This window comes from Uloborus diversus, chromosome 10, assembly GCF_026930045.1.
Source record: "Uloborus diversus isolate 005 chromosome 10, Udiv.v.3.1, whole genome shotgun sequence".
NCBI lineage: Eukaryota > Metazoa > Arthropoda > Arachnida > Araneae > Uloboridae > Uloborus > Uloborus diversus.
Window position 1 is genome coordinate 84958752 of NC_072740.1, and position 473118 is coordinate 85431869.

Consider the following 473118-nt stretch of genomic DNA (forward strand, 5'->3'; position numbering starts at 1 on the left):
GTCTTTTCAATATTTTTCACTTTTATTATTATTATATATATATAGTGGACTGTACTCACTAATGCTTCTATCCTCGTAATATTGCACATACGCTCTCACTCTAGCATTGGCAACAGCAGCGCTACTCTTTATAATTGGCCTCATGCCTAGGCATTTTACTCAACATAGAGAAGCACAATTAGGCCCCACCCCCTCTATGAAAAGAATTGAACTTTGAAAACATGCATATTTAATGCATAACAAACTTCCCAATAATTACAGTGCAACAATTAAAACTACATAATGACATATCAAATTAAAGAAAATTGCAAACACTTATATCTGCAGAAAATAACGATAAATTTTTCAGACATGAAAATTTTAATACAAACAGAACTATATCTCATGTATAACTGATTCTCAAAAATGTTGAGTTAAGGTATAAAAACAGCGCAGCTATAAGTTCATTGTAACAAATTTTGCATGTGAGAGAAAACTACATGCAAAAGTCAAACTTTGGTTTGGAAAACAAAAAATTAAATATACTAATATTAGGTTATTAGCAATAAATTATAGAAAAACCTCAGAACACATTTTTGCATTTTATATGCTTAATACACATTTTTCTTGTTAAATTAATTGCACAAAAAATATGAAATCACAGTGTTAATGGTTTATATGTAATGATTTTAGTAATGATGTTTTTAAAATCTTTCACAAAGTCTGAAAATGAAATAAAAATGAATAATTACTGAAGTTTGAAGTTTTCATAAGATTTCTCTCCACTTAAAATTAATACAGACTGAAACAAAATAACTTATGTAAGTCTCTCAAAATAAAATGATTAACATTTTTTCTCCATACTATTGACATTTTAAAGAAACATGAGTAGCATGACTACACAAATGTTTTTTCGTAAATAATACATTTGATCATAATTTTTTGATACGTGTGTAACTATAATGCAAACGCTGCAATTCTATTCATAGCGGCAAGTTTAATTAGTAATTACTTCTCAAAAGATAAAAACAGAAAAAGTCAAAGATGAAATTGACTACTATTTCAAACTATTCCAACATTTTCTTTATCGTAAACATGTAATTCTAAATAAAGTTGGTCATAAAATGAAATTCCTGAGAAAGAAGAGCTTGAGCAAGACTGACATAAATGTCTTACATATAAGGAACAAAAATCATACAGGACAAACATCTGAATAATGACTTCATATACATAAATACATATGATCCAAATAGTATTTATTTAAAACTATACAAGATGTTCATAATTATAATGCAACTAACTCCTTTCTTAACAAACACTTATGATCTAGAAAAATTTACTGAATATTTAATTTTCCACTTATTATTCTATAGGATATTTCAAGGAGCAATCAAAGTCTATTTCCTTAATATTAGACACACACACATACATATGCATATGTTTTACTGTGAATTGTCTTGTTATGTGTGTGTGTGTGTTTCAAAAAGAAAAGAAAATAAATTGAGAAACATCTGGCGATGAAGATGAAACATATTACTGAGACAAATTGGGATTTTTACAACAGATTCAAACTCAATATGTATTTTTCTTAAGATGCTTTCAAATTGACTTCCCTTCATGTGACTGAAAATGTATGTTAAATAGCAATTTAAACTATGAAACAATTTATGAGTACTGGATATCTAAATCTAATAAATATTTAATGACTAAATTAGGTGTTCATTAAAAGATCATTAGGCATTGATTCAACGAGATTATCATTTTTCCCCTACCTGTATTATGACCTTGACTATAAACTCTGACCTGAATGCTTTTGTCAAACAGTTTTGTATGTTACAAGTAGGTTCACAAATTGTAATGAATTAAGAATGAATTCCACGGAAAGAAGTACAAGTCTGTTTTTTACGAGTGGAAAAATCATTTATAGTACGTTGCATAAATAGCTGTAACTTTTTAGAGTAAAAATGCATTTGTGTTCTTAATGAAACATCCCAATTCTACATTACTTTCCACAAAAAAGTTCATTACAGTTCTTCATTTATAATGAAGTAGAAATTATTTTTAGATAAAATTACATGTTCAAGGAAAAGAAAAAAAACTTAGAAGACAGAATAAAAGGTAAGCAACACATATTATTAGTGCTTATTTCCTTTTTCTAACACAGAAAAAATGATGTTAATAGCTCAAGCATGCAGGAAAAAATTGTGAGAAATAAACTAAGCAGGGGAGAATAGGAATTCACACTGGATTCTTCCACTTATGACAATGATATAGTTGTAAGTCCATCTGTAGAAGATTGCAAGATAGCAAGTAAAATCAGTCAGAGGACTTTTGAAAATTCAGAAACTGCCATTGATGAAGAAAGGTCATCTGCTGAAATTTGTATGTGATGCATCTAAGTTATCTTCTACAGAGACAACTTTTTTTTAAAAAAAGTCTTAACATCATACAATGCATGTACTGCTAAAACTGCAAAGATTAGTCAATTGAAAAATCTGAAGACCATATAGCACATATTTAGCTTCTTTGGTAATGGAAAAACCTTAATGATTACATCTAAGGTGAAATATTCACCAGATCCCCTCATCTTCATTTTGATGAGCTTAACTACATTTGTAGTTTTAAGAAATTCATAGATGTAAAATTCTTATGTGTGTATTAAAAAGAACATTATTTAAATAATTGCTAAAACTTTATAATACACATTATTTTGAAATGTGTTAAATACTTGCGTTTTATACATTACAAATACTTATATTTTGTTTTACAATTATTTTATGATTTATGGACGCAGAGTACTGTGAAAAATGATTTTTCCCCCTCTTTTTTCAAAACGTATCATTTATGCCATATTTACTCCTCCTAAAGAAAGAAATGTTGTATTGTGCGACTATCGTGTTCTGAAAAATAATTTTCTAAACCAACATTAGGATTCAAGCAAGGATCCAGTTTTTGATTTCAGAGGGGGCAGTGGGTCATAAGTGTAAGATCTGGACATAAATAAGGGGGCTGAGCCTCTCCTGAAGTAATTTTAAAAATTGAAACTTTAAAAATAAACTATTAAAACTACTTTTTAGAAAATTTCAGATTAAACTGAAAATATTTTAAAGGAATTATTTTGAGACAACTTTTATAAGTAATATAAATTCAGATTTTAGGATGTTAATGTTTTCAAATGCATATGCATTGACAAACGAAAATGTTAAACCAAAGACTCATAAGCTTATACTGAATATATAAAGCATTGAGTTTTTAGATCACAATTAAAGATGAACTTTCAAGCAAGCATAAAAATGTCAAATAAGATTTTAAACAATTACTAAGAAGTAAAAATGTTGACTAGGACTTACATATCATTTTTAACTCAATATTATATCCACGAAACAGATGGGACATCACATAACAATGCCACTAAGCATAGAATTTTATGACAAAAATTGAAATTTTTGAAATGAGAAATTTAGAAATGATTGCAAAAAAATGATTTTGCTTCTAAATCCTAACTTATGATAAAAAGCTTTAAATGTTCTTTGTATTTTCATCATTAATTATTCAACAAGAATTTTCAAACAATTTTCAATGGTATCTTTATGCAAACCTCATCTAGCCAAAATACATTCAAAATGATAAATCTTTAAATTGTTATATAAAGCATGTCATTTTATAACTACAGTACCAAAGGAGTCAAAACACTAATTTTGAACATCACATACATACTATATATAATAACTTAAATAATGATGAAAACATAAAATCAAAGACTCATAAGCTTATACTGAATATATAAAGTATTTTGAGTTTTTAAATCACCACTTTCATAGCTCTATATCGGATGGACTTCATCTTTTACCTTTATATCATCTGAAAATATGTGCAAATACTATACATAGCACTTTTATGACAAGATATCACATTTAAACTTAGAATGGTCTCCATTGTGATAATAAAATATATGCATAATTAAAAAGAGTATAAACATTCTTTACAATAGTATTTCTTAAGCTCTGCATGCAACTAAATGCTCCATTGCTATTTTTTTTCATATAAAAATATTTTTAAAATGGATAAAGTTGCAATACGGAAAATTATATCACCATAACTAGCTTTAAACTAGATTTATATCTCTAAAATGTTAATTCAACAACTAAATTGCTACAAAAGAAAACTTTTTTTCTTTTGAGCCACTTTACGGAATCTGAAAACAACTGATTCCAGCTACTTTTAATATCTGGCATATTGAAACTGCATCCATTCTAAACATAATAGTCCACAATAATATTTTTAATATCTATTACAATATCAACATTTTCATAGAGCAATAATTTTATCAAGGCTATTGAACATTACTTCTTCTATACTTATACTCACAAAAATGAAATGTATAAATCAAATAAAATTAGTATTAGAAAACAATGTATGTACTAATACTACACAATTATGCCTTTAAAATGTTTGAGTGCAAAGCTTTTAGAGATTCATTTGGCACAATGAGTGCCAATTAAGTACTTAATATATCCCAAACATTTTTTTAAAGAAGCATTTGCTATATGCAAGAGTAAAAATACACTAACTCTTTCTGCTAGTTAAATCTTCATCTAAATTCAATAATGATAGAATGCATTAAAACTTTATCACATTCTGTCTTGCTTATGAAAACTTAGCAAAAACAGGTTTATCTAACTGCACAACAAGTTCAAAAAATATAGTAGTGTTGATTTATTAAAAGCTTTGTACATACATTATTTAAATGCATAAATATCTTTTCAACTATATTTAATGCAAACATATTATATTATTAAACTTATAAGTAAAAAGAAAACATTAAAATAAAATATGCTTTCTTTTAATCATATACATGAGTTAAATTCAAAAATATTTGGAAAAAGGGAGAAAAAACTCCATACCCTAGTTGCTTTAGATGATCCAGAATTTAACTGAAACAAATCTCTTCATATACTAGGGTACTAAATGCAATATAACTCAACAAAACATTGTAAGTAATAAGTGAAAACTCAGTAATTTATTTTTATGAATTAAAAGTTTTCTTCTAATCCAGACATTTCTAATGAGCAACATTCCTCATATAAAAATACTTTTGATACACAGTTTCCCATTTTTAGTGAGAATATTCCTTTGTAAAGATGACAGGAGATAACAACAAATTTTCTTCAACATTCACTTCCACACTTTAGGATTCATTATATTACACAAAACAATGAAACTATTTCACTGGAAAAACTTCTTTTCTTACACAAGCATCTTATTTTTTTTCCTCTAAAGAAATATTTTCAGCTTTTGTGCTTTATAACAAATGACAAGATGATTTACTCAATAGTAATTCAAAACTGTCAATTAAACTCTCAGAAGATACAGCAAAAAATATTAAACTGTAAGCTTAAAACATTGAAGAAAAATAGCATCAGAAGATATTATAAAAGAAAAACAACCAGAATAGAAATTTAAGAAAAACAAATACATTAAAATAAGGGTCAAAATCACAGAATAACTTCATTTTACTTCACATACAGTGAGTAAAACTGATTTAATACAGCTTAAATATGCTTTAAAAAAGAAAGAAATCCAGTTAGTCCATATATTATATGAACCAATCAAGCTAAAAAGAGCATATAGTAAAATATGTTGCATGATTAAAAGAGGTAGCAATTCCACAAATATTAGAACTTCAAAATACACAATTTAAAAAATGACAATTTCAAATGTCTTTACTTTCCTAATTGTTAAGCAATAAAACAAATACTAGTCCAGAAACAAAGTTATTTTAAAAATTCTAAAACGCAATTGTAATTTTTAAAAGAAGTCATAATACTGCAGTACTTCTGATTTACATGACTGAAGAACAGTACAAGTTGGATTATATAACACTAACATTTCCATGATATATGCTGGATTTACATTCATACATTTGAAAAACATCATCAAAATAGTTTTCTAACAGTTGCAAAGAGAAACACAACCATGTAACCAATGCTTGGCAGTCTAGCACCTTATCTATCCTTGTGCATATTTTTCTTAGATTTATTCTTAAGAATTTATTTTAATGATTACAAATCTAACTGCAAATTCTGGATAGGACTGAAGATAAATAAAATTAAATATTAAAGTATGAAACACATAATTTATTTATACAGTAAAGCACCATCTTTTTAGTTTGAGGACAGTTTGTTGAACAGTCCTTCACGTAAGATTGGTCTCTATATTTATCTATAGCAGACTGCAAGTTTCTTTTTCAGCCTTTAAACTCTCTTTTCAATTCAAAATTACAATAAGCACCACTTTACTATCACAATACGAAAAATTGCACATTTCTTAGCAAAAAAAAGTATTGACTGAAAATTTCTTTTCACCATACTTTACACCAACTTATACATTGCAAAATTTGGTGCTCATGTATTTTTAAATACCAAAGAACTGTCCTAAACAATGAATAAAATATATAGCATATTTACAACACTATTTTTCTCTCTATGAGGAAAAAGTAGCAATTTCAAATCATTTTGAATGTTCACTGAATTACACTGTTTATTCAAAAACTTCAGTGAAATGCAATTAAATGATAAATGATGACTTAACTGTTGATGAACTAAATATTATAGTGAAAATCTATCACCAAACTAATTCGCTTTTGAAAGCAAAAAATGAAATAAGATGAATACAAAATTTATCAAGTAATATGTAAAATGGTATTTACAATATGAGCTAAACATTATTTACAAAATAATTAAAAATAAGAAACTTGAACATTTCAGTCAAATAAATGGATTTTAATACAAGTGTAAGAGATTTCTATCATGCAACAAACAGCTAATATAACAAAAACAACATGCTGCAAAACCACTATATACAAATGAAAATATTTAACAAATATTTAAAACTCCCTTAGTGCACTAAGGGAGTACCTAACAAATCATAAACCTCAAATGAAACAACTTAATGTAATTTCTTAAAAATCAACAGTCTAAAAATGCTAACTTTAAACATGTTTTAAGAAGACACAGTCTGAAAAATGAAAAATAAAAACAAAGTCTTTATGAAATATTTACATTTAAACTAGATAATGCGAAACAAACTACTTTTTCAGAAAGTTTCAAGACTGATATTCTTTCAACTGATTCTTCAGCATATCATTTTCAGCTTTTAAACGCATTACATCTTCCTTTAAAGAGGTGTTTTCTTTCTCTAAATATGATGCTCTAAGCACAATTTGATTTTCCTTCAACCGCCGAGCTTCGCGAGACCTTCTGGCTGCCATATTATTTTTGTGACGTCGAGCCCAATATCTATCATCTTTCATGTTATCAGGGACAAAGTTCTTGCGAGATTTTTTAATTATAGGTTGAGGCTTCAACTGTTCATCAGGAAGAACAGAACATGCAGGATCGTAATGTTCTTCTCCTGGTGGTGTAGCCAGAGCTAAATCTGTAGGTGAAAATTTGTACTCAACTGAATATCGCCTTTTATTTCTAAGGGTCATTTCACTTCGATGCTCTGATACTTCAGATGACTCAGGAGAAGATGGCTCCGAAATTTGTCCAGATAAAATTGCTAAAAAGGGAAATTAAATGAGTGAAGCAGCTTCACATAATGGAAATCTTATCAATTATAATACCAATGAGCCTTTTAAAAAAAGTCAAGAAATGACCGGGGAAGATAACTTAGGAATATTGAATGATAATGTGAAAAAATGCATTTTTTTGCCTATGTACAAACTAAATAATTAAGGACAATGTCGAATTTTCAGGTTTGTTAACATTGTTCAGGGTGTTTCCAACCAGAAAAATCTTGACTGGGTCATAGAAAATTAATCAGAAAATCCCATCCCCTCGTTTTTTGCATTCATTGTTCCTGTATGACGCAAAGCTAGGTGAATTTCAACTAAAGTTACTTAACTTTTGCATGGTTATACCTATGAATAACACATTTTATACCATATACAGGGTGTATCAGTACAGCGTTTACAGACTTTCAGGGCAGATAGAGAACACCTAGACAATGGGAAATCACATAGCAATGCATGGTCGGAAACGCTTTCCTGGTGTGGTAGTGACGACACAAATCACCAAAAAGACAAGACATGAATAAGAGAAGAAAACATGTTTATTATCCTTAGTACAGCAAAAAACTAAGAAAAAAAAAACATGAAGCACCCAATGATTGTCATCAAAGTAGGTATTCAAAGTTACAACCACGGGCCATGATGCATGCCACACATCTCTGGCGGTTTGAAGATCGAACGTCAAAGCGAACGCGACAACGAAAACCCATGTGTCGAAATTGGAAAAAACCCAAAACGAAAACACCCTCATCTGATGTTTCAGTTTATGTAATGACATCTATTATGTACACCAGACGAAAACTTTCCAGCATTTTTGCTGTAGTTAAATAATAAACATGTTTTCTCCTCTTATTCGTGTCCTGTCTTTCTTGTGCTTTGTGTCGTCACTATCACGTCAGGAATGCGTTTTTCCGACCATGCATTGCTACGTGATTTCCCATCGTCTGGTATACTCTATCTGCCCTGAAAGTCTGTAAACGCTGTACGGATACACCCTGTATATACATTCCCTGATATTTAGTTAAATTTCTAGTCTATAACAATGAATTTAGAAAATAATCACTTTTTGTCATATCTTTAGGGATGACAACAAAGAGCACAATATGTGTCAATAAAATTGTTAGGGGGGGGGGGTTTCAAGGAGTCTTTTTTTTTTCTTTTTTTTTTTGAGGGTATCAAAAAATAAATAAATAATAACCATCCATCAAATAATTTTTCTACTCTTGCTCTTTCGGGATGAACACTCCTGACCTCTTCATGCCGACAGGAGAGAAGAACAAATGAGGTACCAGCATAATATTTTGCTGGTCGCATTGATCACCTAGAGTTTTACATTTATTGTAAAATATAATTCAATGACAAGAGTGATCAGTCTAAATAGCTTCAGTTACTTTTATTTTACAAGTACAGGTTAGTCTAATAAAAAATAAAATTACCTGATAAGCAAAGGTTTTTTCCATCCTGTTCCGGCCCAGTTAACTCCTGAATATGGAGAACTTTTTCTTCTGTGTTTCCATCAACACATTCCTCTGCCTTCGGTTGGTCTGGGCTGCTATTTAATATAGCATCTAAGTCCAGATAGTCCATTTTAAAATCTGACATCTTATCCCAGATATTTGGCCCCAAAAATGCTGCTGTAGCATCAGCATATATATCTGCTTCAGACTCTTTATCATCTTTTCCAACGGGTGCAGCTGTAATAAAGTCATTATGCAGCATAAATAAAACTTAGTAGTGGATACAATTTTTTACTTCACTATTTATACAACACAAGATTCATTCTATCTCAATAGTAGTGGAGATTTGTTTAGGTCACTTTTTAAGGCTTCAAAATTGATATCACACAAAATTCACTACTGCAAAAAGGGACCCTTTACAAAATGTACAATGGCAAAAATGAACATTTTACAAAATTGGTAACTGATCAAAATTAACAGCATTTATGTACATGAAAACAATTCTGTTGAATGCCTAAGAACCTCAATATTACATCATTTTTATAATATTTTCATACAAATTCATCACATATATCAATTCTCAAAGGCGTTTCTTGAGAGAATGATATAACTTTCCTAATAAGTCAATGAAGCTCATAAGTAAGGTGTTATTTTAAAGACTTTTTCCTCAACTTTTGGTCAAAAATAAACAATGAGTTCATGTTTTGCACATAGTGATGTGGATCGGGTAAATACCCAGCGGGTAGGTAGATATTTTTAGGGTAATTACTCGGGTATTTACCCAAGGCCTGGGTAATTACCCAAAAACTGGGTATTTTACAAAAAAAAAAAAAAAAAAAAAATGCAAAAAATGAATGGGATTTTTTTTTTTAAATCTAAATATGAAATAACTGGCAAAACTGATACATGTGTTACACAGTTTATAATACTTTTTATTCAAAGACTTGATGAAATTATGAAAGAAACATATCGTGAAACAAAGAATCTTTCTTTTCAATGTCATAATAAGAGAAGTATAAGCAATTCAATGATTAACTTCAGGATTTCAAAATCATAATCTAGGTTAGTCATATCCAAAATGAAAAAAAAAGGAAGCATGAGGGATATTTGGAAGAATAAACTAAGAAGCTATTAAGACTATGATGTTATTTATAGTGATAACATGGCAAATATAGAAACAGTTTTCACATTAAAAAGCAAAAAAAAAAATCAAAATATTGTTTTCTGTTGCCTTGATCATTTGCTTTTGCTCCCCGGTACTTAAGGATGAAAATTTATTCAAACTATTTTTAATACACGCAATTAGTGATGTAGGGTGGGAAGGTAAATATTTTTTGGGTATTCATCCGAAGGCAGGGTAAATACCCTAGTAATTGCGCACTTTGCAAAAAAATTTTAGGTGGTATCATAAGGTGTTTTTTTTTTTAATATAAACCGTAAAATGAAAGATTAAAAATATAAATTTACATATTATATTTTTTTTAATTAAAGGCTTAACTAAATCTTATCAAAAAAACTGTCAGAATTTAGAATGAACTATTCTAAAACTTAAATAGAATCTTTGCTTTTTTTTTTTTTTTTTGTAACCCGTTAAGCTTTTTAATTTTCGTAGAGAGGCTTTTTATATCTGAAATTTGGTTATCAACATTGATTAGACATATCCAACACATTTAATGTGAATATCATATTAGATTGCTATGTTGTTTCACACAATAATTCTTTAAATATGTGATCAAAATACAATTTTTTGGCAAAAATTTATTGTTTTGTATATGGTTGGTTATATATACATAGTGGGGAATACATACAGAAAAGTATTTTAGTTGAATATAAATTTTTGAACTAAATACCTGGGTAAATAATCATTTTGGGTATTTACCCGGGTATATACCCTGAGTATTTACCCCTAAAAATACAGTGCTCAACATTGAAAATGCAACACCAAGAAGGAGTGTTCAGAATTTATGCAAATTTTAACTAAGTTATGTAAATGATGTGAAATGCGCAGCTCTCCGACACACAAGAAGTAAGATATAAGGGAAGGAACTTGCAGAATGGGCAATATTCGTGTCGTTATTTCTGACTGAAAAATTATCGAGGAAATTTCGTTTTTGTCTTGGAGGATACGTGTAACATGAGAGAATGCCCAGGCTGCCATCAACCAAGGCACTTCCAGCAGATCAACGATTTTATGAGGGGTATGGTGATCACTCTGAGAAGGGGAGATTCTTCTGTACGTCAAATCGCAGCTGATACCCAGACGGATGAGAGCACGGGGCATCGGCTGTGCCAAAGATGGTTGGAACAACGAAATGTGGCAAGATTGAGGGGTGCAGGGGCAGCCAGAGTGACATCAGAACATGTGGATCGACACATTCACTGACAAGCTGTAGCAGCCCACAAGTCACTTGTTCCTCGATTCTGCAGCAGGTGCAAGATCCCCTGAATGTTCCCATGTCAACCAGAACCATTTCCCGTCGTTTGGTCGTGCATGGTCTGCAATCACGGCGTACACTAAGAAGACTGCCATTGACCCCACAACATAGACAGCAACGTTTAGTATGGTGCCGGACTAGAGCAACGTGGATGACAGAATGGCCAAATGTCGTGTTCTCAGATAAATCCTGCTTCTGTTTATCCAGTGATAGTCGCCGCATACGCTTGTGGTGTCGACGTGGAAATAGATCCAATCTGGCAGTAACTGTGGAACATCCCACTGCACGACAACGTGGCATAATGGTTTGGGGCGCAATTGCAAACAATTCCATATCACCTCTAGTTCGTATTCAGGGCACTATGATGGCCCAACGATACTTGGATGATGTGTTGCAGCCAGTGGCAATCTCTTACCCTTAAGGGCTACCTAATGCAATTTTTAAGCAGGATAACACCCGACCACACAGTGCTTGCATCTGCCAACATGCTCTCCAAGGCACACAGATGTTTCCCTGGCCACCATACTCTCCTGACCTGTCATCACGTGTGGGATGTGATTGGATGCCGTTTGCAGACTCTGTCCCTGCCTGAAGACAAACTGTGGCAAATGGTTGAAAGGGAATGGAGAGTCATCCCTTTGGACACCATCCGCACCCTTATCGACTCTATGCCTAGACGTATTTCTTTGTGTATTGCTGTCCGCGGTGGTCCTACATCCTACTCAGCCGATGCCGTTCTCGCTCAGTTTCTGCCTATCATTTTGAAATTAAGATCATTTATTATTCCTTGCTGTCGCTGTCTTTTTTTCAAATTTCATCACTATCTGACCCCTCCTTCTTGGTGTTGAATTTTCAATGTCAAGCAGTGTAAATACCCGGGAATTTTACATCACTATTTGCATATTAAAAAAAACACATACACACACATATAGAAAAATCCAGATGGATCAGTTCGGTTGAATTGAAAACTTCCACTAAAACTGAGAGCCAGATAGATCAGTCAGCGGATTTTTCGGCTTTCAACCGAACAGTCTATGGATGGAGTCCCTTGTTTGGCGGTCTGCATGTATAGCACTTTTAAGGTAAGTATTTTGCGTACAACAGCTAAGGTGCTAAAATTACTCTGCAATGGCAAATTATCTTCACTTTTTAAAATAAAGCCCTTAGTGCATAAAAACTGAGGTGTAAACATTATACATCAGTAGTGCTTTGCTCTCAGTGGGAAAAAGTATTATGTTAGAATAAAAAGACTAAACTAGTAATATTTGAATATTATCACATCTCACAATCTGGTGTTTATGATCACTTTTTCCAGAAAATTATCAATATGAATACCCAACCAATTTCTATTTTGACATTTTGCTGTAGCTCACAATTCATATTCAGTTGATTCACTAATAATTGAACTTTTTTTTTTTTAAGCTTTGTCTGAGACCCTCTGTAGGCCGGACAACTAGGTTGGTAGAGTGTTAGGCCTTTAAACCTATGGCCAGGGCTTGAATCCTTTTTGCATGGTTTAAGTCTACCTTTAAAGTGTTTTTAAAGCAAGTAATTTGCATACAACCCAATTATGGACACTAGTATTTTTCCATGCTAATGACATAATTTGATTTCGGTTATAAACAGTAATTGCAACACAATATTCCTTTTCACGGCAATGAATTGTATCCTTTTTCATGCTAATTATATGCAAATTTTGCTAATTATATTCAAATTAGCAAAATAAAAAAAAATTCAAATTTTTTTTTAAAAACTGCTTATTGGTTTTGAATGAACTATGTTTAATTCTATGTCTAAGCATTATGGTTTTGTGGGTAAAAAAATAATTTATTGAATAAACAATGTCTTTAAATTCATATAAATAAAAAATTATATTTTTTTGGTTTTAAAAATTACTCTAATGCTCTGCAAATGTAGACATCATGCAGGACGTATCCAATGTTATAAAATAATTCAGAAAGCCGGCCGAAGTATTTTGAATGTTAATTAGGATACAAATTCTCCCCCATTTTGAGAATCATCCATATTTATGTTTCAGGTAATTTTCTGTTTTTTGTTTTAAAATCTTTTCTGAGGGAGTCGGGAAAATAGAGAGGATTGACAAAAAATTCGATTAAACTTCAACGCCTAATAGATGAGCTTTTAGAGTAAGAGTGTATTGAGACAAAGATAGTGAGAAAGTGACTTGTTATGCATGTATAAACATTTGGAAGCTGGTCAATTCAGCAACCTAAATTGCAAAATATGAGGGTTTTTTTTCCCCAAGATCCGATTGATCGTGAAACAAAGACCACAAAGACAATGGAAACTCTTTTGTTTGGAATATGTACATACACCTTCCAGCTACTTCTGGACGTAAATGCCGCTCCGATTAATATATTTCTCGCAGCATGGTACCAGTTTTTCGATACCTTCGTTATAGAAGGCAGCCGCTTTAAGCTTACAGTCAATTCTGAACGCTGATCTGCAGCTTGGCATCAGAGCCAAACATCTGTCCTCCTGGCCAGCGTTTCATGAGACCAAAGCGATGGTAATCGGAAGACGCGCCAAGTCAGGGCTGTATGGAGGATGGGCAAGCACTGTCCAGCGAAACTGCTGCAGGAGATTTTTGTTTAAAGCAGCAGTGTGTGGGCATGCATTATCGTGCAGAAGGACTATGCCTGATGACAATATTCCTCTACGTTTGTTCTGAGTCGCCCTTTATTACAGCATTCAGAAATCGAATTACAGCAAGCACTTCACACTTGGCGGGAGATGCAATTGTTCGAGGCATGTTTCGTTCACTGCATGCTCCGAAATAACCAAAGCGACCTGATGCACTGCACAATCTTACTTGAGAAACTGCGCAACAATACTACTCACACCATTATCGGGTTGACTTTCTAGTTTTCATTCTGCGATCGATCGGACCTTGAAAACAAAATAACCCTTGTATATTGGGTAGAATTTATCAAAATGTATCTATTCATATTTATTCAATAAAATTTAAGAGGAAAAATGACACTTGCATTTAAAATAGTTTTCATTCATTATCCATGACATAAATAAAATAAAGGACAAAGGATAAAATTTTTAAATACATCACAGCACAAAATTGAAATTGTATACTGAGATAAAACACTAAATCAGGGAGAAACAAAATTTTCAATTTCAGAAAGAATAATAACAGAAATATGCACGAAACTACATTAAGCAACTGGAAAACTTACTGTTTTTAAAATTTAATGTTTTACGAACATTAATAGTAACAAGAAAACATATATTTCTCCTTTTTTTTAATGAATACAATTTTTACATACAACAGAAGCTTTGATTTGAGAAAACGAAAAGCTAGGAAATATATTCTTAAGCTAAGTTTTTTAACCTGATGCCTAAGTTCTAGCTTGTGAAGAAGAAAAAATGATGATACTTTCATCAGAAAGACCAACCCTTTTTTTCAACTATCTTAACTTCTTAATTTACATTAGGATGACTAGTAGATCATTTATATCTATTTGCTAATATCTTGCTGCTAAGTGCCCTAATTTATAAGGCAACACTGAGACAACCAATTTTTCTAGCAAAACTTTCAATTATTCCTAAATTCCTATAAACATATATGTCATATTGGCAGATTATAAATAAGAATTTAAATATAGGCCCCCAATGATGTTTGGAACAAGTCTACACATAAGTTATCTTATTATCAGTTTTACACATAAATAAACATAACAGAATTTAAAACTTATAATACTAATAGTAAAACTGGATCTACCATTGTAATATTTCTAATGTAAATGCTCTTTTTGATTTGTTAGAATGTTTTCATTTAGTTGAATTTGATAAATTTGTTATGGGTATGATGTAAACTGAATAGTCTGGGCATTTTGTGGTTAAGGTTCATGTAGAACAGGAAGTCGCCATATTGGTAAGTATGATCAGGCTCGGACTGGGAATAAAATTTGGCTCTGGCATCCTGGGAAAAACTAGAGCCTTTCCAATTATTTTTTTAAAAAATCACATTTATTATTAAATATTTAATTAATATTGATAAACATAATTAATTAAAAATAAAAATAATTCAGCATTCATTTTAAATTGAATTGTTAATTTTATTGATTGATCAATTATTTATTCAAAATAAATAGTCAAATACTAACTTAAATAATAAGCTAATGTTTATTTAAATGAATAAATTACAATTTATTAAAAAATAACAAATATTTACTTCTAAAAAATTACTAATTTACGCTTTCATTGAATAATCAGATTGATCAGGGATTTCGAAGGTACAAGCAGTATGATCTTAATCGTAAGTATATAATATTTGTTCAGAAATAGAGTTTGGGGTTTTTTCCCCGAAAATATTTTGATTTTGTAGCTTTAAAAATGCATTTTAGACGAATTTGTGTTAGAGGCAGAGGAGATTCAGGAGCACTCCACATTCTTAGGAAATCTTTAGTATTATTAGGGGAGGTTAGGTTTAATTGTAGCCGCCCGGCTGTTCCTTAAAATTGAAATTTTAACTGCAATTGCTATCTCTAATTATGTTGGAAAGAGGATCTGTCTCTTGGAAATTTTTCAAAATTGTTATTCTAAAAACTAAATTTTAGACAATTTTGCTTATGTTACGGGGAGAAGGGAGGAGGGGGATTCAGGGCCCTTTACAGATTATCCTTTTCGATGGTATTATCAAGTGGTTCAGGGCAAGGACTGATACAAGGAAGGGGGGTGAATGCCTCTCCCTTGAGGAACACAGAATTGAAGTTTCAAAAAGGCAATTTCAGACAATATTTGGAGATGTTAAGAGGAGGAGCTTGGAGAGATTCCCCAGTCTTAAATACGTGATTGTAGGTACCTCAAGTAGTGTTATTAGGGGAAGGAATATGGGGTTTAGTGACTTTTCTCCGGTAATTGTTTCAAACTGAAGTTCCAAAAAAGCACAATTTTATATGATCTTGGATCATGTTAGGGGTCGGGGATTTTGAAATATTCTACGGAATTATGACGAAATTAAAGTTCAAAAATGCAATTGTAGAACACCCCTTCCAACAGAAAAGAAAAGGAATAGGTTTGAGGACTTGCTTCGATAAATTTTTATATTTTAGTTGTGCTTGCTAAAAGTGATGTGGCAGATTCCCACCCCTCTCAACTTATGTAAGTCAGATACGTAGTAAGAGGTTAGTTAAAAAATTATACGCCCTCTCCTTGAACAATTTCTGTATCCGTCATTGGTTCAGGGGTTTTTTCCCGGAATTTTCTTTGAAATTAAAGACCCAAAACAGAAATGTTAGATTATCTTTGGTAAATTCGGGAAGAAGGGGGGACTTCTGGAAATTTTCCGAATTGAAGCGCTAACTGAAGTGGAAAACTTCTTCATTTTTCAACTAAGAAAACTTACTGGGCAATTCCATAAGGTAAACCAGATAATCAAATTTTCAAAATTAAAATTTCTAAGCAAATAAGGTATCATTTTAAAGGTAAAGAGTTGTATATTTTGAAATACCTGTCTAAAAGTTGATGACTTCAGTTATAAATAAGTTACAGGAGGTTAAACTAATATCAACAACTTGAATATTTTCAAACCATGTTTGGCGACTATCAAAAAAATTCTGCTTTTTCCAAAAAATACATACTAATATTATAAATTAAGATGTGTAACCCTTTAAATATACAATGTATAGCTGGTGATGTTGCAAAAATGTGTAAAAATAGAATTCATTTTGATTTGTAAAAGAATTCTTTGGGGTACATTAAGTGTTTTACGTCCGACACCAAAATGTGCAATTATGCTGAGTCAATAACTTTAAAGCTACATGCATGCATTTTTGTGTACAAAGCCAGATTTTCAATCTCATTGATGTAACCTATTTTCATTTTGCAACAAGTAAATATTTTTAATTAAAATCTAGGTGCCGGACGTAAAAAAAAAATTTCGTCCGACAGCATTTACGTCCGACACTGTTACATTCATTAAACAGTATATATCTTCAAATGTGTTTCTCCTCTTTTTTGCCTTTAATTTCAAAGTTAAAGTAAAACATGCATAAAAAACAACTTAGTGAATTTACTATATAGACATATAGGGTTGATTGGGGTAAGTGAACCCTTTTGAGAACAATTCGTTTTTGAAACCTTATACAAAAGTTTTGAAACAAAAAATTTTTTAACTTATTGTCTTATTTTGTCTCGGACATCATTAATAAATAAAAGTTCATCATTAATTTCTAAAATAATGCTTTAAATATTCTTAAGGATTATATTCTTAAAAAAAAAATTGAATGGGTGCCCCACTTACCCATAGTAAGGGATAAGTGGGCCACCGCCCTTTTATTTAAATTTAATTGAAGCATAACTAAAAAAGGGATAAGTGAGTTCGTACATAAGGATAAAGTATAAATTTTTTGTGTGAATTACTTTTTTTGCAAATGCATAAATTTATGAGATATTAACCGTCTTTTAAATATGTATCACGGAAAATTAAAAAATAGAAGAAAAAAAAACTATTTTATTTGTTAAATTTATTGAAAGCCTGTAGGTATATATTTTGCTTTTACATATAAAGGTGTGTTGAATGAACGTAATACAGTTGATTAAGATCAATTTGGGCAAGTTAGCCAAAATTATAAGCTGAAAGAGAAATTGGAAACACTAAATGACCGCGTCTATGTAAAGTTGGCCAAGGAAGAACCATTATCACTTCACCATCAGTAATTATTCCAACACCATCTGCACCAAGCCAATAAAAAAATCACTATTTCTATTTGTACTTGCAAATTCAACAGTGTGTTTTAATTAGTATCATCAACTTTTAACATTTGACCTACATAAATCTTAATGATTTTCCTTCATGTAAGTTTCACAAATAACTAATCAAAAGCTTTAGCAGTTTTCGAAGCTGAACTATCAATTCCTACTAAGTCATCATAGTTATCTTGTATTTTTTACTAATACAAATATTTCAGTAGAGTTGCTTTTGATTTTCAAATCCTCACTATTATGAGTAGGGGTGGGAGGACTCACTTATTCCATAGTGAGGGGGTTACCCCTTATAGGGAAAATTTACGGGGCAAGTGGGACCCCTCCTCTCAAACAGGTTTTAATATTTTATTCAATGACATGATCTATATATATATATATATATATATATATATATATATATATATATATATATATATATATATATATATATATATATAAACCATTCACATATTTCAGATTTAGCGGGGGGGGGGGGGGACCACTTACCCCAACCAACCCTACTTCTGAATATACTCGGTAAATTTTGTCTCAGTATATGTAACCCATAATTCACATCTTTATAACTGAAATCATTGTTATGTATTTACATTTAAGAGCAATAGTTTACGTCCAATATGAACAATTTACGTCCGACACCAAGATAAAAATATTTTTTAAATAATTTTATTCTTTGTAATATCATTTGAAAATTGTGAAATATGTTTCAGTTATAAGTATACTTAAGAATTAAGTTGTTTTTAAAATTAAAATGTAAGCTAATCCACAGACATTTAATAATTTTTAAGTGAACCATCAATTTTCCATTCATTTGTGTGTTTACGTCCAACACCAACTTTTTAAAAAATTTTAATTTATACTTTAGGGTTTTTTTTTTTTGGAAAACAAACATGATTTTTTATTCTGAGGGATGTAGTAAATATCTTGTAAATAAATTTAATCATTTTGGATCAGTTTATGTTTGATAAATGGAATTAAAACTGAGAAATTTTTCTTCATTTTTTACGTCTGACACCATGGAATTGCCCTACTGCAAAAGAAAAAAAAAGAAAGAAGTCAACGGTCAACCTGCCCCTTTTAGAGCAGCGCAATGGGCATTTGCACTAAATGCCCACATGGCCAGTCTAACCCAGAGTATGATGTTTCTATTTTCTTTCCCTACCAAGATTGTGGCAAAAGCTGTTGATACACAGTACTATCTCTTGTGCCAGAAATGTTTTTATGAAGACAAACATGGAGAAATATAGTTATGTTGTTCTCAATGTGCCTCACTGCAAACACAAAATGTGCTGAGGGGCAAAGAACAAAAAAAAAAAAAACTCTATGTGATTCTTCTACACAGGCTTGAAAAATCAATCTTACCTTTGTTAACTAAAAATTTCAATAAGAAATTGCAATTTGTAATGGTTTTTTTTTCTTAATATTGGGTTTCGCCCCTTGCTCACTGACACTCACCAACCCCCCTGAAGATTGCTTCGCATTCTTATTTAATTCATAAAGATTTAAATTATCTTTTTAAAAGAATCAGATTAAAAACGCGTTATGAGTTCCGTTTTGAATAAAATGAAAATACCCCCCCTCACCCTCCATAAAAATGGAATTTAAGTAAAAAGAGCTCATAATTAGAACACAACCCCCCTCCCACTCAAAGACAAAAAGAACTTGATCAAAATATGCATAACTGAGACATTAAAAAAAAAAAGTTTGAAGAGCACCCCTTTCCCAGGCTAACTTATACATTAGCCAAACTGATTTGTACCAATTTACATAGCTTTAGGTTCTCAGGTGGCCCTGAGCATTGCAAAATGACAGTTTTGTCTGTTTGAAAAGCTGCTTTCAAATTTGTGGTCTCTAGTAAATTACCTTTTTTTAACTTAAAACTGTCTGTAAACTCAAATGAGTGCTTAAAAATTTTCTGCAAAAAAAACGCAATACTGCTCTCGAATCTTATATCATGGCCAACAGCAAAAATGTAAAGTTGTAAGCAAGTAGAGTATTACTACTAGGCAACCAGAATAATTTTTCACTGATTTTATTAACATTATTAACTGGGGTTACCTCAAAATTCGAGATCAACAATTGGGGCTCATCAAAAAAAAAAAATAATAATAATAATAATAACAATAATACAGAAATTAGTTTTAACAAAAATATCAAAATGTTCTGCAAATTTTGAAATTTTCTGTGAATGGCATTTGCTTGTTCATCTATATTATCTTGGTTTGCTAGTAATATATTTTGCTCCTTAGCACCAAGCTTGAATTGAGTTGAGCCTAGGACTTTTCACTAAAATAGATACCCTTATCTCTGCTGTTCCAATTAATTGAGAAAATTAGAACAAGCTTTATTGGATGCAGGAAAAAAATTTCTATCAAACAACATTGAATGTTAAGGTATGTGGAAAATCTTTCATCCCTTTTATAGGCTTATGAAATTTTAGTATAAAAAATTAATTACAAAAAACTAATTTGAAATTTAAAATAAAAAACCCCCGGGCTCGAAGTAATTTTGTGCCAAATTTCACGGCTGTAGGTGCTTTGGTGTCTACTGGACGCTGGCCCGACACAGACATCCTATCACAATTGCTTTGACATTACTTTTTACTTCCTTTTACAAAAAAGGAAGTATTGTATTCGTGAAAAAAAATTCACCCAAAAATCGACCTTAATTTCCATTTTACTCACCCCCAAATGAATATTGAGTTTTTTTTTCCAATCGACCTCACGTGGATAAGTGTTACTGTAATTTAAAGAACGTATAGACACGCCAAATATCCATAATGACGATTCCCAAGTTAATTACAATGAATTTTCTCGTGACATCTGTATGTACATATGTATGTCGCATAACTCAAGAACGAAATGTCCTAGAAAGTTGAAATTTGGTACGTAGACTCCTAGTGGGATCTAGTTGTGCACCTCCTCTTTTGGTTGCATTCGGGTGTTTCTAAAGGGGACTTTTGCCCTTTTTGGGGGGAAATCACCCCCCCAAGTCTTTCGGTCACCAAGTTTTGTCGCCAACCTGGCGACAAATTTCGTGATTTTTTTTCCTTAATCTGTTTTAATTTGGACATTGTTGGTGATATTTAGAGAGCAGACTATTGAATCATACTAAAATTGCCACTAATGGGGAAATGACATTAAATTGGAGTAAAATGAAGTCATGTGATCAGCTCGTTTTTATTATATGGAGAAACAATTCTAAGTCCATACTTATTATTATTACCTGGTTTTTTAGCCCATTGTTCCCTTTTTTAGAATGTGTATTGGAGTGAGGACGAAAATTGGATAATGATTTTGAACCGCAAAGCAGAATACTACTAAATTTGTGATGTACGTCACAGAGCAGATGCCTGAGCAGCAGAACAATTAAGTTCAAATGTGAGAAAAATACCCCAACAAATTTCTGCAGATTTTCCACAAGTATCTTTCAACTTAAGTTAGAATTTTTTAGAAATTCTGCATAATATCTGCAAATTTCTTTAAATTACAGTGGTGGACACTCCTCAAATTATCTTATTTTCAAGTTTAGGCTCCCTTTTTGAAGAAATAAAACATGAACAACGAACCAATTTTTTTTTTATATTCTGAATTGCTGCTGGTATCATTATTCTTGTTGTTTAGAAGCAGGGTTGTAAGAGTTTTTCCCAGTGGTGGTTTTAACCATGGATGAAACTGGTTAAAACCGTCTTGGATAAAGTCAGTTTTGTCCAGTTTTGGCCATTGGATGTGGGTATAAGAATTAATAAAAACATACGAAACATCAATCCTATGATCAATCACTATTCATTATTTAAGTCAACAGATAATTTTACACCCAAGGCAAGTAATAAATGCCAGCATATTTAAGATTAGTCACATTATAGGAGAAATATGTCATAATTCTTTAAAAATATGTTTTCAACGGTGTAAATAGCACATATATACTTGTTTTATAGTTAGATACGCACAAAATGAATTTCAAATTAAATCAAAGTATCTTATTCATTTTTTAATTCATGGAATGCATGTTGCAAGTTTTGATAAGAATAGCTATTAGTTTATATTGCGGGTTGTTTCGTATTCTTAATAATAAGTGTTCTTTGTATTTGTTGTGAACAACTTTTAATGTTAATAATAAAAATTGCACTTAAATCAATAAACCAATTTCAAAAATTATTTCAATTATGATAAATAGACATCCTATTTATGATAATTATAAATTAAAATGTGCAGCATTATGCATACAAACTGTAAAACGTATTTGTGTATATACAGATTAGTGTGCTTTTATACAATACAATTTTGGCCAGTTCTATGGTGGTTAAATCCAGTTCTGGCCGGTTTTAACCGGTTTTGCCAGTGGGAGGACCAAAATAGGTTTTGTCCGGCTAAAACTACAGCCCTGTTTAGAAGTGACAACACTACTAGTCTGAATCATTTCACAAATATTTGAGGTTATTCCAGTTTCAGTCTCAAATGAGAAAAAACAGCTGTGTTGTGTGTGTTAGCGTGAGGTTATATTAAGAACTAGCCGCCTGTGGCGACCAGCTGGCTCCCCTTTTTTATGCAAGCAGCTACTCACAGCGGCTGTTTGGCTAACTTCTCATTCACCTTTTTACATCAAGTTTGCCGCTTTCGGCAGCTGTATTGACTAAATATGGCAACAGTATTAATCAATCTCTGTCTTTTTCAATATTAATTTGAATAAAATATTTTCTATATCTATTTCCAGTTACATCTACATTTTGTGCCAGTCACCTTTTTGCACCAAGACTGTCGCCTTTGGCGGCTATCTACCTATGTGATCTCTCTCTAAATTTTCTTATCCATCTCTATTTATTTGAACCTCCCCGCCCATTCCCTAATAAAAACAAAGATCACTCATAAAAACGCTTTTTTTTAATTTAAGTAGGACAAAAAAAAGTTATCTCCTATATTCCCCATAGTGTGCAAAAAGTAGCGTTTGCAAAAGAAAAAAAAAAGTTATTTTATTGAATTAAATGCGCATAACTATGTAACATAACATAGTTTTAATACACCAAAGCCTCCAGCCAGGAGGGAGGAGGGAAGAGGAAAAGAAATAAAGAGGGGCAATCCCTAAATAAAATTTAAAAAGGCAAGAAAAAAAGCAAGTGCTGCTGGAAGATTTAAAAAATAAATAAATAAAATAAACATTGTAGTGATTCCATGCCACAATATTGAATCAAAATCCAGGGTGTGACGTCTCACATAAGAGAAGAATGTTTTTTTCAACCAATTCGACTGACTTGTGAATATTTGATGATGTTATTCTGCATTAAAAAAATTGCAGAAAAAAAAAACTATCGAGTATTTTTGAAAAAAAAAAAAACTTCTGAAAAGGGACAAATGTTTTGATTATTACATAGTTAAAATTTATAAAAGAGGCTTTTGATACTTTTTGGGGGATGGGTTAAGCAAAAAATGAAGTCTAGAAAAAAGTGCAAACTAAAGGTTTTTTCAAAAATTCATTAAAAATACCAAAATTGGTTGATCTGCTTTAATGTTTTACTTATCATGTTAGGAATTAAATTTGCTACATTTTAGAACAAAAAATATTTTTCTGGCACCATTGGTTTGGGTTCTGTGGGGTATAAAAGGTAAAATCTGCTAAAACTCACATAAAACATTAAATAACTTTTTTTTCTAATTAAAATAAAATTGAAGCCTGAGGTGCACACTGTCGGCAAAAGTTGCACCTGTATACCAAATTTTATCTTTCTAGACCTTACCGTTTTCCCTGGATGTTCGCCACAAACACACACAAACATCTTATTTTTTTATATGTAGAGAAGATTCTAGAAATATTTCTTCAAAAGTTTTGGTGTCTGCTGTAGTCAATGCGTAATTAACACTTTTTAATAAAGCAATGTTACTACTTTTCAATTAGCACTGAAAACAGGACAAGGGGTTATTGTTTTAAGCTATTTAAATCTCAGGCTAACATGGATGATAGGAAAAATTATTATTTTTGCAGGGTAGTGGAACCTTGGAACAGTTTACCAGAAGAGGTGGTAATGAGCAAGGGAGTAGATAGTTTTAAGAGGGCCATTGATCTTCACTGGGGATTGTAAATTGACTAGGACCAGTCTAGCTGGGCCCAGAGCCTGTTTCAGGTCGTCACTTTTGTATTTGTATTTGTAAATTTCAATCCTTGACTTATATTGTGGCTTGTAACTGTCAAAATTGTTTTTTTAAGAATGGGCAAGGCTTCAAACGTGTCTCCTAGAAAGTGTAGGGCAATACAAGCATTGCTACCTCCCTCCACACATACCCAGAGAGTTATTGCAAGTATAACAGGTGCTTTTAGGTAATAGTTGGATACATCAAAATTAAAATTGCCAAAAACAAGCCACTGAAGGTGGATCACTTAGGAAAATGTGGCAGAAAACACATTATCAATGCTCGTACCAACCACAGATAGTAATATTTCCTTCAAAAATCACAAAAGTAGTGAGGTCCGTCTTACTTGTGAATGAACAGGGCATTGAAGTTTCCATCAGGATTGTCTGGAAGCGGTTGGTGGAAGAATAAACAAAAAACCATGACGCCCCGAGGCTGAGAAAAAGCGTATACAGTGGGAAAAACAACCAAAAAAATGACAGTTGAGGACTGGAATCATAAGTGCTATTTGTAAGTAATGCTATTAACAAATAATGTTATTATTTTGATTAGCTTAATGTTTTATAGGCATGCTTCTCCAACGATTCCACTTTTAGCATTTTGGTCGAAAAAGTTTCTCTTACCAGGGTGCTTCCCAGGCGGTGTGCGATGCCACCAGGGGAGCTTTTCCATCAAGAATGCTATTTAGAGAGTTAAATATCCGAAAAAGCACATATTTCTGATTCTATGACTAGAACAAGGAGCAGTGATGTGTTTTCTGTCACATTTGTCTATGCGATCTGTGACTTGTTTAGTGACTCGTTTTAGTTATTTTTAAGCTTTTGATGTTTGCAACTACTGGCTTAGTTACACCCTGTTAGATTTGCAAGATTTCTAGAAATGTAAGGAGGAAAGTAGTAATGCTTTAATTTCCCTACTTTTTTCGGGAATCTGTCTGAAGCTATGCCGATTCTTAGAAAAACTGTATTGATAATATCAAGCAATAATATAAATCAAATATTGAAATTTATTTGCAAAATGTAGCTACATTGCTTTATTAATAAGTGTTACTTACGTATTAACTATAGCAGACACCAAAACTTTCAAAGAAATATTTCTAGAATACTTAATATAACCTCATCACACCAGCTGTTTTTCTCACTAGAGACTAAAACTAACAACCACAAATATTTTTGAAATGACGCAGTCTGGTATTGTTGCCACTTTTAAAAAACAATAATAATGATACCAGCTGCTATGTAGAATGAAAAATATATATATGGTTCAAGGTTTATTTCTTAAAAAAAATGAGTAAACTTCAGTAGGGTCCCTAATAATTTGGCCAGTCACTGTAGAAGAAAATCTAAATTTCTTGCAAACTATGCTAATTTGACAGATAGCTTGAACAAAGTGTTGAAGTTGATATGTCACCTGTAGGAACTTTATATTTACTTAGAACTTTAAAAGAATCTGCAGTTTGGTGCAAAATTAAGATAGTAGCAGAAATTCTACCGATTTCTGCAGAAAATCATCTGTGACTGCCTGTACCTGTTTCATGCCCTTAAGCACCCTACAGGGATGATATTTTTTCCGGCTCTCGCTGGAATTCTAGCTTTTTTTTTTTTTTTTTTTTTTAACTTTTCCTTCTAGTTTTAGTACTTTTTCAGGCCTCATAGTGATCCTATATGTCTAATAAATCTGAAAAGATTCTGATTTTTCTAACATTTTTGGTACCCATTTTCCCCCAAAGCAAAATACTACTAAATTTGCAACGTACGTCACAGAGCAGATGCCTGAGCTCCAGAACAATTCTGTTCAAATGTGAGAAGAAAACTCAGACAAATTTTCTCCAGAAACTGCAGATATTCTAAAAATATCATCGACCTCAAGACAGAATTTTGCACAAATTCTACAGATTTCTTTAAATTAGAAGAAAAACTAAAATTTTCAGGAATTTCGATAATTTGGCGAAAATGTTGAATTTGATAAATTATCTGCAGGAACTTTAGATTTACTATGAAGTTAAAGAATTCTTGAGTTGGAAGATATTTGTTGAAAATCGGCAGTTTCTGCAGAAATTTAATATTCTTAATCTGAAAAGATTCGGATTTTTCTAGCGTTTTTGGTTCCCCTTTTCCTTATCTTTAACAATCCATCTTCACACTACATTTCCTCCATAAACGTATGTTTAGGAAACATGCCAATATTGAAACATGTCCATCACCGAAAATTGGGTGGCTTGTTTGAGATTTCAATCCTTTCGCATCCTGAAAACATTTCAATTATTTAGACAGTTTTGAAGTGTTTTATTATGTGGTACCCTAATTTGACTCATTTTATTTATTATTTTAATAATTTATTTATTTATAAACATTATTTTTAATTACTCCATCATGCCATGTAAAATTAACCAAAGAGAATGTGGCTTGACACCTAGGTTCGAATTTTTATGAAATTTTGTATCTTTACTTTTTCCATGCATTTAGAAAGCATGTAAAATATTTTGGGGAATCTTAATCGGTTTAGGTTCCACAGAAATGCATAGCAACAGTGAAGTTTTAAAACAGAAAAAAAAACAACCTCCTGTATGAAACGATTTTGATTTAGGGCTCCCGATTTGTGGAGAAGGTCAAGTTGGTGAGTACACTGCTTGAAGTACTTGCAGAACAGTTTTGGTCAAATGATTTTACGTAGCAGAACATCGTCAAGTATTCTCAAGGGTCTGGCCAGAGGAAATGCAGGTCCTTTTAAGGACCCTTCACAATTTTCTAATTAGTTAAAAAGGACCCTTCACAAAAATCTAATTAGTTAAATAGGACCCCTCACAAAATTCTGAATAGCCAAAAGACCCTTCACAAAATTTTGATTGACCAAATTGGACCTTTCATGAACTAATTTGTTAATAAATGAGTATGCAAACCAGAAATATAATTTATATTGATGGATAAGTTTTGGTTAAAAATTTTGAAATGTTTGACACAAAAAAATTTGATTTTTCACAATTTTTTTTTTTTTAAATTCACAAAAATAGGACCCTGTAAAAAATTCTAGACAGACCCATGATTCTGTTTCGGGACCCTTTTCTTTATTTTCCCCAATCGATCTTCATCTACTACAATTTCTGCCACAAACATAAGTTTTGGTAACATGCCAACATGGAAACACATCTGTTGCCGTAAATTGTGTGTCTTGTTTGAGCTTTCCAATCCCATTGCATCCTGAAAACATTTCAATTATTTAGAAAGTTTTGAGGTGCTTTATTTTGTGCTCCCGTAAGTTGATTCATTTTAAACATTATTTTAGTAACTTATTTACTTATTAACATTATTTTAGTTGCTTGTTCATGCCATGTAAAAATAACCAAAAACCCGTGGTTTGACACTCATTTTCAGATTTTTATAAAATTTTGTATCTTTACTCTTTTTATGCATTTAGAAAGCAAGTAAAATATTTTTGGAGAATCTTAATCGGTTTAGGTTTTACAACTTGAAGTTTTTGAGATTTTGTAGTTTTCATGATCAACTAATTTTGTAACTTCAGGGATTTTTAATTCATCCTTTGGTTGAAAGCTGAGGTGTTTCCAGAAATATCTAATTTCAGAAATGGATAACAACGGTCAAGTTTTAAAAACTTAAAAAAAAAAAAAACATTTTTTAAATATTTTCAAAGTGATATGTTTTGTTTTGAATTGAATGTGAATTCTTTTCTAAAACATAAGCTAAATTACTTGGTTAATGGACCTGTTAAATTAGTCAATTTGTTTTTCTTGTGCAAGACTTTAATGCCGGATATTTTTATAACTGAAATTTGAAAAAGGCTACTATACTTTGAGAACAAACACTATTTGTAATCTTAGTTGCTCCAATATTGAAAGCGAATTAGCACACACATGGGAGCGTTTTATTATATCTTTAAAATGCATTTTTAGATAACTTCCTTTCTGCATGATTTTTTTCCATGAATTTTTAGATTTCCTTCTTTTTGCTCTCTTTGCTCATCCCTGCCTGTAAGCAAAACCTGTAAATCATGTTCACTGTCTAATAAGGCAAAAATTTTCCATTTAACATTTTTTTGTAGGCATCTCTGGGTCATACTATTTGTCACATGCTATTATTTTGATGGAAAATACAACTTCTAATGGATGAGATATCTGTAACTGGTGTCAAAGCACTTAAAACTCTTTGATGCTTGTAGGAATAGAGGCAGCACTTAAACGTGCAGAGAATGGAGACATAGTGCAGGGTTTTACATTTTCTATCAAGAATATATGCTTGAAATTTCAATTTCATGCTCTTTCCTGCAGTAAGACTCAGTACTGAACAAATAAATAAAATCGTCACCTCAAAGCAACAGTAAGATTCCTATCTCATCCCAGAAATAACACTTAGATATATCTTACTGTTGTTCTGAGGCGACGAAATGTTCCTTTCATACTGCAGTATGAAAAGGCTTTGATTTTGGCTGCCGATTTGTTAAAAAGGTCCCATTTCTACTTGTACAATGCTTGAAGTACAGTCGAACTCGCTTATAACGAGCACTTGTAAAAAAACAGGTTTGAAAAAAGTCATTACAATTTATACATGCATGCTTTGTTATCTTTATATTTTTGTACAGTTCCAAAGAAGCTGGTTACTTGATTTGAATTATCTTATCGTCTGTTTCTTGTTATTGTTTACGAGGACCATGGGGTTCAAAAAATATGCTCATTTGTATCTCTGACTTCAAAATAGTTTGAAGTTTTTCTGCACTTCGGAACCCAAGTACAGTGGCTCCCAAAAGTGTTTATACACCTACGACTTTCAATGAAATAGGACCCTATCCATTAGTTGGAATTATTATTTCGGGATAGGTATTTGATTATAAGATCTATGATCAATTTTCAACAAAACTACATGAAATTTTTTAAAAACTATTTAAACTTAATTTTTTAAAAATCAAAAACCAAAAGTGCCGGAAATTTTATCTCACAAAAGTATTCGTACACTTTAAAAAATGTCTATATATTATTGAATAATCTAACTTTTTATTAAGTAATTATTTAGTACAATATCATGCAGTATCAACAACACCTTTTAAACGTCTGGGAATAGATTTCATTCTTTTTTCTTCCTTTTTTTTTTTTTTGGCGCAATTTCTGAGTAAGTGTTCAACCACACTTCGAGAGTGTTACTGTTTCTAGCTCTATTTTCGTTTCAAGGCCGTATTTTCATAATCTCGCCTCCAGATATCTCTAAATACATTACATTAAGTTCAAATCTGGAGATTGAAGGAGTATTTTCTAAACTTTAGAACAATTTTTGAGGCACTAGACGCAAACGTTGAAAGCCGTGTGCTAATTATCGTTATCTTGATAAAAAAAACAAAGTTGTTTCCGATAACCAAATTTTTGGCTAAGAATTTAAAATTAGTTTTTTAAAATATTTAAATGAACAGCATGATTTATTATTTCATCAAAAAATTCCAAACTACCAAGTCCTGATATGCACCCTCGCACAAAAAACCCCTTAGCGTCCTGATTAACTGATCCAACTAAGTTCTTAAGATCAAGTTCCTCATTTTTTCTTCTATTGACAATCATACAACAATTTAACCAAAAATGTTGAATTCAATTTTATCTGTAAGTAAGACGTTATTCCAAAACACTTTGGAGCTTATTTATCATTTTTTTGCGACAAAAAGCACAAGCTTTCCGTTTTTCGCACAAACAAGAAATTTCTGCGGGAAAAGTTCCCATTTAATCCAGTTAATCAGAGAACTTGGAGAACAATTTTTGTGTGAAAATTAAATGTAAGTTTTTTCATTAAATTCTGCAGAAACTGTTACAGCACTCAAATGTGTATTTTTCATAAATTTTTTAACTGTAAATCTCCGATCATGCTTTGTCAACTTTGCTGGTTGACCTTTTCTTGCCTTGATTTCAGTCCAATTCTTTTCTTTAAAGCATTTTACTATAGAATGTAATAAATTAACTAATTTAGAGACATTTGAAACCAATTTACCACCACTGTGAGGAAAAAATTCAAATTTCGAATGGTGTTTGTGGTTTTTTACAAACACCAGCCATTTTAAAGTAATAAGCACATTAAGGAATAAATGAACAAAAAATTAAAGCAAATGACTTTTAAGGGTCAACACAATGCAAAAACAATTAAAAAAAACGACACATGATAATTTTAATCATGAATTGATCCGAAAAAATTTGAGTGTACGATGATTTTTGTGGCGTATTATTTCTCTGTCTCTTCGTTTCTTGACACATTTCAAAAAGAATATCCGTCAGTATTTTGAAAAAACTACAGGGTTTTATTAAGAATGACATAGGAATGATGTGAAAAAAAATATTGGACTTCATATTCAAATTCAGTTTTGCGTTATTTTGGTTTTACTAAAAAATTTTAAAGTGTACGAACACTTTTGAGAGCCACTGTATGTCAAGGACTGTTTAACTTTGAATTCTTCACATTTGTAGTTATAGTGGTCGCTTTCATTATTTTTTTTTTCTTTTCTCTCTCTTGATTTTCAGCTACTATATCCTTGTAAGTATATCTCGTAAATGATAACTCTTCAACAAATATATAATGTTTAAATGCTCTTCCCCCAAAGCAGAATACTTGACGATGTGCTGCAACGTAAAATCTTTTGACCAAAATTGTTCTGCAAGTACTTCAAGCATTGCATACACATTACACAAGCCACCAACGTTATTTTTTCCAAAAATCTTGAACCCTAAATCAAAATTGCTTCATACACAAGGTTTTTTTTTCTTTTAACTTCACTGTTGCTATGCATTTCTGTGGACTCTAGCCTAAACCGATTGAGTTTCTATAAATATATTTTATATGCTTTCGAAAATGCATGGATAGAGCAATGATAATTGCTTTTTATAAAAATCCGAACCTATTTGTAGGTGTCAAACCAGTGTTTTTTTTTTCGGTAAATTTTACGCAGCATGAAGGAGCAATTAAAATAATGATAATAAATCAAAAATGAGTCGTGTATTAGGGTAGCATATAATAAAACAGTCAAAACTTTCTAAACAATTGAAATATTTTCAGAATGCAAAAAAGGATTGAAATCTCACACAAGACATGCAATTTTCGCCGAACGACCTGTTTCAATGTTGGCATGTTTCTAAAACATATGTGTATGGAAGAAATTACAGTGGAAGGAGATCAATTGGGAAAAACGAGGAAAAGGGGAACCAAAAATGTTAGAAAAATCAGAATCTTTTCAGATTTATAGTGTGAAATTTCTGCATAAAATCTGCAGATTTTCTGCAAATATCTTCCAATTCAAGATAGAATTTTGCAAATTCTGCAGATTTCTTTAAGTTCAAAGTAAATCTAAAGTTCCTGCAGATGGTTTATCGAGTTCAACATTTTTTGCAAGCTTTCCGCCAAATTATCGTAAATTCCGATAATTTTAAATTATCTTTTAATTTATAGAAATCTGTAAAATTTGTGCAAAGTTCTATCTTGATTTGAAAGATATTTGCAGAAAATCTAAAGTTTCTGAAGAAATTTCACAGAAATCTGTAGAATTTCTGCTGAAAATTTGTCTGAGTTTTCTTCTCACATGAACATAATTGTTCTGCAGCTCAGACATCTATTCTGCGATCAAATTTAGTAGTGTTCTGCTTTGGGGTGCTACTCTACTCCACAAATTTCAAAAAAAGGGCCATGTCATCACTTGTTCACATGATTTTCGTTTTATCTGTAACTTTCGGTTGAATTCAAACTGTTAAAGGAATTTTTCTAAAAATAGAATAATCTTCTCTGGGGAAGAAATCAACAGACATTTTATAAATTAAAAAAATATTGCTCGCTTTAAGCGGAGTCGCTCATAAAAAGCGAGTTTTGTTCCCATACACTTAACATTGTACCCAGGGCCGCGCCAAGCCTGATCGGCGCCGTCGTTCAAATGTCTTTTGAGCGCCTTTATGCTCTGGCGTTCGAGAAAAATATAGTTAACAACTGGAAGGAGGTTTTGTAGACAAATATAAAATAGAAAAAAAAAATACGTTTGGCATTTAATTTAAACAAAAAAAAGTGTTAATATTTAATTTCGCAACATGGTGTACGTTTTTACTTCATTTCTCGAAACTATTCCAAGTACAGCAGCTCCTCTGATACTCTAATAATGTGTTTTGGAAGAATAAAATGTTTTGATGTCTACATTAAAGCCACTTTGAATATCTATCTAATCCGTAAGTGATGAACAATTAATAAAACTTTTATGCCTGACGAAAAACATGACAACAGGAGCAGTGGCACAACTAGAAAATAGGTTTAAGGGGGCAGAAATTGAAAAAATATCTCTTTTAATAAGAGGGGTCCGGGGGTTCTCCCCGGAAAAAACTTGAAACTTGTAGTTTGAAAAACGCAATTTTAGACGGTCTCTCTTGGTGTTATGGGGGAAAAGGTACAAGGGGCTCCGCAGAAATTTATAGAAGTTGAAACTCTGGGATTATACTCGATCTTTTTTTTTTTTTTGTTTTTTGTTTTTTGAGAAATAGATAGAAATCAATTCCTTTTCTCCCCTCCAATTTTTCGAATTTGAACTTCCAAAAACGCAATTGTAGACAACTTTGAAGATTTTTGCAAGGAAATTTTGGAGCTCTCTCCGGGTAAATGTTTCAAACTTCTACATCTAATGTTCTAATCTAAATGTTACAAGTCCAACTTCTACTAGATGTCAAACTTCTACATCTAATGTTCTAATCTAAATGTTACAAGTCCTAAAAACCTAAGCAGTATACTATGATATTAGAGGAAGTATTTCAGAGGCTATTCAAACTTAAATTTTTTGTAAATCATGTTTGAAAAACCTAGCTTTTGATGATATTTAAGGAAGGAGGTTCGGACCGGAGGCCCTCGCCCGAATATTTTCTGAAATTTAAGTCTTAAAAGTGTGATTGTAAGATCAAATTCGGTAACATTACAGCCGGCAATCTTTCGAAATTGAAGCTCTAAAAACGCGATTTTAAGTGATTTTCGAATCGAACGGAGTTTCATGTGATGTTTCGTATTCGAGGGCTTTCGCGAAATTTCGCGAAATTGAAAATCTGGAAACGAAACTTTATATGCTTCGTAATTTTTTTTTCTTTTTTTGGCCTTGGCGGGGGAGTAGCATTTTGAAACTTTATTTTCAGGCGAACTAGAAAAAAGAAAAATAATAAGGAAAAAATAAAAGAAATAGGACGGAGGGGGAGTAGTTGACCAACTAGCTGAAACTATGGACAATTTTTGATTCAAAGATTTCTTTTTTAAGGAAATTAAAGTTTTACCCGAACATTATTATTTTTTCCTTAATAAAACCACTTTGTTTTCCAAACAAGCGTTTTTTTGTCCTTCAATAGTAAATATTTTTGAAAAACATTCTACTAAGGATTCTGAAGGAGAGGGGGCACGGGGTGGTGCAATCAGGGACCTCTACCCCCTTCTAGTTTCGCCACGGAACAGGAGGATACTGATTATGTTTCTAAATTGAAGGATAATATTGTAGAGGATATTCCACTTTAAAATATGATACTGAAACTTGCCGGTAAAACGAATAATTCTAAAGTATGAATCGTTAAAAAGGCATTGAATTTAATATCTAAAACAAACACATTGTCCAATGCTCTTTCTTTAATTCAATACACAAATAGTTGAAGAAAAAAGGGATAGAGGAATTGAGTAATTATGGTGAAGTAGTTAATTTTCGGAACTAAAAAGTTAATCTAAATTATTGTCTAAAATATATGCATACCACGCACAAGTAAATAATATGCAAATGTGCTTACCGTATTTTTTAATGTATGGTAACATGATGCAGTGAAATTACCACGAACAATAGTTAAAAATCACAAAAAGACATATTGCACGAATTATAATATAAAATATTCACCGCAAGAACCAAAATAGGGAATAGCAAATTTGTTGCGCTGCTTCGTATGCTCAGCCTTGTGAAATTATAGGCATACCGAGCATGGCTCCATATATGAAGAAAAATGCTAATTAACTAGCATCATGTGTTTTCAGTGTAAAAGAGAGCGTTTTTGAATAGCATATTCAAACACAACAAGGCAATAATTTTTCCTTATAGATAGGCAGCAAGGAGGATTGCTTGTTTCAATGAGAAGTATAACATCACCGCTACTTTTATAGGTATAATGAAAAGTTCGATTTTACTTTTTTGGTTGTAGATTTTTCCCCTCATTTGGAGCATTTTTGATTGGTACAGCCCGGCAGCTTTTTGACTCTAGCGCCGTCGTGCGTCGCACGACCTTGCACATAGGGACGGCGCGGCCCTGATTGTACCAACCAAAACTCTTTGATCTCCTCACTAAATCTGAGTTCTCGTTAAAGCAAAGCTCGTTATAAACAAGTTTGACTGTACCTGCAGAACAATTTGTGCCAATTATTTTACATTGCAGAACATTCTACTTTGGGAGGGTTGACTACTCTGCAGGTGCGCCGACTAGCAAAAATTTTTGGGGAACCAGATGTCATCAAGATTTTGGGCACTGAAAATTGTTAAGTAAAATCATTGTTCACGGGAAAATTTAAGAACAAGATAAATAAAGTTTAGTTCATGCAAAAAGGGGAAGTGAATGTAGAGAGAAACATAATGGCATCTGGCAAAATATTCGGCTGAAGTTCTGGTCGAACGATCGCCAACAGGCCGAATTGGTAATGTTGCATTACTAGTTAGTAAAATATTTTCTGTATTTGAAAGTAGATAAATTAATTAAAAGGATTTTATGAATGAACCATAAAATAAACTTAATAAGAACTTTAATGGGAAAGTTTGTAAGTTGAGTAACAACTTGGTGTCCTCTTTAGAAAATATTTCTCAATCTGCTTCAACTGAATTTTTTGCCTTAAAAAACTTTGCTAATTCATATTTCAATTTACAAATTAACATTGAAAACAACAACAATGTACATAGTTAATTAGAAGAATAATTAATAGTAAAAATTACATACAACATACAAAATTAAACACGAGACAAGAAAAAGAACATAAAATGATCAAATTATAGAGGACATTTGGATGCTTTAAACATCTCCAGGCATACATACATACACGAATGCAAAAACACGTAACATACTCAACACCTTACATTTTAAATATACTTACTGGGGTATAGATAAAACCCTTGATGCATAGAGAAAATATAAAGTTTATAATTTTATTATTCATGATTGCAAAATGCAGCATTTTTTTTAAACACAAGTACAAAATTAAATTCAATTTCCTTGTGATAATATAATTCAAGTTCATTAAATTAAGACACACACACAATTACTCATTTATTGAGACTATTTTAATACAATTCTGGTTGATGTTTTGTTTAAAATTAATAAAATGGTGAAATGCAAATACTGTAAATCGTAAAAAATGTGCATCATACTACTTTATACTATTACTGTAAACTAAAATTTAAATTTAGTTTGGTTTTTTTAAATTAATATTTTTTAAAAAATATTTTAGTAAAATGCATTTTAGTAACTCAACACCTCAAAATGATCCATTTGAGTTTACTTCGCCACAAGTCATTAAAAAAAAACACTAGGAAGTTTGAAATGAGTTTGGGAACAAATTTATTATTTTCAGAGCAGAAAAAAAAAATGGATTAGACACTTTTAACTTGAAAACAACTTTTGCCCCGAAATACCACCTTTTTTTTGTTGAAGAAAAATGCGAATGATTTAAAAAGTATAACGCTACTGTTTCAAAATGAATCGAATCTAATAAGTCAATAAATTTCTAGGATACAATATTAATTAGTTTCAGATTCATGTTTCATTATGTAGAAATGTATCAAACGGTAGTTCAAACATAATTTTTTATAAATACGAATTAAGATCTCCACGATGCATGAATCGCTAATGTGTTTTTCGTCACTAGATCAATCTACTTAATATTTGAAGGTGCCTTTTTAAGAGCAATTAACTACATCAATTAAAATACGATCATACCTTTCTTAAGCATATACTTTGGTAAGTTTTGAGCATTAAGTAATTATCCAAAGAAGATTTGTTAAGTTTTGAAAATCTAGTGAAATTAAAATGCGAAATGAAAAAAATGACGCAAACAATTCCTTACCTCTAATTGGATTCGCAAGATCTTTATTTGCTAAAATAGATCGAATTGTCACGCTGCCCAAAAAGTCGGAATCCATTTTAAAATCATCCATGAAATTGAAAAAACTAGTTTAAAAACTTTTTTACTACACAACACAAGCTTAGGCTTCTGATGAGTTTGCAATCTCACTTGCTCGCTGTTTTGGTTATTAGCGACTTTCTCTTCATCAACATCACAACATCAACTGGTCACATGTCACGTACTGATTTCTTCAGTTCTTGTCGAATAGCTAAATAGTAAAATTTATTTCTGCACATACATATGAAAAATATATAAAAATTTAATAACTTTCATTTGAGGGAAAGCATTAATTTAGTACTAAAGAAAATGAATTCGTTTCCAACTAACAACTATGAAATCAAAAAAATTATAAATAAATAACGTTTTGTAAGTTCGTCTCAAAAGAAGAAGAAAAGTTTGACCCCCATCAAATATGACTCTTTTAAATTTCAGGAGATAATTTTCATCATCTTACTTTAGTACTTTAAATTGATGTTTTTAACTCTGACACGGAGCCCTATCTTAAAAATAAACCTAAATTTATGCGTCTTGACCTCCCCAACCAACCAACCTTTGGATTTGCCCTCCTCCATACAGGGCTGCCCACCAAGAAGAGACCATGGCTCAGACTACGTCATTGAAATTTTTAAGGAGGGGGGGGATCAGGGATATTTTTTACTTTTTAGGTCGGTTCTCTGGTTTTGGGGTTCTCGTGATATTCGGAGAGAGGGGGGGAGGGTACGTTATTGCTCTTGGAAAGAACGGACCAGTGGCGGATCCACAGGGATACGGTTGCCCCCCCCCCCCAAAAAAAGGCTTGTAAATTCCGGGAAACGATCACCAAACTCTCTCCTCCCTCCCCTCCCAATACATCTCAAAAAATCGCCTACAACCGTATTTTTACGACTTCAATTCCAGAAATTTTCCAGGGGAGGGTCCCTCAATCCTCTCCAATGTCATCGAAGATCGTCAAACATTTTGAAATTTTGCAGCTTCAATTTGGAAAAAATTGCCGGAATCGAAAACTTTTTCGAAAATGTCGTTAATGCGAAAATCAGTTACATTTTTAGATCTTCAATTCCGAATGAATTCCGGGGGAGAGTCCCCGATCTCTAGTGCTTCTCCTAATATCAATAAAGACCCACGATATGTTTTTGAAGCTTCAATAATGAATAGTTGAAGGGATAGTTCCTGAACTCATCCCCTCCCTTAACGCTACCAAAGATGACCAACCATCGTATTTCAAGGCTCCAAATTCGAACAATATCCGATGGAAAGTTTCAAATCCCTATATCCCCCTACGTCATAAAAAATGACTTACAACTGCGTTTTCAGGGAGCCTCCATGTCCTCCTTTTCTCATATTTCAACATCATCAAAGACATGGGCGTCGCGGCCGGGGGGGTCCAAGGGGTCCGGACCCCCCCAATATTTGAGGACTGGACCCCCTCAATATTTGAAAATTGGACTCCCTCGATAATTGTCAAGATGAAATTCATTATTTTGGGGAAATTATTTTTGCTTTGAAGACTTTAAACAGTTGCATAATACATAATTTACCATGTTTAATTCATATCAAATAAAACAAAATGAACATCGAAAAAAATGAACTAAAAAACAAAACAAAATAGGTGATGTGTATAGTGAACGGAAAGTCGGAAAGTGAGCTCCATTGACAAACCATTGCTCTGCTCTCTGCGCACACTAGCTTCAGTGGAATTATGCTAGAAAGAGGACACTTTCTCCCGAGTGCAACGTCAACCATCCATAGTCGAGTCTCCAGTGTATATGGACTCCCCCCCCCCCCTTTTTACGACTCTCGTGCTAAGAAGTCAGACAGGGATCTGAGTTTCTGTCCCTTTCTTTCTTATCTCGTTTCTCGGCGCTTCCAGGTTTCTGTTTCGAGTTTTGCAGTGTTTGTTTCGCCGATTCGATTCAATTTATAGCGACCCCAATGTTACCCAAACACCAGACCTCTTTGGGATTTTTTTTTGCAGCTGGCAACAACACCCTGGCCAAAGGATGCACGATGCACAAAAATTTAGAAGACCACTTAGCTGGTCAAAGGTTAAGTTTGGGGTAGAAAAGGAAAGGAGGTGTCATGTGTTTGACATTATTCAACACGTGACTTCAAAGTACCTTACCGAAGCGCGGTTTCTCAAATGTGTTTGCGGCATCTCAAATTTGACCAAAAATGCGTTACGTTACAGAAAAAAAAAAGAGGAGGAGTCTAAAAATTAACGTGCAATTTGAAAAGCAAATCGTAAGCCAGCATAACGATGGATACTGTGATGTCACTTCCGATAGACCAACGAGAAAAGAAGCGCAAGATGACCAGAAAAAAAAAAAGACAAATAAAAGGACGTTCTGACAAAAATAAAGATAATTTCATGTGGTCTTTTGGTCTCCTTAAGAGTAGATGACCTGAAGAGAGCTCCTATTTTGGTAAAAATACTTTTTTTTACATATTCGATTACGGCTATGGAGAGGTGGCTTGAAACGGGAAAATGTAGCAAACCTTCTACATCAAATGAACCTGAGCAATTTTTAACTACTGAATCATCATCAACATCCACGGAACCGTCTTCAAAATGTCAAAAGACCGTAATAGGTATGTATCATTCTGTTTAGTGTAATACATGCAGAGGCTCCCCGATGTTATACTATTCAGATGGGGTTACTTCTCGATTTTCCGAATGAAATTCCTAATTACCCACATCATTACATCTAATGAGAATATCTTTTTAATGCAATATTTCGCAAAAAACTACTCGAAATTTGAAGACTCGTCAGACAAAATTTTCTGGGAAAGGAAAGTTTATGAAAGTTCACAGTGACGAAGCCCCTGAATGTCGAGTAGCCCCTGAATGCCTGCTAATCAGGTATGCTTTACAGTCAGTATTTTGACATTATGAGTCCTATCGAAGCTAATGCGTTCAACTTTCTCTCTTTTTTTTTTTTTTTTTTGAAATGTTTCAACTTTTATAAATTTTAATGGAATAAATAATACTTCTTTTAGTTATTAAAGCTTAACAGAAAATTATCCATTAATAATCCTGCTTTACTGAACAAATTTTATTGAAATAACCATTTTAAAACTTATTGTCACTTGTCAGAAATAAAACAGTTCATTTCTCTATCTCTTTCCCATCGTCCGCCGATCAGAATTCAATTATACACCAAATGCTGTTTGTTCTCTGTGTAGGCCAGTACTTTTCAATCTGTGAGGTGTGCCTCTCAAGGCAGGCCTGTCACTTAAAGAGGATTAGGATGGGCACTTTAACTACTGACTTTGAGAAATCAGAAATTAATGTATTTACATGGGCATGGCTTTGCTGTTTTTTTGGTTTCATATGCATTGGGTGTATGGAGGATTCAACAAAAAACAAAATTTTGGGGCATTTGTTACTAAAAACCTAAAAAAATTAAGAAAATACTTTAAAAGGTAGCATTATTAAAATATGATATTATGAGAGCTTAATAATTTTTTTTTTATTTTATTTTTGTAGTTGTGTTTTTCGTAGGTTTGTGAATGGCATAACGGTGAATTATATACTTTTATTTTTTAATTAAAAAACATCAAATTAAACTCCTTCGAATCCAACTTGTGCCAAGAACTTAGAGCTGCAGGGTTTATCACTATGTGATATAAAAATTTAATTATACAGTTGTCGCGGCTTATATATATGAGTCACATTTTGTTCTAAACAGCTTTGATTCCATAAAGCGGCTGATTCAATAAAGCTAGATTTCGTTTTTGATGATCTCATTCATTAAGAACGGTTAATTCAATTGTCCACTGTTTCAAAATGTCGAAAATGTGGTGCGGCTACTCTTGGTGTGCCGCCCTTCGTCGTGTAAAGTTGAAAGAAGCTTCAGTGCGCTGAGAAAGCTGAAATTGTGTCTAAGGTCGACTATGACACAAAAGCGGTTGAATCATGTTGCTTTATGCCACGTTCACAAAAACATCTTGGACGAAATTGATCACAAAAATAGCACGGATATTCGTATCCAATGTGCAGTCTAGAAAAAATGTATTTGTTGGTATTTAATTATTTTTCTTATTGTGTAATTATGTAAATCAAGATGTACCAGTTTAAAAGTATTGTATTAAATGTAAACCCATTATATATATATATATATATATATATATATATATATATACAGTGGCGTAGCTACAGTGTTTGCCGCCCTTTCGTTGTGAAATAGCTAATACACAAAACTGACAAACGTGTTTAAATTTAAACTAGAAATTTAATTGAAGAAAAAATAAGACCTTATTATTCTCTTAAAGGGCCCATGGAGAAAATTGCTAAATTTAAGTCAAAAACCGAAACTTTAGTAAAGTTATTAGAAAGAGCGCATTGAGTTTACTCCCGATTTTTTTCAAAATTAGTCTCTTTTAGTGTTTCTTTGTTGACGTTAGGGGATCGGTGGGCAACGAAAGAAAATTTTACGGCATTTTAAAATGCAGTTTAGGCTACGTAGAAGAAGTCAAGGAAATCGGGAATGGTCGGATACTCAATGCGAAAATTTTATGCTCTGAAATATGCAATTTTAGGCTACTCTTCGACAACGCAATTGCATGCGTATACTCAGGGACGTAACTAGGTCATTTTCGGGCAGGGGCAAAACCTCGTTTCGGCGCCCCCTCCCCCCCACACAAAAAATAAATATTTAAAAATCATTATTTTAAAAATATAATTTTGAGTTAGGCAGTGATAAAGGAGGCTGCATATGTTGATAAGCCTATAAATGCAACTTTTACGTAATTACAAGTTTTTATACAATTTTATCACTGTATTTCATTTTTCAAAATTTCGATAGTCGATAAAATCATTAAATATTTTGTTTATTATTTTATATACGAAGTTTTTCAAGGAAAAATATTTTGTATTTCCACAAGAGAGTGATTAAGAACTTGTTGCATTATTATAATTTTTTTTTTTACCATGTGACCTGCCTCCTGCTCGCTGACGCAAACCAACCCCCGAAGATAGTTTCGCAACCTTATTTGATTCGCGAAGATTTAAATCGTCTGTCAGAAAGAATCAGATTGAAAAACACGTTACAAGTTCCGCTTCGAACAAAGTGAAAATTCTCCTCTACCTCCTATAGAAAATAGAATTTATGTGGAGAGCTCATTTTTAGAACAGAAGCCCACTCCTACCCGAAAATATAGAAATAATTTGATAGAAATATGCATAACCGAAATATTTTGAGGGAAAAAAATCGCTTTGAAAAGCATTTTCCCGCGTTCCAAGCGAACCTGTACCAACTTGCACAGCTATAGGTGCTGAAGACGCTCCCGAGCATTGCAAAACGGCAGTTTTGTACGTTTGTGAAAAACTGCTTTTAAGTTCGTGGTCTCTAGTAATATATTTTGCTCTTTAGCTCCGGACTGAGCCTAGGACTTTTCGCTAAAATAGAAACCCTTATACCTGCTGTTCTAATTTATTGATAAAACTGTTACAAGCTTTATTTGATGCAGAAAAAATCGTATTGGAACAACAGGAAGTATTACGGGATGTGATAAATCTTTCATCTCTTTAATAGGCAATTATGTGAAATTTTAGCTTAAAAAATTAATTAAAAAACTAATTTTAAATTTAAAATAAACAACCCCAGGTGCATATACTCGGGGCTCGAAGTCGTTTTGTACAAAATTTCAAGACTGTAGGTGCTCTGAGGTCTCCTGGACGCAGGCTCGCCTCAGGCATCCTTTCACAATTTCTTTGACCTTACTCTTTTTTTAATATATCGTGATACGAATTTAAAATTACTACTTAAAATGAAAACAATAAAACAGAAAAGTTCTCAATTATTTATTTGTAAGTATTTTTATTATACTACTATGAAGAAATTCGTTAGAAAAATAACAGTATTCAACAACGTGTCGCAATAATGTGTGAAATAATTTTAACTCCGATGAAACATTTAGTGGGCTATTCGTTTTTGTTTCTCACTTGAAATTAATTGAATATTACTACTACTTAATATATTGACTTTAAGCCAACAACTTACAATTGCTCGAAACGGACATATAATCTTAAACATTACCTTAATTTTATATGCAACACATTTTGAACTATCGCAATCTGTATAGTTAAACATTAATTATTACAAGAGCTATTTTTTTAAATGACACGCGTTCCTCACCTCTGGTGTACGTATACATCTGAAAAATATTTAATAGAAAAACCGATACCCGATGTACTTGATATCAAAACTCTTTCGACTAATATATATCTTTTTTTAAAAAAAACACAAATCTTAAACATATTAACATTACATGTTTTCAGTGAGCTTCTTTCCAGTTTATTTCCATTTACAGTGCAATCTCATTTATCTGGACTGATTTGGACCAAAGGCAATTCGAATAAACGAAAATCCGGATAATACGGACAATAAGCAGTAATTAATTCACAAATAAGAAGAGATATCTTTATTAGCAGCGAAAAACGATGTTTTGCAACAAAATTACATAGAATTGTTACTCGCAAATACTTGATCATTTATAGTTCAGCTGCAGTGGTGTTAAACTGACACTCCAAATATGTCTCGTTTATTAGATGACTATAACTTATTGTACGATCTATATATAGCAGTTGTGTATTTAATCAAAATAAGCGAATATTTGACACATTTACAGTTTTGTTCTTACTATCATTAGTTTAGACTTTATCATTTTAGTGAATACATTTTTAACTCTACAAATTTGATCCGGACAAGCCGGAGATCTGGATACACGGGAGTCAGATAAACGAGGTTCTACTATAAATATAATGATGCCTCAAAAGTACGAAAGCAAAATTGAAGTTTGAGAGCTGTAAAAAATAGTTGATTTCTAACACATCAATTGAAGTAGATGATTTAAGCATATTTAAAATATTGTGTATGTGGCAAAAATATAACCAAACTAAGTCTAAAATTTCTCATTTTAGCTCAATTTATCTCTAAAAAACCTTAGTACTTTCTGAAGAAAAATGGGCATCCTCTCGCACTTTATACTGAATCTCCATTATTACAGTGAGAGATTTTTCTTAAATAATGACAAAATTGTAAACTAAACTAGGTCAAGGGAACAGTATAACGATTTTCTCTTAGAGGCGTAAATGAGAGGAAGACTGTTGGAAGCTTTATGACGTTTAATCAGAGGCAGAGATTGGAACTTAAAGTGGGGAAGGGGGGGGGGGAAGCGACAGCTGAAAGCCATTAGAATTTTTAACGGCAGCAAAAGGATGAAAAAAAGTAAATAAATAAATAAGGGGAAAAAATTAAGAAATTTTGCTGGAGCTGGTTTTGAGAGCAGATGAGTGGTAATTGATGTAAATCTGGCAACTTAACTAACGCTTTTACGTATTAAGATTTTGATGAATTTTGTACACAATAACTTTCCCCAAAGAAACACTTAGACATGAGTTATATTATTTACCTCAAAGTAATTTGAGATGTCACAAACACTTGCCAATAGTTTCATTGAACAAGTAAGGTTTGTGTAAGTAAAACAATTGATTTACTAAAATCTAAACAATGAATACATAAACTAAAAGTGACTGCTTGTGCTACACAATGTTTCATAAACAGAAATACAAAGTAAAACAAATAATTATGTTCTGAAAATTTTGACATTTCTGCTTTTTTTATAAATTTTAGTTTTGGCTCTTTCATTCAAAAAAATAAAAAAATAAATAAATAAATAAACCATACAAGTGTGGGGGGACCGCCCCCCCCCCCGTTGTTCACCCGAATCGCCGCCATTGTGTTTAATTGTAGAAAAATGACATTTGAGCATTTCCGCTGTTTCGTACTGGTGTGTACTTCTCATAGCTTTGCCCCTATATTCGTCTTCCGACAGGAAGGTTCTTTAAATAAGATGTAACAAGTACTAGTCACTCTAAGAAAATACTTTCATGCTATTTGCTGCGCTTACTGCTGTATTACCTCACTCTCTTCCGTGTATCTTTACCACTATTTGTCCACATTAAACCATGCAAACTTTCTGCCTACGCCCGCACTGAGAGTTTTTTTTTTTTTTTTTTGGACTTTTAATAATTTGTTTTTTTTTTTTTTTTTGTTTTTTTTTTACAAAAATTAATTCGAACATTTACTTAGTTTAGCGCCCCCAAAATCTGGCACCCGGGGCACGAGCCCCGTCTGCCCCCCTCTAGTTACGTCCCTGCGTATACTTACGCAGTTGTAGGCGTTAGGGGAGAAAGAAGCGCTGAGGTTTCTTACTGAAATGTTTTTTAAATTGAAATCAATTTTAAGGGTATCTTTGGTGGTTTGGTTGAAAGGGGAAGGTTCGGATTCTTTCTTTGGAAATTTTTCGGCACCGAAGTCTCAAAAACAGAATTCTAGGCTGTCTTTGGTGACGTTGAAAAGTTCCCTAATGGCTTAAAAAATGTTGCGAAGCCAAGCAGTTCTCTCCTGAAAAATGTCCGTAATTGACGTCCGACTTTGGGCTTTGTTTTATAATGTTAGGAGGAAGAGGGGACAGAGAGAGGTTTCCCTCTAAAAATCATTCTTAAAGCTGAATACTATTTTACACTATCAGTCAGAAGGCAGGGTTAGCGAGCTCTCCTACTCACGCTAATTTCTAAGAAAATTTTTTTGGGCTATCTTTGGGACGTAAGGAAAAGGGGTGAAGTGTTCTTTCCTCGGAAATTTTTCAAAATTGAAGTTTTAAAAACGCAGTTTTAATTTTTGGATACGTTAGGTGAGAGGGGAGGACGACTAAGATATCTGTCTTGGAAAAATTCCAAAATTGAAGTCCTAAAAACGTATTATAGGCTATATTTGATCACTTTAGGAGATCAAGGACGGTCAGGGTTCAAATCCTGTTTTCACAAATTGATATTGAAGTATCCAAGCTTTAAAAACGTAATTTTAAGCTAGATGTTGAGACTTTAGACGAGAAGGTGGGAGTTTTCTCCTGGAAAGTTTTCAGAATTGAATGCCTAAATATGTACCTTTTGGTTGTGTTTGCTACGTTAGAGAAAACGGTAGGGTTAGGCACTCTGCCTAGAAATTTTTGAACACTGAAGTCTAAAAACGTATTTCTAAACTACCTTTGGTGATACTATCAAGAAAAGGGATAAGATATTAAAGCGCTCCCCTACCTAAAAACATTTTCGCACTGTTCGACTACAGATTGGGGGTAGGAGATGTTCCCAACCGGAATTATTTGAAACTGAATACTTTAAAACGCATTTTAGACTATGTTTGGATAAGTTGAGGGTCCAACCCAAATGTTGAAAAATGAAATTCGCTTACCTTCCATAAGGAACAGATTAACATGTGATCCAAAATTGTCAGATAGATTATCTACTCTAAAAAGCGAGGAAACGGAAATCCCTTAAACTTCGTTTAAAGAAGAGAACTCTTGTAAAGAGTGGGAAATCAAAGCAAACTCAAACATATGAAGTGTGATGAGCAATAAATTGTTTCGTGTAATATTTTACACCTCCCCCTTTTTTTCTTACTCTTGTCACTAGTTTCCTGAAGTAAAAAAAAAGGAAATTTTTGTTTCACGAGCAGGCTTTCGAGAAACTCTGAACTAAAATTTTGAATTAGCTTTTTCATTAAAAAAAATTGGAAAAGTTCATTGTTTTCGTCTTTCGAAAGTTAACCTCTACAGTCTAAATAGCAGATTTAAAAAAAAAAACTTTTCATAATGCACTAAAAAAGAGAAAATAACTTTTCTGGATCAGAATGGAATGTTTAAGTATTACTTTAGTTTTCAATTATTCCAATAAAATGACACCGCAAACGAAGAAAAGAGCGGCTCAAGTTAGGTATAGAATTTCTTATTATTATCGAGCTTCTCCTATCATAAATTTGAGTGTTGAAACACGCTAATTTTCTGGGAAAGTTTGGTTTGAAATGACTTGAGCCGCTCTTTTCATCGTTTGTGGTGTCACTTTCTTGGAATAATTGAAAACTACAGAAATACTTAAACTGTCCATTATGCCTCAGAAAAGTTATTTTGTCCTTTTGAGTGCTTTAAGAAGAGATTTTCTTGCCTGCAGTAATAGATTAAAACCATAATTTCCTTATTTGGAAAATACATTTAATTTCTCCACATCAAAAGGGTCAATTTGCCGCCCCAAGAAAAGTGCCGCCCGGGGCGGACCGCCCCCTCCGCCCCCCTTAGCTACGCCACAGTATATTATATATACACGAATTTTTCTTAATGCGACATGAAAATGACAAAGTCAGAATGGTCCCCCCCAATAAATTTCAGCTGACGACGCCAATGATCAAAGATCGTCTAAAACAACGTTTCTGGAACTTCTTATCGGAAAGTCTCTGGGGAAAAGTTCTGAATCCCTCATGTCTTTTGCTACGTCACAAAGATGACCTACAGTTGTGTTTTTAGGACTTCAATTCTGAATTTTTTTCTGGGGGGAAACTCCCGGATCCCTTGGTTTTTAGCATCACTAAAGACCTAAAATTGCATTTTTGAGGCTCTAATATCAAAAAACGATTTGGGAGAATTCCTAAATCTCATCCTTTCAAGAAAAAAAAAAAAGATAGCAAACAATTGTGTTTTCTCAAATATACCATTAAATTTCCAAAAAATCCCGGAGAGGGACCTCCAAATTTCCCTTCCTCTTATTAACCACCAAATAGTATAAAAATGCGTTAATGACAAAAATTTTCGGGGGAGAGCCTGCAAACACTCCTACTTATATGCGTGAATATTAAACAACTCAATCAACCAATAAATCCATAGCTATCTTCAAATTTTATTTAAAATGCAATTTTAGTATTTCATTATAGTCGGTATCTTTCTCTTTATTATGTTGTTCGGTACACCTTTCTTTTATAAGGAAAGAAGTTCAATTGAGGACCTGAATGGCTACTGAAAATACTTGACAAATCCTCAAACGAATCAAAAGTTGAGGAGTTTAATTTAGATAATGCATCCAGAATATTAGTGGATTTTTTTTAAATCAATTTTTTATTCCTTGCACTCGAAACTTATAACTTTCATTTAAACTCTTTGAACAATACACATTATTCAAAAAAAAAAAAAAAACATGCTTCAATTCTTACTTTTTTTTAAAATTTTCTTTTCATCAGTCACCCCCCCCCCCCCCATGATTTTTCACTCAATTGCCCCTCCCAACAAGATGCTCTGGATCTGCCACTGGAACGGGCACTCTTTCGTAAGTTGTTCTCCAGATTTTTGGAGTTGAGTAACCGAAATATTTATTTATTTGAACATTGCAGTATAAAAACAGGGAAATGCCCTTCAATGCATAAAAGGGCAAATGTAACTTCTATTGCTAACTGCAGCTGGCCAATGTCGTTTAAAATGGGATCCGTTGACACATAAAATTGCTAGCTCATTTGCAATATTCGCTTCCGGAAATGGCCAATGTTGCTGTTAAGTATTGGCTATTAGCAAATAATACGTGTGGTTCTTAATATCTTTCCCAAAAAAATCAACATTTTGGTTTCATTAAAATTAGGTTTAATTATTGAGCCGAAGAGAACTGGTGCAAGGAGAGCATTGTGGCAGTCGGCCCGACACCAGCAGGGGAATATCCAGGGATGAGAGAGGATTTGGAAATATATCTCTATCCGAAGCTCAGAAAAGTTCCTTTTATAACCATAGAAAAAGATTAAAACTACCCATATAGCCCCCTCCGAAAGTAAACCATTGAAAAGTAACCAACTGCGGAAGTGCAGTAGAAAACACGCCTCCTGGAGAGAACTTAAATAGGATATGGGATTGCACGTTGTTCAGTGTTTTATGCTTCAAAGCAAAGGAAGAAAATGTAATTCCTGTTTCTAAACTTATTGAACGAAGAGGAAAATAAACTATCGTTCATCTGATAATCTTCCTGATAAATCTGAAAAAGGCATCATAATAAAACTTGTCTTGATACTCACCCTGGAATCTTTCTCATTTAACGGTCTAGGAAGATTGGGCGCCGCAGATTGAGCGCCGTCGATTGGGCGCCGTCAATTGGGCGCCATTGAACACCGAGCATTTTGAGTGCCGGGAACATTGGGCGCCGAGCATATTGGGCGCCGGGAACTTTGGACGTCGAGCACTTTGGGCGCAGGGAACATTGGGCGCCATGCATTTTTGGCGCTTGGAATATTAAAATAATTGCACCCCTGGAATAATTTTGCCCCCCTTTAAGAAGGGGTCTAAAGGTAATGCTGGGAATTATAGACCTGTAAGTCTGACTTCAGTGATTTGTAAGATTTTTGAAGCTTTGATCAAAATTTCAGGGATCAGTTTTAGGGCCTCTTTTGTTTATTATCTATATGAATGACATCAATGATAATATTTCTGGAAGTATGAATTGTTTTGCTGATGATGTAAAAGTGAGGCGGATTGTCGAAAAAGAACAAGTAAAACAGCTTTAAGAGGGTTTAGATCGTATTATTAACTGGGCGGATAATGGGGTATGGCAGTTAATGTAGGGAAATGTCAAGTGCTACACTTAGGTCATGGAAATAAGCGTGCGAGTTATCGTTTACAGGGTTCAGCCATTAGTCAGTCAGAAAATGTTATGGATATGGGTATCTTAATAAATCAGGACTTCAAGTTTAGTGAACAGTGAGTATTGCCAGTGACGAAGTCAACAAAATGCTTGAGTTTATCAATAGATCTATTTCAAACAAATCTAAGAAGGTTCTTCTGCCTTTATATAGGAGTTTAGTAAGACCTCATTTGGAGTATGCTGTTCAGTTTTGGTTACCTTATCTGAAAAAAGATATTTCTTTATTGGAAAGGGTTCAAAGAAAGGTAACTAAACTAGTAACTGGACTTTCAGATTTAGATTATGATATCAGACTTAATTGGCTTAATATGTATATCCTGGAGCAAAGAAGAGTCAGATGGGACATGATTCAGTTATTTAAATTTATCAAAATGAAAGATGTTAGTGGATTAAATTTTTGCACGGAAAGCAGGACGATGGCTCATTGTTTTAAGCTATTTAAATCTTAGGCTAACTTGGAAATTAGGAAAAACTACTACTTCAGTAGGGTAGTGAGCACTTGGAACAGCTTTTACCGGAAGAGGGCGGTAATGAGCAAGGGGGTGGACATCTTTAAGAGGGCCATTAATCTTCATTGAGGACTAATTAACTGACTAGGATCAGCCTAGCTGGGCCAAGAGCCTGTTGCTGGTCATCACATTTGTATTTGAATTTGTATTTGTATTAGGCGCTCTTTTATTACTAGAGTGAGAACTGACATGAGATGAATTGTTTAATCACATTTCTCAATGTTAAATTTAATTTTACTGATTAATTTACTGAGATATGCTTATCATCCATTTGTGTTGTGAGTAAAGTAAATGCATTTAAAAACTTATGCTGGAATTTAGGAGTGGTCACTTATTACTTGTTGTCTAAAATGCTATGAATGCCAGTGATTGAAGGAAGGGTGAATAGAGTATGTTTCTATAGTGTTTTTCTCAAAACCAAAGGGATTATAAATATTCTTGTGCTTGATATAAAATGAAATAAAACTTTTATCCAGAAAAAAAGTACCATACTTCAGTCTCCAGGGGCTACTTGAGCCAATGAGAAAAAAGTGTTTAAAATCCGTCCTGGTCCTATATAACTCAATGTATAGACTTAAAATACTTTCTCCATGACAGGTAGCAGTACTATAGGTAGAGGCTGAAGCATGAAACAATGCAGTGACGGATCCAGCCAGGGGGTGCGGGGGGAACGCGCCCCTTCCGTGGGCTCAGAGACTGGTTAAATCAGTCCCATCCTACTCCTGAACGCGTCTGAAATTTCGAAAGAAAATATGAATGTCTGGCAAAAGTGGGATGAGACCAACTTTACGATCACGTGATTCACGTGCAATGACATGGTCAAGGTTTAGTATAAATTAATTTTGAATTTATAGATAGTTCAAAGTTGTGCAAAAAATACGAAATTTTTTTTTTGTATAACTTTAAATGTTTTGAATTGAATCATGCTGTAAAATTTGACAGAGTAAACTCGAATTAGCATATTCAGTAAATTACCGCCAATTAGCCAGGGCTCAGTGGTTGGAAAAACTACATTTTTTTTGTAGCGAATTACAACTACAACTACTTTCTTACAAATGTAGTTAACTACAGCTACAACTACTTTTTTCAAAATGTAGTAACTACAAACTACTTTTGAAATGTAGTCGCTACTTCGCTACTTTCCAAAAAATAAGCAAATAAAAAGCATACACAATAGGTTGTCCCTCAAAAAATGAAAGTCAATTTTTCAAGTCGCATACACTCTTGTATTTTTCCTCTTGTGTCAAAACAATCGTGAAAAAAAGTTTCATATAATTTGCACAAGGGCAACCCGTGCCAACTTGAACCTGTAAGTGTAAAACAGTACTTGTATGCTAGACCAAATGGCAAAAAAAAAAAAAAATTTTGAATTTTGTCATCTTGAATTCAAATTATATTTTTCGTAATCACGAGTGTGTGTTTGTATGTGTGGGGGGGGAGTACGTGTATGTGTGTAGGCATGTGTGTTTGTGTCTGTGTGCAGTCATGAGTGTGTGGGTAGTTGTGTGTATGAGTGTTTGTGTGCGTGGGGGCGGGGTATGTGTATGTGTGTGTAAGCATATGTGTTTATGTCTGTGTGCAGGCATGAATGTGTGGGCAGTTGTGTGTATTTGTGTGTATGTGTAGGTATCTGTATGCATGCGTGTGTGTATGTGTTTGTGTGTGTGTGTTTGAGTATGTGTTTGTATATGTGTGTGTATGGTGGTGTTTGTGTATGTGTGTGTATGTGTTTGTGTGTGTTGGTGCGTGTATGTATGCGTGTGTGTGTGTAGGGTATGGACGCAACCTGGAGACGGTTTTCGCAGGAGGAGCAGCATCGTGAGGCCGGCCGCCGCGACGGGTGGTGCTGGCAGAGGGTGGCGCCGCGCCGGTGGGAAAAATGATAGCACGCCAAAAACAGTCAAATGAAAGCAATAAGCAATCGTGATTGCTCAAAAAAAAAAGTTTTTTAGAAACTCGAAATTTTTGTTGGGAAACGTTGCCCCTGTACCCAACACCCCACATGTACCACAAGAACATTTATTCAAATTTAAAAACATTTACATATGCCACACTTGACCTAAAATTTATAATTTTATTTTAAAAATTGATTTTTTTTTCAGTTATCTTTTAAAAAATTACATATAAATTTAAATAGAATATCAAGTTCAAAAATTAATAACGAACACATTTAAAGATCAACAATTACAAACGAATAATAAAAAAATAATACATTTTAAATGAAAAATTTAACTCAACCTGGAAAAAAAAGATCTTTGAGTACTATGTGGGAGACTTAAAAATTGCAGGAAAACAAACATTTCTATTTAACGCTAATTACCTACTTTTCTACTTTACTGTTTATATTTTTCAGCTTGATAATTTCGTAAAATCTTACATTTCTGAAAATATGTATCACAAACTTAATTTTTTGAAGAAAATTATAAATGTTAGGCACGTGTTGGATATCTAAATGGTTTTCAATTTGAATAAATGTTTTTGTGGTGCATATGTGGGTAAAGGGGCAACGTTTTATCAACAGAAATTTTGAGTTTCTAAAAAAACATTTTATTTCAATTTGGCCTAGCATTACACAAGTGCTGATTCACACTTTCAGACATAATTGGCACTTGCTGCCGTTGTTCAAATTATATGATTATTTTTGGATGTAAAAGAATAAAATATAAGAGAGTGTGCGACTTGAAAAATCAATTTTCGATTTTTTTGGGGGGGGGGGGATCCTGATACACACACACACCGTAAGAGAATTGAACAAAAATATTGATAAATTAGCTCATCAGTAGACATTAAGAAAAATGTCCGTTATCATACTCTCACACACTGTAATGCTCGTACTTATTGTAAGTCCTCCAGAACAGTTCAATTTCATCCTTTTCTATAACATCTTAAGTAGCTTCTTTTTATTTGGTGAATACTGTCAAAAATTTACGACTCGATAAAATATTTTTGTTTTTTAATCTTCGGTCAGTTCATATAAAATTCACCAAATTTTCAACTCGCGAAATCACCGATATCTTTATTTTCGCAAAAATAAGTATACTTTTTGCAATATGAATATTGGTGAAATATCAAAATTACAACGGTAAAAAAACTAATGGCGTCAAACAGATAGAATGTATGGCGTCAAAATGAAATGCCTGAGGTCAGCTCGTATTTTTATGAGTCTTATTTCTCATTGCATCCGCTGATGTACTTGTGTAAAATTTGAGCCAATCAAATTCGTTTGAACCTCTGTTTTTGTTTTCAGTTTATTTAAAAGTAGTTTCCAGAAATCGCTACAAACTACTATTTTTTTGTAGTTAACTACTCACTACACTACTTTTTTAAAAAAGTAGTGCGCTACACTACAAACTAATAAAAAATGTAGTTACTACAGTAGCGTTGCTACTTGTAGCGCGCTACTTCCAACCACTGCCAGGGCTAATGCAGAAATACGTGAAAATAAGCACGAAACTGCAGTTCTCGGCTGGAAATGACTGAGCTGGCGGTGTATTTCTCGAATTAGCATGTTTAATTTTACGCCAGTACGCGCGATAAGCAGCCAAACCTTACCCAGTTTACATTCTCCTTTTGTGAGAACAATCACGTGGTACAGACTCCGTAGAAAGGCAACTCCACTCTTCTCAATGTCTCGTTGAATTTACAAAACGAATGTTGTCCGACAGTGTTTAACGTTTATCATTCATTTCATCGTTAATTACCGTACAAGAAGGTAAGTAATATTAAGTTAAGTACTCATATTTGCAGTGTAATAACTAATATCGGAATAATCAAGTTAGTTTACAATAAGCAAAACAAATGTTCATATCGAATAAATGTATACTGCATGCAACCGCAATATTAGTAACTGATAGAATATAGAAACATTCTGAAAAATTTTAACTATTGATATGTTATGGAAATAGGGTTTTTTTTTCTTCATTTAGTATATTATAAAATATGTCGTAATTTCCATCTGTGTTCAGCCTCTCGGAGCTTATATTCTTAAACGTAAATTTTTTAGGTGGTTATAAGCTGTTGTTCACTTTTCTTATTAGTTTACACTTTACAATTAGCTACTGTTTCTTATGATAATTTTTAACTTCTTAAGCTAGTTGTACTTGTACACACCCCGATAGTATTATTCCGAAAATATGGTGACCTTCTGCTTATGTGCTGCTGCCAGCAGACGAGTAGACTAAAGTAGAGACCACGAAAGAATGTGTTTTAAGGGAGGAGATTATTTTTTGTGTTAACAGTGCCGACCAACGAAAGTTCTACGGATAGGTTTAAAAAAGTAGATATAAACGTAATCACGTGACAAGAACAGCGTGTTATGCGTAGCTACTTATTCTGTATATTCGAGTTTGATCATTTGGCGAAACGTCGTTTTTTCATTACGATTTTAAATTTTGTTTTCCTTTAGTTTTCTTTGTTATCCATTTATTTCATATAAATATATATTTCACTTTTCTTTCCACCTAGAAATTTTATTGAAACTGTTATTAAACAGTTTTAATGATGCAAAATTAAAATGAACATGGGCTCTACATTTTAGGTATTATCCTAGAGTGAAGGCTTTCACGGCCGGTGTCTATATTATGAAAGGATCTTTCCGGGCTGTTGTGCCGTGGTCTGAGTGTATATTCTCCAAACGTTTCGGCTGCATCTGCGGCAGCCATCCTCAGTGGTTCCGAGTTCGTAACTTCCAGGGAAGAGACTTCTTGGCAACTGATGCAAGTGTCGAAGTGCTGTCAACATTTATAGGGCATGGGTCCTCTTGGTTCTGGACTGGGATTGGCTGGTGAACGTCTGTCTTCATCGCTTCCTGATTGGAGCTTAGGCTCTCCTTTTCCTGCTCGGGGATTGGCTGCTGGGGATTCAGCTGAAGGTCCGTCCTTGTTTCTGATTGGCTGGAGGTTCTTGTTGTTTTGATCCTTTTCAGTATGGGATGCCAGAGCTTGTTTATCTTTATTCCTTCTTCTTTTTTGTTGAAATTATTTGGATGTTTGAATATCTCGATGGCTTCTCTGTTCAATCTCGCATAATAATGGCAAGTCCTTACGTCGACGACACTTTCGTGATATGGAGCCATGGAAAAGACGAACTTCACCGATTTTTGACTCACATAAACAGCCAACATGAGAATATCCAATTTACGATGGAAACCGAAAACGACGGGAAGTTGCCTTTCCTGGATGTCTTGGTCAGTCGCAGAGATGACGGATCCCTAGGCCATCGTGTTTATCGCAAACCTACACATACTGATCGCTATCTACACAAGGACTCTAATCACCATCCTCGACAGAAGAGAGGTGTAATGAAAACTTTATTCGTGAGAGCACACAGAATCTGCGAACCGACTGCTATCGAGCATGAAATTTCCCACCTCACAAATGTTTTCCAAGCCAACGGTTTTTCAAAGCAGGAGATCAAAAGAGCCTTCCACCCCAAAATAAAAAAACAGCCACTTAAAGAAGATCCGATCAAGTCCACAGCCTACCTCCCCTACGTTGAGGACGTCACTGATAGAATCGAAAGACTTCTGCAACGCCACAATATCAAGACTGTTTTCAAACCCACCCACCGAACCAGCGACTTATTACGATCTGTGAAAGATGCAAGAGATCCCTTGTCCGCCGCAGGTGTTTACAAGATTCCCTGTTCCTGCGGATCTACCTATATTGGAACTACTAAGAGAAGCGTCAACACTAGAATCAAAGAACATCAAAGAAATTGCCGACTAGGCCACACTCAGAAGTCAGCAGTCGCAGAACACACTTTTAGTGAGGGGAACCATGACATCAAATTCAAAGAGACAAAAATGCTTTCAAGGACTTGCCATTATAATGCGAGATTGAACAGAGAAGTCATCGAGATATTCAAACATCCAAATAATTTCAACAAAAAAGAAGAAGAAATAAAGATAAACAAGCTCTGGCATCCCATACTGAAAAGGATCAAAACAACAAAGGATCAACCTCCAGCCAATCAGAAACAAGGACGGACCTTCAGCTGAATCCCCAGCAGCCAATCCCCGAGCAGGAAAAGGAGAGCCTAAGCTCCAATCAGGAAGCGATGAAGACAGACGTTCACCAGCCAATCCCAGTCCAGAACCAAGAAGACCCATGCCCTATAAATGTTGACAGCACTTCGACACTTGCATCAGTTGCCAAGAAGTCTCTTCCCTGGAAGTTACGAACTCGGAACCACTGAGGATGGCTGCCGCAGATGCAGCCGAAACGTTTGGAGAATATACACTCAGACCACGGCACAACAGCCCGGAAAAATCCTTTCATAATATTATCCTAGAGTTTGGCATTTTTTTAAATCAAGTGATGCTGTTGTTGTCGTAGTTATTTTTACGTGCCCCGGACGAATGCTTTTTTTTTTTTTTTAATTTGTCTATTTAGGAATCGATTTTGAAGGACTTTACCAAAGGTAATAATTTTATAACTTTTGTGACGAAAAAATAAAATACTTAAAAAAGTTGTTAATGTTTTTAATTACCTTTTCACGTGCTTATTTAAATAATACTTTTTATTGAAAGTTTTGGTTTTGCATAAAATTATCTTATTATTGTTATTCAGTTTTGGTTCATAATCTCATATCCTTTCCTAGATGCCTAGTGACTATTATAAAAACCTGCCGTCTTTTTCTTTGTTTTTTTTTTAAATAAGAAAATATCGAATAAATAGAGCAATAATAGAATAAATGGAGCAATAATAAAAAAAAAAAATAGAGTTGAATAAACTGGTCATACAGTACTGGTATTACTGATCAATGGTTTTAAATTTACTTTTCATTTAGATATTTGTATCTATCAAACATTAACTAAATTTCATGAATTTCAGAGTTACTATGGACATAAGAAATTTTTTTAAGCACGATGAAATTCCCACGAAAAAGGTTCGTCTAGATACTACTCACTCTCCCAACCTACTTTAAAAAGTGGCAACTATACCAAGTGGATCGCCACTTGCCTCGACGTCTTCGACGCAAATTACTCCTGATAACAGTAGCACTATCCGTATATCGTGTAATGTAGGAGTGTATTTGGGAAAAATGTCAATGTTAGACGACCTAACTAAATTCAGACTTTTGACAGAACCATGGATTTCAGAAAAGGACTATAATTTCCCTTCATCAATTCATATAAAAACAGGTCGGGAAGAAAAGCGACGAGTAAATTTAGGCCATTTAGATAAATACCATTGGCTAGTATTTTCTCACGAAAAAAAAAAAGGACTATTTTGCAAATACTGCAGTATTTTTGGGCGTGGAAGATTGGAGGTAAAAAAAACTGTTCCCTTACAAGAGTTAGTTACAGAGCCGTCGCAAAAATTTGCTAAATTAACGGGAAAGGATATGGCGATTTAGAGAATCATGCTGCTCAAGCCTATCACAAAGAGGCTGTAATAGATGGAAATTCTTTTATTGATATTTTCAAAAACTCAAATAAAGATGTAAAAAACATGTTGGATGAAAAAAGAAGACTCCAGGTAGAGGAAAATTGAGCACGTCTGGTACGAATTATCAAAACAGTGTTACTGCATGGCCGTCAGAACATTCCGTTGAGAGGCCACAGAGATGATGGAAATATGGGTAACCTTAGTGAAGATCCTGTACAAAATGATGGCAACTTTAGGTCATTACTTAGATTCCGAGTGGAAAGTGGTGATATTTAGCTTAAAGATCATCTCAATCCTGCTAAAGCTAACGCTACATATATTAGCAAAACACTACAGATGATATTATTAAATGTTCTCAACAAGGCATTATGATCTGGGGTGCCATTTCCTTTGATAACTGGACTCAACAAAGGTGGTCAACTTTACAGGTTTTACTGTATATCCATAATTTTTTTAAATATTTTTTTCATTCTTCGTCATTTTCTCTTTTTCATTCCTTCTCATTTCATTAATACTTTTATTTTCTTCCTTCTAGAAATTTTGTTTTTCTAACGCTGCTTTGCTTCTCCTCCTTTTCATTCTCTGTGCATTAATAGTTTTAAATCCTTCCATATCTGCCAGAAAAGTACAAACTTTGTAAATACTTAAATATTTGGTTCTAATTTCATAAAGTTAATAATAAAGGAATATTCTATCGGGATAATGAAAACAATTCCTCGAAATCCCCGCACAGCGTTATGTCTGCTATGTGTTGGAGGTTTTTCCTGTAACCGAGGGATTTAAACCTTTTCCTTTTTGGTTATTTTTCCGCTATCTGTCGGGGAAATTTTGCAGATTTTTTTTTCTTTTTTTTTTGTTCAAGTCTGATTGTTGAACACGCGCCACATAACTTTTATTTCTGAGGTAGACCGTGCAAATCCCGGCTACCCAGCTTGTAAATGATAAAATTATTGTGTGCCTCTTACAGATACAAGCATTAAGTAGTGAAAAAAAGAAAGAAGAATGAAAAGGGAAAACTTAATATTTAAAACACAAAATATATTTGTTTCGCAAGAAGTTCTTACATAGAAAATATAAAAATAGTATTTTGTTACTGTTATATTCATACGGCATTATATGGATGTGTGTTTTAAATAATCTATTCTCAAAGCAAAAATAATTATTGAAATACTTCGAGTAATCCGTAATGAAGTTAAACACTTTGAAGATTAAAAATATGTTCCTCATGAACGATTAGTGCATAAAAATAAGCGCAGATATATAAAATAAAAATTAGTTCTAACCCCAGAATAATATATTTTGGAATCTTTAACTATGTGGGAAATGTTTCATTCAATATTTTCAAGTTGTAACTGTTTATCTTACGCCTGCTTGTATAACGCGTCACGTGCGGGACAGTTTTGTTTCCAGAATTTTCTCCAATCAAAGTTTATTCAAAGTTCTAAAACTGCCATAGCGTAAGAGAACTGCAATAATTAGCTTTAGAAATAACAAATAGACAAAAGAAAAGGCCTTCCCTTTTTATTTTAACTACAAGAATTCATCTTTTGCGTCACGTGCGGGACACAAAAATTAAGGTTTTTGTATGTGCTAGCATAGTTATTAATACGAATTTTGGATCTTAGTATTTAATAATACGAAAACGATAAAGTTTAGACTTACCTATAAACTTAAATTTAAAAATTTTAATTAATTTTTAAAAATTGAATCAGAGCTTCAAGTTTGACTTTGAAATGCAGCACGCTTGCTGGCAACTAGACTCTTATCTTTAGAATACTGTGTTGCCAATCCAGAAAAAAGAAACTTTGATATCTTACTCAAAACATTAAATTTAACATTTTAACTTTTCATAAACACCAAAATTTTTCATGAATAAAACGTTTAAAAATTTACTATCGAGTTACCTGTTTTCGTGGAATGGCCCTGCATGCACTTTATATATAAATATACAGTGGCTCCCAAAAGTGTTCGTACACCTACAACTTTTACTGAAATAGGACTCTATCCATTGGTTAGAATTAATATTTCAGAATAGGTATTTAATTATAAGATCTATGATCAATTTTCAATAAAACTACATGAAATGTTTTTGAAAAATATTAAAACTTTATTTTTTAAAAATCAAAAACCAAAAATTGCCGGAAATTTTATCTCACAAAAGACTTGTACACTTTAAAAAATGTCTATATATTATTGAATAATCTAACTTTTTATTAAGTTATTATTTAGTAGAATATCATCCAGTATCAACAACGGCTTTTAAACGTCTGGCAATAGATTTCATTCTTCTTTCTTTTTTTCTTCTTCTTTTTTTTTTTTTTTTTTTTTTTGCGAAATTTCTGAATAAGTGTTCAACCACACTTCGAGAGTGTTACTGTTTCTAGCTCCATTTTCGTTTCAAAGCCATACTTTCGTAATCTAGCCTCCAGATACATCTAAATATGTTACATGAAGTTAAAATCTGTAGATTGAGGGGGTATTTTCTAAACTTTAGGACAATTTTCAAGGCACTAGACGCAAACGTTGAAAACCATGTGCTTCTTATCGTTATCTTGATAAAAAACAAAATTGTTTCCAATAACCAAATTTCTGGCTAAGAGTTTAAAATTGGTTTTTAAAATATTTAAATGAACAGCATGATTCATTATTTCATAAAAAAAATTGCAAACTACCAAGTCCTGATACTGCACCCTCGCACTAGAACACCTTCACCGTCCTTATTAACTGATCCAACTAAGTTCTTAAGATTAAGTTCTTAATTTTTTTTCTACTTACAATTATACAATTTAACCAAAAATATTGAATTCATTTTTATCTGTAAGTAAGACAATTCCAAAACGTTTTGAACTTATTTATCTTTGATTTTGCGACAAAAAGTGTAAGCCTTCTGTTTTTCGCACGACCAAGAAAATTTCTACGGGAAGAGGTCCCATTTAATCCAGCTAATCAGAGAACTTGGCGAACAACTTTAGGTAAAAATTATATGTAAAATTTTTCATTTAACTCTGTAGAAATTTTTACAGCACTCATATGTGTATTTTTCATAATTTTTTTAACTTTAAATCTCCGATCACGCTTTGTGAACTTTACCCGTTAACATTTTCTTACCTTGTTTTCGATCCGATTCTTTTCTTTAAAGCATTCTATCAAGCACTTTACTATAGAATGGAATAAATTAACTAGTTTAGAGACATTTCAAACTAGTTTACCGATACTGTGAGAAAAAATTCAAATTTCGAATGATGTTTGTGGTTTTTTACGAATACCAGCCATTTTCAAGTAATAAGCACAATATTAAAGAATAAATAAACATAAAATTATAGCCAAATGACTTTTAAGGGTCAACACAAAGCAAAAAAGAAAAGAAAAAAAGAAAAGAAAAAAGAAAAAAAAAAACGACATATGATAAATTTTAATCATGAATTTATTCGAAAATATTTGAGTGTACGAATACTTTTGTGGCGTATTATTTCTCTGTCTCTTCGTTTTTTGACTCATTTCAAAAAGAAGATCCGTCAATATCTTGAAAAAACTACAGGATTTTATTTTGAATGACATAGCGATGATGTGAAAAAATATTGGACTTCATATTCGAATTAAGTTTTGCGTCATTTCGATTTTACTAAAAAATTTCAAAGTGTACGAACACTTTTGGGAGCCACTGTATATTCATAATGGATCAGGATATTTCCTTTGCTAGTATTTTCAACACATCTGATGTGGTGCGCAGATTTTTAACCCGTCTTTCTTAGCCTGAAATCACTTCGCAGGGTTAGCTGACCCGCGCAAAACATTTGAGCTCGGTTGCGGTAATTTTAAAATCTGATCTTTTTTGAGAAGGTAATAGTAATTTTTCTAATAAGAGCAAAAATAAGAATTGGTTATTAATTTATTTGACGATTAAGGTTGAAAAACCATTTTGAAATGATGCCTCACTTTTGTAGTTTTAGGAAGCATTAATGAAGCACTCAAAAAAAAAAAAAGTTTTTCGCAATCATGAATTGCGATAGGACCCTACTCGTTGGGTTGTGTTTCGACTAATGAATTTTATCGCAACCATAATTTGAATTCAAGACATCTAAATTCAAATGAATGACAGGGACTGGATGCTGGATGTTGTTTGCTGAATACTGTTTTCGCGTAAATTGGAAAAGGATTGTGTAAAGTCGCGAAGATCGTTTATAAATAATTCTATTCCGAAGCACGTAGACGCCTACATTATAAGCATAAAAAATAAAATCAAAGGACAGATGTCATTCAATTGTCAAGGGAAAACAATAGTAATTCGTGATTGTTTAAATAAAATACTTAAGAAATATTATTTATGATACTGTAACTTATCATGTTAAAATAAAAGTTTTATTTTCTACTTTTAATGCAACAACACAAATGTGGTTCAGAATGCTGCAAATTAGTTTAGACCATGGATTCCATTCTTTCTTACTCAAGGGCCAATTTTTAAAGGGGAGACGGGCCAACAATACAACAATTTTTCAGTTTATGAGGCTTAACTAGCGCTTGCTCCTCCACTATACCCCATTTTTTACTAAGGGTAAGTGGAGGTTTTGAGATTAACTGGTCTTAGTTTCCTAAGTTTTTTTTCTTATGTACCCTCCCCCATTGCAGTTACCTAACTTAAACTCTTATCTTTTTAAATTTATTATACGTAAAGTGAACAACACAACCCTGTAAATAAGAAAACGTTTACTTACTTTTATCTATTTTCTTATAAAATTTCAATACATTTTTTAAGTGTCCATAAATATACATTTATGTCATAAACTTTTAATATAACATTAGGTAAGTTTGTGAAAATGAGAACTGTTCAGAAAAGTGAAATAAAATAAATTATGCTACGCTACTAAATGAATTGTTTTCCGTAAAAGGAGATTACAAGTAAGCCCAATGAAAATGCATGATGATACAAGATCAAGTTATTACAATGTACAAGAAATTTATTTTATTGATTTTTAAGTTTGAATGATGATAAGTAAAACGCGTGAAAGCTTTAAGAAAACAATTACTTTTAGTGAGAAGATTTCGTTTGTTTGCTACTTAATTAAAATTACTATCTTCTAATGCTACTAACTTAATGTATTGTCTAAGTGTTGTTCAATGTAAACATAAAATAACTTTTTGAAAATTTGTAATAAATTGATCTGCTTTGCGTAAGTAATGAGCAATTTGGATCATTTTTTGCCTAACCTAAAATTTATTATACTTAACTTAAAATTTATTATAACTTTAAATTTATGTATGTGATCCATCTTATCACATATTTTAGGCATAATTAAAACTATACCTAAAATATGTGATAAGATGGATCACATATTTAGGATATGTGGTTGATATCTGTTAGGTATCGACATCTGTTTGGCATCGGTTAGATACTAACTGTTAGATATCTGATAGACATCTATGAGTTCTAACTTCTATTTTCTATCTAAGAAACTATCCAATTTCACAATAAATTCTGAAAGAAAGAGCTCCATGCCTTACTTCCACTGAAATTGGCATCGGGGTGTGTCTACTGTAACAAACATACGTTAATGAACAGGAAAGAGAAATTCGAGTCCTCAAAACAGAGGAAAAGAAAAAAAAAACCTAGAAGAAAGCATGCAAAAACCTTTAGCAGAGCTTTAATTAAAAAATACCTACACAGAAAGGCAAAAGTCAGGCGCATTGAGCAAAGGGACCTAAGGATCTTCTTACGCAAGCAAAAAACTCATCAGCTTACATAAGTAGGTCCTTAGGGATTTTGCATCGGAGATGGCTTTTTGCATCATTATGGTCCTGGAAAATATGCAGTCGGTGATAAGTAGTATCAGGTTCCATAAAGAGATGCATTTTTAGCTTGACAAGTTTGTTTTTAGTTAAACAGAAATTAGTTGTTAATCTACATAAGATGATTTCTTGGTGTGCTCTTTTAATACTAATGTTTCAAAAGCTATTTAAATTCAGTCAAAATTTTCAGCATTTGAACTTTATAAAATGTTTGCTTTTCTTTCAATGCTTTTCTCTTTTCAAGTTAATGCTAATTTTTAAAGTTATTTTACGTTGAATAGAAGTTACTTGGGATAGTTACCAAATTAGTCGCTTATTAAGCCAGTCTGTTCGTATATTCGCTAAGCTCAACTCTCCCCCCCCCCCCGAATGAATGGGATTAATTTTCCAACAGAGTTTGTTTTCACGTATACAAGAACAAAACAGTACTAACGCACTGGTAGCGAAGATAACTTATTAGTTTTTAAAATTCGTATAAAGACATGCAGTCGGACCCCCATATATCGAACTCCCACGTATCGAAATTTTCAAAATATCGAAATCTCAGCACATTTCCATGTTTGTTACATGGAAAATTTGTTTCTATATATCGAAAAAATCTCTATATATCGAAATTTGTCTCGAGACATGCGTAATTTTTTTTTCCATTTTAGGCTGTTTGTCTCATGAAAAATGAAGGTTAGGGGAGAAAATTATGTTCTCCAAAGGTTGCTATGAAACTCTCAAGGAATCTGGGGTTGAGGGGTGTGAAGATAGGTCGTTGTTCCGTTCTGGAGTTCTTAAATTCCGTCAAGTTCATTTCAAATCTTAGTTGTAACCCGTAACACTGTAAAATCAGTTTCAAGTTATCCCTTTTGTTTGTCGATTATCATTTTTAGTCTTTTTAGCTTCAGTAAAAGTCATTCAGGTTAAGTAGATTGGATTTTTAATTTTCTCTCGATTACATTGTCAAAACGAAAATAAATGTTGCGGATCAAGTTGAATTGCCAAAGAATGAAGATGTATTAAGGCGCAAAAGTGTAATTTCTGTTAATTTTTTAATTCTTAACTTTCGTTTAATCCGATGCTCGTATAAATTAAAAATTGGGTTTCATATAAGAAAATTAGCTTTAATTTTGATGTTTTAGGAGATTTTTGTGATAAAAACAGATTGTTTCTATATATCGAAATTTCTATATATCGAAACTTCTATATATCGAATTTTTTTCCGGCAATTTGCTACTTCGATATATGGAGGTCCGACTGTATATGCATAATTTATAGCCTTTGTCACTCAGTAAAAATGTACCTTCCACGTAGTGAAGGAATTTTTCTAACAGGTTCAGTGGTTTGGGAGATTACCCGGAACATTTAAACATACAAAATCCGCTCTCTCTCTCTCTTTGTAATATTAGTATAGATGTCACTCTACAAGAATGTGTCTTTCATACAAAGAAGGAATTTTTTTAATAGGTGCAGTGATTGCAGAGATTTCCCGGAACATTTACACAACAATAATAATATATAGTACAGATTTAAAAAAAAAAAAAAAAAAAAGACACTCAAAGTATAGCCCGAAGGCATGCAAAATTACAACTTTTAGAAACATGGATTAATATCGTCTATCTGCACTACTTGAATTCAAATACTAATTTACGTGAAGCGAACCTCAGTTATAATTCGTTTAAATTAATTTTCATGCATAAACATTCTGTGACTCTCAATGGTTCGCAATTTTCAAAACTAATAGAATGCTATATACCTTATCCTCAGTAGCCTCAAATGCATGTGAAAGTTTTGGCGGTTCTTATGCCGATATCGTAATTTTATTTTCCTCAACTTGTTTCCATCCCTCAGCATTTAGTTCAGAGAGAACCTTTGACTCTTCTGTCATTGCAGATGCGGGACAATCGCTGTTGGTTTTTATGTTTATAACACTAAAACGGTACGAAACATGAACTATTGATTTAAAAAATTAGTATAAGGACATATATGCATAATTTATAGCCTATGTCACTCAGTAAGAATGCACCTTTCATATAGTGAAAGAATTTTCCAAATAGTTGCAATGGTTCCGGAGATTACCTCGAACATATAAACATAAAAAAACTCGCCCTCTCTCTTTATAATATTGGTAAAGATAATTCAGAGTTAGCGTTGTATTTTTTAAAATTGTTTTTTGTGTGCTTAAAATGATGCATTCTAATGTATCATTAGTTTTTTTATTTATTGGAGTTATTGAGATATAAATGATTAAAGGGAATTGTGTGTGATAAATACATTTCATAACGCTGGCATAAGATTTGTTAAATTCTTAGATTTTACACACGATAGTCAGAACTCATAAGTCCATACTACAGAGAAAAATCAACATATTTTGAAATTATATTTCTCTGCTTTTAAAGTATTGAAATATTTGATATTATCAGTCACTGGCGCAGCAAGAAATTCCTTCTGAGGGTTTTCTTTTATTTGATGATAAATATCTTCTGGAGGCGTTTTTATTTTATTTTTTTTACTTTTTTTTTTTAAATCAAAACTACTTTCTGGAGGGGGTTTTTGGTGAAAAATACCTTCTGAAGGGAGTTTTTTGATCAAAAATAGCTTCTGAAGTGTTTTTTTTTTAAATAAAAACATCCATTTCATGTGCTTAAAATATTGTATTCGAATTTGCTTTTATGTTAAAACTAATAACTCTAGGGTTTTTTTTCACCCCCCTCCCTTCGCTGTTCCACTGTATCAGGCTGTATACAAAGGACACAGCTACTGATTTTGAAGGGGTTATTATCAGGAAAGAGGGTTGTAAGTGCAACATTTGGGTACAAATAATTTAATCAGGACAATTTTTTTAAAAAAAAGTCATCATAACGCAACTTTAAGCTAAATTTGGTAGCTTAAATTGGAGTCATGACCCCCATGACACCCGCTCTGGATCCACGTTTGTTGTTTATTCCAGTGTAAGGGAACCCTTTAAAGCGTTATATTTTTCCTGATTTAGACTCTATCCCGCATCTTGGCTTTAGGACTTACTTTTCTGTTACAGAGATACAGATAGGTTTTTTTTTCTAGGAGTGAAAATACTCCTTGACAGTTTTTATAGGAGCGATTTTTTTTTTTTTTTGTGAGAGTTAAATTCACGAAAACAGTGAAAACTCTAGAATTTCTCAAAAAAAAAAAAAAATGCTTGGAGCGCTTGACTTAATCCTTTAACATGCTAATACAGTCGGACCCCGGTTTAACGAATTCATTGGGACCGACACTTTTATACGTTAAATCGGGGTTATTCGTAATATCGGGGGTGCGAAAAAAATTTAAAAAACTGCACTTACCTTATCTAAAACCATAGTAAGCTACTGCGCAAAAATATCCATGATTAAAAAGTGAAACTAGATTATAAACTTTTTATTCAGCATTTCGCAACTTGTGACACACTAATTGATCTGAAATTTGAAACTACTGAGTAATAGATGCTTGAAAATTCTCTCGATACTTTTCTTGAAATAGTTTTCCTTCGACTTTATAAAGAGAAGAAAATACTGTATCATTTGCAGCCTGCTGCATGAGATATGTTTTTACAGTTTCCAAGTCATGAAAAACATATGAAAAAGTAAGTTTTAATGGGAGTTTCATTATCGCTTTCTGCATCAAAATCAGTATTCACTGGTTGCCCCCTCGCCCGTCAAAAATTGTTGATTGATTCCAAGAAAAGTCTTTTTCTATTTCGGACAATATAGATATAACATTTGCTAAACAATCCAATATTTCCAAACTCAAATGAACAAAAAAAAAAAAAAAAAAAAAAAAAAAAAAAAAAAAATCCAGCTGTTAAAATAATTTGTTTATTCGGGGTTTATTATTCGGTAAATAGGGGTTTTTGCCTTCATTTTAGTCGGGGAAAAAGAAGAATTCGTTAAATCGCGAAATTCGTTAAATAGAGGTTCGTTAAATCGGGGTTCGATTGTACAATCACTTCTAAGTTACGTTTACTTTACAAAAACTTTCACTCTGCTATTGAATTTAAGCGTAGTATCGAGATTTGTAATTGTTGTGTTTGCCTACAATGATGAAACTGGCAAAGAGAGACTAAAGAATGTTGGTACATATAAAAACCTGTAACGGAAATTCACAAAAGTTTACTTTAAATCCATATTGTTGATAAATCTGTGAACTGTGATTTCATCCGAAAATTTTTCGAATCACATGAATGATTTGCTACGTTATAGGTTCCGTCTTTACATGGTAGTTTCTTATGTATCTCAAGTTTGATGATCGGAAAACTATTCGATACTCTTCATTGATTGCTGTATATTATACAGAGTTTAATTTACCTTTTATTTATCTATTGTCGTGTACATGCTTGATTGGTCAAGGGTACTCTAAAGTGGTCATTTTCATGTTGACCTCATATCAGTCTAAAACCAAAATCAATTGGTTTTTAAAGCATTTCAAAATCTTAGGGAAGGAATGTACACAAATATACGGTTGTGTTAAATAGAAAGGTAAAACAGGAAATTTTAGGATGTTTATAAAGTGATGCATTTGCAAAGAAAATTCATTAAAAAGAATTATTTCAGATTCACGCCTATTTTGTTTTTTATTTTGATTCTTACCTCATAAAGATTTTTCCTCCTAGGTACAGTATTAGCTAAAGTGATTTAGATGGCGTTGACATTGGAATTTGAAAATCGAAAATGGCCCATATAAAAGAAACACTGTAAAACGCTTAAAGTTACACGAAACCTGGACTGTGTAGCACCATAGTTTTAAAAACTCAAAATATTTTATTAACCTTGCACTGTGGTTTGTGAAGTTCTATCTGCAGTCAGTAGAGTTCAAAGCGCATGAAAGTAGTAGTAGAATTCAAAGTGCGTTTTTTGGAGTGGTAAAGATCAGCATCGGCAAAGAGCTGGCAAACTCTTTTTAGTGAAAGGAAAACCGGCTTTTGTGGCCGAACGGTAAAAACTTTTGATTTGTGACCTGTCTGTGAGACTCACGTTGTGGGTTCGGACACCACTGAGGTGTCCCTGGTGTTATTTCCACTTTTAGTGTCTTGTTTGTATATTAAAATAAATTGGTGCATATTGGTTGTGAAAAAACACGAACTTGATAAATTTTGAATTAACGAATAATTAAAAGCAAGAGCTGTAAAGAAGGAGTTTCTAGGATGATTTTTTTTACACTGTAATTAAAAAATTTCAAGTATTGTAACCTACTAATTTATTTTTGTACTTCTATTAAAAACGTGTAGAAAGAAATTATTAATAGTTCATTTAATGTATCTGGATAATTTAACCCATTGAATAGTTAACTTAAAGTACAAGTCTACTTACAATTAAAAATGAATACCCGTTCAAGAAAGTCAGATGGAAGCTTAATTTTTGCTAATGTGTAATCTTTAAAGCCATTTCTCTGTAAGCATACAGAAAACTCTGGTGTAACCTCAAGCATAAATTAGTGAGACGTTACGCTATATTTGCATTACCATGGAGTAGGCGAGGGTTGGCCACAATGATATGTGAGGTACAGTGAGACAAAGCTATTTTTTGGAGCTTTAAATTATGATAGGGAAAGGATGCTAGGTACCCATGAATATACGGCAATTGACCTGGTGGATTCTGGGATATGAAGTTGTTGCTTGTTTTAGCAGTCAAACGATTGTTATTTTTCTGATTTCAGGCAAACAATGTTTTTTTTTTTTTTTTGACTTTTGCATGCTTCGATTTATAACATTTTCTTTTATGAATTAAAATTAGCCATTTGATTACTTCCATTGTTCTACCTATGTAGCTAATTATCAGTAGCTAGTTATTAAAGCCCATTTAGCATAGGCTTTAAACGAACTCCTTAAAATATTGAATTAGAAGAAAAAGAAGGAGGGGGGTACAATGAGACAGTCCTAGTTGAGGCAGAATGAGACAGTCTCACTGTGTTCCATCCTGAATTCTGATTCGAAAGGGACTTTTTTAAAATTTATTTTATGATCTAAGAGTTTTCAACTTGCTGTTTATTTACTTTACAGGTATTTTTACCTCATTAAAAGTGCGAATTAAACCTCGTAAGGCGAAAATAGAGACATTTTCTCACAATTCCATGAGAAATTCATTTGTAACTTACCTTCTGACTCCTAGTGACATTTTAGACAAAGTAGATCATAATAACCTGTAAATTATAGATTAAATTGATACAAAAGAGCTCTCTTGCTCCAGTGTAGCAGTGAGTGTTTTCTTAGGTTCTTAGAGTTTCAGAGGATGTCCAAAAACCGTAGAGAGAAAAAGGTGAGTAACAAAGAAAGAGCATAAAAAGGGTAAAAGTATCATTGCAAGTGACACTCCTGGAAAACAAATTTAGGAAGAAGAAAACACAAACACTAGAGCACTGTAAAAAAATTCCGACACGTTACTGGTTATTTCCGTGGAGCGTTTCAGGATTTCAAAGGTTTTCACCTATTTCCCTGTAAAATCAAGTATCTTTGCAAAAAAGTTTCCTGAATTGCTAAAAGATGCATGAATGTAGACGATTCACTAGTGTGAAAAACATTTTTTGCTACCAGTTTAAAAATTGACTGAGCGTGTTTATTAAGTGTGTCAGTTCTAGCTCAGTTGCGGCCCTTCCGGATTGATTAAGCTCCCAATGGGAGCAAATAAATCACTGGACAATTGCAGGCAAGGAGCATGCTCGCGCAGCTGTGGCCAAGGGTGCGCTGATGTTTCGGGAACCCTCTTGGTACATCAGGAAGGGATAAATCAATCATGTTAAAGCTACGTAATTGTTCAGAAAGATTCCCGAGACACCACTGGCTTTAACAAAGGAGATTTCTAAATATTTCAGAAAGGTTACTGACTTTTAGCGGAAAACGTTCCTGGATTTTGCAAGTTATGTTACTGGCTGAAATTAGGTACATCAGCTGCCTATTATCTTCCAGGAACGTTTCTGAATCGTTTTTACAGTGAGAAATGAAAAATAAATGCCAAAAATATGGAAAAAATATTGGCTTATTTGACACAACTGATGAGGTAGAAAACATTAAATGTGGGATCTGATACTTTATCAGACCATATTGACATGTGCAAAAATCTATACCTTCTGGGTTTGAAGAGCTAGATGTTCTGATAGAATTTGGCATCAAACAGATTTTTTTTTTTAATATTGGAAATGCTCTAATGGTGGCTGATAACGATGGCAGCCTGTACATTACTTTTTTTTCCTCAAAAGTAAAACCATTTTCACTTTTTATTTAAACATCTGTACCAGATGTTGCATTCCTTCCGAATAAAACTATTTAAGTGTTGATAACAACTCCTACGAAAAGAAATGTTACAAAGCGAAATCAATCTTTTTTTTTTTTGGTCTGAAAATTAAATTTTTATTGTATACAATGAAACTTGAATCTTGTTTACATTATGATTTAATTTTGATTTTAAACGTTGAACATATGTGTCACTCAATTTTATATGCTGGCTCTGCGTGCTTTGCATGCTGTCTCACTGTCTCTCTACAGTGAGACAAAACTTTACATTTCTTATTTTTATATTATCTCAAAAACATTGAATAGTAATGAAACTTTTTGCGTCCAAAATGTTTGTATACTTAAGCTGCATTATAAACCCACCTTCAAAAATTTTTTATAGCATCAAAGTTTCCACATTTCTTGAATTTTAAAATTTTTGACTCACTGTGTCCCACCCTCCCCTAGATAAAAAAAAAAAAGTGAGACGAATTTTTTTTCCGTGGCTTCCATGGAGAGAAAATTCTTGTTCAATTGAACCAAAATTTCTCCAGCTTTTGCAGAGTATTCTGTTTATAAACGACTCATGTGTGAATCCAATTTATAAACTCTATGTCCAGATTAGTGTTGTGAAGCGTGATAACTAATGTGTCAATTTGAATAGTTCTACGCCTTTTTCATGTTTGAGGAAGTGAGGAAAATCGTATTTTTGTTTAATGCAATTTTGATTTATGAAGCCTATTAATAATAAAGACTTCGAGGATTATTATTTCCTTGTTTTTTGAATTCATAAGTAAAATTTGGTAAATAATTGTATTTTTCTTTCCACCAGATAAGTCTGGTAGGGTTTTTTCAGCATTTGGCATGAGTTTGAGTTAATGCTATTGAAAAAAAAAATCTGTTTACTTTATAATATTTATTGGGTTTTTGATAGGTATAATAACAATGTTTTAACCACTGGAAATAATATCTATCTGTACATACAGTGGCTCCCAAAAATGTTCGTACACTTTGAAATTTTGTAGTAAAAAAAAATAACGCAAAACTGAATTTGAATATAAAGTCTAATTTTTTTTCACATCATTCCTGTGACATTCTAAATAAAATCCAGTAGCTTTTTCAAAATAATGAATGAGTTTATTTTTGAAATTTGTCTAAAAACGAAGAGGCAGAGAAATGATACGCATGTCGTTTTTTTATTATTTTTGCATTGTGTTGACACTGTAAAGTCATTTCGATTTAATTTTTTGTTTATTTATTACCTAATATTCTGCTTATTATTTTTAAATGGCTGGTATTCGTAAAAAACAACAAACACCATTCGAAATTTGAATTTTTTCCTCGCAGTAACGGTAAATTGGTTTGAAATGTCTCTAAATTAGTTAATTTATATCATTCTATAGTAAAGTGCTTGATAAAAGGCTTTAAAGAAAGAAATCGGGTCGAAAACAAGGTAAGAAAAGGTCAACTGGCAAAGTTAACAAAGCGTGATCGGAGATTTACAGTTAAAAATATTATGAAAAATACACATTTGAATGCTGTAAAAGTTTTTGTAGAATTTAATGAAAAATTTTATGTTAAATTTTCACCTAAAATTGTTCGCAAAGTTCTCTGATTAGCTGGATTAGATGGGACCTCTTCCCGCAGAAATTTTCTTGTTCTGGCGAAAAACAGAAAACTTACGCTTTCCGTCGCAAAATCAATGATAGATAAGCTCAAAACGTTTTGGAATAATGTCTTACTTAGAGACGAAAATAAATTCACATTTTTGGTTAAATTGTTGTATAAGTGTAAATAAAAGAAAAAATGAGGAATATAGTCTTAAGAACTTAGTTGGATCAGTTAATCAAGACGGAAAAGGTGTTCTTGTGTGAGGGTGCATATCAACATTAGTACTTGATAGTTTGGAATTTTTGGTTGACATAATGAATCATGCTGTTTATTTAAATATTTTTAAAATAAAATTTAAACTATTAGCATAAAATTTGTTTTTTTTTTTTTTTTTTTTTTTTTTTTGTGACAACTTTGTTTTTTTTTTTTTCCACCAAGATAACGATAACAATCACAAATTATTCAACGTTTGTTTCTGGTGCCCCCAAAAATTGTCCATAAACTTAGAAATATCTCCTCTATCGCCAGATTTAAACTTAATGTAACACACTTAAAGAAATCTGGAGGCTAGATTACCAAAATACAGCATTGGAATGAAAAGCGAACAAGAAACAGGAAAACTCGAAGTGCGTTCGTACACTTACTCAGAAATTGCACAAAAAAAGAAAGAAAAAGCAATGAAATCTATTCCCAGATGTTTAAAAGTTGCTGTTGATACTGCATGATACTCTAATAAATAATAACTTAATAAAAGGTTAGATTATTTACTAATGTTTTGATATTTTTTCAAAGTGTACGAAGACTTTTGTCGATAAAGTTTCTGGCACTTTTTAATTATTTATTTCTTAAAAATCAAGTTTTATTATGTTATTAACAATTTTCATGTAGTTTTGTAGAAAATAGTTCATAGATCTTATAATTAAATACCCATTCCAAAATATTAATTTTAACCAATGAATTGGGGCATATTTCATTGAAAATCGCAAGTGTACGAACACTTTTGGGAGCAACTGTATATATAAAAAAATGTTTGCATGTGTGTCTGGTGTTTTTCCTGGGAAAACGGTAAGGCTATACCAAATCATGAAATTTGGTATACAAGTGTATTTTTTGCCAATAATGTACACCTCGTAGCTAGAATTTGATAAATTGATTACAAAAAAATATTTATTATTTATTTGATTTTTGGATCTCTTTATTCAATAGCGTAACTAATTGTTGTGCTAATTTATTTTTATTAATAACGAAACTAATTTAACTTTTTTACAATTGCTAGCCCTAAATTACTGGCATTAGGTCATATTGTCCAGATTGTAATTGTTTATTCGGGTAATTAGGGATCCAACGCAGTTAGTTATGAAAAAAAAAAAGCACGCCAGTAACTAAGGTTTAATGGTTCTCTATAAAATTGAAAACATAAAAATACTTTTTGGAAAGTCAGTTATGGAAGAAAACGCACTCCAGTAACTAACGGCTAAAAGTCAGTAACAATGAAATTTTCTTCAGGAATTCAGTTCAGGTTTAGAAATAAATATACATGGTTTTGAATTACGATAATACAGTTGCTACTTATTGAGCAAGTTCAAATTAATTCTTATAGCAAGTATACTTTAAAAACGGGATTAAAAAAAATTCCTAAAAAGAGAGCGGATCTAGCTGCAATGATCCTCTTACAGATGATCGCAGATAGGATTTAGGACCTACTCGTACTTTTTAATAGGTGCAATGAGGGATAGAAACATAGAAGCGTTCGTTTGAAATTCCCTGTATAATAAGTCGTGTCATTCGCTAAAAAAAATATGTAAGGTTATCAGTATTAATGGGTGTAACGTTAAAAAATTCTGAAGCGTGTAGATTGTTTTAAAAACTCAAATTGCTGGAGGAACCTTGCACTATGGTTTGGGTAGAATTCAAAGCACATGCGCAAAGACCATCAACGGTGCAGAGCTGGTAACCTCTAAAGCGAAACGAAATGTCTTGATTGTATTTTAAAATAAATAAATAACTGTTATGTTTTGATTGTGAAAACGCATGAAATTGATAAATATTGAATAAACAAAGGGTTAAAAGCAAAAACTGTAAAGAAAAAAACAAAAAAAAAAAACAAACAAAGGGTTTCTAGCATGATTTTTTAAATATATATACTGGTGTAAGGAAATTTCAAGTATTGTAACCTACTAATTTATTTTTATATTTTGAATTTAAAACGCATAGAAAGAAGTTATTACTTGATCCATTAATACATCAGGATAATTTAAACCATTGAATAGTTAATTTGAAGTATAAGTCAACTAGCAATTTACCGTTCAAGAAAGTCTGATGAAAACTTAATTTTTGCCAATGTGTAAATCTTCAAGCAATTTCTCGGTAAGCATACAGAAAATTCTAATGTAACTTTACGCAGAAAGTAGTGAGACGTTACGCTATAGTTACATTACCATGGTGCAACCTTTCACAAGCAATGTGTAACTTTACACCAGTTATATCAGTTAAGTTAAACCAGAGCAGTAGAAGCAGCTAAGCTGCCACCGATTTTGTGGAGCATGGTCAGGGCCACGCCGTCCGTATGTGCAAGGTCGTGCGGCGCACGACGGCGCCAGAGTCAAAAGGGCGTCGAACTCTACTAACCAAAAATGCTCCAAATGATTGGAAAAAATCTCCAACCAAAAAAAAAAATTGAACTTTTCACTACATCCAATAGTGATGGTGAAATTATGCTGCTCATTAAAACAAGCAATCCTCTCGCTGCCTTTCTAAAAGGTAAAATATTGCCTTGTTGTGTCCAAACATGCTATTCAAAGGCGCAATCTTTTGCCCTGAAAACACATTACGCTAATTTATACGTACCTGAGCATTTTTCTTCATTTGTGGAGCCGTAAATGCTATTTTGGTATATCTATAATTTCACAAGGTTGAGCATGCGAAGCGCAAGAAATTTGCTATTCCCCATTTTGATTCTTGAAGTGAATATGTTGTATTGTAATTGATGCACCTCCAGAATGCTGAGTTGAATGTTTTTCAAAAATATTCTTTATTATTGAAGAGAAAGAAAACGCGTCTTAGGAAAACAAAGTGATTTTAATAAGAAAAAAATAAAAATGTTGGGGAAAAATTTGAGTTTCTTTCAAAAAGAAATCTTTGAATTAAAAATTTTCAGTAGTTATAGCTAATTGTTCAGCTACTCCGACCATCGTCTTGTTTCTTTTCGTTTTTCTTTATTATTCTTCTTTTCTCCAGTTCGTATGAAAATAAGATTGTCTTTAAAATGCTACTCCTCCAATTCTCTCTCTCTCCCGCCGCCAAAAGCATTACGGAGCATCTCAAACTTCGTTTCCAGATCTGCAATTTCGCAAAAATTCCAGGGAAAGTCCTTCGAATACCAAACAACATCCTTTGAAACTGCGTTCGAAAATCGCCTAAAATTGCGTTTTTGGAGCTTCAATTTCGAAAGATTACCGGCCCTATTGTTACCGAATATGGTCTTACAATCGCGTTTTTAAAACTTATCAATTTCAGAAAATATTCGGACAAGGGCCTCCGAACCGCCTTCCTTTAAAATATCATTAAAGTTAAGATTTTTAAAACATGACTTACGTTAAATTTAAGTGAAATAGCCTTGGAACTTTTCCTGATGTCATAGAATATTGCTTGAGTTTTTTTGGGCTTTAATTTGGAAATATTTTCCAGGGCGGAACTCTAAAATCTCCTTCCCGTAAAAATCTTCAAAGTTGCCTACAATTGCGTTTTTGGAAGTTCAATTCTAAAAAAATTGGTGGGGAGAGAAGGAATTGATTTCTGTCTCTTTTACAAAAAAAAAAAAAAAAAAAAAACGGGTAGAATCCCAGAGTTCCATCTCTTATTCTAACGTCAATAAATATGGCGTATAACCGCGTTTTAAGGCTTCAACTTCTACATATTTCCGCGGAGCCCCTTGTACCGTTTTTTCCCCACAATACCACCAAAGACCGTCTGAACTTGCGTTTTTAATGCTACAAATTAAAAAAATTTTAAGGGACTTTTTTTTTTAACTTGCCCCTCTAAAACTATTTTGTTGTTGCGCCACTGCTCCTGTTGTCATGTTTTGACAGGCATAACTGTTTTATTGATTATTTATCACTTAAAGATTAGATAAATACTCACAGTGGCGTGAACTTTGATATTTCAAACATTTTCTTTTTTCCAAAATGCGTTATTAGCATATCAGAGGAGCTGCTGAACTCTAAATAATTTCGAGACATGAAGTAAAAACGTACACCATATTTCAAAATTAAATATTCACACATCATTTTTTAATAAATTAAATGCCAAACGTAGTTTTTTCCATCATTTATTTGTTTACAAAACCTCTTTCCAGGTGTTAACTATATTTTCCCCGAATGCCAGGGAATAAAGGCGCTCAAAAGACTTTTGCACGACGGCGCCGATCAGGCTTGGCGCAGCCCTGAGCATGGATACACAAAATATTTTACAGTGTTGTATTTCTTTTGTTAACGTGTCCATTCAACATTTCAATTCTAGTTCTAAAGAGCCACTGCGTTTGATCGTCGGAAATAAATTAGCGTAGACCGGGGCACGTTTACGAGGATTTTTTTCAATGAATTTTTTAATTTTTATGTTTGAGCCTAGGAAATTTTAGGCATTGTGGTTTTATAAAGCAGTTAATGATGTCAAAATTTGTTTGTTCAGTTGTTGATCAGCTTGTGTTTTTAACCGTTAAAAAAAAATTTTTTTTTTGAGTCCAAGTCGGTTGCGTAAACTTGTCCCGAGCACGGAGCAAGTTTACGCATCGAGTGAGGCAAGTTTATGCATTATAAAAATGATACCAAGGAGTAAGTGATATTGATATTTAACCAAATTTAAATGTTTTATTTCTCTTAAAACATTTTGAAAATAAGAAAATTTCAAACAATTAATTAGAGAGCATTTTATAGGCTAAACTAAAATCACAGGACTTATTGCTAATTAAAAGCAGAAATTATTTAGTCATCTTCTTCATCGCTGTTAGATTTTACTAACGAAAATTAAGTATTAATTTTCGCATGCTTGTCATGGGACTGCGTTTTGACATCCAAGACGTTGAACCCTGTCTTGTCCTTTTTTTGATTGGTTGTGTGCTTTCAAACAATGGATGCAAGCACAATTTTCTACGTTGTAAACAAAATCGTTTATTAATTTCCTTTTTACAGAGTGTACTAACTTTTTCCCTGTCGCAGGATTTGGTTTCATACTTTTTTCTTTGATGTGTTCTATTTCTGCTTCGATAGCAACTTATAAATTTTAAAGTAATGTCTCCTTTTTTTGTGTGTTGTTCATTTTGTTTTTTTTTCCTTTGTAGCTTCTAACTGCTTTTTTCTGAGGGCTTCTTTAATCGGAGTATCAGTTGGGGAAAAAAAGAGGATGCTCACAATCCTAGTTCCTAAGCTTTTTAGTCCTACTTTTCCAAATGGTCTCAGTTGGGGTAGTCCATATGTGACGATGTGGAAGGCCTAGTGGGAGAAATACTTGGATTATCGATAAACCTTTTCATTATTTTGAAATATAACGTGGTTCTGTGAGTGTTTTGAACGTAATGTCTTACCATCTTTAAAATAAAGAAAATGTATTACAGGCTGAATAGTGTATAAAGTTAAAGCTGAACAGGCATGAAGACAACACTATCTGATTGTAAGCTATAAGATACGAATCTGTTACTTAATTAAAAATGAATGGTGATTTTCAAAACTAAATAACCTGAAAATGCTGAAGGTTTGAGATAGTACACAGCGAAAAAAGCGACCGGGGCACGTTTAGACGTAGGACATAGTAGTGGGACACAGTAAGAACTTGCGTATAAATGTGCCCTGATGAAAATGCGTAAACTTTCCCCGTTGTTACTTTGATAGCCTTACAATTTGATTTTTTTTAAAATGATTATACATTTGTTTAAAAAAGAAAACATAATTTTTTATTTAATAAGTATTGTACACGTTGTATTCTATGGATAATTAAAATATTTTTATGCACATCAATGGCATATGGATATTTGTATAACACATGATTTCCTCTTCTTATAAAGAAGGTGAGGGCAAGACTTTTTTTTGCTCAAAACGTTCATCTGAAACATCATTTTAGTTTGTTTGCATCTCATTCTCAGTATTAGCAGAAACCGAGTCGCAATGCAATGTAACAAGCATTCACAGATATGAGAATGTCTCTATTTCTTAGGGTGCAGCGACTTGTCCTTTTGAAGAGCCATGTTGCGATGCACTTTGCAGAATTTTTTAAACTGCCGTTTAAAGTACAATGTATGCAATAATGAGTTTTGTAAAAGGTCCTGCTTCTCTGGGACATAACCAAGACACTTTTGGGCAATTTGAATGTGCTTTAAGAGTTTATTATTCTTTTTCTCTTTCCTCACATTTCATAATCGAAATACAATGTTACTAATAAAATGAACTATACCTTATAGATTTGATATGTTCCTATTTAATCTATTTGTGATAGGGCTGGCTGACTCCTTTTGAGAATAATTCGTTTTTGAAACCTTATACAAAAGTTTTGAAACAAACAAAAAAAAAAAAAAAAAGAAATTTGCTGTCCTATTTTTTTTTCTTAGACATCATTAATAAACAAAAGCTCATTATTATTTTCTAAAATAATGCTTTAGCTATTCCTAACGATTATATTTTGATAAAATTGGATTAGTGTCCTACTTACCCCACAGTGAGGGGAAAAGTGGGACGCCCCCCTTTTCTTTAAATTTAAAAGAAACATATCTAAGAAAGGGGTTAGGGGTATTTTATGATAAAATATGTAAATTTTTAGTGTGAATTATTTTTTTGTAAATGTGTCCATTAATGAGATATTTACTGTCTTTTAAATCTGTATCACGGAAAATTTTAAAACAAAAAACAAAACAATTTCATTTGTGAAATTCAATAATAACCTGTAGGTATATATTTTGCTTTTACATATAAAGGTGTGTTTAATGAACGTAATACAGTTGATGAAGATCAATTTTTGTGAATCAGTCAAAACTATAAGTTGAAGAAGAAATCGGAAACACTAAAGGACTGCGTCCATGTGCAGTTGGCTAAGGAAGAACCATTATTACTTCATCCTCAGTAATTATTCCAACATCATCTGCACCATGCCAATAAAAAGTGTCACTATTTCTATTCGTTCTTGAAAATTCAAAGTGTATTTTTTAATTTGTATCATCAACTTCCAACACTAGACCTACTTTATGGTTTACTTTGATGTAAGTTTAACAAATGCATAATCACCAGCTTTAGCAGTTTTTGTAGTTCAACTATCAATTCCTACACTCTTAATTCAAAAGAACGAAAAAATAACTCTTAAAAAGAGTGAAATCTATTGCGGGTGCATTCATTCTTTCTGAGTGCTAGCTTTATCGAAAAAAGACGCTTTACGAAAAAAACCAAGACTAAAACTTTTCCTTATTGGCGTGAAATTCGGAAACACTCCTTTGAAGAGCGAAAAATAAAAACATTCTTTAAAAGAAGGACTCAAAAACATTTTCATTGGTTCGATTCTGTCACGTGATTTTGTTTAGGGAGAATCTTCTATACCTCCACGTTCGGCTTAACTAACGTTGGTCGCGAATACCAAGTGGATGTCGCTATCTAAATGTCTTCATTTAATGAATTAAAACACTATTTGTTGCCGAATGAGGTTTCTGAAGGAAATGCACAAAAACTGAATGGTAAGTGCGAAGAATTTTCTTTTTTATTAAAACTTGTAACTGTTAATATTTCTTGAACTGCTATATCGTTACAAATCACCCACGTGCAATGTTACGGCGAACTTTTTGTAACTTTTTCTTCCAAATTAATGAAACTTTCATCAACAATTTTATTTCGGTCATCGAATCAAAAATATGACATTTGAAACAGTCGTTACCATCTTTGGTGTGTGTGTACTGTATATATATTTTAGGCAGGCGTTACAGAACCGACCATGCGCAAATCTATAGGTCGGATATCGAATCCGCTCCCGATGGTCGGAGCTCCAACCACTGCGTATATTTTAAATTAAACATTGTTTTTGTGTATAATAAACTTTAAAGAGTATCATAAACTTTGTATAATACACTCATTCATATGTGTAACGGGCCATTCATTAATTCAGGGTCCTGAGGGGGAGGGGGTGGAAAATTCTCTACATACCCTTGCTTGGAGAGGGGGGGGGTAGATCCATTCTTACGTAATATTTTCCAAGCCGATATTTCATATTAGAAATCCGCGGTCAAGTGGTTTGGCAAATATTATATTTCATTTGCTTCAGGAAGGTAAAAGTATGTATTATAGGATGAGCTGTTTTTTACTTGTGTTTCAAAGAAAGAAACGTGTAAAATATAATAAAAGAATCGCACTGTGTTTTGCATGTCTTATTTTTAATTATTATCGCATCATATACAAAAATAATTTGTCGAAAAACATTCGGTCTAGATTCCTTACAGTAAACATTTCTTTACTCAAAAATGTTTAAAAAAAAAAAAAAAAAATGATAGTTAATTTAAGAACAATCCCAGTGATGTAATATTTGTTATTTTATTATTGTGAAGAAAAAAAAGAATCTAACGTAAGATGGGGGGGGGGGGAGTCATACATCCTTACATAGGGGGAAGGTCAAAAATTGCCAAAATTGTCCTTACGTAATTAATGAATGGCCTCGAAGAAACAAAATTGAATTCAAACGTATCTTGTCACAATTTATGAGTGACTTTTTAAATTAATTTGAACTGATGAAACTTTTAAAACATTATTAATGTTAAAAGGCATACCGAGAATATCAATATAGAGTTTCAAAATTTTAAATATATTTATTTGGAACTGTGTGGGTTTTTTAATTTCATTTCAATCTTTAGATCCGGAAATGTACGTAATATTGCACGTGGGTGATTTGTAACGATATACGAGTAGTTCAAGAAATATTACCAGTTAAAGTTTTAATAAAAAAGAAAATTCTTCGTACTTACCATACAGTTCTTGAGCATCCTCTTCGGAAACACTAAAAACATTTTTTTTTCATTTTTTAACTTAAAAAACAAATTTTTTCTTCAAATGAAATAACAGTTTTAAAAACAGTTTTAAATTCAAATACACAGCATAAGCACATGAAAACACGTTTAAAAAACAATTTCACCAAATGAGAGTGAAATGATTTTACCTATTTTATTTTAAAAAAGAGTGAAATAGCGGCTTTCCAAAACGGAAAGCAACCACTCATTTCGGATATTAATTTAGTCTTAAAAAGAGTGAAAAACACTTATCAAAAGGGAGTGAAATTAGCTTATCCAAAAGGAGTGAAAATAACCGCTCCGCAAAAGGAATGAAATTCACTCCTATAAGGAAAGTGCGTTTTCGACACTGGAAAGGAGTGAAAATTTACTCAGTCTGAGTTAAAATCGCTGGAATTTTTTAAGAGAGTACTTATTCATCATAGTTGTCTTGTATTTCACTAATACAAATATTTAATCAGAGTCGCTTTTGATTTTGAAATCCCCATTATTATAAGAGGGACGGGGTAAGAACCACTTACCCCGTAGTGAATGGACCCACTTACCCCTTATAGCAAAAAATTATGGGGTAAGTGGGACCCCTCCTCTTAAACAAATATTAATAATATTTTATAAAAAAAATTCTTGTTGCTTTATGAACTTTAATTTAAGCTATACGTAAAAAAATAACTATCATAAAAAAATAAAATCTAACCTAGAAACACTTCTTTGAAAAATGATGCTTAAACACGCAAAAAAAAAAAAAAAAAAAAAAATCATATTTTTTTTTTGACTAAGTGCTATGACCTAGAAAAAAATTCCACGAAGCCCAAATATGCAAAACCAATCACTGTGATGAAATTTAACATGATCAGTGTAAAAAAGTTTGAAAACTTTATCCATATTTCAGTTTTTTTTTGGGGGGGGGGGGTGACCCTCATACCCCAGTGACCCGCTTATCCGCACCAACCCTATTGTAACGTGTGACTTTTATGTTTAAAGTTCATTCCATGTCAAATCAACCAAAAAAAAGAAAGAAAAACTCAACCTGACCAGATTTTCATGACACTTTCTGAAATCTTACATTGTGACATCTTGAACTCAAAAGTAGTGTAAAATGGGGCAAAGTCAAATGGTGAAATATTTTCTGCTTTTAGCTCCACCTATCTGGTATTATTTTAACCATGTAATACCATATGTAGTCCATTCCAGTCAGCAAAAAAATACCGCTGAAGATTAAAGCATTTGGTAATACAGGAAATTTTTAAAAATTGATACTCATACTGTAATATGTTTTTGTAAGTCAAAAATTATTTCTGTTACTACAAAATAATAAAGTTCTTGTTATTATCATTTTAAATATAATTTTAGATTTCCTAATATTCAATGCAGCAAAAATTTACTTAATATTGAGCTTATTTTTGCTTTAAATGAATTGTGCAATTAATCAAGTACATAGAGGCAAAGTGAAATAGTTTGTTTCATTTACTCACTCAATCATTTAATCTAAATCTCTTACGCTTTCATTCCTTCATTTAGTAATTCACTTTTTTATTCATTCATTCACTTATTTTATTATTCATCCATTCTTTTATTAGTATTAGTTTGTTTCATTTACTCACTCCATCATTTAATCTAAATCACTTACGTTTACATTCCTTCATTAAGTAATTCACTTATTTCTTCATTCATTCACTTATTTTATTATTCACCAATTCTTTTACTCTCTCATTTATTTTTCTTCATATATCAATTGATTTATTCATTTAATTATTTGTTTTTTGTTTCATTATCTTTTTATTTAGTTATTCAACCTTTTATTTACTGATTCTTTTGATCAAAAATATGTTTCATATCGAACAGAAAATATTTTAGAAAAATATTTTATTTTTCACTTTGCCCCACGGAAAAAAAAGTGAAAATTTTCCACTTTTTTTCAAGACTTAAATTTACTGCCAAAAATAAAAAATTCTTTTTCAACTTAAGTATTATAATAAAATATGTTCTTTCTTTATGTACTGAAATTTTCAAAACAAATTTCCGATTTGTTCATTTTGAAAAAACTCTATCCTCTTAACTATTTCACCTTGCCCCACACTCCCCTAATATTTAAAAAATCTACTATGCATAATTGATGAGTAATTAATTTTTTAATTCGTGAAAAAGAACATTTTTTATTTGTTTTAATTTTATTTGCTTACTTGTTTTTTTTTTTTTTTTTTCAAATTTTTTTTTACTTGCTTACTTTATTTTATAACCAAAGTTCTGTAGGTACAACAGAGTTATAGATAGCTTGTTTTAAAGACCCATATATATATATATGCATATACTTCAATTTGCTATATAACTTCAATAGTTGTTGAAAAAAAAACCACGAAATTTAAAAGAAAGTTTCTTTTAAAAACTTAAAAAAAATAGATTATTTTTATGTATTTTAATAAATACATCTAGTAGTTTTCAGAGTGGGATCATAAATGAATCCGCAATTGCAACAATTAATAAAGGAAAATTTTTGCAGAAAAAAAAATGCTCTAAAATATTATGAATCAAGTTTTATGCAAGCTACAGAGTTGTACAATAGCTCATTTTGAAGAAATTTGAATGCACTTTATTTTTATTCGTAACTTAAATAATTAAAGAAAGAAATTGTTTGTTTTACAACATTATAAAAATTTCAAAATAAAAAAATTTCGAGATAGTGTCCTCCGAAAATTTTGAAAAATTATATATTTTTTAATGTATTGTAATGAATATATCTAAAATTTTTCAGAATTAGACCATGAAGGGATTAAAATTAACAGCAGTTACCAAAAAGTTTAGCTAAAATAAAACATTTCCCCACATTATTTATTGTAACTGCTGATCCATTCACAATTCCACTCTAAAACGGTTTGAATATATTTACTAAACTGCGCAAAACATTATAAATGTTTTACAAACTTTTCAACTTTTAAAACTTTTTAGCTTTAAAATTTTAAAAATTTGAGATTTTTTTCTAGAAAAATATGTAAACTGTATATCAAATCAAAGGTAAAAACATTACCTTCAAAGTGAGCTATTATAAAAATTACTAGCTCCCATGAGTTTGAGTAATAACATTTTAAAGAAATGCCGGTAAGTTAAAAAAAAAGTGCATTTGACGAATTTCCAAAAAAATTAATCATGAACTATGAATGATAAATTTAAAAAAAAATGTATTTGAATTTAAGATGTTAAGATTTATGAAAATTCCATAAAAATCTAAGAATGTCAATTATGACACTACGCACCGTTACTCATTACTCAAAATTTTTAGTATGGTATTGAGTGAAAATTGATATTAAACAAATATTTACGTATTAAAAACATTACTCCCTTTCATGTGTGAATATTCAAAAATCTTGGGTAAAAAATTTGCCACAATTAAGTAACAGAGATTACGGAGTGGTAAAAAAAAAGCAACAGAACATGTACCTCCAGAAAAATGCAAATTCGTCTCTTGTGATACTTATTAAACAAATATGATTAATAGATTTGAATGATGAATTCACCTTGAGTATATATGGAAAAATATACTCGAATGATAGATTATATATTATAACAATCAACAACTGGCGGACCGCGATTGAGTTCTGGAGTCCAGACATCGGAAGATCAAAAATTGAACAGAAAAAAAAATGTTTTGAAAAATAAATAACACGAATCTTATTTTTTCACTATTTTTTCTGCAGAGAAGAGAGCAATAATTTTTTGCATGACCTTTATCTTTTTTTTTCGTGAGAAATTATGTAACTAATTAAAGTTCAAAATGGTTAGTTACACATAAATGAACTGCATAGTTGTTGCGTTGGGCAGTGCAGGAGAGTGCGGTGATTACGTGATCGAGGCTCGTGTCAAGGGCGAACAATGAAAGCTCGAACTTCTACTCAAGGTACCTTGCAGCACTTAATGAATCATGCAAAATTGCCAATGAATAACAATTACCTAACTAGGAACAGCTTTTCATTATTGTAAAAAAATGCAATTAATGAAAAATTGCTGGAAACATGACCGTTAGGAAAGATATAAGCAGAAATATTTATTCAAGACTTTTGATGACTTCTTGATAACACTAAACATCAGCTATGATAAAATAGTATCTCTTTCAACAAATGGGGTTCGAGTGGTGAACCTAAAAAAAAATAAGAAAGTATACTGTAAAGTATCAAAGATAACAATAATGAGTTACTATCTCATCAACGTATGATTCATTAAGCAGTCTTTGGGAGAAAACTTGGTGTCGTTCTGAAAGAAATAATAGACAGCCTGATAAAGTTGACTTTATGAGTACTCGTTCTGTGCGTCTGTCTGAGTGTAAATACGCACGTTCTGACTTATTGAAGCACGAAAATGTTCGTTGGTAAGTAAAGATCAGGTTATTGAGCGTTTTTGGCAAATTAAAGTAGCACCTCCCTTTTTGAGAAAGTGGATGTAATGTTCTTGAAAGACATTCTGAAACATTTAAGTTAGCTAAATAACGAGGTGGAGGAAAATAGGATATTAATATCTGTTATAAAGCGTCGTTTTCAAATTGCAAAAGCTGGATTTTTGTGTAAAAGACATTGCAAGTCAAAAATTTAATCACTTTCCAACAGTTTTTGAACACAAACCAGTTCTGAAATAGACTTTGCACTATTTAAAAGCTTTATTTTAATTCTGAGGAAGGAATTTGCAGCAAGATTCCAAGACTAAGCAGAGAAAAAGAAGACGCTTCTATTCTTAAAACGAAAACCTTTCGACATTGCAGTCAAAAATTTATTCACTGTCCAAAAGTTATTGAACATAAACCAATTCCGAAATAGACACTGCAGTATTTTAAAGTTTTATTTAACTTCTGAAGAAGGAATTTGCAGCAAGATTCCAAGATTTTGCAGAAAAAAAGAAGCTGCTGCCATTCTTAAAATTGCTTTTGAAGTTAGGTCAGCTACTGAATGAACATATGTGGATCGAGGTTGTCCCGCTGTTCAAAGCTCTTACTCCAAATGGTGATGATCACTTGCCAGGAAAGCCTTTTATATAAAATGTTATAAACTGTCTATATTTTCCAGCAAACGTATCTGGGAAAAGTATGGGAATGGCGAAAAAAATCGCCATTTACCTTCTTACTATACTTCGTTTAATAGCGCAGCGAGAATTTACCTTGTGGGGAGGAGGGTGGTGTTCATAACAGTCCTCACCTTTACATAATCTATGGGATTATAAATACAAATTGTTAAAATAAAATCTTTTAGGGAGAAGATGCCCAGGACCATGCCTGGGCTCACAAAAATTTGAGAAAATGTTTCAAAACGAAATTTTTTGAAGAACAAAAATCGACCCCATGATTATTTCGAGAATTAATAAGCTTCTGTTTTCTCTTATGTCGTCCTGTTTTGACAAGAATGGACAACTTTTATATCTAGTAATAGAGGTTGCATAAGAGCAGTTACACAAACACGGACACTCAATTTTTAGGGAGAAAAGAAATAGTATGGAATTGAAGATTTATTTTCTGTATTCATGTATTCGCAATAGCATGTGTTATTACAATACAGTGCGTTTCCACACGAGGAAGAGAATAAGAACGCTGTTTTTCTTAATAATGTATCCCAGCAATATTTCAAATCGAACTGCCAAAAAGGCCAGTGGTCAATTTCTTGATTGATTTTCACATTTCAACGACAAATAATCTGCATCAAAAGTTGTAGCGCAAGGAATGTATGCACCAAATGCTTCAAGTTCTTTAAATAAAATCTACAGGCTAATTTAGAATGACCTATCCATGTAATTTGGAAAGATCAATGTTGTTATTGTTAAAGCTAATGAAACTCGCGTACTAAGTGAAAAAAATAATTTAATTTTCCACGTCTTTAAAATCTGATTTGACATTATAAAAGCATTAAAAAAAGTTTATCAGGTCCTTAGATCTATTCTAGAATTTATCGTTGCTATTTTATTCCTTTCAAAAAAAATTCTACAACGATTACTGATGTCGCAGATTCAAACATCACCATCCCTCTTAAACGCAAAAGATTCTTCTTTATAAATACCATCACGTTGATTGTAGTGGATGCGTGTGCCTAGAAACATGATGTCCTTGGCTACAATCCCGAAAGGTGATAATTTTTCATCGACTCTGAAAAAAAGCGACAGCGTCTTCCTTATTTAAGTCCTGTTTAGTGAGAAATTTCTTCACCGATTTGATATTCGGAAGAATCTTAGGTTTATTTTTTGTTTCGTTTTCTGATTTATTAGCTTTCTTACTTGTTTGGTATTTGTGTAACGTACGGATTCTGATTGATTTAATTTATACTATATGAACTGTTTATTGCATAGTTGCGTGAAGGAAATATAAACAACATAATTGCAGTGATACTCGATTAACCGAAACTATTTAAACCGGGACGTTATTTATCCGACAACGGTTTTCCTGAATTATATATTTTTTGGCAAACAAACAATGACACTTTAAGGTCACCGGAAGTACCCTTCCTACTGCAGACTCTTAACTAGACGTACATTTATGGGGTTTCCGCCCCCCCCCCTCTAACTCACCAGCAAACATTCCAGAACAAACATTCTAGAGAAATAACAAATTAGATTGGAAATAAGTGTTTTTATGTTTGAAAATTGATACAATTTCCCATATCAGGCTGCTTCAATCGTTCTGCTTGAACTCCTGCACATATTTTTTCTTTTAATCGATCTCTTAAAATTCAGAACCAAAACCAGTTGGACTGAGTCCGTTTTTTACGTGTAATTTTTCGAACGTAGACAATTTTTTTTTTTTCACTGAAAGCGGAAGAGTAGAAAATAAAAATCTTACTTGTGAAGTTGATAATAATTTTAATATTTTACATCGTATTCGAAAAAATAGTAAAGGTTTACTGGGTTTATACTCAATTATCTGAACGGAGCTTAAAAAAAAGAAAGAACAACCTTTGATTAATAGTCAGCTTATATGCATAATAACTGTAGCCTGCATTAAGGAGTTGAAACGCCAAGGAGCATTCCCGTCGCATTTATTTTATTGCGCTATGTGTGTTATCTGATGTATGTATTAATACTAATCTAAATTAGCTTTAAAGTGGACAGCCCGGGCGGGTCCGAAGTTTAGCTAGCTTATAGCCGAACGCTCTATCGAAAAAAAAAAACTTATCAACTTAACCGAACGACTAAGTCCAGTGCTTTTTAACTTTATGGAAAAAAAACGGTTAATTGTGATTTTTTTCCCGCCGAAAGTGGAGCAAAAAAAATGGAAAATTGTATTAGAATTTTACTTAAAAAAAACAAACAAAACCTACATAAGAACTACAAGCTGCATCAAGGTTTTGTAACATCAAGGGGTGTTTCCGAAAAATTGATTTTCAGACAGTAGGTCTATTTTTCGTCATTAACTGTCCTGATAAGCTTTAAAATTAAGACGGAATTTCTTCCAGAAATAAGAAATATCTCGCATACCGACAGAAAAATAATCCACATAAATAATATATAAGATAAGATAATGAAGAGATGTGTTTTATTTTTGAAAAATTGTACAATTTGTTACCGCAGGCTGCTTGAACCGTTATGGCTTCGATGGCAGCACGTGCTCATCATTTAAGCGAACGTATAAAATACAAAATTAGTTTACTCAGTTTTTTTTTTTTTTTTTTAGCGTAGCTTTTCGAATGTAGTAAAAATGTGACTGGCTATTTGTTTTTTGCCGAAAGAAGAAAAAAAACGATATTTTACCCATCAAGTTGTTAGTAAGTTTAATGTTTTACTTCGTATTCTAATAAATATTCATAGGTTAACTAAATGAAAAACGTAATTTCAATTTGGGGTAGTAATTTTTTATTTGTACAAAGGTCAAAAACTGTCATTAGAAGAATCTACAATTCAGTATATGATTTCTTTTTTTCTGAACAAAAAGTTATTTCATTTTAGTCTGAAATCTTAAACCTGATACTTATATTTTCGCTTACATTATGCTTTAGTTTTCTGACCGAGGCCAAAGCTTTTAAAAAAAGTAAATAAATAAAAAATCAATTTAGCCACAGGTTGCATCAAGTTTTGTTCCAGCAAGGAGCGTTTCCAACACATTAACTTTATCACCTCACTTGCGTTATTTATGCTTCGTAAGCGCTGATGTAATGCGCGATATTTGTCTACTTTTGTGATGCAGATCGTCTGGGCCGGGCCCGAACACTCGTTCTTCTGGTTACATTTCAAACGCTCTGCCGATCGAGCTATTCAGCTCTGTCAGACAAAGTGCAAGTTAAACTTATAAGTTTAACCGAAAACTTCAGTCCGGTGTTTAAAAAAAAAAAAAAAGGTTTTATTTTTGACAGAAAAAAAAACTTTTAGATCGTGGGTCTATTTTTCGTCATTAGTCTGCGCGACAAGCTGTAAAATAAGATGTGAACCATAGAAATCGATCAAGAATTGAGGAAGATCTCGCGTAGGAACAAAAAAACAGGCTACAAAAAAGGATTCGTCTGGATGAGTTAAAAAAAAATAATAATAAATTTAATTACTCGTGTCCTACTCCTTTTAGATCCAACCCTGAATACTCCCCAGCTTACGTTAGCATGAGTGAAATTACCATTCATCGGGATGTTGCACTTGAAAGCATTTTAATTGGTGTAACAAAGCACTACAAAAATAAAAAGCATGAACGTACTACTAAACGTATAATATTAAATGGCACTAAGGGATAAATTACTGAAATAAAGTATATACATTTATCTGCAAGTTAGAGGTTGTAGAATTTTATAACTAAACAAATGAAGTTAGCTGTCTGACGGTACCAATCGCAAGATTTTTATTATATTCTATTTAGATATATTTGATTGCTATTTGATTTTTCCTCTGAGCGTCATTATATATATATATATATATATATATATATATATATATATATATATATATATATATATATATATATATATATATATATATATCCCATTTATGTTTATTAATAAATTAATACACTTCTGGACAAAATATAAGACTATATTCTTTTGTTTTATTTCGCTTTAATCACAACTTAACTCCATTATATTTTATTTTTTAAACTGAAGATGAAAAAGTGGAAAATTAGTACTTAAGTCAGTATAGCTTATAAATTAATTAAGAAATTAATGTTATTTCAAATAATGACAATTTTTATTTTTTTTATGATTACGTAAAACCTGACAAAAGCATTATCTCAAAGGTAAAAAATCCTTGATTAAATTAAATTTGGCTCGAATAAGTCATTTAAAGCCATAATGTGAAACAATTTTGCCATTAGTGGCTGCTAATTGCTTTATTTTTCAAAATTAATGACAAGCAGTACAAATTAAAATTAAACACAAAATCCTTACTTATGAAATTGTGAAATTTCTGGTTGTTTCCTCGGATATGCGTTTTATGTTTGGAAAAAAAAATGTCAAAAGTGCATTTATGGGGAGAAAAATACAAGTGTACAATTTTATTCATAGGAGTTTTCTTTTTAAATCATACTATTAGTGTTTGCCATTAATTTTGAAAAGTGAAGCAACTAACGATTCCTAATGGCCACATTGATTTATGTTATCTCTTTAAATGAATTTAATCGCTCAAAATTTTCTGCAATGCAGTGTTGTCACCTTTGAGTCTATACTTTTGTTAAGTTTCACGCCATAGTAAATTTTTTAACACTTTCAAAATTACATTAGCTGCTTGTGATTTACTAGCGTACTGAATTTTAGGATTTTTTTTTTTGGGGGGGGGCAATTATTCATCTTTATTTGAACGAAGTAAAGCTACATTAAGTTTACTTAAAATTTAAAGAAAATTGAAAAAAAAAATGAGTCTACATTTTTTCCTGGAGTGTAAGTACAAATCGAGATGCCAAAGTTCTGAAAATTCCTGTTTTCCCCTTCGAATTTAAATTGAAATCGACAATTTGCGAAACTTCTTATCCTCATATGTTTTTTTTTCTTTTCGGTTTCTTTTTTTTTTTTTTTTTTTTGTATGTCTTACGCATTCATCGAATTCCGTGTAACTCGTGTATTGGTATGAAGATATTTTCACTATTACAAAACTTTTTAATATTCTTTTAAATTCAATTTTTATAAGTATTCGGACTCATAGTGCTTTAGTAGTAAAGAATAACGGAAATATCTTTATAATATTATTGGGATCGAATTACTTGGAATTGGACGTTTTTCTTTCGAGCTTTTTCTTCAGCGAAAACCAAATAAGGAAGCTCGTACAGTAAAGCTAAAGTACAATAGATGACAAAAATGCAAAAAAAAAAAAAAAAAAAGACCAATTTGCAGTTACTGCCCTTTACCTGCCCACGGCAGAACAGCAGTAGGTAGGGGGAACCCGGAGTGAAAAGTGAAAGTAAACTTCATTACACATCCCTGAGTCTCAAACAGCGTTTAGACTGATATTGATATCAATGAATGAGTTATAAAAATGCTAAATTCGTCATCTTACTTCCCTTTCCCTATTCTTTTCTAAGAGTCTTGTACCCTCATAAGAGACAAAATTGGCACATAAAAAACAGTACAGGAGAAATCTAATTAAATAGGTTTTTAATTACACAAATGCTCTTGGATTACTGTTCAAATATTACAATCTCCACATGATATAATTACTGGTTTGATTTTGTAATCTGAATTAATTGATCAGTTTGCAAATTTTGTCATCAGTCAGTTGGCAAATTTTTCGTCTCAGTTGGGACATTTGAAACATGTATCAGTATTGATGCGTAAACTTCAACATGAACCAGTTGAATGCAGTCACTTTGTTATAATATTGTGATGGTAAAAAACTACCATAATACTAACAGCATTCAGTCCATATATGAAATCACTATTAATTTTTAAATATTGTTGATATTTGCCACGTTGTCATCGGTAAACGATATCACTGTTAAACAAACGTTGACTTTTCATTTTTATCAGTAATGTAAAGCTAATATTTTGGTTAGATAAACTCATGGGTGTATAAAAATAATGGTAGAAACGTTTACGTGGTTCTTATTTTTTTCAAAAGCGAATATGTATTTATGAATTCTTACAATATAAGTTCTAGAGATTACACACTAAAATATTTTATTTACCCGTAGTGTATTTTCATAAATTTTGCACAGTCGAAAAATTTTTGAGTGTATTAAATCGAGTACATTAGTATCAGTTTTTATTCATGTTTTCGTTCAGGAAGTTCTCTCTTAATGAACCAGTAGTAATAGTCAATCATTGCTTCCCAGAAGAACTGAAATTACTTTTCGTTTCCTATTTCTCTCTCTCTCTCAAATCAACACACTTCAAGACACTCAACTCTTTTTCCACGGTATCATAAGTTTATTTTCACAAAGCGCGGATCCAGAGAGGGGGGAGGGAGGCATGGGGTTCATAATCCCCCCCCCAATCGGCCAAATATAGCCAGAAACTGCATTTCGGGAACTTTTGTTCACCAATTTGATATCTATGCTTAAACTTATATAGTCAATTTTAATTAACGACTTCACGTTTCTGCTGAACGTACTCACGAATTCGCCTGAACTACACATTTTAAAAAGTTTTTTTTTTCAACAAATGAAATGCTATGCAAATCAATTTTTACGTTAGGTCCACGAAAAAACTCTAATTGGGACCACAGTGTCAGACGAAACCCATCATAAAGGCACCTACCACTTACAAGATTATTGATCTGCGAAAGTGAAGCACTTTAAAAGCCAAAAAATAACTTTTTTGATATATTTCGCAAGGATAGAACCAATTTCACTTTTTTATCAAAATTTTCTTATTTCCCACACGTAGGGTTCTTTAAATATGTTATAAATTCCCAGGAAAATTTTTCTTCTTTATTTAATGTGTATTTTAACCGTGTTTAGAGAATTTTAACTGCTCTTTTTTTCTTTCTTTTTTAAAATTTTTGATCTAGTCTTTTTTTTTTGTGACGATGCTAACGTAGTTTTTTGGTGCTTTACGAATTTAGGAATATAAAACCAAATAAATGCTTGGACTTGAATTTAAATTTGGATTACCTTTGTAGAAAATCATGAAAATTTAGATTTCGAGGTTTTTAGAAGATTCTATCATTTTTATTTAAAACAAAAAGGAGGTAAAACGAGTTTACAGCAGATCATAATTATCTTTAAAAGTTTATTATTGGAAATAATACTCATGTTCAAAAGTTTAATAAATACGATTTTTCTACACATCAAACGTCTCAGCTTCTCCAATGTAAGCTTGCTGACTTCACAAAGAATCACGCATTTAAAAGAAATTGCAATGTATGAACGATAAACCAAACGATGCACAAATAAAAAATGTAATACTTTATTTTCTACTAGTAGTTCCACTTTGCTTGAGGCGACAAGTTGGCTCATTATATATTAAACCGTGTAATTTTCTTATGCAGCCGGTGATCAGTTAGTTCACCACAATTTTATATAAAACGCTTGTTTCTGTAAGAGGTGTACAAAATAAAGCTAGTTTTGAAGTCGTCTCAAGTAGGGTAACGGCGCCAATAGCAGACAAGGGTCCAGTAACATAAAGTCATAAGTTTGGATTTAAATAATAAGAATTTTAGGCGGGTAAAACTGATGCTGATGTGGCCCATGAATACGATGCAACCATCTAGTGTTACCAGAGTGAGTTTTATGAGTTAGTCGGTATTTACATCAAGACAGTGGTGGAAGGTTATGAAGCTGGTGTTTCATGTACATTTGAATTTAAGAAGGCATTAATTCTAAAAATATAGAACTTTTGCACATTTTGAAGAGAAAAAGGGAATTTTTTCTATTACTCATCCTTTCCTCATGCTGCCTGTTGCTGGATATCATTAGATTTTTCGGTGTCTCTTACTGGGGGTCGGACTTTTTTTCGAACTTGAGCAAATAAAAAGAGAATCAACTAATTCAGAGGATCCAGAAGTAGCGGAACGTTAGATGAGATGTAGTTGCACGAGAGAAAAATAATTTAAAAAGTCTAAATATACATTAAAAGGCTCAGAAGATTGAGTTAACATGAGAGCTATGTCTTAAGCATGTCTGTGACTGATGCCGTTATCCTAAACGCTTTCTTTAAAAAATAAATAAATAAAGAAAGAAAGAAAGAAAAGGAGAAAAAAACAATTGCGAAATATTCAAACACGAGCAAGAACATACAGCAATGATGCATTAGAACAGGTGCTCGAAAATAGTCAAACATTGAGACTTACTTTCTTGAAACCCTATCTTAAGCTACCCATTTCAAACCCACTCGCACTAATAATTTAGAAATACTTTATTAGTTAAAAATGACTTAAAAATAATTTTATTTAAATAATTCAATTTAATGCCAAATACTAAACACTATTTCAGTTGATATAATCTGTTTTGACAGTATCCAAAAAAAAGTATACGTACCATGATAGTATTTAAAAAAATTCACTACTAGTGGTACCCGAACGGCTTTGCCCGTAGTTGAAAAATTAAAGGGTCATTTGGTTCGCCTGTATATTTACGAATAATGTATGGTGAACTTCTAGCCAATTGGTTTGCCCATGCTACGGTTCCACGTTATGATAACTTGGTAATTTACTCGTCCATCTTATGATAATTTTGTTCGGGAAAATGTTCTTAAAATTGGAATAGAAAAAGAACAAAATCGAATTTTCGAAAGATCGCTTCGAGGTACACGCCCCCATGCTACAAACTAACTTTGTGCCAAATTTCATGAAAATTGGCTGAACGGTCTAGGCGCTGTGCGCGTCACAGAGATCCAGATATCCAGACAGACAGAGAGACTTTCAGCTTTATTATTAGTAAAGATGACATGTTTACTTTTAAAATTCAAAACCCTCTAGATTTAAAAGAACTGTCTTTATTTTACGCAAAACTAAATTTTTCTGCAGTAGAAAATATATCTTAGATCTTCACTTTGTTTCTTTTTGTGTTTCTTTAAAAAATAATTTTAGAAAATGATGTCAGTAGCAAAATAATCCCTTAATGGTAGAATTAAATAGATTGTTATTAGAGCGTTGCGGTTCACCTAAGTCAAGTCGTGACCCTGAGTTTGGGAAACGCTGCATTAGAACATTTGAAATTGAATTTAAAATATTCACTCGGTAATAAACCAAAACCCAGGGTAGAAACAGAATCAAGTATTTTAGACTGAAATCCAAGGGAAATTCTGAAAAGATAACGAAACCATTCCTTTCCATATTTCAGCAGGTAATGAAAATCGTGATTCGAAAGTAAGGACTTTAATTCTGGTTTTTGAAAGTCTTGCAGCATAATAATGAATTTGACTTTAAACCCCTGTTACGGAAATTTCTAGTAATGACTTGCACTGACAGCGGAAATTCACTTTAAAAATATATTTAATCATAATCGTTTTTTTACTTTGATTCTTATCTCAAAAAGTTTTTCCTCAACCTTAACACACTTCTACTTGTTCATTTTCGCAGTTCTGCGAAGATTTCATGATTTTCAACTTCATATCAGGCACTAGCGCCGCCAGAATTTTCCTTCTGTGAGGTACTGGTTTGGTCCTAAGAGGCTTTACGCGACAAAAATTATCATATTAGAATAGGCAAGATGTGTTAAAACCAAGGGCTCTGGGGGGGGGGGGTTAACTTCAAAATCCCCTCGTCATTCTTTTGACGTCAGGTATTAGCTAGCATATCAGCTGTAACATATAACATCTGATCCCCATTACTATCGATATTTCCTTTAATTTGTCAATATTCAAGACCCGTGTACACTTTTTCCTTGACGAAACCAATTGGTAAAAAAAAATAAGAAAAAAAAGTTTTTTTTTTTGTCATATATGTTATTTTCAGTTTTCAATGTTAGCGCCACCTACACGCATTTATCTATTTCTGCACCAATGGGGAAATTTACTTGATGAGGTAAAGATTTTGAAAAACAAGTTGTGCATGAATCTTAATTTTTTTTTTAAATAACTTTTCCTTTTCAGTGCAAGACTTTACAAACACCCTGTACACTTTCTAGTCACCTAGTACGTTTTAGCCGAAGGTTTCGTATAAATCACGCAGCATGTAAACTACTTCCTAAGGGTTGGAAAAGATATTCGGGCATTGAAACTTATGCAGTGTGTCTTGGTTATGGTGACCATTTATTTTGTTTTTCTTAAAACGGGACTGCTCTTTACCAATTTCAAGCAACTACATGTGCATTAAAAAAGTCTTATATTTTTTGTAGCTTGTGCTTATTACAGAATACAAGAGAAGTGAACACGTGAAAAAAAAAAAGACACATAGCATTATAATTTGTTTAAGCAATTTTTGATGCAAAAGAATTTATGTTTAAAAGATTGTGCAAATATTTCATGCACAAAATGACTAGAATACATTTAGCACTGGTTTTAAATAAGAATGAAATTCTCGGCAAGATTTCATACAACTTGCTTTCACAATCTACATTGCTTTAAGAACACTGATTTGCAACAGTGCCTTTCCGCGATCCCACGAATTATTCATAAGTGAAAAGGCACTTTCTACCGACTCATTAGTACCGAGCAAACGCATGTGTTTAAGTTCGAATGATTTAAATAATTAGTTTGAAAATACTTAAACGATTCTATCCAATAACTTTATGTTGAAACATTTCCAGTATTCCTTTCTGTCACTTCAGAAAACAAAACATTTCAGTGTTCCGCAGCTATGTGCAGAGAAAAAGAGGCAGGCTACTTGAAAACGGGACTGTTCCATTCAAAACGGGGCTGCTCCATTTAAGACGGGACTGTTCCGTTCAAAACGGGATGATGTATGGTCACCTTAGTCTTGGCTCATCGTAGTGGATAGTAAATTTTTTGGTCTAAGTCAACGAAAGAAAAAATTAAGGAAAAGGTTTTTATCCGTTCTAGAATAATGATAAGAGAGGCTCATGTTGCAATGAAAGACAAGCTGATTGCAAATGACGGTCTTGATGCTAGTGTCTTTTAATTACATCGCAGAAGAGAGGCCTAGATTTCTCTATGCAATATCTGCTGTCAAGTTACAGCTTAGGCTGTGGATTGGATGCTTATCAAAATACTGCCCAGAATGTTTCAACGGCATCAAATTACTTGGGGAGGGGGGGGGGGCGTAATTTCATGTGTGGTAGAACACAGCTGAATTTTCTTCTATAATAACCGACTCCACCTATCAAAATGAAATAGAGAAGGAGAAGATGTAGGAACTAGAAGCTTCAATAAAACAGAAGAAACAGAACATTCGATGTTTTTCTAGTAGTTTAAACCACCTATTCCACATTGCCAACGTTTTCATATTAACGTCCATTTGTAATTTTTTTAAATTTTTTTTATGACAACAAAATAATTAGCATTTTTCAAGTGACTGTTCGTCACAATTAGCTTGTACTCATGATGATTTGGAGATTTTTATTCGAAAACCACCAGTTACGTTATTTTCAGAAATGTAAACGGTTTTCCATAATACTCTTCTCTTATCTAACTTACATACCAAATTCCAATGTCATAAATTTCAAGGACATAACTTCAAGTAACCCACTTGAATATGAAAAAATGAATTAAAAAATATAAATGTAAAACTCACGCTTGAAGTATACATACGAGTAAAAAAGAACTAAAAATAAATATTAACTTATAGCGTTTACAAATAGGTAGTTTCTTTTATATAACAGAAACTGAAACTCAATTTCAAACAGAAACTGATAAGTTTGGACAAATAAAATTAATTTAATGTGAAAATACCACCAATACGAAACGTTTTCTGAAGACTGGAATTTTGGTTGGTGAGAGAAAGATTTCCGAAGAGTGGTCTAGCACATGAGTGTAACATTTTTTGGTTTATAACCGCTTCACAACAAATGATTTTGAATCACAATTAATTCTTCTATTCATCTTCTTGTTTATTTTGTTAAACCAAATTATGAAGGAACATACCATACATAGGTGTTATCAAAGATTTTTTTCGTTTGTTTCCTTGAATCACTAAAAAAATAATAGGTGCTAAGAAAAATATATATCTTCATCAAACCAAACACTTCATCACTCCAAACGTAGTACGTGGGAAACAGTTCAAGGTATTGCCAATCGGTTAGCACGTAGCTTCCATCAATTACTTTTTTTTTTCGTTAAGTATTCCACTCACAGCTAGTTATCAATCAAGGAGGCGTCTTATTGAGTATATACAGGGCCGGCGCTGGTAGTTCTGACGCTCTAGAAAGTGTTTACGAGCACCGCCTTTCCTTTCTTCTAAAAAAAAGTAATCATAAAAAAATATTAAAAAAATATAAATAAAAAAAAAAACATCAAACACATTATCCAATAGTACTGTAGATAGAGTAAAAATTTTTTTAAATTGCATATGTGAAGAAGAAATTCACGAAATATAACGAAAAAGACTTAGAAACTATTTTATTGGTTCAAGTATGATTCCTGCATTTATTACAGAAAAAAATATAAAAGTGTCTAGAATAAATATCTGATACAATGTTTCACCTGTTGTGCATCGACGCTTAATTTGTAGTGCAATAAATAGTGAAAAGGTCAATGAAAACCTCACTTCTCTCTTCATAATGCTTTTTATACAGAGTGAATAGTTACAATCATGTTTCCGAACCTGCTCTTCTGCGTTGAGGTTATAAACTGGAATAATTAACATCATCGTAGTTGATTTGATCTACAGTAAATTGTTACAGTACCTAATAATACTTCCGAGCCTGTGTTTTCACTTAAAATTAGAATCTGAACTATTCATTTATGTTTCTTAGCTTGTGGGGTTCGACCCCCCTCCCTTAGAAGGGCGTGAAAGCTTTAGGAGGCAGCACGAGATTAACGAAAAACATAATTTCGAAAACTAAACATTTTACTGAAAGAAAAGCAAAACAAAATATGGAATAACATTTAAAACGTATAATAATATGCAGAGACACATATGCACTGATACATGACACATTTATTGAAAAAGGGGGTTATATCAGTACTTCACAATGTATTTGATAATTATCTTATCAATACTAAATTAAAAACAAGTTACATGAGATTTACAGTTCCCTTTTTCTGCAAAATGTCTACTTCATTATTCAAATCGTTTAAAAAACACATTATCTTTATCGTTTGTGCCCAAAAAATGTGTAATTGTTCCTTCAAGTTAAAGATGATAAAAATTGATAGTCATATTGCAATACTTTGGTGCAAGTTTAAAATTATTTCTCTTATTAAAATGATAAAAGTTTTTCTTATTAACATTTTAAATCTTAGTTGAGACTTATTAATATACGGAACATTATTTATTTATTTAATATCAAGCTTTTTTTATTTTAAATGTTTTGATTGACTACGTCAAGTGCATGCGGGGCAAAGTGAAAAAGTTAATTTCGTTCATTCATTCAATCATTTATTAAATCAATTACACATTCATTTATTCATTGATTTACTTACATTCTTTCATTTAGTAACTTACTTCTTTATTTATTTTTTCACTAATTTTCTTATTCATTCGCTATTTTATTCACTCATTTATTTTTTCTCATGTATTAAATTATTACATAAGTTATTTGTTAATTCGTTTATTGTTTCATTAGTCTTTCATTTCTTTATTCATACTTTTGTTAACTCATTCATTTGATCAAAAATATTTTCAATAATCAGATAGAAAATATTGCTTTAGAAAAATATTTTATTTTCTAATTTTGTTCCATGGGAAAAAAAGAGAGAAAATTTTAAACTGTTTTTTTTTTTTTTTTGAAGGTTCAAACTTACTGCTAAAAATTAAAAATAATGTTTCAATGCAAGTTTTATTATAAAATACATTGTTCATTCTTTATGTACTGTGATTTTCAAAATAAATTTCCAATTTGTTCATTTGGGAAAAAGTCAGTTCTCTTAACTATTTCACTTTTCCCTACATTCCCCCACTATGATGAGCCGATAAACAATTCATTGCACTGAGTGGTAGTGATTTTCTGTCGCAAAAACACCAAGCATTGAGATTAATAAATTATTTTTTCATGAAGTACACTATGGTTCAAAACAAATACCACCTGCCCTGCGTTTGAGGTCCTAGCGGATAATAAAATCCGAAATTTCCCACATGGTCGTTTGAAGGAATGTGTTGGAGATTCAGCTTATATTAAACAACGCAGTGCTAATAATAACGTTACAGCGAGACCTTGCGTAAATTGATCAGCGTATTAACAAACCACAAATGGTGTTGTGACGTTTGGCATGTGACGAAAATTACCGGTGAGTAGGTAATAGTATTAAAAAGGACTAATGACAACCAGAGAGGGTAGACATTTTGACGAACTTCGCATAATTCGCAGGGTTAGACGGTAGTAAAAGCACATAACACCACTTGCTAAGCATTAATTTTAGGAAAATAAGCAGTGGGAAAAGTCTTTAGATCAGTTTTCGAGTGTGCCTACGAGCAAATTTTGTCGCCGTGCAATCGTTCCAACGCCGCAGTGTTTCGCTTAGTACAAGCTAGGTGGACAAAAGTCATGTTCAATATTGTAAACTTTGGTATTGGGATAATGCAAACAATAAACAAAAACATGAAACTTAGTTATTTGTTTATGTCTAACTTCCTTCGGTCACGTGAGTAATAAGGTTCAAAGGTACGTATCCGTTTGTAGTTTAATAAATCAGTTGAGTTCCAGACATCACTTCATCGCACAAAATTAAAGTGTTCCTAATTTCATATGAGTTTATTGTTCAAGATGGATATTATTTATACTAGTAAGTGCTTTTTCCCCTAATTTATGTAATTAATCAATCTGATAGTTAAACAATGTAAAAAAATTTAAAAGATGAACGAAGAATTTTTTGCCTGTTTCATAACTTTCAAGTGACGGTAATGACTTGTACCCATTTGTACCCGGGCTAAATTTTCTGTATATAGTAGCTACAGCTTTCCTATTAATAATAAGACGTATTATAGTCAGCACACTCGAGTACAACATATTTTTTACCCAAAGCTTTGGATGCTTCAATAATTCTTCAAAGAAATCCCTACTCGAAAGATAATACTCTAAAGAAAAAAAAATGCTGTACTAGAGTGTGCTGACTATAATACTCCTTATTAATAATGAGAAATGTGCAGCTATTATATACAGAAAATTTGACCCGGGTACAAACGGGTAAAATCATTACCATCACATGAAAGGTTTTAAACGAGTAATAACTCCTTCGTTTATCTTAATTTTTTTTATATTTTTTAATTATCAGATAGAGTAATTAAATTATTGGAAAAAGCACTTACCAATATAAATAATATCCATCTTGAATAATTAAATCATGTGAATTTAGGAGCACTTTAATTTTGTGTGATGAAATGAAGAATTCTGTACTTGACTTTTGTCCAGCTAGCTTGTATTAATCGAAACACTATGCACCCGTTGGTGGTTTTCAATACACTGATCAATTTACACAAGCTAAAAGTTTGTGTTGTTACTTGAAAATTTGGAAATTTTTTTCAATGTATCCTTGAGCTCGACGTTGTTTAAAATCATCCTAATATTGAGTGCATACCTAAAAACAACCATGTCTGAAATTTTTGTTCCAATCGTACAGCGGATATGCAGTTACAATTTCATACATATAAAAGAAGTTTCTTTTGGATCATCCTGTATTTTTGACCATGCAGGCTTCGAAAAAGACGGTGTTTGTCGTATTTTGCAACTAAAAACTTCAGCTTGACGACCACAATTCACCATTCAATAGTCCTTTCTGACCCCAAACGCCCAAACGTTTTATAAAAAACTAATTTGACGATAGTAATCTTACGCTCAGTCGTCCTTTTTCGGTAGTTTTAAATATTATGCAGACAACTTTGCTTAATCTACTTGAATTATTTTAAAATTACTCCAAAGCAGAATATCTTGGCAACTAAAACAAAAAAGCTAGATGCCAATGACACCTAACTTTTACATCCTAGTTTTGAACTTGATCTTGATTGAGCTTAAAGAATTTTAGTGTTAAAATTATAACATAAAATTTAATATGGAAATTTTTTATTTCAATAAATGGAATCCAATACCGGGTCAAAAACTAACCCCCCTCCCCTCAGAATATATGGGTGATTTTCTCAATACATTAACTTTTTCCAGTAACAAGAAGGAAAACTTCATCTCGAAACTAATTGATAGTTTTTAATTTTTATCTAAAGACAAAGCATTAAGGAACACAAACCAATGATCAGCAAGAAAAAAAATAAAAATCTAATGACAGTTTAAAATTTAAATTGCAAGGGAAAATGCAATTACCGTTCCCTTATTTTAATACTACACAAACCCCGAAAGATGCTTCTAACCTTTTATTTAATTAAATATAATAATGAAAAGAAAAGCAAAATACAATATTTAAAATAATATTTCATAAAAAAAATTTAAAAATTCTTAAAAGAAAAGATTATCTGTAGAATTTTGAAAGATTATTTCTATTTTCGCAAGATTATTTACGTTTTTACATTACAAACATTATTGTATCATTAAAAATACACACGTAATAATTTTTAGTGAAAATTACATTTGTTAATTTAATGTCAATTTTTGGATAAGGCGACAGAAAGCACATTTTTTTAAAAATAAAGGTCAAAGAAAATCGAAATATGAAATTAAAAACTTATATTATGCATCTGTTTTAAGTCATAACTTAGTTAAAACATTTATGCAAAGGTTTGAAATTATTTTAAGAATAAAAGAGGAAAACCATGTTGTTAAACTTACAATGAAAGAATTTCACAGCACTACAAATGCAGTTAACTTTTGAAAAAAAAAATTTTACTGTTTTATTTCACTCTATTCTGTAAATGAAAAATATTTTCAAACAATAAATATTTTAAATAATTTAAAAAATATTGATTATAAAATTTCAATTTCATGTTAAGAATAGTAATTAACTGCCTAAAGTTTATTCTTATAAGTTTAAAAAAATGTATCATATATAGCTAATAAAACAATTAATAACTTTAGATGTAACTAAATATCCAACTAGGGCTACCTATAGAACTTTATTACCATTTTTTCTACTTGGAGTAGTATTACACAAAACCTGTTGACACATACAAATTAATGTGCTTTTCGAAATGAATAAACAAATTGAAGAATATTGCTATGGCACTTTCAAGTTATATCATAATGCATATGTACTTATTTTTTTTACCCTTTCATAACACAATAAATGTTTTCAAAAGTTGGAAAATGTGTGTTGAGGACAGGTGTCAGAAATGACATTTCGGATACATTTCATTTTTGAAAAATAAAATTTAAATGGAAAAGGTAGGTGATCCACATTGTTAATACTCTTTGTGAGCAATGTAAGTGAAATATGTCATTAAATATTGAAAATAAATATTTAGTTGAAAAATATAGCATTAGGACACAAAAGTTAACGAATTGTGGAAAATCACCCATATATATTTATCATGTTCTATAATATTTTAAATTTTACATAATTAAGAAAAAATTCCAGGAAGTCATCAGAATCCATACTATTTAAATCTATTCGCGTCCGTCTGTCTGTAAATCTGAAGATTGAATTTCTCGAGAATCACTGCGAGTCGAGAGTGAAACCAGGTACCAATCGATTCGAAATTTTCCAAAGAAAACAATAAAACCAATCTCGTAATTGTACGACTTTAATTAGTGGAGACATTATATAAAAAGTTAATTAACATTACGTTATTCAGGAATTTTTATTTCTTTCCTGTTGCCATTTTGCATGTGAGCAAATAAAATTCTAATAATTGTTTGGAAAGAGAATTTTTTGATAATTAGTTTAATTTCTCTTTTATTCTTATATATAAATCCTAAAACTACTCTTTAAAGCAATTTTTTGTTTAGAAATTTATTGTAAAAAAATTAGCTTCGTTTCTCTTTTACTCTAAGCAATGATTTCTATTTCTTTCTGTTGCCATTTTACATTTGTGTTAATAAATAACATTTTAACAATTGTTTCAGTGGGACTGACGTAATCAAAACACCCAACCGTGTAATTGGCTGCTCTATTCGGACGTAACCTTATTTATTTTCTGCCCTTTTTTATTTTCTACAGCCTACGATTTTAACTCTTTTCAGTATATGAAAGTTATTTCTTCAGTTATGTTTATTTATTGTAGTGTAAGTTTATTATTACCAGTCTCATATTTTAGTAAATTTAGTATGTGCGACTAATTACGTTTATTTTCTTGGGCTTTTTCCCTTCACATGGGTGAGTTTTCGAATTATAATAACTTTCTTTTTCCTTTCTGTTTTTACTTTTGAAATACATTTTGTACAGTGAAAAGAATACGTGAACTTAAGATTGTTTGGATTTCTATAAATGAAACAGAGTTGAACAAAAAGAAGTTTCCTTTTAATGATTTTAACTAAAGCTTAGTTGGAATCTGATAACCTGGTATTAAATTAATCCATATTGGTATTTTTTAAGTCTTGATGCATTAGTTTCACGTAATCAACCAAGCAATATGTGTCATTTTATGTAAAAATCTGTGATTGTGATTGCACATTAATATTTCAGATATAGTCTATCAGATGTAATTCAGTTTAACGTGATCACAGATATTGTTGATAATATATTTTCATCTTTTGTGCTAATAGAAAATACTCATAACTTGTACATTTCATAACTATTATTAGCGTTGATGAGAGTTTTGCCAAAAATATGTTTTGCCGGTGTTTTGCAACCCCGGCATTTATTTATTAATTAATGCATTAGAAACTGATGTCAGAGTGCTAAAAAACATCAACTGAACAACGCTTTCATTTTTTGGGGAGCCCATGCAACGCCGGGCACGCAGCTAGTTTCGTATTAAATATGGACATTTTTTAAATCTTTTGTGAATGAGAAAAAATAGTGTAGAATCGGAACAATCTTAAAATCTTTTATCGTTTGTGAATGAGAATAGGAAAAACTGTTTAAATGGGAGAGAGCAGAGAAAGTGATTTTTTTATCAGGACATTTTTTGATATTTTGCTGATTCACTGACAGTTAAAGATAAACATTTACTTGTTTCTGAGTGTCGATTTTCTTATCTCTGGTTTATCTCAAGTATTTCTATTTCGCCTTGAAATACTGTGTGAGGTTTTAAAGGGTAGAAAGTTTTGTTGCAAGAATGAACCTCTTTTTCCACTAAAATATTGAAAATCATAGAAAATTGAGAATTTTAGTCATTGCATCATTATTGAATCCTTGATATTTAAAGATTGCATACAAAACATTTGTTACACATTTGTTTAGTCAATTAGCTTTTCATTGAAGAGTTCAAAATCTTTATAAATCAAATTATTAATGATTATACTGTAGACCCTCATTTTACGTAGGGGTTACGTTCCACGGAAGTACCACGTAAATCAAGACTTAATAGTATGTTAGAATAGTAAGATAAGGGTAGGCATATGAAAAAAAAAACCTTCATTCCAGTGAAAGATAAATAAATATAGCAAGTTTAATGTGTACTCATTCCGATACGTATCGTCGCCTCAGGGCAACAGTAAGATATCTAATCCCAGATATAACACTTAATAATAAATAACAATAAGATATCTTATTGTTGCTCTGAGGCGACGATATGCACAACGTGCAAAAAAAAAAAAAAAAAAAAAAAAAAAAAAAAAAAACGTGATTTAACTTAGTGTTTTTAAAAAAGAGCAGGTTATATTTTTTTTGGCAAATGTTAATTATTTTTCTTCGTAGTTCTGTGTGGGGTATCAACGCATCCATGATCACTCGCGTCACTTCCATGACGGTATCTTCCTTTGCTAACAAATCAGAAAGATCCTTTGCCATTGTCAAGGAATGGCTCAAAATTTTCAGTGTTTTGGTTGAACGTCATCGATGTAGACAGCCTCGTTGGTTTTATTCTCCTTCGTCACCTCTGAAAACTCTTCTGAATTGCGTGAGTTAAATAACTTTGCTTCTGGAAATAGCGCTGGTACCAATTGAAAAAACAAATGTCTCCAGTATCCCAATTTCGCTTATTAGCACGCTAAAATGCAGTCTATTACGTGTTACCTGACATCTCAGGAGTTTCAATTTTGAAAGATGTGAAAATGTCATTTGTTTGCATTGCTGTATCCACGTAAAATCAAACCTCATTTGCGTAAAATAAAATAAAGGTGTCAAAGCTTAAACTGCGTATAAGCAAATCTGCGCAAAATAAACACTCGTAAAAGGAGGGTCTAGTATTATTTCTTTACACAATTGTTTCAAAACTCGTTGAAAAAAAAACTTTTTTCCCCCTTTGCATCTTGCAATGGTTTGGCGCAAGTATTTAAGTCAATTTTATTCCAGTGAACATAATAATTGAACCAAACAATCTTTCAACAACGCTCGATGAGCAATTTTTATACAGACACAAGTATCTGAAAATTTGAAATTAGGATATTTTCACATTTTTCTCTCCTATCCGCTTACTTTAGCGTAAAAGTATAAAACTTTTTTTTTCCGAGCGGTCACTGAAAAAACCCATAAATAACTGAAATAATTCATTAAATATTGATAAATGACGACAATTTTTCATCACCCGGAGGAAATGTGGGTCAATCTGTCTCAAATAACTTGAGAGCAGGTCGTCTGAGAAAAACTTTTGTCAAAAAAAAAAAAAAGTTCACCAGAGGACCTCATTCTCATGTTTTATTTTTTGATTGAAACTTTGCTTTCAACTATGAAGGTTAAAAAACTTAACTAAGTGCTCTTCGGGAATGTTTCATTCCTACATACATCCTGAACTTACAATAAGATTTCATTATTATTATTATTATTATTATTATTATTATTATTATTATTATTATTATTATTATTATTATTATTACTATTACTATTATTATTATTATTATTATTATTATTATTATTATTATTATTATTATCTCTATAAAATTATTGTTATCATTAGTAGTAATAGTATCTCTATAAAAATTATTATTATTATTATTATTTTATTATTATTTTTTTTTACCAATTTAATTATTCATTTGTTCTTGTTGTTTTTTGTGTTTCTTCCTCTTTTTTTTGAACGAAACTTAACTATCGGAAAGAGATTTTGTGGCTTAGAACATGTACCACAACAAAGGAGTTTTAATTTTATCGCTTTAAAGCTGTAATGTTGAGCTGTGAAAAACATTTTAAGTAACTATAAGGAAAATTCCAACCTTGTATAACTATATTTTTCCTCTTGTTCTAAGAAAGAAAAAATAAACATCGCTACCTGCGCAACATTGACGAATGTAGTTGATTAAACCATTATACGGTTCAATCAAATGTACTGATTCTGAAAATCAGAGGGATATCCCCCCCCCCCCACTCCCCTCCCCAACAAAATATTTCTTGGCGTAAACAAAAGGCCACCTGCTTGAACCGAAAAAAAAAGAGATAAATCTTTGTTTTTGGCTGTCAGCCAGCATTTTTTTAAATCTTCATTTACGTTTCATTTTGCGAGCAAACTTTTTTTCTGCGAGCATAAAAATACAATTAAGATGAACGAAAAGCTTTCCATACAAAAACAGTATCAAGCTTACGCGCCGCTTAAGTTATAACCTTGAAACGAATATTACAGGGTAATAAATATCCTTAATGAAGTATTTCTAAGCGCTGTGTCATGTATTCAACTGCTTGTGCAACCGTATGCCATCATTTCGTCATAATGATTTTCAATAAATAAAATCAAATTATTGAGACTAGTTATGGTAAATGCATCATTGAGACCAATTACGACTAAGACAACTTTGAAAGCAAGAGCGCAGGAGGTGTGACGTCTACGTGTAAATCACTAAAACAATTCTCTCTGCTACTTTCTTTTAGAAACTATTTTTATTTTTTATAACAATATTTTTTTTTATTTTGTATTTTTTATTATTTTTTTTAATTTTTAATTTTTGAGCAAGTGCTGAGTTGTAGCGAGATCAGAAAGCAAGCTTCTTGATTGCTCAGAAAAATAAAAGAAAGACAAACTACAAAATATTTGTAATAGTTTTACTGTTGAAAGTCAGAAAAAAATAGTTTAAAAAACTAAAAAAACACGCTTTAGTAGCAAAATGAACTAAAAAGTTAAAAATAATCTTTGGATGACAATTATATAAAGTAATTGAACAAACACTTACTTTCACTGCAATAGAAAAAAAAGCGTTGGATGTTGTCTATTTACATTTTTGCATGGATAACAAGTGGAAGAAATTTAAGACAACTGATAAGAAGCCCCCACGCTTTTTTTCTATTACAGTAAAATTAAGTGTTTGGTCAATTACTTATATACTTGTCATCCAAAGATTATTTTTAACTTTTTAGTTCATTTTGCTACTAAAGCGTGTTTTTTTTTAGTTTTTTAAACTAATATTTTATTTTTAACTTTTTAGTTCATTTTGCTACAAAAGCGTGTTTTTTTTAGTTTTTTAAACTATTTTTTTATTTGCAAATAAGATTTAGATATTAAATATTGCTAACATTTGTAACTCTTAAATTAAATCATTGTGCGTGTGTTCGATTTTTATAATGAAATGTATCTTAGTATTCTATGGTATTATTTGCATCAGACATTTTGAATGCGTTCTGGTAAATTAATGTGCAAGCATTGTTACACTCCGTAGTTCTGATTTGCACGTTGTAAGTAATTCTAATAAGCCACTGGCTATTTGTCCAAAGGAAAGTTGGGCCCACAAACATACAAGTTAAGCTAATATAAGCGTGTTAATTAGAATTAACTAATAACTTATCGTTAATAAATTAATTTGATTATAGAATATTGCATTGTCATCGGGTCTGAGGTTGCATTTCAAATTTTAAAAGAATCCGATCACAAAAAGTGGGCGAAAATTGATTTGCAAGATTATAAATTTTTTCGGTGTAGACGGAATTAGAACGTACGCCCAATGATTCCCGGAGGTGGACGTCAGCGAAGACCCGCGCCTAGACCGCTCGGCTACGAACGTTCACAAAGTGGCGGAATAATGTACTAACAGTAATAAGCCACTAGCTCTCAGTCCAAAGGAGAGTTACTCACATACAAGTGAAGCTAATAAAAGCGTGTTAAAAAGATCATTCTCTTACCTGCCTATGCCGGCACTCATGGATAAATATTTTTCTTGGTGTATTTTTTATTCTTTAAAAAGCATTTATGTCCTTTTTCAAAAAAAGTTCAATTTTAAAAGCCAGAGTGTTAATAGTTGCAACCTCCTGCCGGCCCTCGTCGGCACCATGCTAAACTAACGAATGTAAAAAATCGTGTTTTTTCAATTTGATGTTGGCTGTTGTACTCAAAACGGGCTACTGGTTATAAATACTTCAGGCGATAGTTCTTTTACTCTTAAAGTTTTCTATAAAAATATAACTTAAAGCATCAGGTGAAATTTTTTTTTTTTAGTGTTTTGGCTCCCTTGAAAAGTGCCAATTTTCATTCTTTAGTTTAGCATGGTGCCGACAATGTAAACCCGACATTAATATTTTCCATGGTGTCCTTTGCGGGTTTTAAATATTTTATATTTCGACCTTTTTTAATTAATTCAATTTTATTTTCAAATACCAAATGGTATAAGTCTATCCTCTTATTGACACTCGCAGACGTAAACAAGAGATTAATATTTTTGTGATGTATTACGCAGTTCTTTAAGTGTTTTGCATTTTGTGCTTGCCTAAAAATGAATTTAATTTATTTATAATATCTGCATTTATTAAAGATATATTAAAAAGTTTTTTAATTTAAAAGATAATTAATTTTACATTATTTTTCATTTTTAAACTTTGTTATAAATAGTACTTTTAACAGTACCGTCAAACTTGCTTATAACGAGCCCTGATTTAACGAGAACCCGGATTTAGTGAGAATTTTAGAAAGTTACCTTGCTAAGAATATGGGAGTTTAACTAGCGTTAAACAGAGCAAAATTTTTGTAATTCATAAAATTTCGATTGATTTGACTTTCAGCTCAGCTTATCCTTTCTAGGAAAATTTCTTTGACAAATTGAAGTCAACCGAAACTTAGTGATCAGTCATAAGTTCTGAAAAAAATAATGGCGGTCCTTTTTATTTCCTTTTACAAAAAAGGAAGTAATGTATTCGCAAAAAAAATTTCACTCAAAATTCGGCCTTAATTTCTATTTTGCTCACCCCCAAATGAATGTTGAGTTTTTTTTTTTCGACCCTACCACACGTACATATGTACCTAAGAACTTATAAACGCATGAAATATCCATTTTGACGTTTCCCGAGTTAATTACAACGAGTTTTCTCGTGACGTCTGTATGTACGTATGTATGTGCGTATTTGCGTATGTGTGTATAAGTGTACGTGTGTATTTATGTCGCATAACTCAAGAACGGTATGTCCTAGAAAGTTGAAATTTGGTACGTAGACTCCTAGTGGGGTTTTTGTGTCTGTGTGCAGTCATGAATGTGTGGGTAGTTGTGTGTATGTGTGTGTATGTGTAGGTGTCTGTATGTATGCGTGTGTTTGTGTGTGTATGTGTTTGTGTGTGTGTATGTGTTTGTGTGTGTGTATGTGTCTGTGTGTGTATGTGTTTGTGTGTGTGCATGTGTTTGTGTGTGTGTAGTTGTGTATGTATGCGCGCGTGCGTAGGACATGGATGCAACCTGGAGATGGCTTTCGCTATAGGAGCAGCATCGTGAGGAGCCGGTCGACGGTGATGGTGCGGTGGGTGGCGGTGGGAAAATAAAATGATAGGACGCCAAAAACAGTTAAATGAAAGCAATAAGCAATCATGATTGCTCAATAACAATAAGCAAGTATGTATGATTTTTTGTGAGTTTTCAAACTTGTTTTTTACGAGCACTCAGTTATAATGAGCAAATATTTTGGTATCGATTCGAGAATTTAAACTTAACATTTTAACCTTTCATTGCAGAAAAATATATAGTATCGCGCAGTCACCTATTGTTTTTTAATAGAAGATGTCAGTTTTTTCTTCACAAAATCATTTTTTTAAGGAAAACTTCCTATCCTCTAATCTGATTTTCTAACGAATTAAGTCAATAACAACCAATCCCTAGTCCATACTTTTATTTGAATGCAGTCATTCTTTCTCTCAAAGAGGTTCTTTTTTTTGCGGGGGGGGGGGGAGAGAGAAGGGGAACGCCAAAATACAATTAAAAAAAAAAACTGGTATGTTGTGGCCATCACGAAACTTTCTCCTATTTCTATCTGATGAACTCAAACTTATGCTATTCGCAAAATCAGAAAGATTTTGATAATTGGGAAATTATCGTTCTTAATTCATTGCCGTTAAATTTTTGGCACAAATGCTTGATTGCGGAATGTTTTTTCTTTGCATGCGTAAACAAAGAGTAGGGAAATATTTTTTTTTGCATTGGGTAATCATAAAATAAAAGGGCTACCAAAATACAATTCCTCACGCAGAAATTTGACGACCGAGACAATTTCAGAATTATCGCAATATTCTATTAAAATCAGAAAAAATAGCGAAAATTGGAAATTATTACAAAAGCCCGGCTTAGATCAATCACAAACATTTTATTTGTTAGCAAGTGAAGATGGCAACAGATAAAAATTTTAAATCATTGAGAATTTTCCTGAATTTTGACAAGAATGAAATCGCGTGAAAGGCGAAATAATATCATTTATATTTCTTATTGTTGCATTAAATAAGTTATTCTTATACGAACAAAAAATGACAAAAATCAGCCTTCCCCCCTCCCCTCATTGGAGTGATTGAGGATAAAATTGAATCAGCGCCTGTTTCCGTGTTGGTTCGCATTTATTCGGAATTCCATCTAAAATGCTGCATTGCTTCTTGAGATATGCACTTGCAATGAACAAGAAAGAACGTAAGATTGCACCAGCCCTTTTAAACTATTGATACCAAAATAGAATGAGCTCTTAAGGTGTACTTGTCGATCAATTTTCGTTTGATTCCTTTCATTACCTCTCAAAATACAGCAGTCACAATAATCAAGAAAAAACGTTCAACTGCTCAACCCTCTTTTGACACCGAAGTTGAATCAGCACATGTACCCTTTAGGGTCAACATATAGAAAAAATTTCGTTTGGTTCCGTCCGTTACTTCCTGATATATAGCTGGCACATATAACGGAGAAAATGTTCGATTGCTCAACCCATCTCGGAGGACTTGGCGCCAAAAACTGATGTGCCCCAATTCACATAGGTGCACATATGTGTATTAAATTTCGTTTGCTTTAATACAGTAGGTTTTGCATCTAGAGAGGCCACAAAAAAAAAAAAAAAAAAACCGCTTACACACATACACACATATTCCAAAAATGGTAAAGATGGACCTCAAAACTTTCAAATCCATACACACTATATACACACTATATGTGGCGGAAATGCAATACGTACAATAGTGCTCTCCTTTCAAAAAAAAAAAAAAAAAAAAAAAAAGTATGACGTTAGTGTAAAAAGATGCTTTAAATTAATTCTTCTTTTAAAATCAGAGTTAAAAGAGAAACTTCTCTGTATAGGACGTTCTTCAAATATTTTCCCTCAACATTTAGCTTAAATAAAAGTTTAAAACTAAAAAAATAAATTATGCTTACACCCAATAAACGTGTAAGTATTTACTAAAACTAAAGATGGCGATCAGATTTTGCCCACATCCGGCAATTTTGAATTTTAGCGCAATATTAAATTTTAGTACAAAGTCTCGCCAATCGTTGTCGATAATGTTTTTAAATCTAATAGCCCTGGTACAATGGTGACGTGATATTATAGAGGTGACCCTATAGGGATTTTGGAATTTTAGCTGCAGATTCTAAGTGTGCATTGAAGTGACGATTGTAAAAGTGTTTACAATTTTTTGGAAATTTTAGGGAAAAATAGATGAAACATGGGAAAAATAAAATATTGTTGTTGAACATTTTTGCTTTTCTTATTAAGTGTCAGTCGTGTTCAGTGTCGTTGCGTTTAGCATAACGCACCAATTTTGGTATCAAAATGTTGTGTGAGTGAAAGTTCGCATTAGCGAGATTTATTATACGTTCAATATAACATAACCATTTTGGATTTATGTAGTGTTGTATGTAACGGCTTGGATTTTGCTATTTATTTGAGAAGTTTGCCGATTTTATTGATTATACAGAATACAAAGGTAAGTTCATATTTTTTTTCAATTGTACATTTTATACCAAGTTGAAAGCTAAATGTTTCGTCTAGTGCAATCAGGGGCGGATACAGAAATATTTTTGGAGGGGGTCCGGAAATTGTGAAAAGCGCACCCCCATCCCGATACAATTTTTCAGAGCAAGGTTTTCAAGAGTTTATTTTTAAGTATCTTAGGATCCCTTAAGGATAATTAGTCTACTTTTAAGTACGTAAATATAATGTGCTAATATACTTTGCTAGTACGTATGTGCTAGTACGTAAAATATCTTTGATATTTCAGACCTTTTAAGTGCGAAACCCTTTACAATTTAAAGCAGTTATGCTTTGTTCTTGAAGCCATGATGAAATTGAGATAACATTTTGATACTACATGCCATTTTCTTTAATGTTATGGTCTGGACAAGAAACCACCATATGATTTCTTTCATTTTGCCTTTCTTATAAGTTGAAAAAGAAATCCATTACTTCACAGTTAGCTTCCTGGATTGAGATGACTCTTGTAGGTACGTCTAGTGTTTTACAATTTTTTTTTAAAAATGTTGATTATTGATTCTATCAAAGAAGAATTAATAGACAAATCGCGATATTATATTCCCTTGAATTCGTAACAGTGAGTTAAGTGAGTTAAATGTTTTCAGATACTCCAGTCTTTTACTAATGTATTACTTCTTTAGCAAACAAAAACGCTTTCATTCAAGTATGCTTTATGTTTGTGCGTGTTTTTTTTTCTTTCACATTATTGTAAAAAAATATGTTGTTATGAAGTCAGTTAAAAATAATAAATGAAATAGTTAAAGGGTATCTTTCTGGGAGGGGCCTCGCCCCTTTGCCCCCACCCCCTGAAATCCGCTGCTGAGTGCAATTGAACCTTGCTAATTTTATGAAATACTGATTTTTTATGGTAGAACTGTTTGTTATTTGCATTTCCTTTACTGTATGTTACTTTACGAATTGAATTACAACAAAAATAACTTTGAATAAGTGTAACCGCATGGTGTTTTCTCTTTCTGTTTGCGAAGTTCATGAACTACTGTAAAAGCATGTATTTTCGCGTAAATGAAGTGATTTTTAAAATGATTTTGAGAGCTGAAAATTTTGCGAATTTTATATGAACAGAACCGAACGATGATTATGTGAGTTGAAATATTTTGAGAGGCTCAAATTTTCACAATGCCGACGGGTTCGCGAAAATCGCAAAAGTTAAAGCCTCGCAAATATAAGCGCTTTTACAGTATTCAGTTTCTCGTAAAATATCGCAAATTAAACCAAATTTTGGGGATTCATACTTAAAATGTGATAGAAACTTTTTGTGAAGATAAATGCATGTTTTTCGATACATAAGCGTCATATATTTATGAATTGAACTACTACAGAAATTGGCAATTTTTGGTGCTTTTAAAATCATGCTTAAGGTGTTATTTTATCTAAAACAGCAGAAGCTCAGTTTTTGATAATTAAGTATCATTTCTGTTCACAATTTTCTTTATGATATTGTTATATGTGTTACGTTTCTAGTTTGTTTTAGATATTTTTTTCTATCTAGAGTACGAGAAAAACTTTTGTGTAGAAAAGTGCATGTTTTTAAACAGTTTTTATTTCTATTGGTCTTCTTTTGTGTACTTAGCTGCCACAGAAATAAGTTATCTTTAGTATTTTAAATAATATACAATGTTGTTTCTTTGTGTAAAATTTTCATGCTTTTTTTTTTTTTATTATTTTTGACAGCGTACGTTCGCTATGTTTCTTGCTCAGATTGTATGTTGTTTAAATGCGAAGTATATATTTTATGTTAAATAAGGCTCATATTTTTGGTACAGTCCTAACTTTGGACATTTTGCCGAATTAAGTTATGAGGGCTGGTACACCTCTCGGTAATTCACCAGTAAGAAATAAAATGGTCTTACAGAATAAATGAATAGTTATCTTTTGCGGCAATCTGAGTTAAGCTTTGATGTTTTATGGATTAGTTTAATGATTTTTAAAAATATCAAAAAAAATGTGCGTTTTCTAAGTATGACACTCATTATGGTTAGGTAGTTAGCTAAGAAGCTTTAGTTTCATTTTTGCACATTTTATCTCGGCTATGTACTTGTGTATTATTTGGGCAAATTCATTTCCACTTAACCAATTCAGTTTAATTTATTCATAACTTTGAGACATTGCAAATACGCTCCAAATTTGGGACACTGTTTCAAGTTAGAGAATAAGACATAAAAAGTGTCTATCTATACATATAATAAAATAAGATGTTTGTGTGTGTGTGTGGCGCGCATCCCGGGAAAACGGTAAGGCCTAGAAAGATGAAATTTGGTATACAGGTGTAGTTTTTGCTGAAGTTGTGCACCTCGGGCTTCGATTTTTGATATTTTAATTAGAAAAAAAGTTATTTAATGTTTTATGCGTTTTTTTTTTTTGCACTTTTTAGTACTTTTTACCCCACAGACCCCGAACCAATCGCACCACACAAATATTTTTTGTACTATAGTGTAGGAAATTTAATTTTAAATAGGATGAATGAAAAAATTTTGAAGATAGAGCAATTTGTGTATTTTTTATAAATTTTTGAAAAAACCTTTATTTCGCATTTTTTTCTGGGTTTAGTTTTTTTCGAAACCCATCCTGCAAAAAGTATTGAGTCCTCAATTCCAAAATTTTAGTTGGTAATAGTAAAAACATTCTGTCCCCTTCAGAAGAAAAAAGTTTTTAAAAATACGCAAAAGTTTTTTTATTATATTTTTTTAAATGCAGAACACGGCGCGACCTGTAAGCATTGCCGGCTGAGTTCCGCACTTCCTAATCACGTGACCTAACTGAAATCGGTTGCTTTCTCTTCACTTTTTTTTCCAGCGTTCAAAGATTTCATATCTTTATTTTCCCAACTTTTTTTTTCTGGACGTTTTGCTATATTTATGGGTACTTAGAGCCTTTTTTTTGCGTGCAATTTTAAGTAAATAAATAAAGCCCGCGGTATTTTGCATGATTTTTGTAGGGATTGGTGGTTAGGTTTGGTAGATAGAGATATTAAGTGAGCAAAAAAAATTTTTTTTTTTTTACACAGAAAAGGATTGTTAATTACTATCAGAGGTAGATATGCATGGATCGTATAGATAGATAGATAGAGAGAAAGAGGGACTATATATGGACAAATATAGAGGTGGATACAGTAGATGGACAGTAAGAAATAGAGGAATTTCAACGGGGGATCAATGACCCCCCCCCCCACACACACAAACACACACCACTTTGAAAAAAACAATGCTTTCACACAAAAGTGGAAGTGCTTTTTGTTATTTTCCGACAAAATTTGCATGAAGAGTCCCTTTGTGCCTCCCCCCCCCCCTTTAAAAATATTACAAAGGACATAACGGGAGATAGATCTAGAAAATACTTTATTCAACACAAAATTTAGTTAAGCAGCCGCCGAAGAAGCCAACGTTGGCGTAAAAAGGCGAATGATAATATTGATATATTGAGAAAAACATTGATTAATACCGTCGCTAAATTGTCTAATCAGCCGCCGAAAGCGGCAACGCTGGCGCAAAAAGGCGAATTTTGTAAAAAGGCGGACCAGCTGGTCGCCGCAGGCGGCTAGTAAGGAATATTGAGAAAATAAAGTGTATAATTGTATTAAGGAAGAATTATAAATACAATTGTTTTTAAATGATGACTATTCTGATGACAATAAATGTGTCAGGACAAAAAAGTTGTCATTGTTAAAAAAAAAAGGGGGGGGGATATATTAATGACCAAAAGACGTTTTGCCAAAATATTACGTATGAGACAGTGAGAAGCAAAGGATGCAAGTGGACTATTTTAAGTTTCTACTAAAACACGTTTAAAGATCAGATCCTAGGTAGGCTTTCATTGAAATTTTTTTCTATATCATGCTGTATAGCAGCACCTACCAGGGCTACTAGTACCATCTTTTGCCCCAAGACAAAGGAGAGGTTCACCTACCATTTGTAATTGTTACCTCCAAATTTTTAATTTTGCCACTTGCATCCCTTTGCTTCTCACTACCTCATATGTTAGTTCTATTAATGAAATTGAGTCTCAAAGTATAGATAAGACTAATTTTTTTGCTCTGAATTTCACTAATTATGAAAAAAATGAATATGAGAAGATGTGAAATGAAAGCACGGAGAGCTAAAATTCAACTGCATTAATTATTTGGGTTCACAAATTGCTTTTATACCTCCAAATATTGAGGGAAACGATGAAATATTATATTCAAATGAATTAATCAGGCTGGGGAGACATATACTTTCAGGCGCAAAAATACATTCTGAAGTCTTCCAACTTTTAAAAAATTATATTTTTTCTACAGAATGTTATTTTTTCTTTGAGTAGTAAAATAAACTTTTTTAATATGATTGTTAGTTCCCCTAACTATAATCTATTGTTGCATAAATAAAAGAAAGATGAAAATATGAAGTGTCTCATGTTAGGGAGGGGGTCCCGAACTTGAGACAATGAACATTTTCTTGTTTTATTTTTTAAGGGATATACCTACGCATCAATTTCTTGTCCTGAGGTGAAGTACTAGGGCTAATCCTAAAAATAGTAAATTCGAATGGAAAATATATGATTAATATTTTGCTGTAAATTACCGCGCCCTAAGCCAGGGCTAAAGCAGAAATACATGGTTGAGTTGAATCGCACCCTTGCTGCGGTCAATTAGCTGGTGTGCTGATTCTACATTAGCTACCAGTTTGTTTGGCTGTCTTGGCTCCTTTAAGAGTTTTACCGTTTCCAGCTCAGTTACTTCCTATTCGGGGCTGATGTGTGCTCAAAAGCACGACGGTCAATTGCAGTCCTCGGATGGAATCGACCGAGCTGGCGGTGTATTTTATGTATATGATTCATATGGCTACTGAAGGTATAAGTTCAAAACTGTCCCAAGTATGGGCATTTTACTGTACTTGTATGAGACATCTCAGTAGTTCCAAAAAAAAAAAAAACACAGCATCACCGAGAAGGATATAAGGTATGTGTGTGCAATTATCTAAATGCATATCCCATTCTTGGTGACGATATTTTGAAGCTAACACCAAAATCCTAGATTTTATTGTGTCGTACCGATAATTAAGGTGCAATTGGTATATTTTACTATGAAAACTGTTGTTTATGTTTCGGATCTTAATTGAGGGATCCCGGTCTGTAGAGCGTTATGCTTTCAACATTACGGTCCAAGATGCGAGTCCTTGTTCGGGTGGTGTAGATTTGAGAAATTTTTCAATGTGCTTGGTTTATGATTAATACTTTAAAAGTTCTGCTTACAAGGGAACAGTACGAACTTGTTTTTCCAGAAAAAAGGTGAAACATGGTTCTTATATACAGGGTGTATCTGAAATGTTTCAACCAGCTTATAAGGATGATAGTGGGTCATTTTTCAAAAAGTGTAACTTTTCTGTCACACGCCTTTTACAGTAAAAACTTTAAGGAACAATTCATTTAACAATGATTTTCAATTTCATCAAAACTATATCTATTTAAACCTGCCAACAATTTTTTTCATAATAATTTTTATTTTAGTATATTTTTGGTCCACAACATGTGAATTCTCACCTCGTGGCATGTCACACACCTTGGGTTTATGTTGCTTAATAACTTGTTTAATTAAAAGTTTATACTTATTTATACATTATTCCTTCACAAGTGTCTCATATACTAATTGTTTAAGTACATTTAATTTTTGAATATTGTGTTTTAGTTCGTTTTAGAAGGACAAAGAGTCACGTCACACAATAAATTCTCACTTCCGTTACCTAAACACAAAGTGCCATTCCTCATTAACATGTGGCAGTTATGACATAAACTTTTATTTTCCATAATACAAGGTAGCCCCTTGTTTATTTTCAGTCATAGTTGAAGTTGTGAGATTTTTGTCGAAAAACAAGAAGAAACTTCAAAAAAATTATTGTGGTTATTCTGACTTCTCACCTTCGTGAACTTGAATTTCAGGGATGTAAATTAATGTAAAAAAACAAGTGAACATGTTTTCATATACCTAACATGTGCAGATTGTAGCAACGGAAAAAATATTCCATGAAAAATGTATCTATTAGGCCTATATTAAGGGAAAGATCCTCAACTCCGTGACAGACCTTATCAATGTCATTATTTCTGAGGTGAAAATAACTGATGGAGGGGAAATACATCAATAATAGGCATTCTACCAAAATTATAAATTGCCAGTATATCCTCAAATTTACTAAATACTATTTTTTAACAAATTTGAAACTACTAATTACTCCGTACTTTAATTAAGAGAGCTTAATATTATATTCCCACTAATCATTAAAGTAGCTGATCGTTTGCACAATTAACGAAATTACTACTTTGGTATTAAATTGGCTTCGATTTTTAAATATTAAAAGTTTTTTCTTTTTTTTTTTAATTTCCGTGAACAAAGCATATTTTTTTTTATTTATGAGTAAAATAATTGGAACTTAGCTGGGCCATTGTTTATGGCTACTTCTAGTAGATAACACTTTCATTTAAGAATGAAAAAAAAGAAAACAAAAGATTTCGAAATTGAAAAATATTTGCGTTCAAAAGTTATGTTTTCGGGAGAATGACCCTAGTATTCATCAGGACAAACAAAAAATGCAAAGGAACATGGGGTCGAAAATAATGTTTAATGGGTTAAAGTCGCAAAAGTTAAAAAAAAAAAAAAATAATAATACAAAAATTTTTAAAAAAACATAGAAATCTTACATGCTGCTTTTCTGCAGAACTGGCTAGTAGCGCAAAGCTGGTTTTTCTTTCATTTTGTGTATAGCCCGTGAGAAAGAGATGACAAAACGAATCTGTGAGCAGAAATCCATGTATGCAAACTTTCGATCTTAGAAATAGACCAAATATGTCTACTAGTCATTCCTCCGTCGATGTAAAAATGTCCTCGCACATTTTGAACAATTGTTGCAAAATGTTTGTTTTCTCCTGACATCACGAGCTGTGCTTTACAAGTCTTCCATTTTTGAGATGTAATCAATTTGACTGTAGCATATAATAATATATTTGGATATCGTAAATCTCGGGCGACAGCGAATAAACGAAACGCGGTTCCACAGAAACGAAGCGATGTGTTACGCGGTGGTTAGTTAGTGATGCTGCGCTTAAGAGACTTTACGGTAGTCATTGGTCATTCTCTTAAACTAGAAAATCGTCCGTCAAGGTATGACGGATGAAAACTGCTTTTACATTTGAACAAAGCAATTGCCTGTTTGGTAATATTTTGATTGTTGAAAATTTTACCCTAACTTCAGTGGGTTAATCCTAAACTTCAGTAGATAACATTCATTGTTGACCACTCTTTCGTTTCTTCATTCTCCTAAAATGAGTCTTAGCAGAAAAACAGTTACGTTACCGGATCCAGTTCAGCCTTGTCAAAATAAAGCCCAATGTGTCAAATATTGCCAAAAATATTATCAAATTATCATGTGACGCGAGTTTCATTGTTGGTAACGTCAGGAGCGTTACTCGATCAGTGAATTCGTTATCATATCTATGAGGATAACAAGGAGGATTCAATTCCTATATTAAATTCGATGAAAATGAATGAAGTAGTTTCAATTTAGCTCTGATATTTAAAAGGTGCATGAACATTTTTTGCATGAGGGGGGGGGGGGGCTCCAGCCAGGGAAGTATCTTTCGTCAGAAGAAACTGAAAGTTTCTGAAAGACGTAGTTTCAGAAAGGATTTTAGAATCTATACAGTCTGCTTTTCGTCCTACGCCAGCTGTGAATAGAATGATAAACGGAAGCTGCAAGTGGCCGTGAAGTAAGACATATTTTCATTAAGCGAAGCTGCAACCGAAATAAAACTGCTAACTGCCTATAAAAATAAAATAAATAAAATAAAATAAAAATAAATTAAATCTGTTAGGAGAGAGGGCGGATCTTTTTTTTACAGCCACCTATTTTTTGGTGAGTTCTAGGCTGTTTTACGTTGGTTTTCAACTGAAAGAGAAACAGAGCTTCACAAAGTTTCTTAATTGCCCACTTGCAAATTTTTCAATTTAATTGCAACATAAAAGCTAATTTAGTACGCTCCAAGCATCTAAAAAATTTATATTTGACAAGCTTTGCGATTATTTTATATAAATTTGTATAAAAATACTTGATTATTTTGACAAAATTGTTAAAAATATTTTTAAAAAAACAGAAAAATTCGCACATTACTATACATTTGCCGCAAATTTAAACATTTAGACACACATCCCAAATTTTGTATGTGTTTTTTGTGTGGAGTTGGTATGTGGAGTTGTGTGGAGTTACCAATGGCACCTTTTCCGTACTAACCATTATCAGAAACATTTTTAATAATCATTGATTTTGCTATAAACAATAGCATTTGGTCGAAATTTCAACGCAATTGCGGCAGATCAAGATATTGGAAAATAATAATAATAATAATAACAATTTCATTAGCACTTAGTTCTACCAATGGCACTTTTTCGCACTACCCATCATCAAAATTGAAAAAAAGTTATTTTCTGTATTATTCTCAGTAATACATGTATGCGAACGCGCACGTATGTATGCGTGTATATTTTAGATATGAATAATTTTAGTTGGTGTGTTTTACTAGCTGTAACGTTTTAAGCAGAAAGACCTGTGAACTAAATCCTAGTCATTAAAGTTTTCAAAGAAAACCGCAATAAAAACGTAGAAAATGTAAATGATCCTTTCTCCTCAGGAGGATATAATACCATCATTTTTGTGCTACTGGTATACAGGTTTGCGTTTTATTCCAGCTCGGGCGATTCCTTTTTTTTTTTTTTTTTTTTTTTGAGCAATCACGATTGCTTATTGCTTTTATTTCACCGTCCTTGGCGTTGTGGTTCCTTTTTCAGCTTGGACCAGGGACACCAGCATCACCGCTCATCGGCCTCTGCAGGCGCGGCTCCGAGCATTGCCTCCTGGAATCCGTTTCTCCTGGTCGATGACGTCCATGTCCTACACACACGCACGCTCATACACACAAGCATTTACACACATACACACACGCCTACGTGCATACACACACGCCTACGTGCATACACACACGCCTACGTGTATACACACACACCTACGTGCATACACACACGCCTACGTGCATATACACATGCCTACGTGCATACACACATGCCTACGTGCATACACACATGCCTACGTGCATACACACACACCTACGTGCACACACACACACACACACACCTACTTGCATATACACACTCCTACATGCATACACACATGCCTACACACAACTATATACACGTAACCGCCAAGGAAGAGGAGCAGGCTTTGGGGACAGGAGTCGTTTCTAGAAACAATAGCCCCCCAATAGAGCAGGCTCCTGTCGCAACTCGTGATTGCGAAAAACATAACTTGAATTCAAAATTTAAGATTTCAAGTTAATTTTTAGTTTTATTTATTTATTTATTTATTTATTTTGAAATCATTTTTTTCCTCTTCGAAAATAGTGCTGCTCGACGCGAACCACTAAAAAAAACGATTTCTCTCAGAATATTTATACATATTTCTTGTTTAAAATGCTTTGCATTTCGATGTAATGAGCTTAATCAGACAGTTTTGTTCGGTAATTCTCAACCACGGTGTGAACCACCGGTCAATTTGATGCACCAGTGTCGGTCCGTTGGACCGACACCGGCTCATCAAAAAGATTTCACCGGTCCTTTGTGATTTTTATGTCTAAGCTTCAATATTATCCCGGTTCAGAATTTTTTTTAATTAAATGTTTTATTGGGTGTATTTTTAGTTAATTTTGAGATTACTTTTCATAATGTTCTGTGATTTTCTGAATGTTTTTTTTCTTTACTGTATATAAAATCTAAAAATGAGGTGAATCTGAACACTTTTCAACTTTGAACATATAAAAATGTAATTAAAGTTTCTTTTTAAGTTGACTTTTTGACTAGACTCTTAGAAAACATTTTGTATTGATTTGTATAATCTTTGTTTTTAGGAAAGTGAATGTACGATTCGTCAAAATTTCGAATAAACATAAAACTCAAAAATAAATAAATAAATAAATAAATAAAAATAATAATAATAATAATAATTTATTGTTACAAAAATGTGTTTGAATTAGGATATTTAAATTCAATTCTTCATGTAATTGATAAAAGTTATCAACTCCCGAAACGAGCGAATATTTGACTGTTTTCATTCGGCTCAAGTTTTTTTTTTAAATAACATCTCCTAGAATGAACGATGCCTGCTCTTTCGTTCCATGATATATAAAGGCATTCTGCCCTGGGAAATGTAAAGCTCAGTATCTGCGAATTTTTCATTTTTTCCCCCTTTTCACATGTTTTTCATCTACTGTATACTTCAGCTTTATTGTACAATCTTGCTTATTTGGTTTCCGCTAAAAATAAACCACGGAAAAAAATTCAAACTTCAGCAATTCCCTATCATTAGTATAGAATTCATAACGCGTTTCTTCAAATATCGTAGAAATCTCATTTCTGCAAATACTGCTCTTAAGCTACACATGGCTGTACTGGACACCCTTTTGTAAGTTTTTCCACACATTCGTCGTTCTTTGGGTACAAGACTTTGGACACATCGGCATGAGCTTTTTTTTCTTTTTCTCCAAAGAACTTGAACAAGGAAGTCTTTTTTTTCAGCAAAGGTGATTGGTTGTTTCAGTAGTCGTAAACAGTATGAACTCATTTTCATTCTCTTGAATAGAATAACTGAGGTTAAAATCTTCAGACTGTTTTTATGAATAGTTCTATGAATGTTTCTTTTTTTTTTACCTTTTAAAAATTTTGACCTAGACTTTGGTTTGTCATTCACGAATACACAAGAGTAGCTAGCATGTCTTCTAAAGGGAGGGAAATGTAACAGACTCATACATGCACATAAGGTCACCAGGAGTGCCCACCCCCTAAGAGCAAGGATGCACCCCCCCCCCCCCCAGAAATAGCAATCTTCCCCCCAAAAAGCAGTAGAAGGACCCTCAAAAGCCCCTCCTTAAAGAGGGAAAAATACCCCTCAAAACACCACCACCCTAAAAATTTTAACGGCGCAGACTGCGCCTCTAGATAGGCACCCCTCAGATTACAAACTAGTATTCTCAATATGTTTTTCAAACCAAACCTTCTGTGGGGTTTACCTCCAACGCTCCCCTCCCCCCTTGTTGCGTGTCTACATACATATATTTTCGATATAACGTGGAAACATTGCTATGTGGTGAAATAAATCAATAATCTGCAGAATGAGTCGGAACAACAAAATTATGTGTTCCGATACAACCCGTGAGTTCTAAACCCACAGCGTCGCGAGAAATTCTTCACTTTTTATTGACGCAGAATGCCTAAATTCTTAGAGTGTTGTACAGGCCTCATAAAAAAAAACTTTCTTTAGGTTTAGAATACGAAAAGGTGTGTATTTACATACATTTTACAGATTGATGAAAACGTGAGGTTATTTGGTTTTTCACGTGCAATCTTGGTAATTAGCGAATTGTGTTTCTGGAATGACAAAACTTAATTGCTTAACTCTTCACGGTATTTACCTTCCTAAAAAAAATGGGCAACGAAAAATATCGAAAAATATAGTGAGGCTCTGAGAAGTTGAGCTCCGACTCTTACAATGTTTACCTCTGTTTCGGTAAATAGGGATGGGTAATTGGCGCTGAGTTGAGAAACTTTCTTAGTAGTTTTAAAAAAAATATTCCAATTAAAATCCGAGCCAATAATACGTCTATTTTTCACTAAACTCCCCTAAAACAGGTAAACATAGTCAAGGTCACAGCTCAATTAACCAGAGCTGCACTATACATTTATGAAGAATTTCTTTGTATAATTGGGAAGTTTCGTTCCGTTTTACCCCATTGTTCCGATACATCCCATTTTATAGTACATCGAATGATTAATTTTTTAAATACAATAGTCCTGAGAGCTCAGCACTCGATAACCCGGTTGAATCCAGAAAAATCTGAGACTTTCTGGAAGGACGAAAAAACATCACGCGAATAAATTGTTGTTCAAGCATTCCCGTTAACCCTGCATTTTCAAAAACTGAGTCACTTTTCGTTTCACATTATTACCGAGTTTTCAGTATCGTACTGTATAAATTATTGTAAGCAAATCCAAAAATATGTTCCAATTAACGTCAGGCACGGATGCCCCCCCCCCCCTCTCCCGCACTGCGGGGTCTGCGTGTACGCAGTTCCGGGCCTAATAAACGCACGAACTATTTCTTCAATACATAAAAAACTTTATTCTTCGTTGAAAAAAGAAAAAAACATCTATACCATCCAACCCCAGGCATTAGTTTGAGTTTTGACGTCTTAAATTCAAATTATGTTTTTAACAATCACGGATTACGATTGGACTCTACACGTCGGGTTTCTAGTTTGTACAAGTGGAACTAATCGTAATCATAATCGCGAAAAGCCTAGTTTGAATTCACGCCGTCATAATTAAACTTAATGGCCGGAACTGGATGTTGTATGTTGTGTGCTGGATGCTATATTTGTCTTGAAAGGATTTTGCAAAGTCGAGAGGGTCGGGTATAAATCAGGTCGATTCCGGGGAAGATGGACGAGGAACTGGAGTCCGCGTCCGTCACCGTCCAGGAGGAATATCCGCTCGCGGTGGCTGGTGGACCCCAAAAAGCATAGGATGCCATTCAACAGTCAAGTGAAAACAATAAGCAATCATGATTTCTCAAGGGAAAAAAAAAACTCTTACCCTTGAGCGAATTTTATTACATTTTCTACCGGTCAGTGGATTAAGAGGTTGAAAAACGCAGATTTAGAAGGTTCCATACTATTTTATAACTTAATTAGTTTAAGATCTTCAGACATTTGAATTTTTGTTATTAAAAGAAAGTCTCAATATTCACGTGTGAAATGATATGAGTAGATATGTGTCAAATTAGTAATCTTTGAATAATTAATATTTGATTAATAGATTTCAAGAATAATTTTGCAAATATATTTTATACAATTTGATATCATTCAGAATTGATTTTTTAATAAATGAAGATGGACAGCAATTGCTTGAACATTTGCAATTTTAGTATCCGAAACTTTAATGAAAACCTCTATAAACGTGGTGAATTTTTAAAAATGGAGGTGTGATGTTACGATTTTTATGTGTATGGCAATAAAAACAAGACCAAAAAAACAGAATCACATTTAATGCATTAGTTAGTACAATTACACAGTCACATACCTTGTAAGGTCATTACATAAAGTCATCACCATGATGTAAATATCATTTCTTTCTCAAAATTTTGATTTTTACTCAAAAATATAAATGTCACAAGAATGCGCAGTTAATTCTTATACAAAGGTATATCGATCAACATTCTCTTCAGTATACGAATCCAATAACAAATCACCAAAAAATGATACACAAACAATGTTCCCTCATTAAAAAATATACTTAAAATTATGGCAGCCATCGTGATTCAGATAAAAAGGAACAAAAAATATGCAAATGCATGGACGTGAGATACATGTAAATAGACATTCAACGAGTCAAAGTCTCAAAAAGCAGTTAACTGGGATATACAATTCTCAAAGTAACCAACAAACACTAACAAACATCTTTTGATGAAATGCTCTCATTGCGTCATACTTAAACCCAGCTTTCTGGAAGGAGTTCAGTGACACTTAAATGCACACAAATGTCTGAAGATGTTTAAGATTGATGTATATGAATTGTTGATGGCGGCATCACACTGCTGATTCTGAGTTGGGTGGCAACTCATTTGGCTTAGGTTCTGCGTCAGGCACTTCATCATCGTTGAAACGAACGTTTGAAGCTTTGTAGCAGACAAGAGCGTCTACGACGAAGGCTCCAAGCATGATGATGGCTGTTAAGCCATGGAACATCATTCGAAATTTGACTGGATCGTATAAACGACAAGCTCCTGGTTCTCCGCAGTTGTCTTCCCAAAACAAGCATGCAGAGTCGACCACTGCTCCGTAAATTACCGGGCATGGAACATTACCTGCAATAAAAAAAGTATTACTGATCTGTTTTTGAAAAAAAAAAAATGCTGCTATTTACTGATCAGCCAATATAAGACCTCAACAACGTCGGCCTATAACCTTCGTAGCATATTTTGTGAAACGCGAGGAGTTCTAGTTTTTTTTTTTTAATTTAAAAAAATATACGTTAAGAAGATCAAAATAATAATAGTACTTAATGGATGTCAGACTCTTAACTTCTTAAAAAAAAAAGATCGGGAGGACACATTAGCATAACAGAGAGGAAATTGCTTCTTTATTGAAAGTGGCAAAGAGTAAAATTTGCAAATAATCGAACTGATACATTTCAAGCATACAATTACTACGAGCCGAGCCAAAAAATAAATCCATAAAGAGTATCAGAAATTCGAGGGCAAAAACTGAAGTTATATAGGTCATTTAGAGGGTTTCTTGGGTATGGTGATGCCGTCAGTTCGTAAAAAATCTCTACTTGTAAAAAAAAAAAAAAAATGCGCAGAGCTGGCAAAACATATTATAGATCACGTAAGGATGTGTCGTTCATGAATGAACGAGTCTAAAAGACAGACTCTTAAAAATGAACAGTGCAATCTCCTACAAAATAACGGTCATTCTTTTAAACCGTTTTATTTATTTTATATATCTCTCTGTCTCATTTAATTTCTTAATCAATTTCTTGATATTATTTTCATTTTGCACATTCAAAATCAGTTTTGCTTTCTTTTCCCCTTCAAAATACTTGGTATAAGGGTATTTTGAAGGCGATTTCTGTCGGCGATTATTTATTTATTTAGTTTCTTTGATTAATTTTGCAATTTTTTTCCGTCATTACTTTCTATTTTTTTATGAAATAAAATTAGCATGTCTTACCACTCCGTTTCCGAGAAATAACTTACAAAATGAGCTCTAATTGTTTTACAATCTATATTTAAATAAAATGTTTCTTGATTAAATTTCTATTCGTGTATTTTCTAAGTATTATGTAGTTTCAGTCGCTTTTCCCTTAAAAAATATAACGAAACCGATGAAACATTTTCAGTGAACATGAGCAAGTCTTGCAGAGATATTCGTTGCATTTTTTTGAATGAGCGAAGTTGTTCAAATGAACGAGTTCAGCGCACGGTTAAAAACATGAACGGATCATTAGAAAGAACAACATTGCCCATCTTTAACATCAGGCAACATGAAGAGGTATTTCGCGTACTGTGCGGAAACCAAAGCATCATAAACGTTCTAGAAAAGAAAATCCCAGATAAAGTAAATTTTTCCGAAAAAAAAAAAAAACTCCGGCAGCACTTCATTTGCTAAATACTTGATTTTATTGCGACAACGTGGAAACGAAATTAGAGTAGTCAAAGTTATGAAAAACATTGCTATTCTCTTTGGTATATGTACTGGGGTCACTGCGTCGACCAGATTTTATGATCGAAGTAACGCATTCTATAATTTTCAAAATCAGAATTTGTGTTGGAATTGAGCTGCGTTTTAGTTAATTTGAAGGTACGTTGACCTGAAATATTTTGTAACATGTTTCAGCAAAAAATTTTTAGCGTTCCAAATGGCCCCGGTTTTTTTAATACATACCAAATAGTCCAATAGCAAAGGATATTAATCCTAGAGCCATGGCTTTATCTTCAGGCTCCACGCATCTGAAGAAAGAGAAAAAAAGAAGAATTAAGAAAACGTGTATTGAACTGATAATAATTAGAAAGCTTATTCAAACAAATGGTAGTATATTCTTGTTCAGGTACCCGTTTAAATTAGGATAATTAATATCAAATTAAATGAAACTAACTGGAGTCAGTGTACGTTATTTAATGAAGTTCATGTCGGTGCTCAAAAACATGAATGACTAAAACATGTTTTAAATGTAATAAAATATTTTTTTTTAGTTTTGAAAATAATGGCATTATTCTTACATTTAACTTTATTATTTTAAAATAATTTTAAGCGTTTGAAATTTTGTTTTATTTTCGGATATTTTTAGTTATATATTCTATTTAATTTAGTTTTGACTTGATCAATTGCTGCTTCAGATATGCTGAGTTTATCCAAAAGAACCTTAAAATCAATTTGTAGACTTTTTGAAGTTAACTGACTAAAGTTTTGTGTTATTTAAAAAGCGTAACATGCCAAAAAGTTGTTTTGAAAAGAACAACAAGTATAAAAAATATCAAATAATTTTTAAATAAATACTCACCTTAGAGTTAATAGCATGGACCCGACCTCAGATGTTGAGTGAATGAGAACAAAAAATGAGAATATTACAATATACCAAGTAAGGTTGTTGCATTGTAATTCACAGAATCCATTTTTGGCTGTTACTCCTTCTCCCAAGCACTGGCAATCCATGTAAGTGTACTGAAACATTAACTCAAGATAAGTTAATCTTCATCATACATTCATAAATTAACACTATATACTCTTTATTTCATTAGAAAACTTTAGATTAAAATAGATCAGTCTAAATTTCCCCCGAGATTCCTTAGTTCTATGGTTTCATTGATAACGTTGTTTTTGTTGGGTAAGCGGACTCGTACGTAGGATTTTGTTGCAATTATTAACACTTTAAAGAAGGAAAAATTCCTGGTGGGTTCAACGAAAAATCTATCAATAGGGTGAAGATAATCTTGAAACTTACATCATCACCATCTGCTACAACTTTGGTGCAACCAGCGACACAGGGAGAGAGATATGTTTTACCATCGGAAGCACAAATAGGAGCAAATTCTCCAAGGCGGCATTCACAAGTTGTATTGCAAGCTTGAACAGCGGGTCCAGGTTTACTGAAAGAGAGATAGATAAATTGATGAGATACCATGAAGAAATAAATAAGCTCACTCTAGAAAGTTGTTGAGAAAATCCAAAAGCTGTTAGGACGTTAATATTTTTCTTGTATTAATACTGTTCTTGCTTCAATCAAGATGCTACAGAAGATATTTAAGGTAAACACACTAGTAGTGACCACTTGCTTAGTAGGGCTTCAGTAGTAATCACTTCAATGTTTATATTTGAAAAAATAAGATTCCAGGTTTCCCAATGGATTCAAACATGCAGGAGGTTAATACCTCCTGCACGTTTGATGCACTTTTAAATCCATTGGGAGACCTGGAACTCATTTTTTTTCCAAATATAAACCTTGAAATAGCCACTACTGAAGCACTGGTCAGTACTGGTATGTTTACCTTATTTAAAATAATTTTCCGAACTCCTGATGGATTAAAAATCAAGTTTTTTTTTCTTTTTTTCTTTTTTTTTTTTTTTTTTGTTAGAACCCATTCAAAACTTTTTCCCTTCATTAAAAGCTCTAATTGAGGAAGAAGTCATCCAACGCCTTACATAGATTATAAAGAATTATGATAGATTAATGTATTTTTGAGTAATCATTGTTTGAACAATGATATGGCTAAAACTTATTATTATTATTATTATTTTTTAAATAACTTTAAAGTTTTTGGGAGTGAAAAATAGTTCTAATTAAAGAAGTAGTACTTCGAACGTATTGATAACGTTTTAGAATCGTATGAGATCTGAAACATGGGAAAACATTCTGAAGCAATAAAGAAAATAATTGATATTTTGGTCGGATTTTGTGATTTTAATGTGAGAACATAAGGGTTAGGCAAATACTAATTCATATGTACGTCGAATAGGGTAATATCACATAATAAACTATAGAACAGATTGAGTTTTAGTACTTGTCCTAAAAAGTACGTCAATGCTTTTCAGCTATTTTAAAACTGAAATAACTAAGTGCTCAAGATCTGAATTCAAATCTAGTGTCAAACATTTACTAAAGGTTGCTTTATTAAATGATTGTGTCGAGTAGGCTAAATGTAATAATGTGGGTAGGGCTACATTTATAACCATAATAACCTAAAATGGCGGCATTGGAAAATCCCCCTTTTTTATGTATTATGAACATTGTTCATTACTGCTTGAAAGTGAAGTTGCTACATTTTATTTTCAAGAACTAAAAGTAGCTTTTCACGCACAATAGCTTTTCTACATGTTAGAATTGATAATTAAAAAAATATTGTTAATTTTCAGAAACATTTAATATGGATTCCAAATTTTATACAAAATGACTTACCTGTCATAGTGCAGTGCCATCAGTAAAGTTGGTTTTGGAATTTATAGTAAACTTTTTGAGGGAAGTTTAATGACTTAGATTTTATACTATAAAATGAAATTAAAGATAAATGAACAAACATACCCATTGAGAGATAAATTGACCCCAACAAAATCATTGAGAGGACATCCGAGCCACATAAGAATGAACATGCCGATTGAATAAGCAAGGGCGGAAGCAGCAATCCATTTGGCGACAAATCGAGCAGTTGGCTTGAAAGTACGCATGAAGGAACCGCTTGCGAAAATGCCAACACCCATAACCAAAATACCAGCCATGCCTATGAGAAAAAAAAATATTTTAACATATTTTTAAAAATACATAGAGTTTGAAAATTAATCTAAATTATAACTACTGTGTCAAAAATATGTTCGCGATGATTTTTATGTTCTGAATATTTTTTTCTTTATAAAAGAAAACGGAAACTGGAATAAGAATCGTCATTAAAACAAGGTGACGTCTTTAGAAGTTAAAGTAGGGGAATGGGAGGCAAAGTAAAATAGTTAAGATGACTGAGCTTTTTAAAAATGAACAAAGTGGAATTTTGTTTTGAAAATAATGGTACATAAAGAAAGTACATTGTGTTTTATAATGAAACGTGCATTGAAACAGTATTTTAAATTTTTGGCAGTAAATTGGAGCTTTCAGAAAAAAGTGGAAAATTTTAACTTTTTTTCATAGAACAACGAGAAAAATATATTTTTCTAATGAATTATTATACCATTATACAAAATATTTTTGATCAAATGAATCAGTAAATAAAAGGTTGAATGAATTATTAAATGAATAAGTTAATTAATGTATGAAGAAAAATTAATTAGCTGGTAAAAGAGTGAATGAATAAAAAAAATAAGTGAATGAATGAATAAATAAATGAACTACTAAATGAAGGAATATAAATGCATTAATTAATAAATTAATGCGTAAGTGGTTCAGTAAATGAATAAGTGATTTAAAAAAAAGCTACTATTTAACTTTGCCTCACATGTACTCGGCTACTTGTACAAAATATTTAAAATACAAATAAACTTAATATCAACTAAATAAATATTGCACTAAATATTGAAGGTCTCAATTAATATTTAAAATGTTTGTAACGAGAATCTTATTCTTTTATAATAGTAAAATTAATTTTTGGCTTACAATAAAATATTATGGAGTGTGTATAAATTTTTGAAAATTGCATCTATTATCATATGCTCTAATCTTCAGTGGTATTTTTTCCTGACTGGAACAGACTATATGCATCACTACATAGTTAAAAAATAGGTGGCGTTAAAAGCAGAACATATATCTCACCATTTTACTTAGCCACACATTCCCCTACTTTCATTTTAGAGCTACTGGTTTGGTTTCGTGGAATGAGACAAGAACGAATGGTAATGCTACGTATTTGCTTTTGTTATTCTGAAGAAAAAAGAAAGGTTCTACTTTTGATTCACTTTCATTTTTTGATCGTCAATAATATTTTGGAGTTTATTATTTTTCCTTTTCAGATAATATTTTTGTAATTCTTTTAATTTTCATGAATCTTACGATCGATATTTTAAAACAATGTGGTAAAACTTTTTCGTTTCGGGATGGTTAGTATGGAAACTGTCCAAACTCAGGCAGTAACGTAATTACTCGGATAAACTGTTGAAACGATGTGAAAATCGTAATAAAATGGCATTATACCAAAAACCGCACAAAAATGATAAAAACACAATACAAAATGTAAGTTATTGTCGAAAACAACAATGCGTACGGAAGAATAAGTCTTTATACATACTAAAAACGCTCCGGAACTATACTTAAAATTTGCAATCAGCCTTTAATAAGGTCTGCTTCATCTTAGTTTCGATTTGAAGAAAAATTACAACAGATTCAAAACGATTTAATAGCAATAAATATGATTACACCATGAGTTTAAAATATGATGCTTTAAAAGGATACGTTGTAATTAGGGATTGCAATACCTGTATTTGGAATTTTTTAAACATGATACTGGAATACCGGTATTAATACCGGTATTGGAAATTTCCTAAACAATATTTAGAAACAATGTTTCATTTCCGTATTTTACTATTTTGTGCAAAAAGTGAATTTGCTTATTGCGAACAAATATAAAATGAAAGAACAAATATCATAATAAAATATCAATAATACAAGAAACATAATGCATCTATTTGTCACTAAGCCTGAAACCAATTTTAGTCAAAAAAATTCCTGAAGTTGAAAATATTCTTTCTGAATTCACGCAGGCCGATGGTACTGTTAAAAATGAGCGATGTACCTCCCTCCTGTAGTTGGCTGGAAGTATTTCATCATCAAATAATTCGATCTTTAACTTGTTGGTTTTGAAAAAATAACTTTTGTGAGTGTGGTGGTAGTGTGTGCTACCTTTTGTGTTGTGTGGTAGTTTTTTTTTTAATATTATTTATAGCTGAACATTTACTATTACACATATAGTAACTGTTCTTAGAGCGGCAATTCTTTCCCAGTATTAACATCATCTTCAACGATTTCCTCTTGGTCAGAATATGCGTGTTTGCTTTTTATTAACATTTTCGATTGAAATTCACAATGAATTTGATCTTGTTACATTCTTTTTCCTTTTTCGTTTTCTTTTCAATTTTTTTTTACAATTATGTAAATTTTTAAAAATATGTTCCAACTGATTATGCCTTACATCTTTCTAAATGTTCAAGGTTTTATACATGTTATCTTGTGTGATATAAGGCTGAATAGCGAGACAGAACAGCACGCTAATACCGGTGACAACAAATTACTGCTTGCTATACTAACAAGAAAAAGTTTTTCTCAAAATTCAGTACAGTTGAGACAAATATTTTAAAAAATAATATCAAAGAATTGCTGCAATTGATGGTTGGAAAAAGTTGTTCCTAGCACAAACACATTCGTTATTACGCTTAAAATTAGTTTTCACAAGAGGGCAAGTCAAGGAAATGGAGAAAATAAAATGTGGTTCATATAAATTTACGAAAGCGCGATTCATCACACCATCCAGTGATAAAAATATCATTATGTAATCATTCTGCTACTTTTCTTCATTGATATTCTATATATTCATGCTTTTGAAGCCAAATTTGTACTTCAATGGATAGATTTTGGAACTGCCTCATCTGAAAAGAATTTATTTAAAACCAGTATATATATATATATATATATATATATATATATATATGTTAGTTAAATTGAAAACTCTTTAATTAAAATCGATTTACTATTTTTAGCAAATACCGAAAATACCGGTATTCTACCCCATCAAATACCGGTATTACGAAATTGCAAAATAGCTCCAAATACCGATACTCGGTATACCGGTATTGCAATCACTAGTTGTAATCAGAATAACAGTGAAAATGTAGTTGAAGTTAGTTAAACAAAAGTTAATGAAGTTGGACGGTTATTTTTAATAGGACAGAATTAAAGAGTTAATATCTATTACCTTTCAAAACCTTTTTATTGTTACAAATTTTAAAAACCCGAAAAAGGTAATTGACTATGTTTTTGTAAATGATTTTCGAAACATTTAAATTCCTGAGTGCAAGTGTTTTTCACTTGAAAGTTGAAGTTTTGCCTTTCGTCAAAAATATTAATGAAATTGAATGATCCTAATTTCAAAATTTTAAGAAATCCAACGAATTCATCAGTATGAGGTGGGAATGAGCTTAACTTTATTTGGATGTCAACTGAATGATTCTAAGTTGTTAAATGATTGGTGATGAGATCAACATACTAGAAAATTTTGGAAATATATTCAGTATGCTTTTTTTTTGACTGCACCTTGCAGTTTTTAATGTTATTCTTCTGCTTTTCCTATTTTTTAGTTATGTCTTTTCCTTTTTTACGCTATTTCGAATTCACATTATCCAAATATGCTGCTAAATTAGGACGCAGTTTCAAGCCCAGATTAAGTAGTATGGTCGTTAGACTATATATCTAGTCACGAAAAACTGTTTTTGTAACTCCTCAAACTTCCATCTATTGATATATTTAGGTAGTGCAGGCAGTGGCGGATCCAGAAGACCCTCTTGGGAGGGGCGAATGTGACTAATGAATTATGCGGGGGAGGGGGGATAAAACATTTTTTAAAAATTAAAAACTGGATGTCTTTTTTTCAATGCTTTATTTTCAACAATATGTGTGATTAAAAGAATTTAACTGAATATTACGAGTGCTTTGAGAAGAAAAAATAAAAAGGTAAAGCATCAAAAAAAAAAAAAAAATGGAGGGGATAAGGGAGTCAGTAGCAAGTTTTTGCCCCGTCTTAGAAAAATCGAAGATCCCCTGAAAATGTATTCCTAAAAACGCAGTTTTCGACGATCTTTTATGGTATAAGGAGAAAGCAGATTTTGAGACTCTTCTTCTTAAATTTTTCGAAATTGAAGCTTTAACAATGTGATTTGTTGGTCATCTTTTTTTTTTTTGGTGATGTGAATGAAAGAGATGGGCTTGAAAATGATAACCAAATATCACTCTCTAACTTCCCCCTCCCCCCTCCATCAGTTACGGGGAAGTTATGTGACGTATATTAAGAGAGCACTTACTCTAACTTTTCCCCCGAGCCTTTTGAGGTCCTTTTGGCTATGCAGTAAAGTACTGGGTTACTTCACAAAAACAAGTGGCTCAAACCCCACCACGGACACATCGCTCACTCTTTCGTTCACATGCCCCGTACACCACTAACACAATTGAAGGCTATCGTTTATTACTTTAGGAGAAGAGACAGGGTTCGGAATTCTGATCCACAAAATTTTCAAAATTGAAGTTCAAAAACGTAATTTCAGACGATCTTCGGTAATCGGAGGTTTGGGGACCTTCCCCCGTGCAATTGTTTAAAAATGAAGTCCTTAAAAAGCTATTGTTGGCCATCGCTGGCAGCGTTAAGAGAAGCGATGCAGTTAATTAACATTCCCTCAAGTTTTCAATATTGAAGTTTTCAAAGAAAACAATTCCAGACGATCCTTTATGATGGTATGGATGGGGGCTCTCCAACAGACTTAAAAACGCGATTGAATTATTTAATTTAATTTATAATCTGACTTTGCTATAATGATAGGGGAAGGAATGGGTTCAAGGAATCTTCCCATGCAATATTTTGATATTGAAGCTGTAAGAGCGGAAAATTTTCGATGAGCTAACGATGACAAGAGGGAGAGGGGACTCTTCGAAAATTTTTGGAATTCAAGTCCTAAAAACTAAACAGTAGGTGATATTAGAAAAGGGGGAGGAGGGGGGGGGCTCTTTTGGAAATTTTTGGAATTTTCAAGCCTTTTGGGGGAGGGGCGCTCGACCCAATAGCCTCCCCCCCTGTGGATCCGCCACTGAGTGCAGGAGGTCAGTACTCTGTGTACATCCAATGTAAAATTGCTAAACTTTTTGTTCTACTTTCTCAAAAGGTTTTCATGATATTAAATTTTAACTCATATCAACATTTTGTTAAAAAAAAAACTGTTCTGACTATAAAAACACCTGTTTAAGAAAAAGTGTGAGCACTAAAGCAAATATTTTACTTTCGTATTATTATGAACAGATAAAAAAAAATGGTGGAAGTTTTTCAAAGTAATATGCAAAGTAGTTTTTTGGAAGAAGGAACAGGATTTTTTACAATTGACATTTTGGGAAAATTTAGTTTGAAAGTAAAATTGTAAGTGCATTTTAATACATTCTTGCACCGTTAATAATTAAATTGAGTTTCCTTCAATCGACATAGATGGGCATTCCACGGAAAACGAACAATTTGTCCCGCACGTGACACCTCATATATTTTATTTAAAAAAAATACTTTAAAACATAAAGGAACACGTTTTTTCTGCTTAACAAGTAACAATTTCATTGTGTGATATTTTAAGCAAAACATTTCGTCATTTCTCTTTAAAATTATTGCTTTTTATTGAAATATATGAACCGTCACGTGTGGGATAAAGGGTTGACTTTTTCGTGGAATGGCTAAGAAACATGAATTCGGTATCGCTTGAAAGCTCTTGATTTGAACATTTTGGATACATAAAACTGATTTTAAAAAAAATACTTTTTAAGGTTTTAGAATACTAACCCCCCTCCCGCCCGCATATTAAAATAATATTTAAACGTAATAGTTGCTAAGCTTTCGGTTTCAATGAATTTGTAGCGCAAATGTCTTTTATTGCGTGTGTGTGTGTGCTCTAGCCGAATTAAAGTCGCAGTGAGTTTGCTAAGCGTACGTATAAGGACTAATCTAAACCTTTCCTATGAAGTCTTTGACTAAAAATAACATCAGCGTCACTTGAAACTTTGTAATGAACAGGCACTTCGTCGCATTTTTTTCCTGTCCCTAATGAAGAAAAGTATATTAATGACAGAGATATCTTTGTTACTAGATTCTGGCGCCTATGTTTAGTTCCTGTTGCTCCCGAAACAAAATTCATGCTTGGGATAAGCTACGGTGTCATTAAGGTAGCTTGCAGTTTACGTTGAAGAAGCTACGGTAACGAAAAATCTTATTAATGGCCTTCACATCTCAAAGAAAACGTGCCAAAGGGCAAATTTGACTGATGGTTCTAAGACTTGTTTAATGTTACATCAGTTTGACAAGAAAGGCGTGTTTCATGGTTCGTTTAATAGATTTTTCCATCGTTTCTGCGCAAAAAATGAACATAATTAGTCATAAATATTTAATGTGATGGCAGAGATTAATAATTATAGGTGTTACCCATTTTAATAAATAAAAATTAGCATTTAAGTTTAGCTCCTGCTTAATTTGGAAGGTGTATGTTTATGTCTTTAAAATGTCAATTGCAAAAATTAATGGTAGTAAAATGCAAAAATCTTCATTGTGTCGCCGAGGTTACGAATTTTTCGCTTTATCGGACTTGCAAAAGGAAACGTCAGATTCTTATTAGCAATGTAGTACAGCATCATGTTAAATCTTCGCATTTGCTTATCTACAATTTGTTTCTGCTTTTGAAGTGCTAAACTAAATGCCAAAACTAGTAACTGTATCTAAGATGATATGTTTACAGAGATTTTAACGCCGTACATGTCAACAATTATCAATGTTATGTTTAAATGAATTGAAGAAAGCAATCATTTCGGAAGATTTATTAGTCTTATTTAACAAAATCAAGTTTCAATTGAGCTTCATCTGGAATGTATTTGGCTTGTCGTCATGATCGTGCCTAGACTGATATCTAATTTGCCTAATTGTTTAGAAATCGGTACGATGCGGATAAAAATAGATTGTAGCTGTTAGAATCAAAAAATTATATGCCCAAGAGAGTTTGGTTGCTTCCAAAATATTGATCAAATATTTAGCTGAATACTCTCTCCATCATAAACATCATCCAACATCTGTAGTAAGTCTGTAAAAAGTGTATGGTCACTAATTGTCAATAGTATGAAGAGTTCGAGTTGTGTCTTATTTATAAATGTTAAAAAATATTTTCTTTTGCATTTTAGTGCTGATTTCAAAATGACCCTTAATTTTTCCAACCACGTAGGGATTTTTTTCCTGAAATCTTAAATTTCAGATATTTCTCAAAACAAAAGAGTGAAATGAGTAGCATTTTTTTAATGCAAATTCAAAACAGCTTTCGCTTGTAACTAATTTTTTTTTTTTTTTTGGAATACACTATGCATCATTGTACCTTAACACATCAGGGGTTCGAAGAAGAGGTCATGGCCTCACATAATTTTTAACTGAGTCCATGTTACTATGTACCATGTCCATGTTACTGAGCTTCACAAAGCAAGCCTTTTTTTTTATTCTTAATTTTTTTTCTTAATTTAATTTTCATGAGGTATGTGTGTGTTGTGTGTCACACTTTCTTCAGTCCCCTGATACTCGGGCAAATTGATGTACGTCTCTTTCTTCTAATGATAATTTTTATCTGGGTGGCAGGGAGATAATTTAGAGGACTTTGTTATTCGGACACTAAAGATGTTCTATTCCGTTCAACCCCCTTCGCCTTATTCATAGCTTTAACCTCATAGTAGTCAAATCATCATTAAATAATAATATTAATCTCAAACATACCGAAAACTTTATAATGAGACATAAAAGAAGAATCGCTCGCTATTTACCATGATTGGTCATAATTTTGTTCTCTGGTGTGAGTTTAGAAAATATTGAGCATGTGTTACATCCAAAAATTTAAAGAATTTGTTTGTGAAAAAGAAATAAATGTTACCTTCAGGTAAACCAAACTATATTTTTAGTCAAAACTCTCGCAAATGTATTACAAATTTAAAGGTGAAACATTCAGCAGATATTTAAAAAGGGGGGGGGGGGAGGGAAACGCGCTACCAAAAGTTTGTGTAGTCAAATGAATCACATCGCATTTATGGCATTCGTCGCAAGCACACTTTTTCTGCATTCAAAAAGAGGTTCCTTAAAACCTCAAAATACGTGTCTGCAGTTCTCTTCAAATTTGTGCGATTCAACGTTTTTATATAACGTTGTCTCATTTACAAGAATTAGTGTTAATTTATTAATTTTCAGTTTAAGATATCATGATTCCAGCACTATTAGAATGAACAAATAATTTATGTGTTTTTATGAATGAAAAAACTCGCCCACTTTGACAGCATAGAAAAAAAAATCATAAATCTATCCTCAATACAAATTATCTATTAAATGGAAACTAAGTAATTAATATCACTTTGATTATCTGCGCCGTAAAATGAACCGCAAATATCAGACCTTATGAACTGCTATTAACATTTTTGATGATAAATTGGCCACAGCTGAATTTAGAGCTCGAAAATAGGGAAGCCTATCTCTTCATCACCCTTTCAGAATGTTTATCAAGCTACGTGATTAAGAAGAAACAATGCGAGAGGTAGGTTTGGGCAAAGGTCGGGAAGTTACTACAGCGATCAAGGTTACAATTTTGATGAAGAGCCAATTTTTCCTCTTGTCGGCTGCTTTGAGCAAAGTGTGTTTGTAAATATTTTTCTTTATCTACTTTGTTGTGTTATGTGAAGTTAAGTTAAAGAATTATGTCTAATCTACTGTGTTTTTTACTTTCATTGCGTGTTTTAATCAAAAAGTCGTTTTGTTTCGAAAACAGAATTGGTAGTTTGAAAACAATTTAACACATCTTTTTCTAAGAAGCCTACTGCCCTTTTTTGAATCAAAACATTGAAAAAAAGACAAGTCAAACATATTTATTTATTTATGTGTTTATCTAAATAAATTGCACGATCTACTTGATTTCCTGACTTAAATTTGACATTTGTTTTGCACTCTGCATTACCGAAATTTACTTGTTTTTCACTTTGAAACTTTTTGATTGCAGAGGTTTTCTACGGGAGTTCTTAAAATTAAACATTTTTAAGAACTCCTGTAGAAAAATGCAGTGAAGTAAAGCTTTAGAGGTGCATATCGGGTGTATGAAAAAATATTATTTAGTAATACATAGGAGCAAAAGATTCTACCAATTGAACTAGTAGTTTTGTCTTTTTATTAAAGAATGCAGTAAAACCTGGGCTTAATTTCTAAGGGAGCTCACGGAAGTTGATAGCAGGGGAACAAAACTCAAAATTTTAAGAACTCCTATAGAAATATGCAGCAAGTTAAAGCTTTAGAGTTGCACATCGGGTGTCGGAAAAAATATTATTTAGCAATACAGAAGAACAAAATCCTAATAATTGAACTGGTATTTTTATCTTGGTATTAAAGAATACTGTGATATCTGGACTTAATTTCTGTGGGAATTTATGGGAGTTGACAGCAGGGGATCAAAATTCAAAATTTTGAGAACTTCTCTAGAAAAATACTAGTTGGAAAATTATATTTTAGTAATACAGAAGAACAAAACATTACTAATCGAACTAGTAATTTTATCTTGGTGTTAAAGTGCACTCTGAAACCGGGGCATAATTTCTATGGTAGGTTACGGGAATTGATTGCAGGAGAGCAAAAAAAAAAAAAAAAAATCAGAACTCCTGTAGAAAAATGCAGCAAAGTAAAACTTTAGAGTTGCACATCGGGTGTCGGAAGAAATATTATTTAGTAATACAGAAAAACAAAACCCTACTAATTGAACTAGTATGCAGTTTTACCTTGGTATCAAAAAATATAGTGGAACCTGAGCTTAATTTCTAGAAAAACTCACGCAAACGCAGCTCTTGCACTTTTTCGCAACACATTTTTAAAAATTAGGCAGAAAATAGAGGAACTCATCGATATGCGCACCAGAGTTCATCCAATTAGTATTTCAGTTCCAAAACTTGACTCCGTTAGTCCTTTTCTTTCTGAAGAGTATTGTTTACATCTGTGATGCAAAATAACTTGCAACGCTACTGAGATTTTATACTCTTCTGTGTCAGTCAGTGAGGACACAGCTATGAGGGGATGTAGGGGAGAGTGTTGTACCTTGGGAAGCTGCTAATTTCTAAGAATCTATTTTTAGCAGTCATGTTTTTGTAATTTCTAATAGAAACCTTCACCTTTAAATGGTGCCATAGTAAAAATCAGCATCAAATAAGTAAAATTGACGATTTTATGAGAGAAAGAAAATTTTGACTCCAAACTAAATATTTTCCTTATTTTTATTTCATTTTCTGTCTTTGTATTTGTAAAACTAATCAACTGAATTTTATTTTATTTTTTATAAAAGATAAGTATTTTAAATATTTTGGTTATGAGAAAATAATGATAGTGCATGTAGATTTGACCAACATTTTAGTTTTTCGTAAACCACGTAGTGATTGTACCTTGGGATAGCCTAACATATTGTACCTTAGGACATGTTCCAATGAACAACATATGCATGGTTCTTAATAACTAAGATATGTTTAGGAACGTGGAAAAATGTTCTCATCTTATATAGTCTTTTAAGCACATTTGAGGCAGTGAGAAGCGAAGGGATATAAGTGGCAATATTACAAATTAAGAAATGCCCAGTACACATGGTAGGTAAACCTCTCCTCTGGTCTTGGGGCAAGAGATGGTACTAGTAACCCTGGTTACTGCTATACAGCATGATTTAGAAAAAAAAATTCAATGAAAACCTACCTAGGAAGTTATCTTTAAACGCATTTTACTCAAAACTTGAAAATGTCCACTTACATCCCTTTGCTTCTCACTGCCTCATTTAATGTTAGATAATAATTCATAATTTATTATTCATAATTCATTATTCATAATTTAATTCATTACTATGATTTTTTTTGATGCAAAATTGATTCAAGTATGTGGCTGTTTCCTGAATCATGAAGACTTTCCCATAGTGCAACAGGATGTATCCCAAGGTACAAAAGAATGTTGTACCTTGGGACAGCTTAAAACTCTTACTTCATCTAGCTGACAATATATTATTTTCAAACTGTCTGAATTTTAGAAAATATATTGGATAGAAATATATGGGGGTATTTTAATGTGACTTTTAGATTTTAAATTTGATTCAAATAACACTAGTCAACAAAAAAGAACTTTTGTCTGCATCCTGGTTTTGAATAGTCAATTCCTACTAATTTTGGGTCGAGAAAAACGAATACGGTAGTGGATTTGTTTTATTAGCTCCTGTTTTCAAGATACATAAAAGCCCACTGGAGAAAGATGCACAGCCACCACATGTTAAAATTAAACGTAATGTCGAAAAGAAAAAAAAAATCCTGTGCAATAAATGTTATTAAATAGGTCCTGTTTTATTAAACAATGCTTATTTTTTGGAAATTAGTCGTTGATTTTGGCTTATTGCTGTAAACGCTTCATTTTCGATAGCTTTTTGTACGTCAAAGAAGGACTATTTCTTGTAATAGTTCAGCAGCATTTGGTGATCATTTACTCAGCCCAATGACCCTAGTACCTGCGTTACGGTGTAAAGATATCTTGGTGAAACCTTTTCTCATGCGCATTGCTCATAGCTTTAGTTTTTAAACAAAATATCCTGGAAGAAGTGAACGAAATAGTTTCAGAGAGACATTATTCATCAATGGTCACAGAACTTCCGCAGGAATTGTTTGGCTAACTGTTTTTGGTTCTCGTCTTCTTTCAGCTGGTTAGAAATACTTGTAATATACCCTAAAGGCTTCCCGGATGTTTTTTCTCCCCTCGCATTTTTCAAAAACACTTGATTTTCGTAATTGCGCGTACTTAAAGGGCCATTAAAAATTCTCTCCTTAACCTTAGCTTCAATATATCTCGGGAATTTCCATCTAAGGTATTGGAAAATAATCTCTGTTCACAGCTTTCATGAAGTTCTTCATTATTCCCAGTAGAATAAGCATGGGTGGAAGCGGAAATGGGGGGGGGGAATCTACTAAGAACTCCAAATTTTGGCTGATTTTGGGCATTTCTCTTCCCAGAATTTAAATTTCTTGTCGTCCATTTCAGTTTTCATGTAGTGAGATTTTCTCTCCCAACCTAGGGTCGAAGTTTAGAGAACAGTCAGTCCCATGGAGGGCGTTTCTATATGATAGGAAAAAAGAGCATTAGTGACAATTTCACTATCCTAGTTGGCCCTGTATCTTGAAAACTAGAGCTAATCTCAACTTTTCATGGTGATTTTCGTGTTTAGTGAGGCAAAATACTTCCGAAATAGCTGTTTTTGAGCCGGATGCATTTTTGGGTGTTAACTAGTATAATTGACGTTAAAAATTAAAATATAAAAAGTGTTTCAAAAGGTACAACACTCTCCCTTACTATTTAAAATGACCATAACTGCCGCTATTTTTTGAACGTTCGCTTCTTGCATTTCAGCGCATCAGAAATGTCTTGTATCCATTAGCCATATTTTTACTGTCAGTGTTATTTTTTAAATTGAGACTGAAATAGAAATTTTGAGTGGCTAAGTCGAGCCATTACCTTGACAATGTTTACCTCTTTTGGGGTTATAAGGAAGAAGGGAAGGGTAACAGGTACTGAGTTGATTTGGGTTACTGTCACAGTAGTTTTGCAAAAGTATCTCAACTCTAATCTGAGTCGAATAACACATCTCGTTTCCTTTCAAACTACTCTAAAAGAGGTAAACACTGTCAAGGTCAGAGTTCCAACTCTTCAGAGCCACACTATAAGCGAAGAACAGATGCTTTGATTATTTATCTCTTGCTGCTGCCAAATTGAAAACGAAACGAACTTATTAAAGTAATGTGCATTTACCGTACTACAGCCTGCTTGAAAAATGGAACTATAATCTTGCAGTCTGATAAATTTAAAACCAAGCATTCCGGTACTGAACAATTTAAATGCTCTTCTGAATCTCTTTTTTTTTTTTGCCAGAACTCTGAGTAGTTTCATAGCAATAACGCATGAATATATGTTCTTAACAATATAGGGTTACTGCATTTTTTACGGAAGAAAAGTAAGCCCCAAATAAAAGCCGGCCGCTTCAATAAACGAACACTAATTTCACTTAATTCATTAAATTTTCTATTGCTAGTGTTACAAATAAACCCTTTTTTATCAGTCAAAAGATAGCGCTTAGTTGTTTAGAAACATACCAGAACCTCTTTTAGACAGATTTCAGTTCGCGAATGCTAGCTGTTACTTCCACTACTTAGAGCTTTCCACAGTCTAGTCGAAAGTATCGTAAATAATTTATTTTTCCTTGGGTTTATCGTGCTTTATGCGTTCTTTGTTTTAGCACTCCATATTAGCTAAAGATTCCATTAAGACAGAATGCCAGCATGAAAAGCGAACAAAATAGATTTTTATTTTATTGGTGCTTTGTAACTTCTGCTTAATTTTCAATAGTTATTTTTTAAAAATTCCTATATACGGTGTTCTCGCTCGCAATAAAATTGCTTACATTTGACAGTCACGGGCGCCCATAGTTGCACCATCAAAATTTTTGAGGGAGATTTTGAATTTTTTTAAATTTTATTTATTTAAATTTAGTTATTGATTAATTTTGGATTTAAATTAATATTATTTAATTTATTTTATTCTGTTTATTTTTTATTTCATTTATTTAGTACTTAGTTTGTGTGTGTGTTGTGTGTGTATGTCATTCAAAGTCGTAACTTTTCTTATAAAAAAGAAATAATAATAATAATTAAAAGTAAATAAATAAATAAATAAAAAATATTTTTAAAAAAATAAATAAAATAAAGAAAGGGAAATAAAAATAAAAGAGGGAAAGAGGGTTGAGAAAATAGGGGGGAGGGATTTGCGCCATTGATCTTGGGGGGGTGGGCACCCCTGTTTGACAGTGCTCTAATTATTAAACTGGAAAATAATTCCCAGAAGTCGATACCAGTGTTCTCTCCTAAAAAATGTTACATTAATATGTACTCGAAGGAATAAAAAAAGCTTCTGCAAACGATAAATAATACATTATTTTAAATGAAAAAGCAACGTAAGAGTGAAGCGAACTCAAGAATATGCGGCAAATAGCTATTTCCAGCAGCAAAAGAAAATAAAATAGCCATTTTCAGCACAATGCAATTATTAAGTTGTTATTTCAGTTTACTCAAATTACACAAAGGATCTTTGAACATATTTTATTAAGATAAATAATATTACCGCAAAAAAACTGAAATTTGAAAACAGCAATTATCTTTTTTAAAGAAGTATTTATATTTGACATAAAATTATTTCAGTTTTCAGTGAGTGGGAAATTGCATTTTGAGATTTTGTTTCAGTTTTGTTACCGCATGTTTTAGCGTTTTGGTGTTTAAATGATGATACGTTTTATCATTATTGTTTTTTCATTACTACATACTACATAACTTTCACTACTACATACTAAAACTTTCCTTACTACATACAAATTCAAATCATCAACAACATTTTGATGTCTGTTTCGGTATTAAATCTTATTTAGTTCAAATTTTGCGGTAATGTTTTTTAAAAATCCTTTTCAAAATAAGCGATTAAATGCTTGTTAAAAGTTAATTTTTTGGTTAATATACAGTAAAAAATAAGTAAGGCACATAATGATTTTTTAAAGTTTAAAAAATATTATTGAATTAAAAAAAAAAAAAAATCACGCATCTTTTTTTTCTTTATTGCAAATAGAATAAGGTCGGGACTTTCTGCAATTAAGACATGGCTATTCAGTTGAAGAAAGTGGTCAATGCGTGTAAAAAGCCAATTTCTCGTGCAATATTTTGAAATTCTAACATCTCTTTTAACTTATCTCTGATAATTTGTATCATAAAATTTCCATCAGATTCACTATACTGAAAGCTTTAGAAACATCCCCCAAACACTTCCTCATTAAGAAGTCGAAATTTATCGCTTATATTATTTTATAGTAATTTATGTAACATGGGGTAATGTGGTTTGTGGTAATAGGGATAGGATAAAAATGCATCACTTTTCTATCAAAACTGAAGGGAACTTAGAACCTCTCAAATGGCAAAAATCAATGAAAAGATCAATGAAATTTCAATTTTTGCTAATCATGTAGTTTGACACTCTTAAAAAGTTTTAAAAAACCTGATCGAAAATAATGTCGTAATAAGGTTGCTTTTAAAAAATTCTACTGCACTATTTTTCTAATAGTATTCTTTAAACGGTGCTTTACCAATTTGAATAATTCAATTCCTTAAATTTCAGACGTATTTATCAAATAATTGATTTTTTTTTTTTTTTTTTGAATTCAATACAGCTTACTCAACAAAATTTTTGCTATTTCTTGAAGACCAAAATTTTAAATGAAGCAGATATTTCTGTCTTTCACACGGATATAATATTATTATTTTTTACAAAAACTAACTCATTGAGCCAAAATCCATCCTAAAGTTGTGAAGCATACTATTAGCATATATTATTAGCAGGAAATTAATAAATGAAAAAGGAAAAAAGAAATTAAAATTCTTAATTTCAAAAAAAAAAAAAAAAATCGTATTAATTTTCTATAAAATTAAACTAGAGTTTTTCATGCAAAAATTATTTAAAAGCTATTTTTTAGTAAAATTTCTTTAAATTTTGATAATACAGTGGTTCAGAGTAACTTTGCGTCACATTTTCTCTACTTTTGAACTACGCCACGCCTATTTTAATTGGGTAGTTTCAGTTGCATCTATTGGTATTGGTATAAAACGAAAGAATCGTATATATTGTAGATGCGAAATTTGAAATTTGTGATTCATAAACATTTAAAAACTATCAGTCGTTGTTCTCTATCATCGCAAAGTTTTACATGAATTATTATAATACATAAAATACTACATGCACTGTAAGAAAAAAAAAAACGAAACATCACTGATTACATCTGGATAACATTCCGGGATTTCAGTAACATACACCAGTTTCCTGTAAAAAACAAGGTTTCTTTTCGAAAAAGTTTCCCGAATCGCAAATGAAACTGCGAAATCATTTATAAATATTTAAAACAATAATACTAGTTTTAGCTTTGTTTTCTACCGAATAGATGGCAGCACAGGCTAACTTTTTGGAAGAAATTGTTTTTCGTAAGAAAATTAAAAAAAGTTTTTTTTGGCGGCTTTAAGGTGCAATTACCTTAAAAAAAATAATTAAATTAAAAAATCTCTGGTAAAATCATTCAAAATCGGTGATGGTTTAATAGTAATGAATTTTGCGATGTCTGTTATAATATTTCGAAATATATTAAATGTTTTGGATTCATTTCCTTCTGATAGATGGCAGCACGAAACATACTGTATTAAATTTATTTCTTACATGTGTCAATACCTTTTTTAAGCGGGACAAAAGTAATGTAATTAGGAGGATTTCTAAAACTCAAGAATTGAATTCATTTTTCAGTAAATAATTACATAAAGGACAGTGAGATATGATTTTCAGATGAAATAGGAGAATATATCCCCCCCCCCAAAAAAAGTATTCTTTGAGCCTGTGCTGCCATCTGCTGCAACAGATTTGCATCAACAAATAACTTATCAAATTATTTTTAAAGAAATGATGTGGAATTTCGGGGTTGATTTAATTAAGAGTTAAAGGTTGGGGACAGAGGATAATAATGTTTTCAGAATATTATGATGCACACTTGGCAATCTGCTATTATAATCTTTAATCACCGAAGACTCAAGTAAATTTAGACGAGTAATAATTAGTTGTTTCAATTAACGGATGTTAGATAGCATTCTTAGTGCCAGTGGATTTGTATGGACTTCATGTAAAGGGGGGGGGGATATCACGTGAGTTTGAAAAAAAATTAAAACGAAAATGTTCCCGACCATAACTGCATTGAAGGAATCAAGTTATATCTTTAAAAAAAAAGGTGCTTTTTTTCTAAAAAGTAGTCTTTCGCAATCAATTAAATCAACCAAAATTTGAAACATTGTTTCTGATTTTTTTCGAACATACTTCTGACCTTATTTTCGAATTTCTCTGCTATATAGATGATTGCTCCGTGTTTCTAAAAGCAATAATTTCGTATAAAATTCAGTCCATGTTTTCTTAGTCGCAATATTTTAAAAGCCAAACCATACTGAAACAGTTACAAAAAGTTAAATAAGTCCCAATAAGTGGACACAATTGTAATGTAAAATAAAATACAGTGTGACAAATTTATATTACAAAATACTATTTATATTTTAGCAAATTAAAATGAAAATAAAATGATTTTCCAAATGAACTCATTTGAACATATTTGGCATAAGAAAAAAAAAAGAGAGAGAGAAAGAAAAATAAACACTGTTTTTACAACCGAAAAAAGGCCAAAATATTTACTACAACATTCTCGGTTTCTGAAAAATATGTTTCAGGAAATCGCAGTACATAGTCTGACTCGCTGTCTACTAATCACGCAGTGGATAAAAAGCCATAGGGAAAAAAAAGCAATAAGCAATTCTTATTGCACAAATTTTCTAGCTTTCTTGAAAAAATTTAACTTTAAATAAATTTCTTAATATTGCAGAGCTATAAGGAAGTCCCCGATTTTCTAGATTATCCAAATATGACTTAACTTAAAAAACACTGAATATGGCACCAGCAATACTGTCAGTATCAAAAAGCTTTGTTGTAAAGTGCATGCACTTTCTCAAACATGATTGCATGAAAAATTAACACTTATTGCAGAGTCACTCTTTAAATGTATGTAACTGAATTATTATGTGTGTTGTGTTGTATGCACTTAATATTTAATGGATTACGTTTCAGGCGCGGAATCTATCAGATGATATTTGCGTTACAACACGAAGAGTCGAAAATAAATTCTTTAATATGCTTCAGTCTCAAAATTTAAAAGCAGTTTTTTTTAAATCAAAAGCAGGCTCCGGCCAGACTGTGCAAAAATATGCGTGTAGTGAAACGAGCATCGTTAGAATGCAATATTTTTTTTCTTTCGGGTGCAATTTCTGTTTACGCTTATAAACACTCCCTAGTATACCTCTAAAATTATCATCGCTGTTCTAGTATATTGTGCGATTTGCTGTGTGTGGAATCTAAACTATATGCTAATCTTCTTCGAAAATTTTGAGCTTATTTATATTGACAATTTAAAACGTAACTGCAGATAGCAAACTGGTGTTATCTTCGAGAAAACAAATAATTTATAAAACATGAAATTGAACTGTCAAACTTCTATTTCTTATTTAATTCCATTGTGAGCCTCCACCCTCCCGTCTCTTCAAGATAATAGATTTGAAATTTATCTCAAACTATTTTCAATTAATATCGCTTCTTCTATTTAAGAGGGGAAAAAGGCGATCAAAAGTTTAATACTTTAGTGCTTTTACTTTCTGAAATTGATTTGACACTTTTGTAAATCACTTTATGGAGTTGTCTTCTCAATACTGATGGAGTAGGAGAGTTTAGCATTTTACATAATGTTTTCATTTTTTAGACTTATTTTACCTCTTGTAAACGTGCCCTTTAATTATACCTTTGTTGAAAAATATCTACGACCATTTGAAAGTTATTTTTCAAGTCTAATTAGCTTCAAACAAATTTTCGCTACGTCAAATCGCATGAGTTTGCCTGAAAATTAATGTTCATCAAGTACACTCTAAAACTTGCATAATAACAAAATCAATTAACGCATCATACATAAGTTACTGATCATTCTAGAAAATATAGAGTTCCTGTAAAAAATGTCAGAAAAGAATTACTTGAAGAACATACTCTGTTGCATTGCAAATAAATATATTCTCATAGAAAAATTAAGCTGTGTCGAAAATAAGGGCATAGAAGTATTAGACCAAATTTTTATAATGATTAACACATTCTTGACTTTGAGAAGAGTATGGAGCAAGAACTTCTGAAAAGGATACGCAAATAAAAATTGCACTATGACTTTCCAAAAGGGCACACTTCTATGAAAAGATAATGCAACAGTTGTGAGGGTTTACGGGGACGATAAATTGGTATTCTTATTATCGCATTGGTGAATATAAAAGCAGAAACTGCAACACAAGCTCAATAGAGACTGATCCTCCAGATCTAGTATCCCTAAGAGCATTTTCACCAACCTCAGCTTTGGAAAGATTTATTAAAAATATTAAATAAAAGTTTTTGAACTAAACTTTCATACCACGTATCACATTTACGAAAACGGATTATTAAGCGTTTAGCGATGGTATCATGGCTTAAAGTAATCAATTTTGTGTATTACTTCTTGTCCATTTGATTTGTTCTCCACCTGCTCTTTTGCTACGCTTTCATAGCTTGAACATAGAAATGTTCAAAAGAAAACTCAGTTGTTCACTGCAGAACCAATGTATGTAGAGATAATATTTTCTGCTTCCTGAACAATGCTTAGTGCGATATCAAAGTTGATGACTATTTCCTACAAAATTTAAGTGATAACTTTCAAAGCCTTGTTCTGATTCATCGTCTAATCACAAAGAAAAAACCTTTGTTTACAAAATACAGTCAACACACGCTTATTTAACGAGATCCCGGATTTAGTGAGGAAATCAGAGACACTAGCTTTTGGTACAATGTTAAATCTATGGGAGCATAACTCGCTTTTAACGAGCAAACCCTGCTTAAAGCGAGCAATATTTCTGTGATTCATAAAATTTCTGTCGATCTACAGCTAAATTTATCCTTTTTTTGGAGGGGGGGGGGTTTCTTTAACCTTTCGAAGTCAACCAAAAGTTAGTGATAAATCATAAATACGGAGAGCAAGCGATGACATCCTTTTTTTTTAAATTTGTGGTGTATAGAAGCATTCTAAAATTATAAACGTGCGTGCATGTGTATTCTTGACAAAGCACTCCTTTTTACAATGACAAAAGAAACAGATAATCAGATAGTTCAAAGCAAATTATCCAACTCTTAGGTTCAGCAGAAATTAGAAATAAGAAAAACAGCGACTATGATGAACTTTTATGACTTTTTCACGAACTCGCTTTTTACGAGCACTCGGTTACAACGAGCAAATATCGTGTTCCTTTTGCGCTCATTATAAACGAGTTGATATCTGCTTGCATATCCTCCTACATGAGGATACAGTTAAATCGTCACTGCACTCCCCTTACACAGAAGGATGGGAAGTACTGAAGAGTGGCAATAAAATACCATAAGTGAAGACGACAGTATACAAGTAGCTGCAATTGACTGCCTGAAACATTTACATTTTATCACAGTTAATCAGATTTCGAAGACACTTCGTCTTCTACGAAGGCCATTGCTGAGCCTGATGTGGTAGCTCTATAACCTCTGTGCCCTGTGAACCCACTGCTAAAGTCATTGATCCGTTAACCACAATCACTGATCCTACTCCCATAATTAGTGAGCCCTCTCCTGCTCCCGACTCCAGTAAATACCAGACTTGCATCGGAAGGCATCCCCAGAAGAACTTGAAGCATTTTGTAGTCAGTATTTAACTCATTTTCTGAACTTAAGCGTTTTCAGATTTCTTTCCGAGAAAGGATGTGGAGAAGAAATGATGTTGTATCAGAGAGAAAGAGTTGATCTCTACCACTCCATAAGTTGAATCTCTATGTAGCACAAGCGCGTTGCCTACTTGAATCGTTCTTTGCTTACTCATGATTGTAAACAGGTTGTTTTTTTTTGGGGGGGGGGGATTCTTCGTTGGTTCATAATCAAACATTTTGTTCTTTGTAAGTATCAATAGTTTGATTTTATAAACTTTATTTAATGTTAATTATTTAACGTGTATAATGTAATAATATTAATTGAGACTACAAGTCGCTCTCTTCATTTATTTATTGTATTTTTGAACTTTGATCCTTAGTCAGAATTATCAGAAGCGAAAGCAAGGTTTAATTACACGTTAAAAAATACTCACCACTTTTCATTTATTTCTATTTAGCTTTCTTAAAATATTTCAGTCTTAATAAAATACAGATGTAAAATACCGCAGATGTTTAATTTTTGAGTAATAACATAACTTGAGGTTAGGAAAAATGAGACATTAATTATGATTTACAGTTACATTTTATAATTTTGTTTCACAATGAACAAGTAATAAGGATATTAAAATTAACTCTTCATAAAACAAAATTTTATCAAAGTTAAGCTCACGCACTAGTTTAATAATATTTCTCTTATAATAGTGACTTTTTATTCGTTTTTTTTCCCTTGAAGTCTTTTTTCTTACAAAAATAGGAAAATATTAATACTTGAAAGACTAAAAAATACAATTTAGAAAAAACATTCAAAATAATTTTTTACCGAGTTTTCGGAGTCTACGAAAGTGCGCGATAGTATGATAGTCAAAATTAATATAAATAATAATTAAAGAAAGTAAAAAAAATCACCTGTACTATCCACTTATGAATTACCTATACAAAAATTACATTTAGAGAAGCGTCCATAAAAATAGTCTATTTCTTCTGCAAATGAATCTGAGAAAAGGTGAAATAAATAAAAACTCATATAAACAATATTTTTTCAAAAATAGAAAAACAAAAGCTTTTTGCTTTGTAGTACAGTTTTAAATGAAGTATATAAAACTGTATAATTTTGAAAAGAGTCCATAAAAAGTAAAAAATAAATGAAATGTTTTTGCAGCTGACACTCGGTCGGCATTTCGCCACCACAGTTTGTCTTTGAAAGTAAGACACATCGATTAGGTGTTGAAAACAGTATGGCAAAAATGTTTTAACATGTAGAGTAAACTCTCGATTATCCGCAGAATTGCGTGGCACAAGTGCTGCGGATTAATCGCAAAAAGGCTAAAATGAGGGACTAAATATGGAAAAAATTGATGTTCCTTAAAAACTTGGCTGTACTGATGCATAATACTTTCTACAAGTAGCGAAAATATATACAGAACAGTAAAAATGCTTTGTATTTTCACCCAACAGAACTTAACATCAATAAAGAACAAGTGAATGTACGATGAAGAAAGCGCATTAAATAAATAAGCAAATAAATAAATAAAACAAAAGCAACTGAGTTTAAATTTACAATTTTTCGACCAAAAAAAAAAAAAGAAAAGCCATTGGTTTGTCTTTTTTGCTAAGAAAATACATGTTCCTGATGGTTAAATTACTCGCGCATAATCCACTAACGGATAATGGGGAGTTTACTGTAAGCATAAAAACTTATCAACAAATATTTCCATCCTCACCCACACATTCTTCACCCGAAAATTTTGAAAAAAAAGTCCAATCTCATGAAAATAATCCCCCGTCCCCCTTCAGAAAAAATCTGATTGCAAAATTTTCGCCATATCCCTTGTAGAAATCCTTGCATGCAACTGTAATTTATTGTTGAAAGGTCCTTAGTTGCTTAAAGAATGTACAGCAGTGCTCAAAGAAAAGCATTTTTTCCCACTGAGTTAACTATTAACTATTTGTCAGCGAAGAAATTATGTTTATTATAACACAAAATTATATTTCTCAGATCTTAGAAGGGAAACGGATTTCATAAAATCCCCTGACTCTGTCATTGCAAACGAATACAGTAAAACCTGTGAAGTTGACCACCCTTGTAAGTTGACTACCTGTCTAAGTTGACCCCTTTTTTCAGGCACGGAATTAGCCCTTATCATATAAATCAACCTCTGTAAGTTGACCACCTGTTTAAGTTGATCACTAAAGTATTGCACCTCAAGTGGTCAACTTACACAGGTTTCACTGTACTATGAATATTGTGAAGTTTTGTAACTTTTATTTTGTTAGCAGTTCCAAAGCTATAACTATTTCCCAATGCAACCCTTTCTGAAACTTATTATTTTTACTTAGTTAGAATTCAGTGTTAAATTTGAAAATGATATTTGTATTAATATTGACAATATTTGATGTGTATGTATTATATGTATCTAAAAAAACTTAATGTTTCATTACGTTGATGTTTCATAACATCAGTGTTTTGTTTTTATTCTCTATGTCGTATGTATATACGCCTCCAATTCCATTATTAACCCTTTCAAGGGCAGCGTCCCCGCCTTGAGAACGCATATTTGACAATTTTTTTCCAAATATATATAGCTCTCTGCAAAAAAACTATCGATTTGTTAAAGAACCCTTATAGTTGCTTTTTCACTCAATAGATGTCAGCACCATTGACGTCTTTTTTCCTTCTCTGAGAGAGGTTTGAAATGTGCGGATTTTTAGGGTCAGAGGATTTTTTTTTTTTTTTTCAGTAGTAAGACCCAGAGTTAAAAAATATTAGTCACAAATTTTATTTTTATAGGCTCCTAAGACTTCATAAATGTCTTTACCAAATTTTAATAGTGCAAAAACATTGAGAAATATACATTTATTTTATACGTCCTCACTGTGAAGACTTTGCCCCGGTTCAGTATGTCATTTCTCATCAGTCAATAGATGGCAGCACTAGTTCCCTTAGATTTCTCTTTAGCTTCATAATTATAAATATTGCATATAGATACATGCATATTATTCTGCTTTTAACTTTATCTTCACTGATTGCGTGCAATTTTATTTATATATGCGATCTATTACAACCGTATTATATTCAAGTATCTGTTTATAATATTATATATATATATATATATATATATATATATATATATATATATATATATATATGTATATGTATATATATATATATATATATATATGTATATGTATATGTATATATATATATATATATATATATATATATATATATATATATATATATATATATATATATATATATATATATATATATATATATATATATATATATAGTACATTTATATTTATATATAAATATATTTATATGTATATATTTATTTATACATTTATACTACTTAAAATGGAACCAAATTATAAGAATACAATTGTTTTCGAAAATGCTAAATTATTTTTGCGTTTGTATTTATGTATATATCAATTATTTCCATCGTATTGCATTAGAATATGTGTTTATCATAAGATTAAAAGTCAATAAATCAGTAAAAATGTAAATATCATAGTTGAATTAGTGCCTGTAAGAGCGCTTTTCCTATGCACAGCGTTTTGTGCTTTCTCTGTTCCAGACGGGCAGCGTCCTCGTCTTGAGAACGTATGGTTCCAATATTAAAAAAAAATTCTAATTTTTTTTTCCAATGAAAATCAGTTCAATGATGCTAAAACATTATGAAAAGTGAGTTTTTTTGTAGATTTTAATTTTTTTTCAAGTACTGCCCCTCAAAGGGTTAAGAAAGTAACAAAAGTTCTTAATGCGATTGAGTAGAGTGGTACTGATTTAAAGATACATTATAAAACAGTTTCTTACAGTGCATAATTAAAAAGAATATCTTAAAAAATGCTTGAAACTCACCTGATATCATGTTAGCTTTAGTAGCACTTAGTTGAAATTGGCTCTCTAAATATTTGGGTAGGAAAGTATAGAGGCCTGCTATTGGAAGAATATGGAGAACACTGCTAGCAGTACGATACAGAAGGATGTCGTTCTTAAGTAATCTTTTCATTGCAGCAGGGAAATCTAAAAAGAAATCAAATAAAACAGTTGAATATTTGTATTTCTGCTATATAATAATATAAATGACGCAAAAAAAGGTAGATGAATGTGGGGCAATGTGAAATAGCGGAGTGAAGTGAAATGGTGAAATATTTACTATGTTTTGAGCACCACCAGCTGGGAATATTTTACGTAGTATCACATGGGTCGTCTGTTCCAGTCAGAAACAAGATATCTCGGATGATCAAAGTATATGATAATACAAGTAATTTTAAAAATTAGAATTATGGTTTAAATCAGAAACTATTTTTTATAATAAAATGTTCAAGTTATTGTTTATATTAATTGAGAAATACGAAAACTCGGTGCAGTATTGATTTATTTAATATTAAGCTTATTTTTATTTTAAATCTTTTGTACAATAGTCAAGTGAGTGTTGGCAAAGTGGAAGGGGCAAAGCGAAATAGTTGATTTTGTTTACTTATTCAAACTTTATAAAATCACTTTAGTATTCATTTATTAATAAATATAATTTTCGTTCCTTCACTTGATAATTCACTTTTTTTTCATTTCCTATTTTATTCACTCATTTATTATTTCTGATACATTAATCAATTAATTTTTTATTCGTTTATTATTTCATTTTCCATAAATTATTCGTTCAGGGCACAAAGAAATAGTTCATTTCGTTTAATTATTCTATCATTTATTAAACTACTTACGTATTCATTTATTAATGAATTCAATTTACATTGCTGCTTTTGATATTTCACTTATTTATCATTCATTCACTATTTTATTCACTCATTTATTAGTTATGATAGATTTATTAACTAATTAATCTATTTATTCGTTTATTGTTTCATTAGCCATTCATTTTTTCTTTTATTTACTGTTTCATTTGATCAAAAATATTTTTAATTATTCAAATAGAAAAAAATTCACCAGAAAAATACTTTATTTTTCACTTTGCTCCATAGAAGAAAAGGAAAAAAGAAACAAAAATTTCTATTCCTTTTGAAGGAATAAATTTATTGCCAAAAATAAAAAATAATGTTTCAATACAAGTTTTATTTTCAAATGCACATTGTTCTTTCTTTATGTACAATAATCTTCAAAACACATTCCCAATTTGTTCATCTTGTAAAAGGTAAGTTATGGCAGTTGATTCACTTTGGCCCACATTTCCCTACTATATGTACAGTATTTGAAATTACTAACCCATACGGTGTTCGAATGAGAATTAAAATAGGCCTCAATATTTTCAATTAAAGCAGAACGTAATTAAGTTACAATTGCTATTCTTAACATAGTTCTTCTTATATGTGTGACTTATGCGTTTCAAATCGCTCGAGAGGTTGATATGAAGGTACTACACATAGGTTGAGTTCTCATGCTGAACGTGCTTTTGTAAGCCTGGACGTGGTTTTACGTCAATTCATTTGTATCAAAAAATTACGTTTAAGCGTAGCGATGATGCAATTACTTGGACGTAAAATTTAACTAAATGTAAAGACATTTTTAGCCGAGTTATAGCCAATTTTCAATAAAAGTACATTTAACAACGCAACTCTTAACAGTAATATTTTGATACAAATCAGTTGACGTAAAAACACGTTCATCATGAGAGCTCAACCTATATGTAGTACCTTCAACACATGCAGGACTTAGGATTAGAAAATATAAATTTTGAAAATACTTTTAACATAACTGTTACACACTAACTTAGTCTTCTTTTATATTATTCTTTAATAATTTTCATTCAATGGTTTACTCTTTCAAATTCTTTTAAAACTGTATTGTGACGTTCGGCATTTTTAGATAACTATATATGAACGAAATAAATAAGCAGCAAACATTCAATTTACTGCATCAGTGGAAAAATAAATAAATAAATGTAGGAATAGTTACTTCATAAACAACATCAAAATGCTCCCTCGGTGCTTCATGAAAGGAACGCAGGAAAAGAATTTCAAATAACTATTCTCAAAATTCAATTGAAAAGTGTATTTTAAAATGACGAAAGAATGACTACGCATCTTTTTGTATTATACTTATTTTTTATTGTTCTTATAGGGCTTCTAAAAATCAATCGAATAAAGAGGAATTTAAAATACCTGTCCTATAAGTTCGGTTTAGAAATATGCTATAGAAGGGAAGACGAAAGTATTTTTAACAAATCTAGAATAAGTTATTATTTTGTTACATTAGTTACAAACAATACAATAAGTTTTTTTTTTATAGTTTATAATGTTTATTTTGGTGTTATATTACTTTAAGTCATACATAACAGAATATAAAGTAACAAATCTGCATATTAACCACCTTAAATGCAAATTAAATACAAAACACCTATTCATGTTACCATTTTTCATTTATGTTATTAAATGGAACCTATGATTTTTATATTTGGAGGGTACAGGGGAACAAAACCCGTCAGTCAACTTTTACAAGGAAGGGAAATGATGATGCAATCTAGTGGTTGCTGAAGTATTCTTTTTTGAGTAGTCTATCATCTTTTGACAAAACTCCGTAAGTCAGCTGAAATATTTGTTCCAAAATAGGTGGTACTGGGGAAAAAAGCCCTTCAGTCAAACATTTAAATGCGTTTTTCTCAAAATTTGCATTTTTTGACAAACGGGTTTTTCCCCTCTACCCGTCATTCAAATTAAGTACTTTAAATACCTATATATTTTCTCCGTTTCTTAAGTGGACTTGATACGGAATGATGTTTTGTCATATGAAGGGGGGGGGGGAGATTGAGCTTCCTTGAAATTGCTGAAGAGATATAGGGGAGTATGGGACAAATTGAAATAATTAAAATATAAATTGCAAGATTGTTTTTGAAAATTACAGTATAATAAGGGAGGAATAATGTATTTCTTAATAAAACTTGTATTAAGACATTATCTTTATTTTTGGCAGTAAATTTGCACCTTCAAAAAACAATTCAAAAGTTTCACTTTTATTTTGCATGGGACAAAGTGAAAAATAAAATAATTTTCTAATAAAATATATTCTATTTGGTTATTAAATTTTTTTTTTTGACCAAATGAATGAGTAAATAGACGAATGAATGAATAAATGATTATATAATGAAACAATAAACGAAAAAGTAAGTAAAAAAATTAATTAATGTATGAGAAAATTAATGAGGGAAGAAAGTAGTAAAAAAATAAGAAAATAAATGAATAAATAGCGAGTTATTAATAACTTTAATTTAAAAGAATTAACAATTTAATAAGTGCTTAAGTGATTGATTAAGTGATTGAATAAGTGAACCAAATTAGACTTTTTCACTTTGCTTCATCTACTTTGCCTTCGCATGCACTTGAATAATTGTGAAAAGCATTTAAAATAAAAATAGGCCTAATATTAAATAAATAAATTCTGCAGCGAATATTAGTAGTTCTCAATTCATATTTAAAATGTGCATAACAAGAAATTTATCATTTTATAAAAAGAATATTTTTTGACTTAAAACAAAATATTTCAATTATAAAAATCAATTTTTGAAAAATGCTTGTCTTATCATATGTTTTTATTTTCAGGGAACTTTTTCCGAACTGGAATTGTACTACATGTGTTACTTTATCGTTAAATATTACCAGATAGATGGTGCTAAAATCAGAGTAAATATTTCATCATTTCACTTTGCCCCACATCCCCCTACTATTCATATTTTTCGGCAATACAGTTTATAGAAGTACTGTTTTAATTTTTGGGATTTAATGACACATATGCTTGTAACATTTTAAAATTAAGTTCCTGTTAATTTGAATGACTGCATATACTTTTACCGGATTGAGAATATTGGGGGGAATAGAGAAATATTAAAAATAAAAAAATAAATAAATAAAATCGTACGTAATGACGAGGATTTATTAGTTTTGCCAAGGGCACAGGAGGAGTACCTTCGTGCGTCCTTGAACACAGCAACCGAAAGATATTACATAGAAGAAAGATGAAATGTGTATTACAGTAATACATATATGAAATATGAGGGGAAAAAAAGATCCGAATAAAATGATTTTTCTAGAAGGTAATGTAAGTGTGATGAAATCACGTCTGCGAGAAAAATGTAAGGGGAAATGAGCTAAAGAAGCCATTCTGGGACATTTGAATAAAAAATAAGAGAATTTTCAGGTTTCTTATTATGCAGAACTTATGGAGTAAAAACCAGGAGTGCGGAAATGGAAGTGAGAGATGAAAGAAGTATCCGAGAAATATTGCGTTGAGATTGCGCTTACTATTGATTCATTGTAAATAGAGTAGTGTTGCATATCATGAATATTTGTGTAATATTTTATAACTAAACTGCAAGTACGGTGCACTAAAATCAAGGTGTCTACGTTTTATTTTTGTTACTCTATTTTATGTATTTCGCATAAAGAAGATTACCGAAGAAGATATTGAAGGATGTATCATCACAGGGGTCGATTTTATAGGTAGATGTTTCATAATGATGTATACGAGTGCTGATACAAACTATTATTTTAGGGGGAAATGCCGAAAAATGACCTTCCCCATCCCTCTATGAATGAATCTACGGTTTTGGATACGAAAAATTTCTATAACTGCTAGGTTGACAATAAAAAAGCCCCAACTCGATCAGAAATAAGGCACCTAATAGCCAATAAATTTCGTAAGCAATTAAAAATTTACTTTCTTTAAAAATAATTTATGCATTGAAAAGACTACTAAAATCGTTTACAATTAATACATAAAGTGGTTGAACATAGTGTGGACGGATATTATTGACGGCAATTTAGGGGGGGGGGTCATGACCCCACTGACCCTTCCTTTGTATCCGCGCCTGGATGTATAGAAGTTGATGTTTTCTTGTTTTGGAAAGTAGCTAATTATTTTCTCTCTGCGTTGGGTAATAATGAATTCCAGACGCACAAAAAAGCAACGGAAAGCAAATGCACGGAAGGAATGCGACTCCGACTCCTAGATTTTAAAACGTCCGACTCCTGCTTTTTTATTTTTTTTCAATTACCCCCCCCCCCCCGCATCGGAAAGGGGGGAAAACCTCTAAACAGAAATTGAAATAAATTCCTTTTCATGAAGTTTTCGCGTTGTATTTTATTGTTAACCTAAGATGCATACAATGTAAGAAATTAAATTTAAAAATCAAATTTTACAACACTTACTATTTTAAAACTGAGATTACTTAAAAATCCTATTTAAAAAAATAAAAAGGATTAATTAGATCTTTATTTATGATTAATGAACAGATGTTGATCAAATCGTGTGCTTTCAATCTTCGAAAGCTGTAACTTGCGAAAAAATAAACTTTTTTTACCAAGTCAAAAAACCTTTCTTGAGAGGGAAAGGTCAACCGCGGGTGAAACCCATCTGGAGGATGACCCTCCAAGTTAATTTTAGGGTTTATAAAAAATATAAATGCAGAAAAATTTCCCCATTAAATCTTAAATTATATTTCATCTATAAAATTTAAGCGTAAATAGGGCTCTATATCACGAAGAGAGGCCGGGTACATGTACGTCTTGAGCAAATGTTACATAAAATGCGGCGTATACAGCTTTGTACGAATAGCTTTTACTATACCTACATTTTTAGTTTAGTTTTAATTTTAATTTTATAAGCTGCTTTAGAATTAACCTTAACATGAAGATTTTAAGAGTAACTAAAGTTATTGAGTGTTGTAACCAAAAAATCATATACTTTTTATTTTTTAAATTTCATACACTTTAGTGAGAATCAAGCTAAAAGACATAGTGTTTAGATTTAAAAAAAGAAAAAAAAAACAGATATATTCAATTGGATCTTTTGGATTTGTGCTTTCGCGCCAACACTTATTTGAATTTACCGAACACCTTCAGAAGTTTCTTCCCGAGCTACGCATCCCGACTTGCTTTACTACTTTCTGAGGTCGAAGTAAAAAATATATTAACATTTTTATTAGAAAGTAATCACTGTAAATGTTAGGCGACAAAACCGTTTGCTGACAGTTGCTATTAGTTAAAGAAAATTAAAAAAAAAAAAGCAAACTACTGGGTTGGTGGAAGGAGCTATTACAGAAGGTGAAAGTTCGATAAATAAAGAAGCCAGCTGGTTGCCAATGGGAGTCATTTTCTTATTAGTAAGTCTTTATACATAAATCGAAGCAATATGTAATCGGTTCTTTAAAAAATATAAGGAAAGTAAGTGAAAATTAGGAGGAAAAAAAAGCCCGGAGTCGGAAAGTTGGTATGCTTTCCAACAACTCCGACTTAGACTCCTTTACCCCAAAATCGGTCCTACTCCGACTCTTCAACTCCGACTCCACAGCCCTGGTCAAGAGTAGTACGCAAACACTGAACCAGGGACACAAAACTTTCGTTGCTTTCAGTGGGACACCAGCAGGTCAAAACATTACATGAAACACTTCGTTGCGTCTTTAACTTTTTTGATGTTTTATATAGATTCTTCTTTATACATTGGAAAAGAATAAAAATAAATCTCTAAATATTGCTTTTTATGAGTTAGTTTGCATTGTTTTTCGGTAAATTTACCAGATTCCATAATTAAAAAAAGAAATCCAATGATGAAAAAAATATTTATTAGCAGAAAAGCTGGAGGCTCATTGGGGCGCGCTGCTTTACTTTTTCAACTCCACCGCAATTTGGTGTAAAATCCGACTTCCACAGTACACGCATGGCATAAGGACCTGTTAATAGGGTAGGTAACCATTCACAGCACAACAACACAAAGAAATGAAATGGACAGGTGAGAGAAATTACATTCATGTCCTAGCATGAATGTAATGTCTATGAATGTAACTACATTCGAGCCCAGAACCTCCCCATCCGTTGTCAGACTTCTCTGACCACTAGACAAGGGGGTCGACGAGAAAAAGAGTTTTCAAGTTTAATGTACTTACAGAACTATAATAGAAACAAGCTTAATATTGAGCGTGATTTACTGCTGTATTTGACCAAGCTAGAACCAAACATTGACCACCTTTACCGGTAAAAACAATTCCAGCGTTCCCACCGAGAAATTTTACGAAATTCTATATCTGCTTCATACACACTAACAGATAAAATGTTCATTATTATAGAAGTTCTTGTTTTTAATTTATCAATTTACTTATTCTTAATTAACAGTGAAACTGTTACAAATATAACGCATTTTAGTTTAGAAAAAAAGGTTTTGGGAATGTGTATAGTTAATGACTCACAAAAAAGGGTACATATGGATTGAGAAATATCCTGTGGTGTCGAATTGAAAATGACCAACTCCGACAACCATGGACAGGGCCACCGAGAACCAAGGCGGGCCTCTTGTCAGTTTGGTCATCGGGCTCCCCTCCACCCCTAAAACTTGCCAAATTTATGCAACTCTGATTCCGAACCGGGTCCCTAGTTTCTGACTAGGCTGACATAGCCTCTCGTCGGTCCTGATCAGGAAATAAATTGACTCCGACTTCATAGCCCTGGCAGACTTGTGGACACGGAGGGAAATGACTCCGCCTCCTACTCTTGAAAATTTTAACCCTCCGACTCTTTTAACCACTAATCAGTCTAATCAGACTCCACGTCTTTGACTCCGATAAGCAGTTCTAGTTATGGTTGATAAAATATGTGTGTTTGCGGCATTTTTTCCCTTTTGCTTACCAAGAAAAAAATCGCATTTTGCTAGTCAATGTTTCTATGAAATGTCTAAGTTGCAAATTAAACAAACATACAACAAAATACTAATACAGTATTCCATTCGTCTACTCTTACCTTTTCGTAATTACATTACGTACATACGTCTATGTTGCTCAAATTTCTTAAAGGAAGGAAAGCTGTTTGCTCTTTGATTTAAAATTCCGCTGTTGAATTTCTAATCAAAGGAATCGAAGTTGTACACGCTCTTTAATTATCGAGACTCAGTAAAAGATTCGCGCATCTGTTTCAAAGCTGCCAAAACTTATTGGTTTCTGTGCAAATATTTGAGTTGCTGAATTACTAATGAGCTGAATTGATCAAGTTTCTGAATTCATACAGTAATGTTTGTGGAAAATTGCGTTTGAAGTAGTATCAATATTTTCTTTTCACCTAAGGAATCCAGAGACGATCAACATAGTTATTTAAAAAAGTTTTTTTTATTTTATTTTTTTAAGTAAGTGTGAGTAGCAAACGAGAGAAATAACCAACAAATCTAATTTTCATGCATTTAAAAGTATTCAAAATGTAAATCTTTAACCCTTTAAACACCATAGCCCAGAGGGTAGAATAAGGATTTTTGCAGTGTTTCAAAAAGAAAAAGAAAAGAGTATAGTTTTTGAACAATTTTTTTTTCTTTGCTAACTTTAAGATCCTTATGTCTGTATACACTCTACAACAAAAAAATCGACGCACCAAGAAGGAGTGGTCCGATTGAGACGAAAATTGGTGGATAGAAAAACAATGCACAAAATAGTAAATGATTAAATTCTCAGAACAATAGAGTAATTTATGTCAGAGCTGCAGTAACAAGTTCAATAAGGTATTGACCCACCTCTAGCCTGGATACAAGCTTAAGCACAGCGTGGCAAAGACCGACAAAGCTCCCGGATGGTGTCCTACGGTATTTTCTGCCAAATTCGCTTCAATTATCGAACGAGGTTATCAACATTCCTTGCCAGATGCAATCCCTATCCCATCATATCCCAGACATGCTCGATGGGAGAGAGATCTGGCTATCTAGCAGGTCACGGAAGAGTTTGACAAGCTCGCAAACAGTTCATAGCAACACGTGCTATTGCAGTTTAAAGCAGATACTTTATTTTCCCCGTCTCTATGTCTTAACTTTTACTCTTGAACCGATTATAAAAGTGAGAATGGACGCAAGTGTCTAATAAACTTATAAGACTAAGATATGGTAATTAAGAAATTGGAAAAGTAAAATAATTTCCTAAAACTTTACATTCAAACCGTGTCAATGGTAGGGTATCCTAATCTATAAATGAACACGTACGCACATGTATTTTTAGAAACTCGTAATATCGTTATAAACTCGAGTATTTGATACAAGGGATAAAAAACTTCTTTTTTCGATGTGCTTGATTATTTAAAAATAAAACAAAAACAGAGTTTTGTAGTTTTGATTTGGGTTTTCTTGGTAGGGGGGAGGGGCTGGAGGATTAAATAAAAGATGTGTATAGTGTGACTCTGATAAGTTGCTGCGATGTGACCTTGACAATGTGTACCACTTTTCGGCGCTATAGGAATGCTGTAAACAAAATCCAAAACGATACTGAGTATTTCTGTGTAACTTTTCGGGATTTGAATGGTTTTTATCCACTTCCTGGAAAAAACAAGTATAATTGTCAAAAAGTTTCCTCAGTGGTTTCAAGTTGCTCGAATGCAGACTTCTCACTGCTGTGAAAAATATTTTTAGCTCCAGTTTAAATACGCAGAACGTATATTCGGATCATAGCATTTTGTTGTGAAAGCAGCAGTTTTTAAAATGTAAGAATAACTAAAATGACAACAGACAAGTGAAGCAAGTGATTTAAAGGACACAAAGACATTTTTTCACATTAAAATGCATGCCCAAGTTAAGGCTGTCTGGTTGTCTCCTTTAGATGCGCGTGGATTGCTTACTAATCACCCCCGCGTAAAATGGAACTCGACGTTCGAGGAGGCGTGGCGAAGTGCCTTCTCGCGAAAGTCGGACAATACTTTTGTAGTAGCTTTGCAACAGAACTCCAAACTCCATTAAGCGCCAATTGCACGTCCATGTTTTCGCTTAAAGGCCTATAAAAAAGATAAATTTGACAAGGTCATAGCTTAACTTATCAGAGCCACAGTCAGTCCAGTGAATGAACACATCTAACGAGAGGTCAAATACAACAGTTTCTAGTTCATTCCTTTAATAACAAAGGAATGAACTAGAAAGACATTACAGTTGCTAATGCATTTATGAACAACTCTTACAACTCGATCTATAAAAACAAATTTTGAACTGTTCATCCACTGGAGTTTGTTAATTGTTATTCGTTCCTTGAAAAACGCATGCATTTTTTCTTTTGTGTGTGTGTGTGTGTATGGAAACCCCTTGAACTTTTTTTGGTAAAGGGACTGTTTAAAATATCTTCAATGCCAAAGGGTAGAATTTATCTTAAATAAATAATTTTTCCAAATTTTTTATTTCAAAAAACTAGAAGAGGAAAGTATTTATTCATTGCATTCGATGTATCCTTGATATGAAATATGAACCTTTTAATTTCGATCAACAAGCAGAGCCCTGAGTTTATTCATGAAAGAAAGTACACAAGCTCAACAAAAAATAATTTTATTCAGCATCAAAATTCATGACTTACATTTCAGCATGAATCTATTAACTAGAAGTTCATATCAAAGTGACACGCGAAATCCTTAAAATAAACATTTTTCCGGCAACACAGATTTCAACGCTCTTCAAATAATGCAAGTTTATTATCATTCTTTGCCGGCTTTTGGAACGAAAATGGGCATCAAGGGGAGTCCCGGTTATTTCTCTGAAGCCAAGAAACAAAGGATTCTTTTGTCCTTGACGTACCCTTACATGTCTACAGCCAGTAGACTGAATGCAGCTGTCACACTTCAACAGCATGTTATCTCATTTCATATTCCGTCATAAATTCATGGCGGACATCATTTTTTCATTCACAGTCGGTGTTTCAGCGAACAATCACAGATGGTTCATCTATGAAAGAAAACTAAATAAAACTCTAGTTTACATTGCATCTAGTTATAACAAGGTCAGATGAAAATATTTGACTACGTTAAAATTTAATGTTGATCCAATTTTTAAAAAACAAAATTAGTTATGGTGAAATTTTAAAACTTAGTACTAGAGAAAACTATATGTATAATTATACATACACTATACACGCAACATGAAGATATAACTAAAAAAATGAAAGATGGAAACAAGAAAAAGATTAAAAAATTACAAACGGGTCATTCCCTAGTGACTAACGTAGCATTCGCAGCTGATTTTCTTACTCTTTTTACTTACACCGGGAATAAAAATAAATGTTTTTTGATTTAATTTGCAGATTTAAAATGTACAAAGTGACTATTTTTCATTTCTACCAAGAATTTGAAGCAAAATAAGCACTGGCACGTATTTTTTTGCCAAAAAAGGCATCGTGACTAACGTAACATTTTTGCAACCCTGAGAAACAATGCTTATGTTACGAGGCAAATTTTTCTGAAAGTTACGCAGGCATTTAAAATTGGTCGATATATTTGTAAGAGGTAAACAGTCTATTTTTAAAAATATACTACAGATTTATTACACATAAATCTTTTTTGGCCCTTAATGGTGCGTTTACGAAAAACTGTGTGTGACTAACGTAACGTGACTAACGTAACCATCGGATAACAAGCAATGAATGCATATAAAAAACTTTTTGTAATTAATCTTTTGCTCTTATATTACTTTTACACTTTTTAGGAACCTCCTTTGTGCTGCATTATGGTTCTTTCTTTACTTTTTTTCTACATTAGTGTAAGTAATTAAATGGAAGGATTCAGTTCAATTAACTCAATCTGAATGTGCGAAAAAAAAATAAATAAATAAACAAATAAAAAAACTGCTTTTACTAACTGAATAACATCTTTTTTGGGCTAATTAAATCTTAAATATCTCTCTTTTAAAAAGTTACATTTATACAAGTTGATACTTTCACCAAATTCTAGTATTCTGCGATATACTAGTTATTGTCATAAGAAACTCCGTAGTACTTTTCAACGGCATATTATTTTTTAAGGTATCCTGATTCATCGAACGAATAGTGTTGTGCATCCTGAATCAAAATGTAACATTGAAAAAAAATATTCAAACATTTTTGCAGAATGAATTTTAATTCCGGATATCACCGCAAATGTTTGAATTTCTAAATGATCATTCTTGCATTTTCTGAAATATATGGCAGCAGTGCTTAGTCTCACTGTATCATGTAACATCTTCAAATGTTTTCCAACGAGCTGCCATTACTTCATTTTAATAATAGGTGGAGATGTATTTTCTTAAAAATAGACGAACTTCTTTGTTAAAACTGTCTTTCTATTTTCTTAATTATTTAGCTTGGATTCTTGTGTTGAATGCACGCACATTCAGCAGAGTACTCATTTTGCTTTACTCACCCTTTTTTTTAACAATAATTCTTTAAATTGAAAGTATATTTTTAAAGACCTTTAAAAAAGTATTTTTCTAAATGGACAGAAGGTCTACAATGTAATTTTACTGGTATTTTTCACCCTTTATATTTTTTTATCAATATAGAATGCCTACTTATTCAAAATTGTTCATGAAAATGTACATTAAATTAAATAAGTTTTAAATATTATCAGTCATTTTTAAAATGTTACGTTAGTCACATCTCAAATGTTACGTTAGTCACACTAATTATTTTATATCTACTGATACAAAAATAAATATTTTGCACTTTTTAAGTAGATATGACACAGATGTAAGAAAATAAAAAGTGATGTTTGGTTCAATCATCTGGTTTAGTTTTTATGCAGAAAATAGTTCATTTTCGTGACTAACGTAACGTAAATATTTTCAGTGAAATAACCAAACTAATTAAAATACTTATCTTATAATGTATGCAAAAAGAACAGTCAATTTTATTGGGCCAACATCTAATCTTTTAGAATAAAAATAGTTCTTTTAAAAATTTGAAAAAAAAATTTACGTTACACAAGAAAACTTAGACGCATGTTTTTAGCGTATTTTAAGCCTTTTCCACAACCTCGCACGTTTAGAGCTAGAAGAAAAATACCGAATGAAATTTTTGCAAACTGTTACTGGATTAATGTACTAGAAAGTATGCTGAATGAAATGATAAGTCACAATTAGGGCTTTGTTGAAAAAAAATTTCTGAGGTTGAGGTTGACATTTCTATGGAATGACCCTCTAGTTAGTCACAAACTGTGAACCCCCCTAACTCCCCTGGAAACGTGACTTCGTTCATAGACAACCACCGACATTTAATAATTTAAAATATTGCTTTTGTTGGGTGCCACCAAAAGCTTGCACTTTTTTGCACTGAAAAAGGGATTCCCGGAAACTCTGAAACAAGCGTCTGCAGTTCACTGCAAATTTGTGTATTTATGACGTTGTTTTCCCATTGTTGCATCAAAAGACTGTATCAGGATGAAGAGTTGATCAATATAAATTTCTATTTTTCAAGGGCAAACAGTTTTCATTCACCCTCTCTAGCTTATTCGTGCTTTTGTGTTTTTCAAGTTAGATATTTTCGTGTAGGCTTGGTTTTCGTTTGTCATCATAGCGCTAGAAAAATTTAAATTCTGAAAATTTGTAACTCCTTGCTTTATTTTATCTTTTTATTTATAGCAGAAATAATGGCTCCTAAAATCGTGGGAATAAGATTTCACTACTATGTTATGTTTTTCAATTTGAACGCAAATTCAATAAATGTTGACGCGTATAGAAATGTCAAAAAAAAAAAAAAAAAAAGAGAAGCAACTTTTTGAATGTTAATAGTATTTTTTTTTTTCAACAAATGCTTGTACATGTTTATCAGTTTCATAAGAAATGTCTATATAATTAATTTTATTTATTTTATCATTATCTAAATTAATGTTAATCTAAGATTGCGCTGTAATGATTGAAAACTAACTAATAACACAAAATGCCAAGAAACAATAAATATCCATATTACCTACTCATAATTTATATATATATATATATATATATATATATATATATATATATATATATATATATATATATATATATATATATATATATATATATATATATATATATATAATATCTATTCGAGAAAAGCAGTTCAGTTCCATTTCGTAGCTGTTTTTTCTGAAAAAATGAATTCCTTTTTCACATAAAATTATCCACAACCCAGTATTCCATTATTTCTCATAGACGTTTCAAACTCAAAAATTTGCGAATTCACACCTGATATGTATATTATTTTAATGTAGAATAATAAATTACCCGTTTACTTCTCATGTTACAGTCTCCTTTACAGGAGGAATAACCTTTCCAAGAAGTCATATTCTCTTCTTTTCCATTTTAATAGTAGAACCTTCTTTTCATCAACTAAAAGCCATTCTTGATTTTCGAGACGGGGTATATGGATCTGAAAAGAAAAGAAGTAGTTATGTTTTCGTCTTATATATATTTTCTTATTTGCTTAGTATTATGATTATTAGTTACGGAAAAAGTGAATAAACAAAAACAAAACTTACTGTTTTTAAGGCTTCATCCACATCTTCATTCCTTGGTTTATGGCCATCTATGTTACTGAATGAATTGGAATTATTTTCATAGTAGAAATATGCCTTACTGTATTATCTCCAGAATATTTTCCAGCTTTTGAACTAAGTAACCATTGGTGATATGATCTTTGAGAAAAACACGTTTAATTCTTCAACAAAAATTTTGTCAGAGATGGTTTAGTGTTTATTTTAATATAAGTACACAAATAAAATACACTTAATGCATTATTGAACTAATAGTTGGCGGTACTTTTACTCTATATAATTACTCGACGAAAGTTGCGAGATGTTACAGTAAGATGTTAATTATGCGCAACAAACTTTATTACAATAAACAACTCTTGTTGTTTATTGTAAAACGTTTTTATTTTTCTTTGAAAAATTTTATAATAATTTCTAAAACAGAAGTTTCCATTTGTGCATTCTGCAGTTTTCGAAGGACTTTTATTTATTTCCAATAGTATAAAAGAATTAAGTGTAGATATTTTGTTAGGTGCCCGTCGATTTACGAATTCTCTTTATGTATGAAGCCTAGTTCAAAACTAAGCACTCCTTTGAAAAAAGTATTTTACTAAAGTTTCCTGGAATATTAGAAGATAGAACAAAATATAGGGCTAAGCAAAATAAAAAAGCAGCTGAACTGTTTTATGTTAACAATAAAATAGTTGCGTGAAATAATGAAGAAATAAAATAAAAATCTGTAGGAAATTACTTTTGCAGCAGAAACGACATAAAATAATTTATTCGGTCTCTAAATCATCATCTAAGTCTTTAGACTGTATTAACGATACTATTTTGTAAGTAAATTTTTGTATTTTGTTATGTAGAATACAGAAATCAATTCAATCCCTAAATTATTTCTTATCTTATGAAGATGATGTTGATTGAAAAAAACGTCATTATTCAAAAGATATATGCTGACCTATCAGAGTATGAAAGCAAAGTTTGTGAATAATTCCAACATTTTTTTTTTCTCGCCATCTAATTTTTGCAGTAAAAATACTATTTTGAACAATTAAAAATAATTTCCTTTATTGTAAGACAGCTTTAACATAAAAATAGTTTAATGCCGCATTTTTTATGAAGAAGTTATATGCTATAGAAAGACGTGAAAATCAATATTTCTCATTAGCTATTAGTTTCAAAATTACAGAAATATTTAAACATTATAAAATTTCATGCAAATGTTGCAGCTTTTCGGAAAACTAGCAGATTATGACTGTTGACATTCTTATTTAATTATAGACATTATTATAATAATGGAAAAATATCTACGTATTTAAATCCTACTATTGCTTCGAATGGCAAACCCTACATGCAATATTATATATCAAACTTATAGCTCTTTTGAAACAAAATTGACATGTATGTATATTAATCGAAGAAATTAAAAATATATGAAGGGAAATGTTAATTTAATATTATCAATTGAACATAGAGAAGTTCTGGCATCTTCCCTTTTAATCCGTCACTGCTCAACTGTCATTAAAAATATTTTTCTTCTGTAGAAACTAAATATTTAGATAAATTATTAGTTAAACTATCTTACATACCTTGAAGCTCCTCATAAATTGGTTAGAACACTGTCCGCTAATTTCTTACCTGAAGTAAAAGGGAATCTTCGGCCAAAACGAGAATATTATGTTTTTATTATTTTTTTAAACTTTCAGCTTTAAGTATTTAAAAGTGTCAGTGCTGGAAGTATCTTATAAAGAAGTTTGATACTAAACTAAAGACATTTATTATCTAAGTAGTCAACAGCGTATGTTAAGTTTTAGAAAAAAAATAATGGAAATCATGCTAAGGAATAAAAATGTAAAATATAGGAACATACTGATTCTAATTGAGTTTTATACCTGATTAGTTCCCTCAATTTGAAAATATTAGGTAAGCAGATATACATACACGCATGTACAAAAACCGATTTTTGTGTGGAGTTAAATGATATAGCTGTACGTTTCTGTAATTTATTATTTACATATTTTCCCCCATCAATTTTAAGGTTTTAACTGTTTGTGACGCAACAAAAATATAAAATCTAGATCTCTTAGAATTTTACTTTGGACACACGTAACTTCAATATTGGATGAACAAAACCTGTAATTAAATACAACCTAATATGCAATACAAGTTAGAAAATGCATTCAATCTCACACTGTTGATTTCAAAAATCAAACAATATTATTAAAGATTAAAAAGAAATGAACATTGAAATCTCTTACTAAAATCAATTGTCATATGAAGATTAACTGCAGCAAGTTTTAAAATGAGAGAACTAATAAAAAGGAGTTTATTGTAGTAACTAAGGTAATTCATAAAATACATCGCCAGCTCAGACATTCCAGCCGAAGGCTGCAATTTCGTGCTTATTAGCACTCACCAGCCCGGCATAGGAAGTGACTGAGCTAGAGGTGGAAAACCTCTTAAGGAAGCCAAGAGTGCCAAACAAACTGGTAGCTAATATAAAATTAGCACTGATCAAACGAGTGACCGAAGCAATGGTTCGGTTCAACTCGAAAATTGAATACAAGTTTTAGTAAGTTACCGCCCACCGTGCTAATATTATATTAGCTACGGTGCCGTACCGTAAATTTTATATTAGCTTCTATATTAGCTCACCGTGCTAATTTTATATTAGCTACCAGTTTGTTTGCACTCTTGATTTCAGTAAGAGGTTTTCCACCTCCAGCTCAGTCACTTCCTGTGCCAGGCTGATGAGTGCTAATAAGCACGAAATTGCAGTCTTCGGCTGAAATGTCTGAGCTGGCGGTGTATTTTATGTATTTCTGCCATAAGGGCCCTGGATACAGGGCGGTAGCTTACTGGAAAAAAATAAGGTAATCGAAATAACCGTGATAAATTTTCTACAATAATGAAGTTAGAAATATGTTTATCAAGAAATGTATTTTAGAATTATATTTTGATGCATTAATTTGATACTTTTTACATGTGCAAAATTTAAATATCTGAGAAGCGGGTTAAATCTATTTGGTTTGTAAATAGCTCACATAGTACTTTTAAACCCATTCGACAGCAAGAATGTGTTTTTTGCGGTTTCATTCTGTGATATTGTTTTTTACATTAATATTGATATTCTTTGCTAATTTAGAGATAAGTTTACATGTGTAAAGTAGAAAGTATTATGTAAAAGTATCAGATTTCGGATCCTTTCAGTTAAAATTTTGAAATAACTTTTGCTTTGTAATAGCGAATAAAATGTGTATTATGGTGAGCATCATGTTATTTATTCTTGCTTGAAATTCCCTTAAATACCGGAACTGAAAGAATAGAAAATTGTACAAAGTCAATTTTCACCTGTATTATTTGTCAGCTCTATCTGTGTAAGGTATCGGTTGCAAGCTTCTCCGACTAATCGTTGGATGAAATAATCGAAAATAGTTAAGCTAGTTTTTGAACATGAATTTGTAAATCTCTGGTTTGAACAAAAAGCCGGATCACTTCTTTGGCCTGATCCTTGAGGAGAAAGAAGTTATTCCCCAATTACGGTAACTTGGTTATGGACAAAATATCACATTCTTCAAGAACCTGATTTGAGGGGTTCTAAATGTGCTGCATGCCCAGCATCACATTCATAATATTTCAATAAAATATTTAACAATAGGAAACAGCGGGGAAAATCGCTCAAGGCTGTTGAAAGTCATTTTTTGTCTGCTTTCCCATAAGAGAAAAATGTAAAATACGAATTGTCAGACTATTTATCATGGCTTGAATGAGAGTGGTAAAAGGCATTCTAACATAGTTTTGTGTAAATGAAGGTTTTGTAAAAATATTTGCAATAAATCAAGATTGAATGATTTTTAACTTCATATTCCAGGAACAAGATTTGTTTTTAAAGATAAGTACTTTTTTTATAATTTTTTTTTAATCAAAAGTTATTTCTAACTTGTTTTAAAGTCGCTTTAAATGACTTATACCACTGTCATTCTGCATTTACGATAGGTTTACTAAAGAAAGTCAAATACATGCAAGGATTGTTATAATTCAAAAGATAGCAGAAAATTCTCATTACTGGTTCGATTCTCGGAATGAAAATTGCCTTACACCGCCGTCATTCTGCATTTATAATAGGTTTATTGAAAGAAAACCAAACACATGTAAAGACTGCTATAAATCAAAATATTGCTGACAAAATTCTGGTTACTGGTTCAAACATCAGCATGAAAACTGGCTTACACCACAGTCATTCTGCATGAACGATATGTTGAAAGTCAAATGCATGCAAGGACTGTTATAAATCAAAACATAGCAGAAAGTTATGACAACTTGTTCAAACAGCGGCATGAAAACTGGCCTACGCCACTATTGTTCTACCTTGAACATCAGTTCAGGTTACTGGACAATTTTTGCGTGTTTCTAATGGCCAATATATTTTATTTATTTTATTTGAGCAGTTGGTACACTTAATAGAATAACTACAGAAGAACACTGCCGTAGGCAGGTAATTATCAGTGCCTGCAAAAATGAGTTTTCGAGATATTTGAAAAAACTCGTTTCGGACTCAAAATGACTATAAACGTAACTAAATATTAGAATTCGACTTTTTTTTCCAGTCGAAACCAAATAAACAAATTTTTAAAATAAAGCTAACGTACAATAGATGACAATAATGTAAAAAAGAAAATAAAAAAAATGAAATATTAGCTGTTACTGCCATTACGGCAGAACACAAATCCACTCTTACCTCAAACTGTAAAATTTTTGACTTACACTACTATCATTCTGATCCGTCCATTTATCTAAGATTTTCTCATCTTTATTTTAAAACTAAGTATGTCAGTGGTTTTTCTTTCATATTTCAAGTGTATCCTAACTATCTCATTAATCACAGATCTACCACTCGAATGTTTGATCAGTAAGTATTATTATAGTATTAGAGAACTTTTCGACTAGTTATGATCAATGACTCTCATTATCCTATTATGAGTCTTTTCAAGCAGAATCATCGGCTGATAAACATTGCAACAAAAAAGATGTATGCGAAACAGTCTGCTGGTTATGATAGATTGCTTTTATCTCTGATTTATTTCTTAAAGCTGAAACTAACATTTGTTGGAGAGAGATTAACTGCACAGTCTGTTTCCAGCTTATAACTATGTTTCACAACCATGCTGATTTTATAGAGCTAATAGACAGAAAAATAAAGTTGTTGCGTCTGGCTTCAAATAAAGGAAGTTAATCTTTATTTCTTTTCCAGCCAGAAACCTTAATTTATTTATATTTCCTGTTGAGATGGCATGTGTTCTAATCTACTTTAAGCTATCAAAAATGTATTTAGAATGCAATAAAGTATTTTTCTCATGTCTAGGTAAAAATCACGTAAAGCGAAGAATAAAAGATGAAAATCAATGGCTGGTTCTTCAAACATTTAAACTTTACTAATTTTAACATTACATTTATCTATGCATTGAAGACAAACGTAATGAATGCATCCAATTACAACTCATACATCTGTCTCAAGATATGTTAAACGAAGAATAAACTAAATTTTGTGCATGATTTTCAGAAATAATTATATAGTTCCCTTACACTTTAGAAATTACCCCCTTTTACACCTTAGAAATTTTATTGCCCCTGAAACATTAAATTACAATCTAATTCATCAAATTATATGTTCAATTTTATAAACCTTTCAAACATCAAATTACATCTCAGCAAAAAATAAACATAAACTAAAAATTATTCAAAATGAAGAATTAGTAATGAAGATTTGTAAAGTATTCACGTTTCCGTTTTAGTAATCAATGACATTTTAATCAGTAAGGAACTGCACACAATACAAGAATGTACTGTTCACACAGCACTCAAAAAGCCATTAAAAAGTCAAAAGAAAATCATGCAAATTTATGCAGAGTATCTTCAAAGTAATTAAACATTTTTTTTTTTCAAAGTAATTAAACATTTTTTTTCAGACCTACCAATAAATTTCGATTGATAAAGCACGGAATAAAAAACATTAAATTCTTAATTATGTTTGTCTAAAGCACAGAAAATAAAGAACACATTTTGGAAATTTATGCATGAGTCTTGAAGGGTAAGATGTCAGATGGGTAAAAAAGAGTTATGGTTTTATGATTCACTGTAAATTATGATCAATAAAGGCACTACAGAGAGGTGAACGAATTTACTACTCATATGCTCATATCAGCATAGCTTATATGTAATCCTCATCAAACGAAAAAAAAAAGATTCATAGATGAATCTTTAAATTAATTAAATAGCCGTAATTTTAAAGTGCTGACAAAATTTCTGTGAATAAAGCTTTGCACCTCTGCACTGAATGTATCAAAATATCATCATGTATACCGAAAATTCAATAAAATTGAAAAGAAAATCTGAAGATATCTGTATTATTCTTTAAAATTAATCAAGTAAGAAAATTTTGGTCAAATGAGCCGCGGTAATTTTCGACCACTAAATCACAATGCTCAATGCATCAAATAACAACGAATATGATTTTAAAATCTTAAAAATCAGATAAAACAAAGATTTAAATTATGAAGATTTGTAAATGCGCCTTTGAAATAATTATGACTTTATAAACTCCAATATATTTCAAACGTTTGAGCATTCATTGTACTGAATCTTTCAAACTGCTACTAATATATTTGATTTCAGAACTTCAATACTGGAACAGAAATTCTAAAGATTACTTAGGTGCTTTTCAAAAATGCTATTCTTAGCTCATTAGTTATCGGAAAGTATGCTAATGTACACTGCAATACACTGAATATAGCATTATTGAATATATAACATTATTTTCAAGTAAAAATTTATCAAAAAATAATGATTAATGGGATATGATACTCCCAGAATTTTAAAATATTTCTTACATAAAGGATCGATTTTTAAGCTAAAAATAGTACACAGTTGCCACTGATAGTTTGCATCGAAACAAATAAGTATAAAAATACGTTATGACGACAATTTTTAAAAATATTACTTTGCAAGCAGAAAACATAATGAATAGAACTTGAACAACATTTTATTGTGTTAGTTAAAACATGAATACAAGCTAAAGATAATCGTCAGACCGCACCCTAAAACGGTTAAACGTATTACAAAAAAAAAAAAAACATTATTGAATATATAACACTATTTTCATGTAAAAATTTACCACAATAGTAACCATAAACAAAAAGAAACTAAGTCAAAAATCAGCATATTGGAACATAAGCTAATTTTCGTGATTTTTTTTTTTTTTTAATACATAATAGGAAGAAACAGTTTTATGAAAAATATTTGAAAATAAGAAAATGAAGGAAAAAAGAAAACAAATCTCTTAGAATAAAATGTAAAAATCAAAACAGCCAAAACTAAGGTTAAGAAGTGCCAAAAAAAAAAAAAACTCTAGAACCAAAAAACGCTTTTTTAAAGTAAAATTATTTCACTGAAGCATTCCGTTTTAACTGAAATCTTAATGCACTGCACGACAAACGATTCATGCATAATCATTGAATATTTTCTGGAATAAAACGTTTATTCTACGTACTTCTCTTAATTTATGTCATTAAAACCATAGCACATATCCATTTGCTCAGTTTTTATTCAGAGTTAATAAAAAATGTGTTATGAACTTAAACTAAATTTAAACACATCTAAAATGATAGTTGAAATAAGAAATTAGTACCTCCAAACTACATTATTAAATAACAAAAATTAATGATAAATTCATACATTTAAGGGACTGAAAATGTAATACCACTGAAAATTTATGCAACAAGAATTAGAGATTATAAATAAATAGCAGGGTAAAAATCGGTTTTTAGAAAAATAGATGGCAAACTTGTATTTTTCTTTTACTGTACTAGTTTTGAAATAGAGCGTTAATTATAGTTCATGCTTCAGGCTAAAGAAGCTATTATATGGTATTTTGGGGTATAAGAGGCTTCAGAAAGTCCCTCTTAACATAATTACTTTTAACACTAATAGTTAAATAAATCCCTTTAAAACTTTGCTAATGATAAAGCTGAAAGTCTGGATGTCTGTGACTCGCATAGCGCCTAGATTGTTCGGCCAATTTTCATGAAATTTGGCACAAAATGAGTTTGTAGCGTTGGGGTGTGCACCTCGAAGTGGTTTTTCAAAAATTCGGTTTTTGTTCTTTTTCTATTCCAATTTTAAGAACATTTTACCGAGCAAATTACCATAACTTGGACGAGCAAATAAACACAGCAAATTGGCGAGAAATTCATTATCCATTACAGTAAAACCTGTGAAGTTGACCACTTTTTTCAGGCACGCAATTAGCCCTTATGATATAAATCAACCTCTGTAAGTTGACCACCTGTTTAAGTGGACCGCTAAAGTAGTGCACCGCAAGTGGTCAACTTACAAAGGTTTCACTGTATTTGTAAATAAACAGGCGAACCAAAGGAACTTTTATACGGGCAAAGCCGTGAATAATATCTTTCATTTGCGATGATAGAATAATATTCTCTTATAATAAGGAGTGTTTAGTTATTTTAGAACGCATTAAATTAACTTGGTAAAATATAAATTTAAATTTTAAACAGAAAAAAAAGGTTTATACAGCTTACGATTTCAAGGAATCATTAAAAAGGAAGAAACAAATACAAGTACTATAAAGTAACCAATTATAACGGAATAAAAGGATTAGCGTTCCTTTGTCATCTCCAAGGTCGCATAAAATGTTGGCTTTCTTTTCTGCGAATTCACTTTACTCGCGGTTGAATTATTATATTTCTTAAATTTAATAACTATTTGCGGTAATGCCGCTTGTCAGAGACATGATTTCTTAAAACTATTGAACTTCTTTGCTGTAACTAAATATGCAGGGTATTAATAAGTCTTGCACTGATAAAGAGATCATGTGTTTAAATAAATATTTAAAATTTATGCAAACGAGACAGTGAGAAGTAAAGGGATGTAAGTGGTAAAATCAAAAAATTGGAGATAACCAGTACACATGGTAGGTGAACCTCTCCCCTGTCTTGGGGTAAGAAATGATACTAGTAGCCCTGGTAGTTGCTACTATACAGCATGATTTAGGGGGGAAAAATCAATGAAAGTCTACCTAGGATGTTATCTTTAAACGTGTTTTACACAAAACTTGAAAATGTTCACTTACATTCCTTTGCTTCCCACTGCCTCAAATAATTCTTTTTTTTTTAATGTCTATCCTTATGTCATCAAATTGTTTTCCCCATTATGACAATAGTGAAATCCCGTTACAAGGATTTCCAATATAACGAAATAGCCATTTCAACGAAATAAACGTTCAGTCCTAATTTGTCATTACATTGCTTGAATTCAATTACAACGAAATTCCCGTCGCAGCGAAAGAAATTTGCATCCCTTGAATTTCGCTGTGTTTGGATTTCATTGTATTAGCTAAAGACATGAAGGTCAACAAACGTCGAAAACTGAAAGTCGCGTCTGTGAAAGAAGAAACACACATGGACGTCAGGAGATGGATTTTGAGGGTCAACCCCCAAGAAAATTGGTTTTAACACATATCGCAAATTCTAATATAACTTTTCTATCCACACAAGGACTGTTATGACTAATCCCTTAACACCGGAAGGAAACCTTTGTTTACGCTACAGCCTGGAGCGAAAATGAAAATCATCTAAATCTTCTTATATCTGCAAAAAGTGTGCACTTAGAGTTGTAATAAAGTTGTGATAAAAGCGCGTTTTTGGAAATAAGGAGAAAAATAAAAATAAACTTCGATTAAAACTTTTTTTTAAATGAATTTCCTTTATAACACCCTGGTGACTTCAAGACACCCTGTACTGTATTGCTACATCTATACATGTTAGTCAACAAAAAATGATTAAAACAATAAATATGGGAAACCTGGGTAACTTGATGATAAATATATTACAGGCGCAAAAATTGTGTCGAAGAAATAAACATACACAAAGCAAAATCGTACTGTTTCATCCTTTTTCCTCAAGCTTTTTAGCACGAAGGGTAATAAAAAACTAAGTTCATGAATTTACAAAAACGCCAGAAATCCGGGAAACAGTGTCTGGTCAGCTGGTTTTATTTGATGTTGTGTTTTTATTGCTTAAACCCAAATAACAAAGATTGCGTTTTTACCATTTTTCGTGTGCTCCTGTACGTTACAACATTTTTCAGGAACATGTCCATAGTTTTCATATTTCCGTAAAAGCCCCATTCGAGTCATTTCTTTCACATTTAATATTTTTGGTTTTTGCTTGTAGTTACAACAATAGATTCCGTTAACGGCAGGGTTTTCTACATGAGAAATAAGTTTTCTGAAAAATATCCTCCGGTCTGAAAGAAAGTGCATAGAGGTTGCAGTTATATCACAAAACTCCACGAAAGAAGATAGACTTGAAAAAACAAGACTACGATTCAATGTTTTTTCAAGATCAAAACAATTACTAGGTACGAAGTATGCATTTTACAACACGCATTCTGGTTTAGTAGAAACGTTCTTACCTTTCAAGCTGGGCTTCTTATTTTTCCGAACAGGAGCAGCAGGCGCTATATGGCGAGTGTGCCTGTTGGCTGTGGTACCATTTCTGGTGGGCTTTACGGATCCTTGTCCAGGAAGTTTTTTTGGGAAACACATCATTGGTATAGATGTAAAAATCAGAGCTGCTCCTACTATGAAAACCCCCAACCACCAAGCTCCAATCCATTGGGGATCGTCAGAAGTAATTCCTGGGTTAGCTGAAAAATAATACGTATATGTATATTTTATATTGATAAATACATACAGCCGTGCATCGCGTCGGCTTGTACCGAGCAACTATTAAGAATAAATAAGAAAATATATAATAAATAAAGGATAAAGGGAAACGAGTATAGCACTTGGTTTTATTCAAACACAGCATAGATTTGGATGCAATAAATATAAATTGATTTTGTCTTGCTATCCATAACAACTCAGTTTCACAAGGGCAAATAACTCACACAGACAACATGAACGAAAAATATGTAAAACATATTGTTAGACATTTGCTTTATGTTATGAATAAACCAGAAAACCTATTTTTACCATAATACACGAGCATTAGCAGGCCTCATTACCTATATGATTTCTGTGCTATATAGAGGGGGAGGGGGAATTGCTCAAACATTATTTGCAACTACTTAATTACCTTTTTTAAGGTAATATTGACCGCTAGAATTAAATGAGTCATCGAGTTTGTATCCCCATTTCTTCAATACTACATTATTTTATTGGTATAAAAGATACAAGGAAAAAAAACTTTTTTCAAAACATACCTTCCAATTACAAGCAATCATTGACTTTATAAAATTCTTGGGATTGGATACTTTGTGGATATTTTGTTGATATTTTGTAATGTATTAGAAAGCTAGAGGTATTATGACTTTTGAAAATTGGCGATTGCATCATTTTGTTTTTGTAAGGAGATCGACTTGCTCATTAAAAAAAAATCTCTTAAGAGCATTTGCCTCCGTATGCCACAAATGAAGTACAGCCCACCAGTTTAGAATTTAATGCTATTGTTTTTTATTTGTGTAATTTGGTTTCTCAGATTAACCTACTTTTGCACGTTTCAACTTTAGCACATAGTTCAGGAGTCAATCGGGAACAAAAGTGTAGGGGCCTGTTAGTAGTTCCTTTGGCCATCTATTGTAACTGGCACTGACGTCATGCTCTTATATTTGGAAAACAACGGGTGCTTAGAATGACAATATGTGTATCTCTTGATTTCTTTAGTTCGTAAAATATTAAAGATTTTTTTTTGAGAACGTGGCAGAGTAACGACAACGACGTTGAAAACGATTCCCACTGGCATCGATAGCTTCTCGAAGAAGCCATCGATGAAGAACCAGAAACAAGGCAATATTAAGAGTTCAGATGGTTAAATACAAAAAAAAAATCGTTTTAATTTGCTAAAATGGTCTGCAAATTTAAATCATTAACAAAAGTTATGCTTAAAAAAATATTTATTTTAACAGCTACAAAGCTGAAATGTAACCTAAGACTTTCATATTAAAAATATTAATTTTTTGTGGGGTAAATTTTGAATGTACGCATGAAATGAAAAACATTGTTACTGTTTAAAATAAAAACTATCGTTTTTCTAATTAAACACTAGCTCCAGAAATCAAAAATAATTATCTACCCTGTTAAGGATGCTGAATAATTAAGATTAAGATGTTGCTATAGCAACCGCACTAATTGCCGGATGGATCGAATGGCAGATAAAAAAAAGTATAGTTAAAATAGAGAGAGTTTTGCGTTAACTATTCTGTTGTTGGTATTTTAGTTTAACATTACGTGTGACTTGAGCAAAGCTTAGAAAATTGCATACAAATGAAAGGGAATAATGAAGTTATAGAAAAAATTATAAGCTTTAAGAGGATGACAAGTATATTATTATCATTTAACTATTTTAAATATGATAGTTTTTATTTAGAGACATTTTGACCAAAAAATGATTTTGGGAAAGCTTCAATCGGTGTATATTTTAATCTTGAAACAAAATTTAAAAAAATGATGGTATATAGAAATATTTTTGCCTTTAAAAAAATGATGTAAGACATTGATCTAGAAACTATCAATAAAGAAAACAACGTAATAAATGTACATATTTGCAACAAAATATAATTACCTGTATCGGGGGTTCAATGAACCATATATTCAAAACAAAAAATGGTGGGGTTTCTGATATTTATTCGTACACTGTAAAAACTATTCAAAAACGTTCCTGGAAAAAAATGGGCAGCTACTGTGCCCACTTTCTGCCAGTAACATATCTTGCAAAAAAAAGGAACGTTTTCCGCTAAAATTCAGTAACCTTACTGAAATAATCCTGGGAGCCTCATCAAGAATTCAGAAGTCTTCTCGTTTAAAGCCAGTCGTGTCTCTGGAATCTTCAGAGTAACCTTAGGTAGGTATAATATAATAGCTTGGCACTTCCCTGATTTATCAAGAAGGTTCCAAAAGCAACAATGCAAACATAGCCCAAACATAAAACAGAATAGCAAGTAAGATCAACTCGCCTGCAATTCTTGCCAAGCTACAAAATCCAAAGACTTATTCGTTTACTTTGGGAGCTTAATCAGTCTGGAAGCGCCGAAATCAAACTGAAGCCGATGCTCTTAATAAATACGCTCAGTTCATCTTTAAACTGGGAGCTAAAAATTGTTTTTACAATGGCGAGAGTCTGCATTCGGGCAACTTGTAGCAATTCAGGAAATTTTTTGGCAAAAATACTTGATTTCTCAGGAAGTGGAAACAAGCCTGCGAAATCACGAAACGTTACACGGAAATAATCAGTAAAGTTTCGGAATTTTCTTACAGTGCATATCTTGATAGTTAAGATAAGGAGAAAAAGACGGTCATTGTGGACTTTTGGATAACTGTCCAACAAGTCTTAATTTACTCCCTTAAAAAAAGGCATTGGGTAAAATCACCCAATATGACAGTGCTACCTAATATGGGGTACTGAGTTTTCTCATTTATTATTACTTTTTTAATTCATGCATCCGAAATCTTCAGAGAATGTTGGAACTAGTTGTCTAACAGTTGCCTCTTTGTGCTGTGACCTGCAATTTAGTCTGAGCGGCAGGTGTGGAGGGTATAGGTGTTTGCTAGTTTTACAGTTCAATTTTTTTTTTTAAATAATGATACAGTAATAAGGTTCTACCGTTTTTGCGTTGAAATATGGAATTTTAAAAGTTATTCTATCTTCTGTAGGAAGGCTAAGTACGTATATGTTGTCAGTATTCATTCGATTTCAAGCATAGTTAATGCATGTAATTAAGAATGAAACTCAGGTTGGAGAAGCATGCATTATAGGGCAGGGGGTAATATCCAGAAAAATGAGAAAGAAGAGGCAAAACAAATTTCCTTTTCGTTAGAAAGGAACAATAGTGAAGATGAAAATGGTGCTGTGTGGGTTCAAGGCACAAGGTAATCTTCAAATGATCGTAAGCAAACCGTGAACTAGGTATCAAAAGGGTCTCAAACCGACTCATTTAGACTGCGCTGGTAATCAAAAAAGGTTGTATATTTGAGGTGAAAATAACTGAAAAACAAAATGCAAACAATTTCTTTCAAGTGCTATTTTTGTGGTACTTCACAATAGGAGTAATCCAATGCAAACAAACCTTTCAACGAGTTTTTAAAAATTAAAATTCATAATTAAAATTTGCTGGTTTAAGCTTTTGAAATAAAAGGATCTTATTACAGAATACTGAATTTCATTTTACGCTTAATTATACAGGGTGTTCTTTTTTAACTTGCAAGACCTTTATTTTCGCAATCGTTAGTCTTAGATGTATACTTCCAATTGCAAAAATGTTCAAAAGCAGATGCAGAGTTAAGATATTGAAAGTTTGAAGCTAAAATAAAAATGAATAAAAAAATACACAATTTTAACTTTTTATACGGGCCCTAGGTCCCCTAACTAATGTTTAGAGAAATAATCTCCATTGAAAACTATTACTGACACAAAAAACTTGACATTTTTGCGACCAAAACTCAAGGAGATATTTCAGTTCAAAGTATTAAGGGACCATACAGAAGATGAGATTGGAACTTATCGCCCTTTCCGAAGAATGACAGGTCGTGAAAGTAAGAAAAATAAGATATTTATACTTTTCATTGCTATTCAAAAAATAAATGCAAATTCCGTGATACGCAAAAACACACTAGAAAACCTCGAACAATTTGAAATACCACACTCTATACACACATATCATTTTAAACACTTGTTAACCGTTATATTTTCCCCCAAAAGATGTTATTGACAGCAAGTGAAAACTGGTCTAAGTCACAAAACGCTGCGTTTCATATCTCGGTGAGTAATGGATGTACTAATTACAAACTTTTTCTGCTGGAATTATATTTCAATAGAGATTATTTCCCTAAATGTAAGTTAGGGGACTTGGAACCCGTATAAAAAGTTAAATTTTGTACTTTTTGACTAATTTTTATTTTAGCTTCAAACTTTCAATATCTTAACTCTGCATCTGATTTTGAACATTTTTGCAACTGGAAGTACACATCTAGGACTAACGGTTGCGAAATTAAAGGTCTTGAAGGTTAAAACGGAACACCCTGTATATTTTTTTCTTAATCATATTAGTCGCAAGTGACAAAAGAAATAAGGTATCCCGTATTCTGTGCTTTTATTGTATCCCCTAACTACAGGTTAAGTACATCTAAATTAGATTTAGGTTAAATCTAAAGTATTCAATAAAAATAGTTAAAACTCATTTTGCTAACAGCTTTTTTTTTCTTTCACAAACAACGGAAATTAAATTTCTGAAGTAGTGATCTCTTTCCCAACCTACACTGTTTATTTTGAAAACTATCTCAATTTTGTATGACAGTCCATTCTCATCTTCGTGCTGCTACGCTTATTATCTGTTAAACATCCAACCGTGACAGCATGCTTGTTGACTTTATGACAAACAATTCAAGAAGTCAAATAGCAATGTGAATATCAGACAAGGCATCAGAGCAAACTCGGAGCTTTCTAGCTAAAGAGAGGGATGAAACTACAAATGAATGAAACCCGAATGCAGAAGTAGAAAATGAAGGAGAAAAAAAAGGGAAATGTTTTCTTTGCGTCGTGATAGTTGTCTTTACTGAAAGCAAGAGTTCAATTTCGATAAAATATATGGATAATGTTTTTTTTTTATGTTTTTATTTCTGCTTAAAACGATGCAGCTCGTTACTTAAGAGTTTGAAAGATGGCTTTACTCTATTTTAAATTAATGAAACCTAAATTATTTTCTAAGCTAACATACAAATATTAGATTAAAAAAAGAATAATGATAAATTTACGAATACTTGCTATATTATCCGCAAAAGACGTTTCTTCTTACATCTTAAAATTAATGCAGCTCAAAGTGCAGCAAAATATTATCTTTTTTTCATGCGTAAGAAATTATAAATAACATTTATTAAAGGAGGGGGCATTAACTACAATATTAATTATAATCATAAATACGTATATATATTTTTATAAATAAAACACAAACTCCAAATGTTCGAGGGAAACTCAAAAATTACCTTACCGATTTTGTTGAAAATTTCAGATTTTGATGGTTAGTGCTGGGAAGGTTTAAAAAAATTAAATGAATTGTTCTTTTCTGAACGCGTAATGTAATTTAAGACTTAAAATTGGATCTTTTAACTCGAAATAGCTATCGTATCGTCTCGATTTTAGTTTCATTGGAAATTATAATTTAGACAAATGTTTCTTCAACTTCAAGTTATACATAAAATGTAATCATTGAGTTTTCTTTCAAATATATCTCTACATAACCAATTTTTATTTAAAATTTTTTATTTAAAACTGCAGTTAGTCTTAAAACGTCTGTAGCCTAATTCACTTTTAAAAACAAAGTTTTGAAATTTCAAGTACCAAGCGGCTAGACTTTCATTCTAACCTGTCAACGGCACGAAACAACTTTTACAGAACACATATTTCTTCAGCACAGTTTTCTATATGAATTTATGACTAGTCTTGAATAATCCTTAACTAAAAACATGTTTCAGTGCTTTGCTTTCAGATTTACATCATTTAAAATGCAATGTTTATTTTCTGGTACGTTATTACTAAGTAAATATTTACTAAGTCAAGGATACAGCTAGGGTATTTTCAAAGACGTGAAAGTACTTTTTGAACCTTTTAACAAGAAGAAAAATTTATTTTAGAGAGGGTAAAATATGCAAAATTAGAAAAGGGGACGACAATAGTGATCAATTCCATAATAAACTATGTCTCTAACGTATAATAGACTATGGCAATAAAAAGGAGTTGTGTACTGTTTTGATGTTGATGAAAACAGTATTTCTGATTTTCGACGATTTGTATTAAGAAAAGAAATTGAAATACAATATTTAAAAATTTTAATTGCTATTTGCCCCTCTTTTACTTGATGCTAAATTTTTACTTAATATACCATTAATGAAATTGCGCTTGACTAAATTTTGATTCGTATTTCCGATCTTCAATGTGTGTAATAAGCTTGTTAGGGGCTGTCCATTAATCATGTTTTTTGGCATTTTTAACCCCCCTTCTCCTTAGTGATACATGGTGAGGTTGAAAACTACCCCCCGCCCCTACTACATCTCGTGTATTTTTAGTACCTACGAAAATTATTATTATTTTTTTTTTAAATATTTATAAAATACAAGTATAAGTATCATCTCATAATGAAAGACTACAGTGATAACAACAGATACTATAATAATGAAAGTTATGCGAAAAAACTATTAAAGTAGAGTGTCCTCGGACCACAGAGTACCAAGACTTTCTTCCATGCCAACAACTGGATGAGCATCTTCAGTTGTAGTTGTAGGCACAGTACTTAATTCTTTGAGATCCACATCGGTTTCATTGAACCATTCGGCGTTGTCAATTTCGCGCACTACGCACAGAATCTTTCACGATCGTTCCGTGAGGATGCGGGAATAACGAATATTGTGTATCCGTAGACTGTTATAGCTAGGATTCATTTGCTTGTGACAAGCATTCACATGTTCCTTTGCTTTTTTCTTTGTACAAAAGTACAATGCACACCGAAAAAATGTCGAAAAAAAATAAATACACGTGATATATTACTACAACCCCTATTTGATATTTCGTGATTTTTTTCTGGACCAATCCCCCCCCCCTTTTCGAGCCAGCCTTACGTGATTAATGGACGGCCCCTTAGAGATATTTAAAATATCTATGACTGAAGTGTAGACATAATATATTTCTTCAACTTTTATAACATATACAAATATAAAACACGAAAACTTAAAAACAGTAGCAATTACTGGAATCATTTTGTTTTAATTTTAAAGTATCATATTCAAATTTCAGATACGTTTTCTATTTATGGTTGAATAATTTCAATCTGAACTGAAATGAGTCTTGAAATAGAGTTTCGACGTCGATAGCCGAAAGGGAGCACTGAAGGAACAAAAAAGACATATTTTTAGAAAACAGTTGAAAGGTGAAGTAAAAAATCTGGAGCACACACCAAAGTCTGAAAAAAGCAATGACGTAGTGAAGTAATAAAAACAAATTTTAAACTTATATTTTGGGGAAATCAACGCCTACCAGATGGTGAAAGGTGTCAGACGTGACTGATGTTTATTTTTCTTCAAAGCATAAAAATTGCCATTTGCATAAAATGTTTCGGGAAGTTTATCATTAGATAAATATTGAAGCATTAAAAATATAATTATCAAAAACCTTGGATATTAAAATATTACAGAAATAAAAAAATACGCTTTTGAAAAAATTTGATTGAGTCAAAATATTTTAATGCACAAACACAAAAAAAAAAAAGAAAAAAAGAAAAAAAAAAAAAACACAATATTCGATACGAATATATTACTTTCGAAAACTATCCCGTTGCATTTTGAATCAACCAATTTATTAAAAATATTGAAACAAGGTGTGGCAAAAGATTTAAGAATACGAGAATATTTGAGAACATTAAAAAAAATATATAAAAAAACCGCCGACGATGTTTTGAAACGAAAAAGTAATCATTTGTGCTCTAAACTTAACAAGGTACCGAAAAACCAAGGATTTATCAAACGAAACGATTTGAAGTTTTTCAAAATCTCATTATATTAGCATGGTAAGGAAATGTGCAGAAAAATAGCATTAATTAAATTTTCGCGAGACTAAAAAAAAAAGACATACATTTTAAATTTTAAACCAATTATTTGGATTACATTTCTCTAATAATCAGCACTTGTGGAGTAAAAATAAAAATTGTAGTTTTTATGTAACACAGAGGTCAATCATTTTTCATCCAAAAGTTATAATTTTTTGTATTGAAAAGTGGTTTCGTTTTAACTCCGAAAAACAAGTACATTTTTAAGCTTCTGACATGGATTTTTTCTTTTAAAAGCTTTACTTGATTTGCAGCAGAGAGATAGTTTAACGGTTTTTAAAATAATTCAGAAACTTTAACACAAAAAAATTAACGAAATTAACAAACGCGTTGCCAAATGTTCACTTCATTAGTTTTTGAAAAATTGCTGCAATATGAAATTAGAAAAATTTCCGCTGCGTTTTAAATTAAAAATAAAAAACATAATTAAAAATGACTTCTTGAATTTATGTTATGCTTTTTGCAATCACGAGTGTTTGTGTGTGTGTGTGTGTAGTGGTGGTGTGTGCGTACGCGTGCGAGCGTGTGTAGGCGTTTATGTGTATGTTTGTAGGCGTTTATGTATGTAGGCGTGTGTGTGTGTTTATAGGATATGGCATCTGTGTTTATAGGATATGGCGTGTGTGTTTATAGGATATGGCGTGTGTGTTTATAGGATATGCGTGTGTGTGTATGGTATGGATGCCACAGCCCAGCAGCTCGCTGGAGGAGCAGCATCGAGGAGCCGGTCGATGGTGGTGATACAAAGGAAAGCGAACGCAAAAATAAAACCAAAGAACGGACGGACGCTTAAAACGATCAAGTGAGAGCATTAATCAATTCGTGAGTGCTCAACAAAAAAAAAAGTGAAGTTCAACAAAAAGCTTAATATATACTAAGAAGTGAAGGGATATGCTACAAAGAATGTCACGATATGAGATTTTCGCTAAATTGCGGAAAGTGTGGAGAAATGAAAAGCGTGTGTGGGATTGTAGAAAAATGAGTTGCGCAGTTTGGATTAATTAGGGGAAAATTAATTACATCTGTTTGCTCTAGTAATCATCATACTTCATTTCCCGTTCTGACACTTAATTAAAAATTGAAATACTTTTGATCGCTTCATTCATTTGAAGCACAGGACGCAATATGAGAATAAGACAACAATAAGATTTTTTGTGAGTCTTCAATGCGAAGGCAAAAAACCATTCGTTAAAATTTGGACTAATCTGAAAAACCCGATGACTTGAATTCGGTTTTAGTACTAATCATTGCATTTCGCTTAGAACAAACAAATTTAGGATTTGCCCACCACGAAATTTTATAGTGTTTAAATATATATGTTTGTATGCTCAAAACATTAAAAAAATTTTAAATCAGCTAAACAATACGTTATAGAAAAATATGGGGAAGTTTTTAGACATATCGCAACGAAAAAGAATGAAGCCATAGAGAATATTGCTCGAGTAAAAAAAAAGAACCTTCTGCTAACAATAACTCATGTAAATATTGACATGAGAAATAAAGATGAGAAAATAATAGAATTTAAAAAATAATATTAAAAACAACTATAGAGAAAAGACTCAGAAGCGAATTAGTGACAATTTTAGAAAATAATAAAATATTTTTGCTCTACTCATCCGTAGATAAGAGGAAAAATACAGAACTACAAAATTAAAACTTTTGGCATTGAGATAATATATGAACTACTTGAAACATATTAGGAAATTGTACCCAATATTTGCTGTTTACATTATAATTAAATTACAATCGAAAAAAAACAGAGGTCAGAGTTCGACATAAATTAGTTGTAATTTAAAAACATGCGTATATTAAATGTATTTTGCTCTAACTATCTCGAAAAAAAAAGGAAGAATGCAGAATTAATAAATCACAGCTATATGCGGAGGGGTTAGACACTAATTAAATATACTTAAAAGAATATTGATCATCTTTTATTTTAGGTATCAAGAAGTACCAGAATTATTACTGTTTAAGCACCTGTGGCACTTCTTTGTAAAAAATAAAAGATAGTTCATTGAGGAAAATAATGTTTTACACCTTAATACACACATTTTTTGCGATCAATATAATTTGCTTCTCAAAAGTTAATGATATTGCCCAAATCCTGTAAACCCCCCCCCCCCTTTTTTTTTTTATAAAACTTCCTTTTCCCTAAAACGGTTATAAATGTTTTCTTTAAATGTTTGCATGTACATTTAAAATATTTTTTCTTAAATGTGAATAATCACATCTTCAAATCTGAGCACTCATTTTCCTTTATATTTGATTGAAAATATTCTACGGTCATCATTGTTAAAATTAAAAATTATCTTTTATGTATACCGTCCTTTGAAAAGAATAGTGACACAACTCAAAAAATACCAAAAATGAGATTTTTAAATAAAAATAATTTTAAAACATTGATCTTTTATATGGATCGAAGACACAACTCGTAGATTGCAAAGTTTCCGGTATATGGTGACTTGGATTAAAACCTAATTAAACCAAAATTTGATTAAAATTTCTAGCAAGCCTCAAAGACTAGCACAAAAACTGCATGAAATAAACAAAAGGAATAGTGTTAACCATTTTTAATGGGCATTACAATAATTAGGATTTGTTAAGAATGAAACAACAATAAATTACTAATCGCAGTGATTTGAAAAAAAAAAATCTCCTGAAAAAACTGCTTTTTTGAGTTGCGTCACTATTCTTTTCAAGCTGAGATATGCTGTCTAATATGCTCCAGAATGGTATTTAATAGAAAAAAAAACAATTAGAATGCAAAAATCATTCAAATACAAAAAAGTGATTGTTAAAGAAGAGCACTTTAAAGTTTTTCTTTGCTTTTTCCAGTTTTGTTATACGTCGCTTAGCAGTCGTAAAATTAAGCCACTCATTACTTTTAAATAATAGAGTTAGGTCTATGAAACTTTTACCCGTATGTATGAAAAGTTTGAAAGTTAAAAATAAGCAATAAAAAACGCTACAAGTTGGTCATTTTTAGGCATGTGACGCCCTTAAAACGTACGGAAGTTGGGATAAAAACAAACTCACTTTACAAATCTGTCATCTAAAGTAAGTTTTATAAATGACGGTACAGCAAATCTTGATAAAGATTGTATTTGAAGTAAATAACAACGGGAAGGAACAGGTTTAAAACAATTGGAGCAAGAGATGGATTTTTCATTAAAGTTAATAAAAACATTCAAAGCAAAATGTACTCAAGTTATTGCTCTAGCTTTTGCGTAAACAACGACAAAGAGTCAAATTATTAAAAAGAAATTAAAAAACAAAAAAGAAGAGAAAAAAGGAACCACACAAAACATTAAAACATTTAATGCAAATAGCGTTTTCTCTTTTATTTAAGAGAAATTATTTTCTCATCCTTTTCAGAACCAACTATGCGTGAAATTCGAGTCAGGGTTTATTACTGAACTTCAATAAAATAGCAGCAAAAAGCGAAAGAGAAAACTGCATCAAAATAGGCGAAACAATCTAAGGAAATAAAACTGATGGACCAGCTAAAAGTGTAGAAAAAAGAAAGCGATCGTTCGGAAAAGCTCATCTTTTTGTTACTTGCAAAGAAATTGACATGCTTTAAAACCCCTTTCAAAATATTATCCAGACTGTAGGTCATATAATGACCTACTATCTCACATTGTTTGAATTTAACCCTCTTCAAAAGAAAAACAAATATCGTCCTCAATTAAAAATCTTTTATTTTCTTATCATCAAAAGTTTACTTAAGTATGTATTTAGCTTCATCCAATGCCAATGTCTGTCGTTTTATAATTATGCATTTTTAACATCTCTTATGGATTTAGTAACTTATTGATGAAGAAATTGGTATTCTTTGCATTATAGTTGTCAAATGTTCTTTCGCCGAGCAAATAGTTAATTTTGAAACGTATGTTTCAAACTATTGCTTAACCTGTAGGTCAGCTAATGACCTGTTGGACTGTTTGAATGAACTCTTCTTCAAAAAAAAAAAAAAGAAAGAAAACGTTCTTGAATATTTTAAAGCATTCTTTTTTTACGTCTTTGCTTCATCCAATGTCAATGCCTGTCGCTTCATAACTATGCATTTTTAACATCACTTATGGATTTAGTAATTTATTAATGAAAAATAGTGGTATTATTTGCATCATAGTTGTCCAATGTTCTTTTGCCGAGCAAATGGTTAACTATAACTATTGCACAAAAGGTAGTTCAAATAATGACCTGTTTGAATTTATTCCTCTTCAAAAAAAGTCCTTGAATAAATTAAAGCATTTATTTCCTTTCGTTTAAAGTTTACTAAATTATTTATTTCGTTTCATCCTATACCAGTGTCTGCCGCTTTATATTTATGCTCTTATAGATGTATTAATATATTAATGAAGAAATTGGTATTTTCTTTGCATCATAGTTGTGAAATGTTCTTTTGCCGAGCTAATAGTTGATTTTGAAGCGTATGTTTCAAATTATTGCTAAACCTTTAGGTGGGTAATGAGCAGTTTGACTGTTTGAATGCACTCCTTAAAAAATGGAAGAAAACGTCCTTGAATATTTTGAAACATTTTTTCGTCCTATAAGTTTACTAAAGGGTTTATTTCACTTCATCCTATGCCAATGTCTGTCGTTTTAAAATTTACTTACGGTTTTAGTAATTCATTGCTGGTGAAATTAATATTTTTTTTACCATAGTCGTCAAATGTTCCTTTGCTGAGCAAATAATTAATACCTTCTGGGAACGCGCCAAAAGGCAATTGCAAACACCGCTGTGCAGAACACTATTCAATTCATTTTTCTCAATTGGACCGTAACAGACATAGAGCTCGAGGTGGTAAATAAAAAGTTGTGTAGTAGATGTCTTTCTCTTGGGAAAAGAACATTTCAGGATTACATATGTGATTTATTGCGGAAAACCATCGAGCGTTGATCTCTGATTTTTTTTATTAGTATATTTTATAAGGCGTAAGGAATTGGAAACTATGCTGCCAGCTAAAAGGAAATTTGATGATTAGGGTTATCGCATAGTATAAAAATGGAGGATATGTATTGGATTATCAGACAGAAGTTTAAGTTCTCCTTTAAACAGAAAATGTTCTTTAATTAGATAAAAGCACTTTGCACGAATATTTTCTCCTGATAGTTTATTGCAGGAATCAACTTTGTCACTTTGTTGATTCTCGTACAATTTCTAAAAATTGTATTCAAAGTTATTCATTCAGTAAAATCTGTAAGTTGATCACGTGCCATGCACTAATTCACTGTAAAGAAATTCCGAAACGTTACTGATTATTGCGGTGGAACATTAGGGGATTTCGCAGGTTTTCATCTATTTCTCCATAAAATCAAGTTTGCAAAAAAGATTCCTGTATTGCTACGAGTAGCACAAAGGCAGACATTTCACTACTGTAAAAAAATACTTTTAGCTTAAGATTGACTGAGCGAGTTTAATAAGTATGTCGGCTTCAGTTCGATTAGGCCCGTCCAGAATGACTGAGCTCTCAATGAGAGCGAATTAGTCACTGGATAGCTGCAGCTTTACAAAGCAAGAACTGCAGGCGAGGGAGATGCTTGGTTCTTACTTGCAATTCTGTCGTAGCTGTGGCCATGGCATTATTGCTTCTAGTGCTTTCTTGGTATATCAGGAAGGTTCTTCTCTAATCAATTAAATAAAACTTACCTAATAATTCCTAAAGGTTCCCGAGACATGTCTGGTTGTGACCGGAGATATTTCCAAATTCTTCAGAAAGTTTCAAGGATAGTTTCAGGACGGTTACTGACACTTAGCGGAAAACGTTCCCGGTTTTTGAAAGATCTGTTACTGGCAGAAAATGGGCTCATCAGCTGCCCATTATTTCCCAGGAACATTTCTGAATTGTTTTTACAGTGAAAGCTTAATTGGTGGTGAGTTGAGTTTAGCTACTTTCGTACTGGCTTTGCAAAACAACTCCAAACTTAACTACATGTTTTAGTTGACCATTAAGCACAATTAACTTATATAGGTTTATTTATATGATATAGGACAATCCATAAACACCAAAAAATCCTCAACATTTCTATTTGTTTTATTAAAATGCGTTCACTGTCAATAAACGCATTCAAAAATAGTTAAATATGCACACCATTTGTATTAAATGCGCGTAGCCACTTCCATAAAAAAATCGTAATTTTATTATGAAATTTAATTCAGAAACATTTTCAGTGAAGATGAGAATAATTCGACCGCACAAAATTAGCTGAGCTCACAATGCACGGCACCATGAAGTTCGTCTAATACCCTAGTTTTGAAGTAACGGTTAATAAATATTAAAACTTATTTTTTTACTCTCCCATTTCATCTTAATTGTAAAAATACATGAAGTTTATATTTAGAGGAATATAAAACATATTCATTTCTTTAGATAATTTTTCGTGGCATTGCAGTAAGCTATACCGCAATGCACCAAGCTAACCAAGGTTCAATACCCGATGGCAAATGTCTGGGCTCAGTTGTCAATCGCATTTCTTTTAATCTACCATGCTTCACCAACCGACACATCTGCTGCATAATCCTCGTTGCAAGTTGAACTTACACTCAATAGCACCAAAAGAAGAATAATATCAAAGTTTGATAATGGGGAACGATTTATTAATTTGTATTGCTATTGATAGCTAGAAATTGCATTTCGTATGAAATTAAATTATTTTCATGAAAATATTTAATGGTGAGAAGTGACTTGCATAAATAAGAAACCGAAATTAACTAAACTATCTTCATGCTTAAGTTATTCGCAATGTTACTGCTTTATTTGAATGAGAATTATCGCATCGAAAATGTGCTGTTATATAGATACATTATGAAAACAGCAATAGAGTTTTTTTACAGATACAGTAAGATAAAATATTATAATCGTATAATTCAACTGTCTCTTATAGATTGGATGCATGCAGGAAAACCATTCTAGTTAAGTGAAACTAGGTGTCGGGGAATAATTTACTGTGGCTAAACTTTGTGTTAAGGTTAAATGTTTCCTTTTTTTAAAGTGAAATATAAACCTCAATTTAAGGCAGAGGTAACTGCGTTGATTCGAACATGTGTATTGTGTAGTTTTATATCACAAAACGGAAATACGATGCATCGAAATTGACTAAATACTCAGAAAAAAATTATTTAGTATTTTGTGGATTGTAGTTATTTTCAATTAAAATGAGTACGTTTGGCAACTTTTATGGATTAATGTTTAGCAAATTATTACTATTACCCTTTTTATGATCAAGTGATAGAAATTTACTTACCAAATGGAAAGTTCAAATAAATGCTAGTGCAGAATGATCCAAGAAGAAATCCGAAAACGGGACCAAAAATACGGACTCCAATAGTAATTCCTGTGAAAAGAGATAATATATATTTGAGACTTGTATTATAAACCCGTTCAGCTTTTTACACAAGCTTATCTTCACAAATCTGCACTTCTAAATACAGTCAACTCCCGATTACCGGCGGTCAGATTATACGCGGGTCTTTTCACAATTTATTTATTTATATTTTTAACGGTCATTAAATATTTTTGTAACTCATAATTGGGTTATTGTTCGTTTTTAGCCTTTACATATGTATTACATTGCATTATACTTTTACACTCAATGTTGGTAGATGCAATGTAGCAATGTTTTTAGCTATAATTTAAAGGTATGTGTGAGTGTATTTCATAGTTTTGAGCTATTGCATACAGTAGTATCTTTTTAATCTATTGTTCGGATTATCTGCGGTTTTCGCTGATCAGCGGATAGTCGGGAGTTCACTGCACACCAAAATTACATATTACAACATATTAGGAAAGCTAACACCTTAGGAAAAATAAAACGCATAAAAATTGTTTGACAAGTTCCTGACTTATTACATTTTAATCACAGATATAACCACATAAAAATAAAGAAACTTTCAGCCAAATTTCCTGCAATAAATTTAAACAAACACTGAAGTATTATCAAATACGAAATTAAATCCATACTTTAGGAGGATCTCCGTCTGCAACCAAAAGTGATAATGGTTTATTTAAACTAAAAGTGATAGCATTTTATTTAAACTCAAATGTAATGAAGTGTTTCTTTTAAGTAAATGCATTTTGTTCAATTAATATATTTCAATATATGTAATTGAAAGTGAAAAATGAGACAGAGAGATAAGTCGAATTCAATTTGTAAAACTGAATTTTTTTTTAACTATGAATTTAATCATTAATGATTTAAAGAAATAGTACTATTTTATTTCTAACATTTTTCATTTGATTTAAATGTTTCAGCAATATCATTTATGCAATTCATCATTTATTAAATTGTTTTGTTAAACCACAGAAATACATTAACTCCAAACTTTGGATTTCTTGAAAGCTATGATAAAATTTCGTCAAGATTAATGAAAATATTTTCTAACATAGACGTTAAAGCAAATAGAAAGCTTTTAAACTTTCGTGTTGTGGTGGATTATTTTTTAATAAACGTGGTTACGATTCTTTTACGAATTATAATAATGTAGACTGCCACCAGACGGTACATTATTATTAATGAGTGTTTTCAGACTGTTTAAAAATTATACAAAATGTAACATTTAATCCCTCTTGAAAGACGTAGAAAACATTTTTTGTCGACTGTTGCCAGTTTAACAATTATTTTTTTTTCTTTTACAGTTTCGCAATTTAAAAGAAGTATTTTTCTTCGGCAAACAACAAGCAAGCATTTGTATATTATTATTATTTTTAAAGTCATCTTGCTTAATTATCCGTTACAAATGCGATGAAGTTAAAGCTACAAACTATAAGCTTTATAGTTAACATAATAAAGCTTATGATTTTTTAAAGCATAAAATAGAATAAAACGTTGAGAAAAATATGAGCTTAAATTTGTAACAAAATAATTTAACATTCAAGCCCAGATAAAGTATTTTGACATTAAAGTATCAGCACGTAGTTGAAAGTGCCTGCATATGGTAGACAGATGAAGACATGTTAATTACGTAAGATTTTGCTTGTTCTATTTTTATAAAACTTAACCTTCAAAAAAATTACGGCAATAATAATAAATTTATTTTTTAACGTTCTAACATTACCACTCAAAAAATGATAAATTTATTTTTTTTTTCAAAGGCTTTAACATCCCTGTGAATATGCAACTTGATTGCAAAAGAAAACATTATAAGATTATACATTAAAGTTAACTAAATTATTTAAGGGTACACTATGCAGATGCAGTTTAATCCTATTATAGGGGCAATGCAAACATATAAATCAGTGCAAAAACTTTTAAGGTTGGTAACCAAGAAATCTATGGTTTGTTAAAACCTTTCTATGACTTAAGGAAGCACTACACATCAATAAGTTACCGCAGTCAAATATTATCTTCTGGGGGTGAGTCATAACAGTACCTGTATACAAATAAACTAACGAAATAGTATTGACAATAGTGTCAAAACCAAGGGCTCTAAGTGAGTTTGGCCCCAACTTCTATCTTCTCATCAAAAGCATAAGGCTAAGAGTTTAATTGTATTTCCAATAGTCCCCTGCAGATTCAAGTTTTAAAACCTCTGCACTAACCAAAACTGCTGTCCAGGTGTCAGTAGTGAAAGTCGTTTCCACGCTGCCGATTTGACCAGGGCCACAGAGCCATGGTTGGCCCCTTCCACCCCCCCCCCCCCCAAAAAAAGAAGAAAAGAAAAGGAGGAAAGTAGAAAAAGGGGGGGGGGGGAGAAAAGGGAAAAAAACAAGAAAAAAAAAGAGAAAAAAATCACCTACTGCTTACTAGAAAACAATAACATCTATTTTAAGTGCCACAATAGTAAACACCAAAAGAGTAAATTTTACTTTTCCTTTACGTTTTCATTTATTCGGACTTCCCCCCCCCCTTTTTCTTTCTTCCTTTCTTTTCTTATTTCCTTCGTTTCTTTCTTTTTTTTTTGTGTCAGTGTCGCCGGGCGTTCCAAGGTCCGGGCCCCTAGTTTCTGACTAGGCTGAAATGGCCTCTCGTCAGGCCTGGATTAGGCCAGCAGCCAGAACTTTTTGTTTGGAGCACCACCACTCATTCATAATAGTTTTTGCATATATTTGACGTTCTATAACCCCTTCATAAAAGCAGAGAAACATGATTGTATGTCATTTAATTTGACTTTGAAACAAGTTTCACAAAGTTTTTATTAAATTTGGTGCTTGATAAACCTACGTTTAAATAGAAATTGCATTCTCGAAATTGGAATTGACGCATTCCTGTTTCTTTTTTTCTCCTGCAGGTATTTTGACAAAACTTTCAATTACTTGAAAGTGTTAAGTGAACTTACGCTACACTCAATACTTATCGCGACATAATTGCGGCTCCACTCCACAGGTATTTTATCTATGATTACACAACACTCTTTTTATAAAGAGCAGTTGCTACAAAAATCAAAACTTAATTTTCATGTTTCGCACCAATCCAGAAAAAATTCTCAAGATTCAGTTAATGTTTTGATAAAGTTAAACTCGAAGAAATGATCTAAGGATCAATCATCTTTACGATATTTCGAAAACAAATACACATCACGCTCTGTAATATCAGGATTTAAGGAAATATTAAATACGGTGCCAATGGATTGATATATTAAATCTTTAAGGTCATCTTCAGTAATCTTGATACGGATTACGCTAAATTTTCCGTCAAAGGTTTATCAGCCATAATGGCGCCTTTTATGCAACTGTTGAAAAAACTTGAGATAATTTTCTAAGGGTAATTGCTCTCAAACTGACGTCACCTTGAACACTTTGATAATTCCCTTAGTTGACCTTGACGTCTAATTATTTGTCTTACATTCGGTATTTCGGATATCCGTACTGTAAATAGAGTTTTTTGAGAAGTTATGTAATGCAAGGGCAATCGGAAATGAAGTTCATGATTTGGTCAAGGTAATACAGCTCTTCTACAATTCTGGAACTTAAAATTTTTAAACAGAACTAGGGTTTTTTTTAATAAAATTACTGCTATGTTTACTCATAGAGTTGCGACAAAAAATGATAATTATCAATTTTGTAACTGTAGAGTTAACCGAGATCACATTGAAACGCATCGTCATATATGAACCAATAAAAGTTGTCCTATACTTCCAGTTTATTTCTCTAGATCAAAACGAAGAATTTTCCACTTGCAAAAACGCATAATTATAAATTTGGGTTCCTTCTTGGAGTGCTCGTGGAAAAATTAAAAACTGCAAGTGCAGTTTCGCATGGAATAGAGTTCAGGTGCCTCTATCTGGTGGGGATACTGGGTCTCAAATATTCTCGTCGTAAAAGCATCCACCGATAGCGGTGCCACGTGAAAAAATGAATGCTATATCGGGGAATCGCACTAGGTTTGCAAAAGGCTATTAGAAAGAAAGAGTTCCTCAAACTACAGGATGGACATAAGGAAGTGTAAAGGTGTTTAAAACTACGTACTGCGTACCAGTATTGGGTGTAATTTCAACAAATTTGGTTTACTTGAATAACAGCAATGTATGCGTTAGGGGGGGGGGGGGGATGCGAAAATGTCGCCGCAAGTGGAAAATTTAGATCTGCAATCAAGAGAAAGCAAGAAATTCGATTCATTACTATGTATGGAGAGAGATTGTGGAGATAAAAGAGAAATGTTAGGAGAAATATTAGATGAATTGGTTTTTAATGGCAATGGCATTACGTGACCGCGCATTATTAACGGAGTGAAAATGCCAATGCTGCCCTCTTTGCATTGAGACGATTGAAAACCATATAAACATGACCAATCAGCATAATTAACTAACGGAAAATGACGAAACGATTAGAATCAACAGTATTTCTAACTGTGCAATCGGAGCGGGGAAGGAAAAATTTAATTAGCAAGAAGTTGAAGATGTTTCAACTACATTTATGGTTCTGGAGATGACTAATGTGGAAGTTCTCAACAGTGTCCGAGCAATGTAACGTAAAAAAAAACATAGTCAACGGAGAGAAAAATGCTTCTTAGCGATTTGCAAAATTTTTCGTGTGAAATATCCGACAAAAATTTCAGCAAATATTTTTAATTACATCAATTGCTCCATACGAAGGAGCATACAAGAATTGATTTTTCTTTGACATTTGAACCCCATTTGGAAGCTTATGATATATGCCGAAGACGTATTTTTGAAGTGATGAAGCACTCCTTTATTTGCATGTTGACATCAGCGTTTGAACTAAAACAAGTTCACATCTATGTTACGATTAAAAATTCAAAAAAAGTTTATAGTGATAATATATACTAAATGTACCATGAATTACTTGGTTCAATAAGGATCTGATTATATTGTTACAAATTCTGTAATTATTAGTTATTTTTGTGATTAATTTGTCATAATCTAGCTAAATTTGGCGTTAATTAAATTATCTGTCTTCTAAAATTATTGTAGTAACGTAACCTGTAAATAGTTTCCTCTAATGAATATGCAGCCCCTATACATTCGATTGAAGTATACGGTCCCCCTACTTCTCATTGATAAGATTCGTGAATGAATAAAAAGAAGATATACAAATGCGTAGAACTTAGTAGGATTTTCTAGAGATTTCTTCGCTTGGTATAAAGCGCCGGGCGTCTTGTGAATGAGTCAGTTTCGAGTTAGTTTTTGCTCGTGAATCGTTGCAGCGGAACGATGGAGAGTATTTATTGCTCTGTTTTGTGAAGCCTTTTGAGCTGTATTTTTGCGTATTTGGAAGTAAATACGTATGTAACCGTTGAGTTTACGGTGTTGAGTGATTTTTGCTTAATTGCTGATGATTAATTTAGCAGTTGTTGACAATCTTTCCTGCACATAGTGTAAATAAATTTACCTATACTTTTCTCACGAACTGTGTCGTCCTTTCAAGAAAGTGGAAGTCGCACCGGATCCGTTACAATATTTATTTATATTTATTCAATAAAATAAAGTTTAAAATGCGAAGAAAATAAACTTCATTTGTTTATAGTTTTGTTTTCAAAGAACATTATTTCACGTTATTCTAGGCTGTAATACTTGTTAAGGTTACGGCCCTACCCTACATCCGCCCATGTTTAAAATTTATCTTTATATAAAGCAATGAGAAGCAAAGAGATGCAAGTATCAAAATTTAAAATTTGGAGGTAACCAATACAAATGGCAGGTGAACCTCTCCCTTGTCTTGAGGCAAGAGATAGTACTGGAAGCCCTGATAGGTGCTGCTATACAGCATGATCTAGAAAAACCTTTTAATGGAAGTCTACCAAGGACCGCAACGTTAAACGCGTTTTACTGAAAACTTGAAAATGTCCACTTACATCCCTTTGCTTCTCACTGCCTCATATGACTTTTTATTAATTAAGCTTCATTCAGAGGTTGGACTAAAATTTATGACATTAACTGCATAAAAATGATAATTGTTAAGACAAAATGCATAAACGTTCATATTCAGAGAAAAAATTGCTTCTTCGTTTTCAACAAAAGTTAAGTTTGCACAGCTTTGTGCATTGACTACAACCTAGACTTTCCAGCTGCAGATGGAATCAACTCTTCATGCTGGTTGAATGACATTAAATAAAGACAAAAAAAAGGTATTTCATATGTACATTGTGCTCAATGGAATTGCGCGCTTACCCTGATTACGAAGAAATGCTTAAAAATACGTCATATTTATGAAAGTAAATTACTTTTGCTGCACCTTTTAGAAAGAAAAATATTAGATGTTGCTTCCAAGTACTAAACATGCAAGTAAAGGGTACCTAATAAAAATTTCTACTCGGAAAAAAAAATATCATCTGAATTGTTTGTGTTCAAACAGCTGGTGAATACGGCACATAAAAAAGAAAAAAAATGAATGAATAATTTAGTAAAATATCAAAAAGTTCAAACAATCTTCATGGTTTCGAAATAACACATGTCAATGTGTTATTTTTAATGAAGTTTGTAGTGAAAAATTGATAAATTAAAAAAGTTCTTGAGCCTAAAACTCTTATTAAAGTACATGCAGTACAAAACAAAAAAAAAAAAAAAAAAAGATTCATGCAGGATTGATGATTATGACTTAAAAAGATGTACATTCTGAATTACCCTTGGAAGCGCTTGAGGGGGGGAGCATGAGATTGTGCGCTTACTTTGAATACTAAGAAATATTTATGAAAAAACATTTACAAAAGTAAATCGTTTTTATTGTACTTTAGTACAATAAAATAGAAAGTAAAATATTTGATATACGTAGCTTCCATGCACCAAAAATGCAAATAAAGATTACCCAACAACAGCTTCTACGCAGAAAAGTAATTATCACAATTATTTGGGTTCATAAGGGCTGGTGGTATTGTGGAAATGTATTACATAAAGAATTAATGAAATGAATGAATTATTCATTGAAACATCAAGAACTTCAACAAAACCTTTCGAATTTAACAAACTAAGTATGTGTTTTTTAGTAAATTTTGTAATGATAAAGTAAACACAAAAATTCTCCGGCTGGATGCGCTTGTCAGTAAATATCCTGGTAGAGTTCACGAAGAACAAAATTAACAAAGTTATAATAGATTATGAGCATTATAGAAGATAAGACCTAAAAAAAGTTGTTAGTGTATTTTGTTATTTATGCACCTTTACTGTAGCATTTGGTACAAAGCATTAAAAACAATTTTATTGATATGGGGATTTTTTTAAAGGGGGGGGGGACTTTTATACTTCTGCTTCAAATTTTTTTTGGGAGAGGGGAGTAGGGGGCGGAATGAAAAGGAAGACGAACACAAAAGCTCTAATCGTTTCCTTTTTGTAACTGTTAAGAATTCATTTAAGAAAAAACTTTTGAAATATCATGCAAACTGTTCATATCCTGAGGTATGTTTATTCATCAGTCGAAGTACCCTAAATGCAAAATGAAAGAAAAATCAATGTGCGAGTGGAAACAAACGTGATGAGGAAGAGAAAACAAATTCGTTTTAATAATAATTAAGGAGAAATTATCTACCGTACTCTCAAGTTAAAGCTAACATCAATTATTTAACTCATTTAAAAGAGAAAAGTACTAGAATTTAGTTGTCTTTGGTTGTTACCACCGCTTATAATAAAAACACTCAGAACGAAATGCAAATTTTGTTCCACTCCAGTTTTTGAATGTAGCACCGCACATAATTGGAATCTCTTTTACTTACTTCATTGGAAATAACTTATATATAAATTTGTTTACTTTGAAACACTTAGTAAAAGTTGTTTTTTGACATTGACTATTGAAAGTTACGAAGCATCGTTACTTTAATGCTTGATTTATGTTAGGCATCTTCAGGTAAAATTGTTTATTATAATATTCAGTTGGGGAAATAGAAATTGCCTTACAAATGCAAAAAAAAAAAAAAAAAAAACAGATGCATTTTATTCAAATTTGTTTTTAAAAATCTGATGTGTTCAACACTCGACTTCTTTCTAAATCTACTAAATAAGAAGATTGTACGACCAACTAATATGAATCGGAAATACGAATTTATGTTGCTTTTCAGAACTTTCTAATGCATACTTTTTTTATAAATACGTTTTTAGACACTCTCTTACATTAATTTAAAAAAAAAAGTAAATGCGCAAACATCTCTTTCATCTTTGAAAAAATCGATATTTTTGCTACGGTCTGAAATCTGAAATTGTAGCTGCAAAAACAGCATTGAACTTGTTAAAGAAACAATAACACTAGTTTACAAAAAAAAACTTTTTTTTCTGTTACATGAGAAAAAAATACCTGATCTTAGTGTAAAATGATGCGCTGAATTCAAATATGCTAACGGTTTTTCTCCATCACCCGCAGATTTTTTGTAACACGAGAAAGAAGTTTAAAAGAAATGTGCATATTCACATGCATGACTAATACTGATCAAAAACTTAGCTATTGTTCTTTTCTTTCTGTATTAAGCATCAGGAACATCCCTTTTAAGCTTCTATCAGTAATCAGCAAAAGTTTATTCGCATGAGCAATGGAGCGCCCTTCAAAGATGCATTTTTTAAGCTATACTTTAATAATACTTAGAAATTCTGGTTTAAAGTATTCAAATTCAGCACCAGTGTTACAAAATCTCAACAAAGTTTTTAAACAGGCGTAACTGAAGATGAAAGCCCAGTAGAATAACAGGTCCAGTTTTTTTTTTTTTTTTTTTTTTTTTAATTTTTCTTGCCATTGCTATCCCATTCGCATAGGAGAAAACGCCACTGTATTAATAAAATTTATTTAATTTAATTTTAGGCCAGAAATAAGTGTCCCATAATATGTGCTGTACTAAATTTTATCTAAAAAAGACTTACAAGTCTCTATGTGTTTTCATTTTGACTGAATATGCTAGTGATACCGAAGGCAACGTGTTTCAATCATGCTTTTGAACTACTTTTGAAAGAAGTAATACCAAGTCTCATCTGTTTGATATTAAAATACAAACATATCCATTACAGAGTCAATACTATTACAGTTTTCTAAAGCATTTTTCTTAGAGTAAAATCTTTGAATTCTTTATGTTTGCTTTCAAATACAAAATTACAGAAAATTATTCTATTCAGTTAGCGTATTTTATAATAATAGGATGCCATTATGACTGACTACCATGTTACCAATGCAGTACCAGCATACCTGACTGTCTATCTACACACTACTTGTCTTTATGACAAGATTTTAATTGTTAGTTATGAATTTTTATCATAACGTAATTTAGGAAAACACGGGGAAAATAAATCCCTTAAAACCTATGATTACACAAAAAATGTGGATGAATGGAAAACTCTGATTGAATATTTGAAATCAGCGTCAAAAAATACCCTAGAAAAACCATTAATGTTTCATTTAACTAAATCTTTGTTTAGCAGTCTATTGGTTTTATCATAACGCGATGTAGGAAAACATGGGAAAAATAAATAACTTAAAACCTATAATTACACAAAAACTGTGGGTGATGGAAAAATTCCAAGTGGGTATTTAAAATCAACGTCAAAAAGAACTAGAAGCACTATAAATATAAAATTTTGTTTACCAGTGTAATACAATATTAAAGACTTAGAGTCAGCGGAAGAATATTTTAAATGCTTGCACTTCCTGGATTGCTCCGAACCGGTGCTGGAAAGAGAGTTTTACAGATTTTCATACTCAAACTGCTATTAATGTTTACCATTAGTTCTACGATAATCGCATTTTTCCGTTTTGCCAATATCGCCAAACTGAAACTGCATACGCCACTTCATTTCTGGCATAAAAATTTTCTCGCCAGCTTCACGGTCCGCGACAAAGTGGCGACAAAATGCTTGCTGATATATTGCCATGTGTTTGCCAATTAGTGACGTTACTGGTGACAGTTATTAGGTGACAGTTTACATTGAATTTAGCATATATTTTCTGAAATTTTCTAGGCGTTTTGGAGCATCCCATACAGAGTTAAAATGAAAAATGTGCAACTAGACTTTATTTAGAACCTACATACGACATTTAAATAACCTACGCATACTGCTTTGGAGTTTCAAGATGAATACGCGCGTTGGTAAGTACATACAGACATCGCGAGAAAACTCATTTTAGTTAACTCAGGTATGTTTGAAATGAATATTTCGGCTGTTAATACACTCGTGCGTACATAAACGCGTACGGATGTGCTAAATTTTTTAAAAAAAATTAGTTCAGGGTTCATTAAAAGGGAAATCCAGGTCAAAATTTATGTGAATATTTTTTTACGAATACAATTCTGTGTACATAGTAGGTAAATGGAATGTATTAGAGCCCCAAATATTTTCTTTTGAAATATTCATACTTGAAACTTTTAAGCATTGTTTAAGAAGTTTACAGTCATGAATTTATAAAATCATGTGTACATTTTCTTTTCTGTTTTTCCATTTTCGATTAAAAAAAAAAACTATGTATAATTCTTAAACGTTATTTATTTTTATGAAGGCAGCAAATAGCTTTTAAAAAACTATTTATAATTTAAATGTGGTAAATGGCAACGAGTTTTAAATACAAATCTTTATCGAAATCTCAATATTTACGCCCATGAGCAAAACTGCATCTGATCAAGAGTGACATAGCAAAAAGAACATTTTCATAATGTTTAAGTTATTCCATTTTTCTTAAGCTCTTATAAATGAATTACCTATTTTTATATATTTTTTTAAACGTACAGAGACATAAATTGAATTTCAACTTATTTAATTTAGCTGTTTCAAAAGTAGAGTTTAGGATTAGGAAAGAGGCTTGTAGCATATAATTTTATTTAAAAGAGCTTATGTCTCTTCAGCTAAAATAAATTCATTTTACACTCACAAATTGATGTACTCTCCCTAATATGAGTTCCAATATAATTATCGTATGAATATGAAACTTGTGAGCTGGTAATTAACTGCCCATTCTGCAATGCAGTATAAAAAATGAAAGAAAAGTTATTCCTTTTTTAGTTACTCTGCACATGAGGCGATATAACTCTGCATATTACGCAATTCAGTTCACAACTGTAGGAAAAATAATTTCATTACATAAAGCAAGTAACTGCACCTAATACACACATAACTCAGTAACGACATTTAATAGGAAACATTATCATTACATCTTTAACTAGCAATTACCTAGATTTATTATGCAGCAACTAAAACTATTCCTAGAAAATATCGTCATTACTTTTTGAAATAGCTGCACACATTGCCTTTGACGTAATTTGCTATGGCTATTGCAAGGAAAAAGTGCCTTTACAGTACTTGAATGAGCAACTGATTCCACTAAATAAGAACAAGCCAGCGAAGCTAGTTTAAGGAAAATATAGTGATTACATATTTTCAGCTAGCAACTATCTCTGTTTATTACGCAATTAATTGCAGCTATTCGAAAAAAAGGTTTAATACGTTTTTGAGCAAGCAACCCTTTTTCTATTACGTAATTCAGTAAAACTACTGTCAGTTTCGAGTTTGATTGTGTTTGTTTTTCTATAACATTAGAAGTAATTTGTCATACACAGACAATCAAAATTTTAAAAATTACCACGATCAATGCATAAAACACTTTTCCACTAGGAGCTTCAAGTTAAATGCTATCAGATACAAAAATCAGTTAAGCCTTATTTATAGAGATATTAATGAAAATCGTTGAGCGCAACTCGATGTATTTTATGACTTGATTGTTAAAAGCCCGGAAATAAATGCACAAGGAAACCGTTTCCTGTCTGCCGTTATTTTATGCTACCGTGATATGCTCTCTTATAAAACCACTGAGGATTATTAATTGAGACTTCATGTCATTTCTTTTTCCTTTTCAGTATAAAGCATTTAAATGGTTGTACATAGAAGCACACACATTTCTAATCAATGACAGCGTACGTGAGTATTGAGCATTTTACATGCACAATACAATACATATGAGGCAGTGAGAAGTAAAGGGCTGCAAGTGGACTTTTTCAAGTTTTGAGTGAACCGCGTTTAAAGATAAAGTCCTAGGTAGACTTTCATTGAGAAGTTTTTTTAAATAATGCTGTATTACAGCTCCTACCAAAGCTACTAGTGCTCCAAGACAGAGGAGTGGTTAACCTACCATCTGTACTGATTTTAAATCGGAAGTCGTTTTAATAGTCGAATCGTATTTACTGGAAATATCGAAAAGATAAAAACACAGATTTGCTGATATCGCATCATTGAAAATTAGTTTTATTTACCATACAGAAGCACTTTAATTATAAACAGCTGAGCAGCGAAGCAATGTAAAATTTAAAAAGGTATAATTAAAAAAAAAAATCTTACATATACTGCGGTTAAATTTGCACCTCTGTTTCCCCCCTCTCTAATGTGAATCTTGGCTACACCAATGAATACACTAGAATAGCAATAGCTATTACCCCCTGCACATTTGAATCCATTGGGAAACCCAGAATCATATTTTATCAAACACAAACCTTAAAGTGGCCACTACTGAAGAACATTGAAACATTGGCCACTGCTGGTGTGCTTACCTTAGTTATTGTAGATTTAGTCTTTTTGGGTTCTTTATTCAGATGTTTTTTTGTATTTTTATAGCATGGCATTGTTAAGAAATGGTATACGAAGGATGTTTTTATTTACAGTATGTTGTTTTTTTTTACTCATAAGAAGAAAACTAAGATTTGATCAAAGTTTGTCCATTTCTTCTACTTTTACATAAGCAGAATATTTAAAAGCTAGCGTAGACAAACTTATCCCGCAATCGAGGGAAGTTGGCTCAAGCGTCTAAGTGTCAATCTTTATTTATTTATTTATTGAATTAATTCTTGTTTTAATATTCTCACATTTTAAAAGTTATAACTTTATTCCGAATGAATGTCGATAATTAAGTTCGAAATGTTTTCCAGAAGGTTTAACTCTTTTTAATTCTAAATCACAGAAAAAAAGTTGGCAAACTACCCTTTGTTTATCCGTTGTGTTGAGGGATAATATTGCTGAAAAAGCTGCGTATTTTGTAGAAACTGAAATAGCAAATTACAAGATGTATTTCAACCATTTATTTCGTGGTTTTAACTTTAGACACTTTTGTTTATCTTCAAAAGTTATGTTAGCTGTTGTAAAAATATTTTAAATTCTTACTAAGGTAATAAAAACTTAGATATCTCGAAAAACACCAGTTTTTAAGAATTCATATGTTTTTTTCCCTACCATTAAATGCTCTCAAAAATCGCATTAATGATATTTAATGACTTAAAATGAATTTCTTTTCTTAAAATCAATCTCTTTCGCAAAAATATTTTAGTGTTTCATTACTAAAAAGATGTCCTTTAAGCGCGTTGAAATATTTCTCAAAATCTGCAGCAATTTTTCTTCTAGTAATGTGAAAATAAAAATAAAAATGTCATGAACGAAGTATTTGGTGTGGGTCTCTGAGGCATTAAAGAATTATTTTCAAGGCAAAGAATAGTTAAATAAATAAAATCCTCTCAATAAATATACAGACTTTAGTTTTGTTGGTGCAACATTTTTCAATAAAGTGAAAAAGAAAAGAAAAATAGAAAATTTTATATACAAAAGGGTTCAAATATCTGCGTTTTTCCCTAGTTTTAGCAATGCTATGCAAATATTGACATCGTTTTTTGTCTCACATTTAGATTTTTCAAGTCGGACTCTTTCAAATATGCTGATGTTACAGTAAAACGATATTCCGAGAATTTAAATGCTTGTGACAGCTTGAAGAAACATAATTTTAATATCCACTTTGGAACAAGTCCTACGAATTTCAATCGTAGAAGCTGAAGAAAAAAAAACTCTATGATCACCAACTGTTAACATTAAGAAATAATTTTTGCTACTTGAACACATTTGCTTCATAGATTACTCGTACATTAAAACACTCCCAATAAAATTAATGACATATTCGAAGTTCAATTCCACAATTTTGGAACCTATTCTATTTCAGTAAATTTAGAATTTATTTTCAGAGGTTAAATAGGGAAGGTTTCTATCTAATATGACCTGTCGTTTCTCGGAATGATTTTCTGTATTTCTCATGAAAACTCCCTGGAGGAAAAAATTGCTTTAAAATGTAACGGTTTTTCGATTAAAAGTAATTGACTTTCAGGAACTGCAACAGCAAATACCACTTCAGTTATATCTTCTTTCTACTTACTCACTAGTGCTTTGAGTTGCTAAGTTAAAGATCGATTTTTCATTCCTCGAAAAAAGTAGCATTTGCGTCATTTTATACTTGTCTCTACGAATTGTACGCTTAGTACTCATCATCAATATTGCCCTTTAAAATACTGTGAAAAGTTCTTTTGAGAATTAAAATAAATGGAAAATAAATTATATCTATACAATTCTAAATCTGTTTACAGCTCTCGCTCTTATTTTGTATTGTAAAGTATCATTTCTTGACCTTTAATACTAAATCAAAGCTTTATTTTCATTTTGAGCTTTCTTGTTTAGTAAAAGCATTTATCAAAAGCCTTTATTTCTCTGACGATTTCATACCAGTCAGTTTGTCTCGTTTCTTACACGAGTGAAATAAAAGTACTCAAGAGTTGCACAATTTTATCATTTGACATCACAAAGCTGTCAAAAAAGATGCAGTGGTGTTAAATGCGTTTAAAGTTCACCACAGCCAAAAAAAAAAAAAAAAAAAAAAAAAGGTGCAATTTATCAGGTATACCGCATTAAGTATACTAGTAAATATTGATCATCTTGACAACTAAAACCTCTCCTTTAACTTTGGTAAAATCCTTGTTTTTATTGAACCCCCAACCCGCCATTTTAGGTTCAAGAACATTTGAGGCAGTGAGAAGCGAAGGGATATAAATAACGAAATTAATTTTTTTTTCTAATAACCAGTACAAATGATAGAACCTCTCCTCTGATTTGTGGCAAGAAATGGTACTAGTAACCTTGGTAGGTGCTGCTATATAGGGTGAGTTAGAAAAAATTTTTGAGTAAACTTAGGGATGTTCCCTTTAATCCCTTTGCTTTTCACTATCTCGTTTATTCTTCTTGTAACATAAATGTTACATAATGGTTTGAAAAAGTGTCATATCATTAAACTGTTTTTAAAACAATGGCTTGAGCGTGATTTTTTTACAATATAAAATTTCGATGAAACATAGAATTTTTCATAAAAGCAAAAACACAAATTCTTCAGCACAAATTTAATCGACAACAGTCGGAAAGCAAATTACAGCTGCGTTTCCTTAATTAGCGTAAGCTTCCCTTTTTCATTCACTCTCTTTCAAGTGAAGTTTCGATACTTCATTATCTAAACACTTTCGGAAATTGATTATAATGTCACAGTTATGCTAATGCAAAACGAATGAAATAATATGTTGCAATTTTCACTCTTAATTTACTTAAGACGCTATTTTTATTTTCCAAAAGATTGATCTTGCGTTTCACACCACATATTCTAAAGTGCATCATAATTAATTGTTCATTAATTCTGAAGTGTTCTTTCAACCTAATAATTAAATGTAATTACGTAAAGAGGGTTCTTTATTTAAATTTATTTTAAAAAACCAAATATTTTCAAAATGTAACTGGTAAATTCATTTGTACAGTTTTTGATTATTTCTTAATGCTACTTTGTTGTTCTAACGCAAATGTTACATAACGCAAAAAAAAAAAAAAAAAAAAACGTTAAAATCTCAGTGAAAATAAAAACGTTACACAACGTAGTATCACAGTTGTCACCATTTTAAAACCAGATCTAATCTTTTCTGGGTGTGATTATCAAATGGCGATTTTCTTTTCTAAAACAAATACCTTTTGAAACAAATATGTCAGAAGAAATCTGTTTATAACGAAACAAGCTTCATTTTCATTTGTACCAACATTGGTTTTCTAACTAAAATTATGTATATTTCCTAATTATCTTGACTTCATGTCAAATCTATTTTTTAAATAGTTAAAACAGTTTTTAGAATGACAGAGTAAAGTTGTTATAGATAATGAAAATAATATATTTCTCTTATGTTACTAATAGGTTTTTTTGGTTGAGAAAATTTCAGCTATTAATGTTTGTTTTACCGTAGAATTTTGATTTTCATCATGTTTTTTTTCTTCCAAAGCTTAAATATAAAAAATAAAATTAAAAAAAATATATATGTCTTTAAAAGAGGTTTGTTAAAATTCAGTATACAAGAAAAAGTTGCAGAACTGAATTTCAAGAAAAAAGTTTGCCAATATACAGTGTCGAGTGTTAATAGCGAAGGTAAATAAAAAATTAAAATACGAGACATTTTTATGTACTTTACAAAGGCTTCTAGATTTAATTACAGTGGCTCCCAAAAGTGTTCGTACACTTTGAAATTTTTTAGTAAAACCAAAATAACGCGAAATTGAATTCGAATATGAAGTCCAATATTTTTTCACATCATTCCTATATTATTCTAAATACAACCTATTGGTTTTTTCAAAATATTGACGGATCTTCTTTTTGAAATGGGTCAGAAAACGAAGATACAGAGAAATAACACGCCACAAAAGTCATCGTACACTCATATATTTTCGAATAAATTCATGTTTAAAATATCATATGCCGTTTTATTAATATTTTTGCATTGTGTTGGTCCTTTTAAGTCATTTGGCTTTAATTTTTTGTTTATTTATTCCTTAATATTGTGCTTATTAGTGTAAAATGGCTGGTATCCGTAAAAAACCGCGAACACCATTAAACATTTGAATTTTTTCCCCACAGTAGTGGTAAATTGATTTGAAATGTCTCTAAATTAGTTAATTTATTTGTTTGTATAGTAAAGTGCTTGATAAAATGCTTTAAAGAAAGGAATCGGACCGAAAACAAGGTAAGAAAAGGGCAACCGGCAAAGTTGACAAAACGTGATCGGAGATTTAAAGTTAAAAAAATTATGAAAAATACACATTTGAGTGCTGTAAACGTTTCTGCAGAGTTAAATGAAACATATTACACTTAATTTTCACCTAAAATTGTTCGCCAAGTTCTCTGATTAGCTGGATTAAATGGGACCTCTTCCCGCAGAAATTTTCTTGGTCGTGCGAAAAACAGAAAGCTTATGCTTTTCGTCGCAAAATCAATTATAAATAAGCTAAAAACGTTTTAGAATCACGTCTTACTTACAGATAAAAATTAATTTAACATTTTTGGTTACATTGTTGTATAACTGTAAGTAGAAAAAAAAATTAAGAACTTAATCTTAAGAACTTAGTTGGATCAGTTAATAAGGACGGTGGAGGTGTTCTAGTGCGAGGGTGCATATCAGTATCAGGACTTGGTAGTTTGTAATTTTTTGATGAAATAATGAATCATGCTGTTCCTTTAAATATTTTAAAAACCAATTTTGAACTCTTAGCCAAAAATTTGGTTATTGGAAACAACTTTGTTTTTTATCAAGACAACGATAAGAAGCACTCGGTTTTCAACATTTGCATCTAGTGCCACGAAAATTGTCCTAAAATTTAGAAAATACCTCCTAAATCTCCAGATTTCAACTTAATATAACGTATTTAGAGATATCTGGAGGCTAGATTACGAAAATAGAGCTAGAAACAGTAAGACTCGAAGTGTGGTAGAACACTTACTCAGAAATTACGCAAAAAAAAAAGAAAGAAAAAGAATGAAATCTATTCCCAGACGTTTAAAAGGTGTTATGAATACAGTATGGTATTCTACTAATTAATAACTTAATAAAAAGTTAGATTATTCAGTAATATATAGACATTTTATAAAGTGTACGAAGACTTTTGTGAGATAAAATTTCCGGCACTTTTTGATTTTTGATTTTAAAAAAATTAAGTTTCAATATTTTTCAAAAACTTTTCATGTAGTTTTGTTAAAAATTGATCATAGATCTTATAATTAAATACCTATTCCGAAATATTAATTCTAACCAATTGATTGGGGCGTATTTCGTTGAAAGTCGTAGGTGTACGAAGACTTTTGGGAGCCACTGTATATAGTAATGAAATTGTTAAACTTACTAATTTATTAATATTATAACAATTAGTTTAAATTTAAAACTTAAAAAGTGCTTCTAAATAATCATTTAAATAAAAAACTAACACCTTTAGAGCTATTTATTCCGTAAAGGAAATAAATTCTTTTAAATTTCGATCATAAATCACTTGCCTTTCATCAGTGTTAAATTAAAGGGCACATTTATTTAAATTTTTGAGTCGGAAAAGCCAAATTATATCTAATAATAATAGAAAACGTGATTGTGAGATTCTAATGGATAATATTAAAATCTCAGTCACGTTTTCTATTTTTTTTTTCATGCTAAAAAGGTTTTAGTTTTAATGACTTCTTTAGGTAAAATTCATCTTGCAGGTCCAAAGATTTAAAAAAAAAAAAAAAAATCAACCGTTCAAAATCTGCTTTTTATACGTCAAATTTAACAACTCTTTCAAATTGTCACAAAGCAATTTCAGTTAAAGTTTGTTTGAAGCAAACCTATGTGATACATTTCGATTTATATTAGGATTCAAATTTTCTCGAAGACACTTCTTCTTCAAGTCGGAAAAAAGTAAATAATTAAAATAAAATTTAAAAAAAACGGAAAAGAAAAGAAGATAAGGAAAATAAAAATGAACCATGGAATAGGCTGTCCTGAACAAGACATTTCACGCTTTTATTATTATTATTATTTTGATCCAATTGCATTAATTCGTAAAACAATATTGGGACACGGTATTATTTGCAGTCGGACAATGTTTAAAAAAATTCTTAAATATAAATTTTGTAAAAATAAAAGTCTTTACTAGAAGTGAAAATTTCTTTTCTGCTTTTATTTATTTTCAATCTCTCAATAATATGTTCTTTCTTTTTTTTCTTTTTGAAGGGAGAGTTAACTAAAAACTTTTCCTACTACCCGTTCAATTTTACTGCAAAAACCGAAAGACGTAATTTACTTACCAAATAACGAGCATATTAAAAACCCAAAATGTTAATGATTAATAATAATTTTAACTTTTATTAAATTTATCACCGTTTTAAAAGCCGAAATTTGCCATTTCTATTTTTAAAGTCTCTATTCATGAATAAATATCTTAACGACACAAATTCATTTTATTACAGTGTTTCGTCCATCTCATCGTCATCATAATATGTTTACGGTTGCCAGTCATAACTTTCATTTTTCATGGCGACAGATCTACCCACATGAGATTAAAACTTCCCGTTCAAAATCGTCGGAATCGCTTTCAGTGTAATAAAATCAATTATTGCTCCAGCGACATGAGAACATAAAAGGCAGTGCTTTCGTGACACCTCCCCCCCCCCCCTCTTTTCTGCGAAAAGGTTTTCCCTTCGTTTTGCATGTATTCATGTGTATTCATTACAATAGAACTAACTATCTCTGCAAGACTAAAAGGTATTAAGTTTTCGGATTATGTGCATTTGTGAACATTATAAACTAGTTAAATCTCATTTCTCAGTGAAGCAACTTTTCGCAAAACATTGTATCACACTCTAGCATTAAAAGACTTAAATGATCATCTTTATGGTGACTTTTTACAACGACAAAAGTGACGTTACTGAACATACACTTGTCAGAAAATATGAATGCAACGTTAAAGTGGTAGTAATTTTTACCATTTGGAAAAACGAGCTCTAGTAGTAGTACTACTCGATTTAAGAAACAAAGGACTGGTTTTCGATCAGTTCTGAGCACCGCAAGGTTGGAAGTCCAATTTATCTCATACTGCTGATTCGTAGTGGGTACTAGTAGTAGGTACTAACCTTTTAGTACGCACCATTGAAACTTTCCAAGTATTAGAGATGTTATTGACAAGAGTAAATTAATAAAAATTGAGAGGTTTTTTAAAATAAGTTCTGTATTTCAGATTCGGACGAACTAAGTACAAAAAATTACATTATTTTTACTATTACATCTACATCTAGAATCTGCTTTTGCATAAAGTCATCATAATGCAAGCCCGTAATATTCAAATTATAGTTTTATCTATTGAAATGTTTTATACTCGCATCAGAGTACGTTTCCAAAACTACGGAATACTAGACACTTCGAGGAAATTTCTCAATTTAGCTACTTAGAAATTATGAAAGAGAAAGAAATCATTTGATCCTGTTAAACCAACACTACCTGGATAAAAGGTATAATCATTAGATCGCTATGAAACTCCAACGTCATAAGAAAGAAAGGAACTGCATCAGTTCAATGACTGAAGTAGCATTGTTAACACAAGAGCTTTTGAACAGCTGTGTTTTGTTCGAAGAAAGGAATCTTTTATTACTAGTGTTCCATTATTGATATTATTTTGTGCTGCACCTTTAACTTAACGTGTTATCTTTCAAAAACAACTATCAACGAACAAGGAGTATATTAAAGTGTGGTTTTCAATTTGCGCAACGGCTGAAAGCCAGTCCAAGAGGGAACAGAGGAGCCATTTCAAAGGAAAATTTTGCCCACAAAAGCTTCGAATAGCTTTAGCTTTCACATCAAAGATTCAGTCTAATACAACTGTGTTTTAGTTTGATTCTCAAGAAACTGTTTACTGTGAAGTCCAGCTATGTGTAGTTTGGCACGAAAAGTAAGCACTAAATTGAATACGACGTTTTTCTATAAGAAATATCAAGACTGGTTTTGCGTAGCCTGTTTTAAGCCTAAAATTGTAATGTGAACAGGACTATATTTTCTAATTTTTCCCGTACACTGTTATAACTGCAGGTTCATATGGCTCATTTTACGATGAAACGCTCACCAGCGGGACCCCCTTAAAGGGTCCATTTTGGTACCATGTGGCACTCAACGGAGAAAAATCGACTCCATAAGGGTGTCATAGGTAGCCAAAAAGGCAACCTTAACAGGGGGGGGGGGCGCTGATGCTAAAAGTGATCCACCCTAAGAAGTGCCCATATGCAATCCGCAGTTTTACCAGGGTTGGGGGAAGGGAAAATGGTATATAGAGTCAATCAAAGTTTTTGTTTTTGCTATGAGTACAAAAAAAAAGAAAGAAAGAAAGAAAAAGAAAAATGGAGAAAGAGAAAATATTTACGTCAAAGAATGTTTCCTGAAACTTGAAAACAACGGACTAAAATAAAAAATTCATTTTTTTCCAGTGTTCTAGATATGTGAGCAGCTATACACAGCAAGCCAATTAGAGAATGCTTAAACACTGTCTTCTTTGTACAACCAGATTTGATTTCGATGATGGTTCATCTGACCCTAAGGGTCATAACTTCTCCATTTTCGTACAAAATATTTAAGGTAGCACGGACGAACTACATAAGTTCTTCAAACTAGACCAATCGCTATGAATGTTATCTCAAGACGTTAAAATATCAGTCAAAATATCTAAAAAAGCATTTTCCCCCGAAAAGACTGCTTATCTTTGCTTTTCTGTTTTTAGGCTTTTATCGAGTTTTTTTTATGCCCAAGTTTGCGCTGTGGCAATGTCAGTGACAAATTAAAACCCTGCCCTTGACCTTGTAAGTAGCAATAATAATATTCCCGCGCTATCTGTAGAAGAGGGGGAAGGAGGCTTGCTGCATCGTTTCGAGATATCGGTAATTGGTCCGTCCAAAAATGGCGGGAGTTAACCCATACACACACATGCAAAAAAAAAAAAAAAAAAACTCATGAAATATATCTTCATGCTTAAATGGTATTTAATGGCGTTGCCTGCAATCTTCCTGTTTTTTTCTACCGAAACGACTCGGAAATGGTAATCGTTATTTGTTTGCTACATTTATTTGATATTCATTTGCGACGGAGAAGGTGAAGGTTAAATGCACATTGCTTATTTATCAACTAAATACCGCAAAGGGGGTGTGCCCTACTAGGGTTATTTAATTTGTTGCGGGCATTAGAGCTTAGCGGTACTGTGACAGGCACTAAATTGTGTTAGTGACTAGCATTTAGTAATAAAAAACATTGTTTGTTGCTATTCGATGAGTCGCAGCTATATTTTTCGATTTTAAGCGAATGATGAAATAATGTTTCTCATATCTCGACGAAAAATAGTAACTTTACCAAGAGTCAAATATGAGCTTCCAACTAATGTTGAATGTTCAAGCTTTTCTCGAAACTTATTAAGATGAATTTTTCATGCTGATTTTTATTGTATGTTTTAATATTCTGCTCCGACTCCTCAGAAGAGATACTTTAACATATTCAACAGATTTTACTAATAATTAAAGCTCAAAGTTTCCTGTTCAAATATTTAAGGTTTAAATAAAAGCTTTATTCGCAAGTAAAACTATATTAGGAACAATGCTTCTTTATTATTATGTGGTAAGTTTCTACTTTATAATCCTAGATAGATTTTATGATTATGTAATTAGTCTATCGTTATTATCATTTGCGAAAAAAGTTGAATTGTTTCTTAATGATTATGTGATAGTTTTGTTTGATTAAATGCTGAATATTTCATACTATATTTGATTTATTGCTGCGTGCACAATACATTTTAAAATTCATGTACGTTGCTCTCATAATGAATTTATTCTCAAGTAAAACAATATTCTTTATGGTTATGTGATAAGTTTGTACTTTATAATCATTGGCAGACATCTTTATGTCATTAGCCTATCATTTTTGTCATTTGCCAAAAAAAAATAGGAATATTGCTTCTTCATAATTATGTGATAATTTTGTTTGATTAAATGCTAAATATTCCATACTATATTTGTTTTATTGTTGCGTGAAAAATACATTTTATAATACATGTACGTTGCATAAATAATAAATTTTATCATTTTTAATTTAAACAGGCGCTTAATTTTATAATTCATCTTCAATGGCATTTTGTCTGGGCCTTATTTACTATTAATAAGGATTCAATATTATTAATTTTATAAACTAAATATCGTCAGCTCATAGATATTATAAAAAAATTGGTTGGACGAAAGGTGCCTGAATACTTGCTATAGTCGTATTTACTAGCAATTTCTGATAGATTTTCTACCATTAACTTGAGAATGACGTCATTTCAGAATCGTTTCATTACAGAATGAACACAGAATAAGGGTCTGATAAGTATCTGCTTTACGATATCTCTTTACTTTCAAGAGGAAAGTTATGTAATTTGTTTTAAATAATATTACAGATTCAAGGAATTTTATTTTTCGTACTAGTGCTCGGAAACTCTTCGAGCTGGCAATTTGTTCTAAATAGACTTGATAAAAATGCTTTGTGGATTAAAGAATTTTTAATTTTATTGCATTCTATTTTTTTTAATTTAAAAACATTTATTATTATCGCAGGCAACCGAAAAGGAAACTTTCATGATTTTAAAAACTAATAAATACTTAAAGTTTTTTCAACCAGGTTATCAAAAATATAGCAAGAATTTTAGTATAAGCACATTATTTAATTTTATTGCATCAAATAGCTATGAATAAGAAAACCAAATGCAAGAGTACTTTCACCTTAGCGTATGGGAAAATTATCAATTTAAAATTTTCCATTGTGCAAAGAAAGTTTCAACAGACTACTTTACTGTCGGGAATGATATTTTTCTTTCTTTCATCTTTTTTTTGGGGAGGGGGGGAGGGGGCAAACTATTTTATGTTTACTGCCCAGTTTGCTTGCTATTAATATTAGTACCTTTTAAGTCATTATTAGCATTATTTCTTTATGCCACTTAATTTCGCTAACGGGTTCAGAAATGAGCTGCACGATTTGATGGTCGGGCACGTTTTTATTTTTTAAATGTCTCTGATGCAAAATAAGATCATAAGACCTCAAATAATCATCTAAAAGCGAACAGCTTTCGCGAAATAAGAGCCCGAATTTTTTCTCTAAACCCCGTAGAATGACTGAAATGACATCATTTTCCGGGCTAGTTTTCAGTACTTCACAATCGCCATGGCAAATAGGTCACGGCTTTAAAATTTAAGAAAAATCCTGGCTCTATGCTTTAAAAAAAAAAAAAAAAAACTAGTTTTGAACTTTTTGCCAAATGATCGATAAAGTAATTTTCTAAGTTTTCATTTAAATTCTTATCTCACTAAAACTCAGTAATGCAAACGAGAAAGAGGTAATGAGACGCTGTTTAAAAAAAAAAAAATAGTTCTTCTAATAGTTTGCGAATAGTTAAACAGTTCCTTCACGTAACAAAACCTTCAAAAGTTTCTTCGGTGAAAACGTGACTTCATTTTAAAAGCTAATTACCGGCCATTTCTTGAATAAATGAGCCAGTTTAATAAGTTACAAAGTTATCAAATGTTTCTAGTGAAAATAATTTTTCTTCTACTGTTGCAGGAAATAATTTCATCCCGCAGAAAAAAAAATCAAAAATGTATTTGGCAACACAAAATATGAAAATATTTTGGAAACTTAAATTGAAACTTGATTGTCTGCCTCCATTCTTCTGGAGGAAGAACCAAACTTTTGTTGTTAATCGTGATGGATTTACTCTCTCATTGTGTTTAAACTGCGGGGGAAAGGTGAAGGCTAAACGTTTGTTTATGGACTTGTTGCAAAAGAAGTTGATCATGTTACGTTTAATGGATTTGTAACAAAGCGTAATTACATTGAGAAAGCGCTTCTCTGCGTGAAAAGAATTAGGTTAACGATGGGGTAGGGGCTCATTGAGGAAGGTTTCCGATTTTATGCAATATTCTACTCTTGTATTTTCAGTTTTTTTTTTTTTTAATCAACAGAAAGAAATCACTCCTTAATTTGTAATCAAAGCATTTGCTTTATGTGTTTCACAATAAGAGTGATGCGGATGTAATAGTTTTAGGTTTGAAAATATCACTACGGACGTTATAACATTAATTTATGCCTGCTGGAAAAAATGCTGATTATTTCAAAGATGGAGATAAATTCACTAACAATATATTTATAATTGTGTGGTATCAGCTAATTTGGTTTACTCGGTTTATTTGATTTTAATTATCTGATTTGATCAGTTTTTAATTTCAAAAATGCTAATATTTCTTTTCAAATGATAAAACAATTTTGAGCTTTAAGTTAATTCCAGGAACTACTGTTCACTTTGTCTTCCGTTAGAAGTTTATGAAGTTTACGGTTTGGTGCTAAATTTATTAATTATTGAATGCATTAATATCAAAAATTATATTTTCTTATAACCGAACTGTTGTAATCTAATAAATTGAAACTCAAGAAACAAAAAAAAAAAAAAAAGGTTTTGAAATTCACAAATTTAAAAGTTAGACTAATTTTGGCCCTATGAAGGTAACATTTCTACTTTCATTAGTAGCAAAACCGTGGAAGCAGTGGGATAGAAGTGACTCCATGAAGGGTGATCATAAGACGGAAATTTAGAGATAGCAGAGATAGCCCGAAACATTTTAAGCCGATAATGATGCATCAAATTCAGTGACAAGCTTACATGAATATAGTACAACAGGTGTACAGTTTTTAAAGAAATAGAGGTGAAGCAATAGGTAGTCGTAAATGACTAATTTTAAATTCTAACGAACATTAGTCAGGCTATTGTTATAGCCTTTGCTCCCACCTACTCAATCAGGGATTTTCAAATAGACAGGGTGAAATATGTTTCTGTTTGTAATTTCTTTTCTTTTATTTTATCTGTGAGATGCATTTTTGTAAAAAATATTACCTTATTGAAATAAAATGAATTGAATTGAGTTGAATATTTAGAGATCTTGAAAGCAATACTACTGAACGCATAACGGAAGTTACCTGTAAATATACAAGCGAATCAAATGACTTTTAAATTTTCTACCACGGGCAACATTAGCATTATAAAAACTAGCGGGAACCGCTAGTTTTTATAATGTCTTAATATTTACCGAAGAAAGGTCTAAATGCTGGATATATTATAAAAAACTCTTTTGAACGGCGCTGGAATTTTTCAAAGAATTTATACGACAGTATGTCGAAGAGAAAAACTTGCTTTTTTTAACGTAGAAATATTAATTATTCAAAACACTAATATAATTGTAATGCATAAAAAAAATGTTGTAATTTTTCTGATTCAGGAAAATATGTTCACCTATCAGATGCCAAATTAGTCTCTTAAATTGAAGCTATCTGAGAAAATAATTTAAAACTCATCATCGAAACGTACATTTTACAAAAAGAAAACTCAGAAATGTGCTTTAAAAATGTTTTTGAGTGATGGGGAAAAAGGAACATGAATTTGAAATATAAAACTTTTAAGATTTTTTCTTTAAAAGAAAATTAATTCTTTGAAATTGGTTGTTTTCTTTCGAAAACGGGGACACTGATTAACAAATTTACGCAGACACAAGTATAACAATTGTGGTGCTTGTTATTTGACTTCAAATTTGAATGTATCATACCTTTACCACATGCCTTAAGATAATATTAGCCAAGTCCGTCATCAATAAATAAATAAATAAATAAAGTGCCTAAACTTGTTTGTTAGTTTCTTCTCTCCTTTTAATGTTTGGGAAATAATGTTTTTTTAATAACTTGATACAGTATGTTGGTTCTCTCTTGCAATGTTATTTAAAAATATTTTATAGGGATAAATGATTAATAACTCAAGTTCATAACTCATGCATTCATACTAAATTTGAAATATAATATTCCTTTAATTGCAAACAAAAATATCATCTACGAGAAAATTTACAGTCAACCTGAGTATTTTCTCTCTCTCTTGTTTGATATAAATATCAAACATTGATGGAATATAATATTCAATAATAGGAAGTACATTTAAAGTTACGCTTGATGTTTGAAAACTTTATCAAAGATAGCCTTACTATGGTAATGAAATATAGAGGAATGAGGGAAAAAGTGGAGCTAAGATTACTGAGCTTTTTCTAAGAGAACAAATTGGAAATTTATTTTGGAAATTACAGTACAAAAAGAAAGGATATTTATTATTTTTTTATAAAACTTGCAATGAAGCATTATTTATTGTTTTAAGCAGTAAATTAACGCTTTAAAAGAAAAGTTGAAATTTTTCTTTTTTTTTTTTCATCGAGCAAAGTAAAAAATGAAACACTTTTTTTAACGAAATACGAAATATTTTCTATTCAATTATAAAAAAAAATATTTTTAATCAAATGAATTGATAAATTAAATGTTAATGAATAAATGAAAAGATAAAGAAACAATAAACAAATAATTACATTAATTAATGTATGAAGGAAGACAAATGAGTGTGTAAAAGAGTGAATAAATAAGAAAAAAGTGAATGAATGAATAAAATGAAGGAATGTAAATGAATTAATTAATACTTGTAGTAATAATGACAAGTAATAAATATATCCTTGTTGTAATAATGAAAAACGTTTAATGAATATAATTCTGTTATAGCAAAAAAGTTCATGATAAAAGTAGTCTTGTTACAATGATAAAAAATACATAACAAACCTTTGTTAAGATAAATGATAATGATGAGAAAGTTCAATAAATAGTATTTTGTTAAAATAATACAAATATATAATAAATTTATGGATATTTATTTTGAAACATAGTGACGGAAGAAATACTTAGCAATTCGAAAAGTTTGAGTGTCATGGACAAACATTTTCTTCTAGCAAATTTTCTTGTCAGTTTCTGATTCCGTTGCATCAGTAAGACTAACGAAGAACAAATCAAGTTGGAAAAACATAATTGTGTCGTTCGATAAACAGTTCGAAAGGAAATGATTTGTATTTTCGTTTTCGAAATCGTCTGCGAACATATTTCTCATCACGCAATCTTATAATGTAGTTCAAGAGGTCAGCGTGTTGAAGCCGTCCAAGGGGAAAAGTGAACGCAAAACAATACATTGTTATGTTGAAGAAAATGCCGCAGATAAATGCTTTTTGGATGACAATTCCTTGCAAAAAAAAAAAGGATGTGAGGAATAAATCATTACTGCCTATAGTTTTGAAATACGGTTTTTTGAATCACTTGCGAGCGAATTCTGAACTATATAAGCATAACTGACGGAACTCAAAAAAACATTTCAACTTGATTTATGAGTGCTTATTCGCAATGTTGTCAAAACAATAAAAATTGTGATTGATTTTAATTAAGTATTTTTCTTTCCTTCAAAGATTATTTTTTTCAAAGACAAAACGAGGGACTTTGTTACCAGGAAAATTAGTTATTGATGAACGTTATTAATGATTTAATGAACAATGGTTCATGATAACTTTGTTATCATGAAAAATAAGCTAGACACATTTTTTGCAATCCAAAATTTATTTTTGAGAAACTAAAACAAAAATGGAATCAGCTGTGTGAATGGTGACACAAGTGAGAGAGAGATAAATTTCTGTTAAGAAATTAGCTTCAAAATCAGTAACGAAGGGGAAAGTAATAACGGCTTCTCACTTATCAACTGATTAAAGTTTCATTGGATGTAATTAAACCATGGTAACACATCATCAGTTTTAATTAGAGGTTTTGAACAGTCTCTGGTTAGTCTACTCATTGACAACAATAATTTGTTACGATTCAAACATATTACGGCTTTAATTTTTTCCCTGTCCATAAAACATCACTGAATTCGAAAAGGTGCTCATAGTATAATCAGTGGCGTAGCTACGCTTTCTGCCGCCCGAGGCGGTTCCTTAACTTGCCTTCCATTTGTTGGGAAATAGTTAATACATGAAAGAGTTAAAAGTGTTTTAATAAGATTTTAATGAAGGAAAAAAAATCCTTCTTATTTTTCTTGCAGAAAGGGAAAAAAAGGAATTCGAGCTCCACCGAAAAAATTCCAAAATTTAAGTCCAAATTCGGAATTTTAGGCAATTTTTGGTAATGGTTTACAGAAAAGAAGCTTTGAGCTCCCTCCAGATTTTTTCTTTTTCTTTCTTTCTTTTTTTTTCAAAATTAAAATCCGTTTTATGCTTTCTTTGGTGACGTTAGGGGGATTGGGAGTTCGCAAAGAAATTTTCCGAAATTTAAGTCTTAAAAAAGTCATTTTAGGCTATCTTTGGATACGTGAAGATATTGTGGAAGGTTCAGCGGCGCTGTCAGGAAAGCTTTTCAACTAAACTGAAAAGCACGTAAATGTAGGCTGTATATAGTGGCGTAAGGGCCTCCCCCAACTCCAACAAAGACTAGATTTTCTTTCCGAAATATTTTCAAACTTGAAATCAATTTTAGTCTATCTGTGATGACGTTAAAGAGAATAGGGAACGTACACGAGCTCTCAAAAAATTTTCCGACGCCGAATTTTCAAAAACGCAATACTTGACGGCATAATTTCTACAAAAATGATGGGAAGTCATATGGTTTTCCTGCAGGGACGGATGCAAGGGAGGGGCGGGGGGGGGCGATCGCCTCTCCCTTGAGGGACCTTGCACCGGCAATTTTTCCGAATTGAAGTCCTGAAACGATAGTGTAAGTTGTTTTTAATGACATTAAGGAAAGGGAGGAGGTTTGAATCTTCCTCCCGGAAGCTTTCCGCCATTGAAGTTTCAAAAAGGCAGTTTTAGACTATCTTTGGCGATAATTGGGGGGGGGGACTTCTCCTGCCACGTAGCAAAATTTAGTCTTAAAAACGCGATTGTAGACATCTCAGGTTGTTCTAGGGGAAAAAAATTGGTTCGGTGACTTTCCTCTCGTAATTTTTCGAAACCGAAGTCTATAAAATTCAATTTTATACTACCTTCGATGATGCTAGGAGGTGAGGGTTTCAAAACATCCCAAAGAAATTATACGAAATTGAAGTTCCAAAAACGCAATTTTGGAATACCTCTTTCAAACGAAAAAGAAAGGAATATGTTCAGGGACCTCCTTCACTATTTTTTTTTTACTTTATTTTGCTTCAGATAAAAATGCTGTGGTGGTCTCCTCTCTCTCCCAAGCATGTATAAATCAGATACGTAGTAAGGTGTGAGTCAAAAAAAAAACCGCCCCCACCTTGAAACATTTCTGGATCCGTCGTTGTTTTCCCGTCTCCTTTGGAAAGTTTTTGAAAATGACGTCCTAAAACGGGACTTCAGCCGTTGTTTGACGGACAACGTCATGAAAGAGAGTTCGGCGGTGGGTTTCCCACCCGAAATCTTTTTTGTATAACTGTTGCTCATTTTAAGCTCTTCATCACTGAAAAAGGATGGCTTTGCGGTCTTCCCTTAGAAATTTCTAAAAACGAAATTTGGAGACAACTGTGATAAAGTTAGGTTCGTGCACATTTGGGGTCCCTACCTTAGAATTTTTCTGAAATTTAAGTTTAAAAAACACCAACGTTAAGCTATTTTTGGAGATATTGGATGCGATGGGGATTTTAAAGTTCGAAGTTGATGTCCTTAATACACATATTAGACTGTCTTTAACCACGTTAAAGGAAGGGTCAGGGCTTGACCACCCTCTGGAATTTGTTGGTATTGAAATTTTAAAATCTCAATATTAGGCCGAAGGATGAGATGTAAAGGGATAAGACGAGCCTGGGCGTTATCCTTTGGAAATGTTTCGAGACTCAAGGCTTAAAAACTGCACTTTTGGGCTGTTTGGTGACGTTAAGAGATAGCAAGGTTCTTCCCCAAAAATGTGACACCGCCCTCAGTCTGTACCTTCAGACGAAGGAAGAGGAAAAAAAACAGTATAATGCTGAGATGTCCACAAAAACAACACATGTTTTGTATTTGAGTAATTTTATTATCATATTCGTACCACAACCTTAGAATTGAAAACCTTTTTTATGACTCCAAAAAAAGATCAAAAGTGTGAAATTGCCGTCCCCCGAAAAGTGCCGCCCGGTGCGAACCGCCCCCTCCGCTCCTCCCTAGCTGCGCTACTGAGTATAATTGTCTCTTTTTTACATGCTGAGAATGATTTACATGATGTGAAGACGATTGTTATCGATAGTTTAACGATTCCATAAAAAAAAAATTGGTCGCTAAGATTAAAATGTAATAATAAACAAATTTGAGCAATTGTCATTAAATAAATTTTTAAAAACCTTAAAAACTACATTTATATTACTTTTATACTATCTCGTTTTACTTAGAATTATTAAAAGCGTATTAAAAAGGTAATTTTACTAAACAAAATAATTTAAGACAAAGAGAAAAATTGGATTTCCAACATATTTATTTACTTCGTAAAAATATAAAACCTTTTGATGATATTTGTTTTTAAACTGAATCTATGGGTATAACATGTTCCGAAATTGTGTTATTTTAACAAATAGTGAAACGACAGAAATTATTATCTTTGTCGAAAGAATTGATGCTGGAATTTTTTTCTGCACTATTTTTCCTGAAAAGCGGATTGTCAATTTTTTAAATATTTTGACTTACACTGATTCTGAGTTCAAAAATTCATTTTCACAGCATATTTTCGACAAGAAGATTATATTTATTCATTCTGAGCTACTTTTCCTGAAGAGCAAGTTATTATAACTTTAGTGTTTTTGACTTACACTATTCCTTCTTTCAAGAACTCAATTTGTAGACGGTTTCATAATTCCCACTGCCCTCCGCAAATTGCTTTTATTTCTTGTCTCCCAAGAGACGCGATCTTGCATTATTACTCCAATATTCCAAGTGACTGACTGTTATTACCGGATTATCTTTTTTTTAAATGATTATTTTAATTGCTTCCTAGACTTGGTTCAAAACGTATCTTTTGTGCTTGAAGTTCTTTTAGGTTGCTCGAGGTAAACATTTTTCGTCTGAATCGCTGAGGGAGCGTTGTTTTTATTAATTTATTTAAGCTCGTGGTCGTTTCTATTTATATTTATGGAGCAAAGTAATTAGTTTAGGAGATTATGTTAGCTGTTTTGAGTCTGGGTTTTGAAGATTTAAAATAAAATTTAAAAATAATGCAATTAAGAATAGAACAACTATTTTCAATTCCTAATATTTTACCTTCACACTTCTTTTTCCACATTTTTTATTTGAATTAAATTATGCTCAGATATATATGTATAATTTTTTTCCAATAAGAAGTACTGAGTAAGTTTGAGTGTTTAAAAAAGTTAATTGATTTTGTACCACACATGTATTAAGCAACGTTCAGCAAAGTACCAAATCTGGCTTCCTGTTGTTAATCTAGTGTCTAGGATTGTATTTAATGGTAAAAATCTTTAATTGAAACCTCAGACGTTATGAAGAATAATTTTGTTAAACCCGTTTTATTTTAGCTCTTGTGCACAAATGAATGCAGGTTCATTCACACTATCTGTAATACATTCCTTGCTCGCTTGATTAAATTTTAGGCAGTTACAATTGCTTGAAAATTTAAAGGTAGAAAAGAAGCTCATGCTTTAAAAAATACTTAGATGCAGTTTAATTTAAAAAGTATAGCAAAAGAAAAATGGAATGAATCATTGAAAATTTACTCACCAAAATAAAGAGGAGATTCTCGTGTTGCGACATTATCATCAATATAAGGTATGCCAAGTGTATAAACAGCTGTTGCTCCAATGCCAATAAAGAAGAGACTTACAAAAAATACAGCTAAGACAGCATGAGTAACTTTGTTCTGGTAAGCAGTGTTATCTGGAGAGTCACATCGTGAAGCAAGGCGACCTTTGTAGAAATGTGTCTTAGAAACAGATACCTCTCCATCATTCGTAGTATTTTCCGAAAAGAATGAATCAATGCTGGAAGGTATGTCTCTGGGAGACTTGGAAAGTTCGCTTCTTGAGACATTTTTGAACGGTCTCAAGTCGTGGCACAATCTTGCATTCAATTCACGCAATTTATAAGCAGAAGCATTGATAGGTCCAGTTTGCGAGTATTTATGTGAATAATCCTCTCCTGTACCAAAGATAAAATGGGGCGTGGAACATAGAATGGATGCTCCAGCAAATATAAGCATGCCGAAAGAAATCCATTTAGGACGATGGCCTTGGCCTCCATAATAAGTTAACAATAAAGCTCCTCCGATCTGTCCAATTTCAGTAGCTGACATGATAATCCCTGTAGTCTTGCTCTGAATCTGGAACAGTTTCTCTATGGTAGTTAGGACACTCACAAAATAGGTATAGTACATTCCTTGAAGCACACTGGTCAGGCAGAATACAACCAGGAAGGCTTTTTTGTTGGCAAGTGGTTGCAACCAGTTTGGTCTGAAGGAAAACATGCCACAATCTAAGGTTTCTAACATTTCTGGTTCGGCAAATCTCACTACTCTGATTTCACTATCAGTATGACCATTCGCCACAGGTTTGGGATGATGTCCATTTGCATGGCAACCGTTGCCATTTGTTTCACTAATAGGTGTGGCAGCAAGTGGAACACGTACTTCATCTTGTTCCGATATTTCCGAACCACCGGAAATCCACGACTCGACCATTTTGACTTCTGGAAAGGAGAAGAAATATATGTTGGTGTAACATTTCAATTGTTAAACAGGATACTTTACTGCATTAAATGTAAACTTATGAATGTGAGAGTATTAACTGCTGAAGTGAAATGTACAAATCAGAATACTATTAAAAATATTAAATACGTCAATTTAAATAAAAGCGTTGTAAGAAAAATAAAAGATTTATGTTTCTACGTTTGGTAAAATTCTATGCTAAATTCACTAGGAATACTAAAACTTTGTTTAAAGGCCATTGCACGGAAAACGTTAATTTTGTCCCGCACGTACCGCCTCACATATTTCATTAAAAATAAAAGCTAAAGGGATAATGATATAACGATAAAAATGTTATAGCTTAAGAAACTACTGTATGATTCCTTAAGCAAAAGATTTCGTCATTTCTTTTTAAAATAATTTCTTTTTTAATTAAATACATGAAAAGCCACGTGCGGAACAAAGGGACTACTTTTTCGAGGAATATGTGTGTGGCTCAATACATATTTTTTTCAAAAGTTTAAACTATTGTTTCTTAACAAATCAGATATGTTTCATTTACGTTAGAACCTTTGCTCTCCTAATCTACAATTTATTTTAACGCTATTATGTTAATAGTTAATATCTTAATGGAGCAAAAATATTAACTAAAATATTTAAAAAATCTGCATATACGGGAGGGTGGCCCAAAGCGGGTAGGCTTTCGCATGTCTCCCCCCCATGATGTGTAAGCGGCGCTGTATAAGTATGTCGTAACTACATGAAAACCCCCGAGTTTTTATCAATCCCAGCGACCAGGCTTAAAATTAAAAAAAAAAAAAGATACATTTCTTTAAAAAAATTAAGTTTTTTATGATCAATCGAAGATGAGTTTATTTATTTATTTATTTATTTATTTATTTATTTGAGTGTCAATAATATTACGTTGTTATGACACCATCCACCTACAAACTACGATAGTCATTTCGTTTGTTTCTTTTTTAAATTTAAGGTTATGATTATTGAAATAAAAAACGTGCCTTTGGGCAAAGCGGGTCGGGCAAAGCGGGTATAGGTTTTATCATACATTTATTTATAATTCCTTGGCTCGTATGCTGAGTTAGATATAGTGAACAGAACAACTAATAAAGACAAATATCGAAAAACGTATTCTATACAAACTTGGGGAACTAATTAGCTCCATATATCATTATAATTTAAGGTTATTTGTTCAAAATTACTACTATATGTTGTTAGTATCGGGATGAACTTTATCCCTTCATGCATTAACTTTTATTTTAATATAGATTACAACGAATTACAAAACAATACGCTAAAATTGCTGTTTAACGTTGTCATAAAGTTATAAAAATTTTTTTTAAATTTTTAATAGAGGTTAAAAGAGTTTTTCCTCTGAACATTAACCGTGGAGCATCATTAGACGTACATTTTCACATAAAAATAAAATTAAAATTTAAGGTAAGTTTATAAATCTGCAGTCTGCTATAAAACAAAATATAAATTTTATTTTTTAGAAAAGATAAGTTTTGCGATGTTATTTCGCACATATCGTCGCCTCAGAGCAACAGTAAGATATCTAATCCCTGAAATAACACTAAGATATCTTAATGTAGCTCTGAGGCGACGATATATGCTTATATAACATTGCTAACTATATAACCATGGTTGTATTTAATAGAACTTACATAAATATAGTTAAATATAATATTGCTCAAAACGGTATTTTTTTTCCAGAATGGATCGCAATGATGTTGTCCGCTGTTTTCGAATATTTCACTCCTTCAAATTGAATCCTCCCTCCTCTAAAAATATCAAGGAGTGATTGTTCTCCGTGGAAAAATATCCTAGCTATACGTCTGATCAAAGTCATTTTTAGTCATTAATATCTGAATATATTGTTGTCACTCAGAACATTTTGCCTACTAGAAATTTAAAATATGTAAAAATATGAAAAGAGAAAATATGGTCTATGTTAAAATAAAGCAGCGCTGAGAGTCAGACATTAAAATGTTTCTAAATAGCACACATTATTAGTTTTACATATTAACGACATAAAATAAATAAAATTATCTTGTATATAGGGGAGGGTGGCCCAAAGCGCGTAGGTTTTTTAGGAACGCTCGAAAATTGTAGTTTGTGGACTTTTATCGTAATAATTTCGGTTTTATTTCCTAGCAGAGATCTTGAACTTCAAAAAAAAAGTGATTTTTGTATCATTTCAAACCTAATATTTATTTATTATCAATTTTTATAAACATTTGAAAAACTCGCTTTGCCCTACCAGGGAGCCCGAAGCGGGTAAGCGTAACTAATAGTGTTTTGGTACATTTGCCAGCCAAACATGAAGCTATAAATGATTGAAATAGTTGACTACCTACCAGCCATTATATAAGAAAATGTAAAACAGTTATACTTATCCAATTTAAAGTCAGCACATTTATTTATAAAACATTAAGAAATAACTGATTAAATTAACAGACTAATTGCCATCCTAAAAAATAACTTTTTAAAGTTATACTTATTCTATTGAATTTGAAAATCTAAGTCAGCATACGAGTCAGGAAATTATAAATAAATATATGATAAATCCTATACCCGCTTTGCCGAAAGGCACGTTTTTTATTTCAATAATCATAAGCTTAAATTTAAAAAAAGAAAAACGAAATGACTATCGTAGTTTGTAGGTGGATGGTGTCAGAATAACGTAATATTATTGACAATAAAAAAAATAAACTCATCTTCGACTAATCATAAGTTACAAAACTTCATTTTTTTTTTTAGAAATGTATCATTTTTTATTTTAAGCCTGGTCGCGCCATGTCGCTTCACTGCTGCTTCGCTAGAATTGATAAAACTCGGGGGTGTTCATGTAAACACGACATACTTATACATCGTCGCTTACACATCATGGGGGGGGGGCATACGAAGACCTACCCGCTTAGGGCCACTCTTCCCTATATGCAGAATAAAAACTGGGCAAGTCCACGAAAAAGTCAACCATTTGTACCGCACGTGAGGGTTCAGATATTTCATTAAAAAGTAATAACTGTAAAGAGTAATGTGATGAAATGTTTTGCGAAAAAATTACACAGTTCGTAATTTGTTAAGCAAACAAATTTTTTTTCATTAATATTTTAAATTATTTTTAATGAAAAATATGAGGCTTCACATGCGGGACAAAATGACCGTTTTCCGTGGAATGACCCAACTGCGAAAAATATTTTTATAGCTGCAATTTCAAAATTTTATTTTGCAAACATTTTTAAATACACGATGCACATCAAAATCTTGTGCTCAAATAACAGCGCAAAAAAAAAAAAAAACATGCAAGGCAATGTCACTAAAGTCTCGGAATTATTATTTTTTCCTTGCAATTTATTAAAACACGCAGTGAAACCCGCTTTCAGTTTCAGAATACACTGCAATATGCTCTTAAAGGTTTCAAAAAGCTTTCTAGTTAACACAATACGTAAAAGATCATAAACCCCTTCTCTTTTAAAATAATGTGTAACACAGTAACCTTTGATAACCACTGAAGCTATTTATTTGATTGGCTACATGATACGGCGATAATTCAAGAAGTTTGAAAGACTTAAGTGTCTAATCCATCATAATACTGATAAGAAACAGCTTTTCGTACTCCAACTCTGAAATATAAACATCAGTTATCAAAACTATTCAGTTCCTCGATGTAGACTAAATTTCTTGATGGTGTTTGTTACTGAATAGCCGTGTTAAATTAACTAAAGATTTTTCGAAAATTGCATGTGTTTAGAGTAGTTTAACAATTTTTAATAAGTTTTTAGTAAGTTTTTTTTGAAAATTTGCTCTATATGTTTGTGCTGTTTTCATCCTTAATTATACAGTGTAATCTGTTTTCCATGCAAGAGTAATTCACTTTGTTGTATTATAACTATTTAGCTTTTATTATATTTACAATAACATCAAATAGTTGCTCAACTGCAATTGACAACGTGGAACAACACTGACAAAAATTCCACTTTAATTAAAAAAAGGCACGTGGACACTGATGAATTTATCAAATTTTGCTACTTATGGACATGCATGAATTTAATTTAAAGACAATGGTTAGCGTGCTTATGCATTCACAGCAATTAATCACAAAAAGTTTCTTCGCGTGAAGAAAAATCTCATGTCTTATCTTGCAAAACTTCAGGCAAGCACATGCAGAAATATGCTGTTTTTTTATTTCATTTATAAAAAAAGTAAGCCGGTTTAATGACATTTTCGTAAAAATGTAGTCACACATAATCGGGAATCAAAAAAAAAAAAAAAAAAAATCGATTGGTACTACGTTATAAAATGAAAGATCCATTTCCTGCACCACTGTTCCTGATTGAATTTTTGATGTTGCGTTACGCGATAAATTTATCATTTAAAACAGTTTAACAACGCATCGACTTATAGCAGAAACAAGGCAATAAACAGTGAAAATGCACATACTCTATCAAGATATGATATAAATTATAAAATTGTAAAAAGCACACGAGATTTAAAAAGGTTATTGGCAACAATATTAACGGCGCACTGGTAAGAAAACGGTTTATATCTCATGTAATAACAAAATCAAGTTGTAAGTTAATATTAAACACAAGCATAACTAATTCTAGCCGGGGGGAAATACATTTTAAGCGAAGTTAATGTTGTTGCTCTTGTTGTTGTCAACTTTATGATGCCCTCCTTCACTTCCAACTGTACCGTAATTTGAAGTAAAATCCAACTTCCACAGTACACACATGCCATAAGGACCCGCTTATAAGGTAGGCAACCATTCACAGCACAACACATTCACTCAAAAAAAGGGAAAAGACAGCAGACAAAAAGTACATCCATGCCCGAGCCGCGGGATTCGAATCCAGAATCTCTCCATCCACAGTCAGATTTCTCTGACCTCTAGACAAGGCGAAATCGAAAATTAAAACTAAATTCAAAATTTTTCTAGACGAAGTTTTCACTTCCATCCCAAAAGACATTAAAGCGAAGTTGATAAGTTGAAATAATGTCTTTTGAGATGGAAATGAAAAATTCGAATAGCAAAATTTTGAATTCAGTTTCAATTTTTAATTTCGCCTTTTTTGCTAGAAAAATATTTTTTTGCACAATAAAAAATTGTTTTAAATGATAATACTTTTAAACATTTAACACAGAAAATAAAAATCGGTTATACAAGACGACATCACTGTTACCTAAAAATTTGGAAGTAAATCTATTGAAAAAGGCATATACATAAGCACATTTGTACTCTTAAGTTACTAAAGATCTCCCAAAACACGGTCGATAAAGTAATGGTTTGAACTTTAGCAATGAACACAATATATTTATTGCATTAAATAGTGAATCAAACATTCCGTTTATCTATATACGGATAATTAATGACCATCTCTCATGTTTAATAAATATGTAGCAAACGGATATAATGCAGTTTAGACTTCAATGACTAATGAGGTAATGGCGATAATTTAGACAGTCTTAATTTGGCTGCTCCCTAAGAGACATGTAAGTTTAAAAGGAAATACTGTAACGCATTCTTTTTCAAAATCAATCAAAGTTAAATATATTTTATGCAAGTATTGAAAAAATACAAAATTTCGTTTTTAAACCTTCAAAGAAAGAAAACATTGTTCTTTCTTAGCAAATACAACTTACGTTTGATATGTGACTGACTACTTTATGACAATTGAATTAAGGTAAACATTATCCTTTGATTTGTTGTTAAGAACTGACAAAAGCACAACAAAGTTTTATAGATGAATTGAAAAAAACAGAATCTCTTTTATGAAACATTAAATGTAAGACAATGTAACACTCTTACTTTGTTAAATACAAGACAAGTTTTATGTGTGACTTACGACTCTATGACAATTAAAGTATAAATTACCACTTGCTTTCCTCTTAAGAACAGACAAAACGCAAAACTGTTTTATAGATGCATCGAAAAATACCGAATCCTTTTTATGAAACATGAAATAATGCACGACATAAACTATAATATATAACAATGAATCCAAAAAAAGATGACCTGCCAACAGTTATTAAGCGCAACTTTTATTGGATAAAATGCCCCAGAAGTTGCATGTGACAAAGATTTTTGTACAAAAACCTAAAAATGCACACATGGTTTCTTCATTAATGACGTACATAAAATCTTTTGGATTTATTGCTTTGCTTAAGAAACTAGAATAAAATTAGCTATGTAAAATTGCTGCTTAATTGGAAGATGGTAATAGCTACCAGAAAATTGCATGGTGCATAACACAGCATATTGAAATAATTTTCTCTACGTTTACAGAAAGATAATCGACCATCGTTTTTTATTGTTTATTCAATCATCAAACTATTTGATGGAAATTATTAATTTGCTAACTAACTAAGTTGCTAAGAGTGCTTAAGTTGCTTAGAACAGATGTGTATCATCTCAATCACAATGAAACAACTTTTAATTTTCTTAGTCAGGTGAATAGATCTTCACTTTTTAAAATAAATAATCAATCCTGGCTTTTATTGTTAATTAATTAATTATCGAATATTCGAAGACAAAAAAAAGTGTAAGTAATTAAGTAGCAATTTCAAGTATTTGTGTATTGTTTCAGTTACAGTTATGCAAACTTGCTTTTTTTTTCAGCGCAACAAATGCATAAGCAACGCTTATCGTTTTTTTTTCCCAACACTGTTGATTAACTAATCATCAAACATTTTGATAAAAATTATTAATAACTGAAGTTATTTGACTATTAGTTGCTAACTGAAGAGCAGATGTGTATCGCCTCAATCACATTGAAGCACCTTTTAATTTTCAAAGCCAGGTAACTTAAGTTTTTAAAACAAATAATCGGTTCCGTGTTTATACTGTTGAAGAATTAACCATCGAACGTTTAGAAAAAAAACATCTAAGTAGTTAATTAAAGACAAATTTCAAGTATTTGTGTATCCCTTGAGTCACACTGACGCAAACTTGTCTTTTTTTTTTTAGCACAAGAAATCGCTTCAGCAACGCTTGTCGTAATTTGGTTGATTCTCACAAACATCATGCAAATAAAGGAAGAAATGAAATCAGCGCATGCCGAAGGGTTTAGTTCTTCTGTAAGCGATAATAATATTTAGTAAAAATTTGTGTAATCCCGATAACTTGACCCAAAGTTCATTGACCGTTGGTCGGCGTCCCACTGACGGAAACAGCGCGATCGATTGGCACAACTACATGACGTTCCAGAAAAGCTCTTAAAAATCACAATCGATTCACTGCACCCTCTCTTTTTAGAAGAAAAATCTTTACTCAAAAAGCAAAACCTAATCACGGAAGATTATGGTGTGTTTTTGAGCGAAGTGAGAGCAGCGGAAGCGCGGAAAGTTTGTTAAGCAACAAAATGATTAATTAAAATTTATGGCGCTCGCTCTTGGGATTTTCAGAGAGAGGAAAGTTTCTCAACTAGGTGAGGAGGGTTAGTTTTTAAGTTTAATATTAAATTATACGTGAAGGTCACTCATTGAAAGTTTATTTGAATAATGTTATTTCATATTATTAATTTTGGTGCTTTAGTGTACTACCGCAGAAGTGACTCCCTGACCTTTTTTTTTTGGGGGGGGGGGGGAATTTTTTGAGAGAAAAGTTTGTCATCTGTGTGAGAATATATAAGGTTAGTTCTTAATTTTAACATTAAATTATACGTGAAGGTCATTCATTGAGAGTGTATTTGACTAATGTAATTTCAGATTATTAATTTTGGTGTACTAGAGCAGCAGGGGTGAATTTAAAATTTTTGAAAGGGGGATAATTTTCAATTTTGCGGATAAAACTCCGAATTTTACTGAATAATAAAATATGATGATTTAGACTTCACTATACTCTTTTTTAAACGTCATTATACTGTTTTTTAAACGCTGGGGAGGTCACAGTGACCTCCCGTAACTTTCCATCGGGGTTCCATGAGATCAGTATTTTGAAGGCTCTAATGGTTTCTTTAATTTTTTGGATAGCATCTTCATTCGCTGCTGGTGTTAATTTCTTAACATCATATAAGATTATTTTTTGAAAGAAAAAATCATAGTACAAGGCACCGTATTTTTTTCTAATTAGAAAATTTCAAATTTGCATTTGAAGTAAGAGCAAATGTAGCAGCGAAATGTTCTTCAAATTTGCAATAAACGCAAGGAAATAATGGGCAAGTTTAATTTTCACATAAAACATAATTTTGTGAAATATTAATAAAACATGTATTTTCTTAATAAAAAAATTCCTTGGTAAAATTTCTGTTGGCAATAGTATGAACTGTTCAATAGAATGGCGGTATTTCACTTTAGAGAAAAGTAAGGTAAATATAAAAAGAAAATATAAATCTTTACAATTATATTTCTGAATTAATCAGGTGTCTAAGATAGTAAATTTAATGCAATTTTTCACCAAATCAGACATTTATACAAAGAGTGAGTAAAATGTCAGTAGAATACCGGACGACAAATAATGTTTGCATTTCTGTAATTTAAAATCGTTCAAAACTTTATCCTTAAATTATTCATTTTTGAAGTTATGTTATGACCAAACTTTAGTGATCTCTGTTTCTCAAATTTTTGAAATTAAAGTCTTAAGTTTATTCCATTTAAAACGATTTCTTTCACGCAAAAGCTATATTAAGCTAGCAAGGAAATGATGGGAATTTATCAGCTATTTATCACTGTATTTAGTGTAAATTCATTTCCGCTCAGTATCAGTTTCCGTTGTCAGAAGAATAAATGGGAATAAGAGGAATTAAAATAAAAAAAATTGTGTGTGTGAATTTTTTTCCTTTTTTTTTTTTTTCCTTTTTTTGCTGAAAAACAATTTTTTTTCTGTGATATTGAAAACTAAACTTAAGAAAGTTTCTTAAAAATGATTTCCTTTTGAAATTATCTGGAGATATTTAAACGAAGTTCAGATTCAAAATGTCTAAAACAAATTTCAAGTGTTTGTAAGAAAACTTATTAAAAATTTACCCAAACTACAAATTTTACAATGATACTTATGAATTTAAGGTATTTTTAACATTTTCAATTCATTGTGATTGTTTTCAAAAACTCTGCATTGCTATGTTTTGATGAAACAAATCTTTTAAGGTATGCGAACATCCTAACTTTCAAATAAAAAATCGATTTTGACATTTTGAGAAATTTAGAGAGCCCAAGTGTTCTTTTTTCTAAATCCGCAATTGTTTTTTAAATCGACGAGTTATTGAGAAAGCTAGAAGAAATTTACTAAACTCAAATGCGCTGCATATAACTGAAATTTACTTTTTCTTTCTTGATTTTCTCATATCCACGTTTTAAAGTTTTAATTTACGCCGACAGCTCTTGCGAAAAAAGTATTAACTTTAAAGGTTTGAAACTTTGAAAATATGGTAATTGAACAAATTACTGTGATATAAACCTCGAAAAGTTAATGTACATGCAATACGTGGTTTTGAAATAATGATCAATTAAACTTAGGGGGCAGAAAGCACGTTTTTTCGGGGGAAAATTAATTATTTTCAATTTGGAGGATCATACCACTCTCTGTTATCTCACAAAGAGATATACACAAAGTGTTTTAAATTATGAAAAAATGAAGGCACTGAAAGTGTTAAGGAAATGACAGTTTTTTGCTAAAAATATGGCATTTAAAAAAAAAAAAAACTATCACAATTTTTTTTTCAACAAATAAGCAGTCAAAATGTGTTATTTATGTCATGTTCAATAATTGTATAAAGTTTCAGAAAGATGCAAGAAAAACATATTTATTGTGTTTGCCTACCTTGGTGAACTTTAATGTTATAAGCAGACTTATAAGCATAAAAATGTTATTGACCAAATATAAAACAACTTACAAAGAACTTGACTCCATTTTACTTGCTGTTGTTGGTTATAGCTGTCTCTCAATAAAATAAATTAAACTTGATGAAAATTGGGAAAATACTATCTAGAACGTCACTAACAAAATCCTCTTCAAATGAAAACGAGTTTTCTTTTCAAAATAGAGTTCTTTTTATTCTATTATCTATTTTCGTGTTATCTAACCTTTATTGTTGAAATTTATAACAACAATAAATTTCAGCCCATTTTTATAAAATTTTATCGGTCAAGAAGTCATTTTTAATTTATATTGCCATTTTTCTTCAAAGACTTGAAAATAAAACGTGCATCAGATAAGATACACTACGAAAGAAAAGCAATTGCAATGTCAGCATTGAAAAGTAGAGATCTACAATTGAATTGCTTACAAATGACGTAAATGTGTAAATAAGAGTTTGATACAAAAAAAAAAGCTCTCACATTTATATGAAATGCACTACTTCACTTACAAATTGTGAAAACGTCAAAATTTAGTCCTAAATCATAAAGATATTTTATTCTTTGAATTGAGAAACCAAAATATATTTAAAAAGACAAAACAAAAAGAGTAACTTTCTTTTTTGAGGAAAAGAATATGCAATTGAAAACCTCAAATACAAATTTAACATATTGAAAAACGCATAGACTCTATTGAAAGTCACTAAATATTTCAATTAGCCAATAAAGGCTCAATTTTGAATTAAAGACGGTTCGCTTCTCCAGTATAAACGTCAATCATCACTGTGCGCACCCAAATGATATATATATATATATATAAAAACATTTGTAACGTACTGTGTGTCATGTAACATACGCCATAAATCCCGAATTTATAGCATATATTATACAATTGAATCACGTGTGCTTCTACAAGTATTGATTTCATTCTATATAACCGAAAATAAATTGTGTTCTGCGATCGAGAAATTACAGAAAAGTATGAATATGAATATTATACAATGCTAGTTAGAACCAAAGGGTTGAGTAACAAGGGCATGGTCGTGATAAATAGTATTGATTTTATTCTATACAACGGAAAATTACTTGCGTTCTGCAATCGAGAAATTACAGAAAAGTATGAAAATGAATATTACAATGCTAGTTACAACCAAAGGGTTGAGTAACATTGGGATGGTTGATACTAATCTAACACGATGCACAACTGAAACGTAACAGAGCACTTCTCTCTAAAACTGCCTTCAAAGTGAAATTCAACTCCCTTACTTAAGTTGCCCGCAAACTATTAGCATTCATTGCCATACTGACGATAGTACTATGCTACCTGAGTTATAACGTATCGATCGTTGAAGAAAACGAACGCCCACGTTTAGTAGAAAAGTCGCTTTGGAAACAGCTATACAACGAAGTTTTCCTCGCAACTTAAAAAAAAAAAACTTTTCGTTTTCGGAGGATTTTTCTCTTAAATTTCAGTCTAAAATGTTCCGTCAATTCATTAAAAAAAAGAAAGATAAACATCGTGCTCCATCTTTGGGCATTTGTCCAATGTCTGGCAGTGAATTTTCTATCACAAAAATAAGAGGATCAGAACTTCCTTACAATAACAACTCTTTTAGTTAAATGAATCAATTAAACAACGCTTTGATGCACAAAAGTTGCAGAGTAATTTGCAATTTTTGAGCATCAAAATGTTAGTTAATTGATTTATTGCAGTAATTTGACATTTTTGTGCATCAAAGCGTTGGTTAGTTGATTCAGTTAATTCTCAAGCACAAAGTTATTTAATCATTATTAAGTCGTTTAGTGTTCTTATTTAATTTCTTTCACTTCCTAAAATGCTGCTTAATTTATATTTCTTGTTTGTGAATTGGTTACAAGCGTATCGTGTTCATCATAATGCTGCAACTGGAAAAATAGACTATTTAAAATGTTTGCAATGTTGTTAATATGTTTTAACGTTTTAGCTATGTGACATGCTAGCAAAAAATGGGTAAAAGGTAGACTCGCCGTGGAAATTAATACTTAGGGACTTCTATTAATTTGTCATTAAAATATAATAATAATGCTCCAGGGGCTATTTCAAGTCATGATTATTTTAGAGAACAGGGTGGAAATTTTGACGCATCAAACCATTAAAAACATGAAAACTACAATTAGTTTAATGTAGTATTTCTTCACATTTTCTTCCTTCTTCTTTAAAAATACCACTTTTAAATTCAGCGAAAGCCATAGTTATACACAGCTTACCTATGCACAGCTTAATTCATGTAAACACAATCTTTAATTTTATTATAGTTACACTGAAACAGATTTAAGAAATTATGCTGCATAAAGTATCTCCTAAAACACAGTCATGGAGTGCACCTGTGAATTAAAAATTTCTTTTATACTGTTTTCCATGAAAAGGAAACTTCAAAACCCTTATCTTATTAAATCTGAAATACAGACTCAAACGAAAGTGCATATAGCTTTTATCATGATAACTTTAAAAGATATATAACATGTGTTAAAAGGAACTGTATCTATTGCATAACGAGTTTTTATGCAAGATTTCCAAGTTGAAGGTTAAAACATTTTGGAAGATCACTTAATCGGAATCAATTAACATTTTTTTTTTTTTTTTAGAAGTTGTGATAAAAGTTTTTGAAGCAGATGAAGTAAAAAACATAAACCAAGAGTCTATGAGAACGTGGAACATCTATTCCCTTTTAGTGCTGTTTTCTAAATTAATTTATTACTTTTCAATGGTATTTTTGATAACACAGAAAAGTTTTAAGAGTTAAATGGTATCTTATTCTAACTTAATGTGCTACACTGTTTTCAAAAAATTCTTCAGAAAGATAACTTCTAACAGATTTATTCTAATATATTTTATCCAGCGCTCCTCTTCTAATGGAAAAAGATACTTGAAAAAGTAGTGATCGGAATAAAAATTTTAAACATTACTAAGCAGAGTTTCCGCGATTTATGCGTCGAGGTTATCTTGCTCATGTGTTATGTAATTCAGAGGATTTGAAATTTCTCCTTTTATGATCATTTTCCTCCAGGTTCGTCCCAGGAAAATATAAAACCTGAAGAAGAAAAAGTACCGTAGAAACGACATGTGAAATTACTGCCGTGAGTAAGTAAATGGCAGTAACTGTAATTTTTTTTTGCATTTTTGTCATTGTATTTTAGCTTTATTGCTCACTAATGGTACCCGCACGGCTTTGCCCGTATTACAAAATTAAAAGGTCATTTGGTTCGCCTGTATATTTACAAATACTAGACGATGAATTTCTCGCCAATTTGCTATGTTCATTTGCTTGCCCCTGTTACGGTTCCACATTATGATAATTTAGTAATTTAGTGGTTCACGTTGTAATAATTTGCTCGGTAAAATTTTCTTAAACTTTGAATATAAAAAGAACAAAATTGAATTTTCAAAAAATTGCTTCGAGGTGCACACTCCCATGCTAGAAACTAATTCTGTGCCAAATTTCATGAAAATCGGCCGAACGGTCTAGGCGCTATGCGCGTCACAGAGATCCAGAGAGACTTACAGCTTTATTATTACACTGTAAAAAAAATTCCGAAACGTTACTGGGTATTTCCGTATCACGTTTCGGGATTTTAATGGTTTTTATCCACTTCCTGGAAAAATTATTCTTGACAAAAAGCTTCCCGAATTGCTACAAGTCACAAGAATGCAGATTTTCACTGTTGTGAAAAATATTTTTAGCTCCCAGTTTAAAGATTAATGGACCGCATTTATAAAGTGTATCTGCTTTACTTCAAGTACGGCCCGTCCATGCTAATTAAACTCCCAATGGGGGAGCAAAAGTGTGGACTGCATTGCTTTGCTAGATTTGCAAGCAAGTAAAATTCTCGTTACTTACTTGCAATTCTGGCATAGCTTTGGCCATATTTGCAATAATGGTCTGTTAACTTCCTTGATAAATCAGAATGATGCCAAGATATTATTTCCACGGACACGACTGGTTTTAAACGGGAAGATTTTTGAATTTTTCAGGAGGCTTCCAGGATAATATCAGGAAGGTTACCGAATTTTAGCGGAAAAAGTTCCTGGAATTTGCAAGATATGTTACTGGCAGATATTGGGCACATCAGCTGTCCATTATTTTAAAGGAACGTTTCTGAATCGTTTTTACAGTGTAGTAAAGAAGCTTGCTTCTTTGGTTTCCGCTGAAAAAAAATGCGAAAAAACGTCTTATCCCAACTGTTACCTATTGTTAGTATTGAATCCAACACACATTTCTTCAAATATTTCGAAAACTCATTTCTGCAGATACTGCCGTTTACCTGCCCTCTACTGAATACATGCCAGGAGTCATTTTGAGTATTTAAAACTGCATTTATATTAGATTATTTTAATCATGTAAAGTATCATTATGTTTCGTTGTACTGAAATAAAGAAAAATCAAGATTGTTACAATTTTTCAAAACATGTGATTACATCTTTCAATATTTTGGTAATTCGGGCCAAGTTCTTTTTTCAAAATAAAAGAAAATCAATCATCTTTCAGCTTTGTGGCTAAAATGGAATTTTAGGTTACCCTCAAATTAAAAGATTGAGCTGTATGAAACACACACAATGACTTTTTGAAAGCGCTTTAAACATAGATAATTTCTCAACTCAAAAAGATAAATGTAAAAGATTTTTTTTTTTTTAACTTTTAATTTTTTTCACGATACATGCCTGAAAAAACGCTTACGGGATATGATTTATTCAACGCAAAATCAAAGCAAGGGCAAAAAAAAAAAAATTTTTAGATCTGGATCCAATAAAGCCTAACTTCACCGTTTGGTGTCAGCAATGATTGCGCTTAAAATATCCTTTTCCTTAAAAAACATGCAATTATGATTTTTTCTTGCGCGTGGTGTCTCAAGATGGATCAAAGAAAGTAAAAAAAAAAAAAACAGTTTATGTGCGTCTGTGCGGTTTATATCGAACTGTTTCATGCTTGCAAAACATTTTGTCCATTCCCGTTAGGAAAACAGGTTGCTGTATTATTATGTGTTCGGCTTCACTTTTGGTGTTGTTGGAAAGTTCACCCACTATATAACCCACTGTATAAAGACAGCGTTTTTAATTGCAATTAAAATCGTTAAAATTTCCAAATGTTACCAGCAAAAGAAAAGATCTCTTTGAACAAGGTAGTCACTACGATAAAGACAGCATTTTTACTTGCAATTAAAGTCGTTAAAATTTCCAAATGTTACTAGCAAAAAGAAAGATATCTTTGAACAAAGTAGTCACTACGATAAAGACAGCATTTTTACTAGCAAATAAAATCTTTTAAATTTCCAACCATTACTAGCAGAAGGAAAGATCTCCTTAAGCAAGGTAGTCACTACGATAAAGACAGCATTTTTACTTACAAATAAAGGCTTTTAAATTTCCAAACGTTAATAGCAAAAGGAAAGATCTCTTTAAGCACCGTAGTAACTACAATAAACACGTATTTACTTCCAAATGCGATGAAAAAAAATTTCTCCACCCATAATTTATAATGAATTAAAGAGTATTAGAGTAATATGAATTGAAGAGATTTATAATGAATTGATGAATAATGAATGAAGAGCGAAAGGAACTTTTAAACTTAGAATTTAAAATGGAACTGTTTTCAGTAAAATAAGAAATTTTAAAATCCTTATCTTACAAAACCCGAAATACAGGCTTACTTAAACGAAATAAAATAAAGCTTTTAGTGTAATGACTAAAAGATATAAACCTGCATTAAAAGAAACTGTATCAATTGCATGCAGAGTTTTTATGTAAGACAATCACGTTGAAGATTAAAACAGTATCCAAAATCACTTTACAGATCAATTAATAATTTTTTATTTTAAGAAGATTTGATAAAAGTTTTCGTAAGAGATAAATTGAAAATATAAGCTAAGAGTATAATAAAACGTGAATAATATATTTCCTTTATAAACCCTCTCTTTTTTGAGGGGGGGAGGGCTCATTACGATTCCTTTAAAAGTTTTTCCGATAAAAATCTTCGTTTAAAACTTTTAATTGTTAATTTGCATTTCGTTCTATCTTTATGCGCTACACTGTTTTTAAATGATTCTCTAGAAAGATAAATTTTAACCGATTCATTCTAACATGTTTTATCTAGCACGTATTTTCCTCTTTTAGTATAAAAATGTACTCTGAAAAGTGGTGATGAGAATAAAAATTTGAAAAATACAAAGCACAAGGAAGAGATATAAAACAAGAAAACTTACAGAACTAAAATTAAATCTCCTTACAAGTGGCTTCTAAACAGCGCACTAAAATGCATGATAAAGTCGAGCATATTTATAACGAGCCCTGATTTAATGAGAACTCGGATTTAGCGAGGAAATCAAACAGATTTGGTTGGTACAATATTAAGTCTATGGGAACACAGCTCGCTTTTAACGAGTAAACCCCGCTTAAAGCAAGCAAAAGTTTTGCATTTCATAAAATTTTCGTTGATTTCCACGTCAGAAAAAAATAACACGTGTAGCTGAAAAGCAAAGACACAACACGAGCTATTATGCAAGTTCAGATATATGCAAATCACTAACAGGAACACTTCTATTTAGAAACTGATAATCTAAAAGTTGGGCTGATGTTGACTGACTTAATCTATTGGTCAATAGGTATCATCAAAAATCTTAATTTATGAATAAAAAACGCCAATAGATAAAAATTATATTTACGGCTATACCAAATACTCTATGGCAGATTTCTATGTTCGATAGTTGATAAATGAAAACATATTCTTTATAACATGTAAAACCATCATGGTGCAGTGTCCTGCCAACTCTGCCGTGAGCAGGTAAATGGTAATATATGTAGAAATGAGTTTTCGCGAGATAATTGAAGAAACGCATTTTGGATTCAATACAATAGCGAAATTTTGGAGTTTGACTATATTTCGCGGTTTTTTCCAGAGGAAAAAACAAGCTTGTACAATACTACAGTGGACAGGTAAGCGGCAGCATCGTCAGAAATAAGTTTTCGAGATAGTTGAAGAAACACGTTTTGGATTCCTTACTAACAATAGGGAAATATTGGAATTAGGCGTTGTTTTCGCTATTTTTTTTTCAGCGGAAACCAAATACGTAAGCTTGTTAAATAAATCTGACATACAATAGGTGACAAAAATGAAAAATTTGCAGTTACTGAGCTTTACCTGTCTACGGCAGAATTCACCTCTCCCGTATTATAGTGTTACCTGCTTTTACTCAAATTTCATAGAAATTTTTGCTGGTTTATTATGTCTTAGTTACAAGAAGAGCAACGATAAAAATGGCGAATACTTTAGCAATGGAAAAGGCACTGTTTCTCACCGTAAAGTTTAACATCCGTTTTGAGAAAAAAAATACACATGACGAAACATATCTACACAATGAAAAGTGCTTGGTGTGCTTTTCAGGATATGCCCCAAAATGTTTAAGAAACTTTCTTAAAAGAAAGGAAGTCATGTGAGCAGTGGTTGCTTAAAAACGTGACTCATTTTTTAAATTATCATCAAAAAGGATCGTAACATTATTTCGGTCGTCATAAAACAGCTACAAGTATTCAGTTTATAGGTCTTCAGTGTATAAAGAGCTAACAAGAAGTGGTGGGCATACGACCTACTTAAATATTGTCTGCCGTTCAAATTGTAAGGAACTCCTACGTTGTAAGACAATTATCTTACTGTTGCAAGAACCACAACAGGCTAATTTTAAAATTTATATACCTAGACAAGTATTAAAACGATTTCAAACAAAGGCGGAAAAAAAGTGAAAGTTAGCAAAAATCAGTATGCAGCTATTATAGTGCCAAATTTAAATTTCTTAGACTGTTATTAGAATTGTGCGTTATTAACATACGTACTTTAATTAACTTCACTTAAAATACATCTAGAAATGGAATCTCTCTCTCTCTCTCTCTCTTGATCTCTCTTTCTGTGAATAGATACTCATGTAATTTATGTATGTATCAGGCTTAAAGCAATCGCCGATTACGTAATCGTAATTTGAGTAATCGATTACGTTTTTGTGTAATCATAATCATAACCGTAATTTTTCAGTCAGATACTCTCCTAATCGTAATCAAAATCGCAATCAAGCTTTTTTTGCGTAATCGTAACTGCAAACTGAATAGAACAAATCGTAATTTGACCTTGTAATCGTGTAATCACTTGCTAAAAGTAAAAAAAATTTAAGCTGCGCTTCTACTGTTGTATGGAGAAGATAACAGCTCAACATTAACACAGAAAAAGACTTCAAGCCACAGCGCTATTCAAGGGTCTTTTGAAAATGAGAGTCATCAGCGATACATACTCGTATACATCATATGTCAGTAATAGTAATTAAAATAAGAAAAGGCATATCATACTGGCAATTGATTACATTTTTTGCATCTTTAATTGTTACTGTAATTGTAATAACGTTTCGTTAGAAGGTTATAATCGTAATTGTGTGTAATCACATATTTTTATACTCGTAATCATAATCGTAATTGATTACATTTTCTTGTAATTGACTCCAAGCCGGGTACGGATAAAGTTTTGAGTGTATCAAACTGCAGAAAAATCTTCGAGTAGCTCTATGATTGAAGCGTAAACATAAGTCCCCTCTGAAATATCTACGAGAATATCAAGAATTCCATTAGTGAGAGTGATGCATTAGAAGAGAACACTCCAGGGTGTTGTAACAAAATTTGTTACAGTGTAATGTGCAGCCATGCGACTTGACAAAGAGCACTTGAAACGGGAGTAGTTATTTCTCATTCTTTAGCTTAAAGATAAATAGGTAATTTATACATAAGGCACTACAGCATTTTTTACAAATTCTTAAGCTTTTAGAAACAGATAGAATTTTCCCAGAAAATCAATCCATCGTTGGTTCGAGGAAATTTTAATGTAGATAATTATTTAAACACCAAATGTTAATCCAAAGCTGAAAATACATCTCAAACTAAATGCTTAAAAAGTAAACGTGTATTTTTTTTCAGGACCTAATGCTTAAAAAAAGTTAATACAATTAAAAAAAAACAGCTTTATTAAATTTATTGTGGTCAAACATGCTGTTTCTTCTGAAAACGTTAAGTTAAAATAGATAAAAAATAGTATTGTATTTTTATTTTAAATTCCAAAACCATACCATGAAGAGGAAATTTTATTTGATTTATTTGTTACTAAATCATATATAACTAATATCTACATAATGTATCAAGTAGAGAATTTCCCAAAAGCAAGCACCGACGTGTTAATACAAACCAATCAGATCCATAGTTTCTATTTTTTAGGGGGAGGGCAAATGGTACAGACTCAATGCGTATTATATAGAAAAAATACAAAAACCACGTCTACAGGTACATGCCTATATGTAGGAAAATATATTGATTTCTCAATAAAAGAGGGTGACATTTGCTCTTTTCTGACCCCTAAAATGGACGGGCTTGAAATCAATACCTTTTCCTGATTATGAGCGATATTATAAGTGAACGACAATTAATTGACCTACTTAAAAATGTTTTTGAAATGAATAAGGGCTTAAAACATAAAATAACGTTTTCATATTGTAGGGAAAAAAAAGATTTTTTTGCGTAAATTTTGTCAATTCCAAGGAATAAAATGTTTCATACAATTTGAAAAACAAAAATTAATGAATTTTTTACTCATATTTTTAAAACGGATTAATAATAATTTATGACTGAATTGATAATACATAGTTTGAGAAATCACGTTTCAATAAGCGTGCATAAGTGGGCTATAATTCTTTTACTCTGGCTAGAATTCTATTAAAAAATGTGCGTTCGCACTTGCATTGGTTACAGCTATAAACAAAAATGTATCGCATATATAGTGTGGCAATTATAACCAAGAAAATTTCTCATATTTACGAGCTATTAGGATAATATTATATTCTGGTTTTGTATTTATAATAATTTACATATACATTGAATAAATTACATTAAAACCAGCTTATTTTCAATTTTCTGCAAATAGTTTACTTTTATCAAATATGCACAAGGATACATACACACATACAACGGATGTTTGATTTTTAATACTTTATTATGGCCTTTTAGTTGAATTCTAAAAATATATTTTAAGGAAATCGAAGCAGTAGCAAAAACTGAGAATGCAACCCTGGGTCAGTATTTAACTAATTTAACAATACCAAGGGGAACAACAAAAACTAAGCGATTTGGGTCTCCAAAATGTACATAAAACGCAAACCTTTGTGTGTTAGCCACTTTTTCATTGTTATCTTCTTTGAAAATAGTTCCTTAAATAACCAATGAACATAAAGTGAAAAGTAGTTACTGGTCATTATGAACTTTAAAACCAAGTATGATCTATAAGATACATTTATCCAGAAGTTACCAAAGAAGAAAAATTCATCAATTATTAATGACTGCACTTTTTAGAAAAAATTTAAAAAGGTATTTTAGGAAAAGCAAAGCAATAGGCTAAGCATTGAACAGTAGCAAAGGTATAACAAAAACTAAGCGATTTAGATCTCTGGATTGAACAGAAAAGCCAAACCTTTGTTAACAACTTTCACTTCTTATCTTCTATGATATTACCTCTTTAAATACCCCAACAAAGAACAGAAAGTGAAAACTAACAATTGCATGTCATTATGTACTCTGAAACCAAGTATGAGACATAAGAAATATTTATCTGGCAGTCACCAAAGGAGAAAATTCATGAACTATTAATGACTACGCTTTTTAGAGCAAAGGTATAAGATACTTCCGTAACTGATAGCACAGATCCTAACCGTTAATGTCGTTAATAACAAAAATTCCACTTTTGTTTCTTCTAAGCTTCACTTCCGACCTAATTTTTCGTTATCGGATGCATTAGAGTGTCTGAGAAGACGAGGAAACGCGCCTCATTTAAGTCCCATATATTAGTACTCACCCGGAAGTAGAAAAAATCCATTGGGAATAACAACGCGGTGACGGAAACCATGGCGTCATTAATGCAAAAAGTTTCTTTATTAAGGTGGCATCGCCTAAAAATAGTACGGAAAAGCGTCCTGGCCATACCAAGAATGGATGACGCAGAAGACTCTATCGGTTCATAAATCATTGAACTCATAAAAAGCAGGGCTTCGGAGTTGGAGTCGTGGAGTCGGAGGCGAACTAATTTTGGGGTAAATGAGTTGAAGGCCTATTGTAATAAGGGTTCAGACAAGGCATCACAGGTAAAAAAGAAACAAACTGAAAGTTCAGAAGCTTCCTTCTCACACCTTGGTTGACTGTAAGGAATTATGCCAAGTTTATATGAATTTTCCAAACATTTTTTTTTTTGCTTTTAAGTGTCAGTGATTTTTATTTAATCAGCTTCCAATTTAATTTTTTGTTTAAAAATTATACTTCTGTTTTAACAGTAAAACATTGATCTTAGTTATGTTGTATGTCCCTTCAAGTGCCAATCAGTACGTTTGGGGGGGGGGGAGAGGATATAAAAAGCCGTATTTTCATTTAGTATTTATTTATTTTTTTAATTTAAAAGTGACTGGATAAAATTCTTCTTTACGTACATTTTTATTTCAAATGAATATTGGGCATTTATATAGTCAATAATAACGTTGTTCAGTAACTTGAACTAATGTTTTTTTATCTTCAAGAATGTGGGGGTGGGTCGATAGGTGGGAGTCAATCTCGAAAGAAGGAAGATAGGTCCACAAAGTTTGGAAACCACTGTTCCAAGCCGTCCAAATGTTTATAAAACTAATAGCATGAATTGCGAAACCCTTTTCGATGGCTATTATTACTCAATTCCACTTTTGTTAAGGAATAACAGGCTTTATGTAAGGGTGCTTTCGTAATATATATGTGTTTATGGTCCTTCAATCAATAAAACCAAGTCTGCAGTAACTATTATTTATTGTATCTTCACTCTATTAATAGTAGTTTATGATTCATAGAAAAAAGAAAATATGCGTGAAGGAAAAGAGTTTTTATTAAAGATGTTATGCCCAAAAATATTACTAGGTTTGGGATGGATTTATATCAGAGTTATTGATTTGGAAGAGAGACGACGTTTGCTAATGAACTTGGTAGAAATAAATGCACCATAATAATATTTCTGAATCATGCTTTGGGTTGAAAGTAATAGAGATGAGAGAGAATTTTTGGATTTTTGAAGATAATTATTAAAAAGAAGTCTCTTATAAAGTTATTTTGGTTTTTTAAAAAATCGTAATGTTTCTAGAGATTTAAATTTCTGTTGATTAGTATGTATCAATTTATTTTTTCATTCTTGATAAACTTAGTAATAAAAATACACCAAGTATTACGGTTAAGGAATTCAAACTACATCGCGAAGGAAGAAAGGAAATTGAAAGAGAAAATAAACCCAATACTTTCTGCTCAGAATACTTTCCCGAGTTTATGCAAATTCAGTAAAATTTAATGAACAAAAAGCGTAACTGTACTACAAAGAATCATTATTCAAACAATCGAGGCCGGATCTCCTTCTGTGAATAGAAAATTCTGGTAAAAGAGACCACTTAAAAATGCCGGTCAGGAAACCGCAGAAGCTTTAACTCGGGATTTAAACATATGCATATCTACAAAATCACAGAAACATTTGGTGTTTTTAACTGTATCACTATAGTTATAAATACATCTTTTCACTAACTGTCACACAGGTCAGAAAATGTATCATAATGTATTCAACTTTAGTTTTTATTGTATTATTAACAATGCAGTTTACAGAACATTTTGTTCTTTCACTAAACATAAATATGCAGCTGAAAACTAATTAGTAAATGAAACAAAAATTTACTTTCAAATCAGATTGTTATTTTGAATTAAATATTGTTTCAAACATTAGATGTAGCAAAATTTTAATTATTTTATTCATTTGACTTCGGTTAAAGGAGAATCCGGTTAAGAGAGTTTTGTATAATTTAGGCTCTATTGTTGTTGTTGACGTGTCCATGGATGTAATAGATTGATAAAAAAAATTAATTAAATGGATCCAAAAGTGCGAAGTACCACTTTGGCCACTTCTTCGGCATGCTTTGAAAAAGTGATGTCCGTGATCCAGTCGATGTCAATATTGGAGAGAGTCGATTGCATGGCTGGACAAAGGTCAATGATGGTGGTCAAGTTGCGTAGATGGGCAATGTGGGCACATTGAAGCGAAAGTTCTTGATCCATCCGGCTTGATTTTCATGCCTTTAAGGTGCCCAGTTCTATTCTTACAACAGTGGTGTATATTTTTTGCAAAAAAATCCCAAAACTGATTATTTGGTATTTAGGATTTTTTAATTTTTCCAGTATAACTTTACGTTTAACGTGAAATAAAATAGCAAGAAAAAAAAGGAGAAGAAAAAAGAAAAAAAAAATAGAAAACCTGAACAGAAAAAGAACAGAAAAAAATCCTAGGCGAAAAAAAAAATTGAAAACTCTACTGAAATTTAAGTTATTTACGTATCAGATGACAATCTAGAACAATACTAATATGCATTTAAATTTTAAAAAAGAAAAGAAAAAAGACTAAAAGGTTCGTATAAGAACAACGGATGATTTTATTTTTACTTATGTTTGGAGTTAAGAGAGGCATGAAGCAGCGCGAGAAAGATAGAAAAACCAATGGTAATGATTTTTTTCCCTCTCAGCAAAAACTCAGAAAAACTTCCAGATAAAATCTTTCAAAAAAAAAAAGATACAATAAATCTCCTTCCTCTTCCAAAAACGAAGAAAGCAAAAAATAAATGAAAACATTTGTAAATAAGGAAAATTAATCGAAGCTGAATCTGTTACTTCGGCAGTGTAATGTGTAAAGCTTCCTAAAAATCAAAATTCGAAGTGAATAATATTACCAGCACAAAAATTAAATATACGGTTAAAACTTTAAAAACTACTAGCAACACTCAAATTCTTTAACTCATGCTTCTTCATATAATTTGTATATCTTGTTAACGTGTTTTAGAAGCTCGTTCCCTAATCTATGCCAATTCCACATTGAAAACTGAAATACCCAAAGAACAAAACATATCGTTTGCACCACGATTTAAAAAAAAAAGAAAAAAAGAGCTTATCGATACAGGAAAAGTACAATCTGACACGCTTCAGAGTTTTTTGCATTTTGATGAAGGATAAAAGAAAAATATATGTATATAAAATAACTCAAATTCAGTCTTAAAAGGAAAAAAAAAATCTGCTATAACTGTTATAGACTGTTTCCTCAGTAAGGTTCGTAGGTATAGAGTCAAGAAGAGAGTATGGATATTTTCTATTAATAGCCACTACTCTCAGTTAGTTAAGTTCAGCTTGGAGTAGTTCCGAAGTGGAACAAATATTTATATCTCGATAAACAAAAGCGTTAAAAGCAGGATACCTTTAACTCAGGAAGCAGGGAACAGCTATGAGAACGGGGCGAATTGAAAGCGGATCTGTAGTTCGGAAGTCGGAATCGGCACAAATAATAGTCGTAGTCGAAAATGATTTTGGGGTAAAGGGATCGGAGTCGGGGGTGTTTATGTTCCAGGAGTCGGAGTTGGTCATTATCCCTCCAACTTCAAAGCTTTGGAAGGGCTACGGAGCAGGGGTGCCCACAGGAGGGGATTATGGTGCAAGTTACGCCATCAAAATGGGGGGGGGGATATTTTTTGTTTATTTATTTACATTTATTTATATTTATTTATTTTGTAATTTAAACTATTTAATTTATTTTATTCTATCTTTATTTTCATTCAGTTATTTATTTAGTTTGTGTGTATATGTATGTCGCGAAGCACACGACATAACACATGGCCATATGTCATTGGCGTAAAACTTTTCTAATAAATAATAATAATAACAATTTAAAATAAATAAGTAAATTAATTAATAAAAATTTTTAAAATAATAAGTAATTAAAAAAGAGAGCTAAAAAAATTAAAAAGGAAAGTGGTTTGAGAAATAATTTGAGGTGGGGGGGGGGAGAGATTTGCGCCATTGAACTTTGAGGGGATGAGCACCCCTGTTACGGAGTAAGGGAGGATTTCGAGGACTGATATTGAGGTGAAGGAGTTGGAGTCGAAAGTTGGAGTCGGAGGTTTAAAATTGAACGCGTCGGAGTTAGAGTCAGTTATTCAAACCTCCGACTCCGCGAACCTGTTTATAACAAGGAAAAAAGTGTAAAAGGTTGTTAATTTGTTCTTGTGTATAATGAAAACTGAATGCGATGGATCATACATATGCAATGTGTATTCAATGTATATATTCAGTGGGTGCGATTGAATGTATGTAATGGATATTAATGTAATAAATTAGCATTAAAGTGAAGTCCATGTTTAACCATGAATCATTTCAAAAAAGGTGTAGTCGAGCGAACATGTATCTAAAACTGAAAAATTTGAGCAATTTTATCTCCAAATAACGCTTATGTCTAAAAATACGAAAGTATTTCCAAGCAGAAGAAAATAAAATCTCCTTATATGAATTTTACATGTTATTTCCATGTTCAGAGTTACAAGTCCAGGATTTAAGCAGCATCATGGCATCAGAATATCTTTGATTAGTTTTCAAAAAAGACCACAAAAGTTCTATTTTCCAAAAAAAAGCACAAAATTATATTTCCCAAAACTAAATGAAATGGACAAATATTTCCCTACAACCTGAATTTTAACTTGATATATGTTTAAACTGACTTAAAATTAAAGAAATAATAAAAAACTGAAAATATTACCGATGGACTGATAAAATTATAAAAGGAAAAAAATATCTTTTTGCATAATATGAAGAAACATAAAGGGTTAGAATGTACAAATAGTTGATTTCCACGGATTCACATTAATTTTAAATTAATAATTACCTGTAAATATTCACAAAGGTTGCCAAATTAGAATCACTATCATTTTCTTTCAAAACTCAAAAAAATCTGCAAGAAAAGAAATAAAACTCAATATGGGTACTCTGATAAACATATATTTTTTACATGCATGTACATAAAAAATAATTTTGCTTTGTAATTTCAGACAATCACGAAGATTTCTATTTTCCCGTGATTTAAAAGCCAATTGTTCAATCCATTTTCACAAATGATACATTTTTGCACATCTAAATTTGCACTTAATTCCTGGAATTTTAAACTTTGGTTTTTAGTTTCAGTATATTCAAGTATAAAAAAAACCGTTTTGTAGAGTAGTATGAGATACCACTTTTCTAAAAAGTTTCTAGTGTTAAAAAAAAAAAAGTTATTTGTACGTACTGTGGGAGTGAATGTACGGTCACGCTCGCAACATGTATAAATCATTATTTTGCTAGTACAAATTTTTGTTTTAGAAAGTTGATACTTCATATTATGATACGTAAATGTTCCTTATATTTGAATATGTCATATTTGAAAGCCAAAGCTTAAAACTACATGAATAAATTGCAAATATATGCATAAACTGTTACGCACCGGAAAATGGATTGAGCAATGTATTTTAAAAGATTAGTTCTGGTATCAAGGAAATTATGCTTTAAAAGTACAAAGTTAATGTAATTCTTCGAAAATCTTCAATTGCTGAACAACTTGATAAAACTGGTAACTCGTCTAACTATAGTCGTAAGGCCATTAAACAAATTTTAAAGGCCATACCCGAGTTTTCGCTTTCAACTAAGCATTGTTTACGTTATCGATATTAGTATATTGTATGAATATTATGTTCTTGAATATATACTTTATACGTTAATGAAAAAAATGCATAACACATGCTGCAACGTGCGATTATCCAAGAGCTATATGTTCTATAAGGTAAGGGGCCATTCATTAATTACGTAAGGATACCAAGGGGGGGGTGGAAAAATCTCTTACTTTGGGGAGGGGACCCATTCTTACGTAATATTTTTGAAGTGGATATTTTATGTCAGAAATCGCGCGGTCAAGTGGTTTGGCAGGGATCATTTGCGTCTGGAAAGTAAAAAACGTTATTAAAAAATTACAAAGACGGAATAGTGTAAAATATAATAAAAGAATCGCACTATATAAGGTATGCTTTATTTTTAATTAGTATCGCATCATATACAAAAGAAATGTCAAAAAAAAAAAACATTCAGTCTAAATTCCAACTTTTTAGTAAATATTTCTTCACACAAAAAGGTTTTTAAAAATAATTTCATAATATTGAATTTAATAACGATTCCAGAGATGCAAGATTCGTTATTTTATTGTTTTGAAATCCGAAATGGTACCCTTATATGGGGTACGGGGTCAAAAATTGCCGAAATCAGCCTTACGTAGCTAATAAATAGCCCCTAAGGCTTAAAGGTAAACGGTTACGAATAGTCTTTAAATTTTAACCAGCGTGAGAACTTAAGATTGCACCATACAGTCGTTTATGGTTGTATCACGTTTTCAAAATTTACTCTATAAAGCTGTATAAAAGATATTTCAACTGCGAGAGCAATACCATGTTCTTTAAAGTCTAATTTATACGGTCGTTAAATGTATACTATAGTCACGAACGTAATAAGTTCTTCGTAATCAACTTTATGTGACCATAAAATGGTTATTAAATTCATGAACGCCATATTGTGCTTTTCAAAATTTACTCTATGTAAATATGAAAAAAGGTATTGAATTCAATAATGTAATATTACGTTCTTGGAAGTCTATTTTACATTGTTATGGTATAATATTGTGCCGTAACATCGTGGCTCGAAAAATATGCTCCAACCATCATCATAAGCGTATTATTTTACAAACGTCAAGTCTAGTACTCCAAAATTTTATGAAGCCTTACTGTTGCAAAATGTGTCGTCACGTGATTACGTCACTGTTCACGTTGGCTTCCAGTAAACTTAAAAGAAGTTTATAAAGAACGTGATACCATCTGATTAAACGACAAAAATGTTTTGAAACATTAAAAAAAAATTAAAGGGATTACTTTTCTAAGCAAACTTTTAAAAGCTGCTGAAAAAGAGACATCGTTTCAGTTTTTTTAGATGACTTTATTTGAATTTCTGCACGAGTAAACATTTTTTATTTGATGCTACAAATTGATATTCAAAATTCATTGCTGATAGTACGTATTAAGTATATTTTACTCTTTTGAGGTTTTAATTTAAGTTTTAATTCATACAATGAAATTCATTAGGGCTTTAATATGAACAATTCCTTTTATGTCACATCTTCAAAGGTGTGAGTTCTTTCAAGAAACACATTTTGCTTATTATGCTTTAATTATTTTCAGTTCGTTGATGCAAAATTAATTTTTCGTTCATACATCCCTAGTTTAATCTAAGCTGTGTTTCTTAGCAAAAAGAATCTGATTGCGCAATTCAATAGCTTTAGAGATTTAAAGCTAAAAAAAAAAAACTTTAAGATTACTAATATGTATGTAGGCAAAACTTGCAATGCGTTCAATATCAGTAGCATTTTGCTCAAAATGAAGGGAGTAACTGCTGTCCCCATCAGTAACAAGGATAAATTACGCTCATTGTTTTATTCGATCCAAAAGAGAATTCTGATTGCAAACCTTTGAAAAATTGCAGTCAAAAGAACACGTATCATGGACAATTGTTATAATACTGCACCTCTAACTTGAACCAAAGGCTTTCCATATGATGTGTTGAATCCTTATTCTAGAATATCTTTGAGAATTTACCATTCGCAATAAAAGTCATTTACGTAAATAAATTTCATAAATCCGAACAATCAAGAACTGGTTGAAGATGTTCACGTTTTTATGAACCTTAGTGCAATGAAATAAAAGCAAATTCCCATAACTTCGTTCTACACTGCTTGCGTGACGAATCAAAACTGATAATCCAAGCCTTTCGCAACACTTATTTCAATTGAATAGAGACTTAGTTCCAAAAGTATGCAATTTACCAGCCACATCTTTTGGTTGAAAAAGGTTAAAACTCTGCATTAATTTCACTTTTAAAGCAGCCAGACCAAGAAAATGGCTCAATTGAGCAGCTGGAACTGTTTGCGCGGCATGTAAATATGCAAAAATTGACAGCTGGCGAAAACAAAAAGTCTGCCTCGTCTGGAAAGTGATCGAGGTCGACAACACTCCCTGCTGTAGGCGGCTCTGCTTGCTGGAATTGTCGTTGAGACACAATTTCGGACCTGTTTCGAGCATCGGAGAATTTCTTCAATCGAATTTGGCGTCTTCAGAGTTGCATAATTCTCTAATAACCTAGTTTAAACCGGAACAGAAATCGCCGTTACTTTTTACGTAAACGTAAAATCATTGCATGACAGCAGAAAGTAAAGGGAAAAAAGGGGAGTGTTTCTTTCTTCTTCAACAAAACTTCCAGCACATTTATAGAACTGAAGATCAATATTTTCAGCTGGAACAGTTACAGCTTTTCGAATTGAGTTCATAGACACAATGGTATGGTAGCAATAAAAAGCGAAAAAAATATCTTTAAGGAGTTCATTGCCCTGAATTTCCATGAATAATAAAATTAAACAAGACGTATGGATTTCTCAATCGTCAGTTAAATACATCAATCCGAGATTTTGAAAATTATTTCTAACACTAGCACATCCAGAACTTAGCTTTTCGAGGGGAGGGGGGTCATAAAAAACCTTACTTGTACATAAACTACTGTATTATGATGGGTATTAGTGTTAAAGTCAAGGAGTCTACTTCCTCGTTGCGCTCCTAAGCACTGATGAGCCATTAGAAAAGCTTGAAGACCCGACAAGCATGGTTTACACTCTTAAGTGGTATCAAGAAACCGTACTTAATTACGAAAGCATATTTACACACTTTATGAAATACACATTGTTTTAGAGATAAGCTGTCACGAAAATGCAGCAACATGTTCATGTTCTCAGACCCTCTATTTTACTATTAAGATTTCACGCTATTTATGAAGACTTCTTCCATGGCATTTATGAAGAATTCAAAGTTTCATTTCTTGAAAAATTCCGTGCTTTTTACAAAGTACAATGCACGGGAACTTATCTTGGAAGCAATAGCCATCGCTGTTGGTAGTCAGTGTCGCAGCTCTAAAATCATGTGGTTTAAAGTTTCCAGAAAGTTTATGTCAATGAGGGTATCAATAAGGATTAGAACGTTTTAGTTGGAAAATCCGCCATGGTAAAAGAAACGGTTTAGTTCCAAAATGTAGTTCAAACTCAACCCTCAAAGAACAAATGTTGTCCGCAAGACGACACTGACCTCAATCAGTATAATAGCATTTATAATCACTTTCCGAAGTGCAATGAACACGAAACTTATCCAACTAAGGTATTTTGTAAACATTGATCAACGGATTGCATTTCATTGCCAGATGAGTGGGAACTACAATTTGTTTTCGTTGCTGTGCACGTCAGGAGAGCTGCGAGGGGGTAGTGAGAGTTAACCCTTTAGAATCCTTGAATTTAAGTCAGTGTCAATTCTAGAATGATAATGCGTATATATTTAAAGACTGCTATGATGGCCACCTCCCTGAAAATTCTGGCTGCGATAGTCGTGCACTTGTAAAGTAAGAAAGTTTATCATTTTCTGATTCAACATGAAAAAAAAAAATTGTACATTAAATTCCAGGCGGATATATTTTAACTGTAGTTGGAACGTAATCTTGAGGACGAAGATGACTTGGGATTCATTAATAACAGACAGTATCAGTGCAATAGTGCAACAAAATCAAGAATAATATAAAAGCGCAGAATTAGACTTGCAAGGACAAGCATTAAAAATGTACCCACATCACTGCGTTTACTGCTTTAAAATTTTGATTGCATATGACAGAAAACCCATTAAATTAAAATGACATTTTCAGACCCTCCAAGACAAAGAAGATATTAAATCTCACAAATGTTTTGCAGAGAAATTTAGACATGTCACCAATCAGATTCTAAGTTCCACAAATTGCTCAAGATACATAATGGATGTAGCATATCTTAGGGAAATTTAGAATTAGTTTTTTTAGTACAGAGTGTCCAAAAAATATGGTACAGTGTAAAGTCAAAAACTAATTAACTTAAAGAATTGCTATACGCAATTTGAAGACAGATTTTTCTTCATTTTTTTTTCTTATATTACAAAATTTAGGAAATGCAATCTCATTTCTGTCATGATGAACTTGAAAAATGTTAAGAAAACATTTTTTCTAAGCAGTCGTCCATAACAATCGCCTAAAAGTGTGGAAAGTGGACAATCTCCTCAAATTGTTTTAGGTAGCGCTGCTTAGACAGCTTGGCGCAGTTTGGTTACTATTGTCGTTGTTTAGAATTGATGACAAAAAACTATTCGTGGTTTTTCGTACCTTTCGCAAATATATTTACGTTTTTTCAATAGGGAATATACAACAGTACACTCAGCTGATTCAATATACTAGAAATGATAATATAAAGCAAAATACAGTATACAGAATTTGATCGCCAAATGTGGTGCTAATGCATCAATAAATTTTAAATGACAAATGAGGTACAATCAGACCGTCCTCCCATAACTTAGCTAACTTTTTCTAACCACTGAAAATCTTCCTCACGGTAACGTAGACAAGTTGCCATAGAAAGGATTGGCCTTCAGCGCTACTAGTTGCCAATTTAAGAACCTTGTTGCTTTCTTAATTATTCATTGCGTTTTCATTTAACTTTTACCGTCGCGTCGTGTCGATGCAAGAGGCTATGGAACTAAGTGGGGCATACTTAAACGAATTGATATTAATTCCTAACTACTACTGTAGTCACAAACCAGTTATTAAATAAATAACAAAAAGATATAGATATCAAATTAATGCTCTAAAAATAAAATAACAAGTTTGAATCAAAGCAAATTTTCTAATAACTTAACCCCTACTTTTATCAAAATTAAATCATGGAGTTATCTGCAATACCGTCAGCTCCATGCTAAACGAACGAATGTGAAAAATCAAATTCGATGGTTTGCCGTAGTGCTCAAAAAGGGCTACCTACTGGTTATAACTACTTCAAACAATAGTTTTACACTTAAAGTTATCCATAGAAATTAAAACATTGAAAATAACTAATCGCTTCAGGCAGAAAAAAATTATTGTTTTGGCTCTCCTGAAAAGTACCAATTTTCACGTTCGTTAATTTAGCATGGTGCCGACGATATGTTCTATACACATTGGTAGTGACTCGCATACCCCATAATGGGGGTAAATCCGTGAAATCCTTGATGGTATATTGACAATAGGTTCAAGCCGTTGAACCCCCATTACGGATTTTCGTGTTCCTCAGAAGGTACGCGTACCACTGCTTCAGAATCACTATCCTAAAGTATGAAAGAAGCAGAACATCTAATCTTGCTCAGAAAGGATTAATGATGAAATGAGTTACGTATTCAAGTCAATATTTGCAAGAATACAGCATATTCTAGTTTCGAGTTTACAAGAAAATTATTTTCCAATGGAAAAAAACGTTAAAAACTTCCGACACAAAACAGTTTGGTATCGGAAACTCAAATCTTCCTGCATTGAATAGGGATATTTTTACCCCATAATACGAACATACGATGCGCTTAAATAACTTTCATTTTACAACTTTTCTGGAATAGTTTAGAAAATTGAAATTTATGTAGATTAAATTTCTCCAATGATTGTACTGAATATCTGACGTCGGGTATTCACACCATCTTTGATTTTTGTTGCGGGGTTTTTTCCCCCGTTTTCCTTAAGTCAAAAACTATTTACCCATCCCAAAAATATCCAATCTCGAAAACCGTTTACTTGCGAGCAAAACCATTAGGTACTAAATCAAAGAGCGTAAAATTACCTTCAAGATAACTCTTTCATTTTGGTTGCATCTTCAAAGATTACGGAAACATTTCATTTCAAAGTCAGTTAATTTTTAAAAAACTGAAGATCTCTTTTCTCTTCTTTTTTAACCTATTTTAAGAGAGGGGGGGGGTCTTCAAAAGGTCTGTGACTCTTTCTTCGTTTTCATGAGGGTCATTAGAATGTTCTCATTTTTTGAAACCGGAGAGCAGGAGGAGAGAGGCGAGTGATAAATAAAAATAAATTGATTGCAACTTCTTTTCGTTCTTGCCAAACTGGACAGAGGGCATTGAAATGGTTTTATCATGTGGAATCAGCCCTGACCATCCCCCCCCCCTTTTTCTGGATTTTTTTATGTGAACGTAATTTAGTACATGGTCTGGGGATTTCTGGTTATAAGGATAAACAAAAGCACCACAAAAAAAGTTAGGCTATTAAGGAATTTTGTTTTTCCTTTGTGCACGCCAAAGTTGGAAGCTAATTACTGCACACTAAAAGACAAAACACTTATAACAAAGGTAAAATCAAATTCATCAAAGAGTAGCGAAAAAGAAAATCAAATAGTGATAATATATGTTCTAGAAGCTTTTAGGACCAATTTTGAAACTGAGAATAGTTGGTTGAGGCAAGAAAAGCACTTTTAAGAATCCTCCATTTAGAAGTATGTTTCAGAAGTGTTCTCCAACTCACGTTCAGATCGGTAACAAGAGGCGGGACCAGACAAAGCATTTTTCTTAGCAGTGCATGGGGGCCTTTAAGCCTTACCTCGCTTAATTTACACTACCGTGTGCAGGTAAAGGGCAGTAACTGCACATTTTTCATTTTTAATTTTTTTGCATTTTTGTCATCTATTGTACGTTATGTTTACTGTACAAGCTCGCTTATTTGCTCAAAAAAAAAAAAAAAAAAAAAAAACGAAGAACTCGAGGAATTTTAAAAGTAAATATTATTATAAAAAATATTTTACAGTATGGAGCAAATTTTGCCACAAAATATACCGGAAAAGTAAACGTTCCGAGGGTCAATTGGTTACTGTGGCCTCTGGAAAAAGTTAATGGTCCAACAACCATCATTAATGGCGAACGCACGACAAGCGATGTGTACGTGCAGCAAATGATAATTATTAAAATAAACAGAAAATCTTACTCAAGACTCGAATAGTAAGTATTTATATTTTATACACTCTGTATTAGATTTTACTTAGATAAAAACTGAGTTATTTTAATGAATAAAGTATTTTAAGTAGTGCATTCATACTTGTTAGTAGGAATTCGTTATGTAATAGGAAATCGTGACTATTTTTAAATGAACACCCGTAAATTACATTTCACAGGTTTTGAAAAAAATACACTCTCTGTTAAATTTGATTTTGGTAAAAATTGATCTATTTTAATGAATAAAGTAGTTTAAGTACAGCCAAAACCCGACTTACGTGAGGGATGCGTTCCAAGACTCCTCTCGTAAGTCGAAATTTCGCGTTGTAAAAAAGGGTATGTATACAAATTTTTTGAAACATATCAAACTCTTTTAGACACTTATAAACAACCATCAAACTGCTTTAAAGCATTCCTTAACTATACATTAAAGTTTCTTATAATTAAGAACCGTACTTTTACTGTACTTAAAAAAATGCTGCTTCGTTCAACATAAAAACTGTTAAGATGCACAAAATAAATAATCAATGGCTGGGAAAGACATAAAGTAAAACTACATGGTACGTACATCTATTATGCTTATTGTCGTGCTACCGTCGACGTACTTTTTAGTTGTTCAGGCATATCGAATATCTTTTTTTTTTCATTTTGCCAGAAACTTTCTTTTTCTTCCTATCTTTACAAATTTTAGATGAAACAGAGCACTAAGAGGTAATTTTATTTCATCAACTTTATTATTTAGAATGAAAAAAAAATAATAAAAGATGCTGAGTGGTTATTTGATACACTAACAACGTGATGCATATACTAGTATGGTGAAGGGAACTTCAGCTATCAGTGACGCTATAGGGATAAAAAACGTTCACGAAATCAATATTTAGGACTCAATAACGAAATCAATACTTATTTCCAAAAAAAAAAATCGTATTGCGGACGAGGAATTTGCGTCATAGCCATTTCGTGTAAGTCGAATCGCGTTGTAGCGAGAGTCGACTGTAGTGCATTTATATCTGTTTGTGAGAATCCGTAATGGGATAGGAAATGGTAAGTATTTTGAAATGAACATCCGTAAATTAAAAACATACTCGTAGTTTTAAGAAGTGAGATGTGTAGCGCTAAATTAAATTTAAACTTATAAGTTATTCATTTTAAACAGTGATTTTTAGCACGACTTTGATATACGTATATTTTCAATTTTTAATGATAATTTTTTTTATTTGATTTAATAACTATTCATTAACTCTTAAATTTAAGCTACACGCAGTGTAAATTATTCTTAAATTATATTATTTATTAAAAAAAATACTTAACTAACCTTAGTTTATTTTTTTGCTAGTTTTGCAAAAGTTTCATAGCGTACTTTAAGTTAATCTCACAGATTAGTTTAATTTCTTCTCCAAGTTGGAGTGAATAATTATAAGTAATGTTGACAAGTTGTTGTTGTTAAATAAATGACGTTACATAAATTAAGCATTTTTCTAAAATGCTTTTAAGTTTTACTGAGATGTTAGTTCATTTCATTCATATTTTTGAAGTGCTCTTTTAATCAATTCATTTTCCCCGGAAGATAGTTACATTGAATCAATACGTTTAATAAGTTTTGTTAAGCCTTTTGCATTTTTTTAAAAATGAATTTTATCCAGCACACAATTACTGTAAAATAATTAGAGAGACTTATTATTATTGATTAATTAATTAATTCTAATAACAAAGAAAAAGGTTTTTGATTTCAAGTATTATTTTTCCTTTTATTTATTTATGTCCAAGCATATCGTTATTATATATGGTTTATTTTTCATGTAAGCTTGAAATGGATCATTATAATTAAGATAACCTTTGTCTTTTTTTTCCGCATTCACTTTCCTTGAAGTCATTGTGTTTATTATTTAATTTTCAATAAATTTGCATTCAATCTTTTTTTCTGCGTTTAACTACATTTACCATATTGGAACGATTTATTATTGCCTACTCGGTATCCGGAACTAAAAGACGTTATATACAATAGATCACATTTAAGTACGAACACTTTTAAGCGTAAGTTGTCATGTACTTTTGTACTTCAAAATTATCTTTGCTTCATAACGAAATCCATGTGTTTTAATGTTGATTCCGTGTCGTACAAATTATAAAAGCAGCGTTGAAAGTTAATTTGTTTAAATTCGTTCTGTTATATATCACTTCATGCGGTCCATTTAATATCCTGCCTCGATAATTTTTCCTCTTTCCTTGTTATTGTACGAAAGTTTTTTCTTTTCAAACTCTGCACCACTTTCTTGTAAATACAATAATAACCTATTCTGCATTAGAGTGAGTAGTTTCTCTCATCATACAAGGCTATCTATAGAAATTGTTTAAATCCTTAAGAAACTAGCACTAATAATTTAAACTTTAATTTCCTTGATCTTAGCATCGAAATTGGTTCCAGATGCTTCACTACTATTTGCGATAAAGGTCGTGAACTCCTGTTTACAGAGTTCTCATTCTTGTATTAGCAAAAAAATGTTCATTCGAATTATTAATTATTAGTATTTAAAAAATGTGATACTGAAAAAGCGTTTAAAGAGAAGTTTCCTCACTAAAAAAGATTTTAAATAATAATTTTCCTTCAAAGTTCTTCAAATATTATTTTTCACGGTTCAATTTTTGTGAATGCTACCCTTGGAGTAATTATAACCGTGCCTGTTTATGATAGGCGGTACCGAAACAAACGTATTGCAAGGTGCCTACTTGAATGTCTCGTTCCGTCTAGTAATTGCAGACTGGCTCGCTTTATGGTACTAATTAATAATTTCACGGTTTTGGCTTTTATTTTTGTCCTTGATTAGCCTTTTTCGTTAATGACTGGCTGGGTATTGACTAGTTCAATATGATTTATGTTTTTTTTTACATCGGTTTTAAGATAAGGTTTGCTTTGCTTTGCTTCGCTTCAATTTTACATGCAGAAGGGTAGCATGGAAAACCTGTGTAAGTTGACCACTTGCGGTGCACTACATTAGTGGTCAACTTAAACAGGTGTTCAAATTATAGATGTTTAATTATATGATATAGATATAATTCTGTGCCTGAAAATGACGGTCAACTTAGACAGGTGGTCAACTTACAAGGGTGGTCAACTTTACAGGTTTTACTGCATTTGTCATTTTTATCTTTTGTCATTGCAAAAAAATAGATGACAATTCACCCTGCTGTCTTCTTGGGGTGAAATTTCGGACATTTAGTGTTTTTGTCTGATATCTATCTTTTGCTGCCTGAGGTAAAGGTTGCGTTTTATACTTTTGAGACTCATCCAAGGCTGACGAATCGAATTGAAACATATATACCCCCCTAGCATTAAGAAAAATGCTTAAATGTGATGATTTTAAGTACATTATTATAGTTTTAAAGGCGACACTTGTAAACTGCAATGTATATTTAAAAAGACATATAATAAACTTTAGTCGTTATTGTGGTGTTCACAGTTAACTTCATTTTTTATTCTTAAATTGTAAACAAAAATACTTTATTGAAAATAACCACTCAATAAGACCATACTTAACTTTCAGCTTAGATCATTTTTGATTTTAATAGCCTTTTAAGAGCTAGTGTTATTTTATTTTCCAGAAATAAGTAGGCAAGTTTAAGAAAAATAAATAAAAGAGAAGTGATAGAAATTCACGCATAATTCAGTGCTTGTTATAGGAATCTTCAGTGATCGTACCAAAAAAAAAATGAAAAAAAAAGATGTCGGTTAAACGAGGTTCCGGTTAAGAGTTCCGTATAATAGAGGTTTTACTGTAACTCTTTCGTTGAGTCAATCAATAGTTGAGTTTCCAATCGCATCAAAAAACGAAACATGTTGCAGAGAAATGCTTGTTATTGAATCTTCGGTAATCTTACCAAGAAAATAAATTTCTAAAAAAAAAGAAGAAAAAGCGATGTTGGTTAAACGAGGTTCTGGTTAAAAGAGTTCCGGATAATGGAGGTTCTACTGTAACTCTTTAGCTGAATCAATCATTAGTTTAGTTTCCAATCGCATCTAAAAAGGAAACCTGTTGCAGAAGCGAAAATAACATAAGGTTTGCGGAATAACACACCAGCAGCCTGAATAACACAACAGTTGTCTGACAAAGCTCATCACAACAATTTATTATCTCTAAAAGTTAAAACCTGTTAACCATGGACGCTAACCAAGCGAATACTGCTGTCAACATAAACTATGTCATGAGAGCGCATATCGAAATGCATGCTATGAATGCCAACAACACCGTTATAGTAATTTCCTTCAGCAAAAATACGTGGCAAAAACTCAAAAAAACCTTCATAAATAAACTAAAAGTCCTAAACCGGTTGTTGGACTTTTGTTTTTCTCTTTATGCTTATGAGGGACAGAAAAAAAAATTGCGAGTAGGTGGCAACCTATTTTCTTCCCTTTGTGTTAACTGAACAAAGCTACTACGGGGATTGTGTGAAAGTTAAACGTCAATAGAACAAAATCGTTCTGCTTCCAATTAGGTTTTATTAATGAACTCTTGCATTGAGCTATGAGCTTGAGAATTTTCCTTTTCACATTGCCCTATATAACAACAGATTTTAATTCTAAACAAGACGTACTGTTTTTCCTGGCGTAAATTCTGTTATTTGAGACTTTGGTAACGCTTAACATTTCGTTTTCTAGTCACATAAAAGACTTTAGAATATGAGATGAATATTTTAATTTTACAGCTATAATAGATTACTCTAAACAAAAGATGTGTACCAGAATTTATTGATGATTCGTATAAACTCTGTATTATCATTTTTAATTGTTATTTTCTTCTCGCATGAAAATGAAACTCATCACGTTTCCATTTTCATAGTTAACATATATAACAATTTTTAAACGGAATTAAAAAAAAATCATTATTCATATTTACGATTTTTGCAATTAAAATTCAAATTTCTTAAGGAACTTATTTCGAGTTTGCGATTGTTGTGTGCATACTCAGTATTCATAGCTTCAATAAAGTATTTTACCTATGAAACAAGGAAGGAGAATAAGTATTAATCAGAATGTAGATAGATGATTAAGTGTCGATAACGTTGACATTTTTTAAAATTTTCTTTACCTCCAAGAGCATATGCGTTTCATTGGTAAGTTTATGTAAACATTGTATTTCGTGTGGAGCCTTACTAACAACACATTCAAAACATAAGGAAAAAATATTTTTTTTAAGGAATCCAATTCACATTATTACAGGTCAAATGCATAATTACAGCAGTTACGTACGCACCTAATTTTAAAGTTTTCACCTAAGTAGTTATACTTGCGCTTCAATTTTATATTGTTCAATTTCATTTGCAGATAATCAAGAAGTTCTTTTAAGAAGGAATAAGGTTAGGAGTTATTTAAAAACCTATGGTAAAACACATATTAGTTATTCAATAAAGAATGACAAATCGGCTGTTTTAATTTTTATCTTAAGCCAGGTAATCATAATAGTAAATAGTACTGTTCTTTTTAAATGTTTAGGTGACTGATTAAGAAAAACAATCAAAAAGTTGAAAAAAAAGAAGTAGTTAAAATCATTAAAAATCAATGTTTTAGCTCTTTTATAACTATTATCAAATTACTGAGAATCCCCATATCGAAGAATACAGTTACGAATCGGTGAATTAGCAACTTCCGTAAAATTAAATATTCGATAACTAGTCAAGAACATCGAATTACCTTCATTTTGTAAGCTTATTGCTGTATAAAATAAAAAAAGGGAATGCTGAAACTTTTATAACTTAATTAGGTAATTAATCAGTATTGTAAAACATATTTCTCTTTTTAAGTTAGTAAAATTTTAGCGATAATTTAAATTGTGTAAAAATTGAGAGGTAGGAATTGGTCTCTCAGGACTGATCAGTTGATTTTTTCTCATTACATACATCAAAACAAATAAGAAAATCAGGGAAAAGAAGATTATGTTTCTTAAATATATAACCAGATAAAATGCTTTTACGTATCAATGATTGTAATATTAGTTCAGTAAGTTATCGAAGGTATATTCATCATGTTAATAAAGCCATTTAGTACAATTAAACCAGCGGACTCAAAAGGGTATATAATATTAATCAATGCCGACAGAGTGGTGTAGTGGTTAGACGCTGGTCTCTTACGCTCAAAGGCGCAGGTTCGGTAATGGCTCTCGTCGGTGGACTTTCTAGATGCAGAAAATCTACAGCGTTCATGTAGTAACTCGTTTGGCATGGAGTATCTCTAAGAAAAATTAAATTCCTAGTGCTGTTTCGCATCAAATAGAGCACAGGTGCCTCCATCTAGTGGGGAAACTGGATGTCAAAATTCTCGTGGAAATGGCATTCCACCGATAGTGGTGCCACGTAAAAGAGCAGTTGCTATGCCGGAGGATCGCACTAAGTCTGCAAAAGGCACTGCCTCTACCGCAGCCCCATTAGAAAAAAAATATATTAATTTAAAAATTTCGTATTTCCAAATTTACTCACTTTTTGAGAATAACGGTGACGTATACTAAACATGTTTAATAGATTTCAATATTTATAAGAACATTGTCATTAATGTAGAAAATTACTGGCGACAGAAAATGTCATCACTTTCAATTTGATATCAAACTGCTATTATACTATTTTACAGTTATACTATTTAAAGTTATACTATTTTACAAATTAAATTAAATAAATACCTGGGTTATATTTTACTTCGTTCAGATATAACGGTAATTTTGTTATATATGCCAGTTTATAAAATTATTAACAACAGTTGCATTTTATTAAACACATAGAAAGTGCCATCGCAAACGGCGTAATAACCGTTGTATCTGCTTATCATTAATTAATGTTAATGACTAAATAAAGATCTTTAAAAAAATGGTGTATTTGTTATATAGTCTCTTAGTTCCTTGTTTTAGTAACAAAAATATCTTGCTTCTTTCAACATTGGAACTGAAAATTATAAAGCTTTTAACTTAAAACACAACCATTGATTAAATAAGAGAAAATGGAATTGTACGTTTGAAAATAGCAAATGTTGTTTGTTTCAGATGAATTAAATATTTATATCAAAAATAAAATATGTCGAGCGACTTTTGCGGCGCTTTATCGAATCGTATTAGTAATCTTCATCTATATTTCAGGATGATTTAAAATAATTTCAGTAGATTAAAAAGTAATAATGAATGGCATGGTTCTCCAATAAAGAGTAAAATAGGCAAAACCGAAATTTGCAACTACTATGTCTAGACAGTACAAAGCAAAACATTTCAAAGTAGTCTGAACCTTCCGTTCAGTACTTTACAAGAAAGTAATACACGATAACCGAATCCAAAAAGTGTGATACAATATTCCTAAACTTTTAACATTGTATCGTTGTAATATTTTCAGCACACAAAAGTAAATATTTGTTACTATGAAATACATAACTTAAGTAACTATTACCCATCTTTTAATGCGTCTGCGGAGAATACAGAAAATACATTTTTATGAAGTAGGAAGATAATTTAACTTCAACTCTGGTATAGTTTATTTTATTTATAAATACCAATAATAGCTTGTATAACTATAAGTAGCAACAATTATTATAACACTAACAATAAAAGAAATTTTCAAAATTTATTACTATTTGCTTTTGGAAAAAAATTCACCAGCTTTCCAAGTTTCTTTACTTTTATGTCACGAATTTTGAAGAATTCAACTTTAATGAATGTCAAAAAATACAATTGTCAAAACTAGTATGAACTTTTTAGTATAGTTTCAGGAATAAATAATCGTATTATAAACCCGTCAACAATCAGTAACCACTTTAAAATCCACAACTGCATTTAGTCAAATTTTATAATATGATTTACATTGTAAATTAAAAATATATAAAAAAACTAATAGACTAGGATTGAATTTCGAAATTAGACTATAATTTACTGCACAACTGTTTGAAGAGACTAAATAAATACTTGACTCTTTAAAAGAGCTCTTAATAAGTAAACTGTCCACAAATTTAATGCAAAAGTGTCTAACATAAATAGACAAAATAAGAATCCATATAACGTAGAGAGATATGTTTTACAGATTGCAAATAAGGTGTGCATTAATTTGAGAAAACATATACATGATTAAAAAGGCACATGTAGAAGTGTCAATATAAAAATATAGCTGAAAATGATGTAAACATCTACTTCTTCAAATAATATCTAATAATATTTCAGATATTTTGAAGAAAAATATGCTTCAATGTTTGCAATAGCGGTAGCTTTTCTTTGAGGCAGGGTCATAGCTTCTGTATTAATAATAATTCTGTATTAATAATTCTGTATTAATAATAATAGTAATTAGACTTTGCTAATTAATATATGGATGCCTCACTTGCCAAATCGACTAATTCCATAAAACAAAATGTAGAGAAAATGTATGAGGAAGATGGTGTTATCCATAGGAGTAAATAAGCCCTCCTGTGTTACATTTTCTGCCAACACATGGGCAGAAATGTACTGATCCAAAATTTTAATATAAATTCACATGCTAAGCATTGATAAAGTACTATTAAAGCAGAAATGAGTACTTTTTTTTAAAGTAGAGTTAATCGATTTGGCAATTGCGGCATCCAATTATCATTTATCTTAACAAAGATTAGTTACATATTTTTTGTCACTGTAACAAGACTACATTTATGATGAACTCCTTTGTTTTAACAAATTTATATTCGTTAGATGTTTTTCATTATTATAACAAGGATATCTTTATTACGTGTATAATTGTTACTACAATTATTAATTAATTTATTTACATTCCTTCATTTAGTAAATCATTTATATATATATTTATTAATTAATTCATTTACATTCCTTTATTTAGTAATTCACTTATATATATATATTTATTCATTCACTCACTTATTTTCTTTTTGTTTTTCTAAAAAAAGTTTCTTTTAAAAAGTGGAGTTAATTGATTTGGCAATGGAGACATCCATATTTACCACTGATTATAAAAGCCGAGTAATATATATATATATACAGAGAATATTTTGTTCTTTGTACGACATTAAAGTTTACATTTACTGTCGTATAAAATTTTACTTTCAATCCCAAAACCATAAAATTCAAAAAAGGAAAATACGTTACCAATCCCTCAATCTCTTCAGAATCATCCATAGGCAAATAATATCGAAAAGCAATAGAAGTGTACCAATGGCAAAAGTATAGAAAGTAACATTTAAGTTTTCCCAAAATTAAAATTCCCAAAGCTCCTTTTCTTTCCACTGAAGTTAACAAAAGATACAAGCTTTTTCATTTTCTTCCATTTAAACGGTTGCTAGAAGATTTTTATTATTATTTTTTTTTTACGTTCGAGGTGATCATGGTCTTTCTTATTCCTTCAATCCATCATCTTCAAGGCCTTTTCTCCGTATCTTTTCCAAAGCGAGTGTTTTTCTTTTTTTTCATATATTTTTATACTCTTTAGACATTCAGGCTTTTATATTAATAAAAGCTTTTCTTTTATTATTGCAAAATCTTATCGCAACAAAACGTTCTCACAAAAATGAACTTCGTGAATTCAACTTTAAACTTTAAACAAAATGTATCTTTTTGTCTTAATATTTTTTTCTTTTCTCGTACAGTTTGATACCCTTTAGATATTCAGGCACTTAAATTACTGAAAGCTTTTTCCTCATTATTGCAAGACCTTATTGCAATACAACGCTCTCTCAAAAATTAGCTCCGTGGATTCAACTTTAAACAAGTTGCATCTTTTTAGTCTATTGTCGTTTTCTCATTGAGGTAATTGAAAATATTGCCCAATTTCAGTTTTGATCCATTTGTGAGGTTGGTTTACATGACGTAAAATTTGATTGCATCCGGGAAAAAAAATCATAGTAGTATTTTACATAAAAATTCCAACACAAACGCACAACGGAGTGACAATTTAATTTTGGTTCAAAATGGAACTGTCTGGTTTGATTTCAACTAGAGACTGAAAATCTTTATTCGGTAAAAAAAAAATAAAAAACTCAAAAAAGTGAGTAATTATTCTTTAACTAAATAATAAGTAACGAGCTTGAATTATTTATCTGACAAGGGTTATTGAGAAGCATTAACATTTTGCCCAGTGAATACAGACAACATCTATCGCTGAACATCTATTTTCTCTCAGTATCCTGAAACGCAAAGCATTAAACTGTATGCGGAAAAATAAATACAATTATTAATAACTACTCAATTTTTCTTCATCGAATTTTGACAATGTCAGTAACTTTGAATAATTACTGCTCCCCTTCTGTAACACTTCAAGAACGATCAAAAATTACCCTGAAGCATATGCCGAAAGAAATAATTACAAGCTAAATGCGTTAATAAGAATGAACAACCATTCTATTTACTAGACCAATGGTGTCTAACCTACAGCCAGTGGGCCACACCAGGCCGTAACCGCGTGGCCGCTGTTTTGTTAAAAGTTACAAACCGAAAAGCATGATAATTAACAATGTCACAACTTGGATCTATTCAGAAATTGGCTCCTGAAAACATGCATTTAATAAAACAAGCATCCAGTAATGACACCTAACAACAATTGATGCAGCGAGAAGCAAAGGGATGTAAGTAATTTTTGACGTTTCGAGTAAAACGTGTTTAAAGTTCAGATCCTAGGTAGGCTTTCATTAATTTTTTTTTTAAATCATGCTGTATAACAGTACACACCCGAGTGTACCCGTACCATCTCTTGCCCTAATGCAGCGGAGATGTTATCCTAGCATTTGTACTGATTATCTCCAAATTTTTAATTTTGCCACTTACATCTATTTGCTTTTCACTGCCTCAATTATTGGTTTATAAATTTACTTTCCTTTCCCATATTTTCCCATGTTACTTGAAATGAGTGAAATATGTCAAGTTTTCTGTGTGTTCTGGTTCGTGAACTACATTTTAATATGAGTTACGGCCCTCGTGTAGAAAAAAAGCTGCGCACCACCGTCCAAGAAAAACGTAGATCCAGCTTCTGGTTTTGAAGGGGGTCATTTCTGGAGGGAGGCCGTAAATGTCGTATTTGCGCATAAATTGGGGTCTGGAGTACGAGTTTCGAAAAATAAATCCTCAAGTTCCAGCTTTAGGTTTAAGAGGGGGGGGAGGGAAAGTCATGACTTCCATGAGTCACCCTCTGAATCCGTGCCTGCTCTTAGAAACATGCAGTTTGTCAAAAAGTTGTGAATTTGCAGCCGAACAGATCAGATACACAAAGAAGGCCCCACAATCATAGCCTCAGAGTGAGAATCTAGAAATACACAACTGACTTTTAAAAATACAAATGACATTGATTTCGTATTAAAAAATAAAAAAATCTGCTTTCAAGCGGCACTGAACCGAACAAAAAATAGTTATTCTCGAAAAACGTAAGAAATGCTTAAAAGATGAATGTCTAAATAGATACGCCTGCCAAAAATTATAAAATATTACTAGCGTTTATTTCAAAGTTTCTTGTGTCTTCGAAACTCGAGTATGTACTTAAACTACGCTGATTTTATCGTTATTTTTTTCTCAGAAATATTTTTAAAAAAAAGTTGATGCGTGACGATGTTTGTCTATTTGTCGGCACAAATAAAAGTGAGAGCTACAAAAGGAAAAAATGAAATTCTAAAGCCATATAGCATTTATCATTTTAACGGTTGGATTGTTTGAAACCACTGTACGTCATTAGATTTTATCTCAATTTTCCGGATTCCTCAGCTTTCAACTTGAAATATTAACAAAACATAGTATTACGTGATTGAAATGTACAATATTGAAGAAAAAAGAAATTAATCCTTCGTAAAAAGCGGTACGAACTTTGTTGAATATGAACGATAAAAGGTTTAAATGTCATATGTTTCATATCTCGTTGTAAATTTCTTAAACAAAGTTACAAAATTATCCTGACAATATCATCAGATATATATTTCAGAAAACTCAGATAATGTCTCAGCTGACTTTCGCCGTGATGTTACATGATTAAATAGTACAATCTTGAAGCAAAGAGAAATTAATGCCCTGTAAAATGCGCTACGAGCTTTGTCGAATATGACAGATGAAACGTTAAGTTTGTCATATGTTTCGCTTAGCTTTTTATATTTCTTAAGCAAAATTTAAAAAAATCCTCTCAGTATTATCAGAAATACAATTCAGAAAACGCAGATAATGTTTAACCTGATTTCCACCGTAATGTTACATGATTAAAATGTAAAATATCGAAAACAAAGATCTTTCTTCAATCGTAAAGCGCGCTACGAGCTTTGTCGAATATGAACGATGAAACGTTTTATGTTGTCATATATTTCGCTTCACGCTCTTAATTTCTTAAACAAAATTTAAAAAATATCCTAACAATATCATCAGAGATACAATTCAGAAAACGCAGATGATGTCTCACCTGACTTCCGGAGCAATGTTACATGATTCAAATGTAAAATAATGAAGCACAAAGAAATTTTTTCAATGATAAAGTGCGCTACGAGCTTTGTCGAATATGAACCACTAGAAAATCGCCCGTCAAGGTATGACGGGTGAAAATTGCTTCGACATTTGAACGCAGCAATTTCCTGTTTGGTGATATTTTGATAGTTGACATTTTAACCCTAACTCCAGTGAACTAACCCTAAACTCTAGTAGATAGCGTTCATTGCTGACCATTTTTTCGTTTCGTCATTCACCTGAAATGAGTCTTACCAGTAAAACAGTTAAGTGACCGGATCGAGTTCAGCCTTTCACAAAAAGCCTTTTCCTGCATTTTAAACATTACCAAAACATATTATCAAACTATCATGCCGTGAGGCGAGTTCCATTGTTGATGACGTCAGGAGCGTTACTCGATCATTGGCTATTATATATATGAGGATGTAACGTTTTATGTTGTCATATATTTCGCTTCAGGCTCTAAATTTTTAAACAAAATTTAAAAATATCCTGACAATACCATAAGAGATACAATTCAGAAAACGCAGATAACCTCTCACCTGACTTCCGCCGTTATGCTACATGACTAAAATGTACAATATTAAAGCAAAGAGAAATTGCTTCAATGATAAAGTGCGCTAAGAGCTTCTCCGAATATGAACGATGTAACATTTTTTATTGTCTTATGTTTTACTTCCATGTTCTAAATTTATTAAACAAAATTACAAAATTATCCTGACAATATGATCAGAGATACATTTCAGAATGTGAGCAAATAATGTCTCACCTGACTTCCGCCGTAGTTGGAACCGTTACCATAGCGACGTTCAAGCAGCGCCAAACACAACGATCCTAGTGATGAACGCGAGTTCGTTAACCGCTATTTTTTCCCCAAGTGTGAGAAAATTAATCTTATTTGATGTTGCTAGTAGAAACTCTAGTTTGGCTTACTTGAATAGTTAATACGTTTTAATAAGCTTAGTTCTGAATACTCCAAGCCATACTTACACATAAACAGCAATACATAGGATGAATTAAAAACGTGAATAAAGCGCTTTGAAAGCGAAAGTGCTGTTGCGATTTTGTCGTCATCCGCAAAACTTTTCAAGTGGTACGTCTGGACAAGCGTTAAGTTTATGTCGATAAGTTTTACTTCATCCATTGCTAAGTGGAGAAATGTATTGTTTACTGAAGAAGGTCGATGAATTATAAGCGGCACGCAATTACTTTTTTATTTGTGTAACTCCCTTCTTATTTGATAAGCAATATTTAACATGAAAGTATCTTAGCATTTTCAGTAAAAAAAAATATTTGATTAAAGTTTGATGTTTAAATATTTCTTGATAAAAATATTTTGAGTATCTTAATATTTTCAGTAAAAAATATTTTTACATTCCTTACAAAAAATATTTTGAGTACCTCGATATTTTCGGTAAAAAATATTCAAAAATCTCTCACTTTTAAACAAGTACCGAATAATATATTACGATTCCGTTTGGGGGAAGAAGGATTAAGCATTTTTGAGGATTAAGAACTCTTCCGATATCATCAAAAAAAATGCATAAAAACGTAGAATCCATGTCAATTCAACAAGGGCTGTAACATGATGGTCTCGGATTTTTTTTTTTTTTTTTTTTGAATTTAACATATGCTAAAATTCATAAAAAATTAAGACATACTTTTTTTTTTGTTTTGCCCAAAAAAAATCCTAGGCCGAGATACAGGTTGCCAAAGATGGCGATCTTGTCATGATTTCTCACTTGGGATTTTCGTCAAGATCTTTAGAGTACATTATCTCAGGAACGGTAGAACATATTTTATTGCTGTTTGTTTTATTGAAAAGGATATTTTTTCTTGTTTAAAAACATATGCAACATTTTGAAATGTGTGCTTTAGTGTTTTTTCCACAGTCTTTTGAAAAAAAAAAGTTTAAAATAATTTTTTTGTTTTTTTCACAAATACATGTCAATTTCAAAAATTTTCCTTTTTTTACAGTTTATTAGTACCACTGAGCACTACTTCTCTGAAAAGGAGAGCTTCCACTTTTTCGTTTAACAGATTTGAGACGCATTTGAAAAAATGAGGGTTTTAAAGGAACTCTTCGCGTAATGGCAGACCTGAAAATTCAAAAAGAAATTTCGCAACAAGTGACCAGAAAACAATTTTAATTAAGTATATAGCGAAATTTTCATTTTGAGTCTCTACTTTATCCAGAAATTTTATTTTTTATGAAAACAAGAACGCGGTCTCCAGCCGATTCGCTGCATTTACCCTTCAGCGTAGCGCCGAAAGAGCAGTTAAGCGCAATACGCTAGTTTGTTCTCACTAAATTCAATATCCAGGATAAAATGGCGACTCAAAATGGCGAAAATTTTCCTAGATAACTTAATTAAAAGTGTTCTTTCGTCACTTGTTGCGATTTTTTTTTTTTTTTTTTGAATTTTTAGGTCTGCCATTACGTGAAGAGTTTCTTAAAAACCCTCATTTTTTTCAAATGCCTCTAAAATCTGTTTAACAAAAAAGTGGAAGCTCTCGTTTTCAGGGAACGTAGTGCTCAGTAGTACTAATAAACTTTAAAAAATTAAAATTTTTGAAATTGACATTTTTGAGAAAAATCAAAATAAGTTATTTTAAACTTTTTTTTTCAAAAGACTGTGGAAAAAAACTAAATTACATATTTCAAAATGTTGCATATGTTTTTAAACAAGAAAAAAATATCCTTTTAGATAAAACAACCCGCAGCAAAATATGTTCTACCGTTTCTAAGATAATGGACTTTAAAAATTTTGACGAAAATCCCAAGTGAGAAATCATGACAGGACCGCCATCTTTGGCGACCGGTATCTCGGAAAAGGAATTTTGTTGAGAAAAAAAAAAAAAAGTATATCTTATTTTTTTATGAATTTTAACATATGTTAATTTCAAAAAATACGAGACCATCATGTTACAGCCCTTGTTGAATTGAAATGGATTCTACTTACAGCAACTTTTCCATCGGGTGTCTTTAACCTTTTAAGAACTTTACGGTAAAGTATGGATTTTTTTTTTTTTTTTTTTTTTGCATAAAACTTAAGTGGCGACGTAAATTACATGAACGTCAAGATTTATACAATTCATTTATACAATGGTTCAGTAGATTTAATGAAAATTAATGGGATTTATGCATCTCAATGATCCATTAAAGACGCAAAGAGACAGACAATCATTTTCAAAAGCTTGATTACTTTATTTTTAATGCATGAATATTTGTATGATGAATGACACTGCCTGCATTTAATCGCCATTCATTGAAAAGAAATTTTCAGTGAAAACACAGTATGAGTGCAGATGTTTTCATGTGCGATATTTTCAAAGTAAAATCACAGTGATTTTAGCAAAAATTTTTATTTTTTAATTTGTATTTATTTATTTATTTACAAATAAAATAATTATTATTAAAAATAAAGAACTTTTGTATTCAATAATTTAGACAATAAGTTTTCAACTTTGGTGACGCACATGCCTTATATGGTTTTATGGGTCTCTTTCGTACCACATGCTTGAAAGATTGACTAAGGTAGGCGGCGAACACTTTCAGTATAGGATCGAAAAACTACTGATTTAGAGATGCATTTAGAATATTTTGCGCCAAATTATGAAAGTTAAGAAACTTGGCCCATCTTTAAAAAATGAGCACCATATAAATAAGTTAAACATCGCCATAACAGTTACAATAAACGAAAGTAACCAATATACCCCTGTAAAGTGAACTGTTAAATGAAAATTTAAGCACAGAGCATGATTAGTTTAAATAAAAGGTGCAAGCATAAAAACTCGCCCAGAAATAAGACGTTTAATTAACAAACAATTTACATGGTCTTAATTAAAATGTACACCTACTACTAGATTTAGTTATTGTTAATGTCTGTACACGATGTTTAATCTGTGTTTTTTTTCCCCACATGTTTTCAGTTTAGCACGATATGCAACATACAACGAGTCCCGGATTTTACAACTGACTAATACCAAACACCAAATACCAAGAACTTATATTACATTCAATTTTTGTATTAGCCAAATTCTACTTCGATATACAGGGTGTTCCGTTTTAACCTGCAAGACCTTTATTTTCGCAACCGTTAATCCTAGATATATACTTCCAAATGCAAAAATGTTCAAAATCAGATGCAGAGTTAAGATATTGAAAGTTTGAAGTAAAAGTAAAAATAAGTAAAAAAATACAAAATTCACTTTTTATACAGGCCCCAGTTCCCCTAACTTACATTTAGGGAAATAATCTCCACTGAAAAATAATTCCAACGCAAAAAGTTTGAAACTAGTACGACCAATATTCACCGAGATAAGAAACGCAGCGTTTTGTGACTTAGACCACTTTTTACTCACCGTCAATAACACCTTTTGGGGGGAAATATAGCAGCTAACAAGTGTTTAAAATTATATGTGTGCATAAAGTGTGGTTTTCAAATTGTTTGAGGCACAGCATAACATTTGCAGTTATTTTTGAGTAGCAATGAAAAATATAAAAACCTTGTCCTTTTTTTCTGATGGCTTGTGATTCTTCTGAAAGGGCAATAAGTTCCAATTTCATCTTCTGTATGGTCCCTTAAAACTTTGAAATGGAATATCTCCTTGAGTTTTGGTCGCACAAATGTCAAACTTTTTGTGTCAGTAATAGTTTTCAATGGAGATTATTTCTTTAAATATTAGTTAGGATACCTGGGGCCCGTGTAAAAACTTATATTTTTATTTTTTGACTGATTTTTATTTCTGCTTCAAACTTTTAATATCTTAACTCTGCATCTGATTTTGAACATTTTTTCAACTGGAAGTATACATCTATGACTACCGGTTGCGAAAATAAAGGTCTTACAGGTTAAAACGGAACACCCTGTATAATTCATGGGCTATTTTCACAATTCCGTTAACTAAGTCCATATTATATCTCTTTCCTTGAAGTAATTATCTAGATTATTTCATGTGTTTTGCCTAAAATACTCACAAGATCTCAGTCGTATATTTTTTTTAAATTTATTTAAAGAAAACACACTTAAATGTGCTTTCAATCTCATATCCCTAACACACATTGGTCCACTTTTTAGCAAATTGACCATGTCATGAAAGGATTGTGAAAATTAAAAACATATGCATTAATGTAATATAACTGTCCACTTAAATGTGTCTTATAAATATTCTTCAAATTATTGTCCATTTTTATCCGCATCATTTCGTATGTGTCAATAGTTATTGTGTAAATACTGCAATAAGCTCAAAAAAAGGCAATAAAATTACTGATGGTGTAAAATGGCCATAAAATTACTTCCAGATTACAAAGAACACTCTTTTGGAGTTTATTTAAAGTAACATTTCGTCTAGGGTCTTTGAACCAATTTATATCTTAAATAATCCATGCGTGATTTTATTAAATGTAATTTCTCACCCCCTAGTTATCTTTCAAGAAATAGCAAGTAAGTAAAAAAATGTGCGTTAGTTATCTTCCAAGACATTGCAAGTAAGAAAAAAAAATTGCTTTGCTCAAATTTAAATAATATACCTTCATGAAATATTAAGTTTAAATTAAAGAAATAACAGAGTTTTTTATTCTGTTGGACCAAAATTGTTCTTTTGTCACTTTTACCTCCCTAGAACAAGTTTCACCGCACAGTTATGTGTTACGACTGCATTTTGTATTAAGTTTTCATTTAAATGCAGTTAAAGTATTCTTCGTGTAGCAATGCGTGTTGTAACGACATATACATATTCGATCCATTGTAACAACAGTTAATTTTACGTCCATTGCAACTATACTGGACTGTAATACTGTCGTCGGACTGTACTAAATCTTCGGTAAAATTGTAGAGCTATTTTTCTGCATTCCTGAGCAACAACGGATAAATCTACTTTTCATTAGTATTATGTATTTTACTTTCGGCAGAATTAGCTTAAGCTTAATATGTTATTACAGAATTTATCATTTGGCTTTTAATTTAGTTGCAATTTAATGAAATTATCCTGCATACAGCAATATACGATATATTTTCTTTAATTGTAAACATTTAACGGTTACGTCTATTGAAAACATATTGTATTGTACTAGAGTCGTTATTTAATCTTTGGTAAAGTTGCTAAATATATTTCTGGATTCTTAGCAAGAAATTGGAAAGCATAGAGTTTAACCATATAGCCAACGAAAACTCTTTTAGTTTAATTGCATATCCTTGAGCTGCTAAAGGAGCTAAAAAAATAAGATGTATAGTGTGGTTACTTTGTAAACTTTTCAAGATACCACTTAACGAAGAAGAAAAATGTTACTTTGATACATTTTGGCAAAGGAAACCTTTCTAGTCAACCACGCCGATTGTCAAGCAATTTCGTTTCTCCTCTCGTTTCGCTGGCACAAAAAGCGGACCGTAGCTTTAATGATAGGATAGTCTCAGAGAAGAAAAAAAAAAGCTCTATTTCTCGCTTTTTTTCTTTGAGAGCTTAAGAGCGGGCGAAAGGAAAGCAGTTTACCTTGAAAAAGCCGGCCGGTAACTCGCACGTGGATGAGAGGAAATAAAAAAACAAATGAAAAACTCCTGGTTAAAAAAATAACAAAACTCTACTTGTTTATCTCGATTAAAGAAGAAACATTTTGACTCTGAATGAAGTAATTTTGGTCGATGTTTGGGGAATTTACGTTCGGAGTAAAATAAAGCTTTCACATTTTGCTAATAGAAATTACATGCTGAATTTTGAATGAAACGTCGTAGTAAAGACTTCTCTTTTATCTGTAGGACTGATTTGTTGTCGTAACAATGTATAAGAAAAATAATTGTTTCTTTTATCGTATTAAACTATCTTGTTAAAGCAAAAAGCTTAGGGAAATATTCGTGCATGGTGAACTTCTAAAATACTGAGCGAGTTTTTCAAAGTGCTCAAGCTGGTCCCATTTGTGGTACTGAAAATATATTTTAAAAGATTAAGTATGATATCTTAATTGAAAAGAAAAATCGCTAACGTGGAAAATGCAAGAAACCGTCCTGAAGGGACTTTTAGCTCTAAAAAAAAATTAAGTGCCATATTTCTTGACTAACTAAAGACGATCATATTTTTCAAACATCTATATTTTGAATTATTGTTAATTAATAAAATTAAAGGGGAAAAAATCATTATGAGTAGGGGTTTGTCAGATTTCTGAAACATTCAACTGGAACCCCTAAATGCCCCCCCCCCCGTAGTCGCGGGTACTTAAAAGGATCCACACCATCGGCTGGTTTTTAGAGCGTTTTAGAGGTTAGTTCATACTCAATGCTATGAATAAATGATTACTAATTTTGAACTTAAACCGGGTGTAGTAATAAATGTCACATACAGAGAAAATTAAATATTTTCTTTCTTACCTGTAAAAATTTATTTGTTACTTAAGTTATAAGAAACACTTTGAATGAGAAATAAAAACTTGAACAATACATACACTTTTCATTGACTAGGACTTTTGACGGTTTTTACAATAAGATTAAAACCAAAAAAGACTGTTTTAAAAAGTTTTTTGGTTTTAATCTTCTTGTAAAAATCTTCACAAGTTAACATGTCTTCTTTTGTTTGAGAGTTATTCGTAACAAATCGGTTTTTGTGCATAAATATTTTTCCATTGTTTTCTTCTGGTGGTCGTACAAGGTGCTTAAGTGATTATATCATATTGAGCAAGATAATAGTGTAGTTTTATGGAAGAAGGTATGATTTAACCTAATAGAAATTGCTTATATTCGAAGCTGTTTTTCCACCATCGTTGAGTTAACGCAATGCCGTTCTTTGAGCCATGGGGACACCGTATAATAATTTAACTCCCAACATTTTAAATGTTCAGAAATGCGACCAAAAAATGAAAGACAGGAAATTACTCCTAAAACATTTGAAAGAGCATATATCGGCAAAGATAGCCATACTAATGTTTGGATCATTAGAAAATCAGATTTACGTTCATCATAAAACTCGGATTAATACTTCTAAAATTTTGACAGTGCTCTTTAGAAACAGCTCTTAAACACATTGTTTCGTCATTATAACAGCTTATTGATTTGTATATCAACTTTAACCACGTTGGGTTTAGTTGGTACATTTCGGGGGGAAAATATAGATTTTTTATACATGAAAAAACAAAAGTTAACATAGGTGTTGAAGTCATTAATGGATAGGAAAATAGTAATAGTATTGCATGAAATCTTATTTTGATGCATAATATTAGAAGCAAAAACTAAAGAAAGCAAAGTGTAAAATGTGTATAAAGTATATACCGATCTCTCCTAATAAAAAATTAAAAACGAAACAACTCTTTCTTACAGTCACCGTGCTGTAGTCACAACACTAGTATCAGGGATCCCCCCCCCCTCCCCAGGACGATGGCACATTTCATTTGCAAAATTACCCTCCCCAGGACGATGGCACATTTCATTTGCAAAATTACTTTAATTATACGTTCTTTGTTTAAGTAAAATCTAGTACATTCTGTTGAGTGCAATATCAGTTTAATTTTTTCAAGTTTACAAGCTACAATACCAAATTTTACGAAAAGAAAATATTATATAGCTGAAAATCCTTTAAAGTTTATATGATGCATTTCATATTAAACTTTAAGCTGCCCAGTGTATTTTTCTGCGAAGCAGTACACCTTTATATATTTAGAGGTCCAATCGACCAGTAGATTTTTTTAGACTTTCTAACGCTGCCTAAAACTAACGTAAAGAATAATTATTCATCTAACAATATGGATTTTATAAGAATGAGACACATCCATTTATACCAAAGTAAAATGTTAAAAATTATTTCTGACTGGTATAGTAAATGTAGCAGTTTAGAACCAAGCTAGCTTCTTGCTCAATCTTTTTTCTGGAGTGTGACATTTTAACGCATACATCTATAATTTCCATCCCCCCCCCCAGCTTAAACTTTTAATTGCGATATATTCGAATGTAAGGAATCATTCTATATTATGAAATAAAATATCAACTTTCCAAAAAATATACTTAAAAAATAATAAATTTTAAGTGCTGTGAGCGTGACCGTACGTTTACGCCCGCAACAAGTACAAATCATTATTTTTTAAATACAAGAAAACTTTTTAAAAAGCTGATATTTCACCTAACGATGCATAACAGTTTTTTTTTTTTTTTTTTTTTTTTTTTTTTTTTTTTTTTTTTTTTTAATAATCGAAAGTCAAAACCAGAGTTTGAAATTTCAGGAATAAAGGGAAAATGTACGCGAAAAAATGTCTCACTAGTTCAAATGAAATGAACAATTTACATCTGTTGGAAAAGCTGGAAACAATTTCATTTTCTTTCGGAGGTATAAATGCAATGGAAAGGCTGTGGAGGGGGGGCAAAAATATGACAAGGAGGGAATTTTCGATCAAAATTTTTCGTTCTCATAACTTACACTGAAATAAACATGACAATGGATTATGTCATATGGTGAAAACCACATCTGGTTTTACTATTGCAGAATATAAAATGTATAATACCTTTAAAAATCCTATAAATAGTTTTTATAAGTTGGAAATCGCTCAACTGAAAATTGACATCATGTGACTTATCACATTCTTGCTCCGAGCCCTTCAATTGTCTCATTTCTCACAAGTAACCCCAGATAAATTTCTGCGAGAATACCTGCTTCTCTTTAAAATTTAGAGATGCAATGTTGCAGTATGCAGAAAATTTTGCATGTAATTGTTTTTTAGATACTTAAAGCTTCAAGCTTATAATTTCACGCTTAAAACTTAATGCTTCAAGTAATGCAGTAAAAACTTTTGGCGTAAGTATTTTCCAAGTGCACCAAAAATATTCTTTCTTTTTTATTTTTAGCAGTATCACTTGAACTTATGAATTCATTGACTAGATATATATCTAGTCAATGAATTCATATGTTCAAATGCATCTGCTAAAAACAAAATAAATAAAAAAAATATTATTGGTATATATATATATATATATATATAATTGGGAAATAATTACGTCAAAAAGGTTTTACTGCATTACTTGAAGCATTAAATTTTAAGCGTGAAATTATAAGCTTGAAGCTTTAAGTATCTAAAAAAAACAATCACATGATATCTTTAAATTTTTTAATTAGCCAATAATATAACAAATAATATAATTAATTTATACCAATAAAAAAAAGGTGTTATCTCAAAAATATTGATCGATGTCTTCCGCATTATGTTTTTAAAACTTTAATCAATAATCAAACATAACTTTAATGTTTAGAGTAACACAGCGAGAACCACGCCTCAGGGCAATAATTATTTCATGTGAAGTGGATCAGGTTCTGTCATAATCAGGAAGACATTTAAAGCTAAACTATGAACGCCACCAGTCATCCCGCAGTCAAGGATATAACTAGTTTGTTGTTTTCAGTGTCATATCGCGTGTTGAAGGTCATATCTGAATCGATATGACATTTACTTACTTCAAAGTGTCAAATATTTTAGGAGTTTAATTTCTTGGAAAATGTTCAGGTGTTGAAACATTTGTTAATTTGGTCATTCATTTTTACATATTCCTTTGTTAATAGAATCAAAATCATATTTTACGGGATGTTTTCCATACATCAAAAAGCTCTCAAATGCGATCAAAGTAGATTTTAACTTTATTTAATGTTAAAATAGATTTTTTTAATTTATCCACAAATTGGTCCCATATACATTTTTTTTCTTTTGAAACAAATCCTTACTCATAGTTTCCGTCTTTATTTTCTTTTCATATTTTTGGTCAAAGTTGACTAAATAAAAGAGTTTACTTCTACAAGTAAAATTTACCGGTTTTTTTTTTTTTTTTTTTCAAAAACAGAATTTATTCAGCAGGTTTTACAACTTTTAACTATCTCATATGCACCACTTACAGGTACAAATCTGATTTTTTTTCAAAATGAATAGCTTTCCCGCTTTAACTTTCTTTTATTTTTGATGTTTTTCTGCTGGTAATCTCGAAAGTATTCAGTCATCCCTCTACTTTCACTTTAAATCATGAAAAATACATAAAATAAAATAAAAGCTGTGCCCTAATACAACCCCAAGCTTCAGGCGTAATGGGACACTGTTGATTCGACTATGAGGCTTTTCAACCCTTCTACCTTAATAAATTAAATTACGTACATACTTAATCAAGCAAAAACTATTTTCTTCCACGCATATTGTCATGAAATAATTAATTAAATAAAATATAAAAGGTGTTATTGCACGATAATACATTTTATCTTAACCTATTTCATGTTTTGGGCCTGTCCGAATATGCCGGCATATAGTAGTATCCCAAACTCTAATAACAATTAATTTTTAAAAGAAATGATATTTATCTATCATATTTTAGAGGACTTGAACCTCACCCCCCCCCCTCCTTGATGTGCCACAGATCCATAATTGTATCAGTAAAACTAAACTAATATTCGATAAGGTTAAAATTCGTTAAAAATCTAAGTAGAGAGTTTAATTACACTTTAGTGCGTAAATCACTATAAATGAGATTCAATGCGCAACAAACGTATTTAGTCACTATTTACAAACACTTATAATCAACACATTAAGACGTAAGTTGTTCATAGAAAAAATTAAATGCTAGCAAAAGTAAGAGCTAAACATTTAATATTGCAGAAGAAAACTCCCAGAGAATTGTACTGAATTTTTTGTTTAAAGATATATTGCGAGAAGAGTTCACTAACTTTACACTATTTACTTGAGAGCTGGAAAAGTTTAAGAGCGATGTGCCCTCGAAAAGACTGAAACATATTTCTTTTCCGGGGTTATACACACGAGGTATTGATTTTAGATTTAGAATGCCAAAGGTAATGGGAAGAGTGGCGTTTGCTGTCCATTGAGGAATTCGGTTTGCAATAGATACTCTTCGATGACTGAATTTGTAACGTTTGTAATAAGATAAAATCTTTATGTACGGAGCCAGTTTGTAAGATTTGAAGTATCCCTTTAGCTCAGGAAAAATAAAACGCATTTTTAAAAAATCGTAGAAACGTTTTGTATAAATGTGAATAATTGTGTACTAAAATGGCAAAAGTATTTTTATCGGCTTTATTTTTTTCATTTGAAAACTATTTCTTAAATCGTGAGTGAACTTGATAGTTCAAACAATTAAGTTTTATTGTCTACATTAGTTTTAGGATATGTGAGTTCATGTAGTGAAATCCGTAATACATTATGGGCACTTTAGAAGCTCTGCAATGCAACAATGTGAGTTAAAGAGCAAAATATAGAAATTGCTAACAGAAAGCTTTTTAACAACGAGTATGTTCATTGTTGAACATTTATGCCAAAAAACACATGAGAAGCTACTGAAAATCATTTATCAGGAGTCTGACATAAAATTCGAGAGAGCTGAAACAGAAAATATCCAGAGAATAAGATAAAGAACATAGTAGAGAGTTTAAAAATGACAAGAAATAAAAGCTGAAAAATAGAGAATTAAAAGCATTTTTGTGATAAATTGAGACATTTTTATACAAGACTATAAATTTATAGAAAAGAAAGATTTAACACTACACTGTCAGAAATACTCAAGGCCTTGTAAATTTACTGAAAATAGGCATTCAAGACTGCAAATTGACCAAAACAGAACAAAAAAGGCTTCGCAGACTAACAAACTCACAAAATACCCTTTAATTTCACAGAAATGAAATATTTAAACATCTCAAATTAACAGAGAGGACATATGTAAAACAACAGAAAGGTGCCGAAAAATATATGACATACTTTATAAATCTCTAACGCACAATGCATGCAGCAGACTAAATCATAACGAAAAAATCTATGCCGATATTTAAGATGCTCATTGGTAATTTCGAGGTAGTAAAATTCTTTCTTAGTTATGAATGTGGTACGAAAATAGCATATACAATTTACAGGCATAACTTCTAGCCTACAGGCTTTTCTCATTGAGCTCTCTGATGAAAATATTTATTTTCTTGAAATGGCCGTAGGACATCATAAATATTATCCAGTAAATTTGCATGACTTTCATCGCATGAAGTACTTTGTAATTAGTATTTATAAAAATTGCTTATTTTACAAGACTACTACTAGTAAATTTTTGCAAGTGCACCCTCTAACTCAAAGGCAAAAAATCATCAAAGGATCTTTATTTATCTTTAAGTTATTTCTTCATAAATTGCACCAGGTATTCTATATGCACAGCTTCAATAAGCATAGCAAGTTATGCAAAGCAAAACCTCTGATTAAACATGAAAATTAAACGAATTTAATGCTTCATAAAATCAATATAATTTATACGTGATATGAATCGTTATTTCAGTTCGGTAAATGTTACCGTTGGCATTTCAAGTGATAGAGGTAATTTCAATGTCATGCGAAAACAGTTCCGATTCCGAAGAAAAGCATTTGTTAGCCTTCAGCAGTAAATAATGTCTTAAACACGCAGAAAATAACTTTCTTTCAAATAATTCGCTGAAATAAATAGTTAAAAACAATTATTTTCGATAAAGATAAAAAAAGTTAGTTTGCAATACAAATGTATGTTGTAATGAAGTAAAATAAGGTCTGCAAATTATAAAATTAGAACATCCCATTGGAACCTTTGATGAAAAATTTCCTTCCGAACTTCTGTTTAACTCATTAGGGATTTCCAAAAAATGGATTCTCAAATTTTGTCCTCTCTCATTCTAATGGGTCTTAAAATATCAGCATGTATACACATAATCATATGAGTCGTTTATTCGAAAAGCGGAATAAGTCCATTTTTGAAGGGGAAAATATGATATCTGTAGTAATAGATACGGCTTAGCATGTTATTTTTTTCTGCAACAATTTAAAATAAAAAATAAAAAAAAAACAGAATCATAATATTTGTGAGATGGAAGTATTAGTTCTTTATCGATAAAACATTACTGAAGCGCATTACTTTATAAATATATCGCCTTAACAAAAAATATACTTACCCCACTTTCAAAAGAAACATTTCATATATTGACTTTACTCCGAGATAAGTGTAGAATAGTTTGCAATAAAGGACTTTAGTGTCACAATCAAGGAAAGTGGAGTTGATTAAGTGGAGCCTTTATGTCAGTTACGTACCGTTGCATTTGAAAAAAAAATAGTGAGATAGATAGGAATTAAAATAGCAAATAATAAATTGAAGGAATAAGTAATTTCTTACACTAGCAAAATCTTTTCTGTAGTCGAATTTTTGTTTCTAATTATCAAAGTCACGTATTAAAGATGATAACTTCCGAAACAACCATGTAGCTGTTTTAAAACAAATCAAAGAGAAATAAAACTGAAGAAATCTATTACCAATATTATGGAAACAAAAATATTTGTGCATATGTGTTTCCTACATGAATAAAGCACGAAATACTTTAATTGATTGAAAGTAATATCAGCTGACATATACTTTATCACGCTTTTCCTGCTTAATTCAATGTTTTTATTCTCAAGATAATTCTAAAAAATTACAGATAATAATAGTTTCCATGCCAAGTATGTTTTATGAATAAAATCATTATATCTATAAAAAAAGAAATATTTCAATGCCTAGAATTATTAACAAAATTGTAATTGTATGATATGACACTGGTCAGTTATACAGCGATGAAACATTCTTAAGTGCAATTAAAAACTTAGAAAGAGTACAAACGTGTTACTTTGGATGTAACTCACCCAGGTAGCAGACTTAACGTTTATACATTTCATAAACGTTTAAAAATGGTTGTCACAACGTCGACAACCGTTTTAAAACGTTTATGAAACGAAGTGTGTTACCTAAGCATCGACCGATCATCTTGTGCTCTCAAATTTGAAAAAATAGAGTAAAAAATTCCTCTAAGTCTCACTTGGGTATCATAGTAGAAAGAGCATGAAGCCAGAAGGACACGGTCAGAAGAAGAGTCATAACGATAAATTACTTCCATCAAAATGAATTTAGATATATCAATAAAATTGTTTGAAAAAAAAATCTAAGATTCGAAATGAAGAAAAAGGTATTTTAAAGGGTAGATATGCTAGATGCGTGTAAATGAATAGGTAGGAATAACATATTGCAATTTTATCTTGGTTTACCAATTGTATTACTTTTTAGAAAAACAAAGTGAAAGTAAAATCAGACCTGTTAATTTTCATAAAAAAGAATAAGAAAATGAAACTTAACTAGAAATTGGAAAAACTAAAAAAAAAAAAAAACATTTCTTTCAAGCACGTTACATTTAAAATTTCCAAGTCAAAAAATGAACCCAATGTAAAGTGCTTCATACTAAAAACACCCTTTTCAACTCCGTAACGTTTAAAATTTCAAAGTCAAGCAATGAACTTTATGTGAAGTCCTTCAAACAAAAAACCTGTCTTTCAGCTCCGTTATATGTAAAATTTCAAAGTCAAAAAATGAACTCATTGCAAATTGCTTCAAGACAAATCCTTGCTCTTCAACCCCGTTACGTTTAGCACCCAAAATGAAATGACATATTAAGAAAAACGTTAAATGTAGGAGAATCGCCTGGAAAGGAAACGTGGATGTCACCACTAGTGAAACGAAGAACTGATAAAGCAACCTCTTACTCGCGGTAAATTATGAGCTTTCAAAGCTCAAAAATATTTCAAGTTGTAAATTGCAGGTAAAAGAAATGTTCTACTGCAAAAATCTGCAGTTCTCACGCTACAGCATTCGAGTCCAGATAATTAACGGCTTTGAAGAAAGACTATCTAGAGTGCTTTAAGACACGAGTTTCTATTCTGGACACGTTGCCACCTAAGTGCTCTTACGCTTTTAAAGGAATTCCACATACTTTCAAGGTCTCCACAAACGTGTCTTGAATAACTGTGAGAATATTTTTGTTGACATCCAGTATCCTTATCCAGGGCTTTTACTTATTTTCGTATCTTTTGTCAACTTGACACACAGGAGTCCGTTGCCTTCGGTGGTATTTTTCTTTACGGTACATCAAAAGACTTATCTAACACCGTCAGGTCATTGGGACTTTTATTAGCTTCAACTGAACTACAGAACTTCAATTTAGTGATAACGTTTGATAATGCTAAAATCAAGTCATTGTCCAGTAATCGCACAAAGATGCTGGGTAGTGGAGTAAGGTACTAAACGTTATCAGCGCACGTAATTCCTAATGCACAAAACCAATTTTCTTACAACTTTTAAAAAACTACTAGTCTCGTGCCTCATAAAACAGCAAATCTAAATAACCCGTTAGATTATTGGGACACTAAACAACTTCATAGTACTACAAATGTGATAGTACGTTTTCTTTACGGTGCATTAAAAGACTTATCTAACACTGTCAGCTCATTGAGACTTTTATTAGCTTCAATTAAATTATATTTAAAAAAAATTGAACTAAGTGCAAGTTGATAAGGCTAAATCAAGTCTTTGTGCAGTTATCATACACAGATTCTAGATAGCGGAGCAAGATATTAAACGTTATCAATGCATGTACAATTCCTAATGCACGAAACCCATTTTCTTGCAACTTTTACGAAAGTCCTGGTCTGGTGCCTAATAAAATAACTAATCTAAATAACCCGTTAGGTTATTGGAACACTAAACAACCTTACCTCTATCAGTATTATGTAATATACGAATTATTAACCACACGATAAATAACACGTAACTCTTAATGCATATCTTATTTTATAGTAGTTTAAATTGAAATGAGGTGGGTGTGCCGCAAAAGGCCACATAGATCATCAAGGTCAACCTCCCATTTTTCCACGAAAGATATAAAAAAATTCGCTAGGTATTGATTTTCTTGTCATCAGGAAGCTTGCCTGATTATAAAGAGTTATCAACAAGAAGTTTGTCATCAACAGGCAAAAGTGTAGTAGCAGTTATTACAAGAGAGTCTTGTCGGAATTTCCTGATCTTATTTTACAGTAAATTTTGTTTCTTAATGGCTCGCTGTAGTTGATTAGTAGTATGGAAAAAGTTGTGAATTTGTTTTGGATATTCCCTGGTAAATCAGGAAGCTGCCAAAATGCGGGTTTTCTTAGAAGAATCCTGGTTTATTCCAGAAAAATGGCTGACCTTTATTGGCAATGTATCTGAATTTTTCAGAAAGAACACAGGTTACTGATCAGGAAGGTTTCAGACTTGTTTTGCGAGATATGTTGCGGGCCGAAAGTAGGCACAGTAACTGCTCATTGTTATCCAGGAACGTTCCTGAATCTTTTTAGTGTACAGGCGTCCCTCGCATAACAAGGTCCTTCTACGACACGGCTTCGATATTACGCGGTACCAAATTGGCGATTATTATAACACGGTTTCGATATTACACGGTGCGAAACTTGAATTTAATACTTCATGGTTTTGATATAAATCAAATGTTATATTTATAGAAGATGGAATTTAATTTTTGTTTAATAAATTATGTTAATGGTTGATAATTCTAATAAGTTTTTACTTTGTCTTTATGAAAATTGGTTTCGATATAACACTGAACACATCCCTTGATTTACATTATTTCTAAGTTTCGTATAACACGGTTTCGATACAACACGGAACACGGTTTGGATATAACACGATACATCTTAACATGATTTTTCTAATGCACACACATAATTAGTATTAAAAATAAGTAAAAATGTTATTTTTAAAAAAGTCTCGTATAACACGGATTCGATACTACACCGATTGAATTAACTGTGTTATACGAGGGACACCTGTATATCTTATTTTGCTGCAGCTTTCATGGAAATGTAGTGTATCATAAAACTACTAATCAAAGTCAGTTATATCATCGTACTTTTAAGAACTTCATTTCTATGAATGTTCTGCTTGAAATTTCAGCAGTTTCTATTAGACAGGAAATATTATTCTCCAAGCAAGACTATGTTTAGTTTATTATTATTATGCAAATGTTGAAATTCAAGAACGTATAGGTCACTAAGCATATGCTGTACATAGTTAAACCTCCATCATTTTGAGACTTGTTCAGTTTATTAATCAGGCTTTTTGAACTTGACTAATGTCCTAACCTACCAGTTAACTAGATCACAGTGACATTTAAATACTTGAAACTTAAACCATTGCAACTGCCAGGGTATAATAGACTCCAGAAAGTGTAGTGTAAACTCGAAGTTCAATTAAATGCTTTGATTACGTCATCAGATATACATGTATATATGTGTGTATGTATGTATTTATTTATTTATTTATTTATGCATGTATGTAAGCCGTCCTCATATAATTATTTTTTATTTCTTACTTGCAACGAGTGCTTTATTAATCAATCATGTTCAGAGAAGAAAGAGCAAAACTCTCATAAGCAGAAAAGAAAAAACGCGAAGTCTTTTTTGGTTCAATTCTTTTGATGGACGAATCTGCTCCACAAGCTTTGTCAAAGGAATAAAAGTTGGGGGAATCTCAAACGTACAGAAGAAGTCTTTTCCCGAATTTTAGTTTACTTATCCAATGTCGTGAATTAATGGAGAAAGATTATGACAGTTAACTTCAAAGAGCATGTTAGTTAAAGTTTATCATCCGAAATTAATTTTTGTCATCCAAACAGAGAAGCTTTTAATCTAGCTTATTTTCTCACTTAAATTTGCTCTACACATTTTCATTTATAAATCTATTTTCTTTGGCCATGGTTATTGCAGATTTAGCTTTCTAGACTATAAGCTGATTCGTCTAGGAAAAGCGAAAAGCAAAAATGAGAAAGTTACATCTTGCTTTGAGTTTTAGATTTTCAAACATGCAAAAGAAAAACAACTTAAGTACCAGCCTGACGAGAGGCCTGGTCAGCCTAGTCGGAAACTAGGGACCGGGGTATTGGGGAGGTCCGGCGACACAGACGTAAAAAAATAAAAGAAAGAAAAGAAAGAAAGAAAGAAAAAGAAAAATAGAAAGAAAAAAGAAGGGAAGAAAGGAAAAAAGGGGAAAAACTCTGAATAAGTGAAAATGTAAAAATAAAGAAAATTTATTCTTTTGGTTTTGCTGTTGTGGCATTTAAAATAGAATTAATTTTTTTCTAGGTAACAGTTTTGATTTTTTGCCTTAGTTTTTTCTTTCTATTCCTTTTCTTTCTTCTTTTTTTTCTTCTTTCTTTGGAGGAGGGGCGGTGACAAAACTGACAAGGGGCCCGCCTCGGCTATGTGCGATCCTGCTAAAGTACTGATATGCAAGTAAAACTACATTAAAAGACACTATTTCTTTAAAAAAGGTATCTTTAAGCTAATGTATTTTATCGAAGTCGCGTCACTACGCATGAATTATTGAAAATACGGTTAGTTTTTCTAAAAGGCAATTCAATATTGTCTCCATATTTTAAGCTATAGTGTATCAAATAAAATTCAGCGTCCATTTCTTATCTTGACGAAACGATAAACTAAATTTGGTTTACCAAGTACTGTACTATATTTTTTCAGCAGTTTTGACGAACTGCACAAAACAATAGTCAAATATAGTCTGAGTAAAACAATTGTCAAATAATCATTTTTAATATTTTAAAAGCACTTTCATTTCATCTGTGGTTTGTTATTTTGTGTTGCTATGAATAAATTACTGTTAAATGTACCTTATAAACTACTTAACACTATGTAATTTCAATATTCAATTGATCTTGCCTGACACGTTGAAATGTATAAAAGAGTTTCAACGGAATAATGTAATAAATATTAATTTTCGCACGGTACAATTAAGTTTTATTACATATTTTCCTGAGTTTTTTTTTTTTTTTTAAGTTCATTGAAGAAAATTATTAGAAACTTTATGACATTGCAGATAATTAAGTTAGTTTGTTGATTAAAAAATTCAAAAACAAAAACGGCGGAGATGCGGTTGATAAACATTTGTGAAATCATGATTTTTATAACCATATCGATGGCCTAGAGTTCAATATCAAAATTTTACTTCAAATATTTTAAACTTATTTTCTTGAAATTACTTCACACATCTTTTGCAGAGAATAACATAATTTGCTATTAAAAAATATAAGAAGCAAAGAAAAGAAATTAAGTTAATTAAATTCATTTTTCTGTTGACTCAAGCTGACGACAATTCAAGTCGAAACTTTTCCTTGCAAGACCCAGAGACTAAATTCATCTGCGAAATAAAAAAAACAGTATCGATTGTGGCCGAACAATTCCCCAAACATCCACTAAACAAGTTACGATTACTAGGCAAAATGTATAACTTTAAGAAATGGTAACCCAAGAGAGCAAATAAAGCATATATATATATATATATATATATATATATATATATATATATATATATATATATATATATATATATATATATATATAAACTTTCTTTTCTTAAAAATTCATTTTCTGATAACTTAGTTTCAATGGGTTTAAACATTTCGCGCAAGCTAGTTAATCATTATAAATCAACTTTTAAACATAGCCCGCTTACTTTGTCTAACTTAAAAGATTCTGAAACTAAGATCAAAAAGTACTTTTCAATTAAATGGGAGTCATCCTTTTAGTTTGTTTCACTTAACATCTTCCTTAAGAAAATTGTTGAACAAGTCTCAAGGTCAAATTTAATGAGTTTGATGTCCAAGGTGCAAGCTTCAAGCCTGAAGAACAAGGTGTTATTAATATACGTCATTTAAACTTAAAATAGACAATGCTAGACGTTGAATTTGGTTGTTCTTCTTCATCAAGATTGAAATTAGCATATTAAAAAAGTAAAAAAAACAATGAAGATTGATAAAGCGTTTCCTTCTACCTTAAGTTAATTTGCTACAAAACGGCGTGATCAAAATGGAAATGAATTCATTATTATTCACTAATAAAGCGTCCCCTTTTAGAAGAAGGAAAAAAAGGACTGACATGTATTACTTTATTATACATAAACTGTTAATTGTGCATTGGAAATAAGGGCATTCTGTTATTTTTGGTGAAGAAAGGATATATTTTGTTATTTTTTCCTTTATCAGATTTATTATACTAATTGGTAAGTTGAAGGTTTTATTCATAAAAATTAGTGACCTCTTTGGTCTAAATTCAATGTTTTTACAAGCTTGAAATGCTTGACAATAGTTTTCAATCATTGGTACCTTTCAGAAGAGGAGTGGATGCAGTGAATGATTAATCGATGAAAGGTTTAATTCAACAAAGTCTGGGGTCTCATTTTAAATGCGTTTAATATGACGCTTGGATGAAAGTTGATATGTTTTTCCGTCAAGCGTCATTTGATTCTCAATGAAGTCGCACACTTCGCTTGTCAAATATAACGGATATTCATTTTAAAAAGATATTTGCAATATTTGAGCATGAAGAGAATCGAACGGTAAGTTAGTTTTCAAAAAATATGTTTACTAATAATAAATTAAATGTTTTTCGGGGAAGTATATAACTTCCAAAAACTGCATTACTAGCAGTTTAAAATAGACTCATATTGAAAACAATTTGCAATTCACAATTAAATTGTAAAAATATCTTGCTTTAGTAATGTCTTCAAGGAGAGAGCTGTGAATCAACTTCCATAAATAATAACTGATGTAAGACAATATGTAACAAGAAACAGATTCTGAGCATGAAAAAAAAATTATTTTTGTTTTCATAGATTTCAAAAATTATTAAAATTAGTCCTAATTATCTCTCCAATTCTCTATGACACTAATTCTGCTTACTGAATGATTTTCAGTATTATTTGTTATAGCTATTGAAATGAAGTTACCAAAAAGCATCTGATTTTTCACGAAGACTGCAAAAGCCCATGAAAAAATATTTAGTGCAAAGCAAAATGACTTCAGTCAGGAAAAACCCTTTTATTTACATTCTTAAAATGGAGGACAAAACTCAATCTGAAACTTCAAATCTCTTTCCTGATCTAACAGCACCAGTCTGTTCTTGAGATTTACAATAATTTAAAGAAGTACTATTTTTAAAGCGAATATCAGCAATGACTAATGAAAAATTTTCTGACTATAATTATTTTTATCACTAACTTTATCATTTCTTTTTTTAAGAGGACGACAAAAGATTTAACTAGGTTTTAGGTGTGAGCACTCGAAGTTAGCTTTGAGGAGCAAACCTTTGTTTCGTTTTAAAGGAATGTATTTCAGCTTGAGCTCAATAGCTGACCATAAATCAATAATTTGTTCCATAATTTTTTAAAGAACATTGTTCGAATGTGGGTCGACTTCCCGCAGTCAGCCTTTCTTCTATGCTTTGTTCTATGGCTCGGTGAGCATCAGATTGGAGATACATTAATTAAATATATTCTTTATCTGCATGATTCAATAAAAACATGTCTCACATTTCATTTTCAATGATCATCAGTACTCTCGTTTTAAATGTTGGACTTATAATCTTGTTGTGCAGAGCATAGTGGTTCAATTGTCTGTGCTATTCTAAAATTAACAATTGAAAGAATAAAGCTCTATTGTGTATTTAAAAAGCATTGACGTGGAGAGGTTTTTTTTTTTTTTTTTTTTTTGTTAAGTTTTACTGCTTCACATACTTTATTGGATGCTTTTCAGAAAGTATACTTTGAATAATTCTTTTTGGGGATTTAAATTTCAAATGAGTTTCTTTTACATATCTTTTAGAAAAGATTTTGCAAATATTATACCTTTTACAAATGAAGTTATCACTGTTGCTAACGGTAAAAAAAAGTTTGTCATTGAAAATTATTTTTTTTTCAAATGTTTTTCTTTTTAATTACAGATTTTCTTTTTCAGTTGCACTGTTTTCTTTCAGTGCCATATAGCATTTTCTTTATTAAACAAAAGAGTTTTTTTCTCATTTAAAATAACAAGTTCGTTTGCAAAAAAAAAAAAAAAAAAAGGTGAAACGAAGAGTTTCCAATTTTTTAAACTTTAAAACTGATTTTTATGAATTACTATCATTAATCTTAAGATTTTTTTTTTTTTAATTTAAGTAAAATCCGATAAATAGAGAACTCTTTCATTCCGAAATACATTGCATTCTGCTTTTAAAAACACAAAGAAAAGTCAAAACTGACAAATAACAATAAGAATTGAAAAATGTTTAAAGATTACAAGGTAGCCCCCCCCCCCCCCAAGGATTTACTCTTTTCATTGCAAAAAAAAAGTAAAACAAAAAGACCTGTGTCGAGAAGATCAAGATGACGGGAGGAATTGGACAGCGCTATGTTTATGCCGACATAAAATGTGAAAAATTGTTTCTAGCTTGTCTAGTAAAGGTTGCAGCAAGAGTCAAAAGCATCAGCATTTACTGAACAAACAACAAATAATTTTTAACTTTTTATTCCGTTATGAATGCAGCGCTGTCCCCAGTGCAGAAGAGAAAACTTTTTCCTGAGACTTATGAAAGCATAGATGAATAAGCAGGAGACAAAATGCCTGGTAAGTGAACAGACGCGTGAGAAAAATACGAAAAGGAATTTAAAAAAAAAAAACATCCATGGATAAATCCATGGAAAAATAAGTACGGAAGGTTAAATCTGCAGACTAGCCAATTGGATAATTTCTATTAATACAAAAATATATAAATAAATAGAAATATTTAATTGGACTTAAATAAAATGATGGATATGAAGATAGAGGATTGATTAAACCGCAAGAGACAGGTTTAAAAAAATTAATTTGAACAAAATATCTTGGTCTGAATAGATTTGGAAAAGTTAATCAAGGTAAAATTTTGCTAAAACATCATGAAGTAACTTTGCAGATTGGTACTGTTTAACATATTAACATTAGAAATGGAGGGCAAAAGAAGAAATGTAAGGCATGGACTTCCATTAAACTGTGTGTGTGTGTGTGTGTGTGTGTTTTTTTTTTTTTTTCTTTTCTTTTCTTTTTATGTTAAGTCATTGATTTCAACAAATTTTATGTAAATTTGGTAAATTTGGTGTACGGTTGTTTGTTCTTTTGAACAAAGCATGATTTTCATTAACCTAAAATGTATATGCGTTCAACTTTCTTTCTTTTATTACACTTTATCATCCGCATATTCAATGCAAATATATTTTCTTAAATTCTGAAGAGTACATTTAGTAGTCATCACATTTTACAGAAGCTTAATAAGTACTTATATTTGACTAATAACATAGAAATACTTCCGTTTGATTGTTACATTAAAGACACTGAGGTTTACAGATAAAGATCATCATTTTTCCACAGGCAGCTGACTATCATTTCGTGCATGGCAAGCACTATAATGGCATGCGCAATTTGTTATCGACTCGCATGCGATACACCTCCCTCGCCTATTGAGTTTATGTTTCATTGTGACATAGTGTCTTTGCAATTGATGTATGCTATCAAGAGTTGTTTTTATGCTGTTTTATGCTTTAGTATAACACATCACTTTAGAAATTTATCTAGAGTAATACACTAAGATTATTAAAATGGTTTCCAAGTTTGGGCTAGCGGTCATACCAATACTAGTAAGCTGGTCTGGATAGAACCAAAAAAAAAAAACATGAAAAGATTGAAGCGATTAGAAGGAGAGTGGAGCAAGTTACTTTAATTTAGTTTCGAGTAAATGAAGGTTTTGTAAAAACATATGCAGAAAATCAAGAGTTCATAAAATAAAATTTCAGGGAAAATATTTCATATTTAAACATAGTAAAAGATTTAAGCTCTGCAAAATGTGGAAGTATTTGGCCACTTCATTTTGCCTCGTTATTTCATTTTATCTCACATTCCATTGTATTTTAAGTTATGCAACGTTTAACAAAGTTACTTGTAACTTACTTTAAATTAACTTAAAATGTTTTCTCTGATGACATTCTACATTTCCTATGATTTTTCTGAGCGTAAGTCAGCTAAGATTATCAAAGAAACTCTACAAGAATTGTTATTTTACCTACAAGAACTGTTATGAATTAAAAGACCTCTCCCAGCAGAAAATTCTGGTGCTTGTCTGATCTATTTCATGGAAACTGACTTACACCGCAATCATTCTTACATTAACAGCTGTTAAGGTTAGTGTTAAATCTTTGTGAGCTGATAGTGGTCAATATATTTTATAATCTTTTTGCGCAACTGGTACACTTAATAAAAGAAGAAAAGTGGAATCCAAATCCATGCTTGATTCTAATTGTAACTTTTTTTGACTTACCCCACCATCATTCTAGTTAGTCCAATTGCCAATTTCTTGTTATAGGTTTTTTTTTTTACGTAGGCGATAAAATGAGTATTACAGGCTTAATGAGCTTCGTAAAACAAGAAGGTAAAAAATGTTAAGTATAAACAAAATATACAGAACGAATGTGAAACCTGGCACCTGGTAAATTTAATCCCGTCTTAAAATCATCTCAAAGCTCTCCATAAAAGTACACACTCTGTTAAGTTTGCAAAGGAATAAAATCCAAACATTATTGTTTCCAAAATAATCCTGGAACAGTAAAATGAGTCATTGAAATGCAGACAGTTGACAGTTCAAAAGAGGATTTTTTACATAAAGACTTCGGGTGAAATTCAAAAACTACTCCCTAAGACACCCTACACCTCTAGTCTAGATAACAGAGTAAACAAAAGTCATGCTTGGATTATAAAGCAATTAAAGATGCTATTCTGTGTATGCCTTTTCTAGAAAAGCACCTGTCATTACTCAAGCGCTAGAAGAAATCTTTTTCTCACGTTTCTTTAAGTGAAAACGAAAAGAAATGCAATGAACCGAAGAAAGCGTTAACCGTCTTCATTTCACTGAATTGCGAGAGGCTTTTGTGGTCGAAAGAATTCATGAAAAGAAAGTAACATTCATTGTAGTTTAAAAAAATGAAAGAGAAATGTGTCAGTAGTAAGCAAGGAATGTGGACAACAAATCAAGCATCGCGTTATTATTGGATTTCTTTCGTTGTTTTACACTTAACTTTTTTTTATTCTGATGTAATTTTTTGGGTAAAGATTTTCAAAACTTGTTTCAGTTTTCGGAACGTAATTGATTGCCATTAAATGAGATTTTTAAATTGAAGCAGTGAGAAGCTAAGTGGTGTCAGTGGCGTTTTTCTTTTTCTTTCCTTTTCTTTTTTGCAAGACGTGTGCAAAATTCAAAACCTAGGTAGACTTTCTTTGAAAAGATTTCCTTAATCAAACTGTATAGTAGCACCCACCAGGTACACTAGTACCATCTCTTCCCCAAAACAGCTAGCTGAGGGTTTCTTCTACCATCTAAACTGGTTGTATCTCAATTTTTAATTTTGACACTTACTTCAACGTGCTTCAGTTCACATGCGTGATAAATAAAAAAGCATCGCATTGAAGCATCTGCTTTATAAATGATACGGCCAACTCTGGCTTAGTTTCCAAAACTTTTCGCTTTAGATTTGCAAAAGGTTCTGTTTTTGAAATATATTTCCTACTTAGATATGTTGTTTCTTTTCATGTAAAAACTATAGAGAACGCTATTAACAGGGCATACATGAAATGCTATCTCAACCAAATACATTTATGTTCAAAACGTTGATCTGCACTACCAAGAAGATTATCCTTATAATAAATTGTTAGAAAGAACACACATGACTGAAATTACCAATGTTTGAAAACTTGTTCAATTTTCATCAGTACTAGTAATCACGTTGAATTATTTTATTTGTAATCAGTCCAGTTTTTGTAACATTTATACCCTCTTGTTTATCATCTCATCCAATAAAAAAAGTTTTTTTTCTCTCAAATTCGCTATACATAATTACATTTACATGTATTGCACATACGGTTGCTTTTCTTACGGCATATGAATAAACGATTATGAGTATCATACGCTTGTATCACATCCATGATGACTTTTAACCCGTATATTTGAATGGAAAAAAAATAGTGAACCCTTAAAAAATTCTCACAGTTAAAATTGACCAAAACATTTAGGATATTTAGAAATTTGCGTTTATCCCTAATGGAAAAACATGATTTTGACTAGGGATGAAAGAAAAACAGAATTTTCCAAGAAATATTTTAGACAGAAACAGCATTTTTATCATCGCTAATAGTGAAACTAAAATACCGCTTGTTAAGTAGTCACTATTATTGAGAAAAAATCTACCAAATCATAATTTAGCCCATTAGGTAATTGAAAAAAACAGTTTATTAGTTTTATACTTATAAAAATATCCATTGTTATGAATTAGCTTTGATGCCTTTAAGAGTTAATATTTATTTTAATTGAAGCCTTTACACGCATAAAGAAACCAGATACCGTAAAAAAGGTTCAAAATATTTAAAACTATAATTGTGTTATCCTCATATATAAACACAGCATTTTACCTACATATATGAATGACAGCAACTAAAAAAACACGTCTTATTGAAAAGTATTCAGTTTACAGTCTGGGACAACACAATGAAATTGGAAGTGTTCCAAGGCAGATTGCAGCTGAAGAAGAAGCAATAAAAGCAAAATAAAAACTTTACATGAACAGAGACTTCAGGCAATCTTATTGTTTTAAAAGTAAGATCTTTCCTTTGACTGGAGACATGACATTCAACCATTGCTTCATTTGACATTAATTGGAAAAATTGGGACACTTAACAAACAACAGTAAGAATGATTGAAATGTCTTTGCTGTTGAAAGGGCTTTGTATTATATTGCTTTAATAGATATCTTTTACAAACTGCGGAAAAAAGTTTTCAGATAACAAAGTTGAATTTTTATTTATAGAGCAAGACATTGCGCTCATAATGCAAGACAGCGGGGATTAGCAACAGCAAAATTGAATTTTTAACAGTAATTTGAAAGAAATACTTAGATTTTGATTTTACTAGTTTCTTTTCCATTGCTGTTCATTATTAATAAAGTTTGCATGAAAGAATATCCCACTTTTAAAGATTTATATATCATAAACTAATACACTTAGAACTAATACAATGGTACGTAAAAATAGGTACATAAAATTAAAGATAAACTGTCCAAGTTTTTTTTTTCACTCATCAATGTTCGACGTGTGCGTCTTTCATAACGCGACACACATCTAACATCTAATACACATTTTGAATGTTTCACTGTGAATTTTTCGTAATGCTACACATTTGCAATTTTTCAGTTCTTGCATATTGCAGGCAATGGTATAAACACTGTCTTTGACGGAACCCCATAAAAAGAAATCACGTGAGGTTAGATTTGAGGATCTGGCTGGCTAACGCATTAAGGGTAAATTATCATCACCTAGTAGGCCAATCCAGCGTTGCAGAACGTCAGTGACCGAGCGAACTAGGAAGGTTTGGGGGTAAAAACAGGGGACAGTAACACCCAGAGGTCTTGATTTTAACATTGTTTCCAATCCTAATACAGAAGTTAATACACGTGCAAGGACTGTTGTGACCACAAAACCCCCTCAAGTAGAAATTTCTGGCTGCGCTAGTGGAACGTCTACGTCTCAGTAATTACGTACGTTAAAAAAAAAAATTGGACATTTTATCTTTATTTTTATGTATCATTTATAGGGGTTGCAAACGTGTAGCATTACGAAAAATTGAGTGTGAAATACTCCAAAATGTATGTTAGATGTGTGTCGCGTAACGAAAGGCGCAAACATCGAACATTTGTGACTGAAAAAAAACTTGGACAGTATATCTTCATTTTTATGTATCATTTATAGTGGTAAAGTTTATGAAATACAAATTTTTAAAACTGGGATATTCTTTTCTGCTAACCCTGTATTTAAATATTATAGAAATATTTCATTTTGTAAATGCTTAGAGTAGTGCATAAAAAAATCGTAAGTTATATTGTTTTTGACAATATTTAATATTTGTGCATTATTATAACGATCATTTCAACATTAATAAAACCATTACGTATTTTGAAAATACGTAATGGTTTTATTATGCTCGAGAAACAAATGCATTAATATCTACTATAATTAATGATAACAGCGTTGACTATTTTGAAACAAAAGGTCATTTATGATAGAGAATAATACTCAGTACAAGAAATAATACACCATGAAAAAAATCAATTTTACTATTATAATTGCCAAAATATTCGTGCCTATTACATGGATGCCCCCCCCCCCCCACACACACACTAGGGATGGTGCACGCTTTGAAATTATTACGAAAAACCCTTCAAAAGCAAGAGTCCCTCAGCATGTAAAAGATACCATTGAAAACACCTCCCTAAAATAGAAAATACACCCTTTAAAACAAACCGTTCCCCTTAAACATGTTTCAATGGCGCAGTTTGTGCCATCAGCACTCTTTCGTGAATCACCGTGCATGCTAGCTAAAAGCTTACTTAAATCATAGAAAGAACTTGACTTTCAATGAAAACAATCTTTCTCATATGGTTTTAGTGAGAAAGTGGTAAATATATTTAGAACTTCGTAGTCATCCTCATATATATAATAGCGAATTCACTGATCGAGTAACGCTCCTGACGACACCAACAGTGAAACTCGCGACACTACATGATGATTTGATTCTTTTTTTTTTTTTTTTGTAATGTTTGACATGCAGGGAATGGCTTTATTTTAACACGGCTGCACTGGATCCCTTAAATTAATCGCTATACACGTAAGACTCATTTTAGGAGAATGAAGAAATGAAAAAGTGATCAACAATGAACGCTATCGAGTGAAGTTTAAGGTTAATTCACTGGAGTGAGGGTTAAAATTTCAACTATCAAAATATCAGCAAACAGGCAATTTCTTCGTTCAATTGTAGAAACAATTTTTACCCGTCATACCTTGACGGGCGATTTTCTAGTTTAATTCAAATGTTTCAATATTCTCTGTTGAAATATTGCGTCAAACGAAATGCTGCCTTGCATGTACTTGCACAGCAGTAATAAATAGTTGCTTCTACTATTATTAAAAACTATTACTAACAGCAGTTATTGTTTCATAATTAGTGATATTACTATCCTTATACGACGAATTATTTTCAACTGAATTTTAATAGAGTCCGAGGTAAGTAATTAAATAAAATATATTATATTTCAAAACCGAAATGATATGGAATATATGTGAAGGAATATGGAGAAAGATATGGAATATCACTGCATTTTCGAATTTGAAAAACGAGCGTTTGAATATGTTATAACGCAATCAACTGCCTTGAAAAAGAAAAAACATACAAAGAGAAGAATGATTGGAACATGTTAGGTTTTCGTTAGTACTGGCGCTAACGTAATTTTTCGCATTTTTAAGTAAAATTTATGCTTATTTAAAAAGTAACATTTGATTGAAAGTCAATGTTACCTTTATTATAAATCCAACACGCTTATCCTAACTTAACGTACAAATATTTTATTGAAATTGCTCCTTCATATTCCACAGTTTTCACTCCACCAAAGCTCTAATAGCAAAAATATAATACCAACCACAGATTCTCAAGAAGCCCCGTGGGTATGCTATGCATTGCAGCTACCATTATTTATTTTCTTTTCGCAGCTCACCCCAGGGAAGTTAGGGGATGCTGACCTCAGCTACATTTACGGTGAGTAAACAAAATTCCAAAAAACCTCATTCCACGAGTGCGTAACGACACTTTACACTATCTTACGCACTCCGTGTCATATGAGCTCCTAAATGAAATTCACAGAAGATTAACAATGTGACAATCTCCTCATGTTCGAGAACTTAACGGTCATTAATCAAAAAAAGATTAGGCTTTGAAAAATTGCTTCGAATTGCTGTACATAAATATTTTGAGCTAGATTCTGTAAAGTATACATTATTATAAGAATTTTCTATAGGAAGTAAATATTCAGCTTAAAATTTCAAATCATTTTATTAGTTGGTTTCCATGGGTGTGTAGAAACGATCATTTTTGACAAGAGCTCCCGAATGAAAGTTGCAGAAGATTAATAATGTTACTTTCTCCTCAAGTTCGAGAATTCATCTATCATTAATGTAATAAAGATTAGCTTTGAAAAAAACTGCTTCAAATTTGTTGTTTACTAATAAATTTTATTAGATGTTATAAAACATTCAATATTATCAAAAACTCTAATATGAACAAGTACATTTAATAGAAAGTTGAATTATGTTCTCATTTATTGGTCTTCCACGGATGTGTAGAAAAAATTACAGAACATATCTAATTCTTTGTTGGGTTGTTCATTTCAAATCGTTTTATTGGTTGGTTTTAATGGGTGTGTAGAAAACGAACATTTGTCACAAGAGGTCCTGAATTAAAGTTGCAGCATATTAATAATGTTACTTTCCCCTCAAATTCGAGAGTTCATCTGTCATTAATGTAATAAAAATAAGCTTTGAAAAAACTGCTTCAAATTTTTTTGTGCACAAATAAATTTCATTAGATGAAATAATATCTTTGTTGGGCTGTTCATATCATCAAATATTTTTCATTGATCTGATTCAAGGGGGCTGTTAAACTTTATGTCGCATGTACGAGTAAAAAATGTTATTATCTGAAAACGTCCCTGTAATTAAAGAAAAGGTGAAATATATGCGTTAGTGAGGATGGAAGTTTAAACTTTTTATCCGTGAAATGCTAAAAGAATATATATGTAAAATCAATTGTGAAAAGATGATATTCAAAGAGAGTCCAAAAGCAAAAATATGGAAAATTTGCTGTATGTTCAAATTAAAAACATATTTCCCCTTATTTCATCTTATTTCAAAGTCATTAGGTAAGTATATTTCATATTTGCACAAAGGTAAAACGAAGTAATATGCCACGTGTAAAACATTTATAACGTAACAATGTTACACAATCAGAAATGTTGAAAAATCATTATGGCATGGAATTAATCTATTTTTCAATACAAAATTTATCAAACAGGCTGGTTAAAGGTAATTTCGCTGTCTAAAATCTGTTTAAATGAGTACGAAAATGCACTCAATACGACTATAGACCAAAGATCCGAATTGGAAAAAAATATCTTTAGTTCTTTTTTTTGGTAAAAAATCTTTTACTTCGTTTTAAACTTTTTCGCAACTATAAATATATTTGAGATCCGCAGTGGCAGAAATAAAGGCCGAGTACTTCATTTAAATAGTCTTAAAGAGCACGACTGCAATATATATATATATATATATATATATATATATATATATATATATATATATATATATATATATATATATATATATATATATATATATATATATAGAGGCAGCGATTTATCTCTTTCAGCATTCTCAATATTTTTTTTTATTGAATGAATTATTTCAAATCTATTGAAACTAATAGAATTTAATTTGTGATTAATAATAATGGGACATATATTAAACAGTTAATATCAAACTGCTGCAGGAACGTTGTCTTAATTTAGTAAAGACAACTACTATGAGAACTAGTATTCCAAAATAATGTATCTTGTGTTTTAGATTTCTTAAACTGTACGTATAATGTTGGTTAATTTACAGTCTTACCCAATAAATGATTGAAAGTATATGTACAATTTGAAACAGAAAGTTGTAAAGAATCATTGTTAACCTTTTTTTTTATTTATTAATTTATTTTTCTCTATCATTAAAATATCACCAATTAGAATATAGTACCATAAAGATTGATTAAATTTCATACATTCATGAAATTCCTATCCTACTCTTCCTGGACTCACTCATCAGGGAAAGATGTAATTAGGAAGCGCTTAAATGGAATTGATTATGGTTTCCACTATCCGTGTTTAGAGGGAAGTCTTCCTTTTCCTACAGAAACTTCCTTTTATCAATTTTGAAAGATAAGATGATATTAACTTACCTCGAACTCACTCTGTATGAAGAACTAAATATTAATATATATGCTAAATACATCGACTAAAATAGTTTATTTTAACAAATAAACATCATTTTCGCCAAAGATATAGGGAATACAGTGTTGGGGAATTTGTAAAATTTAAATAAAAGATGTTTATGGTTCACTATGCTTAAGGAAAAAATATATTAGACACAGTGATACTGTGTATTTGGTGAACATACAACGGTGATTCTTATACTTTATTTTTATGAATAGCAAATGCTTCACATAAACTAGTGATATATAGTAGATATAGGATTTGCCATTATCCATGTACATTCACAAAATAATGCTAATTTTTCCATTCGAGCAATAACATGAAATAATAGCCTGCTACTATATTTTTTCGTTTATCCAGAAACTACTCATGTCAAGTATTATTAACGGCATAAAACATTTATAAAACATATCTATGATTTTCCATGATAACAGCCGTATAGTCATTAAGTAGACTGACATTGAAGTTTACATTTAAAAATTAGAAAACGTTTGATAGACAAGTAAACAAAGCTTTTACAAAATTTAAATTTGCATATGTTAAAAATAGAAATTATTACGAAAAAATACTTTTTTATGGAGTTATAATGTCTTAGTTTATTTCTGTATGCTTAATGACACATAATTGAACGACCTTACACTTGACAATAATAACTGTATTTAGTACAGTAACTTTCATTGATAAAAAATGAATCAAATTTTCAAGAATTTTGCATTGAAATAAATTTCCAGAATTCGATCAAGAGAACTATTCAGTAATTAAAATTTAGATGATACTTATTTTGAGAGCTCAAAATGTTTTAATTATACGAATGATTTTATTAAGAAGAAATACTACAAAATTCATTACAAATAAGAACAAGTGGTCAAAAAATTTACATAATTCGTTTTTTTTTTCAATTCAATTAAAATACTGCTTAATCTATCGCATTTCAAAGTCAAGGTAATGTAAGGTGTCAATAATAAAGATAACTAATTTATCATTAGGATTGTTATGTTTTAGCCTAATTTGAATTATTAACTTGCCTATTGTATATATCAGCAAAAAGCATGACTGTCCAGTCTTACAAATGAACGTAAAATATAACTGTACTACTTCTAACTCTATCCAGTCAAATACCATTATCTGCACCGAGCAATTAAAAATTAAAAATTAAAATTTATTTCAAATTCAAATTTGAACTTTCAGTTCCTCTAAAACAATCTCCCTCCCCCCCCCCCTACTGTTTAAAACTTTGTGGTCAATATCATGATTCCTCCTCCCAGCACGCCCCCTACCCTCATTGTGGGCAACCCTGTTTCCTATAGATTGTCCGTTAATATCTAGCTAAATTTCGTTTTCAAAGAAAAACAAAAATACTCCGTTGCACTCCGCATGTCTAATTGGCTGACATGAAAACGTCACATTGCTTGCGAAACATGAACCCACAGCCATCTCAACGCACATGAATTCCCAATAAATGTTTACCGAACTGTCCGTTTACCCTGCCTAAAGTGCATGTAAGATTCAATTTTCAGATTCATTGTTGCCTCAAGGTTATGCAATCCTCTTGATGCAACCAGTCTTGCCCCGAGCTTGACACCGAATTACCTCCAGCGAATAGTTCCAGCTAATTTTTGCGCAACTATTGTACATAAACTACTGCATCTAGTAATAGCAAATTTTATTTAGCAGAGTGAGCAGATACATTTGAAATGCGTAAAGAAAATTGTCGATGTTTTACTGATAAAAAATTCTTCAGAGAGAGCTTGGATTTCCATAAAGCTTCGTTTGAACAAATAATTGCTAACCCATTAAGCTATTCAGTACAAAATAATCAACTGCCACAACAGCAGTATATCATTCACTTATAATTCTCTTTCATTGAAATACTCACTTCTTTTTCCATGAGTAAACACATAATGACACCTATAAAGACGACCGATGTCGTCGTAAGTTCGAAAAAACAAATATACAAGTCTATTCAATCATCCAGTCTTGCCCCAAGCTTGACTCTGAATTACCTGAAAACTGCAAGTGAATTTTTACTCAGCGATTACACAAGTTAATGCCACAAATATTAATTTCCTCAGCATAGCGAGCAAATTAACTTTAAATGTGTAAAGGCTTTTCCATGTTTTCATGTAAAAATTTCTCCATACAGAGTGCTTGTACTTGTATGAGGCTTGTATTGAACAAATAAATGCTACCCTTTTTTCGTTACGTCATTCGAAGCAAAATACCTAACTGTCACAACAGCAACCCCTCATTAATCTATAATATTCCTGCATTGAAATACTCGCTTCTTTTCCCGCAAGTAAATACCTAATGACACCTACAAAGACGACCGGTACTGTTTTAGTCTTCCCCCAAACAGTTACAATAATGTGAGGCAAGTCAGAAAGGTAGGCACACGTGATATCATATGCACGCGTAATCATCAGCCACGCGAACATCAGTAGTCATGATGTGTTGTACTCCTATCCAAGTGGGCTAGTTTCTTTCTTTTTTGCTCTTTCTTTCTGTTTTTCATTTTTATTTTCCAAATCCCTTTCACTCCTTAATGAATTAAGAACGCGATGGTTGAAATGCCTCAAGCGATGCAGGTTAAACAACAAGAAAATTAGATTTTCGATACTACTTTTTACATAGGGTAGTTTGAGCATTTAGATTTTTCTTCCCCCCTTTTTCTTCACGCTAATGATGCAACCATTCACTGATGATTTATAAATTCGCCTTTCTTTTTCCCGTCATATTGTGCTTAATGCAACGCTGATTCGAGCGACTTTTCCCACTTCGCAATATAATCTGATTGAATAGTGGTGTGTGTTGTCAACATCCAAATTCAAGTCATTATACCAACCCCTATTTCATGCCCCAGAGAGGACAGAATCTACCTTCGGGAGAGGGGGTCATAATAGTCCTTACATGCATATAAACTACCGTATTTAGATTGGCAATATGTGTTAAAGCCAAAGGATCTGTGGCGTTGACCCAAAAGCCCGTATCCCTCCACTCGATGTCGCTGTGCCCTTGACTCTATCTATAAGTAACGAACGTTGCCTTTCAACTGAAAATGAGAACATTGGTTTAACCAATTTTGCAGACAAGTGTTTTGGGGTTAGAAGGTGCCCGTTATCAGAGCAAGGAGTGGTGGTTATCGGGATAAAATCCAATAGAAGTTTTGCTCAGACTTCTAAAATCAGTAAGCCAACATGTTTTCTATTGTCAAATGAGATCCTAGTAACTCCAAACTTAATTTGGATTATATATATTCGAAAGCTTAATAATTAGTAAAAGCACGGGGCTACGAATTCTTTTTGCATGTTGCTGCTTTTAAAATATTTCATTATAATAATATCATCGACTCTATTTCATTGCGTGAATTCCAAGCACAATACTGTTTGACTGTCAATATTTTTCATGTTTTTAAAACAACTTTTAAAGACTTTACTAGCTGCGTGCCCGGCGTTGCACGGGCTACTTAAAAAATAAAAGAGATGTCCAATTGATGTTTTTGTATTACTCTGACATCAGTTTCTAAAGCGCTAAGGAGCAAATAAATACGCGTAATGCAAGGGTTGCAAAACACCTAGAGCATATTTTTGGCAAAAATCTCTTTAACGTTAATCATAGTTATCAATGTTACAAGTTATGAGTATTTTCAATTAGAACAAAAGATGAAAATATATGCATTATCAACTATAAGCTCTGCTTACGTTAAAATGAATTACATCTGATAGACTATATCTGAAATATTTATGTACAATTACAATCAGCTTTTTACATAAAATGACACTACTGTGTATTTGATTACGTGAAACTAAAGCACCAAGTATTAATAAATACCAATAAGCATTAATTTAATACCAAGTCATCAGATTCCAATTTAGCTTTACTTAAAATCCTTAAAAACACTCTTTTGTTCAACTCAGTTTCACTTAAAGAAATCCAAACAATCTTAATTTAACATGTTCTTTTAACGATACAAACTGTACTTCAAAAATAGAAACAGGAAGGAAAAAGAGAGTTATTACAATTCGAAAACTCACCCATGTGACGGGAAAAAGTCCAACAAAATAAACATAAAAAGTCGCACATCCTAAATGTACCGAAATATGAGGCCGGTGAACGATAAACTTACACTACTATCAATAAACATAGCTAAAGAAACAACTTTCATATGCTGAAAAGAGTTAAGAACGTTGAATTTAAAAAATAAAAAAAGGACAGACGATAAAATAAAGGCTATGTCCGAATAGAGCAACCAATTTTAAACGAATTCAAAATGAAATTCTAGATGGAAACGTTGTTTTAAAATTTGGACAGCAGCCACAAAAAATCTCTTTTAAAACAATTATTAGAATTTTACTTGCTTACCCATATGCAAAATGGCAACAGGAAAGAAATAAAAGTTCCTGAATAACGTTATGTTAATTAACGTTTTAATTAATATTTCCGCTAATTAAAGTCGCACAATAACGAGATTGGTCCTATTGTTTTCTTTGGAAAATTTCGAATCGATCGGTATCTCGTTTGGCTCTCGATTCGCGGCAGTTCTCGAGAAGATCGATCTTCAGACAGACAGACAGACAGACAGACAGACGCGAACAGATTTTAATATTATAGTGGATTATTAATTACAATAATTATTACACCCGCGCACTATATTTCTTAATGATTATAAATATTATTTTAAAGAAATTTTCTTCTGAAAATACATTTTATATTGCTTAATTTCAAATATATGTAAGCAACGTGAATCAAATTATATGTTTATAGTATTTATATTTGTTACGGTTGAATACAATGAAATAAAATTCACATGAAATGTTAAAAAGCACACGCAACGGATTAAGCAATATTATGTCACCACACTTGAAACTACTAACGCACTAACCAATCGACTCCTTTAATCAAAGATTTTGAGCTACACTCATTGGGGAGGGGGGGGGGTGAACGAAACGTGAATGCAGGGTATTTTGCTATTACGTATACTTTTTCTACCATACTTGTGTAGTAGGTTTATAAACCATCTATTTACTTTAGAAGATTGTAATTGTTACATAATTTACTAAAAGCATCAAACTTTTTTTTTTCCTTTTTCTTTTCATTTCCTTATAAATTTTCTTTTAATGTCAAATTTTATCATCTAAACCTAAAAACTAAGCAAATAAGTAGACAACTAATTAAGAAAAAGAACAGAACTACTTTTTTATATACTATTCATGATTTCTTTAACTATGAGCATTGCTGCGAAAAAGTAATTAGAGAGAGCCAAACTAAATTAAAAAGCTTTCAATTTTTATATCAATTAAAAATACTCAATTTGAAAAATAATTTGTACACTTTGCACTTTTATTTATAATCATTCGCAACGCATGAGTTTAATTTAAACGCATTCAGAATTAATTTAATTTAAAAGCATATCTATTGGTTGAATTCTGTATGTTTTTAAAGATTAAAATGCACCCAGAAAGATGATAATAACGCTAAGACTTTAGCTACAACGTCAGAACTTCATTTATTTAAGGCTCAATCAAATAAACAGAGGCGACAGTCCCCCAGAGTCCTTAGTTTAAGCCAAGTTGTCAATATAAAATAATAATGATAATAATAATTTTATATATATATATATATATATATATATATATATATATATATATATATATATATATATATATATATATATATATATATAAATATATATATATATATATGCATGCAAGAATTGTCATTCACTTCCCTACCCCCACCCCTCTCCGAAAAAGAATCCGGTTACGCCACTGCTAATAAAAGATACAGTTGTCGTTTGAATTATTTCTGTCTCAGTAAAAGTTAAGAAAAACGCAGTCAGGTTGAAAAAAAAAAAGGCCGCTTGTTCAATCCGGTGTTTTCCTTGGCTATGGAGTTTAACTCCTCCTTGCTAACCTGAGTTTAACGGCTTACGACAGTAAAAGACATCAGAATTAATTTTGAATTCATTGTGCTGTTATTTTTGTTTTAAAAGGATAAAACGCGCAGTGAATCAAATAAAATTAATGAATATGGTATTCGAGAATATTTAGAGGTTATACTTTAGACCTTGAATTTTGAACCTTCAAAAGGTTGTAATAATAAAACACTGCACAATTTTCTTTGAAGTTTTTACCCTTGAAAAACACGCTTAGATTTAAATGCAAATTAGCTAGGCATATCAATGATATTAATTTATATATCCCAGTAACTGGATTAAACATTTTTATTTTTTTGTCTAACTTAGTCACTTGGAATTATGTAAGAAATCACGGTACAGTTGCTTACCGCACCGATTACAGATGCAGTTCTTAAAGAAAAAAAATATATGCTTCTCTTGCAACGTTAAAAACGCTAAACAAAACTTAAACTTTATTTATTTATTTATTTATCTATCTATTTGAAAGTTTGACTGTAGCAACATGTAATAATTTTGTTTTTTTATGCTTAAATTAAAAAAAAAAACAAATTACAACAGTTTTCTTTTAAATTCAACAGTCGCAACATTAGAAAATGATTTTTATTTTATTCAAAATTAACACGAAATTATCAAAACTACAATAAAGTATAAAACAGAAAAAAATGTAAGATTTCCCTCAATGTCACAATTTAATTTTCTTTTTCAACTCCATTGAATCTTAAAACCAACAAAATTGAAGTGTCAATTGTATCATTTCCGGATATCACACAAGTGAAAGTACACTAAAGCCAACAATTAAAACTGTTAAAAGATTTTGCAAATAATTGGCTCCGATCAAGCATTTAAATAAATTAAATATATTTTTAATGTTTCGCAGGGTTTCAAATTTTGCAGAGTACGTTAGTATAACATTAATTTTAATTGATTTTATAAATAAGAATGAATGCTATTCGTAAAGCTAAAAAAACGTTTTTCATCATATTCAAAAAAAACAGGAAGTTTTTTTTTTTTTTTTGATATGGCGAAAGGAAGTATTTGCACAGAATATGGTAGTCGTAAGAAAAGTAGCACATGCGGCGGTGACGTTTTGGATCAAGCTTTCCTGTTATATTCAATTTGAGGCCAGTGGATACGAAACACCTGCGCCGAATGCAACAAAATGCGATTTATCGCCAGCATATTTTCCAGCTCCTGCGTAAAAATATTTTTAAACAGAAAATAGATTTTCATTCAAAAAGCAAATATGGATATTTATATACGTCAGACGTCAGTAACTGTATTGTTAGAAAGCAAAAATGTTTGCGATATTCCAATAAGAAAATAACCCACGCCGCAGATCTTTCGGAGTCGGTTTCTTCGTAGCCTGACAAACATTTTGGGTGATTCACTGAACTGTGTTCACTACAACAAATCAAGATCTTTTGATTGCCATACAAAATGGAAGACTGGGTGAATTATTTTAATGGTCTGAGTGAAAGACAGCAGCTCTAAGCACTAGACTGCATGAGACTGATTGCAGGAGTACCCACCCTCTAAGAGCAAGGACACACCCCTACTGAAAAGCAAGACCCCCCCCCCCAAAAAAAAGGAAAAATATTCTTTAAAACACCCCCTAAAAATTTCAATGGCGCAGTCGGTGCCATGACCCCCCCCCCCCCGGTGGGCACCCCTGCTGATTGCATGGTCTAATTAAATTAACGAATTCCTGAAATATGAAATTTAATATTTTATACAAAATAAATAGACACTAATGATTATACTTTTCATACGCAAATGACTTTCGTTCAGTAAATCTTAATTTTACTCTAAATTTTAATAAGATTCATGGGAGTAGGGAGGGGGGGTTCCTTTTTCTTTCTTTTCTTTTTTGGCCAGAATTTAGTGAAAAAAATTGTTGTGAAATGAAGAATTGTAATTTAAACTATATTTAAATTAAGGGTTGCAATTTTTTTAATTGTATACTTAAAATTAGTTGACTTAGTGAAGTATTGTGTCAAATTTATTTTTACTTTAGCTATGCATTTTTTTTATTTATCAGCTCACAAGCTAAAAAATGTGCTTGAATTTAATTCGATCCTTTCAAAAAACTTTAACAAGTTAGCTGAAACGTTCCACGTAATAATAGTTTGAGAGAATAGTTATGACATTATTCTACAAACTAGTTTACATTCTACAGAAAAGATTTATGTTTAGTGTTATAAAAAAAATTTTAACGGTATAAAAGGTATATTTGAAAGACTTGCAGCCTATTCCAATTACGAGAAAAACAGAGAGATGTAAGACTACTGCATTGGGATACGGAAAAACAGGCTCGCACAGTTAAAAAAGAATTTCGTGTTTAATTTTACCTTGACTAGTGTCAGTAAACATACTCATTTTATACTATTATTTATGTGCCACCAGTTTTTGTTAAGCATTCAATTCCTTCTATTTCATGAACTCCCAGAAAACTAATTTACTGTTTATTTGCAAAAAAATGTTTTTACTTTTACTTCTTATTTTACTGCTATTTACGAATGAATTCATTTATTACGAAACAACTGAAAAATCATCCTGCTTAAAAGTTCATTAATTCCGCTCAACGACTTCGACTCTCGAGGCATTAATTCGGTTCGAGGTTGAAAGCGACTAACAATGAATTCATGATTCATTTTATTCATAGGTTAATTCTTTTCCATCAAACTGATTCCGTATAACTTAAAAGATATAATGCTTAATTTATTTTGAACAAAACATTCTTAAAACTCTAAGCAAAATTTGCCCCTTCTACTTTCCACTTGAATTTGTAAAATGTTTTCATTTTAGTTTCGGATATTTTCCTTGAATATTAATTTATTCCTCTGTATTCAAATTTTGTGCCCATAACTCATTAGATTTTATTTTCAAATGGGATATATTCTAATGAAATGTACCATTTGCACATTTACCTACAGAAATTTTACAAGATTATCACTGAAATCTTTCAGATCGTTTAAATATCAACTACTTTAACCATTTTTCGTTAGATTATTGAATCTACAAAATAGTTTCATAGACCGGAAAATCATCACGCTAAGATGCTCTTTTTTTTTCGGAACAAGAGAGAGAGAAGAGGGGAGAGATAAGCATTTAGTATCATCATCAAATACAAAAAAAATTGCAAAATTTTCATCGAATTGGAATCTTTTAAAAGCAAGGTAAAACCAGAAAAAGAACGAGTAACCCTGAGCAAGGTGCAAAATATCGTCCCTAAATTTTTAGGTAATACATTGTAGTCCCATTCATTAATTGGTAAGAAAACAAGTGCGAGAGGACCTTCTGACCAAATCAAAACGTTAGTAGAGTGTTCATCAATTGTTCGTTATATGTTTATTGCTGAAGGCCCTGTGAAGCTAATTCTTGTTCATAGCATAATAACGTCTCAATAGTGAAAATTTATTTTCGTTAATTATTTTAAATAATGTTTACAATAGGTTATTATACAGTGTACCGTATAAATGAGAACTGACCGAAGTTTAAACTAAGGAAAATGAGGGTTCGTAAATCTCTGCCACATGGGGCAAGATGACGATCGATGCATCTATTGCAAAGAAAATTAAATTGGTAATACAGTGAAATCCCGTTACAACGAACTTCAAGGGACTGCAAATTTTGTTCGTTGTAACGAGAATTTCATTGTAATGGATTTCAAATAATGTAATGGCAATTATATAGGGACTGAAAATGTATTTTGATGAAACGGAAATTTCGTTGTATCGGTATTCGTTGTAACGGAATTTCACTGTATAGGTTTTCCAGAGCACTTCACTCATCGATTTCAAGAAAGAGAAATTGTTTATAAAGATAAAAACCTTTGCAAACTAATGAGTAAGCGGCACAACTGTTACCCCTCCCCTCCTAAATAGTGTTCATTAGTGAATTGCTTCAAAGATGTTCATGTCCAACGGATTTTTTTACAGAATTGTATAGATAAAATGTCATGTGATATTCATTTTTGTATGTGCTTTACAAGTTGAATCAATAATGTCTTAACTAAACTTGTTATAAAACACAAAAAGGTCATTTCATAATAATAAATCTCGGATAATAATAATCGGAAGCATTATAATAAAGAAAAGTCTTCATTTAAAACCAACAATCTTTTGTATGCTCTCATGAATTTCTTCAGAGCTACAGACACTAACAGCAGATGATACTGCCATGATAAATTTAAGCTTTAAAGGAAAAAGTATGCAGGATGCGAAACCTTAACTGTTTCCTGACCTAAAAATCTAAGTACAAAAACAGAAAAGTCTCAGAAAACAAGAAGTAAAAGTCACAAAGAACACTGCAAATAAATAAATTTCTTTAAAGATATTCATGTAAAATGAACATTTAGGAATTTTAGGTAACACGCCATTTGGTATTATCTTTTTTATGAGTGATTTGTAAGTTGAATCCATAATGTTTTCCTTAAACTTGTTATGTTACACTAAAAGGGCCATGTTACGATATAAATCAACATCACCATTACAGTAAACTAAACTGCAAACAGTCTTCATTTAAAATCAACAGCATTTTCTGTTGAATTTATTCAGAGCTCCAAGTATCAACAGCTGATGACGTTGATGAATTGAAGATTTAAAAAATAATAAAAGGCAGGAAATGTCTACTATTTTATTTGATTTAACAGTATGTAAATTCGTTAATGTTGCTATAGTTAAAATAATATGTAAAAGGAAAAAATGCTAATGTATAAAGAAAGATTAAGTACAAAATGCGAATTTACGCACCGTTTAACTTTTCTATTTTATTAGTGAATAAATAATGAATCTTTAAGCTAAATGTGTGGTTAACTTACACATAAATAATCCATTTAACAGACTGTGCATCAAAGGTGACATATAATTTTTTTATGTATTTTTTAAGCTCCCGTTATTCATTTCGAACAAGACTTGATATAAAAGAATACATTGAAAAACGTAATGACGGGGAAAAGACGAAAAAATAAATAAGTGAGCAAAATAAATGATAAAATAATCAGTGAAATGAGCTCTGCAGAAAGCAAAAATAAAAATCTAACTAGTAATGCATATCAAATTCTATATAGCGTTAAATATCCAAATGCTCGAAGAAAGATTAAGCTCGAAGATCTCTGACACTAGATAACGAAATCCAATGTCTGTTGAATTAAATTTGGAGATGCTTTTGAAAAGAGAAAATGGATATGCTTTTAACAGCATTTTCTAATAATATCAAGTTACAAAAGGATTTGAAAATAATTTAGAATATTTTTGTTGTGTATTTCCTCCGATCGATTGTTTCGACGAATTATTATTGAAGTGAAAGCCGTTGTTAAATCAGTTGGAAGTTATCCGAGCTACTAAGGGTTTTTTTTTTCTTCTTTTTCTCTTTTGTTGAATTGTAACAATTTCTGAAAAAGATAATCAACTTCATAAAATTTATTGATTTTTTGGGTAAAATTTCCTTGAGACAAATTGACTTAAAATCAAATAATGCATGTAAAATCTGAGCCTTGCATAAAACTGATTTTAAAAAATCAATAAAGGGTGTTATCTTTTACTAGGTAGTAAAATATGTACAGAAAAGTGCAAGTATTTTTAGTACGGCATAGTTATAAGTAGGATGTGCATAATTTATTTACATGTTCTTAAAAATTCATATTTTTTTTACTTTAACTATATACAATATAAGCATAGCAAAAAATATATATATATTAGTTACAAAACTACAACAATATGCCAAATAACAGTCATTTGAAATTGCAGATTTATCATAAGAGGAAATATAAACACCAGTTTCTTTGGAACAGTCTTGCAAAATAAATGGTTAATAAAGAAAGTTAAATACTAGAAGACATTGTTTTAATACAAAAAAGATAATAATTTTGTGAATGGTCCATTTTTAAGATCTGTATTTTTATAAAGGATATGGTTTCATTAAAATTCCGTTTTCTTTTCCATGGCACCGGTTTTGAAACCCCATACCGGTCCTAGATGGGATTGCTGATACTATACAAATTCTTATTGAACACCATTGCACAGACCAAAGTTTAATTTTAAGTTCTGAAAAAAAGTCAAATTAAAACGCAAACTTATAATAGTTTTAGTTTTTTTTCCTTTTCTGATCATTTTGGGAGTCCAATCCCTCCATAAACAGATTCCTAAACGGTGTAAGGTACTGACACTCAAACTAGACTACGAACTTTGTTTTATTTATTGCATGTTTGAATTCATTTCTACGTCTAAGCTAGCGAACATAATACAAAATAGTCCAAATTTCGTCTTGATAAACTAACGAAAATAATGCAAAAGAGTCCAAATTGAATCTTGACAAAATTTTACAGACATTGCTTACCTTGAAATTCGTGCGGTCATTGACCCAAAAAATGGTCTTGAAGCACGGCACGTTCTTTTTTGTCTGGAGAAGTCCCAAATAGCGTGAATCGTGAATTTTTCTTTTGGATGTTAGCCATCTAACTAAATGTCAATGCTACAGCTGACATCAACCTCACTTTATCTACTGAGATGAAAAAAGTTGCGTTGTCTATTCTTAGATGTCTTGGCCCTCACCCAAACCTCTGCCTCGGTGTTTATGAAGATGGAGAAGAATCACTCACATCCCAGTTTAACGGAAATACAAAGAAAATAAGGTAAAGTAAAAACTGAGACATAGTTATATCCAAGTTCACCCTATTTCGCCGAGGAGGAACGAAGATATGGCTGAAATGCTCTAAAATGTCTCAGACTTCATTCAGTTTCTTGAAGAAAAGTAAGAAAATAACTAAAGGTGAAGAAGGAGGTCAATAACTTTAACACACCAAGAAGATATATCCAAAACTTTTGGCAACTGTATCTTTGGAAAAATACAATATATTCCAGAATTAGCAAGGGAAAAGTGCAGAACAATAGTTTTAAAAATGGATGCTATCACATTTGCTCTTGAAATATTATCGGAAAGTTAATAATTTAACAAACAGATGATTAAACTTCATTTTTAATATATTTTAATTTGTTTCGTTTCTCCTAATTTTTCAGTAACTTGTTTGAAAATTTTCCAGTTATAACAAATTAATATTTTTTTAATAATTCTTTTTCTTTTGCTAACTGACTAAGAGTTTCATTTTTTAAATTTAAATATTTGTACTAAATTTTGTTAGTTATATGTTTCTCAATTTCAATCGAAATTTTCCTTCTGGATATCTAATTATGAAATAAGACTCATTGTTTTGAAGCAAATCAAGAGCTTTGCGTAAAAACCTACGCACATTAAGCAAGTAGTTAGGAAAGAATAAAAAACACGTGAACCAAGATGATGTGCGCGTTTTGCTTTCCATTTCACATAAAACATACAAACTTTAAATGCTATAAACAAAAATATTAAATCGCTAACAAAATTACGAAAAACTGGTTACTTATTTCTGTCGAATAATATAAAAATATTAGTATTATTTTAGATAGAAACTCTTTTCTAATAATATTAAATCGTACAACATTTTAAAAAATGTATCTGCATAATAAATCTAAGTTAGTGGATTAATTCTCACATAAAGATATCAGTTTTCTACACAACGATACTAAATAACAGGTTTTTAATCGAATACCCTAATTAGTAACTGAAATCAATTAAAAAAGGGTATGAACCCATTGAAGCAATAGTTAAACGATGACGGATTTGAAAACCTACGTAATTTGTACACAAAGGAAAATCAATGTAGTGGCGGCTACCCCCGGCTATGAAAGTAAAGAAAGAGTTACCATAGAACCGGTTTGTTTTCTCCACCAACAGTAGCTGCTAATGTGCTAAGAATGAAAATAAGAGAAATTAATTCCCCTTTGCCCTTATGGAGAGAAAAAGTAATAAGTAAAAAACTTTCAACTAAACACACAAAGAAGTTTCTTTCCTTAATTTTAAAGGATGAATAAAAATAGATTTACAAGAGTAGCAAAGATAAATGGTAATTTCGCGCTTGTATATAATTTTTACTTGTAAGCTTCATTTTAACAAGTTGGAAGTATTAGGTATGTTATCTGTCTTACGTAAGTTGATACAAAGCAGATGCGGAAATTAAATTTAATTGAGACAGCGCTGTTTTCTTTTATTTTTATGTTTAGTTGAAGGTTCAGATGTTGCTTTTTACATTATATTGTGATATTATAGCTTGGATTGTATGTTAAACAGTGCTTGAACAAGTTGAACAGTCATTTGACAATCTTTGCTTTCGGAAGTAACGCAATCAATTAGGATAAATGTTTGTTTATAAATAAAAAAATCTCAAACATTTTTTAGAATTAAACATTTTATTCATACTTTCCTTCCTAAAATATTATCTAACAAGAATTGGATCTGAAAAGTTTCAAACTGTTTTTAAGAAAAAGATCTTTTGAAAAGAAGACCGCTGTTAATTTTCTTTAATGGTCTTATACTTTCAAGAAATAGATCGCATTTATGGGTGGAATATTTGTGGATATTTCTATTATTTGCTTAACACACTTGGAAATAGAAAACGACATTATACATCAGTAAAGCGGAAGCAATGAATAATAATCGATTTGAAAACAACAGAACTAAATTTTAAAGATAGTTAGTCATGCTTTCACATTTAGAACTACTATCGATAAAAAAAAAAATCGATGAAATTGACTGTCAAAAACAGTCGATGAATTGATGTTGACTCCTATACCCAACTACAAAACGCCAACAATGTATCGAGTACTTTTAAGACTACTTTCATATATAAATAGGGGTTATGCTACGCAGGCCCGTGATTTCAATTTTTTCCAGGGGGATCATGAAAGGATTTATATTCAATCCATATTGTTTTTTAAAAAAAATCAACAAAAACCAAGCTACTATAAAAGTAAACACTGTGATTTCTTAAGGCCAGGAGAGTCAATTGCTCCTTCCTTATCCCACTCAAGGACGGGCTTGGGGGTGTGTATCGTAGAAATAAAGCTAAATCAAAAAGTAGCAAATATTGTTTTAAACTAAAAAATGAAAGTAGAGTATTGAGACTAGGAAGCGTGTATCTATTGATCTATCTTTCAGTCTCTCTACACCCGGCCTTTTGATAAATTTAAGAAGTTAGTCCAATTCGATCAACCTTTTTTTCTCTTCGAAAGGTATCTGCTAGACCCATTATTTTATGTATTTTTTATTATGGTTTTTATTTTATTTTATTTCACTTTAATTTTTAATTTATATTCAAATTTAACAATTAAAACTATTTAACATTAGCCCCTACGGAGAAATTTAAATCATATAAAAATCCTGATCTATCTGTCGGTTTCAAAAAAACATTTTTGATAAAATCTCCTGGAAGAACATGTTTTAAAAAAATAATTTTCAAATTTGGCATTCTGACGATATTTTCTGAGCAATTTAAAAATTTATACATTAACGCTTTGTAAGAGAAATTTAAACTCTTCTCTATTTGTCTAAATAAACAAAAATGTAAAAATTGTTTATAGCACAGAAAAGTTGAAAAAATTTCGAAGGTTCTGAACGTATTTTTAGTATATTGTTTCTGAAAAAAAGAAAAAATATATGTTTCTGATGAAAATTGAAAAGCAACTTCTTTCATTATTCATCTTTTGTTGTCAGCAACCAGCAACGATAAAGAAGAAAAGTCAATGTTTTAAGGTTTCAATATCTTGCTTATTTATTAATTTATTAATTATATCGTCTTACAATCTTAAAAAATAAAATAAATCATCAGGTAAAAAAGAATGTTACTTTTATTAATGCTATCTAGTTTATCTAAAAGGAGTTTTTTCTCTCAAAACTTTTATAGAAATTGTTCTCAAATTATCCGTTGACTTGTTTTTGTTTACACGAATACAAAATTTTCCTTTAGAGTAATTTCATGTTATAATCAATTTATATAATTCGATTTTCCTACTTTTGTTACCTTAAATAATGAAAAATGTAGGCACTAAACATGACCGTTTGAAAAAAAGAGAATTTACTAAAACTGATGCGCAGCAATTTGAGGAGAATAAATTTGACATTGTTTTTTAACTATTTTATTTATTTTTCTTTCTCATAAGTCATTTTGATGTCAAAAATTGTTATAAAGGTATATTTGAAATGATATGGAGCTAAGACAATTAAGAGAGGCTGCTTTTGGAAATCGATATTGAAATGGGAGAAAGTAGGCGCGTTTTGTTCTGTACGAACTTCTTGCTACTATTACTTTCTGTCGCATTTGAACGGGTTAAAGTGATAGTGGCACAAGTCAAAAATTTTAGAAATGGAGTTAATCTGGTATTTGTGCCTTTGTGGGTTCTTCTTTAGTTCCTCTATTGAGTTTTCTAGTTGGCAAAAAAAAATACTAAAATATATGGCCCAGCAGGACCACAAGGAAATCGTCCCCTAACCGAAACTCCTGTTCAGGTGTGAACAGGGGCGTCCCGATGGGAGGTCTTGGGAGTTTACTGTGACTTCTTAAAAAATGTCTTTATTCGGCAAATTTTGTCTGACGAATCGGCAAAATTTGGAGCTATATTCGGAAAAATTATCATCATTTGGCAAAATTTGGAGCCCTATTCGGAAAAAATTTGGAGTTTCATTCGGCAAATAGAGATTTTCCGCCCGCCTAAAAATTTAAGTTCGCGGCACCCCTGGGTGAGAATGACTGTTGCATAAGTTTGTTTCCATGCCGTTAATTAGACCAGCAGCCAGAATTTTCTGCTTGAAAGAGCATCAAGTGCTCATAAAAGACTTTTCAAGGGTTAGACTTTCTTTCACGATACCCGTCGTAAATTTTAGAATGACAGCAGCGTAAATCATTTCAAGTTACTTTAAAACAACTAACAAGTAATTTTTCATAAAAGTTGATGCATAAATAAAAGAGCACCTTTGTTTAAATGCAAATTCATTTAATTAAAATTTATGCAGTTCGAATTCTTTTCAAGCTGTTTTTACAAAACCTTCAATTGCTCGGCTATAAAAGGATGATTCACACCACTCTCATTCTAACCCCGACGTTTCTACTGCACAATTTTTTACATATTATGTTTTTTTTTCTAATTCATTATCCTTGCAAGCTTGTGAATTATTTTGTATTAATTAAGGAAATATTCATTAAATATTGCACTGCTAGCTTAAAATGCTCATCTGCTGCTTAGAAAAAATCCAAAACAGCACACTTAAAGAAGCAAGTATGTTGAACTCAGATCAACAGATAAAAGTATCGAAAATCAATTTACCATACAGATTTTTTTTTTTTCTTTTTGTTGCGTGATATTATTTCAGAAACATAAAAGCTTTTAAATAGTCATTATTTAACAGTTTAAAACCAAAACCAGAGTTGATAAACGGTGTCAGGCTTAAATCGCGGAAAAAGAAACAGAAAAAATCTAGCGGCAACAGATTTGAGGTCAAAAAGTTAAATGGCTGCTCTACTTAACTAAACCACCTCGTGTTGCCTCAAATTTTCCGCTGATTGCAAGATAGTCCTAGTTCTTCTTATTTTTTTTTTTTTTTAAGATAAGTCCCATGAAGAAAGGTTTTGTCCTCCACGCTATATACGGAGATCCCAAGTAAAACATCCTAACATTTCCTTGTCATTGCGTCATCTTCACTTCAGCTCCTCATATTTTTGATGTTATGGGCGATAAAAAAAGGTCGACGTCTCTTTCGGGCTCGTTGATTAATTGTGACACAATCGTTATATAATTATCCCATTATTTTTTGTCATGAAATGTTATGCAATTCAGTCTCCAGAAAGTATTTACTTGCAGAAAGAATTCAAAACATGTAGGCTGTTTTCTTTTTCAATTAGTACATTAAAGAGCAACTAAGCTTGATATAAAGTTAAAAATTTAATTAAAAGTACGTGTCTGAAATTAAATGTTTGTTGAAAAATAATCCTAAGTGTATTTACTGCTTTCGCATGAAATCACAATTAAACGCATATATATTTTTTATAATATAGTGAGGTCAGACATTAAAGTATTACATTTCGTTTGTTCAAAGAATATGTAATTTATTTATTTATAATATATATATATATATATATATATATATATATAACCAAAGTAAAAATGGAGTTATTTAATTGTTTGCAATATTCAAGAAGCATTTTGTACGCGTCTAAAATCGCAAAACATACTTTGTTCAATAGAGCTAACCAAGCTTGTCATTTCAAAAATTTCAGAAGAAACAACTACAAAATACATTCATAAATGAATATTAACATTGTGTATCTGAAATCCAGCAAGAGGGCAATTGACCCCTTCCCCTGATCGTCCGAGAGCCTGGTGATAACTCGTTTCACACTAAAGTCTGAAAATGTCTTGGGAGAAAAAGTAGTAGAGTAAACTACGCATTGCGATTCAAATCGTGATTTTTGTGAATGCTTCGAATAAACACTAAAGCTTACGCGTTAGAAAAAAATTTCAAAATTTAAAATTATCTCGCTAAATTTATACAGGCAGACTATTTAAAATCACGCGAAAATAAACACCAACTCCACTGACCTGTCAAAATGAGATATTCTTATCTAACAGGAAGAGTTTCACTAAACAGCAATTACCGGTATCTCTCAAAAACTCAATTACACTTGTTTTTCATTGCGGAATATATTAATATGAAATTCTCTTATCTAAAAACAGCAATCGTTTTCTATTTTTCAGATTCTATTTGAGGAATAGCTTGTTTTTTCAGATGCATTAAATTATTTAATCACCACCAGAACAGACGATAATGTTTCATGAATCAGTTCGAAATTTATGATAGCTGTAAACCATTGCTCGACTAAAGAGTTTAAGATTTAAATTTCAAAAATCTATGTGTCTTCATTTTGTCCAAATCACTAACTATTTGAAATCATGCCGAAAGAAATCCAACTGCCGTACAAAACATTTTCAAGCGAACATTAGCTCTGAAACAGGAACAGATTCACCAAACGGCAGTCATCAGTATCTTCTGGAAAGTCATTACAATTAGTTTTGCATAACGGATTTTTTTTCCTCTTCATTTAACTCGATTATCATAAACTAAACATGAATCGGGTGTCCCATTTGGCTCTGACGCTCATTTCTTCCAAAAAAGAAGAAACTAGATATTCACGAATGCCAACAAGCATTCATACTTGAAAGTGAAAAAAGAACTACCGAAAGACGTAATTAAAGTTCCTCGTGGACTTGTGCTCTTGTGTCGTTCTATTCGAAGGTCGAAAAAAGGTAGGTGACCGAAATGTAATTAGAATTACGGTAGGTCTGACTTGGCCTAGTGCCAAGTCCATTAAAAAGTAGAAGTCGTAAACTAAGCTAACCTAGTGCGTCGTGTTTAGTCACAACTTGCTAAATTTTGATCGAGTTTTATCCTGACACAATTTATTGGCGGTTATTGCATTTGAAAGCGATTTATGTTCCAGTGAAGAACGGTTTTTGTCCAAATCTAAATATCTAAATCTGTCTTAACTGATGAGGTGATTTTTTTCTGTTACGTGGAGTGGTGAGGTTGGGTGCATGTAACCCTATTTCTTCAGTATTCCACAATTTTTATCCAATTAAAATAAGAACTTTTTCGATAATTTTCTTTTTATTTATTCATATAAATACAAATGAAACACAGTGACGCCCCGAACTTCAGTTTTTGGGAGGGCAGAAATTCCCAATTTGCTGAATGAAGCTCCAAATTTTGCCAAATTGAACTCCAAATTTTGCCAAATTGAACTCCAAATTTTGCCGAATTATGTTAATTTTGACGAAGCTTAAGACAAAAGTTCTCAAATAAGGACATTTTTTGTCAGGTCACAGTGATCTCCGTGACTTCCTATCGGGGCGTCCCTGCTGAAACAGTTCCGTAAGTCACATACATACACGAGGCAGTGAGAAACAAAGAGATGTAAGTTGCAAAATCAAAAATTTGGAGATAACCAGTACAAATGGTAGAGGAACCTCTCCTCTGTCGAGGGTCAGGAGATAGTACTAGTAGCCCAGGTAAGTTCTGCTGTACAGCATGATTTAGGAAGAAAAATCAATGAAAGCCTACCTAGGACCTTATCTTTTCACGCGTTTTACTCAAAACTCAAGAAATATTTTCTTACATCCCTTTGCTTCTCACTGAATTATATGTTAACAGTACAAAACGTTTGAATACATAGGTTGTTCAATTCTTCTGGGATGTAAGAGAATCCACCTCACCAGTTAAGACTCAAAGTAGTTAGTTAAGAACTTGTCTAGTTTTAACCATTTGCAAAGATTTTAAATTGTAATTTGTCCCACCTGGAAACAGATGTTTAATTACTGTACACAATTGGGAAAAATATGTGGACGAACTTTTCATTTTTCATTACAGTATCCAAATGAGAATTTTAGCACTCTGCTCCATTGTTCTGTACATTTTTAGCATGTACAATGAAGCTAAAGTACAATAGCCGACAAAAATGAAAAATAAATAAATAAATGAAAATTTGACAAACTTGCAGATGTTGGGCTTTACCTTCCAACGGCAGTATTACTCTGTACAGTTGAGAAGTAGTTTGATGGTGATACTTCTACTGTACGTAAACTTGGGCAATTGTTATCCTCTTATGACTGGTTACTTTAAAAACTCCCCTAATTGCACTGTGACTAAAATGGAACCCCTGCGAGAAACTTGCGTGACGATCCCAGTCACGTGACAGTCACGAAACGTCACTGTAAAGTCAGCAGTAGGTTGCAGTAATTCCGAGCATTAGTCAATGGCGACGTCACTAAGTGACTGATTACAAGTTAATTGTTATAGCGACGTCACAAATCTGTCACATTGTCACTGTGACCGTTGGGGCTCGCAGAAAATTCTCTAACTTCACTGTGACATGTTGTGTTTTCACTATTATGGAAAGAGGTATAATAACAACATCAATAACTATAGACTCATGAAATTCGGAGCAAAGGTAGTAAATGGTTAAGAGCTGCGCAAAGTACAGTTGCAGCTGTGTCAAACGCATAACAGTCTCCAAATGTTGTATGAGTAAAATAAAATACATTACACTTGATTAAAAAATAAATCTTGCTAATCCTATCTGAAAGACAAAAAGTTGAAAAATTATCAGAAGTACAGGAAAAAAAATAGAATGTATATAATTCAAAATATATTTCTTTATCTTTAAATGAAGTACAAACGTTTTAAAAATGATTAATTTTCTCTACTTTGACATATATTTCCCGTAGCTTGCACAAAGTAAATAAATGATGTTTTCTAAAAAAGGATGTCTTTCAGTGACAAATACGAACGGTAAAAGCAAACTAAACTACGTTATAAGGGCACAAATTTGCAAAAAAAATTGCAGGCACGTGTTTTGACGTTTCCAGGAATACGTTTAAAAATTCATAAAGTTAAAATTATTCGAAAATAAAATATTTTTGTTTCCTAATAAAAATAAAGAAAGAAACTTTTTCTTTCTCTTCAAGAACTTGCAGACAAAATCTCATTAGGAATCATTTTTTGAGTAAAAGTGTCCATCTAAGTTTTTTGTCCTCATTCAAATAACATTATAGCACAACCGCAAACAAAATTGAGTCTTAACTATATGAATCAATCACATATTTCTTTCTTGTTGTTGTCAAGAACAGTGGGGAAGATAGTAATCTGTTGAAATTGATGGAAGAACTTCATTGCTGGGTGTCCCTTTCATATGCAAAGTGCATGCAAATACACAGATAGGGAATCATTTAGAAAAATGAGACATAAATATCTCTGAAGCATACAAGGCCAACTGAAAAGCAAAATAAAAACGGAGACTGATTTTATTTATAAAGAGCTCAATTTTATATTTTCTTTCGATTCAAAGTTGCCTCGTTCTTTTATCAAATTATAAGTCGGTATTCAATATCTTGTGAAAAAAATAAACAATAAACTTCAGCCCCTTTATCCAAGGTTTAAAAATATACTTTAACAATAAAAAAGCACTGAAATAAATTTGTAAACTGCTTTATATCAACTTAAAAATTCCTCCGATAGTTTTGTACTATCTGTAAAAGAAATTATTTTTCTACTCGTTTCTACTAAACTTGGGGATTAATTCTTTTAATTTAACTCGTCTTTCAGCTGCCTCATTTGCAACTTTCATCGATTTTTTTTTTTTTTTGTTAGTTTATCACACTTCTATCTTTTTTACAGGAAACAATACGAACTTGAAATGTATATCTCATCATATGAATATCATATGAAATGTGTATCTTTGTTATTTCTCACACCTCAAATAATTTTGAGGACCACTTTCAATTGCTCTTCAAATATAAAATTTTGCCGGCCACCTTGTCTAGCGATCTAAAAAGTCTGACTGCGATGGGGGAGGTCCCGGGTTCGAATCTCGGTTCGGATATACATGTACTTTCTCTCTCTTGTCCTTTCTTTGTGTGAATGTGTTATTCTGTGAAAGGTTGCCTACCCCCTATATGCGGGTTATTATGGCATGTGGAAGTCGGACTTCACACCAAATTAAAATGCAGTTGGAAAAGTCTCAGCTCGGAGAAATTTATTTTAATCAAATCATGTAACATAAATAAGATTTATTTATACTAAATTATTGCATACTAAAATTAATGACAAAATTAAAAAACAAAAACATAATGCTACGATTTTAAGTTAATCAAATTAAGATTCAAAAGAAAAAAAACGATGCTATGAATTTCAGAGAAATTCGCATCTCAGTTGAATTTTCAAGATATATAAACATGTGAGCAAATGTAAATACGAACCCTTGACTACAAAAGCTATTCTTTAAAAGCTATTCTTTTTTATACTTTGTTCAATAAACATTTTTCCGCATAAATCGATTCCGCGTTAAAATTCATGATTTATTGCAGTTTATCCCTTAACAAATATAGTCACAGTTTTTCAATAATGTAATATTCAACTTTGCTTGTTGCGGTTCGACCTATACAACCATTAATCATACAGATTACGCCGTCTTTACTTCCAGTTTTCTACATAATTTAATAACCTGTTTTTCAGTGACTAAGTAGTCTTTGAATGATTTACGACTCATCTTCCTTTTAGCATTTTATTTCCATTTCATGTATCTAGGATGTTAGCAACGTTAACTACTAAGAGGGAGGATATAATCTTTGCATAACATGTTTCATCAGTGATCTAATATTCACTACAACAAGCGCTACCAACCAAAAGTGTAAAATTGTTTGATTCATTTGCGCTGTTGTTCGAAAGTGAATTAAGAGTATATACTACATGAGTGATTCTACAAAAACGGGAAAGTTTGCGATGCATTTGTTTGGCAAAATTAGTTTCATTTTTAAAAACTTTCTTCATTTTAAAGAAAATGAAGAAAGTACTTTTAAGGTTGCGTAATTAAAGTACGACATCAGCAGAGCTTAATTATTTGTATCTTATTGTATTTTTGCAACTGTGCTTTTTGGTAGTCATGTGAATGGCATAGTGGCAATTGAAATATTTTTGTTATTGTTGTATTGTACCAGCTAGGCTGGCAAGTTTGGGATGCTCCGCTTCATTTTTCCAGGTATTTGAGTCATTCATATTTTTCAAAAAACAAAAAAAAAGAGCAATGACGTAAGATAAAAGGCATCTTAGAAAATTATTTTGGAAGCTTGTCAGGCTTAACTTATGTCAAGAACCTATAATTGCAAGGTTTATCACTGTATATTATCAAAATTGAAACATATTTACATTTTACCGGTTATCTATAAGCCATATCAATGACAGGAGGAGAAACCAATGAAATAGAAAATAGAGTAATAGTTCTCACCTATAAACGAAATGCGTGACGAACGTGAACATACAGCTTGTATCAGGATTAAGTAAACTAAAATGTTTCTTTTTCAGTAATGTTTCTACTTTTGGAAACAAATCTTTTAAGGGAAAAAAATGCTAAATTCCAGTCATTTGGATAGCTGATAGTATTTGGGATATTGTTAACAGTCTTTTATAGATAATGTTTTCACTTCGTTAAGTCTTTTTTTTTTTTTTTTTTTTTTAGGGAAAAGTGTTTTTAAGACATATTTAGGTTAATTTTAAAAAAATGGAGCTAAAATATTTCATTTCCAACCATTTGAATAACTGACAATCCTTGGGACAATGTTTACACTCTTTTTAGATTATGTTTTCATATTGTCATAGAGTTTTTTTAAGGAAAAATATTTTAAAGACATATTTAGTTGAATTTTTTAAAAAATGGAGCTGGAATTTCTTATCTGTTTTTGTCTAGTGTTCAAAAATAGGAACATTACAGCCATGGGACAAGGCATACCTATGACATTTCACTGAAAAACCCTGATTTTGGCAAAGTTAAACATTGGAATTACAATGCTAAATAAGTATAAAAGTTTCAAGAAAAATGTTTTATAAGAAAATCCAAACAAAGTAAAAGTATCAGTGTGGAGCACAAACTTTCTCACTTTAACCTATTCTGAAAAAGTTATTGCATTTATGTTTTTAGTCAACGGGTTAATTTCACGGCAAAAGAAAGTTCAACTAAATGGATGCATGTCGCTTTCGGCCCCTACTAAAGAGGTTTGGAAAAGGCTCAGAACATTGAAGATGCATAGAAATGAATTCATTAAAATAATCCAGACAAATTTATTGCTATTTATGGGACGCGTTTCGTCGAAGAAACCACTATTTTCAATGCAAGCATTCATACTATTTCCAGTTACCGCTGTTGGTATTCTACCACAAGCTTTTTAACATTGAAAGCCTGGTCTTTTGTTGCTAATGAAATAAAAAGAAAATCAGGGAATTTTTCATGTTTTCTTCCATTTATTTTTTTTCAAAGAACGTGCAGTAAGGTAATTAGTTTGTTTTATGTTTGTTTTATGTTGTTTTATGTTAATGTCAAAATTAATGCAAATATATTAACTATGCCACCGGCTCTCAGCCTTTTAGTACTCGCTACCTAGTTTTCAATCACAATTTTCATCCTTTCCTTAGTTATAAACTGACAACATTAAAAAAAAAACGTATTTTAAGGTTTTTGATAATTAAGCTACACTGATATCTTGAATGACACTCTGTCCTTTCAAACATTTTTTTTTATTCTGATAAATAGATTCTCACTGCCTTCATTAAATGATATTTCAGTTCAATATCTTTTACTCAGTTCTTAAACCTGAATAACTGAACAGACATCCATTCATAATACCTTAATCAACACAAATATTTGTCACGAAAATATTACAATGTACGTTTTATTATTATATTTTTACGTTGCACGAAATAATGTATTTGTTTTAGCTCATGTTTAGTACTTTCATGTTAACAACAGCTTGAATTTCATTGAGAAAGCCTTGAAATTTCAGACGTGAAACTAACCATGCGATTATGTAAAGGATTCAGGACAAACAATAACGATTTGATTAAGATGTAACACTGATTGGTATTTGTAACGAAATTATTAAAATAAATATACACTGGAAAATACATGGAACCCTTTTCTGCATGAAGTAAATGAATGTTGACACATTTTCGTGGATATTTTATATAAAGAAGACTTTACACATTTTAAAATGAGACAAGAAGTTTCAAATGAGGAAAATGCAATCTGGCAACGTTTTTTTTTTTTCTCTCTCTCTCTTTTTTTCATTTGCAATCCTCTAGAAAAATAAATAATTCGAAAGCCTAAATATCTTCATTTCACTCGTAGAGTCCAGCAATTTCAAATATGATTTAAATCAAGCTGTTGAAAAAAAAAAAAAAAAAAAAAAACAGTAAAATATTTTTTAATAAAGAGGGTAAATAAATTTCGCCAAATACGAACGACTAAGCCAATTATGCGTGAAACAAATTTCGAAAACAATTGAGTTAATACACAATGTAGCACTTTTTCAGAAAACTAAGAAAAATCACATGCATCTGTTTCAAGACAACTTGGAGCCTCTTCTATTGTAAAAAAGTTGAGGCAAATGAAAAAGTTAAAGGCAAGATTAATATTATAACAAGAATTACTCGAAAATAGGCTATATTTTTCGATACATTTTATCAAAAACTTTTTCAACAATATACTACGTATATATAAACGAAGTGCATAAAAATTGTGCCAGTGCTGTTAAATTTTCAGTTGCATTGTGTTTTCATTATTTCTTTTTCCATTACTAATTTAGGTAGGAATTCCAAATAATTAAGTTTCATACTTTATGCTTAAAATAATAAGGACTTACCTGTTTTTATCTTCGCTGAAAAGCAGCAAAGATATTGAAACCCTTTCTTCAGGAATTGGCTATGAACTACAACATACTCTCCTGAAATAAAAAAAATACTTAATTTAGTAAGTAAATATCATACATTGATCAAAAGTTTATTTTTTTAAATAATAATTAAAAATTAACTCGAAGCATTGTTTTCAAAAATTCTTCAATTTTTTTCTATCTTTAATTTGTTTTGCTCATTTGAAAATGAAATATTTTTCCTAAAAAACCAATCTGCTGTTGATTTCGGAGATGTTAGAATTTTATATTGAATTTCTTTGTTCATTTAAAATTAAAATTAGACTTCCTTCAATTAAACCTGGTGTTGGTTTTGAAGTTAGTAGAATGATACTATCTTCAGAATAGAGTGAAACAAATTGAGATGCAGATATTTCTTCTATTATATGTTTCTGTCACCATGAGATGTATTATTTAACCACTGAATCAACGTGTTCCAGATTAAATTGATTTTTAGAATAGCAATAGTTCAAGGAATATGTCTATCTAAGTAAATCAACAAATCTTGGAATTTTTCATTAAAATATAGCGTTCTCTATGAAATGCAGTAGAGTATCGCTGATGCTATAAATCCATGAACTGCTTTTGGTTAAACCTCACTCATTTAATATATTAATATAATAGTTCTAACTCAGATTTTTGCATTAAATATATTTCCTCATTAGTTATTTATAGTTAGAGATTAATTAAACTTGATATTGAAAAATATTTAAAATTCCTTAATTGCTAAATTTAACCTATGAAAGCAATTAATATGCGAGATTTTTTTCAAGAAACATAAAGAGTTGCATAACATTCCCTCAACAGTAAGTTCCACATACAAGAGTATTATTTCTAAGAAAAAAAAGAAAAAAAAATGTATCCTCTTCAGAACGTATAGTCATACATAAGTAGGTCTGATATCAGTCTGAATTTCGTCTAATGTGTAAAAATTCACCACAAAACAAAATTTAATACTGGGTCAGTGATCTTCTTAGCTCCCGTGAAAACTAAGCCATCGCCCAGACTTTTAAGCGAAGGCTTACATACTTTCTGATCAACAATCACTTTGGGATGTCTGCTTAAAGAAAGTTCAAGTCTTAAGTACTAACAAGTTGTTACAATAAAAACTTAAATTTCTAAACTCATCAATATCAATTTCCTTTCTTGCACCTTTACCCATTGTGTAGGGTAGACAGAGGAACGTTTACGCAGTGCCCTTACTTCAAAACGAATTATAACTGGAGAGCCAACAGTCATAACAGATTGATGCTGTTCCATAGCAAATATTCCCAAAAGTTTTTGAACATCAGTCGAGCTTCGGTCTAGCATACAGAAAAAAAAATCTGTTTTCTACCAAGTCGAGTAAATTTTGTGTTTAACGTTTTGAAGTTTATTGTGAATAAATAATACTTTGTTAAAAAAGAACAAATATATAAAAAATACCAGAATTTTATCTATTTTTGAGAATTGTATTTATATGAACTGAAACGTTATTAATTTTTTTGGCACGTTAAAAATAAATCAAAATTTTGCGACGGAGCAAGTTTACGCGTTGACGTCGGAGCACCTTTACGCACGTTCTTACTGTATCTTACTTAAACGCGCCCCTAACACTTATTTCTCTCCAAACTGTCTCAAACCTTTTTAATATTTTCGGGCTATTTAGTTTTGAAAATTGCCATTTATTTTTTAATTAAGATATATATTCGTATCTTACAGCTTACAATCGTATATTGGTGTCTTCATGCCTCTTCAGCTTTAACTTTGTGCACTATTCAGTCAGTAATAAATTTGCTTTATTTTAACGATGGTAAGATATTGTGTTCAAAATACTAACAGAACTACGTTAAGTGTCAAAATAAATATGCGTAAACGTGCCCCGCGTCTGAGTCTTTTTTAAAAAAATAATATTCAAAGAAAGAATAAATAAACTCCGAATTATGTTGCCAAGGTGGAGTCGACTGACGCGCTGAACGTCTCAGGGTTGAAAGCGTACTATCCTGGCACGATATACTACATGATTTTTAACAGATAAAGAATTACATGGTCGCCACTATTGGCGACTAAGACTTGAGTTTTTGGTAGCCATTTTACATGAAATGGTTGCCGTTGGCCACTGGCAACTTTATCTAGAGCTCTAATTTTTAGACTTTTGCACGCTTTTTTTGAAGTAATAAATGAAAGAAAATTCTGGAGGACAAACGTAGGCCATTTCAGTTTATTTAACCCTATGTGTTTCCATTAATGGATATAGGGTTCTTTTATATTTCTTTCTTTTTTTTCCTTTCTGTGGCAGATCCAATAAATTAAATGTCATAACTGCAACGCTATTGAATATATATTCAAAGATTTAGTATAGATAAATTAGTTTTGTAGTTATGTCACAATTAAAATGACTTTAAAAGCTGCATCACAATTGAAATTAGGTTCACTTAATAATACAGCTGTTAATTGTTGAATAAATTAAGTAACAATCCCTCATTAAATTGTATCCCTCTTAATATAATAGAATAAGCCACTATCAAAATGAACAGAACAAGTGTATCACTATTTTAAAAAAAAATCATATCTGCGTCACAAATGAATTTTAAGGCTCCATCACTAGTGAAATTAATTGAAAGCTACATCATTAATTAGATGGTTTTCATAGCTCCCTAAAATTTAAAAACTGTCATTATCAAAACCAAAAACAGTTTCGCAGATAATTTATTCCGTCTTTTACATTTTACTGATAGAAATTTACTAAAGAAAAAGCTGTATCACAAGTAGAATGATTTGAACAGCTGTCTCGATGTTAAATTGAGCAATGTACATTCAAGGGGGTCCCAAACTAAAATTTTTGGGAGAGAAAAAATTCTCAATTTGTTGAATGAAATTCAAATTTTACCGAATGATAGACACAATTTGAAAGATTGAAAAAGAAAAAGGATATCAACGTTGCAATATTGTCTCTAAATTTGCCGATTTGTCTGCAAAATCTTCCGAATTAGGAAATGTTTTTAAGGTCCCAGTGAATTCCCATGACCTTCCATCAGGGCGCTTCTGTGTACATTGCTATAACATATTTTATAAGCTCAAATTCAATCATATTCATAATTGTCTTGCTATTAAAATGAGCAATGCAAGCTGATATAATACAGTTCATAGTTGTATTACTGTGAAATAATGTCACGGAATAACTCCTCCAATGAATTTTGCAGATTTATTTGCTATTAAAGCAGCCCCCAAGCTATCACTAATGAAGGAAATGTTAACTGCAACGAGAGATGCTTTCTAAAAGTTAACTCCTGGTAGCGCGATTCTTGATTTTTTTTAAGTTGCGCACGAAATGTTAATGGTTATTAACAACTCAGAAGCTTCTGTTTCAGAAAGAAGCTTGAAAAATGATCACGATTGCAAACGATGTAAATGTTACCGAGTGAAGGACTAGCGCACTATTATTGACCTTGACTTCCTGCCGGTGTTGTTCCCGCGCTTTGCAGTTGCCAAACAATTGGTTTGTAAACATCGACACGTGTGTGAAATGTTTTTGAAATCCCTTTCACAATCTGGGGATTCTGAACTTAACTATTTTGGGCGAGGGGGGGGGGATTTTTCAATTTTCCGAATAAAACTCCGAATTTTACAGACTGATAAAATATGAGCATGCATTTTTTTCCTAAATATAAAATAAGAAGAAACATTAGGCATTAAAAAAAAGTAATATAGTCTCCTAATTCGCCTAATCATCAGACAAAATTTGCCGAGCATTAAAATTTTTAGGAGGTCACAGTAACCTCCTGTGACCTCTCATCAAGGGCCTCTGCCTACTTAACTAAATCATCTGGAACCCTCTAAAGTGTCGTGTAACACTATTGTTCTAATTTTTTCCCCAAAACCTGTAGAAAAATATTTTATCTAACACAAAACTGTTACTTCGCACACAGAATTTCTCTATAAGCGATATCTTATATCGGTTATCAAAAGCACTTCTGTTTATATATAGATGAGTATCATTGGATATCTTACAAACCAAAGTACTTCTCACAAAAGAAAAAAAATTGCACATGCTCATTGCAGACTAAAATGCATAATCTTGACTACAGTAAAACTGTTTTTTTTTTGTTTAAATGTTATGAATATATTAAATATCTGCTTTACTTTTACGTTTGAAATTTTAAGATTTCTGTCAAAAATTCAACTTGAAGGTTAATATTTGCTACAATATATTAGATAAAACATTCTCAGTAAAAGCACAATGTGCATCTTTCTATTTTTTATCAATATGCTAAAAAAATGCAAAAAATATTAGTCATTCGCTTATAACTAAATTTTAAAACATGATTGAAAATTACTGAAGAATTTTCACATATTTTATAAACAGTTTATACGCTAATCACTTAATTTTAAATGCAATTAAATGCATAATTCATTCTATTCTTTCAAAAAAAAAATCTCCCAAAAACCTATCAGTTGAGAACACAAATAAAAAAGATTACTTATTTTTGTGACAAAAATAGACCATTCGAGTTCAGTTTCTGTCGTTACATGGTAGGAATGCTTTCTTCGGGATATTCTTTTAAGCTTTATGTAATATTTTGTGAGATATTTCAAATGAGGAATGCAATCAATTTGGCTTGTGATCCTACGTACTTAAGACTTATGTAATATCAGCGTAAACAGAAAAGTCTATTCCTTTCTTCATTTTTTTTTCTTTTATTTCAAAATTTATCAAGCAAAACAATTATTGTCTTGTTTTAAATTGCTATAGCTTTTTCTAACTGCAAAAGAATGTAGTTTTTGAAAACTTTTATATTTCAACGAACTCTTTAAGGTTTTATTTTAAAAGGGAACTTTTGTCATTTTTTTAATTTTGTGGGAAATGCAACAACAGTCAGGGACCATTCTTTTTTGACCAATCAAGGAACCCCGTAAAATTTGAATGCGCCCCGACTGTTGATCCTTCTATTCTGCTTGTGAATTTATGATTTGTCTTATGTGTGTATCGATTAAACACTATTTCAATGGAATAGTTATTATTCAGTAGTATTTAATAACATTATAAACTACTGGGCTTATTTTTTTCTTTTTAGTCTTTTTTTTCTTAGGCTCTTACGCAATCGGTTTTTTGTTTTATTATAATTAACTTTTTTTTTGTGAAAATGATTACATTTAATAGAGAAACGGAAGAGTAACCCAAGTTCATACTTAAGTAACTTGTACTTTTGACTTACGTCACTATTATTCTAACCGACCACATAGTTTTTATTTGCTTCAAAATAGATTAATTGTTTTTAATGAATACTGTAAAAACACTTAAAACAAACGAAAAACGAAAAATCCTAAAAAAAAAATTATGATTTTTTTTTTTTTTTTCATTCTTTACTATCCTGAAATTTTTATTCTAATGCTCACACTTCGTTACATTGAAAACGTTGTTCCTTGAACACCCGAAACACGTGTCCGTAATAATCTTCACATTCTGCACGATAAAACGTTGTTATATCTTATTCTACTTATTTCACTCTTTACTGCACCTTTGAAATGAATTCTAGATTCGTCTCCGCAAACAGGGAGCGAAATCCATGAACACAATGAAACATTCATCATTAACTAATAATAACTTTAATGCTCAGCATGAGCGGAAGGATTTGAAGAAATTGAAAGTCCTTTAAGCTGCGTTTAATTGATTACTATTGAAAAATTATGAAAGGGTTTATTTCAATCTTGCATACGAAAACTCGCTGAGTTTTATTACTTTTGACTTTTCATTTGAGGGTAATGCCCAATGCAAACCTAGAGATTTATTCGTCTAGACTAAAGATTTTATTGTCTTGCATCGTTAACAATATGAGACTCAACAAATACGAAATAATGAGACATTTTTCTACTGGAAACTAACTTTTTTTCTCACTCGCAGACTTACGGTGTAATGTTCAGACAAAAAACTGTTTGCAAACAAAAAGAGAAATAACTTCACAACTTCTCAGAGCAATTTCCTCTCTCTGATTCTATTCAAGGGCGCAGCAGATGAAATATGACTGATCTTGAGCTTTTCTTTCCACATTGGTGATTTGAACTAAGAATCAAGTTTCATGGCAATTAATAAACAAGTCTTATTTCAAGTAAAAGTGAAGTGTTAATTTTTTAGAAGAACTGAAAATCCCACAAATGAGTGCGAGTCTCATATAAATATTAAGTGACCTTCAACTGAGAGATAATTCACAGATATATGTATATATGTCACCATAAATTACGGCACAGTGAATTAAAAAAGAGAAAAAAAATCTACACTTTCTCATTTAAAAGTTAGTTACTTATAGAAGAAAATCCTTTGCTTCAGATGCAACTAAGAAAATGCTGTGAAGCACCGTTTATACGTTTCGCTTTTATATATTTTCATCAATTATACGTTTTCAAATTGAGCTCTGCAGAATCCAACACAGATTAATGTATAGATATTATACGTTTTTTCATAGCATTTTCTTAGTTGCATCGGACGCAAATGATTTCAGAAGAAAATCATTTGCTTCCGATGCAACTAAGAAAATACTGTGAAGCACCGTTTATACGTTTCTCTTTTATACGCTTTCATTTATACGTTTTTATCCATTTATTATTTTATTTTATTTGCTTTATTATTTATTTATTTATTTTCTATCTGTGTGTTTTCTTCCAAAACAGAATATATAAGTTAAAAGTAATTCATATCTGCAAACGAAAATGCATTTAATATTACAACTTTAGAAATATAAGATATTTATAGAGAAAATACAACACTTTAAAAATAATTCACATACACAACCACCCACGTCTAAAAATGTAATCTGTCTTCATCCAGAAAAGATTTTCCTCTCTTAGCTTAATATCTTTCCTACATTTTTCTGAAAAGAAATATTACGATTTCGTTTAGGCTCATAAAATTTTTATGTTCCAGCTGCTTTGCTCCTATATCAGTATTATTTTTCATACAGAAGCGTTTATATTACGTTACAAGAAGCCATGTTCAATATATCACATGACTAAATCTTCTTCTTAAGGCCACGATTTTCATTTTACTTTTAAGAGTTTTGCTCGCTATTAGAAAAGGAGGATAAATATTTTTTAATGTTAAAATTAAAGTTTTTTTTTTTTTTTTTTAACAAGAATATATTCTCTATGGATTTAGAATATCGATATCTTTAGGAAACATTTCTCTAAACAGCATCCTTTACCATAATTAATTACTAATAAATTACACTAATCTTAGATGACTGTGTTTTTTAAGGTTCGTTAATTGATTCGTATTGATTTTCAGCGCTGAACCCGGAAATGACTCTATTTTTTTTTTCATTAACTGCAAAAAAAGTAAAATTAACTGCAAAGGGCAAATTGTCATATTTTTTAAAAAATGAAAAGAATAAAAACATATTTCGTCTTAAAAATACACTTAAAATGCGTTTTTATTATTTTTCATCATTTTTTCTTTTTAACTTATACTATACCTTATTATACATAAAGAAGTAAATGAGTTTGGAGGAAAGGGGTGAAATTGACTCCTCCTCTCCTAATTCTAATGAAATCATCCCTTCTTGAATTTCCGCCAATAAACTCTTGTTAAATATTTCAAGGGAAATAAAGGTTAATTTGTTTTGCATAGCATTCTTTAATTAAATAATTTAATTACTTTTATTAATGCATGTCTTCAAAAACAACTTCTTTTCTTCATCCACCCTAGATATTAAGTTTGGATTACTCATGCAAGGAATCTTTTTATGTTCTTATTAGAATGAATTTCTTTTTAATTTTTAATAATTTTTAAGCGCTTCGGGTGAAAAATTTCGTTTTTTATAGCGAAAGATTAGATGTTGCTTTTTGTATACAAATACTTGTAAAGCAAAATATTCAACCATTTTGGGCGTGCGAATTAAAAGCCACACACTGGGTAAAACATGAAAAAAAAAAAGTACGTGGTCAAACATTGCAAATGGTGTGCTAGTTTTCCTGTAGAAAGGTTATCAGAAAAACGAATAATCAAAACTTCCGCTAAAAAGATATTTTATTTTTATCAAATTGTTCAGAATTGCAAAAGAAAGTTAAAGGTAAAGAGAAATTCTCCCGTGTGAGTGTTTGAAGACATAAAAGAAAAAGCACGAAACAAAGCGTGAGCGATCCAAATCAGCTTCGACCTATGGAGTGAAATTTTAAAAATTTTACAAATGTCGTAATCAATGATGGGTGAAAAAGAGGAGATGTTTGTGAAAGCAGGAAATTGCCTCCCCGCCCTCCCCTCCAAGAAAAATTAAATAATTAATTAAAAACCTTGTGAAAAGGAAATTCCAGCTCTTTTTCAACAATTTTCATTAGAATTTATGGGGTCAGCCCTAGTCTAAAAACTCCGCACGTGTTTAGCTGCCAACGTATTGCATAAGTTTAAAAATAAAAAGACATTTACAGTCTATGTTGAAATCGCATTTTTATTTATTTTTTTTTTTTTTTCAGATTTCGAAATGTAGATTTTGCGAAAAATCCTTGAGTTATGGCGAAAAATAAAGATAATTTGTGGATTCCGCGCTAAGAGAAACATTTATCAAAACCACTTATCAAAACAAAAACACAACACATATTTTACAGGTCAGTGTTATGTGATGTGTAGTTTAAGTATTATTAAAAAGTAAACTTTTGTGTTTTGCTACTTTTTTGATAGTCTATTTGTTAAACACACAAAAAAAAGAACCGTCTCAGTGAGAAGCAATGTATGGCTAATATTTAATCTTTTTCTCTTATTGCAGTGAATTATTTAATTTTTATAAAATATCGTTTTCTCATTAAAAACAATACATAAAAATTTTTCCTTCTTTTGTTAATTTTTTGAACACCCTAAAAACTATTTTTTCTCCTGATTTGGTTCCCTGGCGTTTTCCGCTATAGTTTGTCGTTTTTTTTTTAGTAAAATCTCTTTCATTCAGCAGTTTTAAGCCAATTATTAAACTATCAACTCATCTTTGATTGAAATATTTCAATGAAACACATTGTCTCACGAAAAAGCTTTTTAAAATTACCAAGAACGAACTTGAATGTAGGAATCGAAAGTTAAACATAGGTGTCAAAGGTCAAAGACTCCTGCGGTTTTAACCACAATGACTGCACTTCGTCTAAACCTTAATTGCTGGTAATAACTGTAATAAACACTCAGAAAAGAACAAAACATGGTTTTAGGATATCGTAACGTTAGTTATAGCCTAAAATATGCATAACGTATGATATTAATGACTAGTTTTGTGCCATTAAGAGAAACGCACAGAGCGTATATTTTGATTCAAAGCAAATGTTAAATACTTTTCTTTCTACAGATTTTTAGTTATGTATCTAGAGATTCTCAATTTAAATTTTGGACTTCATTGGAAATAAATCTGGGTAATAAGATCTACAAAAAAAAATTAAGAGCTGTGCTCACAGCAAACTTGATAAAGATACTTCTCTTTATACCACTCTCAATACAAGCCATGTAAGCTCGTTGCAATAGATAAATCACAATTTATCATAAAACATTTGCGCATAAATGAACACCTTACAACTTCTGAGCGCACGAAATATCAAAGGTAAAAACTTTTGATAGGATTTTATATCTTAATTTGCTTAAAAACCATGTCCTGTTTTTTAAGCAACCATGATTGACTATTTATTTCTCTTTGACATAACTTTTTATTTGCTTTTTGATTGGGAGATAGTGACCACCGTTGATCGATTTCCAGACTCGGATCTTATGTCTATCGGACGTTTTGGATATGAGTCTTTATCAGTCGGACCTTTCGGGCGTGGTTGTCCGTTTATGAATCTTCTAGTTTTGTACTTAATGTCCGGCATTCCCATTGCCATTGCATGACAAATGAAATTCATGAAAGCTAATTTATTAAGGAAAATAGTCGTCTCTGATATTATGGCCTGCTGCCTTCGTGAAAAAAGGGTTTATTTTTATCATCTATTTATTTACTGTCAATTTCTTTTAGATTGGATATTTTTTGCATTTGCTGTTATGTCTGAACATTTGGAAAACTATTTAACTTTAAATGTTTCGATACGGTATTTATGAATGGTTATTCTTTTAAACGAATTTTCAAACGAAATATTTTTTAATAAATTCCTTTCGACTATATTTTTTTATTTCATTTTGTCTGCTTTAAAATAAATAAGGGGCTCGTATTTTTTCTTCAATTGTTACAATTGTTAAGGGTAGGTTGTACATATATAAAAGTGCAATATCACTCACTTCTCACTGCATAGATGTTTTTAGTGACTGTTTCATGTGTTAGAGTACAACTTTAAAATTACTACAATTTATTAGCGTTCTTTTTGAATTATGTTTATCAAGAATAAAATATTTCAAAAAAATAGACGGAAAATTTAGAGAAAATTTAACTTCTGGTAATTCGGAGTAATCAAGAATAGAGTATATACATTCTGAAAGAAAAAAAAATATTTCAATATATTAAAACTGTGTTTCAATATCTGGGAGCAACTCAGATGATTTCGAAAACTTCAGTAAATCAGCAAGAATAAATATTATTATTATTTGTTATTATAAGTTGCTGTACCTAATTTTTCATATGTGAAAGAAAAAAGTACACCGTTAGTGAATTACTTACAAGCTCCACTAATATTTAATGCTGTAAAAAATCATGTATATTAGTTATGAGGGCTAAAAATCTACAACTTCAGCGCACAAATTGTTTTCTTCATAGGTTCACGGACTATAATGATGTTTAAAAGAAGTAAAAACTTCTGAATACATTTAATAAAGCAACCCTTTTCAACATAATAACTGCTTACTCGCCAATGATAAATTACCAGTCAAACATCGAACAACTAGATGTCATAAACCATTAACTTCATGCGTTAAACAGACCCAGTCGTGCGAATTCAAAATAATCATTTACTAACTGTTTGTTATTTAGCACTGTATCATGTTTGAATGATAGTTATATTTCAGTGTATAAGTATGCTGCATTTGACGAGCAAAAGAAACGTAGCTGTAATTCATTATTTATACGCCCCTACTTGTAAAAATTAGCTCCACAACATTTTGGCTGACCTGGTAGTTATGAAACAATAGAAAAAAAGATAAACAACTCTAAGAAGAAAATGAGAGAAAAGAAAAGCAGTGTGAGAGAGAGAAGGTGAGGCCCTTGTAACGTAAAATGCTTTCAAGGACGCAGATTAAAAAATTAGAAAACATGTTGTCTATGAAAATAATTCGCTCCTTGAAACATTTCAAAAAAAAAAAAAAAATATCTGAAGCAAAATTATTTATAACGAAATAACTATCTTGTACATAGACCGAAATTATATTTTTTATGGTAAGAGAAATTGTATTCAAATTGTATTAATTTTGACCAACTCTAAGAGGAAAATGGGAGAAAAAGAAAAGCCCCGAAGTCGAAGCATTAAATTACAAAAAATGATTTCTAAGAACGCCGATTCAAAAATTAGGAAACGTGTTGCCTTTGAAAATGATTCGCTCTTTGAAACATTATGAAAAGAAGAGCTTTTTTTAAGTAAAATTATTCGTTAACTTTGATTGGAATTGTATTTTTTATGGTAAGAAAAGTTGTATTCAAAGTGTAACGATTTTAACCAACTCTAAAACTAAAATGACTGAAAAAGAAAAGCCCTGAAGGTGAAGCACTAAATAACCTAAAAAATGAGGACGCGGATTCAAAAATTAGACTTATGTTGCCTGAGGAAATGACATGCTCTTTGAAACATTTTATAAGAAAATGTTTTAAGCAAAATTATTTATAACAAAACGATCTTTTACTTTGATCGATTTTTTTTTTCGGGAAAGGAAAGTTACATTTAAACTACGTGAATTTTAACGAAGTGGGAGAAAAGGAAAAGCCCTGAATGTAAGGCACTAAATAATATAAAATGCTTCTAAGGACGCTGAATTAAAAACAAGGAAACGTGTTGCCTCTGAAAATAATTTGGTGTTTCGTGGAGAATGTAAAGGTTTTGAAAAATATCTTTTAAAATATATTTTTTTGCTATGAAATAACTGTCTTTTACTTTGATCAAAATTACGTTTTTACGGGTAAAAAGTTTGATTCAAAATGTGTCAGTTTTAAATATTTCAATGTGGACAATGTTAATTTCAATTTTTTTTCATCCAGTTGGTATGGATCAATAGAAAAAAAGAGGTGAACAACTCTAATAAAAAAAAATGAGAGTGTAGTAAAAACTCTAAAGATGTGGCACTAATAACTTACAAACGTAAAATGCTTTCCAAGAATGCCGATTTAAAATTAGGAAACGTGTTGCCTATGAAATTAATTCGTAGCTTGAAGCAGATTGAAAGATAAATCTTTTAAGCGGATTTATTTATAACCATAAAACAATCTTCCACTTCGATCGAAATTATATTTTTTCGGTTAAAAAAAGTTTTAATTAAATTTTGTCACTTTTATCCATCTCTAAGAAGAAAAATAAGGGAAAAGATAAGGTGGGGCACTAAATAAATATTTGCCAAGAACGCCAACTAAAAAAAATTAGGTTGTTGCATATGAAAATAATTCTTTATTTGAAGAAGATTGTAAGCATTTTTAAAATAAATATTTTGAGCGGAATTATTTACAACAAAAACAAAGAATCAAATTTTTAATCAAAATCATATTTTTCGGGTAAAATTTATTCTTCAAAATGTGTCAAAATTAAAAATTATATATAAGTAACTAGTACAAATAGTATCTCATATGTTTTGAGACAAGAGATGATACTACGGGTAGATGCTGCTGTACAAATCTAAACAAATCTAGATGATCTAGAAAAACCTTTCAAAGAAAGCCTACCTAAGCAGGTTTGAATTTTGCATAATTTTACTCAAAACTTTAAAAAAATCCTCTTACCCTCCCTTTGCTTTTCCTTGCTTCAGCTATAAATCTTATTAAATTCAATTTTCTTACACGTTACGAATTTTCGCTTTAAGCAAAGTACTAACATTTTCTTATTGAAGTTCTAGGAAATAAACCAAAGAAATATTTAAGAATTGCATAAAAATTTAACAGCTATAAAACGGTAAAAATTATTAAACTTTGAAACTGTGTTTTGAGGCTGACTGTTAAAGAAGAAATATAAGAGTAAATTGAATTTGGAAGAGAAATTTGAAAGCACTTTCTCATTACAAATACTATTTTTAATAGCTGAGATAGATTTTTAACGTTAACTATTCTTTTCATTCCGGTTTAACTCGAAACAAGATTGTAAATGAGAGTTACTAGGAAATAAATTTTGATCTTAAAATAGTTTTAGCTAGAAAGCGACAAAATAATTTTTATCCTTTCCTTAGGTTACAAAAAAAACTTCCTGAAAATAAATGACCACATTACTTTTAAGTTTTCATTTAATTGCTATTTATTACAAAAAAACACTAGCGAGAATTATGTGGTGGGAGGGTTCCTAAAAAGTATTTTTGGTCAAACAACTTTAATTAAATAACTAGAAATTTTGTTTAGTGATCATATATTTTGTATATTAATTCGAAAGTATAATGCTATTAGAAAGAAAAGGTTAATTGAATGAAAAAGAAAAGAAAGTCGAATTTTCTGTGACATGAACGATTTTTCTCTATTCCGAAAAATAAAAGTTATTTACGATTGAAAACGAAACGAGACTATACAATAAGCATTCACAATAAGATATTTTATTAAACATTATCAAAACATTTCAAAAGAACTGCTTGAATGAAAAAGAAATAAACTTTTAAAATATTCAAAGTGAAAATTAAACCGAAAACATCAATATTTTTTAACTATGATTATAAAAAAAAGATTTTACAAAACGTCAAAATCATTTATATTATACAATTTAAGAAAAGAAAGTTTAATTAAATAAGCATAAGTACATTAAAAAACTTCTTTGGCACATAATTTAAAGGGGAAGCATAATGCTAACACCGATAAAATTTGCTATTACCATAAGATTAAAACATCACTATATAAAAGAAGAACTAATACGTTGTGTGAAATATTAAAAAAAAAAAAAAACGAAGGAGAATAAAACAAAAGAGGTGAAATAACTAACATTATAAAAGGTTTTACAATGACGGCTGAAAGCAACCCCATTTATACTATCTTGTTAAGTATGGAAACATTTGCATTTCATAACGGATATAGTTAATGTCTATATTGAAAAGCACTTGCTATTGTTCTCTATAACCTACAAAATATTGCTATTGTTCTCTATAATTGAAAAGGAAATTTTTTTTTATTTAGATTTTAAAATATTTACCTTCTTTCTTGTGTCATAAGATTCAGAACAAAATTTTCTATTTATATTAAAAGCATCGATTGCTACCAATGGGATAAAATAATAGAGAAAAGGAAGGAAACACGTTTAAATGGAAAAGCTGAAAGTACAATTATATAGTTCTAAGATAAAAGAAAAAAAAATTGCTCAGTTTAAAAGTGGGAGGAACAATATTAAAAGGGATTATAAAAGGAGTAGGAAGAAAAAATAAACTGATGTTTTTATCACACAAAATTTGGACTCAAAAACGCCAGAAAAGAAACTTTTAATGATTGGGGGGGGGGAGCGCTTTACTTGAAAGTTTTAATTTTGTTTCAATAATAATGAAACTTTTGTGTTGTTCATCACACCTCAAGAATTAAAGCATCTCAGGAATTATTCTCAGGTATTAACTTCAAAGCTTTTATGTTGCTTCAATAATAATGAAACTTTTGTGTTGTTCAACACATTTCAGGAATTTGCAATAATTGTTCTAAAAACATGTTAAACCCGGATGAAAAGAAATGCGTACAATACAAAGTAATAAATCAAGTGTTCAAAAAAAGCAGTTCTTCCAGTATGTAAAAGCGTAGACAAAACATTATTAGAGGGTCAAAAAGAGCTGGTAGGCTGTAGGGAGGGGGGGGTGTATATTATCTCGAAAAAACTTAAATATGTCAAGTAATTTGCTGAAGAAGACGCCACTAATGATTTTATTAAAACCATTGTAAGTTTTCTTCACCTTAACAATTTTAAAATTGAAATTTTAATGTTGATGCTGAAATTACTGTTATTACTTAAGATTTGAAAAGAACAACTAAGGGATTTAAAGCTCTTTGATAGCTGAAAAGGATAAAGACACATGCGTAATGTGGCATGGAATTTGGTACATCAAACAGTTCAGAATGAAAACATTAGATGATTAATTTAAAGGGGAAAAAATGCATTGTTCATAACATCAAAAATTCACAGTGGATATCGGTGTGGCTTGTATAAAAAATTATTGATCTTTTCCTAAACATATCTCTAAATATTTTTAGACGGAAGAACAATATTAAAGTAGCAAAGGATAAAGGAAACAGTCTTTAATAATAAAAAAAAGCAACAAAAAAGGGGAAGGGGTAATATTTCTAAGATTTTAAACGAAAAGAAATATTTGTTGGAAAAAAAAGAGAATAATTGACACTAAGCTGTAAAATTTTGGACGCACTAAGGTTTTCAGTGATCTGATCAAAAGCTTTTTCATAGTTCTAATTCACGGATGTCCAGTTTCATTACACCATTTTCCTCAAACTGCCTGAGAGATTCGCTTCAAAACTGTTGATTTAAGATACGAATTTTACTTTTATTAAGGAATATTTTCAAAGGGGATTTATTTCTCAATTCTTAAATCGTCTAGTCCCAAAATGTCAACTGGAAGAACATACAGTTGAAGCTCGTAATCCTCGATGTTCAAGAATAGAAATCATTGTTTCCCTTTAGCACTCTTTAACTGAATGAAATACTTGAAAAAATAAAATTGCTTTTCTCTTTCCCTATTTTTCATGTAGTTATAATTGAAATCAAGAAAATACGAAGAGAAAAAATCCGCTTGAGAAAATTTTTGAGGCGTAGTTGCAATTTTAAATTTGTTTGTAGGAGCTTATAAAATAGCTCTGCCTATGACTGCTCAGTGGACTTGTTCTGTAACGCTATTAACCACTTAACGATCTTATATCTTTCATGACAAGGCTCATTAGAGTGAGTATTTTTTTATTCAAGGAAATTGTCCCAATAAAGGTGCTGGTACAAAATACGTATTAATTTTTTATTTTTGGATTTGTTTTTTATTTTTAGCTTGAGCTGTGTACACTCGAACTTGGAAATATCACGGACACGAGAAATAGGAGAAAACCGTGAAACGGAAGTACAGCCCTTTATTTAACGGGAGCGAGTGGAAAAGGGGTTAAGATTACACGAATTATATATTGCGTGAGTTTTAATTATAAGTAGGGTATCTCACAGCTAACGTAAACCCCTGGCTCAGAATACGAGGTTTTTTAGACGCAAAGAGTGGAGGTGAGTATCGGCTTCCTGGTGAGCTACTCAGGTTGGCTACTTTCATCCCCAAAACACTATGGCTACTAAAAATAACATCCTTTAGGATAAAGAAGTCTCCAAGACAATCTCCATGAAAAGCAAAAGTCCAACTGGTCATTCTTTATTATTCCTCTTCTCACGATGTACAGGAGTGGTTAAAAGAGGAGTCACCATGATCTCTGGTCAGCTGCACAGATCAATCAATCATCCTAATCCATAACAGCTAACAACTATGATTAATAATTATTACTGTACAGTGCTGCATTATTATAAAACTGCTGCACTTTATTATTATTGCATGCTGTACGTACAGTACTGTACTTCTTATCCTTATATCCTAATGATCATTCATTTTCAGTATTTACAGTACTGGACACTACTCTATTAAGTAACACTACTTTTTTTAAGACAGTATTTATTTATTGCTGTATGTGGTAAACAGTAATATTTAGTTAGGAGATGGTTTAAAGCTCTGTGAGGGTCAATTATTTGTCTCAAAAATAATTGTACAAAAAGTTCAAAAAGTAGTAAATGCACCCTGTTTCACAACGCGAAATTTAGACTTACACGATGGGTCATAAAACCCATCCCTCAAACCTTACTTGTAAACGTATTCCATTCCTTCCGTCCATTTTGGGCCCTTACATGTGTTCATGTTTATACTATGAAAGGGTTCGAGTTCACCCGGATATGCTTCCACCCTTCCCCATGTAACTAAAACTACTCTAGTTGTCCCCGGTGTAAAAACTAAAAGAGAAACAAGATGTTTTCCGTTACTCGAATTCCAAGCGGACACGGTTGAAACAAATATGTACCCACAGCGGAGGATAGTGAAGTTCCAGGAGCTACCACTGAAAATTCCAGAGGTCAACACACTTTGGGGCTGCAGTAGTCTTTTTCAAAGTATAAGGGGCCGTTACTCGGCTAGTAGATAAACGTTTAGCCTAGGGTGGGAAAGTGAGATGGCTTTTCGACCTCAAAAATGCGGTCCCGCACAACAGCCTCAGGAAATGATTGACATTCCGCGGATTATTCCCCCGTCTAACAGGTGCCCCAAGACACGTGGATCACCAGTCTTGCCGCAAATTGCCCATTAGTGTTGGTGGTCTACATGGGGTAAGTTGGGTGCATCGAGTATATTTTGTTAAATGGTTTCTAAAAATAGTATATATCTATATATTTTTTTAAGTAAAGATATGCCTGTGGCTAATATGTGGATCATTTACGAGCAAAACGTTATCTCTACGGTAGGGTGTAACCATTAAGAGGTAGATCTTGCTTCTGAGATAAGAGAAGTAGAGAAGATAATTCATGAGCCTGAAAACTTGGGTGACCTCAAATGGCTTTCGAAATTTCGAAAACAATTCGATAGTTCAGTGAATTCCATTTTGCACTTCATTTTCTTCTGTATGTTTTTTCCATGTTTAGTTGCAGGAATGCTTTTTCATCCGGCTCCCTTATCGTCTGAAATATTTATGAATCCCTGCTTAAACTCACACATTTGGCACAAATTTCCTTCTGAAGTTTTTCGTTTATTTTTCCTTCACCAAATTAGTTATTGATGTTTCATTACTTTATTATAAGACGCATGTCTTTCTATTATGCCACTCTTTTAATTATGTGTGTACATGAACAATAAAAAATATTAAAATCAATATTTAATGGTTGTGATTTTTCTAGACAGTTTGAATGACAATACTGGAAGACTATCAATAAGTAAAAAGTCCCCCAAAACTAAACAAGTCTACTTCCCTACATTTCAACATCGAGTTTGTAAAACTCTCTCTCCCACTTTTTGTGTGTGTGTGTCGCTTAGCTTAAAAATTATTTCAAAATACTTTTTCGACAATTAGAACAATCAATGTAAAAACAAAAAAGTTCTATTTATATTTTAAGAACACTATTACATGCTATGTAAAAGATATATTATGTAAAGATTGTTTTCAACAAATGAACCAGTTATGAAAATGTTCGATAACGCATAATGAAATTTCAACGGAAATTCCTCAATATAATTTTTCACAACTGAATAGTTGAATTAAATAAATAAACAAAAGAAACCTTTTAATATAATACTATCAAAGAATTCTTAATTTTAAGCAGAATATGTTTACTTGGTTATCCATTAAAGAATGACAAAAATATTAATAAAAGTAAAATTGTTCTTAATTTGTATTTTTAAGCAAAAGAAAAATAATAATATCAGGAACTAAGAATAAAAAGCTTAATAATCATTTGTATACGAACAAAAATCTTTTACAGCTTCTTCAATGCGTTAGAAATAAGGCAAAGTATTAATTTACATAACCAAAACAGACAATCAATCAAAATCTTTTCAACGCCTTTACTAAGTCCTCTAAGCCAAAACAGATTTTCTTTTTTACCATCTTACAATGAAAATAAAAATTCATCATCGCAATAATCATTTATGTAAACAATAAGATGCATATTTCCAAAAGTAGTGGAAATATAACTTTTTCATATGATCCCCAAAATCCCCACATTGCATTTAAGGAAATCACAAGCATGAAAAAACAATTACAGCACAAATATTAGACGTTAGTAAAAACAATATTCACAGAGATATGAAACGCAGCTTTTTGTGATTTACACTAATTTACAGCAGAAAAAAGTTAAAAGCAAATTTCTGTGAGAATAGTGACAAACTTACTCAAAGACATCTTTTATTAAGTTTATTATCTATTCTGTTTTTCCTCTCTCTCTCTCTCTCTCTCTCTCTCTCTCTCTCTCTCTCTCTCTCTCTCTCTCTCTCTCTCTCTCTCTCTCTCTCTCTCTCTCTCTCTCTCTCTCTCTCTCTCTCTCTCTCTCTCTCTCTCTCTCTCTTTTTCTTTCTTTCTTTCTTTCTTTCTTTCTTTCTTTCTTTCTTTCTTTCTTTCTTTTAATCATGCATGTCGATTTGTATCCCGCTATGAACATTAGTTCGTGAAAAATTGAACTTTCTATTATTTATTAATTTTCAAATCACCCTATGTATAAAAACATAACTACATTGAACCCGAAAAATTCAAAACAAATTATTTTAATTATCATCCCAAAGTCTTTGTACAGTCGCCGTTAAAGGACTGCTAGCGTTCTGTGTATGTTAGATTTTCTTCTAAATCTTTTCTGACGTTAAGCTAAATAGGATAATTACTTCCTTTTTATCCATTTCTCCGGCTGTGGACAAAGCATAGTTATTATCTCAATATATAACGCATCTTTTCATTGTTGACAACGGGATATCAATTAAGCAACATATGATGTAGGCTATTCATACTTTTTGATTTAATTTATTTAAAAATATATTACAAAATTGATTTTTTTTAACATTTCAAAAATAAATATTAATTACTCGTGAGATTCAGAATTGTAAGCATTACAGCATGGATTGGCGAGTGTTTTCAGATATTTTGTGTAGGTAATTTATAATTGAAACGTAATTTGAAGTCAACTTTTAACTTTTGAAAATAAAAGAATATAATATATTTCTTTTTTTTTTTAGATTTTATTTATTGTAACTCACAAAACTCAGTTACATAGATAAGGGTTTGGCTCTTTAAAGAAAATAACTCAAAACTATTTAACAGGATTTGTAGTTCAAAAAGGTTATATTGACTATTTCTCTTTTTATTTGTGTCTCTATTGAAACCTACGAGCATAAAAGAGTTTAAACACAAAAAATATTCATAAAAATACGAACATTTATTAGAAAATATGCATATTATAAATTGTAAATTTGAATCACATAAGAAAAGAGTTCTTCCTTCAATAATAATTAAGAACGAATCTTCTTAAACAGGAAATAAGAAATATCTTCTTGTCATAATGCAACAAAATAAAAGTTTTATGTTCTTAAAGTACTTCCGGTAACTAAAAACCTTTATTATTTAGTGAAAAGGTTCCTGAATGGAAATGCATTTATATGTAAACCTCCTAATTAATATCGACTCAACGACTCTCTTTATCAATTAATTCGGAACATGATAAAAGAAGGTTCCTTTTGAAATCAGCGTAATTATGTTTCTTGCAAATATTAAATTCAAATTGTAATAAATTTTCCAATGAATGTGAAGGAAAAATGTTAAAGATGGTTTTTATTTTGGGCTGTCTTTCTATAAATATTCAATAAATATCTCGCGTATAGAGACAGAGAAATCTTCCTGTTCACTTTATTTTTTATAGCCTGATTTAAGTGTGAGAAATAATAAATAAGTCAGTAAAAAAATAGTAGTTTGATGCAAATATACATCTAAGAAAAATTCTAAAATGCATTTGTTTCTAAGTAAAAACTTCATTTGAGTAACATTAATGAAATATGAATATATAAATAAATAAATACAGCTGCTTAAAGTAAAAGCAATAAGAATATTCAAAAGAACGAAGATAACAGAAATGAATTTGAATTTTCAAAAATGTTCCCCTATAAAGAGCGAGTTTTAAATTTTCTTATGTTAAACCAATGAAAACAAATGACAGAGGCCCTTATCAGCGTTTACCGGCTTTGCATAGCCCAAGAACTCAAATGTTTGAATTTCGTAAATCATTGACAAAAATTACTTATAAATTGTCGAATCTTTATATTTACCAGCATAAAGAGATAACTTAAACATTATGAGTTTATAAGAAATTCATTCTTTTGAAGAAATTTATTTAAAGCCTCTAATAAAATATGAATGAGAATTATATTGCAATTTTAAGTTCGCCTGTTTAAAATTAAAAAGAAAAATCTTTCAATTGCGTTGCTTAATACTTGATTAAGGAATCGTAGAAGGGGAAAAATTATCAAAAACCATTTTCCGTATTTTTTTTTTCTCGAATGTTTCATTAGAAATCCGGAAATAAATGCTTATCACTCCTATCATAATTGCTATCAATTACGCAAGTCTGCGAAATTTGTGTTGTGTTATGCTTGTTAACATTTGATACTTGATTCTTCCGTACTTTTTAGCGCCAATCCTGAAGACGACCTACATTTTCCCAATCTCTACAGGAATTTTCGTCTAGCTCAAATTTCAAAGTTTGCTTGGAACTAAAAAATGCCCCTTTAAAAAAACTTAATTGTCTTCATCACTGTTTATTAATTTTTGACTTTATACTATGCGTTATTGTAGTAAAGCGGGAAAGGAATCTGAAGAAACAGGTAGGCGGATTCACTGACGACATATTTCAAAATGAAAACTGAAACAAAACCCGCCTAGAGTTTTTAGTGAATTTTTAAATTCATTTGTTCAATTATATCTCATTACAAATAGTTTTTCATTAAAAATTAAAGAATCAATGATATCCGACCCCCTCGTCTGACTCACTCAGGTAAAAAATGTGTAGTTTATGCCAAAAAAAAAAAAACATTGTCAGTCTACTTTGCAGTCAAATCTGGCAAATGTTTTACAAAATATTCTAAAAATTCTGATGTCATGGTAACATCTGAAAATCAATTTCGGATTCAGCGATAAAGAACAGTTAAGACTTATTTGTCAAAAACTAAAACACAAAGCTATTACAAAATTGCGTTATTTTGAATTTCCATTTCCTATCTTTTCATCTTTCGATTTTTTTTTTCTTTTTTTTTTACTTCTATTAAACGAGAATTAATTTCGGTTTCCTTCGAAGAATTTGAACAGTTTATATTACGTGTATTAAACAATATACATTTTAAAAATAAGCTGCATGCTCTAAAAATGTGTCGGTGTAGCGTAAATTGCTTTAGAATTATCAGTAGTACTATGAATCAATTCGTGAGGAAAATATAGAGTTAAACGACGACACAATAATTTAAAAAACGTGTATCTGTCAAAATCATACACCATAGAATCTTCTACAGATCTGACAATCTTCCAAAGCAGCTACAACATTTTTTGCAGTACTTTAATAAAAATTATGTCATTTCCAATGTGGTAGCATTCTCAAAGGAATACAGCATGAAGTCATTAGCCGATGTCCATCATTAGTAGTACATTGTTACTCGGATTTGTCCAGGTTAAATAGCTTGTAGAGAACGGTTTCTCAAATTATCATTGATGTAACGGAGATAACAACATTATGCTACACGAAATTACAAGCATCAGTTACTGTGCAGTTTAACAAAACACAGTATACTTTTCAACATATTGCAATCTATTTTGCAATTTTTTACGCAATAACGTTTCTTTCGGGTGCTTTTACTACTATCACAAAGTAAACATTTACTACTTAGTATCTATGTGAACATGAGAAAATAACATTGTAAAACACGGGATTACAAAGCATACAGCAGACATGTGATTTGATATAACCAGCTTCAATGTGAAAAAAACAAATTGAGCTTTATGGCGTAGGTAGCAATCATTGTGAAGTTTAAAAAAACACATTTGCAGTACATGAAATACACTGCCAGCTGAGTCAATTCCAGCCGAGGACTGCAGTTTCGTGCTTATTAGCACTCATCAGCTCGGCATTGGAGTGACTGAAATGGAGGTGGAAAACATCCAGCTCAGTCACATAGGGCGGTAACTTACTGAACACACCTACCTTGCCTTCAATATTCGAATTGATCCGAACCATTGTTTTGGTCACTCGTCTGGTCAGTGCTAATTATGTATTAGCTATCAGTTTGTTTGGCGCTCTAGGCTTCCTTATGAGACCCAAACCACCCTCCCAAAAATATTAGTTCGGGGCACCCCTGTGTACACGTTTACTACTTATAATTAAAGTAATAATAAACTGTGAATAATAACTTAATTACGAGTAGTGTATAAAAGTAAATTTTCTCCTTTAGTCAATTTTCGTAAGTTTTGAAGCTTTTGTTATTACAAAATGAAACACATTCTTGGAAAATAGAAACATTTTTTTCTGTTTCTGTGTGACACAAATGGGTTTACCTATCATACGGGCCTCTTTACGAAGACATGAACGCAATCCGGTTTTCCAACGGAAGTTCAAAGAGCATAGTTTCGTTTTTCTAAAGAAACAGAATTCACGGAAATGTGTTTGCGAACACCAAAATCACTGCCCACTGCTTGATTTGTCTGTAATGAAACATAATCTAACTTTTAAAGAGACATGGAAAATGAGGCTTATTGGAGTCAAAGACACAAGTACCGCTTTATTACTTTTCCTCTACCGCTATAACAAACTGAAACCCAGTTATCTAAATGACTAATCAAAGAGGATTTCGTTCAATTTTCTATATTTCGCCATCAGTGCGAAAAATAATTGCACTGTTAAAACTAACATATAGTTCATTTTATACGTATCAATACTGTCTTCTTCAATTATATTGGCATCATCTACCAAATACACTTTTTTAGAAAAGATTTGCATGATATGTGTCCAAAAGTTTTTGTTATTTTGCTAAGAGAAACGTTCTGACTATCAACACTTCCGCGATTATTACAATAAATTTTCATAATCCAGTTAACAATGTCACTAATCAAACACCAGTTTAACTCGTAATTGAAAGTTTATGACATTAAATTTAATCAAATTACATCCCTCTTAATAACTTTTTATGCAATTACCATGTAGTGCTGGTTGTAATTTATTATAACAATTACTGCTTAAAAAAATAATCTGAACTCCGAACAGACCAGCATTTCATAATAATTGCACACATTCTAGACATACCCCCCTCCTCCCCGATTTTTAAAACTGCAACTCTCATTTTCGGAAGGAAAATTTTATTCCCCCGTCAGTCATCAGGATTTTTCCTTTTCAGAAATCAAAGTGTTTTCTTCACTTTCTAAGAACTTCTTGATAAGAATTAGAATTTCTTACTAATTAAGACTCTTTTTAACTCTTTACAAGGATTTCTTTGGTCATTGGATGCCATTCCTTAAGTCATTAAAGTTAGTTTTCCTTAATTCTAAGGATTTTTTTCACAGTTGTACTGACTGGAATTTTTTACGTGGTCAATATTTTCTTACTCATTAAGTTTATTTTTTAGTCATATATGTTATTGCTTCAGATATTAGAAAAGATTTTCCCTTCGTTCCTAGGATATTTCCTTTATTTATAAAAGATTTTATTGAGTATTTGGGCCTTTTTCTTTACATATTAGGGTTATTCCCTAAGTCTATTGAACATGTTCCTCGGTCATTAAAAAAATTTAACTTTATCATTGGAATCCTACCACAGCATTATATTTTCGTACCTAGTTGTCAGGTCTTTTCTTTTCAAAATTTAGCTAGTTTAACTCGGAAGAAGCAGTAGTTCTCATTCAATAATATTCTCTCTGCTTTCTGTTGAGTCGTCTACGATTTCCCCTTAATTATTTAAATATTTCCATCCCCAATTTTCAAGATTATGTCAAATATCTTTCTTTTCATTCTTCTTATTTCGTTTATGCCTCTCCCTAAGGCTGCTTATCATTAAATACCGGTAACGGTGTAACGGTTGAGTCACGATACTTTAAAAAAATCCGAAAACTATTTTACAAAATAAAAATGCCAAAAAAAAAAAGTATTTTAAGGTCAAAGGTTGTTTTTTTAGCTTTAGAAACTTTAGTTTGCATATTAAATGAGTACGTTTTGAATAGAATCCTTCTTTTTTTTTAAAGTTTCAGAAATAAATATTTAGAAAAAAAAATTTCCATATGAAGGTATTTTATTAACTGTAAAAACTACATTCGCCAAGAGCATGTGCTATTCAATGGAAGGACGATTAGCTTGTGACGTTAAAATGAATGTGAAATAAACAAAGTACACAACACAAAAAAATTATTTTTTTCTGATGTCTTATTAATCAAGTAAACTTCCCTTAATTACAACAGATGAAGTGGATCGCTATATGGGACTGTCCATAAATTATGTCACACTTTTTTTCAACGTTTTAACTCCCTCCTACCCTTTGTCACAAATTGTCACACTGCACCTCAACCCCTCCCCCTCTTTGTCACAAGTCACGCTTTCCAAAACTTATTCATATTTTAAAAAAAAGCGATGTCACACGTCTTGTTACCGCTTACCTCCCCTTATAACAAACTGTCGCAATTTCAAGAACCCCCCCTCAAAGCGTGACATCATTTGTGGACAGTCCTTATGTCATGTCTCCAAAAAAGGATCAAAATGTTTGAAAGATTTCGATCCCTTGCTCTCTAAAATTGCTTTTAGTCCCACTTGGAGATTGTGTACATATGAGGTGATCAGAAGCAAATGGATGTAAGTGCCAAAATTAAAAATTTGGAGATAACCAGTCCCCAAATGGTAGAAGAATCATTCCTCCGTTGTAAGGCAAGAGATGATAGTAGTTTAGCATGATTCAAAAAAGAAAAATAATGAAAGCTTACCTAGGGTCTGAACTTAGAACGCGTTTTACTAAAAAAAAAATCTTAATTCCCCTTTTGCTTCTCACTGCCTCATTGATTTTATAGAAAGCAGGATGATCTCGAAACTTGACACTTTTTATTATTATTATTTTTTTCATTTATTTATTTTATTTATTTATTTTTATTTATTTATTTATTATTTTTATTTTTTGACTTAGACATTCAGGAAGTTAACCTGGAGAAAAAGGACTTAAAAAAAGTATAGAAAATAATAATTAGTGTTGGCTACACACCATTTAATTCCTCAAACTATTAGTAAATAGTCAGAACTTGACGAAAAAGGTTTTTCCCACTATGACCCGTTAACTATGGTTTTTGTCTTTACTGAGAACGTTTTCTCGTAACAATATATTCAAAAAGTCTCAAGGTTTCTGACTTACAGTTATGTCTAATAAAAAAACGTGTTTTATCAAACACATAAACAAATTTAAAAAGTGATAAAATTTTCTCACCCTGGGATAACGATTTAAAATTCAGCTATCTATCATTTTGCTAAAAGAAAGTGAAGCGTGGAAATAAAAGCACAAAAACACTTTAATCTAAACATCTAACATGACTTTTTCCCCTCTGCCACAGAGATCAAATCCCAAGAAAGATGATCCATTCTTTACCTTGCGTGAAACAATCGCCTATTTCAACGGTCCTTTCAGTTTTTTATTTTGAGTGGAGAAACAAGGGAATTGAGTCACGGTGTTAGTGTTAAACAAAACACGCAAAATGGATGTAATATAAACATTCTAGATAAGCTGATGGTATTAAAGAGATAAAAATCTTTGCTTTTAATTTCTTCAAAAAATGTAAGAGTGATTGAAGTCGGCATCTATTATTCAATTAAAACGCTTGGATATATTTTCTTCTTAATGGAACTATGTTTTATTGTTCAAGTATTATCTAGACATTTTGGAATAAAATTGACGAACTACCTACCTTAATACTTTTGCTGCCAATAAAACTACAGAGCTTTAAAACTTTTCCTGAAGATTTTCAAGTTTACATTATATATCGTCGTTTTATCGACACTTTTGATAACATAAGTAAATAATGTGATCATAATATGCATCTTAAAGGAGCGGTTAAAGTTAATAGTTGCAGACCGATTCAAGTTACTTTTCCATTAAATAATATACTTATTATAAGACAAAAGAAAGTTCGACATAATTTTGGTTTTGTAATTCTAATAACAGAAGCCTTAAAAGAACCTCACTCTAAGAACAACATAAAGTCTTGGAAAGACAATACACGAATATCTTCAGTTTCGCAATTCCCCAGACACAAAATGAAGACTGAGTTTAGGCTTATCACTAGCCAGGACTGTCTCCCAAAAAACCTGCACCATTTTCATATAGTTTCATGTCTTTTGTGCTGTCCTTCTGATCTGGGACGGATCATTGATGCTGGCTATCTCGTTCTTTACCCAATCCTAACCAAACGCTCTCTCGTGGACAGCTACTGGGAGGTCATAGGTCTTTTGGTTTGACTTTATTTGTTTAATGAACTTATTCCGTTTTTTAATTAGTTTTCTGTATATGTTGTTGTATTTATCTTACAATCCTGTCATTGGAAATACAAACGTAAAGAAAATAACATAAGCCTTTTTACTTCTTTTTACAGAAAAGGAAGTATTGTATTCGTGAAAAAATTATCACTCAAAAATCGGCCTTAATTTCCATTTTTCTCTCCCCCCCGAATGAATGTTGAGTTTCTTTTTTTCGACCCGACCACACGTGGATATATGCCTAGGAACCTACAGACACCCGAAATATCCATTTTGACGACCCCCGAGTTAATTACAACGAATTTTCTCGTGACATCCGTATGTACGTATGTGCATATGTGTGTATGTGTCTCGCATAACTCAAAAACGGTATATCCTAGAGAGTTGATATTTGATACGTAGACTCCTAGTGGGGCCTATTTGTGCACCGTCCCTTTTAGTTGCATTCGGATGTTCCTAAGGGGTTTTTTTGCCCCTTTTTGGGGAGAAATCATTGTTAATTTCGATGTAAACTCAAGTGGTGTTATCATTTGCCGGACACTTGGCGATATGTCGCCAGTCTTTTGGTCGCCAAGTTTTATCACCAACTTGGCGACAAATTTGGCGATTTTTTTTTTTTTTAAATTTTAAATTTGGTTTCAATTTGGCCACTGTTGGTGATATTTAGAGAGTAAACAATTGAATCACATTACAATTTCCAATAATGGGGAAATGACATTAAATTGGAGTAAAAGGAAGTCATGTGATGCAAACATCAGCTCGTTTTAAAAAAAAATAGGATCCCTAACTTAATATTTTACATTTTTAATTAAACATATTACAAAAAGTCGATTCGAAATATATTTACGTCATGCTCTGAGTAATCGGATTCAAATCAACAATAAATATCGGTTTATTTTCTATATTGAAATACAACATCTCTATCGCGAATAGCCGATTTTATCAAGCAAGCCAGTCGAAAAAAACATCAAAGAAAATTCTGCCGGTAGGAGTTAGGGAAAATTGTTACCATTTCTCAGATTTAGCTTCTCACAAAATCTAACTCTCTCCCTGCAACTGTATCGATGTAGCATAGTTGCAAATTGGGCAATATTAGTGTGCACAGTAGTTTTATTGTGATCTGACCATTCGCAATGGCCAAGTGGGTGACGAATACCTTCCGGGACGGTTCCATGAGACCCATAGACAGACTTAAATCGCCTTTCCACTTTCTTAAAAAACGAAGCATATCAGTCTTTAACTTTTGAGAAACCAATAACCGCTTCTCGAAGGATTGCCCCCAAAGGGGCATATATTCAAGCTCCTGCAAAAGTACTGACTTTTCATTACTTACTTATTTAATTACTATGATGACAATTCCTCGTGCAGGGCAGGGCATTAATTGCCTGACTTAGCAATATCTTATTTTTGCACTCAGATGCATAGGAAAAAATGTCAATCAATAAAAATATAAAACACTAGCTGTATCCGACGCGCGTTGCTACGCCAACCAAAAAATACATCATTATACTGATTTTCATGACAATCGGTTGAACGGAGCAGAAGTTGCTACTCTGCAGTGCCACCTGGTGGCGAGTGGCTTCAATGAGCATATTATGCACCTTCTCCGTGGAAAAATACATATATATATATATATATATATATATATATATATATATATATATATATAGCAATTGTCATAATAATCGGTCCAGGTATCAAGTGAGGCCGTGACTATACTCAAATTTTGTACTCACGCAGTTTGCAAGATCAAGCAATCGCTAAAAATATTAAATAGAAAAAGTTTTAAATCCCCCCGTTGCATGAAAAGACATAAAAGAATAAAGAAAGAATTTATTTGTTCAAACTCAAGAAAAATGGCAACAGCTAACTTCTTATCAATGAGATCTTTCACGCGAATTAATTTCTGCAGTCGATAATTTTATTCGTATTTATCCAATGGATTGTGACTTAAATTGGAATAAAAAAGGAACTATCGATCGGATTTTTTTCGAACTGGTCTATAAACATTCCCAGTACCAAAAATAACAAACGGTGAAAGTTTCAGCCAAATCTGCCGGGTAGTTTTTGAGTTCATGGATGACATACAGACAAACATTCATTTTTATATATATAGATGTCGTTATAGAAAATTAAGTTTTACTCACATATTGATTTTACTTTAGTAAACATGTGTCATACTTGAGCCAACTGCAAGCTTTACCTATTTACGAATTCAGCTCTGCTTCCGAGAAAGTTCAAATCACAGAACTCTCCATTACACCCAATTCAGAGCCCAAATTGAGATTCACGTGGAGAATACGTAAACATGACGAAACACAAATAAGGAGCTTTGGCCGTTACTTTACATCAGTTTACGGAGAAATTATCATTGCAAACACATTAAAGACTGCTGTAGGCACACATATTCTCAGCAGATACTTTGATTAGATTTTTACGCACAAGTTCTAAAATACGCTCTTGCTTAACACTAAAATGTGCTCTTGTGTATTAGAAACGTTGTTGCTAATACGCAAGAGCATATTTTAAATGACTCAGTTACTTTTTCCTATGTTCTGTCATGAATTTTTATTAGATAACATTTTCTAGCATATGATCATTCGAATATATTAACAAATTAAAATCTTTCTGCACTGCACTTACACAAGATTTTTTTTTTTTAATCCTTTATAGACTTTGTATTGTATCGAGTTAATGGTCTTCAGTCATATTTTTCATTTAAAATTCTCATTTGGAAGGCAGCGATTTTATATCAAATTTTCATTTTTGGCGTATAACTAAAAGAATAATTAGCTGACGACTACAATTTTAATGGTTAAGTCGTTTTTCCTTTTTTTTCACTCAGCGATTATAAAAATAGTTGTTTGTATACATGCATACATCTACATAACACTACCAATGTCTTTGAGGTTATTAATGGAAATTGGTTTTCAATAATTGCTTATTTTGTTTAAAATATTTTTTTGAGTTACGCTGGGATGTTTTGCAATACTTTGTAACAAATACATAAATATCACAAATTTTAGCAGTTGGTTGCTCTGCCGAAGCAGTATGAAATACTTAAAAGTTACACCAAAGGAGAACATTTTGGAAACTAAAAAGAAAAAAATCAATGACACCTAACTCCCCGTATCCTAACTTTGAACCCTGTTGAAATGCATAACGGATTCATATGAAAAATATCTCATTCTGTAATGAACCTAAAGAATTAGCCACTTTTGTAAGAAAGTTTGACGACATCCTGCTGTTTTGTGCACTGTAAAAAAAAATCCGAAACGCTACTAATAATTTACGTGGAACGTTTCAGGATTCTACGAGTTTTCATCCACTTCCTGGGAAAATCAAGTATTTATTTTCAAACAGTTTCTTGAATGGCTATAAGTTGCACGAATGCGGACTTATCACTGTTGTAAAAAATATTTTAGCTACCAGTTTAAAGATTAACTGAGTGTATTCATTAAGTGTATCGGCTTCAGTCTCATTACGGCCCGTCCGGATTGACTTAAATACCAATGAGAGTTAATAAGTTTCTGTATTCCGAAGCTTTGCAAGAATTACAGGCGAGTTAGATTCTTGATACTTACTTGCAATTCTGTCTTTGACTGTGTTTGGAATAATGCTTTTGGAGCTTTCTTTGTAAATCAGGACGGTGCCTAGCTATCATAGTAAATCGACATATGTTTTCTCTGAAGGTTCCCGCGCCATGACTGGCTTTAACTGGGGAGATTTCTGAATTCTTCAGAAAAATACCAGAATAATTTCTGGAAGGTTACTATATTTTAACAGAAAACATTTCTGTTTCTTGCAAGATATGTTACTTGCCAAACTTGGGCACATTAGCTGCCCATTATTTTCCAGGAACGTTTCTTAATTGTTTTTACAGGGTGTGTGAAACAACAACAGTACTCACAAAATTGGTTGAAAATAAAGCGTTTTTTCAATAGAAAAATCGTCATTTCGGCCTTCTACGCTATCTCTTTTCTTGATAACTGTTTGCTAAAGATCCCTCCTCCCCCCTCCCTTTCATTCAACACATGACGAATTTAAAAACAAAGGGTCAAAACTAAAAATTTGCTGATGACTAGTACACATGGTAGTTGGAAACTCTCATTTGTTTGGGGACAAGAAGTGGTGCTAGTAACCCTGGTAGGTGCTTGTGTACAGCATGATTTAGAAACAAAGTCTACTTTGGGTTTGAACTTGACACGAATTTCCCTTAAAACATAAAATTGTTCACTCAAATTTCATTGTTTTTCATTGCCTTATACAGTAAAACCTGTAAAGTTGACCACCCTTGTAAGTTGACCACCTGTCTATGTTGACCGTTTTTGTCTCAGGAACGGAATAAGTCCTATCTCATATAATGAAGGAAAACCTCTGTAACTTGACCACCTCTCTATCTTGACCAATTGTCTATCTTTACCACTAACGTTCGCCAAATTTGGTTTGGAGTAATGTAAAAAACCCTTTGTAAGTTGACCACTTGCTTTTTTTTTTTTTTTTTAACTTTCTTCAGCAAATTATTTTATTTTATTATTTATTTATTAATTATTATTATTATTTTCATAGCTTTCCAAGAATGTTGTTAAGGCTTGATGACAGAACAGCATTTTACTAAGTAAACAGCAGAATAAAGCTTAATGCTGCTCTTTATTCTCCAAACTTGTTTTTCATTTTTTGTTCAATTTGGGATAGTAAAGTAAAGTCTTTTAGTAAAGTGAATAAGTCTTAGTGCTAGTTTTTTTTTTTTTTCTATTTTTTCTTCAATTTCTAGAGCCGTTAGCCCCTTTAAGGACGCGGGCCTCTTGCACTGCGGGTACGCAGATCTGCACTGTAAAAACGATTCAGAAACGTTCCTGGAAAATAATAGGCAGCTGATGTGCCCAATTTCTACCAGTAACATATCTTACAAAAACCAGGAACGTTTTCTGATAAAAGTCAGTAACCTTTCTGAAATATTAAGAAATCTCTCCTATTAAAGCCAGTCGTGAACCTTCTAGAAAAATTAAATAGGTTTAATTTATTCGATTAGAACCTTCCTGATTTACCAAGAAAGCTAAAGAGGTATTAGAGCAACCACGGCCACGCGAAAATTGCAAGCAAGAACCAAGCATACTCCTTGCCTGCAATTCCAGCCTCGCAAGGCTGTAGCTATCCAGTGACTTATTTGCTCCCATTGGAAGCTTAGTCAATCCGGACGGGCCATAAACATTCTAAAGCCGATACACTTAATAAACACGCTCCGTCAATATTTAAACTGGTAGCAAAAAATATTTTTCACACCAGTGCAAGGTCTGCATTCGTGCATATTTTAGGAATTCAGGAAACTTTTTTGCGAAGATACTTGATTTTTTGGGGAAATAGGTGAAAACCTCTGAAATCACGAAACGTACCACGGAAATAACCAGTAACGTTTCGGAATTTTTTTACAGTGTGGGCTTGCTAATGAGTAAAGTTAAATTTTTCTGGTGCAAGGGATTAAGAGATAGGATATTTTGATTTTGCCTTTATAAACTGGGAGAGTCGAGCTTGTTGCTCCTTTGTGCTATAAGTTTTACACAAAAAGGCTTCAAAAAGAAAGTTAGCTGAACTTGAGATTAATAAAAAGTATGAAATATTAAAATTAACTGAAAATGGAAAAATCCAGAGAATATTAGCTGGCATATATGGAATTTCTAAAACTAAAGTGTCTAATATAGTTAAAAACAAGGAAAAATTAACAAAATTATTTGAATAGTATTTTTAATTATTGTTTCACTTTCAATAATCTTAAGCAATGAAAGTGAGTTGAACAGAAAGAGTAAGGGTGAATTCCTCAAAAAATGAATACGTGGTGCAAGAAATGACAACAAAAAAATATTATCGCCCTTTATAAGTTGACCACCTGTCTAAGTTGACCACCAAAGCACTGCACCGCGAGTGGTCAACTTACACAGGTTTCACTGTATATGCTTTTCATCCGAAGAGGAATTTCTATCAGTCAATTATTCAATATTTTGTGTTGTAGATGAAAATGTCTCATCATGCAATCACAGAGACAAAAAGAACAACTTTTTACTAATGGTTTTAAGAATAAAAAGACTAATCAACTTTGAACGATATTAAAATGCTAGGCATAAGAATAAAAAACAACCAAATGGTATAGGGGATTAACACCATAAAAAATACCATGTAACCAAGTTTTAAGAGCTCAATTGACTTATGTAAAACAATCAACAGCTACAACGACATTTATAACCCATCATTTTGGGCGTGAGAAAACGATTAAAGTCACGGGGCTATTACAAAACAAGACACGCGAAAACGAACGTCTTTACTAAAAGCATTGGGCTTAAGGCTTCAACCAGGAAACAAATATTTGCTGCATCGTATCAATTATCATCCAAGCGGAGAAAAAAACGGGTAGAATATAAATGTGATCAAAATACTGATTCAATGTAGCTTTTTAGCAAAAATAAACTGCTTTTCTGCTTGCTTACTTTCAATTATTGTTAGACGAGTGTTGAAATCAGTCACTAAATAGCTTCATCCTAAACTTTTTTTTTGTCATTGAAAACATTATTATAGATATAAAAGCTAAAATTTCGTTTATGCTATTACAGTAAACTCCCGATTATCCGCGGAATTGGGTGGCACAAGTGTCGCGGATAATAAAAATCGCGGATAACCGCAAAAAGACTAAAATGGGGGACAAATCAGGTAAAAATTGTCCTATCTCAAATTCTTAACTGTATTGATGCATAACACTTTCTGCAAACAGTGAAAATATATATAGAGTACAGTACAAATGTTTTGTATTTTTGCACAACCGAACTTAACATCAATAACAAACAAGTGTATGTACGATGAAGAACGCACAAAAATAATAATAGTAATAAAGTTAAATCAAATCAATCAATCAAGCAAAAACAACTGTGTAAATTTACAATTTTTCAAAAAAAAAAAAAAAAAAAAAACAGCCACTGGTATTCGCTTTTTACTACGAAAATACATGTTCGTGATTGTTAATTGATTCGCGGATAATCCGCCCCGCGGATAAACCGCTCGTGGATAATCGGGAGTCTATTGTATTTAAATTTCGTCGTATTTTGTATTTATATTTTAAAAACTAAACGAGAGACAGGAAAACGGAGTGTTACTTTTAAGCTCAATTTACACTCAATTTAGAAAGAACAACCGCAAACGCTGGTACTTGGAGACTATAACTTATCTAGTAGCAACAATTCTATTTGCACCTTCCATACTCAATATAACGGTATCAATGCCAATTGTTTCGTATTGAAAAATAATATTCAATATTAAACCAAAGGTCAGAAATTTTAGCATGAAAACTACTTTTAACGATAGTAGATGGTATCTGTTTTTAAATTCAAACACAGTCTCACTGTAGCATAATGCAAATCAAATGTTTTATTTCTACTTTTAATAACATAAATCGCATTTAAGGTCAAGTAAGTAAAAGAAACAATATATTCACAGTCACATCAGATATAGACACACCCAAATGTAATTTCTCCCTCCTGTATACTTACAAAAAATAGTATTTCGTTTTTAGCCCGCCTCAACAGAGTTTCGATAATTGTAAGCAGAATACCTGGGAGAAACTTTTGTTATCTTTACAATCATAAAAGAGTGACTTATTTATTATTTTTTATTTATTTATTTATTTGGCAATCAATTTGCTGCTTTCTTCTATTATCATGGGAATTCTGTGTGGTATGTGTCGGAATCAAGAACTGTAACAGGAAAAGATTACGCTAGTTTCCATAGTCTCAAATTGCAGGTTGTTTATGTAGGTAAGTTTCTCTTGAAAAACTTGTTTTCTTGGAAAAACGGGCGGTAGAAAGAGAGAGCTTGATTAAAGCTATGTGTGAGTCAGAGTAAGACTTGACAAAAATGTAATCGAAGTTTTACCTTGTGTTAGAATTTAGGTTACTTAATTACAGATTTATTAATTTTCAGAGGAATAGTTATGTATTCGAAATAAGTTGTGGTACAGTGTGGCTTACTAGATTGAATTGTTCTTCTATAAAATCGTATGTAGGTGAAACAAAATATAAAATGCTAATTTTTGAAGAAATAAAGGAGTGGCAACTTGGATTGAAGCTGTTTTGCCAAAGAAAGACTTTTCTACGAATAAAATACAGATAACTTTTTGTATTAGAGACTGTTGTAACGTTTCTAAAGAAAAATCTCAGTCCATAGTAAAATGACAAAGTAATAAACTTTAAAAAAAGGAAAAACCGTAATTTCACACGTTTTTATGTTAAATAATCATATAAAAAGAGTAGAAAATTTTTAGTTGGACATGTTTTATGCAGAAGAATGGAATTTACTTGTAAACGTAATTCAATACAATTACTTATTTGTTTTATAACAAAAATGAGGGAATCAGATTCAACATAAAGTAAACCCTCAAATATCATCAAAACTAGAGTAGATCCGTAATTTGAACTTCTCCAAGATTTAACTTGACGAGTATTATTTAGACATTGAAGATAACAAATATCTTTGATCTACAGGCTTTTTGGAAAATGCATTTCCCTAAACAAAGTAGCTATACTCTGTCGAAAGCGAGCTGAAGTAATAAATAAGTGTGCTAATAAACTTGAAAACTTTGAAGCTTAGATGCAAATATTTTTTGATGAAAAGGAAATAAGTAGTCATAAATTTTTCACTTGGTATCACATACGAAATATGGCATAGTACTTCCGTTCCGACGCTTAAAGCAAGAGCAATAAACTGTACCCTCAAATAAAGTTGAAATTTATTAAAGGTAGAAACTTATACTTTCTCCAAAGCTGGTAAAATGTAACCAAAATATTTTTTTTCTTATTACACAAAATTAAACAACACAGCGGAATTATGGCAAGATATGTTTTAAATGTCGAATTAATTTTATTCAGTATATAATTTATTATTTAAAATAATATTTGAACCAATTTGTGCATGACAAAGCGTAATAGCTAACTGAATGTACCTTATTCAAATGCTTATTCAATTCTTCCGGAATTTCTGTCTTATGATTACAGAAATTTTGTATGGATGTCACTCATTTATATGAACTGCTCCCAAGAGCCTTGCATAATATTAAAATGAATTCTAAATAAGGTACGTATTATTTTATATAATTCCCTTTAAAGGAATTTAAAAGGTTTCATTCCGGTCAGCCACAAACATACGTATGAAATAAAAACTAAATTGTACTCTACAATATTTTAAAATTAATCTCTTTAAGATAGTTGCGATGAGTATGAGAATATAGGTATGAAATCAAAATAAATTTTGCCCCACTATGTTGCAAAATTATTCTCTTGAAAATGATTGTGAAGGGCATTATATATATATATATATATATATATATATATATATATATATATATATATATATATATATATATATATATATATATATATATATATATATATATATATATATATATATATATTTAAAATAAAATTTTACTCCACTATATTCAGAGGTGCCCTCATTCAGAGGTAAGCACAAGGGTGCTCCCCCTCCTAAATATCGAAAGACCCCATCCCCGCAGAATCAAGTGCTCCCCCCAATGAGAAAAAACCCCCTCAAAACAACCCACCCCTAAAATTTCAATGGCGCAGTCCTGCGCCATGACCCCCCCCCCCCCGGGTGCGCACTCCTGCTATATTGTAAAAGTTATTTCTTTAATATATTTGTGAACTGTGTGAGTGACAACCTGCCCCGCTTTCATCGGCGAGGATATCAATAAAGGAAAAGGAGAGAATTCGAATAATTTTTTTCTTTTCTGCTTTAGGAGTTTGAAACTTCCGTCACTCGATCAATAAAAGCATGTTGCTGAAATTGATGTATTAATGATGCGCTATTCGGATTTCACGACTTTTATTCAACAATACGCGTGTTATTGAAAATACTTGCAGGCGATGAAACATCCAGATTATTTATTGATGTAAAGTTAGATGAAAAAAATTGTCTCAATTCTAATTCCCCATATTCTTGAGAACTCGAAAAGTGTCTTAAAAGGACAATGTGGCGTGAAAGAAATAAATAAGCGTAGCAACGTAAAACATCCGGGTAATTGGCAGAATGAATTAGTGTAACTCATGAAAAAAATTAAAATACATTTGGCAAAAATTAATAAATAAAAAAATCATAAAACAAAGGAAGTAATTTTCAAAAAAGTAGAAAAATATTAAGATGGAAACAAAAATGTTCTTTAAAATGTAAGCAGGGTAATAAAGAGCTTAATTTTGAAAAACGGAAAACATTTGCTTTAATGAAGAAGCGTTATACTGAACTTCTACGTTGAGAGAGATACATATAAGTAGATAAATAGTAATTGAGAGATGTATAAAACCCAAGTGTATAGTTTCGATCTTTCCACAACATAGACGGGCTATTAGATATCATTTATACTAAATTAGAGATAATCTTTGCGAATTTGCTCCAGTTTAGCGACATATTTTTAAAAAATATATTTAAGTATCTGTTTCGGGAAAATTGGTTTTAAAAGCCGACAGAAGATCATTTTTATTTGTAACTCTTCATTGGAAAAAAATCTAGTTATTTTATTTTACATTAAAAAATGACATTTAGAAAGAAACCGTTATTTAAGCCCGTTTTTTAAGTTCTGTTTCAGTAGCGGTTCTCAACATTTTAGTACTCATGACCCAATAAACTATCATATTCTGATGCAAAAAAATTGATGAGTACAGTGGACGCCGGTTGACTGAATCAACCGCTTTAATGAATCAAATTGCCAAAAACAGAAAAAGTCCAGCTGTATTGAGTTAGCCGCTTTATGGAATCAAAACTGTTTAGAACAATCGTGATTCACATAAGACGCGGCCACAGTATTTTGATGTTGAGGCCTCTTTCACACGAGACAGCTTCTTTGAATCAACTTTGAAAAGGGAGGTTATCAGGATGTGTAACTAAAGGTAGAAAAGTGAAGGAATCGCCCGGCATCCTTCAATTTTTCCGCCCAGCAAATGCGTTGAATCAACTTTTAGCTCGTTCAACTAATCGGGACATTGCCAAGTGCTATTTATAAGCACGACTAAACTAATTGAGTCAACCTAATTCAGTTTTAACTGCATAACTGCATTGTGCAGCAAGTGATCGAGTAATTTATTAGAAGAAAAATTAGAAAAGAAGGAGAAGCTTATCAGAAGAAAAGTTGACTTTAGTTGCTACGCGTGAAGACAACGAAAAACGCCTGTCAACTAGTCGACAGGCAAATTTTTTAAAAGTTTATTCAATCAACTGTGTTGTGTGTAAGAGGCCTAAATCTACACTGAGATCTTGATTCAAAAATCTGCTCTCCTATTAGAAATTTGTTTTTTCAATAATTTTAACGCAATTCTTTGGCTAAATAACTGGAAATCCATTCACAAAACATTAATTTTTACAAATGTTTGTCATAAAACAGTTATAACTTAATGTATTATGATTATAATCACATGTTTTACGTTGCACACTATTGGGCCATTAATTTTAATCCAACTTTACTGCTATCATCATATAAAAAACAATTTTAATTTCATTAACGAAGCATCGAAATTTCGCTCGTGAAACTAACAATGTTTTTATATAAAAGATTCACAACAAACAATAACGGTAAGATAAAGACATAAAATTTATTGGTATTCATAATATAGTTCTTGAAATTAAAAGTACAGATGCAATCCTTTTCGTGAGTATAGTATATCTGCACAAATATATATTTTAGCTTTTTTTTTCTGGCGGATTTTTTTTTCTTTTCTTTCAGTAAAGTATTTAATTGTTCAACATTATTTTCCGCTATGCTTGTGCCACACATTTACGAATATCGAACCCCCTTAGGGGGCGCGTCCCACAGGTTTGGAATCGCTTTGTTACACCGTCTTTTTTTTTGCATCAAAATTAAGGTCCTTAACTCCGTTACGGTAAACTGAGAACCAAATACTCAAACAAACTTTTTTGTAGTTTTATTGTTTTTTATTGATCTTACATAGTTTTATTTCTTGAACACATTTTACAACTTATTTAAAAGTTTAAGGTTTATTCTAGCAACACTTTACTTTTTGTTTTGTTTTTTTAATATTTGAAATGTGATAGACGTCAGTCAAATGTGCGTTTAAATTTCAAGTTACAAGCTTCTTCTTGTGAGTTTGATTTTTGGGGAAAAAAATAAAAAACGATTTTATACATAATACTAGGTAACTCAAGTAGCCCTATCATGCATTTAAAGCATACCACGGCGCATCCAAGCCGTGATAGCAGCAAAAGGCGGAGCTACTAAATATTTAACAATTATTTTTTTACCTTTTTATAGTATCGATAAGAAGGTACTTTACGTTTAATATGTTTGCTTCATATTTTAAATAAACTTTAAAATGTGTTCAAATAATAAAACTATGTAACAACAATAAAAATACAGAAAAGTTTGAGTATAATAATTTGGACACCCTCTGAATCTTTCATGTATAAGGTAGCACGTGTCCGATAGTGAGCAGTGTAGCATGTAAAGGATTTAAATAACCATAAATACATATCACCATAAAATAAGATAGTTATAATGTATATTTTCACGATATATCATCAGTACAGGCTTGGTATCAGATATCATTCAGATGCGATCATTGGATTCGCTCCACTTCAATTCTAAGTGATTCCTGCGCAGTAGAGAGGAAGAGAAAGAGAGAGATGTCGAGAGAAATCAATTCCCACAACCCACACGTGCAGTTCTCCACTTTGAGGTAGCTTCTTTCGTGAAGTTATGATAAGGGATACTTGCTTCAGTGATTTTTACCGAGAACATGCGCAGTTAAAGGGTTTAAGGGCTTAATGGGGTAGTCTGTCCTTGGCGAAGAAATATGTTTCAAGCTCACATAAACACACGGAAAATATTTGCCATTTGGACTAACCCACATTGAAGAGTTGCTGATAGTAACCCGTATCCATAGCTTTAAAAGTCATAACCCGCATATTTCATCACTGGTTCTCAATCCATAGCTTAAACTTCTCAGAGACTTAGTTGCTTGCTTCTGAACTTAAGAAAATGAATGACGAGAATCTAATTATAAATTGTTGCACATGAAATATTAAAGCCAAAATTTCTCCCACTTGGGGAAAAGGAAAAGAAAAACGAAGACAGTTTCATCCCATATATTAATAATGCCTTACATGACACTTTCCTTGACAAATACTCATAGCACTATTTTAGGCGTAGTGAAATATATATTAGGAAGTTGCAGTCAAAGTCAAATTTGCCATTTAGGACACTGTTTAAACCAAATTACATTATATGTGTCCTTACTTCCTAGAAGAAAATGAAGTATGTCGTTATTTGCATCAAAATGCTGTTGTATTATAACTTTAAATAAAGGAAATAATCATAATGCTAATTTCGTTTAATTAATGTGTGCTGTAATTTATATTTTAAAGCATTTTTCACTGATTTCAAAATTCCACTATGTATTACGTTTTTTCAATGTCAGATTGAATGTAAAAATTGCGATGTGCCCTATAGGACCAACGGAAATTTTCTGGTATGTGGCTCAGTACAAACAAGCATCCTCATGGAAAAGTATTGCAGAGAAAGACCCATGCAAGCTGAATGCTTTAAAAATGGATAGTGGAATATTTTCCAAGATTTAAGACCCTTTTAATTAGGTATAGTTCATGTGTTACCTCAGACAAAAGAGAGATTCTGTGGTAGAAACTCTCTAGAACCTAAGATACCACATCTTGTTATTTATGATGTCTTCTTTTCTACATCACTCTCTACCTTTTACCGTAAAGTTTTAGGATTATTTTCTATGAGCTTTTCTGAAGGAGAACACATAAGTACTGTTCCAGATTTATGTCATCTATGAGGAACGTTCAAGTGCTTTTCAGGATTTAAGATGCTTTCTACAAGAGGAAATGCAGAAGTAACGGGAAGTTTATGATGTCTTCGACTTGACAATATTCAAGTGGTTTTCCCTATTTTAGAAAGACAGAAGATTTACAAAAGGAAATTCAAAAGTAACATGAGAATTAAGATCTGTATGAAAGGACAACCAAGCGGTATACTCGAAATTATCTTTTCATATCTTTATTTAAAAAGAGCAGAAAGATTGTGTTTATATGTGTGTGCACTTGTTGTTCGCTTGACCAGATGAAAAGGTTAGGGATAATCTCTTACATTAAACCCCTAAGACCATGTACCTCTTGATATAAAACGAAATACAAATAAAAAATCTGTCACCACCAGTCAAATTTCACAAGAACCCGATTTAGGTAGGCACGTGTTTCCAGAATATAAAATTATTTCTAAATAAATCAGAGTTTACAGAGTCGCAACAGTCCAAACTTGGAATATATGTGCACAAATTGGGCCATGCGCTTGTTATATTTAATCAACATAAGAAATTGCAGTTTTAATTAAAAACTTTGCTGTTTTTACAGGGGTTTCTGCTATTTACAAAACAAAACGCAGAATGTTATGGCGTATCAGTCCGAAGATTTTTTTTTTTTCAAAAGCAATGGATGCTGCGCTACAGGGTGATCCAAAAGTCAGTGCATTTTTTAAAACCTTATAGTTATTGAAATATTTACAACGAAATGATGCGGTTTGTACAGAAATGTCCAGAAGCACGGGCGATTTTCGTTTATGATGAGCAGAAAAAAATATTTTATGCCTGTTACATTTTTAACCAAAAAGTTTCACTGGAATATAAGTAATAGGAATAACAGCATTAACACTTCAATGCAGCTTATTTTGATCAATAAAAGTGAGTTTGTTGTGAAAAATCAATAAAATTAGATATTTAACGTGTTTTTCATGATTGAGAATTACAGCCTTTAGACCACAGAAAACACACCTCGCAGCGTTAAAAACCATTCCAGAGGGTATAACTGACACATATTGTCGTGTACCGTCTTTTAACTGGGTCAAAGAAGAAGGCTGATTTCTATACACATGTGATTTATATATCCCCACAACCAGAAGTCACAAGTTGTAAGATCTGAGCATCTTGGAAGCCATTCTTACGGATTTCTCATTTTTGTAAAAGTTTTACTAAAAGTCCTTTTAAAATTTCGTCAAAAATTAGCACCACCGAAATTTTATAGCAAATCTTCAAAGGATTTCCCATTTATGTTAAAAAACAGCTGTTTAATATAAAGAGGAAAAGGTGTAAAAATGGGCACAGGTCTAAATATGGGCATCCCTCCCTAGTGACTAGGGGGGGGGGGTACTGAAGACGGGCGGTGAGGATTGTATGTGGTGCCATTTATTAATATAAGATAGAAGAGAGCAGTTGGAAATATTCTTTCAAGTAGTTTCGAAGCAGCTTGAATTATTGTACAAATTGGTATTTTTTTTAGACAGCAAAATTTTTAGAAGTATGTGAAATCGTTTTCTTTTCATGTTCTTATGTTTAGTTTAAAAAAAATCACAATGACATCCGGAAAGCTACTTTTTGAAGCACACCTTTAGTCACACACGCTTTTACGTTGCGTGTGCGAGTGGGCATCTTTCTTAGGTGTAGTTGGTGTAAATATGAGCCCCCATTTGAAAAATTCGCATAACTATTCCACATTCTTTTTTTTTTTTTTAAACAACAAAAATTATTTCTCAAGCGATGAAACTAGTATCTTTCGGGATGAAAAGTTCCTTGAAGACACTCGGGAAGAAATGTGGGTAAAATGTGTGTCTTACATCCGACACAATCTAAGTGTGCCAAATGTGGGCACAATTTGAAATGAAATCATTGATACTAATCATTTTTACGCCTTCTCGCGTAAAGGGTACTTGCTTTAGTTGAGAATGAAAGACAAAAATCTAGAATTTTTTGAATCAAAAGTAACTTTAAATCAAAAACAAAAAAGGGGGTCCATATTTACACTTTTTCCTCTATATATATAACTGCTGTAAATTTATAGTACTTCCAACATGTTGGCGATTCAACTTCGAAGTACACAACGGCAAAAAATAAATAAATACCCTTTCGCTACAAAGTAACGGTAAGAAAATACATCGTTTACTCCCATCTACTCAATCAAGGAGTTTCAAATGTACAGGGCCAAATATATTGTCTGTATTTTGTGTACTTTTATATTCTATGTGATTTGATTTTTTTTTTTTTTTTTTCTGTTTTGTTTAAAAAATAACCTTGATTGAAATGAAATGGAATTGAAATTAATAATTGAAAGAAAAGGACATAATACGATCAAATTTACAAAAAAAAATGGCTAACACGTGATTTAAAATTTCAAGAAGCCTCCTTTTTCAATGAAAAAATTTGTGAACTTATGGATACGAAGTCTTTCGACAGAAGGTATTTATTTCTTGCTTTTGTCGGATGACTTTAAATCCATAAGCTCACTTCTTGCTGCATTGAAAAATGTGTCCATTAAAACCCCGAAACACGTGCCTGCATTTATTTAATTTTTTTTTGAAAATTTTACCTTATAACGTCATTTTTTCTTACCGTTACTTTATAGCGAAAAAATATACCAAGCTCATTGTTTGATTCGAAAAAGAGGTGCTGCATTTCCCCTCTGCAGGAGTAGAAAATATCGTTTTGGGTTCTCAAAATGATTAACGTTCATGTTACGTTAATTTTTGTAAAAAATAACGTAACATGAACATGCTTAATCACCTGCAACTTGAACAGTTCTTGTTCCAAAAACCCGATGTAGAATTTTAAAAAGTATGCATCCCAAAACTAGAAAGTACTACATTTGCATGACTTCCAGTTTATTTATTACTTATATATAGTGCAGGAGCAATGCGCAGAATTTTTTTTTAACGTTTGATGAGAATTTCTTAACTATGACGAAAATTAATTCTATTATTTGTTATTTTCTGCAGTCACGTGTTGTCTGAAATTATTTCATGACTTAGTTTTATTTTTAAATGCGACAATAGGTTAAAGTGAAAAAATTCGAAAAGTTTTGAGCAAAAAAAAAAGAAAAAGAAATTCTTCAAACTTGGAGAAAAATGTAATTGAGGTATTATCAGACATAACTGATATAGAAGGTCAGTCTTAGTTACTACTCTTAAACAAGTAAGTATAACCTTTCTGTCTGGATAACTTTACTGTCTGAAAAATAAGTTTGCAGACGCCAAAAGTCTTAATAATAATAGTTTTGTGGAAAACAAATAGGAAAGTGACACCTATGAAATACAGACAGCATTACAAATCATGAGTTTCAAGTCAATGCTTTGAAAAACTTTTCCCTTGCAGTGGAAAAGTTCAATTTCTGTACGAGACAAATCCAGATTATTTTTTACGTAAGAGGATAACGGGAAATGGAAGCTGTGAACTAAGAGGATGAAGAAGACGGTATGAAGTAGGTAGTAAATTGAGGCAAAAGAAATGTTAAATAACTGATAGAAGTGGAAAATCAAGTTATAGTGTGAATTGCGTCATTTAAATTTAAAATTGAATCTTCACGCATGTTTAAGATATACTGCAAAGAAAATCAAAAATATATCGCTATGAAGGTTTAAATTATTGTTTTTTTTTTTTTTTTGAACATCTACATCAATCATAGCTGCAAGAGACATTTCATTTACAGAGAAACTAAGAATTTTAACTCAGATGCATTCAAGCCACCTTTTAACGGAAATCTTTTTTAGAAATGTACCCATGTTGCGAATTTCACACTAAAACAGGGGCGTAACGATTGGAGGTCACTGTGACCTCCCAAATTTTTTTCTTATTCAGGAAATTTCGAAAGAGTATTGCAACTTCAAGGCATGTGAATGTTCGTATTTTATCATTCGAAATTTCATTCAGTAAATTAATTATGTGACCCTCCCAAATATTTAAGTTCGAGGCGCCCCTTCACTGACAAAAAATATAAATTTCATTCAAAAGAAATCAAAGTTTCTTTATTATTTAACGAAGGTTCCGAGTAATGTTCTCACTGCTTTTGTAATAGAATAATTTTATCAAAAACGTTTTTGGTTTATTTTATGAAAATGTACCATATGAAAACTAGTAAAATTTCTCTCTGAAAACTACGGTATCTTAAGATATCACCGTAGGCTTTATGAATTGAGTCTAATTAATGTCTTTGACGGATGTAGTTTATGGATTGTGATTGTCTTAAGCCAGATCATATGTTGAAAAGTTATGCTTTTAATTGCTAAGAGAGAATCAATCTAATTTTCTGTTTCAATGTAGTATGATGAGCTTTAAGTTTTAGAATAGTGATATGAACTACAGTCGAATCTCGATAACTCGAAGCTTATAACTCGACTATTCCTTAATATCGAAGTTCTCATCGGGTCCCAAACTCTTGAGACTGTAGTGGAAAATTCCAATAAATCGAACTAACAATAACTGGAACGTTTTAACCCGTTCTTTGGGACTTCGAGTAATCGAGAGTTGATTGTATATTGTCGCCATTTTAAATGTAAATTCATGTAAGGCATTGAATCTCACAGAATAAATCTCCTGCAATTTTATCTGCATGAATCCTTTTAAAGTAATCCGATATAGATCCCACAATTATAAATGATATTCATTCAGCTCATTTAAGTCTTTGTGCATTTCCCCTTGCAAAATGCTAAAAAAGGACTCAAGAAAAGCTGACTGTGTACTGCGGAGCATACTATAAAAGCACGATATACAGTTTAATTTTCAATCATACGCTACGAATAAGCTCATAGATGGGCTTTGTAGTATAAAGGGCTAAGGAGCTTCTTAAAAGTATCTACAGCCATCATTATTGTCATTCAGGTTTAAACCCGTCTCCAGTCGCTGGGCTAAGAGAGCTCCTCCTTAAAAGTATCTACAGACATCATTATTGTCATTCAGGTTTAAACCCGTCTCCAGTCGCTGGATTTTTAAGATGCAATAAAACGTCAGCGTACATATTGTATGATTATGCATCATGTAAAAGATCCCCTGAGTATTCATTTGGCATAAATATTCTTCGTAAAATTGAGTTCCTAGTGCATTTTCGCATTGGGAAGGCTTAGGTGCCCTATCGATCCACCGGCCTCCCAATTGCTCAATGCAAATTCCGGCAATCAGGGATCGAGCCCCCGATGCCAATCGGGGGGTTCAATCCCTGAGAATCCCCGCACGACATGCCAACCGGAAGTGATGAATGGCCTCCTTAAAGCTAGATGTACATTCATGCCCTTTCCCTTTCGTCTTCATGATGAAAGAGGATATGCACAAAAGACATGCGTGCCTTTTTACAAGTTGAATTACCTGAGTTTTCAAGACGCATACCACAGTGTACGCATTTTCATTTCCCTATCGTCATGTTGAAGGCGAAAGAGAAGGAGAAAACGTATAAGTGTAGACATATCTTCTTAGCGTCACGCGTGCCACGCTTGGAAGACCTACGGTATCAAGCTAAAAGGGACACTGTTAATGAAAAGTATAAAAAGCTCACATAAATGTAATTTGTGTTTTTATAACCATGTGACTTTAAAAGAAATAAAATTATAATCCGTTAAAAGGGCCAATAATCTGGCATTTCAGAGGGGTGCCCACCTAGCGGAGGGGGGGGGGGGTCATGGCGCAGACTGGGCCATTGAAATTTTAGGGGGGGTTTTGAGGGGGTTTCACTTTTTGAGGGGGGCTCTTGATTTGGGGGGCTTTGCGATATTAGGGGGTTGCACCCTTGCTCTTAGGGGGTGGACACCCCTGCATTTCAGTTATACTAGTAAAAAACATTCAGCATTTCTTCACAGAAGATAGTTATCGACACATGAATTTCGAGCACACTGTACACGAAAATGAAATTTCTTCACTGTTCTTACATTAAGGAACAGATGTATAGTGTCCCTGAAAAATGAAAAAAAAAAACCTTAAAATGTTTCCCATGCAAAATAAAGTGTAATGTTATCAATAAATACCGCATTCTCTCTCTCTCTCTCTCTCTTTGCGGAGGAAAATTGCTTCATAAGAGTTAAGTGATTAGCTAAGATTCCGCTATGCTAACGAGTGATCGGAATATTTAATTAAATTTTATATACGCTGCGTAACGGATTTTTTTATATTAAGTATCTCCTTTCAAACGAATAAGGGAATTAATTAATTAATTATAGTGTTTACAATAATTGATAAAACAATGTTTGGGGAGACATTTTTCATTTATATGAAGCTGTTTTTGAATTCTTATGTGAATTATTATAATTAACTAAATGCAGATACATGCTATTTGTTTGTTTTTTAGGTGAATAGCGTAAGAGCTTAAATGGCCTGTTCTTCAAAATTAATTTACTGATTTTTTTTTTATGCTTAGATTCTTAGTATAAAGCTGTCACCCTACAGGAATTTCAAAGATGGCTGCCTCGTGATTGCGATATGAATAGAAGAGGAATAGAAAAACTTCAATCAGACAGATTCGTGATGGTTACGGAATCCAACGGGAGCCATATCAAAGAGCCATATCACCCACTCGTTTCGCAAATAAACCACGTTAATGACAAGATTTGAACTAGAGACTTTCTGTTTCCGAGCTCCATGCCTTACCGCTAGGCCAACCAAAAGAATACGTGTAATGCTTGTTTTTGTTGGGTTAATAGTGTAAAAGCTTAAGCAGCTTGCTCTCAAATATTAATTCGTTTTATTTTTCGGTACCGTGTCCCTTAGCAAAAAGCTGCCTTCCCGGAGAATTTTGTCAGTTTTCGATAACAAGGTAATTTAATAAAAATGCGTATCCAAACTTAATTTATCTTTAAATCTATTTTTCGTTGATAGGTATCAAGCTTACGTTGTGCATACTTTTTACTCTTGACTTGAGGATAGTTTCAACGTCCCTACTAACATATCTCACACATTTCAAATTGAAAATGCGCTTCAAAAATTTAATCAAGCGTATTTTCACGTCTTGTATTTCAAGTTAAAACTTAGCTTTGCGGAAAATATTGAAAGAAAAGCAATTTGAATTTTTTTTAAGTATTACATTCGAATGCTTTTTTTTTTTAATTAAAAATATCAAACACACTAAAGGTTGAAAAATAAAAAATAGTGTACATCTTTTCTCTTCTTTCATTCCAATCTTTCATCTCATCCTCAGAAAAATTATTTTTCTATGAATTGTTCACTATTCTGGTCCATTGCAGTTTTCGTATTTTTCGCTCCTCCAAAATAAATGTTCTTCTTTACTAATAATAAAGCTGTGTCTCTCTGGATCTCTCTCTGTCTGGATATCTGTCAGGATCTCTGAGACGCGCATAGCAGACCGTTCGGCCGATTTTCATGAAATTTGGCACAGAATTAGTTTATAGCATGAGAGTGTGCACCTCGAAACGATTTTTTGAAAATTCAATTTTGTTCTTTTTCTATTCAAATTTTAAGACAATTTTACCGAGCAAATTATTGCAACGTGAACCAGTAAATTACCAAACTATCACGACGTGGAATCATAACAGGGGCAAGCAAATGAACATAGCGAATTGATGAGAAATTCATCATCCATTATTTGTAAATATACAGGCGAACCAAATGACCTTTCAATTTTCTACTACGGGCAAAGCCGTGCGGGTACCACTAGTCCTCAATAAAATGTAAAGGAGTATTTTCATGCCTTGAAAAAAATCTCTAGCAGTATATTTCTCATCACTAACTGTAAATCTTATTTCATTCTAGCATTTCAGAAGTGCAATTTCTCAATAAATAAAGTTAATAATAAAAACTAAGAGAAAAAAAAACATTATCTTACATATTCTTCTTAGAATAATATCTAATGTTTTTAATTTTATACACATGCCTTCTTATATATACACATATTTCTTGATCACTGACAGCTGGGTTGCTTATCTGGTCAGTGTGTTGAGCGATGTAAAGATTAGCAGCCATATCACAATATAATGATTCTTTCCGAAATGTTGCGATTACATCAAAGAACACATTGAAATTTATATACTTGTAGTTTGTGCCACTTTTAGGTCAAAACACTTTTATGTACAATATTTTTGGAGATTTTTATGTTAAATTACATTTGGTCTATAGCATTGTTGATGCCGTTATTAGAAGATTCATATAGAGCATAAAATATTGCTGGAAAAACCGTTTTCTATATTTTCAAAAATATTTTTGTTGAAAAAACCATTTACTTTGGAGAAGTTTAAATCCGTTGGGAATTTTGAACAGCACCAATCAATAAAATATTAAACATTGACTTAATTCGGACTTCTGACATTAGGAAAAGAGGTTACCTTTTGATTTCCTAATTTAAAAGACTATTAATTGCAAAACTGAACAGTTTTTCCGCATGTACATGTTAAGTGGCATTTTAAGCATTAAATGATAAGGAACATCATAGGAGAGTTAGAGGTTTGTAGTGAAATAAATACATTACTATTCTTTCTAAACAAAAAATGCTTCTTATTTATGTTTACTCTTCAAATAATTGCAATTTTTCGCTGTTCGAAAAGTCAGATCTGAGATAGAGAAAGCGGGTCGAAAGTATTTACGTTCAGTAAACTCCCGATTATCGGCGGTCGGATTATCCGCGGGTCTTCTCACATTTTTTTTTTTTTTTTACTGTCATTTCATTTTTTTTTTAAACTCTTGATTACGTAATTGTTCGTTTTTAGCTTTTACATCATATTTTTTACATTCAATGTTAGTAAATGTAATGTAGCAATGTTTTTAGCTCTAATTTAAAATATGTTTGAGTGTTATTGATATTTTTTAGCTATTGTATAGAGTAGTATAATTTTTTACCTATTATTCGGACTATCCGTGATTTTCGCTTATCCGCGGTTGCCTTGACGCCCTATTTCGCGGATAATCGGAAGTTTACTGTAATTATTTTCAGTACCCTCCCTATTGCCAGAGTAAGAATGGTAACTTACTGAAAATACCATGCCTTGCCTTCAATCTTCGAGTTGATCCGAACGATTGTTTCGGTCATTCGTCTGGCCAGTGCTAATTTTATATTAGCTACCAGTTTGTTCGGCTATCTTGGCTTCCTTAAGAGGTTTTCCACCTCCAGCTCAGTTTCTTCATATTTCGGGCTGACGAGTGCTAATAAGCACGAAACTGCAGTCCTCGGTGGAATGACTGAGCTGGCGATGTATTTTATGTATTTACTGTAATTAGTTTCGTACTTCGGGCATGTAGAACAAAAGTGACTTTTTAATGCTCGAAATTTAAAGACTGCTCATGGCCCAACTGTAGAGTTCAGTTAGTGCATGTTCAGGCTAAGTGGCATTTTAAACATTTTATGTCAAACGTCATCAATAGAAATTTAGAGGTTTCTTGTGAGATGAACATATTATATTTTTTTTTTCAAGAAAAAAAGCTTCTTCTTAATACTCGCTCTTAAAATAACACTATTTTCTAATGTGTTAAAAGTTCTGTCTACGTTAGTGATGTTGAGTCGATCAACTAAACTTTCAATACAAGTACTGAAATGCAACACTGTATTGCCGTGAGAAAATAAAGCGCAGTAACTTCAAATTTTTGATTTTCAATTTTTTGCACTTTTTTCATCTACTGTACTTAAGTTTTAATGTATAAGCTTGCTTGTGCGTTTTCCGATTAAATAAAAAAAAAAAGTCAAATTCCAACATTTCCCTGTTGTTAGAATATAATCCAAAACGCGCTTCTTCAATTATCTCAAAACCCCATTTCTGCAAATGCTGCGATTTACCTTCTCACTGTAGTATAAAGTTATACCGGAAAACCCTGGTAGTATGGAACTGGAAAAAAAAAGCTAATCAGAAACTTCAGCTGTGACATATTCACTTATTTTTCAAGGAATATACCTTCATTTACGCAGCTCTTCAACTATTAAAAAAAAAATTACAGGAAAACCCTGGTAGTATGGAGCTGGAAAAACAGCTAATCAGAAACTTCTCAACTGTGTTATATTCATTTTTTTTTTTTTTTTTTTTTAAGAAATACCTTCATTTACGCAATGCTTCAACTATTACAAGAAAGAAAAAAAAAAGAAAAAAAAACGGAAAACCCTAGTAGTATGAAGCTGAAAAAACAGCTAATCAGAAACTTCAACTGTGTTATATTTACTTATTTTTCAAGAAATACCTTCATTGACGCAGCTCTTCAACTAGGGTAACGGCACTAGTAACAGACAAGGGTTTAGTAACAGACAGTAATAAGTTTGCATTTAAATAATAAAAATTTTAGGCGGTTAAAATTCATGTTGCTGTGGCCAATGAATACGGTGCAATCATCTAGTGTTATCAGAGGGAATTTTATAAGCCAGTTGGTATTTACAAGGCAGTGGTGGAAGGTTATGAACAGCAACCATGAGGTCAGCTGGTGTTTCATTTTCCTTTAAATTTAATAAGGCTCTAGTTCTAAAAATAAGGAACTTTTGCACATTTTGAAGAGAAAAAGGGAATTTTGTCCATTATTGAGCCTTTCCTCATCCTATCTGTTACTGGGTATCATCAGATTTTTAGGTAACTGTTACTGGGGTTCGGAGTTTACTTCGGAGTTGAGCAAATGAAAATAGAATTAATTAATTCAGGGGATCTAGAAGCAGCCAAACCTTAGATGAAATGTAGTTGCATGAGAGAAAAATAGTTTTAAAAGTATTAATACGTTAAAAAGTTCGGAAAGTTGAGCTAACCTGAGAGCGATGTCTTAAGAATGTCTGTTACTGTTGCCGTTACCCTATTACAAAAAAAATTACTAACTAAAAACTAGTGACAAAAGAATTTAAGACTAAATATTTCACATTGTCTCAGACTCTTAACATGACAGCTTCAACAAACTGGTATTAGTCTTAGATTACTGAAATAAATAATTAATTAGTGCTTTGAATCAAATATAGTTATGTACTCTGCTGTAGATAAGTTTTGACTACATATCATTTTTAATTCACTAAACTGGTAAAAATGTAACCGTTGGTTAAAAAATTTTAAAATTAAATGACACTCCTAAACAAAGGCATTCAATAAAAGCAGTGAATAAGTATCGGTATTTAAACAAAAGATATATAAATTCAGAAATGCAAAGCATTTTTCAAAAGAACAGCATTTAATTGCATACGAGCTCCATATAATTTTCACAAATTATATGCAAATTTATAAATTAAAAGATTATTCAGAACAACAGCACTCCATTGCAGATAAGCTCTTTTGTTTTAACGATTATTACACGATTTTAAAAAATGAAGGATTTCTCTAAAATACAGCATTTTCAAACGCAATACATTTTAACAAATGATGATTAAAAAAACACGTAAAGTACTACGAGAGAAAAGTACAGAACTATATTTTATTTTATACAATATTAAATGAAAAATTTTAAAGCGTGGAAACAGATTGAATTAAACGGAAATGAAATGCTTATTCTCTAAAAATAGGAACATTATTACTTCCGATTTCCGTAATTTTGAAGCTTTAAGTTGTTATTTGCAGGAACTAGATTACAGTAATTAAATTGAAGATAAGACGACAATTTTGGAACTTCCAGCGTCAGGATAATTTATGTATAGTTATTGTCGTTGATAATTCAGTTGTGATGAAAGCTATAACAAGCAACTAATATGAAGTCTGCTGAAGTTATTTGTCTAAAACGGCGAAATTAGTATTTAAAAGCAGGGGGGGGGTTATGTTCTGCTTGTTATTTTTAAATACTAAGATTTAATATCAGAAATGATTAAAAAAATCCATTCTGTTATAGTTCTCTAAACTTCGAGCATTTTACTTTAAATTTACAATTGTATTTAAAAGGTTCGATATTGTGCTTAACTTAATAAGTTTGGGACGGAAATACTCTTAAGAAACAGATAGAGATTTTATTTTATTTTATTTATTTTTTTTATTTATTTATTTTTATTTATTTATTTATTTATTTATTTATTTAGAGTTTGCGCAGTTCATTTTAGTAGTTTAAAATACAAAATTTAAATTCTATAATGAGAGCATTGAACATCAATATCAAGTAAAAAAGGCAAATGTATAGGTAAAAATCATTCATTTTATTTACAACGGCGAATTATTTAAGCTATTGTAAAATATACGTTATGAGTTTAAAAAAATAAAATTGTGCTGTCTTCAAGGCTACGCTATAAGCAAAGAAAAAAAAACTTGATTTTTCCCATGATTTTCAAAAATATTTATTTAAAAAAAAGGAGCAAAAAAAAATAGCAAACAGATGCATCCACATGAATCGCTAATTTATGAATAAAAACAACGTGGAAAATTAAGCTTTATTTATGGAGCGAAAACTGCGCTCTTTAATTTTTCAAACAGCTGCATCCAACTAATTGCCTTATCAGTTAGTTGAATAGAATAAATGGCAACAAATATACAATTAGAAGCAGTTTGTAATAAACGTATAGTGTATGACAGCTGTGTATACCTTAAGAATGAAAAAGTCGGTCTATCGTAACAAAAACCGTACTTTTCATTCCCCCCTCCCCCCAAAAAAAATAGAATCAGACTTGAAATGAATTTCGGTTATTTCTTAAACACTGTCAACCCATTAAAAAATATGCATGTACTAAATTGAAGAACTCGGGGCAAAAATGTGATATGCCTCATGATGTGAATTTTCTAGTAGGCCAAATTCCGACTTAAATAATTGTAGAATTTTTCAAAGGTTTTATACATTCTATATTCTCCAATACTAAAACCAGACATGTTTTTCTCCAAATGATGGATCCATTGTCATGTTTATTTCAATTTTAGTTATGAGAAACAAAAATTTTGATTGAAAAGTTATTCCTTGTGGCTTGTCACATTTCTGTCTAGAGCAGTTCAACTCTATTATTTCAAACATTATATTAAACCTTATCGCTATTTTCCATAATGCACGAAATCCTCTAGTATATTTTTTAAAACATGAAGTACACAAACTATGATTCAAAACTAAAAACATTCTTATTTAATTGTCTTTTGATTTATGTTACACAATCGCTAATCATTGCATTTACTCCTTACATCATTAAAATCATTAACTAATTCATAAGTAACTTTTTAAAAAACTTAACGATTGATGATACGATTAAGAAAACATTTTCATCATTGAACTTTTAAAAATTTAGTAACTAAACTCTTTACTAACGCACTGATAGACGTATCGAATACTTTAAAAATATAAAACAAATTATTTCACGTAGGTTTCAATTTTCGCAATTACACTTCAAAAATTTAGAAATAATATTCTTAACTAAAGGATTGATAAAAAGTACATCGTCACCTCTTAGCAGCGGTTCCCAACAGGTGGTTTGCGAACCCCTGGGGGTTCGCGAGAGGTTTTCAGGGGGTTCGCGAAAAAAATATTGTAATGGCGGAGTTTTAACATGTCTATTTCCGATGAAGTTTCATGATTAAGCAGTTTCAAGCAAATTGTGTTCCTTTTTTATTCATTTGTCTCTCGCACATTCGATACTCTTAGCTTGAAAATATTTGCATACCTCCTGACATATTTTACATTTAAATAATTTAGTCTGTCATTACAAAGTGTCGGTTTTAGCACTTCCATCAACAATGATAAGTGATAGCCCTGAAGCCATGCTGAAAAAGCTCTACTTAAGAATACAATGCCCTCAGATGAAAGAATTGAAAGCGTTCGTTTCGTTAGAAGCTTTTGATCGGAAAGATTGATTAAACTCGATAAAAACATTACATGGAGCATGGAGCATATACGAGTGTCGAAAATATTTTGATGTTTAGTTTCTTTACCATTTGAGTCTGGCAAAGAGCTATCGCTCTTTTCTTGTTTTGAATCAAAAATGAAAAGTGTGATCACGCTGTTGTTTGTTGCTATAATTTTCACACTACATAGACTACAATTTACTTCGAGCTTTATTGTCAGAAAAGGGAAAGAATGGCTAGAAACCCAAAAATACCACAAGAAGTATGAAAAATTAATTACTATAGAAAATGTTCGTGGGAGAAAATTTGGCAGTGTGAGGTTTACGCAGTAATATATATATATATATTGCAATTATGTTTTCGTTCTTGTTATAAAATATGCAGCAGCATCCAACTAAAAAAAATCAAAAATTTTATTGTCTATATGTAGTTGTGTGGGCGCGCGTTTTTTTTTTTTTTTTTACTTGTCACTTATTACCTAGTACCCAAGGGGTTCGCCCCTTGGGTACTAGGTTCTTCTTTCGGAGTTTGGAAGGGGTTCGCAAGGGGGAAAAGGCTGGGAACCACTGCCTCAGAGCAACAGCAAGATTTAGGAATAACATCTCAGGAATAACACTAAGATATTTTACTGTTGCTCTGAGGCGACGAAATAATAGTTACTAAAGATAAAACAAATTAATGTACGAAAGCTTCTACTTTCGCAACTGCACTTTAAGAATATAAAAACAATACTCTTAAAGTACATGATGATTACTAAAGGTAAATCAAACTAATGCACGAAAACTTTCACAACAAATTTTCAACAATTTTCACAACTGCACTTTAAAAACTTGGTGACTATACTTTTACCTAGCGAATTGATAAAAAGTACATAACAGTTACAAAATATAAAACTAATACACGGAGATTTTAACTATCCCAACTGCACGTTAAAAACGTAGTAACTGTACTAACCTAACGGATTGATAAAAAGTGCATAACATTTACAAAATGTAAAAAAAAAAAAAAAAAAAACTAAAACACGGAGGATTCAATTATCGCAACTGCACGTTAAAAATATAGTAACTACACTCTTACCTAGCAGATTGATAAAAAGTGCATAACAGTTACAAAATATAAAACAAACTAATACATGGAGGTTTCAATTATCACAACTGCACGTTAAAAATATACTACACTCTTAACTAACGGATTGATAAAAAGTGCATAACATTTAGAAAATATAAAACAGACTAATACACGGAGGTTTTAATTATCGCATCAGCACGTTAAAAACATAGTAACTACACTCTTATTTAACGGATTAATAAAAAATTCATATCATTTACAAAATATATAACAAACTAATACATAGAGGTTTCAATTATCGCATCAGCACGTTAAAAATATAGTAACTACATTTTTACCTAACAGATCGATAAAACGTACATAACAGTTACAAAATAAGAGGAGGATAAAATTGATCGAATTGATGGAGAAAATGTTGATAAAAAGTGCATAACATTTACAAAATATAAAACAAATTAATACATGGAGGTTTCAATTATCGCAACTGCACGTTTAAAATATAGTTACTACACTCTCAACTAACGAATCGATGGAAAGCACACAACAGTTAAAAAATACAAAACAAACTAACACATGGAAGTTTCAGTTATCGCAACTGCACGTTAAAAATATAGTAACTATACTCTCAACTAACGGATCGATAAAAAGTACATAACAATTAAAAAACATAAAACAAATCAATGTACGGAGGTTTCAACTATCGCAACAGCGCGTTGAAAATATAGTAACTACACTTTTAACTAACGGAATGCAAAACAAACTAATACATGAAATTTGAAAACTTTTAAAGAAGCCCTTCTAAAAACGCAATATATTCCAAACTTTTTAGAACATTAATAATAAACATTTCATTCCCGCAATAGAAAATAAAAAAAACCGCGAAAAGTAAGTGCCACTTACCGGGATATTACATGAAAAGGGAAAACTGAAATCCTCTCGGGCATAAGTTTCGGTTTCGTTCCAATTTCAGAGTACCGCTCTTCGGCAATAATTCGGTGATAGCTCAGGCCGGAACAAACAGGCAACTTTTCCTGTAGGCACGCCTTCGAACTTTGCAGGGAAAACTCACAGCACCGACCTTGCACTTCGGGAAGAAAAGGAGAAGCGATGCAACTGGGAAACTGATCTGCACTCTACTGTGTGATATACAACTAACTGTGGTATCGGGGACCCAAGAACGACACTGACATCGCGGCAAGTGGAAGCAGTTTCCACACACATACACTAGCAGTTCAGCGTAGCGGTTGCAGGGTTACCGCGCCAACGGTACTTCGCCAAGAGAAAGGGCGCCAAAGTGGAAAGGCAAAGCCCGACACATGCTCTCTCTCTTTCTCTTTTCTTTTTTATTTTCAACCTCTTCGGAAGAAAATTGTGGATTGGAAATTTGGAAACTTTTTCCGAACAGCGGTAGTTTGGCAACCGCCTCAAATTAATAAGTCTTTTATGGGGAAAGGATTAGAGAAAATATATATTTTTTATTTTATTATATATATGTTTATTAGTTTGCATTCTTTATGTAAAGTAGTCATTGTAAATGCACACTTTACCGCAATTTTGTTTTTAGAAATTCATAATATCATTAGAAACTCTAGCATTTTTTTACCAGGCAGTAAAAACGCTTGAACTGATCTGTATAATTTGTTTCAAATATGAGTGAAAATTTACGGTTCTGTGACTGATTTTTTTTTCTGGGTCGGGGGAGGGTGGACAATAAATGAAAAGGGGTAAGCAATGCCCAGGTAAAAAATAAACTCTGCTAACCAGTGAAAAAGCGCAACATTTTGTAGTTTTTCTCTTTTTTTTTGTTCTTTTTTTTTCAATTGAATAACAACAAGTTAGTAGAGAATTCATGTACGAAACTAATTTTGAAACCTCATTCAAACGGGGAAGCAACGCCCAGAAAATAAACCCTGCTAACCAGTGAAAAGGCGCCGCATTTTATAATTTTTCTTTTTTTTTTCAATTGAATAAAAAGAAGTTAGTAGCCAATTCAAGAACAAAAATAATTCTGAAACCTCATTTTTTCAAAAAAAAGAAAACAGAAAAGGAGCTGTTCATTCATTGAACTGTTTTCTTTACTGGCCATGCCGTTCTATCAAGTAAACTAATAATAAATTTTATTCAAATTTATCATCAAATCAATCATATTAAGTCGCAAAGTAGTAACTGTGCCGACTTTAAAATGAAGTAAAATTACCGTATGAAGCTCAAATTTTCAATGAAAGTTTTCTAGACTATTTTGCAGTCAAAGAGCCCGTTCTGTCATTATTACTAACCAGAAAATCGTCCGTCAAGGTATACCGGGTGAAAATTGCTTCTACATTTGAACCAAACAATTGCCTGCTTGATGGGTTTTTTTTTTTTTTTTTTTTTGATAGTTGCAATTTTAACCCTAACTCCAGTGGTTGAACCCTATCCTCCAGTAGATAGCGTTAATTGTTGACCCCTTTTTTCGTTTATTTACTCTCTTAAAGTGAGTATTACCAGTAAAACAGTTAAGTTACCGGATCCAGTTCAGCCTCGTCAAAGTAAAGCATTTCCCTGCATGTCAAACATTACCAAAAAATATTATCAAATTATCATGCCGTGTCGCGAGTTTCATTGTTGATGACATCAGGAGCGTTACTCTTTCAGTAAATTCGCTATCATATATATGAGGATAACTCTCGCACTTCCAGTTCTATAAAATTTTAACGGAAAAGGGCAGTAAAATTAAAAAACAATTATCTGAACAAAAGTTTAAATTTTTCACTTAAAAAGTTAAAACCACAATTATTTTTAATATTTTCAAAAATCTATTAAAACGAAAGTTCTTGAACTGGTCAGAAAACGAAAGTGAACACTAAAAACTAAGGGATCGGATAAACATTATTGCTAGTTCGAAAAAAATGTCCATTGCTTTGTATGGCTAACGGGATGTCGCTTTAATGTAAATGAGAAATTCATTTGGGTTTTGTTTTAAAAACCACATTTGATCTTGCTACAAAACGACTCATGCAAAATGTGCGTAAAAAAGGATCCAAATGACTCCACCTTCAGCAAAAGAAATAATTATACAGCTTGTCCCCGTTTTAACCTGCAAGACCTCTATTTTCGTAACCGTTAGTCCTAGATACATACTTCCTGTTGCAAAAATGGTCAAAATAAGATGCAGGCTTAAGATATTGAAAGTTTGAAGCGAAAAAGAAAAATAGTGTAAAAATGCGAAATCTAACTTTTTGTACGTATTCCAGTCCTCTGACTTATATTTACGGAAATAATCTCCATTAACAAATAATTCCAACACAAAAAAATCGAAACATTTGCTGCCAAAACTCAAAGAAATATTCAAGTTCACAATTTTAACAGACAATACAGAAGATGAAATTGAAACTAATCGGCTTTTCCGAAGAACGGCAAATTGCCAAAATAAAAAAACAAAATATATTTATATTTTTTCATTGCTATTGAAACATAAATGCAAACTTCATGCTATGGTACGCAAAAAGCTCGTACAATTTGAAAAAACGTGTACACACATATAATTTTAAACCCTTGTATGCCGCTATATTTCTCCCCAAAAGGCGTTATTGGCTGCAAGTGAAAAGTGGTGTTTCACAAAACGCGACGTTTAATATCTCTGTGAACATTGGTCGTACTAATGTCAAACGTTTTGTGTTAGAATTGTTCTTCCGTGTTTTTGCGTCACTGAGAGAAAACAAGCTATAAAAATTAAATGGTTCTGCTCCATACTTAATCTATATAAATCCAATGTATATAAAATGCATCAAAAATTTCACCAAAATAAATTTAATAGTTTGATTTTAGAGCCTTTTCTAAAAAAAAAAGAAACTCTTGTTTTAGTCCAACTCCTCCCCCCCTACCCCGACCCTATGGAGCTCAACTAGTATTGTCTCGTTCAATAGACGTAGCACACAAAAACCAGGGGCGCCCACCCCTCCTAAGTGCAAGGGTGCACCCCCCTAAATGTCACAAAGACCCCCTCAAAAGCAAGAGCCTCCCCCCAGAAAAAGTGTAAATACCTCTCAACCCCCCTAAAAATTTCAATGTGCCATGACCCCCCCCCCCCTAGTTGGGCACCCCTGCCGCAAAACAACACAAGTTGAGTTGTATATGATATAACAAAGCGAAAGGGAGCAATTCCATAGATTCGGCAGAGAAATGAGTGAGTTGATAGCTCAGGACGCGACGATCAAAAAGAATTTACTCACAAGCCTAGTAATTTTCAGCAAAAGTGAAAAACTGGTTCTTCAATGAATAACACGAATAAGTAGTAAATGAAATTTTCTCCGATTCACTTTAGTTTAAGTAAAAAGATTTTTCGAATATAAATTCTACCAAAATGTTCGTAGTAACCCACTTAAGTGTTGGAAATAGTTGATTTGGATCGACTCGTTCAATTTAAATTCTAAACTAAGTGTGCTTACGGTAGATAAACTATTTTCGTACGGTAAAACTACTGCTATTTCTAACTACTAACGGCTATAACAAATATGTAAAAAGGAACAATAGTTTCTTGCAGTCAACGAGTTGTAGACACAACACTAATCACGAAACAGCAAAAAAGAAAAAAAAACTACACGCATGGTATGTGGCAAATAATCATGGGGACTTCTGTGATTGGTCCAGCAAGGCATTGCTTCTTTCTTTGAAAACTGAAATGGAAAACTCATTTTGAAAAAAAAAAAAAAACCTATCATTTTCTTTCTGCGATTTTAAGTGGAAATCCTTTTCGTCCGTGCAAACTATTTTATATACTGTTTATTGCTAGGCAGAGAGGAATCATCCTCCCGTTCACTTTCGTCTCCTTCTTCTTCTTCTTTTTTTTTTTTTTTTTGTAATTAAACTCCTTTTAAGAGTCACCTTCACCGCTATCTTGTCAGGGGCCATCCACAAATGATGTCCCGCTTTGAGAGAGGATGAGGGTCCGTGAAATTGTGACGGTTTATGACAAGGGAAGGAGAAACAAAAAGTGTGACATCACACTTTTTTATCAGCAATGCGTTATGAAAAATATCATGACATGTGACAAGAAGGAGAGAGAGGTACAGTGAAGTGTGACACTATGTGACAAAGAGAAGATAAGGGTCAAACTGTTGAAAAAAAGAGGTAACATCATCTATGAGCTGACCAAAAGCAGATAGTTCATCTGTTCAAAAAGCTGCCCACAGAAAATTATACTCTATACGAAATAAAGCGGAAAGTAACATTTTTTGCATTGGTTATTAACAGATTCACGTTGTAACTGAAGTAAAAAATATTATCTCAAAATTTATTAAATGATTGACATGTTTGAACTCATACAAAAGTGGAACATAATCCTAATATATAATAATATGTTAATCCATAAATTCATCATGGCTTCATTCGGTTTGAACTAGCTTTATTGCTCCAAATCAAAATAACCGCTAAGCTATTCAAAACAAAAATCATCATTTTTACTTTCGACAAAACTCGCCAGGCTTGTCGAAGCTTTTTAGTATTCAAATGTCATCTGCATACAATAATAATATGAGACAGTTGAAATGTTTTTCTTCACATTATCTCAGTTTATTTCGTTTTATTTCATCCTAATTACGGCCATTTCTTAGCGATATCAAGCACCCATTTTGATTTTCAAGCTTTAGATAGCAGTCTAATTGATTTTTTTTTATTTCAAATAGCTTTTATGGTGTAAAAGATCCCGTTTTATATCTTTAACCTAGAAAAAAGGGTCATCCTTTTTGTGGCCCAATTAATTCGCTGCTTGTTGAATGAGTGGGGAGAAGCTTAGAAATATTTCAATGTGTGCTAAATCGAAATCACGTACCCAGATGCATTAAAACCCTTTTAAGCTAAAGTTTGAATCAATGGGGGAATGTCAAGTGCGATAGGCGAACACACGATTTTTCAAGATAAGATTTTGAGAAATTTAAATAGCCCCTAATATTCTTCTTTTTAAGTCCACAAGAAATATTTTCAGTCAATAAAATATTACGAAAACGAGTAGAAATTCATTAAAATGTTTATTAACTGCTTTTAACTGAAATCCATTTCTTCTTTCTTGATTTCGCGCAAAAATCTGCAGCAAAGAATTAAAGTATTAATTCTATTTATTGGAAATTTTGCAGAAATGATAATTAATAATATTGCTGAGCAATAAACCTTCAAGTACAATGTATACCTGCAGTACATCCTTATTTTATGAATAAACGTTAAAAAGAGCGGCTTTCCGGGTGAAATTTCAAATATTTGACTGTGAAATTTGTTTTTAGTAGCTATTTATTTACAGTTTTGGAGGGTCATTGCATTCTCTGATTTCTAACAAAGAGTTAGACATGAAATTTTTAAAAATCGGAGAAAACTTGTTTATACTGGAAGTGTTAAGGATATTTATTTATTAATTTTTGGACGAAAATGGAGATTTTTTATGAAAAAATAAACTTTTGAACTTTGATACTAAATTTTAGCGAACTGTTACGGTCATTTAAAAAATATATATTCAACATATTCGCTTCCCTTCGATGGAAGCTACACGCAGGTAAATATATTTATTTAAGCAGCTAATATATTTATTTTTAAAAAAGAAATCTGTTTTGCAGGAAGCTGTCAGGGACAAAATTTAGAAGAAACAGCGATTAGGTATGATGAGTTTTGTGTTACATTGAAAAAATAGTTACCAGTTTTTATATTTTGTAGAAATATGTGAAAAACATGATTACTGATTGCCATTAGAAAATTAGTGGGGGGGGGGGTGCTCAAACACAAAGTCCAAATGGGGGGGCAGTCCGGATCAGGGAAAATTTTTAAAAGATAACGTTCAAGAAAATCTGCTTCAGTAAAAAAAGGGGGAGGGGGAATACTTAAATGGAAATTACCAACTTTTACTTTAGGTTTTTACCACAGAACTATTCCACAAGAATTTTTAAAAAATATATTTCAGCAGTGTTATGCCTAAGAAAATTATGGTGAGAATTATACACATAATTACACAGTTTGTAATTTTTGTCATGCTAATGTTCAACTGAATATTCAAGAATTACGTAAACAAATAAAATGACGAATTTTTAGCGATATTTTTAAATTGATGTTTTTAAACTATAGGAAAAAATGCTTTTTTTTTTTTAAGTATTAAGTACTAAGATCAATATTTTGGTAAGGTGAAAAAAAAAACGATGAATATCTCTAAAACAGCATAAAGTTTGAGCATTTGCAGAAATGCAGGAGCATATAAAATTAAATTTGTTACCCATCTCAGAGAAAAGAATCACAATAAGTACGCAAAGATCTAACGTGAATAATGAACCTTTTTACTTCCTTTTACAAAAAAGGAAGTATTGTATTCGCGAAAAAAATTTCATCCAAAAATCGGCCTTAATTTCCATTTTGCTCACCCCCAAATGAATGTTTTTTTTCAACCCGACCACACTTGGATATGTGCCTAGGAACGTACAAACACCCGAAATATCCATTTTGACCATCCCCGAGTTAATTACAAAGAGTTTTCTCGTGACGTCTGTATGTACGCATGTATGTGCGTATGTGTGTATGTATGTCGCATAACTCAAGAACGGAATGTCCTAGAAAATTGAAATTTGGTACGTAGACTCCTAGCGGGGTCTAGTTGTGCACCTTCTTTTTTGGTTGCATTCGTATGCTCCAAAAGGGGCCTTTTGCCCCTTTTTGGGGGGGAAATCATTGTTAATTTCGATGTAAAATCAAGTGGTGTTATAATTTGGCGGACACTTGGCAATATATCGCCAGTCTTTTGGTCGCCAAGTTTTGTCGCCAACTTGGTGACAAATTTGGCGATTTTTTCTATTTTTTTTTTTAAGTAAGGTTTCAATTTGGCCACTGTTGGTGATATTTAGAGAGTAAATTATTGAATTATATTAAAACTGCCAATAATGAGAAAATGACACTAAATTGGAGTAAAAGGAAGTCATGTGATGCACACATCAGCTCGTTTCTTTTTTGAAGGTTACGACCGACACATTGCCATTCTGTCTCCCTTGATTGCGATAGGGCAATAAATTACGCCAGTCAAATTATTCAGAAATTAACAGTGGAAGAAGTGATGTAGTATGCGAGAAAAAGCATTTCTTGGGAATTCCGGGATTGCGTTTCAAAATCAGCTTTAAATTAATATTAAATGAAGTGACCTAATGAACTTCGAAGGATTCGCGCGTGGGAAAAATACCCAAGATAAAATTATAGCATATCAATGAGTAGAAAAAACTTTTTGATATACCAATAAGGGAGAGGAAATTTCATGTAAGATGAGAATTGTTGGCATTAATACCATTAAAACGGAAAAAATTTACTCTCACCGAGATCTCTATAGTTTGGAGGTCATCCTTATTTAGAGAATAGATTTTCCCTTAAATTTGTATTCCCTCTTTATTTTTGCTCACTGACGGTGGGGTGCTCCATACCCCCAGAAATCTTTTGGGGTTGCTCTTGTACACAGCACCCCAGGAGTTGGGGCCCCTGTTTATATTACGTAAAAATGGATCGAACACGTGATAACTAATTGTTATACAGGGTTAGCATACAAGAATATCCCGTTTTTAAAAATGTATATTTCATAAACTATTACACTTTGCACTTTAAATGATACATAAAGTTAAAGATAAACTGTCCAAGCTTCTTATCACTAACAAGCGTGCGATATGTGCGCCTTTCGTAACGCGTCACACACCTTACATGCATTTTGTAGTACGAGGCGTATCCGGAAAGTAAGTACCGTTTTGAAAAAAAAGCTATATATTTTTTTTTAAAGATTATTTAATGTTTACATGAAAGATCATACCTTAAATTATTTTTCAACATAGTTTCCATCATTGTTGAGGCACTTGTCGTAGCGGCTCACCAGCTTATTTATGCCTGCCTCAAAGAAACTTGCCGCCAATGAAGAGAGCCATAAATTTACAGCGTTTTTTGCGTCGTCATCACAAGCAAAGCGCCTACCTCCAAGTTCTCGTTTCATGTGCAGGAACAAGTGGAAATCAGACGGTGCCATGTCTGGGCTGTACGGCGGGTGATTAAACTGCTCCCAACCGAACTGTTCAATTAGTCTTTGAGCGTCACGAGCAATATGGGGCCGAGCATTGTCATGCAGCAACACAATTCCATGGATTTCGGATGGCTTAACGTTCCTTGCTTTCAAAAACCGGATCACAGAACGAATTTCACAGTCGGCGGGATCATCGATTTTTTAAAGCATTATATACGGTCACAGTAAACGCAAAACACAAGACAAATCAACCGTAATGCCGCGAGTTTGTAGCCGATGAACAGAGGAAACAAGTACGCATGCACTGAGCGCCGACAGCAGCGCTGCAGCGGCATTAGAACGAAACGGTACTTACTTTCCGGATACGCCTCGTATTTCACTGTCAATTTTTCGTAATGCTACACATATGCGATCTTTCAGTTCTTGCAATGTTGTAGGCAATAGTGGTGTATAAACTCTGTCTTTGACGAAACCCCGTTAAAAAAAATCACACGGAGTTAAGTTTGGGGATCTGGCCTGCCAACGCATAAAGGGTAAATCATGATCACCCCAACGGCCAATCCAGCTTTACGGGAACGTCAGTGGCGCAGCGAAACGCGGGGTTTTGGGGGCAAAAACACCCCCAGAGGGCTTTGTTTTAACATTGTTGCCAATCCTAATACAGTAATTAATACACGTGTAAGGGTTGTTGTGACCAAAAAGCCCCTCCAGAAGGGATTTCTGGCAGCGCTAGTGCGGAACGTGCACTTTTAAGTCGTTACGTACGCTAAAAAAAACTTGGACAGTTCATCTTTCTTTTTATGTATCATTTATACTGATAAGTGAAATAGTTCATGAAATATAAATTTTTAAAACCGGGACATTCGTTTAGGCTAACCCTGTATTGTATAGAAGTTGACAAATGATAATTAATTTCGGAGTTACATGAGAAATCATGAGGATGGAATTATGGAAGTAATCAAGGGCAGGATAATGAGCTTGGCAGCCTTTATGATCAAACAAGCAGGGAATGCCCTGGTCTCGTAAGATTTGAGATAAATCTACTCTCAGTTGAATCAGATCAAGAGTGTATATGATTTAGTAATACGTTTCAACCGCAATTTTTTTTTTTTTTTTTTTGAAAGAAAAGACCATGGTACCCACGGAAAAGATGATTTTTTTCAAACTAGAAATTAATCTACATATTTTGCAGGGATTAAAGCGGGAGCAAACGTCATAAAATAGTTACATCATTAAATCTTTTGATTGCTTTAATTTTTAATTGACTCAATTCCTTTCGTTAAAAATTTGTATGTTTTTATACTTATTTATTTGTTTATCTATCTTGATTTACGCTTCTTTTTTTTTTTTTCCAAATCTGCTCCGTACTCCGAAAAAACAATATTGCACATTAAACCACAAAATATATATATTTAACACTACATTATCGTTTCTTTGACGTATTAAAAACGAAGTTTTACTAATCATTACGCCTTAACGCAAATGAATTTCTAGGATTACTTCACGTTTCAATCCATAATGAAATTTTAAGAATTTCACTATTAATATCCATTGTAAATAGCTTTCACACTTTTTTTTCTTTCTCAAAGAAAGATTTTAAACACTTTTCTTTTCTTTTTTTTTTTTTTTTTTTGAAAGTATACTATAAAACAATTTTCTCCGTTCTTTTAAATATTCACCAAATGAAATTTAATTAAAGAGCTCCAAGAAGCATTAAATCGATAACAGATTTTCCACGAACTCTCGGGCGAAAAAATAGATTTATGCGCAAATTCAAACACAGACCTACATGGGTAATGTTTTAAACTATTGATTTTTATTAAATGGAAATAATTTTGAACAATTCAAAAGAAAGTTATATCTCAAAATTAATGAGCCTTATTACCTTTAAAGAATATGAGTAGAATACAGAATAAGAACGAAAAATTATTTCCTGTTTTGCATCACAAAAAGAAAAACCCAGATGAGTTTTTTGTCACGATTCGATAAAATAATAGGTTGAATGATGACCGACCTTGGCTGTCATCATTCTTTTCTGATCGCCGATTTGTTTTGAATTAGATACTAATGTAGTTATGTGGCACTTCTATAAATAAGTAATGAATCGGAAAATAATTTGGGGGTTGGAAAGTCCTCATTTTGGAATTCGAAGGCCACAAGTTGGACGAAGATTATTGAGCAAAAGAAATGACAAAACTTCTCGATAATCTCAGGACTGGCGCAATGAGCACACGCACCGGATAAACAGCGTCTACAATAAGGACAATCATTAATTATCTCTCCATTATGTGAAGTCATTTTACTCTCGGTTGCCTAATTTTTAGCACATGGGACAAAAAATTGCCATCTATTTTTGGAGCAGTAAAAAGTTTTATGTTACATTGCTATAGATCAGTGGTTCCCAACCGGTGGTTCGCGAACCCCTGGGGGTTCGCGAGAGGTTTTCAGGGGGCTCGCGAAAAAAATCTTGTAATGACGGAGTTTTAACATGCCTGTTTCTGACGAAGTTTTATGTTCAAACGGTTTCAAGCAAATTCTGCCCCTTTTTTATTCATTTGTCTCTCGCACATTCAATACTCTTTGCATGAAAATATTTGCATACTTCCTGACATATGAGGTAGTGAGAAGCAAAGGGATGCAAGTGGCAAAATTAAAACAATGGAGATAACCAGTACAAATGGTAGGTGAACCTCTCCTCTGTCTTGGGGCAAGAGATTGTACTAGTAGCCCTGGTAGGTGCTGCTGTACAGCCTGATTTTGAAAAAAATTTCAATGAAAGCCAACCTATGATCTGATCTTTAAACGCGTTTTACTCGAAATTTAAAATAGTCCACTTACATCCCTTTGCTTCTCACTGCCTCATATTTTACATTTAAATAATTTAGTCTCATTGCGAAGGGCCGGTTTTAGCGCTTCCATTGAGAATGATAGCCCTGAAGCCATCCTGAAAAAGCTCTACTTATGAATACAATGTACGAAGATGAAAGAATTCGAAAGCGTTCATTTCCTCAGAAATGTTGTATCTGTATCGGAAAGATTGATTAAACTTGATGAAAACATTACATGGGCCATATGCGAGCGTCTAAAATTGTTTTGATGTTTAGTATTTTTTTACCATTTGAGTCCGGCGAAGAGGAGTGTTGAGTCAAAAATGCATAGAAGTGACACTACAATTTACTTCGAGCTTTATTGTCGAAAAAGGGAAAGAATGGCCGGCAGCCTAAAAATACCACAGGAAGTATGAAAAATTAATTACTATAGAAAATTTTCGTGGGTGAAAGTTTGGCAGTGTGAGGTTTACGCAGTAAAAAAATTAACGGAATTTGACCATGAATTAGCGCTATATGTTGATAAAGAATTTATGAAATTGTGTAGAAAATTTCGCTTGTAGTAAGCGAGCTTAAAAATATTTGTTTCGTTAAAAATTACCTTTTGTGTAAAAATTAGAGTAAATGTGTATATTGAAAATATACGCTTCTATTATTTTCAATATACGCATTTTACTCCGCGCTGATAGCATAATTACAAGAAAATTTTTCAACAATCAAACGATTAATGTACTCAGTATATCTTTATCAAACAGCTAGGCGTAGTCGTTTTTAAGAAGATTTAAACCTAGAGATCTTTCTCACTTTACTGTAAGAAAAAAGTTTATTTAGCTAATCTGAGACAGTTACCAGAAAGGTATTTTAAATATCATCCTTTAATTGACTTTTGATTTACTGATAATATTGATAAAGGTACCAATGGTGTCAGAAAAATTTCAGCCAATTTTTGAACCTTTTTGTTCAACAAATATCTTTCAACAAATAATTTTCAAAATTTTTTCAAAGTTGATTGAAGTTCAACACAGAATAATCACTGTGTTTATTGCTTGGTGAATTTATTTTGCAATTATTTTTTAGCAACCATTTTAGTTCGTAGCAATATTTGTAATTCTACATTTTCTCATTATGTTTTCGTTCTTGTTAAAAACTATGGAGCAACATCAAACTAAAAAAATCTCCCAAATTTTATTGTCTGTGTGTGTGTGTGTGTGTGTGTGTACGCGCGAGCGTTTTTCTTTTTTTTTTTCCTTGTTACTTATTACCTAGTACCGAAGAGGTTCGCCAACTTCTTTCGGAGTTTGGAAGGGGTTCGCAAGAGGGAAAAGGTTGGGAACCGCTGCTATAGTTCATACAATACATATTTTTGTTATTAAAAGGGTGTGATAGAAACTAAATATAAATGGACTGGCTAGCAGAGTACTGGAAGTAAGCGGCAGTATCTACCCGCAAATTTTTCATTTTTCATACATTTTTTCCTCTTTTTTTTACCATCTATTTTACTTTTGCTTTATTAAGCAAACTTGTGCATTTCAGTTACAATAAAAATACAATACACAAAGAAAGTCGAATTCCAACATCTTATTGTTTTCGGGGAATTAAAAACACGTTTCTTCAAATATCACAAAATCTCATTGTAGATACTGTGGTTTACCTGCCCACAACAGTAGTGTAAATCAAAAAAAAATAAGTAAATAAATAAAATTTGAGTGAAATATGGATTCGGATTCCTTTTTAGTTGCCGTATTAAGTGTATCAGTTGAGCAAACAAAAAATGTATTGTCCCTTAGGAGAGCAAAAACCTGAATTGGGCTTAAAGTGAGAATGATACTGGTATAAGTCAGTTTCATGCCACTGATTGGACAGCAACCAAAATTCTCTGCTGAGGGGAGCACCTTTAATTTATAATATGCCGTGCTAAGCGCAAAAGTCGTATCTGCATTTGAGCTCGAACCGAGAAACTGTTAGTTGGAGTTTTACGCCTTTATTTATTTGATTCAGATTCCATTATAGAATTTAAAAAAATATATTTTCCATTTACACAAAGGACAAAAAAAAAACATTGTATGTAAGTAAAACATGTTTAAAGAACGGCCTCGTGACAATAACTCAATTTTGACAAAAAGTGTACATACGACTTTTGTGTTTAGTACGGTAGAATAGTCATTGCATGTGATAATTGACTTTCTTTCAGTCAAGCCATCGTTAATGTCGAATGACATTAATGTAAGTCATATAAAGTTACTTTGAAATAAGTTACAACTAATTTTGATAAAAGTTGTGTTGATAAAAGTTGTTTATGAATGAGGATAAAAGCTGAAAATTGTATGCACATGCGTTTAAGTCAAATATAAAATATTTTAAAAATTATAAGTAAATTATTTTCTAAATTAAAATTTTAAGATTAGACCAAATGCTGACTAGTTTTTTAAGGAAATGAACTCGAGTTCGCAATCAAGCATAAAATATAAAAAGTAGTAACGGAAGTAGAAGCTGCATACCAGAACAATTTCAGGCTTTTTCAAGAACTGAAAATAATTTGTGAACTTTAAATATCCCTTGGGCCTGAGACGACCTATAAAATACACTCAAAAACACCGCTTTTAATTCTAAGCAAGGTGACCTGCACAGCAGTTTGAATAGTCTTTTAAAGTCAGCTAAATTCAATGCATTCCACCTTCAAAGTAGTAGGAAAACTAATGCTCACTTGAAAAACCGCGACATGAACTTTATGCAGTTGCTCTCCATTTTCCTTTTTTCGCAGCTTTCACGAGTTTTACCGTATTACAATATATATTCAATTATTCTCAATATTATAAAGTAAAGTTGGTAGTACTTTAGTAGTCATTGTAAAGACTACTAAAGTACTACCAACCGTTGTACCAATCATACGGAAATAATAACCATTAACGAAGAAAATTTGAGAAAAACATTTAGGTAACTACAGTGAAAATTAAAGGGACATCAGTGCTACTGTTGTATTTAGCTCAGTTTCTCATTAGGCAAACTTTAAAAGCTCCAAAAGGACATACTAAAGTTGAGATTAACAGGAATTAACGTTATTTTTAAATAGTTATCTTAACTAAATAAAGTTATCATGAAAAGGATGGCAACTTGCTTCATTTTCCTATGCATAATGTTTTTCCTTTCCATGTGCATGAGGGTGGTTCAAAAATACATGTAAAAAAAAAAGTTTCTCCTAGATACCAGGACAACCCTCAATATTTTTATATTTGTGGATAGCAATATACTGGAAGAATTTTATCTTCCTATTTCCACTGAAAGAGGTGCTCAACCCCCTCCCCCAAACTTCATCAGTATGGGGAGGGGGGTTAAAAAAATACATTGAACTGAAAAAACAATGCTACATATTATAATATACACGAGTAATACATTGCAATAAAATAATTATTTACATTAAAAAAAAAACAGCTGGAGAAATTAAATGTTTCTAAATTTGACATTTTCTATGCTACGGCTAATGTTAAATTGAGGGGTCATTGAGTATCGTCTTAAAATTTGAGTAAGAAGCTAAAACTTTTACAGAATAATCCTATTAGTAAGTCTAAAAAAATTAGGGGGTGTCCTGAACTCTAGCTGGAAAAAAAGTTTACTTTTTTTTTTAACCACCCTAATGTGCATATAGTCAGTACGATATTTATGTGTATGTGAAATTTTTCAAACTATTAGCAAATATCAAAAGAGCATTTTTTGTGAAAATCAGTCAGTGGAAAGGCAGGGGTTTAGAATATAAGGCAAGATGATGTGAAATGTTCATAAATTTCTAATTTTTATCCTAGAACTTCATTCTATTTCAAAACTTTTAAAAGTATACATTATAAAAGTCAAATAACAGCAGTTTAACTCCAGTGGAAATGAATACATTCACCAAAACGTATTGCTATTACATAATATTTGCAGGCAAATTAAAAAAGTAAAATGCGATTGAAAAAATATACTTTTATTTTTATTGGTTCCATTGTCGTTGAACATGAGTAACTAAAACCATTTCATGCCCAAATGTGTTTAAAAAGAATTTACTAGTAGTTACGATTTGAATTTCTTCAGAGTCATTTAGACAAATTAAAGTTAAAAATCACGGGTAATTTTCCCTTTCAAAATAACCGTTGCTATTTACCAGTGTCGTACCTAGCATGGGTGACACCCGGGGGGGAGGTAGTTTGTGGTGTCACTCTCCTTCCTCCAGCAAATGCAAAAAGAAAAGTTTTAATGTTCTATAAAAACATGAAATTCCTACAATTTTCAGAAACTGCATTTGCATTTGTGTTATTACGAAACTTTAAGAAGATTAATGTACAAAACACAAAAAACTATGAACGCTTTTTTTAAACTTGCCCTAAACGCATATGTGCAGAACCGTTACGAGGTCTGAAAAAAGAAAGGGGTGCATGAAATTGATGGCCCTTTAAATTTTTCAAACGTATCTCAAACACAGGGAAAAATAATTTCAGTTTCAGGGTTTAAGAAAAAATCGCTACTGGGGTCTAAGTTTTGATAATATGAACCTAATCCTGAGTATAATATTTACTCCATGATGTGGGATGGGGGGATGGAGGGGGTCCAGGAGGGTTCCTCCCTGGAAAGAGTTTAATTTCATTAGTCTTAAAATTGCGAATCCCTAAACGTGTGACACCCGAGTCGAACCGTCCCCTCGCCCCTCCCCCTCGACGCCACGGTATTTACATTCAGGTACGAAGTATCGTTAAGGGTACTTTTTAAAACTTAATCCTACAATATACGTCTGTTTTTGAATTAAAACAATCTGTTCCTAATGTTCCATAAGTTCTAATTTTTAGTTAACTAAACTGTATCGAACAAGTTCTTTCATAGTCCTCTACAGACTTGTAGCCTAATTCTGGAATCGACAAGCTTCAGCATCAGAGGTGAGGATATTTTTAGGTCAACAGTGAACCGATGCTTTTTACAGAAGCAGGAGTGATGCCACATCTAATACAACAATCAATTTTCCGATCAAATTACAAAATTGTCAATTTGATGTAAACACATAAAATAATTATCACCTCCAAGCAGTTACTAATATGTCCAAACCATCAGTCCGTTTCTGCAAATTCGGTAAAACGTGCAAAGGCAGACTAGTTCGTATGTTTATGTTCTTACCCAGTTGCGAAATTCGAAGTAAACTAAAACGCTTTTTAAAAAATGAAGCACTAAAATAGCTCTAAAATGAGGAGAAAAGTTGCTAAATAAATTCAGGCAACTTTCCAAAAAACATGGCGGAAAATGCTCGAAGATGATGTATCTTTTCTTCGAAGGGGCCTCTGAAGATTACTCTAGCCTTTGGGCCTCATACGACCTAAAATTCCGTAGCTGAATTCCAGAGCTTTCTGGTGGTTGACCTATTAGAGGTGTATTAACCGAGTTTAAAATAAGGTAGTGGAGAACGTGTCCATGCGTTGAAGCAATGTTGTGTAACACTATGAGTTTGTCCCTTTAAGTGATAACCTGAAGTCTGATGCTTACAACATAAACTTTGTCGCATAGAGTTATAATCTGGAAAGTGTTGTAAGGTGGTGTAATGTTGATATCTAATGTACAAACCAGCGCATTCTGCGAGTTGACCTATTAGAGGTATATTAACCACGTTGAAAATCCGATTTTGAAAAACGTGCCAATGAGTTAAAGTTCTGATAAGGTTTTAAATATAATGTTGATGATGGCTTCGAATTCCTAAGTATTATTACGCTATTATAAAGGTGTTTGAAAAGATTAAATTTCGCTGCTTAAAAGGATAACCTGAAAATTACTGCAAAGCTGTGTAATATAGAAATTTAATGTAGGTATTCTGCAAGTTGACTAATTTGAGGTTGAGAAAGATTGTATAATGACGTTTAGACAATCCCTTATTCAAATTTGAATCTCGAAAAATTGGTGGGTTGAGGAGTAATCGATTTCGATCTATTTTTCAGAAGAAAAAAATAATGGGGACAGTCTCTAAGCTCCATCTCTTATACCCAAAAGTCAAAAAATACGGCCTATGGTCACGTTTTCAAGCTTTCAATTTCTAAAAATTTCCGTTTAGAGCTCTGTACTTTTCTTCCATTTAACATACCCAGAGTTCGAAGCCATCATCAACATTATTTTTAAAGCCTTATCAGAACTTTAACTCATTGGCACGTTTTCAACGTCGGATTTTCAACACGTGGTTAATATACCTCTAATAGGTCAACTCGCAGAATGCGCTGGTTTGTACATTAGATATCAACATTACACCACCTTACAACTCTTTCCAGATTATAACTTTATGCGACAAATTTAATGTTGTAAGCATATCGAATGATGAAAAAAAGGGGGGAAGCCCCCCCCCCCCCTTCAAGAAAAACTATATTTTAGTTGCGTCACTAATACCATGGAAAACTTCGCAGCACTCACTTTGGTATCTTATTTCAACAATAAAATTTATAAATAAATGCAATAAATAAAATATTTTTCTAAAAACTCAGTCATACATCTGAGTGATTCTCCTAAAACCTAACATTTTCCAATCGCCTTTTTTAAAAAAATAAAAATTCTTCAAAAAATCTGAAAAAATTATACTTTCTCTTTGTTTGGAACTTATTAAAGGAAAAATAGAGGGAATTCACTTTAACTCTATTACATCCACAAAAGAGGGGGTCAAATTTTCATACACCAAGAGACTGACAAACAGCACCTGGAGAGTTACAAAATGAATTTCTTCATGGGTTATCTAAACTGTAACTATAGTAATAAAGAAATAACTGAAGCCTAAATCAAAAAATATGGTTATTAAATGACAGAAGAATATTTTTGTAAAACCTCCCTTAACGGACACCCCCAATTTCTTCGAGTAAAGTCCCATCAAGTTTTTCCATACTATTGACTCTGAATAGCTTACACTTCGAATAACGGACATTCATTTGAGCGAAAAAAATCGATTGCTACATTAAAACGTTATTTAAGTTAGCCATACACAGTATGATAAAATTTACAAAAAATAAAGTTACCTCCTCATTACCTGCGAATTGTTTTATGGTTCAGGAAATACAAACATAAAACAAAAAAGGAATCAGCAATATTATTAACATATATTTTACTTTTAATTTAAATAGCTACGAAATTTATTCCAACTTCACTAACCTATTCTAGCAAGATTTAGATAAACAAACGTCTATCCAATAAATCTCTTTTGGAACGATTCGTCTGAACAATAACAGAAAAAATTAAATAAATAGACTTATTCCACTGATACATTTTTGATTTATCGTTTGCCAAATTTAACTTTCCTTTTTTCAATCAATCTTATTTTACAACTAATGCATTGGAAATAAATCCTTCTATTTTACGGGATGCATTACTAGTGCTTGAGAAATAATGCTAGGAGAGTGATTATTTTGCACCAGAATTATGACTTTTTTTTTCAGGACAGGAGTATGACACTTTTTTAGGACAGGAGTATGACAAGTTCAATGTAATTTGCCTGTTACACTGAAACCTGTGTAAGTTGACCACTTGCGGTGCACTACTTTAGTTATCAACTTAAACAGGTGGTCAACTTACAGAGGTTGATTTATATGATTAGGAGCTAATTCCGTGCCTGAAAAAAGCGGTCAACTTAGACAGGTGGTCAACTTGCAAGGGTGGTCAACTTCACAGGTTTTACTGTACGTAGGCCCTTTATTATATTTAAGGTAAATAATGTTATTTTTGTATTCTAACCATTTAATTCAACCACACACTATGAGTAGAGTTAAAATTTTTCGTTTATTTAAAACAAAAATATTTTCCAGGAGAATGACAGCGAAAATGTTTCATACCCTATTCTTGAACTTCAAAATGTTGATGAGAACAGCAGATCAATCAATGCAAATCATATTAAGGGGTCACAGTACCTTTTGAACATTTTTTTTTTTTAATTTTAAATTTATGAATACTGTGTTTTTCTTTGAAACCATAACATGCACATTCACTTCGCAACCAATAACTTATTTTCAAAATCTTAAAATATTGCCCACATTTTTTAAAAATTCAAAAATTTTAGGAAAATTTCAATTTTGTTAAATTCCCAAGGCTTTTTTGTTTTTGCACTTATTTAAAAAAAAAGATTTTTGCTAAGCAATCACAATATTCATCTCTAAAAATCTGTGCATTCATTTGTTTATATATGTATTGAAACATTTTCTGTGATTAATTATGTAAAAAATCGTAATTTTTTTTTGGAAAAATTTTGTTTTTAATGATATAACATGCTCTAAACATTTGAGTAATTTATAAAATGCTTATTCAATGCACAATTTTGTTAAATATATTATCCTGACTGCAAAAAGTATTACTTTAAAGCTGTATGTTTAATAAAAAAAATCCTTAGGGATTCTAATGACATGAAAACACAAAAAAAAAAAAAACGATCACCGAGAAAAAGAAATTTAAAAACTTTCTTTTGCATAAGAACACATAGCGAACATGACCTAAAACTACTCATACCTTTTTAAATATTTGAACTAAAGCGATGAAACTATTTCCCTGTGTTTGGAATAATTTGTAGTTTTGAAATAAGCAATAAAATATTTTTGGATCGTTTGATCATTTTTGCGGTACTGTAACAAAATACTCGAGTAATCCAACAAAATGGTGATAATAAACAGTTTTATAGCACGGCAGATTAAAAATTCCTTTTTTTATCTATAATAATTGAACTCATTCCTAGGACAGGAGAATGACGTGAAAACCTGGGGACAAAATTTAAAACGATGTACCTTGGTGATTTAAATAATTAAATTTATTTAAAGAATGTTATTTTACATCTTTAAGTATGCTTAATTCTGTAGTACTAATTGAATTTGTGGAATGTTGATAGAAAATTTTTAAATAATTTAAATCCATTTGAAAAACGGATGGGGTCACGTCAAAAGTGTGACTTTCTGGTTATTCAAAAATTTTTGTAGGAAAAACTAAATGAGTTATTGTTTTAATAAGAGTAGAATAACATCAGATGAGTTATTTCTAACTATTAAAAAAATGAAAACACTTTCTGGGTTAAATAATTTTTGTGTTAGGCTACGGGGATATAATATTGTTAGGATTTTGGAGAATCACCCATCTGTGATTTCGTAGGTAAAAAAAAAAAACACTGTTGATTACACGCTTTGAAATGAAATATCGAGCTGTCATGTGCAGGACAAAATGTCCGTTTTTCCTGGAATAACCAAGCAACTCCATATTAATTTCTTTATAATCATATGCATACCAAAGCGAGAAAACGCAACCACAAAAAAATAATATCTGGAAGAGAATTTTGTTTCACCAAGGGCAAACCTGGTTTCCATTTTCAAAAGCAAAGGCTAAAAAAGCTAATTATAAACGGTATGCAGTCTACCTGTCTAATTATGTCACATAACAATACAAGGACAACCTGAAAAGGTATCATTATAAATTTAACGGTACATTTCCGTAATCTGAAAAAGATTTGTTTACGAGAATAGAGAATTTTTAAAAAGCAAAATCTTTAGTTGGAGGAAATAATAAATGACATATATTTTGTCGCCAAAGGAAAATTAAAGGGCATAGAAGCGAATTCTGCCTCTGAGATCTAGCACATGAACTGTATATATTGAATATACGTTAACGGATGAAAGAATTTTCAAAAAAAAAATGGCAGTCGCCGGACTGGCAGACAGAAGTTTTGCCCTTTTTTTTTTGAAGAATATAGGCTTATATTGTTGAAGGTACAGTAGAGGTTCGTTTACTCAGACTAACTGAGACCAAAGACAATCCGGATAAAGAAACTTCCGGGTAATATGGAAAATAAGAAAAACGAATCCTTAACTGAGTAGACGTACGTTTTATTACAGTAAAAAACAATTCTGTGTAACAAAATTGCACATGATTGTTCCTCACAATTGACATTTTATCATTTATATTATGCAATCAAACATTTTATCATTTATAGTTTATTTGCAGTGATGACGGACAGCCGCTCCAAGTACGCAATGATGTTTGTCAGATTGCTATTATTTATTACGTGATCTCTGTACACTTAATCAAAATAAAAAGCAAATGTTTGGCGCGTTCTGATGGTTCAGCTATCATAATTTAAAGCGATTTTATGTGTGAATATAAAACTTTTGAAAACTCTACAAAATATGACCCGAATATAAAGGAGCCGGATAAACGGGGTTCTACTGTATATTTAAGTAATAAATCGATTTCTGTGTACGCAGTGCAATGTATAAATTCAACATTATTAACTTCAAAATTTTTAGTTCATGTTACTCAAAAAAATGTGCATGACTTTCTGTCCGCCAGTCCTGCTACTGCATTTTTTTAAAGGAATCATAATCGAAGGATCAACAGTCGGGGCTCATTCAAATTTTACGGGGTTCTTTGATTGGTCAAAAAAGAATGGGCCCCGACTGTTGATCCTTGTGTTCTGCTTTTGAGTTTATGATTTGTGTTATGTGTGTATCAATTATAAAACTATTTCATTTGTGTAGTTATTCAGTAGTACTTAATAACATTCTAAACTACTGGGCTTATATTTTTTTTCTTTTTAGTTTTTTTTGTTTTTACGCAGTCGGGATTTTGTTTTTATTCAGTAATTATTTTTAGATCTGTGTCTAACAGAAACATATATTCAAAACTAAGCCACCATTTCTGTAATCATAGGATTACAGAAATGGAATATTCCTATACAAAAAAAAAGATCTTTCTGAAATTTAATTACAAGTCAGATTTCCTCAAAAAAATAAAAAATAAATAAAATAAACCGAGGCGTCAGTGTTTGGGCACCAAAATAATTTTCAAACGATCTATCGAATGGAAATATTGATATAGATACTATCGTCAAAAAAAGTCCTCTCTTTTCTTCGAGGAATACTTAACTGGAGCATTAATGCAAAAATAAAAATATCATCCCCGTTTTTACCATAATTACTCAAACGTGTCATAATTCTTGCAACATAATTATATGCATCAAACTTGCGAACACCATCGCAATATGAAACTGTTTTAACATTATATTCTGCAAGAAAAACTTCCTGATTGTTCAAGACAATGACAAGTAAAAACCTGCTGAAAAAAACATGTTTGACTGCTTGTTAATGCGTGACAACGAAATTTAAAAGAAATATAGGCTAAAATTTACACTTTTAGAAGTCTGGATTACAAAGTGATGATTATTTTAATGGAATAAATGGCATTTGAATAATTGGATAAATGAATAATTTTTTTCAGACTAAGTGATAAGGTAAATGTTTGATTACCTACATTGCATATCATAGAAAACTAATAAATCAAATGTAGCTATCAATCTTCTCCTAATACTAAGCTGTTATAACTTCAGGCAATACATGATGTTACTGATAGGCAAATCTGCCGCGACATGTCAACTGTGTGAAGGCCAAATAACAGGAAGGCTGTTACATGGAATAATCAGAGAAAACACTTCTAATACGTAAATATTCCAAAAGGTTTTTTTTTTTATTTTTTTTTCAGCATCATTCTTCAGACTTCATTTTGAGGGCCCAGATTAGTTATAAAATTCCTTGTAGTGAGAATATTAACTCTTTGTGTTGCTACATATTTATGGTGGAAGGCAAGGGCGGACAACAGAAGGGTGCTAACCTTGGCTCCCTAAAGGCACCAGAAAAACAAAAAAACAAAAAAAAAAGTAAGGCGTCCTCCCCTGGTGGAAAGGGGTGGCCGCCCCCTCACTTTCAAGAGCAAAGGGACATTGCCCCTCCACTTTTCTAAGTTCAAAATTATCGATCGAACGAAAAATGCGAATATTGATGAATTCAGGTGTTTAAAGAAAGAAGAAATGACTTATATGTGTGTTTTAAATTTTCTCACGCTGTTATTTTCATAAAAAATTTTTTTAATGGAACTTTGAAGGAGGGGGGGAGTCTATTGCGACCTTCTGTTCTGATTTTTGAGAAGATCCTTTAATCAATGCTGTTAAAATCTAATAATGTAGCCCAATTTAAAAATAAAATCTCAACTTTAAGGGCGTGGCCCATATAAACTCCGTCACCCCCCCCCCCCCTTTTTGTGCGCCAACCGCCTACGTTGGCATACATAAGTACTTAAGTAAAAATAGCTTTCCAGTTATGTAAAAAATTAGAGCATAAAAATGTAAGAAATAAAATGGGGGAAAATATGCTAAAAATGATAGTAATAAAAACGTTTTAACACCATGAGAATAAGTTGGTGTCCCTTCTGATCCATTGAGAAGAAATAAAAAGGTGGAGAGTGAAATTCTCAAATCTTGAAGATCCCAAGTCACGTGACATATTTTGAAGTTTCAAGTAAAATATTGGAAGAAATCATGTTTCTTTCACTCGTTTCAAGTAAAAGAAGGCTCACATTCGTTTTAGTTGAACCACGTGGCTAGGGATCTTTGCCTCAGCGTTTCCTAAGCCACTGATTAAACTTGCTCCCTCCAGTTACTAATTCCTGCTCTAAGTTCTGATCCATCTGGATACATTGCACTCTTATTCCTGGTGATGATCAAAGAGCAAAGAAAAACAAAATGGATGACCCAGTGCATACCCCTGTTGCATTGTTTCTAAACCGATGACACTCAACAATTTCAATCTTCAAGTCTCTACTTCAACACCATGCCGATCGTGTTAAAAGCTTCATACAGAGCAACTTCAACTTCAGTTTATTCAGAAAAAAAATGGTTTGTACATCTGTTCCGATTTTTTCTAAACATATTGGGCAGCGTGGAAACATAATTTTAGTAAAAGTTAAAGGTGTTTTCAAGTAACCTCGCCTTACATACTAGTAAGACAGACTCGTGTGCATGATTCTAAAAGTTCATCAGTTAATTAAGTCGTGTATTTAAGTTAATATAGTCAATAAAGAGTTTTTTTTTTCTTTTGCTCACAAATTCAATGTAGTCATTTAAGAAAGAAAAGAAACAGTTCATGCATGGAGTTTTGACATAATGAGTTAAAATGATGAATCTAGTCGAAAATAATATGAGAGTAAAGTGTGGTATACAACTAATAGGTTGCATGGATGATTGATGAGTACTTGAAGTAAAATTGAAAACTTCACTTTACAATCCATCTTTGTTAATTTGTTAGAGGTTGCATGATTGCTGTATGCCGCAATAACTTCGGAAATATTCTAGTAGCAACAAGCATTGCAGAACAAGTAGTAAATAGTTGAAATAAGTGTTTTGCTCACAGAAACTTAGAAAATATATCATTAAAGTTTCATCAACGTATGGTGATAAATCTGAAACTTTTAATTCACAGATCAATCACTTTCTTTCAAAGTTTATCATATCAGAAACAAATATCACGATTGGTTATTTTTTTACTTTAATGCATTAGTGCATTCTAGATAACCAAATTTAATTTTAAGTGATATATTGAAATGTATGAGTTATATTAGCTGCTCAGTTTAGAAGATATGTAAAATAAAGTGTATATTTAGACTTCGCTTAGAAATACATCTATTTATTTAGCTACACAAAATAAAGCTAGTATTTTTAAACTTAGCAGTACATCTTAAGGGTAACAATCTATTTTCTAATTCATGATATACCATCAACAAATTGAAATTAACTTTTGGCTATTAGGTCACTCTGGATTCAGACAAAAAATGCAGCTGAAGCTGATTTACACATTGAATCTCAAGCTTAAGTATATATACAGGGGCGGACAAAAAAACTCAAAAATAAACATTTTAATGAATTTCTCCAGGCATACGAAAACAGTTGCGATGCACCCTTTGTCACATAAAAGGTATGCTTCAGCTGACATATAAAAATTATATTCTCCCATACATTTAGATAGAAACAAACTGATAAAATGTTGAATTTGTGATTGAAGCAAATATTTGGCATTATTGCGCACTAAATTTATTAAGTTACTTTTTTTTTTTTTGCCAGTGTAACAAAGAATTCCAAATTGGACACCCAAAATTCTGTGTTTCAAAATTTAGACCTTTTTACAATTATTATTTCATTTTCGGAAAAAAAAATTCTAGATAAAATTATATTTTTCCGTCAAAAAATTATAAAATTATACAGACTAACAGAATCTATAATTATGCCAAAACCCGCACAATATTTACGACTCACACTCGTATGACACCAGAGTTTTCTTATTCACATTATAGAAATTAAAACGAATAATGATATAGTAATCATATGAAAATTTAAAAAATAGCACTATTTCGAAATTAGGAAAATTTCGAATTTAGGATATGCCAAAGTCCTGTGATTACGGGAGTACTGAATTAAGATCCTAATAACATAGAAAAAATAAAGTTTATAAATAATTTGTATTCAACAACTATATTGAAATAAATTTTGAACTTTGGTATCTAGGGGTGCTCCCCCCCCCTAAGTTTAGTGGCGCAAATTCACCCCCTTCCCATTTGTCTGAACCCTCTTCACCTTTCTTTATTTTTTTATTTTGAACTCTCTTTTTTAATTTATTTATTTTGAAATTTTTTTTGTTTATTTATTTATTTATTTAATTTAATTTTTTTTTTTTTTGGAAAAGTTTCGTACTACGCCAATGACACATACGCACACACACACACACACACACACACACACACACATACATACACTCAAACTAAATAAATAAATGAAATAAAACATAAAGAGAATAAAATAAAATAAATAATTTAAATTAAAAATAAATCAATAAATTTAAATAAATAAACAAACAAAATTTAATAAATAAATTAATTAACTACCCCCCCCCCCCCCGAAAAAAAATCGATGGCGCAACTGGGGCCACGATCCCCCACTGTGGGCACCGCTGTGGAGATCCACGCGTCCCATGTAAAGGTCAAATTCAAAAGGGTTTAAATGAAAAAGATTTAAATGAAAGAAAAGCTGTCGGAAGCCGCTACTCTAAATGATAGCTTTACTTTAACGTACCACTAATAATGCAAAAGAAAATAAAACTACCGTTCATTGCAGCGCACGCCTCTGAGCAGGTGAATGCCCTAATTTCACCGTAATAACAGAGTAATCCGTTTCGATTTCTAACATTTTCCCGACGTCTGGAACGAAAACAAACAATAATTTGAAGGTGTGGTGCTTGAGAAGCCAGCGCTCGAAATTAGTTTTTGAATTGAAATACAAAGGTTTGCTTCTTTTACTTATTTTGACGGTTTAAAAATTTTAAAATTCATTACACGAAGGAGATCAAAGAGAAACTTTGTACTGCAACCGTCAGGAGTAAACTTCTTTCTACGTAATTGTAAATTAATATATTTTTTCTTAGGTAAAATTCACCGTTATAATGAAAAAAAAATTCCTCTACACACACATACACACATTCAGCTTTAATTTATATTATCTAAATAAAAAGAAGTGGCTTAGACACCCTAACTCTTTGAATTTGATTTAGTTTCCGTTGTTTTATAGCAAGAAAACATCACACACGTACCTTGACTTTCCCTTGCTTCAAATCGCATAATTTTTCCAAAATGAAAATCTTTTCAGGTTAAATTTTGTAAGATATTAAAATATAGGCTTCTCCAGTGGGCCCGGATCTACGTACCCGCAGATCCCGCAGTGCGGGGGGAGGGGGCACTGTACAAAAGCTCCCGTAGCTCTCGGTGACGTAGAAATCCAGTTGGCAGTTAGGGGGCTTGCTGATTTCTTGAAGGGGGGCCCAAATATATAGATCCAAGCCTGGGCTTCTCCTAGAAAGTTTTGAACTTCTTTTGATGAACAGAAAATTTGCAGATAATAAGACAAGTTCTTTGTGCATTATTAAATCTATATACTTATTTTATAAGAGAAAAAAACATTATGATTTTACTAAACATTTTCGAGAAAATAGTCACATGTTTTGCTTGATAGTGCTCATCAATCTCTGCGCAGTTTTAAACTTTTTTTTTTTTTGCAACCGTGCAGCCGCAGCCATAACTTCTTGAAAGTTGTGAAATTTTCAACACCTTTCTCGGTATGTTTCTCGCAATATTTTAAAATTTCACTACGCATAGATCAGAATTGTTAAAAGAATTTTACTAATCTGATCCTTTTTTCTGATTCTTCAATTCCGTTTCTTTCTGGAGAAAACTAATCTCTTGACAATTTTGAGCAATTTAAAGCGGTTAACAAGTCGGGAGAGTACAGAACCCTTGTGCTTTTCCAGAGATGGCAAGTGTTTCTGCATCCACTCATTGACATACACAATGGACTTTATGGTGCACACATTTATTTTTTATTTTTTTATTTTAAACCAATGATACCTTCGTACCTGCCATTTCTAGCTTAACCGGTGAAGGGTACCATGGTGGTTGAGGGGGAGGGAGAGAAACTGAAGGGAAAACTCTTGAAATACATATACATATCGTACATACGCACTTACCTATACACACATACATACATATATATATATATATATATATATATATATATATACATACATACACACACATACATACACATACAAATATACATAGAAAAAAAAACATATATATATATATATATATATATATATATATATATATATATATATATATATATATATATATACATATATATACACCACATGGAAGAAAAGTTTTCATCTATCGCCACACTGACATATTCCAGCAGGCCAGACAAGACATTTGCTGCCAAATTTTTCAATGGAAATGCCTCTTTCAGAATCTGGATTTCCATTTTTACTCTCAGCACCAAAGTACTGAAACTCAGCAGTTTTGTAAGAATCATCTTTGCAATCACATTGCAAGATTTTTGGATCTTAATTCGTCACATTTCGATGTCATTTTATTCATAAACTAGTTGCGTTACCCTGTCTTCTGATTTGTCACAAATCGAGCATATCTGGGATCACTAATAAGTTGGACATCCTACGCAATTTATCATATTATTGGCGCGTTTATAGTAACTGTGGAACAAGATGGCACAGGACATTGTACCAGACATCAATGCTCCCCTATATCACGGCGTGCTTTCATATCACAGGTGGTCCAATAAGGTACTAAAACCTCCATTAATTTGAGATTTTTAATGTAATCAATGGTCATTTTGAAATTCCTTTCTTGTACTAATGTTGTCCTTACGCATGTAGGAAAATTTCTTTTCATTCTGGCAACTCCTTTTAACTGCATCGGTTCTTTTTTTTTTTTTTTTTGCTATAGACTGTACATAGCTATACGATGAGTTTTTCATTCAAACATAATTAAATTCGCTTTCATGAACAAAGCAAACTTTATTTCACTGAAACTGAGATTGTGAATTAAAAAAATAATAATAACCTTACATAGAACGTGGAAAGGTTTACTCGTCAACCGTCGTTTTCATTTTGATTCGATTTTCGCTTTTAGTTTTTACTAGACGATGGAAACAACTTCGCGGAAAAAGGACCACCAGCGTTGAAATTCTTCGAAATTTTAATCAAGGAACGTTGAACGGAGCAAGCAAAAATAGAATATTTTCCCTGTTGACTGAGTTTAGCGGTGGTCCTGAGAGAATAGGGCGTTATTTGGAAACAAAAATGATAGCTATGTAATTTTGAAGGAAAAGGGAGACTGATTTTTCTTTTCCCACGTAAGAAATGGACTCAATGTAGGAATAGTATAATTTTATTTTCTGTTAGATGGTGAAAAGTTCCAGTGGTTGATGAGATAAATTTAAATTCAAGGCTTATTCACATTGTACACTCAACCTTGTTGGTTATTAAAAAAAACTTGTTTTATTTTACCAATCAATTTGATCTATGCTGACAAACATAGGTAGCGTGACCAAACATTTTGGGGGGTCCAAAGTTTTATTTAGAGGTAGCAGGAGAAGCATTCCCGTCACCGACTTTGATAAATGTGTAAATCCACACAGGTTCATCTAGGGACTGTGTTTGAATTTTTTTTTATTTATTTATTTATTTATTTATTTTGATACTCACACCCTTTATTAGACCATTACATTTTGGTCCAAATTTATTTGAACTAAATTTATAACTGCTGATTTTACACGTTGTTATTTAAGCACGCACGGTAATATTGTCACATGCTAAGTTACGCTGCTCCAACCGAATGACTAAAATAATGACAACAGGCCAAACTTCAACATCAATGAACACTCTTTTCTATAGATCAGTTGTCTCCAACCTACGGTCAGATTTTGTCGACCCTCGAAAAGCTGGCGAACTAAAGAAAAGATATTTTACATCATAATACATTCCCTTTTAAGCATTTTTAAAGAAAACTAAGCTAAGAAGATCTCAAAAAATACCGCTGAATGCTTCATATGAAAAATAATCGTGATGTATGTGCACGCGTTACTGTAAGCGAGTGGATTTATACCCTGCACTGTTTACAACTCTTAGAAATACCAGAAATTATTTAAGATTATCTAAAAATTACAAAAAATAAATATTATTTCTAGCATTTTATTAGTAAACTGTAGATTTTTGAAATGAAGAGTAGTGAATGTGTGACACAAATAACAGTTCATTTCAGTCGGAGGGTTTGCTTGTTTTTTCAGTCTTCTTTATGGCTCTCAAAACCTGTTTACTTGCAAATAATACCGCTATTTACTTGCAGATAACTACCGCTAAAATTATTTTCTAGGTCAAAAAGAGTAAAATTGCCTTCAAGAAGATGTTTTATTTTTAAAATTGCTTCCCAAATATTTACTTTGAAAGTTGATGAATTCCTGAAAAACTTGCCATCACGACTCCACGTTTAATTTAATATTTGGCGACTCCTGGAAACGTCCTATAGCTCTTTTTTTTAATCGGGTATATCATTGAAATGTTTTGAATTGTTCAAACCAGAGAGCGGGTTGAGGGAGACGTATAATAAGTAGAAAGAAATGAAAAAAAAACTACTCTTTTCTTTAATTTAACTTTTACCAAACGGGACAGAGGATGTTGAAATAGATTTTTCTGAAAGGACTGAAATAGACAACAAAGCACAGATGCTTGCGTTATTATCTGAATTACTCGAACCTAAACTGATCATTATCAGACTAAAGGAATGCTTTCGTAAACAGGGATAAGTCAGGGAGAGGGGCGATGGGGAAATGTAATGGGAGCTTGAGGATCCAGAGGACCCAAGCTAACTTAATAGCAAAAGACATCTGTTGATATTTTATCAAAACAGATTGAAAAATAGATTTTAATTGATTGAATTTCAGTGTATTTATTTAGATGTGAAAAAGATTTTGCTAGTTATACTCGCATATTTAAATTTCAAATAAATGCCCGGAGGCATAATTGCATCTTATTTTGCTCACCCTACTTTTGGGTTAATATTATCCGTATAAACACAAATATTTAATATGGTTACTTAAATACATAAATTAAGGCGATTTAGTTATAAACACACAGTGATGCAATGTTTCCCGCAGATTTTACATTTTTAACCGACTTCAAAAAGGAGGCGGTTATCAGTTCATACCGTATGTTTTTTTTTTTTTTTTTTTTTTTTTTTTTTTTTTTTTTTTTTTTGTCCACTCACAGCGTCTCACCTAGTGGACCGATTTTGATGATTCTTTTTTTTAATGGATAGGGGATGGCTCAACTTAGGTCCCATTACTTTGTTTGGCCATATTTGTTCTTTAGAAAAAAAGTTATGGTCAAAAAACAGTAAATTTCATGCAATTTCTCTATTAAATGATTAAATATAAAACCCATTGTTAGAAAAGTTTGGTGCCATACAACAGTAACATTAATAGTAATTGTAGTGATAATTTTGAATGAAGGCTTCTCTGAAGCAAGCATTAAGTATTTTCAGTGTCATTGCTCTATCGTAGGGGTAAACCTAACCTGGAAGCGAGGTAACGCAGTGATTAGGATCTGCTTAGCCTTCACAAGGCTACTAGGTTAGCTTTGCGTCAACTATATATATATAGTAGTATTTTTATCGTTATAATCTATGCCAATAACAGAGGATCTGAGCTAAGTAAGGAGATACAGGATTGCATAAACAGCAATTTGTATGCTGTGAAATTTAAATTAGTTAGGGAAAACGTAATATTAAAGGGGTTGTAATTAAATTAACACAGAAATGAATTCCAAAGATAAATAGGGGGAATAAATGGGTAGATAAAAGGGACAAAGATAATTTTTTTTAGTGTCAATCGCTTAAAGTTTTAGGCGTGTTTTTAGTTGATTTTTTTTTTTTTGTATGGAGTATTTTTATGAAAAAATAAGGTGAAGTTTCGTTATGGATAGTAACTTCTTAATATTTCTGAAATACATTTACACTAAAAAGAATGAAATAAAAAAATTTTGAAAAAAAAATAGAACCGACTTCAAAATTGCTCTAAAAAGTGAAAAATAATTTTATCCTTTAAACACCAACGATAATACTTTTAAACGTAATTTTTGAATTTGGCGCAAAAACGATAGATAAAATCATTCACAGCCATAACTTAACTACAATTATAAATTTAACCAGGCCCAGTTTCTTCACTACCACATACATTATGCATTGATAACAGCATATTTGAGTAACGATATAAATGTTTCGTTCCTAACTTTGGATGATTTTCTGAAGAAAATATAAACGAAGCATGGTTACACTGAATTTTGTTTTTGTTTTTGCGCCAACTTCAAAAATTACGTTTAAAAGTATTATCGTTGGTGTTTAAAGGATAAAATTATTTTTCACTTTTTAGAGCAATTTTGAAGTCGGTTCTATTTTTTTTTTTCAAAATTTTTTTATTTCATTCTTTTTAGTGTAAATGTATTTAGTGCCAAAATCTTTTCTTTCAAAACCGATGGTGGACAAATAAAATCTGTTTGTTCGTTTGTTACTACTAGTTCTCTTTTTAATGCAATCATTATATATTATTTCGTACGGTTTTTTTTTTTTTACAATTTACTAACCGACGAAAAAACGGAAGAGGTTCTCAAGTTATATGTGTGTGTGTGTGGGTGTGTGTGTGTTACGGCAAATGTAATAAATCCAGTGACTTTATACGATCCCCGGTGATTATACACAATCCCCACTAACATTGGTAAATGTGATAAATTATTGAATATTTAGTCAAATTTAATCATCATTTAGTCATTGCTAAAAGAAGCAATGATTCAATATTTACGAGAAAGGTGTGACATACACATACTTCAATAATAGTTATTGATATTCCCTATGAATTAGGCTATAATAATTTACATTGACCAAATCCGGACACTTACATCAAAATTTAGAGCTGGGGAGGGCGAGACACTGCCAATTATTGATCGTACTTGTCTAGAAAAAATATGCAAAAATAAAGAAAATAATGCAAAAAAAGGCTACCTCTGCTAAAAGAAGCAATGATTCAATATTTACGAGAAAGGTGTGACATACACAGATTTCAATAATAGTTATTGATATTCCCTATGAATTAGGTTACCATAATTTACATTGGCCAAATCCGGACACTTACATCAAAATTTAGAGCTGGGGAGGACGAGACACTGCCAATTATTGATCGTACTTGTCTAGAAAAAATATCTGCGATTTTTAGATTTTACTGAGTTTTATATAATTTTGAAACAATTCATTTGGGTTTTGCTCAGAATTATGTTCAATGACTCCAAATTAAAAATATAAACAGGAGAAGGTGAGGCACAGAGAGATGAAAAATACAAAATTCAAGAAATTTGGAAACTTTAAATCTATAAGAAAATTTTTAAGGTGAATTTGTAATGCATTTTAAGTGCACAAACTTTTGAAACACAAAAAATTTCAGTACAATTTAAAGTTTTTAAGATAACATAAAAAACGGAAACATAAAATTTTGTCTGCCCCACGCATGGAGTACAGTGAGACAGCAGGGACACAATGCAACAGCATACAACGCACAGAGAGACAGCATATAGGTTTGAGTGAAACATAATATGTGTTCAACGTTTAAAATCAAAATTAAATCGTAATGAAAAGACGATTCAAGTTTCATCGTACATATAAACAAAAATTTAATTTTCAAACCACAAAAAAGATCGATTTAGCTTTGTATCATTTCTTTTCGTCGGAGCTATTATCAACAATTTAATATTTTTGTTCAGAGCTGATGCAACATCTGGTACAGATGGTCAAATAAAAACAGTCAGAATGGTTTTACTTTTGCGCAAAATACTAATGTGCAAGTCGACATCGTTATGAGTTAGAGGAGAGTGACTAAATATGGAATAATTACACATACTTTGCCCAAACGTTACAAATAAAAAACATTTTGTAGTCATTAATAATAATCATATATTTACGCTTTATATTGTAACAAGTTTTGGTTACATTGACTAATTTTAAATAAAATTTAAAAAAAAAACTAAAAAATGATGAAGGTATCTAAATATAGAATAGGTACCTCATTTATGGAATACTATAAACACCATCAAAATTTAACCTTAACTTAAATGAGATTCATTGGAAACGTTGGTATAAAATAGAAAGGAACACAAACTATTTGCAAAAATCACAAATCCAGGCGCCAGACTCTGGTCCTGCGCAATCATTATGTGCCCAGAGCCCACATATGAGACACTTGACCCATGTTTCCGCATGGGTATCATATGAAAACAGCATGCCACAGAAAATACACTCTGAATCTTCAGAGTCTGGAGCTGTCCTATCAAAGCATCGGCTCAATGTCTGTATCAAACAGCATCATTTCCTCATCATCATTTGAATCTGACTTAGGCTTAACCTTTTCTCTTAGCATTTTTCCTTATTCCACAATTGGATACTGTTATTCGTCCATATTTGGATTTTCCTACGACATCAAACTACATTTTTATATTTGATAAGGTAATACAATAAAATACTGCTAAAACCCACAAAAAACATCTAAACAATGTCTAGAAGTTATAACAATAATACTGTGTGCACTTTTTGTACGAAAAATACGTGTTTTTTACATACCTTAGAAAGTTATGCGGAGGCGACAAAACAAAACACTACGACTGTGGTGAAAGGGCTCGCTCGATTGACATGTTACGATTCGTACGCGCGAACGCGGACACGAAGAAAGAGACGAACACTGTTTACTGCGTATGTCAGTTTCTGTTTGATAGAAATGCCAGTACTCAATATTAGGTATACTATTCCATATTTGGTGAGACTTTCCTCTACCATTAGCACATTTCCAGCATAAAAGTATTTCTGTTTGATGGTAAATCCTATTGCAACAAAGTATCCTTAAAGTTTTTCACGACCTAGCTCTTTAAGCCCAGAAAGTAGATTTTCGCACATGTCAATATGGTCTGATAAAATATCAGACCTTATATTTTATTTTTTCTACCTCATTAGTTGTGTCAAATAAGTCTGCATTTTGTCTAGGGTCTGGTGGGGGAAAGTGGTCAATGAGGTAAAGTGGTCATACGTCAAATAAATAGTTATAGCTTGGAAATAAATGTTCGAATGAATGAGAAAATTTTATTTTAGAGTAGGGCAGTTAGAAACTATATTTTGAATACAAAATTTCACAACTGGCAAAATTTCATTTGGCAAAAAAATATATTCTGCGTGAATATGAAAAATTTTAAAATCTTAACACCTTTTTTAACTTCCTTGGGAAATTTTGTTTGTTAGAATTATGAACAGATTAACTGCACAGGAAGCTTCCTACAAGTCTCAAGAACTCTTACTCATTAGCAGTTAGCTTAATCTATTTTAGATAATGTTTTAGAACAATTTAAGTAAGATGGGGTAAAGTGGTCATAATATTAGGCTTAACGAATATTGTTCTTCTATAATGTCACTTAATCTTTAAGTAGAAGGCAGATACAAATTAAATATTAATTTTACTTAATATGTATTGTTTTTGCAGTAAAGGGGTTAAATATACGAGTATATGCGTATATATACGCATATTTACTCGTGTAGGCACGTACATAGACGTATTCACATAAATGCACCAATAAATACTTATATGGGTAGTCTGCAAGTATTTTTTATCCATACAGCTATGCATTCTACTATACACGTATATGCTCGCTTATACTCGTATATATACGAACACTTATATACTCAGGTAGACATTTATATACAAGCATTAGAAATATAAGTATACAGTGTGAGTTTAAACTCTTGAGTAAATTATTAAAAGGTGTTAGAGGGGAGGATAAGAAGTAAGAATCATAAGGAACATATGGTCACAAACACAATGCTGACGCGCTACATGCACGCAAAGCCAGTAACTGATGGACGCAAAAAAGGTCACAAATTTATTACACAAAGACAATTTTATACAACATTTTAGGTGTTTAGAAAGTTTTAAAGCGATTGATGAAATTTGCGGCTTGCAGCTGTAATACATGCGTCGCATTCACAAATCACTTACTGTTGCAATAACGAGACTTTTGGAAAACTTTCATCAGCCGCTGCGCCTTTGTTGCGATGCGTGTATTAGAGCTACTACAGGCCTTAACTTTTGACAACTGCTCTAAATATTTCTTAAAAACTAAAATGTTAGGTAAAATCATCTTTGTGCATTGAATTTGTGCCCTGTTTTGCATCCATCAGTTTCTGGCTTTGTGTGCATGTAGCGCGTCAGTGATTATAACTTCCTTATGATTCTTTGCTTCCTATCCTCCCCTCTCACGGCCCTCTGATTTTTGCCCAAGAGCTTAGATTCACTCTGCAGGCCGACATGTATATAAGCGTATATTCTTGTGTATACATACATGTACTGGTGTATACACCTAAATGTACACGTAAATGTAGTCATGTCTATACAGGTATATAATCTTGTTTACACGTATACATGTGTATATGTATCGCGTTTCCATACTATATATACGTGAGTAGACACGTACAAAGACGCACTGGATGTATACACGAATTAACTCGTGTATACTCGCATATGTATGTATGTACACTTATATATGCGTATATAAATCTACTATACACGTATATACTCAAGTATGCACGCGTGGTCTCGAGATACAAGTGCATACGCGCATATGATGTTCGTTTGTACGCGTATATTCTCTTATATATACGTGAAACGTATATACACGTGACACGTATATACTCGTGTAGACAGTATACACTCCTATAGGTAATTACGTATACATGCTTATATACTGGTATATACACGTATATACTTGAGTAGGCACGTGCATGCATATATCTGATGTATACATGTATCGACTCATATAGGAACGTGTTTACTCGTGTATAACACGACACGTAAATATTCGTGTGTACACGCATGTGCTTGTGAATATACTTGGAATTACAAAAACAACCTAAATATGCAAGTATTAGAGTTATTTATAACGGTTTTGCATCTAGTTTTAACTATGACCACTTTACCCCATGCTATGACCACTTTCCCCCACCCCATGGGGTAAAGTGGTCATAAAAACATTGGGAAAAGAAAGTGATTTAAAACTACTAAAATTAATATTTTTCTTCCTAAAATTCAATGTACCGTGTTCTTTAATAATGCAATGTAAAATAACAACAAAAAAAGTTGAAGTGTTTAAAGAATTTATTGTATTTATTATCCACTTAAGTTGAAAACCTACGATTTTATGACCACTTTACCCCACCAGACCCTATGTTTTTCACTTTTTGAGCAATCACGATTGCTAATTGTTTTCATTTCACCGTCCTTGATGTCCAGTTCCTTTTTCAACCCCACCGTCCTTTGCAGGCGAGGCTCCAGCGCGACTCCTCTAGTCCTGAGCACTGTCCGCCGGTAGCCGCTATCCCGGTCGGTGCCGTCCATGTCCTAGACACACGCACGCTCATACACACTCACACACATATACACACGCGACTTTACACACACACACGCCAACGTGCACACACACAAGCCTACACATACACAACTATACATACACACGTAATCACCCAAGAGGAGGGACAGGAACCGCTTCTAGAAACAAGCGAGTGAAGTAGCAACCAATGAGTAGGGTCATGTCACATTTCGTGATTGCGAAAAACATAATTTGAATTCAAAATTTCAAAATTCAAATTAATTTTGAAAATTTGAAAGGTTTTTTTTTTTTTTTTTTTTCATTTCCAGTTTTTGTGTTTTTATCTTCTAAAATTTGTTTTCCACGTGCGTTACTAGCAATGACACTTTTAATCTTTTTATGCTCTTTCTTCATTACTCAATCTTTTCTCTCTTCGGTTTTTGGATATCCTCTGAAACTCTAAGAACCTAAGAAAACACTCACTGGGGCGCTAGAGCAAGATGGCTCTTTTGCATCTCTTTTATAGATAGTTTACAGATTATTGTGATCTACTTTATCCAGAATTAAGATTTTTCGAATATAATCTTTAAATCCGGACAATTTTTTAAGACCTTGCATTAATTAATGAAATGAATAGTCTTTAAAGCAGAGCATTTTCTTTTTAATTTTTATGAGAAGCAATTGGGAATGGAAAGTAACTATAGATGCTGCTGTAAATAAGGAAGAAAACGAAACCAACTTGTCTGCTACTATCTTCTGCTATGTTATTAAGCTGCTGTGAAACATTACTTTTCTAATTGTTTTTAGTGATCTTCTTGCCTTTTTTCATATTTTAAGGAAAGTTTGTTAGGATTTAATTCTAAATGCATTGAGAATTCATAAACTGTAGAGTTATCGATTTTATTTGCACTGGTATGTGTTTCTTGTACTGATATGTGCTTACACGTTCATTATTTTACTCTTTTACTGATAATAGGGATAATAACTATAGGTCCGTGTCCCGAGTGGTTTAAGTTACAAAATATTTTCGTGTCCCACATTGTCACACTAAAATGAGTAGAATGATCGTGAATAGGATGAGTGACCAGTCAAGTTTTTTTAAGATACCTTTTTCAGTTTTATCTGGAAGATCAACTGTGGAACAATAGTTTCTGAAAATACAGCAGCTTGAGAGCTTTTCATTTTCACTCAATAAACTAAAATACACCCACAAGATTTTTTTTCCTTGCCTTAAAAGTTGAACACACCCAAAAATTGGCAATCGCCAACTTATGCTATTTAGATTCTCTCGCCAGATGGCGTGTTGATTACTTTCAGTTCCCAGTTCTTAGGAAGAGCTGTTTTTTCATCATTTACATCTAAAGGTTCAGTACATTATCGAAAGTACTAATCAAGCTTATTTACATGAGGGGTGCCCCGAACTAAAATTTTTGGGAGGGGGAAAATTTTGAGCTTGCAAAATGAAATTTCAGTTTTACTGAGTGATAAAATACGAACATGCACACATATCATACATACTTAACATCGAATGAGAAGGAATATTAGAACTCTTTTAAAACATTTTTAAGAATTAAAAAAAAAGACCAATCTCTCTCACAATATTATTTCTAAATTTTCTGAATCGTCAGCAAAATTTGCCAAATAAAGAAATCTTTGTTAGATCACAGTAACCTTCCGTCAGGGCACCCTTGATTTTCATACTCTGAAAGCTATAGGTAGAAATAAAAAAGAAAAATTTTCGCAGTTCTATTAAAAATTGCAAAAAGTAGTATCACATGAATGAATGCTTATGAAAATTTCATGGATGAACAAGGTTACATAAATGAATATTTTACACTCATAAGCGGAAAAATATTTTTAATTTATAATAAATTTGAAAAGGGTTAAATTATGAATTGTAATGAAGAGACCCTTCGACACCATTCTTCTTAACATCATCAAACATCAAAGATGCCCTGAAATGTGTTTTTAGGATTTCATTCCCAAAACGATTTCGAAGCGAGCATCTGGACTTCCCGCATTTCTTTAACATCATCACAAATGACAGGGGTGCCCCCTAAGAGCATCGTCGCAACCCCCCCTAAATTTCGTGAAGACCCCCCCCCCCCAAAAAAAAGCAAGAGCCCCTCCAAAAAATAAAAAAAATACCCCTCAAAGCAACCCTCCTAAAAATTTCAATGGCACAGTCTGCGCCATGACCTCCCCCCCTAGGTGGGCATCCCTGCAAATGAACAAAAATTATGTCAAATTGCATTTAACTAACTAAAATTGTATTTTGCTAACTAAACCATCTGAACTCAAATATTGCTGGATTGTTGGCCCGCCTCGCCTCCAAACATTTACAATACAGCCCTTGAGTAATAAAAGAAGGCAGGAGACCCTCGGATTAGAGAGCAAAATATTAAGTGAAGAAATCCCTAGAACATCTCTTGATTCACTTGAAGTTTGCGATAAGGGTATCTATTTTTATTTATTTATTTATTTCTTTGTTATAGATTTATGTTTTTTCTACCTTACTTTAGAACCAACTGCAGTAGATCCTCGTTTTACGCGATTTCGATTATACGCTGTTTAAGATTTGACACCTTGATTTTATTTTACGCGGATGAGTTTCGGTTTTACGCGAATGCGACACAATGCAAACAGATAAAATTTTCCCTTCTTACAAAATCCAAGCTCAGATTGCAGATTACGCGTAGTCAACTGCATTTTGGCGTGCTAATAATCGAGCTTGGGCCACTAGAGACATTTTATGCGATTGGTTCCAGAGCTCTGTCCAGAAGCAAAGTTATTAAACTCACACAGTTCAGAACTCACCGGAAGAAGAGATTTTAGGAGTGACAAAGGAAGCTAAAACCATCGAGGATACCGACGTCGGTGACGCACAACCAAAAACGTTCACATTGAAAATTTTGAGCCACTCCTAGACAATAGAAATGATCTTTCTGATTTGTTAGTGAAGAAAGATTCTGTCATGGAAATGATGCGAGTGATCATGAATGCGTTAATGCTCTGAAAAGAATTACAGAGAAAAATTCTTAATGACTGTCAAAAGACTATCATAGCCAGCTCCTCTTTATAAACAGGGCACGAAATTAATTTATGTTTTCTTTATGCATGTTGTGCATAAAAGTCGATATAAGTACAAATTAAACTTATTATACAATTATTCATCACTAGAATGAAGTATTTTGTTATCTACGGAACCAAACCCCTGTTTTAACACTGGTATTAGGTCTCAATTTACGCGGTATTTCCGTGGAACGTAACATCCGCATAAAACGAGGGTCTACTGTACTTAAACCGTTTGAAGGTAGTCCGCCGAAAGATCTTTTTCAGTCATGCCTGCTCAGCCTTGCATTCATTTGAAACTTGGTTATCAACAATGATGGTTAAACGATCAGTGAGTTTTGTCTACCACATACACATAGAGAAATGGATCTATCTATTGAAAAATATTCAAAAAAACCTTATTTTGAATTTTGAGAATTTGAATACTCAAATTATGTTTTTGCAATCACGAATTGCGATAAGACCCTACTCTTTGGGTTTCTTGTTTCTTTTAATGGCTTTTATCGCAATCATCATCGTGAAATCCGTAATTCGTATTCAAGACGTCAAAATTCAAAAGAATGCCAGGGGCTGGATGCTGCTTGTTTTGTGTTGGATGCTGCGTGCTGGATTTCGCGTAAAACAGATTGGGTAAAGTCGACAAGGTCGGGAGCAAATAATGTCGATTCCGAGGCACATGGACGCCACCGCCAAGAGAAAGGGACTTGCTCACTGAGGCCCGTGGACCAGAGGACATGGACGCTACCACCGAGGAGGAGGGACATGCTCGTGGAGGCCCGTGCACCAGAGGAGTTTGCATTATAAGCATAGAAAAATAAAATCAACGGACATCAACTACTGTCAAATGAAAACAATAAGCAATCCTGATTGCTTAGTTTGGATGTCTAACTGGAGTTTTACTTTTGATTTCTTACTCCAAGAAGAATCAAAATCTATACTTGGCAGAATAAAAGACTTCCTTTTCGATCATCACAAGCTTCGTAAATAAAATAAAATTTATCACTCTTCTCAATGTAACTGGAAATCAAAGGTCTTGCACACTTTGAACAGTTACGGTATTTTCAGAAAAGAGCCCCAACCGCACCGGTGCCTTCAAAGGCGGTCGAAACGGTTGAGTCCCTATATGAAAACGTATAGGGCTTCTAGCGTTTTCGAACGCTTGCGAGTGGCACCGTTAAAAAGAAACAACAGTCTTCCAAGAAATGGCGGGTACTTTCTTTTTGTTTTCCTATTCCGAAAAGAACATCCAGCTTGATTTCCTTTTAAATTAAAAAAGTTATTGAAACGCCGGAAAATATTTTTTTTCCCCGAACAGGTGTGTGTCTTTCTGTATTGTGTTGAATAAAGGTTTTTAACTGTTAGAAATTCTTTCGTTAGTGAAACTCATACAAATCTCCTCCCTTTTTCTTCAGGACTCGTGTTGGGGGCGTTTTCGGCGACGAAAAATAATGAACTTTTTGCGAAAACAATTGCTTTTGAACAGACCACCCTATCATTAAGCCTATTGCCAACTAAAATTTAACTATTAATTACATTAAATGCTATATGGCTGGAAGCGGGCTCGAACTCTTCTTCAAGGTTAGAAAAAGTAAAATCAAATTTAAATATAAAAGTTCAAAGAAACCTGATCGGCTTTTATAAAAGCCGTTTCTTTCTTTCTTCCTTTCTTTTTTCAATTTCATTCCATTATATTATCTCCCGCTAGGTTGAAATTAAAATATATTTTTTATACTTAGAGAGTCTGATGACCAACTCTTTCTCCCGCTTTTTCTCTCGTAAAAGTAAAAAAAAAAAAAGAAAAGTGAAAGAAGGCTTGATGTATACGTGTCTCAGACTTTCGTCTATCTGCCTCTCTAATAACTTTTACAAGAATTATTCAATTCAGACACAATATTTTTAATCGAAATCGAAAGATTTTGGCCAGGTGACTTCATTCGGATACTTTATTTTTTAATTTGAGCAAATGTTTTTCCCAATTTCAAGCAACTCAAAAGAAAATAAAAGAAAGAATAGAAAAAACATCCGCACCTATATGGAGAAAATGAAGAATATACACTGGTGGACAATTGCTAAGAACGGATCTCAAAGGACTCTGTAGCGCGTATAAAAGTAAGTGTTATTGGATGTGAAAAGAAGTAAACTAATGTCAGAATACTAGAACACTGCAATGAGGATAATTTATTGTGGTCTGAAATCCAGAAGGCATTGAAAAGTGTTCAAAGGACAAAACGGCCATTTTGTGATGAATACGTAAAAGTTAAAAACTGCAATTATTGTCCGCAGTTCTACCGGCGTAAGATGTCAACACGGGATATGGCAACCATGGAGTGCGATACAAGCTTCCACACGTCGTGCCATGCTTTGCACAACATTATCCAGCAGCTGTTGGGGTTTTTTATTCCATTCCTCTGTCAGTCATGGATGAGAGTGTCTTTGTTTATTGGAGGGCATTGTCTACCAGCAGGACTCCTATCCAAAGCATCCGAAACATTTTCACTGAAGTTCAGATATGGAGAACGTGCTGGTCATCCGATGAGTTGAATATTCTCGCTCTCTAGACATTACTGAGCAGTGATTTTTCGATGACTTGTTGCGTTGTTATCCATGAAAACAAATTTATCACCCACAGCACGACGGAGCATGTAAGCATGAGGCAGCAAAACAATATTGATGAATAGCTGACCAGCCATAGTCTCTTTTAGAAGCACATGAGTGACGTACGGCCATTGTTCATGATCCCAGCTACACCATCACACAGCTTGTAGGATATTGGTCCTTTTCTTCATTGTTTGTCGGCCTGTATGCACTACCACTCTCACGCCAGATCAGTTGTCGATGTCGTCCACATTCAGGCAACAGACTGGACCTTCTTTCATCTAAGAATGGTACATTTGCCCAGTCGACTTCCCTCCAATTGCGATGCTGAAGACACCTTGCAAACGGGTGAAACGCTGATTTGGAGACAATGGGATGCACAAAACAAGCCGACGAGAGTGTAGTCCTACTGAATGCAAACGTCTGGTTACAGTTTTTCCGGATATTTGCTTTGTCAGTAACAGCAAGAAACTGTTTTGTTACCCCAGTAGCTGTGCCGCGCCGGCTTCTTTATGCTAGCACCATATGTACCTATTTTCTGCTGAAGTCGTACAGCATACATAACCTTCCTCGTAACGTTTACTAAGTAATCCATTTGTTCGACATTATTTCGAAAGCCTTAAAACAACACTCTGACTGATTTTGAACTCCCTGGAAGCACTTGACACTTTTTGCACTATCATCTAAGTGATATCGTGAAGAGATACGGAAAATTTCTAGGTCAACAATTGATTATTTCCTGTCAAACTCCGCCTTTGAACAACAACGGTCCTCACGCGCCAAATCCTTTATATCGCTCATCTGCGCTATCACGTGACGAATAATGTCATGAATCCAAAATTGGCATACGCACAACACCTCTTACTGTATCCTGCACTTATACTAATTTCCATATTTCCTTGCCTTCCATTTTGTGGCTGCTAACGCTACTATTGTCATCCGTCCTTAGCAATTGTCAACCAATGTATAAATCCTGAATGAAAAGGTGGAATTGCTTCGAACAAACTTTGTAATAAAAGCTGTTGACGTAGATTATACACAAAGCTTTTTAATACTTTTTGCGTGAAGATATTTAATTTTCAGCATAAAAAGATAGTTATGAAGTGGAGGTAACGTAGCAAACAGCCTTAGATGACAACTTGACGATAGGTTGCGAAAATTTGTCACCAAAAAATGAGATGCCAAATCCAATGCTAGCTTGAGGACCCTGGTAAAGTCCCCATTGAAACCATGTAAAATAATGACGAGATTTCTAACGACAATCTGTAAAAACTGCCTTTCCTGTAGCACTTCGCAATCAACTTTGAGATGTTTGCATTATTCAAAATGTTCCTCTCCTCACTATAAGACACCTCTGCAGGGGTGCCCACCTAGAGGGAGGGGGGGGTCATGACGCAGACTGTGCCATTGAAATTTGGGGGGCAGGGGATTTTTGAGGGGTGTTTTTCTCTTTTTGGGTCGCTCTTGTTCTTGGGGGTCTTTGCTATATTTAGAGGGGTGCGCCCTTGCTCTTGGGGGGGGGGATACCCCTGACTTTTGTACTGTATTTTTTCCTTTCAGCATTCACTTCATTAAGTTATTTGTGTTATAACATCAATCAGACACTACCTTACATGATACCAGAAAGCATACAGGGTGTTTCTGAACTCTTGGGCAAAACTTTAAGGGACGATAGTACACATCTGGACAAACAATATAATGGCAAAAATAAGGGTCGCAAACGTCTTCCAAAGGAGATAGGCACCATTAAAGTTTAGGATCCAAAATTTAAAATGATCATAAAAAACGGAAAAATTGGTCGATTCGTTTGCGGTTTTTGCTAAAATTATACTTTTTATCAGTATTTTCTTGAAGATAAATTCTGAAGATGTAGTTCAAAAAATGCCGATAGAGGACGCTTTAGACTTTGCAGTAACGAACAACTATTTTTGACCGTTATTTTTGAGTCTGATTTAATGTTTTCGAATGCTTGGACTTAAATTTTGAGCTCAAAATCCGAATTGTTGGGAGTATTTAAGTAGCGAAAACTGAACTGTCCCCAAAGGTTGAAATACACTTAGTCACAAAAAAATATATGCATCAAGAATAAATTGAGCTACAACCATTAAACTCAGCAGAAATGTAGTTTGGAAAAAGATGAATCAAATTTCGTCGCCAGTGACGAAAGGATAAGCGTGCTATGCGCTTACAAAATGCGCAGCTAGGTAAGATTGAAAGTGTGAAAGCTTGTGTCAAAGGGCACTTCAAACGAAACTGTCGAGTTATAAGGACGCTATTGTGACTAGGACCACCTTTTAGAGGTATACGAACAATTGTTGGACTTTCTAAAGGGTCGTACAGTAGGTTGCGCGTATCTGCAGCCACCTCGGTCGGAGCGATATGGTAGCAGCTTAGTTAAGGTAAAAATAAATGAATCACTCCATTGCGGTCGGTTAAGGCCTTCTAGAAGCAGAAATGAGCGCGAAGATCGCATATCATAAGAGTGACTGCTACCGTATCAACAAGGTCGCTAACATTAGTTCCATGCCGTTTAACACCTTCCAAAAAACTGATGGTCTCAAGAAAAAAAACCCTGAGAAGACTGAAAGATGCTGGTATCTCAAACCGGCGCGGCGACCAGTGCGATGGATTGGATTTCCATCAGTTGGATTTTCGCTGCACTTGATTAGCTGGGTTGTTACAGACAGGAAGCACGTTATCTTCAACGATGAATCCCGATTCAGTCTCATTGGACATAGGTAACCTATTTCACTCCATACCACGCCGTGTTTTGTCTTGTATAGCTGCTAGAGGAGGCTATACAACTTACGGTTTTGTAATATTTATTGTGTCATAACTTCTTTATAAAACAATCTTTTGTTCTGAATTTGTAATCATTTCCTTATCTTGTCATAGGCGACATCCGTTTTAAGTTTTGTGAAGATCGCTCGTTTCCTTCTGGATTATTCCTATTCCTATTCAGAGTCACAACTGACTACAACTGTATTTATGTCGAGGACTGCATACAAAGTGCCTTGCCTCCATTATTTTATATACCGATAGATGGCAGCACCATCACCGGATCGAACAGTTAAGGAGAATTTAGAACTAGTCCAGGATCTAATAGCTACCTGGTGCTAGCACCCCCAGAGGTATCGTTTCACTTGGAGGACATTGAGACCACGAGCATATTTAACGTCGCCCAGTCCCCTTTAATGACGACGGTGGGTCTTCGACCATCGAGGTTCGAACTCAGGACCCTCCGGCCCCGAATCCGACACTCTACCGATCGGGGTACCACGGCCCTCCTTCTGGGTTAAAGTATTTTTTTGTGACAGAGTATATTTCAACTTCTGGACACAGTTCAGTTTGCTCGACTTAATCACGCCCTAGTGATTCTGATTTTAAACTGAACTTGGACTTAAACATTAAGTTTAAGTCCAAGCATTAGAAAAAATCTAATGAGATTCAAAAATGGCGGTAAAAAATAGTTGTTCGTTACTCCAAGGTCTATACCGCCCTCCTGTCGGCATTTTTTAAACTATATCCTCAAAATTTATTTTCAAGAAAATACTGACAAAAAGAATAGTTTTAATGAAAACCGCAAACGAATCGGTATTTATGATCATTTGAAATTTCGGACCCTAAACTTTAATGGCGCGTATCTCCTTCGGAAGACGTTTGGGACCATTATTTTTGTCATTACATATTTAGTCCTGATATGTACTATCACCCCTTAAAGATTTGCCCAAGCGTTCAGAAATCCCCTGTTTAGACCATTAGTGGTAATTCTAAAATTTAGTGGTATATAGACAGGGTCAAAGCTTTTTTTTTTTTTTCATTAAGTTATATTTTTGATAATTTTCGGCGTCAATAATGATATGTGAAGGTTCAAAAAATAATGGATAAATAATGAAATAATGTTATGAGAGAACTCGTGAAAGCTTTTATTGGAACTGACTTAATGTCCTTACCAATAAGTGGTCATTACTGCTACATTTACCGTATTTTTTTAAGTTAAAAAAATCCTTGTAATTCAGAACTTTAAAAAAAATTGCTCTCGCCTGTATGTGCGTCTTTCGCAGCATCCCCTCCCAAAAACGAATTTTAAGGGGGGTAGGGCCCCCTCTGAGGTCCGCCCCCTGTACCCCCCAAAAGGATTAAATTTATTTAACTATTTCATTTATTATATTTGACTTCTCCAGAACATTTTTTTACAGTTATTTAAAAAGAACACAAAACACACACAGCATATTTTGAATAAAAGCATTTTTGTTTGCTAACGAAGTAGTATTGAAGCTAGGGGCCAGAGCTTCAAAATACATTTAACTCACTGATTTCGAACTCAAGGAAACGTAATATCGCCTTTCATCCCTTAATTCTTTGATGGAATCAATAATTAACAGTTTAAATAAAATGTGTAGACCTGCCTGAAAGAGTCATTTCGATCCAAGAAGCGATTTGCGAAATAATAAATTTCTTTTTAAGCTTATAAAAGATGCAAAATGAAAGAAATCAAATGGTAGTTTCTTTGCAAAATTGCATGATTATAATGGAGACGGCATTTAGTATCAAAATGTCACCTCAACTGTATCTTGGCTCTAAGAACAATTTGCAAAGAAATAGTTTCTGAATTCTTCAAAAAAAAAACTTATGTGCTATGAAGCTACGATTTTTTTAATAACTATTTTATAATTAAAATATAACTTAATTTTTAAAAACTCAAATGAGGTATGGGTTTATTTAATAACCTTACCCTCGTGTTATCATCATTATAACAATGTTCCTAATTAAAACTGTTCATTTTATAGCATCTCAATGATATTATATTGGATTTAGTATTTAATTCGCTTGAAATGTTTACGCTTGAAAATAATTTCTATCCACATTCAAAGTATATTAGAGCATAATATTTATGTTCCTAAAAGTAGATTAATTGGCCTTAAGTGATCATAAAAAAACATTTGAAAATAAAGTCATGAAGACTTCGGTATGAAGCATTGAATGCGGGGAGGGGGCGGGGCGCTATTTAATTTCCGGGTCCCCTCCAAAAGTTATTTCCGTTTACTCCCCCCCCCCCCCCAAATGAAATAGTAAGATTTGATGTGATATCTGGAGTTGAATACTTCAATTAGCTTTGCTTTTTACCTCTAAAAACCTAAACGGACACTTTCATCTGCTAAATTAAGCGAGTTTATGTCGCATGAATTTCCATCGGTTACCATATTTCCAGATCTTTGCAGCGTTTGATCAACAGGTCATTAGGGATATCTTTTAAATCATATTCAGTGTATAAAAATTAAGAATGATTGACGGGGGTACTCATAAAGTCAAATCTACATTCTAAGGTACTTCTCGCTGAAACCATTGTAAAAATAAAATCTCTATTTCGAATTTTTAGGGTCACGTACGAAATTAATACTTTTCCGGTGAACTCTGTGTGATGCGGCTGCAGTGGCGGATCCAGACAATCCTGTTGGGAGGGACGATAGATCAATGCATTGGGGGGAAGGGGGACTAATGAAAATAAAATTTTAAAAAGAGTTTAAGAACTGAAGCATGTTTTTATATATTTTTTAGAATAATGTGTATCGTTCAAAGCGTTTCAATAAAAGTTATAAGTGTTTCAAGTACCACACACACACACAAGAGTAAAAAATTGAAAAAAAAAAAAAGAGTTTCTACTAGTATTCTGGATCTATATTATCTAAATTAAACCTTTTAACTTTTCATTCGTTTGAGGACTCGGGAAGTTTTTTCAGTAGCTATTCACACACACACAGGTCCTCAATTGTACTTTTTTTCTTATAAAAGAATGGTTGCAGTATTAAAATGGCATCCCTTTTTACCAGTTTTCGTACCGAGAATAATGAAATACTAAAATTGCTTTTGTAAATAAAATTGATAGTTATGAATTTGTTTGTTGATTTAGTTGTTTAATATTCGCGCATAAGTAGGAGTGTTTGCAGGCTCTCCCCCGAAAATTTTTGTTATGAACGCATTTTTAGACTATTTGGTGGTTAATAGGAGGAAGGAAGGTGGTCCCTTTCCGGAAATTTTTCGAAATTTAAGGGTATATTTTCGAAAACACAATTGGTTGCTATCTTTGTGTTCTTGAAGGGAAAGGATGAGATATAGGAATTCTCCTCAGTCGTTTTATGATATTAGAGCTTCAAAAACGCAGTTTTAGATATCTTCAGTAATGCTAAAAACCAGGGGGTATGGGGAACTCCCCCGGAAAATGTTTTGGAATTGAAGTCCTAAAAACGCTATTGTAGGCCATCTTTAATGACGTAGCAGAAGACATAGGGTTCATAACTTTGCTTCAGAAACTTTTCAATGTACGAGTTCCAAAAACGCTGTTTTAGACGATCTTTGAATAATGTTGAAAGATGAGGAAAGAAGGACATGGGGGCTCCTCTCCGGAAATTTTTCGAAATTGAAGTCTCAAAAATCAGTTGTAAGACATCTTTTATGACGTAGGGGGAAGGAACGGGGTTTGGAACTTTCCATCGGTAAATTGTTCGAAATTGGAGCCTTGAAATGCGATGGTTAGCCATCATTGGTAGCGTTAAGGGAAGGGATGGAGTCAGGAGTTATCCCCCAACTTTTCAGTATTGAAATTTCAAAAACGTAATGTTAGTGGGTCTTCTTTGACGTTAGGGGTCGAGATCAAAAGCTCTCCCTCGGATTTTTTTCGAAATTGAAGTTCTAAAAACGTAATTGAAGGCCCTCATTAACGGCATTTTCGAAAAAGTTTTCGATTCCGGCGATTATTTCGAAATTGAAGGTCCAAATATTCAAACGTTTTAACGATCTTCGATGGCATTGGAGAGAGGGGCTTAGGAACTCTCTTCAGGAGAATTTTCGGAATTAAAGTCGTAAAAATACAGTTTTGGACGATTTTTGTGATGTGTTAGGGGAGGAGAGCTTGGTGACCTCTTCCCGGAAATTTTTTGAATTTACAAACCTTTTGGGGGGGAGAGATCACACCAATCCCCCCCCCCTTCCGTGGATCCGCCACTGTGCAGTTGCGTTCGCTCCAACTTATCCGAGATGGCAATCTTGTCGGATAATTCCGTAGCATCACAGAGCATTTCATGAAAAAACGAAGATCGAAGATCCCCAAAACGAAATATGTTACAGGTGGTAGATTGTAGTTTTTGGTTTACAATGATTTTCTGGATTCATGCAATTTAAAATTTTGAACCATATAATTATGGAGCACAAATTTCATTTCTTTAAGACTGTTTAACATTCCAGAATCCTCATCTCTAATAGAGTTGTCAATTTCGGAGTTATTATAAATGCGAAGGAAAGAATCATAAACGTCCTCTTTAGCTAACCCATTGTGTGTCACTAAATAGTTTTAAAATACAGTCGAACCCGTTTAATGGGATAGCCATTTTGCCACGAAAAAGTATTCTAATAAGCGGGATATTCCATTAAACGGGAATTAAGTAACACACTACTTTGGTTTGGTACATTGAAAATGTATTATATTAAGCGGATATTCTTTCAACCGATATTCTAATAAGCGGACTCGACTGTATGCCCCTTTACATATAGCCCATTGAAAAGTTAACGAATTTAAGAATATACTAATATTTTGAATCAAATTAAAATATTAGTAGAGGCCTCTAATAAGGGTGGTTACATGGAACCTCGATTGCCCGTAAATTTAACGACCTGATTCTATATTGTACCCCTGATTTTTGACCTCTCTGTATATTGGTTCTGTTACCATGGGCTTATCCATCATTTCTAGCGAATTCAAGCCAAATTTTGAATTTTTTTCAACAAAAATCTCACGTGAATTTCAACCTCATTTCGTTAGATTTATCAATGGATATATTATGAACAATAAAAATGAACATCATTAGCTCGATCCTTACTGATATCAAAAGTGAAGTTTACTATTATGTAAATCTTTGGCTTGTTTAATTTCATTCAAATTGTGTAATTTAAGATTTTTATGTTTTAGGAAAGAAACTAGACTATTTTGAATATTTTTTTCACAGATAATAAACTTCAGTTTCATCTTTTTATCAACATCAGCTAAAAAAGAAGTACCATCGCCGAGAATACATTTAAATAATGCACTTAATTAATATATTCATACTTTTCAGGCTTTCAAGCCACAAAAAGAGTTCTGTTTATGAAATAATTTTGCTCAATTTGATTCCTGTAATGAAAATGGAATCTTAGATATCAGAGCCAAAATGTCGCATCGGACAGGCCTCCGGAATTTTCGGCGCTAGAGTCACCCCGTCTTGACAAAACAGTTTTCATAAATCAAGTTCCACAACTGTGAATATACACTTAGAAGAAAGCTTCTGAAAAATTGCTCTGGAGACGCCACTAACATAGTTATGCAATTGCTAATTTTCGTTAACGTTAATTCTACGAGAAAAAGAGTGTCGATATAAAACTTTCTTTCTCTTTCTTGAAATAAAAAACTAAAAAAAACATACTCAAAATATCTGTAATTTTCTGAACTTTGTGTCTTTTTTGTGTTGTTAATGTCATTGATTATAAAAAGCTGGAATTTTTTTAATATTATTATTATTAGTAGTATTTCGAATTGCTAGCAACGGACCTTTAATCTTGCCGAATGAAACAAAATATTTTTTTGTACATATTCTTCGTCAAGAGCTCTTTTCAACAAAGTTTGTTTGATGCAAATTCACCTTTTACTTTGGAATTTACATTTGTCTTAAGCTTCATCTGAGGAGGTAAGTTTTTTCATTTATTTATTTATTTATTTCTTCGTGTATTTATTTATTTTGTCTGCATTGGATCGAAATAATTTTCAAAGCAAAAACTGAATCATGGGAATGAGGTGTTCTGGCCGATTACAAGGAGAACAGACAGACCGACAGACCACAGACACACACATTTCCCATCACGATACCCTACTCTTTTAACTTTTTAACATTCCATTATTTGTTATTTTACTTTTTATTTTAATTTTTAATGATGATTACTTTTCTTTCTTTCTTTCTTTCTTTAACGAGAAAAAAAGCTAAAAATGAAACCTATTATTTACAATGAAGCTGATGTTTTTCTGTTATTTTCGATCACTACTTTTCTGTGGATCACTCTTCAATGAAGCTCTGAGCAGCGCTGTCCCAGTTATTCATGTTTTATTACGCTTATAGTGCTTCGAAAATATACGATTATTATAACATTTATCTTCAATCCCTGCTGTTGAATTACCTCTCGACAAAGTTGACATGGCGCCCTCTATGACCATTTTTAAAAACTAAACGCATTTTGTTAACACATAATACTATAATTTTACAAACCAGCTAAATGCATTCTTAGTGTCCCTGCACAAACTATACAATGTTTTCACAAATTCAATTTCATTGAGAATGCTATTTAATATGAAAATGAACTCAATTGTTGAGGCAAATTTCATTTATTTTCTATTTTACTTTATTCAGTTACTAGCTAATTATTATTGTTATTATTATTTTTATTATCATTTTACTATCACAGATGGTAAAAATCATGCCGATTGATGCATTTAAATTACGATTTCTAAGAATAGAAAGGAAAGTTCTTTTCTAATTCTTAAAAGGCTTAATTTTTTGCTAAGTGCAGTGCAGAAGCTCTCTGTATTTTGCAAAAGTGGCATGCACACCAGGCCCGGCTCCTGGGATAAGCGACCTAGGCCGCCGTCTAAGGCGGCAGATTTTAGGGGTGGCAGATTTCGAAATTGAACCTTTTTTTTAAAGTGTGATTATCTCTTTCAGCGCCATAAAATTCACTGATCACTGCTTCAATGCTAAAAAAAAATAGTACTAATATGAGTGTGTAACAGTAATTGGATATACAAAACAAAGTTCGGAATTTAAGTAGAAATCCAATTTAATTTTAGAAGTTCAAATTGCGCAATTTAAAAGTATTTTGAAAATATTAATATTTGTTTCAGTGCCATATGATGCACTACTTTAGTGTAAAAAATTTTAGTGTTAAAAATGGCTTGCGATTCCGTCTTGTCAAAAAGTTATCCGAGATAGAAAATAAGTTCAGAAGCTGATCTGCCGTGATCTGCCATTTAAATTACACCTTGAGTTAAGAGTGATTGAGATAATGCTATAAAAATAAATTTTATTGCAAAGCTTTTTTAAAGCTAAAATTTTAGCATTAATTTCACGTATTATGAAGAGTTGCTGCAGCAAACTAAAATTTACAAAACTATCCTCTGAAATTGTTTCACCAGTAAAATAAATCATCATCATCGTCATCATCATCGTACGAAAAGTGTCTGGCAACGCTTTTAGTGAACATGGCGAACTTGTATGACGTTGTTTTTCAAAAGTAATGCCAATACATTTTTTAATCAGATACTAGTGAACCTGAACTTTTTGTCTAGTGACTTTTTTAACATTCAGAAAAAGTTTTTCAGCATAGGAAAAAGAATTCGTTTAGGGAAAAAAAATGCACAGCAAACGTATTTACGTGACGATATTGATCACTCTTTTTAGAAAAATAAAAATATTTTTTAGACAAAACTCGATTGCATATATATATATATATATATATATATATATATATATATATATATATATATATATATATATATATATATATATATATATATATATATATATATATATATATATATTATTTTATTTTAACGCTTTTAGTGAATGCTTTCAGTGAACATGGCGAACTTTCACGAAATCTTTTTTCAAAAGCAATGTCAATACATTCTTAAATCAATACTTATGAACATGAACTTTTTGTCTAGTGACTTTTTTAACTTTCAGAAAAATTCTTGCATCATGAGAAAATGAATCCGTTAAGTGGGAAAAAAAAAGAAAAAGAAAACGGCGAACTTATTTGGTCCTTAACGATATTGATTGCTCTTTTTAGGAAAGTAAAAATATTTTTTTTAGACAAAATTCGATTCTGTATTTTTTTTCTCCTTTTTAGAAATCGGTGAGAGCTCATGTTTAAAATTTAATTATTTTCTTAGCGATTTTTTACTTTATACCCATGGAGTTCGTATTTGAAAAAAAAGGTAAAAAGCAGCTGAACAAACCATACCAATTACCTAAAATTTATTTGAATGGCCCGAACTGCTAAAAATCTCTGACATCAATGGTGGTGTAAGTCACTCAATATGAAGGTACCTCGTAATAGAAAATACCTATTTTGTTTTACCTGCATCATGCATATGCGGATAATGTCAGGACTATAGTGCATTCAGAGAGAAGTGATAGTGGAAGTAAACTATGCAACGTAATATTTGGCGATACCGTTGTTTGCTTGTCACTGGGATGTTGATAACTTATTTTTAAATTTAAAAAAACGCCTTAAAAAACAACCAGGAACTAAAATGCAAAAAATAATTGATCACACTTGCATAAGATTTCCCTCCCCGAACCCATAAATCAAATTTATTTTACAATTACAGAACAAAAATCAACTAAACACCCAATTATAAAATAAACACTGATTTTAATTACTATACGATAAATTATTTTAATACTTAACTAATTATATATGATCGCTCAATTTGTAATAACCTTTTGAAGTCGGTGTATCCTATAAACTACTGTCTAAAGTATCTTACTACCCACCGAATCCAGAGTTACACACATTTTTAGCAAAACACGAAATTAGTCTTTAAAACCAAACCTAGTTGGTTACATTACGCTTTGAAAATTTTCGCCCTTCCAAAAATTTAAGTTCGCGGCATCTTTGACTGCCAATTCTCCCTGAATGCTTTATAGTTGTCTAAGATATATTTGATGATTTGTGTTGTACTTAGAAACTGAAGTTTGAGCAGCCGATGTAAGGTTGTAGGTATTTAACTTGCCTCATAGTTCCTTTTTTTTTTCTTTTTACAGTGGTGCTACAGTAATCGGGGAGTACACTGTTCTTATACGTAAAAGAAACGATATAACTTTAAAGTTTTTACAGTAAAACCTGTCTACAACGGCACTGTTGGAACCTAAAAAAATATTGTTATAGACAGGTTATCGTTATAGACAGTTTGATAATTTATGTTGACATTTTGCTGCGACCAAAGAAAATATCGTTATAGACAGGCTTATTGCTATAGGCAGGTTTCACTATATTTCTTTTGTATTGACATTAATTACGGGCTGTTTCTATATGAATTCGATTTCAAGCGCAATTAATGTATGAAATTAAATGCTAAAATGAGATTGGAAAAGCACGCTATATATAAATGGGGTAGGGCACTATATTGAGCAAAATGCACACAATATGGGTGTTGTAATATTATTTCTCCATTGGGACTTGAGCAGATTTATTTACAAACGATCAGGTGGATGGACAGTGGGTTTGGAATGATTCTAATCTCAGAATCCTGAATTTCATTTTTCACTCAATATTATTAGCTTTTCTTTATCATATTGATTGTAAGGAATAAAAAACAAAAGGTACTGCATATTCGGAGACTTTACCCTAAAAACTGCTTAGGAAAACAAAGATGTTGAATATTGAAGCAATCGAATCTTAATCTCTGTAATATTTATGCATATTTTTTACTATTGTTTATTATTACCTTTTCACTATATTTTTTACAATAAAAATATTAATTATTTTAACTTTTCAATTTTTTCTTTTTCTTTCAACGTAGTTCTTTCTCCTAAAAGTTTTAGGTTTGAAGTTCTTTTTTGTTTTTAATTCACAGTTTAGATAATTTAAAAAAGAAAAACGGCTTTTCTTTGTACTATGACAATCTGTGTGTTCAAATTCGTATGTTTTTATTAGCAATGTTCTGAGGCCCAGGCAAGACTGCTTCTTTCGTCGATCGTGAAGTTTTCTTGATTTTTTTTTCCTTGTGTTACTTTAATTAAATAAAACCGGCCGTTTTTTACATGATTTTTGTTTTTGTTAGGGAATAGGATTAGCGATTGAATTAAAATAAATATAGATACATATGTAAGTAGATTATAAGTAGTACTTATAAGTAGATACGTATAGATACACTAAAAAAAATCAGAAACCGTTTTTGAATAAACAGTTACTTTTCCGAAAACACCAGAAAACTCCCTTTAAAAGTACTTTTCCTATCCGTTCTGAAACTTTTTTAAATGTTCAAAAACGTTTCAAAACTTAAGAAGAAGTTGCACGGCTGCGTTGCTCACGAACAAAAACAACGCAACGGAGAGAATTTAAGCCGGAAGAATGCCACTTCGCATAATTCAGTATGCGTATATTTAAATTACTTTTTCTTGATGTAAAAATGGATTTGATGCGCACTGTGAACTCGTAAAGAATGCAATCACAGCCAAACTACACGAGCATTATTTATTAAAAAATGCACAAGGCATTTATTTTTTGTCGATACAAAAAATAAGTACGAAAACTAAATTATCTTGGCTTTCAATGTGACGGCCAGAGTTCGGGGCATTTGGGAATTATTGGCGGTGTGATAAATTTGGGCAAAAAATGAATTGAAGATAAATTGGATTATTATCCTCTGTTCAAGATGTCGGTAAGTACTATTCATAATTTAGACTTGAATTTACTGTCTTTAAAACTGTATGAATTATTTTTTTTCATTAAAAACGTGAGGATGCAAATGTTAACAAGTGTTCATTGAAAAAAAGTAACAGTATTGGTTTTTAACGAGTTATTTAATCATTATTACTTATTAATTCCTTTTCAAATATTTATACAGTGGTTCTCAACCTATTGTCCGCGGTCCACATTCGGCATGCTAAGATAATCCTTGTGACGCGTAGTTTTTGTTTAATGCTGCAAGAAAAAATCGCGAAGCACGATTAATGACAATGTTACAACTTTGGAGTCAACTATTCAGAAATTGGTTTTTGAATAGAAAACCAGTCGCCTGTGTCAGGAAGGGGGTGGGGGGGGTCACTTCCGTATTTAAAGATTAATATTTGCGACGTAAGACGAAACGGAAATTAAATATCTTATCTTCGCATCACTCCCAAAACCCATCAGTTGAATTGTTCATAGCTTGTGTGGAATAAGTCATTCGTGAGAAAAACAGAAATGAAACTTTCCGCGAAGATTATTTATCGATGTAAAAAAGTTACTTTCTATCAAAAGAATGGATACATCATGTCCTCTTACTTAATGATATTTCAACTATGTTCTGTTAGTTGAAAAACGAATAACAGTTGATTTTGACACAAATGTGAATATTAGAAATGTCATTGATGCCAGTCAAAGATTCATAATAGTATACGCGTTGTCTTTAATTTACACTGTTATCAACTATAATAGCAAGTTTTGTATAAATAGTGTTCTCAAGCATTTTTTCATTATTTATTTTATTTATTTATTTATTTATTTTGCACGATTGTTACATGTTTTGTTTCACAGAAGAATAAGACGAAATCGGCATGCAAACAAAACAGTTCTTCCAGAACCTTAAAACAATAAACCTGCAGTAGTAAAAAATTTAAGACTGTACACAGCTGGAAAAGCTTTCATGTATGAATCAAAAGGAACGTGGATTCTAATCTACGGTATTTCAGGCAAGAGAATCACCGAGGAAGGTGCCCCCGCCCCCTTTCCTTGAACCCCACACAGAGACCCAAATTTACAATGATTTTAAAAGATAGAAAGTTTTCTGCATAAAATTTTTTGCTTCTAATTTATTTCAAATTGTTTTTAACAATTCTTTCTTTGTCTTTTACAAGCTTTCCTTACTTAAAATTTATATTTATATTAAAATTAAGTCCCTATTGGATCAGTAAAATGCATATATACGAAGTACTTATTGTCTCGGCAGAACGCACATAAAGATAGATCATTGAAAAAAGAAAATTTATATTTGCAGTTTTATCATTATTATTAGGTAGGAAGAACAATTATACCACCACTTCACATAGAACTTTCCTTAATGAAACAATTTCTTAGGGTACTCAATAAAGATGGACATTGCCGAAAACGTTCAGTGAAGATATTCTCCAAGTTATTAACTCGTACTGGAGTCAATTTTTCACCAGCTGTGACTGACGTTAAATCTTCCCCCTGGTCAACCCTCGCACGTATTAGTTCTAAAGGAATTCTTTTACGGCAAAACAGAGAAAATTACAGGAAAGTGTGAACTTCGTAACGAGAAACGTTACCAAATAACTATAAACCGAAACGTTACGAGTGTATGAGTATTAAAGGGTCACAGTGCCTTTCAAACTTTTTTTTTAATTAAATAAATTTTATATTTCTTCGAAACCATAACATGCATACTTATTTCTTAATCAAAAATTCATTTTCAAAATTTAAAAATATTGCCTACTTTTTTTAAAAATTCAAAAAATTGAGGAAAATTTCAATTTCTTGAAATCCTTAAGGCTATTTTATTTTTGCACTAATTTAAAAAAAAGTTTTTTGCTAAACGATCACTATAATCATCTCTAAAAATCTGTGCATGCATTTGCTTATGAGTTTATTAGAAAATTTTCTGTGATTAATTACGTAAAAAATCAAAGTTTTTTTTTTAAAAATTTGTTTTTTAAAGGTTTAACATGCTCTAAACATTTCAGTAATTTATAAAATGCTTATCCAATGCACATTTTTGTCAAATATGTTATCCCAATAGCAAAAAGTATTACTTTAAAGCTGTATCTTTAATAGAAAAAATCCTTAGGGACTCTAATGACATGAAAACACACAAAAAAAAAAAAAAAAAAACCATCATCGAGAAAAAGCAATTTAAAGTTTTACTTTTGCATAAGAACACATAGCGAGCATGGCCTAAAACCACTCATAACTTTTTAAATATTTGAACTAAAGCAATGAATCTTTTCCCCTTTGTTCAGAATAGTTTTTAGTTTTGAAATAAGCAATAAAAAATTTTTGATCGTTTCATCATTTTTAAGGTACTGTAACCCTTAAACACATGACTATGAAACACCTCATTGTGCATCTTACCGTTTAGTTAGAGAATGTATGTTCTGCACATAGGGTTTTCAGATCAGCATTTCTGATAGAAAGGTCTTCATCTTCAGTCAAAAAAATAAATAAAAAGTCACAAAAAAAAATTGCAGTTTCTATTTACAGAGGTAAAGAAAGATGTAACTTACATGTATGAAACTGTTTGACCATCAATAAAATTTTTAATGTCATTTTGATGAAATTTACCACAAGAATAAGTTAACAGTTAATGGTTAGAAATGAGGAACGAAATTTTGTGCACTTCTTTTGTAACATCGAAATTTCTTTGGTCATTCATTTATTTTGCATCATGTAACCCCAGCAGCAGAATTTTTTCAGCATCTGAGATGCTGATTTAAAAACTCAAAATACTCTGCAATAGTTAGTTAGGCATTGGATTAATCGCAAATTCTAATTCATACCGAGAAAGGAATGAAAATATGGTACAAAATTTAAAAACTGCAAATACATGATACCTGTGGATCATATCCTAGAAATTGCGGTATAAATCTACTTTCGTTAAAATTAAGAGTTTATTATTTTTTTAAATTTATTTATTTATTTATTTATTTATTCGGTTCATATAAAAGTAATCTGCAGATTTTCTCTACAATCTGCGACATGTGCCGCAAGCGTCGTTCTGTTTCTACTACTGCGCTTTTTACTGTTTATTTCTTCATTTCTGTTTCGAAAGTTAGTTCAATGAAATGGTATTATTAGTACTACGAGGTATGTTGTGCTAGCAACAGTTAAGTGTTAGAAACTAGTTCTAGTTTAGTGTTAGCAATATTGTCTTGATGTTTTCAAAAGTAACTTCAGCGCTTATACTAAAAAGGCTCATTTTTCATAAATTGATAACGAAAAAACATTTTGAAACCTATCAAATGCTTACTATTTCTGAACTATTGATTTAAAAAGGCAATTATTTCTGCTAAGAAATCTTTATTCATTCGCTGATCAAACGACATCAAAGATATTAACTTTCTCAGATTATAAATATCAATGAGCGTTTTCTTATTCGTGCGATTTTAATAATGTGCCACTTTTACTCTAAGCTAAACTTCTTGTTTTGATAAAAATCTTATTGGAAATTATTTTAAGGTTGTTTGCTTTCAAATTAATATCCTATAACTGTCTCGGAAAAATGAAAAGCAGTTACAATGTTTGTCTTTCAGCGAAAATATGACATTCGAAAAGTTCGGTGAACGAAATAAAGTCAGAAGAAAAAAAATCAGCAACCTATTATTTATTGCTTAGTATACGAAAAAAGAAAATCGAATTAAATTAACTTTAAGACATCAAGTTTCTTATGGAAGTGTAATATAGTAGAAACTACATTTTTTGCAATAAAAACTTGCTTCGCTGAGAAACTTTGCAGAGGAGAAGGGGCACCTTTGAACATTTTTGGCGGAAATCAACATATTTCTTATTTTGATTATAGTAGGGGAATGTGGAACATAGTAAAATGGTTAAGATGACTGAACTTTTTCAAAATGAACAAATTGGAAATTTATTTTGAAAATTACAGTACATAAAGAAAGAGCATTCTATTTTATAATAATACTTAAACAGCATTCTTTCAAAAAAAAAGTAGAAATTTTTTCACTTTTTTTTTCCACGGGGCAAAGTGAAAAATTAAATATTTTTCTAATGAAACATTTTCTGTTCAATTATAGAAAATATTTTTGATCTAATGAATCAGTAAATAAAAGTTTTAATGAGTAAATGAAAAGATACTCAAAAAATAAAATGAAAATTAAATTAGTTAATTAATTACTATATGAAGAAAAATAAATAAGCAAGTAAAAAAGTGAATAATAAGAAAATAAGTGAATGAATGAATAAATATCAGTGAATTACTAAATGGAGGAATGTAAATGAATGAATTAATAAATGAATACGTAAGTGATTTAGTAAATGAATGAGCGAGTAAACGAAATAAACTATTTCACTTGACCCCAGCCTCTTTCCCCTGCATGTACTTGACTGAGTGTAGAAAATATTTAAAATACAAATAAGCTTAATATTAACTAAATAAATATTTCACAGAGTATTAGGAGGTCTCAATTAGTATTTAAAATGTTAAAAACAAGAACTTTATCATTTTATTATAACAAAAATAATTTTTGCTCTGCAACAAAATATTACAAAATTCATCAATTTTTGAAAATTACCTATATTATCATATGCTTTTATCTTCGGTGGTATTTTTTTACTGACTAGAATAGATTACATGTGCTACTATATAGTTAAAATATCACCGGATAGGTTGCGCTAAAAGCAGAGTAAATATTTCACCATTTCACTTTGCCCCCCCCCCTCCCTCATTTCCTTTTGCCCCACATTTCCCTACTTATTATTGTCTTAATATTACATAATAAAAATAATGTATTTTTTTCATCATATGAGCCCAAAATCAACTATTTCACAATTAAATCAAATACTATCAAAAATTGATTTTTTTCTTTTTTTTAAATATTCCCATTCAAACCTGCTCCACATAGAGGTACCATTGAACAATAAAGCAAAAATGATAATTAGACAAAGCTTTATCAAAAGCTAGGGTGGCCCTTAGCTATAGGGCATTTTTCGAAATTTTGTCCATTTTTTTGTCAATTGGAACAAAATTGGGTGATGGGAGTTAACTTTTTACTAAGTTGAAAAATAAGGGTCACCCTACTGTACATTGTTACACATATTACATTCACTGTAAAAAGATTGTGTAACCTTACTCTGTAAATACGGTGACAACATTCTACACTTTGTGTAACCTTAGTCCGGCGACTAGCTTAACCCATAGTAATGAAGTAACTTAACTGATAAAAATGCTGTAACGTTATGAGCGATGCGTAACGTTACACCAGTTTTATCAGTTAAGTTACTCCATTGCTGTGGGGGCAGCGAGCTGCCACCGCTTTTACGGAGTAAGTTACACAAATTTTTTACAGTGTTGTCACGCTGTTTCCCATATAAATTACTCGACGGAGTGGTGTTACACAAATTTTTTACAGTGTTGTCACACTGTTTCCCATATAAATTGCTCAAAACAAAATTACATCACTTCATATACTGAAACTACACATTTTTGTTATTTAACTAAATTTTTATGCAACAAATCGGTTGGTTTTCGTAAAGTATAGAGCCATATTGCTTGGATTTTTTTTCTCTTTTTTAAAGGAGCTTTGTGTTTAGCTTCAATTTAATTTTTCTTGAATGTTCAATGTCGGTATGCTGCTCCGTCCTTTTCATACGTACACATAGGTTGTTAGTGGTTTGACTTTTAGATGCGGTCGTATTTATTAATTCTGGAGTACGAGGGGTAAAAGTTGAAGCTTGCAGCATTAATTCATCTTCTGGGTTTATTTCAGGTTATAAATTCAGGAATTTATAGGAGAATATACTGGGTCATTGTGTCAATTTTTCTGAAAAACATGAATTTTTAGGCACTGGTCGATAAAACACAAATGCAGGTTCAAAAAATGTTGTGATGAATGGAAAAATCTAGGTTTTATACGAATACCATATCTAGTGATATGGACTTTATTATGATATGAACTTTAATGTTAAGTAAACAGACCCTTCAGTCTTCATTTTTGTAATTTTCTTTCATGTACAAAATAAGACGATAGTATTTAGATACATGTTTAACTCTTCTCTTATAAGTATTATTTGTACAATGGTGCCTCAGCTTTTCAGTTCGAAAGTACCCCGTCACGTGAAGCTGATCATTAGAACAATTTGTTTATGAATCTGAACAACGTGCAGTTTATAAGCTAAATCTAAAATCTCCTCCCACCCTTTGAATATTAAAAAATCATGCAGAATTTTAGGAATAGAAGTTTATCAGTAAAAAACCTTACATCTTTACCTTCCCACGTTTGGATTCAAAAAGGGGTGGGAAATCCAAACCTTGTTTCGACAATGCTGCACATGTGAAATAGTAAAAATTTGCTTACTTTGTTGCCGAGAAACGATATTTATGGGCTACTATCTATATTAGAAGTACAGTAAGATGAAATTAAATGTGCTTGTAATCTAGCATTAATGCATAATAATGTATCTGTGGATGCACCTCCTTCATTACTTATCACTTCTCGATATTGTGATAAATGAGCTGTGCATCACATGACTTCCTTACACTCCAATTTAATGTCATTTTCCCATTATTGGCAATTTTAATGTAATTCAATGGTTTACTCTCTAAATATCACCAACAGTGGCCAAATTGAAAACAGATTTTTTAAAAAATTGCGAAATTGGTCGCCAGGTTGGCAACAAAACTTGGCAACCAAAAGACTGGCGATAAATCGCCAAGTGTCCACCAAATTGCAACACCACTTGAGTTTGCATCGAAATTAACAGTGATTTCCTCCAAAAAAAGGGGCAAAAGACCCCTTTAGAAACATCCGAATGCAACCAAAAGGGAAGTTGCACAACTAGACCCCACTAGGAATCTACGTAACAAATTTCAACTTTCTAGGACATACGGTTCTTGAGTTATGTGACATACATACGCACGTGAAACTTAATAGCAACACAACGCGGAGCAAGATGGTTCAGCCATTATAAACAAAATTTTAGAATCTAAACATTGCATTTGATTGTTTAACGCAACACGAAATGTAATGACAAAATTTATAGCAAAGGCAAAGAAGTAATATGATGAAGGGATGTAAAAAAAAAAAGCAGAAATAACACCCACACTACAGACAGACGAAGTTGTGACTTTGATTCATCGAGAATGCAAATAAGTTTTGATAACAATAATAGCAACATAACGTAAACATCGTGGTTGGGTGAGTGAAGTAAACAAAAACTTAATCTCACTCTCAAAAAGAATCTGTACGTAAAATTAACAATGTACTGATTGTATTTGTCACTTCAACTTTTCTAGTATTGAAATAAATGCTCTTCAACGCGCCAAGAAATTAGTAGAATAGCGCCTAATTCAACAAAAATTAGCTCACACGCAGCGTCACGATTGAAAACATGGAGACGATAGAGATGCTTTGACAGCCGAGTGAACTAGAGTCCCTGTATGAAAACGTAGTTTTCAGAGTTGCGACAACGGCTACGCTCGGAAAGCGCAACCGGTTAGAGGAGGAAGATATGGTTGCCGCGGACTTGCAAGATTGACTCCTTGTTCGCTTTCGAGTTTCATTTAAAAAAATAGTCGCAAACGGGAGCGAAAAGAGTGGCTGAAACGGGTTCTGAGGGTTGTAAGCACGCGGATTCGAAAATGCATGCTGTTCAATAAGTGAAACGCTCGATTTTGATTCAAACATTAAAAAAAGACAAACTGGCCCTGTGTTAGCAGAGTTAAGAGCAGATTTTTTTCTTAAACCTTATTCTCTTTAATACGATCAATTTTAAATTAATCAAAAGATTCCGAGACAACGGAAATTGTTATAATTTTAATTGATTCAAAATGAATGAAAGAATAAAGACTGATTAAGAAAATGAAAATAAATAAATAAGCAACAAATAACAAACATAAAAAATTGCTTGTTTTTGTTACATAAAATTAAGCTTTATAAAGATTTTTGAACATAGAAATATTTCTTATATTGATATCAAAAGCATTACTTATTTATTTTTTTTTCTATAAAAGGAAAAATATACAATTTTCTGATTTAAATGGAACAAAGTTTAGCATTAGCTTAAAAATTCCGAAAGGAAATATATGCCTCGGATGCCCACCTACGGGGCGGGGGGGGTGCTGTTAGGGGTGTGGCACCCATGTATATGAAAAGGAAAGTAGTTTGAAAGAGTAATACTAGAAATATGTAGAAGCTTAAAACAAGGTATCCTATCCAGGCCAGGATCTATACATTTTAGGCCTCCCTGCAATAAAATCTGTATAGCCCCTCCCCAGAGGCCATCAGTGTATATTTATAACGTTAAATAAGTCTTAGTGCTAGGTTTTTTTTCAATTTTTTTTCTTTAATTTCAGAGGCCGTTGGACCCCTTAAGACGTAGGGCACCCCACACTGCGGGGATCCTATCTCGCCCCAACCCACTCCAAAAAAAAAAAGAGAGATTAAGAACCTCTGAATATTTTAATGGTTTAGTAGGTACACCTAGATAATAGATTAATTTGTATAAAGTTGAAAACTGAAATTATATTAATCAGAGGTCATTTTTATTTGAAACTAGATGCTGATAGAAACATTCAGAAATAAATTGGAATGTTAAGGAGGGGGGGGGGGGTGTATTTTGACACATTATATTTTTTCAACATTCTTATATGCATAAGAAACAGATGTCTCCATTATTTTATATTTATTTCTTGAAAGTACACTATCTGTTATTTAAAAGTATCAACAACATTTTTATACCAAAACAATACTAGAATGAAAGGTAGTTAGATAGTAGACTTTTTTTAATGAAACAAAATTAAAACAATACAGAGCACCAAAAAAGGACTTGTACTTATTTTGAATTTTTATGACAAAGCAAAAACTAAAAATTGAAAGCAATTTAGCATGAGGAAAACTCATTTATTTCATGCTAAGTTTTTAGATCAATAGCATGATCTTATTGTTGTAATCTTGTTGATGTTGTAAACAACATAGATCTCTATTGTTCAATTTACTTTTTGGTGTTATTGTATGTATAAACTTTATTTAGAACACAATATTTTCAGCATTTTCATCCGAAAAAGAAAACATTAGTTTAATTAAAAACTTCAGTCACTAATGGGCTAATCTTCAAAAAGTGCAACTTTGCTGTCACGTGCCTTTTACAGTTAAAACTAAGGAATAATTTATTATTTTTTAATTTTAGCAAAAATATATCCATTTAAATCTGCCGACAGTTTTTTTTTTTTTGCAATAATTTTTATTTCTTTTCTTTTTTTTTTTTTTTTTTTTTGGTATGCAGCATGTGAATTCTCACTTCCATGTGTTGGAATTTAATTAATTCAAAATAAATAAAGAGATAAAAAAAGGTAAGAAAATGAAAATAAATAAATGAACGACAGATAATGCACATTAGAAATTGCTTGTTTTTGTTTCGGAAAGGCAAACGCTGTAAGGAGTTTTAAATCTAAAAATATTTCCTGTAACCATCTAAAAAGCAATGTCACTAATTAAAATGGTTTGCTATTTAAAAAAATGCTAATTAAAATTGCATGTTTAAGTTTACCCTGTACAATTTTCTGATTTAAATGTGATTAAGTTAAACATTGAATTAAAAATTTGAAAGATAAATATGCAAAGGAAAATTTGAAAGTTCAATACTAGAAATAGGTAGATGGTCAAAACGAGGTAACCCCCCCCCCCCAAAAAAAAAAAAGAATACCAAGAACCTCTAAATATTTTAGTGGTTCAGTAGGCACTCTTGGTTAAAATATTAATTTGAATAAAGTTGAAAATTATTACTTTAATTTGATGTAGATAGAAATATTCAGAAATAAATTGAGTAGCTGAGGGGGTGTAATTTGAATCATTACTTATTTTCAACTCATATGAATAAGAAACAAATGTATCTAATGTTATTTATTTATTTCTCTGCATCACATCATGCATCTATTACTTACATTTTGAACAATATTTTCAAATCAAAACAATATTATAAAGAAAAGAAAGTAGACACTTTCTTAATGAAACAAAGAAAAAAATCATTCCCAGCACCAGTAGACGACTTGTACTTATTTTCAATGTTCGTGGATAAGCAATGTTTACATTTAATTTTGACAGAGATTTTAAATACAACTTAGCATGAAGAAAACTCATTCATTCCATACTAAGGCTTCAGGTCATTACCACATAAAGATTACAACAAAAGTCTCTAATGTTCAATTTATTTTTTGGTGTTGTTACATCTGTAAACTTTATTTCAAACATAGAATTTCTAGCATTTTTACACACAAAAAAAAAAGAGAAAACAAAGACATTTTTCTCAATGAGGCAATTAAAATCAAATTCAAGGTACCAAAACAGAATTTGTAGTTTTTATAGATTTTGGGGCAAACTATTATTGTCAATTACTGCTTAAGTAACAAGATAAGCAAAGATTAATCTTTGTGTTTTCTGAAATACAACGTAACTTTAAAATATTCACATGTTCAAAATGTAGTTATTATTATCAAATTTTAAAAAATTCTTTACTCCAAAGTATCATTTCCTAAAACTAATAACTAGGGACAAAACACAAGTTTAATCAAAAATTTCTGCGTAAAGAAAATAAATTTTGTTATAGGCTTTACTCCCATCTACTCAATTAGGGAGTTTCGATTAGACAGGGCAAAATATACTGATGCTTGTAATTTATTTTCTTTTATACTATTTGTGAAGTGAATGTTTGTGAAAAAAAAAAAACCCCTTGATTGAAATAAATTGAATTTTTTGTTCAGATTTTTTCATATAGATTGCAATTCCATTCATTACCCTGTATCATGGATGGATGAACATGACCTATATTCCAACATCCTGAAAAATGCTTCCAGAATTTAGTCAGAAACAGAGAAGGTGCATTGACAGTCGGAAGTGGACTAAGATAACAGTTGCTACCTATCCCTTCCAAAATTGGAGTTATTTGCAGTTATTCAAATCCTGTCCTGTAGTTTAAGTGGGGAGAAAAATCTCTTCTTGAGAGGGGGGCGGATTTCTAGATAACTACACAAAGAAAATAAGCATCAATGAACTGTTCATTTAATGCTGAAATAAACAAACCTAAATATATCTTTCATAATTTTATGTATACCTAAATTTTTTAGCCTTGCATTGAATACCGAAAAATTTATTAAAAATCTAAATTGAAAACAATATTTTTACATGAAAAACAAACAGAAACGTTAAAGCATTTGTTTTACAAAACAAATTAAAAACTCTAAATTTAGAGAATCAAAACAGAATTCCAGCTATTTCTCAATTTCTGTTGCAAAATTATTGTTTGTTTTACCTCTTTACATTTCAATATTATTATACAAATGAATGATAATAAATATGATAATAAGCGTGACAAATCAGAAATACAGCACTGTTTGTATGAAGAAGATCAAAATTTCATTTAATTACACTATTTAGCATTTAAACACAGAATTTTTGTTGGTTTGTATGTCATTGTTGAAAGTCCAAAGACCATTTCGGCAACAAATTTCCTGAAGTCATCAGCATAATAAGAAGCATAACAAGCATGAATGGCATATTATGTATGGAAGTTTATTATCTTTTTAAACAACTTCATTAGTTTTGATAAAGCTGTCAAGCTAAGAAAACTTGGAAAATGATTTCTGGACATCCTTGTAAACTAAATATTGGAGATAATTCTATTATACAATTCTTTAAGCGAACAGTATAATACTATCATGAGTTTTCTAGAACATCTGCATCAGGGCTATAATTCAGCTAGTAGTTGAGCTTTCTTCAAGTTGCAAAATATCTGGAAGAAACTTAAAAAACATTAAGGGCAAATAAATTTAATAGTGGAAGTAAAACTCTTCAAATGTGCTAAATCATCAATACGGCTGAACACAATTGGCAGGAATGTTTTTTTAAACTAGTTCATAAAATTATAAATGGAAAATAAATAAACACACTTTAATTGAAATAGAGCTGTATTTCAACTACTTTGCATTAAGTGTGTTGTAAAGTTTGATTTCAAATAACAGGATGTGTTTTAAAAACACTTGAAAAAGTAACACATATTACAGGGGAATATTTTACCTAATTCATCAATCTTTTTTGACTAGCATAGATTGCTTTTCATTTAATTATGTACATAAAATTATGTACATATTTGTTACTGTGCATCATCTTTGCTCTTAAGAAGAGAAATCATCAGTTTATGATGAAAAAAATAAGTAATGAACGTTCGTGATTCTAAATTTTTTAGGAACCGTGAGAAAACTTGCTTGTTTTTTCTGCACCTCACTTAGGAATATCCACAACAAAATTGTAGGGGGAGGTGGGGCACGTTGGACAGTGGGGCATGTTGTACGGGTTCCAATTATTTGAATAATATTAATATTTTTTATTTTATTTTTTGACCAACAAATAGCTCCTATGATCCTACAAATCCTATAATGAAATCACATGGTACAGTTATATTGAACAAATTTTATTCCAGAAAATGTTATTTCAGCAGTCCTGAGTACTTTTCAGAAAACTATGAATTAATTTTTTTAATGATTTTATTCAAGATTGCGGAAAAAAAATGAACTCCTGTCTTAATTTTTTACGTGAATGCCACTACCTCATCAAAGCGCTTACTTGTGATTGTGATTGAACAAATGTGAGTGCACACTAAAGAAATTAATTGTAAACTGTTTCTGTTTGTTTTTAATATATAAATTTAAGTGAAGTAAAAATATAGAGAATACAATATACTTATGCTTAAATTCAAATTCTTTAAAACAAAGCCACATTTTTCAGTAAATTCATTTATCTATACCTGATATTTCAGCTGGCCACATGAATCAGTTTTGAAAGCCGTATGTTGAGCACCACTGTTTTAGAGCATTTGAATTCCCCTTTATTTCAATGTTCTATTTCCTGACAAAAGTATTGATTTTCTAAAGACTTCAACAAATTAAGATAAGCTCTGATAAATTGAATATTTATTTATTTATATATTTATTTTTATGAGTGGTTGAAATGAACTCGGATGCAATTGAACTACTTTTTGAGTGGGTGAGGTAAAATCATGAGCATGTAATAAATGAATATAAATAATGAAAGAAAAATTACTTTCAAAGTTGATGCATTATAATAATAATATAAGAAAATAAATACCTCTGATTTAAGGAAGCAGTTACTAAACACTTTATTTTACATTGGTTGAAAACATCGGATAAGTATTAAAATATCCAATATGCAGTCGACTCCCGCTACAAAGCGATCTGACTTATGCGAAATGGCTATAACGCGATTTTTTCAGCAGTAAAGAATTTTTGAGCTAGCGCGAATTCCTCGCCTGCAACATGAAAATTTTTGGAAAGGAACCGCGGTGAGTAAGTTGTTTTCGTGAACGGACCTTCATCCCTTTAGAATCACTGAGAGCAGAAGTACCCTCACTGTACTAATCTTTTATCGCTTATATAAATAACTACTTCTCATTTTCTATTATTTTTTTTTTTTCATTCTAAATGCGAAAGTTAACGAAATATAACGACACCTAGGAGCGCTGCTTTATCTAAAGTTGGTGAAGATAGAAAGAAAAAGAGAACGTTTCTGACAATTAAAGAAAAGGTAAAGCTTCTTGAAAAGCTGAAGCTGAACCAAAAAATGCTTCGAAGGGTAGCAAACAATTAGGTATGACGGTATGAGTGAATCTTCCATACGTACAATTAAAAGTGAAGAAAAGGAAATCCATAAAAGTTCACCGAGTAATAGTATCCAAGCAAAATGCAAAAATTATGAAAATGGAAGCTGTTTTTTATTGTAAATTAAAGAAATCAGGAAGAGGGGTAATGCCATAGATGGAAACTTTATAAAAGAACCAATGAAGCAACTGTATTTAAAAATATATTAGAATAACTGCAGCATAAATCATCATTTTCACTTTTTTTTCAGTTACAAATATCATTACTGAATCAACTGTACAGTACAACTATAAGGCATTTGTTCTCTTTACTATACATGCCGTACGTACAGTACTGGTTTATTTTATGTCTTTCTTTCCCATTGATCATTGTTTTTGTGCATCATAGCAGTATTTTATGTTGAATAAAACGGCTTTTTTTTTCAAATACAAATAAAAATTCAGTTCTTTATGTAAGAAACAGTAAGGTATGGTTAAGAAAAGGTTTTTAACTGTTTAAAGTTGTGTTTACACGTGTCTAAAATGATTGGTTATGTTTATGATAGTTTTTACACATACCTTTTTCCATAACGCGAAATTTCGACTTACGCGAGGGGTCTTGCAACGCATTCCTCGCGTAAGTCGGGACTCGACTGTATATCAAAATATCGGATATTTTCGAACCCTGATCTTTACAGATAATCTCAAAACCCCACGATGACAGCCTTTATTTTAAAATGTAATTCCACACTAGTTAAAATTTAAATCCACATTAATCGAGATAGGATTATTTAAAAATCATTTTCCCACCAAATATTGAAATTTTTACGAACTTGATGTGGGGTAAGAACTTCATGTACCTTATTTTTCTGCTGATCTAGAAGAGTAGAATTCTTCTAAAGTTTGATTCCAAGAAACAGGTCGTGTCATAATGACACACGATAGACATGAGACATTTTAACTATTCATCAAACACTTTTGAACAGATTGTGCTTCTTATTCATATTATTACATAAAATTATATACATGTGTCCACTGATAATGATCATCTTCTTCCTTCTTAAGAAGAGAAATGATCTGTTTACGATAACTAAAGTAAGTAATTACAAATGTACATATTGATCTCCGCGCTGCCTGAACGCAGTACATGCAACCATATAAAATGAGAAAGGAAACGAGAAGAGTATAATGTCACTTTTCTCCAATACCTGAAGGCAAGCAAGCCACTGGCTTTCCTTCTAACCCACATTGCTTATCCCCACCACTTTTCGTCACACAAAAAGGTTGGATCATAACTTCAAAGCCCTCACATAAAAAGTTTCACTTAAAAAATCTTTGATTCAGCATTTTATCATAAAAGTATTGATATTTCAACCCGCAAAACTTTAAATGTACCTAATTTGTGACAAACAAGAGCTGTGGTTGGGAGGACTTTTACAATCTCAAAAACCCATGATAATGGTCCTGATCTCAAAGGTAATTCAACACTTGTTAAAACTTAATTTATGTATCAATCATGGCCATAATTATTTAAAAATCATTTTCTCAATAAAAATTGAAATTTTTACTAACCTGAAGCGGGGTGATAGCATGCACTTTATTCTTCAGGTGATAAAGAAAGAGTAGCATGTAAAGGAAATAACTAGGCAACCTAAAAATTAGTAAACCCTAATTAGAGCATAATAAAAAGTACCAACACACTACTTGAAACGAACTTAGAACATCTCAGTTTTCTGTTTATAATGGAACACACAGCGAGTGACATGCTTGTTGAATAAAAAAGAGCAAATTAAAAAATAACCAAAACTGCCTACAATTCATTAAATTTTTAATAAAATAGTACATTTAAAATTGGATCGCTCAACCTAAAAAATCGATAAAAACTGCCGTGTGTCAAGCAAGTGTTCTACTTCATATCCACCTCAAACGCTTTGGCAAATTCATGTGGTGACATTAATTTCATAATCGAATTGACATTTTTTTTACAATTTTTAACTAATAAATATTTGGCAGAAAATCATAACAAATCGTTTTTCCTTAAATCTAAATGTTATTAAAAGATACTGCCAGCAAGCATTGAAAGTTTTATAATTTATAAGCATTTTATTTCCTCTGCATCTCCTTTTAAAAAACAAAAATTTGACACTGTAAATACTTATGTTGCATAAAGAGAAGATTTAACTTTGAGTTTTATAGCTTGAAGGAATATTAAAAACGATACATAAGTCAATTTTTGTCAATGATCAGGAAAAATAAAAACCCTAACATTAAAACATAAGTTTAAATGGGTTTTAATCAGGGCTGCGGAGTCGGAAGGAAAATGGCCGACTCCGACCCCGACTCCGACTCCTGGATTTTGAAACGTCCGACTCCAACTCCGACTCCGGATTTTTTTTAAAAAATTTTATTGTATTTTTTCAACTCCCTCTCTCCATTCAAGGGAAGGGGGAAAACCTCTTAACAGAGATTGAAATATTAATTTCTTTTTATGAAAATTTTGCATTTTGTTTTTTATTGTAAACCCAAGACGTCATACAACGTTAGAAATTCAATTTAAAAATCAAACTTTCCAATAGTTACGAGTTAAAAAGTGAGATGACTTAAAAATCCCTTTTAAAAATTTTAAAAATGATTATCTGTAATTTGCCCCCCTTTAATGTTTAACAAATATATATTGATCAAATCGTGTGCTTTCAATTTTTGAAAGCTGTAACTTGAGAGAAAAAAACCTTTTTTCTAAATCCAAGTTCTTGAGAGGGAGTGGTTTGCCCCGGGTGACATCCATCTGGTAGATGACCCCCAAAGTTAATTTCAGAGTTTATAAAAAATATAAATACTTTAATTCTGAAAATTTTCGCGAATATATTTTAAATTACATTTCATCAATAAAATTTCAACGAAAATAGGGCACATATACGTCAGGAGCTAATTTTACACAAAACGCAGCGGTATACAAATTTGTACGAATAGCTTTTACTATACCTATATTTCTTCTTCGCTAAATTTTTAATTTACATTTTATTGGCTGCTTTAGAATTAACCTAAATATGAAGATTTTAACTGCAATTCTTGAGTCTTGTAATCAAGAAATCATTAACACTTATTTTGTTCCATACTTTTAGTGAGAACCAAGCTTACAGAAATAGTCTTAATAAAGAAAAAAAACATTAGATTATTTCATCGAATCTTTTAGATTCGTGCTTTCGAGCCAGAACTTCTTTGAATTTGCCGATCACACTTAAACGTTTCAACCTTAGCTACGGGCGTCGACTTACTAATTTGTTACGTTTCTTTTCCTATTTTAAACTGAGATAGAACAAAACACTATATTTCTATTTTTATTTGACTATACTATTGACTTGATATTACTATTATTAATGTTATTCAACAAAACCGTTTGCTGACAGTTGCTATTAGTTAAGTTAAAAAGCAAGCAAACTAGGGGACGGCTACAGAAAGTTCGGTAAGCATTCAAGCTAGCTGATTGCCATAATGGCAGTTATTTTCTCATTAGTATCTTTTTATACATGTAATCGAACCAATTCGTAATCAATTTTTAAAAAATGCAAGGAGAGTCAGTGAAAAGGAAAGAAAAAAAGAAGCCCGGAGTCGGAGTCGGCATGTTTTCTAACGACTCCGACTCCGACTCTTTTATTCCAAAATCAGTCCGACTCCGACTCTTCGACTCCGACTCCGACTCCACAGCCCTGGTTTTAATATCAAGTCATATTTATTTTTAAAAAAAATTTCTGCAACATACAGCATTTATAATACAAATCACAAGTTAAGACATTCTCATGATCGCGCCAAACCAAATACAGAGATCTATCGTTAAAAAAATTTAATTTACACAATTTAAACTTTTGCCTTGTCTTAAAGTGTTGTTTTTAAATAACGTTGTGATTGGAATAATCGATTTAACAGGAAAACTAACTATAAAACACCCAAATAAAGTGTCAGAAGGGAATTTAAGCACACCGGAACACATGTTCTTGATATAATTACGCGATAGTTAAAGAAATAGGAATGGACTCACTCAAGTAAAGCTACACACGTATAATTTGAACATTGTAGAACAGTAATATGAACATTAAAATCTTGGACTCACCTTTAATTTTCCAGATTCTGGGTTTTTCCACAGCACTGTCATACGCTCCATGTTAATCCTACGGGAGAAGAAGAAACACGAAATGGGAAGATTGGGCGCCGACTGTTGGACGCCGCATATTGGGCGCCGGGAACTTTGGGCGCCGAGCATTTTGGGCGCCGGAAACTTTGGGCGCCGAGCACTTTGGGCGCCGGGAACTTTGGGCACCGAGCATATTGTGCCCAGTATTCCCGGGGCCTAAAATGATCGGCGCCCAATGTTCCCGGCGGCGAATTTTAAAACGCTCTCAATGCTTACGTTACGGTAGCTACCGATTAGTTAACCACGTTACAGCTAATGATCACGTGCTCCAATCAACTGCTTAGAATGGTAACCGGTTGATCATAGAACGCTGCGGTTAGTAACCGGTCGACCGGTGAGGTTCGTTGAACGCAAGGAATGCTTGCGTTCGCCGAGCTCAACTGGTAGCTACCGGTTAATCGATCACGTGACATCTAATGATCACGTGCTTCATATTAATACGGCAACCGGTTGATGATAGAACGCAGCGGTTAGCAACCGGTTACTCAGTGGTCGACCGGCTAGGATCGCCGAACAAAACCAATTACAGTACATTGGCTAAATGAAAAATAAAAACGAGCGCGTTCTATTAAACAACATGGTAACCTAGATACATTAAAGCAACCCCGAGTAAAATGTAAACAGAGCCGCCCCTTTAAATTGTGAGGTAGAAATTGCAATGCGAAATATTGCTGTTTAAAGTTTTAGTTCGTTTTAATTTCACGATTTACTGTTTTTTGTGTTGTGAAATATTTCCGTTTTCGTAGGGTTTCTTCTGAATCTTAATTTACGTCTGTATTGTTATGTTTGGAACTCTTTCCCCCGACCACCAATCACTTCTGAAGTGCTCCAAATTCAGAGTTAATTACAATACAATATGAATAGCAACCCCTTCTGCAAGTTTTCCGGATTGCTTCACATGCCATGAATGTAAGGGAAAAAAACGGAAACGAACAAGTTCAAAGGGTGCAAGAATGCACTAGCCAAGGGCTCCCCTCCAATTTGGCTCCCCTCCCCAACTTAACTATCACAGGTGCTATGAATTCAAAGCCAATTATACAATATTTGCTGTAAACTCCTTTGATAGGGAACATTTTAATATAATTAAGATTTTGGTGCAATCTGCAAATTGTTATCAATTATCAGTTCATTCAGGCAAAATTAACAAGGCCAAAAAAAAAAAATTTTTTTTAGAGCTCTGAATATATTATTATCATTAGCATACAAATGAACTCACACCTATTAGACTATAATGATTTAGTACAGTTAAGGAGAGACACAAGCTCGGAGCATAAAACAATCGAAATGGAACAGCTTACAGTTCCTGGGGCCAATGACTACTGATTGCGAGTAGTTGGTGGTAGCCAAACGTGTCATTTTAATTTTTTCTAGGAAATGGGAGGGGTGGAGTGTGCAAAGGCTGACACTGGTCGCTCAAATTCTCACGAGCCCCACAGAGTATAGGAGCAGTGACTCAACATCTTCACACCCATCCTTTCCCCTTTTTATTTTTTTTATAAAATTAAAAACTGAGACAGATGAAGGAGAAATTAAATTAAATGAAAAGGATTATATTCTTTCCTGAGATAAAATGTATTTCTTAGATCATTAAATGGTAGTATTTTTTACAGATTTTCTCACGACATTTTTATGGTTAAAAAACTTTATGAACTAACCAAAATCTTCAACATATTGTTCAGAGAAAACCAATAAATTAGAACATCAACAACATAAGAGAAGCACGCTCAGATTGTATTTCAGCTACTATTCTCAAGAATATAAAAAAAAATCAACAGTCAATGAAACTCATTTTGAAACAGCATATATTATCTACCATGTTAAAATCTGTTCTGCGTCTCTTTCAATGTGAGTTTATTGCGAATGTTTACAGCAAGCAGAATTTTCCAAACATAAAAACAATACAGACGTAAATTAAGATTCAGAAGAAACCCTACGAAAACGGAAATATTTCACAACACAAAAAACAGTAAATCGTGAAATTAAAACGAACTAAAACTTTAAACAGCAATATTTCGCATTGCAATTTATACCTCACAATTTAAAGGGGCGGCTCTGTTTACATTTTACTCGGGGTTGCTTTAATGTATCCAGGTTACCATGCTGTTTAATAGAACGCGCTCGTTTTTATTTCTCATTTCGCCAATGTACTGTAATTGGTTTTGTTCGGCGATCCTAGCCAGTCGACCACTGAGTAACCGACTGCTAACCGCTGCGTTCTATCATCAACCGGTTACCGTATTAATATGAAACACGTGATCATTAGGTGTCACGTGATCGATTAACCGGTAGCTACCAGTTGAGCTCGGCGATCCTTGCGTTCGACGAACCTCACCGGTCGACCGGTTACTAACCGCAGCGTTCTATGATCAACCGGTTACCATTCTAAGGTTGCGTTCGACGAGCACGACCGAGAGCGACGGGTTACACAGGGATTCAAGTGAAACACGGCCGATCGCAATGCACCGATGCGATCGCTATTTCCCCAATTTGAATTCAAGTGTAACATTGCGATTGTCTTCAGTCCCGATTCCCTCGCAAAATTTGCAATTGCTCTCGAGCTCTTGTAAGTCTGGAAAATCCCTCGCAAGTGCAGAAAAACATCAATGGCGTCTGTTTGAATGCAAAGTTGATTTTAGAATTAATGGAATGTTATTGTTGAAAATTTTCAATTCTAAATTGGCAACTCAATGCAAGACTCGTTTTTTGTTTACCGTAGCATTTTTGCAGTAGCCTTCATTTTACATTGGAAGTATAATTGGTTTTATTTACTTAAAATATGCGATACTTCTTCAATTTAACATTGTTTTCATCCACAAATGCAGTACTTATTTTAATTATGACTTAAAACTTGATGGCATAATATTCTGCATAGTCATTATTCTACTTCGTCGTTTTGAAGAAATCAACGGAATTTTTTTCCGCTGAACAACAATACAAGTTGAATTACGACTGTGATGAGAAATTATAATTAAATTCTCTTCATTGTTGTAATTTTACTAGTTAGTACTATACTAGTTTTGAGAAAGAAAAAGAAAAGGGATTGTTGAAAGTGAGTAAATTTGTTTAACGTTCACTATCTTACTAATATAAAATCTCAATTCTAGGCTAGTATTTTTCAATTATTTGCTAAAATTGAATTGCATTTACTTGCGCATTATGGTACAATAACAAAATGCATCAAACTTAGATACATGCCCCCCCCCCCTCGGCATAAGTTCCTACTATGACATGCATTGTACTCCCATTAAAAGGTAAATTGTGAAAGTCTGAAATCTGGTAAATGTCGACACTAGTCAGTGCATATCAACATACACATACCAAAGGCATCGGTGATATACTTAATATTTCTGGTGAATCGCCAGTAAAAGTCGACATTCTTTAATTTTGGTGTTTTGTAGTAACATATATGTACTGCATATCCATGATTTTAAAAAAAGTAATTGGCAGAAACATTTCGCTGTAAATAAATGAAAAAATAAATGACGATCCAAATCCCGTTGTTTTTTTTTTTTTCCAATGAGGAAAAAAATAATGGCAGTACTTCACAAAGGTGCATATGCAAAACTTAGTCAGACAAGGGGGCAAATTTCGAATTCAGTCGTTTAATACTGGTTTGGGAGGGAGGGGATAGTGAAAAGCGAGCAGTGCCAGATGTTTAATTTTTCTGTTATTTTTATATGTCTGTGGCAAATGTTGAAACTGATGCCCTCACTAGTGATGGGCATTATCGAGACCTTTTGATAATCAATATCTTTCCAAATCGAGAACTTGAGCGATTGATAATCCAGATCTTTTGAAATCGAGAACTCCAGCTGAGTCAATCAATAACCAAGAATTCATGACAATAAGAGTTCTCGAGTGATTCGATTATGCCCATCACTAGTCCTTACCCGTCTACCTTCAAGGTTTTATATCAAGTTTGAACAAATTTGAAGAAAATAATGATGGTGAATTTTTCCACCTTTCAGAAGTTGCCGCCTGTAGCAAGGACTTGCTCCCATATATGTAGTACAGTCCAACTCACTAAAAACAAGTGCAAAGAGACCGCAGCATTTGCTTGTTATATATACCAGAGTGCTCGTAAAAAAGCGGGTTTGTGGAAAAAATCATGAAAATTTATACATACTGAGTTATTTTTATATTTCAATATAACACCAAAGTTAGCTATTTTCTTTGAACTGTATTATTTTTTTCTTTCTTGTTATTTTTTCAAGGATTTCGTGATATGAAGAACATCGCCAAGGGCATCTGCGGCTTTAAATAGTTCGAATTTTTTCTGCACTTTAGAAACTATTGAATACTGTAAGCCCCGCTTAATCGGGTAACGGATAAACGAATAACCCGTTTATACGAATAAAACCTCCTGGAACCGAATATTTCCCCATAGATGCAATACTAAGATCCCCGCTTAATCGAATAATTTCCCCGGATAATCGAAATTAAGTAAGAACACTTATTGTTTGCATTCGACGAACCTCACCGGTCGACCGGTGAGTAACGGGTTACTAACCGCAACGTTCTATCACCTTTCGGTTACCATTTTAAGCTGTTGATTGGTTGATTAAAGCACGTGATCGGTTAACTGGTTGAGCCGGTCGCAAGCAAGCATCGAGTTAAACTATAAAGTAATATTTATTGCCAACTGTCTTTACATTAAGAAAAATAGCGCAGTCGATAACCTGATTAAATAACACAAATAAATATTGTACACAATTTAGACGATGATAAATTGACAAATATTTAATGTAAGATATGGTAGACAAGGAGGGAGAAAAGGGTGTCAGAAAGTGTTTCCAAAAGATCTTGAGCGAGCAATCGCCTATTACGGAATTTTTCAAAAAACAATGTTGTTCTGAAAAAAAGTGCCAAAAATAAAGATTTCATAACTGAAGTTGTAAGCTACTTTTTATAATTTTCATACATACTTGTAATATACTTGTTTATATAAGAAATTATTTTGTTGTTTATTTAGCTTATTTCTAAAACTTAAGAAATAACACTAATTATTTCCCTTAAAAACTTGTTTTTTTATTATTATGTTTTAAGACAAGTTGTAAATTTAAAAAGGTAAATAAAATTTCCCCGCTTAATCAAATAATATTTCTTGGAACCGACGATATTCGATTAAGCCGGTCTGACAGTATGTCCAAGGCTTAAGGCTTAGAGCTACAATATCCTTGGAAGTATATCTCGGAAATGATTTAAAATTCGCTTCAACAAATATAATTTCTAAATCCTCCTAAACTCCATAATTTTTTTTAAAAAAGGCTGTGTCACTTTTTCTCAGGATTTATGTCTATTTTTTTAATTCAAAATGTTAATGAAATTTTTCGAGAAATAGAATAATGTTTTCTGCAGTGGAAATTGACAGAAATTTTATGACTGACAAAAATATTGCTCGCTTGAAGCGGGGTTTGCTCGATAAGGTGAGTTACGCTCTTATAGGCTTAACATTGTACCAGCCAAAGCTTTTTGATTCCCTCGCTAAATCCAAGTTCTCGTTAAATCAGGGCTCGTTATAAGCAAATTCGACTGTATTAACCAGATACACTACAAGAAATGGTTCCGTAGGTAATTTAGACCTTTTAGTAAATAGACAAGTGCTCGAACAAGATGTGCTGAAACAACTTCTGCCGTAGCCTCTGATAGGATGGAAACAGCATTGTATCCTCGTTGGCTATGTTTTTGCCCATTTACTTCAAAATTTGCACAGTCGGTGGCTGCAGCTGAGTTTTGCATCTAGTTATGTTACAACATGCTTCCTTCGCCCTGGATCCGGCACTTGATGTACGAGAGAATAACCTGCAATTGTACCAGACAGTCCGGTTATCACATCCAAAGACTGCAGTTTGGTTCTTATTAGAACTCATCAGTCTGGAATAGTGTGAACAACCGAGCTGGAGGCAGATATCAACTCATTGGAGCTGAGAGCACCAACAAACTGGTAGACAAAGTAAATTTATCTCACCAGTGGGTGTCCGCAGCATGGTGCGGTTCGACTTGTGGCAGGTTGTACAGCATGTAGCGCCGTAATACTACATGAAGTACATGGCTGGTTTTAAGGCCAATGTATGCCTTTACGTGCGGCGGTGATGGGAAAATTGTATTACAGCAATGCATTTGAATTTTTAAATCTCAGACTTGTTTACGCAGGGCCAACGAGAGACCATTGCAGCCTAGTCGAAAACTAGGGGTCACAGCTCAGAGTTTTATGAGGAGAGTGGGGGCTGGAGACCAAATTAACAACAGGTTCGCCTTGGCACTCAGCTGCCCTGCTTTTACCCCAAAAGCAAACCAATTCCCACTATTACTCCGTATCCCTGAAACAGCTATAGTCTAGAGGGAAAAAGATTCCAAATTCTAGAATTTCAAAGCTTCCAACTCGTATCTCCTAACCTAAAATTGGCCTGACACTGCAACCCCGGTTATAAGTAAACCTTCACCTCCATATAAAAAATTTCTCGTTATGCTACAATGCCCAAAAACACCCCTTTGTGTCCATTTCCACGGCTAGCAGGCCCCTTGTGAGCCAGCTTCAAAGTTTTTGCCTGGCACATGGCTGTCCAAAGAGAAGGATGAGCAGGGCATCCCCCGCCGGGCGGGAGTGAAGACATGACAGCGAGCTCTAAACTGAGCTTTAGCTGCATTAAAATGTATTCTTTTTACTTTTATTCAGTACTAGTGGTACCCACACCGCTTTGCCCATAGTAGAAAATTTGGTTCGCCTTTATATTTAAGTAATGTATGGTGAATTTCTCGCCAATTCGCTTGCCCATGTTACAGTTCCGCGTTATGATGATTTTGTAATTTACTATTCCACATTGTGATAATTTGTTCGAAGAAATTTTCTGAAAATTGGAATAGAAGAAAAACAAAATTGAATTTTTGAAAAATCGCTTCGAGGTGCACACCCTCATGCTACAAACTTTGCTAAATTTCATGAAAATTGGCCAAATGGTCTAGGTGCTATGCGAGTCACAGAGATCCAGACAGAGAGACTTTCAGCTTTATTATTGGTACAGATTTAATTTAAAATACTAACACATTCCTGTCTTTTTTAATAAAAGGAAAGATAACATGGTCAGTCTCTTCGGACGGCCCTGCCCCTGCTTTCCTACCCTCTGTGCCAGGGTTGGCTTTCTGCCGGAAGAAACTAGTTTTTGCCGTGCCAGTGGCAGAAACTGGTTATAACCGGTAAAAACCGGCAGAAAATGGCAAAAACTTAAAAAAGTCTTTAATAACTCAAGTAATTAGTAAATGATATTTGTTTAAGTAAACTAAAAAAATAAACATTATTTCATCATTTAAAAAAATAAAATCCCATGCTAGTGCCCTTGATTTAGTTCAGAAAGGGAATTTTCCAATTACAGTGGCTCGTAGTATTTGTATTAATTTAACAAAGGATAAAAAATCATACAAGGGTGCTTAGGAAATAGGAGTGACATACAGAATTAAACAGGTATTACTGAATGTAATTTGCTCACTTATATGCTTCCTCTAAATTGTTTGTGATTAAAATTATCATGTCATGTGCTTGCTGAAGAAAATGCCAGAATTTTACTTTGCCTAAATTTTGTACCTAATGTCACAGCTTTGCAAAACAAACTGGCCCCATTTCTCAAAACTTATTTTTCCAGTCAAAATTTTACCACTACCCCTGTTACAACATGGTGGACCATTTATACAATAGATGAAAGTTTAACTTTTTTAACAATTAATTATTTTTTCCATACATTTTCTGTAGTATATCAAGAATTAATTTTTCATTTTGTGAGTTTTTGCCAGTTTCTGCCACAAAGTGGCAGAAAGTGGTTTTTGCCATGCCGGTTTTAACCGGTTTCTACCAGTGGTTTTAACCACCTCGGCAGAAACTTGCCAACCCTGCTCTATGCGGCCTTGGTCAGGCCCGGATCTACATACTCGCAGACCCTGCAGTGTGTGTGGGGAGGGGGGCATGCCACTGAAAGTGCCCCCCGGCCCTTAGTGACATAGAAATTTAGTAGGCAGTTAGCCGCCGTGCTGATTTTTGGCAGGGGACCTCAAAATTGATAGATTCGGGCCCGGCCCTGGTCATACTGTGTTCTTTCATTGTTCGTATTACAGTACATGTAGGTGTAATTAGTTTTATAATTTTGTATTTGAATAAAATTTCTTTTTTGAAGCTACACTTATTTCATGGTAACAAGAAATTAGTTTACATTTTACTGATGAAAAAAGAACTGACTTCCTTTAATAACAAAGAAGATATACTGCAATCACACCTGTTTAAACGAAATCAAAGAGACCTATTATGATCTAGATGAACTAAAATAAGTAAAATACAGTAAAAATGTGTTTAGTTGAAGTAAAAAGAACTTATCTCTGCACAATGTGTATCAGCATTTCAAAACTGGAGGTATCTTATCAATGTGATTATTTGTAACTATTCTAGAAATTGGCTCCAACTTTTGAATTTAAACTTGTACATAACCCAAACTATTAACAAAAACTCTCATTTTGCTTCATAAGTAAACATATTTTTACTTATTACTTGTGCAAATGTATTCAACATAGGGAAAAAAAACATGTTCAAATCAAACAGATATTACAATAGGCAGTTTAAATTCAAAATTCTCTAAGTATTATTCAATTATCGTTGTGAGAAAATTATTTGAAAATCTTTGATCCTCATCAGATTCATTCTCATCGGATGATTATCAAATCGTAATTTTCCTTTAAACATCATGCGTTTTATTCAAAACAAATACAATGTGCATGTGGAACATATAGAGCATTTCTTAAATGGCAACATTTTTTATCCAGTTTGCTTTCTTTTCAAACTGTAGAACTGAAAGTTGAAAAAAAAAAAAAAAAAAAAATAGCACGGAATATATCCATTACGCGAGCGAACATGAATTCAACATCAAAACAAATATTGCATCACGATTTTAACCATCTCAAACCCAGGGAGCTCAAACCTAATTCTCTCATTGGTTGACATCAGTTAATCGCTCCAAGTACATGCGATTATCATCGACCAGTAGCTCCTACCCCGACTTCTCACTTGCGATTGTCCAACTTGTTTCACTTGAATTCGACTTCCAACAGCGATTGCAAATCTCGTCGATTGCGATTGTCTTTTTTGCGATTGTGTAGTGTTTCACTTGAATCCGGCCCTTAGTTAATCAAGTGACAGCTAATGATCACGTGCTCCAATCGACCAATCAACTGCTTTGAATGGTAACCGCTGTGGTAACCGGTTGATCATAGAACGCTTCGGTTAGTAACCAGTTACTTACCGGTAGACCGGTGAGTTTCGTCGAACGCAACCTAAGCAGTTGATTGGAGCACGTGATCATTAGCTGTCACGTGGTTAACTAACCGGTAGCTACCGTAACGTAAGCATTGAGAGCGTAAAGTCAAAACAAACAACGTAAGTAGAAGCACAAATTTGTGCTTCTACTTACGTTGTTTGTTTTGACTTTACTATTCAGCAAAAAGGTATTTATTTATCTTATTGAGAGCGTTTCAAAATTCGCCGCCGGGAACATTAGGTGCCGAGCATTTTGGACGCCGGAAACATTGGGCGCTGAGCATTTTAGGCCCCGGGAATACTGGGCACAATATGCTCGGCGCCCAAAGTTCCCGGCGCCCAAAATGCTCGGCGCCTAAAGTT

General features: G+C 31.9%; 2 protein-coding genes across 3 annotated transcripts; both read right to left on the reverse strand.

The window, feature by feature from the left end:
- Positions 1-7084: 7084 nt before the first annotated feature.
- Positions 7085-36536, reverse strand: LOC129231368 (thyrotroph embryonic factor-like). Its single transcript, XM_054865664.1, has 3 exons — positions 36376-36536; positions 8989-9246; positions 7085-7542 (listed from the first exon to the last, which is right to left on the reverse strand). Exons 1-3 carry the CDS (start codon positions 36464-36466, stop codon positions 7085-7087), a joined length of 807 nt encoding a protein of 268 aa, XP_054721639.1. The 5' UTR covers positions 36467-36536.
- An 89068-nt stretch (positions 36537-125604) lies between these two features.
- Positions 125605-390239, reverse strand: LOC129231823 (solute carrier organic anion transporter family member 74D-like). Of its 2 annotated transcripts, none has more exons than XM_054866204.1 (12): positions 389940-390239; positions 333309-333389; positions 254284-254349; positions 227710-228672; positions 195371-195460; positions 179948-180181; positions 155118-155282; positions 130655-130850; positions 129080-129224; positions 128639-128799; positions 128023-128087; positions 125605-126440 (listed from the first exon to the last, which is right to left on the reverse strand). In XM_054866204.1, exons 4-12 carry the CDS (start codon positions 228662-228664, stop codon positions 126163-126165), a joined length of 2289 nt encoding a protein of 762 aa, XP_054722179.1. In that variant the 5' UTR covers positions 228665-228672; positions 254284-254349; positions 333309-333389; positions 389940-390239; the 3' UTR covers positions 125605-126162. The 2 variants fall into 2 exon arrangements, with proteins under 2 accessions (XP_054722179.1, XP_054722178.1); XM_054866203.1 differs by lacking the exon at positions 254284-254349 and adding an exon at positions 240786-240850 and having other exon boundaries at positions 125607-126440; positions 389940-390227.
- Between the last annotated feature and the right edge of the window lie 82879 nt (positions 390240-473118).

Excerpts from the sequence above, each read along its gene's own strand:
- LOC129231368 (XM_054865664.1), bottom strand. The coding sequence starts at position 36,466 with ATGGATGATTTTAAAATGGATTCCGACTTTTTGGGCAGCGTGACAATT. Across the intron at positions 9,247-36,375 it reads TCTTGCGAATCCAATTAGAG|CTGCACCCGTTGGAAAAGAT; the intron begins GTAAGGAATTGT and ends ACTTTATTACAG. Across the intron at positions 7,543-8,988 it reads AAAAAACCTTTGCTTATCAG|CAATTTTATCTGGACAAATT; the intron begins GTAATTTTATTT and ends TTCCCTTTTTAG.
- LOC129231823 (XM_054866204.1), bottom strand. The coding sequence starts at position 228,664 with ATGGTCGAGTCGTGGATTTCCGGTGGTTCGGAAATATCGGAACAAGAT. Across the intron at positions 180,182-195,370 it reads TTATTTGAACTTTCCATTTG|CTAACCCAGGAATTACTTCT; the intron begins GTAAGTAAATTT and ends ATTATTTTTCAG. Across the intron at positions 130,851-155,117 it reads TAAAGCTAACATGATATCAG|GCATGGCTGGTATTTTGGTT; the intron begins GTGAGTTTCAAG and ends TTTTTCTCATAG.